The 523,720-nt window shown below is 36.3% G+C and overlaps 3 protein-coding genes and 1 non-coding gene across 6 annotated transcripts; 1 reads left to right on the plus strand and 3 right to left on the minus strand.

The window, feature by feature from the left end:
• The first annotated feature begins 37,337 nt into the window (after window positions 1-37,337).
• SLC39A10 (solute carrier family 39 member 10) lies at window positions 37,338-167,429 on the plus strand. 3 transcript variants are annotated; one of them, XM_076005767.1, is made up of 12 exons: window positions 37,338-37,468; window positions 63,501-63,601; window positions 121,281-121,457; window positions 124,442-125,466; window positions 128,051-128,258; window positions 138,572-138,741; window positions 140,568-140,756; window positions 145,744-145,864; window positions 147,182-147,550; window positions 148,686-148,766; window positions 159,020-159,210; window positions 164,987-167,429. In XM_076005767.1, exons 4-12 carry the CDS (start codon window positions 124,453-124,455, stop codon window positions 165,143-165,145), a joined length of 2,502 nt encoding a protein of 833 aa, XP_075861882.1. In that variant the 5' UTR covers window positions 37,338-37,468; window positions 63,501-63,601; window positions 121,281-121,457; window positions 124,442-124,452; the 3' UTR covers window positions 165,146-167,429. The 3 variants fall into 3 exon arrangements, with proteins under 3 accessions (XP_075861882.1, XP_012632406.1, XP_012632405.1); XM_012776952.3 differs by lacking the exon at window positions 121,281-121,457; XM_012776951.3 differs by lacking the exons at window positions 37,338-37,468; window positions 63,501-63,601; window positions 121,281-121,457 and adding an exon at window positions 101,998-102,348.
• Window positions 115,096-115,197, minus strand: LOC142872846 (U6 spliceosomal RNA). Its single transcript, XR_012920931.1, has one exon. It is a non-coding gene; the product is annotated as a U6 spliceosomal RNA (small nuclear RNA).
• Window positions 167,430-167,834: 405 nt separating the features above from the next.
• On the minus strand, window positions 167,835-422,879 carry DNAH7 (dynein axonemal heavy chain 7). The gene is made up of 63 exons (XM_012776948.2): window positions 422,802-422,879; window positions 415,845-415,953; window positions 414,634-414,775; window positions 412,650-412,737; window positions 411,461-411,641; window positions 408,883-408,958; window positions 404,161-404,286; window positions 390,566-390,685; window positions 387,262-387,445; window positions 386,432-386,611; window positions 378,895-379,167; window positions 377,981-378,108; window positions 368,415-368,493; window positions 364,591-364,815; window positions 362,287-362,433; window positions 359,776-360,461; window positions 357,182-357,368; window positions 345,609-345,802; window positions 343,914-344,112; window positions 341,229-341,369; window positions 338,686-338,898; window positions 337,137-337,246; window positions 322,526-322,694; window positions 319,386-319,488; window positions 319,137-319,264; window positions 313,252-313,464; window positions 310,647-310,745; window positions 308,062-308,310; window positions 305,428-305,577; window positions 302,818-303,000; window positions 302,293-302,469; window positions 299,639-299,770; window positions 298,084-298,308; window positions 296,154-296,351; window positions 290,826-290,981; window positions 289,931-290,099; window positions 287,602-287,728; window positions 284,225-284,444; window positions 276,574-277,446; window positions 274,452-274,681; window positions 270,476-270,806; window positions 268,097-268,443; window positions 265,842-266,022; window positions 262,364-262,549; window positions 256,858-257,021; window positions 244,561-244,715; window positions 237,451-237,641; window positions 231,383-231,516; window positions 230,305-230,640; window positions 218,467-218,593; window positions 217,280-217,474; window positions 215,659-215,751; window positions 206,959-207,135; window positions 204,099-204,260; window positions 201,701-201,901; window positions 197,406-197,567; window positions 190,658-190,843; window positions 189,017-189,154; window positions 184,755-184,985; window positions 179,331-179,483; window positions 177,746-177,923; window positions 170,555-170,658; window positions 167,835-168,195 (listed from the first exon to the last, which is right to left on the minus strand). Exons 1-63 carry the CDS (start codon window positions 422,877-422,879, stop codon window positions 167,989-167,991), a joined length of 12,006 nt encoding a protein of 4,001 aa, XP_012632402.2. The 3' UTR covers window positions 167,835-167,988.
• A 46,358-nt stretch (window positions 422,880-469,237) lies between these two features.
• On the minus strand, window positions 469,238-502,861 carry STK17B (serine/threonine kinase 17b). Its single transcript, XM_012776954.2, has 8 exons — window positions 502,579-502,861; window positions 494,994-495,159; window positions 491,174-491,386; window positions 481,323-481,467; window positions 479,174-479,300; window positions 477,485-477,533; window positions 476,149-476,328; window positions 469,238-472,674 (listed from the first exon to the last, which is right to left on the minus strand). Exons 2-8 carry the CDS (start codon window positions 495,113-495,115, stop codon window positions 472,392-472,394), a joined length of 1,119 nt encoding a protein of 372 aa, XP_012632408.1. The 5' UTR covers window positions 495,116-495,159; window positions 502,579-502,861; the 3' UTR covers window positions 469,238-472,391.
• Window positions 502,862-523,720: the final 20,859 nt, after the last annotated feature.

Here is a 523,720-nt window from a genome sequence, read left to right on the forward strand (position 1 = left end):
AGGCCAACAGAGGGAGCACTCCAAACGTCTGGGACAGAGAACCACATTGACTGCAATCTTGTGACCAGAGTGTGCTCACCATCAGCTGCCTGTGTGATGCTTGTGAATCGTGCTCCAAGATTTTTCAGAGGCCAGTTCAAACTGCTCAGTGCATAAGCAACCCCTCTTTTGCAATGGCCAGAGCACTTATAAGCCTCTTCCCAAAACAGGGTTGGGTTTTCCTGGGCACTCAGAGATAAGGAAGGGAAAGTCCCTGCATCAGTGAAATCATGAATGCTCATGCTGTGCTTCCTCATGCTGAGAACAATGTCCAGAGATAAAGAAAAGGTCATGAGATGGGAAGTACAGTCTTTATTAAGTTGAATGGAGCAGAAAATGCTGCAAAGCAAAATATAACACAGAGAGAAGTAGGATCACCTTTCTAAGTTTTGAGAAATCAAACTTTCCTCCATCTGCTTTGTTTTAAATCATAGATAGATTTTCCGAATGGGTGCTCTTTTTCAAAAGAATAGAGCTCTACTTACATGCAGACAACATATTTATGATACCTACAGCTTCTTTGCTATAGGTATAAATTGAATAAATAATTTGAATAAATTGTTTCTCAATAATAATATTTATATCACATGAAAATGGCTGGACATAATTCACCAATTTTGAAGCATGTGCTTGGGATATTCTGATTTAAAGTTTAAGTTGATCTATCCTGTGACCTAGAAATTTCACTCATAAAGATGTACTCATGAGAAATTAGTGTATGTGTCCACCAAAAGACATGTGCAAGTAGACAACTGGCAGCTTTATTTATTAAAGCTCAAAACTGAAAACAACCCAAACAACCATCAGTGGGAGACTGAATAAACAAATACAGGTTTATGCATGCACTAGAATACTATATAGCATAAAAAATGAACTATTGATACAACGACATCAAAAACATTATGTTGAATGAAAGGAGCCAGGCATAAAAGTGCATACTGTATGATTCCATTTACATGAATTTCAGCAACAGGCACAACTAATTGATGGTGATGGAAGTCAGAAGATGAATGCCTCTGGATGGGGCAAGTATTGGCCAGAATATGGCATAGGGGATGCAGGAACACCCACCGAAGTGATGGAAATATTCTGCATCTCCATCTGGGTAGTGGTTCTCAGGTATTTACATAGGAAAACTTCACCAAGCTGTATATTTAATAATAGCACACTTCACTAAATGTATGTTACAGCTTGACTTTTATAATGTTCAAGAGAGAGAAAGAACTGTGCACAGAATTCACCTTGAGGAGCCCCAGAAGGCATAACTAAAAAAATAAAGGCAATCATGCCTTAGTCTAGCAGGAGTCCTCAAACTACAGCCCACGGGCCACATGCGGCCCATCGGGTGTTTTTGCCACCACTGCCTGTCTTTAGCAGCCAACTTGTCCCAGGCCCACAGTGCGCATATGTGGAATGTGTGCTGCACTCTCCAACAGCCCACCAACGGTCTGAGGGACAGTGAGCTGGCCCCCTGTTTAAAAAGCTTGAGGACCCCTGGAAAGCATATGAAACTGAGGTCCTCACTGAGTTAAAGAGTCATGTGGTCATCTCAGGAGTGGAAAAACAAACACTACATACTCTAATAATTTGGAACTAATCGATGGGCACACATGGGCACAGAGAGTAGTAAAAGTCATTGTAAAAGTAAAAATCAAGAAGCGGGGAGGAGGAAGGAGACAAGGGCCAGGAGCCTACCTAACAGGTACAATGAACACTGTTCGGGTCATGATGTCCCGAAATAAACAAAGGTCATGAGAGGGGAAGTATAGTCTTTATTAAGCTGAGTAGAGCAGAAAATGCTGCAAAGTTAAAGATAACATGGAGAGAAGCAGGATCACCTTTCTAAATTTTGAGAAATCAAACTTAAGTCAAGGCACACTGATAGCTCAGGCTTAAGCATTATAAAAGTTATTCATGTAACAAAAACATTTGTACCCCTTTAATATTTTGAAATTTTAAATAGCCTGATTTATCAAAAAATAAAGAGTCATGTGTTAAATGTTCTTATGATCTAATGAGAAAAAAATTATTCGACTATGAAGGCTAAATGGAAAATCACAAGGGTGGCCATTCGAAACAGCAGACACAGCGTATTCATTTTCTATTGCCACCATAACAAGTTACCTCAAACAGAGTGGCTTTAAACAATAAAAATATCTTATCTCTCAGTCTCTGTAGATTGTAAGACTAGGCTGGCTCAGCTGGTTTCTCTGCTCCCAATTTCACAAGGCCAAAACCAAGGTGTCAGGCAGCTGAGCTCTCATCTGGACAGACATCATTTCCAGGCCCATTCAGCTTATTGGCAGAATTTATTTCCTTGTGGCCGTAGGTCCCTATTCCCTTGCTGGCTGTCCATTAGGGATCATCTCAGCTATGAAAGGCCAATGTCCCTTCCTCACTGGTGGTCACTTGCATCTCAGAGTCAGCAACATCATGCCAAATCCTTCTCACACTCACAGTCCCTCTGACCCCTCCTTCTGACGCATCTCTCTTCTGCCTCTAGCCCCAGAAAGTTCTCTACTTTTAAAGGCCCATGGGATTAGATTGGGCACACATGGATATCCCAGCATAATCTCCCTATTCCATGTACATTTGCAAAGTCACTTGTGGCATGTAATATAGCATCTTCTCAGGTTCCAAAAGTTAAGGTGTGGACATCTTTGAAGTCCATTTCTCTGCCTACTCCACATGCACAGCTCCGTTTGGTGCTCCTGGCTGTGTGGTAGCTGGCATTCATTCATTTATTAGTGCTTAATGGCTTTCTGGAACAAAAGGAAGGAATACAACTAATACATGTACAACCTGGTCATATTTAAATGATGGCATCTTCATCTGAAGCTATTAGGACATTCTCTGAAATATAACCTATCCTTTTGCTATTTTACTTTAACAATTCTAGTTGTAATTTGATGAAGAAGCTTATTCCTAAAGAATAGCCGCTCCCCACAAACCTAAATAATTTTCTCCTAATAAAGTGTAGGTTCTGGGCAAAGATGAACCTTTAATGCAAAGGATGAATTGTGCTTGGGTAGCCATCCTCTCCCGTCTTCCTGGGAATGGACACAGCTCTTGCCTCTACCATTCACTATGCTGCCACTTGGGACAGAAGCTAGACTGGCCTTGCCTCTACCATTCCCTATGCTGCCACTTGGGACAGAAGCTGGACCCGGCTGCCCTGGAGAAGAAAAGCAAAGAGAAAAGTCCCTTTAAAGTTAAAGTAAACACAGTGATGGCTGGCCACAGTGGCTCACACCTGTAATCCTAGCACTTTGAGAGGCTGAATGAGGCAGGAGGATTACTTGAGGCCACTTTGAGACCAGCCTGACCAAGAACAAGACCCTGTCTCTATAAAAAACAAAATAGAAAAATTAGCTGAGCATAGTGGTGTGCACCTGTAGTCCCAGCTACTCAGGAGGCTGAGGCAGGAGGATTGCTTGAGCCCAGGAGTTGGAGGTTGCAATGAGCTATGATGACACCACTACTCTCTATCCAGGATGACAGAGTGAGACTCTGTCTCAAAACAGAAAAGCCACACACACACACACACACACACACACAAGTAAATGCAATGACGGCAATACATGAATGCTAGTCATCTTAATTGTCAGAATTTTGAGTATGATTATAGAATGATGCCAGGATCGACCTTAGTTGTGACATGGGTAGAGCCACATTTCCTTTCCCCTCTGGTAGTGTCCTTCTGTGTCTTTTCTCTGTATAGCACATCATAGTTTATAAACCTTTTGCCACACATATACTCTCATTTTAGCCTCCAAATGATAATCAGGCAAGCATTATTATCCCATATTTCATATGTGACAGTTGAGATTCAGGACTGTTAAGTGACTCCGTGTGTACAGGTAGTGAGCAGCAGACCAGACTATGTGGCCAGCGTCTTTCCACCAACACGCAGCAGCAACATCTGTACCAGCTGCCAGATCTCTCCTGTTCTTACCCTACCCTTTATCAGAACCCAGCCCGTGAGCCTCACTCACAATACAGTGTGAGTGATGATTCTTCCAAGCAGTGTCTGCACTTTAATATCAAAGGAAGCAAATGCAAAGTATAAAATCTCAGACATTAAGCAATCAAATCAGAGAGAAATGGGTTGAGATGAAAGAGGGCATAAGAGGAATAAGCTCTTCCCAACACTCCTAAAATTACATCCAGAAGGTTCTCCCAAATGTGTCTAAATGTTAAACTCAGTGCCAGACTCCCACAAAACTTAAACATCAAGTTAAAGCTGTTTTAGACAAATCCTATTTTATTCCAAAATCTTATTTTATTCCAAAAATGAATAAGGTGGAGAGTTTTAAAAGAATTAGAACAAGGGAGTTATGAGGAGAGAATGTCAAGTGCCAAAAGAGAAAAATGAGACAGATAATTAAAATTCTTAGGTTGTTACGTTAAATCAGATGTATGATATTCTATGAAGAAATGAAGAAATTTAAAATATGTCCCTTTCTTCCTAATGATTGAATAACAGCAATTTTTATGCTTTGTTCTTGTTCATCGGGAAAATTCCCCTGCACTGAACTCAGAAGGACCTCTGAAGCCCCTACTAGAGAAATGTGATCATCTTTGAAACGACAGCGTGCCTGTCCCCTGGAAATAGCGTGTCAATTCCTGCCCACTTCTTTCTTTTGCGTACAGTAGTTCTTTCTCATTTAGTTTTTGCCCTACTATTATCTCTTGACCTGTTTTATGCTATCAACTTCTCAAATGTCTTTTAATAATATATAGAAAATTATCCACTTAATATTTTTCTTTTTGTAACCTAGGATTACAAATAAATAAATAAATAAAGTAACTGAGTCTGATAAAATTAGACAAAATCCTTCCTAGAAACAGTGCTGTCAGTTTTCTTTCTTTCTTGTTTAAATTCAGAAAATAACAACTGTTTTTATGTAATTATAAGCTGAAAAGAACCTTTGACAAGATATCTATTAATATGTTACATGAATAGAGGAGACGTACTCCTCAAACAATCAAACAAGAGTGCATACTCCAGGCCGGGCGCTGTGGCTCACGCCTGTAATCCTAGCTCTTGGGAGGCCGAGGCGGGCGGATTGCTCAAGGTCAGGAGTTCAAAACCAGCCTGAGCAAGAGCGAGACCCCGTCTCTACTATAAACAGAAAGAAATTAATTGGCCAACTGATATATATATATAAAAAAATTAGCCGGGCATGGTGGCGCATGCCTGTAGTCCCAGCTACTCGGGAGGCTGAGGCAGAAGGATCACTCGAGCCCAGGAGTTTGAGGTTGCTGTGAGCTAGGCTGACGCCACGGCACTCACTCTAGCCTGGACAACAAAGTAAGACTCTGTCTCAAAAAAAAAAAAAAAAAAAAAAAGAGTGCATACTCCTATTCTTACCATATTTCCCCGAAAATAAGACAGGGTCTTATATTTATTTTTCCTCAAGAAGACACCCTAGGGCTTATTTTCAGGGAATGTGTTATTTTCCCCTCAAAGCCTCAGCTTGCAGCAGGCACAGGATGGCCGGGACCTGACAGGGGGAGCCGACCTTGTTGGTGGGGCTGCCCGCACCTTTCTGGTCACCTCTGGGATAGTAGCTGTCACAATGGGGCAGATGGGAAGGGCTGCTCATCTTTTACCACTCCGGACGAAATGCATGGGTTGTGCAGATCTGCTGCATAGCCACGCCCATCACTAGGTCTTATTTTCAGGGTAGGGCTTATATTGCACAAATGCTTAGAAATCCTGCTAGGGCTTATTTTATGGGTAGGTCTTATTTTCAGGAATACACAGTATTTGCTTATTTTAAATCTTCAGTGAGGATAACTTCACAGAATATTTGTTCTCTTCGTAAATGAAAAGACAATAATGATGATCACGGTTGATGTACATGGGTGTGTATCTAATTTATAATATATCGGTTTTATTTCCCTTCAGATATACTCTCCATAAATTATGTCTATATATTTCTCTATTTAAGAGGAAATAGTAGGTTTAGGGAATTGAGAGTCACCCCTCCTCCAAAAAAAAATAATAATAATAAGTAGGAACTATACCAACTAGAGAAAGGACTGATCAGCATCCATGGTCACACCTAATAACCAGACAGAAAGGTGGGTCAAGATAATGGACTAATCTGAATTCTCAAGAGAAAAGCTGCCTGTGTACTCGCTCTTCTTTCTGAAGTGATGGAGCCTCTGAATGACTCGATTAATGACGGGACGATAAGAAGTCTAAATGAAGTAAGATGGCATGCTAAGATGAGGCGTCCTTCTACCAAACTTCATGGACATGGGCAAGAAATAAGGGCATGCTGGGGAACAGTGAGGTAGGAGTGAGGAAGGGGAGGAAACAAAGCAGCAATTTTATTTTCTTTATTTGTATAAGCCAGCCTCCCTGTTATGTCCTTGAGCCTTATGCAGACTCTAGCTGGGGCTCCCAAGCAGGAACAAAGTGAAAGTAGGACATTGTCGCCTACTTGTTACAGAGGACGGCAGCTGATTACATGGGGAATAACTTGATAGAATTTGATTTGGAGCTAGTGATTTGACACCTCATAGACGTGTATTTCTTGGCTTAAGATTGACGGCAATGCTCAGTGAAGAGTACCACCTTATCACAAAATGCATGTAAGAATTATTATTCAACTCTCCATGTAATAAGGGAACCTAAATATTTCAGGTTCTTTTAATTTATAATTAGAGTTTGCTAGTCTAGAAAATAAAATAGTTAAAAGTTATTGATACTGACATTTATACAACCCCACTTAAATTATCCAGATGTTTTTAAATATCCTTAAATAATCACATGCCGGACATTTTCAAATAATAGGCGAGCAATTGATGACTGTGGTTTAAAATAAAATGAATATTCCAACTCCAGGATTTAACTAGCCCTTGCAATTCCAAATGTTAATCTATAGTTCATAAAATCCCTTCAGTGATGACAGAATAGAAATGACTTCATAATTAATAAGTACCATATGAAAAATATATTAATGATCTTATTATTAGCATAATAAATAGTGGCCTATCATGAGTCTCTGAGCTCTGGCCACCTTCAGGCCCACCTTCAAGATCCTCTCATCTGATAAGAAGAAAATTAGCAAATAGCTCCATCCTCTGCCACAGAAAAGCAGACATTGTATATTGTAGAAGTATAACCAAAATTCCAAATTATTTTTAGATATGGAAATGGTTAGAGGCACTTTCATTCGATGTTTGTTCTTCATCTTGAACAAAAAGGAGGTAATGAACAAAAGGATCATCTTTAAAATGTATATATTCCAAATTTCTATAGAGGGTAAAACCAAGAACTTAGCTTAAATTAATTTTAAGTACCATTATGTCTGAAGCTAATTTCAATTTCTGAACCTTCATTTCTATTCTATGCCAGTCATGCTTTCTGTCTTCTCACAATTATCCAAATATGTTTCATGGTTTTGACAACCCAAAGGTTGACATCCTAGTTGGCTAATAAAACAGTACGGAGCAGGAGAGTCTATTTCTTTTGACAATGAACGGCTGGAAGCACATCCCAGGAATCTGCCAATTATTGTTGAGCAGAACCAAGTTTTAGTCTTACTTGAGAGGTTGTCACAAACTGATTTGTTATAAAGCAAGGGGTTTTTTTTGTTTAGTTCTGTGGACTTACATATTCTGCTTGCTTCTGCTTGTTTAGTTTTCTTTATCATCAAAGAGTAATAATTAACAACATATTGCTTGAATCAACAAAGAGCACTTTTAGGTCTGATTTGCCTCACAATTCCTCTTTCATTAATGGTAATTCCCTGTTTAAAGCAAGACTCACATATCTAACTTTTCTTACTTTCTTCAAAGAAGGGATTTTGATTATTCTGCTTCCACAGCTCTATACATCATATTCCTGCAAACTACATTTTCTAAGCCATATTTCTAGTCTCACAATATATGGAGCATATGAAGGATTCACACTGCAGGCTGATATTCTCACTGTCACCCTTTCCTATCTTCACATTCACACTCCTGACCTATGATAAATTCATCCTCCTGCAGATGCACACTCTCACATATGCTCATGAATGACAAACACAAATGTGGTAGATAACCAAATACCAAAACAGAATTTCCAACATACAAACTCACCAGTTATCTATTTTTGTTCATATTTTTAATAATAGAATTGCTAGTTCATATTCATAATGCCTGCTGTTAGTTCATTGAATCTGTCTTGTTTAGGCAGAAAGAGAATGTATTAGAAATGTTTGCAGGAGTTCACATAATGGATGGGAACAGTCAGATTCAAAGGAGCTTCAGGAGTCACCAGGTCACCCCTTCTCTTGAGCAAATTCGTTCTGACCAATTTCCTATCTGTATTCTGCTCAAGTTTCACATTCATAGAACAAAGTATCTGATTAATTTATCTACATAAATATGCCCCACCTTATCCCATTTTTCAAAATGGAGAGAGGCTATTCCTCAAAAAAGAAATTTGACAGTGCCAAAAGTTGGAATGGATGATAGGCAGCTGAAAACAAGCAAGGCCCACCCTAGGCCAGTTCTTAGCTTTCCAATATTCTCACACATCCTACTTTTACATCATAGATCCAAAATGTCCTTGGCCAACATTTTGTAACTATTGCAGATAAAATTGGCAAAGGACTCAACATCTCCCTAAAGAAAGAAAACCCAAAATTGGTCAGTTTCTGGAGAAGTTGCCAAAAGTGGCCTGTGAATTACTCTTGACCAATCACTTGGACTATATTTCCCTAGAAACAGTAATTGGTTCAAGAAAAGGCACAGGACCCAAGGCAAACCGATCATAGCCAGTGAGACTTTTCTTATTTCCACACTGAGGCTGAACCGAGTCATGCCAACAACTTACTGTCTTCTTTGTTTCTTAATAAAGTTTGAAGTAGGAATTTTCCTCTCTCACAACAGAGTACTAACTGCTCATCCCTTTGCTTTTGTCTACAGGGAAAAGATTACACCACTGTTACCAAAATAATGGTTAAATGGATACTAAGAAGCCAAAAAGCAATCAGTGACCATTATATCCCCTGTTCAAATATATTTTAGCAGCTTTATTCAAGTATCATCTACACATCATAAAATTCATCCATTTTCTGTATACATTCAATGAGTTTTAATAAATGTATATACTTGTGCATCCATCACCCCAGTTCAATTTTACAACAATTCCATCACCCCAGAAAGTTTCCCTGTGCCCATTTGCCCTCAATCCCAACTCTAATCCCCATTCCTACACAACTACTGATCTGTTTTTCTTGACTATAGTTTTGTTTTTTCTAAAAATTTTATATAGATGGAATCTTACCACACAGTTCTTGTGTCTGGCTTCTTTCACTTTGCATGATGTTTTTGAAGTTTACCCATGTTGCTGCATTTTTAAGTAATTCACTCCTTTTTATTGCTGAGTAGTATTCCACAAAATGGGTATATCATAGTTTATTCATTCACTAACCAGTGGACACTTAGATTTTTTTCCACTTTTTGTTTAGCTATTTTGAATAATACAACTATGAATATTTACATACAAGACTTCATGAGCTTATGTTTTCATTTCTCTTGGGTAGATTCTAAGAAACTATATTTTCAACTTTTATGAAACTGCCAAATTGCTTTGCAATTTTCATTATTCATTTCTTCCAGCCATGTTTGAAAGTTCAAGTTCCTCCATGTCTTTGATAACACTTGGCATTATGTCTTTTTGATTATTGCCTTTCTAGTTGGTATGCAATGCTATATCACTATATTTAAATTTGCATTTCTCCAACAACTAATGAACATCTTTATTTGCCATTTGATGGGAAGTCTACTCCAATCTTTGCCCATTTTTTAATTAGGTCATTTGTCTTCTTATTTTTGTGTTATAAGAGTTCTTTCTATATTGTGGATGCAAGTTCTTTATTATGTATGTTATTTGCAAATGTTCTCCCTGCAATCTCCAATCCTTGCCAGTCTTTTTGCCCTAACTATTGCCTGCTGAGAGGAATGGTAGAGCTTACTAATGACAATGTTTATTAAGTCAGTGTGACACGAGGTGACTTAATGCAGTACCTCCTTTTTTATCCAAAACAGACCTTTGAGATAGCTACTCTTATTATTCTCATGTCACAAATGAGGAAAGTAAGTTTTGGAGAAATTTAGTTGCTTGACCAGAATCACATGGCACGTAAGTGGAGCCAAGAAGTGACACGATTAGCAAGGGGTTTTCCCGAACCCACTTCTGCATCAGTTGCTAGCCAGTTAAGACACCTGTCAAAACTCTTGACTCTGGACTCTCCTAGAGGCCCAAGTTTCCTCAAGAGAAAAAAAGATATACAGCTATAGCCCTTTGACTCCTTTTGTACCCACTGGAAATCATAAAAGCTACTCTAGCAGCAAGCAACTAACAACTCCACATGTCACTCTAATTCCTGCCAGTTGTCCAATGTACGGATGCCAGAGACCACTGGGCCTCTGGAAATAACAGTAACAGAAAGGTCAAAGGACTTAAAATCAGTCTATGCTTTAGACAACTAATGCCAAAAACTTTGCATTAAAAAATTAAAGTCTGCCCGTAGGATATTCAAGTTGAAGACAAAAAGGAGGAGAAGGGAAGAGATATTAATATTAAATAGTTTCCCCCATTTCTCCATACAACATGTTGGCACTTGAGGCCTCTAAGGCAATACACAGACGAAATGGTGGCCACGTGGTTTTCAGGAGAGAATGAGAATGTCCCACAAAAGTATTACCCAGCGGGAGAAGCCTGGACAAAAGGAAAAAATGGCAGCTGCCACATGGTAGCTGAACAGACTTGTTTATTAGTGTGTGTGTGTGTGTGTGTGTGTGTGTGTGTGTCTGAGACACACACACACACATATACTCACACACAAACGAGTTCTGTAATTTCGCATGACATAGTGTTTATTCAGTATAGCATAGGATAATAGAATAAAACTTACAAGACTTCAAGTAAAAGTGCTAGTTTTGGTCCTCCCTACACTATATTCCTGTTACTCCAATTAAGTTAATTAATACTCTCTGGGTCTCATCTTCCTATTCTCTTAAAAGAGGCAATTGGAACAAATAATATCTCAAAACTTTCACACTTCTAACCATCTCTAATGTTCAAAGAGCTACCCAGTTCACACTTGGGCAAAGAAATTGTGACATTTTTATAAAAGAACTGTCTGAGTCTAACCTAAAAAAGAAAAAGTCTAAAGTCTATTTCATTCTCTGAATGCTCTAAATTAATGTTTAGGATATTCTTATCTTTTGGGTTTTTTTTTTAAGAGAGTGCCCTTCAGGCAACAGAAAACTCTATGTCCTCATCTGTTGGCTGGCCCATCTTCAAGGCACAATGCATTCTTAACTTCTAACCTTGGCAGGGCGCTTTTTTTCCTTTTTCCTATTGTAAGAGCTTCTCTGAAGTTTGTTTGCAGAATAATGAGGAAAACATCACTGTCTGCAAGGCTGCTTGTCACCTCTGAATATATTCCATCAACATGCTGCCACTTCATCTTGTTTGGGCTCATCGACTGCTTTGTAGAAGGACACTGATGTCCACATCTATCTCCTTGAGACAGGTAAAGAAACAAATCCTTTTTCTGTCTCAAAAAAGAGCTGACAAGCTTTTAGTAGTGTTTATCTTCACTGAAGGGTGATAACCTTGAAAATGAAAGTTTAAAGCGACTGATACAATTAGGTAATGTAGTCTTCTCTATTCTGCATTACAGTTGGTTTTCTCTCATGCTTTAACACGTTGGAGTTTTCCATTGCCCACACTGATTTTTCCAAAACTAAATGTAAAGTTACATTTTTTTTTTACAAAACGTAAGGCTATGATGTTATGACTATTTTGCAAAAATGTAATTCCTCTGTTAAGCCTAAAATGGATTAAAAATATTATTCATTCAAAATTTTCCATCCTATCCACCATTCTTCCCCTGTTATCTATGTTCTATGCCACTTTTTTCTCTTTCTTGGCATTTCATATCATACTCAGAGAGTTGAGATCTAAAATAATTTTCCCTGATTATGGGCAAATCTTAGAATTCTAATTACTTACATCATTTCGACTCAAGGACAATAAAGGGTAGATTTGACATTTCATTAATAACTTGTATATTAAGGGTCACTGGTAACCTAAATTGTGCCCACTACTGAGATTCAAACAGATATGGATACGTCTGGCAAGCTGGTAACTTGGTCCTCTGAGGCAGGCGTCATCAAACTACAGCCTGCGGGCCACATTGCGGGCTGCCTAGCACATTTATCCGGCCCTCCGGGTGTTTTTGCCACCATTGCCTGTCCTGCTTAGCAGCCGACTCATGGGGGCCCACAGTGTGCACTCTCCAATGGTCTGAGGGACAGTGAACTGGCCCCCTGTTTAAAAAGTTTGAGGACCCCTGCAGGTCTATTTTCATGAGGGACCAGGAGTCCCTCAAGGAAGAGCTCACCCTATCAGAACAAAGGCCAGAAACAAAGCTTTGGCCATCAGAGGGCAGTGTTCCTGAGTCCAGTGTCATGTCTCTTATTCTGTGATGTCCCAGTGCCAGGTCCCCAAGGTTTTATATCTAAGGCACAGGGGGAAAAGAGTACACTAGGAAAAAAAAACGAAGTCTAACTGAAAATGGAAGAGAGACATCCTTTCCCACTATGTGGCAGAGCAGAGTGCAGCTGTGGCCTCTCAAAGGCGCCCGATTTAGATACAAGGGAGCACTGCGGTTCCTAGTCAATGACCGGTTGGAAACAGGATGCTGAAATGGGCAGCAGCCGGCAGGCAAGCTGGTGCCATGCACTCATGAATCCCTTCCTGAGGACTCTTGGACACACAGAAGGGTGACTCTAGGGGACTGAAGTCCTGCAAGAGCAAGAGCAAGCACCCTCTTTGACACCCCTGCCACTCTCCCTTCTCCGCCACAGCCACCCCGCCATCCTGCCGCGCCTCTCTCCACAGCTGCGCTTAACCAGCCAATCCAGGAGCTGTGGCAGGACTGAATCATCAAGTCCCGGGGAATAACAGCCAGAAGGGGTCTTGGAGGCCAGATTTTCACTGACCTATCCCATCTTTCTGCAGCTAGTTGGTGCTGGCAAGGCTCCTGAGTAGCAACAGAGTCTGTGAGTCAGCATCCGCCCACAGCTGAATGTTGTTGCTTGTTCTCAGTGGGAGCTGAGCGCGGACAAAATATCCTTGTGGGCTTAATCTGGCCTGCAGGCTGTATTTAGCCACCCTTGCTCTGGCCCTGAATTACTTTGCAGCAATACAAAAATGTCTAAAAGTTACTCTACATAGTTTTGGCCCAGAACTTGATATTACATCTTAAGTGTGTTATTCTAATAAAATGCAAGCCATCTCATGTTCTTTTCATACCTCTTAAACAGAGCCAACCATCTTGTGCATGGAGGTCTTTCTTTGGCACGAATTCTTTTTTATCTCTCCATCTTCCCACCTCCACAAAATCATTATTAAGTCTCGAAGATATGCTGGGGAGTAGCTTTAAACAACGTAAAGTATACCTTTCCCTAAAATAGCATAATCTAAAACAAAAAGATATTAAGACTCCATAACAAGGTTTTAAGATGCTTGGAACGGTAGCACTGGGCTGGGCGCAGAGTAGCACTTCAATCAGTAATTTTTTAGCTGAGTTGTCATGAATTAAATGGAATGAAATATCCATTTGTTGGTTTTTTAAGAGCAAAGCACTGTCATATACTCAAAGAGGAGGAACTTGGAAGAAGCCTCTTTGAAGAAGTTATAGGTTCACATCCTACCTCCATGACAAAGTGTATAACCTTGGGGAAAAATCAAAATAAACTATATCTCTCTAGGGATGTTGTATGATATATTAGGTAAGTACATTAATCATCTAAGATAGTGTCTGCCTCAAGGTAAATTGACTATCATTTTGTTAAAGTCATAAAGAATATCTTTATGGCTATACGCAATGAGGATTAAAAGGTCAGCATCTGTCACTTCTCTAAGCAAATGTTGGACAAATTAGATAAGAGCTACTGTCAGGAGGTTTTTCCTGTTTAGACAATGAATGTCAGTTGTGATGTAAAAATGGAAGTTCTTGATGGTACCTGAGCACTGGATGCTATGGAAAACTCATAGAAATATCAATGTTGCAGGTTACTATCACAAAAAGCTAGCAGCCCGTTGTCTAAATATGGCACATACCATTTGGCACATACCCATACTCCAGAGTCAGATTTGGCCCACTGGACAAGTCATGACCTCTATCCACCTGAAGCAGTTTGTGGTGGAGATAGCACTAGACTGACTGACTTAAGGGGTCTAAAATCATGAAATGTAGAACTGGTTCCTCTCCTTCCTAGCTGTATGGCCTGGGGCAAGCTACTTAAGCTCATTGATTCTCAGTTTCCTCTTGTGAAATGAGAACAATATCCGTTCTTCCTACACCTTAAGTTATTGATTGTTATCATTATCTGCTCTGCCCAGGCTCATCCTATATTGCGTGGGCTTAATGAGTGTCTCCTCAGCGCTGTGTCAGGTCTTGACTTGTATTACCTTATGGAATCCTTGCATCAACCTAAGGAGGTAACTGTGATTCCCACTCTACAGATGAGAAAACTGAAACACTGAGAGGTTAATTAATGTGGTTAGTAGCAGAACAGGAATCTGACTTCAAAGCCCATGTGCCTAGCCATTATTTAAGGTTGCCTCTCAAGTAGGTGGGCTTTGTGTGCCCAGTAATCGTTCAACATGTATGTATTAAGCACACCAATTGCTGCCCTCAACACATTTATATGCAAAGGCATAGTTTAGAGATGTGCAGCATCAAATTGCTATTTGCATCAATCCCAGATTTAAATATACCCTGGGTCTCCAGCGAATGGAGTAATTTCCTCTGAAAAGATATAGACCAAAAGAGACATAGGCACAAAACGAGTCACCCACACCAGGTGGGGCTAGCGACAGTCAATCTGTCTGACCATGTGGTGCCACTTCCTCTCTGGTTTGTAAGCACCTTCTTCTCTATTTCTACCACGGGAGCACTTAAAGAAAGAAATATTCAGTTACTGTCCTTTAGTCAAAAGGAAAATTGTATTGTGTGGTCTGAAATAAACAAATTTCAAGCTACACTGCAAGAAATAAAACCTTTGTTAAATAACATACATGATCATAAATCTTTATTGGGCTTTCTTACTGATATGCATAGCACCGCAGTATTTAATTGCTTCCATAGCCGGAGCCTAGAATTTAAAAACTCCAAGGTAGCTGTCTAATACCATTTTACATAAAAGGATTAGACTGAAAGCTTGGTCTCCTCACTCCTATTCCTCTGCTCTTTCCACTGTAAGACTGCCCTTCTTTAACTACGTTAATTTTAATTCCCTTCCTGAAGAAGGATCATGTCCTTCTTTCTTCTTCTCTGCCAAATTCTTATTGATTGCTTGGTGATGAGTTAGTAAAAGCTTGATGAGAATGCCATCTAGGCCTTCAGTGTCAAGATCAAGGAAGGCTTATAAAGAGATGCCTTTCATCTTTTCCTAAAGTCAGTGCCTTAGGTAATCACTTCGTGTCCAGAGGCAATGAGTCCCCCAGATGAGGTGCCATGACTCGGGGAACTCTGCCCCAGCTTTGTCAGCTCATTAAGAATACAGTCTACCACAAAGTGACTTTTGAACACACTAAGTAGGAAGAATCAAATGGTCTCTGCAGTGACAGGGTCAGCTGGATCAGAGCCTGAGTCTTGAAATAAATCAGATATTGAAGAAGTAAACAACAAAAGAAGCTGAAGACTGATTGAATACAGACATGGTGCTTTTATCTGTCAGCCAGCAAGCCGCTGACTTTCTCTTTTGCAGAGAGACGGTGTTTCTATGGTGCCATCTTATCACATTGTAGGTTACTTGCCCATCTCACTTGCTGGTCTGTGAGCTCTTGGAGAGCAAGGACCCTATCATGCATATTTTTATTTCATAGTTTGCAGGATATTCCCTTTTATATATGGGGTGTTTGATGTATGAAGAAATAAAAGAAGAAAGGAAAAAAAACTCTATGTCTATATCCTGAAGAAATTTATAATGAGGCTTTTTGCTATTTTCTCAGATTATATAAAATCATGATAGAAAACATGTGCAATTATTTTGTAGAAGAAATGGGGAATAAGAAAATCAAATAAAGCAAGAAATTAACTTTTCCTTAGGAGCTACTACATGCCAAACACTGTAGCAGGCAATTTGCATATGTCATCTCATCTAATCCTTACAATAACACTATGAGTCAGATATTCATATTCCCCTTTGTTTATATATAGATTTTAAAAAACAGGGCTCAGAAAGAACAAGTAAGTTGTTCAAAGTCAGGCAGCTAATAAGTAACAGAGCTGGAATTCAAACCACCAATTTCAACACTCATATTCCCTTCATTTCATCAGGCTGTTTACCACAGGCAACAATACTGTTTTTACAGCCATAATATAACAACATTCTAGCAACAAGCATTTCTATCATTTTAGTACCACCAGCATTATTGCCTCTTCTTCTCCCATTGACATACTTCTTTTTTAAGGCACTAATTTGGAACTTGTGCTTCCAGCAAGGATGGAATAACACAGGGAACAAACTTACTCTCCTGGCTGAAACAACAATGAGAAAAACAGATACAATATAGTAAACAACAGTTTTCAAGACCGGAGCATCAGGCAACAAACCCAAGTGATCCCTGTGAGGTAGTGAACGAATGATCTGAGCCCTGTGACAGCTGCCACTTACTGCTTTGCAGAGTTCCCAGGACATTGCACAAGGAGGAGGTATCCAGGCAGAGCCCAGTGAGTGATCTGACTTGAGGAGACAGAGCGGAGAATCCAAGGGGACCCAAGGCAGCTAGAGTACCAGAGTACTTTGCAAGGCAGAGTACCAGAGGGGAGACAGCTGAGCAGAGATAGAACCCAGAGATTTGTAAAGGATCTTTTTTAAGTATTTAGCAGAATATTGATCAGTGTAGGAGCTTGAGGAAACTACCTGTGGCCAGGAGATATCCATCCAAGATGGTTAAAGGGAAGAGTGTCCAGCATTCACGCAAGGCCAGAAATAGCCTATTTTCCCAGCCAGATTGTGTAAACTTCATAATTTGTGGGATTTGGGGTAAAAATGACTACTCATCTTACCCCAGTAGTGGGGAATAATTAGACTAAACACTGTATTAGTCCCACCAAACAAATCTTAAAAACAGAACTAAAGTAATTAAACTGTTTTCAAGTAATTTAACTGCATCCTAGAACAAAGCTCAAGAATATTTATAGGAATACAAAGATACACAGCACCCAACAGGGTAAAATTTACAATGTCCAGCATTCCATCATCCAAAGAAGCAGGCAAGGAAGACAGTAAGAAAACACAACCTATAATAAGCAGGAAAATAACCAATTAATACCAACCCAGAACTGGAACAGATGTTAGAATCAGCAGACCAGGACATTAAAACAAGCATAATACTGTCTTCCAGATATTAAAAAAGTTAAGTAAAAACTTGGAAGATATCAAAGAAAATAAACCAAATCAACCTTTCAGAGGTAAAAACTGCACTATCTGATTTTTTTCTTCTTTTGAAACAGAGTCTCGCTCTGTCCCCCCGGATAGAATGCATTGGCATCATCATAGCTCACTGCAACTTCAAACTCCTAGGGTAAAGCCATCCTCCTGCCTCAGCCTCCTGAGTAGCTGGCCTTGATATTATTTTTTAAATACACTGGATGAAGTTAAGGACTGATTAAACATTGTAAATTAAAACTATCCAAAATGAAGCCGAGCATAGTGGCTCACACCTATAATGCTAGCACTCTGGGAGACCAAGGTGGGAGGATCGCTTGAAGCCAGGAATTTGAGGCCAGCCTGAACAAGAGCAAGACCCCATCTCTACTAAAAATAGAAAAATTAGCCAGATGTGGTGACTCACATCTGTAGTCCCAGCTACTTGGGAGGCTGAGGCAGGAGGATCACTTGAATCCAGGAGTTGGAGGTTGCAGTGAGCTATGATGATGCCACTGCACTCTACCCAGGGCAAAGGAGTGAGATTCTGTCTCAAAAAAACATTTTTTTCCAATTAAAAGGCATTCATTTAGACCCTATAGATTCTGCCTTATTATGGTTTTAACTCTCCTTAATTATGCTTTTAAACTGTTTGCCTTTCAGTTTACAGAAGTAATTTTTGCTTCTAACATTCTGTGATGATGCTTATTCATCTACATCATAGCAAGGGATACTGTGCTCCTTTGATCATCTTCCATGCTAAACTCAACCAATCTCTGTCTTAGTCAGTTGAGATGCTATAACAGAATACCAAAGACAACCAATATTTATTTCTCACAGTTCTAGAGGCTGGGAAGTCCAAGTCTGGGGCACCAGCAGATTCAGTGTTTGGTGAGAGCTCTCTTTCTGGTTTGCAGAAGACTGTCTTCTTATTGTATCTTCGCCTGGCCAAGAATGAAACCATCTCTGTCATGTTTTTTTCTTATAAGGGCATTAATCCTATTCATGCGAGCCCTACCCTCATGACCTAATTAACTCCCAAAGGCCCCACCTCCAAATACTATAACATTAGGGGTTAAGATTACAATGTAAATTTTGGGAGGACACAAACCAAGATTCCACAATACTTATTATGTTCTTCATCTAATATAGTGTATTGATTACCAAAATCAAACCAAAATTAATAATAATGATAATAAAAGTACCAGTTACATAATAGCTCACCAAAACTGAATATTTGCTATGTTCTGTGCAAAACACTGCATATATTGTCCCATTTATTTCTCACCATTAACCTATGGGTAAGGAACTATTATTATGCCTACTTTACATGGAAAACCATTTATCTAGAAAAACCAAACTCAGCAGCTAATTAATGTATATAGTGCTAGAAACAAGAAAGTAGCAGGTGTTTACCCTCCTGCTGTTAGTACTGCAAATAGACCAAATCAATTTATTTCCACAAATGTTTATAAAGTCCCTACCATGTAACCAGGGGCTATACTATGCACTGGGGATAAAAAGATAGGTTTGTCATGAGCCCTACCAATGAGTTCACAATCTGGTGAGGTAGATCAATTTTTTAAGAGAAAAAAAATTACAATAAGATCAGTGAGTATATTACAGAAATACAGAGTATACAGAGAAGGAAGTGATTCATATCCTGCAAACTTTTTGATCACAAAAGAAAATTAATGGCCAGGCACGGCGGCTTATGCCTATAATCCTAGCATTCTGGGAGGCCGGGACAGGCAGACTGCTGGAGGTCAGGAGTTCGAAACAAGCCTGAGCAAGAGCAAGACCCCATCTCTACTATAAATAGAATGAAATTAATTGGCCAACTAATATATATAGAAAAATTAGCCAGGTACAGCCACACCTGTAGTCCCAGCTACTCGGGAAGCTGAGGCAGAAGGATCGCTTGAGCCCAGGAGTTTGAGGTTGCTGTGAGCTAGGCTGATGCCAGGGCACTCACTCTAGCCTGGGCAATAAAGTGAGACTCTGCCTCAAAAAAAAAAAAAAAAAAGAAAAGAAAAGAAAATTAACACTAAGTTATACATTAACCGGAAGAACAAAAGAATGAGAATAAAGGTGATAAGAGTGTAAGCAAACATGAATATGAGGAAAAGTACATAAAACCTGAATCTTGGGCCAGGCGCAGTGGCTTCCACCTATAATCATAGCACTGTGGGAGGCCAAGGTGGGAGGATCGCTTGAGCTCAAGAGTTCGAGACCAGCCTAAGTAAGAGCAAAACCCCATCTCTACTAAAAATAAAAAAATTAGCCTTAGCTAGGCATGGTAGCATGCGCCTATAGTCCCAGATACTAGGGAGGCTGAGGCAGAAGGATCACTTGAGCCCAGGAGTTTGAGGTTGCAGTGAGCTATGATGATGCCACTGCATTCTACCAAGGGTGACAGACCGAGACTCTGTCTCAAAAAAAAAAAAATTATCATGAGATTGCAGTAATTCAGTCACACCTTCAGGCTCCACTTCTAATTCTAGTTCTCTTGCTATTCCCACCACATCTGCAGTGACTTCCTCTTGTGAAGCCTTGAATCCCTCAAAGTCATACATGAGGGTTGGAATCAAACTTTTTCCAAACTCCCGTTAATGTTGATATTTTGACCTTCTCCTATGACTCATGAATGTTCTTAATGGAATCTAGAATAGCAAATCCTTTCCAGAAGGTTTTCAATTTGCTTTGCCAGATCCATCAGAGGAATCACTATCTATGGCATGTATAGCCTTATGAAATATATTTCATAAATAGTAAGACTTAAAAGTTAAAATTAATCTTGGATCCATGGGCTGCTGAAGGGATGTTGTGTTAGCAGGTATGAAAACGTTAATCTCTTTGTACATCTCCATTCAAGCTTTTGGGTGACCAGGTGCATTGTCAATGAGCAGTAATATTTTGGAGGAGTCTTTTTTTTTTTTCTTTTTTGAGCAGTAAGTATCAACAGTGTAGGGCTTAAAATATTCAACAAACCATATTATAAACAGCTATAAACAGATGTCATCTGGCTTTGTTGTTCTAGTTATAGAGCACAGGTAGAGTTGATTCAGTATAATTCTTAAGGGCCCTAGAATTTTCATAATGGTAAATGAGCACTGCCTTCAGCTTAAAGTCACCAGCCCCTAACAAGAGAATCAGCCTGTCCTTTGAAGCTTTAAAAACAGGTACTGACTTCTCTCTAGGTATGAATGTCCTAGATAGCATCTTCTTCCAATAGAATGCTGTTTCACCTACATTGAAAATCAGTTGTTTAGTGTAGCCGCCTTCATCAATAATCTTAGCTAGATCTTCTGGATAACTTTGTGCAGCATCTACATCAGCACTTAGTGCTTCATTTTTATGTTATGGAGATGGTTTCTTTCCTTAAAGTTCATGAAGCAACCTCGCTAGCTTCAAACTTTTCTTCTGCAGTGTCCTTATCTTTCTCAGCCTTCATAGAATTGAAGAGTTAGAGCTTTGTACTGGATTAGGCTTTGGCTTAAGGGAATGTTTGTGGTTGGTTTGATCTTCTATCCAGACCATTAAAACTACCTCCATATCAACAATAAGACTGGTTTGCTTTCTTAACATTCATGTGTAATGGAGTTGAACTTTTAATTTCCTTCAAGAACTTTCCCTTTGCATTCACAACTTGGCTAACTGTTTGGCACAAGAGGCCTAGCTTTAGGCCTATCTCAGCTTTTGGCATGCCTCTCTTACTAAACTTAATCATTTCTAACTTTTGATTTAAAGTGAGAGACATGCAACTCTTCCTTTCGCTTGCACACCAGAGGCCACTATATAGGTTATTAATTGGATTAATTTCACTATTGTGTCTCAGGGAGGACGGAGGCCCAAAGAGAGAGAGAGAGGCAGGAGAAAGGCCAGTGAGTGGAGCAGTTAGAACACACACAACATTTATTGATCAAGTTCACCCTCTTATATGGGCCCAGTTTATGCCATCCCAAAGCAGTTACAATAGTAATATCAGTGATCACTGTAATAGATACAATAATAATGAAAAGATTTGAAAAGTGGTAAGATTTACCAAAACATGACACAGAGACATGAAGTGGGCACATGGAGTTGGGAAAATGGAGCTTATGGACTTACTGGGCTCAGGGTTGCCACAAACCTTCAATTTGTAAAAAAAAAAAAAAAAAAAAAAAAAAAAAAAAAAAAAAAAAGCACTATCTGCCGAGCACAACAAAGAGAGAAACAATAAAATGAGATATGCTTTTGTGTAGAAGAAATAGTGCCTGTGTGAGTTTTGTTAGTTCGGTGTTCGGAACTTTTTGGTTTGGTCTAAGATATTATATTCACATCTGCTATTCTGGGCCTATGGTCTTAAGAAAAACCATTGCAGACTTTCTCTTTAGAAGCCATGTTGTATATACAACTTGTACTCATTGACATCCTTAAACCTGTTTGTCTTTTAATTTAAAAAAAAAAAGTGCTTGGATGAATGAGTAGCTGGAAGAAAATTATTGTAGTTCATTATTGTAGGGCACAAGAGAATTTCAGAATGGCTTCTCATCTTTATTCTGCAAAAGTTAGAGCCGTATTTCAGGGTCTTTGTTTCATTTTGTTTTTTTTTCATCTAGCACTATAGATGGCATACACATTTAAATGCAGGTGAGAGCCTAACTATATTTAGATGATAGTGGTGATTATGGTGCTAATAAATACACAACTGGACTTTCTTGTTCATAATTTGGGTTAGGGATGATATTATCCTATAATATAGAAGAGTGAAAACTTGTCCTATATACCTAACTATACCTAACTCCCAAATTCCGGGACCTCATCAAGTTTCAGAAAGTGACTACCAGGCATTATGTGTAGCCCAGAAAGGCTACTCACAGGCCACTCTTGCCTAGAGTAGGCCTAAGAGGAGAATAAAACTTAATAAGAAAAGTTTAATTACATTTTTCCTAAATGCTACTGCACAAATACCCCAATAAGTTTGGGAATGTAAATGTTTCTTGACCTAAAACTCATCCACCTCCCTGAGGTCATCTGTTCTTGAGGATCATTAGAATAAAATAATCATTCAGTAGCTCTTGCTGGAATAAACCATAGCTCTTCTAATATTAAATTGATATTATAATATTTATGTTATGATAGATAGGTAAATGAATTATTTATAAATATATACATACCAATTATTAGATACAGCTAAATGTAGGAAAAGAGATTATTTGACTTTAAAAAAATTAGGCATCAAAGCTTTTAGATTCAATTTCTACCCTGCCACATACTGTGACCTTGAGCAAATTACTTAACCTCCCGGTGGCTTAATTTATACATCTACAGAAGGGTAAATTACCACCTATGTTATTTACAGAGAGCATGAGGATTTACTTAACATAGTAATTAGTAGGACTCTATCATTTCGGTAAAATTCTAACTCAGCTGGAAATCCACACAGATTTAATTTATGGGAAATCTTAATACTGAGATAACTACTAATGCATTTTTTTAAAACGAAACTATCCAACTGTAAAATTGGCAAAATGTTTCCCTTGGGCTAAACAAATGAGTTTCCTTTTTTGTAAACTTATCAGCTCACTGGATCAAACTATAAGACTAGAGAGTTCAAGGCCATAGCGTAGTTGCCATATTGCTCAGTATTCTCACACACAAAAAAAAACCTGTCTGAGCTATGATCCCAATTGCATCCCTGACCACATCTCAATTTACTGCTTTATAGTACATGGCATGGGTCACCAAGGAATTTGTTCTGGCCTAAGAATGGAGATGCTTCATAATACTACTATCACCATTACCAAAAAAAAGCAATGCAAAACCCAAATCTTGCTAATTGTATAGGTTAATATGATCACCTTTGTTTTTCATGACTAAAATGTAAACCTTAACAACATAGAGGTTTTTGTCTATTTTCTTCATTACCATATCTCTAGCTCCCAGAACGATGTCTGATAAGTAATAAATAATAAATATATTTTTAATGAATTGATTACTCTCAACTGGGGATTTGGAGCTCTCTTCTGAAGAAACTATAGGATTTTCCAAAAGACAATTATGGGGGGGAATTCCTCTGTTTTAGATTGTTAGGTTATGTAATATAGTCAAATTGATATATACATTGAAAATATTTAGAAATAACCAATACCAGGACAACCCAGAAGCATCTCTATTCATTATAATACCTACTAATAGGGAGCTACTCATAACTGTTTGCCCAAAGCCTTCACAATTTACACCTGTTGACCTAACATAATTATTAATGACACCTCTTTTATTATCAAGAACGCCTATTTGGGACAACAAAATATACTCTTAATTCCACCTACTAACCTAACTATACACTGGGAAATTCAGAACCTAGATTCCTTTTGTGAGTTCACTTTCTCTTAGAAAAGCTAAAACTAAATGCTAAAATATCTAATAATGAAGAGAAAAATGCACTGTGATATACTGAAAAGAATAATAAATTAGAATTTAATAAACTTGAAATATAGTCTAAATTGTGCCCACTAACTAGCTGGGTAACTCTGGAAAAAACTGTTCAGGTGGGGCTCACTTTACCCACAGAAGAAGGCAGGATTCATTAACCTAAACTAGAAAACCTTTAAGAGCTCTTTCAAATCCGCTATTTTATCATTCTTTAGCTTATCTATCATATACTCTCCTTTATTTCTATTATTCGTGGAAATATGATTTTTGGCACATTGATTTAATTTTCTAATGGTTAAGTGATTTTGGAGATCATTTAAATTCGTTGAAAATCTAAAAAGGATATAAACTTCTGACCAGCTCTTTATAGCAAATATATGTTTTAGAATTTTTTAAATTATTAAACTCAAAATATGTTTACTTCAAATACGATTTCAGAAATCTTACACAATAAAAATTAAGAAATAATACTTTTGACTGGGTGCAGTTGCTCATGCCTATAATCCTGGCACTTTGGGAGGCCAAGGCAAAAGGATTGCTTGAGCTCAGGAGTTCAAGACCAATCTGAGCAAGAGTGAGACCCCATCTCTACTGAAAATACAAAAGTTAGCCAGACATGGTGAGGTACAGCTGTAGTTCCAGCTACTCAAGAGGCTTAGACAGGAGGATGGCTGGAACCCAGGAGTTTGAGGTTACAGTGAGCTATGATGACTCCACTGCACCCTAGCCTTGGCAACAGAGTGAGCCTGACTCTGTCTCAAAAAACAAAACAAAACAAAAATACCTCTTAGCTTCATCCACCTGAAATGGGAAGATGGAGGAACAACTTATGACACAGAACCCCAGATTCTCTGGCCATGTTCATCTCTTTATAATCCTCACCACCACCACCTATGAAGCAAAAAAGCCTCTATGCTGAGCTTGTGGTCCAAGAGGATTTGAGGGAGTGTTGTGAATTGAATTGTGTCCCCCAAAAATATATGCTCAACTCTGAACCCCTAGAACCTGTGAATGAGAAGGTCTTTGCAATATAGTTAAGATGAGGTTATATTGGATTAGGGTATCCTAATAAAAAGAGGGACATGGCCGTGTGACAGTGAAGACAGAGACTGGAGAAGTACAGCTACAAGCCAAGAAATGCCAAGTATGTCAGCAACCACTGGAGTCTAGAAAAGAGGAGCCAGTGAGTTTTTCCCTCGGGGCCTTAAAAAGTAACCACCCCCGCCTACACCTTGATTTCCAATGTCCACCCTGTAGAACTGTAAAACAAAATCACTGTTGTTTAAGCCACCCAGTTTGTGGTACCTTGTTATGGCAGCCCTAGGAAACTAAGACTGAGAACATCAAAGCAATTTCTTGCTCTATGGGGTCCCTTTCCCACAAATGAGCCTAGAATGCCTGATTCTACTGTGACAGAGAATTGGTCGTTTTCATGAGCGGCTCACTCACTGCTGATAAACCGCCTCAGGTCACATTACTCATGGTCTTCACTGGTTCCTTTGAGAGCAGGATGTGGTTTTCCCCAACTTCCCTCCTTCTTGGAATCACCATGTGACACATACTTGTTTTTGTAAGGGTTGTTCTATTACTATTGCAGAAAAACAGGGCTTAAATGATTAACAGGGCTTAATGAAAAATGAAAAACAGGGCTTAAAATGATTAAAAATTATTACAAAGTTATGAAAATCTCCAAAATATAGAAGTGGTCTATGTGGGCTTTGCCGAAATGTCATTGTCACATGCATGGTACTTGCTCAGTAAGAATGACTATTATTATTTGTAGAATCACTTCATGAGACCCTTCTAAAGTTGGGTCTTATATTAGGCCACTGAGAATAGAAAGATAAGATACAGTCTCTGATCCCAAGGAGATTACATTTCAGAAGGAACAAAAATATTTAAGCAAATAAGGACAATAGGTGTTAAAACCTGAAAAGTATATTGTCATATTGAGGTGGCAAAAGTTAGCTGGCATTAGCAATTTCCAGAACAAAATGACCCCGAACTGAGACTCGGAAAATATTTGTCAAGAAGGCAAGGTAAGAAAAGGCATTTCGGCATAGACAAGAGTCCAGATGTGTTTACGTAAACACACACATATATGTGTTGGCAAATTTGCAGGAACTGCAAATAGTTTACTGTGGGTAGAGTAACACAGAATAGAATTGAAAACAGTAATAAAATTACTGTTTCAAAGAAAAGAACATTATCAGTTAAGAGGCTCACAATATCATAAGGTAAAAACTAATTCTTTGCTCAAACGAATGAGAATAATATTTACTATAATCCCCAAGTGTGGCTGTGGTAGCAGTAGGGAAGAAGAGAAGGGAACAGAAATGAAATAAAAATGATAAAGAGGTAGAATAAACTGGACTCAATCATCAATTAGATGTGCACAGTCTAGGAGCAGAAAACTGTAGGACAGCTCCTAGGTTTCTTGCATTGGTGACGAGGAGAATAGAGACAACATAAACTAAGACATTGCATAGAGACAGGAAAGATAACGAGTGCAGTTATAGGGTTACCAGCAGTTTAATGGCCAAGGGGAAATACTAGAAAAGTTGTCCACTGAGCAGCAGAGACCACGAAACCAGAACTCAGATGACAGATGCGATTGGCATTAGAGATATCAAATAAAGGAGCTTATAGTTCCAAGTCGAAGCTAAAGAAATAGATAAGCTCGCTCAAATGGGCTTGTGAAACAAGAAAAGAAGGTGTGTGATTGAGGGGTTAAGAGCATAGGCTCTGGAGCCAAAACGCTAGGGTCTGAATCTTAGCTCAGTCCCTAACTAGCTATGTGACAAATGAACCTAACTTCTTTGTTTCAGTTCCCTCAAATGTGAAAGGCTGTGAAAACTAACTGAGTTATATTACATACTGTACTTAGAAGAATGCCTGACCCATAGTATTTAATAATCTTCCTGAGCAAGAGCGAGACCCCGTTTCTACTTTAAATAGAAAGAAATTAGCCAAATAACTAAAAATAGAAAAAAATTAGCCGAGCATGGTGACGCATGCCTGTAGTCCCAGCTACTCGGGAGGCTGAGGCAGGAGGATCACTTGAGCCCAGGAGTTTGAGGTTGCTGTGAGCTAGGCTGACGCCATGGCACTCCAGCCCGAGCAACACAGCGAGACTCTGTCTAAAAAATAAATAAATAAAATAATAATAATCTTAAAAGAGAGAGAAGAGGGCGGGGAAAAGAGAGAGACAGAGTGAATTTGGCAAAAGAGAATGCCAAGGAAAGAAGCCCAAGGAAAGCGGCACACAAGCAGTGGCCATGAGAAGGAAGTTTCTAGAAAGCCTGGAAAGTTCCTAGCAGGAAGGATAACAAAAAACAGCAAGGAATGTATAAAAACAATCTCAGGATGAAGTGTTGTTTTGAATGCTGACTCTTTAGAGAGGTCAAAACATAAAGACAAATGGAGAGCCCTCTGGCTTGGTGCTTCGGTTGGTGGGACTCTCTCTGTGAGCTCGGCCCAGCAGGAGGCCGGCAGGAAGCCGTGGCACAGCCTCCTCACAGCCGGCTGATGTTTACTCCTCCTTGTGTATGTTCATAACAGAGAGAATTTTCCTTGACATGAAGATGTAACATGAAGATTCAGCATTTTCTTCTAATTTTGTCAGCTTCCTGTTTTTCATGCAAGTTGATCTGGGGGAAACATGTCAAGTAGGTAACACAAATTAACAAAAAAATTATTATTTTTATCACCTTCCCCAATTCCACCGCTACCTTTCAACATTGCCTGCCCTTTCCTAACAATAGACATAGTGACAATGGCAGAGAGAGAGCCAGGGCAAAAAGAAAATGTCAAAAAGAAAATGTAAGATGGTTACAATACGAACTAAATAAGAATCTGCCTCAAGAAATACTATAGCACTGGAGTGAGAATGTCAGTGTATGTGAAAATGGATTAGGCTATGTGCTTAAAATGCCGATTTTCGGGCCCTGCCTACAGAAAGGTTCAGAAATCTGCATTTTACACGTTCTTTGTTTGATCCCCATGCAAGCAGTCTGAGTATCTGACTTTTCAAAGTAATCACTCAGAAGTGAGTAGATCAAGTCAGTAGATATGCTTTCATGAGAGGATCGAAAATATCACAAAAGCAGGGCAAGACATTTTGTGGTACTTAATCCCACACTGAAAGTATTCCTATACAGAAGGGGCTTTCAAACTTTGAGAATTGTTACAATACAGATTGCTGGGTCTCACACCCACTTTCTGACTCAGTAGGTCTAGAGTGAGGTCCAAGAATTAGTTCTAACATGCTTTCTAGTTCTGCTGATCCAGAGACCACATGTTGAGAACTCTTGCTCTGTAGCTTCATACAATTATCATACTTTGCTCTCCTCTGTCAACAACATGAAGAAAAAGCAAGCTCGTTATAATTTTTAAAAAGCATTAAAAAAAAAAAAGAAGAAGCAATTCTGATCTATGGGGGCAAGTGTCACAAAGCTTTATGTACAAAAGCAAGACAATGATTTCACACATCAATTATATCAGGTGGTCTCAAGGTCAGCCGAAGTGGGTCGAGGTGCAGGAGAGCAAGATTTTATTCCTTCAATTATATCACAGTGGTTTTGCACACCTATCGTAAAACTTCCCTGGGAGGTTTATATGGCACACACAAGAGTACTGGGTTCGCCCTTGTCAAAGGGTGTTGTTTCAATGTAAGCATACTTCAAGTGAAAAACAGTTTGAGGATTATTTCTGCTCCCTAACTCTTGCATGTTGTATAAGAACCTAAAATGAAGATTCAGTTAATGATAAAGATCAACTTACTATGCTCGTAAATGACTTATTTTCTAACTATGACTCATAACTATGTACTTAGTGTGTGTCCAACATGACTGTACTGTGATTCATTTTAGCAACAAGTTTTAAATTCCTTTAAAATGAGAAACTTGAAGTTGTTTTTGCATGATGCATTTGTTGTAACAAATTAAAGTGTAAAATTCCTCCATAATTGTACATTTTGTCAATTGTTTATAGTAAGTGCCTTTTCACAAATATATATTACATAATGACTTTTTTTTTTTTTTTTTCAGACAGAGTCTCACTCTGTTGCCCAGGCTAGAGTGCAGTGGTGTCATCATAGCTCACAGCAACCTCAAACTTCTGGGCTCAAGCAATCCTCCTGCCTCAGCCTCACGAGTAGTGCACCACCATGTGCAGCTAATTGTTTCTATTTTTTTAGTTGCCCAGCTAATTTTTTCTATTTTTAGTAAAGACAGGGTCTCACTCTTGCTTAGGCATGTCTTGAACTTACCTTTAGCAATCCTCCCACCGTGGCCTCCCAGAGTGCTAGGATTACAGCATGAGCCACCACACCCAGCCTATATACTGACTTTCAAATAACAAAGGCTATCATAGGAAATAATACCTGTTAGGTTTTTATATTGTTCTTGGAAGAGTGTTACTTTATATGTACATGGTCAAGCTAAAATTGTTAATTATGGAAAGAACAGATGTTTTATGACAGAGACACTTACAATCTTTAATAAATGTATAACAATTAGAAATGAAGGCTGGGCACAGTGGCTCACGCCTGTAATCCTAGCACTCTGGGAGGCCTAAGTGGGCGGATTGCTCGAGGTTAGGAGTTCGAAACTAGCCTGAGCAAGAGCGAGACCCCCATCTCTACTATAATTAGAAAGAAATTAATTGGCCAACTAATATATATAGAAAAAATTAGCCGGGCATGGTGGCACATGCCTGTAGTCCCAGCTACTCGGGAGGCTGAGGCAACAGGATTGCTTGAGCCCAGGAGTTTGAGGTTGCTGTGAGCTAGGCTGACGCCATGGCACTCACTCTAGTCTGGGCAACAAAGCGAGACTCTGTCTCAAAAAAAAAAAAAAATTAGAAATGAAGATTTGTGACCATCAATTACATAGTCACGGGTATATTTTAGGTCACCACTTAAGGCAAATAGATTTTTTTTTAACAAAATCTCAGGTGATGAGATTGGAAAATATACTATTTTATCCCTTCACCCTCCCCCTAACTTAGAGAATAAGAGAAATTTGACCTCACAGATGTTTTAGATGTAAACCAACTGGTTCTGATCAAATCACTCTGCAATGACTTGATTTCTAGAGCCCCCATGATGTATAAAGGTGCTTCCGTGAAGGAAATAATGGCCATGGTGTGAGCCGCCCAATAGCAACAGCTTTTCACGTGCTTCTTCTGAGCTGCAGTGGAAGGAAAACAGGATTCCTTCTTTCTTTAAAAATAAATTATTTTTAAAGTTAAGGTAATATGTATATATGGTTTTTTAAAATGTGAAATAAAAGGAAAGGGTTTTCCTTTTTATTTTTCATAATTCTAACTTTCTTTTTTCTTTTTTTTACAAAACCATAATCTAAATTTCTCTCCCCCAAATTAACCACAGTTAATAGTTATTTGGTGTAGATACATATAAGAATATGTATCTATCCCAGCTTATGCACATTGTCTTATTTACACAAGTGCAATCATACCATGCATATTGCTTTACATCCTGTTGAAAAACATATTTTGGGGATCCTTTTTATCCTGTAGATAAAAATCTTCCTTATTCTTTTTTTATTGCATAATATAAAATTGAATGTGTGTACAAGTTATATAATCATTCTCTTATTAACAAACATTTAGATGGTTTCTAATTTTTGCTGTTATAAACAATGCTGCAATGCAAGTATATCCATAGAGCAAATTACTAGTCATAGAATTGCTGGGTCAAAGGGTGTATGGATTCGCAATTTTGGTAGATATTGCCAAATTGCCTTCTTAAAGGGTTGCCAAGTTTCACTCCCACTAACAGTGGATAAAAGAGCCTCAGTAGCATGGTTCTTTTCTTAATCATTGCTTCCAGCTACAGTAAGGGAAGGGGCCTATTCCAAACACTGGCAAGAACCCATCTACCCCCTGTAGAATTCTCCTCCCCTTATCAGAGCACGGGGGACTCCCTGTATTCTGGTGACAGCTCTCAAAGGTATCTCTCTAATTTCACTAGTCAGTTTATCATATAAATATGTATTTAGCATATTTATCAAAGGATACCCACCATATGCCAGTTTCCCTAGAGCCTGCTGATAATCTGGAATTTTTACATCTGTCCTATATTTCATTCTGTCCTTGGGAAATATATAGTTCCAGCATCTGGATGGTAATAATAAATAATAATAGCTCCCTTATATTGGACTTTTGCTCTAGGAACTCAGAACTCATTATATACATTATCTCATTTATCATAAAACATCCCTTTAAGGAAGGCATTTTCATCTGTATTTCAAAATAACATAGCACTTGAGCTACAGACTGTTAAGGATTTCCCTTAAGGGGCTTCATGAATTAATCGGTTTTATGTATTCTGGCCTTTTGATTTGAGTTCAGCGAAGTTCATGACAGAGACTTTCATTAAGGAAAGTCTCGATGCTTTTATAAAACTGTAACAAGCAGAATGGGGCAGAGGTCTCCAGATGAGACAGGCAAAGTTGTGAACTATTTTTCCCAAAGGATTTTACCTTCTTCCATTAAACAATTACAAAGGGAATAGAAGTCAGGCCACAGGTAGGAAAGAAATCACATTGTAGACTAAAGTTTACATTAATCTTAAGATCCAGGGGATTTTCATGGTGGTGATTTAAATGAGACAACTAAATCTATGAAACTCCATGAGACAAGCTCTCAAGCTCTGATCAAATTGGAATAGAGGGGAATGAATGGAAAGTTTTGCTAAATTTGATAGATAAGATTAAAGATGTGGGGAGAAATCTGTTGGATTGGCCAGTTTACATTGCTCCATGAGGCCTAATAGCAGCATTGGCAAAAATATGTCTGACAATAACACAAAGTAGAGTGTTCCATTCAGCTCCACCATTGTGAAATCTAGGCTGGTTACGTGGAATTCCTGGCCTGACATAGACAGGCTTATCTACAGAAGCCCCATGTGAGCAAAAACAGACAGAATCACGACTGTGACATTTCCTTCAGGTTTATTAAATTGACAGCCACAAGTAGACAGTGAATTTTTCCATTGTTGCATTTCTATTCTTCTCTCATGAAAGTTAAGATTCCGGGGATACACAAAAGGGCAGAAATGCCTTTCATACAGGAATCCCACTCAGGGATCCTCTTCCTATAGTTCTGAGGTCTTAGCAAAGGCTGGCATTGCCTCCTCCTGTTACAATTTGGAGCACAATTCTGTGGCCTCAGAAGAGGAAATGCAGTATAGTGAAAAGAAGAACAATACAAAAGTCCATATATAAAATCCCTTCTCTTGCTTTATAACTTCAGCCAAGAGTGACTTGTGAACCAGTAGCAGAGATCAAAAGGCAGCACACAGACTCTTCCAGAAAGAACACTGGGGCAGAATTTTTTAGCATTTCAAGCACTGAAATAGACAGAGGGATTCAGAAAAATAACGTGCAAAATACTGTGGGCTTCAGTTAGCAGAACTGATTTGCTTTCTATAGCAGCAAAATTAGATGTGACTATCTTCAATGCTAAAAACAGTGGAGCTTAGCTGCATAGCTCATAGTCATGTTAATTCCATTGCATTAAAAGCTTTTTCATTGTTTTTGTTGGTTCAGGCTATCAAAAACATGAACGCTCAAGAAGATGTACTGAAAAATTGTGCCATGCTTGATCAACAAGCTTATTATGATAACGTACCACTGGTATGGCTGACAGTTGGAAGATTTCATAAATGTGAAGCAGTTGCTTTAAACACACACATACACATACTAAACTGTCCTCAGTAGGAAGAGGCAAGGTCAGACTCCAAGGGGTTCCTGTCTCCCGTAGGGTTTGTCATTAGAGAATGAAGGCAAACTGCCAGTGCCTATGTACATGAATTTTTTTTTTATCCTTCTTTGTTTTGGTTATGGGGTCTATCCTAGTGATTTTACAAGATGCCTGCTGTGTTCCTGAGAAAATAAAATGTGCAAAGCATGCTTCCCTCCAGCTTGTCCACACCCATGGGAGATATCTTGAGTGATTAATTGCTGGACTCTTAACTGCTGCTCTAGCCACTCCTTGGGTAGTTTGGTGTTAATCACAACAAAGTTGTCCTTTCAAGTGAAAATACTGGCAGGTCTCTTTAGGTTTTATTGGACCCTGGAGACATTTGGCCTAATTTGAATCTGAAGCTTAACTTCCAAAATTTAATTTAATTTATCTGATTTTTTTTTAAGCCATTGATACTGCCAAAAAATATAGGTGACCTTTTTAAAGATCCAGTTTCAATGGTTTGGGAGAACATTCAGTGCAGAAATCTTTGTAGTCTCGAAAACTGGGAGGCCTTTTTATGGAATCACACAATAAAATAATTTTATAGCTGAAAGGGAATTCTAAATCATCTATTACAAGCCTATCATTTTATTAGATAAAAATTTCCATGGTATAATTTTTTTTCTAAATTCGTCACTTCTTTCAATAAAGTAATATAATCATATGGTTCAAACTTCAAAAGGCACAAAAACACTGGACAGTGGAAAATAAATATCTCCCACTCCCAGCCACTGAGTTAGCATCCCTGGAGGGGACCACTGTTACTAGCTGCTTCTGATTTTTCCAGAGACATCCTGTGCATGCTGTGACATCCTTTCAGCAAGAGCTTCAGACCTGGCAAGGCCAGAGAGGTCACAAATTCATCACATTTGTTAATTATCATAAAGTCATAGTGGACCTTTTAATTACAATCTCAGTTCTGTCACTTACTAACTTGGACAAATTAATCTCTCCTCCTCAATTTCCCCATCTATATGATAGAATTAATGATACCCACAAGGTAGGATTGTCACGGTTAAGTAAGGCAATATATCAAAGTTCCAGATACACCCCTTAATTTTGACTATGGGAAAATATAATCTTTTTTTCTATCTACTTGCATTTCAAACACAGAAGACAGGGTCTTATCAAGGTAGGAATGAAGATGCCTATAGAAAATCTATAATAAGGAAGTAGGTGTTCTGCTGTCTGTTTGCATAGCACTATCACTTTATTTTTCCCAGGCTCGATGAAGTTGATTGACTTCTTCCTTATCCACTATGGTTTCATTAATAGTTGTCTTTAATCTTCTCCAAGATCACTTCACACAACCTGAAGATGCCTCCCTGAAATCCACCGTTTTCAAAGATTGTATGCTGATGACATTACTAAGAGAGTAAGAGAGGAGGGGATTTATCATTTAATAAATACCAATGATGCAACTAATATGTGCCAGGCACACTGCTGTGTGGTACAGAACCAGGCAAAACACAATGGAGAAAATGGTGCTAAGGACTGCTCCACTTAGAGATCAGTGATATTCAAGGCATTGCTTGATCTCCTAAGACCTAGAAAATCATCAGTCTCACTTAAATTTAAGAATTCAATTGCAAGTAAAAAAAAATCCAACCAAACAGTTTAAACAATTAAAGGGGTCAGGAGCAGCAGCTCAAGCCTGTAATCCCAGCATTTTGGGAGGCTAAGGTGGGAGGATAACTTGAGGCCAGGAGTTTGAGTCCAGCCTGGACAACATAGTAAGACCCCTATCTCTACAAAAAATTTAAAAATTATCCAGGCACAGTGCACACCTATAGTCCCTGTAGTCCTAGCTATTTGGGAGACTGAGGTGAGAGGACCGCTTGAGCCCAGAAGTTCAAGATTATAGTGAGCTATGATCATGTCACTACATTCCAGCCTGGGTGACAAAGCAAGACAGTGAGACCCCGTATCTAAAAAAAAAAAAAAAAAAAGGGAAAAAAGCAATTAAAGGAATTTATTGACCCACAACTGAGTCAAAACACTGGGAAAGGTTTAAGGAAACCAATAACTCCATAATGTCAACAAAGACCTACTTTCTTTCCATTGCTGCACTCTATCTTCCATGATGCAGTTTTTATCTTATGTTGTCTTCCCCAATGGTAGTCAGAACCAACTACAGTTACATGCTTCCTAGTTCATATCTCCAAAAACAGAGATTACTTTTAAAGCAACTCCCATAAATAGAGAGGAATTTTCTTTTTCAAAAACTCCAGCAACTGTCTCCTTAACTTTATTGTCCATAACTGGTTCACATGCCTACCCTGAAGGTAGGTTCACACAGTTCACATGGACAAGGTGAGGGGATATTGCTGAGTAGTTTAAAACAATCAGGGATGATCTCTGGCGGTGGGCAATGCAACCCACCTCAAGCTAGAAAATGTAATGTTTATTTAGAAAGTAGAAAGGCTCTGGGTGGTGAGAAGGAATTTTTCAATGTCAAGTAGGGCTCCTGTGACTGCTTCTCTCTGCATGCTATGGTACTTTCTTAGGCTAGCTCCATTTGTAAGGATTTTATTTTAGGTTCCTTCCTAATTTGATTTACACATAGCTGAAGCTTGCCATAGAACAACTCCCACACCAAATATCTGGGACCCTGCAACTCCAATTCCCATTATCCATCTATGACTTTTGTATCTTAGTGAAAAATTCTCAAACAATATCATCTAATTGTCTGGGCTTAACCTATGGCTTGGCTCTCAGGGTGAGTCTCACACAATAATCCAATCCTAACAGCCAGAGGAGTAGGGTCATATGATATAAACATGGACAACTAGGCCCATCTGTTCAGCAGGAGAACAGATTCTTTTAGAAGAGGATGTGGGCAGAAAGGCAATTATATACATCTCTAACCAGAAAAAAACCCAGGGGTGAAAATGATAGGAAGAAAACGGCACCAAATTTAAAGATGAAAGAAAAGCTGCTGCCGTGATTCAAAATAAGATGATATAACTGATCATAAACTCCGGCTATAATTGCTATTTTGGCCTTAAATTTTCTGAAATTTACTTTATAGAACACTGAAACACTTTTTTGAGGAGAAACACTCTAGAAGACAATAATCTTTGATCATAAATATAGAAATTTAAAAAGATACTTATTCTCATTACTTTGCAGATACTGGAAAGTGTCAAAGCATACCTAAATTTTATGCCTTTTTTTGCAGACTATTACTTCCCTAAATGAGTCTAACCTGAACGGGCTAACAGAATACCCCAGCAGAATTTCTCAAACCAAATCTTTCATTCATAAGCAAATTACTCATTTTCACCTTCTGACTTACAAGACAATGTTAGAGATCCTTGTCCCATCCCCAACCCAACTCCAGATGTGTTCACTGGAAAGGGAGGTTTTGAGTTCTCAGCAGTAGCTATGGCTCTCAGGAAAGAAGTGTGGTTATTTGAGTAGTACAAGCAAATCTCTGCAGCAGCAAAAGAGGAACACAGAAAGCCAGGAATGATGTGTTTTCCTTCACTAACTCACGATGCATTCGGGCTCTCTTTGACCTAAATAGCCATCTGACTGAGTACTATTTTAAATGTGAGAAAGGTAGTGAAAGAACTCTCCCTAGGTTCTATAAACCTGGAAATGAATTGGGCTAAGGACACCAAAACTTACCCCTGAGACGTTGAAATTGCACTGCAAGTTTTCTTGAAGATTCTAATACTTAAGGGCCCTTAGCCCAAAATATTAAAAGTAATAAAGTTGAACTAATGAAAAATATAAGAAACATAGAGAAAATACTATTCAAAAAAGTTATTTGACCCGTGACTAATTCTGATTTTAGTTTAAAAACAAAACAAATCATAGGGATGCTTAAGACTGACGAAACAATTGATACTTAAAAGAGAAGACTGTAGACATAAAGGCAGAGTGGAATTTTTTTAATCAACATTGCATGCAGCAGCTCCACATGGCCTTCCCCATTCTCAATAGCTTTGATTTGTGGAAATAATGGTTATGCAATTTCCACACATTGTGCTCCAATCACAGCATGTAGGCAACAATAAAAAGAAAACAACTAAAAAGCACTCGAAGCTGGAGATTTTGATAAGGTTTTCTTTTCACTTCACAAAGTTGGATAACTTGATATTTTTCTAAGGCAACTGAAATCTTCCTACTGAGTTTTAAACAGATCTATGTGAAGGCAGCAAAGTGTCTCATTTTCTTAAATGTATTTATGGCAGCAACACTGGTTAATTTAATTGTGAAAAATTAACCAAAAGAAACTATTGGACTATAAGAATTCCACAGTTGACAGATTGTTGGTTTTTGTCTTTAAAAAAAAAAAGAAAGAAAAGCTATGCCATCTGTTTACAAAAGATGAGAAATGTTGAAGAAAATTATTCCCCTTAGGGCATAATGCTACAGCCATTTACAGCAAGGTCTCTGGCATTTTCAAGGAGGATTTGGTACAAGAAACAAGACAGCATCAGGGCTGCCCAGGCATTGGCTGAGAAAAACAGAGATGATTTCCTCTGGTCCCTATTTTAGTTTTGCTCTTTGAACTTCCAAGTTTATTTATTGTTGTTATTATTTTTAATTTGGCACAGATTGTTTCAAGAATCATCTTGGTTCCCTTTTTTGAAGTCTTTTTTTTTTTTTTTTTAATTTGTTGAGACTGGTTTCTAAAGCGCTCCACCTACACCACCTGTCATCAGATGGGGGGCTGTGGCTTGGAGAACACGCACAGCTCTGAGTTCAACTGTGGAGGGGATAGTGAAGGGCAGCGGCAGAAGGAGGCAGAGCTGCAGATTTGGAGGTAGGTGGCAATATAGTATTTCAAAATAAAAATCCCCAAGCTACAGATCGGTGATGAATTGTCATACGCTAAGTGTGCCTGGAGAAATAAAATTAATCTCTATCAATTTTAATTCTCTCAGAAGGCTTTTCCCTCTTACATATAAAATCATGGGAATTTTCCCTCTCCTCGCCCAGTCATTTATATGTGATTAATCATACATTGGTCACTCGTCACTAGATGGCATTGTGTAATGTTTCTTGACAGCAGTGACTAAATTGGTGACGTTACAGCTTGGGCTATTTTTCAATATTTTCTTCTTTGGTATGGATCTAGAGAATCTCGATCTGATCCTGGATATGTCATCTTTTATATGTTTTATGAGTTTGGCTTTGAAACATTTGAATATTCTTTTTCCCCAGCATCTTCCTAGTACATGAACCTAATAATTATCAGTCTTACATGAACAATAAATAAGTCCTTCCTCTAACTTTTCTTCCAAATTCCATATGCAAATGTTTACTTATAGAGATTTTGCAGAAATTAAAGCTCAACACAGCTAGGATCTCTACCTGGACATGCAGGTAAAAATATATATATTTTTTATATATGAAAACTTGCTTTATGGAAGCATGACCAGTGGAAATCTAGTCGTGGATAAGCCATGATCATGAAATAACATAAAAAGGATCAGCTGATGTTTTCATAAACCTGTGGAATTTATAAAGGAAATATAACAGCCATAAATTTAAAAGAAAAACTGATATAAATATAAGTTTCACACAGTCTCAAACTCTTCTAAACACTATAGGTAATTCTGACCATTTTTATTTGTTGTATTCCAATAAGCCTTATGCTACTGAAGAATGAATTCTAACTTCTATGCTGTCAATAAAATAAGTCTTTCTAAATTATGATTATGAGAATTTGTAAATAATACTGAATGATAAAACGTATTATTTGGAGTGAGGCTAACAAGACAAATGACAGCCAGATATAGCTAGATGATAGGTAGATGAATGGATGGTATCCAATACAGTATTCAATATTCTGAATAGTTATATAAAAACTATAATATTGATCTGCTATTTTAATTTACTTAGTATCTGAAAAGATGTTTCTCTGTATTTGTTTGCCTTTTGATTTTTATTTCATTCATTCACCCATTCGACAAACATTAACCAAACACCTGCTTTGGATTTGCTCAATACGAGAGATGCAAAGATAAATGGGACACTAAACTTACCCTCAAAAAGCTTTTAGTCTTTTAGGTTGTTAAGCATCCATAAAGTAAATATCAGAATCATTCATGGGAGAGGGAGAAATGGAAACAGAAAGAGAGAGAAATATAATGCAAAGCGACTCAGACTAGCAAACAAGATGCATGGTTTATGGACATAGATCTGCCAGTAACTCTTGCTATAACCTTAGATTTCCTTCACTGTATGTTCGAATGAAATAATTATATATGGAAGTGTTCTGTAAACTGTAAAATACTTTTACAATGTGAGTCTTCTGAGCTTTTCAATTTCTTTCTATAAGAATCCCAGTTTTTTAATAGACCTTTGATCAAGTGCTTCCTCCCTTTTAATTTTCCCTTCTATTTCAAAATTCTAACTGCATAAATAAAGCCCACTAAGTTTTCAACTCATCTTGTAAAACCAAAAGTGCACAGAAGCAGGCCAGGCGCGGTGGCTCACGCCTATAATTCTAGCACTCTGGGAGGCCAAGGCGGGCGGATTGCTCGAGGTCAGGAGTTCGAGACCAGCCTGAACAAGAGCGAGACCCCGTCTCTACTATAAATAGAAAGAAATTAATTGGCCAACTAATATATATAGAAAAATTAGCTGGGCATGGTGGCACATGCCTGTAGTCCCAGCTACTCGGGAGGCTGAGGCAGCAGTATTGCTTGAGCCCAGGAGTTCGAGGTTCCTGTGAGCTAGGCTGATGCCACGGCCCTCACTCTAGTCTGGGCAACAAAGTGAGACTCTGTCTCAATAAAAAAATAAAAACAAAAAGTGGACAGAAGCACCATAATCTTGGAGAGAGGGAAGATAGGAAGCTAAACTAAATAGTCTGTAATCACAGCAAATTCCAAAACACTGAGGCTCTGTGATTATCCCCTTTCCATCTTGTACTTTGCTGATTCTTGCTGCTTCTCTTGGTTTCTGCAGATGAGAAATGTCATTTCAAGTAAATTCTGTTGCAATAACACATATGGGATGAAAAGACCTCTTGTGAGGTCCATTCTGGTCTGAGAACTTTACCTTTTCTATACTTTGATGGTTAAAACAAAAAACAAAGATTCTAGTTGATTACTAGATTAGGAGATTCAATACAATACCATCTGTTTTAGACTATTTCAATAGTTCTGCAAAATGCTTCTTATTTTTCAGTAAGACCAGGGATACCATTATCTACAACAGACCAGACAGAAAACATTTTTTTTTTTTTGGAGACAGAGCTTACTATTATTGCCCCTGCTAGAGTGCCATGGCATTACCCTAGCTCCAGCAACCTCAAACTCCTGGGCTCAAGTGATCCTTCTGCCTCAGCCTCCCACGTAACTGGGACTATAGGCAAGCGCCACCATGCCCAGCTAATTTTTTCTATATATATTTTTAGTTGGCCAATTAATTTATTTCTGTTTATAGTAGAGATGGGTTTCGCTCTTGCTCAAGCTGGTTTTGAACTCCTGACCTTGAGCGATCCTCCCGCCTTGGCCTCCCAGAGTGCTAGGATTACAGGCGTGAGCCATCACGCCTGGCCTAAGATTAACTTTTAATTAAGCATTTGGGCCTCCGTGTATTAGTATACCTTGTTTGAAAGTCTTATTACAATAAGAAAAGAGCAAAAGTAGCTTAGATTCATTCTACTTGTAAAAAACATTATCCATACCCTTATTTTGAATGATGAGTTTCACTCTAGAATATTTGTTTACCATAAAACATGGGCTATACGAAAATTTGGGGCCGGGCTCACGCCTGTAATCCTAGCACTCTGGGAGGCCAAGGCGGGCAGATTGCTCAAGGTCAGGAGTTCGAAATCAGCCTGAGCAAGAGTGAGACCCGTCTCTACTATAAATAGAAAGAAATTAATTGGCTAATATATATAGAAAAAATTAGCCAGGCATGGTGGCGCATGCCTGCAGTCCCAGCTACTCAGGAGGCTAAGGCAGCAGGATTGCTTGAACCCAGGAGTTTGAGGTTGATGTGAGCTAGGCTGACGCCAAGGCACTCTAGCCTGGGCAACAAAGTAAGACTCTGTCTCAAAAAAAAAAAAAAAAAAAAAAAGAAAGAAAGATAATTTGGAAGGTTAGAGATGAAGATATCTATTTAGTACATTATTTCTATCCTGACTTTCCCTTCATTTGTCAGGTTTATAACATTTTTGTCTTTGTTTAAAATATTATGTCAAATTAAAAAAATATTATTTCAATCCAACAAGTGTTATAAGAATGATTTATTAGTATTTATGGACAAAGAACTAAGGAAATGGAATTCTATTTTATCAGTTTCAAAGACCATAACAGTTAAGCTTTCGCCATCAGTATATTTGGATGAAAAGATGGTCTTTGTCATGAAAGTATATACATCCACATTTAGCTGTGGACAAAACTTTCCTGGAAGGAAGCAGAGATTTTTTTTAAAAATTATTTTGGGAAAGTGTACTGAGCCATTTCGCTAAAAATAAGATAGCATTTCATCAGTACTGGTCATTTTTTAGCCACATATGACAAATGATCACAGATGCTCATAAAAATCTAAAAGAAACTGACTGTTGTTCTCTTCTGAAATGGCTAAGTAGCTTTCCTTTAAACTATATTTTAAAATAAAAACAAACTTTTACCACTTTGATTGAAGAAAATGCAGGAAGCCATATGGTCCCACCCAAAGTTCCTGCATGTAAAATGTTGTCATGGGGAAGAAGGTTCAAGGTGTTTTTAAGAACAGAACTTTTATGTTTCTGCCCATTAACAATGGCACTTCCTGTTTTGACCTCTAACTATACTGAGGCTACCAAGAAAGTAAGATTATGGACTTCTCCTTTTTGCACAGTGAAGAGCATTTATACTACCTCTTACCCTGTGTGTAGAGTTCAAAATAAGTATTGCCACTACCCAATTCTCCTGAGGTCCAATAAGTTGATCTATGATCTCCCAACAAGGGTTGGAATGTTCCATAATTTATGGTTATTTAGTCATGACTCTGGTGTTGAAGTCAATAGAATGTGCACTACTTCTTATCTCAAATACACATGAAGTTACATCTTGCCTCCAAAAGGCCCTTATGTCTTACTAAAAGTTATTAACAACACTTAACAGATCAGGACTCAGTGATTCCCTCCTTCTAAGCCAGGTTCTTTCAAAAAAGAGACAGAGGGCAGGCACAGTGGCTCACACCTATAATCCTAGCACCCTGGGAGGCTGAGGCAGGAGGATCGCTTGAGGTCAGGAGTTCAAGACCAGCTTGGGGAGCATAGTGAGACTGCCATCTCTAAAAAAATGTTTTAAATTAGCCTGGAATGGTGGTGCACACATCTGTGGTCCTAGTTAACTTGGAAGGCTGAAGCAGGAGGACCACTTGAGCCCAGGAGTTTGAGGTTGCAGTGAGCTATGATGCCACTACACACTGGCCCTGGTCACAGAGTGAGGCCCTGTCTCAAAAAAAAAAAAAAAAAGACAGAGAAAGGAAGAAAAGGAGATGGGGAAGGAAGGGAGGGAGGGAGGGATAAAAATGGAGAAAAGGAAGAAAAATTAGAGTAGAATGAGAAGACCATCATTTCAAAGTAAGAAAGAAACTATTTGCTAGATTCACTAATCAAAGTACCTGTAGCCTGGAACTCCTGGGCTCAAGGGATCCTCCTACCTCAGCCTCTAAAAGGACTAGGATTATAGGCACAAGCCACCATGCCTTATCTGAAAAAGGACACTATTTAAAGTAAAAGAAATTCAGAAACTTTTCCATTTTCTGTATTACTGTTAGAATGACAGTTTATTTTATGTTTTTTTTTAGCAACAAAGAAAAACCTTATCTTGAAATTTTATCCTTCAATTCTTGGGAGAAGTTATATATTTCTATGCCATAGAGAAGCAATTTTGTTAGATTTTTTCCCCCAAATTCTATAAAATCTTCTTCAAATATAAATACATAAGCTATTAAATATATATGTATATAACTTAAATTATATATGCATAGATACAAATGTTTTAGGAAGACTTAAATGGCTACTTTCTTTAAAATATATCAGTGATGGGGATAAATATATCAAAAAGAAGCTCCTTCAAGCATTTATTATTACCATTAATGGTTTATGTTTGGCCTTTTAAAAAATAAAAATTGATATGTTTTAGATGCAGATTACAGATTGCTATCCATACCAAATGATACTAATACAATAACACATTTACTGAAGCAGATGACAAGCAAAACATCCACAAAGGATGTCATTGGTATAGCTAATACAATAGCAAAATTATGACTGCTAATCCCATTTGGAAATCTGCAACTGAGCAGATGCACGAAAGATATTAGTGTGAGATCTGAGATAACTAAAGATAATTAGAAAAGTTAATGCATTCTGGGACAAAAATAAGTTTTAGATGTAGAAGACTTTCTGGCGCACTAAAGTGATTAAATTTCCTTGACTAATATTTCTATAAATTCATAAAACTGAAATAAAAATGGGCAACTCTCAAAAAACAATGTTTTCTCCTTCTTCCATAAATAATAAATACTTTGTAAAATAATTTTGCTGTAAAATTTGTCACCAGTGTATGTTTTTCTTAATTCTTAATTTAGGTTGTTATGTATTTCTCACAAGTAAACAGTTGATAAATTGATACTCCTGATTCATTAACACTATCAATCAGGTCAGGGAATTAGAGAATTGATAAATAAGTTTTAAAACACTTATAAGCAAAATATAAAATGTGACCATGATAATCCATTAAGTTCGAGGAGACACTCAATAGCTAAGATAGCTAAGATCGCTTTTATCTCTAAAAATCAATTGCTCAGCAGATCCAGTTTTAGATGGTGAGGACTTAGGAGCGGGAACTAGGGATTCAGTTATGCTTTCTTTTAATGATAGGATAGTAGTACCACTCATTATTATCTCCAGTAAGTCAGATCAATTTACTCCAGTAAATCTGTTTTTTCCTTTGCTAAATGGAGATGATAATAGCCCTACTTCACAGGATCGTTGGAGGATTAATTGAGATAATGCATGTGAAGTGCTTAGTGCCATGTCTGGGACACAGTAAGCATGCTATACAATTACCAGCTGCAATAATGTTCTTATGATGATGGTGATGATGATGCTTATTCTACAAGGATTCTAAACTTCCTCTTGAAATTTCCAGTTTTACCAGGGACTAAAAGGTGCCCCCCACACACCTCTGTTGCTCTCCTTGAGAAATCAGTATCTATACAGAAATGAAATGTTACAATCTCACTCTCCTGTTGCTGACACCTTCACATCTCACTAGTTCCTACATAAGGAGGTGGGTAGACCTGAAGAAGGAAAAGGCCACCCTTGATATTTGGGAGCCACTCCTGAAGGGAGAGAACTCACAAAGTCAGCGCTGTTTTCTAACATTCGTTGGCTTTGCAGTGAAAACTACACAGCAAAGTCCTGAGGATCATCATTTCAAAAAGGTGTAAATTTTAAGTTCTAAGTCCCAAGCGTAAAATTACAGTCCTAAAGAATTTGATAGAATTGTAAGTTTGAAAGTTTAGGAATAAGTGAACTGTGCTAGGGAAAACAAAGAGAATCAACAGGCTATAAAAATCACAAAAGCTAGAAATATGCAGTAGATTAGGATTTGATGGGGATCCATGGTGATGCTAATTAGGAACTGCAAACCCCACCCTAAAGATCATCAGGGGATTACCTTGGCAGGATGAGACCAATTTGACCCTCGTGCTATCTCCCCCTACGAAGATAGAGGGAAATTTATTTAGTGGAAAGCAGAATTACAACCTTTCCCTTTGGACCTAGAGCACCTTGAAAAGCTGTTGCCAGGGTAAGTCTCCTTATGTTCAACTCACCCTGTGTTTAAGATGTATCATTGCGGAGACCGTGGGAAGGGTATTTAATGTCTCTCTGCCGTGGTTGTCTTTTCCGTACAGTTTAAACTTTCAAACTTGATGTTGTGGGGTGGTATCCAAGCAAGATTGAGGGACAGCAGAATGCTTCTGGTGTGTTAGTGGAATATTTACTTGAAGACAGAAACTTTAATTTCTACAGAATAGAAACTGACTATCCAAGGAGAAATTTTACCGATTCTGAGTCTGAGATTCATGTACCTTGTCCCCTTCTCTCTCCCAATCCCCTTTCTCATGTTCTTAGAATAGAAACAAATCTAGGACTACTAAGTCTAGTAAAGAATATGAGTGTTTGGCACATAGGAAATTGAATTATTGATGTTTGTTGTATCCACAGAGAATCATTCGTTTGAACCTTTAAATTATTAGATATGTTTTTATTTTTATTTATTTAATCTCTGAGACAAGATCTCGCTGTGTTACCCAGGCAGGAGTGCAATGGCATGGTCACAGCTCACTGCAACCTTAAATTCCCCTGCTCAAGTGATCCTCCTGCCTCTGCCTCCACCTCCCAGGTAGCTAGGACTATAGGCACATGACACCATGCCCAGCTAATTTTTGTATTTTTTATAGAGAAGGGGTCTCACTCTTGCTCAGGCTTGAGACAGGGTCTCCCTATGTTGCCTAAGCTAGTCTAGATCTGTGCTTTAAAAACAATGCAATATAAGAAAAAAAAAAAAAACCTGGGATGACTCTACACAATATTAAGTGTTCATCAAAGAACTTATAAGTCAATGGTATGGTTCACATAATTGTGAGGAATAAAATAAGACAAAGATTATAGGTTTGATTTGTTCTTCTCAATGTTGCTTTCAGTTATGAGAATCTAGGTTCCAGGATCATGCAGAATGTTGGATGTATGACACAATTCTCAGGCAACATCGTATAAGACAATGTGTAAAAGTACACAAGAATTGCGTGTGTTTTAACTTTCCTGATAAACTTTTCAAGTTAGATAAAAGGAAACAACAATAAAATAGTTTTAACTTTTAGTCTGTGAAATATATAATTTTGTCACAGATAGTGGTGGAGATATATATATGTATGTTGATGGTTCATAACATCACAGTATTTTGTACAGGAGATGGACTAAAGTCCTTCAGTTAACAGCTTGATAAATAGTTTGAGGCTTGTGTAATTTAGCAAAAAAATAAGCAATTTGGTCAGCAAAGATTTTCAGGCTGATTAGAAAATTGAACTAGTAAAATATTAAATCAGTGAAATACGTAAAATTGTAATGAAAAAGATACTACTAGCATGACCTTATCTCTCTGAAGTGACCATTAATCCCCAAATACTTAAATTACATTATAAGGGGATATATTCAGAAAAATTATGAAATAAACTGAACATTAACAATTTTTCTACTGTAAATGATTTTATGAAATGGTCAAATAGAATATTAAGTGAATACAAAAGGAAATTAGGAAAGACAAGAGATGATGACAGTGAATGCAGATAAATTTGCATGCAACATAAAGTATGCACATTAAAGCATTTAAGAATCATGTGCAGTTTTCATGATACTGGCCTTAAAAGTTGAAGAATAAAAGGTAATACAAAGATAAATTATACAATACAACAACAAAGCTATGGTCGCTAAATAGTATTTAATACTTTGGGGGGAACTAACACCAAACACAGAAAATGGGTTAACATTTTTTCAAATCCTCGTTTATATTATGTATTCTCTGTTAGAATTGCTTTGTGGTCCCAAAAACATTTTTAATATGTTGCACCTTAAGATTAGCTATGGCAAGGATACAATTTTTAAGATAAAAGAAAATTACTTACAGGCCCAGACAGATCAGTAGGCATTTCGGGTCAGTGCCAGCTGTGAAGTGTACTGGAGGTGTCCACTCCCTGGGATGGAAGCGTGGGCGCCAGTCTATTGGAAGGGCTGAAGTGTGAATTAACTCTGGTGGTGCAAACCCTCTTCCAACTTGAAACACTCTCAGCTCCCCAATGTAGGAGGCCCATCCCAAGTTTACATTTCCAAAAACTTTTCTCTAAGAAAGTATGTGATTTAGAAAGTTAAAACATTTAAGAGAAGTAGTATTCTTGAAATGAAGGTGAAGAGTAGTTTTATAAAAACCCTTATAATTATTTTGCCATTCACAGAAACAAAGCCACAAAGTAAGCACACTAAATAAAACTATCTGTGACACATCAATAAGAATGGATGTTTTGGGGGCTAATTTCTTCAACGTACCATACCATGTATATGTTCAAAACCACTCAGGGTCTCACGTTTACAGAACTTCAATGAGATCATCTTGTTCCAGACAATGTGAATCTTGAAGAGTTTTGCTTTTCTTTTATTGACATGGAGGGTGGTGGCTGTTTTTGCATCTGTTGTCTTTGATCCCAGTCCTCAAGCTGTTTGGTCATACCATAATCTTAATAATTAAAAAAATGTTTTCAGATTATCTTTATTTGACCTACTCTGTATAGCAAAATAGGTATTTCTCAATCCTTTCGAAAACCTGTGATGATCTACTCTTAAACTCTCTTATTAAGTTCACAGCAAAGTTTAGGCTATTAGATTATTTCACTCTTCTCAGTTGCTTCTTTCCTCTAGGGCCTGGAATTTCCACTGCTTAGCTTCCTTTCTCTTTGTTAATGTGCCATCCTCCTCAACTGGGTTTTCTATTCCCAACCCCACATTACCCTTTGTTTTAATTACCACAAACAGCAGTACTGAGTACTTTTCAGTTCTCAATGGCCAACACTGGAATGTCCATAGTTTAGGAAATAGTATCTATAAATAAAGCTGTGTGTAGTAGACTTTCTTAGAAGGGTACCTCAGGTAGGAAATGCATTCCCTTCTGTAGGTAAATAGCCCATTGTTAGCTGGGAAACTCAAAGGATTGCAGTATCAAGGGCTGAAGGACAGGTGAGGTGTGTGAGAGGTGAGCAATAGACATGGCACTCTCTGTACGGAGGGCCTGAAGGACAACAGTGGACTGCAGTGTTCAGACTCTTGTCAACAGGTCCCTGAATGCAGCTACAGTACTTGTAGACCAAGAGGTATTTTTGTACTGTTTGAATCCCTAAATTTTAAAAACTACTATATATAACTCTAAAGTGAAATATTTACAGGCTGCCCAGACCTTATGGTATTTAGCACTTGATTCTAAAAGCTTTTCACAAGAGCCAACAATAGCATTTTATTCCTCTTAGGAAAATAATAAATTAAAGTTAAACCCTGGCTCAGAGAGCAACTATTTCTGGCTCACCATCTTTTGGCCAAATATCTGACCATTTAGCCACCAGATATATCTAGGTGTCCCAACTGAAGAGCTGGAACAAGGGGTGGGGTAGGGGGAGAAAAGCATGCTTTTCCTTTGTCTAGACATCTGGTTTGTGTACAAATAAAACCAAAGGAAACCAGTAGTGTTTATGCATAAGGGTATATTCTGGAATTATATAGGAGAAGAAAGATCAAGGCTTCTCAGATGTCAAGGAAGGTCCTAGAACAGAAACCCTGGTATCAAAGGTCATGGTATAAGGCAGCAGTTCCCAAACTTTTGGGCACCAGGGACCCTTTTCATGGAAGACAGTTTTTTCATGGACTTGGGTGGGTTGGAGGGAGGTTCAGGATGATTCAGTCACATTATACTTACTGTGCAGTCAAACCTCTCTGCTAATGATGATCTGTATTTGCAGCTGCTCCCCAGCGCTAGCATCACCACCTCAGATCATCCAGTTATTAGATTCTCATAAGGAGTGCACAACCTAGATCCCTCCCATGCACAGTTTACAGTAGGGTTCGTGGTTCTATGAGCATCTAATGCTGTCACTGCTCTGACGGGGGCAGAGCTAATGCAGTGATGCGAGCAATGGGGAGCAGCTGCAAATACAGATGAATCTTCGCTTCGCTCACTGCTCACTTCCTGATGTGTGGCCCAGTTCCTAACAGGCCATGGACCAGTACCAGACTGGCCCAGGCGTCGGGGACCACAGGTATAAGTTCTCTGGCATCCAAGGAATTAAAGTTCAGAGAAAAGGGAAACTTGGGGACCTGTCAAACCAGCACTATTTCTTCCTATTCTTCCTAGACTTCCTCGACACTCAAGAGAGATGGTATGTCGTGGGCAGCTGTGCAGAGGAAATTATCTTTGGATTGAAAAGAGTAGAAAGATTAAATCTGAAGGAGCCAACCTTCAGAGTCTGCAAAGCTACAAGCTCCCTGGCTGAGCCAGCTGGGTTAATCTTTTTATTCTCCCTCTGTGATGCTTTGTCTTGCTTTCCTTAGCTACCAGAGCCCTGTGGAAAAAGCACTGTATCTAGTCAGATTCTGGATTCTTCTCAAGTTAAGGCAGTGACCTTCCAAAGTTACTGGCTCTTTGGCTTCATTTGTAAAGCCATGAAGGTGGAGCATCCAATATTGTAAAACATGACTCTAGATTTAACACACTCATCTGTCGTGTTAAAAAAAAAAAAAGGACAAAAAATTCAAAAGCCAAATCAAAACTACACTTTAAAGCAAAATGCTGACTCCATTTTGTTGAGATTTCTTTCCTTGATTGCAATCATTTCAAGGAGAGAGAGGGTAATTTCTTTCTCCAATCTCACCTCTTCAAAGAAAAGAAGCAAGTGGAAGCAGAAGAATTAGCACTTATCTTCCTCATGTTCGGATCCAAGGGGCAGGATGGGGCTGTGTAACACAGTAATGGAAACAGGATGAAACCCTTGTTGCTGTTTTCCAGAAGCTAATTTGAGGGTTGCCATGGTAACTCACCAGGGTAAAAGACAGTTGTGAGCTTTAGGGTACAATTTTGGATTACATTCTTAAAAGAAGATAGCAAGTGCTTGTATTAAAAGAGTGAGAGAAGAATCTTTTGAAAGTGGATTGAAACTGATTTAAGATTTTGGTTTGAACTTTTGAGAAAGTAGGTGTCTTGGGAAAAAAAACAACAGAAATAAATCAACTGGTAAATCTTGCTAAGCCTGGAGGAAAAGACCAGATAGAGGGGCTATAAGAAAGAATCTGATGTCAAAAACTTGGAGCTATTTGGTAATTTAAATATGCACAGTTTTGTAAAAATTTTAAGCTATAAGAGAAATTGCTTTTTGCTATTACTCTTTCTATTGTCCTCTGGGTCTTACTTATGGAAGACTCCATTTCAGTGGCTTTGATCCTGTTGTTTTCTTAGATTTTTCATTCTGAAGTCATTGCTTCTATGTATTAATAGCTTTATATCTCTTTTCCCCTTTTTATAGAAAAGCTAAAGGAAAAAAGGTCTTATTGTAGCAGTTTAGTTTCAAAACAATTATTCCTGGCAAAGCTATTTAACAGTATAGAAAACTACAATTAAATATCTACTGAATTTTTTGAGTATCTAAGCTTGTCCCTTTGGCTTTTCAGATTAGAGTATCATATCCTTGTGGGCAACTAAAGTCTGTACAAACAGGCACACCTCCTAGAGCTTTATCTTCACTTGAAAATTTTACAACATTTAAGACAAAACACAGAACATGAAGGAAATTTCATATTTGGGGCCGGCCGGCTTTCTGCCACCTATCTCCTCATAGATTCCCCCATGGTTCTCATGATTAAAACTTTATGGAAAACTTTAAAAAGCCACAGTTCGAGCACTCTCCTGGGGATTTCTGAGGTCCAATTCAAACCATGCCATATGCAAGTGGCCCCAAGTTACTATTTAATTATTTATACTTAGTTTAAGGCATTTTGACTTGTCTTTTTACAGCAATTACAGAATAGAGTATGGGTTAGTGTGACTCCACGTCAAAAGTTTAACTTCTTCCTTCATGTCAAATCTGACCCATCACCTGTTTTTCTACAGCTTGCGAGCTAAGAATAAGAATGTTTTTTCTTCTATACTTTTCAATGGTTGAAAAAAATCAAAAGACTATTTTGCAACATATAAAAATTATGTGAAATTTTCATTTCAGCCATAAATAAAGTTTTATTGTAACAGCCACACTCATTCGTTTATGCATTGTCTGCGGCTGCTTGTGGGCTACAAGGGCAGCACTGAGCAGGTGCCACAGAGACCACATGGCTGTAAGCCTGAGTATTCACTATCTGGCCCTTTACAGGAAATGTAGCCAACCTATGATCTAAATCATGATCCCAACTATTGCCAAGTTACAGCCTGAGTTATCCAAATATAAAACATTAATCAAATTATATTAATACTCTATGAATTAGAACTGTTCTGATGAGAGTCCTTTGTCCTGATATAGAAGCTTGAAAGCACAGAGACCAAATTTGGTAGGAAAAGAAAGAAGATACACAAAGAGAAAACAAGGAGTATCTCTTCTTAAAGACAATGGAAAACTTTTCAATGCTATTTGCTGTTAGAGTTCCTTTTTCATATCAGAAACCAAAATGCTCTATTTTCAACCATGTGGAAATTCTGAAGATACTGCCACTTAATTAGCGATTTTCTTTCAGAAGAATTAATGATCAGTGTGTGTAAGTTCAAGTTCTGACCTTATTTGTCAAACTGTCTGAGATTGAATGTGGTGGGAAAATGACAAAAGGAAGGAAGCATTTAGATATGTGTCTCCTGAGACTTAATTCATCTTTGATTATCTGAAGAAGTGAAGAAGCCATAAGAATATCTTTCTAGGCAAAAGATAACCAGCTTCCTTTTAACGGAGGAAAGATATTCTTTTGAATTGAAAATCTAGTTGTGATTCTAATTTAGCTAAGTCTTTTGTCTCACTGTTAAAATCTAAAGAGTGTAGTTCTTTTTATGGGTCCTAGCAAATCTTTATAAAAAATGGAAAAATTGGATTTATAATTGTACCATTGCCTTATCCAAGTTCTTCTCAATTTTTCTGCTAACACATAGTGGGTGATGGTCACATGGGGCAAATGCTTGAGTGTGCCCAAGATTACACACAATTCCATGATCTCCTGGCTATAATGCAGCCATTCATTTCACACTCAGGCTTGGAGAATGCAAATGAGTATAAGGAAAGCTAGAATCCACTCTTGTGTACATGTTAAGTAAACTTCTGTACATTTATGTCGATTTTAGGACTTGTGAGCATCAAATTAGTTGCCACATCTCTGTTGTATTTTCCTATCATTTAGTCTAAGGTGTCGTTCTGGAGAATGGCTATAAATTCTAGCCTTGCTCTGACAGGACTCTGGGGTAGATGGTTGGGGATGTTTACAGTGTGCTATTCACAGGGTATTTCTTTATCCTGGCAGATGACCTAATGTCTAAATGTCCAATCTGTGACCAGGTTTCCCTCTCACTGGAAACTTGTTTATACTGGCAGATACATAGCAGTGTGGCTCTTGTCTGACCTGTGTCCAGTTTATTCCTATCAAGATAGCTACTCTCAGGCCGGGCGCGGTGGCTCACGCCTGTAATCCTAGCACTCTGGGAGGCCGAGGCGGGCGGATTGCTCAAGGTCAGGAGTTCAAAACCAACCTGAGCGAGACCCCGTCTCTACCATAAAAATAGAAAGAAATTAATTGGCCAACTAATATATATATATATATATAAATCAGCCGGGCATGGTGGCTTGTGCCTGTAGTCCCAGCTACTCGGGAGGCTGAGGCAGGAGGATCACTTGAGCCCAGGAGTTTGAGGTTGCTGTGAGCTAGGCTGACGCCACGGCACTCACTCTAGCCTAGGCAAGAAAGCGAGACTCTGTCTCAAAAAAAAAAAAAAAAAAAAAAAGATAGCTACTCTCTAGAAGAGTCCTGGCACAGAAAGAAGTTAGGTGCAGGTGTGTCAGTCAGGTGAGACACAGAGGAGGCAACTCAACAAGACACATGGAATAGCAGAAGCAGTGTATTACTTTCAGACCCCAGAGAGGAGAGGGCAGCATGCCTCACAGGGCCAACGTGATGTGGGGAGCCATCTGGGACAGGTACACTCCACCAGCCAGTGGGAATCAAGAGAAAGAGAGCCAGGGACCTGGGGGCCAAAGCCTTCATTGGGGCACAGGGCGTTACCCAAGCAGATTTCCCACGGGCTGTTCTAACCGGTGGATCTAGAGCAAGCAGGCATGAGTTCCATAGAGGCAGGTTGTGACAGAGAGGTGGTCACGGTGACATATCTGTGCAGCCCACACAGGTGTGTGGGTCAGTGGGGTGAGTGGGTGTGTGGGTCAGTGGGGTGAGTCCAGTCAGTTGAATCTAGCTGTCCCAGAGGGAGGTCATCAGGACATGGCTGTTTAAGGTATCTGGGTCGAGCACACTGAGGAACTGGGAAGGGTTGGAGAACTGGAAACTGTGTCAAGGGTGAGCTCTCCTTCTGGTCTGAGAAAGCCCAATTTACATTCAACACGGATGCCGAGACAACATGAATCTATGATCTTACACATACCGGTGACAACACCTCAGTTGAATGGGAACTATGGCCTTAGAAAGAACACATTTAAGTTGGGCAATATAGCCAAAACATGGGATGGCTTCGGCGTTTAGCCTCTGAAAAGCATTCTTTGGGCAGCATCCTTGGTAACAGTGGAGTTAGTTGGTGGCTTCAGCATCAGCACACGGGATTTCTATGGGATGAGGCTTCTGGGCGTGGAGTTTAACGTCTCTCACAGCCTCACGCTTGGCTCTACCTCTGGTACACATCGTCCTCATGGAACCTGTTGCCCATGAGTTCAGTTGGCTGTTCAGTCCCATGGGACTCAGGTACAGGTAAGGGATAAACCCTCATCTCTATGTCATTCCCCACAAACTGTCAAGCCTCCTCGGAACCTCACTGTCCTCACAAACTGCTGGGGAAAATATTGCATTGTGTCAGGATCACTTATTTCTATGCACACCCTGTAGCATTTTCAAGAATGTGCTCACTTTCATTAGGCTCGAAACAGCATTCTTCCAAGGCTGTACCTTTTTGGAATTTTTGCCCTTAAATATTCAGGACCAGCATCCATCAGAAAGGAGCACCCATGGAAATCATTTGGTATGAAAAATCATTCAATACATAGGGCTTTCTTTTAATAAGTAAAAAAAAAAAAAAAAAAAAAAAAGGAAGGAAAAGTTATAGTACAGTGGATCTAGGTTAAAAGAATTCTTGCTTTTAACAATAAAATGAAATGTCCTAAGTCAACACACTGGGCTTTTAGAGTCCATCAGACATGAGGAGCAGAACAGACCAGCACATCAGCGGGAGAGTGCCAGGAAGCTGTAACGCAGTGCAAGGCAAGTTAGGATAATTGTCGCAAATCTGCAGGGAATCTTCATTCCCCAGAGAGTTGAAAGTCTAATTGCCAAAATGAGGAATGCTGCTCTCATCCTGAAGTGGAAAAGGCCCCTTGAATATGAATATAGTGGCTGGCGGTGTATTGTGCAGAAGCTAGGGAGTCTCCTCTGAATATAAGGCTTGTTGCAAACACTGAAATGTAATTAATGTCACGCCCCCAGACAATAAATTCATATAACATAGAAACCAATTTCTGGAAATCCCCTACACCACTTGGCAGCCATGAATTCAACAGTAAGGCTGCCCACAAAGCCCTGTCCATCTGGTTGGACTTTTTTCTCTCTTTCTGCCTCCTAATTGAGAGATGAAGCTTTCTTTTTTTTTTTTTCCTGCATGTCTTCCTTTTTGACTCTTGAACAACATCCTTTCTCTTGGATATTTTTTCTTCTTACAATTTTAAATGCTTTATCCCAATCAATAAAGCCTTTACATTTTTGCCTTTTTTTTCTGTTTGTTTTTCCATTTCATTTTCTTCAGTAACTCTGTCACTTCAATTTTCTGTGTGTGAAAATGCAGCTGCTTTCAAAAGAAATGATAGGATGTGATGGATTTCTTAGCAAGTCAGAAACTGATATAGCAACATACTGGACAACTTTTACCTTTGATTAGACTGTATTTTTTTGTCATTCATATAGCTTCTAACTTTTTTCAGCTTTTTATTATTATTGCCCTTTCTCTGATTCATGGATTTTTACTCTTTAACTTTTTTCTTCCTTCTGTTTACCTTGGGTTTAATTTGTTCTTCTAGTTGCTTAACACGAAAGCTTAGATCATTTGTTTTAGACCTTTCTTCTTTTCTAATATAAGCCTTTAGTGTTATAAATTTCTCACCAAAAATACCACTTAAGCTGCACACCATAAATTTTGCTATGTTATGTTTTAATTTGTACTCACTTCAAAGTGTTTTCTTCTTTTTACCATGTACTATTTAGAAGGAGTGGATCTAGGTTAAAAGAATTCTTGCTTTTAACAAGAAAATGAAATGTCCTAAGTCAACACATTGACATGTTGCTTAATCCAAATATTTGAGGATTTTCTATGTATCTAGAAAATAATTGAATTCTTGTTTTGGTAAGGGAGGAAAGATTTCCTTTCCTCGCCAATTGCTAGGTTCATGGCTGAGACCTCTATATCAAAAGACAGATTAATAAGAGAAAAGTATACAAATTTATTTAATATAAGTTTATATGACACACAAGAGCCTTCATAAGGAAATGAAGACCCAAACAGGTAAACTTATGTATTTTTATGCTTAGGTTTGATGAAAAGTGGACAGTCATAAGGAAGTATGATTGGAGGACAAAATACATTTATTATCAAATGTTAATAAACTGGGGGGACTATAGCAAAGGAGGGAGTGTTATAGCCTGCTTAGGACCTTCTTCTGGGCAGAAGGGGAAGGGGTAGATAAGAGAGAGTTTCATGCTTCTACAGTTTTCTCAAATGCCAATGTACCATATTTGGGGGTAATGTGTCCTAAATCCCATCACTTCCTTCCATATGGCCAGGAACATCTTTCTTAGATTTTAAATCCTTCTAAATTTATTAAGATTTATTTTAAGTTCAAAATTTGATGTATCTTCTTAAATATTTCATTTACACTGTAAAAATGTAAATTGCTGTTTCAGGATAGAGTGTTCTATGTATGTCATTTAGGTCAAGATGTCTGATAGCATTGATAGTTTTTGTTTACTGCTGCATCCTGAATACCTAGAACTGTAGTAAATATCCCTTGTATGCTGGAGGCAGTGGCGCATGCCTGTAGTCCCAGCTACTTGGGAGGCTGAGGCGAGAGAATTGCTTGAGACCAGGAATTCTGGGCTGTAATGCACTATGCCCGTGAGGTGTCCGCACAAAGTTCTGCATCAATATGGTGACCTCCCAGGAGCCGGGAACCACCAGGTTGCCTAAGGAGGAGTGAACCAGCACAGGCAGAAACAGAGCAGGTCAAAACTCCCATGCTGATCAGTGGTGGGATCACGTCCATGGATAGCCACTGCACTCCAGCCTGGGCAACATAGCAAGAACCCGTCTCTAAAAAAGAACAAAAAGAAAAAAAAAAAGTAAATAGTTGTTGTATGAATGAATGAATACATGATCTAGATTATGACTATGATTTTCATTTTTACCCTCACCCAGAATTCTAAATATTGGGATAAAGACTAATCTCAAATCTAACCAGTGTATCTATCTTACCAAACAATTGCATATGAGCATGAAGTTGAAGTTGAAAGGCCATGTAGGTTGCATTTCTAAATCTATCACTGCAGAGTTTATTAAACTGAATATTTAAACTTTGGTGGAGGATGGGGAATTAAAAAGGGAAGGATTCAGCATTTTCTGGTAAATTTCAGCATTTTCTGGTTTGGCAAAAAAAAAAAAATAAATAAAAAGGGAAGGGAAAAACTTTGAGAGATTGATGACTTTCAATAATGTTCTAAAAGAAAACATCTCAGAGAAAAAGATCCTAACTACATATATGGAGTTAGTACAAATTTCATTTCATGGTGGAGAGCTGAGGATGGGTAGAGGATAGGGCCACATTTTGAAAAACAGGGATTGTGGCAATGAACTTTTTATATCATAAGTACATTCTTTAATGATTGCAAAGTTTTTTTCAAACTCTGTCTTTGCAAAGCTTTTGTTTCTTTGCATGTCTCTTTAAAACAGGTATCAGTTATGTTTGGGGCCCAAGAATAAAAATTGTAGTCCTTGCAACAGAGATCATAGTCTTTTTAGAGTAGCCTTACCATTTCCCCCAAAAGTTATATTTCATGTTTATTTCTTTTTAAAATTCAAGCAATTCAATATTAATTTTATTTTGAGACTTTTGCAACACCCTTGAAATTACTATAAATATACCACCATATTAGAAAAACCAGGATTTCTGGATCGGGATTATGATCAATTTGGAATTATGAAACCTATTAATTCCTGTTATAATTTGTACAGTCTCCAAATGTGGTAGGAGGTTATATTTTTCTTAATTAATGCATCTAAATTAATCCGTATTAAATTTGCACACTATTGATGTTCAGCTCTGCTGTCATTTCAATTTTCTAAGAGACTAATACCTTTTTCTTCTTTTTTCTTTTTTAACTTCCTCCAAGAAAATCTTGATAGAAATCAAGTCTGGCCAGTTTTGCTAGTTCTTGCCTTAAGTATAAGTGCTATCTTTAAAATCATAGAGTCCTACTTGCTAGTCTGAGATGTTTTTAATTAGGCCAAAACATGTCTTAGCTTGGGAATTTATCTGCATAATTCTATCTCTTAATACATAAGAAAGCTAGCTAAGAGGATATTATGCGTGGAATTTTTTGGTTAAACCTATTGAAACTAATTTAATGTAATTCTCTGTAAAAACTTTCCTTTACCCCTGAAATCTCATAATTAGACACTGCTCTGAGTATATGCAGACATTAACTTAACACTCTCTCATTTTTAGCTCATGATCTTCTACATTTCTCCCCTGACTGTTTCTTCTTCTACTACTCCCATAGGTTACTACAACCAAAAAAAAAATTCTTTGTGCCTTGTTTTTAGATAATCAGGAAGAATGATTCTGCTCTGATATGAAGGAGAATCCTTCCAAATCTAACAGGAACTGTTCGGTTCTGAGAACTTGAGGAGGAGCACCTGCTGGAAGAATGAGGGCTTGTGTAAGGACTTAGGCAATGGCGGTCCAAGCTGCCTTTCCCCTGACCCGTAAGGCCCCCACCACTCTATTTAGCTAGAAAGTGAGAACAGACCCTCTTCCTTCAGATGCCAAGAGGAGGAAGCACACACTTCCCCTGAAAAGTGGATTGTAAATCATGGTGCAAGTCTGCAGTAATACGGGTTCTCTACATTTCCTATACTTAGGAATTAAGTAGGGTCACTCTTAAGGAGACAGCTCCTTAAGTCCCTAGTACAGCTACTTCTGAAAACTTTTCACTGGTCTGAGTGTGCTCTTATTTTGAGAATACCCAGGGCCACTGGCTAGTTCTCCTCATATGAAATAGAAAAAGGCACCCCTTCCTCATAGGCAGGAGAATGTAGCCTCACACCAGGGTGCTGGCTTCCCTGGTGTTCTTGTGTAGTAACAGCCTGCACAAATGTGTACATGGCTGTCCAGTGGCTATGTCAGACTGTGGCCCTTAAGGCTATTCTAGTTTAGGAAATAGTCTGTCGTGCTTGCCTCTCTTATCGCCTCTAGAGAGTGATAGCCAGAAACCACTGGGAAGTCACAGGACAGATAAGGCTAGTGGTTACCACACCTGCTCTTATCTTTGGTGCGTCTTAGCTTAAATTTCCCTTCCTCACACAGGTCTTCCTTTGTCAACCCACCTAGAATGGAATGATGGGTTTTTTCCTTCTTACAAGTGGCACTTATTCGTATTCGTGTATGATTATTATATTTATTGACAATCTTTTCATCTGTCTTTGTGAGGTGTTCACTAATATAGCCCCCGCCCATAACTAATTACCTGATATAGAATTAGCATTCTCTGAATGAAGGAATGCCTTTAGCAACCTCTGGCTATGGCAAGGATGAGAAGTATGCAGGAACAGAGGACAGATGGCAGCCCTTGTTCAGAGAAATCTGATTTCCCATACTACACAGGCTTTCCTCAACCCTGTCACCTTTTTCCAGATAGAAGAGGCTGAGCACTTGATGTTTCATTGTTTGTTTTTAGCTAACATCCACTGAGAAAGCCAGGCACTGTGCTAAGGGCTTTATTTACATACATTATGTCATCCAACCTGCCCAACAAGTACTCTATGAAGTAGGTATAATAATTATCCTATTTTCAAATAAGGAGACTGAGACTAGGATGGTATGCCGTGTGTGTGTGTGGTTACCTAACTAAGCAATAGTGGCAATGCCAGGACTCAAACCCAGGTCTATCTGACCCCAAATAATGTACTCTTTAAAAAAAAAAAATAGAGAGAGAGATAGGGTCTCCCTGTGTTGCCAAGGCTGGTCTCAAAACTCCTGAGTTCAAGTGATCCTCCTGCTTCAGCCTCCAGAATACTCGGGACTACAGGCACATGCCACCACACCCGATGTGCACTCTTAGGCATTGTATTGTTAAACCTTAAACCTGGAACACAGTGTGATACGGGGCAAGAGATTCAAAATGCAAGTGTTCATTACCAACTCGCTTAGTCTGGGTCTAATGGCCTAACCCTCACTTGGTCTTTCTGGGCTATGGAGGATTTCCGGCTCTGCCTATGTCCTAATCTAGAAATGTTGGGCTCCATCTGCATTACCTTATTTTGCTTCCTTCGTTAGTGCTCGCTTCCCACATTAGAGGCAGAGAGCTAGCCTCTGCGTAGTGTCCACAGTCCCAGGCCAGATGTAAGCTGCTTCTTATCCTCAGCAAGGCACACGGGAGTCTGGTTATGCACAGTTCAACAGAGAATGGCGCTTACTCTTCCAAGTTGGGGAGCTTCTTTTTTTTTTTTTTTTTAACTTTAGAATTTTACTAAAGGATGGCTCAGGTGGGATTTTTTCCCCCTCTATTTTAATGCCCCTTTATGATGGCATCCACCACTCTTTGCCTTTCAGTTTTGAAACTGTTATAATGGTGGCCCAGCTGGCAGTTTGGGAACATCAGCCACCCCCAGAAAAAAGCATAGGCAACTGCTCCTTGAACCTAATATCAGAAATGTTCACTAAATTTTCTCATCCCAAATGATCAAAACATTTTTTCACAATGAGTTATGTACATATCTGTGTTCTGTATTTTCTTGCTAGGCAGAATGTTATGGTAATTATCTTAGATATATATAGTTTTTCAATGTATGCAAATTGCATTAATGACTCTTTAAATTCTTCATTTAAACATGTTGAAGACTTAGGTGACAGAGAAAAAAAAATCAAGATAACTAAATTGATTCCAGGAGATTAAGATTGAAGCTGTAATTCTTTCTTTCTTTTTTTTTTTTTTTTTTGAGGCAGAGTCTTGTGGCATCAGCCTAGCCCACAGCAACCTCAAACTCCTGGGCTCAAGCAATCCTTCTGCCTCAGCCTCCCGAGTAGCTGGGACTACAGGCATGCACCACCATGCCTGGCTAATTTCTTCTATATATTTTTAGTTGGCCAATTAATTTCTTTCTATTTTTAGTAGAGACAGGGTCTTGCTCTTGCTCAGGCTGCTCTCGAACTCCTGACCTCAAGTGATCTTCCTGCTTCGGCCTCCCAGAGTGCTAGGATTACAGGCGTGAGCCACCACGCCCAGCTGAAACTGCAATTCTTTATAACAAGATCCAGCTACAATAGGATATTTTAGTCTTCTGTCCAAAATTCTAATATCCTGCTTCCTTTCATAAACCTCACCAACCTCCTACCAACAGGACATGTGCTTTCATTCTTTTGCCTTGCTGGTGATGGTTCGGTAGGTCACGTTGTGTAGGAGAGGATATACTCACAGGATAAGGTACAGAGGAACACTCTGTGATTACTATAGTAGTTCCTTTCCTCTGTCTCTCCTCCCCTGATCCAGCCTAATGGTACAGATGAAAAAACTGAGGCAACCTAGTCAGTGACTTTTCCAGATCTGAATGTTGGGTAACTTGGTAGCATATGATTTAGGAATTCACTGATCCTCTGCACTTTTTATGATCCTGTGTACAATGTAGATAGGCCTGAAAAGAAACTCATGTGTAAGTTGCATTTTATTTAATAAACTTGTGAAAGTTATACTTAATGTATCTAATTACTCTTGATTATTATCCATGCTAGCCAGAAAGTATTTGAAAATTACAAAAACATATCTTAACACCTCTGTGAAGACTCACATCGCCGTCACCAAGCACTGAGAGCTGTTCATTTTGAGCTGTTTCAAGAAAAAAAAATATTAAAATTTCTTATGTTGCAATTCAAAAGTCAGTCATGTTACCTTTATTTTGTGTTTGGTCACTATATACCTTAATAATGTGCTATAAAATGGAAGGTGTCAACTGAGATTCATGTTTTTTGCATACTAGAAAAAGGGATCCCAGGGGGCCAGGTTGCGGTGGCTCACGCCTGTAATCCTAACACTCTGGAAAGCTGAGGCAGGAGGATTGCTTGAGGCCAGGAGTTCAAGATCAGCATGAGCAAGAGAAAGAGCCGGCCTTTACTAAAAATAGAAAAATTAGCCAGGCACAGTGGCATGAGCCTGTAGTCCCAGCTACTCAGGAGGCTGAGGCAGGAGGATCACTTGTGCCCAGGAGTTGGAGGTTGCAGTGAGCCATGAGGATGCACACTAGCTGGGGTGACAAAGTGAAACCCTGTGTCGATAAAAAAAAAAAAAAGAAAAAGAAAGAAAAAGGGATCCCTGAACAAGACCATGAAATTTATTTCAATTCAGCAAACATTTATGGAAGATCTAGGAACAGGTTACATGCTATAGATAGAAAGTACAAAGAGAAGCAGAATCATGATGGGGAGATAAAGCAATATAGAAATGACTATAAATTAGAGTATGACAATTATTTTAATGAGGGAGGACATTGCAGCTGAAGGAAGAGTATTTGAGGAGTGTGGATAGGTGGTATTTTAAAATTTTTTAATTTTATTTTCAATTGACTAATAATTGTATATATTTATGAAGTACAATGTGGTGTTTTGATATGTATATACATTGTGAATAATTAATTAAGTCATGCTAATTAACAAATTCATCACCTCACAAAATTACCATTTTTTTCTGGTGAGAACATTTAAAAATCTACCCTTTTAGCAATTCTGTAATATACAATGCATTATCATTTTTTTTTTTGAGACAGTCTCACTCTGTCACTCAAGTTAGAGTGCCATGGCTTCAGACTAGCTCACAGCAACCTCAAACTCCTGGGCTCAAACTATCCTTCTGCCTCAGCCTCCTGAGTAGCTGGGACTACAGGCACGTACCACCACACCCATTCTATTCTTAGTAGAGACGGGGGTCTCATTCTTGCTCAGGTTGGTCTCAAATTCCTAACCTCAAGCAATCCTCCTGCCTTGGCCTCCCAGAGTGCTAGGATTATAGGCGTGAGCTATCATGCCTGGCCCATTATCATTTATTATAGTCACCGTTCTGTACAGTAGATCACTAAAGATTATTCTTCTTGTCTAAGTGAAATTTTGTACCTTTTCGTCAACATTTCCTCTTTCTCCATCTACCTTCCTCCCCCAGCCTCTGTAAGCACCATTACCCTCTTTACTTCTATGAGTTTGACTTTTTTTGAGATTCCATATGTAAGTGAGATCATGCAGTATTTGTCTTTCTGTGCCTGATTTATTTAATATGCTTCAGGTTCATCCATTTGTCACAAATGATAAGATTTTCATTTTTTTTTTTTTTTAGGGTGAATAGTATCCCATTGTCTCTATATATCACATTTTCTTTATCCACTCATCTGATGATGGACACCTAGGTTGCTTCCATATCTTGGCTACTGTGAATAATTTTGCAATGTACACAGGAGTGTAGATATCCCTTTAACATATTGATTCCAATTCCTTTGGATATATGCTCAGAAGTAGGATTGCTGGATCATATGGTAATTCTATTTTTAGTTTTCTGAGAAACTTCCATACTGTTTTCCATAGTAGCTGTATTAATTGACATTTCCACCATCAGTGCCCAAGGGTTCCCTTGTCTCCTCACTGTTGCCAACACCTACCTTTCTTCTGTCTTTTTGATGATAGCCATTCTAACAGGTGTGAAGTGATATATTATTGTGGTTTCAATTTGCATGCCCCTGAGGATTGGTGATGATCAGTACTTTCCCACATATCTGTTGGCCATTTGCATGCCTTCTTTTGAAATATCTGTTTTAGTTTCCTTACCCATTTATTGATTGGGTTATTCATTTTCTTGCTATTTAGTTGTTTCAGTTTGAAGGTGGTATTTGATATCATTTCAATTAAGAATCTCTCCAGACCATGACCTCCTCAAAGGTGGTGCATATAGTTGACTCAAGCTTCAGTGTTTTCTGTTTTGGACATTACGTCTCTTTCACCCACTCTCTTCCATCTTGCTTTCCTTGCCAAAAGAGGAGTAATAGATAGGGAAATACTTTTCTTTCTCTTCAAACCCAAAATTGTTTTGGCCTAGGGGCAATAAGGTAGACAAACTATGCATGAAATGTTATACTCAGAGTAAGAACATAATGCATGCTATCAGAAAGCATGCAAAAAAAAAAAAAAAGTTGGGTAGGTAGAGGGGGCATATAAAGAAGAGGAAAAGCCAGAATGTGTGTTACCAGTTTACTAAAGTTATTATGTGATTTAAAAAAAAAGTCCAAAATACCTTGTTTTATGTCTTTAATCAAGTAATCACACTGTCTCTTAAACGTTTAGATGCAAGCACGGAAATAAAGGTATTCATGAAGTCAGACTTGCAATTGCCAGAAAGCAGTAAAGAATGCTACCTGTGTAGTCCTAAGGGAAAGATGAGCTCATGAATGCATATGTAGAGATCATTACAAGGCTAAATTAAAGCACATTAAATATGGAAGTCAGATATAACCCCCTAAGGGTATCCAACATAAAAAAGAAAGTTGAAGAACAACCTGAAGCTTTAAAAAGGAGGGAGGGGGGAACCTAAGATCCTCACTGGCTGGGGAAAACAGTTACTAAGCACCCTTCAAGTAAAACACCTTATATAAAGCTTGGCTTGTATAAAGCTTGGTGTTTGAAAGACCTAACACCTTAGCTGATCTAAATGAATGCAAATTTAGGAGGGGTGACTTGCTTTATCCTTCTGTTTCTGGTCTCCATAGCCCCTGGACCTGAGAGGCTTCAATAATTGTTACCTGAGTTGGATTGGACTGAAATAAAGAGGCAAAGATCCTCAATCATCTATTGAAATCTTCTCTGAAAGGTAAGTTTTATTTATTTACCATTTGTTAAATGGTATAGTCACTTAGCAAAGTATATGCTGTTGGTTACACAGTTGGACATTTCCTTTAATATTTCATTTTGGGGTAACAGTGTCTTTAGTCATATAGGGATCAGTGCAGAGTAAAATACATGCCCCCCCACAGAGACACCTGAAGTATCACATTTAGGGAATGAGCCACTCAAAAAACCTTTGGTGTATTACTGAATTGGCATCACCAGGGGACTCAGTGGGTACCAAAAGTAAAAACTCTGAAGACCTTAAAATAGAATGAAGTGGCTACCAATCATAAGGAAGAAATATATAGATCCATTAAAAGGAATAGGGAAAAAACTGAATTAAAATTGAGAGGATGCAGGGACAATGGAAAACATTAAAAATGGAGAAGCAAGAACAGGAAGGAAATCTATGTGCAAAACCAAATTGGTTTAGGAACCATAATGTGGACAACAGGTTCTATACAGGAGCCAATTGGACATAGTTCTCCAAAATAACCCAAAGTGATTGAAAAGAGATGTTTACCTCCCTAAAGTTGGCTACTGTAGACATTCCTTTTACAGAAAGCAATCACTATAAAAGGTATTGAAAGAAGAACCACAAAAGTAAACAAACAGTAAGAGTGAACATTTTGGACTAATGAAGGAAAAAATTTATAGAGCATAGGTACACATTATTAACATTTCAGGAATGTCTATTTGCTGCAATAACTATCGTGAACAAAATACAGGAGAAAAAAGTCTTGAAAGAAAGAAATACTGTTTTTTTCCCCCTGTAATCTCAAAAGTGGACCTAACCAGAAACATTTGAATGGAGCTTAACTGATTATCTGCTAGAGGGTTTAGGATCACAAGCAAGCTCATCCTAGGTAATTCTGAAGCAGAAATACAGCCACCACAAACCTGAAAACCTGTCTAATTCTACCTGTAAGCAATTGAGCTTCCATTGAAAGAAATCTCTTTTATTCTGTGAAATAACAGTAAATTCTGGATTACTCAACCTCAGGCAAACTTATAATGTAAATTAATATGAAGAAAACAAAAATCCATACCACCCTGGAATTCTGCATGTTTTTAACTGCAAAGAGTCATTAACAACATAGAAACAAAAGGCCCAGGTACAATTCTTTCAGTAACAAATTATGACTTATTTTAAAAGTAAATAAACTAATTTCAGACTATAATTTTTATTTTAAAAATAAGGCATTAAGAATTTAAATCTTACTCCAAGCTTTTCTTACACATAGAGAAACTATAAAATAAAATGGGGAAAAAGTCTAGTAAAGAAAGATTTCAGTTCATTTTTGAAATTTTTGGTCTAAAGAACTGGTCATTGGGGTATAAACTTACTAAATACTTGGATTGTAGTCTGCTCCTTTAGGTTCCATCTTGTATAAGCAGAACATCTTGTGTTTGCATATTCTTTTTTTTTGCAGTGATCCCATATTTAGGATCAGTTATGCCATGAAAGGCTTAGTGCTTGCTTTGTTTGTTATTTGTAGGATAACAGAAATATTAGCCAATTTGCCTTTAAGGTAAAGACAAGCAAATGTAATTCATTACCCAGCTTTCTTGCTCTTTTGCTTATGTCATTATTTGGCATTTTTAGCCATCCTTTCTACTGACTTTACTTTTTACTGTATTGTCTGAGATAAGTAAGTTTTATTTTTTTCTGCAGGTATTTGAATCCATACTGACAATGATGTAGATGCTTACATATGCTTTGAGAAAGTGTGTGTTTTTTATGTGTGTATGTGATGTATTTTTTAATCAACACTTATCTCATGTGCACCTATTTGGAAGTACATACCTAGCATACCAAGGCATATTCTGTGCCACACAAAAAGAATAATCAATCTTTGCCTTCAAGGATATTACCATGTGTTTTAGCTGATTTAACTTACCATATATGTTCTTTCCTGGAATAAAAGAACAATTTAGCTCTGAGTGTGTTTAGTAAACATCTTGCCTGAGCAGTAGTGAGATAAATGATTTGGGCGTTCAATAGATCTGAGTTTAAAGCCTGGCTGTGCACACTTAGTACCTTTGTTTCTTGAAGGCTGAGATTTCCACTTATAAAACAAACATACTAATTTTATTTACTTATTTATTTGTATATATTCATAGAGTACAAGTGCAATTTTGCTACATTGAGATATTGTACTATGGTGAAGGAGATACTAATTTTTAGCTTATATAGGTGTCATAAGGGTTAAGTGTGGTAATGTATATAAAACACCTAATACATGGGCCCTAAATTTTTAATTTTTCTCCCTCATATACATTATTTAAATGTAATGCTCAAGTTGAACATTGTCCATTGTCTTCATTAACTTTGGTCTAAGATTTCTTTCTCCACTACCCACCCCCGGTCTAAGATTTCTAAATCAATTTCATAAATGCAGCCAGGTTGTAATTGGCAGCACTTTGGGTAGTGAGTGAGGCAGCAATCTAGCGGTTAAAAATTCAGACATGAAGCAGGAATGCCTGAGCATGACGCTCAGGGCCAATCTGAATCTTTCCAAACATTCATTACCAGTCATAGCCTCTGCTGTTTGAAACAACTTCCCACAGCTGGGGAGTGGCTACAGCAGGAACAGGAGAAATGCCTCATCCTGCGCCTAGAAAGTTCGGAAAAAAGAAAAGTGGCTATGGAGATAGGAATTTGTTTTGCCATAGTTCTTTAAAAAAAGAGGAGCACATAAATTATATAGAAAGAGTTAGAAATAAAGAGCTAGAAATAAATATGAGGGCATATTGCCTTTCTGCTTCCTGTCTACCAGACAGAACACAAAGGAAAGTTCAAGCAGATGTACACCTTTCATACCTGGGCAGCGCTTCTGCCTACAGTCTTCCCTCTTTTCCCATTCTGTTAAACAATGAAGAAAGTAATCTTGAGGCCAAACTTTAATGCTCCACCCGAAACCCAGATAGTCGATTGATTGATTTCCTCTTTGTCTTCCTGGTCACTCTGCAACAATCTCCCTCAAAAAAAGAATCAGAGTAATCCCTACAGCCTTTGAAGAGACAGGCGGTTATCTGTAACCAAGAAATTCTAAAATGAAGTCCCCAAAGCCTTTTATTCATAACTTTTGGAGAGTTTTTATAATTTTTTAATTCCCCTTCTTCTTCCCCCCCCCTTCTCTTTTTTTTTTTTTTGAGACAGAGTCTCACTCTGTTGCCCAGGCTAGAGTGACATGGCGTCAGCCTAGCTCACAGCAACCTCAGACTCCTGGGCTCAAGGGATCCTCCTGCCTCAGCCTCCTGAGTAGCTGGGACTACGGGCACGTGGCACCGTGCCTGACTAATTTTTTCTATTTTTCGTTGCTTGGCTAATTTCTTTCTATTTTTAGTAGAGGTGGGGGTCTCACTCTTGCTCAGGCTGGTCTTGAACTCTTCAGCTCAAGCAATCCTCCCACCTCGGCCTCCCAGAGTGCTAGGATTACAGGCGTGAGCCACCTCGCCTGGCCTTTTCTATGCTTTTTAAAATGAGACTATCTCTTTCCCTTTTGTTGAACCCCTTGGCATTTTGGGGATGGCTTTCTAATATTTTTCCCCTCCACTGTGAATTTTCTTTTAATATCATTATTGAAATTTTTCATTGCAGAGTAACATACAGAAAAATGCACAAATCTTAAGTATATAGTTCAATAAATTTTTGTCTAGTGATGTACCTGTATACTTCACTCATCAAGAACTAGGACATAATCAGCACACAGAGTCTCCCTGGTAACTTTTCCCAACCAATAACTCCTCCATGGGAAACATTTTGCCTGATTTGGGACCTCATGTAAACAGAACCATTATCTATGTACTTTCATGTATCAGTAATTTGTTCTTTTGTTTTATGTAGTGTTTCATAGCATGAATATGCCACAGTTTATTCTTCTTTGTTGATAAATATTTGTGTTGTTTTCATTATTTGGCTACTAGAAGTAAAGTTGTGCTGAACATCTCCACCGTGGAATCTTAATTTTTTTCATGCCTCCTCCAGGTAGAAATTGTGATGAATAGAATTCTGGGGAAGGTTTATAGGTGCTCAGCTAATCTTGCTCCATGTTAGTTCTCCTGGTTACTTTGAAGCCAGAATTTAAAGGAAGTAAACACCCCAAATTTTCAAAAAGATAAAGAGAGGGAGGGAGGGAGGATGTTTAGGCATGTTAGTATAAAACCTCAAACTCTTAATTCCCATTTTTTAGAGATATCTGATCATCTTAATTTGCAATGGCTAAATAAGTAATGCTCACATGATTACAGATTTCTTTACCTCACTTTTGGAAATACTTCATGCCCTCTGGAAATTATTATAGAGCTTTGTCATAGCCCTGAGAAAAGTGATAAAATCACAGTGTCTAGTGCAAGTTCCAGGCCCAACTTCACAAGGCAGTTTGGTTGACTTTGAGTAATTTTCTAGGAGGGTATTTTGTTGTTGTTTCTAGGAGGGTATTTTGTTGTTGTTGGAGTTTGAAGACCCCAAACTCTTCAGCAAATCCCATGGAGACTGAGCAAAACAACAAAATGTTTCTTTAGGTATTCACTGTGGTTTCTACAATGTTAAAAGCCATCTCCATTGCTGACTCTTATCTTTTGATTCCTCATCCCACTTCCCCTAAATTTCTCTGCCTTTGTTGTTACTTTATTTTGCTTCCTCAAATGTAGAAAGTCATTAGACATTAAAGTTTGTTTCTTTGAGCCCTAGAATCTACTACATTAATAAATTAACTAATTACCTAGACTCTATCCTTTTTCAATTTTTATATATAGATCATCTAGGAAACTGGTTAATTAAAATAATCAGTGCATAGTAATTAGCAAATTATGTGCTCTGCAGTTTATTTTTTTATTACAGAGGCTTTAATTTCTATCATTAAGATTAAGTAGTTTTTTAGAATTGTGTATTCATTTTGGGAACGTTGGCTTATTTTTAATTATATCCTTGTTTGTTATATCCTTGTTAGTTATAGGAAAAATACATATATTCTTTGTAACACCATTGCTTAATGTTTGAAATCAGAGTGTAGTCATTTTCAATTAAACTCATGCCAAATGAAGTTTGAGAGACTTCACAAAAAATTGTATCAAGCCATAGAAACTATTAAGAGCAGCCCCTTGGTACTGTAGAATAAATTATAAGTGATATGAAAATAGAGACAAATAGCTGTGCAAACATGGCCATTTGTCAGCCAAGTTCTGGACATTGACTCTTTAACCAAAAATAGGAAAAAATAGCAAATGACTTTTCAATTTTTAGTTTTTAACAATCGCAGGTAGAAGTTTAAAATATGGTTCAAGTTCGTCTATGCCTGTTCCCCCAGCATGAGTGTTTTACCTCATCACCCATGTGTTGGTAACAGTTTACTTCAAGATAGAATGGAAACTATAGGCCACAGCAAAGATACATGTTTGTATTGAATGGCAGGGAACATAGAAATGTATCTAGATAATAAGTATATTAAAGGATTGGAATTTATTACATTGCTTGGAAGGATATTTTTTAGTCTCTTGAGTTTTCTTGACATACATTAGCAGCTACACCTCAGAAAAGTCGGAAGTTCTCTGTCCTAACCAAGGCCAACTTTCAGGCTTTCCTTAAAATGTGCTTTGTATCACAGGGTCAGGAAATTACACTTCGTTCGCTCTATAGTTCTGGGCTCAAAAAGGCTGAAGTGATAAAATTATAAATTGTGATTCTAATGGGGGAACAAAACACCCTAGCTAGAGCTGGTTTTGAATTTCTGTGAGAGCTGGTTTTGAATTTCTGTGATAGTGTTTAACTTGTTCAAGGTTCTGCATTCAACATTTACAATTGGCTCAGTGCGAGGGAGAAGGAAAAACCTGTTGATACAGCTCCTTTAAGTGCTATGGGTTTCAAAACAACTCTCTAGATAGCACACATTCCTATGGTGGGAGGCCGAGGGTGAGCTGAAAGCCTTCCCCATTCATTCAAAGGAGAAAGAGGCCAAACCTACCTCCCAACAGGTGAAGTTAAGCATGTCCTGTAAGTGGATTGATTTGTTATATAAATCAAAGTTCTGTTCATAGGAGCCATAAACAATATTCTCTCACCTGGTACCCTTCCGTTCCCCCACCCCATCCCCATATCCCCTAGCTCACTGCTGGGAAAATATTTCTTGCTCAGAGATGCCTTTCTTTCTCCTTGATGATAGTAATTGTTTTCTCTTTCTTTTTAACTCAAAAGGAGATTTTTTTTATCATGTCTGTGTGCTTTGTCTACTACAATGCATCATTTCGTTTTTTTCCTTTGTTACTATGCTTGCGCACATCTTTAAAAAATGTGAACTTTGTAACAAAATAAGTGCATGCTTTATAAGATTATAAAGAAATAGTACAGCTATTCTCAGTGATTATGTTTTTAGAACATTTAAAATGCTGAAAGTGCTTAGAAATTTCTTTTTAAAATCCTATCAACATTCTTATAGAAACTCATTTTGTGAAGTTTTTGATTTTTGCTCTTATGAATTGTTTACAAAAATACCTAGTGTGTTTCAGAGATAATGATGCATAGTTTAGTGAAATGAAATTTCAACAGATTAAAGCTTCAGATTGATTTTTCATTTGTAATTAATCAGTTATAGTTACCCATAGAAGTGATTTTATATAATATTTCAGCAGAGGTAGATTAAAAACATTACACAGTGTGACAATTTAACAAAGAATAACAGATCATATAAGAGTTGTGGGGGCAAGAGAAAATGGTTGTTGGCATTTATTATTCTTTGAAAGCCACATTCTACTAGTGCCATTTTAAATTTTGTGAGTTGTCTACTCATTAGCAATATACAGAAATAGAGAACGTCTGTTCTGTTCCTGCTGTCCTTAGTAGTCAGAGGCAAAATTACCTAGCTACTGACAGTCTCTAGTTGGAAGGATAACTACTCTGAGTCATCCACACTTTTATCTTGTGAGATCATTCATTCTATGAGCAATGACATTAATTTTCCAGGAGGCTGGCTGGATAGGGATAAAGATAAAGGCCATGAGCACATAAGAAATGAAGCGAAAGGACTTGGAATAGCATCTGATACATTGTAGGAGCTTGATAAGTATTTGTTGGGTAAAATTCTTCAACTGTCTCCTTTATGCCAGTTCTAACTCCAACCAAATCATGAGGGAGTACGTTTTCTTTTTTGTTTGTATTGCAATTATAACCCTGGCTTTAAAAATATTGAGTGACTTTACATTACCAAAATGAAGCATATAAGCTTTACTCTGCAATCCAAGCCCTCCAAACTTTTATATCTTTATTTCCAATATAACCCTTTAAATTTTGTTTAAGGGAGTTGTAGAGAAGAGTTGCTGAGCTGGTGGTGCTCCAACCCCTTACCCACTTAAATAAGAGCAGTGTCACATGTTAAACTTTGACATAAAATATTGCTGGTAGGAATGCTTCAGCTGCTCAAAGGAATTTTTAAGTAAACACCCCCCCAAAAAAATCCGCATTAAAAACCTTCCGCCCTACAAAGAGCCCATTAATTCACCATTTTCTCCCTAGCAAACTGGAAAGCCTCAGTCATCTTTTGATGACCTGAACCTGATTTCAATTATTTGTGTTATTTCCACCAATATAAATGAAAAAATTTGAATATTTGCAACCAGGGGGGTTGGCTCTCCTTAGGGACAGACTGGATGGAAACTGGGTAATGAAGGCTTGCTCCCTCAGTGGAGGATAAAGTTCTCCAGAGCAGAATTTCTCACTTCATAGTATATACAAGAATCATAGCCAGGCCCAGTGACTGACACCTGTAATCCTAGCACTCTGGGTCAGGAGTTTGAGATCAGCCTGAGCAAGAGCGAGACCCTGTCTTTACTAAACAGAAAAAAATTAGCCGGCGTTGGTAGCAGTGCCTGTAGTCCTAGCCACTTAGGAGGCTGAGCCAGGAGGATCACCTGAGCCCAGGAGTTGGAGGTTGCAGTGAGCTATGATGATGCCACTGCACTCTAGCCTGGGCAACAGAGAGTGACTGTGTCTCAAAAAAAAAAAAGGAAGAAAAAGAAAAGGATCACTGGAAATATAATCACAATGCAGATTCCAATTGTGTAGGTCCAGGATGAGGCCTGGGAGTCTGTATTTTAACAAGTCCCCAGGTAATGAGAATGTTGTTAGCCCACATTGAAGTTACCTGGGCACTTTTTTAAAACTACAGATACCTGGGTTCCACTCTCACCCCATCCCACTTCCTGGGATTCTGATTTAATTGGCCTGGGTTATGGCCCAAGTGTGGGATTTTTTGAATCTTCCAGATGATAGTAACAACACAGCCAAGTTTAGGAAGCTCTGGATCCCATTAATCTCACTTTCCACTTGGCTATGTATTCACTTACATGCATTACGTGCCTGGCCCCCGTAGATGTGATTGAGTCAAACACCTGGCCCTTTCTTGAGGAAATCACACTAGTGTTTCAAGTCCCCTTTTCAAATACTACATTTTGTAGATATATAGTATATTTTAAAAATTCTTCTAGGCCGGGTGCGGTGGCTCAGGCCTGTAATCCTAGCACTCTGGGAGGCCCAGGCGGGCGGATTGCTCGAGGTCAGGAGTTTGAAACCAGCCTGAGCAAGAGTGAGACCCCCGTCTCTATTATAAATAGAAAGAAATTAATTGGCCAACTAGTATATATAGAAAAAATTAGCCGGGCATGGTGTCACATGCCTGTAGTCCCAGCTACTCGGGAGGCTGAGGCAGTACAATTGCTTGAGCCCAGGAGTTTGAGGTTGCTGTGAGCTAGGCTGATGCCACGGCCCTCACTCTAGCCTGGGCAGCAAAGCGAGACTCTGTCTCAAAAAAAAAAAAAAAAAAAATTCTTCTAGCAGTCGCCTTGCTCTAAATCCCATACAACTGTATTTTTAACTCCTAAGGTGATGACCATATTCTGCCTTATAATTGTGTGTATTTATCTTAACCTCCTTAGTTGATAAACTACCTGGAGGCAGAGATTGTCTCACCTCTTTTATCTTCCCCCAGGGGTTCTCCTAGACCCTAACACTGAGCATGCATTTGTTCATTAACAGAGAGTCCATGTACCAAGCAGACCAGGCTCCGGTGAGGTGTACGAAAACAGACACCTGCCCTCCCAACCTTTAGGAACTCCACGTCCAAATGAGGAAGGCTGGTGTCCACAAATGATTCACAAAAACAAATGTAAGATTTCAACTGGGACCTGAGGGAATCTGAACCTCTCCAGAATGGAAAGAAAATCATTTTGAGGAAATGATTGGGATCTAAAGAATTTGAAACTAGGTGGAGGTGGGAAATGAGGATGACTAGCACGCAAAGAGGTAAATCTGTCTATACAAATGCCCCATGGCGGGAAGGAGCACAGCACTGACTTGGAGGAAGGGCATTGTGGCTGAGTTTAAACAAGGATCGAGGATTGAAAGCTGTTTCAGAGTACCTAGGAAAGTAGAAGAAATTTAATAAATATTATGGGCAGAATAACGAACCCCCTAAAAAGCAAATGGTGATATAGTAAATTCAATTATTTACTTATGTAATGATTGAAACAGGAGGCTACAGGATTGATACAGTCATAACATTTTGAATTAGCAATAAAACTAGCTGATTTGATTGCAATGATTGTTTATAATTTGAAAGTAACAATGACCCTAAAAAAATTATACATTCTTCTCAGAGAATGTTTATAGTTCCTGGAAACATCAAACTAAAATGTATTTCATGTTTCTCTCTTAAGTTTTTAATTAGTAATGCATTTGCAAGATTTTTTAAAGAAACTTAAAAATTTTCTGTCAAAAAATCTCCTTTCTACTCCTATCATTCATTCACCCAGATTCTCAGAGATGTGCCAACTGTTACTAGTTTCTTGTGTATTCTTTCAAAGTCTTCTTAAGCACTTTCAAGCAAATGCATACTAAGCACTGTATTCCCATCTCTAAAACCATGCGGCCCTCCCCCCCAAACCTCAGTTCATTCTGTGTTTCTTTTTTTTTGAACTAAAGAGCTTCCACACTGTTTCATAAGAAAAAAATGTGTCTTAAAGCTGCTACAATGTGTTGGGGAGTGGAGGAAATGGGTAAATTCACACCTAACAGGTACAGTGCACACCGTCTGGGGAATGGACACACTTTGACTCAAATGATACAAAAGCAATTTATGTAACCAAAACATTTGTATTCCCATAATATTCTGGGGGGGGAAAGCTGCTATATATTATTGTATTATATAGCTGTATTAACTGATTATGTCCCTATAGTTAGGGTACTTCCAATATTTTGCTATTGCGAGCTGTCCCACAATGAATAATCTTGTACTTTAAACATTTTTCACATCTGAAAATATATCTGTAAGATAATTTTCAAGAATAGAAATTGCTGAGTTATGAGCATATGGTTTTGTAATTTTGAGAGATATTGCTAAATTGCCTTCCATACATATGGTCTCATTCCTCAATACTATATTATCAACCTTTGGGATATTTTTCAGATGTAATAGATTTTAAAAAATGATATCTTAATATTTAAGTTTGGATTTCTCTTATTGTGACTGAAATTCAACATCTTTTGTTATGTTTCAGAGCATTTTTTTCTATAAACTGCCTGTTTTCATATTCTTCACCTATTTATATTAGGTTGTTGGTAATTTTCTTGTTGATTTCCAAAAGTTTTTTAGATATTAAAGATGTCATACTTTTTTGATAACAGTTGCTAATAATTCTTCCGGTTTGTCTTTTGTGTTTGCTTATAGTGTTGTGGAGGGTTTTTTTTAGTTAGTTATTTGTTTGCTTTGTTTTTGCCTTATATAATATTTTGGTTTTGATAGTTAAACTTATCAATCTTTTCTATTTTGATTTCAGAATTTTTTTTTTTTTTTTTTTGAGACAGAGTCTCACTTTGTTGCCCAGGCTAGAGTGAGGGCCGTGGCATCAGCCTAGCTCACAGCAACCTCAAACTCCTGGGCTCAAGCAATCCTACTGCCTCAGCCTCCCGAATAGCTGGGACTACAGGCATGCACCACCATGCCCGGCTAATTTTTTTCTATATATATTAGTTGGCCAATTAATTTCTATTTATAATAGAGACGGGGTCTCGCTCTTGCTTAGGCTGGTTTCAAACTCCTGACCTCGAGCAATCCGCCTGCCTGGGCCTCCCAGAGTGCTAGGATTACAGGCGTGAGGCACCGTGCCCGGCCTTTGATTTCAGAATTTTTTTTTTTTTTTTTGATACAGAGTCTCACTTTGTTGTCCAGGCTAGAGTGAGTGCCGTGGCGTCAGCCTAGCTCACAGCAACCTCAAACTCCTGGGCTCGAGTGATCCTTCTGCCTCAGCCTCCCGAGTAGCTGGGACTACAGGCATGTGCCACTATGCCCGGCTAATTTTTTATATATATATATCAGTTGGCCAATTAATTTCTTTCTGTTTATAGTAGAGACGGGGTCTCGCTCTTGCTCAGGCTGGTTTTGAACTCCTGACCTTGAGCAATCCGCCCGCCTCGGCCTCCCAAGAGCTAGGATTACAGGCGTGAGCCACAGCGCCCGGCCTGATTTCAGAATTTTGAGTCATATTACAAAGTCCTTCCCTACTCCAAGACTACAAATGAATTTTTCCCTGTTCATTCTAGAACTTTTATAGCTCCATGTTCTGCAGTGAGCAAGTCTATGCAAACCTACCCCCAAAGTCCAAGGAAGCTGAGGGGTCAAAGAGACTGACAAATTGAGTTCCTCAGAAAGAAACATTTAGTAAGGATTTATGAACAGAAGCCATGTCTTGGACACTGGTGAGAGAAAACAAGATGGTGGAGCCCCCCAACCACCACTATTACACACAGGGTTTTTACACCTTAGGGAAGGAATAGGTAGGACAATTAAAGTCAATTCCTCAAGGAGAGGCAAAATGCTATGTAAATTTGCCCGAGGGCAGGATTTATAGTAACAATAGATAAAGTAGCAATCTTAGAGACATTCTTGAATAGGAGTTAACCATGAGACAACATGACTGATTGGCATCCAAGATGGAGTTGCTTTGGCCTCCACACTCCATTTTTTACTTTTAAGTCTTTGATACATTTGGTATATGATGTAAGACATTGATCTGACTTTTTTTGCATGCCAATCTGCTGTCCAAATACCATTTTTTTAAAATTATTATTATTATTTGAGATGCAGTCTCACTCTATTGTCTGGGATAGAGTGCAGTGGTGTGATTATAGCTCACTGCAACCTCACACTTCTGGGCTCAACTAATCCTCTTTTCCTCAGCCTCCCAGCGTCCCACCTGTAGCTGGGACCACTGGTCCATGCCACCACACCCAGCTAATTTTTATATTTTTAATAGAGATGAGGTCTCACTCTTGCTCAGGCTGGTCTCTAACTTCTTTTTTTCTTTGAGACAGAGTCTCATTCTGTTGCCTGGTCTAGAGTGCCATGGTGTCATCCTAGCTCACAGCAACCTCAAACTCCTGGCCTTAAACTCCTGCCTCGGTCTCCCAAATAGCTGGGACTATAGGCATGCACCACCATGCCCAGCTAATTTTTTGTATATATTTTTAGTTGTCCAGCTAATTCCTTTCTATTTTTAGTAGAGACGGGGTCTTGCTCTTGCTCAGGCTGATCTCGAACTCCTGAGCTCAAAGGATCCATCCTCAGCCTCGCTTCCCAGAGTGCTAGGATTATAGGCATGAGCCACCACACCGGCCTTGAATTATTTTTTAAGAGTTAATTGAGAGAATTGAGAAGGGAAAGCAAGATTCAAGTCTAGATCTGTTCTAGAAAATTAAAAGGTCATTAGCTTTGGTACTCTATGGAAGTGTTGGGAAAATTTAAATATTCAATCTGTGTAGCAAGAAGGATAGCAAATATTTTATATAGTACTACCATTACCTCCTCTTCATGATGGGCATGACCAATCTGTCATGGCACTTTTCTTCACAACATATGGTTTAAGGCAGCCATTTTTTTTTTTTTTTTAATTTTTTTTAGAGACAGAGTCTCACTCTGTTGCCCAGGCTAGAGTGCAGTGGCATCAGCCTAGCTCACAGCAACCTCAACCTCCTGGGCTCAAGCGATCCTACTGCCTCAGCCTCCTGAGTAGCTGGGACTACAGGCATGCACCACCATGCCCGGCTAATTTTTTGTATGTATATTTTTAGTTGGTCACTTAATTTCTTTCTATTTTTAGTAGAGACAGGGTCTCGCTCTTGCTCAGGCTGGTTTCCGAACACCTGACCTTGAGCAATCCGCCCACCTCAGCCTCCCTGAGTGCTAGGATTACAGGCGTGAGCCACCACGCCCGGCCAAGGCAGCCATTTTTAATTAATCAAAATGGACACAGTTGCCATCCTTGGTCTTGGATTTGATTTGGGAGGGATGATAGAAGAATAAGTGGTGAGAGATATACCTGAAAAGGCAGGTGATGTCAGGGGCTTGAATGCATATTAAACAATGGACATAATGCCATTTTTTGAGGTGAAAAATGGCCTGACACAATATGCATTTAGAGAAAGGAGGGAATGATGGATTGAATGAGAGAAACCAAAGTCTGTTGTACTAGTCCAATCCAGGGATTCTGAAGACCCAAACTCAGGTAACAGAGTGAAATAAGGGAAAAGGCCATATTCAAGATGAATCTCAACAGGACATGTCAGAGTTAAACTCAGCAGGACTTGAAAACCAATTAGCTATAGATAGTAAGAGAGAAGATAGAATAAAAAATGAGTGACACATATAGTGCAGTTAAGGACACACACAGAGGACTTAGGATGAGGAACAAATTTGGGGATGGAGAGATAATAATGAAGAGAACAAGTCTGGTTTTGGATTTCAGATATCAATACTATATTTGTACTGCTTGCATTTGCCTAGCACTGGGCTGAGCTATGATATGCCTAGCTATGATGTATTTAGAAATAAAGAGATTTAGTGTTGACAAACACCAGGAAAGAAATTGCATATTCAGAGGGCATATTCAGAAATTGCATATTCAGAAGACTGACAAGTTAGATCTATACATTCTCAGTAGAAAAGATGACTGACTCAGCAATGGTGGGAAAGGATAAACTTGCAAATGGAGCATGTGATTAATAAAAGAAAAATAAAACTAAAGGTGATACAAGTCTATATAAACTGGAATAGGCAGCATGAGGTGACTAATTTAGCATTAGCCTCCACCTACCTGCCGGTCCCAGCATGTTATGTCCAAGCTTTGGCTCCAGGACTTTAGATGTTAAAATCCTGGAGAAAATTCAAAGAGCAACAAAGATAATCAAAGGGTTAGAAAAAATAGTCGAGATATGAACTATGAAAGCACACTGGAGTTATTCTGGAGAAAGAGGAACAAATGGTGACTTGATTCACAATAAATAACTGAAGGCATTATAGAAATATTTCTCCAGAGTTCAGAGTAAGAGAAAGGATTAAATTATGAATTGATAGGCATGAGATACAGGGCAAAACTTCCTGGGATGAAGATTAAATATTAGAGTTAAATTTGGTAGTGTGAGTTGTCTACAGATTGTGAAATCTTCTGTCTGTGAATCTTTAAAGTATGGAGAACTACATAGGAAGTTCTCTATTTGGCAAGTACTCTGTAGTTAAAGATTGAAGTTTCTGATCCCTGCTAGCAAAAACCCACCACCAATCTTGTGTGGATTGCTGCCGCCATATGATCTCTATTCCAGAGGTCATCTCGACTGTCAGTGCCCTTTCAAGAGCCATTCATTCATTCAAACTATTTTAAACAACATATGTGAGACATTATTTCAGATGCCAAAAATATGGAGTGAACAAAACAGAAGAAAGGAATGTATCCAATCGAAGTTTATAGACTGTTGCTCTGCATCAGGTACTGAGGCACTAACTGCTCAGCCCTGTAAAACCCATCTCCTTGAAAACCTCTCTCTTGCCATAGTTTCCGCTTCCTGGATCCCTCATCTATTTCATCACATATCCCTGCCTAACTGATATCTCACATCAGTACAGGGGACTGGAAAATCCTCTCTCCAAAAAGAAATAGAGAATTCAAGAGGTTAGAGCTAATATTTTTCAAATCAAACATGGATTATATATAGTTTTAATTTATGCCAAATTCATTTAAGATGTAATTTATTCATTGGGTTTACTTGTTCCCTTTTGACTATCTGCTGTCTGACTGCCACTAGTGGGTGAGACAGCAGGATGATCAATGATGGTGCTTATTGAAGTCATAGACAGTGACATATTTGTTGCTCTGACAGGCATGATTGGAATAAATGTTATTTAAATCAGCAGTCCCCAACCTTTTTGGCAGCAGGGACTGTTTTCATGGAAGACAATTTTTCCATGGGGGGGTTGGGGGCGTGGTTTTGGAATGATTCAAGCACATTACATTTATTGTACACATTATTTCTATCATTACATTGTAATATGTAATGAAATATACAACTCATCATAGGTTGGGGATGCCTGAGTTAGATATTTTGTTTATGTAATACATGTAGATACATAATACTGTGTATTTCTAGATGTTTAATAATATAAAATATTTGGAAAGAAGGCTAATATAAGAGTGAATGTTGGGAAATTATCTAAATGTCTATAAATACATACTTAGAATTGGAAATTCAATGCCATATAGATTGTGAGTTCTTTGATTTCTTTGAAGGTAGTGTTTGGAGTTTGCTTTCTTGATACCAAACTCAGCATAAGGGCAAGGGCTGTTTATATCTTTGTAGAAATCAACTATGCTGATTTAGAAGGTACCTCTAGGATAGGGTGTCATTTTCCTCTTGTTACTATTATCTCCAAAAACTTTGAAGCATTCCACATGACTATATCCAACTCTCAGAAGAGCTGGCAGTAGCAAAAGGTAGGGATTAAGGAGAAAATTCTTGGAACAAATGATTTTTCTGGTAGAATTTTCACCAATTCACAGATGTGCAAACCAGCCAGAATAAATTTGTAGCAGTTAAAGTATGAAGTGACTGAGTATTGGAACAGAGTTTTGCTTGGAAAGATAGACATTAAAGGGTAGATTTTTGGAACTGTATATGAATAGGCCAACATTGGTGATTCTTTTTTTTTTTTTTTTTTTTTTTTTGAGAGAGTCTTGTCTCACTCTGTTGCCAGGCCTGGAGTGCTGTGGCATCAGCCTAGCTCACAGAAACCTCAAACTCTTGGCCTGGACATCCTTGATGTCTGAGCTTGAGGAAGAAACAAAAGACAACAGCTGGAGAGGCCACAGAGATATTGTCACCAGGCAATGATTGCCTGGGACAAGTGAGCTAAGCCTAGAAAATAAGATTGAAAGAAGTTTGAGGGAAGTACTGTACAAGTTTGTATGTAAATGAATGATGTCTCTTTAAACTAAGATTTGAAATCCATTTAATAAAAAGGCCCATTGTATTGAGGGCTGTTCTGCCAAATTACTGAAGGACATGCATTTTCAGGACATTTTTTGGTTTTGCATGTGTTCTAGCTATAATGCAATTTTCCTCCAGAAGTGTAAGTTGTAATATTTAAATATTAATACTTCTGTTTTAAGGTTCATTAAGAACATAGAATCTACTTTTTCCCAGCCACTTCAACCTTACCCAGTGTTACAGAATTTATTATAAATCATTTGTTAATGATATATTTTTATACTAGAAGTAAGTGTATGTTTTTGGGAGCTTGGTATACATTTCTTAAATAAGAGCAGCCACATTAAACCAAATACTTACCATTAACATGAAACAAATAACCGGCACTCTACACTTATAGTCTTAAGGAGAGTAGTTTTTACCTTGGCTCTGTAACTACAGTTTGAGGCAACCCATTAATTACATGCTTTAGCTCTCAAACAGACATTTGTCCCAAAGCATTTTTGGCTTTATAAAATTGCTTATTTTCACATTTTAAATGGGGCAAAATGAAATACAGTATACTACACACTTTTACTTATATTATTCCTTTTTCTTAGCAACTTGCTTTTGTATCCTTTGAAAATGAGAAGGCCTGAAAATATTGTGAATATGCTTATAACATTGCAAAAATATTCCATCAAAATAAAGATGTTTCAGTCGTCTGTTAAAAAACAAACAAAAAACCCAACCAATTAACTAGAAAACTATGCGCACACACACACACACAAACACACACATACACACACACCTTCTTAGGTATATAATCTGGGAAAAATTAGACCAAGGATTCAAAAGTTAAAATAAAGGCTTTGTCATTTTCTGAAAATTTGTACTCAGAAAGAAAATAAAAGATCATTAACTAGAAAAATCTTGTGATCCCTTCAGTTGTATCCAACAGGCCTAAAAAAAGGCCTGTTGTTTCCATGGATTAAAGCTGATTCTCCGCCAGGTGCGGGAGCCCACACCTGTAACCCTAGTACTCTGGGAGGCTGAGGCGGAGGATCACTTGAGCTCCAGAGTCAAGACCAGCCTAAGCAAGAGTGAGATGTCCTCCCTAGCCCGGCCATCTCTAAAAAAAATTTTAAAAACTAAAAATAAAATAAAAGGTGATTGTCTACTCAGGAGCAGGGAAGGGTGAATGTTTTATTCATAAATTTACAAATTTCAAAGAGGCAATTTCATCAGGTGTTGATAACTTACATTTGAGAGTAGTCACAGTCTTTGTCCAATAAGACTTTAATTAAAGATGTAAAACTTTGTTGACAATTTATTCTAATCAGCCAGTTATATAAGAGCACATTTTCACCACTATCCATCCCCATCCCTAATCCATTTATTAAATACCTATTGTGTTCAAGGCATTAGGATGGGAGATGAGTCAGGAAAATTCATGTTTAAGACAAGATCTTTGCCTTTCCTGGAAAGCTCAGTGGACCAAAAATTGAAGAAAACTTCAGTGATGATAGATTTAACCAAATTTTGCTTTGTTGTATTTTATTTATTTTTTGAGACAGGGTCTTACTTTGTCACCCTGGCTAGAGTGCAGTGGGGTCACCACAGCTCACTGTAACCTCAGACTCTTGGGCTCAAGTGACCCTCCTGCCTCAGCCTCCTGAGTAGCTGGGACTACAGGCATGCGCCACCACATCCAGATAATTTTTCCATTTTTTTGTAGGGGAAGAGATATCTCTATAAAGAGGTATGTTAAAATACATTTTAGAAGTAGACCTCTGGTATATCTAAAGTAGACCTCATACAAGATGAGCACTTTGAGTAAGATCAGCAAAATCAATGTCATTTCTGCCTTGTTTACTAATGCAATGCTATAATTAAAACATAAATATAAATATTTTAATGTTATAATTAAAGCACACATTTGAAACAGCAAACATTTATCGACTATTCATCACATATAAGAGAACTCTGAGGGAAATTTAGATGCTCCCTGTACCTTGGGAGCTTGTGAGAGAATATTTGTAGGGTTGATGAATGGTCTGTACTTTGAACATATAAAATTCTCCATAAACATTCATATATCATAGTCCTTCCACGGAAAGTGAACTAGTAAACTAAAACGCTTGAATTCTTTGCTACTTAATTTACTTTCCCCTTAGGAATGTTCAAGATAAATGAAAACTTGTTAATGTCTGAAACTATTACATATATTAATAATTCTTAAATTGCTATTATCACCTTAGCAGCCTCCTTTTGCTTACATCAACCAATGTCCACATCTACTTTAATTCATAACTCAATACTTATTTAATATTTAGTATATACCTGGCAATGTATTAGGCTCTAGGGATACAGATTGAAATAAAAGGCCTCTGTCTTCATGAAATGTGCATTCTAGTAGAGAGACAATGTAAAACAAATAATCACAAATCATTAATTGCAAATCATGATAAGCAAAAGGATGAGGACATATGGGAAGGTACTGCCTAATTTAGACTAAGGAGTCAGGAAAGTTCTTTTGACAAAAGTAAAAATTGAGCAGAAACCTAATAATATGAGAAGTCAGTCTAGTAAAAATAAAGCAGGGCAATTCTTTAAGTTTTTCAGGCAGAAGTCCTGGGTCTCATTTATATTCTAACCAATTTTCTTTCTCCCCCCCCCACCCCCATCCCCCCAATATGTTTAGGGGGTGCAAATGGTGTTTTGTTAACACAGATGAATTGCATAGTGATGAAATCTGGGCTTTTAGTGTACCCATCACCCAAATAGTATGCATGGCACCCAACAGGTAATTTTTCATCCCTCACCTTCCTCCCACCCTTCCCCTTCTGGGTCTCCAATGTCCATTATGTCCTTCTGTACCACCATGCATACCTATAGCATACCTCCCACGTAGAAGTGAGAATGTGCGGTATTTGTTTTTCTATTCCTGAGATACTTCGCTTAGGATCATGGCCCCTAGTTCCACACAAGTTGCTCCAAAAGACATTATTTCATTCTTTTCATGGCTCAGTAGTATTCTATGGTGTATATATACCACTTATTTTTAATCTACTCATCAGTTGATGGGCATGAATTTGATTCCATATCTTTGCAATTGTGAATTGTGCTGCAATAAACATACATGTGCAGGTATCTTTTTGATATAATTTTTTTCCCTTTGGGTAGATACCCAGTGGTGGGATTGCTGGATCAAATGGCAGATCTATTTTTAGTTCTTTGAGAAATCTCCATACAGTAGAAGTTGTGCTAATTTACATTCCCACCAACTATGTTTAAGTGTTCTTTTTTCACCCCATCTGCCAACATCCATTGTTTTTTTATTTTTTAGAAATGGTCATTCTAATTGGAGTAAAATGGTATGTCATTCTGGTTTTAATCTGCATTTCCCTGATGATTAGGGATGTTGAACATTTTTTCATACTTGTTGGCCATGTATTTCACTTCTTTTGAAAAATGTCTGTTCATGTCTTTTGCCCATCTTTTAATGGGGTTGTTTGTTTTTTCTTGCTGATTTGAGAACCTTATGGATTCTGGGTATTAGTCTTCTGTTGGATATATAGTTTGCAAATATTTTCTCCCATTCTGTAGGGTGTCTATTTACTCTGTTGTTGATTATTTCTTTTGCTTTGCAGAAGCTTTTAAGTTTAATTAAGTCTCATTTATTTATTTTTGTTTCTGTTATATTTGCTTCTAGTCATGAATTCTTTGCTTAGGTCAATGTCCACAATAGTTTTACCTAGGTTTTCTTCTAGAATTTTTATAGTTTCAGGTCTTATGTTTAAGTCTTTAATTCATCTTGAGTTAATTTTTGTACATCATAGAAATAGGAATACATTTCCATTCTTCTGCATGTGGCTTTCCAATTTTCCAAGTACCATTTATTGACTCAGGTGTCCTTTTCCCAGCTGTATACTTTTGTCTGCTTTGTTAAAGATCAGTTGGTTGTAGGTATATGGTTTTATTGCTGGGTTCTCTATTTTTGTTCCATTGATCTGTGTGTCTATTTGTATATAATACTAATATCATGCTGTTTTGAATACTCTAGCCTTGTCATATAATTTGAAGTAGGGTAATTTGATGCCTCCAGATTTCTAATCAATTATTCTTAAGCAATTTTATCCTGTGGTTTCAAATATCATCTAAATTCTACAATTCCAAAATTTATAGTCTGACTCAGACTTCTCTTTGAAACTTGACCTGTATATTTCATTACCTACTTAACATTTCCACCAATATGTTTCTTTTTTCTTTTTTTTTTGAGACCGAGTCTCGCTTTATTGCCCAGGCTAGAGTGAGGGCCGGGACGTCAGCTTAGCTCACAGCAACCTCAAACTACTGGGCCCAAGCAATCCTCCTGCCTCAGCCTCCTGAGTAGCTGGGACTACAGGCATGCGCCACCATGCCTGGCTAATTTTTTCTATATATATTAGTTAGCCAATTAATTTCTTTCTATTTATAGTAGAGATGGGGTCTCGCTCTCGCTCAGGCTGGTTTCAAACTCCTGACCTTGAGCAATCCGCCCGCCTTGGCCCCAACATGTTTCTTACATATGTCAAACTTGAAATATCTCAAATTATTAAGTCTTCATCCCCCACTCCCACCTCCAAATCTGCCCCTCCTCCAGTCTTCTCCCTCTTGGTGAAAGATACCTCCACCTACATAGTTGTTCATATGGAAACCCAAGAGTTACCCTTGACCTTCAACTCCACCCTACCCTACACATCTTCTACACTCTATAGCCAAGTTTCTTTTTTTTAAAATTCTTTTTTAGGTTTTTTACTCTTTTTTAGGTTTTTTTTCTTCTTTTCTTTACTTTAATGGATGCAAAATATAGCCAAATCTCATCAATTCCACCTTCAAAATATATCTCAAGTCTGTCTACTCTTCTTGACTTTGCTTCTACACTAGCACATTTTGCTTGGATGATGCAATAGCACCAGTGAATACAAATTCATTGTCTATGTCTGAATACAACCACAGCTGTGGAACCACAGACTGAGCACATCTGTCATGGCAAGTGTTTGTGCTTATACAAGTGATTCAGCAAAATTTCTAATGACAAATAAGGCTATCAATAATTCAAAATTTTTCCCTGTGGCTCTTAACTGAAAGGAACAATTTGGGGAAGAAATATTTTCACACCATTGCCCGGAAGAATTGAATTAGTTATTTCACTTGAGATCTATGTTTAAAATGTCAAATTGAGCCTTTGATTAAAAAATTTAATCTCTGATTAAAATATATCTTAGCCCTAAGTTGTACAGATATTTAAAAAATTAGCATTTTTTACAATACCCTCAAAATACATTACTTCAAAATTTAAAAAGGACTTATAGTTTAAAAAAAGAGATGAAATTGTTAAATGAAATTGTAACTTAATTCATTTTATCATAATTTATGTAAAAGTTACTGATAACCTACCTTGTTTTCTGTGAGTGCTTCAAAATGCCTCAAAAAACATGAATGGAAATATGTTAATCCTTGCTGAGTCTTTGATTTGAAGATATTTTCAAAAAAATTTTCTTAAAAGCAATATCAATTTGTGACTAAGAAAATTGACCAGTATATAACATCAATGTCCATTTGCAACAGAGATGTGGGAATATTAACATCACCACAAGATCAATTTTACTTGATCCATTTTAAGATAGAAAGATCCATTTTAAGGTAGAAAGCAATGCAAACTTTTATGAATTTGCTGATCATTATTAATAAACTATAAAGGACAAAATAGACCGGGCATGGTGGTTTCACACCTATAATCCTAGCACTCTGGGAGGCTGACGTGGGTTGATTGAGCTCAGGAGTTCAAGACCAATCTGAGCAAGAGTGAGACTCCATCTCTACCAAAAATAGAAAAAAAAATTAGCCGGGCATGGTGGTACATGCCTGTAGTCCCAGCTACTCAGGAGGCTGAGGCAAGAGGATCACTTGAGCCCAGGAGTTTGAGGTTGCTGTGAGCTAGACTGATGGCAGGGCACTTTAGCCCGGGCAACAGAGTAAGTAAGACTCTGTCTCAAAAAAAAAGACAAAATAAACTAGATTATGACACAGGGTAGGAAACTTCAGTAAATGCACAATTACTACTAGATATAAGACCACTTCTTATCTTTATAAAACACTTACTGAAGCCAGTCCATCATACCCTGACAATAACTCATAATTTGGATAATATAATCTTCAATGCTTAGGCTTTCTTTTCAAGGATTTTAGAAATCTGCATTATCCATATTTGTTTTGATATTAGAGAAGAATGTGATCATGCTTTTGATTTGACATAGGTTATTCCCAAAGAAGTTTATGGTTTTGTTTTAATCAAACCTTTTTCTATGAAGGTGAATTTGAGTGGTAATGTCAGATACAAAGAAAGGTCTCCAGCTCTCATTCCATTTCCTTTTAAATAATTGTAGTATTTGATTTGCTAATGTGAATTAAGATTCATGATTTCATCTATTCCTCTTCAAGTCCAAAACCATTTCTACCTGTGAATTCAGTTCTTCATCTGGTACAAAAAGATTTAACTTCTCTATTTTGAAAACTCTAAAACAATGAATTTGATGTGGTAATGTCTACTCATTCCAGAGCTCACCTAAATTAAAATATGTTAGTAATTCAATGGTATTTAATGTTTGAGCTTAAAACATATTTTTGTCATTCAGTTTTAAAATTCTTATGACTTGAAGGACCTGAAAGTTGCCTGATAGAGACTGTTATTTTTCTAAAACTATTCTTTATGCAGTGGACTAGATTTTCCCTGTAGAGACAGGAACTTGGATTTTGCAAGGCACAAATAATTGTGAACCATTTCTGCTTTTCCATTGACACACAGAGAGGGAAGTGGATAGGAGAGCTGAAAAAAAATAATTTTTTCTATCTATAAGACCAGTTTTTTCTCTTATGTTTCTCTAATTTAAGCATTTCATCTTCTGAATCTCAGTGTGTTATTTAAAGGTTAAAAAAGAAATTCAGAATAGAAATCTTCAAATCCATGTGCAGGTATCAAAAGACAGGCCTATTTTATTTTGAAGAGAACTCTTTGATATAACTTGAAAATTTACAAATAAGCATAGCTTTTTCTTCTCTGACTTGTGACCACATCTCTAATTTTGGTGGTAGAACATTGGTTGTGCTAACACAGAATAACAAATACTTTTCTATTGATCCACTACATAATCTGTGATTTGATTTCCTGACTCTTGGATGTACTCCAAGGGTTTTGCTCCTGAGCACCTGGTTACTTTCTGATCCTAATTACTCTGTAATTGAGGAATAATGTTTTTTAGTCCTGAATTTTTGGTGTTATATTCTCATCCCCTTAAGGGTTCTCATTATGTTTTTATTAAAATTTAATTTTATCTCTTCTATTAGATTTGCCTCCATATAAGCCACCTGTTCTAGTTGTTCCACTTGATGTGCCTCCTTCCAGCTACCGTGTCCTGTTAAATGACTTGTAATCATTTTATTTTGCTTGCTCATTTCAGAGAGTTTGGGATGTAACAAACTCTGGTGATCAGGCCCTTGGAGTCTTTTAATATTTAGACTGACAGGAATTGTAAGAATATGTTCAACTTTAAAAAACAGAAACCCCATCAAAAGGCCATTTGAACAATGAGCAAAATTATTATCTCACATAATAAGAATTCTACAGATAGGGCAGATCCAAGGTTGAATAATTCAGTGTTTTGACACCGACATCAGTTTGCTCAGATGTTTTCCATTTTCCTACTTTCCTGAATTCAGTGTGTTTGTCTTCTTGAGCAAGTTATTTCTAGGATTCACATGTAGATACCAAAGTCCAGGGGTGGAGAAGGGAAATTTCTGCTTCCACATATCTTGTTAAAGGAAGAACTTTTCCTGGAGGCTCCTTTGGCTTATTGGCCAGACTTAAGTCACATATCTCTTCTAGAAATAATTGGTAAATGAAATGGAATATCACATTGGCTTACCTCAGCAGTGGTTCATGGAACCTAGGGGCCCTGAGATCCTTTCAGGCAGTTAGTTCACAAAGTTAAAAATGTTTTCTCTAATAATGCTAAGATGTTATTTACCTTTTTTCACTTCACTGATAGCTCAGAGGCTTCAATGTCCCAGGCTAGCACTGCCAATACTTTAGCACAAATTAAAGCAGGGGCACCAAAATGTGGTATGCTTTGGTTATCTCAGCACATCATACTGATGTGCTGTAGTTATCTCTGTCTCAGTAGTCCTTGTGCAATTATTTGAGTTGTGAGCTGAAATGGGCGCTTTTTTCCTAGAACACTTTTTTTTTTTAGCCCTGAAAAAACTGACAAAATATGGTTATTCAGACTTTGGTATTTTGCATTTTTTTTGTAAACAAACAAAGTGAGCCTCTCATTTCAAGGAAAACACTGACAGTACTTGTTGCAAATGGTAAAATCCAAGTCTTCAGGTGAAAATCAGAATGTTGGAGAACTTGTGAGCTTGACAGTTTCCCAGTACAGTCCTTACGATTTGTCTGTTTAGATTGGTAGTGTTATTGATAAGAGTGACTCTTTTACATGGTATGACGAAATATGACAGCATTTCAAAGATTCAGTGAGCCAGTATTTTCCCAATGACCAATGCATATTACAAAATTATGCATGGGTAAAAAGATCCACTCAAAGGCTAAAATAGGTCAAAAGATTTAAGGGTGGCTGGGCATGGTGGCTCACGCCTATAATCCTAGCACTCTCGGAGGCCAAGGCTGGAGGATAGCTTGAGGTCAGGAGTTCGAGACCATCCTGAACAAGAGCGAGACCCTGTCTCTACTAAAAATAGAAAGAAATTAATTGGCCAACTAAAAATATATAGAAAAAATTAGCCAGGCATGGTGGCGCATGCCTGTAGTCTCAGCTACCTAGGAGGCTGAGGCAGCAGAATTTGCTTGAGCCCAGGAGTTTGAGGTTGCTGTGAGCTAGGTGATGCCATAGCACTCTAGCCCGTGTAACAGAGTGAGACTCTGTCTCAAAAAAAAAAAAAAAAAAAAAAAATTTAAGGGTAACAGAGTACAAAATCTCCACTGATCTGTTTCCTGATTTCACATTAATTAACCTTCAAGAAACTACCATTTTTTGAGTTTTAATGTAGTATCAAAGAGGACTATCCAAACTTATCTGAAAGATAAGATGGTAGTTATTCAAGAAAATTAATGCATGAGTTCCTCTGAGTTATTAAAGAAAAAGAAAAAAAAGGAAAAAAAAGAAAATTAATGCAGTGACAGTAAAGGGAGCAGGTAGAAGAAATAGAATCAGATAATATTTGTATGAGATTAGAGAAAATAATGGTGTGAAGGAAAACAGTCATGGATATATGTAAGAATATAGGATGCAGGATGACTGGTGAAATTATAATTCTCACTCTTACCTATGACGGGGGATACAACAGAAGCCACAGGATTAGGGTTTAAAACAAGAGTTTCTTCTTTGGACATAGAGTGTTTAATATCCTTGAAGGTCTGTGTAGGTAGAAATAAATACATAAATTATTTGGAATTCTTATGCACGGGATATTTGTTCTCTCCCATTTAACTTATTTAATCATTTGTTTATATCAGTATGGACTCATGGATGTTTGTTTTATACTTTGTATTATAATCCAAAGCTGTGTGTATGTTGTTGCTCAAATTGTTCTAGGTTTGGCCTTTGGGAGCTCTTCAGTTGGCGCCTGTGTCTCTTTTACATACCTTCTTTCAGTGATGACTCTTGAGTGAGCCGTTTCAGCAGCGTGGTGAACACAGGTGTAACAGTGTGTTAAGAAGTAAATAAGCAGTGAAGCAGCGGAGGCACAAAGACAGTTAAAAAGCACCTCAAATCAAAGTGAGGCTTATTATTTGTCTTCATAAGTCCTTAAGACATTTTAATCTCATAAAAACACGAATAGATGAAAAGTCCTGGCTACCCTGTAAAAAGCCCCGAAGCATTCTTTTTTTAAAAAAAAGCAACCTAAAAAGCCCAGAGTGATGAAATTGGATGAACACTGAGGATGCCACTAAAAATTTATATCTGATGAGGCTGAGCAAAGAAAATAGTTACTGTGTGTTCTTATTGCTTTTATATTTGGCTTACACTAATTTTTTTTAAAACAGGGAGTAATGTGGTAAACGTTAATTATAATGTGAGCATGCCAGAATTTTTGATGTACTCAAAACTTCTCTGTGAATGCCAACAGTGCAGGATTATAGAGAAAATGATTTGATTTTAGGTCTCATTTAAATTCCTGCAAAGACTTGATCTTCAGAAATGCTATAAAAATGTTTTCCAAAGAATAGGTAATTTTTCTCACGGTGAATGTCTCCTAGCAGTAAAGCAATTTAAAAATACTTAGAAGACAAAAGTTGTGTTCATTTTGTTCTCTGATCATTTCCTCAATCAACTGAAGTTTTAAAATTTTACCAGAGACAAAAGAATTGAGAAAGCATTGGGGATATTGCTTGATAGGGTGTGAACAGGTTAAGGATGAAGAGAAAATATTAATTTATAACTCCTCCCACATATACCATTGTTAGCCATGTTTCATGCTTTGGGTCCCAGAGAAATTATTTTCAGCAGCCATTCTAGCTGTATGTACTCAGTACCAACTTTGCACCAAGCAATGCATCAGATGCTAAGGATACTACACTGAACAAGGCAGTCTTTACTAGCAAGGACTCAGTGAACACAGGAGATATCCTTGTACAGGGAGGGAGTAGACAGTTAAACCACATGGGCCACAGTGCAAACCACGTGCCATGGTGGGAGGACACCTAACCCAGAAAGGGCGGAGAAGCTGATAGTGATATCTAAACTGAATCCCAAAGGACATGTAGGAGATAATCAGATGAAGGAAGTATATGCAAGGTTAGAGAACAAAAGCCCTTGGAAGAAACTAGGAACTGAGCCACTAGAGATATCAATGAAAAAGCAGAAGAGTGCAGTCTTCATTTGAAGTCGAAGAGGGTGCCAGAGTCTTACCTAAGGGAGAGCAAAGATGGAGATGGGACACCTAGGCAAGTACCTTACTTGGTGGCACAAGCAGGATGGGGACAAAAAGGTACCATCTTTTGGCTACTTCTCAAGGTGTCTGTCCTGGGGTTGTTTTCACTAAACGCATCAAATTTTTTGAGGCTTTGGAGGAAGTGGTCACTGCCTCAAAAGTAGCAGAGAAATCAAAGAGAATACCAGTTGAAAGTGACAATTGGATTCAGTAACTGAGGTCATTGGTGGCAATTCAGATGACCTATTAGGGATGGAAACCCAACTTCAATAGGTTAGTTGAACAAGAGGGTCAAATAAGGGTAGACACATCTTTTAAAGTGTCTTGGCTATAAAATGGAGGAAAGAGAAGGCAGAATGCATACAAGGATATTCACTTAGGAAATGCTAAAACAGGCTCTTCTTCTGAGTCTGTCCATTCTATTTAATTTCCATTGTATTGGTTGATACAATACTATAAAACCATAGAATTTCTGCCCATGCTTCAGAGAATATAGTTATTAAATAATTTATGTTTATAATTCAAATCAGACAAATGATCTTCACTCATACTATCACCTCTTGTACTAACAATTGGAATGAATAAACCATTATGCAGAATAATGACAGCTGATCACTAATGGCTTTAAAGAAGTGCCAAGCTACAGTAGATTTGGGCTGGATGAGGGAGATGAGAACGGAGGAGAAGCTGGAACCTTGAACCTTGAACCTGAATTTCTCAGTCACCTTCTTACTGTTCTCTACTGGCCAACCATGTATAATTGGCAGAGCTTGCCTCCCAGGCCCCAAACTGGTAAAATTCTACCATCATTCAACTATAGTGAGCCCCTAAGCCAGTTTATGTATTTCTGCTAAATAAAAGATTATCATAACTTCATTGTTACAGTAATTTTGTTTGCTGTTACCTCTTCTCTACTTCTCATTGCCGCAGGGTAGCATTCAGACTTCCATTATCTGGTTAATTTAGAATTGGCTGATTATCAGCCATCAGACTTGCTGAACATTGTTGAGTACTACCTTAGATATTGTATAAATGCAGTAAATATTTCAAAGATGTGCTTCACTTTCAGTATGGATGTGGAATGCTGCAAAATATAAAAACTCACATCAAAGATATAAATAGTCTCTGAGTTTCACTTCTAAACATAGCTGAAAGCTTAACTAGGTTAAATGTAAATTAGTTATTTTTTTATTTCCTCCAAAAAGAGTGGATCTATTTTGGAATGAAGCCAATTAATTTTAAAATTACATTTGCATCACTGTCAAGGTTTACTCAATTGCCTCACCCATGACCAATCTAACTATATTTAAAAAATGAGTACTGGGCAGAGGTATAACAGCATAATACTGGCTAATGTCACCACTAATACATTTTGGTTATCTCAGAACAGCACCAGCTACAAAGCTACTTTTTGTATTTGAAATTCTTACTTAAAATATAGGGAAAAAATTGCAAACTACTTCTGGAATCTTATTCCTCAAATTACATTTAAAAATCATTTTTATGTTGGAATATGGTTCCTTCCATTCCTTGAACAATACAGGCACTAGGTAGTATATGTTTTTGTATTGGAATCCAAAAAAATTTGGATTTGAATTGGAATCATACAATATTTGTGTTCTTGTGTCTGGCTTACTTCACTAAGCATAATGTTTTCAAGGTTCATTCATGTTGTAGCATGTATTTCTATTTGAGTTCTAAAGCTAATGTTAATGCTAATGTATTAGCTTGATAAAAAAATAGAAATTAAAACAAACAAAACCCTGCAAATATTGCCTATTTTGAAAATGAAGCTGAATGAGCGGGTTAAGGCCACAGGTAATACATTAGAAGAGCTGGTGTTCAAGTTTGATTCTATGTCCTTGACACTTCTCAAATTCAAGCATTTCACTTTATCCATCATCACTTCTCACATGGGGTTATTACTGTAACAGCTTCCTAATTGTGTTATTTTTCCATGGCTACTGTAACATATCACCATAAATTTGGTGGCTTAAGACAACATAAACTTATTATTGCAGGGCTATCTTTCTTCTGGAGCTTGTAAGGGTGAATCTATTTCCTTATCTTTTCTGGTTTCTAGAAGCTACTCACATTCTTTAGCATGTAGCTCCCTTTCCTCAGCAACAATGCAGGTTTCTAATCATTATTTCTCTTTCTCAGTCGCATCTCCCTTTCACTCTCCTCTTCTCACTCCCTCTTCCACTTTTAGGAACCCTGTCCCTAATTGGGAAACTATTAAATCAGAGGCACCTAGATAAATTAGGCTAATCTCTCCATCTCAAGGTTATTTGGGAAGCAACCTTAATTCCACCTCCAGCCTTAATTCCCATTTTGCCAGGTAGTTTAACATATTCACAGGTTTCAGGGATTAGAACATGCTCATTTTGGTATGAAACATTATTCTGCCTACCAAACTACTCCTATTATTTCCTTCCCTTCTTGCTTGTGATCATGCCACTTGCTGGCTGAAAATTCTTTAGTGGCTTTTATTGCCCCAGGGTAGCATTCAGACTCCTTAATGGGGTATACAAAGGCCTTGTTTACCAGTTCTATCTCATCTTCCTCAATCCCCTATGCCCCAAACACATAACAAGACTGTTAGGCCAGGCATGGTGGCTCAGGCCTGTAATCCTAGCACTCCGGGAGGCCAAGGCGGGTGGATTGCTCAAGGTCAGGAGTTTGAAACCAACCTGAGCAAGAGCAAGACCCCAGTCTCTACTATAAATAGAAAGAAATTAATTGGCTAACTAAAAATATATAGAGGGGGGGAAAAATTAGCTAGGCATGGTGGTGCATGCCTGTAGTCCCAGCTACTCGGGAGGCTGAGGCAGAAGGATTGCTTGAGCCCAGGAGTTTGAGGTTGCTGTGAGCTAGGCTGAGTCCAGGGCACTCTAGCCCAGGCAACAGAGTGAGATTGTGTCTTAAAAAAAAAAAAAAAAAGTATACGTTGTTTCAGTTCCCCAAACTTATAACTGTGCCTTCACTCATCTCATTGGTCTGCTTGTTTGCTCTCCCTCCAGCTCTTTATCTGGTTAACTCCTACTCATTCTTAAATCAGACTTCAGAGTATATCACCAATTTTTGGCCTTTGCTGCTGTTACAAACCATACCTATCTCTAACATAGCACTTGCCAGTCTATCCAGTAATTAATTCTCAATTTACCTCCCCCAGCTGGATTATAAACTACTTAAGGGCCAGGATTAAATTTTGTTCACCTGTGTATCCCAGCTGCTTACCATAGTGGCTTGCACATAACAGAAGCACAAACTTTTGCTTGAAGATATGGGAATCCCTTAATATTTATGTGTCTCTTTTTCCAAGGTAGACTTGCAGAGGATATAGATTCATAGCAATTTAAGGACTGAAATGTACCTTTAATCCTCAAAATGAATTTCACTTTAAATCTGCTGGAATATATTTTTCTGCACTCAACCAATTCTTCATTGATTTGCTCATATTTATATTACTAGGATTGAAGTCATTAACACACACCTGATTCTGCCTACTTTTTCATATAACTTTACTGGTATAAATAAATAATTGAACAACTACATCAAATCACCATAAAAGGGAGGGGGGAAAGCTTTCAACTGAATATATTAATATAACCAAATTGGCTAATTAACATTCTAATTTAAAAGACTGGAATAAACATCACCCTTGGAATTGATTCAAGCTAGTTGAGTTGAAAGAGAAAGCAAAAAAGAATAGATGTTCAAAATAGAAATATCTTGATATGTTTTTGTTTTTTATTTATTATTTATTTATATATCTTTTTAAGAGACAAAGTCTTACTCTGTCACCCAGGCTGGAGTGCAGTGGCACGATCATAGCTCACTGCAGCCTTGAATTCCTGAGCTCAAACGATCCTCCTGCCTCAGCCTCCAGAGTAGCTGGGACTATAGGCATGTGCTACCATACCTGGCTAATTTTTCAATTTTTTGGTAGAGATGGGTAATGCTTTGTTATCCAGACTGATCTTGAACTCCTGGGCTCAAGCGATCCTCCCACCTCTCCTCCCAAATTGCTGAGATTATGGGCATGAGCTACCTTGCCAAATCTATTGTATTTTCCATTTAACATTACATTTAAAATTTCCATTGACCTGTAGCATTTACAGACTGGGAAGCCATCAGTTTATGGTTCTCCTGATTTTCTTTTTTCTTTCTTTCTTCTTTTTTTTCTTTAATTACTAACATTTTCAGAGAAAGTAGTATAGCTTGTAAAAATAGGGACCTGCACACAATCCTAATATAAGAGGCAGGGCAATGCAAGGATTAAGAGCACAGCCTATAGAACCAGACTGGATGGACTGAGATTCTGACTCTGCCATATGCTCTGTAACCACCTCAGTTTTCTTCATCTGTAAAATGAGCATATCTAACTCACAGGGTTAGTGTAGGAATTAAATAAGTTATATTTAAAGCATTTAAATAGTGCTTGGCACATTTTAAACTGTACAATTTCATGTGTTTAGGGTGGGAAGACAGACTGTAAAACATAACTGCTTAGAGAAAGCAACTGCCATTCTAATTAGAATGAAACTTGGGCTTGATGAAATCATTGGCGGCTGTAGGTGAGATCACCTAGGAGAACGCAAGCAAGCCAAGCGTGATGGGTCACTCACTATGGGGCACTGCCAGAAGGGTTCCTCACAAAACATTGGGAAGTTTTTATTTATTTTATTTTTTTTGAGACAGAGTCTCACTTTGTTGCCTAGGCTAGAGTGCCATGGAGTCAGCCTAGCTCACAGCAACCTCAAACTCCTGGGCTCAGGCAATCCTCCTGCCTCAGCCTCCAGAGTAGCTGGGACTACAGGCATGCGCCACTCACCATGCCCAGCTAATTTTTTCTATATATACATATATTAGTTGGCCAATTAATTTCTTTCTATTTTTAGTAGAGACGGGGTTTTTTTTCACTCTTGCTCAGGCTGGTCTCGAACTCCTGAGCTCAAATGATCCGCCTGCCTTGGCCACCCAGAGAGCTAGGATTATAGGTGTGAGCCACCTCGCCCAGCAGGAAGTTTTTAAAACTTCTTAAAGATGTGTGCTGGAAAGAAGAGGTGGTTTATGGGATTCTACGAAGAATAGAAAAGCAGCTTATTCTATAAAAAATAATATATGATTCAAGCTTTACTTAGAGATAGTACAAGAAAAATTCAGAAATCTCTATATGCTACCCTTGTTTTGGCAAATCATTTACTGACTTCTCTAATATGTAGAATTTTGTTGCATTCTTGGCTGTCAAAATTTTTTAGTAAATAAAGGTAAGCAATATTTGCTAAGATGAAACAAGTGTGTCTTGATTTTAAAAGCTGTTTCTTGATTATTTTCATAAATGTCGGTTGTGAAATTGGATCTCATTATTCATTATCTTAGAAGCCCTAGGCAAGATTTGAAATTTGCTCTCATGTGATGACATTTAAAAATGAATTTGAAAATGGATTTATTAATCTCAACCCATTTAACAAATGAACATTTTTTTTTCTTTTTTTTTTTTTTCTGAGCTAGAGTCTCACTGTGTTGCCCAGGCCAGAGTACTGTGGCGTCAGCCTAACTCACAGCAACCCCAACTCCTGGGCTCCAGCAATCCTTCTGCCTCAGCCTTCCGAGTAGCTGAGACTACAGGCATGCACCACCATGCCTGGCTAATTTTTTCTATATATTTTTAGTTGTCCAGCTACTTTCTTTTTATTTATAGTAGAGACAGGGTCTCGCTCTTGCTCAGGCTGGTTTCGAACTCCTGATCTCAAGTGATCCTCCTGCCTTGGCCTCCCAGAGTGCTAGGATTACAAGCATGAGCCACAGTGCCTGGCCGGTAAACAAACATTTTTTAAAAAAATATTTACATGGTAATTTGTTACTAATTCATTTCCATTTGACAATTTTTCTTAAATTGAAGTGTACTCATCCACAAGTACTTTTCAAATTTGTAATATTTGCAATGTGGATATTTATGCCTGTTTTTTCTAATTCCTTTGGACTAGGAGTTAAGTTTTGAAAAGTATTTCTGCTGTGCCCCTAGAATTCCAAACTATCTGAAATGGCTACCTACCAAGCCTACTGTTTTTCTTCATCTTAGTATTCTGTGAATGAATGAGGCTGGCTAGATGCAAGATCCGGAAGTTGGCAATTTGTTTACAGTTTTCCTTCTCTCCCTTTGCATCACACTACCCTTAGGAATCTAGATAACTATGTTTTCTCTTAGAACCTCCTCTTCAGAAAAGTCCTAAAAAAGTATATACTACCACAGTAGCATAAATAAGTAATAAAATGATAGCGACTTCAGGGTCAAAATTTCTTTGGTTTCCAGGCCTAGGAATGGAATGCTAAATGTGGAATTCCAGGAATTGGGGGGTACAGTGAGAGTAGGTTTAGGGTAAGAAGGCTTCCTGACATTGTCACGTGGACAGATGTGTGGTCTGCCTGTTAGAACGTCTGAGCTTTTTGCTCATTCTCCTGAGCAGGTCTTCCTCTTTCTCTTGAGCCAGTTCTCATTTTTATTTTCTAAAGGACTTGCCATGGTGAATTAGAAGCTAGAAGTGTCTCTGTTACTGTCTCTCTTCCAGGAGAGATGCCTGATACTAAAGGTCTTTTGTTTGCATTGCTTTGGTTTGAAACGAAATGATCTGGCTAGTCTAATGTTAGGATCATCCAGGCAAATCATAACAAAGTTATTTTTTCTTCTCTGGGTGGGGAGTTGCTTAAATTTTAGTGTTAATTGTTTCATTTCTCCAATCTATTTTTGTCTCTGCATATATCCTGAAACTCGGTTTCCTTACATAAGCCTACCAATTCAGAATGATCTCACTTGACAGGCACATTGGTCAAATTTGTCTCTCACCAGGGTTTGTATTGTTTTATCTCTCTTCCCTGCCTTTGTATACCCATCTCAAAGCGGTGAGCTCTGTGGAAGAGAGTGATCTCAGATATACAAGTCTTGTTCTTTAAAAAGGGATGTATGTGCAGCTGTGCGCTTCTAGCGAGAACTTCCATAGAGCTCTCAAAGCCCATTTATCTTAACTTTCAAGTAATAGCAAGCTTTGCTATGTGTCAGGTACTTCCAAAGTGCATTACATATATATTAATTTAATCCCTGTAACGTAATGAGGTAGGAATTATCCAGGAAACTGAGGCAAAAGATTTTAGAGCCCGCAAAAAATGAGATAATAGAGCCATAATTTCTCAAGGGATCAGAAGAAGACTGCCCCATGGGCCCCACCTCCCCATCTTGCCAGTGGGCTTGCCTTGTTAGATGTTATGCAGTACCACAGGTCTCAAAGAATGGGAATGACATGTATCTTTTGCCTATCTTGGAAGCTTTAGTATCCAGGCTGAAATACATAGTCTGTAAAAGTGAATAGGTAGCTATTAATTTTGAGGCCTAGGTTTAGAACTTTACCTACATATTGTTGACATCTTCCTTTCCCAGATCTTAAAAACTATCCTGGTACTTAATACCCCCATGCCTCACCACACTGACATAGCAATATGATTTAGACTTCCTTGTGCTCTTGACTAATGGCCTCTCTTGGCATAACCTCGTTTGAACCAAACTTTTTTTGGCCACGTAAAAAATCAGAGTTTAAGCCACAGATGAATTTAAGGAGGTTTTTTAATCTTTGGTTATTACCAATCCTGAATCATGGAAAAACTGATTAAGTCTAAAAGGACTGATTTCTTAGAATTAGTTATGTTCTTTATAGATTTCATTAAAGAGTTGTAACTTTGTTGTGTACGAAGACTGTGTTCTCCTCTATAAGAGAGGAAAGCCAGGTTTATGGCATCAATTTTCTTCAGTCATAGCTAAAGACTGAGGTATGAAGCATGGTTCTTATTTCCTTTTTGTAGCTGGTTCTTTTCTAATCCTCTGAGGGGCATAAAGGCCATCAGATTTATTATATCATGCCTCACAAAGGCAGACTGGTCACATTTAAAATTTTAGATATGTGAAATAATATTGTAACTAAAGCAATGTGAATAAGATAAACAATGAAATATAAAACATTTACATGTAATGCAATATTCATTCTCTCTTTCCCCCAGGTACTGAAAATCATTTATACTCTTTTTATAGTTCAGATGAGCTTCTTCTTTTTTTTTTTTTTTTTTGAGGCATAGTCTCTTTTTGTTGCCCAGGCTAGAGTGAGTGCCCTGGCGTCAGCCTAGCTCACAGCAACCTCAAACTCCTGGGCTCAAGCAATCTTCCTGCCTCAGCCTCCCAAGTAGCTGGGACTAAAGGCATACGCCACCATGCCTGGCTAATTTTTTTTCTATATATATTAGTTGGCCAATTAATTTCTTTCTATTTATAGTAGAGACGGGGTCTCGTTCTTGCTCAGGCTGGTCTCGAACTCCTGACCTCAAGCAATCTGCCTCCCAGAGTGCTAGGATTACAGGCATGTGCCACCACGCCTGGCCTGGAAGAGCTTCTTTATGAAGCAGATGAGGTTGCTGGAAAAAAAATGCCTTAACACTTTTAGAAAGTTCTATGATTCCAACATATTAGAAATTCCTTACCCTAACATATTGCTTGTTTATAAAATGGGTAAAAATAAAACAATTGACGTATTATAGTGATGTTTTTGCAGCACTGTCCATTATTTAACTCAGCAGGTGATTTTGTGTAAGCCTGCAAGTCATTTTCTGAGATTCTATTTCCCAATAGGAAAATTTACTAGTTTGCAAGTTAATAATTTATTCTATCTGATAATTTGCTCTAAGCCTCACCCAAATCAGTGTGTATATACTGGATGTGTATGAATGCTTGGGTGAGTTTGTAAAGTGGTAGGAGGCATAGTCTCTATTTTCAAGTAGCTTACCATGTAGTCTTATATAGGGATGGTATTTAAAATATATAGCAATTAGTAAAGCATAAACACCAACCAAGTAGAAAAGAGTCACTAATAAGAGCTGGGTCCATCTATGCCAGGCATTAACACTTTAGTTTCTAAAACGTGGAGGTCTGGAGAATCTTGAAGGAAGGGACTGGGATAAGGGCGGGAGGCATACGGGGATACTACTCAGATTGCAGCTGTTGACCAACTTGTATGGAAGTATTTCAATATTTGATCAATATTTGTACCGTGTGTGCCAGCTGAACATTATCCTCGTGTATATATTACTAAATAAGCAGTGTAGGTATCATAAAATAAGGAATACAAGTGCTAGATCTTATTGATACTTGGAAGAAACATATATTTTAAAAGTACTGATAATAATATATTCAATAACATAATTGTGAACCTTAAAATATCAGCATAATTTAGATGCCTTTTTTACAGTACAAAAGATGTACTATAATGATTTTATGAATTGTAAGGATTTTAGTGCTAGAATGAACCTTGGAATTCACTTAAAACAATCCCCTTAACTTATCCATGAATCTGAGAACAATAGCCATTGTCTCCCACATTTAGTGGCAATAGCTAGATTTGAAATTAGGACTCAGATTTAACCTCTTTGCTCCCTTTGCCAGCAGGAGTGAGGTCCATGGATTGGCTTTCCCAAATAAGAAAAGGAGGATATGAGTAGCTTAGTGTCCTGGCAGTCCTTAGGCATTTATTAAGCACCTAAAAGACGTTCTTTGTAGAGATACAAACAAAACCAAAATAATCTTCTCCCATAAAGGTATAATATTAATATGTAGAATAGCAAAACTACTTACCATAATGAAGGGGTTTGCATCCCAACTCTTGTCCTTATCTGCTCTGTGATCTTAGGCAAGTTATTTAATGTCTGTCTTGTGTCTCAGTTTCCAGGATAATTCCTACTTCGTTATGTTACAGGGCTTAAATTAATATATGTGTAAAGCACTTTGGAAGTACCTGACACATACCAAAGCCTTGCTATTACTATTGACCATGGTTTTATGCACTCTGCTAGATGGCAGTAAGGCACTCCCCAGAAATCGCTCTCACTATTAAGTAGATTCTGGGTGAATACAAAAACACAGGCTGGCCTGTCGTGGTGGCTCACGCCTGTAGTCCTAGCACTCTGGGAGGCCAGGCGGACAGATCGTTTGAGCTCAGGAGTTGGAGACCAGCCTGAGCAAGAGCGAGCCCCCATCTCTACTAAAAAATAAAAAGAAATTAGTTGGACAACTAAAATATATGTATATATATATATATATATATATACACACACACAAATTAGATGAGCATGGTGATGCATGCCTGTAGTCCCAGCTACTGAGGAGGCTGAGGCAGGAGGATCACTTGAGCTCAGGAGTTTGAGGTTGCTGTGAGCTAGGCTGACGCCAGGGCACTCTAGCCTGGGCAACAGAGTGAGACTACGGAGAAAAGAAAGAAAGAAAAAAAGAAACACAGGCACCCCATGCAGCATACACATAAGCCTCAACATGTGGATGCATACAGATAAGCCTCAACATGTGGATTAAGTAAGAGCCAGGAAGCAGAGTAATGAAGCAAAGGGAAGGTGTCCAGAGCCACCTTTTAAGAAAATGTGGGTTGTTGGTTGCTTAAGAAGAGGAGAGGAGACCATTCAGATAGGAGGTATGGTGTGAAGGAAGGAATGGGAGCAAGAATAAGCACGATGTAGGCAGGAGTCCATGGAATTGCTTGGCTGGACTGGGGAAATTTTTGCCGTTGAGTGTTAAGAAATAATCAATCATTTGAGGAGTAGGAGGTGGTGGAAGACCTTAGAAAGTTGCCAAAGCCTCCAGAATTATTCTGAATGCGTGACATGCTCTCAAGACTCAACTTTCTTTTAGGCTCGGAAGACCCACTGTGTTACAATAAATGGGGTGGGGGGAGGAGCGATACAAAACACCTAGCACTTAGCACTAAAGAGATATAAATTCAGTTTTTCCCTACGAGACTGAAAAGGTTACTTTAACAAAGGAGGAGGGATTAATTCGATGTAGATGTTTAACTTGTGTACAGATAAACACGCGTATTTATCACTCTGAAGCCTCTTGGCTAAAGCGTTTACGATCAGACCTCCCATTACTCATCCGTCTGCCTAAGGCCTCAGCAACCGACATGCAAAGCAAGGAGAAAAGGCGAGAGGTAAAGGGCGCTCCACGCATGCGTTAGAAGCCGCCCCAACTCCCCCGCGGCGTCCTTTCTTGGAACAAAACTAGCGCGGAGCCTCAGAGCTCCGCAGTTTGCGTAGACTCGAATTTCTCATTGCTCCTACTATCGGTGTAGAACTCGCGAGTGGTGCAGTGCCCCTACGCAAGCGGCGTTATCCGAAGCGAACGGCTAGGTGGTGCGTGTACGCCCATAGCGTAGCACCCATAGGCGGACGGGGTGCGGCTGCGCAGGGACCTGAGTGGGCCTTATACGCCGCTAGCGTATCGTGGTGTCTGACGCGCGGGCCTCCGCGACGAAGTTAGCGCAGCCGGCTTTGGTGAATACATGATTTGGTGCAGCCGGGGTTTGGTACCGAGCGGAGAGGAGATGCACACGGCACTCGAGTGTGAGGTAACTATAAAACCCCGATTTGTTTACATTCCCTCCCCCAGAACCGGTCCCATGCGCGGCGGAGACTGCGAGTCCCGGGACGGCGGGGGGGTAGAAAAGGAGAATAGAACCGGGGAGTCGGGGCTGGGTCCCTTGGGGACCCGGGCGCTGAGGTTCCCGCAGCTGCTGCAGTCGGCGGCGGCGAGCCAAAGCAGAGCGCGTGGTGGGCAGCGCGTGGAGCGCCGCGGCTCCTCGTGTGCGCTCGGAGCTGCTGCGGGCCGCGGAGTGGGCGGCTCACAGCGTCCACCACGCGTGCGGGGCCCCGCGCCCCCCTCAGGGACCTGCGGAGGCTGGGGGACCCGCGCGGACCGCACGGGAGGTCGGGGAGTGACCGCTGGGCGGGCGGCGGCGGCGGTTAGGGGGCTGCGCGCGGGCCGCGGGTGGCGTAGCCGGCAGAGGCGGGGACCCCGTGGCCGGAGAGTGGGAGGATCTGTAGGCAGGTCTCTGAGGGGCTTGGCGACGAACGCCCCTGGTTCCCCCTCTCCTGGTCTCCCCTCTGGTCTATAATGGGGTCGGTGAAGGGACCCTGGGATGGAGCCTCGGTGCCGCTGTTCCGGTACCGGGAGGCTAACGGACGGCGGCGCCTCCTACTTGTTTTCTCCCGGACGATCCGGAAAGCCGAAGCGGTGCGCGGGGGAGTTAACATTTCAGTTTGTTGGGGGCCCTGGAGCTGAGGGCCAGGGTGGCGCTGGGTTGGTGGGGGAGGCCGGGTGGGTTGGAGGTGGCGCGGCCACCCGGCTTTGTTTCCGAGGGCCCCGAGGTGGAGAGCGATGTGGGGCGCGGCTGGGGGAGCGCGTAGAGGGACCTTTGCGGACCCCCTCTCTGGGTCTAGGAATCTGCCGAACTCCTAGCCTCTCCCTTGGGATCCCCCCTAACGCCCCAACTAAGAAGGGGGCCTTGCGAAGGCGCGGGCGACGTGACGTTGAAGGTCTTCCTGTGGCTTCTGCGAAGAAATGTTCACGTGGGCGCCTGTCCACATGGGCTGTCTCTAAGGAGCTGGGCACGAGGAAGAAATACCACAGCAGGACCCTTAGTCCTCAGTTGCAAGGATTGTTCCACTCAAGTACCTGTTTTAAGCAATAGTGATGACACAAAACACATTAAGTTAAAAAAAATGACCACAGGTTTATACAGTTTTTTTTTTTTTTTCATTTATGTCTTTTGCTGATAAGTCCTAGTTTTATCCTGGAACTGAGTCAGTCTTGTAGCAAAACTAGCATATAGTTTACATTGTGTTTCTGGATGTGTACTTAAATTCTACACAATTGAGAACAAGTAATGGAAAAGCTGTAGATTTAGGATTTAGTTAGTTGTGGTATGCAATTGAAAGCCTTATCTCAGGACTCTTGGGTACTGTTTTATATTTGGGGTCCCTCTTGTACAAATATTTGAGTACCTTATTATGAGTTAGTCACTTTTTCTAGACCTTGGGAATTCATGGCAGACAAACCACATCCTGCTTGCACTGGATGTTAGTGTACCATAAGTTCGGCACTTGTGTCTGAGGCCGCACAGACAAATGAGAACAAGTGGTTTGAGAAAGAAACACATAACATAATATCAGTGATAAGTGTTATAAGGTAAATAAGTACTGGGAGGGGTTTTTAACTATTTTCTGTGATGAAGCTCAGAATGATGGTTTTAAATGAATGAAATATGTAGGATACCAATTATAATGAACTAGTTATCAAGACATTTATTTATGAAGTAATCCATGCTTTAGTGAAGCATTAAGAGTAGTGGCTGGTTTAATAATGACTGATTTCAAAGTAGTGAGGACTAAATGATCTTTACATAATTTAAATTTAAGTGCTTTAGATAATTTTAAACTTAAAACTCCTGTAGGTATTTCATGTGATTGTAATTTTTGCTTGCATTCTTAATTGAAGGAATAACTAAATGTCAAGGTTAATTAAAATTAAGATATACCTTTTTTCCCCTATCTGTATTTACAAACCTGAATTCTATCCACAGGCCACTTGATAAGAAGCCCTGTGCAAGGATGACTTTGGTGCTGCTTTAAAAGAAGTGGTTAGGGAAGACCTCTTATGAGGTGACATCAATAATATATTGCATGATAACTTATGCAATTAATAGTTTATGCCTTTGTATTCCACTAACAACTTAAAAGGTAACATGTTCTTTCCCTTTTTTGAGCATCTGGTTTGAAGTACATTGAGGAGTCCTCAAATTTAGTATGCAAGTACTGCCCTAAGGGGTGGTGTGTCTTTTTAAAAGGGATTTATGGAGAAGATAGAATATAGGTATTATAACAAGGGAAATTATTCAACAGCTGAGATGATCATTTGCCTTTTTTTTTTTTTTTTTTTTTTTGAGACAGAGTCTTACTCTGTTGCCCCGGCTAGTGTGCCGTGGCATCAGCTTAGCTCATGGCAACCTCAAACTCCTGGACTCAAGCAATCTTCCTGCCTTGGCCTCCTGAGTAGCTGGGACTACAGGCATGCACCACCATGCCCGGCTAATTTTTTTCTATATATTTTTAGCTGGCCAATTAATTTCTTTCTATTTTTTAGTAGAGACAGGATCTTTCTTGCTCTTGCTCAGGCTGGTCTCGAACTCCTGAGCTCAAATGATGTTCCCAGAGTGCTAGAATTACAGGCATGAGCCACCATGCCCGGCCTCATTTGCTATTAATTAGACAAATTTATCTTGTTAATATTATATTCCCTCCTCCCCCCTTTGCCCTTAGTATTGGAAAAAATTGGGGCTTTGGAGTAAGTTTCAAAACCTTAATCTACTGTTACTTAGTTTGGTTACCTTTAGCAATTTGCTTTACCTTGATTTTTCATCTGTGAATTTGAAGTACTAAAAAACCTACCTCATGGGTTTACTATGACCATTAAATGAGATAATGAACCAAAGTGTTAAATTCTTAATTCATTTTACCTTTCTTCTTCTTTTTTTAACATAGAGACAGGGTCTTGCTCTGTTGCTCAAGTTGGAGTTTAGTGGCCCTGAGCCATCCTCCCACCTCAGCCTCCCAGAGTGCTGGGATTACAAGCATAAACCATGATGCCTGGCCCCATTCTTTTTCTACATACAAACATTTCAGTTCTTTAACTAGTCGAAAGACTTGGTTTCTCTTTTTCTTTTCCCCTGATAACTTGATTATTTGCAGAATGAAGTTTGGTGATCTCTACTGGGCCTTTGAGGGTACACAGTTATCCTATTTTTATATCATTACTCATGTGTAATACCCGTAGAATTCTTTCCTGCTTCTCTTGCATTTCATGATTTATGATCACATATGTGTATTTTATTTTCTCTTCCTACCTAAATTTCTCGAGCAGGGCACATACTCCACAGCTTTTTGTCACATGATATTCATGACACATTTAGTAAATGTGCAAAGCTTGTTTGTCATGCTCTTTAATCTACAATACTAATTGAGTGAAACCAAACTTAAATTTTGCATTAACCTAAGGAAATACTTTGGATAAAAATATCAGCCCTTATTTATATAGTGCCTGCCTCAAGAATGGGCTCCATGAGTTTTGTTTTATATCAAAGGGATATTATTACTAGTGCATTTTAAACTGATATTCACAAGTCGAAAATGCAAAAGAAAGTACACAGTAGGAAATGGAAGAGAAATGTAGACAGTCGAAATAAAGTTAGTTTTTTCCTCTGTAACAGAAAAAACAAAAAATATAGCTTAAAGTTTGCAGGTCAAAACTGCCCAGTTTAAACCTTGACAGTTTGATGCTGCCCTCTAGTGTTTGATTCCTCTTGAAATTTTCTTCACCTTTTCCTAAAACAAGACACTGTTTAAATTACAATTAGATTTCTTAGTGCTATAAATCTGGTCTATTTTAGGATTTCCTCCAACTGGTTAGGGTTCTACTAAGGTGAACATAGTCTTTGAATTGGTTAATTTTGGTTGCTTATAGCCCTCACTTTTCCAAATAAAGGATGAATTTTGGATGAGATAAAACAGTACAGTGTTACCAAGTTACTTTGCAAAAGTATATGTGGAATTGTCAAAACAGGAAGAGGGTAGTACGTTAAGAATATGTCTTTGAAGTTAGCCATGTGTATGAATGCAGTGATTTTATTCATTTAATGGGAGGGGGATGGGTCTCCTTATCTTGGAAAGAGTGATATAAAAATCTTCTTCCTAGCTTAGTTTAGTCCTATGTAACTTTGTATTAATTTGAATGTACTGATAATAAAGTTTGAAAATGTTAAATTCACATTGTGAGCTTTCTTATTAATTCTTTTGTTTTATATACAGTGACTTTTGAAAAATAGAAAGTCTCAAGGACCTCTCCATAATCCACATGATTTCCTATAGTCCTTCATGTAAACTCTAAGGTTTCATCCAGATTATACCAATTATCCGTATTGCAAACTTTTTTTTCCTTTTTATTATTCTTTGTTCATAAATTCTGTGGGTGGACCACATAATGACTTTTAGATTTTTCTAAAATAACCAAATATATTCTCAAACAAAAAGTAACCAGAAATTCAAAAGTATGCTCAGTAGATATAAAGTAATATGCAACTGAAATTGTTAAGTTTAAAAATAACAGCATTATCGAAATTATTTCTAAACTGACTGCTTAGGAGACCACACATAATGGTTAGGTGTGTTAGAACACAATTCATTATATCACATAAATTCAGTGTCAAAGTACTATTTTTCTATTATCATAATGTACTAAGGATTTTTTAGATTGCCAGATATAAGAATTAGATATTTAATAGATTTTTAATGTTAGATTTTTCTTGTTAAAAGATGTCAGAATAGGATGGTGGTAGTGATTTTATAGGTGGGTGGCTATAGGTTTGCACAAGTGTAAGGATAAAAATCTAAAATCTTGGTTCAAGTAATGTTTAAATTATTTTCACAATGGAAAAATGGTACATGATTTTATACCGTTTTTATAATTACATTTTGTAATTAGTCATTATTTTTTAGATATTTTGCTGCTGAAAGGGAGGTATCAGGTAATACTTAAATTCGTTTGAACATTTCTAACAGACATAGTTTTACCCTTAATTAGTACCCTACTTTTAGGGACCACACATCCCATTCAGAAAAGGCTTTCAGGGATTAGAAAAATAAGAATGTTATAGGAAATGTCCTTATCTTATCAATTAATAAGATTATGTACTTTAATAAGGCCAGAAGTTTTATTATAATAACTACAATGAACTGTGAAAGAGGTTAATTTTAATCCTCTGTAATTATCTAAGACTTGTCAGTGATCACTCTAGATTTAGATTTTCATTTAATATAGGAAGTAGAAAATCTCAATCACTTTTAGTGTAGTGAGAAGGTCACAAAGATACATATCCTTTTGTGCTATTTAATAAAAAGAAACCATTTCAAATGTGCCCTCATACCTCTAAACATTTTTCTAAATTCACTTTTATTATGTATTCTGTGAATTTTTTTTTTTCCTTTGGACACAGTCTTGCTCTGTTGCTTGTGAATTTTTGAGTTTTAAAATAGTGGTTTCCCTAGAGTTATCTGCTGGATAGGGTCTTTTTTTTTATTTTAGCGTATTATGGGGGTACAAGTGTTAAGGTTACTTATATTGCCCATGCCCCCCTCCCCCCTCCAGTAAGAGCTTCAAGCATATCCATCCCCCAAACGTTGCACATCTTAACTCGTGGTTGTATATACCCATCCCCTCCTACCCCCTCCCACCCTCCCTACACCCGATAAATGTTACTCCTATATGTCCACTTAGGTGTTGATCTGTTAATGTTTTTTAATGTATAGATTAAGTCAGGGGTCATCAGACTATGGCACACGGGCCAAATATGCCTGCGTTTGTAAATTATTATTGGAACATTGCTTCCTCATTCATTTAAGTATTGTCTATAACTGCTTTTGTAAAATAGTAGAAAAATGTTCAGTCATATGATCAATTTGTAGGTAATAATAAGAGTTCTCAGGTTTTCTTCATCTAAATAATATAGAAGTTTTTTGTCTCTTCCCCCTTTCCATTTTCCCTTCACAGGAGAAATAGACCTTCATTATTATTTTGTAATTAGTTTTTTAAAAATTTTGTCTTTTTTTTTTTTGATACAGGGTTTCAGTCTTGTTGCCCAGGCTAGAGTACAGTGGCATCATAGTTCACTGCAACCTCAAACTCCTGGGCTCTAGTGATCCTCCTGCCTCAGCCTCCTGTATAGGTGTTGGCTAATTTTTCCATTTTTTGTAGAGACAAGGTCTGAAACTCCTGGCCTCAAGCAATTCCACACAGCCTGCAAAGTGCTAGGATTGCTGCCTTCATGCCCATCAATAGCACCTTTATTATGCTTGGAGTTGGAAAAGGAATAGGAAGCCCTAGGCCATCAACTTTGGGTTACCCCCAACTCCGTCTCACTGTGTCTATTAGCTCTGTAGCTTTTCTCACAGTTTACCTTCTCTAATTGAAAAACCGATTGTGTCTTCCTTGTAACTCTCTCAGAGCAAAAATGTATCATATTAATTTTTATCTTTCCTCCTTGCCTCTGTCTTCTTTGCCTTACCTTGTCCTCCTTTTTCTCTTCTTCCACTCCCATCATAAAGCAGTTCAAAATTGCAGGCCTTTGAACAAACAAACATTTGAACAAATGTTTTGGTATATTATCTCTCAGTCTACCTCTACTGAAGATGAATCCTTAACACTATTTTGTTTGCATGTGAAGAAGTATATTCTGTACTGTGTCACAAAAGAACGTAGCCTCCTGGTGAAGGGTACTATGGAAAGATTGATTTATACCTTTCAATATAAATGGAATGATACCTTTTTATTATATTGTAAAATGAGATCAGCAAAATGATATAATAGAAAAATATCTTATGTAACTATAAGATAGTATTTATAACATAATTATATATAAAATTATATATAATTATATTAATATTATATATTATATGTCATATACACATTATAAAGCAGATCATGTTTTCCATTCCCATGGACCTTTTTTTAGACTATCACCTGAATTCATAAATTGTTAATGTTTGGAATATACTTTTATCTTTTTGAGATTTTATTTTTAAATTAGGATATTCTAGTTTTCTCAAATAAAGAATTCGGTGTATATAACCCATTTAAATATAAAGTTTATTTTCTTTAATCATTAACAGTTTTTAAAAAGCTAAAGAAGAAAATCAGAAAGGTTTGAAATGAAACCTAAAATGAAATCAGTGAAAGAGATATTAATATATTAAGAAATAAATGTTCTTTAAATTCACTGTACATATAATTTCATAATGTAATTTATAAAACAAACATTACAACTTTTCCTATGAAGATTTTTGCCTAAACACAACTACTTGACAGTATTATTGAGGTTAAAATATAAAGTTTTTAGTTAACTGATAAATGTATAAGTGTTGGATATTAATTTAATGGATATTTTTCTTTTTATTAAAGAAATGGATGTGAGGAGGTCTTTAGTAGTCTTATTATTTTTAATTATAGCTTTTTTTTAAAGAAAATATATATTAAATATGGGGGAAACCTCTTAAATTTAGAAATCATAGAAGAAATTGCAAAGAAATCAATAGGTTTTTGCTGTAGGTTTCATTGCATGTACGTGAAAACATCTATACATGAAAGGGAAATCAAAATAAAAAGGCATGGAACAAAACTGAAGGTATTTTCACAAAATACCCAAGTTATGTTATATAAAAGCTCATATAAGTTAATAGAAATATTGACACATTAGGAATACTTTTAAAAATATAAATTAAAAATAAGGGAAGATCTTTTACTTATTTCAAAATTGATAATACTGTGTGCTAATGAGAGTGCTGTGATCATACTGCTGGTGGCAGTATAACCAAGCTTAATTTCTCTAGAAACCAATTTGGAAAGTGTGTGACAAGACCTGAAAAGTGTTAAAAATTTTTATAGTCTTTCCCTACATCTTGGAATTAATTCGAAGCAAATAACCAAAAATAATACCACAAATTGGAATTCAAATGTTTGCATATTATAATTAAAATTGCAAACAAATTCTTGTGAAAATCTTTAAACTGGAAGTAATTAATTTCCTTCCACACATGACATAATAAGATTTTATTGGTTTGCCAACTATAGATTTGAAATTTATAATTGCTAACTTTTAGTTTTTTATTAAAGGTTATACATGAATATAGTTTAAAGAATCAAATAGTTCTGTAAAGTTTCTTAGGGAAAAGAAAAAAAAAATCTCTTTCCTCCTTTCATATTCTTCTGCCTGAGATATAGGGAACCCTTTTAGTTCCTTAGTTGATTATTTTGCTGTTCTTCACCATGTCTCCAGATAATATGTTCATTACTCATTGATTTTCAGTTTTAGCCGTTATCTATTTAATGAAGAATGACTTAGTACTCTTCCCACTTCTCTGCATATCTTCCCATTTCCTATAGTCCAGTTTCTCATTACAATTTTATTATAGTTTTGTTTTAGAACAATATTTAATATTATGTTTTATGATATAAATGTTATTTACAGCTGAGCCATTGTAATGAACTATTACTTTTCCTTTCCTGTACAACTTTGTTTTTTTTTTTTTGGGCATTAATAATTTTGTAAATTTTTTTCAATGTACCTGTATATCGAAATCTACTCCAGCTCTGTGTTCCTGAATGTAGCTTTGCAAGGAAGGGGAATATGATCAAGAATCTGTGTTCAAGAATTTATGTAGTTTTCTTATTTAAGAGACAGTGTCTCGCCCTGTCACACAGGCTGGAGTGCAGGGGTGTGATCATAGCTGACTGTAGCCTTGAACTCCTGGTCTCAAGCAATCCTCTTGCCCAAAGTGCTGAAATTACAGACATGAACCACTGTACCTGGCCAATGTAGTTTCTTATATATTGGACATTATTAAACTTGATAATAAAGATGTTATTGGATTGGTAATGAATAGTCAAATTGGTAGCTTGCTAGTAAAAATTAAGTAGCTTTGACATTTGAATTATACTATTGTAAGAGTCAGCTAAATGGCTGAACTGAGTTATACTACTTTATTCAACAATTAACAGGACCTTGATGGCTTGAAATAATTATAAGGACAACTAAAATTAATTGGATAGAAAGCTTCCCTGGTGGGGAAGAACTAGCCTCTGTGTTGTTGGCAGCATAAAAAATTATCAGTGTTATAAAAAGATTGTCTTGGAGATTCTGTGATCATTTTTTCCCTCTGACCTCATGGAAAAGAAGGGTTATTTTAACAGTTCTTTTGAATGGCAACCTGTGACAGAATCAGGGATTTGTATCAGTGACAAGATGCCGAATAAGGAAAATGCAAAAGAAAAAGTGAAGATGGGTGGCATGATAAAGATTTGAGGCAGGGGGACAGTAGTTATTTTTAGAGTGAAGGCAACTGCCAGTGATGAGTGTAAGGAGAACACCATACTGCAGGTTGAAGGGAAGAGACGTGCATATGTAATTCAGGTCCTAAGGTTAATATTCTCTGAGGCCTGTTCACGATGCATGTTATGTAGGTTTATGTGCATGTAGAATGGAAAGACATTGAAGCCTATTTATTGAAAGAGTAAGTAAATTGTAAACATTTTAGTAGCTTCAAAAGTCATCTCAATATTTGGTGACTGATAAAGGCATCACAGGTAGTGCATTTACTAATCCGGGATGTTCTTTGTATATACAAGTAGCAGAACAGACATAGCAATATTATAGGTAGCTTTCTACAGTATGGTTCCGAGTTTCCTGTAATGAAAGGTTGAAAAGCAGAAATCCAGCTAGCTGTATTGACATTTCATGAGAAAAATGTCAATAAAGATAGATTGGATGTGGTGTTGATTGATTTGATGTAGATGTTTATTTTCTCTCTTTAAAGTTTATGAAACAGGAGAATCACTAAATTATACCCAAGCTCAATTAGCGTGCATTTGCTGTTTTTATATGAATGAATCTCAGTGGAAAGATTAGGGATGGCCTGAACTGTGGGGATTTTTTTGTTTTTTGGGTTTTTTTGAAGAGTTGTATTAGCATTCTAAACTGTGAATATGACTTTAGTAGATTAGATAGCTGGTGAAGTGAGGGGAACAAAAAAGTAAACCATGAAGCTATAAGAGGATTTTGCGGTTCCTGTTGAGAACTCATTACTCCAATACTTTTATCCCTTGAATAATTTTGTAATGACAATGAAACTGTAAATTTGTGATGAGTCTTTCCAACTTCTCAGGTCTTGGATGTGCTAATGCTGCATGTACTCTCGGAATATTTTGGTAGCATTCTTTCAAAGGAGTCACAGTAAAGAGAGCCCCTTCCCCCTGCTGTTCTATACTTTTTGTAATTTAAGTGAATGATACATAATACCACATTTTATAATAGTAATACCCTTAGGTTAATATACGTAATTGCTTTACACAGCAATTTACACAGCATATACATTAGTTCAATTGGTAGCTAAGTTCAGGCGTTATTTCTCCTGTTCTGTAGAGAGGAAACAATGGCAGTGCTGGGATGACAAGGGTTTCTGATTCCTGGTTTTAGAGTACATACAAAATACTATATTTGGATATGTTAGAAACGGTAATGGATTTCAAGCTATATTACTATTAATAACTTGTACTTAAATAGCATTTACATTTTATAAATATTTTAATAATACAGGAAAATAAACATTTAATCTTTTTAATACTTAAAAATATGTATATTATATGGTTCTCATAGTTACTGTGAAATAAAACAGAGATTAACATTCTCACTTTTTAAGTAGTAATAAGACTTAAAGAGATTAGGTGTTTGCCCAAGAATTCATAGCTAATAAGTGAGTCAGCTGTCTGAGATCTTTGACTTCTAGACAAATGTTTCTTCAGTATGCAAACAGTCTCATTGCTTCTCCTCACTTATTCTGTGTGTATCATTGAATTACAGATGTAAACTAAATTGGTACCTGACTACCTACATTCCTGTCAAGGTAGACAAAGATTGAGGAAGCCATTCGTGGTATAAATACCAGTTGTATTTATACAAATAAAACTTTTCAACCATTATGTGAAGAAATCCTATAATGAAACCCTTAAAAAATGAAGTCCTTTATAAAATTAGGAAGCTGTATATATTGAATAAGTGTATTAAGAGTGTTCTGGTTTAAGATATACAAGTTTGCTGGTATGGGTTTTCACATTGTTTACTTAAAGCATGATATACTTACAATCTAAAATGACAATTTTAGTGATTTCTCTTTTGGTTTCTACCTCACTGACCTTCAAAATACCAATCTGGAACATTGAAAAGGCTTGTTTTAAAACTTTAATAAGCTACTTATAGTATTTTTTCCTATGATTATTAGCATATTGTAGGTGCATGTGTGTGTGTCTCATACACATTAGGGTATGAGAAAGAGAATTGAGATACAGATACTAATGTTATCGAAACCGCAAGAGTATGTTGGCCTAGGTCCAGTTGCTGGAAGCTCAGAATAACCAGTTGCAGGCAAGAGAATTGCCAAGGAAGAAAGGAAATTTTAATAGGAAAGATGTCTTGTGGAGAATGGGAGAAGGCTTGGCTTTTTTTTTATTTCAGCATATTATGGGGGTACAAATTTTAAGGTTGCATATAATGCCCTTGCCTTTTTGAAGAGGGGAAATTAACAAGGGGCTACCTATATTTGTCACGGTGTGTTGAAATTAACAAGGGGCATGTGTTTGGAGCGTGTTACTAAGAGATGGTGAGTCTTGGCATCAGAAAGTCTGTCCAGGGGCCTTAACTCCTTTGTCTTGCAGAAAATCCATTATTTCTGGAAAAAAAAACTCAAAAAGTCAAGTAGTTAGTTAAGGGAAAGGATTATAAAAAATCCTATAGGGGAAATTGAACTTTGTTTATAGAGCTGTTTACACTAACTTCCTGTTCTTTCATTTAGTCTTCATTTTCCTTTTTAAAAAAAAATGCCCTAGAGAAGTTCATTGACTTCTTCAGAACCAGGAGCCTAGCATTGGAAATAGGATTATTTTAGCAGTTGCCAGTTATTTTTCTTATTATGTCAACCCATCATTTTGTTAAGTAATGGTATTCATGATGACTTTGTTTTTTAATATTGACTAAGTGGTATTAACAGATAATTTCTTTTCCCTTTAAAAAAAAGTCTTTGTAGTATATTTTAGATGGGTTACTTTAGTAAAGATCTTACAAAGTTTGGTTTTAAGATATGGTTTTAAGTATGCTGGTATAGTAGGAAGAACCCATGACTTTTACGTCAGGCAAATACCGCAGACTTGAAATACCATCTTAATCATGTTGGTTACCTTCCCTGGGAAATCAGATTTCTTATTTATAAGATTATTTAGCTATGTATCCGTAAGGGTATTTTAGCTTAAACTTTCTACATTTCTATTATGTTCATCTGTATTAAATGAAAGACAATCATCTTTCTTGAAACAGTATCTGTAGGAAAATTTTATAATGTTAGCCATTAGTGTATATTCGTGAATTCTTGATTTAACACATTTAATTTTATTTCTTTAAACATTTTAATATTTGTGACTTGGTGGTTTATACAGTAAAAACTACAGTAGATAGCTTGTAATTAAAGATTTTTGTAAGCCTTTATAGAAGAATTTGCTCTGGAGAATATCAGCCCTTATTCCTTTCTTATTTAATTGACAAATAAAAATTGATATATTTATCATGTACAACATGGTGTTTTGAAATATGTATACAGTATGGAATGGCTAAATCAAGCTAATTAACATGTATTTTTCACATGCTTTTTTTATGATGAGAACATTTAAAAATACAGAATGCTTCAAGAATTTATGTGTTATCCTCGTCAGGGGCCATGCTAATCTTTTCTCTAGTGTTGTAATTTTAGTATATGCGCTACTGAAACACATATACCAATTCAAGAATTTTGTTAACCTTTCTTTTAAGTATAACCATGTATTTTGTTAAGCAAGATCTTTTGGGTACCATAAATGCCTTTTTTCTATTAAAAATGGATTTTCTACTACAGTATTTTAAAGAATGCATATAAAAGCAGGTGAAATTCTAATAAGATCTGTAGTTTAGTTAATATTATAGTATCATATCAATGTTATTAATGTCAGTCTCTTGGTTTTAAAAATGTACTATGTATTATATAAGTTGTAATCATTGGGGAACCTTAGGTAAAGGGTATGCGGAAACTCAATTATTTTTACAACTTCTTGTGAATCTTAAATTATTTCAAAATAAAAAGTTAAATTTATCTTTCATGATTATGGATGTGTTTCTAGAAGCTGCATGTTACTGGGTTTTCTAATTGAAAGTTGGAATAAATGTTCTTCATGGAGGGATTAAAAATTAACCTTTGGTTGAAATATAATTGCTACAGAAGATAGCTAAATGATAAGTGTAAAACTCACTCAATTTTCACGGAAAAATTACACATTTCTGTAACCAGCACCCAGGTAAAGAAATAGGACACTAACAGCAACCCAGAATTGTTTTCATAATTCAATCCAGTCAGTTCCCACACCAAAGTGTAACTACTGTCTTTATTCAATATTTAGTTCTGATATTCATGTTAAATACAGGAGAATATCAGTGAACTTCATTTTTTTTGCATCCAGGAGCAAAATATTTGCATCAGAAATAGTATAAAAATTAGCACAATGATTAAATTGCCTGATTGTAAATTAACCCCATTATTTTTTTTTTTTTGAGACAGCATCATGCTCTGGCTAGAGTGCAGTGGCATGATCATAGCTCAGTGCAACCTCAAACTCAAACAATCCTCCTGCCTCAGCATCCTGAGTAACTGGGACCACAGGCGCACACAACCATGCCTGGCTTAGTTTTCTATTTTTTTCTAGAGTCGGGGTCTCACTTTTGCTCTGGCTGATCTCCAGCTCCTGACCTCAAGCAAACCTCCTGCCTCGGCCTTCCAGGGTGCTAGGATTATACTTCGCCTGACCCAACCCCACTCTTAATGTAGAAATTACACAATGATAGAGTACTTAGACTTTTAACTGTAATGATATATTGGAAAGAGACAGCAAAGGATGAAAATAAATTGTGGTGGCAACTGCTAGTTATTTATCAGAATCCATTCTTCCATTGCTTGTCAATAGGATCATATATCAGTGTCTACAGCACCTACTACAAGTTTTGGGTAGATAGCTGATTTAAAAGAATATTCTCAATTATAAAACTAACATTCTCAATGAAGAAAACTTGTAAAACTGTGAAACACAAGATATAAAAGGAATATTTTGGCTAGGGCAAAGCTTAATCCTGTAAGGGCCAATATTTAGGGCTGAGTGGTATATGGACTTGCAATATTTCCCCCATTTCTGTCTCTACCCCAGAAATCCTCTTTGTACTGTGGATAGAAAAGGATTTGCAACTTCCATTGGAATGTTTGGGGTGCTCTATAAGTTGTAGGTGTGACTATGTTGATTACGGCCATGTGACTAAGCTCTTGGAGTAGAACGTGAGGGGAAATGATATGTGCAACTTCTGCTTCTCTTGCTTTTGAAGAAGAAATTTCTGAACGGTACTTCCGTTCTTTGTCTTTTCCCATTGGTTGGAATAGCACCTGTGTAAAGCAGCTAAGTCTCTGAATGACTGGAGCAGAGCTGCCCTCAGACCTAGAGCAGTCATCTTGGCTGGTTTTGAGAGAGAAAAAAACTTACTCATTTCTTTTTTCTTTTCTTTTTTTTTTTTTGAGACAGAGTCTCACTCTGTTGCCCAGGTGAGTGAGTGCTGTGGCATCACTCACAGGAACCTCAAACTCCTGGGCTAAGTGATCCTCCTGCCTCAGCCTCCCAAGTTGCTGGGACTACAGGCGTGTGCCACCATGCCCGGCTAATGTTTTCTATTTTTATTAGAGATGGGTCTCACCCTTACCCAGGCTGGTCTCAAACTCCTGACCTCAAGCAATCCTCCCACCTCAGCCTCCCAGAGTCTTAGGATTACAGGTATGAGCCACAGAGCCTGGCCCATAAAAACTTACTCATTTCTTAAAGCCACTCTCTTTTGAGAGAGATCTGTTTGCAATAGCTGATTGGCCTACACTAACAAAGTGCATATTTCATCTAAATGATTTAAGCATTTATCAGCTATAATAGTTCTACACTAAAGTTGGAAAGTTAATGAATGATTTACGTTAAAAAAAACACTTATCACAGATTTTGTCTGTTTGTTTTGAGGCAGAGTCTTGCTCTGTTGCTGTGGCTAGTGTCATCATAGCTCACTGCATCCTCAAACTTAAGCCAATGCAGGCATGAGCCACCAGCCTTAGCATAGGTTTAGTATTACATCTGTGATGTCACTTATGTCCTTGCATTCCTGTGATGTTCTCTTGAATGTAAGTGATTATAGTACTGAAGATATTTAGAATCTTTGCAGTAAATAGAGTACTATGTGTTTGAAAAATTGAATCAAATGACAATTTAATGCACGTATAGATCATCCATAGTTTTTGTGTTTCATGGATTAATTTATTTGATGTTGTCTGATCTATATATGGATGTTTTATTTCCACCACTAGTACCTATTCATTTGACAGTGAGATAATGTGTGCTAGAGAAACCTCACAGCATAAACGCAACAACACTCGCTCAGAATATCACTTTTAACTAGCATCTTCTAGTGTAAAACCAAGGTAACTGCAGGGATTGTCCTATTAGGAGCTAAAAGAATATGTATCCTTTTTTGCTTAATAGTGATTGGTCTTAATCACCTGTGCCTTTTCATCTTCATTAGTGTATAAATAAAATTGATATATTTTAAATGGAGAGTTTAGCCATGAGACTATGTAAGACATTCAAGAGTTTAGATTAAAAAATCTCAAACTTAATGTAGCTTTGGAATTAGATATGGTTTATAAACTACTTTTAAAAATTCTTAACCCATATATGCTACATATGATAATTCAACCTAATTTATTTAGATAATCTTAGAATTCAGTTGACTACTGTATCATTTTAAATAAATGGGAGCGTTTGGTAATTTATTTGTATAGATAGTCATTCTCAAACTCACTAGCAAAGCTAGATAAATCATTGCTGGGCCTTACCCCAGAGTTTCTGATTTAGTAGGTCTAGGTGGGGTGTAACAACTTGCATTTCTAGGCTGGGCACAGTGGCTCATGCCTATAATCCTAGCACTGTGGGAAGCTAAGGCGGGAGAATCCCTCAAGGTTAGAGTTCAAGACCAGCCTGAGCAAGAGTGAGACCCTGTCTCTACTAAAAATAGAAAGAAATTATCTGGACAACTAAAAAACTATATATAGAAAAAATTAGCTGGGCATGGTGGTGCATGCCTGTAGTCCCAGCCACTCTGGAGACTGAGGCAGAAGAATTGCTTGAGCCCAGGAGTTTGAGGTTGCTTTGAGCTAGGCTGATGCCATGGTGCTCTAGCCCAGGCAACAGAGCAAGACTGTGTCTCAAAAAAAGAATTTGCATTTCTAATCTTCAGAAGGCTTCTGCTGCTTCTGTAACCAAACTTTGATTAACCATTGAATACAGGTTATGTAATATCTTTTCAAATTTACAGAAAAATACATAGAAGAATATAGCATGCACCTGAATTCGATAACCTGCTTTAACAAATAGTGTGTTTTGTAACATTGCTTCAGATCTCTTTCCTTTTTATAGAAATAGAACACTGCAGATGCAGTTAAATATGTATACCTCCTCCACCAGCTGATTTCCCTCATTCCCTTCCTGGGAAGATAACCAGATTACTTTCTCCAGAAAGTAACCATCCCCATGTTCTCTTGCCACATGTATTTATACCCCAAAGTAAGGCATTTTATATGTTTTTCAATTGTCTATAAATGATAAGGCATATATATATCTTTGTGCAGTTTACTTTTTAAATTATGTTTCTGAAATTTTTTTGGATGTTAATATATGACCTTCATAGTCACATCTATAACTGCTGTATAATCTTTAATTACATAAATATACCACATTTATCCATTCTACTCATAGGCATTTAGGTTGTGGCAGGCAAACTAACGATTACATAATTGGCTGCTATTCCTTATTTACCTCCTTTTTCCTTGGAGACTCGTAGTCCCCCATGTTCTGTGAGAATTCCCTCTCCCACATACAGCCATGTGTTGATTAATGATGAGGATATGTTTTGAGAATTGCATCATTAGACAATATTGTCATGCGAACATCACAAAGTAGGCTTACACAAACTTAGATGGTGTAACCTACTACACACCTAGGCTAGGTGGTGTAGCCTCTCGCTCCTAAGCTACAAACCTGTTGCTGCACTGAATACTATAGGCAATTGTCATACAATGGTAAGTATTTATGTATCTAAACATATTTAAATATAGAAAAGATACAGTAAAAATACACCATAAAAGATAAAAAACGATATACCAATATAGGACACTTAAAATGAATGTAACTCACAGGACTGGAAGTTGTTCTTCATGAGTCAGTGAGTAGGTGAGTAGAAGGCTTAGGATGTTACTATACTGTAGACCTTATTCTTTCTTTACCCGTGATTGGCTTTGGAAAAATCTGAGAAGGACTTGAGGGAAAGATTTTTCTCCCTGGATAAAAAGAGACAGGAAGCCAGGTGTCATGCCTCATGCCTATAATCCCAGCACTTTGAGGGGCCTAGGTGGGAGGATCGCTTCAGGACAGGAGTTGGAGACCAGCCTGGGGAACACAGTGAGACCCTAGCACTCCAAAAAATTTGGGTTTTTGATTCTATGAGTTTTGGGGTACACTTGTGGAGTCTCAACCAAAACAGCTACTAGGATTTTTTTTTTTTTTTTTTTTGAGACAGAGTCTCACTTTGTTGCCCGGGCTAGAGTGAGTGCCGTGGCGTCAGCCTAGCTCACAGCAACCTCAATCTCCTGGGCTCGAGTGATCCTTCTGCCTCAGCCTCCCGGGTAGCTGGGACTACAGGCATGCGCCACCATGCCCGGCTAATTTTTTATATATATATCAGTTGGCCAATTAATTTCTTTCTATTTATAGTAGAAACGGGGTCTCGCTCAGACTGGTTTTGAACTCCTGACCTTGAGCAATCCGCCCGCCTCGGCCTCCCAAGAGCTAGGATTACAGGCGTGAGCCACAGCGCCCGGCCCAGCTACTAGGATTTTAATTGACACTGAATTAAATTTGTAAATACACTTGGGGATATTTTGTATATTTTATGTAGTATATCTTATCCATCTATGTAGATGGTGTCTCTCTCCAGTTTTTGCAGTTTTTTAAACTCTCCTTTCATAATGTCTTTTTTTTTTTAGACAGGGTCTATTATATCAATCACCCAGGCTGGTCTTGAATTCCTGGGCTTTAGAGATTCTCCCACTTCAACCTCTTAATAAAGCTCGATTACCGGCCGCGAAACCTTGCCCACAGCCTGCACTCATAGGCTGCAGGATAGTTTGTGCTGTGAATTGACGGTGAATCTGTTTTGCTCTTGTATGATGAGGAAAGCTTTAAAGCACTGAAAGCTTGTTTTACTTTACAGGCAGCTTTACTTGTAATTAAATCAGAATAGGTAATATATACATATATGTTTTCATTATGTTATTTTTAAATGTTCACAATTTTATTTTGATAAATGAAGGATTAGAAAAGTCATCACAGCTGTTGGATAAAGTTGTGCGCATTCATCTGTGGCTATGGACTATAGTTGACACTGGTACCTAAGTGGTTAAGTAGCTGGGACAACAAGCGTACGCCACTATGTCTGGCTAATTTTTAAAAATACAAGTCTCCTCCTAAGTAGCTGGGATTAAAGGCAAGAGCCACCATACAAGCTCTCAATAATGTCTTTTTTTTTGAGACAGTCTTGCTCTGTTGCCCGGTAGAGTGCCGTGGCATCAGCTTAACTCACAGCAGCCTCAGACTCCTGGGCTCAAGCGATCCTCCTGCTTTAGCCTCCTAAGTAGCTGAGACTACAGGCGTGCACCACTACACTCAGCTAATTTTTTTTTTTTTTTTTTTTAGTTGCCTGGCCACATTTCTTTCTATTTTTCAATAGAGATGGGATCTCACTCTTGCTCAGGCTGGTCTCAAACTCCTGAACTCAAGCAGTCCTCCTGCCTCGGCCTCCCAGAGTGCTAGGATTACAGGCGTGAGCCACCAGTCCTGGCAACGATGTCTTACAAATTTTTCCTTTTAATGGTGTGTATGTCTTGTTCTGTTTATTTCTAGAAGCTGTATAATTTTGTTTATAATTACATTTTCTGATTAGTTTTCACTGAAGAAAATTTAAAAAACTTTTCATTGAAGTAGAGTATGTGTTTAGAAACGACACAGGACATAAGTGCCATGATTTATCACAAAGTAAACATATTTGTATAACTACTAACTCAGGTCAGGAAAGAGAGCATTGCTATACTTTGGGATCTCCTCCACTCTGGTCATCTCCCAATTATTCCCCCTACCTTTCTTTCAAAATGTGATCATTATCTTTGTCTAGTTTTGTTCATTTTAAACTTTATATAAATAAAATTATATCGGCTGGGCATGATGGCTCACTCCTGTAATCCTAGCACTCTGGGAGGCGGAAGCTGGAGGATCACTAAAGGTCAGGAGTTCGAAACTAGCCTGAGTAAGAGCAAGACCCTGTCTCTACTAAAAATAGAAAGAAATTATCTGGACAACTAAAATATATATATATAAAAAATTAGCCGGGCATGGTGGCGCATGCCTGTAGTCCCAGCTACTCAGGAGGCTAAGGCAGAAGGATCGCTTGAGCCCAGTAGTTTGAGGTTCCTGTGAGCTAGGCTGATGCCACGGTACTCTAGCCCGGGCAACAGAACCAGACTCTGTCTCAAAAAAAATAAATTAAATAAAATAAAATCATATCATATGGTTTTCTTTGGTATTTGTCATCTTTTGCTCAATCTAGTATTTGTGAAATTTATCTGTGTTAATGTGTGAAGCTATAATTTCATTGTCATTCCTGTGTGGTATTCCATTATAAGATTATTCTGTTTTATTTATCCATTCTGTTTATGAATGTTTAGGCTTTTTTCATTTTTGAGCTTTGATGACTAAAGATAATATGAACACTCATGTTGATATCTTTTGATGTCTGTGTACCTGCATTTCTGTTGGGTATATACCTGGGAATAAAATTGCTGTGTGAGTAGATAATCCAGTTAACTCTGTATTCTTGCCTACTTTTGACATTGGCAGTCTTTTATAATTTAGTTATATTGGTGGGTATATAGTAGTATCTAATTGTGACTTTAGTTTAAATTTCTCTAATGGCTATTGAGGTTGAGTGTCTTCTCATATGCTTCTTAGTATTAATAATTTGGCTACTTTTATGAAATGCTTGTTCAAGTCACCTACTCATTTTTCCATTGGGTTGTCTCATAGTTTTTGTATTGATTTGTAGGAGTTCCTTATATATTATTGATTATATATTGTGGTAGTCTTTTCCCAATCCATAGCTTGCCTTTTTAGTTTCTTTATGATGTATCTTGAACAGAAACTCTTAATTTTAATGTAATATATCTTATCAGTCTTTCCTTTTTAATGCTTTTTGTATCCTGTTTTATTTTGAGATCTTAAAATTCTCCCAAATAAATCATCTAGATCTGTACTTTCCAGTTTAGTAGCCAGTAGCTACTTCTGGCTATTGAACACTTGAAATGTGGTTAGTTTGTATTAAGATGTGCTGTAAGTATAAAATACATGCTAGATTCAAAGACATAGTAGTATAAAAATAATGTGAAATATCTTAGTAATTTTTATATTGATTACATGTTTATATTTTGGGTATAATGGGTTAAATACAATATAGTGTGAAATTAGTTTCATCTCTTTATTTCTAGAAAACTTATAAATTATATAGTTGGCTCACATTATGTTTCTAGATTTTAGAAGTATGTTTGTTTGATAGAACTTTTTGTAATGATAGACATGTTCTATATCTTCACTGTCCAAGATAATAGCCATTAGCCACATGTGGCTATTGAACATTTAAAATGTGGCTAGGGTGACTGAGAAGTTGAATTCTAAATTTAATTTTAGTTAATTTAAATACCTACATGTGATGAGTGGCTACTATGTTGGACAGCATAGTTCCAGACACTATTGTTTTAGATTTAGGTTCACAAGCCATCTGTAATTGATTTTTATGTATGGTGTGAGGTATGGGTCAAATTTTATTTGCTGTTTCTTCTGTATTAAAATCTGATTGACCAAGCTCCAAGGCCATCCTTTCGTGTTTTTAGATTCTCTGTTTTATTCCTTTGCTTTATTTGTTATTTCACCATATGTGACACTGTCTTTAATAACTGGTAGAGTAAATGCTCCTAATTTGTTCTTCAGGAGTGTCTTAGTCATTGGCCCTTTCTATTTCTACATAAATATTAAAATAGCTCATTAATTTTCACAGAATAACTTCTGGGATTTTGGTTGGGATTGTATTGGATCTATAGCTCATCTAGTCATAAACATGATATAGCCATCTGTTTGTTTAGGTCTTTAATTTTCCCCAATAATATGTGAACCTTTTCTATATAAAAGTCTTGTACATCTTTTGTTAGGTTTATTCCTAGCTATTTGCTACTATAAATGGTATTTTCTAATTTCATTTTCTAATTATAGGTATATAGGAATACAAGTGAATTTAGATTATTGTCTTAATATTTAGCAACTGTACTATATTATTTATTTTTGTAGTCTTGTTTTAGATTTTCTACATATTCTACCTTTCATGGATAATGACGGTTTTACTTTTTTCCAATTCTTACATATTTTACCATTTTATTTCTTCTTGCCTTATTGTGCTGACCAAGACCTCAAGGCCAGAGAGGAGCAAACATGTTTGTAAAGGACCAGATAGGAAGGAAGCCAACAGTTCCTGTATAAATGTACAGGCTCTTTAGTGTTTTGCTTAATGGGAGCCAGAGTAGTCTTGAGGGTGAGTCTTGAACAATTTTCATAATTTGAAGGGCTGTACACTACTTTGAGTAATTAAAAGGAGGTGTTTTTATAGGGAATTGGAAAGGAAAAAATTGTTTCATAGTCATGAAAGAAATGGGGTAAAACATTTGTTTAATGCATTGGCAACTACAAGAGAGTTTGCGATTATTTTGAATGTGCCTAGGTATAAACTAATGCTTGTCTCTCTTTTTAAATCCTTTTAGGAAAAATAGAAATGAAGGTACATATGCACACAAAATTTTGCCTCATTTGTTTGCTGACATTTATTTTCCATCATTGCAACCATTGCCATGAAGAACATGACCATGGCCCTGAGGAGCTTCACAGACATCATCGTGGAATGACAGAATTGGAGCCAAGCAAATTTTCAGTGCTGGCTGCTGAAAATGAAAAAAAATACTATATTGAAAAACTTTTTGACCGTTATGGTGAAAATGGAAGATTATCCTTTTTTGGTCTGGAGAAACTTTTAACAAACTTGGGCCTTGGAGAGATAAAAGTAGTTGAGATTAATCATGAGGATCTTGGCCACGATCATGTTTCTCACTTAGATATTTTGGCAGTTCAAGAGGGAAAGCATTTTCACTCACATAACCACCAGCATTCCCATAATCATTTAAATTCAGAAAACCAAACTGTGACCAGTGTATCAACAAAAAGAAACCATAAATGTGATCCAGAGAAAGAGACAATTGAAGTATCTGCAAAATCTGATGATAAACATATGCATGACCATAATCATCGCCTACATCATCACCATCGTTTACATCATCACCTTGATCATAACACTACTCACCATGTTCATAACGATTCCATTACTCCCAGTGAGCGTGGGGAGCCTAGCCATGAACCTTCAACAGAGACCAATAAAACACAGGAACAGTCTGATGTTAAGCTACCGAAAGGAAAGAGGAAGAAAAAAGGGAAGAAAAATAATGAAAATTCTGAGGTTATTACACCAGGTTTTCCCCCTAACCATGATCAGGGTGAACAGTATGAGCATAATCGGGTCCACAAACCTGATCGTGTACATAACCCAGGTCATTCTCATGTACATCTTCCAGAACATAATGGTCATGATCCTGGTCATGGACACCAAGATCTTGATCCAGATAATGAAGGTGAACTTCGACATACTAGAAAGCGAGAAGCACCACATGTTAAAAAAAGTGCAATTTATTCAGCTGCTGGTCACAAAGATCATAATGAAGATGACCGTCAACATGAAGTAAGTAATAAAAAGATGTCTGATGGTTGCTTCAAACTTCTCAGATAATTGTGATGCATTTTAAATATAGGATAACACACAGATTTAGAATAATCATATCTAACGTATTTCTGTACCTTTATATATGGAGCATCAGGTAACATTCCTGAATAAAATACATTAAGGAATCAAAATAAGCATAAAGATTTTTTTTGTCTGGATTTTCACTTGCTTCTTATGTTCTCAAATTTGGGTTTCTCAAGTCTAAATATTTAAATATTGTTAAAAAAATGTATTCCTTATGAACTGTTTGACTTTCCAAGTTAATTTTCACTGTTGTTACTGTTAGCTGGTTTCTACATACTTGAAAATTAAAATCTTTTTTGTATGTGTGTTTCATCATCATTGTTCAACCTTTCCTCTTGAGAAGTGACTAGGACAGTTTCATTTTCACAATTGTTAATTTATTGAATTAACTATTAAGTAGTTTCTGGTCATTGATCCAGCTCCAAAGTCAGGTATTTTTTGCACATGTGGGAGGCTTGTTTTCTTTGTGTCACTTTATGATAAGGCCTGCTTTCTCATGATATTGTCTTTCCTCAGGCCTTTAACAGATTCAAGGATGAATGCAAAAATATGTGATAATACAAAACTTCAGTAATAGTGGGATGATCCTGTTTTCCTTTAAATTTTCATACTCTTGGATACTTTCACATTTGATTGGCTCTTGATTAAGTATTCACTTTAAGAACATTTATTTTTGTTTCATTAAAAGTATATCAACACCCTGTTCTGATTTTTAGCACTCATTCAGGTTTAGAGAAATTTGTTTAATTTATTGTTCATATGTATTTAAATCAGTACCATCAGATGTGGAAAATGACCTTACTCTTTTCTGTCATTATTATTGAGATATATTTTGCATATAAATAATATCTTTGTGTTTCTTCTGTGAATAAATCATCAGATATTTGACTTTTAGCAGTTGTAAGTACTGATTATAAAATAATATGTATAAGGCCAGGTGCAGTGACTCATGCCTTTATCCTAGCACTCTGGGAGGCAGAGGTAGGAGGATAGCTCAAGGTCAGGAGTTTGTGACCAACCTGAGCAGGAGTGAGACTCCATCTCTACTAAAAATAGAAAGAAATTAGCCAAACAACTAAAAATAGAAAAAATTAGCCGAGCATGGTGGTGCGTGCCTGTAGTCCCAGCTCTATATAAAAATATTAAACAGAGTAAGAGTATTAAACAGAGTAAGACTCTGTTTCAAAAAAAAATGTATTAAGATCTTAGTATGCTTTTTTTTCTTTTTTTTTTGAGACAGAGTCTTACTCTGTTGCCCAGGCTAGAGTGCCGTGGCATCAGCCTAGCTCACAGCAACCTCAAACTCTTGGGCTCAAGCAATCATACTGCCTCAGCCTCCTGGGTAGCTGGGACTACAGGCATGCACCACCATGCTTGGCTAATTTTTTCTATTTTTAGTTGTTTGGCTAATTTCTTTCTATTTTTAGTAGAAATGGAGTCTCACTCTTGCTCAGGTTGGTCACAAACTCCTGAGCTAAGCAATCCTCCCGCCTCAGCCTCCCAGAGTGCTAGGATACAAGCGTGAGCCACCGTGCCTGGCCCTTAGTATGCTTTTAAAGTATGCATTTATTACTATGGATAATATCCTAGAATCTTTTGTTGGTAATAACTAGATCTTATTATTAATGTTTCCTCTATATCAGACCTAAGAGATCCGTATCAGACTTGTTATTGGTATTCTGACAGGTCTGAGCCATCTCTCGTAATTTCTGAGAACATTCTATGCATTGAACAGGGCAGTACCTCATGGTAATTAACACCCAAGAAAAGTCATTTTTGTGTGTTTGTAGATTTTAGGTATTGGTAGGTTTTTTTGTGTCATAGATGAAATGATACAGTGAGGTAGCAAGTCAGTAAACAAGCATGCAACTAGAGTGGGTATATGTGAAAAAGGGGCAGTGCCATCTCTTTTTGTCTTAATTTTAGATACTTATTTTTTACTATATGATGTATCCAAACTTGTTTGCTACAGTGGATGAAGCTTTTTTTTTTTTTTTTTTTTTTAATCTTCTGGTTTTGTCTTCCTCAACTGACATTTCCCAACACAATATTCTTGGGATTTGGCAATGAAGATGTCTCTATTATGGTATATTTTAATATAAATTACTAAAATACTCTAAGTCTATTTAGTGCTGTTTCACAAATAAGGATCTTGAGTGACTGATGATTGCAATTTGACAAAGAAGTGGTTTTTCTGTTCATCCCATGAGAATCTTGGGGATATAATTGTGAGTCATTCTTTTTTTTCCAACTCCTTGATCTTGGAATGAGTAATTCTTATCAATGACAGAAAGTTGTTATCTTTCATGTGTTGGAATGGAAAAATAATTAAAATCCATAAAAAGTCTTGGGTACTCTAGTGTAATGTATCCCAATAAATTCTTATTAAGAAGTTTTATTTTAATAGATATCTATATATTATAGATTGTTTTCACGTAATATTTAGAATATTTTTTCTATAGTTATTCATTCTTCTGCATAATCTTTTACTTAATTTGTTTTATTAATTTCCTTGCAGTGTTTGAACGTCACTCAGTTGTTAAAATACTATGGTCATGGTGCCAACTCTCCCATCTCAACTGATCTATTTACATACCTTTGCCCTGCATTGTTATATCAAATCGACAGCAGACTTTGTATTGAGCATTTTGACAAACTTATAGTTGAAGATTTAAGTAAGGATAAAAATACAGTTCCTGAAGATAAGGCAAATGTAGGGGCATCAGGTAAGAAAGAGATTTAAGTTTTTTCTCCTTAAAATATTACCTGTATTTATTTTTTCAACTATAGTTGAATTAGAAATTCATTCTAAATTGTATTGGCTTACTTTTGGTGTCAGACTTTAAATCATGTTTAGATACGCATGTTTAAAAGGAATTAGGGAAAGACAGGAGACATAATACATTTTTTTTATCTCTTCTGCATTACAAAGGAGTATTTTGCTATGGATGGAGAACTAGATTAAAAAGAAAATATAGATTTGTGATAAATTGGTTCTTCTTGAGCAAATGTTAATAATGAGGCCCCTAATTATCTGGTTTGTAATTACTTAATATTAGCAGGGGTGGGGGACTCTGATGAGAAACAAAGGTAATTAAATTTTTAAAGAAGAAAGAAGGGATGGGAAGCTAGTGTGGTTAAACTCCAGGAATGTCTAAGAAATGCAAGATGTACTTGGCACATGAACTTTATCATGGGTATTTTTAGAGAGCTTAAACTAGGGTAAAACCAGACTATTTTTAAACTTCTTGTAGGCTTTTTTCCCCATCATATCCAGGTTGGCTAGATAGCTTTACCTTGATGTTCACAGATACCTCCCACTAATATTTTGAAACTTCTCCACACAAAGTTTATACCTCCTAATGGATCCCAAATGCTATTACAATTCATTCTTTTGATAAAATCTGGAACTCTGACTTTTTTCCCTCTTATGCTTTTTTTCTTTTCATTTTTCCCCCTTGTATAATCAGTTATACAATCCAGTTGAGTCTCTCTTTCAAATATATTCTAACTGTCTACTCAGTTATAACGGTTCAGGTCCTTCTTGGTTCTTTATTGGGTTGTTGAAATAACTTCATAACCTTCTCTGCCTGTGTTCTTGTCCCTCTTGCAAGACATCCTTAGCATTTGAACTAGATTTATCTTTCTAAAATGTAAATGAGATTCTTTCACATAGAATTTTTTCTTTATAGTGATAGCTAACATTTAGTGAATACATATTTTTTTATTTACTTAGCAAACACATATTGCAGACATTGTTTTAAACTCAGTTCATTTATTCTTCACAACAGTTTTATGAAGTGGGTAACTTATAACTTTCCCAAGATCTCAAAGCTAGTAAGGAGTAGTACTGGGATTTCAAGCCTCTGTAGTTTAACTATTTTGCTATTTATGTACTAAGTGTTTTTACATGTTTTCTAACTAAATTTTGGCACTAATCCTGGGAGGGTGATATTATATGATTCTTGTTTTTATAGATAAGGAAACTGAGGCATAGAAAAGTTAAGTAACTTCTCCACCACTCCCAGGCCTTATAAGTGACAGAGCCCACAACGACTAAGGTCTGATTAAAAAAAACCAAACCTGTGCAGCTAATTTCTATGCCATTATCTTCCAAATTTAGTTAATTCTGGTATCACTTTCATGATTTTTGCCATATATCCTCATCTTTACACAATGTAATACTTTTCATTATATCTCTGTTTTTTTTTTTTTGGAGACAGGTTCTCTTTCTGTCACCCAGGCTAGAGTGCAGTGGCATGATCATAGCTCACTACAACTTCAAACTCCCAGGCTCAAGCAATCCTACCTCAGCTTCTTGAGTAGCTAGAACAACAGGCCCGCACCACCATGCCCAGCTAATTTTTTTTTTTTTTTTTTAATAAATAGAGATCTCATTATGTTGCTTTAGGCTGGTCCCAAACTTCTGGCCTCAAGTGATCCTCTTGCCTTGGCCTTCCCAATCAACCTGGTGTACTTTGATAATAAAATATTCTCAAAATGAGTGAGATTTTCATGAACTTCTTCATCATAGGCAAAACTGTAATGGAATTGCTGTTAACTTAGAATAATGAATGCAGTTCTGGTTGAAATACCCAAGATATAGTGGCCTTAGAGGATAACAATTAAAATGACTAAAATGATATGTATGAACATGGACTAAAAACTGAATTCTGAATAACGGATTGTAAGGACAGAATTTTTTTAAATTTCATAATGTAGGAATAAGGTAGACATGTTTAGAAAATCACATTCTGGTATATAAGAATTTTATTTGAGATAGCGATATTTCTTAAAACTTAAAAGAGTACAAATATAAGGAAATGGTATTACTACATAACAAGGTAAGTCTCCTAATCACCTACATTTCTATTTCTGGTTGATTTCTTTATAATAGGAAAATGACTTTAGAATAGATAAATTAATCATAATAGCCTGTATTTATTGGGGCCTTACCATGTGCTGTACTAAACATGTTTAGAAGGATATTTCATTTAATTTATTAAACTCATGGGATAGGCACTTTTATTTCCATCTGGTGAGAAAAGGAAGCTTAGAGAAGTTAAGTAACTTGTCCAAGGTCACATAAGCTGCCAGGTAGCAGAGCTGTAAGATGAGCCATAGTATTCTCTATCTGTAGCTTATAATCATAACCAATATGCTTTATTGCTATGTTATCTGCTCTACTGCTTCCTGCTGAAAGGTTCTTAAGAGTGCTTTGCTAGAATGTAAATGACAGAGAAATGAGGAGAGTTTATATGGTTATGTTTAATACCATTTTGATAGATAATACAGGCATAGGCAGGAAAGCAGTAGAGAGTAAGTATTGGTGTAAGTATTGTTATAAATGTAGGTAATTTGATATTAAAAAAAATCCAAGTTTGGTCTTCTAAGTAGACAAGTTGGGTTCAATCTGAGATCAGTAACGGCAGAAAAAGTATACTCATGAATTAGATTTGAATTCTGATTTTTGAAAAGATAAAATTTGTCCTTTTTCTTGGCTTCATGCTTATTGCTTTTGCTAGATGAGTAAATACCTTAAGAGGCACAGGTGTCTATAAATTCTCACTGTTGCAGGAGAAAGGGGGATGCTAGGTGTGAGATTAAAATTAATTAAAAATAAAATACATTTATTTTTTTCTTTACAAGGAAAAATGGAGACAAGACTGTTTCATTTAAGTTTGAACTAATAGCTTTCTTTTTACTTTTAAGGCTTCTAAAAGATTCTTTGTTTTCATGTCACTTGTGGATTATGGCTTTTAATTAGAGTTGTCTATGTTGTAGTATTGTCATAATCGATATATTGTAATGAAGCTGTTGGCAGATGCTCGACTATAGTAATATTGAAAGTTATACTTTATTCTATCTGAAAAGCCTTAGAGGAAATTGTACTTGCTTTGAAAACAAATATGTTAACTAATAGTGAATATTGATTGGTTGTTTGCATGTGGTTATTAGCATTGTCAGAAATGCAGCTTGAATTAATTATGTCCTGATAGATGTTAATAATTGTTAGAGATAATGCCCTGCTAGTAATTAGTTTTAATGACTACTGCACCATTAAGAAAGGTTAACTTGTTCTATATAAATCTCCCATAGTGACATAGCTACTACTCATTAACTGTGTTCAAAGACTGCTTTAAACCTAATATGCTATATACTGTGTATGGTAGAAATCATTTGTTTCACAAGATTGGCTCATTTAGTCATAGAGTTGACCCTAGCTTAATTACCAAGGGGGGCTGTGAATAGGTCGCTAAGCATTTTCTGCCAATTAAAATGCTGAAACAGTGTAGAAAACTGCCATCTTGCACATGCTTTGAACCAAGTTAATTAGAAAGTTTCCACAGATGAGCGCTTCTTTTTAAAAGAATGCATTTTCTCTCTAGATAATGAGAAAGGGAGTTGGTGAATAACTGAGCTTGAAGACCTTTAACGTTTTAAGCGACCTAATTTGCAGAATAAGTGAAGCTTGTTTCAGACATTTAGTGCTTTTTATTGCATATGGTATCTTGGGTACAAATAAAGAAAACATTTGCTAGTTGTTTTTAATAGTTTGCATATTGTTAGTTTGGTGTAAGATTTTTTAAAGATGCCTTTTATTAATATTTGTTTTGTTTTTGCTTTATGCCAAATAAATTATGATTAAAAAACACAATAATTTGGCTAGAAATCAAAACAGTTTTATTATCAGCATTGCTTTTTTCCCTGCACTTAGGAAATTAGGATAGAATTTATATAAGCTTAGATTTAAATGTTATAAATTCTAAAAGTAAGTATTTAAATAGCATGGGAAAGTATTTTAAGTACAGTAAGTTCAAAACAACCTCACATTTCTTCTTATAGGTCAAAAGGATTGTTCTACTTTCCTTGGAGATTTACAGGTTGTTAGATGTAGAACTTCCACTTATATTTCTTGTGCTAGGAAGCTGAAATTATCTTTTAAAAAATTAACAATAAATAACAGAATAAAAATGTGTTTGTAATAGTGTACACTAATCTTAGAATAATAAGGCTGTTTTGCTAGTGAAACAATTGTCAAAGAATAGTTGCAATATATAGAAAATAGCTGGAAATTCAGAAATTTATCTGAAAAGAGAAATCTCTTTACTCTTTATTCCTTGAGACTGGCAAGAAGGAATAAGTGATAATTTATGTTAGATGGGATATAAATATTTTAATCTTAACTGCTTATGTATATTTTTAGGTAGGATTAAAATAAGTATAAATATATTCTAATAATTCTATGTGGTTACAAGTTTGTTTGGCAGTACTCTTTTGTCTCTCCTAATTAGCTCGAATTTTGAAAGATTGCCATTTGGATTAATAAAGTTAGTCTTCTTTCTTTCGTGTTTAATTGTGCTTAATTTTCCTTAGATCTTCTTCTTTTCTGTGGAGCAAGCTCTATGTGGTAATAAATACATGCATGATAAATAAATCACTTGGCAAAAGATTCTCTGAAAATACTATGATTTAGTGGAGAAAACAGTGGATTGAAAGTTAGAGGAGTTGGGATTTGTTTTGACTTTGCTATTTTAGAAAACTATTTAATTTTTTATTTTAGTAAAATATATATGATATAAAATTTACCATTTTAACAAATTTTTCCAATTTATGTTAAAATACAATAACATAAAATTTACTGTGTTAACCATTTTTAAGTATACAGTCATAATATTATGCAACCATCACTGCAATCCACCCTCATAACGCTTTTCTTATAAAACTGAAACTCTATACCCATGAACAATAACTCCTCATTTCCACTCTCCTGGCAACCACCATTCTATGGTCTTTCTCTATGATTTTAATTAAGTATTTAATACCTCTTATATGCAGAACCATACAGTATTTGTCTTTTTGTGATTGGCTTATTTCACTTAACATAATGTCCTCAAGGTTTCTGCATGTTGTAATATTAGAAATGTCTTCATTTTTAAGGCTGATATTTCATTATATGTTTATAGTACATTTTGCTTATATATTCATCTGTCAATGGACATTTGGGTTACGTCTACATTTTAGCTAGCGTGAATAATGCTGCTGTGAATGTGGGTGTATAAATATCTCTTTGAAACTCTATTTTCAATTCTTTTGGGTAGATAATCAGAAGTGGAATTGCTAGATCATACGATAATTCTATTTTTAACTTTTTGAGGAACTGCCATATTGTTTTCTACAGTGGCTGTACCATTTTACATTCCTACCAACAGTGCACAAGACTTCCATAAGGGGTGGACTTTTCTCTTTCTAATCATTTTATCTCTTAGTTCACAGATTTGCTTTCTTAAGTGGATGAGAAAGAGATATAGTCATTAACAGCTGATACATAGGAAATTGTACATGGGACTGTGTAATGCACATGACATGTACCAATTTGTGCCCACATGAATTCACACAAAGACCCTCCCCCAACTACATGTGTAAGCACTTCACTAGTTCATGTATGCCAATCTGCTGATTGGCCCTCATTTATAATGTATTAGCTCTTCCATTAGCATATCGACAAATTGATTTTTATTCAATCAGGTTTTGATTAATTTGTTATTTGGTGACTTGGTTTTTGGCTAATTTACCAAAAGCCATGTGGGATTGTGAGTAATTTTCTCAGAACGTTGCAAAATGTTTTTGGCATCAAAGAATCTTCCCTGGACTCTTCTTCACATCTAAGACATCCCTCGCCAGAAGTTAATATGATAATAATTATAGAAAGGAAATATTTACTAAGAATAGCATTCATTTTCAGACATCAGTTTTATGATTAGGTAACACAATCACATTTTCTCTCAACTTTTTAATGAGTAGATTTTTATAAACATGCTTATAAGAATATATATGTTGTTTTAATATGGTCTTAAATTTCAAAATGTAATAAGCTCAAATTTTAAAGTATGCTCCTAATGCTATTTTATTAGCTCATTATATTGTATAAATTGTTAATCATCACAGATGTATACTGTATCAAATTAATGGTATTCTCTCTATATTATGATTTAGAAATTTAATTTATATTACAAATGTCTTAATAGACAAGTACAAAAATGAATGAACATGTATTTCCCAGTATAGAATGTAATGTAACTTTAGAAAAAGAATAAATCAGATTAACAAGATTTACACAACTAGATTTTTACAAATACAGATTTTAATTTAGCATCTTAATCTGGTTACATGAGTTTTCTTAGACATTGAAACATAAGAATAAAATAAATACTTTTATTGAGTAATTTTGGTGACTAATTCTAGTATATTTATGGCCAAAATAATTCTGATTAATAAAAATTTCTAAGAATTATGAAGAATCACCAAGTTTGTTTACTGTGTATATATTGTTTATTTTGTCTTCCCTTTAGTTTTGGCAATCCCTGTCTATGTATATTTACTCATTAGTGAGTATATACAGTTACTGTTTTTTTCTCCTGTAGAGTATCTCAGATTATGAATTATTGGCTTTTCCAAATAGTTTAATGCATTTTTTTCTTTAAGTTTTTAATTGAAGTTGCTTTTAGCTTGTTACTTTGAGATAAATTGCTTCTGGATTGGATTATTGCCAAATTTAATAAGAATATATTTAGGAAGGGAGAGTTATGTCTTACTATAGGAGATATATTTTATCTTCAGGTTAATGTTTTTTGTTACCAACCTCTGTTTGTTCCATTTAGTTTTTATAAGTATCCTGTCCCTTTTATCTCCTTTTTTCCCCACTAATATAATGGGAGCTAGAGAGCTGTGGTAGTTTTGTCAAAACCTTTTGATTTAATTGTCCAATAACTATTGGCTCCCAAGACCTCATGTCTAAAATTTATACCTATGGCCACTTCTCTGATATGTTTCATTAAGCTCTCCCAGGGACAGATTAACTTGATCATTATTATTAAGTTGGCCTTTTAAGCCTTATTTAACCATATATTTTTCTTTCTAGAAGTTTTGCCTTCAGTTCCCTGCACCTTGTAGTTGCAGCAATAGTTGGGGGAATCTTCTTCTTATCCTTTTGATCCACTAACCAGGACATTAACCTTTCTTTCTTTTTTTTTCTTTTTTTTTAGATAGGTGTTTCAGAAGCAGAATTTATTCCAAATGTGTACATGCATCCTCTCCTCTTTACCTAGCAATTGGAGGATGGGGTGGTAGTTCTGTAAATAGTAACAGATGCTTTTTCAATAAGATTTTGATTGGGGTTCATAAAAATTATGTGGGAAATGGTAGGTAGATTTCACTACATTTTAGAAAATTTCCTCACCTCTCCTAGACTTCAAAAAAAAATTTTATTGTAGTAAAATAAACATAACAATTTACCATCTTAACCATTTACGTGTACAGTGCAGTGGCATTAAGTACTGTACATTCACATTTATTTTTTTATTTTTTTTATTTTTTTTATTTTTTTTTGAGACAGAGTCTCGCTTTGTTGTCCAGGCTAGAGTGAGTGCGTGGCGTCAGCCTAGCTCACAGCAACCTCAAACTCCTGGGCTCCAGTGATCCTTCTGCCTCAGCCTCCCGAGTAGCTGGGACTACAGGCATGCGCCACTATGCCCGGCTAATTTTTTATATATATATCAGTTGGCCAATTAATTTCTTTCTATTTATAGTAGAGACGGGGTCTCGCTCTTGCTCAGGCTGGTTTCGAACTCCTGACCTTGAGCAATCCGCCCGCCTCGGCCTCCCAAGAGCTAGGATTACAGGCGTGAGCCACAGCGCCCGGCCTGTACATTCACATTTAGTGTAGCCATCATCACATCCATCTCCAGAACTTCTTCAACTTCTCAAACTGAAATTCTGTACCCATTAACCCCTCCCTCCGTCCCAGGCAAAGACCATTCTGCTCCTAGACTACTTTTGGACTCATTTTCTTCTCTCACTTAATAAAGTGAAGGGTCCATTGCTGATTAATGGGATTACTTCTATATGTGGAGGCCTTTATTATGTATACATGATTGAGTTTATTGTAGAGAAAGGTAATAGAAAATGGGATTGTAGAAAGAAGGTAGGTGGAGACACAAACTGGGAGAGGGTTTCATACTAGGTGTCCTATCCACAGGCTTAGCAGCCCTGCCATGGATCTTCCTGATTCTCTGACAACAAGTTGATCTTGCAAGCCATTTCCACCTTGTAGATCCACCTGCAGGTTTCATAGCTTTCCCATTGTTGCTGGCTATGTGGCTTCTCATATTACCGTTGATGCTTCATGTCCTCAATGAGCCCATCCAGGAAGAGGATTCTGTTTAGGGTCTTAGTCCTGTGTGCACCTTCCACCTTCCCTTTCTGTACCATCACCATCTTGGTGATGGACTTCAGATGTTTTGCCATGACCTTGAACCAGTGCCCAGCTGATCTGCAGGTGTCTTCCGGGATATTAACTTTGCAATAAATCTTTTCCTGACCCTGGTTCCTGAGGAATTGAGTGCCCTGCCTCTCCTGATCTTCATCACTTGGTTGTGTATTTGGATCTTCTTTTATCCCCTTGAGTTTCCTTTATTTATATGATAGTATTAATAATTGTCTGCTAAGATATAGGGTAAACCACAGGGTATATATAGGGTATACTTACATTATAGATAGATATAGGGTGAACTTACATTAGTGATAAATGACCTGTTGTTTTAATTCTGTGAGATAATTTAGCTAATGAATTTTGGCTATAGTGTTATGTCATTGGATACTGTTACCATGATGTCCAATGGATAAACACAATTTTATCAATAAAGTACAGCGTTTATTGGGGTAATTAGTATCATCTCCTTACCTGTCTTCTCTTTGTTTTTGAAAACTTTAAGTTATCTTGATAAACAGATGTATTTTTCCTTTGTTCATGTATCACACACTTAAAGTCTTTCACCAGATTTATATTCCTATTAGGTTTTATTAGAAAAAATAGTATTTTAGATTAAAACCTCTATAGAATTATCACTCTTCAGTAAGATTTTCTGTAGCTAGATATTAAAATAAGCAGAATTTTTAAAAATAATAACATTTCAATTTCATTTTAGGCCAGTAATAGAAATTGTAATGAAAAGGTCCATCCCTTGAACCACTGACATTTATTTCCGGTATCTTATCTGTTCATGAATGATGTGGATAAAGAAACATATGCAGAATTCCTCTTCCCCACCACACCTCTGTTTCTTACAAGTCATATTGTAAAACATTTCTCTTGTGTTCTGAGCCAGTTAAAATATAGTGAGATTTTAAAAATTGGTAAATTATACAGAAAGCCAAATTAGAGGAAAGGAAGTTTGGAACCAGGTGCAGGGGAGAGAAGAAATCAAGGAAAATAGGACTAAATTATCCTTTATTATGATAAAGCTACCAGTAAAAATATTTTTTTATTATCTCATCATGTGACTATATTGCCATTTGGGGCTGATATGTTTCTTCAACTTTGTATTAGAAAGATTTTCAAATATTATGATACATTAGATAGATACTTGGCTATTTTTAAATTCTCTCACATGAATTTTATGATTACATTCTTTAAATAGTTTTATTGCTCTGGCTCTTCATTTAGACATTAGGGAATTTTTATTTACAGTCTAAATATTATGAGTGACTCACAACCTTAAGCCATTTTAAGTCAATCGTGGGCCATTGAAGGTACTATTTAAAACAGTTTTTTAAATTTTTATTTATGAGTATATAATAGTTGTGTATATTTAGAGTACATATGTTTTGATACAGGTAGGCATACATTGTATCTTAATCAAAATCAGGGTAACTGCAGTATTCTTTACTTCAAGCATTTATCATTTCTTTGGTTAGGAACATTCCATTTCCACTCTTTTTGTTAACTTATCGTTGACTATAGTCACTTTGTTGTGTGAAGGTACTATTTATAAATTAAGTTTCTGAGTTTCTTAATTCTTTAAGTGTTCGAGTTGGTAATATGTCATGTTTTTGTTTTGTTTTTAGCAGTGCTGTAAAGTTTCTTAAAAAGCATAGTCTGAGTAAGATAATGTGTCTTCCATGACTGGTTTATCTTATGTTTATTCTTGTTTGGTTTATATTGTAATACTAATGTTGACTATTAATTTCTTTCTTACAGCATGGATTTGTGGAATCATTTCTATCACTGTCATTAGCCTGCTTTCCTTGCTAGGTGTGATCTTGGTTCCCATCATTAACCAGGGATGCTTCAAATTCCTTCTCACATTCCTTGTTGCACTAGCTGTAGGAACAATGAGTGGAGATGCCCTTCTTCATCTACTGCCCCATGTAAGAAATGGTATTAATCTTTTAAAAAATTAAAAGTGAAAGATATTTAAGCTAAAAGGGTCCTTCATTGGCAAGCTGTAGCACACTAATCTGGTATTTGTGATGTTTTATTTTTTTTATAGGATCAAGTTATTTTTTTCCATTTTTACAGTTTTAATAGCAGAATTTTTTAAATAAACTGAATCATAAGATTTTAAAACAGCAGCAAAGACTGGTAATGTCAGCTTCACTTTCACCAGTCATTAAAAATACTCATTGGATTAAAATGTGCTATATTAGCAGTTCTGAAAATGAATACTTAAAAAATTAGTGGTGATCTTTTTGTTTATGTGGTATATCAAGTAAGCCTTTAGAAGAAATGTATAAGGAGTGTTGTAATTGATTGTGCATATAGCCGATATGCCATCAGCATCTTTATTTGAGCAGTGGTAGGCAGACATGTTCAGTTAACTGTTTTAAGCTTTTAGCTCATTATACTTGGGGCGGGGGCTTTTCACCTAGCATACTACTTGTTTTCTTTCCTTTGGGGACACTTCTAATGATATGACCATAACCCTATACTCCTAGTACTATGCTTATGAACTTTTTAAAAGACTGCTATCTATCTGTAACCTATTGATAGCTAGATAGATAGCTATCTATCACCAGCTAAGAGTATTTGATTTGCTTTCTACTGTTTTTACTTCAAATTATGAAAATAATGGAGATTTTTCTTTTCTAAATATAAAATTGAAGTATTGAATATTTCCCTTCTAGAAATAGGATTGCATTTGTGTGTTGTGTATAACTTGTCTCCCCTTCTGCACTCTTGGTTGAGAATTCCAGAATTCCAATCTAAGAACAATGTATGGCATTGCCTTTAAAAAAAACTGGATTAATGAATATTAAGACTATGGATATGAATTTTATGTTTTGCCCTTTCTACAAACAACCATCAGGAATAGCAATAATCTTAGAACTAAGCCTAGTAAGATCAGTTGATGTGAGAACAATATTTAAGTGCTGTTTAACTTGTTTTTCTAGTAAGAATTGTTAACTAAACTTAACCATTGAATTGACCATTGTTGAATGGTCTAACCTCCTTTGAGAGGTTTAGAAGTCTCTTCTGTTTGCCACTGTTTAACAGGGAAAGAAAATGCATAAATATTACAAAAAGAAAAATACTTAAATTAGTTACCTAACTTAAATTCTCTTAATATTGTGATGCTTGTACATTTCACACTGTTGGAATGTAACTTTTTCTGTACATAGATTTATTTTTGCTAAAGCTTTAAAATGTAGAAAATTACACACACACTCTTGCTAATGTGTCACAGTATATACAGAAGTCACAAGCTCATCACCTCTTTGAAATAATTTATAAGAGAATCTTAAAAAAATATAATCAGTTTAAGAAAGAGATTACAGAGGGTTACAAGTAGTAACCTGCTGATGAATTAATTTGTGTGTTTTGTTTTATTTTTACTAAATATTTGGCATTTAAGTAGGTCTTGTTCACTTTGATTTACAAAGAACCCATCACTTCCTAATATTACTTCTGGCTTCTTCTGGCTTGATTATCTTACTATAGTATAAATATACCTTATAGGAATTTTAATCTGTGGTCTTTATTTTGTAGTTAACATAAAATGCACTTTTTGGATAAGTGAGTAAAGAAGATTAAACGGAAGACTACTTAATCTTTAAGTGAGATAATATTAATAATATCTAGGGGAGCACTTTAAAAATTGAAAGGTATTTTTTTGGTGTTCTCTAGGAAATTATAATCTCAAAATTTTAAATAGCATTTCAATTACTTGTTTAGAAGTTTTCTTTATTATTAACAGTCTCAGGGTGGACATGATCACAGTCATCAACATGCACATGGACATGGACATTCTCATGGACATGAATCTAAGAAGTTTTTGGAAGAATATGATGCTGTTTTGAAAGGACTTGTCGCTCTAGGAGGCATTTATTTGCTATTTATCATTGAACACTGTATTAGAATGTTTAAGCACTACAAACAACAAAGAGTAAGTATTTTTTAACTGTTTATTTCATTTTTTGAGATGAAACTAAAAAATTATCTTTCTAGGCTTTTTCAATATTATGATGTTTGTGTTATTAAATCTCTGTTTTTTAACAGCTAAATCTTCAGAGGAAAAGCTGTGTTTGATCTTTGCCATTTTTTTGTTATTATATTTATTTTGGCATTTATAATGCCAAATATAGCAGTCTCTTTTTCAGTTAACATGTTGTATCATACCTAATTAATTGGCTTAGGATGGAAAAAGCTATTGGCCAGTTTATGTTTCTTATAAAAATGCAAAAATATATAAATAGCAAGTCTCATCAATCTTAGGTAATATTTTTGATTATAAGTGGATTTTATTATAGTATCGTTTAATGAAGATCTTTTTACGCAGCACATTTCTTTATCAGAAATGCCTTGGCAATGGTAGAAGTATTAGGGATAAGAAGTTGTCAGTTTAACGGGGCTTTATAGGAAGAAATATAATGAAATGATGGAAACATTGATATTTTTTTTTTCAAGAGTGACTCACCTCTTAGGAGATGATGCTTGGTCAGACTGTTGATTAAATATCCTGATTGTCATGCAACTGTCTGTGTTCCACTTCACATTTATGAGAATAAAACAAATATCTAAAAAAAGTTTTTCTCCCAAGGAAGTAAGTTCAGGGCCACTGCCATTCACTATGGTTTACACCCCTTTCTGTTCACATCAGTTCACATCTGCCTTTAAAGCTCTATTCTGAATACATCTCACTAACATGTTTGTGATACTAACGCTGATTATCTTCAGTATATTCTGTTTAAGTAAAGCTTTCCACACAGAAAGTTAGAGTTTGGCTGGGCACAGTGGCTCATACCTGTAATCCTAGCACTCTGGGAGGCCAAGGTGGGAGGATCACTCAAGGTCAGTAGTTGGAAACCAGCCTGAGCAAGAGTGAGACCCCATCTGTACTAAAAATAGAAAGAAATTAATTGGCCAGCTAAAAATATATAGAAAAAATTAGCTGGGCATGGTAGCTTCCCACAGCTACTTGGGAAGCTGAGGCAGAAGGATTGATTGAGCCTAGGAGTTTGAAGTTGCTGTGAGCTAGGCTGACGCCACAGCACTCTAGCCTAGGCAGCAGAGTGAAACTCTGTCTTAAAAAAAAAAAAGTTAGCATTAGATGGTCATACTTGAAGCTCAGACTTGTGAGGGGAGGCGGGGCAAGGGCATTATTTGCAACCTTAAAATTTGTACTCCTGTAATATGCTGAAATAAAAAAAAAATAGAAAATTCTTAGATTTTGTTAACTCCAGATATCTTTTTTCCCCCTCAAAAACCCAGAATAATCATGATCTTAATATGTAGTCTCCTCTTAAGATACAATGTTATGTTATTTTTATGTATATGTTTTGTTTGCTTATATATATGTTTTGTATATATCCCCTTGAGACAAAATATGGTTTGGAGCAGAATGCTGAACTGGGAATACAAAACTAGCTGTGTGACTGTGACTCCGTCCCCATGATTTCCACTAGCTGTCTAAATCATGGGAAAGAAATCTTACTTCTCATCTGTATTTTCATTTCATATTTCAAATTGTGTATTTAATTTTAGTTACCATGTTTTAGTCAGTACACATTTGATTGCTTCTAAAGGAGGGATGATTAAGATGGTAAGCCCAGTGAAGTATTATCTGAGAAATGGTAAAAGGAACTGGGAAGGTTCAACTTAGAGAAAAGTGAGAGAGATCTAACAGCATTTGGATTTTTGTTTGTTTGGAGGTTTTTGTTGTTTTTTGAGACAGAGTCTTGCTCTGTTGTCAGGCTAGAGTGCTGTGGCATCAGCCTAGCTCATAGCAACCTCAAACTCCTGGGCTCATGTGATCCTCCTGCCTCAGCCTCCTGAGTAGCTGGGGCCACAGGAGTGCACTACCACACCTGGCTAATTATTTTTTCTATTTTTAGTTGCCTGGCTAATTTTTTCTATTTTTAGTAGAGACTGAGTCTTACTCTTGCTCAGGCTGGTCTTGAACTCCTGAGCTCAAGTGATCCTCCCTCCTTGGCCTCCCAGAGTGCTAGGATTATAGGCATGAGTTTTCATGTCCAGCAAGCATTTGGATTTTGAACTGTATGTGGAAGATGAAGTAATTCTGATGGATGAGTGGAGAACAAAATATGGTGGGAAGCAGAAGTGCCTAGAAGGAAGTAAGAGTTGAGTAAGGAAATTATTGCAGAATTATTTAGAAGAGAGGTAATGAGAGCTTGAACTAGGGTCATGGCAGAAGGAATAATGGGGAAGAAAATATGAGAGAATTACTTAAATGAGAATATCAATAAAAATAAAAGAACTTGATAGTTGATTAAATATAAGAAATATAAGTAGTTCATCACTACCATAAATTATATATTGCAAAATATGTAAAGTAGTTTTGGAATTACTAGTTAAACATCATTAATCTGAAAATCCAAACTCAGAAATCCTCTCATAAAGCATTTATTTTGAGTGTTAGGTCAGTGCTCAACAAGTTGTGGATTTTAGAGCTTTTTGGATTAAGAGTACTCAACCTGTACTGTAAACCCTAATATTCTTCAATTGTGTGTCTACTAACATTGAAGCAACAAATATTAAGTACTTAATATGTACAAAACATTAGGGACTATGTAGTTTACAGATAAGTATAAAATATTCCTTCAAGGGACAGTTCAAAATAAACAAGATTTTGTTTTTATAATTTAATCATCTTGGTCTTATTTTGAACCTAAAATTAAACACATTTATTTTTGCAAAGAAAACTATGATATAAGAATGGAATTCCAAAAACATGGCAGCTTTTTTGTAAATTTGAAATTTTAGGAAGTAAAAAACTGAAAGGAACACCTTTTTTGGTGGGGGTTGTGCTCTAAATCTAATAGTAAGAAATTCTTCAAGTATATCAAAGAAGGGAATCTGGTCAGATAAGTCAGGGCATCTCTTTTATGAGAAATAGGACAACAAGTTACCTAGGATGTAAAGGATATGGCTTTTTTTTTTTTTTTTTTTAAAGAAAGAGGATTAGTGGTATTTGAATAGAACAGACATTTGACAGTCTGCATAGAAAAATCAACTTTTGGAAGGAAGCTTCCAGACCATAAGTTAAATAATATACCAGTTGCTGAGTTGTTTCAGTAAGTTGGGGGCCTTGAGGGTAATGATTTATAAGTTTCTAGGAAAGGGGACAATCAGAACCAAAGCAATTAATAAAAAATTCCATCTGGTATTTGCATTTTCTTTAATTTCTATATCCTGCTCATTGACTTTTTGTTAATATTAGCTCCTCTTTCCTTTTTTTCCCCTTTGACTCATGATTACTGTTTCTTTTCTTCAGGGTATCTCCATATTATTATTTTCTTTTGAATATATTTTCCCAGTTTTTCTTAGTGGCTTACAACAACAATTTATTATTACTCAGAATTCAGTATGTCGGGAGATTAGGCAGAATTCAGCTGGGAAGTTCTGCTCGACATGGCATTTGCTAAAGTCACTCACACTACTACATTCAAATTCATCTGGCCACTGGGCTAGGATGGGCCTGGCTGGATAGGGCTGGAAAGTCCAAAAATACTTCATTCCCTGTCTACATCTTGATGTTCTTCCACATGGCCTGTTTTTATAGTTAAGACTGAGCTTCTTCATAGGATAGTGCCTAGTTTACCCAAGCAAAAGCAAAAGCTGCCAGGCTAGTCCTGGAACTGGCACAGAATCATTTCTGCTGCATTTTATTGGTCAAAACAAGTAAAAAACCAAACAAACAAACAGCCAATTTCTAGGGTAGGGGGTAGACCCTACCCTTTGATGGGTGGAACAGAATGCTCATATAGGGAGGGAGGAAATTGATGGTGGCCATCTTTGAGGTTACCCCACACTCAACTAGCTATACAAGAGTACTTATGCAGCAGATAGAAGACTTAAACATCTGAAATGTGGGACATGCCAATTGGTAATCATCTCCTAGAGAACAATGCCTATTTTCACACTGTTCTAGCATACTCGATTATTTGGTTTCTTAAATTAACATACATTAAAAGCAGAAATTTTAGTTGGAAGAGTTATTAGTGGTAGTTACATTGATAAAGAAGAAAGTACTAAAAAGTCAGACTATTAAGGTGTATAACAGGAAAAAGTCAAACCTAAACAATGAAATACAGTAATTAGTATTTACAAGTAATTGAGGATTGATTAAATCCGTGGTACCCAACCTTTTTGTCACCAGGGATTGGTTTCATGGAAGACAATTTTTCCTCAGATAGGGGCAGGGAGTGGGGCAGAGCTCAGGTGGTGATGCACAGCCTGGTTTCTAACAGGCCATGGACTGGTACCATCTTGTGGTTGGGAGCCACAGGATTAAATTAAATTTCCCGTCTGATTACAAAGTGATAAGAAAGAACGCTTGTCTATTACTGTGATAGGTCATATTCATACATCACGTCATTTAATCCTCATAAGAATTTTATTTTTATTTGACAGATGAGTATTCTTGAGCAATAAATTTAACAAACTTTCTCAAAGTCTTAGCTGTAAACTACAAATTTAGGACTCTAACTCAAATTTGACTCTTTTATGTCACATTCAGGGAAATGCGTGAGATTGCATTGAATACAGAGTCAAATTCAAAAGAATAAGCTTTAGTTTTTTTCAAACTTTCTATTATCTTACACTATTAAATAAGGGATGTTACACATATTTTACTCATTTTATTTGGGTGGCATATAATTATTTAGTACTGTATATTCTTAACTTTTAAGTAGATGAATTGAATCTCTTAGTTGAGTCTTAAAAGAATACACAAATTTAGTTGGAGTTTTTATCTGGTAGATTCCCTGAATATCTTCTAGAAAATTTTTCTCACCCCTTTTCTAAATAATTTGCATATAAAGTTAACACCAGTTTGTCTCATAGGTGTTAACAAGTGAATGTTGTTGCTAATTGTGGCTATAGATTTTATACTAATCAGATGCCTTTTTTAGGGAAAACAGAAATGGTTTATGAAGCAGAGCACAGAAGAATCATCTATTGGAAGAAAGCTTTCAGATCATAAGTTAAACAATACACCAGATGCTGACTGGCTTCAACTCAAGCCTCTTGCCGGTAGACAACAATTCTGACTAAAGAGAAACTTATAAGATCTAAAAATTGAAATATTGCTTCTAAACTATGCCTGTGTTGTTTGAATTTTTGTTTTTGTGGCTTCCCTGATATTAGTTCCTAACATGTATTTCCTTAAATGTGAATGTCTCTTAATTGTGCTCCTATTTGTTAGTTTATTTTTGTTAATGGTAGAATTATATCATGGGGCAAGGAATGTTTTACACTTGTAGTTTACAGAAAAAAATATGAATGAAACAAAAAAAGGACATTCAAAGTGGTGGATTAGTGTTAGTTTTATTTCTTAACCGTGCAGGTTTCCTCCCTACATGATGTATTTTGTATGGAAAAAGGAGAATTGGCCTGTTCTTTATATTTAAAATCTCTGCTCATCCATTCATCTATTCTGTTGCCTAATAGATGTACTGAGGTAGTTTATAATTTTTAGGAAACATGAAAGAAGTTTTTTAACCTAATTTTTCTTTGTCTCTGTTTAAACTTATATCCCTTGTATCCACCAATGATTTTCTGCAGAAGAAGGCAGCCTAGACTCTAACTGTAGAACTCTGCCCCAAAATACAATTTGGGAAATATTGAGATCTTTGTTAGGTAATAAACAGCTTTGGAGAACTAGTGAAAGACCCACCCACCTTTAAAAAAAATGCTTATCAGGTGATATTATTACTTATAATGGTTTCTAAACTTTGTCCTAACAGTGATCTTTGAGTAGCATTGTTAAGTAGGCAGGACTTTGAGGGATGTAAAGAACTTTGACATCAGCTAATCATATATGACTTGGACAAGTTATTAAAATTTTATTTGTCTTTGTTTTCTTAAATGATAAAAGGTAAGAGTGAGTAAACACTAAGATTCCTTCTTTCTCTGAAAAATTACGGGTTGCATTTTGTTATTCTGTAAATACTACAATAACAGTCCACCTTTTGATTTTTTTTATCAACTATTCCATAGTTTCCTTGTTAAGTTTTGTAATATCTTCATGCTTTCTACTTTTTCTCCTGCTTTTGATTTCAATTCCCTTCCATTTACCTCATCTGTAGCATCTTTTGAACCCTCCAAACTTCAATTTGTTTTTTGTGTGTGCACATTCATGTTTTTATGGGTTGATTGATTGATCAGACTCAATATATTTTTCAATTAGAATGGCTTCTAAATGATTTTAGGGAAATACATTTTTTAAAGAATTTTTAAAGGCATTCACTTAAGAAAGTTCATTGCATTGCTGTTCTTCCTGGATTTAAATGAGCAAATATTCATGCATTTACTTGTTGATAAAGCATATCCTTTGCTGTACATGTATAGGAACTGATGACTCGGTTGTTTCTGAAGATCGACTTAATGAAACTGAACTGACAGATTTAGAAGGCCAACAAGAATCCCCTCCTAAAAATTACCTTTCTGTAGAAGAGGAGAAAATCATGGACCATTCTCACAGTGATGGATTACACACCATTCATGAGCATGATCTCCACGCTACTGCACATAACCACCACGATGAGAATAAAACTGTGCTGAGGAAACATAATCATCAGTGGCACCACAAACATTCTCATCATTCACATGGTCCCTGTCATTCTGGATCAGATCTGAAAGAAACAGGAATAGCTAACATAGCTTGGATGGTAATCATGGGGGATGGCATCCACAACTTCAGTGATGGGCTAGCAATTGGTGAGTGGACTTGAAACTTGGATTCTAATTTGTGCTTTGAGACTGTTTTTCTTCTTCCACTGTATCTGTACTAATCTTATGAACTATAATATGTAAGGTTAAAATTTGAAACTTAACAAATATTGTATTATATATTATTCTTGTCATTTGATTTTTCCAAAGGCTATAATTTTGTGTTTAATAAATAAATTTGGAGGTGTAAAGGTATAATCCAGTGTTATTTTTTGAACATGTAAACAAATGTCTATAGTATATGTCTTTAATAACTGGGTTTTCATTCAAAGCAACAGTTACCATATTGAAAAAGCTACCATAACATTATATTTTCAAATGCATTTACATTTCCCTGAAAGAGAACAGTTCAGTTTCCATCTTAAGTTTAATAAATTTTTCAGATCTTTGAAAAGGTGAAGAAAAATTTTAAAACATTAAAAATTTATTATATCAAATTCAAGTATATTAGAATCTTGCTAATGTAAACTGGTATTTATCAGTCTAGGAGAACATTAAATGTGATCAATACATGATTTTCTTTGAGATCCATACTCTATTAGCATTCGGAAGTAGGCTTTGATTTCTTCTGGAAAGCAGAGACCATATTTTTTAATTCACAGTAACTGTTAAAACTTAAGAATAAGGAAGGAATTCTGCTAGTAGACTTAGGTGCATTTATACATCTGACCTCAGCCCTCAAGACCGAGACTAATAATACTTCGTGCCATTTATGCTCTAGATCCAGGAAAAGTTTAGATAAGGATGCTAGCCATTTAAATATCTATAAATATCAATGTGAGAGGGCAAATGCAATCATAGACTTACAAGACTTAAATTGAGCATCAGACTCAGAGATCAAAACAATGAAAATTGTTCCATTTCCCAAGCTATTCATGAGTTAGACAGCTACACAAAAGAGAGAATTCAATTCAATATGTAATATTGCTTTCATTGAATAGCTGTATCCTCACACACCTGTTGTACCCTACCATATGTTCAAAAACTGTGGTATGTAAGATAGATGAGTTACTCATTTTTATGAAATTAATTTAGATAGAAGAGGCTTCCTATGTCATCGTTAATGAAAATGTAAAAACAGACGATCAGTGAACATCACTCATTTTTTTCTTATCCTCTTCAGGAGCAGCTTTCAGTGCTGGATTGACAGGAGGAATCAGTACTTCTATAGCTGTCTTCTGTCATGAACTGCCACATGAATTAGGTAATATAACCTTTAAAATTTTTATCTAAGACTTCCTCAATTGTAAGTGCATCCAAATTCCAGAGATGTTAAAACAAAAACTGGCTGATGGCAAGTATTAAGTGTCATTAGTTTTAAGACATATCCTGATGTTAAAATATGAAGAAAACATTTGCTTAAGATTGATGAAAGGTTAATTTCTATATGCTTTTCTTTGCATTCATTAACATAATTTTGCTGTCATGATGAAGCATTATAGATTATTACTAATTCATTGAGTATAACTTTTAAAAAGACATATTATTTCTTAATTTAAATGCCATATTTTTCTGTTAAACCAGTAGTCCCCAAACATTTTGGCACCAGGGACTAGTTTCATGGAAGACAATTTTTCCACCCACAGAGGTGGGGTTGGAGGAGGTGGAACTCAGGTGGTGCTGTGAGCAATGGGGAGTGGCTGTAAATACAGATAAAGCCATGAAGCTTCCCTCACCCTTCACCCTCTGCTGCGGGCTCCCCCGCCTCCTAAGTTTCATGGAAGACAATTTTTCCACGATGGGGGGTTGAGGTGGAATTGCGGCAGAGCTCTGTGGCTAGGTCCCTGACAGGCCAAGGACCAGGGAGTGGGGCCCACAGTGTTAACCTACTTTAATTTTATTTCATATAGCATGTAAACTATATAATTTTTTAAAGAATCAGGGTAAACCTTGCAATTACATAATTGAAAGTTGTCTTAGATGTACTTAAGGCAGTTTTTTCTTTGTAAATAATGGAAAGATAATATGGATGTTCAAAAAAGTGAACCGGGTAGTTATTAAAGAAATTGCACTTCATTCTTGATTCCGTCACTAATCAGCACTGAGGTTTTGGAACATTCATTTCTAAAAGCTATTATTTCATCTATAGAGTAAAAGGCTTAGATGATTTCTTTGTTTCATTATACATATATTTTAATGTTTTATAATCTTAACATCCAAAGATCTTGTGTTAGTTTCTTATGTGATTTTAATAGAGTGGAGCTAAGTGCTCAAAAAATAATTTTAAAAACCTATTTTTTTTTGTTTTTGGTTTTCTTGCTTATTGATATACTTTCCACTATAATAATAACATGTAAAACATTTGGACTTTCTTCTTTTTTTATAATTTCCTACTTACATCCATTTCCCTCCCTTGATACAGATAATAGTTCTCATATTTAATATATAGTTGTTACATGTTCCTTAAAATTGTATATTACTTTATGCATACATGTTTGTAATTTATATAAACTATATTACGTGACATCCCATTTTTTTTTTCTTACCTTAATGTTACTAGCCATTATATTTTAAAATCTATCCAGGTTACCATGATTTATTATTTGTTGCTTCTGCCCAGTACTCAGAGGTATCCATTTACCACATTTTACATATTTAGCAGCTAGTATTGGCCACACCATATGGCCTTTAATTTTCTGCCACCACCGATAATGGTACCTTCAATGTCTATAGACTTAGTAGTTATCAACCCCTGTAAGAACATCTTTTAGGTATATGCCCAGGAACAGAATTAGCAGGTCATAGAATATGCATGCCTAAGAAGTATCATATCATTATCCAAAATGGCTAAACTAGTGTAATTTCCATGTGGCAATACTTGAGGGTTCCTATTGCCACATCTCTGCCAACACTTGGCATTAACTTTCCCATTTTTGCCAATTTAATAGGTGTGACATGATATTTCTTTGTTGTTTCAGTTGGTATTTATTGGTTTAACTAATTATTTAGTTTGTCTTAATGTGCAGGAGTACTTTGGTTTTCCTTTTCCATAAATTGAAAAACAGTAGCTTAAGATGTAAGCATGCATTTACACAGAAAATAACTGAGGGAAATGGAGATGGCATTAATTTGAAAGAAAAAAACTAACATCACCTTTTGAGTATCCAAGGAATTTCTTCATGTGCTTTCTAATTTAATTTCTTTCTAAAAACTCATCTGGCTATGAAACACCTGTCATTTGAGTATGTTTAATTATCTTTATTTGTAGTAACATTATTTGCTCATTTTGAATAGAATTTATTCATGTAATTTCCTATAAAAATTAATAACTTCTTACATAAAGCAGAAAAATATACTGGTGCATACTTGGTGCTGATTCCCGAGGGCTTGATTCTTTACAATTTTGTTTACCTTGCGAACTTTGAAAATCTAACCTTATATCTTGTTCATGCCCCATAATTCTTTTTTTTTTTTTTTTAAGACAGAGTCTCACTCTGTTGCCTGGGCTAGAGTGCCATGGCATCAGCCTAGCTCACAGCAACCTCAAACTCCTGGGCTCAAGCAATCCTCCTGCCTCAGCCTCATAGGTAGCTGGGACTACAGGCACACACCACTGTGCCCAGCTAATTTTTTTCTTTTTTTTTTTTTTTAGTTGTCTGGCTAATTTCTTTCTATTTATAGTAGAGACGGGGTCTCACTCTTGCTCAGGCTGGCCTCGAACTCCTGAGCTCAAGCAATCCTCCCGTCTCAGTCTCCCAGATTACAGGCGTTAGCCACCTTGCCTGTCAGTGCCCCATAATTCTTTACCCAGACCAAATCTTCACTGCCTTGAAGACTTCTTAAATCTGTGATGTGCTTATATAATCAAAATCTTCCAATAGGTTTCCTTACATATAAAGTTAAATTGATTAGTCCTACTTTCAATGACCTTACTTTTTCCCTCTACCTACCAATTCAGTCTTACCTGCAGTACATCCTGTTGCATGTTTTCCACTTTACCTAAATACAGTTCACAAAACATGCAGTATGGGTGCCTAAACTTGTTTCTTTGCTTATACCATTCTCCTTTTTAGCTTGTCTGAATACCTCTATCCCTACTTTATGATGTTAAGAATCTTTCTACAACTTTGTTACTGTCCTCCACTACCTCATGCCTTGCTTGGCTTACTCTTTTCTCTAAACTTTATCACTTATTTTCTCTCGGTCCTTCTTTTGGTACTTAGTACATTTTCTTTTCAGATGTCTTATTTCTTAGACTGTAGTTTATTATATGCAGATACCATATACTTATATTCTTTTCTAACTAGCAGATACTACCTTTAGCCCAATTCCATAGCAATACAAATCAAAGCTTTCTATTGTTTTCTGTATATGAGTAACATATTGCCTCATATTTTTATCTTTCACTTAAAAAAAAAAGACTTAGTAATAGAGTTGGATAATCACCCCCCTCCCAATATACTAGAAAAATCTCCAATTTCCCTTCTTCTCATCCACCCACTACTCCCTAAATGTAGTATGTCAGGCCACCTCATGTGTAATTTTATTGAATTGCCCTAACCTTGGAGTATTAGGGACAATTGAAAACAAGGAGTTTTGGAGGTTAAGGATGGTTGTTGCCTTTTTACCATTTACTCCTTTTTCTCTCTGCAGTTTCTCATTGAAGGAGTGACACACAAGGAATGATAACCACATGTAGAACAAATGCATTACATATATTAATGACTGGGTAAGCCTTTGATACCCAATTCAGAGCTCTGGTAAAAACCTGGATTGAAGAATTCTGTTTGGGTCAGGACCCCTCAATGAGTCATTCAGACCTCAAATATCTACCTGATTTATCCCCCAAATAAAAGGTTGAGATGTTGCTATTGCTGTGAGAGGAAACATTCATTGAAAGTATACTAAACTTTGCCAGAGTGAAAGGAATGTGACTTCATGGAAATGTCCATTTTCCCCTAATGCCTGGTGCTAAATCAGCATAAACTGCCCCATACTCCAGCTGGATAAGATACTAGGAAAGGAAGAGTATAAAGAAAAGATTTAGCTTCCTTTCCTAGAGGTGACAGAAAAGGCTCTCGCCTTCGTGTCTGTCAGCTAGATTGGAAGTGGTGGTCTACTGACTTTGGTAGTAGAAATGAAGTAAAGATATTCTGATTTTGCCTTAAGTCACACAGTAATGGGCACTTTGGTAAAATAGGGTCAGGCGAATATCCGTACTTTGCTACTCAACTTGGAGAGGAACAGGATGTGGAGAGAGGTGTACAAGCTTCTTCCATAGAACTCCCAAGCACAGGGAAAATCGTTTTCTCTATAGGCTGAGATAGAAAGAAGCGTGTAGATATGGGAAAAGTCCTCTCCCCACTTAATAAGTTAATATGTTGATAAAGCAGCATAGTACATCACATTTAAGGATAACTTATTTGTTCTAAAAACCTTTTTTGCCCTGATTACATTTTTAAATTATGTATTCTTAAAACTCTTCCAAGATTTCCATTATATGCAGTACATTGGAGACCAGCCTTCAGTTGGTCAGTAATTCCAAGTTCTGAACAGATTGCTGTTTCTCCAGTGGTATACCAGTTCATTTTTGTTGGAGTTTAGGAATGTAATGTGAAAAAACATATCCTTAGAACCTTAGAATGATATACAGCTCAGAGAGTTTCTCCCCAAGAGGTGTGAAGAAATTGAAACCATTCTAGGATATAGCAAACCCACATCTCTCCCTTCATGTTTGCTGTGAGGTGTGGTAATGGGTGAAATTTCCTGAATTATTAAGTCACTACTCTCTCTTTTCTGTTTTTGCCAAACTTATGTAGCTGAATGTAAGTTACAATATTACTTTGTTGTATTCTCTCCACTTTCTTCTACCTTCCTTCAATAAGGAACTGTACAAGCACTTGAAAAATAATTCATAAGAAAGCCTGTAGAAGGACATATAAGGAGGAAATAAGGTTGAAGTAATCCAGAAGGGCAGGATGAGGACTGGGCCATCTCTGGGCATGAATCTGGGAGCAGATCAGCCACTCGGGTGTCAGTGTGCTCTCTGATAACATCCATCCGAGGTCTTGGGCTCCACAAACTTCAATCTGAGGTTCCCACAGAGAGACTTTTGACTGTGGATGGCTGCAGAATTCTTGTCGTTGGGGGATGCGAACAGGTTCTCTTCTATTCTGCCATCTTGGTCTACCGCTATTTCCCAAAAGCTCTTCTTGATGTTGAGTAATGTGTTTCAGCTTCAAAGATACAACATTTTGATAAATAAAGTGTAATCATACTATTAAGACTCAGCTCAGAGAGGTTATAATGTTGTACATTTTTCCTTTCTTTTCAAGTGAATTAAAGATTAAATAGAAATCAGAATAAGATTTCTATAAGGCACTAAATTGTCCAAGGAAGATTGAACATTCGTTGTATAGGTTTATATAGAATTTTAATGTGTATACAATCATTATTTAATACAAGAATAAAGAACCTTAAAATATATACTTGTTTTTTAAAAAATCTCAAGAGTTCAAGTTACCAGATGTTAACATAACTACAGCATAGGACCACATTAATTTAACAGCTTTGGCAGGCACACCTCATTTGTTGTACTAATGATATCCTTTGTCAATAGTAAGGAAAGAATATTAATTTATAAAAGATGCATAGATTTGTATGTTAGTGTAAATCCTGGCTGTGAAGATTCCTTTGACTTACTTTTAAAATGTTGACACAGATTCTTACCGAGAAAGGGGATATGAGGAAAAAGAGAAAATATGGGGATACCTTTGAGCATTTATAACCCATGATAAGACTGGGACAAAGATAAATTTTAAATGAAATAATTCACTCGTTACAAATATTATTATACAAAAACCATTTGTACTCCTATATGTTAGCAATATACAATTAACCCTAACAGTATTTTTACCCCTATAATGTGATGAAATAAAAGGAGGAAAAAAAAAGAAAAAAAAATTTTAAAAAGGTACTCTATTTACAATAGCACCAAAAACATGAAATACTTAGCTTAAATCTAACAATATGTATATAATCTGTATGCTGAAAACTACAAATCACCAACAAAAGAAATTAGAGGAGACTTAAATGAAGAGATATATCTAGTTCAGGGACCAGAAGACTCAGTAATGTAAGATGTTAATTCTGTATATACAGTGTTTTCTCAGTCATAAATCCAGTAGGGTTTTTTACAGAGATGAACAAGCTTTCTACAAATTGTATATGGAAAGGAACTTGAATAGCCAGAAGAATTTTGGAAAAGGGCAACAAAGTTTATTTCAAGTCTTACTGTATAATTCAAGGACGGAAAACCAAATACTGCATGTTCTCATTTACAAGTGGGAGCTACGCTCCAGATACACAGGGGCATACAGAGTAGTACAGTGGACACTGGAACCCGGAAGTGGGGTGGATGGGAGGGAGGTGAGGGACAGAAAATTACCTATTGGGTACAGTGTACACTGTTTGGGTGACAAGTACACTAAAAGCCAAGGCATCGCCACTATACAAATTTATCCATGTAACCAAAAACCACTTGTTCCCCTAAATCTATTGAAATTTACCCTCCCCTAAAAGACTAAGTATAAAGCCACAGTAATCAAAACAGTTGGTATTGGTAAAAGAACAGACACATAAATCACTGAAACAGAGCATAGAGTCCTCAAATAATAGATCATTGATATAAATGGAGAATTTAAAGTATACAACTTTTATAAAAAGAACATAGGGAAGTATCTTTGTGTCCTTGGGTAGGCAAACTATTAGATACAGCACTAACAGCATGATTCATTAAGGAAAAAAAAATAATAAAATGGCCTTCATACAAATTAAAAACTCTTCACAAAAGACACTGTTAAGAGAATAAAAAGGCAAGCCACAGACTGGGGCAAAATATTTGGAAAATACATATCTGGCAAAGGACTTTTTTTTTTTTTTTTTTGAGACAGAGTCTCACTTTGTTGTCCAGGCTAGAGTGAGTGCCGTGGCGTCAGCCTAGCTCACAGCAACCTCAAACTCCTGGGCTCGAGTGATCCTTCTGCCTCAGCCTCCCAAGTAGCTGGGACTACAGGCATGTGCCACTATGCCCGGCTAATTTTTTATATATATATATATATCAGTTGGCCAATTAATTTCTTTCTGTTTATAGTAGAGACGGGGTCTCGCTCTTGCTCAGGCTGGTTTTGAACTCCTGACCTTGAGCAATCCGCCCGCCTCGGCCTCCCAAGAGCTAGGATTACAGGCGTGAGCCACAGCGCCCGGCCTGGCAAAGGACTTTTAAGACCAGAATATTTAAAGACCTCTTAATTCAATAACAGGAAAATAAACCAAGAACAACAACAAAAAAGTAGGCAAAAGACTTGAACAAACATTTCACCAAAACAGGTATACAGATGGCAAATAAATAAATGGAATTTCGGATACTGGATTTGTGATCATGGGCTGGCAAGGATGTGGAACAGTTGAATTCACATACATTGGTGGTGGGAATACAATGTCTTATAAAGTTAGAAATACACTTACTATATTACCTAGCAGTCCCACTTACAAGTATCTGCCCAAGAGAAACAAAAGCTTATGTTGACACAAAAGCCTATAAATGAATGTGTATAGTGGCTTTCTTCATAATTGCCAAAAACTGGAAACAACCTAAATTTCCTTAGCTGATGATGGATAAACTATGGTTCATCTGTGAAATATTAACTGAGTGATAAAATAATTTTCCAATATACATATAACATGGGTGAATCTTACATGCATTATATGCTAATTGAAAGAAAGACTACATATTGTATAATTCCATTTATGTGATACTCTGGAAGAGACAAGACTGTAGGGACAGAAAGCAGGTCATTGTTTACCTAGGGGTGAGAGACCTAAGAAAATTTATGGGTACACGGTATGTGTATTTATTGAAATTCATAGAACTCTACATCCAAAAAAACCAAGTTATACCTCAATTCTTTTTTTTTTTTATGACCCATCAAGACAATAAAGGCACTTTCTAGTTCTTAAAAGTATTAAATAAATAAAAGTAATTAATCTTGAATCTTGATTAGTTAATGCTGTTTGGTTGTTACTCAGAAATGAACTAAATCATCTTGCTATCCAGAAATACCAGAGAAGGCAACGAAGTTCATATAATTTGTACCTATGACACTGTAGTTCATTGAGTAGTAAATAATGCTCCTTTTTAAACCACTTTTTATAATGAAATTATAAAAGGAAGCAATGTATTTTATAAACTAAAACACACTTCTGTAGTTTCATTTTGTATTACCTAACGTCTTGCTAAATGCAAGTGCTCCTTTAGCACCGTTGGTGGGTGAATTATTGAAAATGAGGAGAAATTTGTTAGGGAACTCTCTCCTTAGAGAAAGCTGAGATGAAAAGACCAGAGGAAATTAAACAAAACTCCAGGAGCGAGAAGAGATAAAAGGTGATATTAAATCCAAGTCTTAGCAGGAGAATTACAGTATTTAGGATCAGAGGGGAAAAGATGTAAGGAGAATAGTATTCGGTAGAATCTAGAGAATGGCGATTTAGAAGCCATTGGTAGATAGTCTCCTTAGGTGCATTATCTTAATTTTCCAAAACAATGTTGCATTATGTAGTTTTTAGCAATTTGTTGGAATATGGAAAAATAATGTCTTGCACTAATTTCTTTGTTGTTAAACTTTTTTACTTCCCTGTTATAGACTAGGACCTTGTAACCATGACAGTTCTAGAAGAACAGATCATGTATTTTTAAATATGCAGATGTTAGAATCCTTTCTTAATGGAAAGAAGAAATAAGCCCAGTCAGTATTCTAAATAGCACCTTGCATATACTAAGAGTTCAATAATTTATTGGATGCTTGTACATTTAGTAACTAAAACAGTTATAGTAGGTAAGGCTATTTTGACCCTTTGGACTATTATCTCTTCCAGTATTTTGCCCTTCTACTAACATCCCTCTAAGCAATAACTGTTTTTTTCCCTAATGTTCCAATTTTAGATAGATGAATGAGATCCTTCCCTTCCCCCTCCTCCACTCTCCCCTTTCTTCCCTAGGATGTTACATCCCTAGAAAAAGAATGCCAAGATTTTCCCTCCTGTATGTTTGCCCTTCTGTATGTCAGGTCTGTGATCATGGATGGAACCTGTGTTCCATGATCACAGACCTGATGATTGCTCTCTTTTCAGCATTGTAAGTAAGAACCTGGTGTTCGCTCTGTTTTCAGTATTGGTGATGGTCGTGTGTGTGTGTGTGTGTGTGTGTGTGTGTGTGTGTGTGTGTGTGTGTGTGTGGTGTTTTTTGGAAGGGGTCAGAGGTTGTGAGGAGGGGTGTTCAGTTGCCTGTTTGTTTTTGTTGAGACAGACTCACTCTGCTGACCTGAGTAGAGTGGAGTAGCATCATTGTACCTCACTGTAATCTCCAACTCCAGGGCTCTAAGCAATCCTCTGCCTCAGCCTCCCATGTAGCTGGGACTACAGGCTTTTTCTTTCTTTTTTGTAGAGAAGGGTGTCTCACTCTTGATCAAGCTACTCTTAAACTCCTGAGCTCAAGCAATCCTCCCGCCTCTGCCTTCCAGAGTGCTAGGATTACACGCATGAGCCACCACTCCCGGCCAGCATTGTTAATGCCCTTGAGAGCATCATCTAGGCTGTTTGTGTACACCATTATGGCGCCATGGAAATGTGGTGGGAAACGCTCTTTATTCTCATGTTTTTAGGATTTTCAGAATTTATGTTTTTGTTTTTTTTTCTGGGGAAAAAATGTAAACATAGAATAAGGTATGCTGAAAGCACCTGTTACCTCTGTTCTTACTTAGGCTATTTCCTTTTGAAGAAAGGGTAGAAATGAGAACAGAGGGTTGTTAATTGTTATTTACAAAAAGAATAGCGACTGTGCTTTTTCTTTTGTTTCTGTTTTTTTCTTGATTTTTAAAAATTTACATTTTAAGTTATACAGTAAAATGGACTTTGTTATACAGTAAAGTTATACAGTAAAATTGACATACTACAGTAAAATTGTAGTATATATAGTTAATTCAAAGAATTAACTATATATACTACAATTTTACTGTAGTAATTCTTTGAATTAACTATATGTATAGTAAATCTTTGAATTTTAACATTTATATAGATTGTGTATCCCCCACCACCACCCTCAGGATACCAAAGTTCATTTACCCCAAACAGCCTCTGCCCCGTGCTGCTCCTTTATAGTCACACCTCTCCACCTTCTCTGTCCCCCGGCAACCACTGATTGTTCTTCATCACTAGTCTGAGAATGTATTTAGAAGTTTCAGACTGTCTTCTTTCAGTATCATGCCTTTGAGATTCATCTGTTTTTGCATGCATTATGATTTAATTAATAAGTAAAAAAAAATCTTATGTAATAAAATATCCATTATTAAAGTTATATCTTTTTATGCTAGTTTTAATTTTGTTTTTTATTGGTTTTCTCCTTTCACATTTGTGTTTAAAATCCTGTGGTTTTAAAACTTTACCATTGTGTCTTAATTGCAGGTGATTTTGCAGTTCTTCTTAAAGCAGGCATGACTGTAAAGCAAGCCATTGTATACAACCTCCTCTCTGCCATGATGGCCTATATAGGCATGCTCATAGGCACAGCTGTGGGTCAGTACGCCAACAACATCACACTTTGGATCTTTGCAATTACTGCAGGCATGTTCCTCTATGTAGCCTTAGTGGATATGGTAAGATTTTGCACATTTTTTTTTATTGTACTAAACCTTCAAATAGAATACAACTTCCAAAAGTAGAAGAAATCCTTGGAAGTAGTTTGAAGCTGACTATTTTTAAAAAGTATAACTCATTTTAAAGATGTGATATCCTAAATAATCTATTAGGAAAAGACATTTAAGTAGGAGGATTTCTTTTATGGGAACTAGTTAAGATGCTGAACATTTCTGACCAAATCATGTTGTTATTTGAATAATCATCAATAGTATTTAAAGATATAAATTACAGAATTATTATACTGCTTTTAGGATTTTGTAATATTGGAGTGGAAGTGTTTTATTGTTGTTAACAAAATAATTTTTTAAGCTTTATGGCAAACAAGAAGGAAATGCTACATTTGTTAGATAAGGTTATTTATTTTTCCTGTTAAGATCATCACATAGTCTCATTTCAGAATTACAAAGCCTACATTTTTAATCACAGAATTAATGCCTATTTATTATAGAAAGGTAAGAAAATGTAAGTAAAAAGTATTTATATTCTGTTGCCTATGGAGTAGCCATAACCACACCCCGCACTCCCACCAAGACCTCTAAAACCTCATTTCCTATTCTTATCCTCAGCTGATAACCTTGCTTCCTATTTCATGGAGAACACTGAAGCCATCAAGACACCTTCCACAATTTCCCATCACCACTTCGGCATACCTTGCTGTATCTGTGCCCATTTACCATCTTTCCTATTACTATGAAGAAGCTTCCATGTTCCTAGCTAAGACTGTCTCCTTCAAACTGGTAACTAGAACTTATCCCCTCTTTAACACCCTTAAATTGTCCTCTCTCTCACATCATTTTTTCCCTCTGCTGGATCATTCCTACCAACATATAAACCCAATATTATTTCTTGCTTCTTAAAAAAATGGGGTAGAGAGGTCTCTCTTATGCTCTAATTTCCCCTTCAGCTATCATCCTATTGCTACTGTCTTTCAGCAAATCACCATATTGATTGATTGACTGATTTGATCAACAGGGTCACCGTCTGTAGCCCAGGCAGGAGTGCAGTGGCACGATCATAGCTCACTGCAACGTTGAAGTCCTGGTCTCAAGCGATCCTCCTGCTCATCCTCCCACATCATTTATTTTTTAATATTCCTCTTTTTTTTTTTTTTTTTTTTTTTTGAGACAGAGTCTCGCTTTGTTGCCTAGGCTAGAGTGAGTGCCATGGCGTCAGCCTAGCTCACAGCAACCTCAAACTCCTGGGCTCAAGCGATCCTTCTGTCTCAGCCTCCCAAGTAGCTGGGACTACAGGCATGAGCCACCATGCCCGGCTAATTTTTTTATATATATTAGTTGGCCAATTAGTTTCTTTCTATTTATAGTAGAGACGGGGTCTCGCTCTTGCTCAGGCTGGTTTCGAACTCCCGACCTCGAGCAATCCACCCGCCTCAGCCTCCCAGAGAGCTAGGATTACAGGCGTGAGCCACCGCGCCCGGCTAATATTCCTCTTTTTTGAGTCTAACCTCATCAGGTTTTCTCACTGACTGCTCTGGCGGACTGCTTTTGTCAAATTTATCCTGACATTGCTAAGACCACTGGTATTTCCCTTTTTCTTGTCATAATAGCAGCATTTGACAGTTGATCATTCTCTCCTCTTTGAAATGCTTTTTTATCAGAAGACTTCTGTAACACCACAATCTCCTGGCCTTTTCCCCACCTTTCTGGCCTTTCTTTCTCATTCCCTTTAATGGATCCTTCTCTTCTCCCCTACCTCTAAATGTTAGCAAAAGACCTAAATAATTTCATCTAGTCTCATGGTTTTAAATATTTATTGGCTAATGATTCCCAAACATGTCTTTAGCCTAGATCTTTCCTTTAACTCCAGACTAATCCAACTAGTTTTACTTGAGTGTCTAAAAGGCATTGCAAACTTAACATGTTCAGAACTTAGCCCTTGATATTTTCCAACCCTACTTCTTGCACCAGCACTTCCTGTAGAATTCTCCATCTCATAAATGGTTAACTCCATTCTTCTAGTTGCTCAGACAAAAAGCTTGGGTGTCATCCTTTGACTCCACTTTTTTTGCCCTCCCCACATATGGCTTGTCTAAAGTCTTGAGGCCTCTATTTCTTAACCCCTTTACCTCCATCACCCTCACCTAAGCCACCATCTTCTTTCTCTTTTTAACTGCTCTCCCAGCGTCTTCTCTTGCCCTACCCTCCAGCTCTATATCCGCACCTCAGCTAGAGTGAGCCTGGTAAGTCATAGACCAGATCATGCCATCTGTATGCTTCAGACCCGTCAGTGGTTTTCCATCTCATTTACAGTAAAAGCTCTAATGTTTTTACTCTGACTTGCAGGATTTGGGGTTATCACTGAGCATTTCCACTCTCTTCTCCTCTTAATTTTCCTAACCTTACTGTCTTCTCCCACTCTCCCCCATGGGGCACAGTCTGCCTTGGGCTGTAGCTCTTCTTGGCGACTCCAGATGGAATGCTTTTCCTGCAGACATTCTCACAGCTGGCTCCTTCACTTCTTATGAGGCATCCTATCTAAAATTTCAGTCCTCCTCCCGAACATTTCACATCCTCTGTCCCTACCTTACCTTTTTCTCCTTTGTACTTGTATCTCAATCTATTAAGTAATATACCAAACATATACTTACTTATTGAGTTCTTTGTCTTTCCCACTAGGATGTTAGCTATGGGAGGACAGGCATTTTTTTCGTATTTCATGTACTACTGGAAATGTAGTTCACAATCAGTATCAAATGAAGAATGAATGAACTAATTTTTATACTTGGAAGCTAGAGATGTAAAAGAGTCTTTACAATAAGGATTTATGGTTTAATGAAGAAGAAGAGTAGCCATTAAATGAAATATTTTGATATGTGTTATGTTAGAGCAGACATGATATATGGATCTATGTGGAACTCCAGAGGGGCTGGCTTAAAAATTGGGACATAGCATTAGGGAAGTTTTTCTGTAATAGGAAATCTGAGCTGAGTCTTAAAGAATGGAGGTTATTAAAGACAACAGGAAAAGGTGTAAGAGTAAGCCAAATGATTATGAGCATCATTTCTTTGACCAGTAAGTCTAACTCCTGGGACTGTAATCTGAGGAAATTACCTAAAATGACTACTACTGATAAAACAAGCAAACAAAAGTAAAACCTCACTAATGTGTTCTTTGCAGTAGCAATTATATTAGAAACAGTCTAAATGTTCAAGAAAAAGGGAATAAACTATCCCAATATATTTTTGTAAGATTTTAGTGACACCAAAATTATGTATTTTCTAATGCTAAATAGAAAAATAATGGATTAAAAATTATGTGCATATTGTCATCAGGTAGGTATTGGCCACATCATAATAGTCAAACAACAAACATGTCATAACGAAAAGTTTAGAGTTTATCTTGTGAACTTTTGGGAGCCATTAAAAGGGTTAAGCAGTAGAATGACCTGATCACATTTTTGTTTTACAAAGACCAATTTGGCTATAGGGAGGAAGATTTTTATTGATTTAAAGTCATTCAATAAGATTATCAGTAGTACCAGAAGTTTTAGTTTTGAGTTACCTTTAGGATATACAGGTGGAAATATCTGGTTTAGGAGACTTTGGCCAATCCTGTTTTCAACCAGTATAGAAGCATTTTTGTATGGGTTTTTTTAATTTTAATTTTAAAACAGGGTCTTACTCTTGTCACCTGGGCTAGAGTGTAATAGCATCATCATAGCTCACTGCAACCTCAGACTCCTGGGCTCAAGCAATCCTCCTGTCTTGGCCTCTCAAGTATCTGGGACTATGGGTGCATGCCACCATGCCCGGATAAGATTTTGGGTTTTGTTTTGTTTTTTTGTAGAGATAGGCATCTCGGTATTGCCCAGGCTGGTCTTGAAATCCTGGCTTTATATGATCCCCCAGCCTCAGCCTTCCAAAGTGCTAGGATTACAGGCGTGAGCCACGAGGCCTGGCCTGTTTTTGTTTTCTTAATAAGTATGGCCATATCAGTAGGTATTGACTGGCTCTAGCTATGGTTATAATGAACAGTATGGGTATTGGCATTCAGGATAGAATTGAATGTGGCAAAGCCATAGTGCCTATTCTCATTGGTATGTATACATATTTACAGGAACTATTTCTGTGAAGCATCCTATATATTGTTTGTGCTTAGATATTGAATGTCAGAGTGGAAAATTTTTGTAACAATAAAACATAGGGTTGAGGGGAGAGAAGATATAGTAAAATAGTCTTACTAGAACCATATGTAGGAAGTTACCAGTTTTAGTTGTAATCCAGGAGTTGCAAACTATCTGTAAAGGGCCGGGTAGTAAATATTTTAGGCTTTGTGGACCGTGTAGTCTTTACCACAATTATTCAGTTCTGTCATTGTAGTGGTTTCTGTCATGGCTACTCAACTTTGCTATTGTAGCACAAAAGCAACATTAGATACTGTGTAAAAGAATTGGCATGGCCAGATTCAGCATAGTTTGCCAACTCTTATATTAGACCATTACTTGATTTGATAAAGTAATTTAGTAAAAGGTTTGGACAAGAAAATAGCTTTATTAGCCATTATACACCAGTTCCATAGATTTTTAAACAGCATATATGACTACGACTAGCATGATGAAATTCTTAAATAGGACCCTAAGGAAATTATTAAATATACTGTAACACTGTTAGAACATGATGGTTGGATTAACTTTACTCATTATTTAATAACGAATAATAATATTTCTTCCCTGTACCCAAAAGCACCAAGATAACTGTTAAGAGTAAAACTTAAGTGTCTAACAGAGTAGCATATCAGTATCATCTTTATGTAGATATTGGTTGCAAACTTGATTTATGTTTGTAGAAGGGTGAAAGTAAACATTGGAAGTAGCAATTCTTTCACAATTTTGATTATGTTTGGGAAGAAAGAATTTATAATAATGTTTCATAATAATGCAAATACATTTCTTCCACAAATATATATTAGATAAATTAAAGATTTAATTTTTATACTTTGAATCTATCTATTCTTAAATGTAATAGTATAAACTTTTCAAAGTACTGTGCCTTTAAAGATACTGACAATTTTCAAGTTTTTAAAATTTTATCAATCTTAAGAGAATAGAATACACCATGAGGGCAGCGTGTGTGACTTGGCCCTAGTTACACTGAATAGCTTTGACAGATTACTTTCTATGTCTATTATTGGAAAGAAAATACTGGCTTAAGGGTATAGAGATGCCAATTTGGAGATGTCTTCAGATATCTCTTTGCTGTCATGCACAGTGAGAAATGAGAATTTCAAATGGAAAAGAGTAAATAGGTGATACAATTTTGAATTAGGTTTATTTCCTCAAAGAATCTTCCTTCCTTTTTTTTTTCTTTAACCAGTCAAATTTAGCAGTGGGAGGTTGTTGAGTACCAACTTTTGTGATACTAATGTTAATAAGTTCTGATAACCCACTACCATCGGACTAGCCTAATCTTCCTTTCTCAGTAAGTTTTTAAGATAAATTAGTAAATGTGGGAATTATGGTGATCTTTTCTGAGAGTTTTATTGCTAATAGTAAGTTGTCTTCTATTTAAGCATAAGCGAAAATGTTAGAATTAGTAGGATCAGTGGATAGTAACTGGAAAATGCATGTATTTCGAGTGTTTGTTGGTGGGGATAGTGAGGAGGGAATAGAGTTAGTATTTACTTAATAAATAGCAAAAGCATAAAATTTCTTTAGTATTTGACTAAAATATGTCTTATGGGTAGCATTTTATTCAATAAAATAATTATTTTGTTTCAGCTTCCAGAAATGTTGCACGGTGATGGTGACAATGAAGAACATGGCTTTTGTCCAGTGGGGCAGTTCATTCTTCAGAATTTAGGATTGCTGTTTGGATTTGCCATCATGCTGGTGATTGCCCTCTATGAAGACAAGATTGTGCTTGACATCCAGTTTTGACCATTCCCAGTAATCACTGTTGATTACGAGAATGTACCACGCAGCTTTGCGTCTGTTCCTTATACTGTATGCACATTGCTCAGAGAAAGTCAGTGGCTTGCACTACTTACAAGTTCCATAGATTTGAGCCTAATCACAAAAGACTGGTGCTCAGTACTGTTTTCCCTGTGTGAAGGGTCTTTTAAAAATATAAAACTTGTCATAAAGAGAGGAGAAAATGGGACTCCATGAACTAAGGTTGATATAGGTTTAATTAAGACTTAAAAAAAAATAATCATATAAAACACTAAAGTAGTCTCTTTATTAGTAGAAACTTCTGTGGCTATGCAGAAATAGAAATTGAACCAAAAAAATCATTTAAACCTTAAAAATATTTTAAATGGACTTTGGGCAGACATTTTTGTGTGTGCTGAGAATGAATTGTATTATAGTACCCTTTAATCCCCCTACATATATACATATGGTGATAGGGATCAACTTGACACAACTTTGAAACTGCATAAAATAGACTAGAGGAACTAGAGGAAAGCTCAGGCTGCATTAGAATATGAATTTAGCATTGGGAAAAGCCCTTATTCTTGAATCTAGAGTTACTATTTTTGTATATATTTGCATAGTGTTTAAACTTGCAGCCTAAACTACTGAAATTTGTGATTGTATGTTTGTGTGAGCTTCAGTTTAATGAAAGATTCATAATGGTTCTTTGTATTATAATACTTGGTGTTTTTTTCTTTTTTTTTTTTAACTTTTGTTTAGGGTTCTGGGGGGGAGGGCAAGGGGTCACAGAGCATGTGGTCATATGTCTTTTTTTTAAATTGTAACCCTCTAGATAATATCAAAGAAATGAACCCAAACGTGGTCTAAATAGTTGATTTTCTTACTTCAACAGTACCAACTAGTTAATTGGGAAATTTAAGTTCCGAATGTTCACATTGCTTTACCAGTTTGGCATTAGAACCAAAAGCACATCCTGTGGCTGGCAGTAAGGTTGTAAGGCAGAAAATCCAAGTTTACCATGTCTATAATCTGTACATGAAGTGTTGATTAAAACAGTTACTAGAATAAACTCCATTGATACTGTGGCTATCATGGTACCAAGTAACTTGGAAAATATATTTAAATAACTAAGCTGAAATCACTTGATCATTTTGTGCCAAGATGTGCTGTTGGTGCCTAATAGGAATTAGTCTCTTACTTAGGTGCCCAGTTTTCCTACCATAGTTATGAATGATTTGTGAGAAGTGCAAGCCATGTTTATCCTGAATTTTGACTTAATGATTTGTAGTACGAGTCATACGCATGTAGCTTTCTGTTTACATCTTGTGCCATATGGTCTTCACTTATGCCAGGTAAACTGTATTTGAACTGTGTGCAGCTTGCTTTGTTTTAATCTGCTTGGCAAACAATATAGCTGCTTTAAAAATCTTGTTCAAATATATAAGAGCCAAACTCTTTTCCATTCCATTTAAAAGACTTCATTTAGTCCTCCTCTTTTCTCATGTTCCTTTCCTCTTACTCTGTGAACTTTAAAACAAAACAAAACAGAACTTCAAGAGCAGCATATGCATCCAGGTATTAATAGATTATTGCCAGTGTTTCTTCTTTATGCTCTAAGCATGGGAGCCTAGGTGTTGTTATTTCTTTAATTTATGCTTGAATTTGAAAAATTATTTGACTTTCTCCATGGCCTCCTTGTAATAAGTAGCAGTTTTATACATAGATTATTTTCAGCAGTGGGCACAGCATTAGGACAGTCTCATCTCATTGCTTGGCCCTACAAGCAACCTAGCTAAAAGGTGCTGATGTTTTATTTAGTACTGCCAATTTTAAGTGATTCAAATATCTTGATTTCTGAACCAAGATGTATTTATAGTTCATTTTCGGTTTTTATACCCAAGGAGAATTCTGCATTCCAGCATTAAATCTGCTTCATTTAAAATCTTTTATAAAAGCAACAGCTGGAAGATACTCCCAGTTTTAAAATAAATGCCTGATTTAAAGCAAGTGGGTTATGCTGAAGTATATAAAGTTTTATATTCTCTCAAAAATGGTATCTTTATTTGCTAGATTTGTAAAATCTTTTAAGAGGGCTGTAATTGTTGCTGCTAGTATTTTGTTAGGGTTCCACCAGTATTTAGTTTTCACATCATTCTAATGTATAGTTTCAAGTCTTACTAGACAATCTGAATTCCACTACATTTCTGTTTGGCTCCAACATTCCATTTAGCTTGACCAGTCTAATTTAACATGTGTCTGTTGGAGATCATTAATGTTACTTGTACAATGCTGTCACTGTGTGACATCCATATGAATTTTGGTGTATATCACATTGCATTCAATCAGCTGTGATTATGCTTAGAAATACTATAGTAACTAGATGCAGTGTGAATTTTTTCCATTAAGTCAGTGGCTTAAATGTGATTATGGTCCTGCAAGGTAATACTTGCTAAAATATCTAAACATTTTTTTTTTGTTGTAACTGAATCATTTTTTAAAAATTTATAAAGCTGGAAATGATCAAATGCTGGGTTTTTTTTTTTTTCATTGTCAACAGTGATGTGTCATTTTATGTATGTTCCTAATGCTATGGAACTCCCAAAATAAAGTTATTCAAAAACAGCAAATACACCAATATGTTTTCTTTAGTATTTATTTCAGAATGTTTTCTTACATTGAAGTATATGGATCATTTAAAATTATCTGCATTTGTACATAAGTAAATTCATAATTAAGTATAACGTTAGTCAGATTTATTTAAACCAGAAAAATTGTTTAAACAGTAAAATATACTTTGTACTCAACCATCTAACAAGAAATTGGAACAAGGAAATGACGTTTCCAGGTTATGAATTAAGTTGACATAACAGTGCTACACCCCGTCCAATCCAATGCTCCTTGGGTTGGTCAGAGGGAAGAGTCATGGCAATCACGAAATTTGTAGAGTGGCCAGTGGTAGATAATGTTCCTCTCCGCTCACTTGTCTTATACAATGGAGCAACATAACTTGGCCGTTTTGGTATTTCTGCCCTCTTACAGGGCTTTAGCCACATCTGTAAGAAAATGCATAATACCTTTTTAAGTCTAGGCTGTTATACTTACATATATTTGAGCCTACTATGTATGGTATTCTTAGAGTAAGGTTATGTCTGTGAATTTCTTTGCCCAAATAGATTTTATTTTTGTCAGCAGTGCTATGACTGCTCAAAACATTTTTTAGAGCTCTCATAACTAACTTGAGAACCAGTTTAGAAACTCAATGAGAAAAAATAGTTTTCACCTACTCTATTAAAAAGCACATTATCCAACTGTTGATCAGCTCTCCACCATACTTACCTGGGGATGATTTGGTGCTTACAGCAACAACAAATCAGATATACTTTCAAAGGAGAGGATTACCACCACTGATACTCAAAATCATGTGCTTCATTCATTGAAAGCCAGTCTCAAAAAATTCTGAAGGGATTTTTAGCAGCAGCAATACAACTAGAGCACTATCCCATTTTGACGACTTTGAACGGAGACATTATGTTTATTATGCTGTTTTAAAACAGTTTTATTCCTTTATAACTATAGTATACTCCCATTCTTTCTAGAGTCAGCCAAATTCCTAGAATGTTAAGCATACAAATTGTTGAACCTCACCAAGAATTTGAAGCAAATTAATCTTTGCACGTAAGAGTAAGAAAGATGTTTTAGAATTTAATCATTCTAAAGATGTTTTAGATTTAATAATTCATTTTTCTAGTAGTAGCAATAGCAATTCCTGAGGTGACAGGACTTGATAGCCCTGTTGTTCAGAGCTCTATTTTAGGTTTCTCAGGTCAAAACACAAATGGTATAAATGAGCTTATGAGGATGCGGTTTTCTCTATTTCTCCCACATAACTGTGGAATCCAGTGGTCATAAGGAGATCCATAAGGAGTTTTACAGGTATTAGCTACAATATAAGACTCGACACTCTGGTGTATTTCATTTCAAACCAAGTGGATTTTTCTAATGAATTTTTATTTCTTACTAGCTGACTTCCTTACTTTTTGACTTCCTATTCAGTTGAATCATTATCCATTTATAAGTAAATTTCTTCTTTTACTCACTGCAAGCTACTTAGGAGTTTCCATGTGAAAGAAAAAGAAAAAAAAAAAAAACTAAATCCCAATCAGCTCCTGAAATTGCAAACATTGATTTGCCCTTGTGACTCTCAGCTCGGGTGTCATATTTTAAGCGTTTTCTGTCCACAGTATCTTAGTATGTAAGACAGGTTTCTCCCAACTGGCTGTCAGCTTACCCCTCACTGTGCCTGTGACACTGCTCTGAAGAACTTTTTAACCTGTCTTTGAGCTGCTCCCCAAATCCCACAAACAATTCATTTAAATCCCACAGCCTGTATTTTATCACAGCATCCAGACCTACCCTTCAAATTGTGTAAGAGTATCTTTAACTGTTTTGTCATGATGTGGTTAAAAGCAAAGCAATTATATACTATTAATCTGCCTATGCTGAAGATAGGTGTCTAGAAAATAGCTTTCTTCACAGATGGTTCATACAGTAATCTTTTAATCTGCAAACTTCAGATTTTTAGGTCAAAATATATAAGAAAAAACATATAATCACACATGTGTGATATGTATGCATATATACAGTTGATACTCATTATTGATGGATTCTATATTTGCAAATTTATCTGCTCACCAAAATTTATTTGTAATCCTAAAATCAACACTGGCAGCACTTTCATGGTCCTTGGCAAACATTGACAGAGCATCACAGAGTTGAGCCATCTGACCCATTATGTTCCCAGTTAAGGTTGAACCAGGTGAGGCTTTACTTTCTTGTTTCAGCTCTCCTAACCATAAACAAATGTCCTTTTTCCTGTTCTATTTAGTGCCAAGTTTTTCAACCTTTTTTGCTTTTCATTTGGTGATTTCACTGTTTAAAATGGCTCCCACGTGTAATGCAGCAGTGCAGTCTGGTGTCCTAAATGCAAAAAGGCTGATCCTGTGCCTCGTGGAGAAAAATGCTAACGCATGCCTCAAAGAAGCTCATAGTATTTTGGGCGTTAAGTAAATGTTAATGAATCAACAACACATTCAGTAAGATGTCTTTAAACAGAATAAAACAAAGTCATGTATCAATCAGCTAACAAAAATGTTGTTTCCACAGAAATTCAACCCTGTACTTCCCCTAGGAGCAATGGTTCAATATTCACTAGTCCAATGTCAGCAACAACTTTATAGAACATAATTACCCATGAATAATAAGAATTGACTATATATGTGTGTACACATAAACACACACACATATGCCCACAAATATATGCACGGGGACTGTTTTATATATAATACATAAAATATTTTATATAAAAAATTCTTAAAATGGTCCCCCATGTATATATCATTAGAATTTACTCACAACAGGTACTGTATCATAAAGAATTTTGGGATGTGATTCTGCAAGTTTCTTGATCTTTCTATTCCAGGAAGCTCCATCCAGAAATAATCCATGAATGAAAACACCTAAATATAAAAGAAAAAGGTTAACATATTTTAAATATGCATATTGATTGAATTTTGAATCTGAAATTCCTACATGTGAATACTATGCCAGCGATGGTAGATTAGCAGCCTACTATCTTGTTAGAACTAAGCCTTGTTCTAAAATGAAAGCAATCTCGTGAGTATTTTGTTTTAACATCTATATTTCAAGAACATCTATATTAGCATCCATATTTCAAGAACATGCATACTTTGTCTAGTAAAATAATGCAATAGTAAAATTAGGTGTGAAAGACAAAAATGGAAAGGAATTTTAAACTAGTCTATTGGAAGTCTTCAGTGTGTGGGAACATTATCAAATTTATATTTTATTTATTTATTTTTGAGACAGAGTCTCGCTTTGTTGCCCAGGCTAGAGTGAGTGCCGTGGCGTCAGCCTAGCTCACAGCAACCTCAAACTCCTGGGCTCAAGCGATCCTGCTGCCTCAGCCTCCCGAGTAGCTGGGACTACAGGCATGCACCACCATGCCCGGCCAATTTTTTTGTATATATATTAGTTGGCCAATTGATTTCTTTCTATTTATAGTAGAGGCGGGGTCTCCCTCTTGCTCAGGTTGGTTTCGAACTCCTGAACTCAAACGATCCGCCCGCCTCGGCCTCCCAGAGAGCTAGGATTACAGGCGTGAGCCACTGCGCCCGGCCAAATTTATATTTTTAATTGGCCAGTGATTATAATATGTTATCAGAAGTCATGAGTTCTGAAAAACAAAGAAAACCCCAAACCCTTTCTTAATTATAGGGATCCAGTGGCTACTAGGCAGCCTCTGAACAAAATACTCCTCTGTAGATCGCTAATGTCATAAAAGTTAAATTTCTCCTAGCATTTTAGAACGTATTCTCAATGCCACAACCTCTCCTTAGTCTGTATGCTGAAAGAACACATAGAACTTTCTAGAATGTAATGTCATACACTAACAGCTGAAAAGTACAAATCAGGAAATTAAAGAAACATGAGTGACTTCCTTTGGCTTTACATGTCTATAAAGCCTCAGGGATTGAATATAGGTATCTGCACATAAAAATATTTATTTTAGTTATTGTACAGAGGTCAGCAGAAGCAATATGGAATTTAGACCAAGGTTTTAGTTCCTAATTTGGTGTGTGACCTTGAGCAATTTATTTAACCTCAGAACTGGTCTTGTTATCTGGAGAACCTGAAAAACATCTATAAAACAATAATGCTTCGTTTGTCTGTCTTGTAGAGTTGTTACAATCAAATCAGCTAATACAGGTGAAAGTGCTTTGAAGAGTAGTACATAAAAATCCATTTGAGCAGTGCTGTTCAATAGGACTTTTTCCAATGATGGGAATGTTCTATATCTATGTTGTCCAATGTGGTAGCCACTAGCTACATGTGACTATTAAACACTTGAAATATGACTAGTGCGACCAAGGGACTGAATTCTAAATTTTATTTTAATTATAGTTAAACAGCCCCATGTGGATAGTTCAGTGCTGGGTGCTGGGGGAAGACTTACCCTTTTTCTACTCTGGATTTTAACTGATGGAAAGAATAAGTTGGAATAAAATATCAGCCTTATAAATTGGCAAAGCACTTACTTGTCCAATAACTGCCAATGTATAACTTCGGCAAAGCTGAATTGCAAAGTGCACCTTGAGCTTGGGCAATGTGAGGGGGTGGGCCTGCCTGAGGGGAGAGATGGGCCTGCAGAGCACATTCTGCGTCTTAACCTCTGGCCAGCTCTAAGTTCTACCAGTCAGTCACAGTGACAGATGGGAAGAGGGAACGTAGGGGAACTTCATAATACTAAATAGAAACAGGGAAAGAGGGCTGGGTGCGGTGTCTCATGCCTGTAATCCTAGGACTCTGGGAGGCCAAGGTGGGTGGATTGAGCTCAAGAGTTCGAGATCAGCCTGAGCAAGAGCAAGACCCCGTTTCTACTAAAAATAGAAAGAAATTAGCTGGACAACTAAAAATATATATAGAAAAAAAAATTGGCTGGGCATGGTGGCACATGCCTGTAGTCCCAGCTACTCGGGAGGCTGAAGCAGAAGGATCGTTTGAGCCCAGGAATTTAAGGTTGCTGTGAGCTAGGCTGATGCCATGCACTATAACCCAGGCAACAGAGTGAGACTCTGTCTTAAAACAAAACAAAACAAAACAAAAACAGAAACAGGGAAAGAGGAAAACCTACCCACAAGTCCAAGTTAGCCTTGCTGACTTGTAAGCATAGCCCAATAAATCTTTGCCTCTAACCAGCCAGATATTTATTACTCACTGGGAAAGAATGACAGTGCCATAGAGAATAAACAGTAGAGTTTGTTTCAACACCAGAAAAGTGGTGACAGGAACAAAAGTTCCTTCCAACCCAACAATTTTATAGGAAATATATAATATGATGAGGGTGTTCAAATGCATTTTTATTTCTCATGGTCAGTAAAGGCCGTAAAGAAAACACAAGATCTATAAAATGACAGATAGATGTTAACTGGGTCCTGCTCACAGCTGCTCCAGCTCTATGAGTCACAACTTTTGGCTGTGTGGGGTGGTCAGCACGTATTTTCTGCTTCCCTTCATGCTATGCAATGCTCTCAATTGATGACTATGAGTCACCTAGTAGTACCCAGCAATTCGTATAAGAGGAATCTTAGATAAATACATCTCAAATATTCGATGCAAAATAAACTGTCGGGGCACTGTAGTCTTTAACATTTTCTTTACATTTTAATTTAATGTTAGGTAAATAAGGCTGGCATCTTTGAGCCCTAGAGCCGAGAAGCACATACTGAAGTATGTATAGAAGAGAGATACTGCTTAAGGGTAGAGATCGGAAAGAAAGAAACTTGAGTTCTAGCCCAGGTTGTTCTCAGATGAGGTCTATGTCCCTCCCATTATCCTGTAAGAAAGTGATTCCTTGGGAAAACTTCCATTTCCCTAAATCATCTCATGGATTCTTTTTTTTTTTTTTTTCTCTTTCCGGTAGCCAAGTAGAAAGGGCTAATTTGGGGATATGTGTGTTTGTTGGTGAAAATGTATATGTGTGTTCTGTATTTGTAGAAAATAATAAAATTAATGATTTAGCAAAAATCTATCAGCTGTTATAAATTAAGCCCGGGCTAACACTTTGGTAGTCAGTTAAATGGTTTATTTAGCTGATGACTACTATTTACTATCTGAATTTGGAGCACTAAACAGTCTTTATTAATCTTTTAATAAGTTGAGCTTTATATTTACTCCATTGTTTTCCAGATAATTTTGGATTTTTAATACCTGACCTCCTTTAATAGAGTTTTTGTGGGTTATATTAGTAAATCATTATAAAAATAAATATCAACTACCCTGTATAATATCTAAATTCAGTGCATAATGATGGGCAATTCAATAGTTTGATCTTCAGCATTAGCTAGTTTATAAACTGTAGGCAATGCTTTTATAAATTCAATCTTTTTGCTGAGTTCAAAAACATATAACCCTGAGAGACATCTTCAATACTGCTCAGAATTCAATCTAAATGCTACCTTCTGCTTTATAATGATATGAAAAAAATTAGAAAAAAATTCTTACATCCAAATTAAAGACTTAAGAATTAGGCCGGGCGCAGTGGCTCATATCTATAATCCTATCACTCTGGGAGGCTGAGGCAGGAGGATCATTTGAGGTCAGGAGTTCAAGACCAGCCTGAGCAAGAGCGAGATCCTATCTCTACTAAAAACAGAAAGAAATTAGCTAGACAACTAAAAGTATAGAAAAAAAAAATTAGCTGGGCATGGTGGCACATGCCTGTAGTCCCAGCTACTCGGGAGGCTGAGGCAGTAGGATCGCTTGAGCCCAGGAACTTGAGGTTGCTGTGAACTAGGCTGACACCATGGCACTCTAGCTCAGGCAACAGAGTGAGACTCTGTCTCAAAAAAAAAAGGAATTAACCATAGCTTCTTCAAGAAAAATTTCCTTGAGAAACATGACGATGTTTTTAAACTTCTACTTCTACCAAAATACTCAGTAGACCACAGAGAAAGCAGCTAGGCTTGACAGCCAGATAGCCTGCAGTTGAATCTCAACTCTGTTCATTTCTAGCTGTGAGATCTTGGACAAGTTACTTAACCCTTCTGAGCCTTAGTTTCCACCTCTCTCACATCTAAGTACTAACTAGGCCTGACCCTGCTTAGCTCCCAAGATCAGATGAAATCGGGTGTGTTCAGGGTGGTATGGCCATAGACGACACCTCTATAATGTGGATAATAGTAGTATCTGTGCTATAGGGTTATTGTGAGGATTAAATGTCAAGGACTGGGCTGTTTCTGGAACTTAGCAGTGGCACTGGAACAACTCCATGCCCTTCCTTTGGTTTGCCTTTACCCAACTTACACACTCCTTTCCTCCTCCCTTCTTAAATACTGAGTTTTAACCAAATTCTTTATCCTTCTTGGTATGTTGCTAAATTTAACTATACTTTAAATTTTATGAGGGTAGGGGTGCAAACTTTTTTTTATTAATATTTTTATTTTATAATATAGTGAGCTATCTAGGGAGGGAATTTTTTAAAGAGCTTATGTTATATTAAGGAAATAGTAAACTCAACACCTTAGCAGAAAGTTGTTAAATTTTCTTCAGGCATTTAGCAATATGCCCATTTTAAGAGTTAAGAATAAAGGGATGCTGAACCAAAGGCCAGATTAATGACAAGTTAGGCACCTATGGATGGGAAAAAATGATTAGTTCTAAGATATCACATGTCCCAATGATCCTTTACCCCTTTCATTTACTGTTTTTAAATGTGTTTCTGCAACGAAACTGTTAAGTATTAAACGTTGGAATAAAAGGTAGCTAAAAAAGGTCAGATTCGAGTCCATGAATTTGTAGTGAAGGCACACAGCATGATCTTTGGAGTGTCCACAGCAGCACTTGGAGGGTCTTTTATGTGCCAGACACTGAGAGGCACTGAGTGCAGAAGGGTGCAGACAAACAAGGTCACCACTCTCTTGGTATTCGTATTGTAGTGGGGGAGAGAGACAATAAAGAAGGAAACACATGAAATCATTACAGAGTGTAACTAATGTTTTGAAGTTAATAAGCAGAGGTGTAAGAGAAGATAAGGGGAAGTGGGGGTTCAATAGACAGAATGTTTATGGAGGTTCCTTCTGATGATCTATAATAGAAGCCGAGACTTGAAGGGCGAGAAGTGTGCACCATGCTGAGTCTGGGCTTGGGAACAGCATGGACAAGCAGCCCAAAGAGAGAAGAGCTTGAGGCATTCTGGGAGCTAGAGGTCAGTGTGACCGGAGCATAGTGGCACATGAAGGGCTGGTACAGAAGAGACAAGAATGTGCCTGGCCCCAGTCATGGTAAAGGGGCTGGATTTTATTCAAACTACAAAAGGAAAAATAAAACTTATTTTAATTTATTTAATTTATTAACATATTTAGCTGTCTGAATTTTCAATGGATGCTAAGGGCTGACATAATCTGTTTACATTAAAAAAAAAATTTCTGTGGCTTCTGTACAAATTAAGAGATATATGTGGCAATGGCAGTAGGACTGTGGGTGAGCAAGTGCGCTTGACCCGAGCATACAAGGAAGCAGAAGAATGAAAAAGAACTCATGGGTTTCTAGCTGGATGGCGGTGCCATTTATTGAAATGACTTCAGTTTTACACATCCAGGAGACACCAAAGTGGAGATGTCAGGCTGGCAGTTGGATGCAGAGGTCTGGATCTTAGGGGAAAGATGTAGATTGGAGATTGATGTTTGGGGAACGTCAGCAAACAGATACTGTTTAAAGATATAAAAAAGGAGGAGATCACTTGGGGAGAAGATGCAGTTAGGAAAGAGAAACAGTCCCAGGATGAGTCCTTGCAAACTCCAATATGTGAGGAGCCTAAGCCAGCCAAGAAGCACGAATGTGGCCAGCGAGAAAAGGAAAATCAGGAGTGGCTGATGTCCTGGGAACAAAGGGAGAAGCTCTGTTTTAAAAAGCTCTCTTCCAGTAGCTTTTTATGTTTTCATGAAGGATGGGGTGAGATATGGAGGCAAAAGGAGGGGCAGAGAAGGTATATGTGGTCGTTCTGAGAGAGGGAAAGCAAATGTCCCAGGGAATGGTCGTGGGGTTGCTTCATAGCGTCACAAACCCTCTTGAGATTTGTGACATTCGATTTAAAGTAAAACCACTCGGCACAGTAATGTGACCATCGTACACTGCTGTAATTACACAGCCACTCGCTAGTATCTAGAGTATACACTAGTTGAGATACAAGATTCTAACTTGTTCCCTGTTGCTATCTCCAGTGCCCACAGAGTGAGCCTGCGAATCGTCATTCAGCGGTGAGTAAGGAGGCAGAGCTGTCTCTGCCTCATTAGCTAAGCAGGACTCATTCACAGTCTTAAGAGATGAATGTCATTTGTTTAAAGACAGCACCATTTTGGTAAATTCTGGAATCTGTAGCATTTGAAAAAGAATACTTGTTCAAAACAGTGGCCCTGTCCATTAAATTTGATATAAAACACCAGGGTGGCCACCAAGAATTGAAAGACAAACAATCCATGAAAAAAATAAAGATTTCCTCACAATCACAAAACAAATACTCTTCTTAGCTGTAAGTTTTGGAATGACACACGTAACAGGAAAGAGTACATATTTTAGGAGTCTGCAAAGCTATGCTCTTCAAGGGCCCAGGAGAAACCTCATTCTTTTCAGTGCTGTTCTGTTTTGATCCCTCAAGACCAACGTAAGATTATAGTTGGTTATCCCATGTGCTGTTAACTTGAGGATTACTTTCTTCTTAGCTTATTAGAAATAATTCTTAACTTACAAGATATTGCAAAAAACTCCCAACAGTACAAAGGACATATACCGTTTATCCAGATTCATCTACTGTTATCATTTTCCTCCCCTATTTGCACACACACGGTCTCTCTCTGTCTCTCACTGGCTCGCTCATTTGCTCTCTGTCTCTCCATAAATTTTTCTTAATGATTTGAGGATAAGTTACATATATGATTATTACTTTCTTAACAGCCGAGGAAAGTAAGCAAGAATGGTGTTTTTGTTCAGTGCACGGATATGAGCCCACTCATTCTGTCCTGCACTTACCATCTTCAGGAGCGTGCTTATATTCTTTGTCTTCCATCACTTCATAGTCAAACCCAAGCAGATCAATGGGAATAGTGTATTTTCTGGCGTAGTTCTGCTGGGCACCGGTCAGAAAGGCTTGTGTGAAGAAGAAGCCAGAAAGCCAGAAGACAGGAGGAGGGCCAACTTCATACCATTGCTATGATGTGAAACAAAAGTGTCCTAATAATAGAGCCTTCCAACTTTCGAATATAACATAGCTTAATAAAATTTGTCCAAAGACACCCACTACATTTTAGGTAAACTAACAAATGACCTCTGAGGAGTAACAGGCCATACTCTCAAGGTTTTAAAAATAAGTGGCATATTCAGTGTTGATTCTGACTTCATAGCCATCACATGGGCTTGGGAATTACAATGTGCATGAATGCAGATGTAAATGTCTATTTTATGCATGCACAATGGTTCTTTCAGAAAGGCTGCATATAATAGTGAACATCTAATATACATTGTTGCACAATTTATGTTATACAGTTGAATAGAATCAGAGAGCCCTATAAAGTCCAGTCAGATGGTAGTATTTTCTCACTTTTTTCTCTCTCTCACTAGCCATTAGTGCCCATATATTGCTTTGGAGGTTTTTTCCTCCTATTTCACTAAAATACAATGAAATCCAACATATGAGAACACAATATTGTACAAGGAACTCCAGGAACAAGCAGGGTAGTGAGAGCCTAAGGTCTTTAGAAATATCAAGATACCTTAACTCTCTGTTCATATCAGATTCTAATGGTAAGGTAGTTGAATACTGACTTTAACTAAATAGCAGTCTGAAGAAATGAATTTGAAGGCTTTTCCCTATAACAGTCTAAGGTAGAACCTCATCTTTCAACAACAATCTTAATTCCTTAGTATCAACTCTAGTACAACAGAAGGCCTACATTATGAAAAGCGAGTTTAGTCGTTTTATCCCTGCAGAGATTTCCTCACAGATAGTTTTTGATGCATTATGCATAGTATCTAGGAAATGAATCGATACTTCTAATGGATATAATTGTTAATAAGAACATAGTTAAGCACCAATATTTCCAGATAATTAGGAGATAGGCTTCTGCCCACTCAATACTTCCAAGACAATTAGCCATTGCGGTCATTACTGACTTGGGCTGACCCAGCAATCTAGTGATTTCATGACCTAGTAAAGTGCTGGGCAATGAAGAAATAATACTGCTCACTAGCATTAATCGCTTGACTGGCTTTCTGAGATGTTTGCTATAGGGATCTATTTTAATGGCAAATATTTCATGGAAAAATCAACACAGCTAGATGTTGTCTCCCTTCAAATGTCACTGACTTGAATGGCTGGCTTTACTGAACATGAATACCTACTCTGAAAGAAGCTTTCAGAGATTCTACTTCCAATACTATAATAGTATGTTGACAAGTCAATGTAACAGTTATATACACTATATGAAATATTAAGTAGTAGCCACTTGTGCCTGGGATGTGCAGAAAAATTAGAGAGTAATATTCATTACATTAGTCATTCTGATGAAGAAAATAAAACAAGAAACTTAACAATTTATGATCATTTGGATGAACTTACCTGCAGGAATTTTAGTCTTGCAAGGAAGTCATTCACATAGCTGCCAAGTGGTTTAAGACTTGGGTAGGATTTACCCATCCACAGTCCCGGAATTTTGACATTCAAAATGCTTCTAACCACTTCTTCAAGTTCTGTAGACATCACTACAAGCCCCTGAAACATATTTAACCTTGGTCAACATGATAGTTTAGATTATGAACAACCCCCCTTTTTAAATGCCTTCTTAATTATCTTTTGTTAACAATTGTGATTAATTAAGGTTGAATAATATAGCAAAAACAGAGAACATGAAGATATTCGCTTTTGCTCACAAGAAAGTCATGAGTCTTTGAACTAAAATATTAACAGTTTTAATCTAACCAAATTTTAATAGAAAAATCTTATTAATCAATACTTCACTACTCACTAGCTATTAAATCAGAGTCTAACTTTGACTTAGTTTATTTGTCTATTAAATGGACAAGTAGTATATCTCCATCCTGCCTTTCTTTCTTTCTTTTTTTTTTTTGTTTTTTTGAGACAAGGTTGCTCTCTGTCGCCTGGCTAGAGTGCAGTGGCATCATAGCTCACTGTAACCGCAAACTCCTGGGCTCAAGCCATCCTCCTGCCTCAGCCTCTTGAGTAGCTGGACTCCAGGCACATGCCACTATGCCCAGCTAATTTTTCTATATTTTGTAAAGATGAGGTCTTACTATGTTGTCTAGGCTGGTTTTCCTGCCTTCCTAGAAAGATGATGATGAATATGGAATTAGAAAGACTATATGAAATGCTTTGAGAAGTTAAAATATCCTAGAATTCAATGTAAAGTTTAGTTCACCTTTTCTCATTTTGAATCACTGATGTGCAGGTATTAAAACTTAGAGGCCCTTGAAAATTCCTGCCTATCTGATCTTTCAATTGGGCCAACTGTTATTGTCATTTCTGTTTTTCTCATAGTTGAAAATATTATTCTAACTGACCTATGGAGAAGATTTTGGAGTAAATTTGATTACACATTTCATTTGCCTCCTTCTCAAGACCCCACTAAAATAACAGTAAAAGAATTTAATTTTTAAAGGTATAAGCCCACAAGTGCAGAAAAAAATAAGGAAAGGCACAATGACAACACAATTTTGGAAGCCAGAAAGCATATGGGCTGCTGGTAGGTGACTTAGTGGTCAGGAGAAACCTGACCCTAAATTGGCAGAGGGAGAAGCTAAGAATCAACCAGATATACATTGCAGAATGCCCCCCAAATGCTGTGAATTCAAGCCCCTAGATATTATGCTTCTGAAAATGAGGAGAGGAGGGTGGTGTTAAATGAAAAGGATTGCTGAAAGCTGGTTTAAAAAACAGGTTCCTAGGTCTTCTCCTCCTAAACTACATGTTGCCTACCTTGAATGTAACCTGCAAAGGAAAATGCAGAAGTCTCTAGAATGGGAAATGCCAGGCACACTGGGGTCAGAGTTACTATAGTTACTATACTGAAATCCGAGCGGTTAAGTCAATGTATGGATATTAGATGCTGAGAATTCTGAGGACTCTTTTCCCTTTTAGCTCTCAGAATGCTAGAGCTAGCCCATTATCTTCCAGGAAAGAGACAGGAAAAATAAAGTCAAAAAGAATGTTGAATGTTTCTTAACCAAACAGCCCAGCCAGATTGCACTACAGTGAAGAGCACACTTAATCACTAGTGTTTTTATAGTCTCTGTGCAACATGATAATGCTCCATTCTTAAATGTAAGCAGACAACCAAAAATTATCAGATACCAGAGGAAGGCTTCTAATATGAGAGAAAAGTTTTTCAATTGTGCATTCAATTTTTGAGCACAAAAAAGACTATTTAGATTTTCTATTTCTTCTTGTGTTGATTTGGTAACATATGTTTTCTCAAGAATTTATCCATTTCATTTACATTTTTAAATTTATTAGCATAAAGTTTTCAAGATATCATCTTCAGATCTCTTAGACTATACTACCTATAGTGATGACCTCCTTTCCATTATTGATACTGGTTTTTGGTTATTTCTCTCTTTTTCTTGGTCACTTCTATTATGTCTTTAATTTGCATTTTTAAATTATTGAATTTGTGGTAATCCAAGAATATGTATTTTTATTTGTCAATATTTTAAGTTTCATAGTAGAGCTTTGATTTTTTTAAGTTATTACGTATGGTTATTAAGTATAAAATGTTTGATTTCCTTAAGTACTAAGTTTGACAATTGATATCTCTGACATTTTCACTTTGACACTTCTTGTTTTATTTTTATTGTGGAGATACATATTCATTCTTTCAAATGCATGATTTTTGGCTTGTGATTATATTTCAGTTTTTTTAATATCAATTTTTGTGAAACCATGGATAAGTCAAAAATCCATGTTATTTTTGATATGAGTCCCATTGTGGAACCAATGGTGTGCAGACAGCTCTAAATATCAGCAAAGTGTTTGGGAAGGATGTGGCCAATGAATGCATAGTACATCGATAGTTCCAGAAATTCCATTCTGGAGATTTTAATCTTAAAAATGAGCCATTTGGGTGACCTGACACCGAGGTGGATAATGATGAGCTGAAAGCTACAGTGAAAGTGAATCCATCTCAACCTATGCGTGTATTAGCAGCAAGGTTTGATGTTACTGTTCCAACGATATTGGACCATTTGAAACAAATCAGCAGGGTAAAGAAGCTGGATAAATGGGTACCACATGAATTAAACAAGTGTCAGAAGAGAAATGGTCTCGAATCTTTCCTTTCTTTGCTGTCATGACATAAAGGCAAACCATTTCTACACTGTACTGTTGTGTGTGATGAAAAATGGATTGTTTTTGACAATTGCAAGCATTCGGCCCAATGGTGGAATAAAGAAGTGCCAAACACAGTCCAAAGAAACTAATGGTGTCTGTTTGGTGGTCCAGCACCGGTATTATCCACTATAGCTTCATGAAACTCAGTCCATCACAGTGGATGTCTACTGCAACCAGTTGGATGAAGTGATGAGGATGTTTGTGATTAAGCAGCTGAGACTGGCCAATAGAGACAGGCCAATCATCTTGCAAGACATTGGTGGATGGCATGTTGCACAAACAACACTGCGCAAACTGCAGAGGCTAGACTTGGAAACTCTCTGTCATCTACCATATTCACCAGACCTTGCACCAACTGCCTACCACTTCTTCCAGGCTTTGGACCACTTTTTGCAAGGAAAAATATTCAATTCTCAACAAGCTGTGGAAAACACCTTTCATGATTTCATCACTACTCTCTCACTAGGCTTCTTCACTGCTGGCATAAACAAACTACCATTAAGATGGCAAAACTGTGTTGATAGTTTGGGCGCATACTTTAACTGTACTGCTTCTTGTTTGAGATATAATAAACTACACATTTGATTCGAAATCAGACATTTCATATTAATGACCTAATATATAGGTTTAACATGTTTCTTTGCTAAATTTATTGTAGTAATTTACCTTTTATGTAACTATAAGAAATAGGTTTTGTCCTATATAGTTGGCAAATGGTTACTGTTTGTATACTGAACATTATCATTTTTATGGTCACAGTTTTTAAAAATGCATCTGGTTTTAGTATTATGCCAGAGAATGTTACATAGAATTTTCCCAGTTAGATTAGTTGGGTCATTTCACTGAGATATTTAGAAAAGAAATTAGTTTGATGTATGGACTTATATTGCTACATTGGTTACAGGTATCATCTCAAGTCAGGTTTTTCAAATTTGAAACATTTTCTTCCCCAAATTAGGGAAAATATGAGGAGAATGATGGAAGAATATTATGAGATTATAAGTAGTTCATATGAGTTGGGTTGGTGAAATTGATGCTGCAAAGTAATCAATGCTCACCAGCACTACCAAAATATTTGAGATAACTTATAAATTTTATTTCTAAATATAATCAATATATTGGAGACTCTGAAATTTATCTCCAGCCTTGACTTTGCTCTTGAACACTAAAGCACGTATCTAACAGCACCTGAACCTCTCCATTGAGTCTATCAGGCATTTCAAAATGAATATGACCAAGACACAATTCTTGATTTTCTCTCTCAAACCTGCTCCTTCCCCAAACCTTCCACTTGCTTAGGCCAAACATTTAGGGCTTATCCTTGACTCCGCTCTTGCTTACACCTACATCAATATTCAGCCAGCCTAACAGACTCCTCTCTCAGTAATAACTCATAAGCAACAACCTCTTTCCACCTCCAATGACACTACAAGAGATCAAATAAACTGGACTTCTTCAATAATATAATTGGTCTCTGTCTGCACTCTTGTTCCCCTACAATCAATCTTTTCTGCAGTGGTTAGAGTAAACTTTTAAAAATGTAAACTAGATCATTTCACTTCGTTGCTTAAAACACCCTGAAATCATCCCTTTACCTGTATATGTTAAGCTAAAATTGAAGGGCCAGGTGCGGAGGCTCACGCCTGCAATCCTAGCACTCTAGGAGGCGGAGGTGGGAGAGGTCAGGAGTTCGAAACCAGCCTGAGCAAGAGCAAGACCCCGTTTCTACTAAAAATAGAAAGAAATTAATTGGCCAACTAAAAATATATAGAAAAAAAAATTCGTCGGGCATGGTGGCACATGCCTGTAGTCCCAGCTACTCGGGAGGCTGAGGGAGAAGGATTGCTGGAGCCCAGGAGTCTGAGGTTGCTGTGAGCTAGGCTGACGCCATGGCACTCTAGCCAGGGCAACAGAGTGAGCCTCTGTCTATAAATAAATAAATAAAATTGAGGATCCTAACCACGCTGACAACACCATCATGATTTGGCTTCTGGCTTCTTCTCTCTGGTCCTATGGTCCCCCTCATGCTCCTCTCTAGCCATGCCAGCCTTCATTTTTGTGTCCCTGGACCAGGCCAAACTCGTTCTTCTCTTGGCTTTACACTTGTTACACCCTCTGCCTGACATGGTCTTCCCTCAAACGCCCCACGACTTGCCCCTTAACATCACGTTGGCTTCTGTCAAGGGTCACCTATTCAAAGGGGCCTGACCCAATCTGACTAAGGGAGCTTCTCACCCATCATTCTCTACCCCTTTCTCTCATTTTATTTATTTCATCGAACTTATCACTTACCAAAATTATATATGTATAATATTTGTTTATTTTTAAATTGTCTGTCTCCCTCACTAAAATGTGAGCTCTGTGAGGGCAGAGGCTTTTGTCTTTCTTAGTCCTTACCATGCTGTGTCTCCTTGGCATGTCTCCTATCCAGCACGCTGTCACTATGTAGCATACTCTATACTAGTTTATCCATTTATTAACTGTCATTCTATAAACTCCTCAAGGGCAGGCATTATTTTCTCTCTTTTCTAGCCCCAGAACCAAGAACAGTACTAACACAGTATCTGTGCCCAATAAATACTTGCTAAATAAATGAATGCTATGAATAATTCAATCATTTTTGGGTGTGTTTCACCTTACCTTGATTGCTTTTTGAATATTAATGCAGGACTCTCTTATGGTCTGCAACAACTTATTGAACCGTCCCATCTCTTGGACAAGCACAGTGTTCATGCTCTGAGTGTAAGTTGTTGGGTATCTCCTCATGGCAGCTTCAATGTCAAAGTTATTTGGAAGTTTGCCCAAGATGTCACCGGCGACCTCATTTACAACTTCATCCGATGATTTTGTACCAGTACCTGCTGAACGAGACTAGGAAGGATCCAACCTATCACTAAAAATCCTCATAAACATCTAAGAATAGCTGAATAAGAAAAATCCTAAGGTAAATCTTTATAAGAAAGAACACTGCTCTGCCATTTCATCCATGATCCTCTTCCACACAAGATTTATTAAAGTGATGACAACAGGCATGGAGATGGATTTTTCAAGAGAAAACAATTGTTGGAGAGGAGGAAGGGCATGTAAACGTGTTCGGAGGCAAAAGAGGGTCTGGAGAAAGCAAATAAGCTATATATTTTGCTGACTGGTTGCAGGGGGAGGACCAGATGCTGCAGAGAGAGGGAGAGAGAGTATTTACATTGGTGGAGGGGCCAAGTGATGATGGGCATTAAACCTCAGAAGGAAGAAATCTCATCTCGCTTTGAGAAAACAGGCCACAAAATATATCTGCTAATAACTCTGGGGCTCCCTTCTTGCCAAAAGCAGAGATATAGTTTTCCCCTTGAACCAGGAGGGCAGAGAAAATAAGCTCATCTCCTCCAAGCAGTTGGAAGAGTTATGGAGAAAAGACAGACTAGTGATTCACATTGGAAATGAGGAAGGAGAATTTCAATTTTTGTTTTTTATATTTATAGTGGCACTGTGCAAATGAATCTATATTTTCTGGAAAAACCCTTTAAATCCTCAGAACAAATGAATGTGTGTATGTATGTGTTTGCTGAGAGCGAACAAACACTATTAGAATATAAATGAATATATCTCATGTTTTTCCAGTCCATGGAAATTGTGTTTTGTTTTCTTTTAAATTTTGTTTCCTGGTTTCAATACTATAAATATTAAATATTCTATAAATGTATTCTATAAGTTTTAACTATTTTACCTAAGTTCTACCATGATTTTTAATGCTACCTACCACATACCATCATATTATCCTATAAAGTTATACAATAAAATAATTAAGTGTTGGTAAATTCTAATTATGTACTAATATAGAGTTATGCTCATATAATAATCCCTTTATTATGGTCCCAAAGTACTGAGTTTACAACTAAATCTATAAAACAATTCATAGAGAACAAAAAAGATAGTGAATATTTGGCCCAAACTAGTGAAATAGCTATTTCCATTGCATATGAAGAATCATGTGCTGATTTCTATTTGTATTTTCATGCACATACAAGATACTAGAAGCTCATTAAAAATACTTCTATTTTCTAACAAGAGCTGTGCCCCTACAGAAAAACCAATCCCAGGCCTATAGTCCTTCAAAAAATGTAAGAAAAATATTTTGGTAACACAAACATTCCCCTTACCTATTTCTCACACACAAAAATCATTGGAGTGATAGGTTTTTCTAAAGTAATATCCAACTGATATATATATATATATATATATTTTTTTTTTTTTTTTTTTTTTTTTTTTTGAGACAGAGTCTCACTCTATTGCCCGGGTTAGAGTGGCGTGGTGTCAGCCTAGCTCACAGCAACCTCTAACTCCTGGGCTCAGGCAATCCTCCTGTCTCAGCCTCCTGAGTAGCTGGGACTACAGGCATGCGTCACCATGCCTGGCTAATTTTTTTTTCTGTATATATTTAGTTGGCCAATTAATTTCTTTCTATTTTTAGTAGAGACATGGTCTCACTCCTGCTCAGGCTGGTTTTGAACTCCTAACCTTGAGTGATCCTCCTGCCTCGGCCTCCTAGAGTGCTAGGATTATAGGCATGAGCCACCACACCCGGCCTATCCAACTGATATTGAGACTTGAGAGCTACTGGGTTGTGACTTGTTTGTAATTATTTATCTTAGCTCTTTCCTTTTTACCACTTTTCCTTAGAGTTTTCACAAATATCATTTGGAATCCTCTAAGGGTTATTTTCTTTTTATTAAATAAATAAGATAAGTGGAATTCATTTTCAAGGAAACATTACAGAGTTTAACCTTTTCAGAGATCCTAGACCATATGTAGTTTTATAATATTTTAAGTGCAAACAATTTTCCTACTCAAAATAAAGTGTGTCAGTTAAGCATAAGCAAAGGAACTCTGCAAAAGTAGCATTTTCAACTCCAATAGCCCAGACTTTTATTTTTCTTAAGATAAATTAGTTAAATACATAATGTAAAAGTCTTGCCACCGTTAACTTGCTCTCCCAGCTCTGCAGTTCTGATCTCTGCCTCTGAATTGTGATAAACCCAATCTAGAATCACTGTGCTACTGCTTACCCATTACTATAATTGTACTTGCCAATCGGAGACTGAGGATATTAAAAGAGGTTGTTTAATTACACACTGAAAAGATACCCCTTGTGTGTTTAAACTTATTTGTTTGGTTCTGAGTCATTTTCTGTTAGAATTAGCCCACTGTTTTATGTATTCTGTAATGTGGCACACCCCATCAAGTTTAAATAAAGCCAAAAGACAAATGTCCCTTTGTCTGACTGTTGTGTATTACACACATCTAATGTTTCCCAAAAATCTACTCATTTATGTTTGTACATATACTTTTGTGCCCAGGCAATAACTGATTTTAGTGATATCAACATGTAAAATGGACATAAAAATAGTGTCTCTTTTTTGCCTTATTAGAAAATGTTATCATAGAGTAGATCAGAGATTGGAGTTCCATATGCTTTTCCATCAGTGATAGTACACCACATTATCCTCCTAAGTTTTAGCTTTTTCAGCATCTCTGTATATCTACCTTCTAGGTCTTAACCCATTTTTAGAATCTAGAAAGGGACTATAGCACTGCAGTTCAGAACCCAGATTCTAGAGACAAACTAGTGGGAGCCAGGTTGGTTGGCATTGAGTCCTGGATTGAAACCGTACAGCTGACCTTAGGCAAACGCCTTGAGCTTTCTATGCTTCAGCTTTCTAGCTGCAAAATGGGAATAATAATAGCCCCTATCTAATAGGATTGTCATAAGCATACATTGTTACACATAAAGAACTTAGAACACAGCTAGCATGCAGTAAGCACTATGTAAGCACTATTAATATTTTTATTCTGAGATTCCATAAAAATAAAAAGATGAGTTAGAATTCAGGATAATTTGCTTGACTGATTATTCATTCTTAATTTATTAAAAATTCATTTAATCACTATGGGAACTCTTGGTATTTGGACTAATTTGCTTTCAAAATGTTTTTTAAAAACCAAATAGATAATTAAGCACATCTTTTAAATGGAGAACACCACCAAAAAGATCTCTTAATAGACAAACAAGATTAACAATGTGTTTCATTCAAATTACTGACTTATGCCCATGGCATGCTAAATTCTGGTGTCTTAGAAGATTGCTTTCCTACATGCCAATGCTCCTATGCACTCACCAGTAGAGCTGCACGTCTACCAAGAATCGGCTGTATTCTTCTCCTAAACCTTTTTGTTCATTTCGTGTTACCACTGCAGCTGCATAGTTTAAATATTATGTAATCTGATAAAAATATTAGTGTGAAAGGAACTGTTTCTATGTAAACTAGGTTAAATGTTTTGGAATGTTTTATAAAGATGAGTCATTTTTTAAAGTTGCTGTTGAATTAGTAAGGGAATAGAAAAATAAAATAGGTAAAATTCTAGATGGATTCTCTCATCAAACTGCTTCCCAAGTGTCTCTGAAATTCTTCTTCCACTTTAGCACCAACTGGGGGATGGGATACGCTTGAAGCTATGACTCAAGGGGGGAGGGGGGGCAAGGGCAAATATATATAACCTTAACATTTGTACCCCCATAATATGCTGGAAAAAAAAAAGAAATTAAAAATGGGCATAATACATAATGTATTGGGGCCTGGTTTATATAAGGAAGGCAAAGTGGAACTCCTAGATACAGAAGATACTCCAAGAATAGGTGTAGGTCTTGGCTCCAAAACAAAAAAAATTGATGTAAAAAAACCAAAAAATCATGCACTTTGTGTTTAAATCCATATTTAAGGTGTGCATGTATTTTTGTCTTTTCCTTTAAATGCTTCTCCACTGGAACAGACTGTATAAGGAAGGCTCTACGGTGCTGGCACATGCTGCTGGGGGAGCATCACGCACAGGCTCCTGAACAGACCACACACCTGCGTCAGAAGGATGTTATCAAACAGCAGTTGCGTTTCTGACTGATCCTTAGTGATATCTGCATTGGCATTCATCCCGAAGATTTCTGGAGCTGGGGTCAGTGGCAGAGTCTTTGTGTATTCGATGTAGCTTTTGTGCTGCACAGATGAATAGCAAGAAGTGAGGAGGTTAGAAATCAATTACATTGAAGAACTTTTCACAGAAAAGAGGTAATTTTCGATACTCGAGTTATTGAGTGGATGAGCCTGGGACTGGATACTGAATGCTTTCATCTTCTTTCAGCCTGGGCCAAAGTTTTAAAAAAATATGGACATATTTTAAGAGAAAAAGCAAATGTACATTCAATTTGAATAGCTTTTTAAATGGGAGGAGGGAGGGGAATTCTGGTAACTTCATTTAGAAATTTCTTCCAGAGAACTCTTTCTGTGTCACATTTTGCTGATAATGATTCGTAATTCATCACAATACAAATACTTTTCTCTGATTTACTCTTGTTATTCTTGTATACTCTTACTGTGAAAAATCTACCCAATTCAGAAAAGTAAAAATTATCTAAAATTGTATTATCCTGAGATAATCACCATTAACAATACACATAATTTTATGCATATGCACACACATTTCATATTTTATTTCCATGAAATACTATCAAATTCCATAACTGCCTTGCTCGTATACTCATATGCAAACATCCATCTACATATGTGGCAAAGGGGGTTTGGTCATTGATGGTTTTACTGTGTCGGTCCTGCTACACACCTTATTTCATCTTTCTTTTTTCTCAGTTGACAATTCATCTTCGGAGAGCTTGTTATCCCAACTCCCATGATGACTTACTCCACCCCATCAGCGACCCAGGCTCTAGGACTGATTTTTCCCTTCATCCATACTAGTATCTGTCCTCAGCCCTAGTGGATGGGGATGGGGTTGGGGGTTATAGCATGTGTCTCTGTGACAATGTGTCTAACTTTCAGTATAAGCCCTTTGACTTTTGGGAATAAAATGAGAACCAACTCAATTGTCCTAGCAATCCCTAGAAATCTACTGGGAGATAATCAGGAGGCAGGGGACAGGACTGGAGAAGAGCAGAAGGGACTCTGGCCTTGTGCTCTGCAGGTGGTTCTGGGCTTCTCTGCCACCTCCTATCTGAATGGCTTTGGGTGAGTTATTCAACCTTAACGGACCTGTTTTCTCATTTGTAAAAGGGATAAAATAGTAATACCAATGTTAATTCGACCCTCTACTGAGATAATTGCTTGTAACTGATTTGTAAATAATTGTAATATAAAGAATTACTGTTAATGATATTTTGTAACTCTGTCACGTGTATTTTTATTTTAATTGGGGACAATGTCTTTTTTACCCAAAGGACTTAATTATGATGACAGAATTTCAGGTGACTGAGGAAGCCATCCTTGGGTGAGGAACGTTTCTGATACTCCTTACATTACAGCAAATAGGAAACCACTACCTCCACCTATGCATGGGGTTTGCTCTCTCCCCAAATGACCAACGAAAGCAAAGACAAGGGTTAGCAAAAACAAGGCCTGGAAGAAAATCACCATTTAAAATAAATATCATCACAACCAGAGGAGTTTCATGTTTTTGCTGCTTTTAGTTTTCTTGAAAGGCATACTTACATCACCCGAAGGAGGAACAAAATAGATGCCACTTGAGTCAAATTTATAGTGCGGATTTTCAACTAATTCTGTGTTGTAGAATTTGTTTAGAATGCTGCGCAGCGTGCGCCGGTCCCAGTCGTCCGTCACGCGGCCTCCATAATTGCATTCACCGGTCATGTACCGCAGAGCATCGTAAGGCAGTTCCTAAAATTGAGAGTGCAAGTCACTGCACCAATAAACGGTTATCAGTAGCATATTATACAGAATCGTGCCTCTTGTTTGCTCCTATTATAAATTAAACATTTTATAAAAAGTTTGCATTAACACAATTTCCCATACATGTTTCCTTACTAATTGTTGCGTTTTTTCCCTAGGGTCTTTCTCTCCTTTTGTGGTTTTTCATTTCCATTCAGTCAATGCTGAGAATAGAACTCATCTATTAATTTGTGAACTCATTTACTATTCAACCAACATTATTTGAACACCTACTATGCGCCAGACAAAAACAAGTTATGCCATAATGTGAAAACTTTGCACTGCTGAGTGACATTCAAAACAAATACAATATAATTCACAGATCATCAGTGTTAATTTATTTAGCAGTTTTATAACCATATTTATTTGACAATTGGAATCACATTGTATATGTAATTTTGTATTTATTTTTTCACCAAATCTCATATTATATCATTCCAATTACAATTTCATAAAACATTCTTTGAAAATACTGTCTTCTAATATTGAATACTTTGATGGCTTCTAATTTTTTAGTGTGTTGAATTACATTTCATTAAATATACATTTCTTAAAATTTCTAATGATTCCTTAGCCTAGATCTTTGAAAATGAAATAATAATTATATAATAATATTTAATAATTAATAATTTCAAGGAAAGGAGCTTATGAAAAGTAATTTATAAATGCTACCAAACTGCTTTACCAAAAAGCTGTAGCAATCATAGCAGCCAGTCTTAAAATCTTTGCTAATTATGAAGTCAATGATAATTAATATTATTTTACTTTCTAGAATACTAGTGATATTCATTATTTTTTCATATTTTTAATGATATTTGTTGTTCTTCTGTGAGCTAGCCTCCTATCCATTGTTCCTATTTTGTGTAAACTTTTGTAAACTAGATTTTATCAAATTTTTGGAAATATATTTTCTAGTTAGTTTTGTTTTTGTTTTTTTATTATGTTCTCTAGTAACATAATTTTGAAATGTTTATGAATGCAATGCTATTGATTTTTCACATTGCTTTCTTTTATCATGACCACAAATACTTATATCCACCAGCAGTAAAAAGAATTCTATTTCTCAATGCTCTCAACAAAACTATTATCATTTAGGGAAAAAAATGACAATTAAACAATAAAATATTTTTAAATTTTGTTTTTGACATTGACATTTTAAAAACGTTTATTCACAATCTGTATTTCTTATTTCATAAATTATCTACTCTGTTCTATGGGTTTTTCTAATTTAAATGATTATCATTTTTTCTTATTAAAAGTTCTTTGTAAAGATATTGAATCAGTTTTCAGATAAATTTTAGGTATTTTCTCCAACTTTTATTTGTCTTTTACTTATATAATGTTTAATTGTTTATGGTATGTTAATATACCAACATTTAAAAATATTTTATACTAAAATATAGCAATCTCTTACTTGAGGGTTTTTTTTTCATCACTGTGCTTCACATGCCCTTCTTAGGGTTATCTATTGAAATTTAAAGTATATAGATCCTACGTTCCAGTGATCCCACTCTGAGGAATCTCTTCAACAGAAATAACAGGACTAAGGAAGAGTAGGTAGGCAGGTAGGTAGAAGTGATCAGCGAGGGAAAATTTATTGAATTAGGCACTGGAAATTATGAGACTTGTTACTTAATAGAATCAGGCAGTGTCAGAGAGAAGAGGGTAAGAGAACACATGTCAGGAACCAAGACCTTGTGGAGCAACAAATAGAATCAGGAAGGAGAACTCCAGAACATTTATGTTCTTCCCCCTGCAAATGTGAAGGTTTTTGATCAGGGACATACACTGCTTGGGCTTGTATTCAGCTTTTTAAAATCCAATAGAAATTATACAGTATGAAGAATCTAACTTTAGTAAATACCCAATTATTCTAATACCATTTATTGAATACTTCTCCCATTTCCTATTCATTTTAAATACTGCAATCATCATGCCAAATTTCTACATATAGTGTTACCATTTTTGTTTTTGAGAGCCTGAAGATCTTTCCACTCACCATGATTCATTCATTAAACAGACACTTAGGGAGCCATCCACTACATATGTTTTTTTAGCTAGCAAGGATGCAAGAGCAAGCAAATCAAAGTCACCATATAGTAGTGGCTCATGATTTGGCAAAATGTGCTCTACTTCTTAGCAAAAGTTTATGGTTACTGGTAACCAACTCTGTCAAGTTTGCCAGAGCAAGTTGGAATCTGGGCACCCATGTTTCTGGTCACTTTGCTAGAGTGTCTTAGGGACAGGATCACAGTGATGATGACCAGGTGGACTACGTAAGACCAAAAACATCTGGAATGACTTCCCGCTTGTATAGGCATTTACTCATAATGATAAGGATTCTTGGCAGACGCCAGATCAAGTGACCCTCAGGTGGAGAGGCCTGCAGAAATGTGCCCAGGGGAGGCAAATTTGGCTCCTGGGTCTGAGCTGCCCATTCCAGAAGTAGCTCCCAAAGTAGACAAGGATTGAGCACAGGAAAGGGCACTTAGAATTGGAAAAAATATATAGGCCAAAGCTCAGGATGAGAAAGAACATCTCACACTGGGAGAGGAGCATGTAGACTGTAGTAAAACATTGTAGGGCCTGGAATCGAGGAGTGGGAGGGTGGTGGAAGACAGGATATGGCTGGGGAGGATTAGGGGTAGCTGAGCATCATTGACTTCCAGATTTTTAGCTTGAGGGTTGGGTAGATGGTAATTCTATTACTTTGATGCAGGCAAAGAATGGAAAATAGAGAATAGCAACATTTAGTAATTCTTCATAGAAACAGGATTCCATAAGATAATCATTCCTTATTCTGCTTCCATTCCAAAGTTTCCTGTACTCCTCGACCTATTATTTTTTACAAAGCGCATCATGTTATGTCAGCTCCTTATATGGCCAGCACCAGACATAAGTCCTCAATGATGTACATGCTTGTATGCCAGGGATCATTTTTGTGAAATCTATGTTCCTTCAAGTTCCTGTTAAATTTAAGTTCAAGTTAAATTCCTCTTCAATGTCTGAGGTTTGCCCTATAGATTTCACCTCCCTAAAGCCTTGCTTTTCCTTTTTATTTATTCTTAACTTAGGAAGGGGAACTTACCAAGGTCATATTTCTGAGGCATACAGTGAGGATTCCTAAAATCTTTCTTATTTTTTTCTAGTTTGACTTTTATTCACAATAAATTAAACATATAGATTTGGATCTATTGCCACAGCTGACCCACTGGACTTGCTTAGGAGCCAGAAGAATATGTTCTGCTACAAGTTAGGGAGTCTTGGGATTTTATTGTCCTTGCCACCCATTCTTAGTTTCAAGGTAGTACATCCCTCTTTCATTTGATTTCCTCATTCTATTCATTCTCTTGATGACAACAAATTGTTAGTACAGGTTTTGAGCATGTATGTGTGTGTGTGTGTGTGTGAGAGAGAGAGAGAGACAGAGACAGAAAGTTTAATTCTGATTGCTTTCTTTGATCCAGACACTGGATCATTCTGCTTGAAGAAAAAATGTTGATTGTTGAAGAAGGATTACATTAGAATTCATATGAAAGGGAGCTGTGAATTCATATTCCTCAGAGAATTCATCTGTAACTCTTGATGGATTATATGTGACTCACAAGTAGCAGTTTTGTCAAGTTTGCTACATAATTACTATGCTGGAGAAGTGAGAAGCACTGCTCAATTGTCACTGACTAGAAGGAGCCAGTTCAGTCAGCGATATGTGTCATTAAAAGATTGTTGATGAAAGTGAAATAGGCTCATATTTGTACTACATAGTTATTTATCATTTTTCATTTACTACATTTAAATATTGTATTCTTTTCCTATAAATGAACTAGAAAAAAACACAGACTGACATGTCTATAATAAATTAGCCATTTTCCCAAATAAAAATAGTATTTTTTTTTTTTTTTGAGACAGAGGCTCACTCTGTTGCCTGGGCTAGAGTGCAGTGGCATCAGCCTAGCTCACAGCAACCTCAAACTCCTGGGCTCAAACAATCCTTCTGCCTCAGCCTCCTGAGTAGCTGGGACTACAGGCATGCACCACCATGCCCAGCTAATTTTTTTTCTATATATTTTTAGTTGGCCAATTAATTTCTTTCTATTTTTAGTAGAGATGGGATCTTGCTCTTGCTTGGGCTGGTTTTGAACTCCTGACCTTGAGCGATCCACCCGCCTCGGCCTCGGCCTCCCAGAGTGCTAGGATTATAGGCGTGAGCCACTGTACCTGGCCATAAAAATAGCATTATTTCTGCGAAGTCCTGGAGGTTTGATGGAACCCAGCACTTAAAGGGATACAACACTTTTGGAAGTTGCTGTTGCAAATCCACGGGCACTTAATTTTACTTTCTGTAGCATTTCAAGGGATGGACTATTCTTGACACTCCTTATTTCCTCAGCCTGCTCTCTCCTGCTTTTGCTCCTGGCCGCTCAGTCTGCCCTTTCCACATCCTCTGGCCCCCCTCCTACCACTGATAGTTGGTGCTCACCAGCGTTCAAACTTTGTTCTCTTCTTTTCTTATGCCACAAGGCCTCCCTTTGAAATCTATGTTCGCAGGCTTTTCCTAACACTTGAACAATTCACAAATCTCTATTTTGTGCTCTCTCTTGTCTTTGGGCTCTGTATCTATATGCCAAGAGCTTATCAGAGATCATTATTTGGAAATCCACTTGATTTTTGTATTAATATATTAATCTTGTATTCTGTAACCTTGCTATAATTGTTTATTATTTAATAGTTCCAGGAGTATTTTTATTGATTTTTCTGGATTTTATACATTGACAATCAGTTATCTCTGAACAAAGACAGTTTTATTTCTTTCTTCCCAATCAATATACTTAATTCTTTTTCTTGTTTTATTGAATTATCTAGGACTTCCAATACAATGTTGAAAAGGAGTGGTGAAAGGAGATATTCTTGCCTTGTTCCTGACCTTAGTAGGAAAACTTCTAGTTTCTCACCATATAAGTATGATTACCTATAGGTTTTATACATATACATATATATATATATATGTTATTTATCAAGTTGAAGAAGTTCCCCTGTATTCCTAGTTTACTGAGAGGTTGGGTTTTTTTTAATTATTATTATGAATGGGTGCTAGATTTTGTCAAATGCTTTTTATGTATTTATTTATGATTTTTCTTTAGCTTGTTGATGTAATGGACTCCATTAATTGAATGTTGAACCAGCCTTACATACCTGCATACTTTTACTCTTTATTGTAAACTATAATATTATAAATTAGACTTTACAGGTATTCAGAACAAATTGCTAAATGGAAGAGTTGCTCATCCTTTTAACATTTTTTTGTATTGAAAATTTATTTTTCAATTATTTCAGTTCAAATATTTTCTCAAGCACTACATCACTGCATTTTTGCTATCCTTTTTAGGATACATGTTAATATAAAAAAGAAACTCCTTAGATTTATGATTCTTTTGAAAGTTTTGCAAATTTAGATGCTGCAAAATTGAAGGCCTTCTTAATTCATTCCATCTTAGTACACAATAGGAATTTGTCCAATGAAACACAGCTCAAATAAAAGATTCTTCAGATAAGTTTAGATATGCCACTTGAGCGCTCGATATTTATTTTGTTCAGTTCCTTCTTTGCTTTTAGAGAAATGGAATCCAATGCCTTCCTGTTTGTAAACCTTTTAAAAAATAATCATAATTCACTAGAAGTTTCAAAACCAAAGTTTCCTGATACTCAATGAATTAAATTTTAGTTATAGATTTCCAATTTGAACAAAATTTAGTTATAGATTTTCCAATCTGAACAAAATTCTACCTAAATTTAAAGGATTGACTTTCAATAAAAGCTCTATATCCTTATAGGATATTGGATTGATTTATCAAATGGTTTTTCAACAGTGTAAGCATGTTAAAAATCCACTGACAAACATTTAGCAAAGAGAGAAAGGGTACTGCCGTGCTGCGTGTGTATGCACACGTGTGAGTGCATGTGTGTGCATCAGAAAAACAGAGGATGAAATGTGGTTGATGTGACCACATTAGGCTGTTTGGCTTCTTTCCAGAATGTATTATTCCAGGTTAACACCAGTGGCTTAAACAGTTTGTTTTTCCCTGACAAATTGTCCAAACTCTGGAATAATAGGATAATGACATTTTTCTAAAAATAAAGTTGTGCTCCAGAAAAGAAAAAAAAAATCGATGTTTGTTTTTTTTTTTCCATTTTGGAGCTTGGTTGATTTATGGTCTTCTTAAGTACTTTTCAAAATAAGTACAATATGATCACTTTTCAGATCTCTGAAGGCATTCAAGTAACAAAATAAATGATAAATATAAGTTCCTAATAGACAAATTGACATCCTAACTACCTATTATAGCAGTTATAATACCCTGTTATAATAAAGTACTACTTAATAAGCTGTTGATAACCACTCTGCTATTTATTTTATAAAGACAGAAATTAATCTTAAGTCTCTGCTTACATTATAAACACAACATGATAAAGAGCAAAGTAGGTAATGTCCTTGCTGTGATTTTTATGGTACCTCATACTGGTTCAGGAACATGTGAAGTTGCTGTACACTGATTCTTAGATCAGTCTCATTGAACTCATAAGGAATATTCCACCCCAGTGGTCCAAATTTCCGTCTCTCTTGTACCAAAGCATGAAAGAAACAGAGGCCATAAAGCAATTTCTTGAATTCCTCCTGTAATGAGAAGAAATGGTAATACAACATCATTATTTTCCCCCTAACACTGCATTATACGTACCATATTTTAAAGTGAAAGTAATTAAATTCTTTTTTGTTTATAAATAGCACAGGGATATATTCATCCCAAAGTATAACAAAACAGAATTAAGTATATTCTTACAAGTTCTTCAGGCAGAAATACACCCATTGGTATACATGTTCAGTTTGTACACATAGCTGTGTACACCAGGTTTTTAGGAAACATCATCTAATTTAATGTTACCTTACAAATTAGACCACTATGCACGAATTTCGAAAAAGTAATTTGAATCAATCAGAGAGCTCCGAAACCCACAAGGACAATGCAAAATAATCAAAATAGAGCTTGAGAGAGGATTTGTGAAGCAATTTCCTTAGAGAGAGCAGCTGCTGTGCTGGGAGTTCCCTTCCTGCACCCCCAAGGGAGAAGAGTGTGTAAGATCTACCTTCTCAGTTCAAGGCAGGGCCAAGGAATTAAAAGGGCCATTCAGAGAGTTGGCACATGTTCCCTGGGGCAGGGTGGAAAAGTGCAAAACATATGCCTGAAAAAAGTAGACCAGTTTATGGCTGTAGGGAGAAGAATGAGAGGGAAATCCCCACACCCTCCAAGGTGGGCTCATTAGTGGGAATCCCAAAGAGCAGCAGGGGAGTGTGAGCTAGACATGGCAGCCAGGCGTCATTTTCAAGGTGTCCTGTTTAAGATGACCACTGCCAGGGACTGAGGCAACCCCAACTGTAAGAGTCTGTATGAAGGGAATGCTGGAGAACCTAAAGGCGAGCAGATTAGGAGCAGCCTCCTAAAGTAGAGGCAATGCTGAGGGTGACAGGGTCATAGCCAGAGGAGCCCAGCAGGGGAGGGTAAGGAGAACCCATGAAAGAGCTCACAAGAGAAAAAGTCAGGGTCAGCTTCAACCCTGGCCAAGTCCAGACAGTGCCGAGCAACACCAGCCCAGAACAGGACTCTCTGCCCCTCCACTCTCATCCTTGCACACACTCCAAACTGAGTGGCCGGTGTCAGCAGCTGTCAAGTGCAGGAGAAGTTACAAAAAGAAAGATGTCAACTCCATCTTCTTCCCCTGATGGTATGAAGCCCACTGACTATAGGCCCTAGATGAGATACTGGGGAGTGAAACCTAAATTTTGAGTAAAAGTTCAAATAATGATTAATATATTGCATTATACTTCCTGATTTCTGAATCAAGGCTGGCTTTGCAATTTAAAGTAACTATGGGACATTTTATTATCTATCAGTAAACAGAACAGTCATGGAGATGCCAAAGTTTCATCCAAAAGCTGGGGAAAAGTTTTTCTGGTGGAATAAATTTGAAAGAGAGAGTGGGAAACAAAACAAAAGTAACACAAATTTAATCACAGAGGAAGAAGAATTAAAGTTAAACATGCTGGGCAAATTTTGGAACTATTGTAGGTATATATTAGATAACTGAGCAAATCAATAAATGTGTTGATATTGTTGGAAGCCAGGTTTCTCCTAAAAGAACAGACATGGAAATATAGAATGAGGAAAAGCAAGAAAGAACCCTGAGAAAACAGGCTGAAATTGGAGGTACTGGTATGAATTCATCACTCTAAAAATATATATGTGACTATATATGTGCATATGCACTAGTTTGTGTGTGGGTGTACATGTGGACACATATTTGCATATTTATGTATGTATGTGTACATGTACATATTTCCAAGTTCTCTCTACTGAAAGGGTCAAGAACCAAAGGTGATGTAGGAGCAATGAGCTCATCTAACACCCAGAACGTGGTCTCTAATACTATTCTCCATTAAATGAAACAGGGCTCTTCAGAGAAATGGCTGGCTCCAGGAGTGAGGCAAGGGAGGTACAAGATGAACCTGGAACACCTTATGCCAGAAAGTAAGAGGTGCTAATAATAATAATAATAATAATTTTTTTAAAAAGATAGGACCTATAACAAGTACAGAGGAACCAATTAAAAAAGCTCCCATTGACCAAATCTGGAAGAATTTCAGCACCAAAAGACTTCAGTATAATAATTAATTGTAAACTATTGGAGGAAAAAAAATCTCAAGAATTCTTAAGTCCATATCAATTAATAGAATAACAAATAGGGGAAAAGGGAGAGATGTTGCTGACAGTAGAGTGTCAAGTGTCCATGCAGAGGGAGTGCTGGAGTTGGGAGATAATCATTTTGCAATCATCGCAGGAATACCTGGATCAGACAAGAATCATCAGTGGATATTGAATCTGGATGGGGGTGGATTTTGATGAGGAACAGGAAAACTTGCATGATCCTAAAATACCTCCCTACAGACTGGTTATTAGTTGCAAGTGGAAAACAGTTATTATATAATGAAGATATCAATGAACACCTTGTCCAGGTAATCAAAATTAGTATCACCATATCACCAGTGAGGGACAAATGGACATCATCTGCTTTCAGATGTGCTCTTAGAGGACATATCACCTAGGCAAGCATTTTGGCTAAGAATAAATAACCTGGATCTAATCAGGAGACAATATCAAACAGACACAAAATGAGAAATATCCTATCTAAGAAAAACAGGAGTAGATGAGTTCTTCAGAGATGTCAATGTTATAAAAGACAAAGAAAGGGTGGGGAAATGTTCCAGATCAAAGGAGGCAAAAGAAACATGACAACTAAATGTAATACCGAACCCTGGGCCAATGCTATCACAGACAGGGAAAATGCTCTAAAGGACGTAAAGGACATTACTACACCACTGACAATACTGGAACACAAACAGTACAGATTAGGTAAAATAGCATATCCTTGTTACATTTACTAAAAATAATAGCTATACCAGGATAATATCCTTATCCCTATTCTTAGGAAATATGGACCAATGTAATTAAAGATAAAGGGCTCTGATATACCTAACTCACCTGCAACTGGGGTGTCTGTGTGTAGAGAAAGACAGGGATGAGGGGACAGGGAGCAGGAGGTGGGACACAATTTTAAAACCGATGGAATAAAATATTATCCTAATATTAGGAAGTGAATGTGAACAAAGGGTATGGGGTGTTGCTTGTACTATTTCTATGCTTGCAACTTTTCTATAAATTTAAAATTATTTCCAAATAAAAAGTTAAAACAGAAAAATTACAATTTGCTGCTTTGGCGTTTAATGAGATTTTGGTTTGGGTTTGGATTGCATTTCATAAATGCCTAGACTGTGTTTCATAAATGCCTCTAATATATGTGGCTACTGCTGGAGAGACCTTTTGATCTAGAAGAAAGGGAGGGTTGAGTTAAATTTTGCAAAGGGGCTCTGTCCAGCCTATCCTATGCAGAAATGCCCTCACCACCTGTCTGGGAGTAATCTGCTCTCTCTGGGCCTAACCAACACAAAAGCTGCCTAGGATAAGGTTTGACTTAGTTTTAAATATAGACACTTTTGTTTAATGAAAGCACTTCTTTATTTTTAATGTTTTCTTTTGATATGCACTTTAAATATATTCAGACTTCAAGAGTGTGAGCTTTTTAATGGCAAAAACTTACTAAGGTTCATAACCCCTCTCAAAAAGAAACTCTTCCATTTTTAATTATGGTAAAACACTGTGAAACAATTTTAGGTCACAGACATTCACACACAGAATTCTAATCATGAAAGCAGTGGGTGGTTTCCCTGCTCGCCTGGTGACGCTAAAAAAGACCCTTATGAGTCCCATCAATCAAGGAGTAAAATCATTTTGGCTCTCATTATAGTTATATGGAGGAAATATTTTTATGTTTTAATTTAGAGATATGGCTCCAAACAGCACAGGGCTCAGTTAATATCCTGAAACAAGATTCTCCAACCTTGCAGATTTGTACTGGGAATGGCTTACAGCTGACTTTCCAAATAGAAAGCTCCATTATTAATGACACCCCATAAGATCTCAGCTGAGCAGGAATGAGGCTGGTGGGAAAATTAAAATAAAATATTAATAAAATTTGACTTCAGCACAGTCAATAATCAGTTATCAAAACCAACTGCGCTGCAGTGCAGGAGGCCTATTTAATTTGCAGTTTTGCTCAGCGCACAGGTCCGTGATCACCGGGGGCCGCTTGAACTGCTTTACAGGGCTGAGGTAACAAGACGGAGCTATTACTAACAGGCTTTTTGCAGCTGCCAAAGAATTCAGGGTCAGAGATTGGGTCCATGAGGTATGAGCGGATGATATTAGCCCGTAAACCTTTCGGTGCTTCATTGGTCATTTTCACTCCATTCTGCAGGACTGACACAGGGAAATTTGGGGATGGGTAACTTGTCAGCCAAATGCGGAAATCTGGATGTGTTGCTTCTGGGCTTAACTCCTGTAAGAAAATAAATGACATAAAAAAGGGTAAATAAAACCCAAAGAAAATCTCCGGAGCATACACACAAGGGGCGGGTTGGAGTGGGGAGGAAGCATTTCTACACTCTAGGGATGTAATAGTCACCATTTTCAGCAAAAACCTTAAAATCTTATTCTGTCCCTAAAACAACATGCTTCACTGAGAAGTCCCAGGGTGTTGTCATTCTCCTTTAAAAAAAAAATTAATTCATATGACTATAAAGTTTACAAAGGTGTTATATAATTCAGAGTTGGCCAAAATAACTGACATTCTAAAAACTCTTGGATCTTCAGTGATGTTGCTGAAATATTTACAGAAATAATTCTCTGTCCCTGAGCTAGATTAAGACTAATCTATTTTTCTTGCTGTAGCCAGGTTGTGAAAATAAGCAAAGCACTCAGATAAGTCAATATTAAACCAAGCAGAGATTTTTAAAAAAAGCATTATAAAGGGTGAGAAAAAGTTGAATATCTTGAAGCATCAAAACTTATCACTATTAGCTATATTTGTTCAAGGAGATAGGCCTGGACTACAAAAGGTAATAGGACTGTCAATCGGCACTGTCACAGGCTGCACAAAGTCCAGGAATAATTACCGCGGGTTCTCCTCCCTTCGTGTCGAATCTCACTCCCTACCACTACTTGTCCCAGTTGTCCATGTCAGTGCTATCTATATATCTTTACATTGCAAATCTTTATCAGTCAAAACATTTTTGGCATTCCTACAGTGAAGGAGTGGGGGTGAGTTAGGAAGGATGCATAGGTGTCTACATTCTTTAACAACATGGTAAGTGAAAGCACCACTTTTTTCTCCTGCCAGCTGCCCTCTATGTCTAGGGACTTAAGCTACATGATTAATGGGCTTCTGAGCCAAGTTCACTACCGATTAGGGACAGCTTTTCTTTCTTATATGGCTCTGTGATGAGTGTATATGATACAATTTAACAGGTCACAAGAATGGCCTGGCACAAACATAAAAACTCTAATATGAGGCCTGAAGTATTAGGAGATGTTGGAAGGCAAATAATAGAAAGAACAGTTTGTCAGGCAGAAATAATATCCGTGATGATGGCCTATATTCTTGAGAAAGTGTGCTGTACCAAAGAAAAGTGTAAGAAGTTCAAATGGCTGGAGCATAGAAGTCAGGAAGAAAAGTGGCCAGAGAAACATGAGAGGTAGGCAAGGGTCAGACCATGAAGGGAGTTGCCAGCGATGTTGAGAGTTTGAATTTTGTCTTGCATGCAATGGGAAGTCATTGAAGGGTTTCAAGCAATGAAGCAATATATTCGTTCTCTAATTCAATAAATATTGATTGATTGTCTCCAATGGGCCATATTATTCAAGGTGCTGGAGATAAGGCAGAGAATATAACAGATTAAGACAAAGTCACTGTCTTCACAGAGCTCCCATGGGGGAGATACAGGCAAAACAAAGTGGTGATAAGCTGCATAAGGAAAAAAGCAAAACAATCATCCCTTTACCCTGGTTATGCGGTAGCCTGAGGGACTCTGAGAAAAGAGCTGGGAGTGGGCTAGAGTCACGGGTAATTCCAGAGGATACACTTTCCCTGTGTTTGTTGAAATCTAGTGCCAGGTTTTCTGTTTACTCAGTGGAGCTACGTGGAGTTCTATTCCTGGAGTTTCTGCTCGCCAAATTAGGGAGCTCCATGACCTTCTGCAAGGAGGGTGGAGCAGCACCCTTGGGGTTTCAGATGGATCCTCTGTCGTGGTAACTGGCCAAGTGGGTGAGAAGTGAGTTAAAGAAAAGGTACATTCTAAAGCCTTTTTAGAGTGGTCACATAAATTTCACCTTGAACAGCTTCCTTTGCTGCTTTTGGTCCACTGCTGTAAAAAGTAAACTGGTTTTACTTTGGTGTCTATCCTGCGGTTTACTCTCATCCTTGAGCCTGCTCCTCTGGATTAAGGGTAGTTACGTCTCACCAGATGAGCCCTTGCCCCTTTTAAGAGGGACTTGCCACGCACGGCCTGACCGCATGTCCCTCCTTATTTCCTTCAGATTCATCTCTCAATGTGAGCCCATCTCTCCTGTAATCCTGCCACTCCACTAACCCACAACCCTCCAAATTAGAGGACAGAAGTGGGGCTACTTAAAGGTTTTGTATATTTCACTAATAAAGTAGGGAATACAATCTAGTAAATATAAACTTGCATTTTTACCTCACAAACTTTCTCAAGGGTTGGCATCCAAGAGGTGGCAAGGTGACAGTTCTGAAGAACAACCCATGTTCCATCCTTGACAGATTTTTCTAACATCTTCATTGCAATGGGCCCTTGGCCTTGACCCAGAGATAAAGAGCTAAGTTTTGATCCCCCATACCCCTGTGTACAAGAATAGTAAAGATGTTATTTCAAATCACATTTTTAGAAGAATCAATATTTTTACTATAAGAAATATTAACATTAACTATATTAAAATTTAATTATGTAGTATCCTCAAAGGTCCAAACACAGCCCTAAAAAAACTCTTATTGACTAAGAATCCTATAAATGCTTAGATTAAAAAGCAAGTCAATTCATGTAGAAACAGTTATGGCAATAAATGAGAAAAATCTGTAGAATCTTTGGTTGTTGAGGTAAAAGAGAGAGAAAAAAATTAAGACTTTTAACGTAAGGAGAAGAGGATTGACTATCTTGCAGCAACTCCTAAAAGCCCAAAGCTGAAAAGAAAACTATGAATAGAGAGAACCTGTCCTATTTCTTCCAGATCTTTGAATAAGTACACTTTAATTAATTTGGATACGGCATAAAATTAAGAGAATTAAAAAAGTAGCTGCTAATTCCCATTTAAGTTTCTTTAAAGGATTCTGTGGGGATGTTTTCCTGGAATTCAGTTCTATTTTATTATATCCTGATGCATCTGTGGCTTCTGGTTCTCCTTCTTTCTAGGGTAGATGTCACCAGACTGCCTCTTTGGAAGAGGCCTTGGGTGATGGCAGCAGTGGAACAGTAGGGTCTCGGGCCCTAGGGTCACTAGCAGGTAGAAGCGGCAGAAAGCAAAACAGAGCTAGATACTACTATTTCTGGAAAAAGTGGAGCTAGCATGTGAAGACAATGCACTGAGCAGGGCCCGCACAGGGGCCAGAGAGTAACCACATTGCATAACGTGGGGAGAGGGATGTAAAGAGGAATCAGGAAGGGCTCAAAGGGTCATCAGGTTGTGTCAATTTGCAAAGGCGAGTCTCACATAAAATTAATACTTTGAGCCACCTCCTCCACTTCCACTTTAGTCCTACCCACCACTGCTCTTCTTGGACTTTCCACAGCTCCCCTAACTGATGGCCTGCTTCCATTTTGTGCCACTCAAAGCAATTCTCCACGCTATCACTAGGGTGAGCTTTATATATTATAGGTTGGGTTATGTCACTTTTTTTTTTTTTTTTTTTTTTGAGACAGAGTCTTGCTCTATTGCCTGGGCTAGAGTGCTGTGACATCAGCCTACCTCACAGCGACCTCAGACTCCTGGGCTCAAACGATCCTCCTGCCTCAGCCTTCCGGGTAGCTGGGACTACAGGCACGTGCCACCATGCCCGGCTAATTTTTTCTATATATTTTTAGTTGTCCAGCTCATTTCTTTCTATTTTTAGTAGATATGGGTCTCACTCTTGCTCAGGCTGGTCTTGAACTCCTGACCTTGAGTGATCCTCCCGCCTTGGCCTCCCAGAGTGCTAGGATTACAGGCGTGAGCCACCATACCTGGCCTGGGTTATGTCACTTCGTTGCTTAAAACCCTACTCCATCTTCTCATCTTACTCAAAGTCCTTAAAGCAACCTACAAAGACCCTACATGATCTGGTCCCTCACATACCTCAGACCTCATCTCCTCCAGTCACAATGACCACGTTCCAACACTTCTTTAACAAATAGTAAGTGCTATGTCAGAAATCAACCCTCCAGTATATAAGAACTACACCTATGCAAAAATATATAATTTATTACTATATTTTATTAACTTAAAATATAGTTACTAAAAGATCTGGAGGAAATAGGACAAATTCATCTGTCTATTCATTGTTTTCTTTCCAGCTTTGGATTTTTAGAAGTTTCTATAAGACAGCTAATCCCTTTCATCTCCTCCTTATATTAAAAGACTTCTTAATTTTTTAAATTCCTTTTATCAATTGTTTTGGCCTAGCAAAGAGTACTTTAACCTATTAGCTAGGTGGCCTCTGAGAAGCTGCTTAACCTCTCCAAGCTGTAGTGTCACTACCTATAAAATAGAGATACCACTATTTACCTCATATAATTGCTGTAAAAATTAAAAGAGAAAATGAATATAACAAGATCTGGCAGAGTTAACAGCATATATTAAGCACCTCAGAAAAGTGGTGGTGGTGGTGGTTTTAGAAATATCAGTAGTATTACCCCAAAATGTTATTTAAAAATTTTTTTTTTTTACTCCCTCAAGTCTGGAAGAGAGCAAAATGTTATTTTAATTACACCAAAAGGGGCAGTAATCAACTCAGAAATGCCCAATCATGTTTATTACTATTTTCTTATTCTAGACTGTATGGTATAAGAACATATATGGTGAATTCATTTGGATAAGTTTTAAAGCCTAGGAATATAAATAGTAAAACATATTCTAAAATCTCGTATAGAGACTGTAATGTACAATTGTTCTGGAAAGTTCAAGAAGGTTCCCCTTTCAAGACTGAAAGAGGAGCAGGATCAGAAAAGATTCATCCTGGGGTCATTGTTCAGGCTTGAATTCATTAAATAAATTAAAACCCAAGCTCATACACTGGTGCAAATGATGATGCCTTTTCCTCAATAAAGAAAAAAGCAAATGCCCTTTAAATCCAAATTCTGGTTTTATAATTTGGAGAAGGAGCTATTTTTAATGTCACTGCTGCCATTTAAGTATCATGTTCTTGGGACTTTGGAACATCTGGACCACCAAGCTTTTCAAGGGCTTAGTAACAAATTTTTACCTTTCCCTCACTCCTTAAGAATTCAATTGCAAGCAAATATTTCTTTTAAAAACTAGCATCAGATAACCTGATCTGTTGTAAGGTACCTGGTCATCAGCAAATTTGAGAAGGGCGGCCATGGGATCCGCTCCAGGAGAGAGCACAAAAATCAGTGGCGCGCAGCAGTTACTGTCTCCAAATGCTTTGGATAAATCAAAGGGGGGTGGTTCAATGAATATACGGCCCAATTTGTTGATTATAAACTCTTGCACCATTGGAATAACCTAGAAAGGGACAAGAATATATTTGAAAGAATATTCAAAATCTTCCTAAAACCTTAAAAAGTTGAGATTCAAAAATATTTTTTTAAAAAGGGCTCTATCATTTCTCACTTTTATGGCAAAAGTAGAAAAAAAAAAAAGGGCTCTAGCTATATTTCTTTAGGTGTTCATTAGTGGTGGAGAGTCAACAGCATCACTGTTTATGTACATGCCTTTTAGATAGAAAAAATTGCAAATCACTTAAATAATAAAAGGTGGGCAGTGATTGACACCAGAATTCAAAGGCTTTTTTTCTTCCTTGGAATGAATATTTAAGACATGGTGGATGAATAAGATCAGAAACTTGAACTTTTAAGTTTTAAAGTGCTGATTATGTTCCAAAATTCCACAACTCAAATATAGAAATTTCAGTGTAAGTTATACAAAGTTTCTCACACTATCAAGAAATAATTGATGTAGTTGGGGGAAAAAGAGGAAAAGGAAAAGCTCTGTGAAAGAGAAACAAACCATATGCCCGGCAACAGGCAAAACTACATTGTATAGAATTTCTGATAGCATGCCTGAGAATTTTCTGGGGGCCTGTTTCAGAAAGAACAGAACTCTGCTTGGCGTCCCTGCTACTTGATCCTTTTAAGGCATTGATGTGGGAGTGGATATCGCTTACATCAGCATTAGAGACACATCCTTCCTTCTTTCCAATGAAAGGTCTACACCTGGCATCCTTGGGCGATGGCGCCAGCTATTCATGGCCCAGGTGCAACCCCAACAAATGATGAAAGAAGGTTTAACAAACCAGTATCCCTGCATCTGGTTTGACAAATTGTGCAAACATTTCTTCCTCTAACTATATACAACTCCTCCTTCTCAGTCTGTGTTTTTGCCTGCTCTTTCTTCATTACGCTGGCTCCCTCATCAAGGAGCTCAAAAAACTTTGAAATGTGCTCAACCTCAATTTGCCTTGTCAGTATAAAAGTAGTTGGATATGGAAAAAGAAAAGCATAATAGCAAAAGGATACGTAGATTTGAAGAAAGAGAAGAAGAAGAGAAAATTAAGTGAGACTCGAGTGTATTCTTCATTCTTACATTATTTTCTCCTGTGTCTTGTTCCGGTATTTACTTGTGATTTTCACATTGAGACTTTTTTTTTAATAGGTAAAAGCATAGATATCAGTTGATCTTTCTCCAGAAAAATAAGAGAGTTAACGTCTATGCTGAGCAAATTAATTGACAACATTGTTTAGATTTCTGACACTTAATGAAGGAGTCAAAATATTTGTTTGAAGTCGGAGGCATGGACATGTGAGACAACTGGCAATGTTTCCTGCCTGACCTTGTAAGAATTGCTGATGCACACTTGAAAAGTGAAGTTGAAAAGAAGCCCCTACATTTGACTAATACAGCACTTGACTCCTTGAAAGCATTTTTAGGCTTTCTTTGCTCTGAATTTTCTGTTTTGAATACAAGACAACCAAGCTGAATTAGCATACCATGTTAATATATTAAAATACTAAATTATTTTAAATGGCTCCTTTAGAGTGAAAATTATATATCTTTTATCTCATCCACTTGCCATGATTGAAATTTATACTTCCTTTGGCAATAAATAGCAGCTACAAATGTACATGTAGACAACATTATCAACTAAATTTGTTTAAATATTGCTATAGTTTGAGTTTGTCCCCACCCAAACTCATCTTGAAATTTAATCCTCAAAAAGGTAGTGTTAGGAGGTGGAGCCTAGTGGGAGGTGTTGGGGTCATGGCGAGGGGGCAGGGGTGGACCCTTCATGAATGGCTTAGTGCCCATCTCATGGTAGTGAGTTTTTGCTCTTGTGAGACTGGATTAGTTCTCATGGGAATGTTCCCATGGGAATGGGTTGTTAAAAAGTCAGAATGCCCCTTGAGTTTTGCTCCTTCCTATGTATCTGCTTCCCCTTCGACCTTTCGCCATGTTGTGATGTGGCACAAAAGCCCTCACCAGAAGCCAAGCAGATGTTGGCACCATGCTTCTTGTAATTTCCAGCCTGCAGAACCATGAGCTAAATAAATCTTTTTTCTTCATAAATTACCCAGCCTCTTATAGCAACACAAAATGGACTAAGACAATTATCTAACTTCAGTTTGTCTCCTAAGTATTAACTACCAAATATACTTTTTCTCCTGCTCTGAAATATATACATCTGCACAAAAATTTAAGTAATAAATACTTGCTGTCCATTTCTTAATCTCAAACTCTTGTAAATTAATTAATCCCCCATCACAGAACATTGGAAGACTACCTTAAAGTTTAAGATAAAAATCTTTGTAGATAAGAGGCTATCAAAGCTTACCAACTTTAAAAGAGAACAAGGGATATTTCAGGAAAAGAAGTAATGGAAAATATTTTTTGACTTACTCACTAAATACCTGCTTATATACAAGGATAGAACTGTGGGAATATACAACACTTCAAACTGTGCTGACAGTTCCACCAGCTTGCAATTTTTCTCGACCTGAAGCAAACTGCAGGAACAATTTGCAGGTGCCGAGTATCTCAAAGAGATGATCTCCTCTGGAGAAAGTTACAAGTATTTCTAAACTTCAATTGCATAGTCTATGGAACATCTATTTACACAAGATTTATTAGTAAAAATCATTGACATAGCATAATGCCTTTTAAAAAGTATTAATCCTGGTGTGTGAGTGTGTGTGTGTGTGTGTGTGTGTGTGTGTGTGTGTGTGTGTGTGTGTGTGACTGAGGGTGTTAGAGTGGGGAGCTAAGAGCCAGTGGAGGAATATCTGGGTCTAAATTAGGTTTTTTAATCCCTTACAACATTTTTCTAGATTAATTCAAATACGAAAAAGGTGTGGATGAGTAAGAAATAAGTGTCATGATGCAAGGATCTACCTAAAAAGGTGACTTATATATTGTCCATGCACAACAAATATCCATTGAATAAGAAAAGGGATTAAAAACTCAGGATGCTTACTTTTGTAAGGATGGGGTTATAATTACAGAAATTCCAAATAAAAATCACAGAATAATAAATTCATCTATACTTAAAGTTTCATTGCTAGATAAGGTATTTTATGTTTCAGATATTTTGAATGTTAGCAGATGTCAAGTTTCTTGCAGGAAAACAAAACATATCCTAACTGCTATCACAGGCCTGTCCCTGCCCCTCCCTTATTTTTTCCTATAGTTGGTCTTTTCTTGCTAAATTAAAAAACACTAACATAAAAATGCCACTTTTTTCATACCCTCTTTCCTCCCAAGGCTACCATCACTAATTTATAGTTTTGCAAACAAAATGAAAAGCACATGGATTTTAAGTGCATGGTTTTACTTGTAGTAAGTTTGAGTTATATGTGGCCCTGCCTTTGTGAGTGGTTCAAGCTGGCATCAGTCACTGTGCACAGGCACCTGTGGCTGGCAGGGTGGAGTGATGCTGCTGTCGTTGCACTGGAGGATCAAGATGCTCACCTGAGAGTGAATAGAGACAAACTGCAAGGTTTCATTCTTAACGTTACAGCTGAACAAAACTTGTTTGCTCCCAAGACTAAAACTGTAACTCCTGAGGTAAATGAAGTTGTGTTAGCAATCCAGTTTGCAAAGCAATAGAACTGGGCATGCCTCTGCAATCTGATTATGCCAATGTTAGTTCTGTAAAATGAAATCTGTCAGTAACAAAAATTATAAACAAATTTAGGCAACCATATTCCCAATGGCAGGAAAGAAGTTTGTCGTCTTCTATGTATGTTTTACTATTTATTACAAGTTCCAATAGGATTTATTTGAGGACAGAAAAACATATTAACTTATATTTGACAAGTTTCTTATTGAAAGCTAATTAATTTGCTGTTTATTTACAGTTCAGAAAGAGAGTACTGTGGCCAGAAGCTCTTCATTTTATAAATGGACTCAAAACATTCCACATCTTATTATTCATCCATTTGATATGTTTCTTTTGTCAATAAAACACTATACACTATTGAATCCTAAAGGAAAGTGCAAGCCCATCTCATTTTTTCTACTGGTGATTTAGTGAGAATCTTTTACATTTTTCCAAACTAGAGCATTAAAGAGCTTGGCATTTGTTGCTTCTTAGCACAGAGTAGGGCTGGTTTGGGGAGGGTGGTTTGGGAGGGGGAAAGGAGATGCTCACACCAAAAAAAAAATCATGCTGACAAAGTCTGCTGGAAACTAAAGATCAATCAATTGCTGATTTTCCTAGTGGATATGCAGATTATCTCTTGACTTAGAGATGGCATACAGTACTAGCTCAAATATAGCCCCATATAGCACCATTCTTTTCCTTGGTATGCTAATACTATTCTACTCTGGAAAACCAGTCTTTTAAAAGCGTGATAGTCATATATCATTTTATCATATACAGATTCCAAAATCATCAATTTACCAATAGAAATTAGAGTACCTGGTAACAGTAAAATTAAAGGGTTTAAAGTTGCTGGATAATATAATGGCATATGAATAATTATTTTTACATTAAGGATATGGGTGTGAAGGTGTGTAGCTAATGGTAACTAGTTAATTGTATCACTTAAGATAGACTGAGTTTAGGCCGGGCGCGGTGGCTCACGCCTGTAATCCTAGCTCTCTGGGAGGCCGAGGCGGGCGGATTGCTCGAGGTCAGGAGTTCGAAACTAGCCTGAGCAAGAGCGAGACCCCGTCTCTACTATAAATAGAAAGAAATTAATTGGCCAACTAATATATATACAAAAAATTAGCCGGGCATGGTGGTGCATGCCTGTAGTCCCAGCTACTTGGGAGGCTGAGGCAGGAGGATCACTTGAGCCCAGGAGTTTGAGGTTGCTGTGAGCTAGGCTGACGCCACGGCACTCACTCTAGCCTGGGCAACAAAGCGAGACTCTGTCTCAAAAAAAAAAAAAAAAAAAAAAAAAAAAGATAGACTGAGTTTAGCTGCAGTAGCAACCCATTTTCAAATTGCAGTGGCTAAACACAATGGAAGCTTACTTCTTGTCCCCGCAAAGTCATCCACATGCGCAATTAACTCTTTATGCTGCAGCTCAGCTATCAAGCCTGCTTATCTCACACTAACAGTTAAATGCTTCTGCCCTGACATTTCTGCTTACATTTTATTGGTCAAAGCAAGGTCTGTGGCCACAACCCTTTCCACCCCTCAACTTCAAGTGTGCACAGAAGGAGAGGAGAACCAGAAATACTGGTGAGTAACATTGTCTACAGCCAGGTGTCCTCAAACTATGGCCTGTGGGCCACATGCGGGTGTTTTTGCCCAATTGTTTTTTTACTTCAAAATAAGATATGTGCAGTGTGCATGGGAATTTGTTCATAGTTTTTTTTTAACTATAGTCCGGGCCTCCAACAGTCTGAGGGACAGTAAACTGGCCCCCTGTTTAAAAAGTTTGAGGACCCCTGATCTACATACTTGTCTATCTACCCAAGGAAAATGGAAAAATCCTAGAGGAAATTTGTAAATATATATGAAAAAATTAAAAGACAGGGTGGTAAGTTATAAGGCAGAGTAGCTGAGAGAAGTATAAAGCCATAAATTTAATCTCCATTGATGTAAAAACAGACAAAAAAGATACAAACCAAAAAACATCCCCCAAAACAAGAAATCCCCAAACAACTCAGCTTGAATATGTAGCTCCCCACCTCTCTCAAATATACTTTAAAAAGAGAATGAATGTGGAAAGTAAGATTTGATCTATTCGATAGCTTGATGTATTTTCAGATTAAAGTGTCAAATCTTTAAAAACATAAAACTGGGGAAAAGATATTTGCAGATGAAACTGCTACAATTAGGAAATGACTCATTAATCACTTTTAATTAAACAATATAAAACATGAACAGAAGCTTCTTTTTTTTCAAATATTGAAGGGGAAGGTGTGGTACATGCAGAGCCATTTTATTACAGTATAATAGTCTTTATTTAGCTTAGAAAACAAAGTGGAAAACTGAACATTTTAATAAAAGATTTGACAGGAGAAAGCCACATTAAGCAAGAGTTTGAAGCACTTCATATTCTCCCATCTTTAACACTTGAAATGAAAACTTCTGAGGCTTCACACTAAAGTTTTAATGAAGATTGATTTTTTTAAAAGTGGAGGCAGGATGTTTTATTAGGTTCATAATGAATGCTAAACAGCTGCAGTTACTTCCAGCACCTAAGAGCAGGGTAGCTATATGGCTTTCATGGGCCCTAGGCCCTTTCACCATAAAAAATATTTAAAATTGTATTTTACAATTGTCGTGGTATAAAGACAAATATAATACACACTGGATTATATTCTTTTGATTTTAAAAGAAATTAAAACATTTTCATGGGCCCCTAAAATCATCGTGGGCTCTAGGCACTGTGCCAACTGTGGCTAATGGACACTTGGGCCCGGCTAACAATGTACTGCCAAGTCAAGCAAGAATTACCTGTGTTCATTGAACAGACTACGGCTCATAGAGGAAAAGGTTCCTCTACTCTGTGGTTATCACTGACATGCATATAGATTTTTTAAAAATTTATTGCTTTCACCATCTAAGTTTTGCTTTTATTTTGGGTTGGGACGGAGGTATTGTCTTCTAGGCATAATAAATGAAACTGTGAATACAGTAGGATTTAAAATATTTATGTAAAACTTTTGAGTAGTAGCAATGGAGAACTAGGATATTTTCTCAATTTACCCCCAAATAACCTAATGTCCATATTTTTCAGAGTGTATTGACATCATTGTGAATATCGGTCAATACACTCAGGTGGATTTTTTTAATAGTATAACACAAGGCCAACCACAGTGGCTCACACCTGTAATCCTACAGTGGGAGGCCAAGGTCGAAGGATCACTTAAGACCAGGAGTTTAAGACCAGCCTGGGCAACATAGTGAGATCCTGCCTCTACAAAAACATCAAAAAATTAGCCTGGCTTTGTGACCTGCACCTGTAGCCCAGCTACTTGGGAGGCTGAGGCAGGAGGATCACTTGTGCTCAGGAATTTGAGGCTGCAGTGAGCTATGATAGCACCACTGCTCTTCAGCCTGGGCAACAGAGTGAAACTGTCAAAAAAAAAAAAAGATTATAATACCAATGAGGATATTGATGAGTACTGAAATTTGCTGATGTAACAGGTCTGCTGATTTGTTGGTTTTACAATTTATTATCTAAAAAGTTAAAAGTAACAATATTGGTATTTTCCTTTGTTGTCAAAAACAATGAATGTCTTTAAAACAATATTCCACTTGGTTTCCAAATTCCAACCAAGAGCTATATATAAGGACAGTATTCAAAGAGTCCAGAGAGTCTAGTTTCTCAGCTTGATGTTAACACCATTAACTAATTTCACAAAAGTGGTAAGAATAAAAATGAGACTATAGTATGTAAAGGGAGTAGATTGTGAGGAATGGGAGACATAAATTAAAACAATAATCACAAAACAAAACTCTAAAATGTAATCTGATTAGTTACTAATTTAGAATGGTTTTAATAAACGTACAAGCTTTTGGGGAAATGGCTGCATTAGAAGGAAGGGGCTTTATTTCTTGCAGGCTTCTCAACTTCCCATGAGTACATAAGTGTGGGGAAGTAGTTGAGGCAGGCCCATGAGGAGATCAGCTGCTTCTCCCCATGTAGCCAAGTCCCTAAGATAGGGATCACCACAGAGGATAAGGAAATTGATAGGAAAGAGAGAGAATAAAAGAATACACAGAGACTAAGTTATAGTTTATAGTTTTATATAAAAATATCAGATATAACAGCAGGATTACTCAGGAGACTGGACATATCCCTATGAACATCCAGCAATATGGTTAGATTCATACAGGTTTTTATAATCACAGATATCAATTACCAGTTGTCAGGGTAACATATTTGCATATCAAGGAATGCAGTTGCTAGGGGAGACAGGTAGTGGGTTAGGGTCAAAAGTCCTCTCAAGGGGCTTCTAATCTATCTAGGTGAACAAACAGGTACAAAGTCTTTTAGGGACTAACTTCTAAGTTGTAAGAGGTAGCTGTCAATTAACAAAGGTATAACAAAATAGGTATAGTGACTCTGTATTTCTTTGATTAGTTATTGTGGTCTTAAAGGTAGACTGACAGGCGAGAACAGGAAACCCATTTCTATAAAACAGGTTGTTTATAACCACAGGGGCACATCTCTGGGCAAAGGTCACTCATTGTCTCCAGCTCCCATCCTGTGGGCCATATTTGCCTTGCCTTGTCTTTCAAGCTCAGGGAAGCTCACAGATTTTGAGATACCAGGAAGCCTTCCTAGAAAACATCCCTACCAAAGAGCTGAGAGCTCTCCCATGATAGCATCCTCTAATAAGTGAACCATTGAGTCTACACATTCTTTCAGGGCAAAACCCTGCAAACTCCTGTTTCTATTTTTAATATAGCAATATTGGGTTATACAATAAAATAATGACCTTATGAGCCACATTTAATTGATTCCTCAATCATATTTCTCAACATCTAAGGAAGCACATGTTGGGCTGGACTATGCAGAGAGGAGGGTCTGGAATCATTGAGCTGCTTTCAAAGCCCACATTTACCTTGTCTGGCCTCAGACAACGAATAATAAGCATCCTTTGAAACTCATTTGCTTTATCTTCCCACACTTCAGGGAAAACTTCATGGTGTGGTTCCTAAAATGACAGTGTATATAATTCAGTGTTATTTTGGAGATTATTTCCAGAAAGAACAGTATTTTGACTTATAAATCAATTTTTAGAGAAAACATATAACTAAATGAAATAAAAAATGCTTGTAAAATTTTATTAGTGTAAAGTTGGGACAAATTATGAAGTAATGAGAAGAAAATTTAAAACACATTAAAGTTATAAAAACTAGGACATGAACTAAGCAGGTTAATGTCAATATGAACACTAATTAAACGACAAAAAAAATTCTTACTATGAAAAAAGCAAACATGCATATATGACTATTTTTTCATTATTTCTCCACACACATACCCACTTCTCTCATCATCTACTTATAAAAACAAATATTTATTTATTATAAAGAAATAGGAAAGGTATTATAGTGAAATTTATTGTTACATCTTGTTTTGAACACTTTTTAAAATCTTTTTTATAAAGGGAGATTTGAGAATGTGTATAAGTAAAGAAGAATACAACAGAGAGAGATCCATTAAAATATATACAACAAGAGAGGCATCAATATCCCAGGAGGATGAGTAACCTTGAAAAAAAGGGGCCTGAAGTGAAACTTCAGGGAAAGCTGTGTGGTATCCCAAATCAGAAATATCTATGCTTCATTGTAGTGAATACAATTTTGATTTTAAATTAAAATGAAGTACTCACAAAAACATATTTGTATCTAGGAAACATTTTTATTACTAACAAGGAGAAATCCAAAGAGATCTCTTCCAAATATTTGAATTCATGTGAAGACACAATCTCACTATCACATATAAGTAGATAATCTAATAAAATATGTTAACCAAATAAAAAAATGCTCATTTTTTTCTCTCTTCCTCTAACCTCCAAACAGAGCTCTTGCATAAAAAACCCAAAGAGAGCAAAATGTCAAGAGAGTAGAAACAAAGGAATAGGAAAAATTAACTAGGAATTAGAAAAATACAAGCTCTTGTACTAAAGAAAAAATTTGAGGGAAAACAGCAATTGCTATATATCCCAGAAGGGAAACTATGAGTATTATGTTATGTGTCAATTATAATAGTGTCCAGTTAGCAAGGCAATGTCTCATGAAAATTGTTTCAGAACTATTGTACTAGCTTTTTCCTTTCCTCAAATGACAAAAATATTTATTAGCTTGTATCCTTTATTAGTTTGTATCCTGTTTTGATTTCAAAAAATCAAAACAACAGCTCTTTTGTAAAATTTTAACTCATCTACTATTAGGATTACCAAATCTAAATTGACAATGAATAAAAGCTGGCACAGAAATTCAACAAGAATATTTTTAAGGACCATGTAGCTTTTTTGCATCTTAATAGATTTCAAGGAGTTTGAATAGGAGTCCAAATAGGACCACTGACTTAATGATAACATAAATCAAAATTTGTGCTTTAACATCTGACCAGTTGTTTAAAGCTCATTTAAATCTTGCTTTTATGCAAAGATATCAAAAGTAAATTATTTAATATTATTTCCTCCATTTAAAAACTTTGGAATAAGAGTTAAAACATACCAAACTATCATAAACTTTTTTCCATCCATCCTTTAAGTGCATAAACTCCTTGCGAATGGTTTTGAAGGAAGGCAATTCATCTAATCGACAAATTTCATCCCAAGATTTTTGAGGAAGCCATGTACAAGGGTTGGCATGAGGGTTATCCAGCCCAATGCCACCAGTCAGCAGAAATCTCCATTCAGCTTTATTAATCTTTGGAAAACAAGGCAGCATGAAGAGTCAGAAATGATTTCATCATAAACTAGTTACGTTTACAACCATTTAAAAAGAGTTGATTGTGGATTTGCAGCAAGTTTCATATATGGTCTCTATGAAATTCTATGGATTTGCAAGTTTCATGTATGGTCTCTATGAAATTCTATAGCTACTGATAAAATAAGAAACCAACGTGCCCATTGTAACCAGTTTTCAAAATAGTTCCATTTTAAATAGCTACTTTTTGATAATTTTCCTCCAGAAATACTAGTCTAACCAAATATATTCTATTTAGTTTTCCAAAATGACTGCTTAGAGTCCTATTGGCTCTAGAAACTGTAGAACGACAGAAATCCATCAATCTGCCACGTTTTCAATTATATTACATAAGGTATGAGTCACTGCTTTAAGACTTTGGCAAAAAATACAAAAATAAAGCCTTAACTTCTTCAGAATTCAACCAACACTTCACCATATGAAATCAGTAAATCTTAAACACATAAGTGTGTATAAAATAGTGACTTGATAGAACACTTTTTTGTTTCTAAAGTGTTGTCTATATTTTAAATGAATAGATTTAAAAGATAGCAAAAATTTATGTAAGATATTAAGACCAAATGGTTAGATTTGACTACCTTACACAAGTTTTTAAAAACATTATAGTTTATATGTGGTGTAAATATATCAATATTCAATATATATCAATATCAATATTTAGTAAATTTATATGCATACTTATATGAGATTCTAATAAACTTATTTACTTTAAAATAAAACATACAAAAGTTTAATAGTAACATAATGAACTCTGTGCTTAATTTATATTTTGCCTCTGAAATTCAGTCTCACATCTTGCCTTAACTATAATGATTAGTATTATTTTTTCATTATTTACAACCGTTTAAAATATATTCCCATACAAATTAGTAAATTAATGAAACAGTGTTAATGTTATGACATTTTTCCTTACAAACAAAAAGAGTACTGACCGCACGCTCATGAAGCAGTATATTTATAGTTAGACAAAAGGAAAAGAGCAGCTTATCCTTTTCAAACAGTGACCGACAGACATTAACATAGAGTGAATAAGTAAAGTGGTCCTTGAGAATTTGAAGCCTAAGGGTCAACAGGAAAAAAAAGTAAATAAATAAAAATGTATTATACTTTAAAGAAAATGCTCTTAAGAAAACCCATTACAAACCATTTAGATGTATGTTCTCTTAATAAACTTTCTTCTCTGGTCAATTAGCCTCAAAACAATCAAGGATCCTCATTAACTGGGTGCACTAATTTGAGAGCTACACAATGTAGAAACACTTCAGTAGAATTGCATTTTACTGTTGAATGATTTTTTTAAAAAAACTTAATCTTCCTTTTGGAAAAAAGTGCATGGTATTATATTAATTTATTAGATTAAAAGGCCTGTAGAATATTTTAAACTACAAAGCATTTCTGGGGGTAAAATTTTACCTCTTTATAAATACTTCCAAATGTTTTATATTATGTATTAAACGAACAAACTAAAATTAATAGCTTCTTTATTAAATTAACATAGTTTAGTATTGTGCTACTCTGCTCATAAATCCATAAAAGCTGGAGAATCACAAAATTTGATAAACTGCATTTTTATTTGCTGTAGAGACAAAACATGAAAATAGTAATAATCACAATATTTCCAGCTAACAGCTTTCTAGTAAGGGCTAACATGTGATCTGTGTCCATAATAATTCTTAACATCAATATAAGACTTTAGACCAGGCACAGTGGCTCCCGCCTGTAATCCTAGCACTCTGGGAGGCCGAGGCAGGAGGATTGCTTGAGCTCAGGAGTTCAAGACCAGCCTAAGCAAGAGTGAGACCCTGTCTCTACTATAAATAGAAAGAAATTAGCCAAAACAAACTAAAAATAGAAGAAATTAGCTGGGCATGGTGGCGTGTGCATGTAGTCCCAGCTAACTGGGAGGCTGAGGCAGAAGGACTGCTTGAGCCCAGGAGTTTGAGGTTGCTGTGAGCTAGGCTGAGGCCACGGCACTCTAGCCCTGACAACAGAGTAAGACTCTGTCTCAAAAGAGACAGAGAGAGAGAGAGAAAGAAAGTAGATTAGTGGTCGTTTAGGAATGGGGATAGCAGAATAGAAGAATGTAGCTAAAGGATATAGGAGTTCTCTTTGCTGTGATAAAAATATTCTAAAATTGACTATGGAGGTGGTTGCATATATCTATGAATATACCCAAGCCATTGAATTGTACACTTTAAATGGATGAATCGTGTGGTAGGTGAATTGTAGATCAAGAAAGCAGTTTAAAAAAAAAAAGGTGGATTCAAAATGGTGGCATAGAAGCAAGCTGGCTTCACTCCCCACCACAGAAAACAAAAAATAAATATACAGCGCTGAGATTTTCACCAGCTGTATGTCAGAACTGAAATACAGAGATGAGAAAATTCCTGGGGCCACAATGGTGATGAGTGATGTAGTGATGTAAGATTATTTATGTTCCTCCTATGGAGCTGTGCATTTGAAAACTCTTTCAGGAAAGGAATTTATATCAGGAGTCTGAAAAAAGTGAACACATTTGTCCTAATTTGGGATTCTAGTCTAAGAAAATAATCAATGATGTGGACATTTATCTTTACTGCAGCATTATTTATAATATAAAAGCTAAAGACTATTTATAAATCTTATAATAAGAAAATGATAGTACATGCATAAAATGGTATATTTTACAGTTACTAAAAATTATGTAGGATTTAATAATATGGGGAAATGATCTTGAGAGATTTCAATTGATCCCTATAACAAAACTATATCCTGGGGGGGCGAGCAAGATGGCGGACGAATAACACCGCCAAACAGAGTCTCTCTGCAGAAAAGACAGATTCTAGCAGAAATTAGAGGAAAGAAGCAAGAAGACGAGCATACAGTGGACAAGGGCCGGAAGGAGGGGTACCTGAGACCCCGGGAGACTCCACGGGAGGAGGCTGCGGAGGAGAACTGGAGGCTGAGATCACCGGAGCAGCCCGGAGACCAGCGGCAAGGGAAAGAAACAACAACTGATCGACATGGAAAGAAATCAGCAAAAGAACTCAGGAAATATGAAGAACCAAACGGAAAACACACCCCCAAAGAGGAGCACCAGCCCCCTAGAAACGAACACCAACCAAAATCAGGAAACCAATATGACAGAAGAGGAATTTCGTATGTGGATCATAAGAACACTCACCGAGCTGCAACAAAAACTCAATAACCAACATAAAGAAACCACAAAAAGCCTCCAAGATATGGGAAAAGAAATAGACACAATGAAGAAAACTGTAACCGAACTCCTGGAAAAGAAGAATCAATTCAAGGAACTACAAAATACAGTGGAAAGTCTCAAGAACAGGGTAGATGAAACCGAAGAAAGAATCTCAGAGCTTGAAGATAACACCCTCCAATTAAATAAATCAGTCACAGAAATAGAGCAGAGAAACAAGAGAAAAGAGCAAAGCCTACAAGAGCTGTGGGATTATGTGAAGAAACCTAATGTGAGGGTTATAGGCTTACAAGAAGGGGAAGAAGACAACACTCAAGGGTTGGATAAGCTGTTTGAAGATATAATAGAGGAAAATTTCCTAGGCCTTGCTCAAAATCTTGATATACAAGTTCAAGAAGCTCAGAGGACCCCTGGGAGATTCAATGCAAACAAGAAGACGTCACGACATGCAGTCATCAGATTGACCAAAGTTATCAACCAAAGAGGCCCTTCTACGAGCTGTAAGACAAAAGAAGCAAGTAACATACAAGGGAAAGCCAATTTGAATAACATCAGACTTCTCTAATGAGACCTTACAAGCAAGGAGAGACTGGGGCCCCATTCTCACTCTTTTGAAACAAAACAATGCCCAGCCTAGAATATTATTCCCTGCAAAACTAAGCTTCATATATGAAGGAGAAATAAAAACATTCTCAGACAAGCAAAGGCTCAGAGAATTCACCAAGACAAGACCAGCCCTACAAGAAGTACTTAAAACAGCGTTACGCACGGAACATCATAATAATAACCCACGAATATAAAAACAACCAAAACCCAAAGATATTAAAGGCCAGATATTACAATGGCTCAAGACAGAAATCATAGCAACAATATCCAACCCAACAGAATGAACAGTAATCTACCTTACCTATCAGTTCTCTCAATAAATGTGAATGGCTTAAACTCTCCACTCAAGAGACATAGGCTGGCTGAATGGATAAGAAAATACAGGCCAAGTATATGCTGTCTTCAGGAAACACATCTAACCTGCAAGGATGCATATAGACTAAAAATAAAAGGGTGGAGATCAATATTCCAAGCAAATAGAAGCCAAAAGAAGGCTGGTGTGGCAGTTCTAATTTCAGACGACTTAGTTTTTAAACTAACAAAAGTAGTGAAAGACAAAGAGGGTCATTATATAATGGTGAAGGGCACAGTTCATCAAGAAGAGATAACAATTTTAAATATATATGCACCCAACTTAGGTGCACCCAGATTCATAAAGCAAACCTTACTGGAGCTAAGCAAATGGATTAATAGCAGCTCCATAATCACTGGAGATTTCAACACCCCACTGACGGCACGAGACAGATCCTCCAAACAGAAAATTAATAAAGAAATAATGGACTTAAACAAAACTCTAGAACAACTGGGTCTGACTGACATTTACAGAACATTCTACCCCAAATCCACTGAATATGCATTCTTCTCATCAGCTCACGGGACATTCTCTAAGATTAACCATATCCTAGGACACAAAGAAAATCTCAAGAAATTTAAAGAAATAGAAATCATACCATGTACCGTCTCAGATCACAGTGGAATAAAACTAGAAATCAACCCTAACAGAAACTCACATTTCTACACAAAAACGTGGAAATTAAACAACCTCTTACTAAATGATTACTTCGTAAATGAAGAAATCAAGACAGAAATAAAAAAATTCTATGAAGAAAACGACAATGGAGAGACAAGTTATCAACTCCTCTGGGACACAGCTAAAGCAGTTCTGAGAGGAAAGTTTATCTCCATAAATGCCTATAACCAAAAGGCAAGAAGATCACAAATAGACAATCTAATGAAACGACTCAAAGAGCTGGAAAAAGAAGAACAGACCAACCCCAAACCCAGCAGAAGAAGTGAAATCAACAAGATCAAATCAGAACTAAACGAAATTGAAAACAGGGAAGCTATTCAGGAGATTAATAAAACAAAAAGTTGGTTCTTTGAAAAAATAAACAAAATTGACACACCATTGGCTAAGCTAACGAAAAGCAGAAAAGAGAAATCTCTAATAAGCTCCATCAGGAACAAAAAAGGAGATATCACAACTGATCCCAAAGAGATACAAGATACAATTTATGAATACTACAAAAATCTTTATGCACACAAACTGGAAAATGTGGAGGAAATGGACAAATTTCTAGAAACACACAGCCTCCCTAGGCTCAACCAGGAAGAAATAGATTCCCTGAACAGATCAATCTCAACAGCTGAAATAGAAACAGCAATTAAAAATCTCCCTAAAAAGAAAAGTCCTGGTCCAGATGGCTTCACACCCGAATTTTACCACACTTACAAAGAAGAACTAGTACCTATCTTGCAGAAACTATTCCACAACATCGAGAAGAACGGAAACCTCCCCGACACCTTTTATGAAGCGAATATTACTCTGATACCAAAACCAGGAAAGGATGCAACAAAAAAAGAAAACTACAGACCAATATCCCTAATGAATATAGATGCAAAAATTTTCAACAAAATCTTAGCTAACCAAATCCAGACACTTATCAAAAAAATAATCCACCACGACTAAGTGGGCTTCATCCCAGGGATGCAGGGATGGTTCCACATACGTAAATCTATAAATGCAATTCACCACATAAACAGAAGCAAAAACAAAGACCACATGATTCTTTCAATAGATGCAGAAAAAGCTTTTGACAAAATTCAACACCCTTTCATGATATGAACACTTAAGAAAATAGGCATAGAAGGGACATACCTAAACATGATACAAGCCATATATGACAGACCCATAGCCAACATCATACTGAATGGGGAAAAATTGAAATCATTCCCACTTAGAACTGGAACCAGACAAGGCTGCCCACTATCTCCACTTCTGTTCAACATAGTGCTGGAAGTCTTGGCTACAGCAATCAGACAGGAAAATGGAATCAAAGGTATCCAAATAGGGGCAGAAGAGATCAAACTTTCACTCTTTGCTGATGATATGATATTGTATCTAGAAAACCCCAAAGATTCAACCAAGAAACTCCTGGAACTGATCAATGAATTTAGTAAAGTCTCAGGATACAAAATCAATACACAGAAATCAGAGGCATTCATATACGCCAACAACAATCTAATTGAGAACCAAATCAAAGACTCAATTCCCTTCACAATAGCAACAAAGAAATTAAAGTACCTAGGAATATACTTAACTAAGGACGTAAAAGACCTCTACAGGGAGAACTATGAAACACTGAGGAAGGAAATAGCAGAGGATGTAAACAGATGGAAATCCATACCATGCTCATGGATCGGCAGACTCAATATCATCAAAATGTCTATACTACCCAAAGTGATCTACAGATTCAATGCAATACCTATTATAATCCCATCAGCATTCTTCACAGATATAGAAAAAATAATTTTACGCTTTGTATGGAACCAAAGAAGACCCCGAATATCAAGAGCAATTCTAGGCAACAAAAACAAAATGGGAGGCATTAACATGCCAGATATCAAACTATACTACAAAGCTGTAGTAATTAAAACAATATGGTATTGGCACAAAAATAGGAACATTGACCAGTGGAACAGATGTGAGAATCCTGATATAAAACCATCCTCGGCCGGGCGCTGTGGCTCACGCCTGTAATCCTAGCTCTTGGGAGGCCGAGGCGGGTGGATTGCTCAAGGTCAGGAGTTCAAAACCAGCCTGAGCAAGAGCGAGACCCCGTCTCTACTATAAATAGAAAGAAATCAATTGGCCAACTGATATATATATATAAAAAATTAGCCGGGCATGGTGGTGCATGCCTGTAGTCCCAGCTACCAGGGAGGCTGAGGCAGAAGGATCGCTCGAGCCCAGGAGTTTGAGGTTGCTGTGAGCTAGGCTGATGCCACGGCACTCACTCTAGCTTGGGAAACAAAAGCGAGACTCTGTCTCAAAAAAAAAAAAAAAAAAAAAAAAAAACCATCCTCATATAGCCATCTAATCTTTGACAAAGCAGACAAAAACATACGCTGGGGAAAAGAATCCCTCTTCAATAAATGGTGCTGGGAAAACTGGATAGCCACCTGTAGAAGGCTAAAACAGGACCCACACCTTTCACCTCTCACAAAAACCAACTCACGCTGGATAACAGACTTAAACCTAAGGTATGAAACTATTAGAACTCTAGAGGAAAAAGTTGGAAACACTCGCCTAGACATCGGCCTGGGCAAAGAGTTTATGAAGAAGTCCCCAAAGGCAATCACAGCAGCAACAAAAATAAATAAATGAGACATGATGAAACTACAAAGCTTCTGCACAGCCAAAGAAATAGTCATGAAAGTAAACAGACAACCTACAGAATGGGAGAAAATTTTTGCATCCTATGCATCCGATAAGGGACTGATAACTAGAATATACTTAGAACTCATGAAAATCAGGAAGAAAAAATCAAATAACCCCATTAAAAAGTGGGCAAAGGACTTGAACAGAAATTTTTCTAAAGAAGACAGAAGAATCGCCAACAAACATATGAAAAACTGCGCAACATCTCTAATCATCAGGGAAATGCAAATCAAAAGCACAATGAGATATCACTTAACCCCAGTGAGAATGGCCTTTATCAAAAAATCTCCAAACAATAAATGCTGGCGTGGTTGCGGAGAGAGAGGAACACTCCTACACTGCTGGTGGGACTGCAAACTAGTTCAACCTCTGTGGAAAGCAATATGGAGATACCTTAAAGCGATACAAGTGAATCTACCATTTGATCCAGCAATCTCATTGCTGGGCATCTACCCAAATGATCCAATGACACTCTACAAAAATGACACCTGCACTCGAATGTTTATAGCAGCACAATTCATAATTGCAAGGCTGTGGAAACAGCCCAAGTGCCCATCAATCCAAGAATGGATTAATAAAATGTGGTATATGTATACCATGGAGTACTATTCAGCTCTAAGAAACAACGGTGATATAGCACATCTTATATTTTCCTGGTTAGAGCTGGAACCCATACTACTAAGTGAAGTATCCCAAGAATGGAAAAACAAGCACCAGATATATTCTCCAGCAAACTGATATTAACTGAGTAGCACCTAAGTGGACACATAGGTACTACAGTAATAGGGTATTGGGCAGGTGGGAGGGGGGCGGGTATATACACACATAATGAGTGAGGTGTGCACCATCTGGGGTTGGTCATGATGGAGACTCAGACTTTTGGGGGGAGGGGGGAAATGGGCATTTATTGAAACCTTAGAATCTGTACCCCCATAATATGCCGAAATAAAAAAAAAAAACCTATATCCTAGTTAGATGTTTCTTTCTGTATTTTTTGCTATAGTTACTAATTTATTCTGCTACATAAATTGTAAAACATTAAAAATTTTATAAATAACAGATGATCCAAGTTGTGGCAATTTCAAAGTATATACCACAGTAGTTATAACTAATATATTCTTGGTGTCATACTTAAACAATAATTATTATGGATAATAAACCATAAGAAGACAAACAAGTATAAAGTACATTTATATTCCTAAGTAAAGGAAATGAGAGAAAATTCTAGACCAAATATTAAGATTCTAAAACAATTTGGTAGGATAGTACTAATAGTCACATGCTTTCTATGATTTTGGTACAGCTATAGTCCAATAACTGGCTAAAGTCCACCTGTTATTTGATGTTTATCAATGGTTGGCAGATAAACAAATCATTCTTATGAGAACTTAAGTAATCTTTCTTTAATTTCTAATTTTGGATCTATCTTCTTGTTGTTGTTTTTTTTTTTTTTTGAGACAGAGTCTCGCTTTGTTACCCAGCCTAGAGTGAGTGCCATGGTGTCAGCCTAGCTCACAGCAACCTCAAACTCCTGGGCTCAAACAATCCTGCTGCCTCAGCCTCCAGAGTAGCTGGGACTACAGGCATGCGCCACCATGCCCAGCTAATTTTTTCTATATATATTAGTTGGCCAATTAATTTCTTTCTATTTATAGTAGAGACAGGGTTCGCTCTTGCTCTGGTTGGTTTTGAACTCCTGACCTCGAGCAATCTGCCCACCTTGGCCTCCCAGAGTGCTAGGATTACAGGCTTGAGCCACCTCGCCAGGCCTGGAGCTATCTTCTTAATTGAAAACTCTTATTTTACTTTTTAAAAAAGGATGAAAAAGGCTTCTCTCTTGGCATAGTTGCTTTGGGATACTATTTGGCAGTATCTACTAAAAGGGAACACATGTTTGCCCTGTGATCATCAATTCCATTCCTGGATATATACCTACCAGTGATGTGTACATATCTGCACCAAAAGCCATGCACAGAAATGACGCAGCAAAAATTCGTAATAACCCCAAGTTGGAAGTTACCTAAATGTTCTCAACAGTAGAATGGATAAAATCTGTGTGGTATAGTGTTAGGACAAATAAAAATAAGAGGGCCGGGCGCTGTGGCTCACGCCTGTAATCCTAGCTCTTGGGAGGCCGAGGCGGGCGGATTGCTCAAGGTCAGGAGTTCAAAACCAGCCTGAGCAAGAGCGAGACCCCGTTTCTACTATAAATAGAAAGAAATTAATTGGCCAACTGATATATATATAAAAAATTAGCCGGGCATGGTGGCGCATGCCTGTAGTCCCAGCTACCCGGGAGGCTGAGGCAGAAGGATCACTCGAGCCCAGGAGTTTGAGGTTGCTGTGAGCTAGGCTGACGCCACGGCACTCACTCTAGCCTGGGCAACAAAGCGAGACTCTGTCTCAAAAAAAAAATAAATAAATAAAAAAAATAAAAATAAAAATAAGAGGCTTTATTCTCCATGTTGAAAATAAGGAGGGACATTCCCCTTCACTTCTTTAGAGCATTTAATTTAGAAAATCTAAATTTGTAAGTACTTTCTCCTCTCTTTGAAATGTATATGAATCCTTTAGAAAACTAATCAGTGCTTTGTCAGTTCTAAGACCCAGTAATGTCTTTCTCTTAAACACCTGGGAGCCCTTACTTTGAAATGTAAACATCAAGGGAGCTAGCACACCTATCTCTGGGCTTCTGTGGAAGGGTAGGAGCCTAGCTTCAGAGGGCTCCTTGCTCCAATTTGCAGAACTACCTCCTGTCGTATAGACACAAAAAGTGTGGTTTTCCTCTGGATAAAGCCAATTTGCTAACACAGATGGTCCCCTCAATTGCCAGGTAAAGTTAGGATGAACAAAGTGTGATGTAAGGGATTGTATCTGCTTGGATAAGTAAGGGGGTGAGATTCTGTCTTTGCAATCTCTTAGTGGATTGCCTATGATGCGCATCACATTCTGGTTTAATACTGATTCAATAATAAAACTTTTTTTTTTCTTTACTACCTTTGTGGAGAGAATTTCTGGGTTGGGAGAAGAGTTAGTTTTTAATTATACTTCCCCAACAGTAGTCACACAATGGAAAACTAACAAGGAAAGTAAACAAAATAGTGTACTACACAAAACAATATGCATGAATTTCACAAACATAATGTTAAGTGCAAGATGCCAGACAGAAGAGCACACACTGTGTGGTTCCAATTATATAAAGTTCTAAAACTGGCAAAACCAATCTATAATGTTGGAAGTCCCCACAATGGTTACTTTGGGGGGAGGGGTTAGTGACTAGACTGGGATACCAGGGAGATTTCTGGGCTGTTGATAATGTTCTGTGTCTTGAGCTGGGTGCTAGTTACACAGGTTTGCTCACTTTTGAAACTTCATTGGGGAAATACTTCTGGTTTCTGCACATTTCTGTATGTATATTAATAATTTCAATAAAGGTTTTAAAACCTATTTTCTCTATTTACTCTTTGGTTCTAGAACTATACTTTTAGGATTACTATAGTCATACATATGATTTTCATTGTTTCTAAATTAAAAGACCTTAAAAAGAAAAGCCACATTTTGTTTTCTATTGGCATCTGGGTAAAAGGGATGTGATTTTCTTTAAATCTTAAGGGATTATAGCACAGGAATAAAAAAACAGATTTCATATCTTGGATAAGTTCTTATTTGATATAATAAGAGAAAATAAAGGAAAAATAATTATTTTTAAAGCACAGAATTGCTCTAATTTTTAAATTTTATATGAAAAATATGTCTTTAAATGGCAGACCAAAGCAATTTTCTTCTCTAGACTCTAGCAAATACCTTGATTTTAAACTAGTTAAGAGAACAACATTGTGGTGGTTACTGTTTTAACTAAGGTAAACTTTAAGACCTGCAGTGAAAAACACAGCATCATTTACTGTGTGGCTATAATGTGATTAGCACACGGTAAGTGTTGTGTATATTTCCTTTAAAAATCCTTGCTTCATCAGAACTCAGAATCTAGGGAGAAAAGCACACAAGTGTGCTTCATTAACTAATTTGTAATACAAACAGCTGGGAACTTTTCTAAGACAGATCATTTAAAATTTTTGTTTTATTTCAGTAATCCCTGATAAACTTGAAAATTTCAGAACTGGAAGAAATAGAGAAGTAACCTAAACATTTTCAAATATCATAATATAAAAATGAACTTTAAACTCTATCATCATGCATTTCTTCCCAAGAAATAACTTACTCTCCTCCCTCTCTTGTTTCTCATTGGTAGACATCTGAAAATTTTTTGCCAAGCCAAAAAGTAAGGCATCGGCCTTACTCTTTTATTATTAATAGTCTCATATTTAAACTTGTAAAATATTAAATCTTACAAAAAATTGCTCAGTGTAAGAATATTCAAAATTTTAGACCTCTACTATGATAAATGAAAGGAATTCAATTCAGATTTCAGTGAGATTAACATTTTGGATTTCTAACAAATAATTCTTACCTGTGAGTGATATATATTAAATTGAGTTTTGTTTATGAGTGTGAACAGTAAAGAAACTGATGTATCTAGGTTCATATTGATCAAGGTTATAAAGGGCAAAGGTTGCAATTAATTACTTTCTTTGTTCAAGAAGTAATTTCACATTATACTCTATAAAAAACATGTTTTAATGTCAAACTAAAAATCATCTCTCTGATAAAATATCAAATGAAACTTTATTCTCTTATAGATTTACTTTAAGTTAGGTCTTAATTCCACTATTTATAATAGTCAACAGGTAAAATTCCTTATATTAGGTATTTTATGTAAATAAGAATAACACAAAAGAAACTCTGTTGCCACAAATAATCATAAAGTTTGAGATTTTTTTACTCTGCTACTTGACAAATTTTATATATGTGTGATTCAAAGTGTGAATTTGCAACTTTTGGAATGCAAGCTCATAGAGAATAGGAGTCATCTCTTTAAGTGTTATTAACTACTGTTTCCATATCTCCACTCATTAATATATTTTGCAAATGATAAACAAAGGTAAATGTTTCCTCTTTTAGAATTACATTATAATCCTATATCTCAGTGAACAGTTTCTTGGCAGACTGAATTTGGGCCCATCTGTTCAATTTCTAACACTCAAATTTATTTCTGGTACAATGATTAATCAAGTTCATTTTAGGCAAGTGGCTGCAATGCTCACACCATTCTAAGACAACAAGGAAGTCATACATGACTCCCTACTTTTCATGCATTTATTAGTATTAATTAGTATTTCCTTTACATACCTTTTTGCTAAATTTTCTGATTTCTCTGAATTTTCAATAGACAGGATGAAAAGGTTAATAAACCAGATCAGTGAATATTGGTACATGGGCTCAATGTTGGCTAAATCAGCAATAGAAAAAAACAGGATGGAGGAATGGATGGCAATAGGGCGATAGCCCATGCGTGTGGAGTCGATCTTCTTCTCTGTCTCTTCGGCTACTTCCTGCTTTTGAGAAATCTCATCAGCCAAAGCCTTGGAGGAAGATAATATCTTAATAGCAGTTTCATCTTCTAATATATTGCCTTCTGAAGATGAAAGCACTTCTAAAATCTTGTCTTCTATTTCTTTTAACTGCCTGGAATAAAACACAATTTTCTCAGAAGAAAAAGAAATCGTTTAAAATCACTTCACGTGTACATTCTTTCATAAGAAACAAAGAGTTTGTAACCTAAAGAAATGCATCACTCTGTGACAAATATCCGTAATGATGATGTTGTATAATTAATTTCTTATCTTGCAAAATGTCACAAAGACAGGCCTTTCTGCTCCAGTTCTCTTTTTAATGATCGTGTATGTGGTAACTGGGGAAATATATGGCCAGACAATCTACTCTCCCATCAAGTGTCTCAGTTCAGAATGAACAGAAAGGATCACTCCATTTATTTTCTGAAATTTTACATGACTTATGCAGCTTTACTCTCTCTACCTATGATATAGATGTTGTGAGCAGAAAGTGGGATGCAGCATATTCATTCCTTTATACCATGCTCCAGTAAAAACAGGTTATCTCAGTTACATAATGAATACTAAAACTTTTGTGCTAAAACTTGATTGAACAGTTGAAAATACACTGCCTGGACCTGTGTCAGGCCTTCTGGTTCTCCCAGTGCCTAAGAACTTGCATTTAAAACTATACTCAGCAATGCAATTTTCTAAATTAACACAGAGGCACTATAATTCCTTACACTTTCTTCTTAAATTTTCCCATTTGATGTACCTATTAAATTTAACAAAAAAGAACTTTAAAATGTACTTTAATTCATTCTAGTGATCATGACACAAATAAGAATAATTCTGTGTTTTATGATATTTCAAACCTTTTGTTTTCAGCTCCTTGTAATATCAAGGCTTGCTTTTCTTCTTCAAGATCCGGCCTTTCTCGTGCCACCACAATTCCCAGAAGCTGATCCTGCATTCCCTCAGAAGTGATCATGAAGTTTAATAATGTTACCTATACAATGGAATGATATACAAATATTGCATCATTATTTCTATTGGAAAAGTCTCTGCTCATATACATTAAGTTTCGATCTTAAAATAGACTCTATTTACTATATGTGTGTGTGTGTGTATGTGTCTATACACTATAGAATTTATAGAGACTATAATTAAAGCATAAGGAAGCATGATTCTTGGATTAAAAATCCACTACAGTTTCTCATAGAAATGTAATACCTCAAAGGGTTTGTTTGGTAATCAATTTATTCTCATTTCAAACTGATCTAATTTCTGACAACTCTTTAACACCAAAATCCATTAGAATTGGATTGGAAGCTATCTTTAATATTACTTGGACTAGCTGATTTACATTTTAAGAATCTTAGTGGTGTCAAAAGTAAAGGAAATCTTACAAAGCAAGATAAGAGAAAAAAAACACTGTAATTACTTGTCATGAGTAAAGTAGTTTTACAATATGATAATCAGTCACTATTGTGAACTAAGGAATTTACATTTTAATGGTGTCCATCAAGAGGCTGTCTGCTAACACTTGCTTCATCCAGGTACCTAATTGCTCTTACAGGCAAATCTTAAAATTTGCTCCCTTTTTTCCCATAAATTTACAAAGATGTCCAGGTCTCTTTTTAAAAAAAAATCAACAACAAATAAATCATTGTATTGCTCCCACAATCCCTTCCAGTTATGGAATGATTTCTCTTTGTGCCTTCACAACAATACTTATTGAAAATGTTATTTATATATGTTTTCTGTCTCTACCTCATTTCATTACTTGGCCCTCTACAATCTTATCCCTGCCCAGCCTCTGCACATTCCATCAATACACATAGTAATAAACCACAGAAACTTTCTGGCTCTGGTCATCATAAGGCAATAAACACTGACTTGACCTTGGCTTCATTTGAAATCCTCACAGTTTTGTTTGTTCATCTATTTTGCAGTTTGCCTGCCCTCATGTCTTGAATTAAGTCTGCATTTATGTCTTTTTTTTTTTTTTTTGGAAGTCAGATGACTCTATTATGATGTATCAATATTTTTTTGTTTTTAATTTTTATGGATACATAATAGTTGTATATATTGCACCTATGTCTTAAGCATCACCTCCCACTTATCTGTTTCCTGTGCCTTTCATTTTAGCTACCCTGCACTGATTATGGAATCCCATACTATGAAATGCCTCCATGTGCTTCAATGTTTGTGTTACTTGGACAGATGCCCTCCCCTTGTTATGCACCAGATCAACTCCTATTCATCTGTCAAATGTGCAGATCAAATGTTACCTCCTCTTGGACACTTTCCCAGAGAATGTGTTCTGCCCCCACTGCTACCCCAGGCTTCTTCCTGTACTTCCTCATAGGGGCTCTAACCTCTTATAGCATACATCATACTGAATACAATCATGGGTCTACTCATCTCTCTCCTAGTCTACAGTGAAACTAACTTTAGTACAGGGATCATCTTGTATTTTATGCCTCTACTGTCTGGCACAAAGTAATGCTCCCTAAAAAACTACTGAGTGAACAATCAGAATGTCAATACACCCTGTTTGTGGAGTTGCTTTCTGCTACTTCTGTTTCCTAAAATTTTTGGCATTTGGTTATTTCCCAAGGTATTTCATATAAAATAATAGCCACTATGAATCAGGATTCATGCTACAATGAAGAATAAGGTATGGTGTGGTCGCTGCCCTTAAGGATTTTTAGTTGAGTTGAGCAAAGAGAAGTGCAGACAACATCCAGGGGCATATAGCCCTGGTAGGAGCACAGAGGAAGGGCACCCAACCCAGGTCAGCAAGTCAAGGAGGGCTTCCCCCAAGCAATGATGTACATACGGGGTGATTAGCAATTATTCATGAGAAAGAAGGTGGCAACATTATAGCCCAGGAGGTTTCCACCTTGGCTGCTTATTGGAATATCCCAAGGAATGTAAAAACCAATAGTGTCTGGAGAGTTTGATTTAATTGATCTGGAGTGTGGCCTGGGTAAAGAGAGTTTTAAAAGCTGCCCAGGTGATTTTACTGTGCAGCTGGGATTGAGAATGGTTGCTCCTGGCAGACAAAACAGTGCAGGCAAATCAGCAGAGGAACACAACGCATATTTAGAGGAACACAGGCAATGGACGGGTCCAACACTGGATGGTGTGTACATAGACCCCAAGAAGCAGTCTTTATATGCCATTGGGGCATGGGGCATGTACAACCAAAAATAAACATTTTTCTATCATGTGTCTGAGAATTCAATACTCAGTCATCATAAATATTAAAAATACTAGTTTCTTCCCCTTGAAAATACTACAAAAATTTCAGGAACTACCATAAACGACAATAGGCGACTCAGTATTTGCTCCTGTTTTCATCACTTCTCTAAAGAAAGGAGATCTCTCAATAGGAAGTACTTTGCTAAGTCCAAGTAACACCACTGAACTCTATACATTAGTGAAAATTTTGTCCAAAAGTTTTTAATATATTTTATATCACAACTTAGCCAGATGATGGCAGCTAAAAAAAATCCCATTTTGACATGCCCAAATCTGAGAGTTTTTTAAATTAGAATTTTAAAACAGGAGAATTAGGAGAGAAGAAACAAAATAACCCAATGGGCAAACTATCTATATGTAGGTTATAATCAACCAAACATAACACATTCAGGTTATTAGAAGGACTTATTTGCATAGCACAAATGTTCTTGTTTTTATATTTTATTCCTTCCAAGGCTCTGCTATTCTATGATGTACCTTGTGTGGGTTAGAAAAACGTGCCATCTGCATGCAGACTGAGCCCCACACCAGGCCAACACCTAAGAAGCTTGGGGCTAGACTTTAGCCCTATTTAATTCCATCTCTGAGCTATATACAAACTGCACAACTACAGAAACAGCCACTAGTCTCCCTCCTAAAGACAACATTATTTCCCTAGCAGCAAGAGGTTAAAAAAAGGAGGGTAAAAGATGTTATTTTTCTAATCTCAACGAGTACTTTGGCACTTTTGGTGGTTGTGCCTGATTTGGAAATAGTCTGCATTGCCAAAGCACAAAAGTTTTCCTTTCTTCCAAACTGAAAATAGGTAATGCTGTTACTGACATTGCTGTTCTCTCTCTCTTTGGTCTTTGTCTTTTCATCTGTGTATTCCCAGCTCTGGCTACTGGATGGTAGACAGTGTGTTTCCTTGCCCTTCCTTATATGAGAATATTTCCTCTGCAGGAACAGAGTAATTTTTCCTATCTGGGGTCAGTAAGTGTAAATTAGCTTCTTGCAATACCCCTAGGAAGGCGATTCCCTCCTTTTGTGTAAACCTAGACACCTTCTCCATGGTGGGTATCATTTAGGTTAAACTTTTCCCCCACTTGCCCCATAGTAGGCCTTTGGATGCCACTTAGTAGAGATTACATGGATATAATCATAAATTTAGATGAGATAATAAGCAATTCTTGAGATTGAACAATTTGGAAAACTCATTAAATATTATATATTTAATAATTCTCTACTGCTTTGGCATTTATTTATCAAAAACTATAATTACAGCTTTCAAGGGATTTTCCCTACTGGCATGAGAAACCATGTACACAGTTTCCATTTGCTTTAATCCAAAAACCATAGGCACAGTGTTAGCAAAATGCATGTTTTACAACTTTTACTTCATTGTGCTCAGATACAAGGAAGTATTCATTCATATTCCATTAATTTTGGATCTTTTAAAATCTAGATTTTGCAAATCTAGCCATTTGTTCACAAACAAACATTTAAGATCATAAAAAATGGCTTCATAATTTTATTTTCATTTAGACTCAAAAGGATTATAGCAGCATGGCACCATCCCTTGGGTGCTCTTGAAAGGCAAAGGTACATAAAAGATCCTAAAAATGGGATCAAGAGGAAGTACTCTAATTTGTAAATGAAAGCAAGTAACTGCCTCGCTATGTTTTCTAATCCCTGTTTAATCAATTCCAGCAATTAAAAATAATGAAGCAATAAGACACTCTAGGGATGTTAAGGATTTTGATACTGAATCATAGATATTTCCTCCCCACAGCGTTTTATGACTTCTATTATAACCAGTTATTAGTGAACTAAGAATTGTATTATATTTTCACATATTTTACTGAAAAGTAAAAAAGGTTTCCATGTCATTTACTTAAAAACATTTTTTCTAACACAGCTTTTATCATTTCTTTTTAGGCTTCTTTCTTTTTCACTTATATTTAAAATACTTAAATAAAGCTAATAAATAACATTAATATAACACTACCTGCTGGGCCTAATTCTAAGCATTTTACATAGATTAATTTATTTAGTCTTCACATCATTCTGTATGTGACAGACACTTTTATTATTCCCATTTGACAGATGAGGGAATTAAGGCACAGAGAGGTTAATAACTTGCCCCAAATCACACACCTGGCAAATAACAGACCTGGGATTTGAACCAAGGTAGTGGCGCCTGAATCTATGCACTTTACTACTACTGGACATTCTTTCTCCTAACAGGTAAGTAGATAGTAGATACTTTTTAGGTGTTTAGATAACATATTGTATTTTAATTAATTAAAAACACTGGCCAAGAATTTCCATATTTTAACATTCTGTTTTTAAAATTAAGCTCAAGGGTCATCCCATTTTCCCCCAGTCTTCCTGGCATCCCTGAAAGTCCAGTCTAAATGTCCTCATACTTTGAGCTCCCAGGACACTTTGTAGCTCCTGTCTTCCTAGTCATTGGTCACTCTGCATATACATTTATAATGTAAACCTCTTGAGAGCAGAGATCATATTTATTTATCTTGGAAAGAATAAATTACACCCTCTTAGTCCTTTCTTTGCCTCTCTGCAGAGAGAGGCCTAGGTTAATTTAAATGTTTCTGATAAAGTAGACCATTTGAACTCACTGGATAAATCTTGCCTCTATATATGACTTTCAAAATCTGAATAAGTATTTCTTTTTTTTTTTTTTTTTAGACAGTTTCTCTTTGTTGCCCAGCCTAGAGTGCCATGGCATCAGCCTAGCTCACAGCAACCTCAAACTCCTGGGCTCAAGCAATCCTGCTGCCTCAGCCTCCCAAGTAGCTGAGACTACAGGCATGCGCCACCATGCCCGGCTAATTTTTTGTATATATATTAGTTGGCCAATTAATTTCTTTCTATTTATAGTAGAGTCGAGGGTCTCACTCTTGCTCAGGCTGGTTTCGAACTCCTGACCTCGAGCAATCCACCCGCCTCAGCCTCCCAGAGTGCTAGGATTACAGGCGTGAGCCACCGCCTGGCCATGAATAAGTATTTCTTAACATCCTCTCCTGCTTGCTTCTGTTAATGAAAGCAATCCTTCACTTACTCATTCACTCATTCCACAAACATTTACTGAATGCCAACTAGTGCCAAGAATTAGGAATAATAACAGAATAAAGTATAGTCCTAAAACCTCCAGGAGCTCAGCTGCAGATCAACATCTCAAGTCATTTTAGTCATTGACTAAAACTTTGAGCCAACTTTACTCTTTAAGGGAATTTTTAGTACTTTAAAAGAATAGTGATTGAAAACAGTTCTTTTAAGTAATTATATAAAATCAGATAGCAGCAACCTTAGTCTTGGAAAGAAGAATGGAGTTCTGTTTCTGAATTTCAATTCCAATAATTAGCATATTATCATTTATTACAAAGAAAGAATGTGAATATGTCATCTATTTTTAACAATGAAAATCTAAGAATCATATCAGTTGTAGAAATTAGATTCTGATAGTCTTTTTTCACAGCATACTGAAGGCTCCTTTATGACTTACATGCACACACAAAAGCAACAGCTGGAAATTATTATAGCAATTTCAAGAAACACAAAGAAGGACAAAGTCCATTTTTCTTAGGACGAATTCTTCTTAGGGCTCAGGAGGAAAATACAGTCACTTACTGTAAAATATGATAAAGAAACATTCATTTTAGATACTGGCCTTCACTGATGTTTCAGGAAGATAATGAGGATTTCTTAGCTTGGTAGTAATATAGAAGCGGAAGTCGGGCGCATATTCAATTGTGGAGTCACCAAGCCGGATACATGTGCTCCCACCGTGCTTAAAGGTCTGTTTTAGTAGAAGAGGTTCCAAGATAGGATCTAGTTCATCTCCAACATTTTCTAGTAACACTGGAATAAAACCAGAAAAAGATTCCATGTTATTTTTAATATTGACTATAAACATTCAACCCTCGGAGTTCTTTCAACCTTCTAGATTGCTTATGTTCCTAGTTATTATTTTTGGGTTCTAAGTATAGGGAAATGATGCCATAAAAATAGTTGCATTCTGTGGGAAGGGTGTAACTAGTATGTCTACCTGGCCATCTTGCTTCTATACCCCTGAGCCATAGTCCTGCTGGCTGCCCCCACCTGACCTGGGATTCACTAAGTGTCTAAAAATGATGGCAGTGAAGTCCATCCATCTGAGACACTGGAGAAAAAAATTTATAGTTGTAGTTATTATAAATAATTACTTTATTTTTAATTATCAAAATAACATACTTATTGTACAATATCTGGAAATATAGGAAAACATAAAGAGTAAGTTGGAAAACTAACCCTAATTAGATTTTCTTAATTTCTTCCTCTCCCTCTCCATTTTATACAACTGACTCATACCATATATAGATTGGTAGAAAAATGGCACAAAACTATATATGGTATAATAATTGTTGAATAAATTATTTTTCACTTCACTATTATTTAATATTTTTACACATACAGTTAAGACTAAACAACACATTGAATTTTGCATCCTAATTATTTTGCTTGACTTATAAATATTTCCCCATGTTATTAAAAGCTCAAATAAATTTGCTTTTAATTACTGCATAATGGTCTATCATATTGTCCCCTCCTTTTTTAAACCAGTGCTCTATTATTAGATATTTGTATTATTTCCTATTCTTAGTATTATAAATAGCACTGTACAAAACTTTTCATTTCAGAATATTTTCTTCTAATAGCATTCTACAAGGGGAAATCCCTGGGTCAAAGATCAGCGACATTGCTGAGGTTATTGATATACTTGCTGCATGTAAATCTTACATTTTGGTGTCTGGGGTGTTATCATAGCCAAACTTGGATCATGGCATTTTGTAGGAGCCCCTGAATGGACAGTGTGTGCCATCTGGATGGGAAGGAAGGGGTTCAGGGCACTGGAATGACAGGTATTTGGATCTCTATTGCAGTGAAAATGCAGATATAGTCTGCTCCTTCCCACAGGTTAGTCCTGGCTAAATGAATTCTTTTTTTTATTTCAGCATATTATGGGGGTACAAATGTTTAGGTTACATGTGTTGCCTTTCCCCCTTCCCCCCCCACCCCCAGAGTCAGAGCTTCAAGCATGTCCATCCCCGAGATGGTGTGCATTGCACTCATGAATTCTTAATTCTCTTCTTGTTGATTTCTTTCACTGCTGAGATCTTAGCCAAAACAGGTATGGCAGATGATTTTTAAACTCATTTTTATTTTCTGTTTGCATGAAACAATTATTTTTCCAGGTTAAATAATATGAGTGCATCATAATGTATTAAATATATTAACCTTCTATTGTTTAGGTTGCTTCCATTTTTATAGTTATTAATAATGCTACAATAATGAACATCTTTTTGAAAATTCCTTTGTATTCATCTCTGATTACTTAATCAGGCTGGAGCCTTAGACGTGGAATTAATGGTCAACAGCTACGAGCATTTTAAAAGCTATTTATATTGTCACATTACTTGCTTGAAAAGCTATAGAGATTTCAGAGTTGCAAAGAGCACTCATTTTGTTGTTTGTTTTTAAACCTGTTTTTACAAAGTAACCCTGTACTTACAAATGCTGGACACCACTGACATTGTGTTTTCTCATCACTCTCACAACTTTAAAAAATGAGCTATTTTTACTTCAGTTTTGCAGATGAATCAGGACAGGTAATCGAAGTAAATTTTTCAGTTAAATCAACTAGTAAATGACAAAGCGGGGACTTAAACGGGGCAGTCTTGCTCCTTATAGTGCCCTCTTAACCATCATGTGATACTATCAGCATTAAATAATATATTTGTGACATACAATTTGCTAGGTTAAAAATATTGTTAAAATTTGTATTTTGGGCAAGGTGTTCTAGGCGCTTTTTGGCAAAATTTGATGCACATTTGTTCCTCTACTTGTTCAGTCACTTAGAATGCGATGGCCACACAGTATGCATGCTTACTCAACAACATCTAGCGCCCCACTGACTAGTACAGTGAAGTCATCGTTGTTCACACATGCACATCCCTGTCCACTCTCCCAGGTGCCAGCTTACACTGACATCACACAAACTGTTCTCGTTTACTAACAAAGGCTGGAAACTTTCTGGACAGACCTCGTATTAATAAAGTAAGGTTTGTTCCAGAGCTTAATCCAGTTAATTCCAAAATTACTCTTCTAAATGTTCATTGGCTCTTTACTTTCTTTTCTCTTAGGTTTGCTTTAGTATTATTTTATAACCAGTTATTTCTGAAAGAGTTGACAGCATTACAACATATAGTTTTTCTATCAGAGAAAAAGAAATGTCTCAGGCAAGTCTTCTCTTGTTTTTCAGTAAAGTTTTGTCATTTTTCTCGCTTTTTATTGTTAAAGTCACTCTAAGTTTTTTTTAATTTTGTTTTACTTTCTATTCACTGGTTGTCTAGAATCACTTCCCACTTATTTTGACTCTCATTTGTTATTAATTTAATATTATTTTTGGAATATAGTTAATCCACTGAATTCTTTTATTCTAATACCTTTTAGGTATTAGTTGTCTAGATGAGGTATATTGTCTACTAATATGATAATTTTGCTTCCTCTTTCCAAATGTTATAGCACCCTCATTGTTTATTGTTTTGTTCCATTGGAAAAAACATTCCTAACAATACTAAATAATAATAGTGATATTAGATATCAATTTCTCATTTTCATTTTTACATGACCATATTTTTAAGATCTACTAATTTGCTAGACAGTTATGAACTGCAATTCTGCTTAAGAAATATTATAACATTTAAGTTTTGCTTAATTGCCTCAACATTTATCAATTTTAATTTTTTACATAAAATCTGATATTTAATGTTCGTTAAAAATATTTTATTACAAAATTTCATCCCCTAATCACTCTAATTTTTCCTGCTTTGAAATGTAATTAAGAGTGTCTATATTAATATATATGTATCTTTTTTAGAAACTAAAGTTTACATTATGAACCTTAAACATTACAAGCTCGTTTCCCTAAGAGTGAAAATTTTTTGCCTCACTGGTAAACTCAAGTCTTGAGCCTGTCAGGAAAGATTTTTGTAGCACCTTGATTTAAAAAAAAAAAAAAATTCTCAGTATTGATTATTATAAGCCTCACTGGGAAATTAAAAACTTTTTAAACTTTAAAAGACAGAAAAAAAAGAATAAAAACTTACAGGTACATGAATTACCCAGAATGCTATCCTTAATTTAACTATTTTATTTTGACCTTAACTTTTAACTCCTTATTTAACTTTTAATTATATCAAAATATGCCCCATGTTAAAATTACAGGAGCAAATTTAGGAGATAGACTTCTCTTCATATTTCTATCATCAAGTTTAACAATATGCTGGTTTATGTAAAACTTCATTCCTCATTTCCAAGTGCCAGCACATTACAGTATTTGCAAAGCTTGTGGGAAACCAAGACTGGGAATCCAAGCACACAGCTGCTAATGTCTTTGAGAAAGGCTGATCATCATCTCACTCAAAACGAACAAACAGTTATCCTTAGCACAGAAATATAAAGAGGATCAAATGTTCTTTTCAAATCTATTTTGCACTTAAGACCTTAAATAACATCAGTTTTTAAGTTATAAATTATCTACATTATCTTATGTGAGACTTCAAATTAATAGGAAAAAAATCTTCCACACAATATGTTCAATACTATAGCATACTGTATTCAAAGTAGATTCAACAATTACTGAGCACCTATTCAGTGCCCTTAAGCAGCTTGTAGATGAGAAACAAATAGTTATATACATAAAATAAGGGCCATAGAAGAAATTCGTGCAAGTTTCAGTGTTGGCACTTCATTGGAGGAGTCAAGATGTCACAGCAAAAGAGGTATTTGAACTGTATCTTAAAAGATGAAATTTAAAGGGATTCACCAGATGGATGGAAGAGCACAGACACAAGCTAAGAGACTGAAACAACAAGTGTTCTTATAAGCACTGCCTGCTCTCAGACACCCTGCACACCCATTTTCTCATTCTCATTTCAGCTGTAATCTGTCTCCCCCTTTAAACCAATAAACTCCATGAAAGCAGAAACCAAGTCTGTCTTGTTCTCTTGTTCATGCTGTGTTTTCAGTGCCTACCACAGAGCATCATATAATAAACCTTTATTAGATGAATGAATGGACAAATGGGCAAATGAAAGAGACATTAAACCAGAAGTGGCCTGGTATCCCCGATTCACTGTATACAAGAGGGGAAGAAAGTAAAATGCTAGAAGATAAAAAAAGTAAGGAAGGCTCAGATATGATAGATTTTGCTACTGATACAAAGGTGTTTTTTTTTTAAATAGATTCAATGGCAAGTCATTAAAATATCTTCTATGCAAATCAATTTCTTTATCAGCAATATTTGTATAATTACTATACTATGCAATCTTTTCCATTGGTATAGCTAATACAGATGTACCTTTATTTTCTAGAACATTGGCTTTTAAACTTTTTAAAAGCACATTTTCAAAGAGAATCTTATCTTAAAATTCAATATAAAAAAGAAAAGGGAGATCCACTCTGGTTGAAGCAGAGGCAGGCAGGTAACGCAGGCAAAAACCTCTGCCTTCTCGACCCAAGCTGCCTGTGAGGAACAATAGATCAAAAGCTACTGGCCCTGAACAGGCCAATATCTAAAGATAACTTCTTAAATGGAAGAGTCTTTAACCACATATGTTTTAAAACTGTAATAGTAACTGATTCTTTTACTTGATGGTTAAATATAAAAATAGCTTTAAAATCTGCCATCTGTCTCTCTTTCTATTAAGAGATTAAAACTTCTCACTTTTCTCTGATGACTAATGTTAGAAGGCACTGTAAATAATCATTAGCCATTTAAAAAGTATTTTATTCCAAAAAGTAGGTTAAATCACCTGAAAGAAGGTCTTGCTTGTGTGATACAGTAAGTACTACACAAAAGCAGAAGACTTGGGGACTAGTTTTAGCAGTCCCCTTAACTGGCCATACAACCTTGGTCAAGTCATTTAATTAATGTCCTCTAATACCTTACTGACCTTGTTGATAAAATGAAGTGGTTGGAGTTACTATTGGATTTCAAATTTTTATGGCCACATCTCAAAGTAAGAAATACACTTTAAATCTTGACCTTGTATTGCATTTAATTAATAAAATGTTAGTTGTGACCCACTAAATTAAGTTTCTCTCTCACAGTATGATCCATAATTTGAAAAACACTAGGCATATAATTTATATGGCCCTTACTCCTCTAAAATTATGGAATTCTAACATCAAGATATGTGGCTAAGATCATAGACATATCTAGAATGTCAAGCACATGGTAGGTTCTCAATCATCATTTAATTGTCTTTTACTGTGTCAAGGAGAAATTATTTGAATATTTAAATTAAATTAAGTAATTGTAATTACTTAAAGTATTTGGGGCACCAATTCCTTCCATAAATCTTCCCTAATTCCTTTGAATTTCTATCATACATCATCTGTGCCTTTCTTGTTATAGTCTACTAAAAGATGATACACATAAACCATATAGTAAATAATCAACAAAAATTAACATAAATTGAGCATTTATCGGACACTGCTGTAAGTATTCAAAGTATAGTAACTCATTTCTTTCTCACACTCTATGGTTAAAGTACAGATGGAGAAACCTAGTCTCAGGAAGGTCAGTGAACCAGTGAGTAACAGAGGCAGGTACTCTGAATCCAGAGGCAGGACCTCTACCTATCAAGTAACTATGCTGGTCCCAATAAGGGTTAGTAATGGATGTCCACTTTCTATTTCTATATAGATATATCACTGTAATATATATATATATATATATACACACACACACACACAGATATCACTGCATATATAATCCTGATATTAAAGAAGCAAAATATTTGATAGAGATCATATTTCTCCCTTTTCTGTAACTTCTATATCACCATACTGTATGCTAAGAACATGTTTTAAATGAATGAAATACAGTGTGGGTGTGTGTACATCTGTATGTCCATTACATAAACACAAAATTTTGTAGGTAGACTTAGTATTTTTTTCATTTCATGCTTACTCTAACAGAACCTAAAATTGTAATTAATGTCTGAGGATTAACTCATTATTAATATGCACAAATAAGATGTCTATAAGACTACCCAGTATATTTATTATGATTCTAGCTCTAATAGTAAGTGGGATTTGCTTGATTTGTCCTGGATCTAACTATGTTGCAGTTTCATTAAGTGCTTACATTTATTTGGTAAATAGTCAAAGTTTGGTGGGTTACATGAATTTAAAACATGGCTAATAACCCCAATTTACTCAAATCACAAGGATTCTGTTTTTTCATATTGACAAGTGGGACATCGGTACAAGAGCTTTATTGAAAAATCTCTCTATGGCTGATAATAGCCAGGCATGAAAATCTGTACTCTCTTCTCTGCCATGTTTGTAGGGTAAGTTGAAAGAAGAATAAATAGATAATTGAACTAATGTCATGTTAAAATACTATTGGCATGTCAAGTCGCTCTTTTAATTGCAGAAGTGGAGTGGTAAGAATGAGAAACAACGGACAAAAATTAAAACAGCTAAATAAGAGGAAGCATCACAAATAAATCTTGAGACAAAGAAAACCTAACCTTCTGGGCAGTGTATAATCTTTAAAATTCTCACTTGATTAAGTATCAATAAATAATAATAATAAATTAACAAAGTCACCATTTAAGATGAGTCTGGCATGGATAGCCTTTTAAAATGGAAACAATCTACATAGTTTTGGGTTAACTATGTCCTCTCCAGGCATTTCCATATGTATGTTCATTATTCAACTACATACCAGGAGTACCAAACTGGATGCAATTTTCCAGAGTCCTAACATAGTCAGGCTCACTAAATTTAATTACATGAAGACTATTGGCTTTTTCCATGTTCTTGATCCATTTATTAGCCTGACCTTGAGGATCTATCATCAGAGGCCACCTTCTTGCATTCCTGAAAAGGACAAGAAAGACGATGCTGATCAGGCTGTGACTTGTTTCTATTCTATTTAATCATATACACATCACTTTCTTAAAATTTCTCTCACGATGATATTTTACTTTTTAACTTATTATAAGCAATTACATCCTTAAAATAGAGACATTTAGATTGAGTGGGCTATCTGAATGGCAACTACAGACATCATCCTGCAAAGGTAACACAAGTTCTTTTACCCTTTTTTGGAAAATTATAATCTCTACATGTTAAATTGTGCTTTTGAAAATATTTTACTACTCTTGCTAATTATGTCACAATGACAACCATCAAAAGGACTGGGTTGGAAATGAGGAGACTCCAGTTCTTCACTAGGCCCTGCCATTAATTAATCATGTGACCTTGGGCAAGTCACTTCATTTCCTTCCTCAGTCTCTACTTGCTATCACAATAGGGAATGAGAAAAGATTGGCACATTGCATCTCCCTCTCTGAAATCTAGACCATTGAAGACATAATGGTCTTTAAAAAAGGTGAAAAGCATAATTATGTCACCTAATCTTCATGATAGCCAGGGACACTTAAATGCTAACACAATTGTTGACCCAATCTTTGTTTCAAACACGTGTATATTTAGTGTCATATATGTAGTTCATTACATATTTCCCTAGTGATTGTGAGCTTCTTGTGGGCAGGAATATACTCTGTGAAGGTTAGAGTTTTTGCACTATGGAAGAGCTCATACTTATTGCTTTATTTTCCCTCACATCACCCCTTTTGTGATTAGAACAAGAGCAGCACCCCATGAGGAACCCAGTTTATTTTTCAACGTGTGGTGGAGTCACAGAAGGATTAATCAGTATCTGCCATCATCATATGATATCCAACCACATAGCTTTCTGCCTTGTGTGAAATGTAATCAGCAAGAAGATAACTATTGTTTTTCTTTCTCTTAGAAGTTTTGATAAACACAAACCATAGTCCTGGGTGATTTTCTAAAGATACTGTCATGCCCTGCAAAAGAGAGCAGGGCAAATTCACAGACAGCATCAGAAGAGCAGGAGGAGAAAATAAGGTAACTGACGCAAAAACAAAACAAAATAAAAAAAATCCCTCCAAAATGAAAAAAAAAAGGGGGGGTGGGGAGGGAATGGGACACGATAATATGTTAAGTTTACTCTCATTGTAACATGAATTTAGAATGTCATAATTTGTTCCCTAAAATAAAAGTAATCATATTCTCCTAGCAGTTATCAGTTAGAGCCTGATACAAAACATGTAGCTTAAATGGTAAAGAAAATAGTATTGTTCTCCAATATCATCATTATATCATATGTTAGTCTACTTGGGCTGCCATAACAAAGTACCACAGACCAGGCGGCTCAAGCAACAGCAATTTATTTTCTTGCAGTTCTGGAGCTTGAAAGTCCAAGACTAAGGTGTCAGTAGGTTGGCTTTCCCCAGAGGCCTGTCTCCTTGGCTTGCAGACAGCTGCCTTCTTCTTGTGTCCTTATATAGCCTTTTCTCCATCCAAGAGCTCCTGGTATCTCTCTCTCTTATAAGGACACTGGTCCTTACTGGATTGGGGCCTCACCCTTATGACCTCATTTAACCTAGTTACCTCCTTAGAGGACCCGTCTCCAAACAGTCACATTGAAGGTTATGGCTTCAACATATGAATTTGGTGAGGGCGCGGGGGGGGGGGGAGGGGGGGCACAAAATTCAGTCCGTAACATTAATTATGTGTAGAAAGAAAAAAGATCAAAAGATTAATGTAATATCTTAGATGTATTCAACTAATGAAAAGAGAAGCATATGCCTAATGTTGAGGTCAGCTAAAACAAGGGTCTGGTTGTAGAAGAAAGCAAAGCAATCCACTTGTAACTGAATGTATATTCTGCCAGCCACATGCTGCAACATTTTACTGTACCCCAGACTAACTGACAGCTATCTGATTCTGTAAACAGCTTGCTTTGAGATAGTTCTCAGTGCAGGGGCTCCATCTAAAGAGAACATGATAAAATGTAGAAAACAATACCCTCACTGATGTGCCTTTTGTCACTGTAAGCCCCCTGTGACTGTGCTTGAACAATCAGATAATTTTTTTAGAGTGTGGTTTTTGTCTTTAAAAGGGGCCGTTTTTTCTAGCTCATCACTACTTTTCTGTGGCTGCCACTCTGCAGGACAGGAGTAGTCCTGGCTAGTAAATAAAGACTCACAATTTGACCCAATTCAGTTTCTAAGGTGGTCTTTTCTTGCACTTTGGACCATGACACCTAAGAAACTAAAGGGAGAAGGGAAATTAGAAATAAAAAATTAAAAATATATAAAAGTTTTTACTCTGTCACATTTTGAAAATATTTGTAAGTTTGTAGGATTATGTGTTAATGTCAAGCAGCACTTAAGTTTCCCTAAAGAAATTAAATTACTCACTCTTCCTTCTATTGCTTCCCCATTTTTTTTTTTAGCCATGATACCCATGTTGAATGCTGTTTTTCTGTCCAAGATGGTCTTCTTCCCCATCTTTTCATGTTCAAGTCCTACTCATGTTTTAAGAGCTCAAAAGCTATATAGTCCACAAAGCCTTTCTCTGACCTTCTTTAGCAATGCGTCCATATTACATTTGTGGTACTTTCATATAATGATAGTATTCTATTATGGTAAATTCTATAATTCCTTAGCTGCATCACACAGCTAAATTATATATTCCTTTGATGGAAGGGTCCATGCTAATTCTCTATTCTTGTTTTTCTAGATCAAATAAAGTTTGCATTCCATAATCTACTGATGTGGAAATGACAAAAATATCTGGCAAACACCATACAAGTTAAATCATTCTAAAAACTGAAATTCTCTAAGAGGTTATCCTGCATAGAAAATATTAATACTTGTCCAATGAATAGCACTTCAAAATCAGATGAAAGGACTTTGGATTCTGATCAAGGCTAACCCTATTATAGGCTATGTCTTCCACTGATTACAACTAAACATCTTGGACAAAAATATAAAAAGCAACTACTTGCAGGTTCTAAAAAGTAAATAATAACAAGTACATGGGAGAAAAGTTAAAAACTTGAAGAATGACTTGCAAGGGATAGTGAGATTCCTAAGGTTTTCTTCCTTTCTTTTTATCTTCTGATTTAATGAGAGAACTGTGAATCAGGCACAGGGAGCATAAACTCAAACTTAAGAACAGAGAAAATGACCATACATGAGCCAGAAAGTATGGGGGTAAGTCCATATGTTTTCATTTTGTTTTTCAATTTTTCTCTCTTTTTTCTGTTTTACCTCTACCCCAAGGTTAACTCCACTCACTGAACTGCATTCCTACAGTGGAAGCAGCAGTGGTACAGTTACCTAAAACACTAATCAAAAACCCATCCCTCTGGATAGAAGAACTAGGGAATGATGCCTCTCTTGTGCATAGAAAGTAAGGAGAATCCAAGTATTTTTCTCTCTTTTTTCTTGCCACTTTGCCCCAAGTGCTAGCATGAAGTTGTGCGATAGCATGGGGATATAAAACTCTGAGAGAACTCCATCATTTTGGCCAGAAAAAATATAGGAAAAGATGCCTATGGAATATGAAAAGTGTAGGGGAAATCCTGATGAGGAAAGACCTGAAAATAGGACTTCCCTAGTTCCCTAGTTCTCTGAACGAACAGATATAAGCTCTGGGCTCCATACCCAAATTAGGCTTTGAACAATGATACAAATCCAAGTCCCAGACTAACCCCTGAGTAATGCATGATGAGGAGCAGATCCAGACAGCATAGCAAAGGCTTTCAAATCTGAACTGGCAATGGAAACATCACCCATAGATGGAAAGACAGAAATTGTGGTCAAAACCGAATTGAGTCATTTAACTGCTAAAGCAAAAATCAATCTTATCCAGAGGATTTTAACAGGATCCTTGAGTCTCATATTCAAAATTTGCGGAATAAAATCCAAGTTTACTTGACATTCAAAGAATAGAATGTGGCTAATTCTCAAAGAATAAGGATGTTGAGATTATCAGAAAAAAACCTTTAAAGCAGATGTTATAATCATCCTCCATGAGATAAAGGTAACCATTTTTGAAATAAATCTTAAAATGGAGAGATGTTCTCAGCCAAAAAAAAAGTGGGGGGATAAAAAGAATTTTAGAACTGAAAAATGTAATATCTGAAATAAAAATTCCACTGTATGGGCTCAATAGCAAAAAGGAGATGAGAGAGGAAAGAGTCAGGAAATCTAAAGACAGATGAATATAAATGGCCCGATTTGTATAGCAAAGGGGAAAAAGATTCGGGGAAAAAATGAACAGAGCCTCAGAGACCTGTGGAATAATAAATATTAAAATGTTTAACTTTCCTGTCATCAGGGTCTCAGAAGGAGAGGAGAAAGAGATTCATGCATAAAACATATTTGAAAAAATAATGGCTAAAACTTTCCCAAATACAGTAAAACACAGAAAACTCGGCAACCTTCAAAAAAAAGAAACTCAAAAAAACCCACGCCCAGACACATCATAATAAAACTGCTGCAGTGGGCCCAGTGGCTCACACCTGTAATCCTAGCATTTTGGGAGACTGAGGTGGGAGGATCACTTGAGCCCAGGAGTTCAAGACCAGAGTGGGCATTTGCGAGACCTCTACAAAAAATAACAGAACTTAGTCAGGCCTGGTGGCACGTGATTTTAGTACCAGCTACTCAGAGGCTGAAGAAGGAGGACTGCTTGAGCCCGGGAGTTTAAGGTTGTACTTAGCTATGATGGCCCCACTGCACTCTAGCCAGGGTAACAGAGAGAGATCCTGTCTCCAAAAAAACAAACAAACCAAAAAAAAACTTTTAAAAACCAAAGATTTAAAAAAAAAATTTTGAGAGCAACCAGAGAACAATGATAGATTATTCACAAATGACAATTATTCAAAAGGCTGAAGATTTCTCATCAGAAATGATGAAGCCAGAAAACAGTAGATCAATTTTAAAGAGCTAAAAGAACTATCAACCCAGACATCTATATCAACCAAAAATATCCTCAGGAATAAAGGTAACATAAAGAAATTCTCAGATGAAGGAAACCAAAATAATTTGCCAACAGACCTGCTCTAAACAAATGCTAAAATTCTGCAGCCTGAAGGGAAATGATACCACAAAGAAACTTGAAATTTTAGAAAGAAAGAAAGAATAATGAAATGGTAAGTATTGTAGTAAATATAATAGATTATTTCTCTACTCTCTGATATATGTGTAAATGTTGAGATAAAAATATTAACACTGTGAGGAGGGGGTAGTTTCAATATTTGCTGTATTAGTCAGAGAAGCAGAGCCAGGACGGTACATATATATTTAATTGAAGAGGTAAAATTACATACATATATTTTATTATGAAGAATTGGCTTACACACTTACGATGGCTGAGAAGTCACAATCTATTGTCTGCAAGCTGGAGACCCAGGAAAACTGATGGTGCAATTCAGTCCAAGTCCAGAGGCCTGAGAACCAGGGAGCCAATGGTGTAGATCTCAGTCTGGGTGCCGGAAAGGAGATGAGACGGCCCAGCTCAAGCAGGCAGGAAGGAACTAAAAGGAATATGTTTCTCCTTCCTCCAACTTTTGTTTTATTTAGCCTCTCAACAAACTGGATGATGCTCACCCACACTGGGGAGGGCAGTCTACTTCATTGAATACACCAATTCAATGCTAATCTCATCTAGAAACACCCTCACGGACACACCCAGCAATAATGCTTATTCTAGACATCCCATGGCCAGGCAAGTTGACACATAAAAATTAACCATCGCATATGCACACACATAATACATATAACTACTTCAACATAATCAGGGAGGGTAAAGGGATCCATATGGTTGCAAGGCTTCTATATTTTAATTGAAATGGTAAAACAGTAACTCTAAGTAGATTGTGAAAATTTGTACTTAAAAAAATGTATAGTGAAAAGCCAATAGATAAATGAAAATGGAATACTAAAAATAGTGGATTATCCAAATAATCCAAAAGAATGAGAAATGGGGAACAGAAGAACAAAAAATCAGATGAGAAAACAAAAATAGTAAAAGTGCAGATCCAAAATCAACCATATCAATAACTATATCAAGTGTAAATTGTCTAAACACACTAATCAAAGGAGAGAGTTTGTCAGATTAGATAAAATAGAAGATCCAACTATATACTTACTATCCACAAGATACCCACTTTAAATGTAATAGTATAGTTGTATTAAAAGTAAAATGATGATAAAGGATATGCCATGCAAACACTAGTCAAAAGAAAGCTGGACTGGACATAGTAATATCAGAAAAAGTAGACTTCGAGAAAAATTATCAGGGATCAAGGGGGACATTACATAATGATAAAAGGGTCAATTCATCAAGAAGACATAGTCTTTTAGCTGTGTATGCAACTAACAACAGAACTCCAAAATAAATGAAGCTAAAACTGATAGAACTGAAGAGAAAATAGAAAAATAGCAAGGATATCAAAGACATGAACAACATTATCAAGCAACTCAACCTAATTAACATTTTAAAAGTCCTTCACCTAATAATAGCAGAATACATACTTTTTCAAGCGCACATGGAAAAACATTCAGAAGAACAGGTCATATTTATGCCATAAAATAAAGCTTAAACATTTTAAAAGCAATTGGAATCATATAATGTATGTTCTCTGAAGATAACAGAAATAAATTAGAAATTAAAAAACAATAACAGGTACCCTAAAAATATCCAAATATTTGAAAATTAAACAATATATTTCTTAATAACTCATGGACCTAAGAGGAAGTCTCAAGAAAAATTAGATAATATTTTAAAGGAAATGAAAGTTAAAATAAAACGTATCAAAATTTGTGCTATGTAGCTAAAACAATACTTAATGGAAAATTTATAGCATTAAATCTATAGATTAGAAAAATCTAAAATCAGTAAGCTAAACTTGTATCTTAAGAAACAAGAGAAGTAAAAGCAATTTATACCTAAACAGGCAGAAGAAAGGAAATAATAAATATCAGACCAGAAATCAGTAATATTGAAGACAAAAAAAGAATGGAGAAAAACAATGTAACTAAAGGCTTGTTCCTAGATAGGATCAACAAAATTTATCAAACTCTAGCCAGATTGACCAACTACAAAGACACAAATTACCAACAACAGGAATGACAGAAGAGATTATCATTATAGGCCATACAGACATTAAAAGGATGATAAGGGAATACTACAAACAACTCTATGCCCATAAATTTGATAACTTAGATAAGATTGACCGATTTCTTGAAAGATAGAAACTAACAAACTCACATAAGAAGAAACAGATAACCTGAATAAGACCCATTACTATTTTAAAAATTGAATTCATAGATAAAAACCTTTCAACAGAAAAAATTCCAGGCATAGATAATTTCTTTGGTCATTTCTAACAAAGATTTAAGGAAGAAATAATTCCAATTGGGAAAGATGTCTTCCCAAATCCTTTTATGAGGCCAGCATTACTCTGCCACCAAAACCATACAGACATTACAACAAAAGCAAGCACAGACTATGAACATAAACGCAAAAATCTTCAACAAAACATTAGCAAATGGAATCCAGAAATATATAAATAGGAAAATAGATCATAACCAAGTGGAGTTTGCTCTAGGAATGAAAGTCTGGTTCAATATTTTAATATCAATCAGTATAATTCATTATATTAACAGAATAAATATAAAAAACTCTAAGATCAACTCAATAGATGCAGAAAAAGCATCTGATAAAATTTAACATCCATTAATGGTAAAACCTTCAGCAAGCCAGGAATGAAAGGCAGTGTTCTTCACGTGATAAAAAGGATGTACATAAAACCTACAACTAATACCACACATGGTAAAAAAGGACAGCTTTCCTTTATGTTTGGGTAAAAGGCAACAATGTCTGATTTCATCACCCTTGCTCAACATTATACTAGAAGCCCTTGTCAGTATAATAAGCCAAGAAATAGAAATAAAAGGCATATAGATTAGGAAGTAAAAAATTAAACTGTCACTAATTGCAGACAGCATGATTGTCTATATAGAACATCCCAACAAATCTACATAAAAGGTCCTAGCACTAATAAATGAGTTTGTCAAAGTTGCAAGGTAGGAAGTCAATATTAAAAAATCAATTGCTTTCCTATCACTAGCAATAAACAATTGAATAAAATCTTTTAAGTATCATTTATAATAGCACACAAAAATTAAAAAAAAATTCTGACTATAAATCTAACACCAAAACACTGATGAAAGAAATCAAAGGTGGCCTAAATAAATGGAAAAATATACTGTGTTCATGGATTAGAAGTCTTATGAAGTTGTCAGTTCTTCCTAAATTGATGTGTAGATTCCATGCAGTCCCAGTCAAAATCCCAGGAAGATCTTTTGTAGATATTTTAAAACTGATTCTAAAACTTATATTGAGAAGTAACAACTAGACCAATCAATCTTGAAAAAGAACAAATATAAAGCTTCAATAATCATGGCTATATTTGGTACTTACATCAACATAGACAAAAAGGACAATGGAGCAGAATAGAGAATTCTGTAATAGATTCTCCTGTGTATGGACAACCAATTTTCAACAAAGATGCAAAGGCAATTTGATAGAAAAAGGATACAAACTGTGCTAGAACAATTGGATAGCCTCCCCGGCCCACAATCCTTATGTATGTTGGGGGGTATCTATGTGTAGTTACACAGAGATGCTCCATACCCAGTTAATAACTGTATCAAACTTATTTTCCCTCAAAACAGTCTCCATGTAACTTCTTTTTTTATTCAAAGGCAGTATAATGTTTGTAACTTCAGTTTATATTTATTTTTAAAGATTAGGGCTTCCTTGAAAAACATATTAGATTAATAAAATTTCAAAGGAGATATTTTTTAGTGTAGATAGAAAATACTAGTTTTTAAATATATATATATATAATTGTTGGTACATATATGTACCAACAATTATTGTGGAAAGCTATATGCAACAAATATTGGTTTAAATAGCGTCACTCTTTGGAAGATATAAATCCTTAATTCAAAATGAACAAGCACTGTATTTACTTGCTTGATACTTTTCCACCATTATTCTCCTTTTTTTTTTTAACAAGAAAATGTTTTCCTCCACACAATCTTCCTCACTCTTACTTTGTCCATCAAATATTCTTGAATCCACAAATGCTTAAAATCAGCGGTTCCCAAATGGAAACTGATTTTTTTATACCACTCAGTGTTTCAAGTTTTGACAGTGTTTGTCTAGGGAAGGTTGTTATTTAGAGCGCTTTGGGGTTTTTGAAAAATACAGACTCCTAACAGTGATAATACATGTTCACAGCAGTCTGCACGGGAGGACATGCAATTTGACTATGTAGCAGTAGTACATTTCAGAGAGTTTTTATATTTTCCTCTTTATGCACACACATAAATTCATAAAAACAGACAAGGAGAGGTGTTGTTCTTCTCAGTTATTGTTGCTACTGAAATAACCCTATATATCTTTCCCCCCACACAAATGAAATCTTACTTTTTTTAAAAAGCAGAGTTACATGAGATACAGGCTTGATCTACTTACCATGCTGTTAAACAATCCTAATCCTTTACCCATGAAAATGCTCAGATACAATCCAATTACATTTAATGTTATCACTAACCTTTGAAATTCTAATTAGCCAAGGACCTTTAGGTGTCAATAGCCCCAGAAGTTAATTATATTCTAACTTGTCCAAATTTTACAGATTCTTCCAGTTTTCCTAAATAATCAACTCCTTGCTCAGCTGAGATAACACGTGAAAAGCACTTAGCACAGGATTAGGTTCTCAGTAAGTTCTCAATATTAGGTATTATCATTATCAGGCAAGGATCTCTCTGGGGAATGGAAGCAGGCACTAAGCAAGTAAATAAGATACTTATCTGATACTTCAAAATGATATCAACTTAAACCTATTTACTGAAACCTCTCAGGGTAAGATTACCAGATGATACTGAGAAAAGAAACCAAGAATGAAAAATGTTTATATTATTTTCTTCTTAGTTGCTTCCATAACCTTTTGCTAACGCTTCAACATTTTTACAAACGAATAGCAAAGATGTAGGGGTTATGACTCATTAACACCATTTTCTACCTCCATCCCTTCCAAAATGTGTGTTGTTTTGAATAATAATTGCTGAAAAGTTTAGGATCTTATGAGCAGAAATATTCATCAATGGTTCTATTATTATTGAAGTAAGACTGAACCCAAAAGAAATGGCACATTTGCTAGAAAATAAGATGTGATCTGGCCTCCAATGATGGGTATAATGGTTATAGATGTCCTGCTAAGTGGAACAATGGTATATAAATTGCAAATCAAAAAACAATGAAGACATAAAAATAAAAAAACAAATAAACCCATAAAAACAAAATAAAACAAAAAAAAAATGAAGACATAATCACCACTAAGTAGGACATAACCAGGCATGTTCACAAGAGCTTAAGAAGAGCCAAAGCTCTTTTCTGAGAGGAAAAAAATAGCAACAACAATAACAAAAGCAGCAAAATTTTGACTATCCTTCAGGCTGAAGTTGATTGGTCCAGCTGGACAAAAGTGAAAGTAAATGTTGTACTTCTAAAATTTCAGAAATCTCCCACATGTTGATCTTGAAGGTGTATTCTAATGCTAATCAACACAACCTGTCTGCACATGCCATGAATAAGCAATTCAACAAACTAGTTACCATCCTGTGCTTGCTAAAAAGCACTTACAAATCTGCTATTTTAACAGCAAGCTAATTCATATATTTATCATTTATCTAGATTCTCTGATTTCTCCTTGGATTAATTTAGATTATTGGATCAGAGTATCCCATACTTAATTTTAGTCCCCCAAAGAAAATCTTTGTAATCTTTTTCTCTAAATCAATAAAATAATTAAATTTAAATTTAGTTCCTGAAAAATATTTCCCTACATACAATTTACTTGCCTAACAAGTGAGAACTACATGACACAACTTTTCTTTTTTGCCTTAGTTACAAGAAAGCTTTGAACTTAATTCAAATCCCAACTATAGGAATTGGCTTGTCTCACATATCTAAAAGTAACTATTCCTTTAATTTCCCATAGGTGACCTCATCAGATTTTATCTTTTTAATAAAATAATCAAATTGCACATACTTCAAATCCTTGTTGAAAATTTCAGAAAATAATGCTAAAAAAAAATCCATATGTCCAGATAATTTATTAGAGACTAAATGTGTTCACCAGAATTTTAATATGTGTGGAATGATTTTCATAACTAGTACATACAAAAATTTGAATAATAATTAGTCTTTACATTTAGTGGTTAATTCTATTTTAAAAGTTTACATGTCTCAACCATTTTTACTTTAAAAAGTACCATCATATCAATTACTTTTTCATAGTAAACAACTAATCAAAATAGTCATGTAACAGAAATGAATGTTTCCTGATAGTAGGGAATATTTGTGCAATTTTTAACATGATAAAACCCCAAGAACACTGGCCTAGAGATAAAAGGCTCATGGTCATATGAACTTGGAAATAGTACAGTTGATGACTGTCCTCACACTGTGACAGGCTGAAGTCCTTGGTTTCTGGGAGGTGAGACCTTCAGGAGAGGGTGAGGATGGACAAGCCTCTAGTATCCTCCCAGCCCAGTCTCCATGGGGTTTATCTACTAAGTAGGAGATTCTAGGAATACTCTTGTAAGCCCCAATCAGCCCGACACCCAGAAACTTATCTATATAACTAAGCTGGTCCCACGCCAGGGACTAAGACAGAATTTAGAAAACCACCCTACCCAATTACCACCAACAACCCACTGCTGCATATGTCATTAACTTGTAATAACAAAACCCTATATTTTATGGAAATGAAAATTTTGGACTTTACTTACTTATGGCAGAGTTTTGCTCTATTCATTAAAAATTGATTAAAAAATTAAGCAAAAGTCTCTGGTTTGCTTGTTTACTACAGTCTCCAATACTCAATTATTATATTAATAGAAGAAGGAAGTGATCATTCATATTTAATTTACCTGATTAATTAAATAAGTATATGTTTTTAATACTGTAAAAATTTGCTATCTAAAATTGTTAAAAGGTATGCAGATAAATAAATCTATTTAATAAAAATCATTTGGGAGGAAAACATTTTTCTTACATTATGATGATCCCATTATCAATGGAAAATGAGTCAGAAGGTAATCCAGCAATATTCCAAGTTCGAATTGTCACAGCTTCTCCCAGGATACCCATAAGAGAATAATCATCTGAACAGGGGATATCTCTTCCTTTGCACAAATTTGTCCACTCCTTGGTTTGGTTCTTTAAAACATACACAGAAAAATATAGAAATGAGGTTACCAAAGGAATACTTTTTAACTCCTCAATTATACTTATTCATTAAGTCAATAAACCATTGTGGAATCTCTACCTGAAAAATGATTTGTGTTTATCAGATTTTTCCCAAATAAAATTATAATTTAGAAAGTCAGCTATATATATTCAACATATTCAATGCTGAGATAAAGTCTAGATTGATCACTTAATGAAGTCAGAATTTTGTATCCGGAAAAAAATAATTACTAATTATTATTCTAAGGTAGTTAGGGACCACCATGGATTTTTTAACACATTTTCTTTATATTACAAATATTCAGCAAATACAATATTATGGTAGAAAAGTAAGTCCATTTTGAACAAGCAGGGATGCAGAAAACATTTTTGTGCCATATGGGAGGGACCATGGCAGGGAAATTTGGTGCCATCAAGGATCAGGGCACATATTGTAGTTTGTGATGCCCTACCCAGGGCAGAGAATGCTTGGATGCCCAGGAACCAGGAGGGCACTTACGAGCCATATTCAGAAAGTCAATGTCCAAGTTGAGGTTATAGATGAAAGATTTTGGAAATAGGGAAAGACATGACTGGAGAGAAAATAAATTAATTAGGAAAAGGCAAGGGGAAGGTGGTTATGCATGGTGTTGGGACCAGCCTTTGGGCTGATGAGGATGCTGTTTGTGCAGGTGGTGCTGGCTGAGGAGGCAAGGTGGGCACTGCCATCTCTCTCAGATTCCTGCTGAGTAGGCTGGACCCACATTCCTTTAGGTTTGCACAGGAAAGACCATGACACTTTTGGGGGAATTGATGACTTTCACGACATTGATAAAACCGGTTAATATCATGTAGAATGCCTCACAGTTGGGTCTGTATGATGTTCCCTCATGATTCAATCCAGGTTATGCACCTTTGGCAGGAATATCACAGAAACGGTACTGTGTTCTTGCCATTGCGTCCCATTAGATGGTACACAATTTCAAATTGTTCATTTACTGATGACACCAATTTTTATCACCTGACTAATGTGTTGTCTGCCAGGCTTCAATTTCATAATTATATGCTCTTATTGTGATTATAGGTTCTTTGGATAGTGGGACACAACCCAAAGACTTCAGATAGACGAAAAGCAGATCTTTGTCATTTATAGCTCCAAAAGACAGAAGGCTGCCACACAGGGCCACCCAGGGTATTTTACCAGAGACAGAGTTGCATCAGGCTGGAGCTGTAAGAGCAGTTTATATGTGGTAAGTAAAATGGGGTTAGCTGGGCTTCACAGGCTTCGAGGGGATTGGGTATTTTGAATAACTCTGTAGGTACAAGGAAGAAGGGGCTGTCCGTGAGCGTTAGGTATCTGGGGGCCTCTGGAAGCTGCCTATTGTAACCCAGGAGTGTGAGATTCTAATAAGGGAAATGGTTGGGGTGAGGGCTTAGCAAACTGCCCACAAAAGGGAATACTGAGTTTTTAGCCATGATTTAAAACAGTTAAGGCAGCAACTGTGAAATATTACATTATAGCTTTTCCACTGTGAAGTTGCTCTTTTTCCCTTTCCCTTTGCAATTAAAAAGCTCTTTTGTGGGGATATACTTTGAAACTAAGAAAATGTCTTGGTTTTTGTCAAGCATTCATTTTTTCCACTTAATTAATTTATGTCATTATAGATTCATATTTTCATATTTTATTCATTGAGTTATAATATGTTATTATCACTATTTATTATGATGCTGAAATTGTGCCAAATTTGGCCAGTAGGAATATCTTTAAGCTACATTCTGTTTCCTTTTGACATGGCCCCATCATTCTTTGGGCACTTCCTTATTTTTGTTCGAAAACGATATTTCAGGGTCATCTTTTAGTGAAGTCCGAGATAACCAAGGATAACCTTTCTGCCTTAAGGTCAGCTAATTAGCAACCTTAATACCATCTGCAAAATCCTTTCACCATATAACGTGATATATTCATAGGTATAACTCTCTGAGATAAAGCTCATGGGGCCCAACTCCTGCCTAGGACAAGTACTTAATAAGTATCATCTGACTGTTTTGCTTTGTCTTATTTGGCTGCTGGTACCAGCAACAGGAGGTGTGGCTGTGAGGGAGGAGAGGCAGATCACATTTCCAGCTTGGATTCTGCACACAATTCCTAGTAGCATGTTTTGTTCTGTTTGTTTTCAGGCTGTAGGTTGGCCTGCAGATGTTTAAGGGGGTATGCAAGCTTTTTTGGATCTAGTTTGATGCTGGGGGAAGCACGGTAGCCAATGATAGGTGGAAGAAGAGAAATGGAAGCAATAGTTGCTGTGGAATGTTCTGTTTAGAGTTGACAGGTACAGTACGTCACCACAAATGAACTCTGGATTAGCAGTTTAAGTGGTCCGAATACATGTCTGTAGGGTGTAGCACCAGAGAATAACTGAAATGAACATGAGGACTTTGAACAAGCATGTCAGAATACAAGCTGAGGTCTCTGGCTGGTAGGCAGGTGGTGAGATAGATGGTGGAAGTGGAAACAGGCCACTTAGGGTGTCATCTTGGTGAAAATATCCACCACCACAGAAACAGTGTTGACTCTGATTATTGGCAGAGGAAAGGTCACTTAGAATGTTCAAATTAACTCAATTCCAGGGCTTGTATGTCTTTAATGGCACTGTAGGATTCTGTTTGGGGAACTGGCATGGGCACTGCAGTTGATGTACTGTGGGCCAGTTACCCTGGGAGAATTGGAGTTTTCTATGTTTTATTTATAAAAAGCACTGGGAACTCCATAAAGGAGTTGATGAATAATTGACAACTACTGAGATTCAAGCTTGGAGGGAGGATTCAGCTATTTATTGAGGGCCCTTGGTATCCAAAGACTTGAAATCCTTTGATGTTAATATATATATATTATATATATATATTATATATATATCTCAAATGTTGTAAGGCCCCCGTCTCAGTTTGGGTCTCCCAGAAGCAGATCTGAGGTGAAAATTTACGTGATGTGATTTACTGAGGAACGAATGCCAGGGGAAACAGGACAAGAAAGGAGTAGAAACCAATAAAGGGTGAGGGTGCAGCCTCAGTTCTGCAGTGAATGGCTCCAGGTTGATCCCACAGTGAACCTCAGAGTATAAGTTTCTCCTTGGAGCTGTCCCAACCAGAGGGGAGACTCATGCTCCCATCAGACATTCATTAAGGACTGCCCAGGAGGGACATAAATTCCCGAGCATTTCTAGTCTCTATGCATTGGGTAAAGTGAGTTCTTAGGGAAGTCTAACTAAAAGAGCCACAGCTTCTGGTTCTTGGGCATGAAGGCGCCCAGATGCAAGGAACAGCTCTGGGAAGAGCCCTGACGTTGCCACCACAGCCCTTATGCTTGAGAATTGAATGAGTAACCTCTGATGGGGTATAAATTGCCTGCTGTCTTGACCTGAGAGAAACAGATGAAAGAGTGGAGATGACAAAGTAGGACTGAGAGAATGAATCCACAGGAAGGAACAGTAACATCAGAGACTTGTTAAAGAAAGTCAAAATCTAGGTTGATCTAGTGAAGGGAAAAAACTGCCTTTAAGCCTTCACAGAGATGAGATGGGATGGGATGAAGTGGCTACTTGAATCAAGGGTTTAGACAGTGAATGGAAGTTCACAGAAGGAACTCTGAGCTTTGGTTGTGACTTTTGTCTAATTTGAATGTGGCTTTGCCTCTGTCAGTAAATTTCCAAGGTCTCAGTTCTGGAGTTCAAGGCATCCTTGAAGCGTTTGTGTGATGGTCTGACTGGCAGCCCCCCATTCCAGTAGGAGCAGGGTGCTGGTAGTAGAATCAGCAAGGTGTAGTCCCTTGCTTGGAATGAGTCTGTCAGAGAGGGTTGGGTTGGGAGGAACGGAACTGGGTAGAGTTAGCATACTTTTAGCACTGCAGTGCTAGACAGGAGCCTGTGCAGACGCCCAGGGAAATGCTCTGAACCAGCAGGGAAGGGTAACAGTGGCTGCAGCTACTCTTCATTGTTCCAGGTCAATGTTGGGGAGCAGAGAGAGTGCTAAATTAAGATGCAGGTAGCCACAGGTCTCACTCCTGCTCTATCATTAACCAGCTGCGTGGCTTTGAGCAATTCTCCTAACCTTCATAAGCTTCAATTTCTGCAATTATGAAGCAAACAAATCTATCACTAAATAGTGTTATGTCAAATGTTAACTATTTGAACTATGAGATGTTAATACCATAACCCTAGACAAGTCATCCAAAGATGAAAATGAACAAAACTAAGAAGAATATGAAGGTCATGCACCAGGACAAAGGGCACTAGAACAAAAAGGACTAAAGACAGAAGCACCATCTATGTGAGGATTTCAAACGTTTGGTTAAAAAAACAACAATCAAACAAACCATACCAATGGCACCAAGGTTCAACTCTGCTTAGGAGAAAGTCCTGAAATTAAGGGAGGCTCAGTTGATACCATGTGCAATCATATGCTTGGTAAAACTATAAAGCCCTGCATAAAGGTGAATCATCGTGTACTCTTTCTCTCCTTTTTTGACACAAAAACTATTGCCAAATGTTCTGAATTGCTCCCTTCTCTTTATTCTCATTAACTTCTCCCCATTTTTTCTTTTAGGTTTTAAAATTTTTCTAAATCTTTCCTCCTGCTTTTATAGGGCCATGTTCTGGGTTGGATTCCAGTTCAATTTTTATAAAGAGATTGAAAAGTATTCTAGGTCTCAATTATGGAAGGAACTGAAAAGTGGGAGAGAAAAGCAGGAAGACGAATTAGGATTAACTCCTAGGTCCAGGAGTTGGGCCAGGGAGAAGAAAGAGGCAGAAGGAGCAAAAGGGAACTCTGGATTTGTTTTCTAAGGAAAAAAGCCACTTATCAATAGGGTTTTAGGCAGGCTCACCTTTTGCTCCCTTGAAGTTTCAATCTCTGAAGTGATTTGAAATGACTTACTGAGACAGACAGGGAGTAGTTGAGTTGGAGCACACACAGACACACGCACACACAGCCTTTTTTTTTTTTTTTTTAAGTTTGCGAGATCTGAATACACACAGCCTTGATATCTTTATGCAGTAGTTGTTTAGGAACTGAATTTTATCATTATAGTCTACCATTTCCAGATTACATTTTAAAGTAGATCTTTCTTGTTTCTGAAACAATTTAATTTTAGAACAGTACTTTATCTTTTGGCTACCATGTTAATTTGTAGAATAAGTAAAATATACAATTAGAAATCATTTAAAAATATTTTGTTTCTTATACATACCAAAAAACTGAAACCAAAACAAAACAAAAACCCTCAGGTTAACATTGGCTGTGAGGACAGGAAGGTCAGGAAGTGATGGAAGAGTTTCCCTTACCTGTCTATAGTTAGATGTAAAGGCTCCCAGGTAAGCGATGACTCCTGAGGAAACGAGGATATCCCCCGTCAGGTTGATGTACTGCTGTCCCAGCTCCAGGGCTGTTTGGCTCCATCGGGTTTTCTCACCTCCAAGGCCTCCAATCAACTGCTCAGCTCGTTCTAGTTTTTTGCTGCACAGGTCAACCTCAAATACAAAAGTAACTTTTTATCAACATTTACAAATAGAGTAACTTAAAAATTCTGCAAGATTTTACCCTTAGAGATAAATTAATTTTTTAATTGCAAACTCTGCCTGGAATTATTTTTAATTATCTAAAAAATATGATGTATTTCACTATGATATTTTAGAATTTTTTCATATAAATTACCTACTTTAATAAAATTTATGAAATTCATAATCATTATTTAGCATATAATGCAAAAAATAGTGCTACTTAAGGAAATGACCTAAGGTACAAGACATTGAAAGGTAAGTAATAAAGGACATTCTCTTGCAAATATGGATGTTTTCTCTCCATTTAAAATAATCTTGACACATTTTATTTTCAATATTCTATAAACACTTTCCTCTCATTTAACTTATGGTTGATTTAATGTTAAAAATGTTTAAAAGTTTTAATAATTTATGCCTATTTACAAAGCACAATTTTCAGGTTGTTAAATTGTGTCAACCTACTCAGACATTTGCAGTTAAGCTTAAATTAGCAAATCAATCAATAGCTGAGAGCATTCTTTGTGCACAAGACTGTCAACCAAATATGATTATACATAACTAAGCAATGTGATTAAAAAAAGAGGGGGGAGGATAATTATGGAGGTGGCAAACTTGGTGAAAAGCAATTTCAATTCATGCAATAGCAATATGCCTGCAGAATACCTGAATTATTTTTATTTAATTTTTAAGTGACTTAGCATCAGAACTCTTGGAGGAAGACAAGATTAAATAAAACTCATCTCGAGATTCAAAAATAATTCATATGAAAAGAAGAATTCAATAATTAATGAAAGCAAAGGCATTTAGATTATTTTGGTCTAAGAATTTGGCTTATGCTTTTTCCTAATGCTATTAACATTTATAATAAATAAATGCTTTTAGATTAAAAAATATAAAATACTATATCAGTTAATCCAAAGATAGGTTTGAAAAAAGCAAAAGGTACATAATTGTTAATTTTTTTGAGACAAGGTCTCACTTTGTCATCTAGGCTGGAGTGCAGTGGCACGATCACAAGTCACTACAACCTCCAATTCCCAGCCTCAAGGATCCTCCACATAGTTAGTACTACAAGTACTTGTAGTACTTGCCTTGGCCTCCACATAGTTAGTACTACAAGTGCATGCCACTATTCTCGGCTAATTTTTACATTTTTTTTAGAGATGGGATCTCACTATTTTGCCCAGGCTGGTCTCAAATTCCTCAAGTGATCCTCCTGCCTTGGTCTCACAAAATGCTGGGATTACAGGTGTGAGCCACTATGCCTGGCTGTAACTGGTAATACTTTTGATATTTCCTAAATTAATTTTTTTTCTTTTTAAATTTTCCCTCTTTAAATATCTTCTGTCTTCCTAGTTTCTTTCCTCACCTATTTTTCTTTCAACAGTGTTTATTATAAACCAAATTGGGTCCTGGACTATGATAAAGTTGCCATCAGAAGCTACTATGTGCCGGGCGCGGTGGCTCACGCCTGTAATCCTAGCTCTTGGGAGGCCGAGGCGGGCGGATTGCTCAAGGTCAGGAGTTCAAAACCAGCCTGAGCAAGAGCGAGACCCCGTCTCTACTATAAATAGAAAAAAATCAATTGGCCAACTGATATATATATTAAAAAAAAAAAAAATTAGCCGGGCATGGTGGCTCATGCCTGTAGTCCCAGATACTCGGGAGGCTGAGGCAGAAGGATCGCTCAAGCCTAGGAGTTTGAGGTTGCTGTGAGCTAGGCTGACGCCATGGCACTCACTCTAGCCTGGACAAAAAAGTGAGACTCTGTCTCAAAAAAAAAAAAAAAAAAAAAAAAAAAAGAAGCTACTATGTAAAAAAAATTTAGCTAAGGTTTTCCCTCCAAAAGTAGATTTTTAGTACACATATATACATATGTTCATTTTACATTACCCTAAGTTTCCCACATTTTATTGTGAAAAATAAATAAAAATTTCAAACATATAGCAGAGTTGAAAAAAGTTTACAGTGAGCAACTGCACACACACTTATTGGTTATATTACTTAAACTAAAACTGACCATTTGAAAATCGTGGCATAATAGGTCACATTTTTAAAGATTAGGACAATGTCTTATATTTGTACAAATATAGAATCCAGGATAGATCCTATAGAAAGAGGCAATCTAGTACCATAGAAAGAGTGCAGCCATTAGAGTCAGACTGCCTGAGTTCAGGTCTTAGACTTAATGCATAGAATCTGGGTTACCATGGATAAGTTGCTAAACCTTTCTGTGCTTTAGTTTCAGAATGGTACAAAATGATTACCTCCTTCAAATGGTTATTGTGAGAATAAAAGAGATAATACATAATGCTCTCAGAACAACAGGGCCTTGTATATAATAAGCTTTCAATAAATGGTTACCGTTATAAAATATTTTCACTTTTTTTCCAGAACATAATCAGACTTCAGCAGTTAATTTTTTTTTCTTGTTTTGTTTTCTGAGACAGGGTCTTGCTCTGTCACCCCAGCTAGAGTGGAGGGGCATCATCATAGCTCACTGTAGCCTCTGACTCCTGGGCTCTAGTTATCTTCCTGCCTCAGTCTCCCGAGTAGCTGGATTACAGGTGGGTACTACCACACCTGGCTAGTTTTTAAATTTTTTGTAGACACGGGTCTTGTGCTTGCTCAGGGTGGTCTCAAACTCCTGACATCAAGCAATCTTCCCAAAGTGCTAGGATTATTGGTGTGAGCTGCGCCTGGGCTAGCAGTTAATTTTTGGAAATGACCATGAAATAAGTTAGAGCAATGTTTTTAGCCTTAAAAACATTTTAGTGGACACTCCATAGTTCTGGGTTTTGAGTTCTAATGTCAGCTCTGCCATTAACTGTTATAGAACCTAGGTCACTCAGCACTTTGGTTCTCAATTACCAGATGAAATATGATTTACTTACAAGATGAAATATGATTTAAATAATCTAGCTCAATATTCTAGTAATTTTAGGCATAGACTGGCAATTTTTTTTTTCTAGAAAGGGCCAGAAATATTTTAGGCTTTGTGAGTCAAGAGGCAAAACTAAGAATATTATGTATTACATAGGTACTTGTATAGCCATTTAATATGTAACCATTTAAAAATGTCAAAATGATTATTAGCTTATGGGCCATACAAAAACAGGCAATAAGCAGATTTGGCCTGTGGGCCATAGTATGCCAACCCCTGACCGTGAAGAAAACAGGACTGGTAAGTTACACACTAGTATAAACGTCATTCTTATTTACAATTGAGAGTTTGCTCATCTTTGTCTATATCAGCACTTACCTGATTTTCCAAGTCAGCCTTCTTTTGTTTATTTAATTCAAGTGTGTCTTGAAGCTTAGCCAGTTTGTCCTGAACTTCCCGAAGGGCTGCCTGCTTCTTTCTAAGACCATCCATGGCAATTTTAAGCTCCCCTTCAGCTGCGGCCAGTTTTATCTTTTTGGGAGCTACTATTTTTGCCACTCTGCAAAAAGTAAAATTTCAAAATTAAAAATCTATTTAATATTCTAATATACTTTCTAATACTGAATTTACATTTCTAACATCGTTACTATGACTCACAATACTTCTTTATACAAAAATCTGTACTGATTCTATATTCCATATTTCATCTAAGAATCAGCCAAACTTGATCCCAGACATAAGAAATGACTACTAAGGCTGGGCATGGTGGCTCATGCCTGTAATCCTAGCAATCTGGGAGGCTGAGGAGGGAGGATCACTCAAGGTCAGGAGTTCGAAATCAGCCTGAGCAAGAGCAAGACCCCATCTCTACCAAAAATAGAAAGAAATTAATTGGCCAACTAAAAATATATAGAAAAAATTAGTCAGGCATGGTGGTACATGCCTATAGTCCCAGCTGAGGCAGAAGGATTGCTTGAGCCCAGGAGTTTGAGGTTGCTGTGAGCTAGGCTGATGCCACGGGACTCTAGCTTGGGCAACAGAGTGAGCCTCTGTCTCAAAAAGAAATAAGAATAAAAAAAGGAACGACTATTAAAATAGATATCAAATATACATAATGTTTTCAAATAAATGTTTTTTTACCCAAATTAACATATTGCCAGTGTGAATTTTGGTGACTTCGTAAAAGGAGACTAGGATATCTGTGTAAAATATCACAATGTTAGTAGAAACTAATCCAGTTGGCTGGAGCTTAATTTTGATGAGGAGGAAGTGAGGTATTTTATCTTTGTTGTTTTACTTTTTTTTAAAAAACCCTAGAACACACTCTCAACAAAACCAGTTATCTTATACATATGTATGTAGTAACAAAAGAGATCATACAGGAAAAAGGATGGATCTAAATTCTCTTCTTAGTATCTGGAAAGTAGAGGCAGTCATGTTATCTTTCTAATTAAATGATAAAACATTTATCAAACATTAAATTTATCATTAACATAATAGATCATGGTCTGAAATATATAGCATTACTATATATGTATAATGATTCAAATTGGGTATCAGTTTGAAAGACATCCTGTAACAGTTGTTTTTTGAAAAAATAATTATTACTCTGTGCATGATATAACTGGTTCCTCATACAATCATCAATCAAGGCTCCTCATTCACAAGAATACATATTATGGCGTGGTTTCCAAAGTGTGGTTAAAGGATCCCTGGGGATCCTGAAGACATGTACCCCTTTGAGGAGTTCATGAGGTCCTCCCTCCCTTGATCTGTGTGGAAGCTGGATTTTCTTTATGTACTTCAATCAAAACAACATATTGTAAAAGGTTGAATGAGGAAGCACATTTGGGAGTCTAGTTGTCTTATATTAAACTATATATTAAACAGATTTGAAAACATATAATAAAATACCACTCTTTTCATCATTGCTTTTTACTATTTTTTTTCAGAAAAAACATGGACTTCTAAAAACATAAGTTATTTATATTAACATGTAATGTTTTTGTTGCTATTTTAAATGAATTAAAAAACATTTACAAATTTATCCATTTTAATTTCTAATATGGTAAATAAATAAAATCTTTTTGAGTTTTTCAGTAATTTTTAAAAGTATAAAGGGTGCACCAGTTGTGGTGGCTCACACTTGTAATCCCAGCACTTTGGGAAGCTAAGGCAGGAGGATAGTTTAAGGCCAGGAGTTCAAGATCAGCCTGCCAACAAAGTAAGATTATGTCTCCAAAAATTTGAAAAATTAGCCAGGCATGGTGGTATGTAGTCGTAATCCGGCTACTTTGGAGGGTAAGGCAGGGGAATTGCTTGAGTCCAGGAGTTTGAGACTGCAGTGAGCTATTATTGGGCCACTGCACTCCAGCCTGGGCAACAGAGAGAGATCCCATCTCTTAAAAAAAAATGAAACCAAGCAAAATGAAAAGGGTTCTTAAGCCCAAAAAGTTTAAGAACTACTGTATTATACTATTTAATGGTATAATCTCACCTCTAGTAAATATGCAAACACAATGCAGATTCAGACACGATTTTCCAAGGAGCCTCTCATACAGCTTTTCAATTTCATACTAACAGACCAAATGTGAAAATAAAACATACCAGTTAGGTTTCTTATCAGGACTTACTTATCATATGAATCCATTGCTATGACCCATTTGCATAGACCTTCAGCTGCTGTAGAAGCATTTCTGATCTTTTCTGGAACGAAATCTGGATTTGGAATATAATTTTTTCTTATGATATTCATATAAGCTGGAGGAATATTGTCCTTGTCATATTCATGAAGTGACTGTAGAAACCTAATGTCACCAAGAAGTCTCTTAGCTGGGCCCCAGAAATCCTCAATTTTTTTTCCTGAACCTGTTGGGTCAGGAATTTTGTCAGCTTTGATGCCTTTCAAGATGCAAATAGCTTCCATGACAAGCTTGACACCAGCAGGAGGACTCTTCATGGATTTTACCACTGTAATATCCTTGAAATAACAACATGTTAATTATCTTTAAAAAAGAGATATTTATTTATACATTAATTTTAATTGGTTCTTATTTTCAAACCAAGCCCTAAGATTCAGAAACTCACTGTTCATTGGGTAGAAATGGTTACAATGATAGAACTGTGTCAAAAAGTGTTGAGAATTTTGTCCCAAAGGAAAAGTTAAAAACAAAAAAAGAATAATAGGAAGATAGCCTATGTGAGATACTTATGACCTGAATGAAGTCTACTTCAGAAACACATAAAAAGAGATTTGAATATCACAAAGCAGAGTTTTGTAGCTTCTTAAAAATTATAAAAGTAATAGATACCTATTAAAACATGAGCAAATACAGAGAAATACAGGTCTCCTATAATCCTACTATACATAGTTTACTATTAACATTTCTGTTTATATTCTTCTATATTTTTTCTATGTGTATATGCTAAGAATCAGAGTATATGCTATATTTTAATCAATTGACTCACAGTATACATAACATATTGTTTTAAAACCTGCTCTATTTCATTAACAATATATTGTGAACATCCTTCCATGCTAGTAAACATTTATATTATTGTTAATGGCTGCATAGCATTCCAATGTACAGATATATACCATAATTCTAATACTTTGTCTATGGGTTTTTTCCTCTATTTTTTACTATTACAATTGCCATATTGAATTAACAGCTTTACATCTTTTATTTTTAAAGCTTTTCACACATATGGACAAACTGCTCTCTAGAAAGCATATAAGGCTACCTGTTTCACTAGATACGCCCTCAGCAGAACTGGCAGGCACTCTGGTAGGCAAAAGAAATCTTATTTTAATCTATATTTCTTTAAGTATAAGTAAAGTAGGGTATATTTTCATATGCTTATTGACTATTTGTATTTCCTTTTTGTGAATAACCTATTTATAATATTTACTAGCTTATCTTAGAGCTACTTTTTTTCTTATTGATTTGTAAGAGTTTTTTTACACAGAGGCATATCAATCCTTTGTTTGCTATGTGTTTCAAATATTTTCTCCAGTATTTCCAAAATTCTGTCCATGGTGTTATGTCAAACAAAATGTGTTGATTTTTAGGTACTAAAATGTATTACTTAAAAAAAAATTTTGTTAATTATGAAAAATACAAGAGTATCCAGAGCATATTTATTACAAACAGTCTTGCTTAGTGAGGTTTTTTTCCTTATTTCTCTCATGCCTAGGAAATCCTATGTGTTACTCCATTTCAAGACTATAAACATATGACCTATACTTTCTACTATTTTATAATAATAATATAGCTATTTATATTTAAATTTCAGTCTAAAATCTATTTTGGAGTTAGGTGTGAAGAAAAGATCTTACACTCTTCTTTCCTATTACACCCAAAAATGTAGCCAAGATTTCCTGCACTATTTCTTTAAAAATCCACCTTTATTTTTCTAAATTGAAATATTCCCCTTTCACATCTTACTTTTTAATATATGTCATCAAATCTGAGATATGCTATTATAAAATAAATCACTAAAAGACACATTATTTTATGTATTCTCCCCATCAAACCCACTAACAAACATTGACACAATACTTTATCACATCTACTATAAATACACTGGATATAATATACTCCTCTATCAAAATGAACAATGGACCTCTAAAATTAGCCACCTTGGTAAGTTGATTCCAATTAGAAACGTGACTAAATATGAAAAAGGTGATTCTTAGAATCAAAATATATACTTGAGTGTTATGCATCTGTCAGCTACTATAGTGCAAAGTTGTGTAAAGTTATCAAAAAAACCGTCATTGTTTTGTGGTAGGTTATGGCATCAGGCAGCTTTCTTCCTTTTCAAAGGTGTCTTTGTCATGCACACGCGTTTCTTTTTTTCAGGTGAACTAGGGAATCCTTTTGCCAATTTTCAAATGATCTCAGTTTCATTAAATTTGGAGAGACAAACTAGACTGTAGCACACCATGCTAAGTACTGCCTTGAGCTATGACAACACATTTTCTAGAAAGCGTATGGCTAAGGTCTTACCTGTGCAGTTAGAGTATCAAGGGCGGCTAGTGCTGACTCCAGTATTGGCAAGGCCCCTGCCAGGTCAGCATCGCATTCATCTTTGATGGCTTTGGAAGCCATAGCTTGTTCATTGGCTACAATTTCATCAGCTTTCACTATTTTTTCAGTTTTGGCAACTTCGATAGACTCCTTCTCGATCATTATCATCATTTCATCCACCTTTTTGCTTGCAACTTTTAATTGAGGATGCAGCGCCTCCAACTCAGTTTGCATCGTGGCTACTTGAGATGAAGCAGAATCTAGTTTATTCAAACCCACTTCGTACCTCCTTTTCATTTTCATGACTTCACTGAAAGCAAACGGACAAACCAAGGTTGGTCATGAGGATCTGTATCCTACCTTAAGGATTTAAGTGTTCTTGAGCTTTTCAGGCTTTTTTCAAGGCATAACTAGAGGAGTGGTATAAAATACTTTCACATAAAATAACAATGTGTAAAAAAAATGAATTCTAGAACATTGGATTGTGCACAATTAAGACAGAATGTCAATCATTTTTGTGTCTTCAGTATCTATATATTATCTAGGAAGGTAGCAGAAATTCAAAACAATAAATATACTGGATATAATGGAAAGAGCCTCTGTATCAAAATGAATGGTGAACCTCTAAAATTTGCCACCTTGGTAAGTTAATTCCAATAACAGTATTGTTCCTTAAAACCTTTTTATGATCACTTATTTTAAACAAACTTCAAAGCCCAAAATATATTATTTTGAATGTTGCCAAAGGTGAAAAATGATTTTAAGATGTATTACGCATCTTGAAATAGGAATTTTTTAATAAAAAAGCAAAAATGATGAATAGGATAAACCAGGGGTCCTCAAACTTTTTAAACAGGGGGCCAGTTCACTGTCCCTCAGACCGTTGGGGGGCTGGACTATAGTTTAAAAGAAACTATAAACAAATTCCTATGCACACTGCACATATCTTATTTTGAAGTAAAAAAACAAACAGGCAAAAACACCTGCATGTGGCCCGTGGGCCGTAGTTTGAGGACACCTGGGATAGATAATAAAGCTCAAAACCGTTTTTGGTGCAAAATGATTATAAAGCAATAATAACTGATTAGAAATAATGTAATATTTTAGCACAATTAAAATGTAATATTTTAATGTACTTTAAAATTTTTCTCTGGCTGGGCGCGGTGGCTCATGCCTGTAATCCTAGCACTCTGGGACGCCGAGGCGGGAGGATTGCTTGAGCTCAGGAGTTCGAGACCAGCCTGAGCAAGAGCGAGACCCCGTCTCTACTAAAAATAGAAAGAAATTAGTCAAACAACTAAATATAGAAAAGATTAGCGGGCACAGTGGCACGTGCCTGTAATCCCAGCTACATGGGAGGCTGAGGCAGGAGGATTGCTTGAGCCCAGGAGTTTAAGGTTGCTGTAAGCTAGGTTGCTGCCACAGCACTCAAGCCCAGGCAAGAGAGTGAGACTCTGTCTCAAAAAAAAAAAAAAAATTTTTTTTTTTCTCTGCATCCATATATATTCTATCAGAGAAAACTTTTCTTCTTTATAATTTGTTTTATTTAAAAATATTTGATATACCATAATGTCCCAAAGTATAAGATGATACATTTTAGAAATCTAATTCAAAAAATAGGCTGGAGTAGGAAACTAGCTTGAGCTGGAAAAGGTAACCAGGAGAACATTTAAAGGATTGTCACAGAAAAAAAAAAAAATTCAGATATGAGAGCATGCCACATTTTTGTGACATGTTGAATTCCTTCTGAATGAGCAAAATATTTGATAGTAATGGGAACTGAGGGGACTGGGCATATAATACTGTATTATCTGTGAGTTTGGCTTCAGTTGAAACCTTGTGCAGCAAGCACAGGAAAGGTCTAATTCCTGCCAGCCTAAGACAGCTTCAATATTGGGGCTCATCCCCTGTGATGCTTTGTTAGCTTAACCACTAATTTCCTGGCAGGGGACCTGAAAACTTGCTTCTAGCTTACCACCTGGCTATGAAGAGATCTGAAGCCTTTAGCTATTAGGGGAAAAATAATCACAGGGTAGGAATTCTAGTTGCGGTAAAGGAGAAATTTAAAATAAAATTTTTTTTTAGTTTGTAAGAAATTTTGAAAGGAAAATATTTAAAGAGGAAAATTTGAAAGGCCCATAAGAATATCTGAAAATGCCTATGAGACTATGACTCTTTCAACCTATAAATTTGAACTTATAGCCTTATAACTGATAAACGGTAAGTTTTAATTCTTTCTATAAGTTTGGATCTCATTTTTATAACCTTTGTTTTTGTTAGAGTGGCCTTAAACATGGTGAGCACACAATCAAACAGAAGCCATGAGTGATACTCACAATTTAATCAGAATCTCCAAGACCTATTGATCCTCTTAGAAAAATAATGGGGAAAAAAAAGCAAGATTCTATTAAGTTAGAGACTATAAGCTCTATATAGAAAGAAATTATCTTGAGAGCCAAAGAAATAATGAAATCTAATCAAGTTATGTAAGAAGCCTTGGGGGGAGCTGCAGATTTCATTAGGTAGATGGAAAAATTACTAATAGCATGATTCAAACACAGGGCCATGGACCATGGTGACTAGGACAGTCCAGCTTGAGAGAGCATAGCAATAGTCACTATCAATCCGAATGAGGAGTTTCATGCCTGTATCCAGGTAGCACACTGCCCAATATGAGAAAAGGTGCTTGAAAATGCTTTAGATACTGGTTTAGTGACTGTAAGATTTAGAATTATACACAAAAATCAAAATCAGTATTAACATTTTATGTTATCTGTACACATTTGGTGTTTTAAGTATATTTTTAATATTTAAAAGAATTTGGTCTGTTAAATTCATGGATCAGGCTTGAACTTACAATATAAATAAATCATGTAATTGAGCAATAGATTTAGATTTGTGTTTTTAAGTAAAAATCTCATTAATTTTATAGATAATATTCAAACATTTAAAAGAATTAAAGGCTCACCATATGGATAAGTTTAACTTTCTAGATTTATAAAGTATTTAAATACCTAGTAAAGTTTGATTTGCTAAATCAGACCATAAAAGAAAAATATAAATACTATATAAAAATTTTATTTAAATAAGGTTTTGAATGTAATCAACATTAATCAAAGACATTCTTAAAGGTGGCCACTAAAAGTTTTTAAACTTCTAACTTTCTAGCTTAATGTTAATATTTTTAAATTTTAAAATATATGTACTGAATTTTAATTTTTAGAACCAAAGAAATGTTTGAATAAACTTTTCTGCACATAAGTCACCCTTAAGAACATCAAAAAACTCACATTGACACTTTCTATAGCACATAAGTTTATTGATGTTTATATTGATGTTTTCAAAGGAGAGTTTATTAGAGAAGGAAAGTTTGTCATGTTTATTGAGCGGCTGTCCCTGGGATCTCAGCTGTTCAGTATCAAAAGAGAGGGTTTATCTATTATCTAATTACTTATCAAAGAAAAATCTCTCTCCAGTAGTGTCTATTCAATATCACACTACCAAAGTACCAAATAGCCCGCAGCACTAGAAGACACACCTTCATTCTTTCAACAAATGTGATTATGCATACAATGTGCTAGGCAATATATCTATATCAGAGGATTAGACTCCTCCCTACATTCAAAATGTTTGTGGATTAAATCATTTAGATTTAGCAAAACTCACAGTATATATGTATTTTTATTTTTTTGAGACAGGGTCTCCCTCTGTCACCTGGGGCTAGAGTGCAGTGATGTGATCACATCTAGCTGCAACCCCAAATTCCCCAGCTCAAGGGATCCTCCTGCCTCAGCCTCCCAAGTAGCTGGGACCACAGGCATGCACCACTGTGCCTGGCTTCATAGTATATTTATATGAAACCAATCTCTATTACATCATTGCTATATAATTTTTGTACACACAGATGTTTTTATAACACCATAGCTTTCTTAAAAATGTAAAATTTCATTTTTACCTTCTTCTCTTTTCTAACAACAGTTTGAAGGTAGAGATTAATTCGAGATAAGATGTAGGAGTCACATAATTGTATCTTTGAAGTTCAACAAAGAAAGATTTTGATAAATCTATAGTAGAAGTGTGGAAGCTTTTACACATGTCGATACAGCCATTTCGTATTTCCTCTGACATTTCAATTTCTTCCAAGAATCGTGATGCGACTGCCTGTAGTGCATCTTCAGGCCATGACTAAATTTAAAATAAATGCTTTAGCACTTTATCAAGGTTACTAATATGAGTCTGTTACTACTGCATCCCTTTAAAATTTATGAATATTGGAGATGGAGGGAACAATATGAGGTATGGGGTGGGAGAGACATTTTCACAAAGAACTTCCCCCAAGGACTTGCATGCTTAGGGCAGGGAGCCAGTAGCCAGCACATGTAACATTAACTCTTCATGGTTTGTTCTGGATTAGAGAAATGCTCATGAGTGTTGCATGAGCAAGGAAGGGGAAAGGAACTAAACTTAGGGAATGTCTATTTCTGTGTGCATTTTACTAGTATCATCTCATTTAATTCTCCTACCAATTCCCTGAGGCTCTGTAGGCATCATTACTAAAACAGCTTCCAAATACTTTCCCTTCTTTTTATATCTACTACAACCATCCCAATTCAATCTCTGTTATCATCTGCCTGAAATATTCCAATAGTATCCTAACTGCATGCATTCTCTACACAGCTGTCAGAGTGATCTTTCAAAATATAAATCAGCTCCTATCACACTGTCCAATTACAAAACTTTAAAGATTTCCAGCATTCTTAAAATAAAATGCAAGCCAGTTTGCCAATCTCTATCTCATTTGGCCCTCCCACCTTTCTGACCTAAATTATCTCCTCCCCGCTAACACCCATTCCTGTGCTCATGTCACCCCTGATTTCTCTCACGCTGTCAGTCCTTGTGTCCAGCCACTTGCCTTCACTAGTTTATTCTCTCTGCCCAAATTGTCTAGGTATTGGCACCTTTTTGTCTTTCAGGTTTCCTCTTAAAGGTCACCTGTTCAGAAAGCCTCTCACTCCCTATATACTACTCCCATGGTGGAATTATGTTTTGCTAATTTGTCTGCAGAAAGTAAGCTCAAGGAGAGCAGAGGTCTTTTCCATTTCATTTGCTTACTCATCTCCAGCTTTTAGAACAACACCTGCCACAAAGCAAGAAAGAGTTCAGTAAATATGCTTTTCATGAAATAATTTTACCAGGAAGTAGAGGTACAGAGAGGCTATGAAAATTTTCGAAGGTTATGAATGTTTCTGTGTTAGATCCTGTGAGTTTCCTACTGTACATGTGGAGGATGCATTGTATCACACTGTTGACGCTAGAGGGAGAATTAAATTACTTTTCACACTGAGCCAGCTGCTCTCCCTTTGCTACTCCCCTTCCTCACCCCACCCCCCACCATCCATGCTCTGCCTTTGCCTGCTCTTCTCTGTGTTTCCTGATACTGAAGTGTACTACAAAAAGCATCACTCTGGCTTTCTTCCTTGACTTCTGTTGGGTTTGGTGAATGGAAAGAGATGGAGGGTTTGGCGAATGGAAGAAGAGAGACGAAGGGGGTATTTAGATCCTTTTTCTTTTTCTAGCAGTAGCTGAGTTCTGGGTTTCAGGTTCCTGTTCCTGTCGGGAAGCCCTGCTTCCAAGGCTCCGAGCTCTCTCTGAGCTCCCATGACACTCTTCCCTCCTCTGCGTTTTTATACCCAAGTATGGTAACACTTCCAGCTATTGCTCCACCACTTCCTGAGTGCTCCAACAGCCTCTCTTGGTTTCCTTCACCCTGCCTACACCTCCATGAACAGTCCCTTTCTTACACCTTCCTCAGTGAAGGCATCAAATGTACTTTCTGTTTCCTGTCTGGACCCTGAGCAATAGCCAAATTCATCCTAATACTTTCTACAATACTATCACATTTACCTTTAATTATTTTTCTATTATGATTTCATATAATTATAATTCTATAAAATACATTATGATTAATAAGAAAATTCTGCTAAACTACATTTTTGGGGGGAGTCTAAAAAATAAGTCACGGTGATGATGAAGATTCGATATTTCTAGAAGTCTATCCAAAATACACATAGCAATACCTGAAACCAGTCAAGGGTACAGCAGTTAATAAGAGCAGGGAACTTTCTAAGCCGATTCCGAAATGCATCTCCAATGGGACTCATGGCGAGGACCACATGCAGTTGGTTGCGGCAGCGATCAATGAACATGTTGAAAAGAGCTATGGGGCTTCCATCTGTTTGTTTGGTTTTATCTCGTTGGCGATCTAACTGACGCATCTTTTCGCATATCTCTTGCTTCTCATCTAATGCAAAGAGATTTGGAATCTCTCCGGCATTTAGCAGATTGTTGACATCTTCAAGAAATGACTCTTTTTTAATCTGAGTATCTGTAAACAGGAAGACACCCTGCATCTCACTTTCAGAACATTTCCTTAAGATCACTTTTAAATCTTCATGCCACTCAGTGTTACCATATCCCTTGGAGATTTCAACCTGGAAAACGGAATAATCAGCCATGTGGGCAGCTAATCTGGTGACAGACTGCCTTCCGCTCCCTCCCACCCCGACCAAGAGAGCATGGCTGCGGGGCTGCTTCAGGATCCTGGAAATTCTGCTGATGTGCTCTATGGCAAATCGAAATAAGACAAGGTTCATGGGTTTTTTGCTTATATTGTTGTATTCTTCTAGGTGAACTTCTACTATCACTCGAAGATTATCCACATCTGAGACTTCTCTGTAGTTGGTATCCTCCCTCTTGGGATCATGGAAATCACAAAACATTAAGCTGCGTAAATCATCTTCTTCCACCACTCCATCATTATTAAAATCCAGACATTGAAAAAGCTCATGAAAATCTTCATACATGTAATTTTTCAAAATTTCTTGAATGTAGCCAATCAGCCAACTTCTGTCTGCATTATCCAGAAGGCGATCATAATATACTCTAAGGACCTGGATAATAATTAAAAAGCGCTTTAGGAACTGATTCTTCTTCTGATTTTTTTTTTAAGTTTTATAATTTCTATGATAATTTAAAGTAATATAAAAAATACTCTTAGGGCCGGGCGCTGTGGCTCACGCCTGTAATCCTAGCTCTTGGGAGGCCGAGGCGGGCGGATTGCTCAAGGTCAGGAGTTCAAAACCAGCCTGACCAAGAGCGAGACCCCGTCTCTACTATAAATAGAAAGAAATTAATTGGCCAACTGATATATATACAAAAAATTAGCCGGGCATGGTGGCGCATGCCTGTAGTCCCAGCTACCCGGGAGGCTGAGGCAGAAGGATCACTCGAGCCCAGGAGTTTGAGGTTGCTGTGAGCTAGGCTGACGCCACGGCACTCACTCTAGCCTGGGCAACAAAGCGAGACTCTGTCTCAAAAAAAAAAAAAAAAGAAAAAAAAAAAAAAAAAATACTCTTAGAACATTTCTATGGGTTTTAAAAGCATATCCAATCAGGACTGATTCATAATGCTGTTTATTTTAAATATGAATTTTGACTATATATATTTGAATTAATAAACAACTAACATTCAGTTATCAATAAATGAAAGGTAATTTGGGGGAGCTGAAGTAGATTGTAGACGCAAAGAGAATTAAGGCCTCGAGAAGGGAAGTGACTGCCTTTGCTGGTCACTTCGATGTGAATACCAGAGGTAGGTACTGGTATCCAGAGTTTCTCAACTCCTTTCCTAGGATATCTCCTTTTTCTAAGACAGATAATATGTTCAAAGTTATTGACAAATCAACAGATATAATTTCTTTTTCAAAAAGCACATTTTTAGCCGGTGCGGTGGTTCATGCCTGTAATTCTAGCCCTCTGGGAGGTTGAGGCGGGAGGATTGCTTGAGCTCAGGAGTTCAAGACCAGCCTGAGCAAGAGCGAGATCCCGTCTCTAGTAAAAATAGAAAAAATTAGCTGGGCATGGTGGCACATGACTGTAGTCCCAGCTACCCAGGAGGCTGAGGCAGAAGTATCGCTTGAGCCCAGAAGTTTGAGGTTGCTGTGAGCTAGGCTGATGCCATGTCACTCTAGCCCAGGCAAGAGAGTGAGACTCTGTCTCACTAAAAAAAAAAAAAAAGCACATTTTCTACAAGAAGAAATATCTAGGGTAGAGGGGGACTTGTTTTGGATATTTGTTGATTACTTTTTTTATAGTCATTGCAGAAGGTAATCAACTAAAATGTTAATAAATCTCTGGTTATATGTACATGTTATGGGACTACAATAAATAATCAGGCTTGCCACATACAACAAGTTCCCCAAAGTGGTATGAGTGTCCTGGGGTTATAATCTGTTTTGGACTGAATGTGTCCCTCCCTAAATTCTTATGTTGATGCCCTAACCCTCAATGTGACCATATTTATATTTGGGGATAAGTCTTTTAAGGAGGCACTTAAGGTTAATTGAGGTCATAAGGGTCCCTGATCCAACAGGGCTAGTGTTGTTATAAGAAGAGGAAGAGACATTAAAGTGCATGCTGCACACTCTCTTTCTCAATCTCTCTCTCTCTCCTTGAGGAAAGGCCATGTGAGGACACAAGATAAGGTGGCTTTCTGTAAGCCAGGAAAAGAGCCCTCACAAGAAACCCACACTGATCTTGGATTTCTGGTCTCCAGATTTATGAGAAAATTAATTTCTGTTGTTAAGCCAATATTAGTCTGTAATACTTTGTTATGGTAGACTAACACACATATGATGTAAGCAATGCAAAGTTTGTTAGCAGAACTTTGGGTCCTAACTCTATGATTTTGGGCAAATCACTTAAACCATCTCCATCAGCTTCTTCACCTATAAAATGAAAATAGTACTCTTACTTTGCAAATCTCATAGATGTGTGGCAAAAAAATGAAATGACAACATTTGTGAAAACACTAACAAATTGAAATATATAATTATTACAAATTGCCCTAGCATTAGGCTAATGTTGTTCAGGAATCATGATTTTAGTGCTTTCACTGTTGTCAAATTGATTATTTGGTACCATCATCCCTTTTTCCTTTGTGATGGTGGCTGCATAGACAAATGGTGGTATTTAAGCCTCCTCCATACTTCAACCAGCTCAAAAGCTATTTCTCTATTAGAAAATCTAGTTTCCCAACACATGCAGTAGTAATTTCCTTGTATTGAAGTACTAAAGATTTTGGACAATATTCCTAGGGAAAGAGGGAACTAAATTAAATCAATCCCATGTATCAGGATTAATGCCTAAGCATGAATCAAGTATATTCTTACTGGACTGGCAGTTTAGCATGTACCTAAGGCAGTGTTTCTCAAAGATAGCCAACACAACTGCACTAGAATCATCTGGAGTACTTGTTCAAATGCAGATTCCAGGGCCCCACACTGGACCTGCTTACTTAAAAACTTTGAGGATGATCTCTAGGAATATCTCTTCCCCTCCTTTTTTTCTTTTCCTTATATAAGGTACGAAAATCATAGGTATGTGGTTCAAAGAATTTTTGCATATTTATACACCCATGTGACCACTAATAAGGTCAAGATATAGACCATTTCTAGCAGGATCCCTCATGCTCAGTCCTGTTGATACTCTGCTCTCCTCCCTCTCCAACAGGGAACCGTTCTATCACCACCTCTCACATTTTTAAAGGCTGATTTGTAAAACTTTCTATTATAAATCTAAATAGTTGCAAAGGATGTAATTTTTAGCATATTTATATTGTAATTTGTGCTTTAACTTTATTTATCTCAAAATCTTGACTGTAGAATTAAAAAATTGATATATAATATACATACCATAAAATTCACTCTTCTAAAGTATAAAATTTGATGGTTTTTACAATATTCACAAAGTTGTATAACCATCACTACTATTCAATTCCAGAATTTTTTCATCATCCCCCAAAGAATCCTGCTATCCAATAGCAGCTACTTCTCATTTCTTCCTCCCACCAGCCTGTGGCAACCACTACTTTACTTATTGTCTCTATGGATTTGCTTATTCTGGACATTTCATATAAATGGAATCATATAATATGCGACCTTTAGTGTCTGGCTTTTTTCACTTAGCATAATGTTTTCTAGACTCATCTACGTTGTAGAATGTATCGGTATTTTTTTAAGGGGTGACTACAGTTGCACTGTATGTAAATATCACATTTTGTTTGTCCACTCATCAGTTGATAGATATTTGAGTTGTTTCCACTTTTGGGCTACTATGAATAATTCTGCCAACAATATTCATGTACAAGTTTTTTTGTGAACATATATCAATGGTATATAGCTAGGAGTAGAATTGCTAGGTAATATGGTAACTCTATGTTGAACCTTTTGATGAACTACCAAATTGTTTTCCATATTGCATTCTTACCATCTGTGTATGAGGGTTCTAATTCTTTCATGTCTTCACCAATGCTTGTTATTCATCTTTTTGATTACAGCCATCCTAGTGGTTATGAGAGGTACTTCACTGCAGTTTTGATTTGTATTTCCCTAATGACTAATCATGTTGAACATCTGTTCATTTGGTTATTGGCCATTTGTATATTATCTTTGGAGACATGTTTATTCAAATCCTTTGCCCTCTTTTAACTTTTAACTTGCTTGTCTTTTATTGTAGAGGTGTAATAGTTCTTTATGTATTCTAGATACTAGATAGTCAGCAGATATATAATTCGCAAGTATTTTCTCCCATTCTATAGATTGTTTTTTCAATTTCTTTATAGTGTTTTTTAAAGCATGAAAATTTTTAGTGTTGATGAAATCAATTTATCTATTTTGGGGTTGTTTTTGCAAAGTACCTATATTTAACCAGCAAAGCAGGTGATATGTGAACTTAAGTTTGAGAGCCATAGAGAAGCCAAAGGGAATGAGAAATAGTAAGTATACCTTGAAAACCATTTAGTGGTTTTCCAAACCAAATTACATTAGGTTTTCCAGTGTGGTAATGGTGTTTGGAAAGGCAAAAGGTAGCTAAAATAGTCTCTGACATAAATTAGACCCTGGAGAAATATTTTTTAAGTGAACGGAAATAAAGTACAAGTTAGAGTGTTGAGTTCAATCACTTAATGTTTTTTGAATGTTGAGAATAATGTGCCAAACACTGTTCTCGGCACTGCAGATAAATTAGTGGGAAAAAAGGGGGGAAATCTCTGCTCTCGTGGAGCTTGAATATGAAGTAGTCAACCTCATTAAATGCCCAATGAGCTCAACAGCCATTGTCAAAATTCAATAATATGATATCCAAAGCAGTATTGAATCTGAAAAACACTAAAAAGTAATTATATGTACCATAAATATACAACAACACATACCAACTACGCCCATGATTGGAAGAAAGCACTGGCATGTATAATCCCAAGTGACGGAGCATATTAGGTAGTAAGGCTGCCTTCCATTTTCCCTTTATGCACTTGTTCATTCACCAATATTTACTGAGTGCTTTCTGTGTGTCAGGTACCGAGGAAAGCAGCAAAACTAAAGTTGCTGCTTTCATAAAGCTTCTATTATAGCAAAGGCAATAAGTAAACCAAAAATTTAGAAGGGGGAAAGTGATGTTCAGTGTTACAAAGAACAATCAAGGGAAGTGATAGAGCTGAGGGGTGTAGGGATGGCCCAGTGCCAGCTTGTGTGATAAGAGATATTTGAGTGAAGAGGTCAAGCTTTGTGGATAATGGAGAAGAAGTGCTCCAGGCAGAAGAAATATCAAGGGTAAAGCTCTTGAGGTGGAAGAAGCTATATGATTATTCCTAGAATAAGATTCTCCTATGACTAAATGCTGCCTTAGGTGATACATTCTGCTATGGTCTGAAGTTTATGTTCTCCCAAAATTTATATGTTGAAATCCTCACCCCCACAGTGATGGTGTCAAAATGTAGGGCCTTTGGGAGGTGATTAGGTTATAGGGGCAGAGCCCTCATGAATGGAATTAGTGGCTTTATAAAGGAGGGCAGAAAGCCACTTGCCCCTACCACCATGTAAGGACACAGTGAGAAGATACCACCCACAAACCAGGAGACAAGCCCTCACCAGATATCAGATCTTCCAACACCTTGATCTTGGACTTCCCCTCTTCCAGAACTGTGAGAAATAAATTTCTGTTGTTGATAAAGCTACCGAGTTTAAGGTACCTTATTATAGCAGCCCAAACAGACTGAGACACGCTCCTTCAGTGAATTCAGGATCATCTTCCCCTCTAGCCTCTCTCCTTCTCCAGCTTTCAGAATATTTCTATCACCCATGTGGCCCACCAAATGTAGTGCCTATGTCCATGTCCTAGAATAAGGGTCCCACCAAGACAATTAAGTAACGTACAGTGGAGTGCTGTATGGATCTCTTATCATCTTTTCCAAAGAATCAATTTTAGAGATTTTGCTGATGGCCAAAGCCAAAATTTCTGAGTGGAGTGGATTTTCACTTGGACACATACATAAATGTGTGAGGATGCAGGAATTCAAATTGTATATAAAAAAAGCCTGGAGAAACTGGATTTTGAAAAGACCTTTTAAAACCAGGTCTCTGTAGCACATGGTTTTAACATAGTGGCATATTCCCATTATCTAGGTTTCTTTCTTTCTTTCTTTCTTTTTTTTTGAGACAGAGTCTCTTTCTGTTGCCTAGGCTAGAGTGCTGTGGTGTCAGCCTAGCTCATAGCAACCTCAACTCCTGGGCTTAAGCGATCTTCTTGCCTCAGCCTCCTGGGTAGCTGAGACTACAGGCACGCGCCACGATGCCCAGCTAATTTATATATATATATAGTTGTTGTTGTTTGTTTTGTTTTTTTAAGTTGACCAGCTAATTTCTATTTTTTTGGTAGAGACGGGGTCTTACTCTTGCTCAAGCTGGTCTTGAACTCCTGAGCTCAAACTATCCACCTGCCTTGGCCTCCCAGAGTGCTAGGATGACAGGTGTAAGCCACCACGCCCGGCCCATTTTCTAGGTTTCTTAACTACATTCTTCAAATTAAAATAACTGTATTATTTCTATGTTAAAAACAGAAGAAAATGTTTTCTCTACTTTTTCACATTCTTTGCCCATTTAAAAAATATTGAACTATTATTTTTCATGCATTATTTTTTATATTCTCTCTTTCTTTCTCTCCCCTCCCTCCACTGGTTTTTATAAGAAAATGCTCATCTACATATCTATTCCCAAGAGAGCAGAAATATATTTTTATACAGTTTCTATGCTCTCAAACTATGAATTAGCAAACTGATTTGCTTTGTAATTCTTTTGGCATTTAGTAAGACTACAAATAAGTAATGTACATAAGTATATTCACCTCATAAAAACATCTTAAAAAGTGTTTCATCTCAAAATTATTTGAAGTCAAACTAACAAAGATCAAGTCACTTAAAGGAGGTTGACTTAAAGTAATATCTACTTTGAAATATCCTGTAAATCAACAGAAATTCCTGAATATGGGAGGTAAAGCATTTTAAACATCATAAAATATCTTTGTGTTAAATATTTTAAAAAATTATCTTGATCATTGGCCTTTATAATGCCAAATAGCTGAATACATTTTAGCAATTTAAATTTCTGAAGATTTCTATTTTAAAAAATTTTTTTAATTTTTTTTTTTTTTTTTTTTTGTAGAGGCAGGGTCTCATGTTGCCCAGGCTGGCCTCAAACTCCTGGCCTCAAGTGATCCTCCTCCCCTGGCCTCCCAAAGTGCTGGGATTACAGGCATGAGCCACCACACCTGGCACTGAATATTTCTTTTTACCCAGTTGTTTCTTGTATAATCACATTTCAATAACATGGAAATTTACCTCATGAACCCAAAGACGTTTCATTGCCTCTTTGTTTTCTGCTGTTTCTGGTCTTGACAAACAAACACCTTGAATGACACGGGAGAAATCACGGAGATTGAACAAGTAGTGAGATTTAGCTGGAGTAGGCAAGAGGTTCTTCATTGCTTCTTTATATAGGGTCATTGTGCCATTTACAATTTGTGTGGTCAAATCCAGAAAGTCTTCTGGAAATTTATAGCTTAAAATTATTTTTTAAATAAAAAGAAAATAATAATGTTAGCAAATGTAGAATTATGATACATAAATGATATTTAGCATGACCAACATAAAAATTTTAATTTTGATTAAATCAATTTGATTTATGAAATTGCCATTCCTTATTATAATAATAATAGATTTTTACTTCCTTTAAAGCTACTTTCTATTCACCATTTTATGTTATGTCCAAGGGAACCTTGTGAACTAATCTGAGACAGTTTAATGAGCTTAAAACTATTTGTAAAAGTAAACAAAAGAGCCAGCAGAGAAACTCAGATTATGCAATTGCAAATCCAGTATCCACTAGAGAAATGTTTCCCAGCCTCTTCCACTCCCTGGCATTCTCAATAGCATGTAAATAGAACCCATAAAAAACATTGGTGACTACACATCCTAACTTGCTAGCAAAAAAAAAAAAAAAAAAAATTGGTAAAACAGGTATTTTCAGATAGAGAGAAGGAAGAAAATAAAAGTAAGGAAAAAAGAATTTTTTTTTCTTTGAGACAGAGTCTCGCTTTATTGCCCAGGCTAGAGTGAGTGCCGTGGCGTCAGCCTAGCTCACAGCAACCTAAATCTCCTGGGCTCAAGTGACCCTACTGCCTCAGCTTCCCAAGTAGCTGAGACTACAGGCATGCGCCACCATGCCTGGCTAATATTTTGTATATATGTTAGTTGGCCAATTAATTTCTTTCTATTTATAGTAGAGACGGGGTCTCGCTCTTGCTCATGCTGGTTTCGAACTCCTGACCTCAAGCAATCCACCCGCCTTGGCCTCCCAGAGTGCTAGGATTACAGGCGTGAGCCACCGCGCCCAGCTAGAAAAAAGAAATTTTTAAAAAATTTAAAAAATAAAGAAAAAAGAAAAAGGAAAAGGAGAGTAAACTACTGAGCCAAGATAAAAAAGACAAAGCTTATGATTAGGTAAAAAGAACATGAGGATGGATGCTCATGGGTCAGCAGAATCAATATTGTCAAAATGTCTGTACTACCCAAACTGATCTACAGATTCAATGCAATTTCTATTAAAATACCAACATCATTTTTTGCAGATCTAGAAAAAATAATTTTATGCTTCACTTAGAATCAGAAACGACCCTGTAGAGCAAAAGCAATCTTAAGCAAAAAGAACAAATTGGGAAGCATCAATTTACCAGACTTCAAGCTATACTACAAGGCTATAGTAACTAAATCAGCATGGGACTGGCACAAGAACAGGGACACAGACCAATGGAACAGATCTGAGAACCCAGGTATAAAACCATCCTTATATAGCCATCTAATCTTGACAAAGAAGACAAGAACATACACTGGGGAAAAGAATCCTTATTCAATAAATGGTGCTGGGAAAATTGGATAGCCACATGTAGAAGACTGGAACAGGATCCACACCTCTCACAAAAATCAACTCACGGTAGATAACAGACTTAAACTAAGGCGTGAAACTATAAGAATTGTATAAGAAAATATTGGAAAAACTCTTATAGACATTGGTCTAGAAAAAGAATTTATGAAGAAAACCCCAAAGGCAATCACAGCAATAACAAAAATAAATAAATGGAACCTGATCAAATTAAAAAGCTTCCGTACTGCCAAGGAAAGTATCACAAGAGCAAATAGACAACCTACAGAAGAGGAGAAAATACTCGTATGCCACATATCCAATAAAGGGCTGATAACTAGAATCTATATACAACTCAGGAAAATCAGCAAGAAAAAAAATCAAACAAACTTTGAAAAAGTGGGCAAAGGATATGAACAGAAACTTTTCAAAAGAAGACAGAATAATGGCCAACAAACATGAAAAAATGCTCAACATCTCTAATCATGAGGGAAATGCAAATCAAAACCACAATGAGATATCACTTAACTCCAGTGATAATGGCTTTTATCAGAAAGTCCCAAAACAATAAATGTTGGCATAGATGCAGAGAGATAGGAATATTCATACACTGCTAGTTGGACTGCAAACTACTACAACCTCTGTGGAAAGTAATATGGAGATAACTCAAAAAGCTACAAGTAGAACTACCATTTGATCCAGCAATCAATCCCATTACTGGTCATCTACCCAAAGGAAAAAAAGATATTCTATAACAAAGACATCTGCATTCAAATGTTTATAGCAGCACAATTCACAATTGCAAAGATGTGGAAACAACCCAAGTACCCGTTAATATAGGAATGGACTAATAAAATATGGTATATGTATACCACAGAGTTCTACTCATCCACAGAAAACAATGGTGATCTAGCACCTCTTGTATTATCCTGGATAGAGCTGGAGACCATTGTACTAAGTGAAGTATCATAAGAATGGAAAAACAAGCACCACACATATTCATCAACAAATTGGTATTAACTGATCAACACTTACATGCACATATAGTAGTAACATTCATCAGGTGTTGGGCAGATGGGAAAGGGAGGAAGGGGATGAGCATATTCACACCTAATGGGACGGACATGCTTGAAGCTCTGACTCAGGTGGGGCAAAGGCAATATATGTAACCTAAACATTTGCACCCCTGTAATATGCTGGAAAAAAAAGAGCATAGGGAAAGAATATTCATTTGAAAAGATTGGCTATATTTAATTTCTGGCTTGACAAGCAGCCAGCTATCTCCTCCATCGTCACTGGAGAGGGTAACTAATACCAATTTTCTGAGAATGGCATCAGAAACTAAGATTGCCACTGGCCAAGTCAGGTTGGCTCCCTGGTGTCTGTGCATCTTGTGGAGTCATAGTCTAGAACATCCAGAGATAGGGAAAAACATCCATTCCCCCCCCAAAAAAAAGAGGCTCCAAAATTCTACTTCTTAAACTTGGACATGGATACCCCTACAGAACTCACGAGTTCTACTAGAGGGTATCAAAGTCACAGGATAAACTTGGCGCATCTTTCCAGCATTAATTGTATTCAGTGGTGAAAATTCAAAATAATTCAAACATGGACATATCATAAAGCTCTGACCCTTTTGTGTTGTGCTCCCATACTGGGAAGTGGGAGGATCAGAGGGCAGCAATGTTACCTAGGGATACTTTTGTGGAAATATTTGAGAAGTGCTAGTTATATTGATATGTTTCTAAAAGATTGTATACCTCTTAATGAAAAAACAAATGAATATTAAATTACTTACCAGGTTTTTAAATGCCAGGTTAAGATTCTAGAGAAGATTGTAAACATGGATTTATCACTAAACTCATTGATTGTTATAATATTGAAATGTCGCATGTATCGAGGAGTTACTGGATTTCGACCACCACCTAAATATTAAAAAGCATAACTCTTAACAGTGTTACTAGTACATATCAGAGTATTTTGTCCAATATTTTACAGTTTAAAATAACTTGAAAAATGGACAAAGTCATGGCACACAAAGAAGTTAAGAGTAATCACTTCTTTGGATAACCCCGACATCAAAACTATTTTCCCCTCAAACTCAAGGTGTTTTTCTAGTTGAATTATCTGAATGAGTTCAACCAATTAGGCATAATCTTGGGTCTGATCTGTGTTACTAAAGGAAATAAGATCAGAAAGAATGTGCCATGGGCCATGTTCTCCAAGGTTCACAGTCCAAAGCAGTAAATGGTAAATATTCTCATTACAATGCAATATTAAGATGCAATATTGTTTGGGGGATGGACATGCTTGAAGCTCTGACTCGAGGGGGAAGGGGGAGCATGGGCAATATATGTAACCTTAACACTTGTACCCCATAATATGCTAAAATTTTAAAAAATGTTAAAAATTTAAAAAAAAAAATAACCCTGGTGAATTGGACTGACCAAACTTTAAAATGCTTCCAATAGGCTGAAATTCAGCACAACCTTGGCATATAGCCTAATTCTTCCCCCCCACATCATGAAATGAATTTCTCTCAGATCAGTCTGTGTAGTTCATGCAGTCACTTCACTGGCTGCTTACATGTTTAAAAATTGGGGGATTTTTCATAAAATAATAAAAGGTTCCTTTGAACTTATAAATTTCTCTTAGAAAATATAAAGGATCTTTAAGGACTAGATATTGTTTCACAAAGTAATAATTATATTTTTAAATATGAAGCTTTAATAACAGAATTTAACATATTTTATAAAATTGTATCATTTAAAAAATATATAGACAAATTGCATTTGCTTTTAAAAGGGATTTCATCATGAAATCTTTGATAAAAGAAGTGATTTTAAAAGTATATAATATATTTCATATATATTTTGCATAAATATATAGGTTCCTGTTTTATGTTTGTTTGAAGTCAGATAAATCTTTTACTTTTATCACTGAATTGTACCATGCTGCTTCTGAAAACATGCATGTGTGAAACCATATAACTGGCAACAATGAGTCTGTAGATCAAAACAGTTATGTATGTCAATGTATTTGTAAGTTTATAATGAACACTGGTTTACCTGGGCAAGTTTAAGGAGATAGTGAAAAGGATAAAGAAGGAAGGGTGAGAGGTCATCTATCCCACCTCTAAGTTCAACCCTTCCTCCCAGAGAACATTCAGAAATGGTGTTATTTTTAGAAAGTGGAAATGGGGTCCAAGAGGAAAAGATACTTCATGCATTCAGCCTACTCTCTGTCCAGTGCCTGACGAGGCAGGGAAAAGTGGACATGTGAGTACAAATGACTGGCTTGGAGTGGTTGGAGAGAGACAAAGAGGAAGTGTCTGAGACCAAGGAGCAACAATACAGTCTTCTATTTAAAAAAAAAGGGGGGGGGGGTTCTAAAGTGGTCCAAGGAGTGTGCTGAGAGCAATTACTGACCTCAGAGAAAATGTCTGCATTACAGGTCAGATAAAGGTGGGGTTAGGAAGCAGATACCAGAGACATTCCCTGAAGTGGTATATGGAGAGGAGGAATTTTTTAAGAATAGAATATCAGCTGGAGGTCAGAAAGAGAACAGTTAAAGATGCTTAGATAGTTGCATCAAGCCATTTTAGACACCCCAGCTTAAAAAAAATTCTCTACACAGATTCCTTTGAGTTTATAGATTTCTCTTGCAAAATATAAAGGGTCTTTAATGGTTAATTCTTTTGGCCACTTCCTACTTACATTCTTCTTTGCAGCCTGTCTAAATCTGGAGACTGGCCAGAATGGGATAAAAGAAAAATGATCTCTGAAGTGGGAATATTCTATACAGTGGAGGCTTTACAGAATGACACAGAAGAAAATGAGCTCCCCAGGGGATCTGGGTTCTGAGAATGCATAAACATGATATGGAGTGCAAAGTTCCAGAATGTGGGAGAAAAAAAGGATTTGGAAGAGTGGGCCAATGGCCCAACCAAGGTTGTCACTTGTTTTACAGAGTTGGCCATTGTGCTATACTCCCTTAGGTCACAGTGGATACACATAGAAAACACATACACAATATGTTGGAAATCAAAAGACTTTTTTCCCAGTTATCTCTTTAGATATAGCCAGAGTGATTTTCCATCTTAATAATCACAAACTCAGAAAATGTACCTGGAGGTCCCATTGCACACATGATCTGAATGTCCACTAGTTTAATCACAGAACAATCTTTTAGGTCATACCAATTCCAGTGATCTAACCACTGCCTAAGTAACTCAATGGGAGGTTGAGCCCCATATACCTCCCGAGCAGGCATATTGACATCATCTACAAAGACAACCTGAGAATGAAAAGAGAAGAAGTATTAGAAAATATTAACCTCTTAACATAGAATCCCATTATGTAAACAATGTTGAGGCAAATACTTAGATTATCTTCTTATAGAGTACATATATGGAGAGTGATAGCTTCTTTTCCAAATAAGAATAATATCCTTATCATCCATGCTTTTAACATTCCTACAGAAAGTAGGCTGAATGCATGTCTCCTCTAAAAATAGGGAGACATTCTCATTATTAACCAAGGACTTACTAATCCTCTCATACAATTTGTTTCTCAATATACCTTGTCTTTTTTTTCTTTATACAACACTTCAACTCATTAAAATAGGCGAGAAAGGTGTGATTAAGGTAAGAAGGGTATTCTTTGCAGAAGAACACAAATAAGTCAATTAATAGCTGGGTTGTTAAATGTCTGCAAAAGCAAACACCAAAGACTGCTGAGTAAAAATGTTAATGGAAGAATTAGGAAGGTAGATAATTTCTGAGATAAATATTCTATTTTCAATTCAAAGGGCAACTGCTTGTTTTTAACATCAAATTGTCTAATGCACATACAAATATGACTGTACTTTTAGGAAAACTTTTCAATCAAAATATATGATTTTTTAAAAACTATACAAAAATGTGCCAATCCCTAGGATATCTGGTTTCCTTGTTCTGATTGCAGCAATGTAAGTGAACAGGGCCAGGATTGTACCATGTGTACAGAAACAGAGAGCCATTACCATTCTCTTGCCCAGAGGAGGACCAAAAACTCCCTTTCTTCTTTTGTCCAGTTTTGACATGATAATGTTCTGAGTTTGAGCTGCTGTAGTTTGTGCCGAGAAGTTAATTAGGAGAGGTTTGTATATTTCCTTATTGAGTTGATTTAAAAGAAAATTCTATATAACAGAAAATATTAAAATAAGCCATAGCTGAAATTATGTTTTGACATTTCAAAATAAATACTAAGCATCATTAGTGATTCCAATTTAACCTTAAATATCATAACAATGTAACACGAGACGGAAGCAGTAGGAATAAGAGTTACCATGCCATGGAATGTCTCTATCTCTCCAAGAATCTTTGGTTTTCACAACAAGCCATTCCTTCTTAACACGAAGTCACGAGGACTCAGAGGTTAGGAAACTCACCTAAGATCTCAGAGATGGGTAATAATTTATATTGCCATTTGTCTCTCTCCAGATCAATGTTCTTTTTAATATACCTTTGTCTTTCCACTTATATAACAAGTTATCTTTCTGTAAGTTACAAAGCTTAAATAATACAATTGTATTTTAAAAATGGAATTCAATGGGAAGCAAGTGGAATTACATTGGTACTTAATCAAGGTGTGTGACAGGGACAGGGTATGTAAGAATTTCCTGAGGAGCTTTTAAAAATAAGCTTGTCTCGCCCTTCCTTCCCCTTCTCTCCCTTGTGTCCCAGAGAGAGCACAATCCCTCCTCAACTTAGGGTCAATTCATTATAAAATCTTAAATAAATCACATTTTCTTAAGGAGTATTACTATCAAATGTACATATGGGTAGGGAAGGGCAAAAGGGGAGGGTTTTTGCCTGTTCCAAACTTTACTCGCATTAAGTGCTTCCAGCATTCAGCTTTATTGTGTATAACATACTAGATTATTAACCCAAATACAAGTGGTAAAATACCTCAGGCAAATCCCCTTTTTGTGATGCCATTGTACACTAAACATTACCATAATTAAGCAAATGAAAATTTTGAAAACATGCTTTAAAATATTAACTTATCAAGGCAACACATATCTTCAAAAGGGCCTATGATGTTCCCAGTAATAATGACATTCAGCACACATGTAGGAGGACTGGAAGGTAGAACAGACAGAGAAAACAAGAAGAGAGCAGGGTAAAGAGCTGATCGGAAATTCTGGAATTAGGGCAGGGCTTACTCCTGCCACAAGCCCAGCAAGAGCTACATTTTTAAATTTAAAATTATTTTATTTTTTATAAAATGAATACATTCTTAGATGGAAGTTCTTTAAAATATTAGAAGAGATTGTGTTCAGACCTGTGACTGCCAGTTAGAATAGCAAACAGTAGGAATGAGGAAGTTTAGAATAAAAGTAGTATTATATTTTTCATGATTTTATGACTAAAATGTTTTTATAACTGTATAATTAAAATGTACATGATAGATTATTGCAAGAGGGAGAATATTTTGAAAACATCTATTCTGTTCATTTTTTAAAAATCCTCTATTCTGAGCAGCAACTATACTAATCTTATGATATGTCTGAGTAAAGCAAATTCATACATATTTTCTGTACTATTGGCTTAAGACTCTCTAAAAAATTATTTCACTTTGCTTGCCTACATGGAATACAATGTACATATTTTTATTATAATGCATTTTTTTCAGCTGATAATGATATCATCTGGTACATAATCAATAAAATTTTGTTGGATAGATGGATAGGCAGATTAAATGGAACAAGACTGAAAATAAATGTTCAATACATACATAAGTCATGGCATGAAAAGTTTGGCAGTGAGTGTTGAGACCATTTAAAAGCAGAACTAAATCTAACTAAGAAATATAAATAGCTATAAAAAATAAAGTCCAAATGTAACTAATATTAAAAACTGCTAAAAGAGTTGACATGTAATATTAAAAATAATTTGGTAATAATGAACTGAGATTTTAAAAGAATCTCAGTTTTACCAGAAGATAGTGAAAGGAATAGGAGAAAAAGTAATATTCCACTCTTTCTAGCTAACTGAATGAGGAAGGAGGTCAATGATAAATATTGTCATTCAAAGTATTGATAATTTTAAAACTCTGAATTTTAGGAAAAAATTAGAGACTTTTAGGAAAAAACTTCCTTTTAAATAGATTTAAATAGGCCAGGCACAGTGGCTCATGCCTGTAATCCTAGCACTCTGGGAGGTCAAGGCAGGTGGATGGCTCAAGGTCAGGAGTTCAAAACCAGCCTGAGCAAGAGCGAGACCCTGTCTCTACTATAAATAGAAAGAAATTAATTGGCCAACTAAAAAGTATATATAAAAAAATTTAGCCGGGCATGGTGGCACATGACTATAGTTTCAGCTACTTGGGAGGCTGAGGCAGGAGGATTGCTTGAGCCCAGGAGTTTGAGGTTGCTGTGAGCTAGGCTGAGGCCACGGCACTCTAGCCTCGGCAACAGAGTGAGACTCTGTCTCAAAAAAAAAAAACAATAGATTTAAATAATAGTAGAAGAATTTTAAATAGCTTATATAACCTTCTAAATCAATAGGAATAACAAAATAAACATATCATCATAACAGATTAAAAATTTTAAGAGCATAAAAAACTAAACAGAAAATATGAATATGGAAGTATGACTAATTATGACAATTTATGTATCTGAGATCAATTTGCCTATCAAAAGAAAAAAGGACTCAGATTAATATATAGAAATATAAAATGCAACTACATGCTCAGTCTAAGTAATTCTGAAATGCTTAAAGTGAAAAGAATAGGCAAAAATAGACCATGTAAATGAAAATTTTAAAACAAAATAGTAATTAAAGAGGACAATTAATACAGTATGGTTCTTATATGTAAAAATCAGACCATTATCAGAAAGTTTCCCTAAATCCAGAAGTTTATAGTTATTGATATAAAAATTCTAAATAAGTACATTTTAATTTTTTACCAGTATGCCTTAAAAATTATATAAATGAAATTTATGCTTTCATAAACTATCATCACATAAGCCTTATTCTTCAGTTTAAATGAATTATCAATCTCATAATACTCCCACAGATAAAATTCTACTTGGTCTACTGAAAAATGAATATTTTTTGATGTTAACATTTAGTGCTGTCAAAATTAAGTACATACTTATACAAAATACTCATTTCTTTTTTCAATCCAATGATAAAATTGTATGTGTGAATTAAAAGCAATATAGTTATGTGAAAGGGAAAATATTCATATGCCAATAGTGAGAAATAAATGTAATGAATACTAAATATTGTATTTGTTAACAAGCATTTTATCTTAAAATGATTAACAATGTAAATTATGAGAAATTATAGACTCCTTTCTCATCCCAATCAAGATGTTAAACCTCTCAATGGATTTCAGCCAGTGTTTTCAGTAAATTTCTTTTTTTTTTTTTGAGACAGAGTCTCACTTTGTTGCCCAGGCTAGAGTGAGTGCCGTGGCAGTCTCCCGAGTAGCTGGGACTATAGGCATGCGCCACCATGCCCGGCTAATTTTTTCTATATATATATTAGTTGGCCAATTAATTTCTTTCTATTTATAGTAGAGACGGGGTCTCGCTCTTGCTCAGAGCTGGTTTCGAATTCCTGACCTCGAGCAATCCTCCCGCTTCGGCCTCCCAGAGTGCTAGGATTACAGGCGTGAGTCACTGCGCCAGCTAGTAAATTTCTTTTTTGTAAAGTGTCATTATAACTCCTTATATTTTTATGTAATCTCTAACTAGAATACTACTACTTATTTTCTCACTGTTTATTTAAAATATCTAGACATGCAATAACTTGAAGAGAAAATCACTTTATTAAATTTTCTACTTAATCTTTTCAATAAGATTTAATGTAAGTATACAGAAAAGTTTCATTAAGCATTTAATATGAATAAATTCTCAGTGAAATTACTTTACAGAAATGAAAGTTATGTAGCATTGTCTCAAAATAATATTTTCTTTCCCTGAAGAACAAATTTTTGAGACTCTAGCCTTATATCTATATTATTTACAACACAACCAACTCTTAATTAATTGGGACAATAAAATGTCCCTGAAGGGCATAGTGGACCATAACCTTTCTGAGGAACAACTTAACATTTATCAAAAAAATCAACAATTCTTCTTTCAGGAATCTAGGAATTATTTCTAAGCACATAAACAGCAATAAGAACAAAGATTTAGTTCAAAAATGTTTACTGTAGTCTTATTTTTAAAGCAAAACATTAGAAAAATTAGGGACTTGAATTAATTACCATAAAATTATAGAATTGAATACTATGTTAACCTTAAAATCATCTTATGATGAATAATGAAATAGGAAAATATCTGCAATATAAGTATTTTTTTTTTAAAAAAAAAGCAGATTACAATATTATGTTCCCAATTTTGTGAAAAGTAATGTTTTCATGCCTAGGCAGTTTATTGCCCTTAATTTGATGAGGGTACAAATGACAAAAGGGTGTGTTTCCCTCCAACCACTGCCTTTAACTACGTCAAGTTTCCATTCCCCAACTCTTGGTGCTGTCTCAGGTAAAGCCTTCAGCTTTCTGTACACTTTCAGCTATTTTTTTTAAATCCAGGCCAAATCAACACCTTGATTTAAACTCTCAGTGAAAACCTCCCTTTCCCTTCTTCTTGGATATTCCCTGAAATCTACAAGCATTTAGTTTATGATAAAGGTGTTGTTTTAATGATATGAAAGAGATTATTCAATAAATAATTCTAGGACAGTTATTTAACTATATTCCCAAATATATTCCAGAAGGATTAAAGGATTAAATTTAAAAATAAAATCAACAAAGAACTAGAAATAGGTGCTGTCATTAATCAGGGGAATGTGAATTAACTTGGAACCTGCAATGGAAGAGGAGCCACTGCTGCCACCTTTGTTCTCCTCCACAGACTGTGCATGCTACTGAGACGCAGGGCACTACTTATTACAGCAGCCAGTGTCATTGTAAATTAACACATGACAGTTATGATTCTAGAAATCATTAAGGAAAATCAGTCTTATTACTACATAGTAATCCTTCAAATGGAAAATAACTTAGAAAATACTAAGCATATTAACTAAAACATACTTTTCAAGGGACATGAAATTATCATCCTGAACAAGCTATTTTTATGAAAATATCAAAATAAATGGGACAATAATTTAGTGATATAAAATGGCATCATATCTTTAATTTTCTAAAATAAATAAGCAACAACTCAAAAATTCTCTGTGATTCAAACATCAAAATACTTGAACATTTAGAAAATATTTGTGTTCTATTAAAAAAAATAACATTCTTAGGAATATAATATACATTTTAATATGTAAAGTTTCACAGTACTTACAATAATATAAACACTCTTTCCAGTTCCCGTTGGTCCTACAAATATTGAAGGCTTTTGATGAGTGGTCAACAATGCCATTAATGCGGAGTATCGAATTGTGTCCAGAGTTGGTACAATGATTTCATTAAACAACATATCTCTAGGAATTGGAGGAGGTACTTCCAATTTCTTTATCCATTGTTCCCACCTTCCTACTCCCTGTTTATAAGAAAGAACCAAATAGTAAATGTTATGTTATAAAGAACTTTTAAAAGTTCTGTACTCGTGGACCATTGTAGAAAAGATCAAGACCAACAAACCCTGATATTTATACATTTGTTTTAGCCTCTAAAACTGAGGTCCTCAACTCCTGGGCCAGAGATCAGTACTGGTCCGTGGCCTGTTAGGAACCAGGCCACACAGCAGGAGGTGAGCAGCAGGTGAGCAAGTGAAGCTCTGTCTGTATTTATAACCGCTCACCATCACTCGCATCACTGTATAAGCTCTGCCTCCTATCAGGTCAGTGGCAACATTAAATTCGCATGGGAACATGCTTTATTCATGTTTGTATCTTTAGGCACAAAGTTGTGCATTCAGTAGAGATTTTTTTTGAGAGCATTAAACTCATATCAATCTGAAAAGTACGTTATGAAAAAATATTTCTAGAACTGATGCAGAAAATAATTCCTTTCCCATATTCTTGATAATCTTTTCAAACATGTATCCTTTGCCACTCTATAGAAAAGGCAGGATTAAGAATCAGAAAATCTAAACTGTACAATCATTTAGACATTGTGTGATCCTGGGAAGACCACTTAAAATCTCTGAGTCCCATTCCCTCAATAGTAAAATTTGCAAAATAATCCTATCCTTCCTATTTCACTGAAATGCTGGAAAACAAAATAGAAATAATTATAGAAAGTTTAACAAACTATAAAGTACTCAGAAAAAGCAGGGTATTACTTAGTAATTTGAAATGAAATAAAATTAGTAAAGGTAAAAAGATAATATCTATGTTGGGCAGGGTGAAGAATTCCTTCTGGGGTAAGCTTGGCAACACATCTTACGAGCCATGAAAATTCAAAAATCGATAAAGTAAATGCCTTTTTTAGAAATTTGCTATATGGAAATAATCAGATATGTACACAATGACTTCTATCTAAGAATATTTGCCAAAGCAGTACTTATAAAAATGAGAAATTCAAAACAACAAAAATAGTCAATTTCCAAGGGTAGGAAACTGAATATATTATGGTCCATCCATGTGGTAGAGAGGCTCTAGAAAATAAATTTAGTGAAGAAAGATTAGTGAAATGGAAAGGTGTTTTCTTTATTAGGTAAAACAGAAGGATATAAAACTGCCCATTGTGTATATGACGTGATCCAAATTTTACCTAAATCTGTATATATTTAAATAATATGTATTTCTAAAGTTTGTCCTCAGTACAATACTTGGGAGTTGCTATACAAAAACAAAGAAGGAAACACCGCTCAAGTTTTACTGTCTAATCCATTTGGGAAGTGCCAAACTAACATTAAAACAGCTGCATTCCTACAGGACTTGTTAGTGTCTATGATACACTAACATGCACCATGAATCTCCTCAAGGTATCCTTGAACAGTGTGTTCCTGGTGCTGGGCTAGATAATGTAATGTGTGTTTCTATTTAATGAGCACAATTGTCCTATCAGGTATTGTGATTATCACATTTTATCACTGGGAAAAACTATGTTCAGGGAAATCAACAAGCCCATGGCTATACAGGAAGAAAGTGACTTTACTCAAACCCAGATGTATCTGACTTCAAAGCCAGCACACCGTCATCCTCTACTCCATGCTGTTTCTCAAAGTAAACAGTGATGAAGCAAGAGGCCACAGAGCCATTGCATGCAGTGCCTGAGAGGGGATTCTGCCAGGTTGGTAGTCGAAAATCTTGCTTCAGAGCTCTTACCTCAGTGATAAACTGATAGTCATAAATTGTTCCTTTTTCAGGAAATGGAACAGTTAGTGCCTTTGAGGACGTGTATTCAGTGCCACTCTGTATTTTAAACCTATTTCGAGTTATGTCTGAAATTGGACCTTCCATCAGTTCTCGAAGAATCTTGTTAAATTTTAACCGATCATCATCTGTACAAGAAGCACCAATGGACCAGATCAATGAAAACAGAAAAATGCCCTGAATTGGAGAGATGAGAAAATAAAGTGGAATTAAAGCATAACTTTATCCTTAAAGTTGAAATAAAATCAACTAGATTAATAATGTCTGAAAGGAATACATATTCTGATATATACTAGTAGGTCATCTCAGGATTTTGTAATGATTCTGTTTTTTTAAAAATTGTATGTTTTATAAATTCCTATAGTCAATAATACAAAGCAAAGTATAAATTCTGGCCATAGGAAAACTTTAGAATGATTATTCTATTATGGTAAATCATGTGATATTTTCAATATATGGCAGGAGCTTGATTTTAAAAGGAACATTGAAATAACGTTTTATTAAGTTATTAAGAATCACTTTAATAAAAGGAAAATAACATTTTTTAATTTAAATTTTGAAATAGTGGCTTTACTTTAAAACAAATTTATATTCTTTTTTTGTAATAATATCTGAGCACTAATTATATAAACTATTAATAGAATTGCAATTCTACTAGCAAAAGACATAAGCTTTTTCCTTACAAGATTCAAGGAGAGGGAACAGGGTAGAAGACAAGACCTATCTATTAGATGAGAAAACCTATTTGTTTGTTTTAAAATCAAATCTCTTTTTTAAGGCCAAAGTCAACAGAGTCCTGACTGTGCTCTAGACTCTACTTCAACCTGTTCTCCTACTCCTAGTTTATTCATAGACTGTTTCTCTCTAGAAATTATTTAACCCTAAACTTAAAATTAATTGATTTTATAATATATAAGCTATACGAGTATCATATTGACCACATTAGAAGTATTACCATGAGCAGTACAGTAATATTTGTATTTAAAAATATCCAGTCTGTTAATATTTTTATTCCTATTTTAAAGATCTATTTATAGACTACCTATATATTTTCTTGCTTTCCTTGATCTAAATATATATTTATACACATATATAGCATATATATATATAAAATTTGTATCTCATGAAAAAAGAAAGAAAAATCAAGAGAAAAAAGCAATAAATTCTTACAATTTGGAGGGGAGCTGAATGTCATTGCTAAACTGGTCATTAACATTTTGGAGATGGATCATTTCTGAGGCTGGTCAAATGTCCTGAGATTTCAGGAGCGGATCTGAGGTGGTCATTGGGCTCCACCCTAACCTCGTGATGCCACGTGACTGCCAGTCAAGAAACTGCCCCACAAGCACTTGGTGTTTGGGGCCTGGGTTTCTGTTCTCTCCAGCTACCACCCGTTGCGGAGTCTCCAATTTCAGGTGCAAAATGAGTTTCATTAATCAGGAAGCCTTGAGAAAAGCAAGTAATGTCTGTCTTTCTATTGCCAGATACAGAAGGCTATGGAACTTACCTCAAGCAAAGAGTAAGTTTCTCGATCATTTCTGTCTTTTACTTTGTTTTCATCAAGAAAATCATCCATAAAACAGTCTATTAGATTCATTAGGGACCGGACTAAGTTTGTATCTGAAGTAGGAGATAACTCCTGAAAAGTCAGGGAAAAAAGTCCATAGAACAACTGAAATTAGGCACTAGTTAAAATAGCATTAACTAATATTGATTAAACTCACTTCAATATAACAGCCATAGTACCTACAAATAGGTACTAGTATTATAATTCTAGTTTTTTAGGTGGGAAAATTGGATGTCACATTTAGGTAGTGTGTACTCTTTAACCTCTTTTATACTGATTCTCAAATTTTAAAAAATTACTATTACATGTACAGTTAACCTAATCAAAGATATATAGATTTTATATTTTACTAATATTATAATAAAAACACAAAAGGCTTTCAGAGAAGGGAATTAATTTGCATATCTAAAATACTTAATACATCAAATCCATTTAAGAACATATTTCTAATCCACAGCAGTACTCATAGTAACCTCATTCCTATGAAATATAGTTCCAGGTCTTGGAGCCCACAAAACTGTTACTGGAGTGCTATAACTGTCATGCACTGTACTTTTTGGCATCTCACCATGAAGTTTATAAAATAAATAATGTGTACAGCTCCTAGAACCAGGCAGCATACAACAAATTCTCAGTAAATGTTTCTCTTCTTCCCTCTAATTGTTGGCTCTCCTACAACCATTAGAGTCACATTGCTTCATGGCTAACATGTAAAAATTAACTCTCTGAAATTGACTCTCTGAAGATTAGAAGCAGTTGACTTCATATCCAGCTTCTGCCCCAGTACAAGCAAGAAGAAATGACAGCTGAGTTTCTGACTAAGGATTGGATTAAATGTTATTGATGCAACACTAAACTACAAGTAGTTATTACTACAAATAAGGCAGATACTTATTCCTACACAGTCAATAACAGGCATTCATAATTTCCTCAAGAGAGTACAAAAGTGAATATAGAACATTTTAGAAACCTTGCATTAAATGTTTCGTGTTTTGTTTGCTACAGACAGGGTAAGTTGGAGTCACATGGAAATGTAATTTATTTATAATATCTAAATTCTCTGACAATGCCAAAACAACAACAACAAAAACCCTGTAGCTTATTTTATTATGACCCTCAGTTCACACGTTTAACTGTTTTTAAAACATGTTCCTTCTTATCTACAACATATTTTGTAGTGCCAAACTTCTTGAAAGAGCAGTCTACACATGTGGTTCCCAAGCCCTGGGCTGCTTACTGGTACCAGTCAGTGGCCTGTTAGGGACTTGGCCGCAGAGCTCCGCTGCTCCCCACCCCCCCCCAACTTGTCCATGGAAAAACTGTCTTCCCTGAGACTTAGGAATGTGGGGGGAGGTGTACAGCAAGAGGTGAGCGGGTGAGTTGCAGGCCAGCAGCTTATTTACAGCTGCTCCCCATAACTCACATCACTGCCTGAGCTCTGCCTCCGCACCCCAGCCATGGAAAAATTGAAATTTTCTTTCATGAAAAAAGCTGCCAAAAAGGTTGGAGACCATCTACACCCATTGTCTCAGTGTCTCCACATTCTGCAAATAGCAGTGCTTAAGTGCCCTTGTCTCTCCCCTCAAGTACTTTGGCCAGGGTTTCCCTATGATCTATTCAATTGCCAAATCCCAGGGATGTATGTCACCCCTTTCCTGCCTTCACCTGACCTCTTTGTAGTATCTGATAATACTGACTGTTTCTGTCTTAAAATGTTTTTCCCTCATTCCTCTCTCTAGTCTAAATCACTAATACACCTGAGATTCTATCCTTTGCTTTCTTCTTTTTTCCTCTGGATTTTTCCTTTAGATAATCTACATTAACATGGTTTTAAATTGTATTTTCCAAACACCTACCTTGAGCCAATCTTCAGTCTCAAGCTCATCTATTATATCTTCAACAGCAGGAGAAATATCAGCCCTATTTCACCTACATTTGTTCCAGAGCCAAAGTCATTCTACAAGACCTTTTGTCAACATCTCCCAAAGCAGAAATTGAGCATACTTGCTCTATAAGTTCCAGCTGGAAAGTTTAAGAGCCTCGCTAGTGCTATATAAACTACTGTTGTCACTTTTCTCCCTCTACTTTCTCCCTACCCCACCCTCAAGTGTGTATTGAAAGAAAGAAAAATGGATTTGCCTACTTTAGGACCTCTTTCCAATCCTTCTACCAGGGCCTGGCTTATTTTAGGAACTTTAGATAATAAAGAAAATTATAAAAATGGAAATTATTTGAAATACAACAGGCCCATCAGAAAAAAGAAATAACATATAACATCTGGGGTTTGTTTTGTTTGTTTGTTTCTACCCAGATGTGGTTATGTAGGCCTTTGAGATTTTTTTTTTTAAGAAAGAAAAGATTAGCACCAATAATATTTTCTCAAACTCTAAGATGCTTCATTTAAAATATTTTTAAAGAATAATTAGGTGACTTACTGTCATTTTATTTTATTAATAATCAGAAAAAAGTTTACTCAAACTAGGTAGGAAATATTTTAAATATCTCTTAGCTGATAATAAAAACATTAAAATTAATATATTTGGCTACTTTGAGTTTCCCAGGTTTTTTAATCTTAAAACTTCCATTCCTCTTACCTTTGTATGCTTTCTAATAAATTCAACAGAAACAGGGACTATTCTGTCAAATAAGCCTATTATAAATTCCTTCTGAATAGCATTAACTGAAGCAGGTAACAGATTCACCCAAGACAACATCAGTGGTCTCCAGCCTAACATGTGAGGCTCCATGTAAATCATACCACATCTGGAAACCTGGAAAAACAATAATTGCTTACCATCAAGGCAATGCCTATAAAAGAAATATGACTTGGCACATCTGTTTTTTATAATCGTCACAGAAGTCTTGAAAAAAAGCTTAATTTTATATAATTTCATGATCTTAATTTTTGTGTATAACTTTACCAAATGATTCTAAACAAAGAGGAAAACATCCTAACTGTTAAATTTGTCAAAATATGTTAACAGGTACGTCTATTCTTTGAGAATCACAGATTGTTCTTAAAGTCAATTCTACTAATATTTTTAATTTAAAGTTAAAGCTGCTAGTAGACACATATATAACATTTCACAATTTATAAGATGTCAAAATGGAGAACTCACAGTGGCAGGAGAAGCAACTTCTAAATCCATCGGTTCAAAAATAAGATTCATTTGTGGTGACATCTGAATAATCTCTCCACTCATCAGACATAGCTTTTTGTTGTCATCCAACACAGTATTCATATTCTCAATCCATACTGCATCTACTGGTCCATCAAAAATTAGCCATTTCCTATCTGGAGTCTATTTTATACATATAGAGAATAAAGGCAAAAACATAATGACAATGTAAGGAAACCATTCAATAGTATTATTTCAAAATTTAAAAACATAACTCCGAGAATTAATTTCACCATGGTAATACAAAGGCACCCTTTGAATAAAGTATGTACTGTATGTGTGTGTGTGTGTGATAAATATATATATATATACATATATATATATATATATATCATATCATATCACTAAAGAAGCCTATGAATGCCATGGACAAGAAAGAAATATAGATAGTATCTTTCCTTAAGATTTAATCTTTGTCAATGTTTCTGAACTCAAATATATTTAATATGTTTTAGAAAGTATTATAAGTAAAAAAATATAATTAGTCAGGTACAGTGGTATGTACCTATAGTCCCAGCTACTTGGAAGGCTGAGGGAAAGGATTGCTTGAGCCTAGGAGTTTTAGTCTAGCCCGGGCAACATAGTAAGATCTCATCTCTTAAAAATATATATATACAAAATTGCCAGGGAAAACAGAATTTTCATTCACATTGTCTGTTATATAGTAGCATGTTCATGCAGATTAATTACTCTTTTGTGCTAAGCCAAATATTTTCTTCTCCCCACTGAATGAATTCACAGATATATAAATACTCCTCTTGGACTGAACTATCTCATGATGGTATAGGACATTAAAATCAATATAATATTCACAGACTCACAATGATGTAATAAGAAAATATTTATAAAATTGTCCAGACTATAGCAAATGCTCAACAAACATGAAGTGGTCATCTATTAGCCAGAGAGTGAATCTCCTTTCCAGATCTTTATAATTCAACCTTTTTATATATAGCTGTTGCCTTGGTTTACCTTCAGCACGTGTGAGTTCGAGTTGAAGTGGAGAAAGATTTTAATCCATCTTAACACATTCTCAGTCCCTGTGGCCAACTGCATTAACCTATGAGACAGGAGAACTGTCCCAAGCTCAAGCCATGTGACACCCACACTCAGAGGCCAGTTCTGGCTGTGGGCAGGAAAGAAGCAAGGAAGAGCCATATCTCAGCGATCACCTCAAGATCATCTTTCCCTCGTGTTGTGGGCTTCTCTCGCCTGTTAAGCATCACTTTGGGAAACACCGCCATGTAATGGGGAGACGTTGGACGTTGAGGTCTGAAGGACCTCGCTTTTCATTTGGCTCCATTACTTATGAGCTGTGGCCTTTGGGTGAACTACTTAACCTCCCTGATACTCAGTATTTATAGGAAGTAGCTTTCTAAAAAATGTAATAATGTAAGCTACGTAATTCAGTTTATGATAGAGATAGGTCAGGATTATTTCTGTGTAAACAATGTAATTGCACACATTATTGAGAGACTTCCTAGGTTACTCCTGGCCAGAGTGCATCCACTGTGGCAAGAGAGGGCCTAAGAAGCCACATGAACAATTGCAGACCTCTTTTGGTATCACCTGTGCCTCATGATTACTTTTATCCTCAAAATTACTAATAAAGCTTGATTCTGGGCAAGAACTTTGTACCATGAGACTCAATCCTTACATTACTCATTGCCCAAGTCTTTCTGCCAATAAGAGCAGAGATGAAATTTCACGTTTTTTTATGTTACTACACTGATTCATGAGGCATGGTCTGCTGGGTCCTTAAGTGGGTAAAGACCACCAAATTTAGGATGTAGTCAGAATAAAGACACATTTATTTAAAATAATTTAAGAAATAAATGTCTCTAGCCTCAGCCCCACCAGCCTCCCATATCAGCACACTCTATGAAGAACCTGCTAAACTATGGCAACCAAGTTAACACTTGTTGGTCTGTGGATTTTTTTTCATGAGAATGGGCAACTGCCATCCAGCAGAATAATCCAGGAGTAGGTAACTGCCTATTCTCCCATCCACAGCTGTCAGCAGACGGATGTGCCTTACCTCTTCCACTTTCCACAAAGCATCCCATTCTCTTCCTAACACACTAAAGGGAAAGTGTTAGAACTTTAAAACATCATTTTACAAAGGTATGTAATTTCTTCCACAAAACATTGGAGTCTATCTAAAGTTAGTGGGTGTGACAATGGCAGTAGCCCAAAGAGCAAGCAAAGGAATTACATTACTAAGAGGCATATCATTTAGATACTCTCTGTCCCGGATCACCTGGCCTGAAAGAAAAGAATCAGATACTCTTTGTCCCACCTTTTTTGTTTATTGCCCTCTCCTCTATGCACACCCAGGACAAAGGTGCTTGCTAGCATGGTCTCTGGCATTTTTGTAGGTGTTGATAGTGCTCTTCACAGAAATACTGCCAGACTATCCAGTACTGTATTTAAATAAATATCTTAAGCTATAAAAATAATGGATTTGTTTGAAACAATTGAAAAAAATCTGAAATTAGAAGGAAATATCATAACCTTTTAAAATATGCATGCAAAAGTGTTAGTACTTACTGTTGAAGAAGCAAATGTTCTAAAACTGACAGCGAGGACCCCATCAGACCACTCGTGGGACACTAAATCAAACTGTCCATACAGCTGACCCATGGTGACAGACTTAGGATTTAAAACAATTATTTGAACCTTGTTTTCTTCCATTAGCCCCTTAATGAAAAAAAAATCATTTATTTATTTTGAAGAATACTGTCACTATTCATAGAAAATATAACTGTGTATATAGAAAATCCTAAAGAATCTACAAAGAAACTATCAGAAGGAGTGAATTTAACAATGTTCTAGCATACAAGGTCAATATATAAAAATCAATTGTATGTTCTATATAACGCCAATGAATAACTGAAAAATAACATTTTTAAAACACCATTTACAACAGTATTTAAAAGCTCACAGAATAGTTAGGATGAAATTAGCAAATGCTGTGCAAGATCTACAAATATAAAGCTACAATACAGGAGTTGGCAATTTTCTTTTGTAAGGGGCTAGATAGTAAACATAGGCTTTGCAGGTTTGTATGGTCTATTACATTTCCTTCTCTGTTTCTCTTTCTTTTTGAAACAAATTTTTAAAAATGTTAACACAACTCTAAGTTTATTGGCATTACAAAATTAGGCTTTGGGCTGAATCTGGCTGAATTTGAGCTATAATTTGCTGGCCCCTGCTACAAAACATTCTCTGAGAGGAAATGAAAAGATCTAAATATAGAAAAATTTATACATCTTGTGGAGTGAAAAGTTAATATCAGAAACCTGAAAAGTGGTCAATGGCATTGTTGCAAGAAATGTTAATATCAGGTATAACACATTTTTTTCAAGTATACAGACTTTATTTTTTTAGAGTGATTTCAGGTTTACAGAAAAATTAAGCAGAAAGTATAGATTCCCTCTACCGCCCAGCACAATTTCTCTTATTAACATCCTGCACTGCTGTGGTGCATTATTATGATTGATGCATCAATACTGATACATTATTATTAACTGAAGTTTATAGTTTATATTAGAGTCGTGTTGCAACTCTTTGTGTTGCACAGTTCAATGCATAATGCCATGTATCCACCATTATATTAATGCTATTATATAGAATCATTTCACTATCCTAAAAATTCCTTGTGTTCCACCTATTTATAATCATTTATTTTTTATATACAACATAACAAGTTCAACTTTTCCCAATACTGGCTTCTAACTGCCACCCTCAGGGCTCGGAACACAAACTACCAAACTGAAGAAAAGATGAAAAAAATAATCTTAAGCAGTAAAACAATCTCAAGGTCTTTGCTTCCCTCTCTTGTTCAGGAAGAGAGTTAACAGTGTATCTTCTTAGATACAAAAGTATAGAAAGCTCTATCATCTTAATCAGGATAAAGTCACTGCCATCAAAGAAAAGTTTTTATCCCAAATGCAACAAGCAATGGCTTGTTTGAGGTTGTTAAAGAAGCCTACTCCTTTTACATAATCTCAATGTCACTCAGGATTCCCTGATAATGAACCATTTGGACTTTACAAGTGAGCCAGAATCTTGCTCATACCTTCATCTTCTTTTACTCTTTGAGCAGCACCATGTTTGGTTCTTTTAGAGACTTATTTTTTTATAGCAAAAACAATTAGTCCATAAAGCAATAAAACAACAAAACAAAAAAAACACACATAAGCAAAATACACGATAAAAAAAGGCAGGAAGACAAGCAGGAAGGTTGAAAAAAATAGAAGAAAAAGGAAAGGGAAGGAAAGAAAGAAAATAGCATGGAAATATAAAAGTAGAAGAAATAGATCAGAGAAATACATAGCATATTAGTTTGTATGATAATATTATAAATATAAATGAATTTAAATTCTCCTTAGAAAAGATAAAGACCATTGAACTATTTATCTTTTATAAAAGGTAAATCATTCATGGACACAAAGACAGGGGCAGATATTTATGCAGGGAGGAAGTAGGGGTGGCAATATTGAAATTAGACAAAGTAGATCCAAGGCAAATAATAAAACAAGTAAATAATTTTATACTAGTTGAAAGGTAAATGAAGATATAATGATCACAAATCCTGTATAGGCTACAAACATTGAAATATATAAAGTAAAAACTATTCCAAATACAAGGAGAGGTAAACAGAAATACAATATTACTTGGAGAATTTAAAACAGCCCTATCCCTTGAACATATCAAAGTAGACCAAACTGTGTTGTGTATAAGAATTTTGAATAATATCATTATATATGTATGCACATATATACACACACATTCCAATTCAATAACATTAGAAGCTAGTAACAAAAGTTAAGATTACAAATCTAACTACCCAGAAAATTAAAAATTACTCTTCTAAAGTATTAAAGGAAAAGTTTCAGATTTTTCTGTGTTTGCAAACTTTTTCTACAGGAACATATATTACCTTTATAATTTAAAAAAATAAGAAAGAAAAGCTTGAAAGGCAAATTCTTTTTGTGGTATATACTTTATATACTGAACTTATTGTTTGCTTAATTTTACTTTTCTAATTTTATTTTCTCTTTGACTCATTTTTCTCATGATTTTAAGCTGCCACATTGAAAGTGTCTTTCAAAATGACAGTACATTCTATCTTGCACAAAGCTTATTATAAATAAATTAATCCATTAATAACACACTTGCCTTTTCACATATATCATTTAGTGATCCAGCTAAGACACGATATGCACTGGTTTTTCCTCCAAATGGTTCTCCAACAATCATAAAACCATGACGCACAATCATCATTTCATATATCTGAAGAATCTTCTCAGAAAAGAATGGAGTCATTTGCAAATTCATGGCGGTACAATTGTCTCTTATAGCTGCCAGCAAATCATTGTAATCTGGTTTTGGTAATTTCACCCCAGGAAACAAATCCGAGGTAATTCCCTGATGATAGATGATTTAGAGGATTTATATTTTATATGTTTATATTGAATATACATACTTAACATTGATGGAAATAGAGCCATTAAGTAATAATAATTCAACAGTGTTTTTAACAGCTTTATAGAGTTATGATTGACATATAGAAAACTGCATGTTAAAGTATAATATTTGATAAATGAAATCATCACAACAACCAAGATAATTAACATATGTGTCACCCCCAAAAGTTTTCTTGTGACCATTTGTAATCGTCCTTCTCTCCTCTCCTGCTGCCTCCCACTCCCATCCCCAAATGACCACTGATTTGTATTCAGTTACTATTTTTATTTCCATTGTCTAGAATTTAATGTAAATGAAATTATGTACATGTTATTTTTTTTTCTTTGGCTTCTTACATTTGGCATAAATATTTTGAGATTCATATGTCACAGCATGTATCAATAGCTCATTCCTTTTTATTGCTGAATACTATTTCATTGTATCAAAGTGCTGCCTTTTTTAAATTCATCTACCTATTAATGGACATTTTCATTGTTTCTAGTTTTGGGGTATTACAAATAAAGCATCTGCAAATATTTGTGTATAAGACTTTGTGGGAACAAATGCTTTCATGTCTCTTGGATGAATCAATCTAAGTGTCCATCAATGAATAAATGGATAAAGAAAATGTGGTACATACACACAATGAAATATTATTTAGCTACAAAAGGAATGAAATTCTGTCATTTGCAGCAACATAGATGAACCTGGAGATTATTACATTAAGTGAAATAAACCAAGCACAGAAAGAAAAATATTGCATGTTCTCATTCATATGTGAGAGCTGAAAAAATAGATCTCATGAAATTAGAGAGTAGACTGGTAGTTACCAGAAACTAGGAAGTATGCAGGAGGATGAAGAGAAGTTGATTAATGGGGACAAATATAAGGTTTGATTGAAGAAATAAAATCTAGTGTTTGATAGATCAGTAGGGTGACTAAAGTTTACAATAATCTACTGTACATTTCAAAATAGCTAGAAGATAATTTGAATGTTTCTAGCATAAAGACAAATATTTAAGGTGATAGGTATCCCACGTACACTGATTTGCTGTTTATAAATTATGTGAATGTATTAAATTATAACATGAACTGCAAAAATATGTATATTTATTATGCAACAATAAAAATTACAAATAATAAAATAAAAAGTTGGACGCCTAACACTATCTGATTTCAAGGCTTATTATAAAGACTGCCCTATTGGAAAGGCAACAAATCTATCAATGGAACAGAATAGGGAGATCAGAAATAGTACCACACATATATAAACAACTAATTCTCAAAAAACATGTAGAGGAAATTCAGTGGAGAAAAGAGTCTTTTCAGCAATTTATGCTAGAAAAACTAGCCATGCTCAAAATAATTACCTTTAATCCATACTTCAAACAAATACAAAAGTTAGTTTGAAAGCATTTTAATGGATACATCATAGTGTCTCCCAAAATTTCATGTCCACCCAGAGCCTTAGAATGTGACCTCATGTGAAAAGAAGGTGTATTTAGTTAAGATAATGTCACACTGGATTAGGGTGGACCCTAAATCCAGTGACCAGCGTCTGTTTAAGAGAACACAGGAGGGCGATTTAGACACAGACACAGAGAGACACAGGGAAGAAGGCCACATCGTGATGGAGGCAGAGACTGGAGTGAAGCAGTTATAAGCCAAGGATTTCGGGGGTTTCAGGGAGCCATGGAAAGCTAGGAAGAAGCAAGGAAGAATTCTTCCCTAGAGCCTTCAGAGGGCACATGGCCTCCCAACACCTTGATTTCAGACTTAGACCTCGTAGGGGGAGGAGGAAAAGAATGACACCAAATGATATTATGGAAACTTCAAACATTATTCTAATACTTCCTCTCTCATCTTAAAGTCATCTCATTCTTTTAAAGAAATTAGGCTTATTTATTTTATTTCTTCAGTCATTAATTGGACAAACATTTACCAAGTGCTGTGCCTGTACTGTACTAGGGATTCAGTGGTGTGTTAGAATAATTACTTTTCTTTACAGAGCCTACATTCTAGTGGAATTTGTAAGCAAACATTTTGTAACTTTTGTGTGGTCATTATATGCTGCAGCAGAAAAGGTACTATTTTAAAAACCCAAGTTGTTGAAAGCCATCCAAAGCAACACAACTAGCTAAACACCCTTCAAATAAAACATGGAATGATCTACGTTTCCCTATACTCTGTCATTGTTTTCCATAGTGGAAGTTCTACAGGGAACTTTCCCAACTTGGACATTTGATAAATACATTATTATAAGAGTTCTGATACATTGGAATAATAAATGTTCTTACCTCAAAGAGTGGTAAATCATGGGATAAAAATTTTGGCAGATTTACATCAATGATAGATCTAAGCAGTAAAATTTCTTCATTTTCATTTGGATATTTCAGCTAAAATAAAAATATACTCATGATTATATCTGCATCTGCTAGCTGCACCTCCCTTTTATGTCCACATACACAAAATCTATAGGCAATTTAAACAAATGCAAAAATGTCCTTATTTCTTTTCATTTTATTGGATTGTTAATTTTAGAAACTGACATTTACACTTGTTGAATTTTTTTTACTACCTTATAATAAAAACCTAGGTTGAACAACTACCTTTTCACAGAAATGCTAGGCAAAGAGATATTAACCATGAATTTAATATAATTTGGGAGTTGCCATTGCCAATATATTGGATATAGCTTGCTTATCCTATGCATTTAAGACTAGTTGTGGGTTGATTAAAAATTATTGAAAGTGGGCAATCATTTTGAAGATGCATTTAAATTTAAAACATATTCATTCATTTGCCCATATTTTGAAGCCAAGGCCTTTTCTGTGAGTGCAGAGTTCTGTACCTTTTCTCTTTTTTTGCAAAACAACATCAATAATGCATCGTCTACTCTGTCCTATTATGTGTTTTGTTTTGTTTTGTTTTCAAAGGGGATAATGCTCTTCAAAGACACTTCTAAGACAATTTAAGTGTATCATCCTTATAAATTTTTAAGTTTCTGTTTTCAGTTTTGCACACTTTTCTCATCTGCATCTAATTCAAAGTCAATGTTTTAGCATTTCATCTTTACTGAAGCTTTCTTAAAACAATGAACTTAGTTTTCATAGAAACAAAATCCGTCATTTTATGCTTATATATCATCAGTTTCCCCACAATGTAATGAAATGAAATAATAACTACATGTCCAACTGGCTTAAAAAATGTTCAAGAACGAGCAAACTGGCTCTAAGTGAGGAATACAACTCACTGACAGAAGCCAAAAAAGGACAGAACAGGTGATGATGCTGACTGTGCTCACCATGCTGCCATGTGTGTCAGCAAGTTCCACAGAGAGAGGGGAGAGGCTGGTTAAGGCGCTAAGTCAGTATAGTAGAGGATGTTAAGAAAACTTACATTAGATTCTAAAACATTTGTGGTATAGCCAAAGTTTACTAAACATCTGAGCCCTGAACTTGTTACTTATAATAATCTGAACAAAAATCTAAATTCAGAATTCTTTCTCCCAACTTTAATAATTTACTCAATTCTCACTCCAAAGTTTCTCTTCCCCCTGCATCTAAGTTTCCAGAACGCTCTCCCTTTTCTCTAGAATCTTTCTAACTAATAAATGCTATGTTCATACTTAACTGGCTTCAACTTTGCAAAGTCTGTGAAGCCTGGCATTCAGATCCAGTCTCTGAATCTCCAGAGCTCCCCAATGCAAAGGCTAGTCCTGTTCATCTGGATTTTGTTTTTGGATCAATCTAACTGCACATAAATTATGAAGTGTCAGAAGTCTCTTTTGCTATTTGAGAGACTATTATTTTGAAGATAGTGTCTAAATTGTCTCTTGATATAATAGAAACAAACTTCAAAATATTCAGGCCAAAACATTCAACAACTCTAAATTAGCTTTTGACAAAGAATGATAGGATTCATTTGCAGGATTCATTTGCTATGTAACTTTAATAGCTCAATTCCATAGTCAAGATTTTAGTGATGACATACACTAGGACAATGCATTATCTTTCCCATTATCTGACCACAATGTAATCCTGACAAGCCAAGTTAATACAAATTGTTGCTTCTAGTCATTTTTGTTTATTGCAAAAAACAATGACTTGAAGTTACGTTAGGCTAATGTGAAATACAATGTCATCACCATATATCAGAATTCTTGATAACATTATTATAGAAGATAAAAATGCATGCCATTGTTCTTAATAATGTAGAATATATTTTAAAATCTGTATCTTCTACAAATCATGAATGTGAAAATTTTGCAAACTCCAAGGTCACAGTTTGCATTTTGCTATTAACTGTAGCCTATCTTGTTTTCATAAAGAACTAACTAATATATTATATTAGTTATATTAGTTATATTTCATGGTCCCACAAAATACTTCCAATGAAAAGTTAGACAAATCTTAGAGTATTTGGGTTTTCATATGTACAGTATAATTTATACCATTTTGAATGCAAACAGTATACTGCAAATCTATTACTACTAGTTCACAGTTGGCTCTAATTGTTTAATTATATTAAGTGACAATATTTAGAAACTTTTGAATATATTTATTAATTATACTTATTTCCTTTAATGTTTCATATGTAATATAGACTGAAATCCTTGAAAATATTTCTCAGAATCCTCGGTAGTACCCAGTTTTGTATTAAAAAGTTATAGAAGAGAGCTCAAATCACTAACAATTACATGTGTAATCCTTCTATAAAATCACCTACAATCATTATAAAAACAAATCAACATGTGCAAAGTAACACATTTTTAAGTACAATAATTGATTTTTTTCCCCGTCAGTTAATGAAACCAACCAGTTATTGGAACTCTGTGAAGACATACAGACCTGAGATTTATACATGGGAAATTTACAACTAAGCAACGTTTGCATTCTCTACCTTTAGATTCCCAGCAGCGGTCAACACTGACTTCACAGCTCTCATTCCATAGTCGTAGTGATGTTGAGATGACAGCTGCTCTGAACACAAGCGATAAGTAGCCACGATTTTTATGGACAGTGGCCGAGCAGTGACAAACCCACAGGAGTACAAGACTATTTCAGCAATCATGGCGTAGTCAGGCACCATCATTGCTACTGTCCGAAAGAGAGCCTATGGGTGTGTAGAAAAGGTGCTTTTAAAAATACCATCATAAAATAAGCCAAGCACAGAAGGATAAATACCACATGTTCTCTCTCATGTGGGAAAGCAAAAAAAGTTGATCTCATCGAAGCAGAGAGAAGAATAGTGGTAACTACAGGCTGGAAAGGGTGAGGGGTGAATAGGGAAAGGTTGGTTAACAGATCAAAAATACAGCTAGACAGGAGAAATAAGTTCTAGTGTTCTATAGCACTGTAGAGTGACTACAGTTAACAATAATGTATTCTATATTTTTAAATAGCAAAAGAGAAGATTTTGAATGCTCCCAACACAAAGAAATGATAAATGTTTGAGGTGATACATATGGTAATTACTCTATTTGATCATTATACATTATATACATGTCAAAATCTCACTCTGTACCTACACATATATACAATTATTATGTATGTGTCAATAAAAATAATATAAAAGGCAAAAATATATACATAAAAAGATTAGGAAATTCAAAAAATAAAAATACCATCATAATGAAAGCCTTGCTCTTTATTTCATAACATGCTATGACTTTATAGCTTTTCAGTAATAAAATTAAATTTTAATGTTCAAATCATATAGATAAAAAACAATTTAAAAATTGATTTCCTGTTATAGTTATATAATAAATATGTCATTAGCTTTTTGTATAAATTCTTTTTCATGCAAGTGTTAATCTTCAATTACATTATATTCTTCCTGGGAAGCAACATGTTATAGGAGAAAGAACATCAGATTCTGCCAGGATGTTTAAAAGCCAGGTTTCTCATCTGGACTGGTGAATGCCTATTGCTGGGAGACAGGGCTTCAAGCAAGGATCTCCAGGGATTGACTTAATTGTATAATCTAGGGCTAATCAGTTGACCCCTATTAACAAGACTATATTAAGTAAGTGATATATTTTGAGAAATTCCTAATCTTTTTGAATCTGAAGTCAACGTGTCAGTCTTTCAGCAAGCATAATAAAGAAAACTGGAAATAAGTTATAGATAATTATTATTAGAGATAAATCAATTTTCCAAATTATAATTTTTTTCTCATGATATTTTAAATATTGTGGGACACATAAATGTATGGATGGCAAGTAAATAGAAAACAAAACAGACTTTAAAAGAATAAATAAGAAAATTTAGGTGTAGAATATTAGTAGGTATCAAGACTCATTCAATAGCTCATGTATTAAAACATGACTTTCTTATACTAAAAAGGGAAAACAACAATATTTTAAGGGGTGGGGGGAAGCTCCCAAAATGAATGACAATCATATTCAGATAGTTTGTAAATACCTTCTGGGAATTATTTGAATTACTAAAAACATAAGGAAGATAGAAAATAAGAGCATCCTGCTTAAGAGATCTATTATGATTCTTCTAAGTTGAGAACAAATGAAAGATTTACATCAAGCAGGATCCTGCCAATGTGTTACGTTAATTAGTAGTTAGAGGCCTTAGTAATGCTATTTTATCAACAGCAGTACTATTCTTTTTTCCATCCTTTAATAGTAAAAGGTAAAATGTTTAAAAATATAGGTTGTGCAAATAACTTGGAATAGAGATGCTTAAGCAAGTGTTCTAATCACTACACATGTGAGGAAAAAAGAATACAAGAGAATTGCTGCTCTATGAGTGGTATCTCTTTCAAAAGGTAGCTTCTCAAAAACTACCTTCTCAATGAATAAAAGAGAAAATGACTGAATTAATGAATCAGTCACCCAATCAATGACTAGGTTAAGGTGAGACAGTCTTTTTACAATAGTACAAATTGCTACTAGTTTAGGGTCAACATCTGCACTGTATATGCAGGTTTCCCTCTGACAACCCCAGGTATTTCACAAATTCCTATTCACATTCTCTCAGTATTATTAGCAATAGGTTGTAGAACACTATGAAACAGGTTCATTGGTGACTAGAGAAACAAAAAATAGAGAGAAAGAAGTTTCAAGACAATATCATGATGTTCTACTTATTAAGAGTCCTCCACCAAAGATTTAACATTGCTACTTATTTATCCCAGTGAAAAGCATCCTGATGACAATATGTTTTAGGCCTGATCCACTGATTCTCAATCAGGGTAAGTGACATATTTATACAATATGGTTTGATTTTAGATGTGTCAGAAATAATTTGTTAGTAATAGCAGTAAGTTTGAAGATAATTTAGTACTTTGTAAAAAAAAAATTAAATTGGATTCTAGCTTAACCAATGACATACATTCTTGAGTGTGAAAACAAAGAGAATACATCTAGACCCAGGAATTGAATAAATGCCAGTATATGTAATCAATGTGAGCATAATCTTTCATGTATATCTCAGCAGAAATAAATAATTGGGAATAGTTGTTCTGTAGCTTCTGCCCTATTGATGGAAGAAGAAATGTGGTACCTAAAGAAATCTGTCTACTTCCGGGAGTATGTTTTCAAAGGACTTCATATTGGTGTAAAAAATAATTCAAGCAACAACTTCTTACCATTTCTAAGGAACTGGAAATAGATTTCAGAATATTTTGATCTGCTCAGGAATCAGCCAGATTTTAACTGAGTGAAATGGAGAACTAGGGGTCTACTTTGCTTTTGTCCCTCACTACTACTAGGGCATTTTATCCTATGTATCAGGTTATTAGCTTTGTGACATTAGGAGATCTAGGATATGCTTGTTTTATCATGACATCTAACACTTAACTATTCTGAAATGCTCATTGTGTATTGATTCTTCAAAATAGTTTCAATTTAAAATAACAGCTTCTCTAAAGTGGAAATGTGCTTTAAAAATTACTCAATTACGCAGGTTTTGTCTAGATGTAACAGGATGTCAAAATGGGACTCTTTCTGCATGGCATGATGTAATATATATCAGTTACCAAAGTGCACATGATCTGCCCACTATGCAATATTTACAAACAAAATGTACTCCACCATGGAACCTTCTCATCTACCTATAGATCACAACATATTTGAGAGAGTAAGGAAGGAGGGAGGATTTGTGAAAACATATCCTTTGAAGAAAGCTGCTGTTTGTGTCGTGAGTCCCCACAACCCCCTTCACTACCTCCAAGTTCAGTGAGAGCTTGGAAGGCATCCCACATTTGGGGAAATATGGATCAGTTCCAGGCTCATGTCTGAGAAAGCAAAAGTGGCCTGTGGCTGCAGGATTAATGCCCAGAGTTTGTTAGGACAAAGGACGCACGAGCTGTACATGATACAGAAAAGGGCCAAGCTGGAGCCATTTTAAGTCTTGCCCTAGATACCTCCTGGCAGAATGAGCACTCTCTAACAGTGATGTTTATGTAGAATAAACCAGAGATCCAGACAGAGAGAAAGGAATAAGAACTGGAGAGAGAGAATCCATTATCCAAGTCTTAGAAGGTACAAGTAGAGAGACCTAACAGAGGAGTCCAGAAAGAACCCACAGACATGTGCATGCTAGGACTCAGCTATAAACCTCTGCCAGGTCCAGGAACTTTACCCAGAAGGTCACATCTGAACTGTATGTATATTCAGTGGTTCACTGCTAGTTTATAGGATAAGTATGAATTTGTCAGGCAGGAAAGTGGTGGTTTAGCAAAACACTTGAGAGAGAAAACAGCATGTGGAAAGTCCTGGGATGTTCAGAGGCTAGTAAGGCCCAGTGTAACAGACATGCAGGGAAATGAGGGGACAGATGCTGTTGGATCCTAATGCCAAGGCTTCATAGATTGTATTAAGAAATTTGAATTTTATTCTATAGGCAAAAAGGAGCCCAGCAGTTTTTTTAAGGCTGGAAATTATCTGATTGGATTTCTTTTGATAGATAACACTGGTAGCACTGTAGTGGGAAAATCATTATAGTGAATTTCAGTGGGGAAGAGACTGGTGATGAGTGAGCTGTTGCAATAAGACACACTGGAGAAGACAGAAGGGGGTGGCAGTAAGGTGTGGCAGTGAGAACAGACAGATGCAGAAGGGATTACAGGACTTTTGTGAAATAGGATTCCTGGGCATTGGTGACTGATTGCACCAAGTGAAGAAGAGGAAGATTTCAAGTATGATTCTGAAGATTGGTAATGATTATTTCTTGGCTCCATCAGATTTTTTTTTTTTTAGAAATATGTAACTCTTTCATTTCAGACTTGTTAGGTATTTCCACATACACTTAAAAACAGATGTTCTGTAGCAGCTCTAACAAAGAAGACTGCACAATGGGAGGAACAAAAAAAGCTATCAAAATTTGAGAACAGTTTTCTGTCTAATATAGATACAAAATACATTACCCTAAGAACCACCAGGTGAATATTTTACCACTGTTTCAACATGCACAGTAAATAAAACTGAAAAGGTCTGCACAGGGCATTAACGGATTCAGCTAGTAATAGTTACCAGCTTTTTATAAGCTATTTACAGATTTTGCCTTTCTTGCCTTTACAATTATTTATATATTCATACTGATTCAACTGAATAAAGAATAGCACTTATTCTTTAATGAATAAAAGAACTGCTACCAAAAAAATACTTTCCAAAAGAAAATCCCAATAAAAAGGTGAAAAATGCTTTTTAGAAAAATGAGGAGTTGCCAGTTTTCATTTGTTAATCATGCCTTCCCTCACTAAGGTGAAGTACTAAAACAACTGAAAGATAAATGAAATGGGATGGAAACGGAAAATACAAAATGGAAATACAAAAATACTTGGCAACAATTAGTCAGATCAAAAGTCTTTTTGGTGGAAAAGAAAAATCGCTCAATTAGTTTGAGAAGCTGTTAGTCTAAGTGAAGTATGGAAGGAGTGTTAAGATTTAGTTAGAAGACTTGGTTTTGGATCCACAATTACCACTGTATTATTCTTCAATATTATTCTCTATGCACATACCATAAACATGCAGTTCACCAAAGATACAAAACGACTAACAAAGATATGGGGAAAATGTCATATTTCACTAATAAGCAAAGAAGTTGCTTTTTTTAAAAGTGAAGGGCCAGTTAATTCAATTAAGAAAGTGTTTTGTTGTTTTTTGGCAAAAATAAACACAATTAGTGCGGGATATCTATGAAAATTGAGAATTGACATGGGATGTAAATTGTTTCAACCTATCTTAAAAGGCAATTTAGCAACACAGCTCTTGGTCCTATGACCCTACCTATTTAAATAAATGCTTTAAAATAGACAAAAACCTTAAGTAAAGACTGTCCATTGTGATATTATAATACAGGAAAACTAAAAGTAACCTAAACATCCAACAGTAAGATAAGTTTCAGTAAATTTATTTACAGTTTGAATTACGATTATAAAGTTGGGAACATTCTCACGTTATAATATTAACTTGAAAAACAAACCCACCAAGCATACATAATTATCTGATTCCAACATTGTAAAAAAGGCATTTAAAATTGGGGAGACACAATACAGTAAGTAGTAGAATAGGTAACTTCTTAGTATTTTTTAATTTTCTAATTTTTTATAATTAGCACTATTTAAAAAATATACATTTTGGAAATTGCACCTGATGTGCATATTTATTTTCTAAAGATACTCAAAGTTTTAAAAATTACTTTCTAAAATATTATAATGACTAAAAATAAATATTTTGCATAAAATTCCAGGACAGCCTATTGTTTCTTTTCATATATTAATTCTATAAATTATGGAAAAGAAATAGATAATAATTACTCTCTCCATACCTTCAGGTTATCTGGCAGTTCTGATCTCCCAGCATACCCAGGGTTCATTGTTATGAAGACAGCACACGTGGGATCAAGTTTTAGTTCAGTTCCTTCAAATGTCAGTATTTCAGCACCTGCATTAATACCTGTGGGTAATCAGGAATGAAATGACTTAGCAATACCTCATGTAAATGTGACTTGGCACCATTCATTACCTCTCATATTGCTTTTATTTTTACATAATGCAAAGACAGACTAGTCCACTACCTCTTTGGATAGTAAGGATTTGTTGAGCGACCACAGAAAGTACTTCCAAATCAATTCTGTTAAACTCATCAAAGCAAGCCCAGGCTCCACAAGATAACAGTCCCTGTGAGAAAAGAGTAATGAAAATTTTCAACTTTATCTGATTGAATATTGCATTGAAATGTTGCATTTTCACCTGATCTTTTCAAGGATTTAATATCCTATCAAGGAAATTGCTTATTCACCTTTATCTTTAGACAGCTTATTTTTTCCATTATCAATTCATTATTCTGCAGGAATAAATAATATGATCAACTGGAAAATTTTCCAATTGATTTTTTCCTACTTTCTGTATTTTTCTTATTATTTAGATCGATATATATCTGTAATTTCAAAGCTTTTCTTGTTTTTTATTTACAAGCTGATTTTATTTGCTTTTTCCATGTGGATGCTATAGAATGGGTTATGATAATCCTCTAAATAAGATGACTTCAGTCGCCAATGAGACTGCTTTGTGATTTGAGCACCTTAGTAATTAACTAACATAGTTTAAGGCTCCAATTTGCAATCCTAACCCAAAGCTGCCTCACAAATGTGTGCCATTTGGTCATAAGGAAAAACTGGAAAATCGAGCATGTGTAGCTTTGTCTGAATTCATATTTACTTTTCTTTTTTTTGAGACAGAGTCTCTCTCTGTTGCCTGGGCTAGAGTTCAGTGGCATCATCATAGCTCATTGCAACCTCAAACTTTGGGCTCAAGTGATCCTCTTGCCTCAGTTCCCAAGTAGCTGGGAGTACAGGCACGCACCACCATGCTTCACTTGAAAACATCAAAAAATTCAATAGATATTTATTGAACATACATTTTATAATGTGTGTCTGTGTGTATTTTTCACTGAATATACTGTATGTGCCAGGTATGATTCATGGCACTTTGTACATATCTCTTATACATGCAAACTAAAGGTATACCATATGACTATGGTCTCCAACTCCCCGGGCCAGGTACTGGTACCAGTACGTGTGGCCTGTTAGGAGCCTGGCTGCACAGCCACAGCAGGATATGAGCAACGGCAAGCCAGCGAAGCTTCAACTGTATTTACAGCTGCTTCCCATTGCTCACATCACCTCCTGTGCTACTCCTCCTGTAAAGTCAGCAGTGGCATTAGATCCTGCATTGTGGTGAGTTGTATACTTATTCCATTAAATATTACAATGTAATAATAATAATAAAGTGCACAATAAATCTAATGTTGACAGGTGTAGTGGCTCACACTTGTGGGGCTGAGGCAGGAGGATCGCTTGAGGACAGGAGTTCGAGACCAGCCCGAGCAAGAGCAAGACCCCATCTCTACTAAAAAAAAAGAAAGAAAGAAATTAGCCGGGCAACTAAAATAGAAAAAAATTATCCAGGCATGGTGGCGCACACCTGTAGTCCCAGCTACTCAGGAGGATCACTTGAGTCTAGGAGTTTGAGGTTGCTGTGAGCTAGGCTGATGTCACAGCACTCTAGCCCAGGCAACAGAGTGAGACACTGTCTTGAAAAAAAAAAATGTAATGAGAGATGTTAAGTAATTAGCACAAAGGCACACAGCTATTTGCAGTTGATCTTGCATTTGTACACAGCTCATTCTTCTGAATAAACACTGATTAAACTGGAACTCTATGCATGTCAAAGAATAGTACATTTCCATTATTGAAAGAAGACTCAATCTATGACTTTGACTTCTAATGTATGATTAGAAATCAGAGTGAACAGAATGCTTAGGAAGTCACATATCCAAACAGTAATACAATATGTGAGATTCTTGGTAGTAAGAACTCTAATTTTGTACCCCCATTATTTGGCATGATCCTAACACAAGGAAGGTATCCATAATCAATAAACACTTTTCATTAGGCAAACTTAATACTATTAAGTGTATGAATCTAAATAAAAGAATTAAGAATTCATTATATAGACTCAAATATTGAGCAATATACCAAATATTTCCTTAGACATTTAGGAAAAGAATGGCTATTCAAACTACATGTAGAACCCTTTAGTTTTGCTATTTATTTCTTAAAATATTCATTATAACACAGTTGTTAATCATTATAGAAGATGAATTAAAATGTTAATTGGTCATTCAAATGTTTTCTTTGTATTTTGTTAATTATAATTTTGACCTCTTAAAATTCTCTTTCTAATTGTTTCAGCATCACAAATGTGAAGTAATTTTAAACCCTAGATCTGTTATATAATGATCAGGCCATATTTCAGTCAGGTACAGTTTACTACATGGGTTAGGGTTGGTATATTCTATTTTGCTAGTTTGTTTATTTTTTAGAACATTAACTTTTTCTGGAGAAATTTGGAAAAGAAAACCTTACAGAATATTTAGAACATACTTTGAAAATTAAAGAAAACATAAATAAATGAATAAATATGAAAGAACCTACAATCCCAAATGGATCGTTTTGTGTTCACTTGTGCCACCTAACATTTTAAGGAATAACAGGCTATAGCAACAAGCTGCTAAAATGACCAGATGATCATAGGTTCACAGTCAGTGACTTGGCATCTTTAATTCCACATTTGAAATTAGAGTGGGAGTTTAACTCAGAATGAGGAAAAAAAAAACAAATGAAACACTGATTTGGTCTTCATAAATTCTTTTGTATGAATGTATTAAATTATCACATGTACCCTGAAAATATGTATATCTATTATTTATCAACAAAAATAAATAAAACTTTAAAAAAGGAAAATCAAATAATAAAACAAGGAAAAGTTCACTGAAAAAGATTAACTAGAATGTATTTGTAAAAGTAAATTATTGAACCATAATAACTTGTTGATAATAAGATCTGCAGGTTAAAGAAGTCTTAAGAGTTCCACAACTTTTACATGATGTGGTGGGTCTCAAACTTTTATCTGCTTCAATGTATTTAAGGAACACTGCTCATTCCTATCAGTAATAACGATCCATTTTAGAAGGCACTGGAGAGGAAGCTCCTTCCCAAATAGGCTTTTGTTATAACCTCCCTTTCCTTGAGAATTATTTTACTTTTACTTAAGCTACAGTAAATCCTTTACTTGAATTCAATTACGTTTCGTTATAAATAGCCTCCTGTCTGATCAGTTATCCTAATGTAAAAAATGAGGAATCAATTCAAACCTTAAAGAATTTTCCTAAAGCCAAATAATCTAACCCATCAGAACAGTTGAAAACGACACATTGTTTGGCTACAGCTTTTGCCAAATCCTTGGTAGTTTCAGTCTTCCCGGTGCCAGCTGGACCTTCAGGTGCTCCTCCAAGGTGCAAGTGAAGGGCTCCAAATAAGGTTCTGAAATGCATTAAACAGACAATCTTTGTAGAATAATGTGATTTTTTTTCATGTACTAAGCAGAGGGAATGTTTACACTGAGAACTAAATTTGCCATAATAATTTCTTCCTTCCTACTAACCTCTGAAAAATCTGATTGTCCATTACTTTATTTGTTATTATGTTTTACTTCTGAATAGCTGTACATATGACAAATTCCAAACAAATTCACTTTTGAAATTCAATGCTGACTTCTGGCCAACATGGAGAATTCAACTGACACTGAACCACCAATTCCCCTACTATAAGCATAGAGAAATGCTACATAAAAGAAAACAAATAATAATTTAAAAATACATGGCTATTTTTGAAAGAATGAAAGGGAAATTACCAATGCAGAAGGGATGCAAAGCTAGAAAACTGGACACTAAAAGATTGTTTTGGGATCTGTATACAAACACAACTGTATTTATGCTCACATAGAAACAGAAAATAACCCCTTATAACTGAGCAAAGTGGAGGAGCTGGAATGGATCCACCTATGTAAATTCCAGAAGCTTTGAAAGGCAGTCTTCTCTCTGAATTGGAGCTAGAATTACGCTAGTAATTTGCTGGAGAAAGAAAAAGAAAAGTCAACTAGAAAAGAGACAAGGAAGCTTACCCTTCATGCAGAGCCTAATGAAAAGCCTACATCATTTATGGGGAAAAGAGAGGTCCAACTTTCCACTATCAGTGGGCACATTAACCAAACTGAGAAATTAACATTAACATTTTATCCTACACCAGAGAAAAATCTAGAGCCCTCCTCAGACATAAACATAAAGCTGCTCCCATGGACACCTCCTAAAAATGACAACAAGCAAGACTGCATGGGGAAATAAACCCTTACTAAAATGAGCTCACAGTTAAAACTGTGAGAGAGAGAGATCAGAGTTTGGAGTCAGACTTGCTGTAGCAAAAGTAAATGAACAAAGGTCTTGGAATGTTATTATATACATGACATCCTGCCTTCTTTGGTATCCTAGTAGTCTGTTAAAAGAGATTTTAAATAAAAAACAATAGACACCAGAAAACTATGAGAGAAAAAAAGAAGCCAATTTTGTAAAACAGACAACTTGAAATTCTAGCAATTAAAAATATAATCGTTGGGCTTTTAAAACCTCAGTGAACAGGTTAAATAGCAGAATAAACATAAGAGAATTGGGAATTATGTACTGAAAATTGTTCAAAGAAAATCACTCATAAGAAAAATGAAGAGGCACAGAGGAAGGAAGGAAGAAAATCACGAAGCAGCAAAATTTAAACAGCAATGGCTGGGAACTTTCCAGTATTGAAGACATAAATTGAAAAAGGCTCAGGTAGAATAAATATATACTAATACACATCTAGACCATTACAGTGAACATCAACAATAAGGAGAAAATTTTAAAAATTATAATAGAGATAAGAAAATGACCTACAAAGGAATAAGTATAACAAACTTCTCAACGATAACAATGGATGGCCAGAAGAATAGTAAATTTGAAGGACTGAGGAAGTACTATTCATCTATAGTTCTATACCTAACTAATCTATCATTTAATAATTGAGTAAAGACAAAAAAGAGGCATGTTTACATAAGACTGATAGAGCCCACTACTTACAGAGCCTCACTAAAACAATTACTAAAAGATCTTGCCTAGTAAGGAGAAAATTAAACCAGAAGTAGACAAAGCAAGAATAAATGACAAGTAGAGAAAAATGATAACAATTTTTGGTAAACCTATATAAATATTAACAGTAAAAATATATAACACTATATTAAATATGGCTCTTTCTATCTCAGAATGTTGACTAAAGCTTCAAGCTGAGAACAATAAATATTGGATCATCTTCTCTTATAGATAGTAAAATTGGATTGGTACCTTGCCTATCGTCAGGGAATGTAAAAAGTAGATAGGAAGATTTTAAATGAGAGGCCAGAAGTGAGGATTTCTTTGGAAAGAGTTGGTAGTGTGTTATGTTTTTCAACTTTCACTGTATGGTGGCAGAAAGAGCAACAATTTTCCTCTCCCAAGCTAACTGAGGGACCTTTAGAGAATTACCCATAAAGCCTGTCAGACTATCTGTCGCCTGGAGTTTGTAGAACACAGAAACTGGGAGCTGATTCACAACCTAAAATATTTCAAGTCAAGAGGATGCCTGGAGTTTCTCCTGATGACAGAGCAAAATAAAAGGGGGCAGTAAGAGAGATGCACTCCTACTGCTGGGAAAACAAATGTGTGTGTCATTATGCCAGATCTTTGAGTCATACTCCTTGTGCTGGAGGCCTAGCTGGAATCGAAAAGAACTCCAAAGAGCGGGTCTGTGTGGGGTAAGCCTCAGACAGAGGCTAAAGCAACAATCACCAGCAGGCAGCTCTAGAAGGTGTTTTCCACAGGTAGGAGAATCCAGTCATTAGGGGCTTCAAAGAACCCACAGAAGCATCCCTTGGAAGATCTGGTGCATCTGGGTTTGTGCCATCACTAAGACATCACTAAACAGCTAAGAGATGGTGGTCACACAAGATGCCCATCACATACAAAGCTACCTTTTCTTTTTCTTCTCCTTTCCCCCATCAACCCCCAATAGTGGGGGAACCAAAATATAAGCTATTGATGGATGAATGCAAGGATAAGGATAAAAAAATTTGACCACATCTACCTTCCCAAATTCAGGCTCTGAGCCTGAGTCAAGCTTGAGCTGATGGAAAAGGAAAGTTTTAAATTGGATGAGCAATATTAACTTTGATATTAGATACAAGTAGATTTTTACTATCTGGAAAAAAATTAACATTATTTATTAATATTTTAAGGTGACTAGAAAAGCTATGGATCTACCCTAGATTTCATCCAGGAGAGGGAAATATTTGATGAAGCAAGTTTAAAAAAACAGTGATAAATTGCTTTCTGCTTGTATCCTGAGACTGGCTTATTCAATAAACTAGTTAAAATGACTAATTCTTTGGAAAGAAATTAAAAGACAAAGTTTAATTTAGTATTTAACAAAAATTTGAAATATGAATGACAGTAACTTGGAGTTAAAGTAGTTAAAGTCCTTTTATTATTCAGAAATAGGATAGAGGTATTTATTAACTTTAGGTTTAATTAAGTGAAATAGACATTTTTAAAGTATAAGATAACCTTTAAGAGAATGAAATAGAATCTCATATCATAGCCTATATCATATTCCATATCATATCTATATCAGATGAGATAAATGAACACAGAAAATTTAACCACTTAATAAAACGTAGGACAAGAGGCAAAGAAAACAAAACAAAATAAAATTTAATACTTGGGGAGTATAAAGCACAAAAAAAATGATTTAAATAAGTCCAAATAGTTTAGTAGTCACATTAAGTGTAAATGGATTAAACTCACCAATCAAAGGATACAGAACCCCTTTTCATTTTAATTTGACTAAGTCCTCTCATCCTTCAATACTATATTTCTTAATATAAGATCTCCATCTATACCTCATATTAATAAATTAGTTAGCAGGAAATTCCTCCATGAACTTCCATTTCCATCTGGATTACATATACCTATATCACCTAATGTTTACCTCTAATATTTCATTTAGTACACTGTCTTGTAATTGTTTTCTACTCTGCCTTTCCTATCTGAAAAATATCTGAATACAGAGATTCTATCTTTTCTCTATCAAGAGTACTTCTAGAGTATGTGGTACATAGTAATTAATTAACAGTGCTTCTTGCATTATTGAAATTTAAAGAATTCTTTTTTTCTCATAGTTACATGGTATATACACACATATATGTTAAATCTAAAGGAATTCCAATATTATAAAATCTATAAAGGGTTCAGCTGAGTACAGGGTAAAGCCATAAGCAATAACATTAAAGATTATGTGTAGATTCTTCAAGTGATTGGGCCTGAGGTGCCCTAATTCATTGCATGCTCCATAAAAAATACTCCTACCAGGCCAATGAGGAAGACTCAGACATAAACACTATCCTCTATTAGAAAACATCATTGTTTTAAATAAAACATGTGAACAGCCTTACTGTTTATAAAAAATTATAATTCTAATCATTCTCCAGGAAGCAATATAATGTAAAACTGCCCTTCAGTTTATGGGTGTTCAGTACATGTTATTAAATGCCTACTTCATGCCAGGAAAAGTGTTGGTGGTGGGGATAAAGGAAAAAATAGGGCACAACCTTTGTCCATGAAAAGACTATAATAAAAAATACAAAATATATAAAACAGGGGGTGGAGCAAGATGGTGGACTAGAAACAGAACCAGACAGAGTGTCTCTGCAAAAAGGACAGTTTCTAGAAGAAATTAGAAGAAAGAAGCAAGCAGACGAACATACATAGGACGAGGGTCTGAAGAGGGGTACTGGAGACTACGGGAGACTCCACGGGAGGAGGTTGCGGAAGAGAACTAGAAGAGACCTCCCAAGAAGCTTGGAGACCAGCGGCCAGGGTAGGTGGAGCAGTTAACTTATCCCACCCAGGCATCTCAGACTACTGGTGGGCTACTCAGCGGTTGGAGAGACCTGCGGACACCAGCCCAGAGATGGCCACCGCCTGTGAGTGGTAAGCCTGTAGAACGCAACACCAGGCTCCCAACTCCCTCAGGGCACCTCCCTATGCACAGACCCAAGCTGCGAGGCAGGCGCCATATTGCTCCATTCTCCCCTCCCCAGACCCTATCCACAGCTGCCGAGAGAGACAATATTGCCCCCAGCCAGAGGCATCTCCAGGGAATGGGACCTTCCCTTTTGGGGCCCTTCAGCTGACTGAGGGGTACTCAGACTGTGAGCTTCCTACCCGCCAGCCCTCCCAAGTGCTGCTGGCCCAGTAATTCCAGGAACTGGGGCAGATCCTGAGGCTGAGAGACATTAATACTGGTTGGGCTCCCCGTGGGTGAATTAGGACTGGCACTCCTAACCCTGGTGGGGTTAGGGATTGAATTCTGGGGCCCAAAGGTCAGACCTGCAGACCAGACCCCGTGCAGCCAGGTCTCGCATTGCCTGAGGCACAGAAGGGATATTCGTGAATGAGCCTAGTAAGGTGTGTGTGCCTTTAGGGACGGATCAGTGTGCTTGAGGGCATCCCTTCTCCCAAGGGGGGCCATGTGCCCAGCCCAGGTGGCATCCCTATGCAGGGAACCTCCAGCCTGCAACACTGCTAGGGGAGACACGGTGGCATGAGATCTGGCCTGCCCGCAGAGAACCAGGAGAAGCCTTGGAGTTGGGGAGGGTAGAAAAGAACGAGGCCTGCTCCAGACTCCAAGTCTCAGGCAGTCCCACGCTCACATGCAGCCTTTCTGACTAAGTGGGGCCATTCCAGCCCCTCCATGACAGCTTTTCCCCAGAAGCAGAGAACAGAACTTTGACCCCTGCTAACAGCATTTGTGGTGCCTGAGGGCAGGCTTAACCAACCCAGCTCCACCCAGACTTACTACCAGACCAGCCCTCACTGAGGTGGAGAATAAGGATAAACCTGGGAGTCCCAGGGTGCCACCCACCAACTGAGGCACTAGAGTGCCTCTTCAGAGGAATGAGAGCTGGTTACAGGTCCCAAAAACAAAAGTGTAGCCTGTTCCTCCGAGCAAGCAACACCTACTCACAGGGAGGACATTCTGCACACCTTTTTATGGCATCTACTGACTCATCATACAGGGTGTGGTCGAATATTACCCACAAACCATACCTACGGTCTCAGAGACTAAACAGAGCGTGTCATTACCCAAACAAAAACCTAAAGGTAAGAAGCAACAACTGATCCAGATGGAAAGAAATCAGTGAAGGAACTCTGGAAATACAAAAACTCAAAAAGAAGTTTTTGTTTCCCCCAAAGAGGAACACCAGCCCCTTAGAAATGGAAAGCATCCAAAATCAGACCACTAAAATGACAGAAGAAGAATTTGAGCATGGATCGTAAGAAAATTCAATGATTTGCAAGAAAAACTGGATAATCAATGCAAAGAAAATGAAAAAGATTCCAGCACCTGGAACAAAAATTCACTAAAGAAATTGAAATAATGAAGAAAAATCTAACTGAACTCCTGGAAATGAAGAATCAATTCAGGGAACTACAAAACACAGTGGAAAGCCTCAAGAACAGGGTAGATCAAACAGAAGAAAGATTCTCAGAGATTGAAGATAACACCTTCCAATTAAATAAATCAGTCACAGAGATAGAGCAGAGAAATAAGAGAAAAGAGCAAAGCCTACAAAGAGATGTGGGATTATGTGAGAAAATTAATGTGAGGGTTATAGGGTTACCCCAAGGGGAAAAAGAAAACACTCAAGGGTTAGATAAGCTATTTGAAGATATAATAGAGGAAAATTTCCTATGCCTTGGTAAAAATCTCAATATGCAAGTTCAAGAAGCTCAAAGGACCCATCAGAGATTCAATGAAAAGAGGAAGACATCATGACATGCAGTCATCAGACTGACCAAAATATCAGCTAAAGAGGCCCTTCTATGAGCTGTAAGATGAAAGAAGCAAGTAACATACAAAGTAAAGACAACTGAATAATGCCAGACTTCTCTACTAAAACTTTACAAGCAAGGAGAGACTTGCTTGTAAGCCCCATTCTCACTCTTCTGAAACAGAATAATGCCCAACCTAGAATCTATTTCCCTGCTAAACTAAGTTTTGTATACGAAGGAGAAACCAAGACATTCTCAGATAAGCAAAGACTAAGGGAATTCACTAAGACAAGACTAGCCCTTCAAGATGTACTCAAAACAGTGTTACCCATGGATCAGCACAATACACACTCACGAATATAAATCTACTGAAAAGCTAAAGATCAAAGCCCAGATACCACAATGGCTCAAGAGAGAAAACAAAGCAACAAAGTTCAACCCAACATAATAAACAGAAATCTGCCCTACCTATCAGTTATCTCAATAAATGTGAATGGTTTCAACTCCCCACTCAAGAGACACAGGCTGGCCAAATGTATTAAAATAATACAAGCCAAGTGTCTGCTGCCTTCAGGAAACACATCTAACCTGCAAGGATGCCGTTAGACTAAAGGTAAAGGGATGAAGGACAATATTTCAAGAAAATGGAAGCCAAAAGAAAGCTAGAGTGGCAGTGCTGATTACAGACAACTTAGTTTTTAAATCAACAAAAGTAATAAAAGACATAGAATGTCACTATATAATGGTGAAGGGTACAGTTCAACAAGAAGACATAACAATTCTAAATATATAGGCACCCAACCTAGGTGCACCCAGATTCATAAAGCAAACTCTACTTGATCTAAACAAATGGATAAACAACACCATAATTGTCAGATACTTTAACACCCCACTAACAGCACAGGACAGAACCTCCAAACAGAAAATCCACAAAGAAATAATGGACTTAAACAGAACTCTAGAACAAATGGGTCTGACTGACATTTACATGATATTCTACCCCAAATCCACTGAATATACATTCTTCTCATCAGCTCATGGGTCATTCTCTAAGATAGACCATATCCTAGGACACAAAGCATGTCTCAAACAATTAAAAAAAAAGAAATTGTACCATGTATCTTTTCAGATCACAATGGAATAAAATAGAAATCAACCCTAACAGGAATTCTCCATTTCTACATAAAGTCATGGAAACTAAACAACCTTCTGCTGAATGACCACTTCATAAACAAGGAAATCAAGATGGAAATCAAAAGATTCTTTGAACTAAGTGACAAAGGAGACACAAGTTATCAAAACCTGTGGGACACAGCTAAAGCAGTCCTGAGAGGAAAGTTTATTTCCATAAATACCTAATCCAAAAGTCTATAAGATCACAAATATACAACCTAATGAATCATCTCACAGAGCTAGAAAAGAAGAACAGACCAACCCCAAATCCAACAGAAGAAGTAAAATGATTAAGATCAAATCAGAACTAAATGAAATTGACAACAGGGAAACCATACAGAAGATTAACAAAACGGAAAGTTGGTTCTTTGAAAAAATAAACAAAATTGACACACCTTTGGCTAGACTAACGAAAAGCAGAAAAGAAAAATCCCTAATAAGCTCCATCAGGAACAATAAAGGAGAAATTACAACGTGTGCCACAGAGATACAAGATATAATTCATAAATGCTACAAAAACCTCTATGCACACAAACTGGAAAATGTGGAGGAAATGGACAATTTCTTAGAAATACACAACCTCGCTAGACTCAATCAGGAAGAAATAGAATTCCTGAACAGACCAATATTAAGTACTGAATTTGAAAAAGCAACCAAAAACCTTCCTAAAAAGAAAAGTCCTGGACCAGATGGTTTCACACCAGAATTTTACCACACCTACAAAGAAGAACTGGTGCCTTCCTGCGAAAATTATTCCACACTATCGAGGAGGATGGAATCATCCCCAACACATTTTATGAAGCGAACATAGCCTTGATACCAAAACCAGGAAAGGATGCAACAAAAAAAAAACAACTACAGACCAATATCCCTTATGAATATAGATGCAAAAATTCTCAACAAAACCCTAGCCAATGGAATCCAGGTGCTTTCAAGAAAATAATCCATCACAACCAAGTGGGCTTCATCCCAGGGATGCAGGGATGGTTCAACATATGCAAATCTATAGATGTAATTCACCAAGCAAAGACAAAGACCATATGATCCTCTCAATAGATGCAGAAAAAGCATTTGACAAAATTCAACACCCTTTTATGATAAGAAAATAGGCATCAACAAAATAGGCATGAACAAGGCTTACCTAAAAATGATTCAAGCCATATATGACAAACCCACAGTCAATATCATATTGAATGATGAAAAATTGAAAGTATTCCAACTTAGAACTAGAACAAGACACGGGTGCCCACTATCTCCACTTCTATTCAACATAGTGCTGGAAGTCCTTGCTATAGCAATCAGACATGAGAGTGGAATTAAGGGCATCCAAATGGGAGCAGAAGAGATCAAACTCTCACTCTTTGCTGATGACATATTATACCTAGAAAATCCCAAGGATTCAATCAAGAGACTCCTTTAACTGATAAATGAATTTGGTAAAGTCTCAGGATACAAAATCAATACACAGAAATCAGAGGCATTCATAAATGCCAACAACAGTATAAGTGAGAACCAAATCAAAGACTCAATTCCCTTCAAAATAGCAACAAAGAAAATAAAGTACCTTGGAATATATATAACTAAGGAGGTAAAAGACCTCTACAGGGAGAACTGTGAAACACTGAAGAAGGTAATAGCAGAGGACGTAAACAGGTGGAAGAATATACCATGCTCATGGGTCAGCAGAATCAACATTATTAAAATGTCTATACTACCCAAAGTGACCTACAGAGAAAATGCAATCCTATAAAAATACCAACATCATTTCTCACAGATATAGAAAAAATAATTTGACGCTTCATATGGAACCAGAGAAGACCCCGTATGGCAAAATCAATCCTAGGCAATAAAAACAAAATAGGAGATATCAATTTACCAGACTTCAAACTATACCACAAGGCTATACTCATTAAAACAGCTTGGGACTGGCACAAGAACAGGGACATTGAACAGAACAGAGAACCCAGATATAAAACCATCCTCATATAGCCAACTAATCTTCAACAAAGCAGACAAAATCATACACTGGGGAAAAGAATCCTTATTCAATAAATCGTGCTGGGATAACTGGATAGCTACATGTAGAAGACAGGACCCACACCTTTCACCTCTCACAAAAATCAACTAATGCTGGGTAACAGACTTGAACCTTTGATGTGACACTATTATAATTCTAGAGGAAAACATTGGAAATACTCTTCTAGACATTGGCCTAGGCAAAGAATTCATGAAGAAGACTCCAAAGGCAATCACAGCAGCAACAAAAATAAATAAATGGGACCTAATCAAATTAAAAAGCTTCTGCACAGTCAAAGAAACTGTCAAGAGAGCAAACAGACAACCCACAGAATGGAAGAAAATTTTCGCAAGGTACACGTCCAATAAAGGGCTGATAACTAGAATCTATTTAGAACTCAGTAAAATCAGCAAGAAAAAAATCAAGCAACACCATCAACAAATGGTCAAAGGACATGAACAGAAATTTTTCAAAAGAAGACAGAACAATGGCCAACAAACATATGAAAAAATGCTCAACATCTCTAATCATCAGGGAAATGCAAATCAAAACTATAATGAGATATCACTTAACTCCAGTGAGAATGACCTTTCTCAAAAAGTCCCCAAACAACAAATGTTGGCATGGATGCAGAGAGATAGGAACACTCCTACACTGCTAGTGGGACTTCAAACTAGTTCAACCTCTGTGGAAAGTAATATGGAAATACCTTAAAGCAATACAAGTAGATCTACCATTTGATCCAGCAATTCCACTACTAGGCATCTACCCAAAAGATCAAACGTCACTTTGTAAAAAGACATCTGTACTTGAATGTTTATAGCAGAATAATTCACAATTGTAAAGTGGTGAAAACAACCCAAGTTCCCATCAATTCATGAGTGGATTAATAAAATGTGGTATATGAATACCATGGAGTACTATTCAGCTTTAAGAAACAACGGTGATATAGCACTTCTTATATTTTCCTGGATATAGCTGGAACCCATTCTACTAAGTGAAGTATCTCAAGAATGGAAAAACAAGCACCACATGTACTCATCAGCAAATTGGTATTAATGGATCAATATCTAAGTGGACATATAGGAATAACATTTATTGGGTGTCGAGTGGGTGGGAAGGGGGATGAGGGGATGGGTATATAAAAACATCATGAGTGAGATGTGCAATGTTGGGGGATGGTCACACTTGAAGCTCTGATTCGAGCGGGGGGGGGAATGGGCAATATACGTAACTTTAACATTTGTACCCCCATAATACGCTAAAATAAAAAATGAAATAATAATATAAAATGAAATATATAAAACATATTTTCAATCCATTAACATGAGTGCTAAGACAGAAGAACATCATTCCCATCAGGTATGATGGGAATCACAGAGGAGAGATTCTAAATGTAGCTAGGAATGTCAGAAAAAAACATCTACAAAATATGAGGTCCTGAAGGATTAAGTAGGAGTTAAGTCATATTTACTGGGGAACAAAAGGAAGGAGGAGAACTTGCCAGGAAAATGAGACAAGTGTGTGCAAAGGTACAGAGTGAAGAAGTAGAATGGTATGTATAAGAAAGAGTTTGGTGTTACTGGGGTGTAGAGTTCAATGGACAGATAATATTGATCCTCATATGCTATATTTGAACTTAACAAGTGGGAAGATATTTAAGTAGGTAATAGGGTGGTGCTATTAGAGCTAACCAGAAGAAAACAGTATTGGGCAAAACCTTTCTACCCTTCCTCTCATGTTGGCTATTTGAAGGGAACTTATGCCAAAACTTCCAATTTCTCTCCCTCCAGGATTGCACATAGGAGGTCAAATCCTGACATGAATGGGACCCTGTTTCAGTAGTAAGTGGTGTCACTTTGTGGATCTCATTCTCCATATGCAACTGGGTGAGTTGGATCCACTATTCCTTCTCTTGAATCCTGCTCTTCATCCATATAGAAAGCATGCTTAGCTTTAGGGAGGAGAGAATTAGTCATTTTAGGGCTGGGCTACATTCTTCAATCTAGATTGTACACGAGAGCTTTGAATTGAGGATCAGATACTTGCTCAGCCATTTATAAATTAAGACTTTATTTTCCATTACTTTAGCTGTTTGGGTGCTCTGGAGCGGGAGAAAAATGAAGACTCTATATTCCTAGAACATATTTCTAACATAAAATCAGATCTTTGACAAAGGAGCAAGGGCAATTCTATGGATAAAGGACAGTCTTTTCAACAAATGGTAATGAAACAATTGGATATACACATGCAAAAAAATGAATCTAGACACAAAATTAATTCAAAGTGGATAACAAACTTAAATGCAAAACACAAACTATACAACTTCTAGAAGACAACATGGGAGAAAATCTAGGTGACTTTGGGTTTGATGATGACTTTTTATATATAATACCAAAAAGCATAATCCATGAAAGAAAAATTGAAAAATTGGACTTTATAAAGATAAAAAACTTCTCTATGAAGACATTATTAAGAGAACGAAAACACAAGCTATAGACTGGAGAAAATATTTGCAAAAACATATCAGGCTACACACAGTGGCTCATGCTTATAATCCCAGCACTTTGGGAAGACAAGGCAGGAGGATCACTTGAGGTCAGGAGTTTGAGAGCAGACTGGGCAACACAGCAAGACCCCATCTCTATAAAAAGTAAAAAAAAAAAAAAAAATTAGCTTGGAATGATAACATGGTGGCTTGCACCTGTAGTCCTAGCTACTCAGGAGGCAGAGGCAGGAAGATTGCTTGAGCCTAGGAGTTCAAGGCAGCAGTTATCTATGATTACACCACTGCACTCTAGCCAGAATGACAGAGCAAGACTTTGTCTCTGAAAAAAAAAAATCAGATAAAGAACTATTGTTCAAATATACAAAGAACTCTTAAAATTCAACAATAGAGAAACAAACAAAATGGACAAAATATCTGACAAACACTTCACCAAAGAAGACATTCAAATGGAAATAAGCATATGATAAGATGGTTAACATCATATGTCATTAGGGAACTGCAAAGTATAGCAAACTTAGATACCAGTACACATCTATCAGAATGGCTAAAATCCAATACACTGACAACAACAAATGTTGGCAAGATGTGGAACAACAGAAACTGTCATTAATTGCTGGACGGAATGCAAATGTACTTCCAAAGTACAGCCACTTTGGGAGACAGTCTGCTAGTTTCTCAGAAACCTTAACAAAAGTTTACCATATGATCTAGCAATCATGCTCCTGGGTATTTATCCAAATAGGTTGAAAAGTTATGTCCACACAAAATCCTGCACACAAATATCAGTGGTTTTATTCATAATCACCAAAAGCTGGAAGCAGTCAAGATGTCCTTCAACAGGTAAATGGATAAACTGTGGTACATCCATACAATGGAGTATTATTCAGTGATAAAAAGAAATGTGCTATCAAGCTATGAAAAGACATGGAGGAAACTCAAATGCATACTGCTAAATGAAAGAAAACAGTCTCTGGATTTCAAGTACTATATGACATTCTGTTTTATCTATCTATCTATGTGTGTGTGTGTGTGTGTGTGTGTGTGTAGAGAGAGAGAGAGAGAGAGAAAGAAAGAGAAAGAGACATACAGATACACAAAAGATCACAGTGGTTGTCAGGGGTTCACGGAGAGGGGAGGCAGGATAAATGTGTGAAGCACAGGGTATTTTTGGGCAGTGAAACTATTTTGTATGATACTGTAATGGTGGATACATAACGTTATGTATTTGTCAAAACCCATTAAGACTGTATAACACAGTAGATCCTGGTATAATTGTGGACTTCAGTTAATAAGAATGTATCAATATTGGTTTATTGGTACGTAACACATGTACTACACTAAAGCAAGATGTTAATAATAGGAGAAATGGTTGTGGGGAGGGGAGTGGTTTAAGAAATCCCTGTACTGTCTATATAATTTTTCTGTAAATCTAAAACGGCTCTTTAAAACATCTATTTTTTTAACACAAGGAAGAGAATAAAAAGTAAAATAATTTAAAAAGTTAATTCAATGAAATCAGTGGGACTTTGTGTGTCCAGATGTGAAGAACTAAGAAAGAGTCAAGGACAAACTAGGTATTTGTATAGATGACTGGGTTGATGGCTAGTCACTATTCTGAGATGGGAATAGAGGAAGTTGAGCTAACTTAGGTGTTAAATGGTAAATCTGCTTTTGGAAAAAATGTAAATGTAAGTATCTATGAGATATCTAATGGAGATATCTAGTAAGCATGTGTACAGCAAAAGTTTATAAGAGAGACCTAGCCTATAATCCTAGCACTTTGGGAGGCCGAGGCAGGTGGATCATTTGAGCTTAGGAGTTTGAGACCAACCTGAGCAAGAGCGAGACCCCATGTCTACTAAAAATAGAAAGAAATTAGCTGGACAACTAAAAATATATAGAAAAAATTAGCCAGACATGGTGGTGCATGTCTGTAGTCCCAGCTACTCGAGAGGCTTAGGCAAGAGGATTGTGTGAGCCCAGGAGTTCGAAGTTACTGTGAGCTAGGCTGACACCACAGCACTCTAGCCCGGACAACAGAGATAAAAAAAAAGAGAGAGAGAGAGAGAGAGAGAGACATTGGCCAGAGGTGGGGCTATGAGGGTCTTCAGGATGATGGCCACTAAGCCTGGGAGTGGCTGAGAACTTTTGGGAAACAATGAAGCAGCAGCAGAGAAGAAAAAATGAAGATAAAGCTGAAAGAAAAATTAAGGGTCTAGGAAAAAATAACACAGGATAAATTTACAGTATGGAAGATAAGGTGGTATTTTTAAAGAAATCAGTGGTGTAGGGCTGAATGAAAGCTATTTCCACTAGATCCTTAAAGTATTTACCTGTAACATCTATCAGTGAGTGGAGTAATAACCAGCCTAGGAGAATTACCCAGATATTCATACCCATATCGTAAACCAGCATTGATCATCTTTGTTTCCAAATGATTTTCCTAGGACAAATCAGATAAATGGAAGTTAGCTGCAGTCCCCAATTGCGGCCGTGCCCCAGTACTAGTCCAGGGCCTGTTAGGAACTGGGTTGCACATCACTGCCTGAGCTCTGCCCATGCCCCACCCTCCCACTCATCTGTGGAAAAATTGTCTTTTAAGAAATTTAGGAACTGGGCCAACCAGCAGGAGGTAAGCGACAGGCAAGCGAATGAAGCTTCATCTGTATTTACAGGCGCTACAGCCGCTCCCCATCGCTGGCATCACCACCTGAGCCCTGCCTTCCCCTCACTACCTGTCCTGGGAAAATCGTTTTCCGTGAAACTGGTACCTGGTGCCAAAAAGGTTGGAGACCACTGGCTTAAAAAATAAAATTTTAAATAATATGAAATCTCAAGCTCTTTAATAATTAATAATCATAATGTAGACAATATCTTAAAATTCACTTTTCAGACATCATTTGATTCAGTAGAAGAATTCAGCATCTAGTTTCCATGGATAAGTAATTGAAGTTACTAGCTTCAGTTATTCCCATCGAATATTTTGGCATTTATCTCTTATCTCTTCTACGTTTTTGATCATTCTGTTTTCACTATAGAGTGGGTATTATTATTATCACCATTTTACAGAGGAGGAAACTGATGCTTACAGAAAATGAGTAACCTGGTTAAGGTTATATATTTGGTAAGGGGAGGATCTGACATCTGAAATGATAGTTCCACTGTCTGAGCTCCTAACCATTTAATACACTGCCCCTCAAACTGTCTCCGCGGATGCTGGTTCCTGCCTCTCCTCTCCTTCTGCCCCATAATCTCAAGACTTCCACAAAACCCTATGTGATGAAAACCTCCAAGTCTGTGTCTCCAGTCAGCAGCTGTCTCTGCCCACATTCTACAGGCCAGTCTTGTCCACTGTACTAATAATTCCTGATCTTCCTGCCTTCCCTGTCATGATCACCATCACTATCCACCTGGACACCATGATAAAAACCTTCCTTCCAGATTACGTTTCTGGCTTCTTCCATTGATCAAGAGAAAACTCTAATGACTACATCAGACTAAAAGAGTTTGATTTGTACATTCTTTAGATGCATCAGGAATCTAAAAACACAATTTTAAACTGACTAGTCCCAACATATTGCAGATTCAGCAAACATAATGACTCACTTAAAATGAGTAATTTTTGGTAATTATTCATAATTTTTGTCATCTATATGAGTATATATATAATTATACATTTGGATATAGATATCAATACAGATGATATAGATGTAGTTATGAGCAGCTTAATTTTCAATCTGGAGAAATGCTTATTTGTTTATAGTCAGCCATCAGCAAAAGAGCCCATATTAATGCTACTATTTCCCATGTAAGCAAGCAAGCACAAATTAAAATACAGTGAGTTGAAATTGCTGTGCAATAACATTTAGTGATACCACTTACTTGCCAATAGTATCTAAGCTGACTTAGCCATTCGAAGTCAGAGTCATCATTAACATTTTTTTTCACAAGTGTGAACAGGACATCTCTAGCATGGACATCCAGTACCACAAGTGCTCCCAGAGTAACACGATTCTGCTTAGACAATTTCCCACGGACCAAAGTGACGATATCATCAATTTGTCCGTTACATTTTTCCAAGTATTCCTCAAGAGCCTGAAAGAAAAGAAAATAAGATATGATTTCCCAATGTAATCAGAATCACTATGAACAAAAACACTTTAAGTGAGCATGTCTACAGACTCTTCTCTGTATTTTGATCATGATTTTTCATCTGACATAATTTTAATATAACCAGTTTTTCTTACAACAGATGTTAGGTGAACAAGCCCAACAAGCCAGATATAGTGGATATATTAAATATGTGGTTTATGTCTACCCATCGTCCTTTCCTTTTCTATTTCTATCTCTTCTCTCTTCTCTGTGGCTCTGTTGGAGCTGTCAAGCATGTTGCCCAGTCACCATGGCAACACAAAGAAGGGGATATGTGACCCAACCAGATCCAGTCATAGTTTTTCCCTGGGACTGCTGTATAGACTGACAGAACAAGTGCTTTTCACTAAGCTTGGCAGGCCAAGAATATGTTAGTCTGAAACTACTGCAAGCCCTCATCCTCCCTGCAGAATGAAGCCTGTCCGGGCCTAGTAGAGACAAGAGAAAAACAATGAAAAGAGAGATTACAGTAGCGATGAAGCCCTGAGATCCTGATTCTGACAACTCTTCTTTTGATCCTAGGTGTCCTTCTAGCACTCTTGTGAAAGCTTTCTCAATAGGGTTTGTGCCACTTAATGTGAAGATACTAATAAACAAAACACTGAACATTTTAGTTTATAATGAGCTAATGCCAATTCTAAAGGCCAGGCTTGCTTTGGAGTCTTTTTTCTAGTAGATAAATCTAACAAGTAAGTTAAAAAAGAGAAGAGGGTTTATGATGAAAATCAAATTACAATCTATGAAAACTGCTGTGTTTAAGGGAAGTGTCCAGCAGGCTGATGTGGCTGCTTTCTCCACTCTAAAAATAGGTAATAAATGTTGTACACCAAGGAATTTATTTCACTCTATTATGGCCATTGCCAAATGGTGGCAATGAAACTAAAATGAGGATTTATAAGAATGAGAAAAAGTTTAAAAGACAGAACTGGGGACTGCAAGTTGTTTGTCTAAGGGGCACTTTTCTTGTTCCTTGAAATAGTCTATCTTTTTTAATTACTATTTTTAAGAAAGCCCTTTTTTCAAAGGTGCTTAAACACTATTTCATTTCTACCATTTACATGCTTAATTTGCTATTAATTTGCTTCTTACATAGTGAAAAATAAACTTTTCTGTTCCACCCATGTTTCACCATATAAGCTAGCAAGGAGGGAGATCCCAGGAGGCTACATATACTCCAGTAGCCCACATGAGTGCTGGAGATATCTCTCTGTGCAGGGAGATTGGTGAGTAGTAGCTTAAAAGTAAAAAGATAAAATGGATTCTCTGGATTCACCGAAGGAAAAAGAAAAATGCATATAGGGAGAGATAGCCAGGGAAACAGAAGTCATGCCAGGGGCTAACAACTATTAGGGAAACCCCCATGCTCCTGTGCTCTGGTTTTCATGAAGATAGACCCTTTCCTGAAAATCTTTGACTTCCTCCCCTACACCCTTATTCCTTCCTGCAGAGGAGAAGTAAGTGACCTGTTGGTAAGTTGGAGTGAATTAAGCATGTGTCACCCAGTACTTTCCTCTTTGGGATGTGCCTGACTACAAAGAACATGTGTTCCTCTCAAACCCCTGTTCAACAATATCTTAGAGTCAAAGACATATCAAATTCCAAATGTCAAAAATATATTTTAAAACCATGTTTTCAAACTAAAGATCTTTATGGCTAGGTTCCAGTTGACCCATCAATCAATTAAAAGTTGATTTGCTTCAAATCTTGTCTCAGCTGCACTGAACACAATTTTGGTTTTTAATTAATAAGAATCCAATTAGTAATATTAAATTCAAATAAATTATATTAGAATATTTAAATCTAAGCACCATTCAAAATAGTAATAATTTATTATTTATTAAAAATCAATATATTAAAAATAGTCACAATAAGTCAACTGATACCTTATGTATATAGGGTAGTTTTACTCAACGCTTAAAAGAGGATTATATTACTTTATTTCCTCCTAATCTTTCTGAATTTCTTAGTTCTATTATTACTTTGTTTTTAAGGCACAAAAATGTATATAAGATTTTGAGGCTTCAGTGCTCTTGACTTTTATATACTGTGAATAAACAGATGGTTTAAACATAAATTTTGAGTAGTTATCTGTATAAGTTTTTCCTACATATTTGTTATATGCAATTTTTATTTTAAAAAAATCTATAATTTGGCTTGCAGTATAATATAGATTTTTTTGAGTAAATTATCATTTTATTTTTTAGAATAAGTATATTCCAGCAATGGTAACTATTGAAAAAATACTGAAAAAACTAGGAGTAATAAAAGCTTACATCTATCCCCATTGGCATAGCTGTTTGTACTTCTAAGGTCCAAAAGTTTTGGGATACACAGAGAACAGTCTGTCCAGGCCAATCCCGTACCCACTGAATTCGCTCATGTTTTGTATAGGCCAAAATTGCATCTCCAATTACCTAATTGAAAAAGAAAAAGCTAAAGATTAACGGTTTCTTGAGCAAGCTATATAATGAAGAGCTAAATTCTTAAACTAGATTAACTCATACTGCTCAACTTTTTACAACATTCATAACCAGTTGTGAAAGACTCACTTAATGCATATGATTAGAGCTATTTAAATTCAAGTTTATTTATATGCCTATGACCAAAGCAAATATTACATAATATTTTCTTTTACTGATACATTAAAAATTTGTGTGAACCACATTATATTAATGTCAAATATTCATTTGAACAGTTTTAGTCAAAGATATCTTATATATATTTGGATTGAACAAGTACAACCAAATTCAAAAAATTCCAAAATGAGATCTATCAAATTCACAGATAATGATTTTCATTTAATTTAATCAGATATCTCCACTCGGCCATATCCATGTGTATATATGCACACTCAGGCAAACCACACAATCCCTTTAAAGTTCCTCCTGTGATTCCAGACCTCACTCCTCAATACTGTAGTTTGATGCCCAAGGCAGTGATAACAGAGACAGATGTATAATTCATTCGTGGAGAGTTGAGGGCTGTAAAGTCAAGAAGTCTAATTTGTGTACTTTGCTACATATGTTCAGTGGACTGACATATTTACTTTTTCTACCAACCATCAGTGGGAAACACCATATTCTATTATATGCATCAACCAAAATTAGTAATGTTATCTGGAGGTGGTAAGCACTTTAATGTTTGAATTTTAGAAAAGATTGTCAAAATTAGATTTCTCTTAAAATATATAAGGATGGTTAAAACCTTTCTGGATTTCTATTCTCACTGGGATATTTATAGAACTAAAGAAAGATAAAGGGCAGAGTGTTGGCTATTGATAATAAAGACGTTTTTAAAGGCAAGAAGCAGCCACAGAAAGGGCAGGTAAAATGGACAACTGAGGGATGGAAGAGACAAAAAAACAAGAGAAAGGCTCAGCCAATAAGTGCCAAGAAGAGGGAGTAAATATGTGCTCTAGAAGCATGGTGTGGAGAGAACAAGAGGAGGACATAAAATCTAAATCACAGCAAGGGATGTCTATAATAGTCATATGAGGAGAAATATGATTATATAAAGTTCCATAATATCATATGATAAGTCTATTATATGTATGTTTACCATATATATTATATATATGGCATACATAGATAGAATAAAATATATATGGTAGCCTTTCAAGGATGCAAATACATATAGCACAACATAGTAACACATATTAATATATCTTATTTGTAGTATTTTATATTGCTTCTGCTTGGCTATTTTACCAACACAAACTTACACATAAATGTTTTGAGAAGGTATTTATTTCCTACACAATTTCTTACCACCATGTCTTAATGCTCTGAAATAGAAATCAAAATATTTTCCCTAAGTACTTTGACAAATAAAATTAAAAGAATAGTTGAAATAACATCAGATATGCCTAAAATAATGACTTATCACTGTACACCACATCAATTAGCAAATCATATAACCCAATTAAATGCTGCTAAATAGTGTTCAAAGTGAAATTTATTAACATTGCTAACTGCTACATAAATGGTAATGCTATTTGTCAATACTTATCAAAACTCATCCTCTTTGGCCCAGTGGTCCTATGCATGAAAAGTTTTTATAAGAAAATAAATAATTAAATCAAAGAAGCCAGCTATATGCATAAGTATATTCATTGTAATTTAATTCATAACAGGGAGAAAATTGGAAACTGTCCAAAAGATTTTACATTTTCTAGTATATATTAACATTATGCAGGCAAGATTTAAACCATATTTAAGAAGAGAAAGAAACATTAAGACAGAGGGTAACATTAAACACCTAGATTCCAACAAATTTTTCCAATGTGTGGGAGAATCTGAAATATTAATTTAAAAAAAATTAATTAATTATCCCTCATGCTCCCCTGCTTAATCATGATTTTCATTCTTGATGAAGAACATAAATGGTAAAGCCCACATTATAGTAAAAAATGAACTTAACTGTTCAATCTTTGTTTGTTGGCATGACTTGAAATTCTCTATTAACAAAGATAATTACAAATGATTGAGCTGACAGTATGTTTTATAAGATATGGAAAACATGAAGTTGCTATTGATTGCAGGAAGTATATATGATTATCTACCATTTAGGTATGTGTTTTATATACTCACAGAACAAAAAGATTTATATATGTCAGGGAGATTGATGTAAACCTGTAGAGAAGTACTTTCAAGGTAAGACTAAAGGCAAACTATGTAGACCAGAGTGGATCTAAGTAATAATGAAAGAATTAGCATATGGCCACAAGAAATGAGACAGATGCATTACTAAAGCACATGTTATCTGTAGTATGGATGTCATTTTGTCCTACTTTTTAGGTAAGTCACCAAAAAATTACCATCATAGACCATCTCTTTGCCTTCAAGTTATCTATCATATTTGAATTGGTAATTTGTGCCTCCATTTCTGTCTAAATGACAGTGTTTTTGTCAATTATACTTGATCATTATTTTCTAAAAATAATAAATATAACTGATTACCTTGTGGATGGACTTAATCATAATTCTCTCTAACTCAACCAACCACTTTTCCACTTGACCTCTGGCTTTGGCTGTTGAAATGACCTCTGTGAGTTCCACAACCTCTCCTTCACTACTCTTCATGTGAGTAATGTCTAACGTTTCTGTGAATTCCACCTTTGCAATTCCTTCAAAGCATTTCTTCAAGTGAGGTTGCACCCTGTGAGGAAAAAACAATTCCTTAAACTCCAGTGTTCTTTGTGCACCAATCTTCATCTAAAATTCATAAATGTATACTACAAGTCAGGCCTGTGCTAGGTGCTGCTGGGGGTGAAGTGCTGAGCAAAAGTCAAAAGCCCCAAAACCAAATGAAGAAAAAGATACAATCTCTGCCCACAATGATTATATATCTAGTAAGAAGTCAGCACTAATTGAATAATTGCAGAATGATCTGTAAAATTACAATTATAATAAGAGCTATCCATGAGGCTTTGTCTTCAACACAAAGAATTAAAAGATGGCAAAAGTAACAGAAGAAGCAAATCAGTCTTGACTAAGATAAATACACTAATCTGAATAATCTTCAAATGCACAAAAGTAGTCATTTCTACTGGGATTTTCAGAGACTGCCTGAAAATTGTGGACTAGGTATAGTGCTTTAAGTACTCTATGGTTTATTAAATCAACTGCTTTGACAGTACCCAACTGTTAGTCTATTCAGTGTAACATAGATGGGACTGAATAAACCCCTTATTTTTGGCACATTACCAGTAACTAGTTGCATTCATCTTTCAAATGGGCAAAAAGAAGCAGAGTATTAAAAACTCAGATGGAAATATGAGCCTAAATCTATCTTTTTGTCTAGATAACTTGTTTCCTACTTTGTAGGCACAAGATATAAAATTAACAAATTTGTTTAATAAATATCCATCAGATGTTCTTCTAAGGATTTGGGGAGTCAGCAGTAGGGAAAAAAGAGTCAAAAATCTCTACCATCATGGAGCTTATATTCTGCTAGAGAAAAACAAGCAGTAAAGAAATAAGTGTATAAATTATAGAGTATACCAGATGACAAGGATGCAAAAGGAAAATAAAGCAGGGGTGCTATGTCCAGGAAGGTGGCTGCTGAGTGCTGGAGGGGCTGTCATTTTACATATGGTGGTGAGGGAAGGACTCCCTGAATGGCAGATGTTTGAGCAGGTTTCTGCAAAGGAAAGGAAAGAAGGAGGAAAAGGAAGAAAGACCTTTGGGTAAGGAGCAAACTAGGCAAAGAGGACAGTTCACTGGGGTGAGGGAGACTGCCCTTTTTACGCGGGAACTACAAAAAGGCTGGTGAACTATAAGCAGAGTGAGCAAGAAAACTAGTAGGAGATAAGTAGTAAGGATAATGGAGTAGAGATGGAGTTCCTGTAAGCCACTGTGAGGGCACTGGCCTTTATTCTGAATGTAATGTAAAAGAGTCATGTGTTCTAGAAAATCTATAAGAAAACGTGATAAAATAAAAAATCCATTTGAGGCTCATCACATTTGGGAAAAGTATCATACAATATATTATTTATGTCTTAATAATTATTCAAAGTTGATTATTGATAATATTTAAACTATTCTAAAAACATTATTTCATAAACATGATTATATATTTATGTTCTACCTTGTTCTAAAGATTAAGTTTAAGCAGATAAATTTAGCCATGTATTATACACATAAGTTACTTACCTAGTGGGATCTTTAGTCTCAGATAGTATCTCAAGAAGTTCATCATTCGACAAGAAAAAGAATCTGGGGAAGAAGAGGCGTTTCTTTTCCAAATATTCATTAAGTCCTTTAAGAATGAGTTCCAAAAGTTCATTTGATTTTTTCAGTCTTTCCAGCATTCTTTCAATAGTTACAACTGTCAGAACATGTTTATCCTAAAAATAAAAATAAAAACCCCTCAATTCAAAAATGTGAGATGGTAACTTTATTTATATTCATATTATATTTGAAATGGCATGTTTTAAATCAAAGGTTATGCAATTTTTTTTTTTTTTTTTTTTTTGAGACAAGGTCTCACTCTGTCACCCAGGCTAGAGTGCAGCGGCATCATCACAGCTCACTGCAACCTCAAACTTCTGGGCTCAAACAATCCTCCTGCCTCAGTCTCCTGAATAGCTGGGTCTACAAGTGCTTGCCACCACACCTAGCTAATTTTTTGTTTCTATTTTTAGTTGCCCACCTAATTTTTTCTATTTTTAGAAGAGACGGGGTCTCACTCTTGCTCAGGCTGGTCTCAAACCCCTGACCTCAAACAATCCTTCTGCCTTGGCCTGTCATAGTGCTAGGATTACAGGTGTGAGCCACCATGCCGCCAAAAGTTATGCAAATTTTAGAGGAATATTTATTTTTAAAAAGTAGTCTTGCATATGCTAATTCCACCTTTCCTTTTTAAGAATATATAAGTCATCTTGACTTAATCCTTAGCAATGTTGTTCACAATTTCTCATTCTAAGTTGGAAAGAGTAAGATACATAAAATGAGAGAGAATGCCACCTGAACTCCCAAGGACAGTGGAAACAAACTAGTATAAGATATGTTCTTTTGTTTTGTATTCTCTGAAGAAAAGTATTCTAAATAGTAAGTCATCATTATAACTATTATTTTGAATATTATTGTTATCAATAATAATAACACAATCCCTCTTTTTATAATTATAGAGAAAAAAGTAAGAGGGGAATGGGGAAGGAGTTTTCGATGAAGATCTTTTTTTTTTTGTTTTTTGAGGCAGTCTCACTTTGTTGCCCAGGCTAGAGTGGGTGCTGTGGCATCAGCCTAGCTCACAGCAACCTCAATCTCCTGGGCTCAAGCGATCCTACTGCCTCAGCCTCCTGAGTAGCTGGGACTACAGGCATGTGACACCATGCCCGGCTAATTTTTTGTATATATATTTTTAGTTGATCAATTAATTTCTTTCTATTTTTAGTAGAGACGGGGTCTCTCTCAGGCTGGTTTCGAACTCCTGACCTCAAGCAATCCGCCTGCCTCGGCCTCCCAGAGTGCTAGGATTATAGGCGTGAGCCACCTCGCCCGGCCTCGATGAAGATCTTACATAGTAAAAAACTACACTTGGAACTATTTTATAAAACTTCTTGCTGAAGCTCAAGATGTGCTCTTCCTGAACTTCCTAGAGACTAAGACTGTTCTACCTTTAAGGCATGGAATTCTGAATATTCTATCACATGAAAGTGTCACTATGGGCTGTTTGCTTTAAAATGATGAAACATAATTGAATATTTTTAAAAGATTTTTCTCTTATGCTATGGGATTCAAAATAAGAATTATAACCAAAAGCTGATCTTAAGAACTCATATTTTTAAACACTATATAGAGTTCATTGATTTCCAAAAATATCTATACAGTAACCAATAATCTATTATAGGTTTTTACAGTAACCAGTAATCTATACAGTGATTTTCATAAACCCAGTGGTACATTTAAATTATGGCCTGAGTCTTTGTTGTGCTGTGTATGTATGTGTGTTTATTGTCTATTTGAAACATAACACTGTCAGGAAGTATAATAAAATACCTTTTAAAATTGTGAACCTTTAAAGATCTAGTCATATTATTAATACATGATTCATATATTCATGATTTTCATACATATTAAAATATAATCTATTAATAAAGTTGAAATAAAATTCTTTTTACTTTCTTTTTTCTTTAACACATGGTTGATCTCATTCAGGCCTATTCTCACTTTTACAATTCCAAACTCTGTGTTTATCATCGACACTATTGACAAAGTAAGGAAAGTTCTTTACTAAATAAGCTTAAAGATGTTAAAAAGAGGTGTTAAAACTCAACAGAGATTTCAATCACCAAATAACAACCCTCATGAGAACACACTAGACATTTATTAATAAGACTAACCAAAATGTTAAAAAAAAAAAAAAAAACTTTTTAGCAGGTGGTGGGTAGGCAGGAGTGGGGAGGAGGAAAGGGATGTATGTTTCCATAACGTGTGCGATGCACACCACCAGGGGATTGGACATTCCGGGGGGAGGGAGGGGGCAGGAACAATATTTGTAACCCTAACAATATTTGTACCTCCATAATATGATGAAATTTAAAAAAAAGACTAATAGAGCAGTTTATATGAAATTAAATCAAGAGAATATTGTTATAAAATAAACATTAAATTTTAAGACTATTAATAATTAAACTTATTTCTGTTACTCAGCCACAACTGAGAAATCAACCCAAACCGTCAGCTGTAAATTGTTCCATATAAGAATTTTATTCTGTTGCAGGAGTCTCTAAAATATGTTTTTGTTGATGTACTTTGAACATGGCTGAAAAGGAAAGATATAATTTTCTGCTTTGAGTTATAACAATGTAACTTGGAAACATAGCAATTTAATCAAAGAACAGAATAATTATCATTAATACCTGTTTTCTCAATAAAACAGGAATATATGAATCATGTATTAATAATATGATTAGATCTTTAAAGGTGCACAATTTTAAAAGGCATTTTATTATATTTCCTAACAGTTTTATGTTTCAAATAGACAATAAGCACACACACACACACACACACACACACACACACAGCACAACAAAGACTCGGGCCATAATTTAAATGTACAATTCAACCAAGGAAAGATAGAGTAGTACCCTTATATGCCTAAATCCAAACACCAAAATGGTGTTCTTAGAGTGCCATCTTCTGGAAAAGTATGCCTTTTGTTGTTAAAAATTTTTAAAAAGCTAAATTGTGGCTAATAAATGTGAAAAACTCCTTTTATAAATAAATAATATTTGTTCTTAAACACATAATGTATTACAATGTTTCTGTTCTTAATCTGAGATTTGAAAGCTAAATATATTTGTACCCCCATAATATGCTGAAATAAAAAAAAAAAAGAACAACAACAACAAAAAAGAATGTGTGGGAAAAGGTATGGCCAGGGGCATGAGTCAGGGAGAGAAAATAAATAAATAAATAAATAAATAACAGGTCATATTCCCTTCGCTAAATATTATAGTTACCAAAACAACAACAAACAAACAATAACAACAAAAACCTCTGGAAACAGCATTCAAGTAAAATTTTTTGACTATTAAATTTCTGAGGTCAAACCCATTTAACCAGATTAGCTCAATGACTCTGAACCAATATGCTACTTCTAAATGAACCAGGCAGTAATCTATGTACCTTTGTATATGGATTTAGGGAAAAAAGTAATCATCTCATGACAGGAAACTAAACTGAGTTCACTCTCTCCCTGTGAGAAGATGAACATAATAAAGACTGTATCTGATTTTTTTTTTAAAAAGGTCTTAAAGTTGAACAGACCTGGTTTCTGTTCCACTCTGTTCCTTATTACCTGTGTGACCTTGGATCATTTGCTTAATCTGAGTCTTTCTTTATTCCTTACCTTTAAAATGGGGATGAGAGCCCTTCTCTTAAAGTTGGTATAAACCCTCAATCATTAAATTAGATAACATATTTGAAGTGACTAACCTGGTACCTAAACACACATACACTACCCTTTTCCCTCCTAACCCCCATAATTGTCTCTTAGACACACACACACACACACACACACACACACACATACACACACACACAAACTCCGGGGAAAAAGGGAGAATGAAGAACTTATATTACTCCATCAACTTTATGGAGTTAAAATGAACATTTTATAATCTGCCATCCTTCAAGGAAGATATTTACCATGGTAAAATAAAACTGGCTTTAAACTCCTTTAAGCATTGCCATAAAATCCTGGGACAGAGTAGGCATTCTATGAATATTTGTTGAATGGCTGAATGAATAAGGATGAGTTAAGTCTGTAGACATACAGGGGAACTCAGGGAAGGTACAACCTTCCATGTTGTACCAGGCTGGTACTTATTAGCTACGTTCTCAGGATTAAACAATAAGATGTTATAACAGGAAGCTACCTGAAATTTGAAATTTAGTATGACTTCCTTGACACTTTAATTACGTTCTGTCTCCTGAAAGGGAAGAAATAAATTATTAACTGTCATATTTTTTGGTTAATGGAACAATTTTACAACTTTCATGTATCTTCTTTTGCTTCACAAGCATCCACCAATCTCATCAACTCAGATGACAATCTACTGGTTGATTTACATTTCTAAACAAAACGACTGTGTTATCAAGGGCTTGAAACTTAAATGTGAGCATATAGAGAGTGCTTTCTAATTACTGCTGCCAGAAAGCTTCACAGAAAATACAAGTTTGTATACTTAGTGGAATTAAGCTCAAGCCTGTTCAGTAAATTTGTGGAAGCATAAATTTCCTAATCTAAAATCCCTGGACAACAGAAAACTGGTAAGATTCTCATTAAACCTTTTGCACTAAGAAAGGAAATATGGGTTGACAGAGTGAAACTATAAGCCCCCTTGCAATTTTAAGATTCTTTGACTTCATCAAGAATAGAAATTCTTTCATTTAAGATCCGGGATATTTCCAGGATTAATCCACATCTCAGGGTCCACTTACTTAAAATAGAATTTTCAGAGAAGTTTTTTCAGAGTAAACTCAGAATCCTTAGAACTAACAGCAATCAATTTAGGGATCAATCTCAATTATTTGTTTACTCATTCAACAAATATTTATTGAGGGCCAGCTACATCCACATCACTGTTCTCAGTTCTTGGGCAACAACAGTGAACAAAACAAAGATCTCAGCCTCCATGGAGAAGGTAGACAATAAATAACAAACATAATTCATAAATCATATAGCAACTCAGAAGACGATAGATGTTATACAAAATAAAGGGGGGATAAGGAATGCCAAAAAATGCAAAGGCAGCTCAATTTCAAATAGGTTTCTCAATGTGACCCTCTTTGCAAAGGTAATATTTGAGAAAAGACTTCAAGGAAGCAAGGTGTTAGCTCTGCAGATATTCAGAGGTAGAGTATTCCAGGAAGAGGTTCCAGCCAGTGCCAAGGTCCTGGGTACAATGTGTTTGATATTTCTGGTTTTAAAAAGAAAGAAGAAGAAGGAAGCAAGTGTGTCTGGACTAGAGTAAATAAAGTGAAAAGTTATGAAAACAGAGACATAAGAGTGGAGTGAGCAGATCAAGAACTTCCTATTCAATGAAACCACTGATATATCCCCACACAGAGGAATTTCTCCCTTGGATACTAAGATTAGTTAATCTAGTTAAGATAATCTTTACTTGCTTTCAACTAGCAAAAATTGAGAAGCAAAATTGTTGTGAATAGCATATTTGATGAATTGGTGGGATGTGTCACTTCAATTTTCACATGTTAATTCTCAGAACCATGTACTCTGCCCACAGGAGAAACTATATGGTTGGAGCTGGTAGAGAACAAATGTCATGTATATGCTAGAACGGCACCCCAAACTTACAAACTATTCTCTTCCCTCATGTCCAGCAAATGAGTCTTCAATACGAGCTATTTCACTTTTTATAAGGTCAATGCTCACAGAAGGACCTGTAAATTTCATGAGTGTCAGTCAACTGCTTCATTTCCCTTATGAGTTCCTTAGCAGAAGAATGTTGTGTGGAAACTGTGACCATGAATAAGTCATTCAGTAAGTCAATGAATGACAGTGTTAGCAGAAGCTTGGGATGGGAAAAGAAAAATCCATCTCATGCAGACAAATCATGGCCTGCTTCCATACAGAAAGAGGGCCAGTATAGTATTTAATCCCCTCTAAATGACTGCCTAATCTCTCCAGGTATGGTGCTATATATGTATGCTCTCCAGATATAGTGCTCCAGGTATGTTAATTTCTGCTGTTGGCAGCTTGAGCACTCAGCAGTTTTGGTGAGGAGTAGCCTGTAATAGTAAATTCTTCCCTAATTTCCATCCCTGCCATCATGATTTCTTTGTTTATAACTAAAGTGACTGTATATCCCCGTTTGACGAAGAGAGTTCTGGTTTATGCTTGCTTTCCTGGATTAATTACTAATTGCTTTAATTCTCAAATGTTCTCCAGTTTGGATATGATTATTCTATTGCATATCTCACTGTATACATACTGGCATATGCTGGTTCACAGTCACAAAACAAATCAACTGGTCAACCATATAACCAAATGCTTCTTTTTGCAGTGGAACCTTTTATTCTGCATTCACCTGGAACACAGATATGCTCACATTTAAGTCTATTCTGTGATCCCTTATAGATTTCTTCCCCAGACTTCCTTATTACCCATCCTTCAAACTTGTTTCTAAGTCCTTGATTATGCAGCAATACTCTTTGCTACTGATCATGATCAATGTAGATCCACGCTTCTGACCAAACATTCTTTCCAAGCAAGGTTAAAAAAAAAAAAACCTGACATACTCATTTAAGTTAAGCCCACTAGAATGGTTCCCTTCCTACTGTTCTTTAAGGCCAACTCTAAGTGGGATTGTAATTTCCACTTCTGGATAGTGCAAGCATATTTTGCGTGAACATCTGTAAACCAGTCTCTAGTTTCTTAATATCACATATTCTACCATTTTAATCTTATTGAGATAGGCCATCCCAGAAGCCAGGTTTTGGCCAATGAAGCAAGTAAATGGAACCACTCACAATTCCTTAACTAGCACATTGAAACAACATCTCTGGTAAATGCAATAACATCAACACATTTGACCACAACTACTTTAGGTTCTTTCCTCCCTAGACAAGCACCACACAATACACCACCACTCATATTTCATATTTCTGAAGATTTCTGCCAAGGCTGCTAGCAAGAGAGGCTCAGCAGAATTTGAGGGTCAGGGTACCCAGTGTCAATTGAATTACCCAAATGTTCCCAATTTCCAGATCTCATCATGCCACTCTTTCCCAATGAGTAAACTACCTTTCACACAACAGGTCTGGAAAGGCTGTGAATTATATTTCATTGACATTTGGTAACTCATTGAATCAGATTCTGTAACTCATTTTTGACTAAGTCAAACTTGTATCTATGAGAAATAAAAGGCTCTTTAAAGGCAATCACAGAAGCTCCTTAGTCCTCTGACCACATCCTGAGCAAAGAATTTAAAACTATGGATTATGTGATTTATTTAATTTCTCCAGTGATTTTGAAAGAATCTAGCCTATCTCACATGTCTTATATTTCAAATTCTTGCCATATTTACCTATTCTAGCAGCTACTTCATCCACCAAACACTTGCCTGTAAAATAAAAATATTCCTTCCAGAAGACCAAGAGCATAATTTAAGTAAGTGATTTTTGCACTGCATACCAGGCACTATCAGTGTCCTATTTTCAAATGATAACTAGATTGTCAGTGCCCTAAAACCCAAATGGCTCATATACACCCTAGATACTATCCTTGAGATTCTAGTATATTTATTCAAGTTCAGAGCAGAATCCCTCTAGGTATATTAAGCAAAAAGGGAGGTAACACAGGGCATGAAGTGATTACAAAATCACTGGAAGGCCTAGGGGAACACATTCCAGGATGGGCTTCCAGGAGAGACTCCTAAAACACTAGAACTGACCTTCCAGGAGTTACTACCTCTGCTCTAATCAACGTAAAAGGATACTACCACTGGAACTGAGTTCAAGAACCCACCTTGATGCTAGGGACCAGAGGATGGGATCAGGAAGCCATCATCATCACTGTCTCCCAATACTCATAAAATTGGCAACCAGTCATTGAAGTCTTGTTAGAAAAAAAAAATGTCATGTATTAATTATCTTGCTTGACAGGAGAAATAAATAAAATGGCAGGAAGATGTCCACTTTCGTTTATGCCTTCCAAATCCCAAATGAGTCTGTCTAATTGAAAAGATCTAAATCATTTCCAGAAATTTAGACGCTAGAGAGTCTGGGAGATGATATTGTTTTGGCTTTTCAGTTCACTAGAAAGAGATGAGATGCTTGGTGGCAAATGATCACATTTACTATAGTAAAGGAAAAAAGAAAAATAAAGAATGATTCCTAAGTTTCTGGCTTGAGTAAAACTGATGGGGTTAGACTAGAAAAGGAAAGTGTTTGAGGAGAAATTCAAGAGTACCTTCTTTTGCCTTGTGTGGAATACAAAAGAAGATTTAGGTAGATCAAAAGCCAATTTTGGGGATAAAATGCAGTATACATGAAGAGGGATTACCCACTTCTTTCATCTCCCTCTGGTGGACAATTAGCCAGTTCTCATCTCCTAAATCTTAGTAAGGGGACCCAAGAGAGTCCCTAGTAAAGTCTTCATGTGCCTGAAAAGAGATGAGGCTGACACCATCTTCCCCAGCTAGAAGTCTGCTCAGTCACCAGGTACGCTGACCTGCCCCAGCGCTACCAGAGCAAGAAGAGAACCCAGTAGAAGGAGGGGCAAGGACTATGTGCTCAAGGTTACTAATCACTGCCAGGAGCTCGTCCATCTTATGACCACTGACAAACAGAACAGCCCATTTTCCAGGATCAGTTACATCAGAAAATGCTCTTTTACTCTCACTCTTTCTCTCTCACTCCCCTTCTCCATCTGCCTGTCTCTCTCTCTATCCCTCCCTCCCTCCTTTTCACCTTGTCCTTTCCCAACACCAGGTGACAAGTGCAGGAAGGAGAGAAATAATGTAGGAGCACAGTCCTCAAATCTCTCGACCCTAGAATTGCAGATTTACTTGCACTGTGGGGAAAAGAGCTCAGAGTGGAACATGAAATTGAAGTTTTAAAACAGGTACAGCTATGTCCTCATAGACAAAACTATCTTAATAACCAAAAGTGATTGAAAAATTCTGGAATTAGACCGAAAGGTCAGTAAGGGAGCCTCTCTCAGTGACAAAGGGGCTTTGCCCAGCATAGTTGGTATCTGGTACCAAAACATAAAATTATTTCATGTTAATACCTCAAGGAACCAAGACATCTCAATGAAGCCAATTATATTAACAATAGATTTACATCCTATTTTTAACCTCTGAGGTTTTTATTTTGGTTAAGTTTACCTCTAAAAGAACCTTTATTAGGAACCCCTAAGAATAAAAGTAATAACTTTTTGTACTAAGCAATTAATCCAGTGCCCTCTACTACATGGATCATCACATAAGACTTCCTGAGAGAATATGGCTTTGTTTATTTTCAAAGCTTTAGTGAATGTGAACAAAAGCTGCCCTGATACTAACATACTGAGAAGGAGAAAATGCAAAGCAGGAAAATGAAGTGCCTCCCCACACACAAAGACACATGCCTGCTTATTTAGGAATAAGGGGAAGTAACAGGATATTTTTGTCTGTTTGTTTTTCATTCAGCAGTTTTATATGATCAAAAATCTGCCTCCTTTATTTACTAGCCCCAGCATAGCTGCCTCTTTTCAGGCACTGAAATAGCTACAAAATTCCTTAGCAATATGGGTTTTGAAGAGCAATTTTTTTTTTTTTGAGGCAGAGTCTTACTTTGTTGCCCAGGCTAGAGTGAGTGCCGTGACATCAGCCTCGCTCACAGCAACCTCAGACTCCTGGGCTCAAGCAATCCTACTGCCTTAGCCTCCCGAGTAGTTGGGACTACAGGCATGCACCACCATGCCCAGCTAATTTTTTGTATACATATTTTTAGTGGGTCAATTAATTTCTTTCTATTTTTGGTAGAGCAATTTTGATCAAATATTTCAAAAAGAATTTTTTTGTTCTTTGAATTACATTAACTAAAAGAATACAAGCATCTACTTTTTGTGCTTTGGACAACCAAAAAATTCTACTTCATCCCTTTCCAGATGAAAATGTATACATGTTTTAAAGATTTTTGTACTGTTGTAAGGAAACTATATATGAAAAACTGAATTTATAAAATAAATTAATTAGTGATGATTATGTTACAAAGTGACTTAACTAACAGGTTCTTTAAATATGGAATTAATTCCAGTGTGATTAATTTTGTAAAAGTTTGGTTTACACAGAAATTTGTTTCAAGTATTACATAAAATGAGGTAAATTTATTAAATAAATAAACCCTTGTGTATCTTTCTGAATATTTTCCTATCAAATCATATAGTTCTGCAGTCCCCATCCCCTGGGGCGTGGACCAGTACTGGTCCTGGTCTGTTAGGAACTGGGCTGCACTGCAGGCGGTAAGCTGCTGGGGAGCAAGTGAAGCTTCATCTGTATTTACAGCCACCCTCATCGCTCACATCACTGCCCCAGCTCCACCTCCTGACGGATCAGCAGTGGCATTAGATTCTCATAGGAACGCAAGCCCTACTGTAAACTGCTCGTGTAAGGGATCTAGGCTGCATGCTCCTTATGAGAATCCAATGCCTTGATGATCGGAGGTGGAACTGAGGTGGTGATGTTAATGCTGGGGAGCAGCTGCAAATACAGATTATCATTAGCAGAGAGGTTTGACTGCACAATAAATGTAATGTGCTTGAATCATCCTGAAAACATCTCCCACCCCCACTCCCTGGAAAAATTATCTTCCATGAAACTTGTCCCTGGTGCCAAAAAGGTTGGGGTCTGCTGATATAGTTGATGTCAATATAGTATTATCAGTATTCGGGACTATAGCGAGAACTCTCAAAGCTTAAATAATAAATATATGTATATTTCTAGTTCAGGGTAGGAAATTTTTAAGATAATATTCATTCTATACTATAGTATTACATTTGATCAAAATACCAGTATATAAGTTTACATTCATTTAGTGATATAATTTAATAACATACTTTTTCTATTTTAATCTTAACTTCAATAACACATAAACTATGCTTCATAGATAGTAAATGTCTTCTGAATTGAACAAAAACCATCCTTGTTTAAGTTGTATTGGTTTTTATTAAATTCCCTCCTTAACTTAAATTATATTTAAATTAACTTAAATTATATACCTCCACACTGCTTATGTACTTTTTTATTTCTTCATTGCATTTTGTTTATATTTATTGGACTCTTTAGATCTATATATCTTTGCAACTCATCTGTATGTTAGGTCTCTACTAGAGAAACCTGTTGACTGAGTAGTTGGCAGGCTGACATGTTTTCACTGCAGCCCATGACAAGAGGGCCATAGAACTGATGGAGACAGCCAGCACTTCATCCAGCATCTTCTTACCAGAGCATCAGGTAAGAACCATTAATAGATAGAAGGTCATTAGACAATGCCATTTCGACCTCAAAAAGTAATCAGGGCAAAATATCTATTTTTGCTTTTGATACTTCTTGCTCCTGGCATTCTAAAATGATAGCTGAAAAGAGAATGTATGTGGGGAAAAGATAGATAAAGGTTTATTGGAAACAATAATGGCTTCTATGGATTTTAAAAAATAAAAATCATGTCACTTCGACCAAATAATTACAATTTTGGAGATTTTTACCTACCTGTACAACACTTTTCATTATATCTCTCCATGTTTTATCCACAGTTGTAAATCGTCTGCCTTCCTCAGGCATTTGAGACATAATGTCCGGAGAGCTGAAAATGGGTTCCAGATACAGCCACGTAGCTTGGACCTTGAGCCATTCATCCAGGATCTCCTGAAGTAGTAGGAGCTTGCCCTCCCATTCTCTGAGGAGCAAAACACAGACATTCTTACTGATATCAAAAAAGCAATGCTTCAGACGATAAAACTCAAAACCACAATTAGACTGTCAATATATAATGTTGTTATTCTAATTTCCATATTTCTATTTTATCTAATTTCATTCAAAGATAAATCACTAGATTTGTTATACAAAATGTTTCAAAATAACATAGTATTTCTGCTAATACAGATACATGTGTTAAGATATGCCTATCTACAAATGGGCTGGTTTCTGTATATGTCATAATGATAAACCTTTCTGTGATCCAGTTCCATGGCTAGAGGGTACAAATTGAGAAATGAGATTCTGGAGACAGAAAGATATTCCCAATAAAGTTTACTCTGAGCTTCTGAGGAAAGGTAGTTACAGCCAAAACTCCTTTCCTTTAACATTTTTTTTCTTAATTGGGCCCCATTAAGGCTTTATTTCCAGAATAAAATACAGTTGGCCCTCGAACAACACAGGTTTAAATCTACTTATACACAGATTTTTTTCAAAAACGTTACACAAACTGTGCCTGCCTCTCTTGCCTCCCCTTCCACGTTCTCTACCTCTTCTGCCTTTGCCACACCTGAGACAGCAAGACCAACCCCTCCTCCTCTTCCTCCTTCTCAGCCTACTCAACATAAAGACAACAGGATAAAGACTTTCATGATGATTCACTTCCACTTAATGAATAGTAAATATATTTTCTCTTTCTTATGATTGTCTTCATAACATTTTCTTTTCTCTACTTGCTTTATTGTAAGAATATACTATATAATACATATCATATACAAAATATGTGTTAATTGATAGTTTATCTTATTGATAAGCCTTCTAGTTAACAGTAGGCTATTAGTATTTAAGTTTGGGGGGAGTCAAAATTATATGCATGTTTTTGACTGCGTGGGGGTTCAGGGCCCCCAGCCCCTGCATTGTTCAAGAGTCAACTGTATTTCAATTTATAAGATATAACTAGCATTTAAAGAAAAATCTACATATTGCAAAATATGGCATTCATGAGGCATTCATGAGAAGGAGGCATATTTAAATATACAATAGGTTGTCCGTTCATTTATAAAGATGGAGAATATAAATAGTGACTTAATTTCCTCAAGATAAATATTACAATTACTCCATAAACTAACAACTCTATGTATATTTATCATCACAACATCTTTATGAGGTAGGGTCCATTGAGATATCTATCAATAAGGAAACTAAGGAACATAAAGGCAAGTGCCAGGTTCAAGTTTAGCCAACTAATAAACAATAAAACCAAGATTTGAACCCAGACAGCTGTAACCACTCTGCTATCAAAGATAACATGGCTGTAAAGAAGAATGACTTCTTAACAGCAACAGAACTTAGAGGTGAGATAGCTTTATGTGTATTTTAATGCATTACAAGTCATTTATAAGTAGTGATGTGTAATTTTAGATCTTGAAAACAAAGAAATGTTAAGAGTTCTCCAAATCACCAGGCATTTTCAAATGCCTCTGTAAAATATTTTTCTTTCAACATTTATCAATGAATTTCTTTAACCTCTTTGCACAAGAATACATGAATGCCTCTGCTTTCTTCTGATGCAGTAAATTTCCTACTTGTTAATGATATCATGCATACCATTTTTAGAGTAATACAGTAATTATTCTCTTGATGTGCACACTGGAGCAAGCTGGCAGGAGGCAGAACAACCAAACACATAGAATGAGCTAAGGTCAGAGTGTGCCCAAGTTTATAACGTATCAATAACCAGAAGCAGACACTTACAAGCAGTCAGCTTTCCCTTGCCATGCAAATTCACATTGAAGACAGTAGTATGATTTAGATGTTTTCTGGGTTTTTTTTTTAAGGTAAAATAAAAACTGCTTAATACAAATTATAAAAACTGAAAATAATGACAAACGGAACAAACAGGCTTTAATTTAATCGGTTGTGTACAATGCTTAAGCTCCAGATTAAAGTTATAGTTTTATTCTTTTTCACTTATTAGCTTTCCTCCATGCTTATGAGTAGAAATTATAATAGATGTTTAGGGATTATCTACAACAAACTAATTAGTATATTTTAAAAATGACATTATCTTCAGTTTTATAGTTTATACATTCTATAAACTATGTTCACATATACAAAATCATTTTTGAGAGCCAACAAATAAGATCTGATTGTAGGCAATAAAAATGAGTATCTGGATATTGTTGTTTACTGCCTTTGTTATGGATATAGACATTAACAAACCACTAAGATGATAGCAAAGGATCAGTACTCTTCGAAAAGCAATGAAGGTTACCACTCCTTACAATAAAACTTTAAAAATATTAAGGATGAAATGCAGAATCAACTTTACATTAAATACAAGTGATTTTGGTAACAGTATAAACAATGTCATATAAATATCATTTTACCTCATTTGTTTTTCATAAGGCTTAATGAAAGGGGATCCTCGCATAGTTTGCGTTTTAATAATATGATCATCCAACAACATCTGAATTTCATCAACTGATGACAAAATAAATGTCCCAGTTTCTCTATAAGGAAGAATGACAAATTCCATTGCATCCCATTCATTAATCATCTTCTCCATGGCCTTTTCAAGAGAATATTCTTTGCTAGCTGATTCACTAATACCTTCAAATCTGTCTAAATATGGTTCTAGATTCATGTCTAAAAAAGAGAAGACAGTGGAGTCATCTGCTGGCTGCAAGGAGTAACCAACAATGGCAGACAAGGCATCCCAGTGCCTGGGGCGCAAACCAGGATTACAGATCACTTGAATGAGAGGAATGTGCTGCTTGAAGTCTTCAACCTTTGACCTTACTTTTTTAGTCATTGCCAATGCATTTGGAGAATCATGAAAGGTTTTCTCCAGCTTATATAGTGTCCTCCAGTAATTTCCAACATCTGTTTCTACTTGGTCTGGATTCACTTTGTGATATGGCCCTTCTGTCCATGCTCTGTATTTGTTGCTAAATTCAACAGCAGTTTCATAGAGACGAAGGTAAGGGTTCAAACCATCTTGGATTTTTTTACGTTGAGGATATACTGATGGTAACCAACCAAATGCCTCCTCTTCAGCATTAAACTGATCAATCTGAAAGGGTAAGTATTAAATATATTAGTTATTTGGAAAGTTAATGACATTGAAAATTAAGTTTTTAAAAATATCTATTTAAATATGACCCCAAAAACCTTGACTAAACCCTAAAGTTAAATTTCAATAATCTAGAAAAACTGAACAGTAACCTCTTTTTCCTATTTATTTTTATTTATTTCTTTTAAATTGACAAGCATGTATTTATATATCCCCTGAATTTATTCCTCCTAACAAAGAGAAATTTTTATCCTTTGACCAACATCTTCAATCCTCACTATTCCCCACCCCCAGCCAGTGGTAGGCATCATTCTACTCTCTGACTCCATGAGTTTGATGTTTCAAAAGATTTCACTGAGATCATATAGTATTTGTCTTTCTGTGCCTGGCTTATTTCATTTAAAACAATGCCCTCCAGGTTCACTCATATTGTCACAATTGATAGGATTTCCTTTTTTTTTTTTAAAGGCAGAATAGCATCCCTCTATTTCTTTTTGACTAGTTTTCAAAGAATAATATCTGGTTAAGTTATTTAAAAGCGTTAATATAAATTTACATAGATAAAGAAGTTTTTGCCCATACAGACATACTGAGGATATAGCATCATTCATTCATTAACAAGAATTTAAGTACCTTTAATACACAGAGCATTGTGTTAGGTACTGTGGAAAATAGAAATAAGGTTAATATTGCAAAGTACCAACTCCAAGGAGTTAGTAATCCAGCTTACAAGAAAAGACATACATAAGTGGAGATTTAAATAGCAATTGTACAAAAATAATAAAAGGCAATAAAAGAGATGTCTCAGAACAGTAACTGTTTAATATAAAATGAATAGAATATACAATAAAATGCTAACACTCAGTGCTGAAATAATGCAGTTACAGAAGCTTCTGTAGAGAAGGGGCAACTGGAGCTCAGTTTTGAATATGAGGAAGATAGGAAGAGGCAAAGAAATCATTAATTTCCTCTTATTTTAGTTGTGAAATGTGAGCATATGGGTAGTTCAGAGAAGAAATCTATAGAATTGTAAAGCGTGAGCTAGATATATTGATTATGTAATTAGTTAAAATTTCAGTGTCTTCCATTAAAAAAAAAAAACTACAGAGTTTATTTCTTTTTCTCAATGTGTGTTGACATATTGGTCATTATTATAAACCATTTAATTACCTGAACTGATAAGATATTAAAATCTTTCAATGTAAGAGAAATGGTAGAGCATCATAATATAGTATGTTTTTATATTCCTCCTTTTTATAAAACAATACAATTAAAAATTTTAAACATCTTATATGGCAAATAGTATGGCTTTCCTGACTCCAGCTTCTTCTAATGAGAAACTGATTTCTGAAATAGCAGTACTGGGAAAAAAGTGGGTTGGTGAGAGAAAACAATGGGCCTAATTTAAAAACACAATCACCAAATCTAAGCTGGACTCCAGGAAGATGGAACAACTGAACAGTAACCAGGTGCTATCATTCACCTGTTCTGCTCAAAAATATGGATTCCTAACTATCATAGTAGGACCATGATGCACATGATTAGATGGTGCAAAGAAAAAATTGAAAAGCAGACTGAGATGTAACTCTGTCTTTAAAATAAAAGATGAAGGCCACTGAAATATACCACTACCAATAGAAAACAGCAGTGCTGCTCTTTCTTAAAGCATGTCTACAAAATCTATTTGTGTCATTTCTGTTATTCTCTAATTAAATGTAGTCAAACTGTTTTATTAGAATCTATTTCTTAAAAATGAATACCCAATACAAATTTAATGCTTTTTCATTTGAATTAATTCATCTTTTTAAGAATTTTTGAATTATACCTTGTCTGCTGCTAAATCCAACTTTCCATTCAGTGTTTGAGCCTTTTTTAGGTATCGCTGTACATCTTGAAGATCTCCTAATGAATAAAATTCTTCTGCCTGTTTAGCATAACTCTCCAATTCCTCCACAAACCGTTCACATCGTAACTAATAAAAACAATATTAGTTGTTACTATTTTTAAAATTACAACCCCTCAACATCAAGAAAAAATTTAAATATTTGTAAGAGTTATCGGAACTATTATTATTACATTTTGTCACGGGTAAAACATAAAGAGATGATCTGGAAGATGACCGAGATCTAAAATATGCAGAATTTTTAAAATTTAAAATTAATGGATTGAGATTCTTCTAATTCATTGATTAGAAAAGGTTTACTCAGATTGTCTATGTAAGAAGTTCTAACTAATAAAATGAATAAAAACATGTTAAACAATGGTTTTTTAGTATGATGAAGAATTTATACTAATAAATGTTTCAAAAGCATTTGAAAAGTCTCATAATAACCAACTATAACATTAAAAGAAAACTCAATTATTCTAAGGGCTATAGAGATATCTGTAACATTTTTACAAACAACAGGAAAAAACCTGAATTTCCTTAATTGTGTTCTCATATTCGGATATTATTTCAATTAGCAACACTAAAACAAGATATTCCATGGTTACTTTTCTTGGCCTATGGGCTCTCTTCACAAGAAAGGAGTAAGGTAAATAAGTCCAGATTCAAAAGTTAAAAACTATAGTGTTCCAATATAAAACAGATGTGTATGTGTGTGCGCGCGTGTGTGTTTTAGTGAGAAAGACTTATTACAAAATTGTTATTGGTAAGGCATTCTAAGTTAAATGGCTCTAAAAATAGCTCTTAATAAAATATTCAAAAGTCATATCTAGGTTATTCAAAAATAGATTTCCTATTTTATAGATTATCTAGGTTGATTTCCATCCTCTTTTCTCTAGTATCCTGGCAAATTTATTGCTTTGGCCTAGTAGGGGAAAGAAAATTGAGAGGAAAAATTCATCAATATTATATGTAGTTTGTGGAATAGTATACTTTGTAACAAAGTACCAATAATTTTCAGCCACCTAGCCATTTTATAAATCTATTATATTGTAACTTAAGCATCTATCATTTACTATTCATAATGTTTTATGTAGGTTTTTAAAAATTTTGAAATGCCCTGAATGTGAAACAGAAACTATAAATTACAGCATAAAATGAAGAGTTTTGTTTGTTTTTTAAGTTTATCACTTATCTTCCCAACAACATATTCTGCCAATTAGCTCTATTTGCTATAGTATAGTAGAAAGAGAGTAAGGCTTGCTATCAAAGGACATCTCTACTGGCTGACCAGGAACAAGTCTCTTAATCTTTGGGAACCTTAATTTTCCATCTGTAAAATGAGACTGAAAATATGAAGTCACTTATTCCACAGCAGCTATGGAGTGCTCGTAGCATTCCTGTGTGTTGGTCACTGTGCTAGGCAGTGGGATATAAATGGAGAAAAGGTAAACATGAAACACCCTGCTCTTAAGGAGCTGATAGTCCAATGGGAGACAGACCTGAAAACAGTAACATAATGATCACATAATCAGTTCAGTGGAGATGTGTTAAAAATGCAGAGAAGAAGCAGCACTGAGGTCTACTGAGAGGGCTTCTGAGAAAGTGAACAGAATATGCTAGATAGACAAGCTCTGTGGGCAGGGGTGAGCTCCAGGTTAATCAGGATAATGTGCAGGAGAGGAGAGGTGCAGGAGAGCAGACACCTAGGAGCTGTCAGGAGCAAGGAGTGGGGAGACGTAGGCAATGGGGCTGGACAGGTAGATGAGCAAATCACAAACCATGTTATATGTAAAACCAGTTAGTGAACATTAGAGTCATAATTCTGGGCACAGTGTTTAGGAGAATTTGAGTGATTATGGAGAATGAAGGCATATTTCACCAAGGGAGCTTTGACATATTCAAACAATAAACTGAAAATAGTATTAATACTATAAACTGTATCAGATAAATATTATTTTTATTAATGGTCACTTGTGGGCAATATATTCCAATGTTTTCTTCCAATTGCCTTGAAAAATCAAGACATGACCTCACAATGATCAATATACTGCTCACTTCTTAGTCATCCAATAAGCATTATAAAAGATCCAATATGTGTACTATCCTGTACTAAGATTTATAGTATGAGAAAACTAAAATACATGGCCTGTGAAACAAAGAAGTTGACATTGCCATGTAAAAAGTTAATAGCTAAACATTTCAAGAAAATGAAAATAATTTAAAATATCCCATGATACCAACCTTCAGACCTTCTTGATATTGTTCTGTTTTGTCTTTAATGATTTTCCTGTGTTCTTCAAAAATTTCTTCCATTCTTGCATACCACTGGAAAACATTATTATTTAGCCTAATGTCTGCGGGAGAAAAGTTGGCACACTCAATGAGGAAGGCGAGGCAGTTTTTAGAATCCACTAATCTCTGTTCCAGTGCAAGCATATCAGTTACCTCCACTTTCTGAATGTAAGCCTGAGGGACAACAAAAATTACAGGTAGTGTTTTAATGAACAGCTCATGACACAAAAAAGCCTGTGGAAATACATTGCATAATTAGAAGTCAAGACTTTGGGTTCAAGATAAAGAACTGCAGCACAATTTACTTCTCATCGCTCCCAAACGTGTCTCTAAAATGGCAGGAAAAAAAAAATACTTAACAACACATAAAAAACAATGGAAAACCAGAGAGGAATGCTGGGGGTTCCTGAAAGATAGGAAGCAAATAGCATCTGAATGATATCATTTATTCTTTCAGTATAACATTTTTGGGCATCTAATATGTGCTTGACACTGTGCCAGGTGCTGGCAATTCAGTGTGACAGAAAAGAGGCATGGGCTTTGCCCTATTGGGGTTTGCACTCTAGTTGGGAGGCAGTTATTAATCAAATAACCACCAGAACAAATGTAAAACTGCAAACTGTCAACAGAGAAGAGTGCTGCAAAGGAAAGACACACTGCTTAGCATACCATAAAAGTAGTTAGAGATAGACCAGAAGCTCAAACTCAAAGCACAAACTCAAAGCAGAAGCATAATGAGGAGGAAATGAGACAGGTGCAAAGGGTTGCAAATAGAGGGAACATGGGCAGGGGCAAGAGGGAGCAAGGATAAGGGGCAGAGAGGCCAGCAAGGCTGCAGCAGAGTGATTGGTCAGCAGACCGAAGGTTCTAAATTGAGGCCAGAGCTCACAGGGCCTTGTTGAACCCAGCCAACATAACAAGACAATTAAAAGACAAAAAGATGTATACACGTTCAAACTTTGACACAAAACTATCATGCTCACACAGAAAAAAAAAATCAACTGATGAAATAGTAAAGATTTCAGAGGCTAAGAGGAGTCCAGAATAGACAGATACAAAATAAAATATACAAAATCAATAGTTTTCCTATACATCAGCAGTAACCAGATTTAGAAACTATACTGGAAAACATCACATTCTAAAGTTACAGAAACTAAAAAATACCTTGAGCAAATTTAACAAGAAATATGATAAATCTATATGAGGAAAACTATAATATTAATACTTTATTGAAAGACATTTTAAAAATTCTGAATGAATATAGAAATGTATGTTAAGATATAATATTGGAAAGATAAATTCTCCAGTCTATAAAATCAATGCAATTTCCATGGTATTTTTAAAAACTAAATTTGATATCATTCTAAAATTGAAACAGTAAATACCCAAGAGTAACAATGATGATCATGAAAAAGAAAAATGATAGAGACCAGCCCTGATAAATACCAGTGCATACTATACAGATACAATAATGTAAACAATTCTTGTTCTGTCCCAGGAATAAAGGATGGAGTAGAACAAAAAGAGTTCAGAAATTGATCCAAGGAAATATGGAAATTTAGTGTTGAAAAAGGTGCAGTTCAACTCAGGAGTGAAATAACAAATCATTTAATAAATCATATTGGAGTAATTGGCTGCCGATTTTGGAAAAAAGAGCCCCAGTTATCTAGTAGAAGAAACATAGGGAGGGTATATTGTTCAGTGAAAAAAGTAATTTATAGCAGAGTGATTCTGTTCTGCACAATCTATGTGTGTGAGTGGGCACACATATAGGTGTGCATATATATGTACACATGCAGATGCATATGCACATGTGTTTGTACATATATCCATATAGTTCTCTCAAGCTTCTTTTTAATATACCTATTAATTTATTTATAGATTTTAATAATATAAATTTCTAAAACAAACCTGCTACCCACCAAAAAATGAGAACACTGGCAATTACTTGTAATCATCTATATTCACCTTCCCGTTCCTATACCCCAACTCCCTGACACTGAAGTAAATGATTCTAATTTTTAAAAATTATTAAAACTCTTTTTAACCTCCCAATCTCCACCTCACTCTGTCTCTCTCTTCACCTCTTTTTCTCTAGTGTTTTACATCTTTGCATACATGTAGAAAAACAAGTTTGGAAAGAGAAGAAGTCACCAAACTATAAAAAATCATTACACTAAAGAAAGGAATTACCGAAAAGGGAGAAATTTTACTCTTTATTCAATTCCATGTTGTTTGAATTTTAGTTTTATAACTAAACAGAAAAAAACAAGTAAAATCCCCTAGAAATCTTGTATTGATAGGATATTATTCTAATTAGACTAAAGGTTTTTTATGTTGTAAGTCCAAACAAATAGGATATAAACCATGGTGGTTTCCACAAGTAACAAAATGTCTAACTGAAAATTAATTTTTTGTAATTTAATTAGCTTTCTATGCAGTCAAACAACTCTATTTTTATTTCCCCTAATACCTGATAATAAATCACTGAATAAATTCACCAGCTGTTTTACATTTAGGGGGATAATATTTTTTAAGATATAGAAATATTTAAAATACCAGGCAATAAATCCTATTTCCTAATTTTGTTAAAGATGTTTATATACAGTAGAAATTCACAGTAAATAACCCCAAATTCCTAAATATTTCCAGTGATGGTGAAGAGAGTAAATAAATGATACTCTTCATAACCAATATTCACTTTTCCGAAAGGACTGTCCTTTAATGAAAAGGAATTCACAGTTTAAGAACTTTCTAACTACATTTATAATCATCCATTACCAAAAAATCACTTGATGTTCTACAACCAATACAAAATAGAAAAATATCCTAAAAAGATTATATATGGGCATGTGTATATATTTTATACACATATATACACACACACACACATTCACATACTACAGCCCCAATCCAAATACAAATACTTCAAAGATAACAGAACTATTTTAATTAGAGGCTAGTATGTAAAAATCAAGTCTAATGATTTTAATTAATTTTCATCTAAGTGAATAATTTAAAGAATATACATCATTATTTCAATTACTTTTATAATTTCTTGCCTATACAAAGTTTTGAATGATTTTGTTTCACTGGGCTCACAAACATTTTAAAATAAAAAAAAAGTGTCCTATATTGCATTGGGGAACATTAGAAAATGAAAAAAAAAAGAATTCTGTAAAAGCTTAATGTTATATGAATGAAAAGGGAATAAAATGAGATGGTGACTAGTTGTTTTGAATTATTTTATTTGCCCTTAAGTAGGCTTCAAACTCATAAGTAGCATGAAAAACGATGAAAGTGAGACTTAGATAATTTCCTTAATTGTTCCAATATTTCACCTCTCCAGAATCCATGCTGGGAATCCATGCCCTCTCATTCTGACTTGCTTCAATCAATCTAGTGTAACACAGAAGAGACTCGAAAAGCACTTGCACAATTGGGCTTGCTTGTGGGTCTCTACCATGCCATACAACACACCGGGTAAGCCTGCTGGCATTTGAGGTACAAGTGGAGCAGAGTCAAATTGCTAAAGAACAGTTAAACTAGTCAACCCAACTGAGAGCTGACTGACCCAACAGAGTAAACGCATTGAGACCAGAAGAACCGTCAGGAATCTCCAGCCTAAATTACCAAACTGCAGACTCATGAACTAAGTATTTTAAAAGTTATTATTTTTAACCTCTATCTTAACTACTGCAGTGATTTGTTACTCTGTATTATTGTGTCCATAATTAACTGATACACACAACTATAAAGAGTCCATACAATACCTTCATTGCCATTAGTTCTGCTGTATTTGGAGGAGTGCTAAGAGCTTTTTCAGCTATCTTCTCAAATTCTTCACATAATCTGAAACACCAGGCAAAACCAATCTTACATATTTACAATTAAATTTCATTCTATAATATATTCCAGTACATTTTTAAATGTTCCATTGCATGAAAATCAAGTAAGATTATAAGTTATCTATATGACATCCAATGACTTAAAAGCAAATTTGTGTACATTTACTTACTTATTCAATACACATTGAATTATATCTATTATATTTACAACTATAATATTAAATGACAGAGATACAGAAATAAATCACTAGTAATAATGGCCCTCAAGAAGCTCACTATCCAGTTTGGGAGGCAGGACTGTAAACAATCATTTCTAACTTAGAATTTTAAGGGCGGGGCAAGATGGAGGACGAGAAACACTGCCAGACAGTGTTTCTGCAAAAAAGACAGTTTCTAGAAGAAATTAGAAGAAAAAGCAAGCAGAAGATCATACATTGGATGAGGGTCAGAAGGAGGGGTACCGGAGACTACGGGAGGAGGTTGCGGAAGAGAACTGGAAGAAGAGACCTCCCAAGAAGCTTGGAGACCAGCGGCAAGGGTAGGTGGAGCGGTTAATTTCCCCCTCCCTTGTATCTTGGACTGCTGGTGGGCTCCCCAGCGGTTAGAGAGGCCTGCCGACACCAGCACAGAGACAGCCACCGCCTGTGAGCGGTAAGCCTGTATTGGATGCAGCACCAGGCTCTCAACTCCCTTGGGGTACCTCCATGTGCACAGACCCAAGCCAGGAGGCAGGCGCTATATTTCTTCATTCTCCCCTCCCCCTTCCTTATCTGCGGCTGCCGAAAGAGACAATATAGCCACCAGCCTGAAGCATCTCCACAGAATGGGACCTTCACTTTTGGGGCCCTTCAGCTGATTTAGGGGTATTCAGACTGTGAGCTCCCTACCTGCCAGCCATCCCAGGTGCTGCTGGCCCAGTGATTCCAGGAAATGGGGCAGACCCTGAGGCTGAGACATCAACCCAGCTTGGGCTCCCAGTGGGTGAATCAGGATTGGCACTCCTCTCCCTGGTGGGGTTAGGGATTGAATTCTGGGGCCCAGAGGTCAGACCTGCAGACCAGATCCCATGCACCCAGGTCTCGCATTGCCCGGGGCACAGAGGGATATACATGAATGAGCCTGCTGAGGTGTGTGTGCCTTCAGGGGCAAATCAGCGTGCTTGAGGGCATCCCTCCTCCCAAGGGGGGGCCATGTGCACAGCCCAGGTGGCGACCCTGCTCAGGGAACCTCCCGGCCTGCATCACAGCCAGGGGAGACCCGGTGGCGTGAGGTCTGGCCTGATAGCAGAGGCCCAAGAGAAGCTGCAGATTCAGGGAGGGTGGAAAGGAGAGAGGCCCACTCCAGACTACAGGTCTTAGACAGCCCCACCCTCACACACAGACTTTCTGACTGAATGGGGCCATTCCAGCCTCTCCCTGACAGCTTTTCCACAGAAGCAGAGAACAGAATTTTACCCCTGCTAACAGTATTTGTGGTGTCTGAGGGCAGGCTTAACCAACCCAGCTCCACCCAGACTCACACCCAGACCAGCCCTCATTGAGGTGGAGAATAAGGACACACCTAGAAGTCCCAGGGCCCCACCCACCACCTGAGGCAATAGAGTGCCTCTCCAGATGAACAAGAGCTGGTTATAGGACCCCAAAACAACAGTGTAGTCTGCTCCTCCCAGCACATGCCTCCTACTGGCAGGGAGGACATTCTGCACACCCTTTTATGGCATCTATTGACTCATCATACAGTGCAGGGGTCCTCAAACTTTTTAAACAGAGGGCCAGTTCACTGTCCCTCAGACCATTGGAGGGCCGTTGCAGAGTGCAACGCACATCCCACACATGCACACTGTGGGCCCAGGACAAGTTGGCTGCTGAGCAGGACAAGTGGCTAGGGTAAAAATACCCAGTGGGCCAGATAAATGTCCTTGGCAGGCCACATGTGGCCCGTGGGCCATAGCCTGATACAGGGTGTGGTCTAATCTCACCCACAAACACTACCTACTAGTTGAGACACTAAACAGGGCATGTCCTTATCCAAACAAAAACCTAAAGGTAAGAAGCAACAACTGATCCAGATGGGAAGAAATCAGTGAAGGAACTCTGGAAGTACAAAAACTCAAACAGAAAGCTCACCCCTAAAGAGGAACACCAGCCCCTTAAAAATGGAAACCATGCAAAATCAGACCACCAAAATGACAGAAGAATTTTGAGTGTGGATCATAAGAAAATTCAATGACTTACAAGAAAAACTGGATAACCAACATAAAGAAAATGCAAAAAGACTCCAGGACATGGAACTAAAATTCACTAAAAAAATTGAAATAATGTAGAAAAATCAAACCGAACTCCTGGAAATGAAGAATCAATTCAGGGAACTACAAAACACAGTGGAAAGCCTCAAGAACAGGGTAGATCAAACAGAAGAAAGAATCTCAGAGATTGAAGATAACACCTTCCAATTAAATAAATCAGTCACAGAGCTAGAACAGAGAAACAAGAGAAAAGAGCAAAGCCTACAAGAGATGTGGTATTATGTGAAGAAAATTAATGTGAGGGTTATAGGGCTACCTGAAGGGGAAGAAGAAAACACTCAAGGGTTGCATAAGCTATTTTTTTTTAATTATTTTTTTTATTTTGGTATATTATGGGGGTACAGATTTTAAGGTTTCAATAAATGCCCATTTCCCCCCCTCCCCCCAAAAGTCTGAGTCTCCATCATGACCATCCCCCAGATGGTGCACATCTCACTCACTATGTATGTATATACCCACCCCCCTCCCCCCTCCCACCTGCCCAATACCCTATTACTGTAGCACCTATGTGTCCACTTAGGTGCTACTCAGTTAATACCAGTTTGCTGGAGAATATATCTGGTGCTTGTTTTTCCATTCTTGGGATACTTCACTTAGTAGTATGGGTTCCAGCTCTGCATAAGCTATTTGAAGATATGATAGAAGAAATTCCCCAGGCCTTCCTAAAAATCTCAATATACAAATTCAAGAAGCTCAAAGGACCCATCAGAGATTCAATGCAAACAGGAAGACATCATGACATGCAGTCATCAGACTGACCAAAATATCAACTAAAGAGGCCCTTCTATGAGCTGTAAGACAAAAGAAGCAAGTAACATACAAAGTAAAGACAATCCGAATAACACCAGACTTCTCTACTGAGACTTTACAAGCAAGGAGAGACTGGAGCACTATTCTCACTCTTCTGAAACAGAATAATGCCCAACCTAGAATCTTATTCCCTGCTAAACTAAGTTCTGTATATGAAGGAGAAACCAAGACATTCTCAGATAAGCAAAGACTGAGGGAGCTCACCAAGACAAGACTAGCCCTTCAAGAAGTACTCAAAACAGTGTTGCCCACGAATCATCACAATAAACACTCATGAATATAAATCTACTGAAAAGCTAAAGATCAAAGCCCAGATACCACAATGGCTCAAGAGAGAAAACAAAGCAACAAAGTTCAACCCAACATAATAAACAGAAATCTGCCCTACCTATCAGTTATCTCAATAAATGTGAATGGCTTCAACTCCCTACTCAAGAGACATAGGCTGGCCAAATGTATTAAAATAATACAAGCCAAGTGTCTGCTGCCTTCAGGAAACACATCTAACCTGCAAGGATGCCGTTAGACTAAAGGTAAAGGGATGAAGAACAATATTTCAAGAAAACGGAAGCCAAAAGAAAGCTAGAGTGGCAGTGCTGATTACAGACAACTTAGTTTTTAAATCAACAAAAGTAATAAAAAACATAGAAGGTCACTATATAATGGTGAAGGGTACAGTTCAACAAGAAGACGTAACAATTCTAAATAGATATGCACCCAACCTAGGTGCACCCAGATTCATAAAGCAAACTACTTGATCTAAACAAATGAATAAACAACAACACCACAATAGTCAGAGACTTTAACACCCCTTGACAGCATAGGACAGATCCTCCAAACAGAAAATCAACAAAGGAATAATGGACTTAAACAGAGCTCTAGAACAAATGGGCCTGACTGACATTGACAGGACATTCTACCCCAAATCCACTGAATATACATTCTTCTCATCAGCTCATGGGTCATTCTCTAAGATTGATCATATCCTAGGACACAAAGCATGTCTCCATTTAAAAAAAATAGAAATTATACCATGTATCTTTTCAGATCACAATGGAATAAAATAGAAATCAACCCTAACAGGAACTCTCATTTCTACACAAAGTCATGGAAACTAAACAACCTTCTGCTGAATGACCACTTCATAAACAAGGAAATCAAGATGAAAATCAAAAGATTCTTTGAACTAAATGACAAAGGAGACACAAGTTATCAAGACCTGTGGGACACAGCTAAAGCAGTCCTGAGAGGAAAGTTTATTTCCATAAATACCTAATCCAAAAATCTATAAGATCACAAATAGACAACCTAATGAATCATCTCATAGAGCTAAAAAAAGAAGAACAGACCAACCCAAAACCCAGCAGAAGAAGTGAAATCATTAAGATCAAATCAGAACTAAATGAAATTGACAACAGGGAAACCATACAGAAGATTAACAAAAGGAAAAGTTGGTTCTTTGAAAAAAATATACAAAACTGACACACCTTTGGCTAGACTAACAAAAAGCAGAAAAGAAAAACCTCAATAAGCTCCATCAGGAACAATAAAGGAGAAATTACAACAGATGCCACAGAGATACAAGATATAATTCATGAATACTACAAAAACCTCTATGCACACAAACTGGAAAATGTGGAGGAAATGGACAATTTCTTAGAAACACACAAACTCCCTAGGCTCAACCAGGAAGAAGTAGAATTCCTGAACAGACCAATATCAAGTACTAAAATTGAAATGGCAATAAAAAACCTTCCTAAAAAGAAAAGTCCTGGACCAGATGGTTTCACACCAGAATTTTACCACACCTACAAGGAAAAAATGGTACCTATCATGCAGTAATTATTCCACACTATCGAGGAGGATGGAATCATCCCCAACACATTTTATGAAGCTAACATAACCCTGATACCAAAACCAGGAAAGGATGCAACAAAAAAAGAAAACTACAGACCAATATCCCTTATGATATAGATGCAAAAATTCTCAACAAAATCCTAGCCAATAGAATTCATGTGCTTGTCAAGAAAATAATCCATCACAACCAGGTGGTCTTCATCCCAGGGATGCAGGAATGGTTCAACATATGCAAATCTATAAATGTAATTCACCATATAAACAGGAGCAAAAACAAAGACCATATGATCCTCTCAATAGATGCGGAAAAAGCATTCGACAAAATTCAATACCCTCGTATAAGAATTCTCAACAAAATAGGCATAGACGGGGCTTACCTAAAAATGATATAAGCCATATACAACAAACCCACAGCCAATATCATACTGAATGGGGAAAAATTGAAAGCATTCCCACTTAGAACTGGAACAAGACAAGATTGCCCACTATCTCCACTTCTATTCAACATAGTGCTGGAAGTCCTTGCTATAGCAATCAGACATGAGAGCAGAATTAAGGGCATCCAAATGGTAGCAGAAGAGATGAAACTCTCTTTGCTGTTGATATGATATTATATCTTGAAAATCCCAAGGATTTAACCAAGAGACCCTTGCATTGATAAATGAATTTGGTAAAGTCTCAGGATACAAAATCAATACACAGAAATCAGAGGCATTCATATACACCAACAATAGTACAAGTGAGAACCAAATAAAAGACTCAATTCCCTTCAAAATAGCAGCAAAGAAAATAAAGTACCTAGAAATATATATAACTAAGGAGATAAAAGACCTCTATAGGGAGAACTATGAAACACTGAAGAAGGTAATAGCAGAGGACGTAAACAGATGGAAGAATATATCATGCTCATGGGTTGGCAGAATCAACATTGTTAAAATGTCTATACTACCCAAAGTGACCTACAGAGTCAATGCAATCCCTATCAAAATATCATCATCATTTTTCACAGATATAGCAAAAATAATTTGACGCTTCATATGGAACCAGAGAAGACCCCGTATGGCAAAATCAATCCTAGGCAATAAAAACAAAATAGGAGATATCAATTTACCAGACTTCAAACTATACTACAAGGCTATACTCATTAAAACAGCTTGGGACTGGCACAAGAACAGGGACATTGACCAGTGGAACAGAACAGAGAACCCAGATATAAAACCATCCTCATATAGCCAACTAATCTTCGACAAAGCAGACAAAATCATACACTGGGAAAAAGAATCCTTATTCAATAAATGGTGCTGGGATAACTGGATAGCCACATGTAGAAGACTGAAACAGGACCCACACCTTTCACCTCTCACAAACATCAACTCACACTGGGAAACAGACTAGAATCTTTGATGTGACACTATTATAAATCTAGAGGAAAATGTTGGAAATACTCTTCTAGACATTGGCCTAGGCAAAGAATTCATGAAGATGACTCCAAAGGCAATCACCGCAGCAACAAAAATAAATAAATGGGACCTGATCAAATTTAAAAGCTTCTGCACAGTCAAAGAAACTGTCAAGAGAGCAAACAGACAACCCACAGAATGGGAGAAAATTTTCGCAAGCTACACATCCGATATGGGCTGATAAGTAGAATTTATTTGAACTCGGGAAAATCAGCAAAGAAAAATCAAACAACCCTATCAAAAAATGGGCAAAGGACATGAACAGAAACTTTGCAAAAGAAGACAGAATAATGGCCAACAAACATATGAAAAAATGCTCAACATCTCTAATCATCAGGGAAATGCAAATCAAAACTGTAATGAGATATCACCTATCTCCAGTAAGAATAGCCTTGCTCAAAAAGTCCCCAAACAATAAATGTTGACATGGATGCAGAGAGATAGGAACACTCCTACACTGCTAGTGGGACTTCAAACTAGTTCAACCTCTGTGGAAAGCAATATGGAGATACCTCAAAGTGATACAAGTAGATCTACCTTTTGATCCAGCAATTCCACTACTGGGCATCTACCCAAAAGATCAAAAGTCACTTTATGAAAAAGACACCTGCACTCGAATGTTTATAGCAGAATAATTCACAATTGCAAAGTTGTGGAAACAACCCACGTGCCCATCAATTCATGAGTGGATTAATAAAATGTGGTATATGAATACCATGGAGTACTATTCAGCTTTAAGAAACAATGGTGTTATAGCACCTCTTATATTTTCCTGGATATAGCTGGAACCCATTCTACTAAGTGAAGTATCTCAAGAATGGAAAAACAAGCACCACATGTACTCATCAGCAAATTGGTATTAAAGGATTAATACCTAAGTGGACATATAGGAATAACATTTATTGGGTGTTGGGCGGGTGGGAGGGGGGAGCAGGGGATGGGTATATAGAAACATAATGAGTGAGATGTGCAACATATGGGGGATGGTCATGCTTGAAGCTCTGACTCAAAGGAGGAGGGGAGCATGGGCATTACATGTAACCTTAACATTTATATCCCCATAATATGCTGAAATAAAAAAAGAATTTTAAGGGCTCTAACAGAGATTTGGTTAAGATGGCACAGAGTGATTAACTGTATTTGGAGGGAATGATTGAAAGGGTTATGCATGCTCAGAAACACCTGATAATATGCGAATATTTCCTACTGATTTGGGTTGTGGCCAATATAAATAATGAACTTACTTTGGGGCAGGAAACAGAAGAGTATCAGGAGTGAAAGAAATCCAGATTAAAACATGTAGAAAAAAATCTTCAATAAGGTGGGCTGTAAAGTGAAGGAGAAAGGAATAGCATGACAGTGACACTGGGTTGAAGCTGGGAGTTGGAAGATGAAAGAGGGTTTTGAATATGTTTCTTAACTTCAGAGGCAGAATCAGCAGAGAAGGAGAATTTCAAAATAAGGGACACAGAGGGGACAACTGACAGAGCCAGGTCCAGAAGCAATGGAGGCAATAGGGCTGCACTCCCAGGCACAGGGAAACTTTGAGTGGAGTGACAGACTCCTGCCCTCTGAGGATGTGAAAGGCATCACAGAGAGGCAAGAAGTTAAGGTCATTCATATCTAATAGCTCCTATAATAGTCCGGATATGTCTTCTGTACGTCCAGGAAGTCAGTGAGAGGAAGTGGCATAATGAGAAGAAAATGGAGAAAAGTAGAACTGGCCTAAGCTCAGAGGGCATTAAGGGGCAGGAAAAGTATCTATGAAATTACAAAAAAATATTTCACCCAGCATGAAAACCTATAAGTGTATTCTTCCAGTACTTTACGAGAAAAAGATACTTTAAGCTGAAAAGATGACTGGTTCCTAGGTAAGGTACCCAAGCCTCATTCCCTTCCACATGGAGCCTTGGTCCCCTGCCTTTCCCCTCACCTCTCTTTCTTCTCAGTGTCTGTGAAAGCAACACAAACCACTCCTATTTCTTGAAATACACCATGCCATTTTCACACCTCACTGCCTTCTACATAGTGTATTCTCTACCTAAAATTCTTTCACCCACTGTTCACCTGGCAAACTCCTCATCCTTCAAAATGAAATTCATACATCACTTCCTTTTTGCAGCCTTCCCTAATTTTCCCTCTCCCCCAAACCTCACCTTGGGAGAAAATTAATCATGCCCTTCTGTATTTGACCTCTGTGGTTCAGTACAGTACTTACTACGCCCTATTGTAATTTACTGGTTTGTATGTCTACTTCCCCTTCTACCTTGTAACTTCCTTCAGCAGTTTTATTCATGTTTGGAGCATAAGTGCCTAGTCTTGTGCTTAACATATGGTAGGTAAATAAAGCTTGGAAAAAAATATTTTTACTGATCTATTTATTCTCTGCTACCATAATCATAAAATGTATTCTGATTATTTGAGTTTTACCCCCACATAACTCATACCAATAAAGAGGTTCCCAGAGCAACACTAGCATCAGTTGTTGAAAGACTAGTTACACTATTTATATTTCTTATTTAAAATAAACAGGTATTCTGCTTTACACATTAGCATTCTATGAATTTACTTACCATGGGTTGGTTATCCTAAAAATCTCCAGGTTACTTAACAAATGAGTTTCTATATTAAGATAACAAGTTACCACGGCCTTCGAGAGTAATTGTAGTGAGATCAAGTTTCAAAGTTGAGGGTCCCTTAGGGCTCATGACAACTGCTGTGTGAATCCACTTTGAAAACTCACTTTTGTATTGATTACACAAATTTGATTGTGTATTGTGTGTTGATTACACAAACTTGACTTGTGCAAGAGAAATGCAAACACATTTTAATACCACCCTAACTCAGACAATTGGGGAGGCACATTTATGGTGAGAAAAATAATAATACTAATAACCACATCACAAAATGACACTTAAAGCCAAGTATTATTAGAAATAAGTTTACATAATCTTTTGGATAATTTATGACACTAATCCATTACTTCATAAGAGTAACAGTTGATTCTATTTAACATCTCCTTCCAAAAAATAGAAATATAATCAGTATCACACAAATACCTTGTATTTACTTCCTGATGATCTCTGAACATTTTGGCTATAAGTTTCCCACAAATAATATCTGCTCGTTTCACCAAAGCTCTGATTAATTCATCACAGTACATTTCAAACATTCCTAAACGAATAGTCTGCAATGGATTAAACGTTTAATAAACATGAAAATAAATGAAAATGAATAAAAGATTCCCACAATTTTGCCATTATCATGATTTTAATTTGTGTGTGTGTGTGTGTGTAATCTAACAAGAATGAGGTTTTTTTTTAAAGAAAATATAATGCAGGGAGGGTTCTCTGAATACTCATTTGTATTTTACAACTATCTTCTGGGTAAATATCCTTGAAGAGTTTGTTATCTTGGAACCAATTCTATTTTAGGACAATAATGGTTATAAAAACCTTGCAGAATTGAATAATGATATTGCTAAATCGATAATGTATGTTTCAAATCTTGCATTTGCTCTGTACAAAAAAGAATACATGTTCATGGTAAAAAATTTGGAAGATATAAAAAAGGACAAAAGAAGAAAATTTTAAATTACTAGTAGCCTACTAAACAGAGGTAACCACATTTGGGGGTAATTACCATATTTTCCAAGGATTTATAAACACTAAATTAAAAGAAATTAGGTTCTTAAAATTTGGGCAGAGGGGCAAATTTTATAAAGTACTTAAAAATCAGAGTTGTGGTTCTAGAGTTTCAGCAACATGGGCACAAGAATCATGTCTGTTGTATCTAGCTCCTTATACCCAGGACTTACCACAATACTTGGGACATGTCATAGGCTCAATAAATATTTTTCCTGTTGATAGTAACAGTCTATTTCCTCATCATAGGTTCTAAAAATATATGCTAATAAAACTGGGAAAAGATCATTAGGTACAGGTAACAATTGTATAAAACTAGAGTCATATACCTTTATAGATGTATACTGTATTTCTTCCATTAGTTTTTGGTATTTGCGAATTTCATCTATTATTTTCTCATAATTCTGATTTTCAGCAAGGAATTCATCAACATCTTGCTCAGCTTTTCTGGTAACTAAAAAATCATACTTGTCATAGAGCCTGCGGTGCTCAATAGGTTCCATACTCTCTTTGTTAATCACCTCCCTAATCTTTTGTTTGTGAGCATCTATAATTTCCTTCAGAATTATGGGTTTCAAGGTTGTTGGTTTAGACTTACTTTCCTAAACAAAGAGAGAAAAACTATATTAGTTACTTAAAATACCTTAAAGTAACCATATCATTTATCTTTGTAAAAATGCCAGTCTTATATATTTTCCTTTTTCTTTCACAAGGTCGTTTTGATTTTCTAATCTGTAATCTATAGAAAGCTATTCAGTGTACTTACAAAAGTATTTTAAAACTTACATTTCACACAATTTCTTGTTTTCTTTAAGGCTATCTAGTTGTGTTTTGTTTTTCTATATGGATGAAAGAACAGTCACTTGAAAATATATACAAAATAAGATATAGGATGTAAAAACAGTAAAATATATATTTTTAAGTTTTATTTTATTTTTAATTGATACATAATTAAACATATTTATGGGGTACAATGTGATGTTTTGATACATATTTACATTGTGGAATGATCAAATCAGGGTAACCAGCAAATCTATTGCCTCTAACATTTATCATTTCTTTGTGGTAAAAACATTCAAAATCCTCTCTTCTAGCTATTTTGAAATATATAATACATTATCATTAACTATAGATACCCTACTGTGCAATAGAACACCTGAATTTATTCCTCCCATCCAACTGTAACTTTGTACCTATTGACCAACCTCTCCCTATCTCCCCTTCCTCCCAACCTCTGGTAACTATTATATACTCTCTACTTCTATGAGATCAACTTTTTCAGATTCAAAATAAGAATGAGATAATGCAGTATTTGTCTTTCTGTGTCTGGCTTATTTCATTTAACGTAATTACCTCCAGCTCCATCCAGGTTTCTGCAAATGACAGGATTTATTCTTTTTATGGCTAAATAATATTCCATTGTGTACATATACCAGATTTTCTTTATTTTCTTTACAGACACTTAGGCTGATTCCATATTTTGACTATTATAAATAGTTCTACAATAAATGTATGAGTACAGCTGTCTCTTCAATACACTGATTTCATTTCCTTTGGATATTTATACCCAGTAGTGGGATTGCTAGATCATATGGTAGTCCTAATTTTAATTTTTTGAGGAACCTCCATCCTGTTTTCTATATTGACTGTACTAACTTACATTCTCATCAATAAGTGGAAAAACCAGTAAGTGTTCCCTTTTCTCCACATCCTCGCCAACACTTGCCATCTTTTGTCCTTTTGGTAATAGCTATTCTAACTGGAATAAGGTGATAGCTCACTGTGGTTTTGATTTGTATTTCCCTGATGATTAGTGATCTTAAGTATTGTTTCATATACCTATTGGCTATTTGTACATCTTCTTCTGAGAATTTTTTTTTTTCTTTTTTGAGACAGAGTCTTGCTCTGTTGACTGGTAGAGTGCCATGGCATCAGCTTAGCTCACAGCAGCCTCAAACTCCTGGGTTCAAGCTATCCTGCTTCAGCCTCCCAACTAGCTGAGACTACAGGCATGTACCACTATGCCCGGCTAATTTTTTTTTTTTTTTTAGTTGCCTGGCCAAATTTCTTTCTATTTTTTAGTAGAGATGGGGTCTCACTCTTGCTGAGGCTGGTCTCAAACTCCTGAGCTCAAGCAATCCTCCCGCCTCAGCCTCCCAGAGTGCTAGGATTACAGGCGTGAGCCACCATGCCCAGCTTGCTTTCAAGAATTTTAAATAGGATTATTTATGGTTTTGCTACTGAGTTGTTTGAGCTCCTTACATATTCTGCATATTAACCTCTGGTCAGATGCATATTTTGCAAATATTAATATTTTCTCCCATTCTTTAGGTTGTCTCTTCATTCTATTGCTTCCTTTGCTATGCAGTTTTTTAGTTTGATATATTTCCATTTGTCCATTTTTGCTTTTATTGCCTGTGTTTTTAAGGATATATATATATATATATATATAATCCTTATCCAGAACAATGTCATGAAGAGTTTCCCCTGTGTTTTCTTCTAGTACTTTCATAGTTTTAATTTAAGTCTTTAATACATTTTGAGTTGATTCTTATGTATGGTAAGAGACAGGGGTGTAGTTTCATTCCCCTATAAGTGGCTATCCAATTTCCCTAGCACCATCACTGAAGAGACTATCCTTTCCCCATTATGTGCTCTTGGCATCTTTGTCAAAAATCAGTTGGCTGCAGATGCATAGATTTATTTCTATGTCTCTATTCTGTTCCATTGTTCTGTGTGTGTGTGTGTGTGTGTTTTTATCCCAGTACCATGCTATTTTGGTTTCTAGAGCTTGGTACCATATACTGAATTCAGGTAGTGTGATGCCTTCAGCTTTGTTCTTTTCACTTAAGAATGCTATGGTTATTTAGGGTCTTTCATAGTTCCATGTGAATTTTTAGATTGTTTTTCTATTTCTGAGAAGAATGTCATTTTTTTTAATAGGAATTGCATTAAATCTGTAGATCACTTTGAGTAGTATGAACATTTTAACAATATTAATTCTTCCAATTCATGAATATGGGAAAATCCACATTTTATTTGTTCAACCATATATGCTAGCTGTATAAGATAGTACTCACACTGTCCATTACTAAAAGAAAATACATTAATTAAATATCATATCATCATACTCTTTAATTACAATACTTTTTCACCTTCAGAGGAAATCCCTCTAGAACAAAAAAATATTATTTACTCATTCATTGACCTTTGATCTTTGATTCTGTGAACAGCAACTAGAGTGGACAAAAATCCTTAATTTCAAAATTTGCATTCTGCTATCACAATTATAATAATGATGGGCAAGAATGGACTAGACAATAATTTTAAATAAGCAAACAAATCTTAACAGCTTATCTCCTTTTCTTTTCAAATAAGAGGACAAGCAAATGTGTCTATGTGGTTTATTATCTGAACCAAGCTATTCTTAAAAATGCATATGCTCTACCTGTCGTCTAGAAGAAGGAATTTTTAACTGTAACAAACAAAAATCACTGTCTGTAGTGAATATTCTATAGCATTCAAATTGATAGCATCAAATAATTCCTTAGAGAAATGGGTAATTTGCTCAATTACCCAGGGAGGCATTTGCCTGCTATGCCCCTAGTAGGCATTTCAGCGAATTCTACCACCTTTATCTGTGGGCTCATTAGATGTTTGGCATCATCTTCTCTGAAAGCAGAAATTTCAGGATAAAGCAATCTATATCAAGTACTGTATATAATATGAAATTATTGGATCTCATGTGAAGCTCATTAATATTCATTGTAGAATGTTTCTTAAATTTATTAACAGTCTGTCTAATTTCTAAAGCCTATAGATCATTTGAAATAGAACTGGATACCATGACTTCAGAACTACTTTGGAAAGTTTCATTTTGATATGTATTCTAATCAGCTCCTATCAGGGGTTAAGAGAAATGATATTTTGTATGAGACACCTCAGGTGTTCTAAAGCCTATCAAATTAGATCATAAGACAATGGCATGCTTGGACTCACAGCAAATTAGCCCCTTGTTGGTTAGCCTTCTACGAAAAGAATATGTGTATCTTAATTCACTTTTAGTTTCTATCAAAAGTTGTGATAAGAAACAGCTATATGACTATCACTTCCACAGTTTCTGTCAAAGATCACTGAAACTATGTTCAATTATCTTACTCAAGATACCCTCTCTATCACTTGTTTCCAAACCTGACTGGTTGCCAGAATCACCTAGGGATATTTTACTAGCACTAATTTTTGAGTACTGACTCTATTGTTATGAATCTGCATCTCTGTAGGCAAGGGGTGGTAGTAGTGGCCATCCCTGGAATTTGTTCTTTTTCCCCACATTTTTTTATTTCAATAGATTTAGGGAGTACAGGTGTCTTTTGTTACATGGATGGACTGTGTAATGCTGTAGTTGGGGCTTTTAGTGTACCTGTCACCAGAATAGTGTACATTATACCTGATAGGTACTTTTGTTATCCCTCACACCCCTTCCAACCTCTCTTCTTCTTAGTTTCCAATGTCCATTACACCATTTTATGACCATACATACCCATCATTTTGCTCCCACTTGTAAGTGAGAACATGTGGAATTTGTATTTTTAAAATGTCACTAGGTGATGCTGACACATAGGGCTTAGAAATTTTACCCCATGTCTAATGCCCCCTGTAAGGCCTATCTCTCAAAATTTAATACCAGTGTTAAAAAAGAAAAAAACTTAAGACAAATTAAATTTAACAGAGTTTAATTGACCAAAAAATTATTCAAGAATAGGGCAGCCCACAAACAAGAATAGGTTTAAAGTAACTCTAGCACTGTCATGTGGTCAGAGAGGATTTATAGACAGAAAAAGAAAAATGATGTGCAGAAAACGGAACTGAGGTACAGAAACAGCTGGATTGGTCATAGCTCAGTATTTGCCTTATTTGAACATGTTTTGAACAGTTGGCCTCCTGTGAGTGGTTGAAATAGGGGGGCTGTGATTGGCTAAGACTCAGTTATTTGTTATAAGAATAGGTTAGATCACATTTAGTTAGGTTATAATTTACTATGTACAAAGAAACCTTTAGGCCATACTTAAAATATGTAAGGAGGCATCTTTAGGCTAAACTTAACACCAGAAAAAATATCACTCTCCCCTTGAGAAGTCTAAATTAACTGTTATAATTATAATTAAAAGTTCCCATATTTTTCTCTTTACTTTAGAAACCAGAAAGCTTGGGGCCATATTTTATAACCATAAAGTCACAGCAACTGTATTCATTTAGATGATTATAATAGTTACTTTACTTAGAACTTTATCTATTAATTCATATCTTATTAACTTGTTATATTTGTCTGTTTCATAAGTGACCACAAATCATTCTTGAAAAAAGCCAGGCTATAAATAGAAAAGAATGCAAAAGATAAATTGGAATTACGCAAAGGACAAAGTAAACAGTAAGTTTCTTGAGAGACTTCTCTTCATGGCAACATGAGGAATAGACATTTAGAAAACAACTACCAACTTCAAAACACATGAACATGCTGGAAAAAGTGCTAAATTTATCTTTTATAATGTGTAGCTAAGGAAGCAGAAAACAAGATAAAATGTAAGGGGCCAAAATGAGAGAATTCATGAACTGAGAGAGGTCATTATATACAGAAGTGAATAGCTGCCCCAGGGACTCTGCTGATCCCAGTGGTCTAAGCTTTGCTTTAATGAGTCTCCAGTAAGGTGGTTGTTTGGGGTTGGAGGGGATGGTGGCTGCCAGGAAACAAAGCCTCAAACCTGAGCAATGTAGGAATTATAATTGACATTCCATATAAATTCAAGAATTCTGAAAAGTGACACAACCTCAAAGTGAGGGTTCTGAAGAAACAAAACTTTAGAATGTTGAAAGGTGACAGAAACTTTGAATAAGGGAAGGCAAGTAAGGCAAATGTACTGTTTTTGCTTTGCTTCTCAATGGAGAAAAAAATATGGGTGCCTTAAGAATTTGTAACCACAAGCTTATTCTCATACAGTATTCTCAACACTGCCAATATTGTCCATGAAATCATTAAGCAAGAATTTGGTTTAAAATGGTCCTTGGTCTCAGAAGCACCTCTCAAGAGAATATGCAAATTCCAAAGGAACCAACTTAAACTAAAGCCTCAAAGACTTTCCTGCATACAGTTCTTACAGGTATAAGCATAATAATAAAGGAAAAGTACCCATAGAAATAAACCACCAGGACCAAGAGTCAACAAACAGCAGAATCAAATCAGAAAAGACCACAGATATTAGAATTATTGGATATAGAATATTAAAAATATTTTATGTGTAAAGAGAAGTACAAGCTTAATGAATATATGACTAAGTATAAAAGACTATCAAAAATGACCAGACCTATTTGAAAAATAACTTAATGGAATTGCTAGATAATAGGAATAAAATAATAAAAAATTAGAAGCTCAGTGAAAAAAATAATGTACTATAAATGGATAATTTCACAATTATAATGTTAAGTGAAAGAAGAAAATTACAGATTACTTATAAGATGATTTGACTTATACAAAGACACGGAAAAACCAAACAGAAATTGTTTAGGAATATTCAGACACGTAGTAATTCTACTTTAAAAAATTATGAATACTACTCCCAAATGCAGGATGATGATTCTTTTGCTACAGGTGGAAGGACAAGGATGTGAACAGAAAGAAGCAATGGAGGAGAGCTTAAAGGTATCGGTAACATTCTATTCTTTAAGATGGGCTGTACTTGTATATTTATCGCAGCACTATTCACAATAGCAAATATATGGAATCAACCTAAGTGTCCATCAACAGATGAATAGACACATAATATGTGGTGTATATATACAATTGAATACTATTCAGCCATAAAAAAAATAAAATCATGTCTTTTGCAGCAACATGGATAAAACTGGAGGCCATATCTTCAGTGAAACAAGTCAGGCATAGAAAGATAAATATTGCATGTTCTCATTCATAAATGGGTGCTAAAAATGTGTACACATGGATGTACAAAGTAGATTCATAGACAATTGAGACTTGGAAGGGTAATGAGATGGGTGGGACGTGGATTATGAGAAACTACTTAATGAGTAGAATGTACATTATCTGGGTGATGGATACCCTAAAGCCCTGACTTGACCACTATGCAATCTATGCATGTAATAAAATTATGTTTGCATGCTATAAATTATACATAAAAAAGTATGAGCTGTAGCTACACAGGTGTTAACTTAGAAACTATTTAAACCTTTATACACTAGTCTCCGGTACTCTTTTATATATATATGAAATGTCTGTAAACTATTTGAAAAATAGAAAAAGAATAAAAAAGCTACTGATTAGACTTACAAACTTGACTTAATTAAGTTAGGGAATTTTTAGACATGCTCATTTCATATACCAGACTGCAATAACTATTGTTGAAATGTCATACAAAGGATTTATGCATTGAAAGTACAAAGAAAGGAGCTCACTATTTATGGAAAAAGGTATATAAGGAGAGCAATGAATTGGAGGACAGTTTTACAGAGCTGGAAGAGTATAATGGAGGTCCACAGCATGGCATGAGTGCTACAGAAAATGTTATGAAAGCTACAGCAAACATTTATGGACTGCTTCAAGTCTGATCACAACTTTAATTCCTTCCTCTCAAAAAGTTTTCAGCTAATGCAAATTGAAGACTAGACTAGGAAAGTAGATACCTATATTTTAAGAGAAGGTAATGGGAAATGATATTTTTTAAGCAAAATTTTTTGTAAGCCAATGTTACTAGGTTATTTATATCCTGTGAAGCAGAGGATACCTGTCTACACCTTTCAGAAGTTACTTAAACTGAATATCATTATGCAAATTCAAGCAATCAGATTGTCCTTACTTACCCATTTGGAATACAGTTTTGTCTCAACTCTTGGCACAAAACTGACAGCTTTAATCATGACATCATAAATATTTACAAAGATTTCTATATAGTCATTAAAGTCAGGTTCAAACTTAATGGTGTCATTATCAAGAATCAGCCTCATGATGAAACCTGGATGTTCAAAAGCTCTAACAGAATTCTGCAAAAAAATAAAAACTTTTACATACATAAATATATACATAATTTCATATTTAGCTATAAATATGAATTGTGACAGACTAAGGAGTGCACCAGTCCCAATTAGCACAGAATACATGGGAACCCATGCATTGTCTAACACCCTAGACAGCTAAGCCACAGAGGAGCTCTACTAAAAACAGCAAGAGTGATTCCAAGGTAGACTTGCTGGTATCCAGTATCCATTGGGCCTACAGGTCAACAGGTCAACTACAGGGTCAAGGTCCCAGGAAAAAAAGGGTGTGCACAGCAGTGGGGTTCTAGAATCATGTAAGAAAGAGCCCACAGAGAGATTCTCAATTCAAAGGTCCTGCTCACACTGTAATAAGACCTTCTTCCAGAGACAGAAAAGCCTACTCATGGTAACTTTCCCTAGCCATCACGACCCAAACTTTCCAATTATGTGAATTTTCACTAATCCTCACTAATGTAATAATCACATATTCTAAATGTGCAGGTTGACCCTAACTTTTTTAACAGATACGTTTAATAGGTCTAAAGATGTACTTTCTGCTCTCTCATTAGTAAACATATTTTATCATTTTCATCTCTGAAAGAATTGAAAATAAATTAATTAATAAATGCACACTGGTGTAACAAAACTGTACTTACTGGGGGTTGTGCAATTAAGTCTGTGAAATCCTGCATGGAGTCTAAAGCGAGGCTCTGCAGCTGTAAAGTCATAAGTGCAGCAGCACAGTTGAAAAAAGATTCCAATTTGGCACTGCTGTCACCAGTTGGCAATTGCCTTTTTTTATTACCTTGGTAATAAATATTCTGCACTTCTGGAAACCACCTTGAAAGAACAAAAGACTTTTAAAAGTCAATACTTGCAGTGAATTACTCCATTTACATTAAGCATTAACAGTCATTTCTGGACATCCAAAGGTCTTCATAGAAGGGTATATTGCGTAATGACATTATCCACTCTCTGAAATGTAAGTGCTAGAATATTTCACTTCTGGGAAAAGACATTTTTAATCTTAGCCAATAGAAAATGATTCAGCAAGGTGATGCTGTGAGAAAGACGTAAATCTAACTCCTGGAACTATGATTCCTGCACTTTTTGAAGAAATATGAGAACTAACTTTATTGGATATTATGAGATACTACTCTCCACTCTCCTAAATGTTCTCCAGGGAATGTATTCATTTGTGCAAAAACACAAATAGCTGATTAAACCAAGGGAGAGCTTGTATCATGTTCAACCCATTTGGTATTTCACACTATTCTGTTTCACAATGACTTGAAAACATGATATAAATCAATAAAATCTTGTATTTTATTTTCCCATTTCCCTTAATGTGATATCCTGAAAGAGTAACTGTTCTAAAACAAAGTTTCAAATATATACAAAGCCTTGTAACAAAAGAATAATAATGAAATTTTATAGAGAGTTACATCATAAGTGAAGTTTTCAACTTACAAAACTACTATCTAACACTACAGAAATAAACAATATTGATATCTTCTTTCATAAGAGATAATGAATTTTTTAATAAAGAGTCAGTATAATTTCAAGAGTTGCTTGAATGTTCCAAGAGAGAAAATCTAAGTTTTAAATATATTTAGTCAACTCTTCAACAAAATGTGTTGAGTGTCTACTACATACTAAGAATAGTGTCATACAAGATATTAAAAAATGGCATCATCCTTTCTCTCATAAATTTTAAGCAATATGTCATAGCAGCAAAAAAAACTGAAGTTAAAGGATAGGGATATGGACGGGGTACAGGGGATAGGTATATCCACACCTAATGGGTGCAGTGCACACTGTCTGGGGGATGGACATGCTTGAAGCTCTGACTTGGGTGGGGCAAAGGCAATATATGTAACCTAAACATTTGTACCCCCATAGTATGCTGAAATAAACACACAAACACACACACACATACACACACACACAAAGGATAGGGAGATATAATTTTCCATTTAAGTAATGGAGAAGGGTTTCATAATGAAGATGGTAATTTCACAATAGCCAAGATATGGAATCAACCTAAGTGGCTATCATTGGGTGAATGAAAAAAGAAGATTTGATATATATACACAATGGAATATTATTCAGCCATAAAAATGAATGTAATCTTGTGATTTGCAACAACATGGATAGAACTGGAGGACAACATATTGAGAGAAATAAGCCAGGGATAGAAAGATAAATATTGCATGTTGTCATTCATATGAAGAAGCTAAAAAGAAAAAAAAAGACAATATAGAGGTAGTGAGTAGAATGGTGGTTACCAGATGCTAGGAAGAGTGGGAGTGGGGGAGGGGATGAAGAGAGATTGGTTAATGTTCTAGTGTGGATAGCACAGTAAGGCCAACTAGAATTTATAGTTATTTCAAAATAGCTAGAAGAAAACATTTGGAATGTTCCCAATACAAAGAAATGATAAATGTTTGAGGTGATGGATATCCCAATTACCTTGATCTGATCACTACATATTGTATAGGCATATATCAAAATATCCCATAAATACATGTACCACATAACTATTTACAACTATTATATATCAATTTAAAAATTTGGTAAGCAGGGCCTAGGGCTCAGAAAACAAAATCTTGAGACAGATGAAATCATGAAATTGTTAAGAGAATATAAAAAGAGAAAACAAAGACTTGAGGAGCCCCACTCTTAGGGGATAATAAGAATAAGTAGAGCCAGAAAAAGAGATAACAAAGAACTAGAGAAGCACAGGGCACAGAAAAACAGGTTTCCAGAAGCCTGAGTGATAAACTACGCTAACTGCTGAATAGAAGTGGAAGATGAGGACGAAGAAAAGACATTTGGGTTTCGGTTAGATGTCATAATTAATCATTTGCTAACTGTTTCTCCACTGTGAGCTAATGCTCTGCCTTTTAGTCATCATAAACACATTCTGATTCACTAAAGTATGGTCAGAGAGTTCCTTTCTTAGAATCAATCAGGAAGCCTCAAGAAGAGATACAGCTAATCGATCTACATTTCTTAGCAAAAATTATTCAATAAAAGTTTGTACTCTGTACTTTGAAATGCATTTTATTAAAAAACTTACAGTGCTAGTATATTCCTAGGGTGTAACCCAGAAGATATAGGTCATGATAATTTAGTTGTACTCTGTCCTTAAGATGTCATTTTTTTCTCTGTAATTAATTACAGGGTTTCATTCTTCACCTCTACTCTATTTTTATGTTAACAAAATACTAATATGAAATAAAAGGTTAAAGTTTCTTCAAGTAATATTAGATAAAGAATTTAGTTCTAACATATTGGAGAAGAAAAGAGATAAAGGAAATATTTAATCTTAAATAATCAAGATACATTTCCAAGTAACTTTTATTCCAGAAGCTTAATGTCCTCTATTATCTTAAATTTGATCCAATTTTAATGTCCTATTTATAATAACTTGTGGTAGAGACAATTTTCCTATATTGTTTCAGGGTATATTTCTAGCACCCACATCATAAATGATTATATGTGACTATTCCATTCTGAAAAGCCAATGCAAGAAGATGTTTAATTGTCATTTGTTAAGTCTAACTTCCTATGACATTGTAAATTCATTTAAACAATATACTTTCCCCACCTACTAATTCTTTAAACTCTTCTGCATCCCCCGTCCAAACACAAATGAAAAGAGGCACAGCACCTTGCATGTATTAATAGTAGATGTCAAATACATATCTGGTGAATGATTAGTTGATGATTATTCCTGCATGGTATCCAACACCCCTCTCAAAGCAGAGGTAGAAACTAGACATTCAGAAAAAAGTAACCATTCATCATGATCATTTTAGTTTCTGCACAATCTATGCTTTGTAAATATTATAGACCAAGGCAATTCAAGACATTATATTTAACTCTCATACAAAAATGACCCCACCATCACATTTTTCAACTTATATATTCCTACATGAAACTTCAAAACTTTACACTTTAAGTAGAGTCTCTTTGGCAGCTTCCATGTGTCTCATGACAATGGTCTGAAAATTTGACAGCTCTAATGGCTCTTGGCGATTATGAAATTCTTCAATATCAATTAAACGTAATTTTCTGCAAGAGATAAAATTGAACAGTAATTTAAGAACAAGGTTTTTTTGTTATTTAATATTTTTACTAATTGGTCCCTTCTCAAACATATCATATTCCTAAGTTTTATCATTAAAAACTGTATTCCATAAAAATAAATATTCTAATGAACATTTGTTATTTTTTGTCTTTTTAATATTAGCCATTCAGACTGGGGTAAGATGATATCTCACTGTTGTTGTGATTTGCATTTCTCTGATGATTAGTGATGTTGAGTATTTTTTCACATACCTGCTGGCCGTTTGTATGTTTTCTTTTGACAAATGTCTATGTGAAAAGTTAAAATATTTGAACACATTTGGTAGAGAGTGAAAAAATAGATAACAGAAACCAGGAAGGGTGAGTCAGGGGGAGAAGGAAGAAGAGAAATGGATTAAAGGTTATACATATACAGTAAAAGGAATAAACTCAATGTTTGATAGCAGAATAGGATGACTATGATTAACAAAAATGTACTTAGGTGATGGACACCCTGACTTAATCACTAGGTATTATTTATATACATGTAACAAAATTTCTCATGTACCTCATAAATTTTCACAAATAAAAAACTAAATATTCAATAACAAAAGATATTCTAATTTAAAAAATAATTTATATAATTAAATTCAATAGGAACACAACATGATATGAAACTTCACTGTGAAGTAGAAGAAGGTTGCAATAACTGGGACTGATGGGTATTTGAGACTGGTTTGTACTTTCAAACTGTAACAATTTGAGCAAGAAAAGAAGTGGATGCTCCATGCTTACAAAATCCACTGCTCTGAAAATAAAACTGCATCCTCTCTTAAAAGAGAGCAGCCCCTTGACCGGATACGGTGGCTCACGCCTGTAATCCTAGCACTCTGGGAGGCCAAGGTGGGTGGATTGCTCGAGGTCAGGAGTTCGAAACCAGCATGAGCAAGAGTGAGACCCAGTCTCTACTATAAATAGAAAGAAATTAATTGGCCAACTAATATATATAGAAAAAATTAGCCGGGCCTGGTGGCACATGCCTGTAGTCCCAGCTACTCAGGAGGCTGAGGCAGGAAGATCGCTTGAGCCCAGGAGTTTGAGGTTGCTGTGAGCTAGGCTGATGCCACGACACTTACTCTAGCCTGGGCAACAAAGTGAGACTCTGTTTCAAAAAAAAAAATATATATATATATATATATATATGTTTAAGAGTGATTTAATTTGTTTCCTGAGTGCTATACATTATATGAATCCATAGTGTTCTGATCTAGCATTATTTTCCTGGGATCACCTTGGTCAAATCATGAATTTTACAAATCTGTTTTATCTTTTAAAAGGAGCTTAACTTTCTTAGACATCTGCCTTTTACATTCAACTACTGTAATTTATATCATATTATAATTACTTCATTCTGTTGTGATTTTCATATATACATTTTTTAAGCAAAAATGTGTGTGCTGTGTAGGTTGTGAGTACATTACAAATGTTATCTCCACCATTAAGTGGGTTCTGTAGGTGTAAATACCAATGACAAGAATTTACACATTCACCTAGAGAGCCTCTTGTCAAGTTTTCACTCATGCATTTTAGAGTCACTCGGGTCATTTTTTGCATTAACATCCCCCAACCCATTGCCACACATAAAGATGTCCTATATTTTCAAGGTCTGCTGAGATGTGGGGCAAATGACTGTTACCTAGAGTAACGATGCCCTGTTTCATCGCTGGCTACTACTCAGAGGGGCAGCACTTGTGAACATCCACCCCACTCTTAATACTCACATAGAAAGTAAAAACAGTCTATGCCTTCAAACATAGGAGTTGTGGGGGTCTCTCTCCACCCACAGACTGCAAAGCTTCTTTCCCATTTATCATTTGTCTTTATCACAGATGCCTTGAAGTTAGTTTCCGTTCCTGCTACTAATGCCTCCACCACCATAACCATGGAGCCTAATTTTAAATACATCCACTATTCACTGTTTTGTTTTGTTTTTTTAAATCTCAGTTTTGTTATTTTTCTCTTCCCCTTTCTCTTTTCATTTTTTTGTCTCTTGCCTCCTGACATTGTCTACCAGACCATTTATAGATAATACTAGGCCCTGGAGTTCCATCCCTCGGTATCTTCCTCAGTGTGTTCCAGGAGTTCCATCTAGGAATGGATATAAAAGAAAACAACTTATGGCATTGTTTTGAAAATGAAATGCACTAATGTATGCACACATCCTTTGTGAAAGTGATATATGACTTTGTGATTGCATGCAAAATTAGATCATGGGCCTTGTCATAAAGAGGTATTCGAACCCTAATATCCAAAAGAAAAGAAATAAGAAAAACATGGGACAAAGAGATGGCTTCTTTCTTTTCATTATAAGCCAAATTAAGTAGATAAATAATAAATAAACCCACACTGTACTGTGAAAAGTTGGAAGAATGCACTTCCTCACTGTATGTATCCTGAAACCCAAAGCCAATTTTAAGGTTCCTAGCCCATTCTCTGAAGTCACCAGAGGCCCCTGAACTATGAAGCAAGATTTGAGTATGCTTTAGAAATAAAATATAATCTGATTATATTCTATAAACCTTGGTTCATTCAGCCAGGTAAGTTGACCCTGGAACTGCAGAGCCTTCCATGGTGTACAACCAGGAATGAAGAGGGAAGGAAGCAATAAACCAGAATAATTAACCCATATGAAGAAGGCAGAACTTCCTGGAAAGGTTCTTGAATGGAACTCCCTGCCCAACCTTTCCTGCAAAAGGGAATCACTCAAAATTTATAAAGAAATCCTGCCATAAAGGAAATGAGAAGAAATTCTTTAAACAGAGAATCTATATGAACAAAAATACAAACTCTTATTGAAATATATATAACATTGAATATTGAAATACATTCATAAGATATGAGCAAACATACTTAATTTAATTATACATGTATATTTGCCAAAATTAATGTGAAGAGGTAGTATATTCTGATCAGAATACTAACAGTTTTTTCTTTCTGTCCGTCTTCCCACTTTTCTTTTTCTTTTTTTTCTTTTTTTTTTTTTTTTTTGAGACAGAGTCTCACTCTGTTGCCCAGCCTAGAGTGCCATGGCATTAGCCTAGCTAACAGCAACCTCAAACTCCTGACCTCAAGGGAGCCTTCTGCCTCAGCCTCCTGAGTAGCTAGGACTATAGACATACACCATTATGCCCAGCTAATTTTTTCTATATATTTTTACCTGGCCAATTAATTTCTTTCTATTTTTAGTAGACTCAGTGTCTCGCTCTTGCTCAGGCTGGTTTTGAACTCCTGACCTTGGGCAATCCGCCCACCTCAGCCTCCCAGAGTGCTAGGATTACAGGCCTGAGCCACCGCGCCCAGCCTCCACTTTTCTTTTGAATTGTATAAAACAGCTTTATTTTATTTCTTTTTTTTTTTGAGACAGAGTCTCACTTTGTTGCCCAGGCTAGAGTGAGTGCCGTGGTGTCAGCCTAGCCCACAGCAACCTCAAACTCCTGGGCTCAAGCGATCCTTCTGCCTCAGCCTCCTAAGTAGCTGGGACTACAGGCATGTGCCACCATGCCCGGCTAATTTTTTCTATATATATTAGTTGGCCAATTAATTTCTTTCTATTTATAGTAGAGATGGGGCCTCACTCTTGCTCATGCTGGTTTCGAACTCCTGACCTCGAGCAATCCACCCACCTTGGCCTCCCAGAGTGCTAGGATTACAGGCGTGAGCCACCGCGCCCGGCCTAAAATAGCTTTAAATTTAATAAGGAAACGTGAATTTTAAAAAATAGCCAAGAAGGGTATAAAAAAAGAGTGGAGATTTCTCTTACCAAATATAAGAACATACTATGAAATCGCCTTAATCAAATTATACAGTACAGCAAGAGATTCAAAAAGTAGAGGAACAAAATAGAGAATCCAGAAAGATATTCTGTAGATTACCATAAATTCTGTAGATTTCTGTAGATTAAAGAGTTTATGACAAAGGTGATAAATTCAATTAATAGAAAAAGGGTAGATTGTTTCACATATTACATAATGCTGGCACAATTGGCTATCTGGAAGAAAACCAAAATGAATCTCATCTTACCTCAGGGGTAAAAATGATCTCCAGGTAGTCAAAAAACCAAAATGTTTAAAAAATATAAAAATAGGCCGGGCGCGGTGGCTCACGCCTGTAATCCTAGCTCTTGGGAGGCCGAGGCGGGCGGATTGCTCAAGGTCAGGAGTTCAAAACCAGCCTGAGCAAGAGCGAGACCCCGTCTCTACTATAAATAGAAATTAATTGGCCAACTGATATATATATGTAAAAAATTAGCTGGGCATGGTGGCGCATGCCTGTAGTCCCAGCTACTCGGGAGGCTGAGGCAGAAGGATCGCTGGAGCCCAGGAGTTTGAGGTTGCTGTGAGCTAGGCTGACGCCATGGCACTCACTCTAGCCTGGGCAACAAAGCGAGAGGCTGTCTCAAAAAAAAAAAAAAAAATATAAAAATAAAAACAATATAAAATTTTTACAAGATAACCAGAGAGGTCTCACATATAAGTTACTGATTAGGGAGATCTTCTTAACAAAGACTAGGAATTCAGAAGTTAGAAAAGAGAGACATATTTGACAATATATCAAAGAAGACTGTAAACTCAGTCAACGGATAAATTATAAACCCAAGTTTTGGCAGTTGATTGATTAGTTTGTTTCAGTTAACAAGCATAGAACTAAAACTTCTATTATACTAAGAGATTATCAAGTTGATAAGAAAATGCAAAGAACCAAACAAAAATGGACAAAAGATGTAAGTAGAGAATTCACTATCAAAAAAATCCAAATAACCAACCAACATATAAAAAGATGCTCAAATTCCCTAGTAGTCCAGCAAATGCAAATGGAACTAACAATGACATAATATTTTATATTAATTGGACAAATGCTCTAATATACATAGCTTGAGTTTTGGAGAAAGAAGTTCTCATTTACCGTTGGTAGAAATGTGATGCATCAAACATTTCTGGGAAGAAATCGAGCAACATCTACTAAAATGAAAACACAAATATGCTTTGATCCAGTAATCCCACTTTTTGGGAATCTATCCCAGGGAAACAAAAGTACCAGTAGGGGGGTGGAGCAAGATGGCAGACGAATAACACCGCCAGACAGAGTGTCTCTGCAGAAAACACAGATTCTAGCAGAAATTAGAGGAAAGAAACAAGAAGACGAGCATACAGTGGAGGAGGGCCGGAAGGAGGGGTACCTGAGACCCCGGGAGACTCCACGGGAGGAGGCTGCGGAGGAGAACTGGAGGCTGAGACCACCGGAGCAGCCCAGAGACCAGCGGCAAGGGTAGGTGGATTTGCTGTTTCCCCTCCCCTGCGTTTGGGACTGCTGGTGGGCTCCCCAGCGGGTGGAGAGACCTGCGGACACCAGCCCAGAGACCGCCGCCGCCTGCCAACTGTGAGCCTGTAGCAGACGTGGCACCAGGTTCCCAACTTCCTCCGGGCACCTCCGTGTGCACAGACCCAAGCCGCGCAGCAGGCGCCATATTGCCTCCTCCTCCCCTCCGCCGACCCTACCCGCAGCTACCCAGAGAGACAATACAGCCACCAGCCAAAGGCACATCCAGGGAACGGGACCTTCCCTTTTGGGACCCAACAGCTGATTCAGGGGAACTCAGACTGTGAGCTCCCTACCCGCCCACCCTCCCAAGTGCTGCTGGCACGGTATTCCCAGGAGAACGGTGCCGACTCAGAGGCTGAGAGACATAGACCCAGCTTGGGCTCCCTGTGGGTGAATTGGGACCGGAAATCCTCTCCCTGGTGGGGATACAGTTTGAACTCTGGGACCCAGAGGTCGGACCTGCAGACCAGATTCCCTGCACCGAGGGCTAGCATTGCCCGGGGCACAGAAGGGTTATACGTGAACAGCCTACTGAGGTGTGTGCCTCCAGGGGCGGATCCACATCCTAGAGGGCAACCCTCCTCCCAGGAGGAGGCCGTGCGCCCAACCCAGGTGGCGTTCCTGTGCAGGGAACCTCCCCACCGGCACCACAGTCCGGGGAGGCCTGGTGGCTTGTGGTCTGGCCTGCTGGCAGAGGCCCAGGAGTAGCTGTGGAGTTCGGGAGGGTGGAAAGAAGCGAGGCCTGCTGCAGACTGCGGGTCTCAGACAGCCCCACCCCCACACCCAAACTTTCTGGCTGAGCAGGACCATTCCAGCCCCGCCCTGACAGCTTTCCCTGGAAGCAGAGAACAGAACTTTGACCCCTGCTAACTGCCTGAGGGCAGACTTACCCAACCCAGCTCAGCCCAGAACAAGAGCTGATAACAGGACACAAAATCAACAGCATAGCCTGTTCCTCCAAGCAAACGCCACCTACTGACAGGGACGGCATCTTGCACAGCCTTTCCACGGCACCCACTGACTCAATATACAGGGAGTGGTCCAATTTCACCCACAGACACCACCTAACGCCTCAGAAACTAAACAAGGTGTGTGAATACCCAAACAATAACTTAAGGAAAGAAACAACAACTGATTGACATGGGAAGAAATCAGCGAAAGAACTCAGGAAATATGAAGAACCAAACGGAAAACACACCCCCAAAGAGGAGCACCAGCCCCCTAGAAACGGACACCAACCAAAATCAGGCAACCAATATGACAGAAGAGGAATTTCGTATGTGGATCATAAGAACACTCACCCAGCTGCAACAACAACTCAACAACGAACACAAAGAAACCACAAAAAGCCTCCAGGATATGGGAAAAGAAATAGACACAATGAAGAAAAGTGTAACCGAACTCCTGGAAATGAAGAATAAATTCAAGGAACTACAAAATACAGTCGAAAGTCTCAAGAACAGGGTAGATGAAACAGAAGAAAGAATCTCAGAGCTTGAAGATAACACCCTCCAATTAAATAAATCAGTCATAGAAATACAGCAGAGAAACAAGAGAAAAGAGCAAAGCCTACAAGAGCTGTGGGATTATGTGAAGAAACCTAATGTGAGGGTCATAGGCTTACCAGAAGGGGAAGAAGACAACACTCAAGGGTTGGACAAGCTGTTTGAAGATATAATAGAGGAAAATATCCCAGGCCTTGCTCGAAATCTCGTTATACAAGTTCAAGAAGCTCAGAGGACCCCTGGGAGATTCAATGCAAACAGGAAGACGTCACGACATGCAGTCATCAGACTGACCAAAGTATCAACTACAGAGGCCCTTCTAAGAGCTGTAAGACAAAAGAAGCAAGTAACATACAAGGGAAAGCCAATTCGAATAACATTAGACTTCTCTAATGAGACTTTACAAGCAAGGAGAGACTGGGGCCCCATTCTCACTCTTTTGAAACCAAACAATGCCCAGCCTAGAATATTATTCCCTGCAAAACTAAGCTTCATATATGAAAGAGAAATAAAAACATTCTCAGACAAGCAAAGGCTCAGAGAATTCACCAAGACAAGACCAGCCCTACAAGAAGTACTTAAAACAGCGTTACGCACGGAACATCATAATAATAACCCACGAATATAAAAACAACCAAAACCCAAAGATATTAAAGGCCAGATATTACAATGGCTCAAGACAGAACTCATAGCAACAACATCCAACCCAACAGAATGATCAGTAATCTACCTTACCTATCAGTTCTCTCAATAAATGTGAATGGCTTAAACTCTCCACTCAAGAGACATAGGCTGGCTGAATGGATAAGAAAATACGGGCCAAGTATATGCTGTCTTCAGGAAACACATCTAACCTGCAAGGATGCATATCGACTAAAAATAAAAGGGTGGAGATCAATATTCCAAGCAAATAGAAGCCAAAAGAAGGCTGGTGTGGCAGTTCTAATTTCAGACGATTTAGTTTTTAAACCAACAAAAGTAGTGAAAGACAAAGAGGGTCATTATATAATGGTGAAGGGCACAGTTCAACAAGAAGAGATAACAATTTTAAATATATATGCACCCAACTTAGGTGCACCCAGATTCATAAAGCAAACCTTACTGGAGCTAAGCAAATGGATTAATAGCAACTCCATAATCGCCGGAGATTTCAACACCCCACTGACGGCACGAGACAGATCCTCCAAACAGAAAATTAATAAAGAAATAATGGACTTAAACAAAACTCTAGAACAATTGGGCCTGACAGACATCTACAGAACATTCTACCCAAAATCCACTGAATATACGTTCTTCTCATCAGCTCACGGGACATTCTCTAAGATTGACCATATCCTAGGACACAAAGAAAATCTCAAGAAATTTAAAAAAATAGAAATCATACCATGTACCTTCTCAGATCACAGTGGAATAAAACTAGAAATCAACCCTAACAGAAACTCACATTTCTACACAAAAACGTGGAAATTAAACAACCTCCTACTAAATGATTACTTCATAAATGAAGAAATCAAGACGGAAATAAAAAAATTCTATGAAGAAAACGACAATGGAGAGACAAGTTATCAACTCCTCTGGGACACAGCTAAAGCAGTTCTGAGAGGAAAGTTTATCTCCATAAATGCCTATAACCAAAAGACAAGAAGATCACAAATAGACAATCTAATGAAACGACTCAAAGAGCTGGAAAAAGAAGAGCAGACCAACCCCAAACCCAGCAGAAGAAGTGAAATCAACAAGATGAAATCAGAACTAAACGAAATTGAAAACAGGGAAGCTATTCAGGAGATTAATAAAACAAAAAGTTGGTTCTTTGAAAAAATAAACAAAATTGACACACCATTGGCTAAGCTAACGAAAAGCAGAAAAGAGAAATCTCTAATAAGCTCCATCAGGAACAATAAAGGAGATATCACAACTGATCCCAAAGAGATACAAGATACAATTTACAAAAATCTTTATGCACACAAACTGGAAAATGTGGAGGAAATGGACAAATTTCTAGAAACACACAGCCTCCCTAGGCTCAACCAGGAAGAAATAGATTCCCTGAACAGATCAATCTCAACAGCTGAAATAGAAACAGCAATTAAAAATCTTCCTAAAAAGAAAAGTCCTGGCCCAGATGGCTTCACACCTGAATTTTACCACACTTACAAAGAAGAACTAGTACCTATCTTGCAGAAACTATTCCACAACATCGAGAAGAACGGAAACCTCCCCGACACCTTTTATGAAGCGAATATTACTCTGATCCCAAAACCAGGAAAGGATGCAACAAAAAAAGAAAACTACAGACCAATATCCCTAATGAATATAGATGCAAAAATTTTCAACAAAATCTTAGCTAACTGAATCCAGACGCTTATCAAAAAAATAATCCACCACGACCAAGTGGGCTTCATCCCAGGGATGCAGGGATGGTTCAACATACGTAAATCTATAAATGCAATTCACCAAATAAACAGAAGCAAAAACAAAGACCACATGATTCTTTCAACAGATGCAGAAAAAGCTTTTGACAAAATTCAACACCCTTTCATGATACGAACACTTAAGAAAATAGGCATAGAAGGGACATACCTAAAAATGATACAAGCCATATATGACAGACCCATAGCCAACATCATACTGAATGGGGAAAAATTGAAAGCATTCCCACTTAGAACTGGAACCAGACAAGGCTGCCCACTATCTCCACTTCTGTTCAACATAGTGCTGGAAGTCTTGGCTACAGCAATCAGACAGGAAAATGGAATCAAAGGTATCCAAATAGGGGCAGAAGAGATCAAACTTTCACTCTTTGCTGATGATATGATATTGTATCTAGAAAACCCCAAAGATTCAACCAAGAAACTCCTGGAACTGATCAATGAATTTAGTAAAGTCTCAGGATACAAAATCAATACACAGAAATCAGAGGCATTCATATACGCCAACAACAATCTAATTGAGAACCAAATCAAAGACTCAATTCCCTTCACAATAGCAACAAAGAAATTAAAGTACCTAGGAATATACTTAACCAAGGACGTAAAAGACCTCTACAGGGAGAACTGTGAAACACTGAGGAAGGAAATAGCAGAGGATGTAAACAGATGGAAATCCATACCATGCTCGTGGATCGGCAGACTCAATATCATCAAAATGTTTATACTACCCAAACTGATCTACAGATTCAATGCAACACCTATTAAAATCCCATCAGCATTCTTCACAGATATAGAAAAAAATAATTTTACGCTTCGTATGGAACCAAAGAAGACCCCGAATATCAAGAGCAATTCTAGGCAACAAAAACAAAATGGGAGGCATTAATATGCCAGATATCAAACTATACTACAAAGCTGTAGTAATTAAAACAATATGGTATTGGCACAAAAACAGGAATATTGACCAGTGGAACAGATGTGAGAATCCTGATATAAAACCATCCTCATATAGCCATCTAATCTTTGACAAAGCAGACAAAAACATACGCTGGGGAAAAGAATCCCTTTTCAATAAATGGTGCTGGGAAAACTGGATAGCCACCTGTAGAAGGCTAAAACAGGACCCACACCTTTCACCTCTCACAAAAACCAACTCACGCTGGATAACAGACTTAAACCTAAGGTATGAAACTATTAGAACTCTAGAGGAAAAAGTTGGAAACACTCTCCTAGACATCAGCCTGGGCAAAGAGTTTATGAAGAAGTCCCCAAAGGCAATCACAGCAGCAACAAAAATAAATAAATGGGACATGATCAAACTACAAAGCTTCTGCACAGCCAAAGAAATAGTCATGAAAGTAAACAGACAACCTACAGAATGGGAGAAAATTTTTGCATCCTATGCATCCGATAAGGGACTGATAACTAGAATATACTTAGAACTCACGAAAATCAGGAAGAAAAAATCAAATAACCCCATTAAAAAGTGGGCAAAGGACTTGAACAGAAACTTTTCTAAAGAAGACAGAAGAATGGCCAACAAACATATGAAAAAATGCTCAACATCTCTAATCATCAGGGAAATGCAAATCAAAACCACAATGAGATATCACTTAATCTCAGTGAGAATGGTCTTTATCAAAAAATCTCCAAACAATAAATGCTGGCGTGGTTGCGGAGAGAGAGGAACACTCCTACACTGCTGGTGGGACTGCAAACTAGTTCAACCTCTGTAGAAAGCAATATGGAGATACCTTAAAGCGATACAAGTGAATCTACCATTTGATCCAGCAATCACATTGCTGGGCATCTACCCAAATGATCCAATGACACTCTACAAAAAAGACACCTGCACTCGAATGTTTATAGCAGCACAATTCATAATCGCAAGGCTGTGGAAACAGCCCAAGTGCCCATCAATCCAAGAATGGATTAATAAAATGTGGTATATGTATACCATGGAGTACTATTCAGCTCTAAGAAACAATGGTGATATAGCACATCTTATATTTTCCTGGTTAGAGCTGGAACCCATACTACTAAGTGAAGTATCCCAAGAATGGAAAAACAAGCACCAGATATATTCTCCAGCAAACTGGTATTAACTGAGTAGCACCTAAGTGGACACATAGGTACTACAGTAATAGGGTATTGGGCAGGTGGGAGGGGGGAGGGGGGCGGGTATATACATACATAATGAGTGAGATGTGCACCATCTGGGGGATGGTCATGATGGAGACTCAGACTTTTGGGGGGAGGGGGGAAATGGGCATTTATTGAAACCTTAAAATCTGTACCTCCATAATATTCCGAAATAAAAAAAAAAAAAGTACCAGTAAATAAGGATGTATGTATAAGGTCATTTCCTTACACATTATTCACAGTAGCAGAAACTGAAAGCAAAATGAATGTCCTTAATAGAGGTATAGCTGAAAAAAATGATGATTCAGCCACACCGTGAAAAATTGTACACACATCTACTAAAAAGTATAAATTATAGCTATACTAGTTCAGTCATAGGGATTTTTACAAAATATTCTTGAAAAAAGTAAAATACAGTCATTTTTATACAACAAAGACCAAAAAATAATATATATGTATATATATTTATGTTACATATGTATGTACGTGTGTGTACACACATATGTATGTGGCTATATGAGCATAAAGAAAAATGTGGAAAGAGATCCAATAGATTGTTATCGCATGTCATTTAGCTGGTTTGGTGGAAAGAAGGGTAAGTATAAGGAAAAGAAAGGCAGGTGGAAGTCAAGCAAAGTAAAGGCAAAAACAGACTGCATTTTAAAAGTGTGTATGATCAATCACATGTAGGTATTTGTGTAAAATTACATATATATCAGTATAAAGAAATTACATTAAAATTTGTTAAACACAGGAAGAAAAGGTAAAAGAGATGGAGTAAGGAAAGAAAAAGGCCTTAGATGCCAAAAACTCACTAATCACTTTACATATGGGAAGACTGAGGCCCAAAGGACAAACAAAGAGCCTATATATAATCAGATGGTAACAGAGATAGCGCAAGCTGACATGGCTTTGCTTCCTGAAGTGGTCCCAGGGGTAGTATTAGGGTAGGTGCTAGGTGGGCTATCGAATCCAATGTTGAAGGAGTTCAGAAGAGTTGGTGAGTCAGCGCCCCCTAGTGTATGTCCAGGGGGTTTCGGAGGGCAGAGACAACAGCTGTGCTTCTGTACCGCCCACAGTGCTTAGCACACTTCTAAAGGCAGCAGCTTTGTCTTTGCTGGTCTGCAGGAGGCAGGACAATGTGCTCATTTATTTTGCCTTCATATAGTCAGAACAATATATGCAAGAAAAACCCCAGGACCCTGGAGAGCAAGTCGCATGCAAGCCAGGCTGCAGTTGGGGTGGGTGAATAAAGGCTCACCAGACCACCCTCCATACCTACGCTTTGGAAACCAGGGTATATCTCATTTATCATAACGGCACAGGCAGATCCAGCTTTCAAGAGACCAGAAGGGAAGCCCTCTTTAAGAAAAATAATATAAATCTGTATTATTTTTGCAAATTTTATGAAAACATATGTTCACATGAGCATATTGCTAGGATGCCTCCCAGGGCCTTGGCAGGTGCTTGCAAGGGAGGAGATGAAGCCAAAGCTCCAATGTGGTATGTGTGACTAACCTTCCTGGGGCCTAGGGCCAAGCTCTTTGCTCCAGCAGCACCCACCAGACTTCATGTCTAGCTCTGCCATGTGCTCCCAACGCATGGCTGCACTGCTCCTGCCAAGACAATGCCCTATGAGGCTCGGCCAAGATCCCCCAAGAGGCATCCAGAAAGGTGACCTCATGCCATTCACTTGGGCAACATTTTCTAGGTTTCTCAGCCATTTAGAAGATTAGAGCAGCACATGTTCTGTGTGACTTAAAACAAGGCATAATAATTCAGTCCCTTAACTGTGGTAATTGGGTGGGGAAGGGAGGGAGAATTGGGTTAGAGATGAAAGGCAACATTCACCATTTGCTCTGTATACTTCTATGTTGTTTATTTAAAGCCATGTTTGAATGCATACATTAAAATTATAATTAAAGTTTTACTTTGCAGTTAAAATGGTAAAAGAATAATTAAGGTTTGATAAAATAACTTTCAACTCTCTTTTAAAAACCTCAGTAAAGTCAGAAATACTCACTTAAAACTACTGTGCCACAAATCTAGCACGGCCAGCATTGTGGGGTTTATTGCATTCAAGTGATCCCTCATATAACTGCTTGCAGCTAAAAAAGATTTCCTCCAAGGTTTTGGCAGAATTTCCAGCCTGAAAACAAAGAGAATATATTTGGTTATCTTCTTTAAAAATTAAAAGAAAATATTTCTATAGTAAATGTACTTTTTAAGTAATAATGATTTAATTTTAATAAAAATATGAGTATGCATGGTAACAACAAAATATAGAAGAATGTGTTAAAATATATAAAGATCATACTCTTTATGGTTTAGTCTCATTTCATTGTGATAAATAATGATTATGAAATTAGATTTGAATCTTTAACACATAAAGTAACTAATGTTTTTTTAGATATGTCTCGCTATGCTTGGAGTGCAGTGGCTCACTGTGCACTGCAGCCTCATACTCCTGGGGTCAAATGAGCTTCCTACCTCAGTCTCCTGAGTATCTGGGACTATAGGCACATGCCACCACACCTGGCTTACTTTACCCTAGTGAGTCTACAAGTAATGTACAGAAACAGATCAAACAGAAACAGTAGCCAGCTATCTTTCCTATACATTTTCAAAGATTCTCTATTAATTTCAGAACACACAATATTTACATTTTTTCTTTATTTATTCTTAAATTTTTTCTTTATTTTTAAAACATTGTAAGGATATATAGTCCAGCCTGCCTATAGAAATCCCCTTGAACTTTACCCTCTGGTAATATGTAAAGGTCATTTACAAATCACAAACACTAACGTTCTGATTTAAAGAAACATTTACAGTTGGCCTTTGAATAACATAGTTTGAACTGTGTCTGTCCACTTATACATGGATTTTCTTCTGCATCTGCCACTACTGAGAAAGCAAGACCAACCCATCCTCTTTTTTCTCCTCCTCAGACTATTCAATGTACAGATGATGAAAATGAAGACCTTTATGATGATCCATTCCCACTTAATCAATAGTAAATATATTTTCTCCTCCTTATGATTTTACTAATAATATTTTCCTCTCTCTAGCTTACTTTACTATAAAAATAGAGTATATAATACATACAACATACAAAATATGGTAAGTTGACTATGTTATCGGTAAGGCTTCTGGTAAATAGTAGGCTGATAGCTAAGTTTCTAGGGAGTTAAGAGTTATACATGGATTTTCAACTTCATGGGGGTCCTGTGCCACTAACTCCCACATGTTCAAGGTTCAACTGTATTCTGTAATTCTCATGATTTGAATAATCATCTTTTATATATTGAAAATGTGCATCTTCCTCTTCAGAGCATATTTAAGCATTTATATTTTATGTCTGTAATTTTTTCATTCTCACCAATTTTCAACACTTAGTCTTATTTTACTATTACACACAAAGTTTAATTTAGTTTTTCAGGTATGGCCATACCACCTTCATAAACACAAAGGATGATTTTTGTCTTTCCCCAGGGGAAAAGCTGTTCTCTACTTAGGATATACGGAAATGGCTACATAATTTTTTGTGTGTATGTGTGTTGAATGGGAAACAATTTGGGGCACTTTTAAATGATATAAACAAAGTAAAACTGAATTGGTTACTTCATCACATAAAAATAAGTTCCATTCTTCAAACTATTTAAGAGATGTTAATTATTTTTAGAAAAAATACATAGCAAGTAGATTTTCCCATTATATATTCCACATTTTAATCCATGCAATAAATTGAAATACATTCTATATATGCATATTTTCTGCAATGTTCCCGAGGTGCTTTTGTACAAGTTGCCATTAAACTTTTATGTTTCTCCCATATCTGAAGCCTGTGCTAGTTGCTGTGGAGATACAAAGACCTATATCAAAATTCTTTCCATCAGGGTACTTATATGACAATTTGTAAGTGTATCATGTTATAGCTTAAATACATAAAGATTGTAAAAACAATCAGTTTTATCCAGGCATACCTCAGAGATATTGTGGGTTTGGTTCCAACCATCACAAGAAATAAATATTAAAATAAAGCAAGTCACACAAATTTTTGGTTTCCTGGGGCACATAAAAGTTATGTCCATATTATACTATAGTCTATTAAGTGTGCAATAGCATTATGTCTTAAAAAACAATGTACATCATTAATTTAAAAATATTTTATTGCCAAAAATGCTAACAATCATTTGAGCCTTCAGCAAGTCATAATCTTTTGTTGGTGGTGGGTCTTACCCTGATGTTGATGGCTACTGATTGACCAGAGTAGTAATTGCTAAAGGTTGGGGTGGCTGTGACAATTTCTTAAAATAAGACAAAAATAAAGTTTTCAACATCAATTGACTCTTCCTTTCATGAAAGATTTCTATGTACCATGCAATGCTTTTTGATAACACTTCACCCATGATAGAAATTCAAAATTGGAGTCAGTCCTCTTAAATCTTGCCCACTGTTTTATCAACTAACTTCATATAATACTCTAAATCAGTGGTCCCCAACTTTTTTGGCACCAGGGACTGGTTTCATGGAAGACCATTTTTCCAGGGGTAGGGAGGAGGGGGTAGGTGGAGTTCCGATGAAGCTTTGCTTGCTCTCGCTTACCTCCTGCTGTGCAGCCCCCACCCACCCCATTCCTAAGTTTCATGGAAGACAATTTTCCCACAGACAGTGTGGGGTGGAACTCTATGGCCCAGTCATTATCTGTAGCCTGGAGGTTGGGGACTGAACTTCTAAATTCTTTGTTGTCATTTCAACAATGTTAACAGCATCTTCACCAGGAGTAGGTTCCATCTCAAGAAACTACTTTCTTTGTTCACCTATAAGAAGCAATTCCTCATTTGTTTAAGTTTTATCATGAGATAGCAAGAATTCATTCATATCTTTAGGCTCCACTTGTAATTCTAGTTCTCTTGCTATTTACACCAAATCTATAGTGACTTTCTCCCCCAAAGTCTTAAAACTCTCAAAGTCATCCATGAGGGTTGGAATAAACTTCTTCCAAACTTCTGTTCATGTTGATATTTGACCTCTTCCCATGATCATGAATGTTCTTAGTGGCATCCAGAATGGTGAATCCTTTCCAGAACATTTTCAATTTACTTTGCCTATATCCATCAGACGAATCACATTATCTATTGTAGCTACAGTCTTACAAAATGTATTTCTTAAACAATAAGACTTGAAAGTCAAAATTACTCTTTGATCCATGGGTTGCTGAATAGATGTTATGTTAGCAGGCATGAAAACAACATCAATCTGCTTGTATATCTCCATCAGAACTCTTGCATGTCCAGGTGCATTGCCAATAAGCAGTAGTATTTGAAAGGAATCTTTTTTTCTGAGCAATAGGTATCAAAAATGGGCTTAAAACTTTCAGTAAACCATGCTATAACCAGATGTGCCATCATCTATGCTTTGTTTTTCCATTTATAGAGTACAGACAAGAGTAGATTAAGCAAAATTCTTAAAGGCCCTAGGATTTTTGAAGTGGTAAAAGGGCACTGGCTTCAATCTAAAGTCATCAGCTGCATTATCCATTATCAAAAGAATCAGCCTGCCCTTTTTAGCTATGAAGCCTGACATTGACTTTCCTCTCTAGCTATGAAAGTCCTAGATGGCATCTTCTTCCAATATAAAGCTATTTCATCTACACTGAAAATCTGTTGTTTAATGTAGCCACCTTCATCAATGATCTTGGCTAGATCTTCTGGATAACTTGCTCTGGTTTCTAAATCAGTACTTGCTGCTTCACCTTGCACTTTCATGTTATGGAAATAGCTTATTTCCTTGAAGTGCATGAATCAACTTCTGCTAGCTTCAAACTTTTCTTCTGAAGCTTCTTCACCTCTGTCAGCCTTCAAAGAATAGAGAGTATTAGGGCCTTGCTCTGGATTAGACTTTGGCTTAAGAGAAAGTTGTGGATGGACTGATTTTGCATCCTGACCACTAAAACTTTCTCCCTATCAGCAATAAGGCTGTTTTGCTTTCTTATCATTTGTGGGTTCACTGCAGTAGCATTTTTAATTTCTTTCAAGAACTTTTCCTTTGCATTCACAACTTGTCTAATTATTTGGCACAAGAAGCCTAGCTTTTGGCCTATCTGGACTTTCACCATGCCTTCCTAACTAAACTTAATCATTTCTAGCTTTTGATTTAAAATGAGAGACATGCAACTCTTCCTTTCACTTGAATACTTAGAGGCCATTGTAGGGTTATGAATTTGCCTACTTGCAATATTGGTGTATTTCAAGGAATAGGGAAATGGGGGAAGAGCCAGTTGGTGAAGGAGTCAGAACACACACATTTACTGATTAAGTATAATGTCTTATATGAGTGCAGTTTGTGGTGCCCAAAACAATTGTAATAGCAACATCAAAAGTGTTACTATTATATTAATAATATGGTGATCACCATAATAGACATAATAATAATGAAAATGTTTGAAATGTTGCAAGAATTACCAAAATGTGACACACAGACATGAAGTCAGCACATGCTATTAGAAAAATGGTGCCAATAGACTTGCTTGATGCAGTTGCCGTCAATTTCTAAAAATGCAACATCTATGAAGTACAATAAAGCAATGAAGTATGCCTGTATTTGAAATATATACATACAGATATATTCATATATTTATATATAAATTATAAATATATATATGAGAAAATATAATTGGTACATAACCATATAAACATAGAAATGGTCACATAATCAATATCCTTAGAGAAACCTGATCACTTACTCAGCACGATGGGGTAGAAGTTCATCTGTCATTTTATCATCTTCTTTTTCCCTGGGATCTTTTAAAACAAAGTCAACTAAAAGAAAATTGAAAAGTTCTAATAAGTAAATTTATATTAATTATAGCATATTTTCAAGTAATTACAAAACTATTAAAATTAATTGTTTAAATTATGTTAAAGTTGTTTGATAATGAGCAATTTATGCAGTTATGAATAGAAGAAAATTGTAAGATTTATGAAAAAATCTATCATATTTGTGTCTTTGAGAATATATGTCCCCTTTCTTAACAATATATCCCTCTTCTTTCATTTGAAAAGGATAATTGCTTCTGATATTACATTTTCCTTTATAGCTATTCCACCAAAAATATTCTTGTTGAACTGAAGGTCAACAACACAAGGTAGTAGTAGTTTTCTTTCACTGAGGAAAGGCAGGTACAGTTGGCCCTCTGTATCCACATATTCTGCATCTGCAGATTCAACTAACCATGGATGGAAAATATTCAGAAAAGAAAAATAAAAAAATAACAAACAAGAAAAAATAATAAAATAAATAGAAACAATAGAATAGAACAACTATTTACATAGCATTTACATTGCATTAGGTAGTTAAGTAATTTAGAGATGATTTAAAGTCTATGAGGGGATGTGTGTATCTTTGGGAGGTGGCAGGGAGGAGGTGGGTAGTTCTGGAACCAATTCCTTGCGGATACCATGCAATTGTATTGCTTTGTTCTCTTTTAATTTGCATAAAGTGGAAAACCAAACACCACCACTAATAATAAGTAGGAGCTAATAGATGAGTACACATGGGCACAAAATGATGTAAAGAATGTGAGAAACCAAGAAAGGAGGAGGGCAGGAGGGTGGATATGGGATAAAAATTTACCTGTTAGGTACAATGAACATTATTCTGGTGATGGGCACACCAAAAGCCCTGACTTATGCATTATACATATTCATGTAATAAAAACACTTCTATTCTCTTAATTAATATTTTGACATTTAAAAAATACAAATTTCAGCAGTGGTAATAATAATATTAACAGCAACACTAAAAAATAAAAGCATAAACAATCTTGTTATAAAATCAGTACAGTAAGCTACCTCTGTTTCTGTCTTCTGTGGTCTTCAATTCACAATTAATTCTAATTTTCCCATCTATCTCTCAAGATGCTCTTTCTAAAATGAAATGACGTTATTACATAACTTACTTAAAATCCTTCAGAGACTCTCCTTTACCTTCAAATGCTCTAAAAAGGCATACAAGCTCCTACAGATTCTGTCCCCTACCCAAAATGCACCCTATGCTTTGGCCATCAGAGCTGCTTGCAAGCTTAGAAGAGTCTTTCCTACATGTCTGCCATCATTTATGCCATTAGGCCAAGAACATTCCCTAGTATACTGCTCCTTATCCTTCAAGACTCAGTTCAAGTGCCTCCAGAGTCCTTCCTAACTAGTCAGAGATGAACTCTCCTCCCTTACAGTGTATCTCCTATTTCCCTCCTCATTGCACTTACCACTTTGCTTTATAATTTACCTCCCTTATTACACCATGAACTTTTTGAGGGCAAGGATTTGGCTCTTTATTTTCTATTACCAGGGTGCTCAATATGAGTCATAAGTTCAGTGAATGTCCTCCTCCCAGCAGGGTCCCAGAGCACTCCAGTGTACTGTGATTTCTCCAACTTTAAACACAGTATCCCTTATGCCAGGTTTACTATCACAACCAATTGGAGAATCTTTTTACAAAAGGTTACAAGTTCCAAGGCCCTGCCTCCATGGACTTTATTTCAGGCGGAGCCAGAAATCAGTATTTTTTAAATGATTCTGATGATTAGTCAACCTTAGGATCTATTGGTCTATACCACAGGTCAACAAACTTTTTATGTGAAGGGTCAGAACATAACTGTTTTCGACTTTGCGAGCCACAAAGTCTGTCACTGCTACTCAACTCAGCTCTTGCAGCTCGAAAGCAGCCATAGATAATATGCAAATGAATGAGTATGGCTGTGTACCAATAAAACATTACTTACAAAAACAGGCAGTGGCCATTTGCCTGTGAGCTATAGTTTGCCAACCTCTGGTCTGAAGCAACAATTCTATAATACATCACATTCTAATTTATGACATTAGTAACATTAATGCTCATTATTAATGCTTAAACTTTTAGGTAATTATTCAAATATGTATATCCTATCTCTCATGCCCACACCAAAAGATCCTTGAAGGAAAGGACCATCTTAAAGGGAGAGACTATCTCCTAAGTGCCTAATGCCTTGCACAAATTAGACAATAAATATTTTGAGGGACTGAAATTGATGTTTTATGATTTTTTTTCAGTGCTGTCCTTTGTTGAAGGGATATATCCCTACAAATAGAAAGACTGCTTTTTTTCATTTTTTGTAGTATTTCATTAGTGAAATTTGCCTAAGATCTTAAGTAATGTAACAGCAATGCAAGAAACAGTATAATTAAGTATATATAAGAAGCAGTTTCAAGTATAGATATTAACTTTTAGTACAAAAAATTTATTTTTAATTTCAAATTAGAAAGCAAATAGTACTACCAAATTACCTATGGATTTCTTTACACTAAGAAGATAATCTTCTCTCATTTCATCAGATAATACAGCTATGCTGTCAGTGAGGACTTTCAGATGTGGTGGAACTAAATTCAATACATGTTCTAGCCAAGAATCTTCCATTGGGGCTACATGGTCCGTATCAATTCCATGGTGAATATAATAGTAATACCTCTACCAAAAGGAGATAAGTAAAATGTAGATTGGGTTAGTACTATACCAAAAGAAATATATTTATCAAAAATAAAACTACTAAGAAAAATTCAAGTTTGAGGAGAACAAAGTATTTATAAATCATAAAAAAGTATTTTGTGCAATTCATGTAGGTATTATTTGGGATGTCAAATTTTAAAAATATATGTTTCATGAAAATTAAAGCTCTTCTCTAAGTTCATAACTATACAGTAAAACACCAAGTTATATTATCAAATATATAATGTACTTAACAGATGCCATGCTGAATTAAGAGTTTATTATTTTATAAATTTTAAATGTATTATATTATAATACTCTTTGTTCTTTCATAATTGATATCAGAGGGAGATCTTAAAAGCTATAAGCAAATCAGTATCTTTATATGTTAATCTCAGAAATACTATAAAACAGGATTTAAGAAATTTCCAATTGGCCTATCAATCTTCCATACCATAATTTTATAACTGCTTTTATATTAATGTGCATGCAGAAAATAATCATTTTAGAACAAGATATTTTTCTATAATAATGGACATTTAACTTCAATATATTTTCACTAGTTTTTATATGTCACTTCTTAGAAAAAAATTTAAACATCAAAATACTTTCAAATTAGCATTGTTAAAGTCATTGATATTTATATTTTTTAAATTTTTTATGTATTTGAAATACTGAAGAATTACTATTTCTAAAGTAAGTTAATATGCTTTGTAAAATGTACATTATATAATTAAGATAATTTCTCATATGAGACTAGCTTTAACATGGGAAACAGACAGATTTGAGATTATTTAATTGTGGTCTTATGTGGACCAGAGAGAGTGATTTCCTCCATTAAACCAAAAGAATAACTTTGCATAACTCAGTATTGACTACTATGTCCACAGTTTAACAGAGGAAGAGCATAGAGTAATCTCAAAAGTATAAAACTGTCTTCAAGTATTTCCTTTATTTTCAATTATACTGACAGAAGAAATAACTTATTACCAAGATGTCTTTCTCTATTGCAGAAGTGGTCGGTTTTGGAAATGCGCTTTCATCAGTGATATCTGAGTCTAAACCAGCATCTTGTTGCCTAAGAAAATTATAAACACACAATTCAAAAGCATATAAAGGGCACTTAGAACTTAAAACAATGGATATAAAAACATCAGTATTGTTGTCTATTAAATCATAAGAAAAAATGAATTATTGAACATTTTATAAATAAGATACATATTCATTTGGTATCATATTCTTCCCAAAATATTATCTCATAGACAGTTATATTGGAAGTGATTTGCAAGACCTAATTCAGAGGCCATACCCTTCTTGATGGCCTTTACTCATTCTTCCTTATTACTCAAAAACCAAGCTTTCTCTTCTTTGAGCTTGTAAAGGAGTGTTCTTGCATTATACCTAAAATATGTGTGATTATTAATATCAGTTTTAAGAAAAGCACTGATAGAAAGTACTTTACATGCAGCTTTGCAGAAGACACAGACACATTCTTCAAAAGGCCTTTTCTCAGATTTCTAGAGATATACAAGTTAACAACAAGTGACATGGAAGCTTTTAAGTTTCTATGTATTTATTATTGAGTATGTGGTTCATATAATACTAGAATATTTATAACTATAATTCAGTTCAAAATCGATGCCAGTTTGAGCCACATTTTGTGACTTGTTCTGGGACTACACTGTGTAGGAAGGCATAGTGTTCACATCTTCTGAAAAAATAAGTTGTCTGGGATAGCTTTAACCTCTTTAACATCAACTATATTATGCTCTGGATCCCAACTTCATCTGGGATGGATACAGGTCAGTGATGCTGTATAGTAAAATTTTCCTTCCCACTAATTGTCCAGTGAGGAGAGACTGGCGGTTTATCAAATATCTGTCTGAGATACCATACCAAGGTAGGTACTCAGAATAGGTCTTCTAACTTAATTTGTCTTTTATAAATTCAAGAATCCAATGTGTTGTGAACTTTACACTTATTCTTTTCAATGATATGGTCCAGAGAAAAGAGTCAATGCTTTGGGTGATGTCTCAGTTTATTGCAACACAAAGTAGGTACTCAAAAAATATTTATTAAGTGAGGCAATGTTGAGTATGAAAGAGGCCTATCTTCCCACTGATTTGAGTGTTGATTTTACACTGCTTGTGTGAACCAAGAGTGCTTAAGCCAAGAAAGCAACCTAAGTGGACCACATTGGTAATATTCTAGTAGCTTCTAGCAAAAGAAAACTCAAAACCACTCTAGACAGGGTGCACACCCTCAGTCCAGCTACAGAGCATTCCCAAAACAGCCCTTTTGCCATTTGTAAGCACTCAGTACCCACTGTTCTCCATTCAAGATGACCACCCATTTAGTAAAGTACCACATGGGGCCAGTACAACAGGGTTATGTGGGTGAGTTACTTAACACAATGGGTCATGAAATTCTATTTGTTCCACAAATGGTATATGCCATGAGAGTCATAATGAAATGAATCTAGTATAAAGCTGTGTGGAAACAAGGCAAAGAAGAACTAGTAACTTACATCCGCCTTGCTCTCCATGACACATTCTAAAACTCAGCACAGGCAAATCCAGGCCCTGAGCACACAGCTGACCATTTCACCTCAATTTCCTTTCTACACAAGGAGACTAACACAGCAGATAAGTCACTTCATCACCTGAGCAGGTAAGATGGGGGGAAAAAAACTGTCCAAATCTTCCACCAGGCACCTTGGCTATACCCAGGACTCCCCAAAATTCTGCTTACTCGGCCAGCATCAAAGTATTAACATTGGTACCTTTACAAATCATCATATTTAAAAGCGGGGCGTACTTAATAAACTCCATCTCTTTCATTATTTGTACTCTGGCCTCACTCCAACAAGCCTTGAAGCATCCTTAGAGATGCAGAAAAGTGTTACATTCTTAGATAAAAAGGTCCTAGGGGCTCTAGCAAGCATAACACAGATGGGTTAGCTTATTGAACTTACATAATGACATTAACAAGAGTACTTCTAAAGTTTTCTCGTTCTTTATGTGGAGATTTGCTCTTTGATTTGGAAGTAGATGGTCCAGCATCATCAACTTGGTCCCATAATTTTCGTTTTTTTCCAACATGTTCCATGTATTCAGCTTGAAGTTAAAAAAAGTCACAAATAATTCATCTAAAAAGTAAGCTAAAACATCTAAGTGCTTAGAATAAAATGCTAAATCACCTTTCAAGAAAAAATATGTTCTCAATTAATTCTAAGTATAATTCATTTCTTTTTGCTATCAGGAAATTAAACTACTCTTGTTTTGTATCATCATAAATAGAAACATCTGAGTATTTCAAGAATATTCAATTGATTCATTTTATATTTTGATTAATATGCTAACAAAATTTTCAATTACTAATATATTTATATAGAACCCTTTTTAAAAATGAACAAGATTAAATTATAAAAAAATAACAAAACTATTTGAGAAAATTTAAATAACCATGTTTTAAAAAGTTAATATTAAATGTAATCAATCTGATAAACACTATATTTAATGAATCAAAATATAAAAACATTATCCTAGTATTCTGGGAGGCCAAGGCGGGTGGATTGCTCAAGGTCAGGAATTCGAAACCAGCCTGAGCAAGAACAAGACCCCATCTCTACTATAAATAGAAAGAAATTAACTGGCCAACTAATATATATAGAAAAAATTAGCTGGGCATGGTGGCACATGCCTGTAGTCCCAGCTATTCTGGAGGCTGAGGCAGTAGGATCGTTTGAGCCCAAGAGTTTCAGGTTGCTGTGAGCTAGGCTGACGCCACGGCACTCTAGCCCAGGCAACAAAGTGAAACTCTGTCTCCAAAAAAAAAAATTTTAAATATAAAAACATTAAAGGACTAATTTGGAAGTAATGCTTATACTTTATTAAAATTGCTTTTAGAAAAACTTTCTCAGTCTTTGATGAAGAGGTAAATTATAACTTCAATAAATCAAAGTTTTATTTTAAACATCTCAAATCCTATACTATTTACCATGGCCTAAAATAACTAAAAACTGGAACCAATTATTTTATGAGAAAAAACATTTGGGAAAATTTTTCTAATTGACATAAGTGTCATTTTGGTTTTATAATTCCATCACTCTATAAACTAAATGTTATATGGTGCTTTTCTCTAGAAATGTTCCTTAAATCTAACTTAGAATATTAAAGTGCTTACCATAGGACTGTTCATTTTTAACACTAAATTGTTCTGGAGTCTCATCATCCTTTTTTATATTCAAATTAAATGATGGAGCTGCCTGCTGCCACTGGGGCTTTGAACTCACCTAAAATAGGAAATTTAAATAGCATTAACAAATAATGCCAGAAAAAAACATTTTTCATGAAATGCATGAATATTTATAAACACAGACATATTCTCAAACAGATCAGGACATCTGGAAGGAAAACACTCAATAGTAGATCTTTTTCAAGCCTGTGAATGGCCATGGTGTGCACCATTTGGGGGATGTTATCAAAAGTCCTGCCACTGGTTTGGTGTGGGTGCCTGTACCTAAAATTGGGGTGTTCACTCCAAAAGTCTACTCATCCCCAGATACTGACAAGTGTCTTTAAGCCTTCTGTTTAAATGAGAGGTGCTCTCTGCTGGGCTCCAATGCTAATGAGTTCCCTCTGCATTTCAGCTCCAAAAGTCTTCCTGTTCTCATAGCTTTAAACTGCCCCAGATTGCTCTGGCAACCCACATATTTATTTCATCATTTAAGGCAGGGGTTACAAATGATTCTACATACACAATCTGGGCAGGTATCATAAAGAGGGAAAAAGCTAGTGATGATAGGTACCTGGCACTCAGATCCAGTGCTGGGAAACAATAGAGTGTGGTGGGGACTGTGGCAGACAAGAGAGCACCTACATCTTCTAAAAAGGCAATGACTAATTAGCTCAAGCCAACCGTTGTAATACCAGGACACAGACCTACTGTTTCTGGAGACTATGGTTCTTCAATAAACCCAGAGAAGTGGATTATAGTGTAAAATCTACATATTTTTTAACAGTGACAATTTAGTCTGTTTCTTCCTTTCAAATTCAAACCAGTTTGATAGGCCATGCCTGCACTGGCTTCTCCTTCTTCCTAGTTTTACTCTCCCCAATCCCTTACTCCTGTTTCCCAAATAAACTACCTGCACACAAGTCCTTGTTTCAGGTCCTTCTTGTAAAAAATAGGCTAAGAAAACTTATATCAGTGTTCTTCCATCCTTCCGCCTGCCCTTTCATTCTTCAACTCTCATCTTGCTCCATAAAAGATTTAAGACTCCTGGGAGTGCTCTGAGGGAGGTGTGCAGAAAGGGTGAAAATCAAGTCACTAGCTCACAAGAAGCTGAGAGCCATCAGTGCTGGGTCACCCTTGATTTCAACCACAGCAATCACCTCCACAAGCATGGTCTGTAATGAAACTCACTCTAGGTCTTAATTACTGCCGGAGAACTTTTATCCCAGTGCAAAACTTAATACTGTATTCAAATGAAAATAGTTTTTTTTAAATCCAATGGATTATATTTTTAAACATCTCTTGAAAATACAATTTCCCTTAAAACATATAAAACTCAAAGAATGCTAAAGAAAAATTGCAAGGTATAGCCAAATATGAACATAAAACCAAATTTAAATCAGCCAACAAAAGCACTTTAGATCATGATGTGATTCACTGACAGGAAAGGATTATTATTCATCTCAGCCACAGACACTCAATAAGTAAATTTAAATTATGTTCACATTTCTAAATCTGTATGCTAACAAGACAAAACAAACTAAGGGCAATTTTTCTTTTTTTCAGTTTTAAAATTTGTTAAATCTCAAAAGAGAAAATAAAATGTCTATTCCATTTCAGATCTTTGTCTTTTAAACTAGAAAATTTAAGATAAATATTGCAGGGAAAACATCCTATGGCTCAATTCTACAGACATGGTGTGATAATTTGGCACTATCAATAGAAGTATATTTTCAATTAAAATATGTATTTTGAAATGTTCAAGATAATTAATCTGAGAATGTTAATTCAAGTTTTCTGAGAAAAAAATGTCCTTCACTTCAAATTATCAAGAATTTTCTCTGTATAAAACAACAGACCAGGGGAATGGCTCATACCTATAATCCTAGCACCCTGGGAGGCCTGGGAAGGGAGGACTGCTTGAGCTCAGGAGTTCTAGACCAGCCTGAGCAAGAGCAAGACCCCATCTCTACTAAAAAATAGAAAAATCAGCCAGGCGTCATGATGTCCCAGCTACAGTCCCAGCTCGGGAGACTGAGGCAAGAGGATCGCTTGAGCCCAGGAATTTGAGATAGCAGTAAGCTATACTGATGCCACTCCATTCTACCTGGGGTGACACAGTGAGAATCTGTCTTAAAAAAATTTTTAAAAAGCAACACAAATTCAATTTTATATTAATATTAGGTCATAAATATGAAATGTCTGATTTTTGAATCAAAAGTTTATTTTATCTGGAACAAGAAGCAATACAATTAATCAAAGTATGTGCCCAAATTATTGACACAGTTTTTCTATCTTAACAGTAGCTTGCTTGACACTCTACAAAAAAGACACCTGCACTCGAATGTTTATAGCAGCACAATTCATAATTGCAAGGCTGTGGAAACAGCCCAAATGCCCATCAATCCAAGAATGGATTAATAAAATGTGGTATATGTATACCATGGAGTACTATTCAGCTCTAAGAAACAATGGTGATATAGCACATCTTATATTTTCCTGGTTAGAGCTGGAACCCATACTACTAAGTGAAGTATCCCAAGAATGGAAAAACAAGCACCAGATATATTCTCCAGCAAACTGGTATTAACTGAGTAGCACCTAAGTGGACACATAGGTGCTACAGTAATAGGGTATTGGGGAGGGGGGAGGGGGGCGGGTATATACAAACATAACGAGTGAGATGTGCACCATCTGGGGGATGGTCATGATGGAGACTCAGACTTTTGGGGGGAGGGGGGAATGGGCATTTATTGAAACCTTAAAATCTGTACCCCCATAATATGCCAAAAAATAAAAAAATAAAAAAAAAAAAAAAACAGTAGCTTGCTTATGCCAGCAGCGAGGAAGCCTGGAGAATAAGTGGCGATGAAATCATGAAAGGTGTTTTCCACAGTTTGTCAAGAATTGAATATTTTTCTTTGCAAGAAGTGGTCCAAAGCCTGGAAGAAGTGGTAGTCAGTTGGTGCAAGGTCTGGTGAATACGGTGGATGAGTATTCTCTTGACAGAGTTCCCAGGTCCAGCTTCTGTAGTTTGAGCAGAGTTTTTTTTATAACATGTGGTTTTGCCAGAGGATTGGTCTGTCTCTATTGGCCAATCTTGGCTGCTTAATCATAAGTATCCTAATCATTTCGTCCAACTGGTTGCAGTAGACATCCGCTGTAATCGATTAGCCAGGTTTCACAAAGCTGTAGTGGATAATACAGTGCTAGACCATCAGATACCATTAGTTTTTTTTGATGAATATTCAGTTTTGGACTGTGTTTCAGCACTTCATCTTTATCCATTATTGTGTTAAACCCTTGTGATTATCCACAGAAAGGCAAGCTTTGAGATGATTTCTCTTCTGATGCTCATTTAATTCATGTGAAACCCATCTATCCAGCTTCTTTACCTTTCCCATTTGTTTCAAATGGTCCAATATTGTTGGAACAGTAACATGAAACCTTGCTGCTAATTCACGCATAGGTTGAGAAGGATTCACTTCCATTATAGCTTTCAGCCCATCATTATCCACCTTGGTGTCAGGTTGCCCACATGGCTCATTTTCAAGATTAAAACACCAGAATGGAACTTCTCAAACCATCAATGTACTGTATGTTCATTAGCCACATCCTTCCCAAACACTTTGTTGATATTTTGAGCTGCACTGCTTCCATGATAGAACTTATATTCAAAAATAACCCATCCCAGGGATGCAGGGATGGTTCAACATACGTAAATCTATAAATGCAATTCACCAAATAAACAGAAGCAAAAACAAAGACCACATGATTCTTTCAATAGATGCAGAAAAAGCTTTTGACAAAATTCAACACCCTTTCATGATACGAACACTTAAGAAAATAGGCATAGAAGGGACATACCTAAACATGATACAAGCCATATATGACAGACCCATAGCCAACATCATACTGAATGGGGAAAAATTGAAAGCATTCCCACTTAGAACTGGAACCAGACAAGGCTGCCCACTATCTCCACTTCTGTTCAACATAGTGCTGGAAGTCTTGGCTACAGCAATCAGACAGGAAAATGGAATCAAAGGTATCCAAATAGGGGCAGAAGAGATCAAACTTTCACTCTTTGCTGATGATATGATATTGTATCTAGAAAACCCCAAAGATTCAACCAAGAAACTCCTGGAACTGATCAATGAATTTAGTAAAGTCTCAGGATACAAAATCAATACACAGAAATCAGAGGCATTCATATACGCCAACAACAATCTAATTGAGAACCAAATCAAAGACTCAATTCCCTTCACAATAGCAACAAAGAAATTAAAGTACCTAGGAATTTACTTAACCAAGGACGTAAAAGACCTCTACAGGGAGAACTATGAAACACTGAGGAAGGAAATAGCAGAGGATGTAAACAGATGGAAATCCATACCATGCTCGTGGATCGGCAGACTCAATATCATCAAAATGTCTATACTACCCAAACTGATCTACAGATTCAATGCAATACCTATTAAAATCCCATCAGCATTCTTCACAGATATAGAAAAAATAATTTTACGCTTCGTATGGAACCAAAGAAGACCCCGAATATCAAGAGCAATTCTAGGCAACAAAAACAAAATGGGAGGCATTAATATGCCAGATATCAAACTATACTACAAAGCTGTAGTAATTAAAACAATATGGTATTGGCACAAAAACAGGAATATTGACCAGTGGAACAGATGTGAGAATCCTGATATAAAACCATCCTCATATAGCCATCTAATCTTTGACAAAGCAGACAAAAACATACGCTGGGGAAAAGAATCCCTTTTCAATAAATGGTGCTGGGAAAACTGGATAGCCACCTGTAGAAGGCTAAAACAGGACCCACACCTTTCACCTCTCACAAAAACCAACTCACGCTAGATAACAGACTTAAACCTAAGATATGAAACTATTAGAACTCTAGAGGAAAAAGTTGGAAACACTCTCCTAGACATCGGCCTGGGCAAAGAGTTTATGAAGAAGTCCCCAAAGGCAATCACAGCAGCAACAAAAATAAATAAATGGGACATGATCAAACTACAAAGCTTCTGCACAGCCAAAGAAATAGTCATGAAAGTAAACAGACAACCTACAGAATGGGAGAAAATTTTTGCATTCTACGCATCCGATAAGGGACTGATAACTAGAATATACTTAGAACTCACGAAAATTAGGAAGAAAAAATCAAATAACCCCATTAAAAAGTGGGCAAAGGACTTGAACAGAAATTTTTCTAAAGAAAACAGAAGAATGGCCAACAAACATATGAAGAAATGCTCAACATCTCTAATCATCAGGAAAATGCAAATCAAAACCACAATGAGATATCACTTAACCCCAGTGAGAATGGCCTTTATCAAAAAATCTCCAAACAATAAATGCTGGCGTGGTTGCAGAGAGAGAGGAACACTCCTACACTGCTGGTGGGACTGCAAACTAGTTCAACCTCTGTAGAAAGCAATATGGAGATACCTTAAAGCGATACAAGTGATTCTACCATTTGATCTAGCAATCACATTGCTGGGCATCTACCCAAATGATCCAGTGACACTCTACAAAAAAGACACCTGCACTCGAATGTTTATAGCAGCACAATTCATAATTGCAAGGCTGTGGAAACAGCCCAAGTGCCCATCAATCCAAGAATGGATTAATAAAATGTGGTATATGTATACCATGGAGTACTATTCAGCTCTAAGAAACAATGGTGATATAGCACATCATATATTTTCCTGCTTAGAGCTGGAACCCATACTACTAAGTGAAGTATCCCAAGAATGGAAAAACAAGCACCAGATATATTCTCCAGCAAACTGGTATTAACTGAGTAGCACCTAAGTGGACACATAGGTGCTACAGTAATAGGGTATTGAGCAGGTGGGAGGGGGGAGGGGGGCGGGTATATACATACATAATGAGTGAGATGTGCACCATCTGGGGGATGGTCATGATGGAGACTCAGACTTTTGGGGGGAGGGGGGAAATGGGCATTTATTGAAACCTTAAAATCTGTACCCCCATAATATGCCAAAATAAAAAAAAAAAAAATAACACGAATTTTTGTGTTACCCATGGTTTCACAAAAGTTGCTCTAAAAAAATGTGAAAGATAATTATAAGCCAAAATGTGTGTTTAAAATAATAGGATGTACCTTCAAAATAATAATAATATTATTAAAACAGAGTGTCAAAGTGAAATGTCAGAGATATCAACTGTCAAACTTAGAACTGAACAAAATCAGACATTCCATACTTAATAACCTGCTAGTTTTCTCTGAGCTTTTAAAATATTTTTTAAAAAAATAATGCTTTAGATGAACTTTAAAGACTAAATGAAATAAGCCAGACACAAAAGGACGAATACTGTATGATTCTACTTATATAAGTTACCTAGAGTAGTCAAATACATAGAGACAAAAAGCAGAATAGTGTTTTGCCGGAGCTGAAGGAGGGATAAATAGGGAGTTACTCTCTAATGGATACAGAGCTTCAGTTTGGAAGATGAAAAGAGTTCTGGAGATGCACAGTAGTGAGGTTTGCACAACAATGTGAATATACTAAATGTCACTGAACTGTATATTTAAAAAATGTTAAAATGATAAATTTTATGTTATATATATTTTATCACAATTTTTGAAATAATATTTGCATTAAACCTCCTCTTAAATTTAACTTTCAGGAGTCACAAGAGTGTAAGCATTAAACTCTACATAATTCCCAGTCAGTCCCATTGCAGTAAAAAACTAACTTGTATAAGTACTCTATCAACTGAAAATGTTCGTTAATTGCCTCTTCCACAGGGCAATGATAATTTATAGTCAAAATAATAAAAAAGGATGCTAAGATCTCAGAAATCTTTTGTATCACAGCAAAAGGGCAAAAATTCAATAAGAATATATAGGTGAATTACCAAAGCCAACTGTGGCAAAACTCTTGCTGGTGCCTTGGATTTTTCTTTGCCGGCTGATTTATCCTGCATGAAAAACATGAATAAAACAAAACTGTTTACTCTGTTATTGCTAAAATTGATTCACTCAACCAAATTTTACAGAGTGTATACTATAAAGTAAAACACATATTATCCAAGATGTTCAAAGATATACTTTACTACTTTTAAAACTCTCAATGTTGGTCTTAGAGTTGTTTTCTTTAGAGCAAGAAAATAAAGAAAAATGCTACCCTACAATACTTATCAGAAAGGTTTAAAAAGTATACAAGGCTGGGTATGGGGGCTCACACCTGCAATCTCAGTACTTTGGGAGGCCAAGGCAGAAGGCCAGGAGTCTGAGGTTGTGTTGAATTATGATCATGCACTCTAGCCTGGGCGACAGAATGAAGCACTGTTGTCTCAAAAAAAAAAAAAAAAGTATTCAAAGCCTTTTATTCATCACATCTTCTGAGAATTTATCTGAACCTGTTTAGTGTCCAGGACATACTCAACTTTACCTTTCCTCTCTTATCACTAAAATATTTTTGTCCTTATTGACAGACCAGAATAGTCTACTTTCTAAGGTGAAAATATATTCAGGTTGATGCATCCTCAAGTTGCCATAAGTAACATTTGTATTTTCTAGCAGTAACTTTAGAAAACTACTGCTATCTCCTTTGCAGTGGAGAATAATTCCACGGTAGGAGTTTCATCTAGGTAAGAGGAAAAAAACACTGTTGAGAATGACACTTTGATCTCTAAAGTAGGTAGTATAAGCTGTGCTTTTTGCCAGTTGTGTTTTGCCTCTCAGCTCCAAATATGCCCTTTCATTCTCCTTTGGGATATCTGACAGCACCCTAAAATATTTTTCCTTTGACAACGGGCATAATATTATCAAGGTTTTAAGGGGACCCTGTAAGACGAAGGGGTGTTCTTCCTGGTTCCAGCGGTTTTTATCATTGATCCTATAACATGGCTGCCAGCAGTCAGCATCCTTGTGCATGGGCACTTTTCCGACCTGTGCTGTGTGGCTAACACAGAGGCAGACACCCTCCAGGAAGTGTCACTGGCATCCTTGTAGGTAGTGTGTCAAATTCAAAATGGGTCACTTGTGTCAAACCCTGACAAAATGGAGCCAGGAAAGGACATAGAGAGAGTGCTCTCATGCACAATTTGCCTGATAACAGAAACTACCACAAAGTCAGGTAGCCACACAAGGACTGCTAGTGACTTAGACAAGGACACCTGCCTTCCATACTGTCTCAAAAACCCAAACCAAAATGCAAGGGCCTAACCACAACTCCAAGATCATAAATCCTACCTAGCAACTACTGACACTCACCAATCAGAACTCTCCAGCTCTTCTAAGACACTGCCAGTGCCAGTGAACTTTCAAAACAATTTGTATAACTTTCTCTTTCCCTAATAAGGCCCTAACCTATTCTTTTGTTCTCTAGACACACTGCAGGCCACTCTGGTCTGTATGTATGCCCTGGATTGTAACCTTCCTTCTTGTACATTATTCCCAAATAAAACCTTTTTACATGGAGATTTGTCTTTCTATAATTTTATTTCAAGTTCCACTTACACCACAGAGAGAGACTTCCTTTCAAACTTTAGCATCCCAGCAGGTGGTTTTTTCCCTCCCAGCCCCAGCGTAGAGCACTTCAGCAAATGTCTTTGCCATCCAGTGGACCACAGCCACACCATCTCCCATGAGGTCTGCATCTAAGCTTTGAGGAAGGAATGGGCCTTCCAAGTTTGTTCCTTGAGCACTCTCCCTTAGACCTAGAGGGGTGGCTATTCCTTACATAGGCTATTCTTCTGCTCTTTACAGCTATGCTGTCCAAAACAGTATCTACTAGCCCCCTGTAGCTACTGAGCACTTGGCATCTGGCTCCCCTGAAGAAAGACATTTTTAAGTATAAAATATGTACTAGATTTTGATGGGGTGTCTCTGATATTTGGGCATCTGTTTCGTCAGCTAGTGTTAATTGCCCTGACTAGCAGAGCCACCAATATACTCCTCAATATCTCCCTATTAAAATCCAGTCCTTTCTTTAAGACTAGCATCAAAATCTAGATTTTATTTCTTACCTCCAATTGCAGGTGATCTCTGAATGTGTATAGCACTCCTTATTGTTTAAATTCTTTCTGGGATATAATGTGTGTGTGTTCCTACCTATCTTACTTTTATACACCCTCACCTCACCTCCATCTACTAAATCAGTCTTTAGAGCTGGGTAAACTGACTTTAAAAGTCATTTTATCTTTATATTATAAAATTACAAAATGGTTAACCATAAATGAAAAAGCATAACCAGAAAAAAAGGAAATGGGGGATGGCGGGAAGTATAATAAGCTTCCAACAATACTTCCCGAAGTGCAGACACCAGATTAGGGAAATGTTTCATACACATACAATGTTATACCCCAAATGGCTCTATTTCTACAATTCCCAGTGGACCACACAATGGGAAGGGGAACACGAGCACAACATTTTCAAGCTAATGAGTGAAATGGGTGTTCTCAGAATTGAAGGCTTCCCTTTCAGGTGAATGAAGGTGTGACAACGGCCTGATAAGAGTGATGTTATAAATAATAGACAGGAAAGGCTCTGGGATGTCTGGTCCAAGTGCCTTGGAATTTTCATACCAGGGTACAGAGGCAATTCGAACATGGTCTAATTATACTGGAGCCACTACAAATGTCAAAACACTCTGCTTAACCCTAGCCTCCTACACAGCTTTCCTTTCATTCTTTACCTCTCATCTTACACCATAAAGGATTTAAGACCTGTGGGAGTGCTCTGAGTGAGGTGTGCATAAAGTGAGAAATCAGGTCATCAGCTCCACAGAGGCTGGGAGCCACCAGTGCTGGGTCACCACTAGAAGCATGAAGATCTCTCATGAAAATCACTCTGGGTCTTAATTACTGCCAGGGAACTTTTATACAGGTGTAAACTTTAATATTCAAATAAAATTTTTTAAATCTATGGATTATTTTTATAAATACCTCTTACAATATGATTTCTCTTAAAAGACATAAAACTCAAAGGATACAGTAGAAAAATGCAAGATAAAATCAAATATGAGCACAATGTAAGGTTTTAAATCAGCCAACAAAAGCATTTTAGACAATTAATTATATGCTTTGCTGACTAGAAAGGATTATTTATCTCAGCCACTGAATATTAATTCAATAAGTAAATTTAAATTTAACATATTGGAAAAACTAATATTTTTTCAGTTTTAAAATTTGTTAAATTTTTGGGAGGCTGAGGCGGGTGGATCGCTCAAGGTCAGGAGTTCGAAACCAGCCTGAGCAAGAGTAAGACCCCATTTCTACTAAAAATAGAAAGAAAATAATTGGCCAACTAAAAATATACAGAAAAAAATTAGCCAGGCATAGTGGCACATGCCTGTAGCCCCAGCTTCTCAGAAGGCTGAGGCAGAAGGATTGCTTGAGCCCAGGAGTTTGAGATTGCTATGAGCTAGGCTGATGCCATGGCACTCTAGCCAGGGCAACAGAGTGAGATTCTGTCTCAAAAAAAAAAGAAAATTGTTAAATTTTAAAGAGAAAATGTCTAATTCACTTTTTTTACTTATAAACTAAAAAACTTTAGATATCTGTAGAGCTAAAAGACATGTTATGATTTTATTTTGTAGAACTTGTGATAATCTTGCTATTGTCAATGCAAATAGGTTCACAATTAAATCACATACTTTGAAATGTCCAAGATCCTTCACTTAAAATTTTCATTCAAGTTTTTTTAAACTTAAAGAATTTTTCATTTCAAAATATTAGGAATCATTTCTGCATGAAGCAATCCAAATTTCATTATACAGTTCATTCTGAGCTTTTAAAATGTTTCAAAACAAATAATGTTTACATTGAAATGCCACTTAAACTCAACTTCTATGAGTTACACCAACATAATAACAGACAGGAAACCTTACTACAATAAAAATCTAACTTGTACTCAAATATTATGTACATACTAGGAATTAGGACTTACAGTTACTTTATCAAGATAGTTATTTTTCCTGAGACATGTACCTCATAGAATTTCTCCATCAGAAAAGAATCAAATTGAGCATTAAATTTAAAATCAGAAATTCAATAACTTATTTTCAACTTTGAAAAGCCAATAAATAACATTATTTTAAAGCAAAAAAGTATAATGGTATAATGGTAAATTACCGTAGACAGCTGTGGTAGAAATCTCACTGGTGTCTTAGATTTTTCTTTGCTGGTTGATTTATCCTGCATGAAAAACAAGAAAAAACAAAACTGTTTACTCCATTAGTGTTAAAATTTACTGGCTCAATCAAATTTTGCCATGTTTACTACAAAGTACGTATCATCCAAAATATTTTAAAACATACTCTACAGATGATATGATGTTGTATATAGAAAAATCTTAAGTAATTCACAAAAAAATTATTAGAATAATGAATGAGTTCAGCAAGGTTACATGATACAAGATTAATACACAAAAATCAGTTGTATTTCTAGGCACTAACAATAAACAATACAGAATTAAAATTAAGAGACAAGTCCATTAACAATAGCATCAAATGGAATAAACCACTTAAGAATAAATTTAACAAAAGTAATAAAAGACCTATACAAAGAAAACTATAAAACATCATTGAAAGTAGTTAAAAATCTTAATAAATGAAAAGACAATTCATGTTCATGGATTGGAAGACTACTATTATTAAGATGCAATGCTCCCCCAAATAATCTACAGATTTGACACAATCCCTTTCAAAATCCCAGTTACCTTTTTGTAGAATTTAACAAGTTGATCATAAAATTCACATGAGACCCAGAAAAGCCAAAGTTGAAAAAAAGAACAATTTGGCAGACTCTCACTTTCAGATTTCATAATTGACTACAAACCTACAGTAATAAAGACTGCATGGTACTAGCATGAGGATAAACATACAGATCAAAGGAATAGAATTAGGAGTTCAGAAATAAATCCATACATTTATGGGCAATTGATTCTTGACAAGAGTGCCAAGATAATTCACTTGGGAATTGGTCATATCTTCTGAGTATCTGTCCAAATCTAATTAGTGTCCAAAGGTTACTTGGCCCCACTTCCCTTCTCCATGACTAAAACTTCATTTTTTATATAAATGATGTCACACCATTTGATCCTTCTCAAAACTGCTCTTTTTTAATATTATGTTTTTGAAATTTATCACTATTGATATACTTTCTCACTGAGTTTTACAGATGTATAGTACTATACTTTATCAATATAATGCAATGTATCCATTCCATTCTCTTGTCAATGAATATTTAGCTTATTTCCAATGTTTCTCTATTACAAAAGATGTCTCAATGAATGTCTTTGGGCATTTTTTAGTGTACATGCACATAATTCTTAGTCATGTAACTCAAACACACAGACGTATATATAATATACATATATAACATATATACGTGCATCTGCTTTTATCCCTTTATTTTGTTCCACTGGATTATCTATTTGTAAAAAATTTGAATCACATTGTCTAAATTATATGATTCATAATAGGTCTTGAAATCTACAGGGAAATTCCCTCTACCTTACTGTTTTTAAAATTTATGATAAACAATCTTGACCTTATTTCTACCATGTGAATTTTAGGATCCACATTGCATGAAACTTTTTGGGACTCTGCCAGAAATACATTGACCTTCTAGAATAATTTTGAGGATATTGACATCATTATGATATTGACTCTTCTATTTTATGAATACACTATACTTCTTTATTTAGATTCTGGCAACCATTTTGTAATATTCTTCATAAAGGTGTTGTATGGCTTTTCTCAGACTTATTCTTAGGTATAAAGATTTTAAATGGAAAATTCATCATAGGCTCTCAAAAACTTACTGAAAAACTTCTAACTAATTTATAAACAGGCAATAGTCTATAAGGGTTGCGTCTATTTATAATGTCTGAGAGTTGGATGTGGTAGCACACACCTGTAATCCCAACTACTGGGGAGGCTGAGGAAGAAGGATCGATTGAGCCAAGGAGTTCAAGATCAGCTTGGGCAACATAGTGAAACCCTATCTCAAAGAACAACAACAATAATAATAAATGTCTGTGATGGTTATGCTCTGTTGCCTCAGATCAGATCTTCACCCTTTTCTTCCTGCTCTGTGTCTGAGAGATTGAATTCTATACATGGGCATCATCTGGGTCCTCAGCTCTGTGGCTTCTCATGAGGATTAACCAAGGAGAAGCACCAGTAGGAAATTGAAGAGCAAGAGGAAACTACTTTTTCTAACTTTTTCTAACTATTTTAGGATATTTATTTCCTAGTACTCCTTGTTCCCTGTAGTTCTTATAGCGGCTGAATTCTTCCAGAGCTCAGCTCCTATCAGGAAGTTACCATTCCAAGCCTCTAGCACTCACCATGTTCTGAGAATAATGTCTAGTTTCATTGACTCATCAGGCCTAGGAATGACAATGGCATCCTACTGTCCTACTGCTATTAATCCTTGAGTGTCTCATCATCTCTCATGGTTCCCTTAACCCTGCCCACACTTCTGCAAAAGGTCTCTTTATAGATTTTCTTTAATTAAATTCGTTTGAGCATGCCATTTGTTTTCTACTGGGATCCTGGCTAATATAATTTTACATTACAAATTAAAATTACTCAAGAGTCTTGGTCTTCCTTAAATAGTCTGGCTTTGCGGTTAGTTCTTTGATGATTTTTATCTACTTGCCTATTGGAAGAGATGTTGTAAACCTCGTATAACCCAAGTGTTAACTATTCTGATCAAATGATCAAATGCTTTATAAATATATCTGGTTAAATCAACAATAATCTTACAGTGCTGTCTGGTTAAATCAGCAATAACCGTTCAAAATTTAATAGTGTTGATTTAAATATAGTTATCACATGTTTGAGTCATGGTTGTTAAAGTTATCATCATGCTGTTGGCCCCACATCTAACTCTTTTCACACTTACCCCTTTATAACCAATGATATTTTTAAAATATGATGAAGGAAATCAAGGAAAGAGTATCGTATCATATAAACACACAATTACTTGATTCCATAACTAGGAAAAGTATTGGGATAGAGAAAGCCTGACAGCTTTTTCCTCTTCTCTGCCCATAGTCTGTGGTGAACCTATGGGGAGCTTCCTGGTTTTTGGATATTTGTATCTTTAAACCTCTGAAAGTTCTTCAACTGAAACTCAAAATGCCTTATTTTAAGGTTTAACTAATTTTTTAAATGAAACGAGCAACTGCTAAAGATTTATATCTCTTTTAAATACCTAACTTAAGAGAAAAACCCAGACTGCTATTCCTAAAAAATGCCATGTCACTCTCAACCTTTCACTAACAAGATGAATATGTTAAAATCTCCTTCAGCAAATATAATTTTACCACCTGCTCACTTACTCAAACTGAATGAATATATATACGTAAATGTCACATAAAAACAGCATTTCCACAAGTTTAATCCATACTGTTTTAGGTTAATATATAAAACCCTTTCTTCCTTTCAAAAGGAAACTACACTCTCATTAGCATAAATTAAAGCTTGAAGTTTTAAAATTACAAATCAACCACAACAGTGAAAGAGGGCCCTCTGCTGTTTAAAAACAGTATGTAGAAAATGGAAATAATCCTAGATGGGCCAATGCCCATTTTTTCAAGATCCCACTGCCTCTTCAACAAAACACAACCTTTCTGGAAGGTGAGGGAGCCATCAGGGTGGTCATTTCCCAACATCACTTTTATAAATATGAAGCAAAACTTAAAAATTAACTGCCAGTGAGTTCTTAGTGGATACTTTTTAGTTGTAGATGGGTTAAGTTAGGGAATTGTGAAATAATAGTTATTCAGAAATACCACTATAATGTGATAAAGGTGTCTTTTAAATTTCAACAACATAAGATATGTTCAAGATCAGGCCAAAGATTAATTTGGGCATGAAGCAAAGAAGCAGCTCAATATATTGATGGCAATGATAATAAAGGTTATCTCTTTAAAAAAGAATATTACATAGAAAAAAATTACTAGTGAGGCCTATTAATCAGTTGCTCAGTTTTTTAGTACTTGTACCTGAATTCTTTCTATTTTTTGCTTGCTCATTTATTCTTCTACTACTAATTACTAATTATATTTTGGTATATGAATCAAAGTGTCTGTTTCTTAGTTTCTCAATTTATTATACTTATTTCAATAAAAATGCTGAAACCAAACTTTCTTGACATTTTAGGTACTAATTACTTATTTGATTAATTAACGAATTAGGGTCTTGACATGTTCTGCTAGTTATCTACAACCCAATGGATAGGGGAACTAAATCACCTTTTAGCATCGTTTCCACAATAAATTCCAACACTACTAAAAAAAAGCATTATGAAGCAATGAACAAAAAAGAATTATGTTAGTTTAATATCAAAAAAGAAGCTAAGTGAAATTTGCAGCATTAAAAACAACTGTTTTTCATCCAGGCGGTTTATAGGGTCCTTTTCATTTATTCATCACTACGGAGAAAGCTACAGTTGTTTTCTAGCTAGCCAGAATAATGTCCACGCTTAATACCCTCCCAATCCATGTGACATTAAGAAGACTGACCAAAGTTCCGCATTTTTTTCAGTTACAACAGCTCTTAATTAAGTTCAATAAAGAAAAAGTTCTAAAAGAAAGAAAAAGTAGCTGTTGCAACATGCACCTTTCATTATATGCCATGAGGATATTTTCTTTAGAAGTGCCCTTTGTCACTCACAAAACCATTCCTAGTACAGTACATCATAGCTATGGTATGGAATAATATTTTATCTCACTTGAACTTCACAACCACCTTAGAGAAGAAAAAAAGTTGTTCTGATTTTCTCCCTCTGCAACACAGGGGGAGAATGAAGGCTTTGCAAGACTTTAGAGACTCGCCCAAAGTCACAAGGCTAGGAAGTGGCCCGGACGGCGGTCCTAGAGCCCAAACCCACTGCAGCTCCGGGTGGAGCCTCCTCTCGGCCCGACGCACCCACCACTAGCGAGCAGGGCCACGCTGGGGCTGTCGTGTCCACTGCGGGCGCACGGCCGGGCTGACGGGCTTGGCTGTCGTGAAGGCACTAAGGGCGAACCATCAGGAAGGAAACTGATAAGGGGATTCACGGAAAGCGCTCAACAACAGCCCAGGTCGCCGGTGGGGTGAAGGAAGCCGTACACCGCGGGGTCAGAGCTGAGGAGTCCGGGAGGCGGGGGCTTCGACTACTCCGGAGAGCCCAGGGAAGCGTGGCCGCGGCGGCGGCGGGTCGGGTGAGGGGCCGCCCTCTCACCTGCTCGCTGCTCATGGCTGCGGGAACGTGCTGGCCGCACCGAGCGGCTCGGCTCCTGGATTGCTCGTGCCCGCGCACCCGGGAGCCCCTCGGGCGAGAGACGGCGGAGAGGTCTCCGCTCCCTCCGCGCCGGCCGACTAGCGTCCCGGCAGCACCGGTTGCTAAGCAACAGGCCGACGCAGCTGCATTTCCGGCCAGCTGCTGCTCGGAGTAATGGGCCCGGGAGGGGCGCGCGTTCGCGCCCGGGCGCCTTTCCCGCCGCTGGGTGGCGCCTCAGCAGCGGCGTGGCGGGGGCGCCAGGCGTGCGTTGAGCTACTAAGGGCGGTGGGCGGTTCTCTTCCATTCCCTTTGATCGCTGAAGTAGCTCGAACTGAGGTGAGTGCTTGGGAACTCTGCCTTAAACCCTCATTTAGCTCTGTCTGTATCTAAAAGGTCTCAGAGAACTACTGGAGTGAAGCGATGGCAAATTTCAATGCCTGTGTGAGTGAGTGGGATAACGTGAACAAGGCGTGCAAAGTCCAGATCCGGTAAACACCTTTCTTTCATTATTCATGAGCTTCCAACACCCCTTCTTCTACTGACTCTTCCCACACATTAGAAAGCTTTCTAAGCTATCGCGTGGAAGAAGAACAAAAAAAGAACCTTCAAAAAGTCATTAAAACAGACATTATTGGATGGTTTATTCCAGGAAGCTTGTTGTGCTAAGCGCTGGATGTACAAACCTGAGCAAAACACACAATCCCTTCAGCACAGGTTCGTGGTATGTTCAAGCAAGCACTTATAGTGTGGTGGAGACCCTGCTGGGAATGGAAGTCATCCTGGAGAACAGAAAGCACCAACTATCTCATGGTAGCCAGAGATGACAGGGAACTCAGAATATAGAATCAAGGAAACCAAGAAAAACAATATTTCAAGAAGGAGAATATGGTTAATAGTGTCAAAAGCTTCTGAAGGTAAATGAGAATTTAAAAGTATCCATTGGCTAGAACAACAAGGAAGTCATGGGTGAACATGGCAAAGGAGTTTCAGTACAGTGCAGCTGGAGGATGTGGCTTAAGATACCAGAGGCCCAAGAGTGAAAGGAGGGAGACAGCTGGTATAGACAATCTTCAAAAAGTTTTGAGTTGCAAACAAGAGAGAGAGACAGGGGACTGAGCGGATCCATGGAGACAGGGGTGGTATTTCTTTTTCAAACAGGAGAGTTGTGTTTGTGTTCAAATGCAAATAGAAAGGGAAAAGATGAAGATAAAGAAAAAAGTAAAAGGAAATAGGATTAATTCCAGATGGAGAGACACTTTGTGAAAAGAAGGAGAAAGGACGACTGGGGATTGTGGTGTTCAGAAGCTTGCTGGTGTGTAGACGGGGGCATTCCCCCAAAGCGGGTTTCATTTTCTCTGTGATGTAGAAAGCAAAATCATCTGCTAAGAACAAGAGGAATGGGAAGAGGCAGGGGATGGTCAGAAATTTGAGGACAAGGAAGAAGTTTTGAAATAACTACCTGTCAGAAAAGGAGAGAGAACAGAAGTGATCAAAGAAATAGAGGAAAGACCCAGTTGAAGTTGAAGCCTCCGAACTAGTGGTGGCAACAAGCCACGTAGTTCTGCGATGCTCTCCAAATATCTCAACAGGCCAGGCTTAGGTTCAGAGAGGACAAACACATGGCACATTTCCCAAGCTGGCATGACACGAAAACAGAGCAAGAGAATGGAGAATCTGATAAGAGTAAAGTTGAAATTTAAAAAATCACAGAACCTAAAATAATCAAGAGAAGAAGAAAGGGCTGTTTAATGGGAATACAACAATGTTAAATGGGATGGGTGGCGAGGTCCCAGCAAGGGTGATATAGTGGGAGAAACTGACTCTTAAAGCAAAAAGGATATGAGTGAGGATATTGATGCTGTGATCTCCAAAGTGAAGCAATTCTAGGTGTTGAGAACATCCCCAATTCCCCAATGTGGCCATGGAAATGGGTGACTGCAGTGAAGGACTTTGCCATGGAGGGTCAAGGAACTAAGTAACTAAGGCCATGACGGCTGTTCCCATGGATGCTGAAGTAGCAGAGTGGAAACGAAAACTGTTAGCTAAATTCTTTCTTCAAGGAATGAAGCAAGAGGCAAGGAGAGAAGATGCTATAAGCCTAAAGTTAGTAAGACTTTTCACTAGAAAACCAAGAATAAATGTTGCAGTCCCCATCTCCCAGAACTAGTCCCAGCAGTTCTGAACTATTTAGAAGGAATTTAAGAGTCTTGGAAGAAGTCCAAGCCCAACTGGATTGCTTCATGGCAGGTCATAACCCACATGAGCAGGCCAGCAAGAGATAGATGGACTCACAGCAACAGCACTAGATAAAGATGAGCCTGAAAAGTCAGCCGTCCACCTTCCACTCTTCCCCATCTACCAACTTTCCCTCTCAATCCTCTGCTCTCTCACTGACCATTCACCCCAATTGCAAAGGCCGTAATTGAAATATACAAACATCAGTCTATTCTGACTCTCTCCATTGCCTCTGCTAGGCCTCCATTTGTAGCTCCCCTGGGATCCACTCCTCATTTGCAGAATCCTATTTTTAAATTTATCTTTGGTAGGGCACCTTGCCGGAATTATGGAAGGAAAACAATTTTATAAAAATTGGCAAAGACAGTTCCTTTGTATTTGTCAGTTATCATGATCCCTGTCAAGCAAGAGAAATGTGGCTCCCAGGACTGAGTTCCCATAGTAATTCTCACAGTAATCAGTAATGTCACCAGTTAGACTGAGTATTGAGATGAGAGAAATAAACAAAGTCATCCCTGTGCTGGCTATTCAAGTTAAGGCCAGCTCAAAAATCCTGACAAGAATCAACACATTTCTCAAAATGTTCTGAATTAATTTTAGATTAGATGTTTTGGACCAACCACTGGATCTCTCAAATTATGAAAAGGAACTTTTATCAATCCTGTTATTTGTATTCTTGAATAATGCTCTCAGGCACTTAGTACTCAATTTGGGTTGAGCTGTCTGTATGCTTTTGACTTACTTATCTGTAAATATGGAAGTTCACTTTAAGAGAAAGTATCTGGGAACAGAAACTGGTTCCTCCCTTTAACCAAACATGAAAGACCAAATGAAGAACAGAAATTCACTTGCCGGTATTTTGGTTCCCTCAGCATCAACTTCAGTTGCATTCATGATCTTGTGTGTTTTCTCTCATGGTTTGGGTTTTTTTTTTTCTAAAATGACTTTATTAGATGCAAACCAAATGCTTGCTTGAGGATTTTATGCCCAAATTTGTGCTGATTCTAAGGGAATCTTTTATGAGATTTTTTTATTTTCCTTTAAAATATATTGTGTAAGCTTATGCAGCTGCTGAGTTCTGACTTTTTATGCTGTTATTTGTTACTACTTGTTTTTTTTAACCTCCTGCTATAACATCTGTGGAAGGAAGCAAGGAGTGCTGGTGTTTGTTATACATCTTCCTTGGAGGCAGTGTGGCAGCTTTTTATTATTACAGGGCAGAGTATAAAGTTGAGAAAATCGAGTGTGCAACCTAAAGCAGAGTCCAGAACCTGCTTTCTTTTTTTCTGCCCATGCTCTTCTCTTTTTGTGAACAGGTACTTGTCCTCATATCCTCATCTTGCTCAGTCAACAAATAGTTCTTGAACACCTGCTGTAGGCCAGGCACTGTTCTAGGCACAAGAGACACAGAGGGGTAGCTAAGATCCAGCTTTTTTTCTAGGAAGGAGAAATGGAAAAAAGAAAAAAGTAAATTTATGAATAAATAAATAATTTCAGTTGGTAAAAAGAGCAAAAAGACAATCAAACAGAGTAATTGGAAAGACTGCTGCCATGGAATATCTCTTCCAGGAAGCATTTGAGCTGGAATCCAGATAACATAAAGGACCTGTCCATTCTAAGACTTCAGGAATGAGTTTCCCAGGAAGGGAGAGGAGCTAATTCAAAGGTCTGAATATGGGAATGAGTTTGACATGTTCAAAGGCCTGAAGAAGGCCAGGGACACAGTGAGGAAGGATCTTATTTTACTTACATGAGGAAACCATGAACTGAAACCAGGGCCAGAGTAGAAGCCAGAAGGCCAAGTAGGTGCTTATTGGAGTAGGCCAGGGAAGTAGCCATGGTGGCTTACACTAGAAGGAGGCAATGGAGATGGACAGAAGGAGACAAATCAGGGATATATTTTGGAGAAAAATCTGATAGGACTTTCTGGTGGACTGGATGTGAGGGATGGGTATAAGGTAAGCTGACTCGGGTTTTTTTGTTTGTTTGTTTGTTTGTTTGTTTGTCTGAGACACTTAGTAGATAGAAGGGGCACAGCATGTTGAAAGGTGAAAGAAATTTAAAAATTCTGTTTTAAGCATCTTAAGTTTAAGATGCCTGTTAGACATCCAAGTGAGATGTTGAAGAGACAGAAAGCCATACAATGCGGAGGTAGCTCTAGTCAGGGTAAAGATTAGAAGTTCGTCCACAGATAGATGGCATTGAAGCCATGGAATTAGATGAGATCATCAAGTGAAAGAGTAAATAGGAAAAAGGAAGGGAGGGAGGGAGGGAGGGAGGAAGAAAGACAGGGAGGGAGGAAAACAGGGAGAGAGGAAGAAAAGAAGGTGGTTCAAGGACCAAGCCCTGGGGCTCTTGATTTCTCTTTTTGGATACTTGAGATTTAAAAATTACATATTTTGTCAACCCTTTAACAAAAAATTATGCAAGTACAAAGTTAGAGTTACAACAGATAACTTAGATATAAAAGACTCCTACAAAATCTGGTTGACAATTCATGCATGTAGTATTTGTTTGTGAAAATCTTGAACTATATGTGGACCAATTCCCATAAAAACAAATAACAACATTGCTTTATTACTGCACGTTGACCTAATCACAACCAGACCAGGAAAAACACAAATGATTGCATTGGTTTCTTTGAACACTAGAGGGAGATATGTTCACCTGTAAATAGGAAAAGAAAGCTTTGGGTTTTTTTCTGTGGAACTACTCTTACCACAGAATCATAGAATATTTTAAATTTTGATATTTTCCACAATATCAAGAAATATAGTCATATATTAAGACTGGAACAAATTACGTATGTTTGGAAAGTAACCTGACTTCTTTGTTATACCAGGTTTTACTAAAAGGCTTTCATATATGCTAATAACATGCTATATTTTCACATAATATCTTAGTCATTTTTCTCTTGGGTAATGCGGAGCAACAGTATATAAATCAGCTAGTTTTTATTTGAAGAAACATCAATTCTTCCTTCCTGGGGATTCTGGTAATAGGCTCATTGCAAGCCAAAGTGTCAAAAACTTACCTCTCAACTTTATGTCTGTGGACTTCGAGAATGTGCTATACTTCATCATGTTCCGTGTTTTTCAGGTGGCCTAAAGGTCACTGGCACAGAGTTCAATCTAGACTTTTTAATTGCCCAATAAAATGCCTTTCAACCTTGCTAAGTAATCACATAGATATGTAGTGTTTTCATGATTGCTTGGGGCAACTAGAAAACTTTCTCTTTATTTATTTTGGTAATCTTTCCAAAGAACATACTGAAAAATGTCCTTTTTTCATGATCAAAGGTTGAATGTGAGCCCTATACAACAATTCTTAGCCTACCAAATACTTTATTTGACCTTGTAACTAATAAGTCCTCTTTTCTGTAACTTCAACACTAAAGTGCTTTTGATAATTGAAGGCAAAAAAGGTCTTTTCTATCTCTAGAAGAGGAGTATGGTACATAGGAAAAGGGGCTATATTGTGAAATCAGAGCTGGTATGAATCCAGACTGTCTTTACTGATTGGGGAAGGTGAACAAGTTACTTTGCATCTCTAAATTACCGTTTTCTTTTCTCTAAATTGGAATCACAATCTTTTTGAATTGTTGTAGGGACTAATTCAGATAATGTATGAAAAGCATCTAGCTTTTAGTTCCTACTACAAAGCAGGCATTCCAAGTTTCCTATGCCTTCCTCTTTCCTTCCATCTGAAATGCTTTATAAATTGACCCTATAAATCATATGTTCATAATCAAGATTATGTGTTCTGAAGTATTTGTCAAGTGCTAGTGATAAGTACAGAATGTGACTTGAGCCACATTTGCCAGGCAAACTTGCAAGAGTACAGAGTGTGGTCAGAGCTGTATTGCCCCGTGCCCTCCACAACTAGGCCAGATATAGGATCTCACAAAAGTCCTAAGTGGTCCATGATCAAACACACCTAAAAGGTAGCTTGGGAGCAGGGAGAGTGAAAGGAAACAACTCAAAGTCAGGTAGATTGTTGTCCCTGAAAAGAATAACTTCCCCTTTCCCTCCACAAATGTAAACTCCACCTTACCATAAAGATCCAGTTCAAATCCCCCTTTCACCAAAAGACATAACCAGCCTAACTGAATTCACCTTTCTAAACACCTGTAACATTTATCCAATTCAATCACCTACCAATGTATGATTTGTATTCCTATGTAACCATTTCATTTACATGTATCTCCCCAACCAGGTAGGATCTTGAAAAGCAGGAATCATGTCCTGTTTTGTAATGTTTCAATTTAGCACTTTTCACAATTTCCACATGAAACAGACATTTAATACATATTCAAATGTACTTCCCTGTCAATTTTCCTTCAGTTTACTTTGTCACCTACAGGTTGATAATAGAACTCAGCAAGGTTAAGTGTGTAGATAACAGTAGGAATCATTTTGCTGATGGCATGTGAAAATGACCTCTTTTCTTTAAGTTGTAGATTATTAAAAAGAAAGAGTCAAAAAGTATAACATATTAGGCTTCTATTTGTGCAGTTTTCTTTGGTGCCCAGGCCATAGCTTTCACTGAGTATTTACTTTCAGTTGGAACAGATTACAGTTGCCATGATATAATGGCCGACACCTACAGATACAAGGCAGCTAAGAGAGTATATGTATGATAAACATTTCATCACCAGAAGGCCATTTTTTTCTTTTAAAATCCCTCAGTTGAATCTTATTTTTGGTCATAAAATGTATGAACAATCATTTAACACCTGTAAACATAACTCCATTTTTACAATACATGGAACAGAAACAGAAATTGAAGTTTTATTATTATTTATTACACAAACTATAGGATTCAAGAGTGCTACAGCTGGAATTAAAATGTTCTTCAAGGTCATGAAAGATAAAGAATCACAGATGAAATAAATCACCTATTCCCCAAGTGTCAAACCATAACACAGAAAAGTACTAATCCTAAATCCTGACTGCTTGTTAGCAGCTCCGTGACACACTAGAAGTGTGACTCCACTTTAGGGTGCGCCCACCTTTCCTATAAAGAGCACCTAGGCAAGGCTCCATGTCTTCAAGAAGACAATACAGGAACATACTTTAAAATCCTAATAATTATAATAAAGCAATATTATTTTCAAAATAAATGCATGGTAATATATATTCTTAAAGAATACTCGGGTAATGGTTACAGATTTTTTAAAAGCTGCAGAAAAAGATGTGGAAGTGGACTCCTTCTTTTCTGCTTTTAATCATTTACAAGTTTCTTAGCTGCTAAAATATATGCTTAATTGAGTTTTTTTCCTGAATTCTACACCGTTTTCTGCTTCCTTTCATACCCTAAATCCTCAAATGGATGATCATTACGTACGTAATCCTGTTTCCTCACCTGATCTCTTTGAAAACCCTCTATAACCTGAATTCTATTTCCACAGTCCATTGAAATAGCCTTAATATCACTAATGTCCTTGACCCACTTCTAATTTTTCTTAACTTCTCTCAATTTGATGTTGCTGTCACCTCCTTCTTAAAATTATCTCCTTCCTAGTCTTGGGTAGTCTCCTAACCTAATTTCCCTAGTTCTCTGACACTTCCTTTTCTGGCTCTTCTTCCATTCCTGTCCCTTCATTTGTAGGTATTCCTTAAAGTCCCACGGGCACCCTCTTTCCTCAGTTCTCACACCAAAGACTCATCTATTCTAGAAGTTTCATTTATCACCTTAATGCTTATGGCTCCTGAGTCTGTGTTCTCTGCTATGTTTTCTCTAACCTGAATGTGTCCTATTGCCTACATGACTTTTCCCTCTAATTGCTCCAAACTATAGCTATAAAACTATAGGTTCAAAACTGATCTCTCCCTAGTTTTTCATTTTACCTTCAGCCTCATCAGTCTGCTAAGCTCAATATTTTGGGTTCATCTTGATTTTCTCCCTGTCCTTCAAATCCAAATCTAGTCATTAGTTCCTGTTATTACTTTTTCATAGAAATGTCTTATAGATCATCCCTTTTTTTCTAGTCCTAGGCCACTTTTTAAATTTAGGCTCTGTACACCTAGATAACTGTAAGAGTCTTTTGTCCTTTTTTTTGTCCCCAGTCTATCCAATATGTACATTTAAATGTAGAAAACACTAATATAGTTCAGGATGACTCCATCTTGGGTTTGGTATCCTCAAACTCTTATCTCAGAAGACCACTTTTCAGTTTCTTCCTTCTTAGCAATCCAGCCTCATCTCCCACAATGCTCTTCTCTATGTAGAACCTCTATATTGTCCATCATAGATCTTCTGTTCAGATTGTGATCCTCCACATTTTGACTATTTACTTTTCCTTTGTATCTTTCTTTGTCTAATTTCTTCACAACCCAACTCAAAAGCACTCAATCAATTAAGCTTTTGCTCAAACATCCAATAATGGTCTATTATTTTTTTAACAAAAATTCACATAGTATGATCTTCTAATTTATTAACCATTATAGTTTACATGGGTGCTACTCTCTTTTCTTTTCCTTTTATTGTTTTTTTTTCCATTTTTACTTATTCTTTAAGTTTCAGTTCAAAGAGCAATTGCTCTACAAAGTCTTCCCTAATCATCCCAAGCACTTGAGTACCCCAAATGTACCTGGCATAGTTTTAAACATGTAATTGAATAGATGCAAAAAATCTTCCAATTGTTCTATATTTTGAAAAAGATTGACCTCAATGAAATTAATTGCCTTCTCAGACCCAAAGGATACATGAATAAATTAACAGGGAAAATTGATATTTTTCTAGGTTAAGTCATTGGTATTATGAATAGAAGCAATAAATAGAAATGAGCTCTCAGAGCTATCCTATTTTCAGTGGAACTAAGCAATATCTTATTACTATAGCCCATGAAGTAGTTATCACTATAATCTATATAATTACTTTTGTTTTTGTAACTTTCTGTAATTATAAAAATAATGAGTTGATACTGTAGTGGTGGATATATATCAATACACATTTGTCAAAACCATAGAATGTACAACACAAAGCACAAACCTTAATGTAAACTATAGACTTTAGTTAGTAATGTATTAATATTTGTTCATTATTGTAACAACTGTATCATGCTAATATTAGTGTTATTAATAATCAAAACTGGTGTGGGGGAGATTGAAGGAGGAAATGGGAACTCTGCACTTTCTACTCAATTTTTCTATAAACTTAAAATAACTAAAAAAAAAGTATATTAAAAATAATAACATTTATGGACTTTAGGTGATAATGATATGTCAATATAGGTTCATCAATTGTAATAAATTTGCCATTCTGTGGGGAATGTTGACACAGAGGAAGCTATATGTCTGCAGTTGGGGAGGGGTGATATATATGGAAATCTCTGTACCTTCTGCTCAATTTTACTGTGAATCTAAAATTCCTTTAAAAAATAAAGTCTAATTAAAATGTTTTAACTATTTTACAAACCTACAAAAACCCATGTTTATTGTAGATAATTTATAATATATGTAAAAACATTATAAGAAAAGAAAATAAATTTTATCTTTAAGCCTACTGCATCCATCTATTACTGGATAATACCATCTCCATTGTTAATATGTGGCTTGTTTTTTCTATTTAATCACATAACTATTTTTTCTGTCATTAAATATACTCCTGCAACAAAATGTTTAATAATCACATTATATCAATCACTTTATCTTGGTGTAAAATTTCTAAATTTTCCCTCAATTTTAGCTTCTGCAGCCTGAATAAACCCATTTCCTTTACTACTTCCGAAACCAGTATCATTATTTTCTTCTTGGTATTCATGCCTGAGTTCTTAATACCCTTTCTCAGGATGTTTTAGAGTGAGTTATGTATAATATTTTCTAACTTTCTATAATGTATAATAGTCTTCACAGAGAACTCTTTCTTTTTCAGTATTAGCATTTATTTTCTGAACAAATTAGATTATTAACCAAGAGTAGTTAAGTATAAAGCAATATGCCTTCTGTTATACACCACATTGATGATTAATAAGAACATATACTAAAGTATTCCAATAAATCTAAGATATTTTTCTACCTGATGGATAATTTCCATAACATATGGTATGTTCCTGGATTTACTATTTGGGTTTATTTAAGCCAGATTCTTAGGGGTAGAGACTGGTTAGAAGTAGCACCATATAGATTCCTTCTGTATTAGAGCATCATACAGTCTCTGAATTGGTCCATATGGATTGAAGTGGTCCAAGTGGACCAAAAGTGCCCATTAGTTCTGGTTTATATTGTTGCTGAGAAGCCAGCAATTATTCTCAACATCGTTCACCTGTATGTAATGTGCCTTTTCTCTGGCTGCATTTAATAGTTTCTCTTAATCATTGACTTTTAGCAGTTTGATTATAAGGCATATTGATGTGGTTTTGTGTTTATCTTGCTTCATATTCATCGATATTCTTGGGTTATATTTTTCATTTACTTTGGAAAATATTTGACCAGTATTTCTTCAAATGTGTCTCTGCTCCAATCTATTCCCTCTCCTTCTGATAACCTAATTATATATATATATATATATATACACACATATACATATATATACATGTGCATATTTTGGCTGCACGATACGTCACAATTCACTGAGGCTCCATTCACTCTTTTTTTCAGTCTTGCCTCTCTGTGCTTCAGTTTTTTTTTTTTTGTTTGTTTTTATTTTAAATTTGCTTTATTTTAAGTGAGCAACTTTGCCATTGGACGAAACAGTGTGCTTCAGTTTTGATAGTTTCTGTGGTCTATCTTTAAGTTTTTTCTTCTGAATTATTAACCCTAACCTGTGATAGTTTCATTTTGTTTTATTTATTTTTCTTTTTATTTCATCATATTATGGGGATACAAATATTGTTAAGGTTACATATATTGCCCTTGCCACCCCTCCCCCTACCCGAGTCAGAGCTTCAAGTGTGTCCATCCTCCAGGTGGTGCGCTATGCACTCATTATGTAAGTATTCACCCATCCCCTCCTCCCCCCTCCCACCTGCCCTGCACCTGATAAAAGTTTTTTGTTTTTGTTTTTGTTTTTGACATTTTGGTTACTTTTTATTTCTTTGGTTCTCCCTAGGAAGGATTAGAGGTATGCCCTTACCCTCCACAATGCTCACCACATCCCTAAGATGTGGGTCTACCTGCCCCCCCCAATCCCTGGTGAACACTACTACCATTTAATATACACAAATCAGAAGCATCCATATATGCCAAAAACCATCAAGCAGAAACTCAAATCAAAAATGCAATTCCCTTTACTATAGCCCCAAAGAAAATTAAATATCTAGGAGTATATTTAATGAAAGATACAAAAGATTTATACAAGGATAATTATGAAACACTAAAGAAAGAAATTGCAGATGATTTAAACAGATGGAAAAATCTACCTTGTTCATGGATTGGTAGAATCAATACCGTTAAAATGTCAATAATATCTAAAATGATCTACAGAATTAATGCAATCCCCATCAGAGTACCACCATCATTATTTACAGATCTAGAAAAAATAATTCTTCACTTTGTATAGAATCAGAAAAACCTCGTATAGCCAAAGCAATCTTAAGTAAAAAGAACAAACTGGGAGGCATCAGTCTTCCTGACTTCAAGCTGTACTATAAAGCAATAATAGTTAAATCAGCCTGGTACTGGCACAAGAACAGAAGCATTGATATTTGGAATAGAATTGAGATTCCAGAGATGAAACCATCAGCATACGGTAACCTAATCTTTGATAGAGCAGATAAAAATATACAATGGGGAAAAGAATCTCTCTTCAATAAATGGTGCTGGGAAAACTGGATAGCTACATGCAGAAGATTGAATCAGGATCCCTACCTCTCACCTCTCACAAAAATTCACTCAAGATGGATAACCGATTTAAACCTAAGAATTGAAATCTTAAGAATTCTAGAAGAAGATATTGGGAAAACCCTATCAGACATTGGCCTACGCAAAGAATTTTTGAGGAAGACCCCCAAGGCAATCACTGCAGCATCAAAAATAAACAAATGGGATCTGATCAAATTAAAAAGTTTCCACACAGCCAAGGAAACTATCATTAGAGCAAATAGACAACCCACAGAATGGGAGAAAATATTTGTTCTCTACACTTCTGATAAAGGTCTAATAACAAGAATCTATCTAGAACTCAAAAGAAGTTTCATTTTATATGTTGTATTTTTCAGTTTTAGAATTTCTATTTGATTCTTTTTTAAAGATTCCATTTCTCTGTTCTCCCAATATGTTCATGTTTTTCTTTAAATCTTTGAACATATTTATAATTGTGGTTCTAAAATCCTATCTACTAATTTCATCATCACAGTTATTTCTTGTTCTATTTCTAAAGACTGACTTGTTTTCCCCTACTGTATAATTGGGATTGGCATACTTGGCAATTAGCACAACCCCACACTGGTCCCTTGGTCTGTGAGGTGAGAGCTATCATAGTGGGGAAGGCCAAGTGGAAGCCTCTGGAATTTCTCCCACCTCCTGCCAAGAAGGTTTATCAAAACCAGTATCACATCCTGGGATGTGGAGGCAACGTGGGGGCAGATGGCAGAAATTGGTCCCACCTATAAGAATCTAAGAGGGAAATACTTTTTGCCAAGGCTCACAGAAAGTTCCATTGAATTGTATGCTCTGGTTTTCTGCGTTAGTACTTTGGGCAAAAATGAAATGCATTAAGACTGAAAAAAGGAGCAAATTGCAGCAAATGCTAAGACACAAAAAGAAAACATTATAAATAAATCTGTGCCCACATGTTTAAAAACCTTAGTGATTTTAAAAACACTTTAGACAAATTAAGTTTAATAGAGTTTAATTGAGCAAAGAACTGTTTAAAAATCAGGCAATCCCCCATCCCCAGACTGTCTCAGAACCAGAATAGATTCAGAGAGACTCCAGTGCTGCCACATAGTCAGAGAAGATAGAAAAAGGAAAGTGACGTACATAAAACAGAAATGAGGTACGGAAATATCTGGACTGGTTAAAGCTGAAACTCGGTGCTTGACACAAGAGTAGGTTATAGTCTCTTTACACATCCAGTTAGGTTACAGTTCACTATGTATGGATAAGCTTTCAGGCTGAACTTAAAACACCTAAGAAGGCAGCTTTAGGCTAAATTTAAGTTAACAATTTTATGGACAAATTCTAGAAAATATAATTTACCAAAACAGACTCAAGAATAAAGAGAAAATCTAAATGATATTCTAATCATTTTGCAATTGAATCAATAATTAAAAAGATTTCTCAAAAGTAAACACCAGCTCAGAAAGTTCTATATGTGAATTCAATGAAACAGTCAAGGAACATATATTGTAATCTTAAACTCTTCCTGAGAATAGTAAAAGACAGAAATATCCCAAACTCAATAAGCCCAATTGAACCTTACCTAATAAAATTAGAGAACACCTATATAAATAAGGAAAATTATAGGCCATTCTCACTATGTGAAAACCAAAAACAAAGTATTAGTAGACCAAATCAAATAGTATATAAAATATAAGTAGTTTATTTAAGAGTGAAAGAATTAAGATTTCAAACACATATTAATATAATTTATCTTACTATGGTTTAATAAAAAAATAGGTTTGATCTTTGTCCCAGATTACTGGCATAGAGCTCCTAAAACTCTTAGAATTTCCTAAGGAATAGAAGTGTCTTGTGTTATTATAATGAGACTCTTTCTTCTACACCAGAGTTCATGAAGATTTGACTCAAGGCTGGGCTCCTGGATAGTTTGGGAATGGGAGCTAATCATTGGAAAGACAAAGCACAGGAGTAGAGGGTTGGAACTTTCAACCTCACTCCCCCCACCCACCAACCCCACCCCCGCCACACCTTGGGAAAGGGAAAGAGACTGGAGATTGAATCACCAGTGGCCAATAAATGATTTAGTCAATCATGCCTATGTAATGGAACCTTGATAAAACACTCTTATACAGGAGGTTCTAGAAGCGTCCAAGTGGTTGAATACATCAGTGTGCTGGGGTGGTGGCACACACAGAGTGCATGGAAGCTCTCTGCTCCCCAACCCTGCCACATGCACTCAATGTCTTGCCCTATGCACTTCTTCCATTTGGCTATTCCAGAGTTGTATTCTTTATAACAAAACTACAGTCATAATTACAGAACTTTCCTGAGTTCTATGAGTCATTCTAGTGGATTATTGAACTTGAGGGGAGGTCATGGGATGCCTCGAATTTATGAGTGGCCTCCGAATCTTGCGACTGGTGTCTGAAATGAGGGCAGTCTTGTGGGACTGAGCCCTTAACCTGTGGGGTTTGTGCTAATTAGTGTCAGAATGGAATTGAATTGTAGGACACCCAGTTGATGTCAGAGAATGAGGGAATTGTTGGAAAGACTGATTAACAAATTAGAGAAGAAAAATCATATGATCATCTCAAAAAGCACAGTAAGAAAATAAGTGCAGATCCTTTGAGGCAGAGCTTGCCAGTCAGTTTACGCAGATCCTATACCTGTTACATAGTTGTACCACAAATGGGTTACAGGTGAACCAGGCTTGTGAGAGGCTTGTGAAAGCCAGAGCCCCTAAGCTTCTCTAACTTTAGGCAGATTCATTCATTTTTCCTACTGCTGTGTACGAATATTATAACTTTCTACATGTGCTGCCATATGAAAAATTACAGATTTTTAAAAATAGATGAGCTGAGCTCTTTTGTCCTATTGTTCTACCACCTAATAATGGGTGAGTGAAGTCCATTGGTTTCGTCTGAGGAGAGCTTATCTATTTAAATTTTTTTAAATTTGTAATTACTAAGAATTTGCCCTTGTCTTCCCTCCATACTCTGAACTAATGTGACACAAGAACCATGGGTAGGAGTGTCCCAAAATTCCCTCAGTGGGACTGAATCAAGGCCAAGACGAAGGGAGTGGAGTGTTAACAAGCCTATTTGACCATTTATATAATTATACTCTCCAATATAATTATTTTCAATAATAACACTGATATTTTTATCTTCATTGGTCTGACTAGTTCAGAACTTAAGAGGGAAAGAACTTACTGACCTCTTAATATTCTAATGCATATTAATGAAGAGTGATTCTGACTCAAACTCAATAGATGAGCCAAAATGGAGCCCAGGTTCCCCAATGGTTTGCAAACTTTTCATATATTGCAAACATTTTCATAAATGGCCCCCTCTCCTGCTCCTATTCTCTCTAAATTATCATTGAAAAATCTCCTTGAAAACTCCTCCAATCTCAGCCACCTGCCCTCCTCTCTTCTGCCCTGTACTGACCTGTGGCCACGGTCAGATGGGCCTCTTAGAGCAAAGCTTTTTGCTCTTTTCTTGCCCCCTCCACTGCCTTCTTGCACTGTCCATTTGGAATCTTCCTTTCTTAAAGGATTTAACACATTAACTGCCATGTGTGTTGTATGCAACTATTTTTGAGCCCCGAGTCTCTTGAAGCAAAATCTGGGCAAAACCCTGCAGTTGCTTAGTGAAAAATCTTACTTGTTGATGTTCTCATTGTTATAATTAATATTGACAAATTAATTCTAAAAACATGTACTAAATGAATAGAAATCAATAAATTTCGTTTTTCATTAAATTAGAAAGAATCATTTTGTTTTCAAAGTTTTAATTCTTTTTTTGTAATAAAACACCATGGCCCCAAGGAAAAATTTTTTTTCCAATGTGGCAGTCAATGTGTTAAATAATGACTCTGCCCCATGAACTGAAGTCATGCTTGATGAGTTTCCAGTCTCCATTTTTTTTTTCTATTTTTCAATCCTCGTTATCCAGGAGCCACTTCTAGAAATCAACACATCATTATCTTCTCCTGGAACAGGTACCTTCCAGGTAACACCCACACAGAACATACTTTGAGAACTGCAGGCTCATTTCGATAGCATGGCATTGAGCAAGCTATTCTGTTTCTATCCCCTTTGGAGCTATTTCTTCAGTGGCTCCCATCTGTGAAGGAAGTCTTCAATCTGTAGTCTGAAGGAGAGAATTTCCACTGGCCATATTTCTGCCAAGACTTGTCCCATCCTTTCTACCTTGCCACTCCTCCAACATGAACACACACACACACTGTCTCTCTCTCCCTGCACCCCCACTTACAAGCACCCACTATAATTACTATTTTTACACTCACAGATACAAAATGCTGTTAAGAGATGGTTAACATTTCCTTTTTCTCACAGAATCTCTGTAGGTTGCCTTTTTTTTTTTACATTTTTAGTAATAATCTTACATAGAATGTACTTACATAGGACATGGTACCTAGCCAAAGATATCCAAAAGATTTGTTCAAAAACATGTCTTGTTGGGTCAGCCTTTATTAAATCCTCCCCAGGAGCTAATAGTTTTGGGAACAAAATATTACTGGTAAAGAGAAGTATGTGAAGTTTCCAAAAGCAAAAGCGTATGTAACCAATGAAAGGATAAAATTTCATGGCCTGTACAGTAAAGCAGCTGTTAGATGATTTACTGGAAAATTCCTCCCAAACATAATAAGCCTGCCTACTACAAAGGAAATATTTTTACTTCAAGTGTATAATATTCAAGTTCAATATGTTATGTACTCAAATTACTTCTCTATTAAAATCTGAGATTTTCACAATAACCTCCACCGTGGGGACTTGACTCTCCTTCCATCCCTCTGAAAAGCCAGGACACCACTGGTTGGTGTGAGATTCATGATGTGAGTTCTAACCTCCAGGGGCTCATTCTTTTCATGCAGCTTCCAGTATCAGTAACAGAGGCTAGGACTTCATTTCTCAGGCATACAAGTCACTCACGCTGAACTAGGCAAATCCGATAGCCTCTCACTTTCAATTAGAGAAATGATCTCACAGCTGCCAGTGGGCATGGTTGATTTACGAGACAGTGAGGACACTTGCAAAGCAATACTTGCCGGGGTCAGAGAGGGAAAGACAAACTGTTTCTCCCTTATCTCTCTGCATGGACAACCAGTGTGCTGAAAGACATTCTCAGATGCCGCAGTGCCAGAGGGTTTCAGTAAGGTCCTGCTGGAGTCCAGTGAAGGCAGTGAGAGAGCAAGGGCGACTCTGACGTGTGCAGCACACAGCACCAGAGATCTGGGGGCACACAGGAACCCAACAGGTCAAAAAGCTGTTGATAGTCCCCAAGCCAAGACTTCTCCATTTAAGCTTGTCCTTGACTCTGCCAGTCCACTAGGTTGTTTATTTATTAGGAGTTATCAGAAACCTCTAGAGAAATTTCTTCATTTTTTTTTTTTTTTTTGCTTAGAGTAAGCCCTAAATAAATGTTTACCAAATCGAGGGTCAGTATTTGTCATTTCATGCCTCCAGTGGTATTACTGTCTTCGTGTTTGATTCTCAACGATTAGGGGAGGTATTTAGAATCTATTGGAGGTGTGGATATTTATATTAGGTGGAATAAAAATAAAAATAAAACTACTAACTTTCATATAACATTTTCTTTGTGCTTGTCATTATCTAAGGGCTTTACAAAATTCATTTAACCTTCGCTATGTGAAATGCTTTTAATCCCTGCTTTTAATCCCTATTTTATAGATGAAGAGATTCAGACACAGAGAGGGAAACCATTGCTAACCTATAAATTCATCCTTGGAAAGGGCTAAGCAATGACAACAGGTGGCTCTCTAAATTACAGCTAGATAGAAGGAATAAATTCTAGAGTTCTATACCAGTGACTCTAGTTAACCATGATATATTATATAGTTTCAGGTACCTAGAAGGAGGATATTGAATGTTACCAACACAAAGAAATAAATGTTTGAGATGATGGGTATGCCAATTGTCCTAATCTTACAACTATAATTATTAATATATGTATCAAAACATCACTGTGTATCCCATGGATATGTGCAACTATTATGTGTTAATTAGAAAAAGAGAAAGAAAACTTTTGGACTCTGTAATGTATGTACACAAAACAAACACCACCTGACTCAAATTAGGAGGAGGACTCCACCTGTACAAAGGGCACTTTTGCACTTACGAGAGGTAATTACTCCAGAGACTTTGACCTACACAGGAAAAGTAGAAATGGCAGTGAAAAGTCAGAGTGATTCAAGCTGAAGTCAAAACATGTGGTGTTCCCTGCCACTTGCCTTCTTCATTATTTTGAACATTCCAACTAATTCCAACCCACCTATCCATCCATCAGTGTGCCAGAGGTGTGGGCCAGGCCACTGCGGCAGGAGAAGTCCTCTTCAGCAGACAGGTCTTGATCTGGTTGCTCATTAATGGTGAGGAGGCTGCTCCTAGCTTTGTTTGGATGTTCACGTAGTGAGAGAGGGCACTGGTTTCAATGTGTACAGCTATTTGATTAAACCTCTAGGCTAAACGATCTTACTTTTCTTAAGAAATGAACATGAATGAACTTTTCTTAAGGACTGAATGGTCAAATGACAACAGGAACATTGCTAGTAAAACAGTTTGTTCCATAACTATGATAGATGAGTCAAATGTCCAGAGTCTGATTCTGACACAAACCCTTATTGTGGGGTGGTGGTGGGGCGGGAGGACTGGGCTATCTGAGAATCAGCTCCTGGCTTGGCTCCTGGGAGTGAAGGTTTGAGTCCCTGTGTCAATGACTCAGCTCTGCTCTGCTCAGGGGAGATAAATTAGGTGCCACGTGCTTTAGTTTTGGTGAAATAGTTTATTTTGGGAAAAAAAGTAGAAAGTAATTTTTTTTTGTTTTGAATAGATTTTTGAGTTTTATTGAAATCTCACATGAACAAGAAATTGGAAATACAATCATATCAAAGAACAAATTGTCACAGCTTTGACATTTAAGCCAAACAAATTATGTAGGGCAGATTTTAAAAACATGTGAGGTTATGACAATTTAAAAACACAGTTAACCTACTTCTAGGAATACAAAACTTGTAATCATGGGTTATTTTCAATACAAGAAAACAAATTTGTTTGCTTTAATTTCTTAAAACTACTAAGACAAAGCACTAGCTTGTATTTTTATCTATACTCCTAGGTAATCTATCTCAAATCCAAAAAAAAAATAAAAAAAGAAACTGTCCAAAACCAAAAGCTCTACAAAATCATTATTTAACAGTGTGCCCAGCTTGTTTTGAAGCTAAAATGAAGCCTGAAATGATAAAGGCATTGTAACCCCCAGAATAAGGGAACTCCACGAGCCCAATAATGTCCAAGAGCATTTATGAAAAGAGGAAAAATAAAAAGACTTGCATATATACACAATAGTGATTTCTTCAGTCCAATACAAATGGCAGCAAATTGCTACTTAAAGATAAAACAGTTAAGTCAATTTTTTTTGAAGAATGTAGATCTAGAGCCAATTATATTTTGCCAATATCATTTTCAAGCCCTCGCTTGTCTGTTTCCACAGTTGCCCATAAGTATCCTGATAAAATTCCTGGTTGTCATTATTGTAACCATAGTTACCAGAATAGTTACCACCTTGCTGAAGGGGCTTCTGAGCAATGGGTTGGGAATCCCAGTTCTGTCGGTTGTTGGTCTGACAACACTTGGAATCAGGTTGGTTGTACCCATCTGCCTTTCTATTGCCTCCTACATTGCCCCCACGATTGCCCCAAGACCCCTGGGAACCACGGCCTCTCTGCTGTTCTGCAGGACCCCCTCTGCCACCCCTTGAGAGAGGAGTCATAACTAGCCATTCCCCTTTGCCAGGGAATGGCATAGGGATCAAGCTAAAAAAGAAACACTGTTTAGGAACTTTGGAAAAAGGCTTTCCCCACTAATAAAGGGAATCTTGACACAACTCAGCTGCTAAATTAACCCAGCCAGCAACCCTAATTTTGGACTTTAGTTTGGAGAGATGATAAACTCCTTATTGTTTAAACACCATTGGATATAGTGAAAATTGCAGCTAAAAGCATCCTAACTGGTCCTGAGTGGTAGGAACATGAATCTACTTTCAATTTCTGGAAGAGTGTTCAAAGCCACAGACTGTCAATTCCTATATAAGCACAGAAAATAAGTATTTGTGGTAAACTATGTGTATTGAGGAAATTGCAGTTGAATTTGCTCATCTGTGAAATGGGAATAGCAGCCGTAAAAATGTCAGAGGTTTAACCTGATGATTAATTTAGTATACTTAAAGCTCTCAAAATAGTCCCCGGCACACAGCAAAGATACAGTATAATTGTCAAGTGTTATTATTATAGAGATGAAGAAGCAAGAAGGATTTTTCTGGACTAAATTAGGGCTACCAACTAGGAATCAAGAGACACTCACTTGGAAAGAGAATGATTATGGCCAAGCCTGGTGGCATGGCTGGCTAATAGCAAAATAACATGGTGGAGACTGGAGACCTCTTCACCATGCTCATTCCCTCTGCAAGAGTACCTGGGTGATCTGGCTGTGACAGCAGCTCTCATCCAGAGTTTGTCTCCAGGGTTGATTTAGTTTAGTTGATTGATTTAGTGTGGCAGGCTGAATAATGACCTCCATCCCCAAAGATATCTGCATCCTAATTCTTGGAACCTGTGAAAATATTAATTTACATGCATGGCAAAAATGACTTTGTAGATGTGATTACATTAGGGATTGTCAGATCAAGACATTATTGTGGATTCTCTAGAGGAGCCCAAGGTCCTCATAAAAAGGAGGAAGGAGTCAATAGTAGGAGATGTTATGATGGAAGAAAGAGATTGGAATGATGTGAGGAAGGAGCCACAAGCCAAGGAATACAGGCAGACTCTGGAATCTAAAAAGGTAAGGAAACATATTCTCCCCTAAGCCTCTAGAAGGAACGCAGCCCTGCCAACAAATTGACTTTGAATTTCTGACTTCCAGAACTATAAGAGAATAAATCTGCATTATTTTACACCACTAAATTTGTGGTAATTTGTTACACCAGCAACAGCTAACTAATACATAATATCTGGCTAACCAGGTGAGACATGCCTCCTATCTTCCTTTGTTCGTTTGTATGTTTCTGCTGCAACTATCAGAAGCCTTAACTCAAAATGGCTTAAACCCAGTTAAGGAAGCTATTATCTCACATAATAAAAACAGCATAACTGAGTCAGGGTGTTGCAGGTTGGTTAATTCAATAGCTCAATCACGTCATCAAAGATCCAGGTTTCTTCTAAACTCCTGCTCTGCCATTTTTCAACACAAAGACTTATCTCTTAGTTGGTCTACTCATGGTCAAAAATGGCTCCTCCAGTTCCAAGTACTATATCTTTATACATTAATATCCAAAAGTTGGAAGAGAAAACTACCTCTTTCATGTCCCATTTTTTAAGTACCAGGAATATGTTCCCAGAAGTCTAGACTTCTAGACTTGGCCTCATGTAGCGTTAGCAAGAATTAAATCATTCAGCCATTTCTAAACCAGTCACTAGGAGAGGCGAGGAATCAAGATTCAACCCCCCACCCCACCACCACCACCGAGGACAACTGAAGGGCTGGACTCTCCTGAAGGATTTGGTGGCGTAATTCCCAGGTTGTGTTAGTAAGGAAGAAGAGGGGTGGGAGATGGCATGTGTAGTAGACAACAGTGTCTGTTCTATTCCCTCCTCCAGGTTCCTCTGTTGTTTTAACTATTTCCAAAAAGAAGTTAATTAAAATAGTTCACCGATAATTGTGAATGATTCTCCTTTGCAACTTCCTCAAACTGATTTATTCTTGCCAACATTTTTTCACATGCGATTTCCTCTGAATATCCAGATTTTAATTTCACATTTCTAAGATATGCTGAATCATTGCTGGTAACATTTCAATTAATCTGATGCCTCTGGAAACCAATTTGGCAAAATATACAAGAGTTCTACAATGTTTGGGTATCTGATCCAGTGGTTCTGCTTCTGGAAATCATTTTCAGGAAATAACCCAAAATTTAGAAAATATGTTTATGTTCAATGTTTGTTCCTATGGTAATTATACTAGTTGAAATGAGAAATAATCTAAATGCCTAATAATGGCAAGATGGTTAAGTAAATTATGATATATCCACTGAATGAGAGGTTATTGCCTCTAAAATTTATAATAAAATGAGAAAAATGTTAAATATAATAAGTACAGGGACAGACAGATGTCAGAATGCAAAATTATACTTGATCTTACTTCGGCCATATGAAACAACATGAGTACATGTTAGTGTCTCAATAAGATATCAAAACTGCATTTTGGTAGTTCAAAATCAAGTTAAACGGAATATTATATTATTTAGGCATATATACATGTACGCATATGTTTGTGTCTGTGTAGATAGATAGATAGATAGATAGATAGATAGATAGATAGATAGATAGATAGATATAGATATAGATATGTTTGTGCATGGTGAGAAACACAATATTTGGGACAATAGTTACCCCTGTCGGGAAGACATAGATCAGGAGGAATCAGGAAAAACAAATAGGTAGATGACAGTTACTAATAACGTTCTACTTTTTTGGGCAGGGTGATGGGTCTTTTGCTGTTCATTATGTCAGCTAATAATGAATAAAGAGAGTAAAAGATGGCCATGCATGGACCAGTGATGATAGTGTGCTATGAACCAAGAATTACAATTCATTCCATTTTCACCATTGTTATGAGATTGAGTGACTTTTTTCACTTTATACATTTCTATAATTTCCAAATTTCTATAATTAACATTACACTTTTAAAATATAAAAATAATAAACTGATCTAGAAACCTTACAGATTGAAAAAAATGTAATAGATATGCTATATGTGGGTCTGGGTGAGCTAGACTTACTAAATTTAGGTCAGGCAATTGAACCAAAAGCTAGAGTTTAATTAACACTAAGCTGCAAACAGGTAGTGGTTATATTATCTACGCCTGAGTTTATTTTCTTAGCCCTGATGATTTAGATTCTTCTCTGAGTATCTGATCACACTGGGCCCTAACTGTAATAATATCAAGTGTTATATTTTCTTAAAATAATTATATCAGCTAATATTGATTTAATAATTAACAAATGAATTAATTTTACCATGTGCCAAGTGTTGTGCTAAGTGCTTTTTATTCATGGTCAGATTTAATGCTCACACTAAACATAAGACAGTTACTCATATTACCCAGATGAGGAAACTGAGGTGCAAAAATAGGTGCCTTGCCCGACATACAACCAGTCAATAAGGGAGCTCAAAATTTGAGCTTAATATGATCAAACCTCCTCCTGAGAACAACCAAAAAATCTTACCCAACAGTGATCTCAGTAAATACATGTTTACCAAAGTGGAAGTGTAATAAGTTTGAGAGAAGAGCCCAGAGTTCAGTTCCTAGAATCATGTGTGAGGGTATATTCAGGGGCATGGTTTACAGAGCATGGATCAGGAGACAGAAGTCGCAGAAGTACAGATCCCAAGGATATTTAGAAGGCAAAATAGTACAGTGCTTTGAGCATTGGTTCCAGGGCCATAACTGCTTAGGTCTATAGCCTGGCTTCACCATCTTTCAGCTTTGTGGCATGGGAAAGTTACTGGAGTTCCCTGTGTTTCATTCCCTATGATTGTGAAATTGGGATAATAGTAGTACTTACCTCCCTGTGAGCTTATATTAAATGAGTTAATCTATGGAAAGCAGTTACAACAATGCTTGGCACATAACACTAAGTGTTAGCTATTGTAATTCTCGTGTATATTTTCACAATTCTTGATCTTTATTCTCTCTCTTTCTCCCCATTTTCCACCTCCCCTCCCCACCTCCAACCTCATAGTCATAGTTTGCTCTGAATTGTTTGGGAAATGAAACAAGGCATAAACCAATCTAGAATGGAAAAGAACCTTTATAATATTATTAAAGTCACTTCTATGATATAGGATAGACACTCAAAAATGCATACGCTGGTATTCTTTTGTAGTGGAAAGAACATAAATCTAAAAATAGAAGATTTGCATTCAAGTCTTAGCTCTGTCACCAACTATATCATCTTCAGTAAGTCTCAACTCAGCGTCAGTCTTCTTATTTGAGATGGAAATGACAATGTCAGGATTGCCTCCTGAATGCTTTACTCTGGCGTGCTTCCACGGGTTTCTTCGTGTGCCTGCATGTGTGTGTGTGTGTGTGTGTGTGTACATGCACACAGGGATGGGGAAGGTGAAGCGGATATTCCAGCTACAAATGACAATTTTCAAATTTGGGAAAATACACCAACCACAAACAGGGGAATAATAGCTGGCATTTGTCTTGGCCATTCAGGAACAAGTCCCTTTCTTTTTTACTGAAACATATGAATGTTTCCACGGGACTTTCTACCTATAATTGTCCACATTTGAAATATTTGTTTTGCATTTGTTTTGGATCTTTTAAAATTCAACAAACCTTTAATCTAGCTTCTCAGGACAGAACATTTGTTTTTGTTTGGCAGAAATTTTCTCACTGTCCATGTTCAATTACCAAATTAGATAGAAAATAATGATATTATTACCCTTTCATGCTTATCCCTTGACATTTTCCACAAATGGAAACTTTATTCATTGGCTAAAATCCTCTTTAATACTATCAAATGTCAAAGGCAGGTTTTGGTACACCAATCTCCTTGGAGAAAAGAATGTGGTTCTCTAATTCAGTTACAGATGGAAGTGAATTTGATAGCCCCAGACTACCTGCCAATAATATTAAATATTTTTGTGGCCACAAATAACCTGGCAACTCAGCATTTTAGTTTTTAATCAGATCAGAAAAAGGTCCACTTTTGGTCATACTAGTCATTCATTTGCACATTTCTTCAAATCTTCATTTAGTGCCCAACATGTACATGCCAATTAGCAGCAGAAAAGCCTGCCAAGCTGTGACCAAGGCCATGCCTACAAGGTGTCACACATTAAGCTATCCTCCGACTCCAAAAGGCTATGGCTTTGGCATCTAAATAAAGGAAGAGGACTCCAGGGAAAAGTATCTAAAACTTATTTTTTAACCTATCATCAGGATATTTGGTACTGTTTAAACTAAGCCAAAATATTTTTAAATCTTGCTTCTCAAAATGTAATAAAAAGAGAAATATAAGTGGCCAATAAACCAGGAAAAGATGTCTGGCCTCCTAGTGATAAAAGAAATGAAAAATAAAACAAAACAAAATACTATCTTTCTCCTAGGACATTGGTAACGACTTAAAAATTGATAATAACCAGTGTTGGCAAGAGAAGAAAAATAGGCACTCTCACTTAGCTGATGGGCTTTAAAATAGTATAATTTTTCCAGAAGAAAGAGATAAACCAATATGTTAGCAGTGGTTACTGCTAAATATAGGAATCTAAGTTGATGTTTAAATTTTCAAAAAAAAATTTGTTTTTCTGTATTTTCTATGGTGAATACATTTATCACTTTAATTAAATATAATGCAATCCTTTTAATAAGAAAATTTGTGAATATAATATGATGCTTCTTAAACTTCTATAAACTTCTAAAAGCTATTAAAACAAAGAGATATTGGCATTCTCTTTACAATCCCTGTTAGAATAACTTTGTTAAATTTATATTCTACTAGTTTTCATCAATTTAATTCCAAATAATATAGAATGTGATTATTTGTTGAAGACACTGTAAACACACAGGATTCTAGTGCCCCTTGTTAGACATTTTGTATAATACACGAGGTGGTTAAGTACTATTTCAGTGGACAGCTGAGATTTGCAAACTTGCACTCCTGTCCATGGGAAGCACGTGGAAATAATAGGAATTGCTGACAGATGTAGGTACTTTTGTAGTTGAGTCCAAAATAACAGAGGTAGAAAGCAAACACTCTTTGGTACCCAGGGTAGCTTGCATTAAATTCCTGTCTATACCCCTCATGGTTGTTGCTCATTGGACTGAATGTGTCTCCCCCAATATTCATGTCTTGAAGCCCCCAGTGTGATGGTTATTTGGAGGTGAGGCCTTTAGGGGATATTATTAGATCACAAGGGTGGGACCCTCATGAATGGGATTGGTGCCCTTATAAGATGAGACAGGAGAGAGATGCTGTCTCTCTCTAGCATGTGAGGAAACACCAAGAAGATAACTGTCTGCAAATCAGAAATTGAATCTGCCATCAGATTCAGCCTTGGACATTCAGCCCCTAGAACTGTGAGAAATAAATTACTGTTGTTTAAGCTACCCAGTGTTTGGTACTTAGTGATAGCAGTTCGAGCTAAGACAGCTATGTTACCTTGGCTGACTTACGTAAGTCCAGTAAAACAGGGATAATAATAATATTTACCTCTGCCAGTAATGAGATTTAAATGTGAAATGGAATAATAAGGGAAAATTTACATTGTATCTGACAAATAACTACTCAATAAACTGAAGCTATTATCACCATGCGTAGGTTCATCACACATTTGGTACATATGAAACCTGTTCAGTCCTATGTGGCTGCACCTAAGGAGAAATTGTCAAGAAGCAAGATTAGTCAACAGCCTCCTACATTCCTCAGTGTTCCCCTGGGAATAATAGAAAGTGCAAGCCATGAAAAGAAATTGAATTTGCAAATACCCTTGCATTCCTACCCTATTTTCCTATGTGTGTTTGTGTGTGTGTGTGTGTGTGTGTGTGTGTGTGTTTGCATTTGCCTCAGTGGAATCTTTTTATTTAAAAAAAATGGAGTAGAAGAAAACAGGTGCTATCCACCATAGTTAATGTTGCAAAGCCTTGGAGAGTAATATATTCTCTGTTTTGTGACCCAGAGCCCCTCAGGGGTTATACTTCAGAGCATCCACTTTGAATTCAAAGAATCCACTTTGAACTGCATGATTCTTTTTTCTTCTTTACAGTCATTTCAATGTTACCAAACTTTTAAGTACCTGGATGGATGAAAGTCTCTGAGCAAATTGGCAAATGTTGTAGAAGCCCAGTGATGAGTTGTCTCAACATAAGGAACATCCTGAATTATTCAGTGCTCTGGGAAAAGGGAACAATCAGCACTTTAAGTGGTAAAATAATTAACCTGCTAACAATGACTGCTCATAGGAAAAACGTAGCAAAAGTTTACTTAAAAAGGGAAAAGGTTAGTGAGTTCACTGTCACCTTCAAGTAGAATCAGTAATTGAAAATTGTAGCTCCATATTCCTAAAGTAAAACCCCTCAGCCCTGTGCACGGCAGGGGGAGGGGAAAGTTGTTTACTTCCTGAAAAACACAAAAGCTTATTTTTCAGATCTTAAAAAGAGATATAATTTAGAAAAGGGATAACCACAAACAACACTTTTTTGCTGAGAACAAAAACCAAAGCAAAAAAAAAAAAAAATATTTACAGACATTCCCAAGAAACCACTATGGCAAATCTCATTGGAACTTTAATTCATGTGGAGGCTTTGAAATATCAGCACCCAGCAGGAAATGAAAGGGCATTTGAAAAGTAAAGGGCAACTGCAGTTTTCCCTCTATCTGTACCGCTAGAAATTGTAAAGAAAGTCCCTTATTTTTAGTAAAATTGCTATCACATTTGCAAACAGCAGCCCTGGATGTGTGTCCACAGCTCTGTGCCAACATCACTGTATCGCTGTGGATCCAAACCCACCAGAACATTTTGTTTTTCAAAGGTAGTTTTGCCTTAAAATACATTCGAGTGGAGAGCAGGGAATAACTGTAGTGGATAATGAGAACTCAGGGCAGAAAACAAGAGAAATCTGCAAGAGGTCTCAAGGAGTAGGCTATAAAGAAAAGTTCTTTTTTAGCTCCCAGTGAATTCCTCAGCAATTAGTGGTTTGTCTTGAAATGATAGCAGTTGCAAGAACTGTGGCCAGAGATTCATTGCTTGCCTACATCATGGGAATATCCCTGGCCTCTGAGAAAAACAGGCTGCATAGAGTTATTGTGGCACAAAACATGTTTTTCAAAGCTTTATGTGCCCCTCTTTCAATAATCTATGAAGCAAGCAAACGAACAATCAAAAAGTAAGCAAAGGCCGGGCGCGGTGGCTCACGCCTGTAATCCTAGCACTCTGGGAGGCCGAGGCGGGTGGATTGCTCGAGGTCAGGAGTTCGAAACCAGCCTGAGCAAGAGTGAGACCCCCTTACTATAAATAGAAAGAAATTAATTGGCAAACTAATATATATAGAAAAAAATTAGCCAGGCATGGTGGCGCATGCCTGTAGTCCCAGCTACTCGGGAGGCTGAGGCAGGAGGATTGCTTGAGCCCAGGAGATTGAGGTTGCTGTGAGCGAGGCTGACGCCATGGCACTCACTCTAGCCTGGGCAACAAAGTGAGACTGTGTCTCAAAAAAAAAAAAAAAAGTAAGCAAAGAAAAACTTATCCTCAAGCAGGGTTTCATAGAACCTGAGTATGAACCCCTCTGCTTTGCAAAGTAGAGGGGTGCATTGGTACTCTAAAGTATTGTTTCTGAGCCAGGAAATGTGTCTCAGTATGCCAAACTACCCTCCAACATGCAACTTAGACACTTGAAGTAAAGTCTAAGATAAATAAGACAAAATAGTTTTCCTGGCTGCAAAGCAACTTTTGGTAACAAATTTCTTTACACATGTTTGAGATGATCTTGTAGCCATAAGAGATAACTGCTGAAGTCTCCAGTTTGATTTTCAGATGGTTGACTCAACACTTGCTTTTGTAACAACAGAGTTGAGACTATTTTTCCTGAGTGAGACTAGAGAATTATTTTGGGGGAGAAATTAATCTCATTCACAGGCTTTTACTATAAATTCAAAGCAAATGTGAGCATTCCCTGTCCGGGGAATGGATTAAGGTTTTATTTATATTTGAAGGTCAGACATATTGCAAAAATTTTGACAACTCTATATAAATCTCATGTATAGTTAGGTTATTTCTATTTCTAACATTTCTAAGAATAAATGTAGTCTAGCCTATTTGATTTAGAGTTGGCATTTCTTTAACTTTTCACAAGCATCTTGACAGCTCACAAAAGTCACCTATTTATGCAGTGACACAATGAGCATGGGAGAAGTAATGGTAAGGTTGCAGAAAAGCATAAGAGATCACAGATAGTTCTGTGGTCTTTTTTGGGAAAATATAATCAGCTATTTGTGCTATTAAACTTGTTAAGCTTATATTAGTCATTTTCACTTTTGCATGAATATATATTTCAGATCTTCTCTGAGGTTTTCAGAACAGAGAGAGAACCTGAGTATGAAGCCTTAAAAGAATTGGGAAGAGGGCATTAGATAGAATAAGGAAATAGGGGGGACAGAAGTCCAGACATGCTTCTCGCCTATCACCACTCCTGCAGCTACCCATAGACATGTGAGTGCCCACCCCCCCCCACCCATTTAAGTGATTGCTCCACTGTGTCAATGGGAATGGGGAAAAGACTGAATTCCTTCCATTGTTCTTCCAAGCACTTCCCTGCATCCTATCTTGCCTTTCTCCTTCTCCCAAATGATATCCTAATGAAGACTTGGCTTCAAAGCAAGTCAATAAGACTCTCTAATATGGAGATCCGAATTGTGGAAAGCACCTTAGCACCTGGCTCAATTTCACTGCTCTACCTGGAGCTAGATAATTGCCTCATTCAATCAGCTAGGCAATGGCAACACCTACATTTGCATCTCCATGGCTAGCCATACCTTTGGGCTAGCCAAAAGTTTGAAAGGCTTTGTTCAATCCATATAAGCAGAAAACAGCATCACAATCAACATAACCAAAACTGAACTCACCTTCGCCTCAAATCTGTTCCTCCTTCAGTGTTCTGTGTTACTACATAGGCAACCATCAGAATGGTTGCTCAAAAGAAAAATCTGAAAATTATCCTCCATAAGTCTTATCTTACACATCCAAGTAATGTTAGAAATTAGAAAACTTGGAAAATTAGAAAACTGTGTCAGTTCCCCTCTCAAATACTATTTGAATTCATCCCTTTCTCTCAAATTCCTCAGACAGCACCATCCTCTTGCTAGGACAACTGAAATAGTCCCCCTAAGTGGTGTCCCTGCCTTCAGACTTAACCCCTTCCTATCCATCCCCTGTACAGCATCCAAAGAATGATCCTTCTCAAACACAAATGATTATGTCAAACTTCATCTTAAAGCTCTTTAATGGTACCCTGTGGCCTTAAGGTAAAAGCCAAGCTTATTGTCATGGTTGCTGCCCACCTCTCTCTGGAGACTTGTCCTTGGAATGAGCCAGGCATTTCCTGCCTCAGAGCCAATGCTATTTCTCCTGCCTGGAGGTCTTCCAAAGAGGGCTAACTTTACAAGATATTTTCAAACATCATAGATAAAGAATCATGGGAGTGCCTGGGGCAAGGTGGCTCACGCCTATAATCCTAGTACTTTGGAAGGCTGAGGCAGGAGGATTGCTTGAGTTCAAGACCAGCCTGAGCAACATAGTAAGATCCTATCGCTACTAAAAACTAGAAAATCATCCAGGCATGGTAGCACACGCCTGTAATCCCAGCTACTCAGGAGGCTAAGTAGGAGGATCACTTGAGCCCAGGAGTTCCAAATTACAGTGAGCTGTGATCATGCCACTATACTTCAGCCTGAACAACAAGTGAGACCCTGCCTCCCAAAAAAAATTGTCTTCATGATACATTTTCAGTTTTTAATAAAACTATGAAAATTTAAGTTTTAATCCAAACTTTTAAAAAGTGATACAGATTACAATCATTTTCTCCTAGTTTTTAAATTTAATCTTGGAAAATTTAATTCAAATTTGGTGTGATAGAAAGGACAAAGGCATTTGGTAATTAGGGTAACTTATGGTAATTAGGTAACTTTGAAAAGTTACCCAACTTCTCTGAGACTCAGCTTTATCACCCACAAAATGAGGACAATATTTGATTTGTGGGGTTGTTGTGCAGATGAAATGCAACAGCTTGAATAAAAGAGCCAAATACAATTCCTGCTTCATAGCAGGTCCTTGGCAAACTTTATTCTTTCTCCTTTAATTTACACATTATGTAGTTCAGAATATAGACATACCCACAGGCAATATTTTTTATGTAAACACACACGCACACCCCTATTTTATAAAAACACATATTGTAAAGAACTTCCAAAATTAAACCAACCACTTACAATATTGTGGGATTATTGTCATGTTTTTCAGGGGTTCTGGAGCATAGCCAAAGTAATTAAATCCCTAGCAAGTTTAGTAATGAAAAAGGCCCCAACCATTGGCCATTGTAATTATTCTATTTCTCGCAAGAAAGGAGACAGATTTATTTGTAGTATCTCATGCTTAATCATTAGTATTAGATGAATTAGGACCAGAACTAATCAAAGAAGCAAACAGCTGATTACTGCTGCTTTGTAAAAGAAAGAGGTAGTTGCTGTTCACACAGGTTAAAGCAGCCAAAAAGGCCTCTAAATAAATGGCCAAGCTCTTTTTCTCCTTTTAAACTTGTTTTCAATAGTCTTTAGTCTGTGATTACTTAAATATTCATTTATTTCAGAGGCCTTTTTGTGCAAATCTCAATTTAAAACCCAATCACGTTCTTATTTAATTGGGCTAACAACTACTTTCAGAGGAAGAAACAAACTTCAGTATTCTATCTGTAAAATTTGACTTTGTATGACTACATAGGCAGTCGTATAACTGAATTAAAAATTCAATTATAAAATTTAGTTATAAAATGATCCACGTTGAAACCAGGAAAGATCATGAAGCCTCATAGATTTATTCATGATTATTGATTTACATGGTAAAGAAGGGCTGTGATATGCAGTAGAGGACATGGAGAATCTGTTACGTTTTATTTATTCAGTAATTCCATCTTATAATTTCCCACACACACACATTATGCACCCATTTGTTTGTAATTCAATATAACTAGAGTGATTGTACATTTACAAGTGTGTCTGTAGTTGGTGACCCAGTTGCATTTTACAATCTGGCTAGAAATATCAGTATAATTAGCACATATCTTTCCTTTGGCCTTTCAAAGGGGCATTACCATCACTAAATTTAAATTCCAGCGGTGAACCACAGAGGGTGGAATCCTTACGACTAATTATAAAATAATCCCTTTTTCGCTTATTCTGAGAGTTGACCACAGTATAGGCTTGGTATAGGATCTAAATGTGAGACATTATTCATTTGATTCTGACCACACTTCCATCCATCCCAACCATTGGAGACATTCTTAAATAATGAGTTTGTAGTATATTTTAAGGGGAAGAACTTTTCAATACGCTGGAAGATGCGTTTGTTTCCTATAAGGAAAAACTTTACATTTCCATATAAAAAGATAGAAAAGTGTGTGTGTGTGTGTGTGTGTGTGTGTGTGTGTGTGTGTACAGCTGTGAGGAAACTATATGGGGAAATGTTGGAATTTCTCTATTCTCACAGGAAAGCTTTGATAAATAAAGAAGTCAGAAGATATGAAAAGGCCTTTGCTTTCAGATGTGGACAATATTATAAGAGGTAAATTGACAGAGATGGAGGAGTGGTGAGAGTGCAGTCTAAGCCAGGGCATGGCTGAGCTAAATGTCCCCAGCAGAAGGCCACTACAATGACTTTCTATCTAGAAAATATCTTCAAGATATTGAGGGCCCATGAGAACCGGAGCATGTTGTATCAGAACCTACTAATATATAAATTTATATATTAAATTTGATTTATATCACTAAATGTGATTTCTAATATATAAAGCTTACAGTGCTACAAAAAGGGATACTGAAAATGACCTTACTCAAATCAGGAATTTAGGAGCCTATCCTTCCCAATCCATTCTCCAATACAAGAACTGATTGTTTCTCACAAAATTACTTGAATTCTATTCCTGGATGAGCCAGATCTTCAGAAATCATTGAAACACACTAGACACTGAGTTCCTCACTTGGGGATTGCCAGAGTAAAGCCCCCGAAGAATCCAGCAGTAGAAATGCATGTTTAACACTGTTGAATACAGTGTTCCCAAAACATAATTGAGTCCAGAGTGTTTTCTTTCTTTGCTGCATACCTTTGCCACATCATGAGGAATGTGACTTTGGGAAACCTGAAAGATTATATCAATTAAGATGCTTTTAGCTGCTAATAACAGAAAACCCAAAAGAAAATGGCTTACCTGATTAGGTCTTTATTTTTATCACATACTGAAAAGTCAAGAAGGAGATGACTGCTCCCATTGCTTCAGTGACTTCAGTGGGTCAATAATGCCAGGGCCAGCATCTCCAGGATTCCCTTCCTTCATAGTTACAAGATGGTGGAAACAGTTCCCATCCAAGGTGATGGTGAGGTGTGGGGCTTTCAGCAGCATTTCTGGTTTCCATCAAGAAATCAAAGAAGCCACCCAGCAGACTTCCAGTTCATCCTTAACCCCAAGTGAACTGGAATAGCCTCTACAGTGGAGGCAGTCAAGGGAGAAGGAGCTTGGCTATGGCTGGAGAGTTGGCCAACCTACCTCGTCCTCAAAAATCATAGAATTACCATTAGGGACTTGCATTATGGTTTTATGAATTCAGCTTCCACCACTGTTAGAACCAGTTAGACACTGTTAGAACCAGTTATATGAAATCTACTGTTGTCTTTATGGTAACAGCATTCAGTTCATGAGGTTGTGATCCAAAGTAAAAGAATAGCTGTAATAAGACCCAAGTGAGAAACTCTTCTCAGGTTCAATGCTATCTTCCCTCTCCCTGCCATGCTCATTCAAGAAACAATGTTTACCCTCACACAGCCCTTTTCATTCTCCCTTAGCCCTAGAAGCCACATTCCTGGTGTTGGAACTTTCTCTGCAGGTGCTGCAATATTTTCAACATGCAGTGGGGAACTGGGCAAGGTTCTTGCTGCTCTAAGATCCAGAGATCAATCTCTTCTTGTTTCCCTCTGAGCCTTTTCCACCATTTTTAAACTCTTATTTTTCCCAATAGGTTTAAATATTTGAAAGCAAAAGTCCCTATAGAAAGTTTTGGGCTTTTTTTTTTTTTTTTGCCCCATTTGGAGTGATACAATATACCTCCCCTGATGCAAAAAAGCACAGTCTCCTGATATAAAAGGGAAAAATACAGGCAGAAATTTTATGAACTAGTATTACCAAGATTACCTGGCCCCATACTTTATACAATTATTTAATCACAAATTAAGAAGTTTGGTATTTAATGTCTGTCTCTCCTGACAGTATATACGTTCTGCCCATTTGACACTGTTCAAGGACTCTTCTGTTCCTTACCTCTTGCCAAATTTTTAGTTCAAGCCACATTCTCCTCCACCCTCTCAGCAGAAGACAGACCAGTTGCAATCTTCTTAAAGGAGAAACTGATCAGCCCCTTATTTCTCATCTCTATAGTCATTTCCGCTCTTTTCCTTCACTTTTGTCTGTGAAAAAATGTTTTTTCTTCTTCTAGCTGAGGCTGACCTATCTGTGCCTGTGATCCCCTCACTTTCTCTGGCATTTTCTATCATCAGTCATCTTGCACATCATGTACTTCAATTGTGGCTTCCATGTGGACTCCTTCTTCCACTTTGCCTACAAACATTTTCAAGTGTTCCTCATTTTCAAACATTTTTTAAACACTCTTCTGACTATGGTTCTCTTCCCTCTTCCCCAAGATTTCTTGAAAGAATGATACAAATCTTTGGCTTCTACTTCCTATTCTCTTAAGCACTTGTAAACTCACCGTTCCAGAGAAATTGTTATATCCAATGATCATTTCTTAGTCGTCGTCCTCTAGGAAGTCAGCTTGTTAGATGATTGATTGATTGAATCAGGGTTTTCAATCAAAACCTGTTGCTGGGGGCTTGAGTCCATTGGCATCATCATAGCTCACTGCAACCTCAAATTCCTGGGCTGAAGGGATCCTTCTGCCTCATCCTACGAAGTAGCTGGAACTACAGGTGCATGCCACCAAGCCTGCTAAGTTTTTTAAACATTTTTTATAGAGATGGGGTCTTGCTATTGCCCAGGCTGGTCTCAAACTTCTGGGCTCACGCAATCCTTCCACCTTAGCCTCCCTGAATGCTAGCATTACAAGCATGAGCCACCACACCCAGCCTAGACAGTCAATTTAGATGAGACTCATTTCTCCCTTAGCTTATGACATCACACTGCCCTGTCTGCTTCTGGCCTCTCCTCCCACCTTAATTATGCTAGAGCTAGGAGAACCAGTTAAAATGCCATTGCAAAAATCTAGTTTGGAGTTAACAAACTAAATGCCCCATTGTCTGTTTTTGAAAATTTTTATTGGAATGCTCATTTGTTTTATGCTCCATCAGCAGAGCTGAGTAGCTGTTACAGAAACTCAATGACAGAAATTGTCTAATTTTCAAAGCCTGAAATATGTAACTGGCCCTTTACACAAAAAGTTGGCTGACCTCTTTCGAGATGCTCTAGATCTAGAAGAAAGACTGTGTACTGCTAGGAATCAAGAGATGACTATAAGATATAAGAAAGAAGCTAATGACTAATTGAAAGTGGTGCAGTAAGGAAACAAAATTTTCAAAATGACACCTAGAGATTTCCAGTTCTGATGTGTGGGTGAATACTGCTGTTAACTAAGGGAGGTAACACGAAGCCAGGAAGTTTGCGTGAGGAGGTAATACTGAAAGGGAGACTATGATCATGATTTGACTTACAGCTATTTTACATTTGAAGGTACTTATTAATATACTGTATCCAAATAAAGATAATAACTATAACATCAGTGCTGAGGAGTAAAAGAGAAAAATCTGGGAATGCCTATGTGTCAGAGCAAAAAAATAAAATATAAAACCAGAAAGCAAGTGCTTATAATTTAAAAGTTCCAACACATACCAATTTCTCTTTCCTACAGATGTAGTTAATTGCTAAGTCTGCACACCATTTCTCTCATCACACCTCATATCCCTTACATGGTGATTTCACCATATTCAGTTGACTTTCATTATTCACAGATTATTTGTGAATGCACCTATTTGTCAAAATTTATTTGTAATTCCAAAATCAACACTCATGGTGCTTTTATGATCATTTACAGACAATATTCACTGTAAAAAATTGAGTCACCTGACACAACTTACTCTCAGCTGAGGTTGAATAAGGGTATTCTCTGCCTTCTTGTTTCAGTTCTTTCATTGTAAAACAAATGTCCTTTTGTGGGCTATTAAGTGTCATTACTATTCTTATATTTTTTGTTGGTGATTTCATAGTTTAACACATTGACCTGCCACATTAGAAAAAAATTTTTTTTCCTTGGGGCCACGGTGTTTGATTATGAAAATAGAATAAAAACTAACTTTAAAAACAATCCTTTTTAATTTAATTAAAAATGTATTTTTTATTGTTTTCTGTGAGTTACATGCAACTTGAAAAATAGTTATCACAGCTCCCAAGGTGAAGAGATATGAGTTACATATGCTTCACGAGTCCCGAGGCTCAAAACTAGAATGAGTTAAATATTAATACAACTCACATGGCAGTTAATGTGTTAAAATGGTCCCAAAGCGTAGTACTGAAGTTCTGTGTAGTGTTCTTACTCACCGTTAAGGCTGAGTCCTTTATAGAGAAAATACATGTGGTAAGCTTCATTCAGGCATAAGTTTTAGTGCTACTGGCCATGAGCTCAATGTTAATGAATCAACAATATATATTGAAGTGTCATTAAACAGAAATGCACATAAAACAAGGTTATGTATTTAATATTACCCATTGACAAAAATGTTATGAACTGAGTGTTGTAGGAAATAACCCTGTATTTCCCCTAGGTCCTAGGTTCTAGGAGCAATGCATCAGTAGTCACTAATAGAGTGTGGGCACTTTATAGAACATAACTATCACGAATAATGGGAATAGGTTGAAACTTAGTTCACAACCAGATAAACTTCTTGAAAAACCTCTTATTCATCTCTGTGTAACATGTAGTGCATTGCCATTCATTGACATTTTCTAAATCTCTCATTACCAGAGAATAGACCTATTTGTTTTCAAATTTATGTGGCCTTTCCTACAGACAGGATCTAATACACATACCCGTATTGGAAAGGGAGTTCAAAGATGACCTAGGTCAAAGGCTAGAACATCCAGGAAAGGTTTTCAGAACAAACAACTACAAATGTAAAAAAGTGCTTTTTAATTTTTAGCCAGAAGGATCAAGTTGACACAATAAAGTTTTTTTTACTAGAATATTAATCATGTCTGTCCATATGACTTAAGCAACATGACTATTTAATGAAAGTTAAGATGGCAGGGCATTTTAAATTTATGCAAAATTTATAATTATTGTTCTTTAAAATACTTCTATAAAATTATAAATTGATAATCCCCCAAATTGGAAGTTACATAATTTTAATACAATTTGAAATTACAGTTGTTTGTACAACAATGAATAAGGACGAGTTTCCAAGTCAGATATCAACCTTAAAATTCAAAAATAAACAGAAGAAATGTAAAGTTATATCAACATTTATAAATGTTGCCTAGAGCAAGGCTACTTAAAACATGGCCCATGAACTGTTTGTGATTTGTCTAAAATGAAGGAAAGAGCTTGCGCCAATATGAAAATCAATTATGTCACTAATAACACTGGTTCAGCTGACTTTTTTTTGTAACAAGACTTCCTTGATAAAGGAAGCAGTATGTTGATTTACAACCTGGCACAAGCACCTTATCTCATCACAGACTGGAGAACAGTTACTGCTTACTTCTTTTAAAGCAGTGAACTTCTATAAGTTCACTGCTCAGAGCTAGATTAACTTTACTGTAGGGAAAATTATTAAAATGACAATTGTAATTGTTATCTAAATGTCATGTATTTTAAAATCCCATCTATTCAGGGATCCTATCCAAAAAGCAAATTAAATTTTATAAAATTATCACAACATTCATCCTCAGATGTGTTTAAGTGTTACTGACATCCATCCACTCAGGCTCTGTAGATTCCTACTTCAGTGAGATACCTCAGCTACTTTTGATGATGATTTTTTTTTTAATCTTCAGAGAAAAAGAATAAGAACTGAGTCATTTGCTAATAAGTTCTCTTGAAAGATTGGTTTATTTCCACATTTTGATCAGTAAAAATACTTAAATGAACCTTTATGAAAAAACTGGATTTTTATATTCTTTGTGCAAACACTAGTTGCTTTTTTATAATAAAACTTAATATTAGGAAAAGAGGCATGGAAATTTATAACTCCATGTATTCTAAACTAAGGGGAAACATGTAAAATATTTTAAAATTCCTCAGAGAAAGAGAAAGTTGGTATAAAATGTATTTTTAAGAACTAGCTTATAATTCAAAATTCAAACAATTCTTGATTTTTATTTTTTGGTATGGCATGATTCCTTTACAAATTAAAAAAATATAATATGGTATTTTTTAGAAAAGTTATCATTTCCTTATTATCCAATGACTAAGCTTTACTTGCTTTATCTTAACACTGAAGGTAAGTAAATGGACAATCAACAGTTTAGAAATAACTCATCAGTTTTAGATATAAAAGAGCTCAATTCAGTTTCCACAATATCTAGTTTATTCGACCAACAAACTACTTCTTAAAGAATTTAAATGTATATTTATATGTCATAAGAAGAGAGTTCCTTTGGCACCTGAGTTAAGCACAATATACTATAGCCAAGAATCTCTAAGAGAAAGTTGTCTAAAGACTATATTTTATCTGTCTATACATATATACATACACCTATACATATACACATGTACACACACATACACACATAGAAATAAATTTTCCTTAAAAAATGCTGAAGATGTTAAAGGAATTCACTAGTCAAATAAAGTGACCTGATAATCATTAAAAACAGCTTTAAGATATTAAAGAATTTGGAGTCATGAAAATTTTGAAAAGTTAAAGGTTTCAAAGCATTATACAATTCAAAGGGGAAACAACAGGTTGTTGTTTTTTGTCAAAATATAGTTTCTTTTGATACCATAACATGGTCATAGATCACCGTTATCTTAACATAACAGACTTCTTAATGGTTATCAGGTGAAAACTCATCAAAGATTACTCTGAAAAGAGTAAATCTTCCCACCCCCATTAGGAGTAAACATAGTCACTGGCCACTGATCAAATATTCTGTTCTCTGTGGACTCTTACTTGCATTCATCCCAGCAAAGGACCATACAGACAGGCCACTCTGCAGATGGCCTTATGCTGAGCCCCCTCACTCACTAGGAATTTTACCCAAGAACTTTAGAAGGACTTGATGTCATGTTTTATGATCACATCAACCTTGCTACTGCTAATTCTGGCACTGTGTTAATACTCCTACTGGGGCTGTGATTTTTTAATGCACACTTTTAGAACTCTGAAAGACTGGCTTGTATTCTAAGATGTAAACGACATCTAAAATTTAGTAAGCTGCCGGAGTCTGTCAACATTTTCTTCTATACTCAATTAACAGATATGTTTGACTAACTAAAACTAAAACACATTTAATTTTACGTAAGTACCTTTTATTCCAGAAATTCTAGAGGATGAAAAACCTCTACACTTGTATAGCATCTATTCTCCATTTCTTTCAGATCTTGCTAGATCTGACATATGTTGAGAGTGGGCAAAAGGCATTTAAGTTAAAAAAAAATGAAACCATGCTACTCTTTTCCTGCTCCAGATTATAGAGAATATCTCTGATCAGGTTTCTAGCTCCCTCTTTGCTCTGGTTAAAGGGCCTCTCTCATACAACAGATCATATATAATGGAAATCTTATACTGTTTTGAAATATCTGTAATTGAAAAACATTTTCAATTGTAAAATGTCTCTTAAGCATCTATAAAGTAGTATATAGTTTGGCTTAAATTTGATACTGTTTTACTAAATATAATAAATTATGTCAACAGAGGTATGGTATAGGACTCATCTTAGAGAACCTATTAATTCCTATGTCTTCATTTTGTTCAGTTTATACCAACTATACTATAACCCAAACCACTTTTTTTCCCCGATATGTGAAACATTTTGGTAAGTTCACTTGAACTTGAATTCTTTCATTAACATGTGAACTCACATGTAGAATTTTATGTTTTGTCATATATTTAAATATTTTCTTCTTTGCGGAGCTTTCTCAGGATAGGAAATTATATTATACTAGCTACTAAGTAATTTGGTATTAAAAACACTTCCCTAAATTCTTCTAGGCAAAAGTGCATTTACAATATAAACATGCCATATATGAAGCCTCAAACCACAATCTCACACTGGAGTGGATATAAAATTTCAAATTCAGTCCAAATGAGTCAAAGAAAAAAGTGCTAACAGAGCAAATCTGAAACAAGTTCATGGGGATTGGGCAATGAGTCATCAAAGCGAAATCTTTTGGAAACCACGCTGCTATCCTCTGGGATATTCTCTTTGTCCTCTCGATCGCCACAGGTTCCATTACAAGAGGATTTGGAAGTCTTGTCTTCAGAGGACCTTACTGTATGATCGTGAATTTGAGAGGAACTGGAAGTTTCTTCAGGGTGAAACAAGTTTCCAAAGTCCCATTGCTGTAGCCAAGAATGAGAAAGGCAGATCTCTGCTGTTGGTCTTTTCCTTTGAAAGAAAGCACCAAAGGAAAATTGAGAACTAAAAATCAAGTTGAAAATGTCTTCAGATTTATAGATTACATATTTTTTAATTATTATAAAAATAACACATGCTCATAATTTATAATTCAAACAGAAGGGAATAATAATGGTAATAGTAGCTAACATTTTTTTTAATGGGATGCTTAGTTATACACCAGGGACTCTTCTGTACACTTCAAATATATTATCCAATAATCACAAGAAACCTAGGAAATGGGTATTATGCTCATTTAAAAGATATAGGAAAAATAAGATACCAAGAGGCTTGAATTTTGCCCGAAATCTCCTAACTTGTAAATGGTACAGTCAAGTGGGACCTTGACTCTATAGTCTGTGCTTTTAAACATTATACCATGTCATCTCCCATGAAGGTAAGAAGTAAAATTATTTTCTGTTTTCTCATTCCCCAGTCCCACCACCCTCCAGATATTTTTTCTACATATGTGTGCACATATGTACACACACACACAAAGCTTCATATACTCCACATTTCTGCAATTTGCTTTCTCTACCCACTCAACAATGCATTCCAAGCATCTTTCTTCATCAGTACAGATTTAACATATTAACAGCTGTATTACTGAGTACTCTTCCTCATGGATATACCATATTTATTTAACTAGATCCCCAATGTTGTTGCCAGCATTTTGGTATTATAAGAAATGTAGCAATGAACATTAAGAAAAAAATTTTTTTGGAACTTCTCTGATTATTTCCATAGGATAAATTATGAGTAATGTTACCAAGTCTTTATATTTTGAAAGACTGTGCTTAGCTGCCTCTGAATGACTTCTAATGCCCAACCCTACCAATATCTTAAGATTATGAAAATATAATACAAGTTTTCTTATAGCACTTTCATGGTTTTTTTTTTTTTTTTGCTTAAATCTTTATTCCATCATAAATTTATATCTGTATGAGAAGCAGGATAAAAATAGCTTTATTTTTTCCAATAAACCTTTTCTAGGAAACATAACTTACATGGAAAGAAATTTTAGTGGACACAACACTAGTTTCTCTTATAAGAAGTCTTGATTCTAGTCTGCCCCTGACTAGAAGACAATGGAAACTGCACTTAATTTTGAGATTTCCTTCACTGCAGAAAGAAATATTTGCCTTTTTTTCTAGGTAAATGAAATATTTTTTTTCTTAAGAAACAAAACTGATGGACAAACTTATAGCCATGATTCAAGCATTACAAAAGTGATCCATGTAACAAAAACATTTTTATCCTTTTAATATTTTGAAATAAAAAATTAGAAAATTAAAATAAAAACTGGCCAGTTCAAGTGAAAAATATGCTATAAATACAGATAGTAAGCAAATATGTTATAATATTTCTTGCTTCAACTATACCTGAAGACACAGAATAAGAAATGAAAGAAACCAAGGAAAGTTTAGACTTTGCATTTCCTCATCACCTCCATGTCTGATGCCTGCTCACATGTGAATTCATTTTATGTATAAAAGTGTCTTACTCATGATTGCTGAAAGATACAAAAGCAAAGTACCTAGAATATCTTTAATTCTGACATGTGCTAAAAATTCAATTTGTCATCGAGCTTATAGATGAGAATCTAGTCAAAAAACTTGAGAACGTATGTTAACCTAACAGATACAAATAAGTAAAATTATAAAATCTTTTGGAATGACAAGCCCTTTGGAGAAAAATATATCTAACTTATATTCTCTTATATTAGTCTTTTGTATTCTTAGCAACTGCTAAATCTTGAAAACAAAGGCTATTTGTCAATGTTTGCCCAATACTTTGAGTTTTTAAATTTTATTTTCTATTATGAAATTTTATTTTCACAATTTGGCGGGGTGCAGTGGCTCACACCTGTAATCCTAACACTCTGGGAGGCTAAGGCAGGAGGATCACTTGAGTTCAGGAATTAAAGATCAGCCTGAGCAAGAGCGAGACCCTGTCTCTATAAAAAATAGAAAAATTACCAGGGTGTGTACCTATAGTCCTAGCTACTCAGGAGGCTGAGGTAGGAGGATGGCTTGAGCCCAGGAGTGTGAGGTTATAGTGAGCTAGAATGATGCCACTGCTCTCCAACCGGGACAACAGTGAGACTTTGTATCAAAAAAAATAATCACAATTTTTCAAAAGGAGGGGAAACACCTACCTATATTTATAACTAATATTCATAATATAACATATTATGATTGGTTAAATTCATAAATTTAACTAATCACCATTATCATTTGGATATATTTCCATAGTCTTGTGTTTTTATGTTTAGTTTTTTTCTTTTTTTTGAGACGGAGTCTCACTGTGTTGCCCAGGCTAGAGTGAGTGCCGTGGCGTCAGCCTAGTTCACAGCAACCTCAAACTTCTGGGCTCAAGGGATCCTGCTGCCTCAGCCTCCTGAGTAGTTGGGACTACAGGCATGTGCCACCATGCCCGGCTAATTTTTTCTATATATATTAGTTGGCCAATTAATTTCTTTCTATTTATAGTAGAGATGGGGTCTTGCTCAGGCTGGTTTCAAACTCCTGACCCCAAGCAATCTGCCCGCCTTGGCCTCCCAGAGTGCTTAGGATTACAGGCGTGAGCCACCACGCCCGGCCTTTAGTTTTTTTTTGATTAAAAAAAATTAACGTGCTCATTACAGAAACTTGAGAATCTAGGTAAAAAAAATTAAGAAAATGAAAATTGCTTATAAAGAGAAACTACAGAATTATTACTGTTTCTACTAAATAACCATTCATGTGTATATTCCAAAATACAGCCAGCGAGAGTTTGTTTGAACTTGTAGAAGCCAATAAAATAGTTAAGAAATCTATGAGTTTTTTTTAAAAAAAACATAAAAAAACTGAGTTCTGCAGGTGATAAAGAGATGAAAGACAGAAAAAGTAAGAAAATCAGGATTGCAGCCCAAGGGACTATATCATAGCTTCTACATTATGTTTAGCCAGGCCATTTTAAAGTTAATAGAACTTTGGTAAAGAAAAGGTCAGCTTTTCCTTTTCTTGTCCTGAAATTGATAATGAGTAAATAAGAGTCCTGAACCATGGTTTCAACTGCCTTAGTAGGCTGTCAAAGGGCATTCAATCTGTCAAGATTTGACAATCATTTGTACATGTTACATAACTGTAATTATTTAACTACAAATTATTCACATTAAAATCTTTATCATAACCAGCCATGTATACTACAAATTTTCTATTTCTAATTATTTTAGAGAATGTCAGGGATTAGTAGCAGGTTGAGAAATAACCCAAATCTTTTCTTTATTCTAAAATTTCCTGTTGTATATTTTATATTTGAAATTTTGTATTTGTTAATGATCTTCATACCACCTTTCTCCCCATTTTACCTGAAAGGAGTATTCTTCTAATAATTTTATACTATATTAGAACATAGCTTTCTTAATAGACAAATATTATTTACTTTGTAATAGTATTTAAATAAACCAAAGTTATTACTTACTCTGGATTTTTAACTAAAAGACCCTGGATAAAGTCTGTGGCCAGCTGTGAAACTGATGAAAAAGTTTCTTCTGAATAGTCTACATTAACTTGAGAAATATTGAGGTATGTTTCTTGATTATCTTCTCCCACAAATGGTGATGTATGAGTTAATAACATATATGCTATTATACCAATATTCCTGAAAAACAAATAAGAGAGAAGAGGGGAACTTAAAATGTATATGAATTTTAAAACATTTATGTAAAATATAAAGTATTGACTCTACATATTCCTCTCCTCAAAACTGGTACAGTTAAACTACAGACTTAAACTGCTTTTCAAAGTTCCTATAATACTATTAAAACTAAAACAATTGTGTTATCTCAAAGTTTGCCTCACAGAAAGAGAATACAAGGGAATGCATGTGTGTGTTATATAACATTAATATAATGTATTAAATGTATATCATTATATGGGCAGTCTCTCCTTCACACAGATACCTTTTGTGGAGTATACAAAGCTGCTGTAGCATTTCCTAAATAGTGTTCAATGACATAGTAATGATCTGTGAGGGGTTCTGTGCAAATAGGGGCTGCCAATTTGGCAAAGCACAAAGTTAGGCAGGCAATTTTTTTTACTGCAAAACTTTTCAAATTTGTAAATATGTTAATGACAAGTTTGGTGCCCCAAAGCCAGAAAGAGACAACATGGTACATGATTTGCAAACTTACTTTGCCATAGGATCTTTTGTCCTGGGCAAACCCATAAGCAGTTCCACAGAACACAGAGAAAAGCCTAAACTCTTCCACTTAGCCCATGCACTCAGTCCCCTCTGTGGTCCTAACTGAAGCTCCAGTATCTGTTCTGGTTCTATTTCCTATCATATTCTCTCTGTGCTAGCCTCAAAACTCACAATTCCCTAGAGATGTAATCTCATAAAACTAAACTCTTTGGTGGACTTGACGTCATTTCTTTGCTTGGTTCTTCTATATCTAGATCAAACGTCTCCCATTGTGAGGTGGAACCTGGCAATATACCATCTGCTGCTTCTTCCACGCTTATTGAGCATTTTGCCTTTGTTACAGAATATGTAGCACTGTACTCCAATTATTTTGGTCTTTTACTCAACTGAGTTTTCATCACAGAAAGAGATTTTCATATTTATTTCTATACCTTTGGCTCAGAACCTAAGTGTTACTTAAAAAGAATGGACAGGTAAGTATTTTCCTGTAGCATAATGATACTTAAAATCTTTTAAATAAAAACTTATTATTTACACTTGGAATCAAATAACTCCAGAATATATTATTACCCAACTTTTGATAAAAGCATTTAGGTAACTAACAAAATCTTACCACATATCTGTTGCCGTGGTAATGGGATCATAGTTCAGGATTTCTGGAGCTGAAGGAGAAAATAAAATTCAAATTCAATACTGACAAATTTCAAAACTTGAAAATTATTTTATATTAAATTACAACTGGATATAATTTTGGAAAGCCTAATGATATAAGGCCAACAGAAACTTAGTATAGTATTAATTATCTTGTAATTGGACACTTAAACATCACTAACAATGAGCAAATTATAAGATTGGATGCCTCAAAAACATAGATAATATTCTTAGGATAACTGGTAGGTATGTAGTTTTTAAAACCCAACTTGTTAAGATTAATCTCAGAAAAAAATTTTATGAAGTAAAATGTTAGAAGCTGGAATTTTAAAAAACTTTCAGTTTAAATTATTATTATTCTATTAAGAATTAATTTGCATTATTTTAGTAGGCTGATTTGTTTTTCTGTGGGGTAAATAGGATCATACATACTTGCACTGAAATTATGAACAAATGATTCTTGGAAGTGCTAGCTTTTTAAGTAGATTAAATATTCTTCTTAAAAACTATCAGAAACCTAATTTCCTAAGCAATTAATTTCCTGCTATCTCTTCCCTTATCAAAAAAAGGTACAAAATAATTCTCTGTACTTTGTAAACATTACCATATATTTCAAATTAGTACAGCCTAAACTAGGATTTATGATTGAAAAATAACATTGTTTCACAATATGGCTTCATAGTTTCTCCAAAGAAAAACTGTTTCTTAAAGGCTAACATTTTTGTTAAATAAAGCCTTTAAGTCATATATATTGTCAGCTTCCATTAACCACCTACAACCTTTTCACATACTACTTTGAGCTGCATTATCAACAATTACATCCATTTATTCTAGGCTACCAATGCCTCTGTTAGCATTTAAAAGTCAGGAATTTACTTTGTTTTTCATTACTGGGAACGACAGCTGCCTAGCTGAGTGGTACCTGTTCTGTTTAGCTGTATCTTTTCAATGCCCTCATGGGGATATCAATAAAGCAGCAACAAAAAAAGGTAAAAAGAATATTACTATAAATTAAAATACTTCATATCCTGATTCACACAGCTTAAAAACCTTTCCTATGCATGATCTGATTTGTAGATTTTGTATAATATGCCTAGATTACCTAATCATAGGTTGTTTCTGGCACCCTTCTTCAAAACCCTCCCTTCACAACCCTATGCAAAACCTCATATTTAAACAGCAGCAACAAACAAAAAGGAGTTGCCCTACTAACAAATTCCTTCAGAACTGAAAATACTGTATTGTAAACAGCTACAGAGTGGGGGCCAGAGAGGAACAGAAATGAGATCTATCCAACAGCCAGGCTTCAAAGGCAATCACGTGCCACTTGATTCTTTTAGTTTTTCTTTTTCCATTTTTCTCCTATTCTCTAACCTCCCTCTTACTCATTTATTTTTTCCTTATCTACAAAGCCTTTACACACAAACATTAAACTTCTGCACTTACACATTCAACATCCTATGTCTGAATTGTTGTAAATGTTTCAATACTGTTATATTCACTTAAATGTGTCATAACCCAGTTTCAATGCATTATAATACTTGAATGAATTTAATCCTAGAATCACATACTCTAAGATATACAGTTTTTTAGAGGTATCATTAACGTAATAAATTTCAGAATGGTATAGAAAATACAAGGAAATTCTTACCTAAGTATTCTGGTGTTCCCATAATTTCCCGAAGTTCACATGCATTCCCTATTTTTCGAGACATTCCAAAATCTACAATTTTTACATCCCCAAGAGGGCATATGCTGCTCAATAATATATTCTGTGGCTAAATAAAGCACAACAAAAAAGTGATTAGTAATACATAAATAAAAGAACACTAGTCTCAAAATGGAGGAAAATTAAGTGGAATTTATTGCTTAGCTATTATACATTTCACTGAGTCATTCATCAAACATCTACTGCTTTACTATTTAAGAGGAGCTATCATTCAGTGATGCATAAAAAGCCTAAAACACACTCAAAAAGGGGTCTGGGTTTGGGGGAAAAAAAGGAGTCATATAGATAGATAATGAGATATAGATTACTCAATAATAAAGACAAGCCTACCTAATTCTACCCATAAGAAATTCAGAAGGCTTTTCAGTAGAGATGATGCCTTAGCTGAGTCTTAAAGGATAAGTAGGAGTATGCTAGTTAGAAAGGTACTCTGAGAAATAGCACAAAAGGCGGCATAAAGGAAAGAATATGCATACGTTTCCAGAAACAGAAAATGGTTCCGTACAGTGTGATGGTTCTGGGTGTGACTGTTCCTAGGTTTTAGCTTAGACAGTAAGATGCATAGTACACCTCATCCACTATCTCCTAGAACCATGTGACTATGCTATACTATTGCAGGCCTTAAGGCCTATTACAAAGTTCTGTGCTGCTGCTATAAACCATACACCTGTCAAGGTGCTGCTCCCAAAGTCTGTGCAAAGAATCATAATAATCTCTTCTTTATGTCTATTTTTTGAGACCGAGTCTCACTCTGTTGCCCCGGCAAGGGTACAGTGGCATGTCATTGGAACTCACTGCAACCTCACACTCCTAGGCTTAAGCGATCTTCCTGCTTCAGCCTCCCGAGCAGCTGAAAATACAGACATGTGCCACCATGCTCGGCTAATTTTTTCTATTCTATAGAAATAGAAAATAGAGCGGGGTCTTGCTCTTGCTCAGGTTGGTCTCGAATTCCTGAGCTCAGGTGATCCTCCTGCCTCAGCCTACCAGAGTGCTAGGATTACAGGCATGAGCCACCACACCTGGCCCATAATAGTCTCTTTACTTTGGGAAAATCTTATGCTTGTTTATTATTAAAGCACAGAAACCATTATAGAAGAAAAGGTGAGAGAAAAAAGCCAGGTTTATATACCATCCTGACTTCAATTGCTGTGTGATGCTATGTAATGCATTTGGCTTGTCTTTAGCAGGAAAAAGACCCAAGAGGAAGCTGGTGGGAGCATAATTATCTTGGCATTTACTCTGTTGCCTCTTTTCCCATATCTTGTCAGTAGGGGAGATGGTAGAAATGTTAGATGGTAAATACTGTTCCCCATAGCATGCCCAATACAGAAGTACAGATTTTTTTTTCTTTTGTAAAAGTGGTAAGAAGATTTAGAAATTATTAATAGGAGAGAGCCATGGACTATAGGTAGAGATTTTGGAATTATTATTATGATGAAAGTGGTAGTGGAAGCCAAAGGATCATGCAGGGAGACTGCACAGAAAGAAGAGTCCATTGTTTAAAAAATAAGAGACAGATTGATTTAAATTTTATGGTCCTCTGTGTGGCTGTGAAGGAAGGAGAACGAGAAAGGATGATAATATGGGAGGCTGAGGTTTCAGGAATTGGGTAAGGAGCCTGAATAATCTGGAAGGAGCCAAGACTGAAAGCTTCAAGACAAAAATGAATGAGGATAATGGGAGCAAAGGAATGAGGATTAGTGTGAGCTGATCTTCAGTAATGGAGACTGTAACTGAGTATTTCAGAGGTAGACAGCTTTATAAAATAAGAAGGTCCAGAATGTGGCTATGAGAGTGGGATGGAATGGCATGATTATAGGATTAGAACATACGGAATGATGAATTTTAAAAGCCCAGCAATTAATTTGAGCTGTTCATACACGTAGCCTTCTCCTGTCTGCCAACACAAAATTAAGGCCATATAGCACATAGGTAAGCAAAAGCATACCCAGTGCAGTCTAAATGACCATGATCTGTTGTTTCTTGTCAATACCAGTTGCAGTTGTGCATTCCAAGAGCAGAGAAAGAACACAGATGTTATGTCAATTTAAATCACATGGTATGTTACCTTTAAATCAAGGTGGACAATGTTATTCTGATGTAGATAATAAACTCCTTCAAGTATTTGTTTAATAAGTCTGATAACATCGTTTTCAGAAACCCTTTCAGCCAACTCAGGTAAACACAGGTTGAAAATTTCTCCACCTGCAGCACTAAAATAAAATTCAAAGAATAGAAGCTTGAAAAAATCATTCACCTAAAAATGAAAACTTTTAAATACTGTATAGATGTTAAGTAAAAGACACATAGCATCTACACACACATGCGTGCACGCACACACGTGCACATACACACACTTAAAGACAGGGCAGAGAGGGAGGAGTAAAGAAGAAAATAAATGACAAAAATATTTCAAATTCTGGGTATTAATACTTGCATATTTAATAAATAAAATTGAATTGTTTCATGATCCAATAATGTTGTAGGCTGCCCTAACTCTGCAATAAAAATAACAAAAATAATGGCTAACACTTGGAGCTCTGCTCTATGCCTATATATATATGTATGAATATCATCTATTTTGATTCTAACAAACATGTGAGGTAGGTGGTTATTACTGCCACTTTACAGATGAAAAAACAAGTACAATTAGGTTAAGCAACTTGTAAAAGGTCACATAGTAAACAGGGGGCCAGAATATGAATCTACATAATATGGATAAGAAACAACATTCCTAGTCCGTATCCTATACTGTAGCTTCAGGTAGACTACTTGTGGCCAGAACTCAAGTGTGTGTGTGTGTGTGTGTGTGTGTGTGTGTGTGTGTGTGCGTGTGTGTGTGTGTGTGTGTGTGTGGTGTGTGTGTGTATGTGTGTTATAAGAACCCAAATATATGTAAGTATGTAATATTTTATATATTTAAAGTATTATATATAAAAAATATTTTAAAGAATTGAAAGCTAAATAGTACTAAAAAGGGCATTATAATAGAGTATATAATATTACTTTTCTGGGAGGTAGTATTAGGTTTATTTATAAATCGTGGGGAAAATTTGAGATAGTTGAGTCATCTCATCTCCACTTTCTACAAAGCTAATATAAAAGAATCAAATGATTTTAATTTAAACACTAAATCTGCTATTTACCAGCAATATAACTTAAGGTCAGTCACTTATTTGGGTTTCCCCATCTGAGAAACAGAGAGATCACTAAAATCAATAGATTTTTTTTTGAGGATTAAATTTAAATAAGATAAAATTGGTAGGTTAGAACATCATACAAAAAAACTAGGTATTTATTCATAAATTTGTAAGGCATGTTTGGGAATACTCAAGTAAAGTATATTCTATATGATAAGATAGGTATTCATTCATGCTAGAAAATACTATTACTGTATTTATATTTCTTCGGTTCACTGCTATCCATAACATCAAGAACAGGGTCTTGCATGTACTGCAGTAGGTATTCAGTATGCATTTCCTGAATGAATAAATGATGGAATAGGTAGTCATTCTTCAGAGGTGTGGAAAATGGGATTCAGAAGTCTCAGTGACTGCCAAGAGGAAGAAATATGTCACAAGTATTAAAAGATATGAGAAGAAAAACTGATGGTAGCCTCAAATTTGAGTCCCAAGTTGAAAGTCACAAGGACTGACACTTCACACTGCAGATGTAACTTGCAATCAAGCTATCTGTACACAGTGGGCCAAATAGAAGCCACAGAGATTTGCTACTTTACACTTTGTTTATGACACTGCAGGAAAAGTTCTGTAGGACCACTGGTAAGGAATACGTGTGCAAGCCCCAACTACATATATGTCACTTCAATACTATTCTATCCACTAAAACTCCCCGTAAATTCATGAGAAATTAACTTTAATATCTGCTTCAAGGAATCATAGTAAAGACAATTTGAGTATTGAAAATTTTAATTTGCTATTAAATTTATAGTAGTGAACTCCAGTATAGGAAGACAATTTTAGAAATTAACATTTTTTTATCTAAAAAAAATTAATTAATCTTCATGAAGAGTTAATATACAGACTGTCCAGTGGTCCCTTGGTCTACATGTCAGTGTTCACTTGTCACACCTTTTCTCAAGGTCTCCTGAGAGCAGAGTGGGAAACCCACATCACAGTGACAGTGACACTCTCACTCCTTCTCTTTCTGGTTACATTATTTAGTTTTAACTAGACAAATCCTCTCAAAACAGAAAGTGGTCTAAACATATTCCTGAAAAGATACTCAGGATAATATTACTTAATATTATATTAAGTAACAATACCAATGTACTATTTGCAATCATAAGCAAATAAGAAAATGAAGAGATGACACTAGATTCTCCTAGAATTCTTTGTTATGCAATTTACAAGATCTGAATATTGATAATCCAGTCCTATCTTATAAAAAATCAGACCAAACAATTTGAAATTACAAGAAAACTGTGTAAAATAAGGATTTACATATTTATATCTACTATTATGATATAAAAAATAGAAAGATCTAAATTCTTCATTATTACAGCAACATAAATTGTTTAGGTAAGAAACTCATTTTTAGTCGGGGCGCAGTGGCTCACGCCTGTAATCCTAGCACTCTAGGAGCTGAGGTGGGAGGACTGCTTGAGCTCAGAAGTTTGACACTAACCTGAGCAAAAGTTAATATCCTATTTAGAAAAATTAGCCAGGTGTCATTGCTAATGGACTCAGGAGGATCGCTTCAGCACGAGAGTTTGAGGTTACAGTGAGCTATGGGCTATGATGACACCACTGCACTTTACCTGGGACAACACTTCCTCAACAAAATAAACCAACACAAAAAAACCTCATTCTTGAGTACTTTCTGATTATTTATGTCCCAATATTTTATGTTACATTCACTAAAGTTAACTTAATAACCAGAACACGCCAATTCTAAAATTCAAAACAAAATACAAGAAAACAAAGTGAGAAAGTGTAGAAAGTACTTCTCAGTATCCAGGAAATTAAGAGACAGGATAGCAGGGTGAGTATAGGGATTCCTATGAAAATCAAGACTGCCTTGGTTTCATTCTAGCTGTCACTACTGGCTATGTAAACTGGGATAAATGTGCTTCTGTTTCTTCTACTGTAATATGTGAATAATAATATATCCTAATTCATTGGTATAAGAATTAAATTAGATAAAGTACTGCACAATAGATGTTATAAGGATCAAAACAGATCTCAATAAATCTTTATCACAGTGTCTGACACATGGTAAATATTCAATGAATATTAGCTATTATTATAATGAGTCAACAAATATACACTGTAAATTTATAACAACAAATATACACTGTAAATGTTCACTAGCCAACATTTCTGAATCTCACATTTCTGAATTTTGGGGCTTTTGATTTTGAAGGAAATTTTTAAAGTCTTTGCTAAATTAAAATTCATTTTTAGAAACATCATATTGCACACATAAAAATGCACACTATGTATTCTTAGGTGAAGAAAGAGGGTTGCAATATAGTATTGCCCAGTAAATCGTAATTTTGTTTCTAAAAGCATATATGCATAGACCAAAAAATAATAATTTTAAAACACAGGAATAGACCATAAAATAACCATAGTTTACATGTGATTTCTATTTTCTATATCATCTAAATTTAACAGAATGAATAGGCACTACTTTTATAACTAAAAATATTATCCTCACGGTTTTTTGCTTGTTTTAATAACAAGACCAAACAAACTGCTGTGCTTGTCAGCCAATCACATTGTTTCTTCCTTTTAGTTTGACAAGCTGACCAACGTCTTTCGTAGGACTGCCATTTTTCATACAAAAGAGGAAATAGGTGAAACTATGAAAAACAGAAAATTAGAAAGACTTAAGAGTAGGGAAATGATAGATACATATGAAACAAATTACAGAAGTTAGCAGAAATTGGAAACAGAAACAGAGGCAGTAAGTAGCAGACAAACAGAACCTTTGTTTAAAAAGCCACCCATAGTGACTACAAAAAAGAAAAAATATCTCTACAGTTTAAAAAGCCACCTATCATTATCATTGCCCTGGAAGATACATTCAGGTTCTACCTTTTCTCTTTCTATAAGAAGAGTTTGCCCGCTTAGGACACCAACCAACATAAATTTGCTGGAGTGTTTGCATTCATTTTTGTGTGTGTTTTGTGTGACCGTATTGATAACAGTACTTTGGTACAGGTTATACTGTCATTTAAACCTACGGCTATATATCATCTAGATCTACATCTGTCTTTTACAGCTTTCTAAAGCACAGTTTAAAAATTAGTAGGGAAGTATACAATTATCTTTTAGAAAGACTCCCATAACATAATAAAAATAAAGTTAACATAAAAGATTAAAATCAGAATATTTTCCTATCCAAAGTGATGAATTTCCATGGATACCAGAGAGCCAAAGTTTTCAGTAAAACAAAATATCTACATTATCCATAAAATACTAGTCATATAGCTTTGAAAAGCCATGGTAAAGATTTTTTAAATAAGTATTTATTTCTAGTGATCAAAATGAAGTAGTTTTTAGCTTTTTAAGAGTCTCTTTTAAGGCCGGGCACGGTGGCTCACGCCTGTAATCCTAGCTCTCTGGGAGGCCGAGGCGGGCGGATTGCTCGAGGTCAGGAGTTCGAAACCAGCCTGAGCCAAGAGCGAGACCCCATCTCTACTATAAATAGAAAGAAATTAATTGGCCAACTAATATATATACAAAAAATTAGCCAGGCATGGTGGCGAATGCCTGTAGTCCCAGCTACTTGGGAGGCTGAGGCAGGAGGATTGCTTGAGCCAGGAGTTTGAGGTTGCTGTGAGCTAGGCTGACGCCAAGGCACTCACTCTAGCCTGGGCAACAAAGCGAGACTCTGTCTCAAAAAAAAAAAAAAAAAAAAAAAAAAAAAAGAGTCTCTTTTAAAACTATATTCCTATGCTAATAGGGGAAACAACATCCATGGAATTTTAGAATGGAAAGAAATTAGTCAGAATATTAACTAGAACATGTGATATGAATACCAACCCCCTTTTTGGAGGATTGTTTTAAGAATTAAATGGGAATACAAATAATGTGCTTAATGCCTGTCATATAGTAAATACTCCCCATGTTATTGTTGAAATTGCTAAGATTATATAAAATGTTTTCCTCTGGAGATCATTCCAGAAAGTAAGGCTTTCTATATTGCATGTTTTGTTGTAGTCTCCATCATTTTCTGTTGGGTCCCTAATATTTACTTAAAGATATTTAATAAATTTATTTTAAAAAAATTTTAATTTGTTGACAAAAAGAAAATATTATTTCTCTTCTAAATAACCACAGAGTTGTATCTGGTGACAAGCAGGTTCCCCTTTTGACCTTCACTATTTCTAGGACAAAGATTTTGTCCCATGTTTTCCAAAACATAATAAATATTCTTTATAACCAATTTTAGTTTGCTCAAAATTCAGCACTAAAAACTTAATATGTCCAGTTAGATAATACCTTTTTTATAGAAGTTTAAAAAAACTTTGTATATATTTTATTTAATTCTCCAAATATGCTCTTAAAATACTCGATATAGGAAAGTCTTAGCCTCACACAGAGAGTGGGGATGGGATGACTCAACTATCTCAAATTTTCCCCCAAATTTATAAATAAACCTAATACTACCTTCCAGAAAAGTAATATCTATATTACTTTTCAAAGAAATATTCAAAGAAAAAACTTAAAAAAAAATCATTTAGACTTTAAAACCAGTGGTGAAATACTTTCCTGTGAACTTCAAATGAAGATAATACAGAAAGATTTAATAATTGTTTAAAATTGACAAGCTGATTGCAAGAAGTTACGATTAATTCATGAAAGTAAACAATATAATTTGGTTCAAAGATAGGTTTACATTAGGTGGAAGCAAAACAAAACACAAAAGTAAAAATAAAGTAGATCTGTCAGAACTCGTAACTGCAGTAGTTCCAAAAGAAAGGTCCAGATAGCTTCATATAATTAGCAAATGTAACAATTAAAAAAAGAGCCTTATTTAAGTGACTGTGTGTGACTCATATGGAGAGAAATTTGACATCTAATTCAACTACATATGTATTTACTCTTTAACCCAGCAATCATACTTCCAGGAATTTACCCTAAAGCTACTCCTCCACAAATAATGCCCATCCAATGAAAGACTGAATGAAGCATGGTCCAACCATACAATGCAGTACTATGTAGCCATTTAAAAAAAAATCCATAATTATAATAAGAAAGATGCCTATGAATGTAGAATGATTTCTGTGATATAATGTTAAGTAAACAAAAAAGCAAGATACAAAAGAGTAAATATGCTACTTTATCTGTAAGAAAGGGAAATATATACAAATTTGCTTATATCTACAAGATGAAACACACAAACAACGAGCCAGAAATGAATATATATTGTTATCTATCAATGTTGGTGGAAAGACAGTAGAAAATATAGGAATGGGAGCAAGATTTTGTAGTATAGTCTTTACATCTTTATATACCATTGAGTTTTGAATCATGCAAATATTTTTTTACAATTTCAAAATAATAAAAAGGATTTTAAAAAATCAAACCTTAACATTAAAAATAAACAGAAACAAATACATCTAACTATGTAACTCTGACTAGATACCCTTAATGGGCTATATTCTGAATACAAAAACAACAGTAAAACAAATGTTGAACTTTACTAAGTAGTCTGCTAACGGTAGTTGTATTAGTATTGCTTTGCTAAAACTAGTTTGTTTGCATTGTTTGATAAAGCAAATAATTATTGTGGAGAATCAGGGTTTGCACTGTGAGAGAAGGGAGATACAAACATAGAGTATGAAATGAAGAACCTTGATGTGGTGGACTTGAATTGGAGCATTGAGAATAAATTCATGATTTCTTAACACTATTTTTAGAAAAGGCCTAGAAGTAATGATACCCCATTAAAAATGAGCAACTCCAACACTTATATCTTGGTTTCTAAATCCCATTTCCCATTAAAAAGAACCAGAACTTCTTAAAGAGATGGCTGATTACAGGTCTGGGCCAGGAAGATACAAGATGAACCTGGAAATCTTGGTGTGCATGAAGCGAGAAAGGTCTCAAAACACTAATGAGATCATATCAAAAGGACATAGGAAGTAGCTTGAAAGGGTACCACTGATAAATTTAGGACAATTTGAGCATGAAAAAAATAGTGGCAGAAACTGATTATAACCCACTAATTAAAACTTAATTGGTTATTTCAAATTAACGTTATGTGTTAGTTTAATTAATAAAATCATGAATTTCCTTCCCTGTTCCCCAAAACGGGGAAGGAAAGGAAGCACATTTTTGCAGAAAAATCTGGCTTAATAAATTTAGAAGGAATAATAGTATTAGAAATCACCATTTTCTGACATCCATTAAAATAAATTCAAGCAAGTATATCAATGGTTACTGAAATCACTGGATGAAAAGTTATTAAAGAAGAAAATATACAGATTAATAATCACTACATAGATTATTTATGAATTACAAAGGGAACATATTCCTTTACAATGGGGAGAGGTGTCAAACTAAACCTTAATATGTTCAAATTTAACAAAACCAATAATGAAACAACCTGATGTTATTGCAACCTGATGTGGTACAATAAATAAACATCAACACCCACACTGCCCTCCTACCAAAAATGTTTAACCTAAATCTAATCATGCAGAAACAATCAGATGAATCCAAAATGTAGGATATTTCATGTGACAACTGATATAGATTTCCCCAAAAATGTCAATGTTATTTAAAAAAAAAAAAAATCCAAAATGACTAAAGAGGTTTAACAACCAAATATATATGTGAATTTTGATAGGACTTTGTATTGGAAAAAATAGGTCTATATGACATTTGGGGTACAATCATAGAAATTTAAATATGGGTTGTATATTAGATGATACTACAATATTGAATTAATGTTAACTTTTCTTAGGTTTGATGCTGGTGTTAGTTATATAGAAGAATGTCCCTATTTGGAATACTTCCACATAGAAAGGAGAAATACCATGGTACCTATAAATTTCAAAAGCTTCAGTAAATGTGACTAAGTGAAGAGTATAAGGGTGCTAATTGTACTATTTTTTCAACCTTTCTGTAGATCTGAAATTTTGTAAAATAAAAAGGTAGAGAAGAAAAAATGAGTACATAGGATGGTTTGAGGAAGGAATTGAATTGCTAACAGTTATTAAAAATTCCACCATTTTATTTGCACCCTATTAAAATTATGCCACCTTATTAAAACAACTAAACCTGTCTGACCAAATTTTAACCTTCAACTTATGGAATCTAACAATGCCATCCCAAAAGTGGTAGACAAGTAAATAAGTCAAAGTCCAAGCAATACATTTTAGTAGGTCTTAGCTGCTCTGGTAAGAAATTAAATATATTAATCTACACAAACATTTGCTGAGTGCTTGCTACACTTCAGCCAGAGGTACAGAGATCAGTAACAGTTCTGCCAGTTTACTTGGTAGGGTACCTTATCAACTTTTCAGAATATGAACAAGGTCTATCCATAAAATGTCTCAAAACTATCTGATGGATTTTGTTGCCACTGTTTAGAAAAATCCCAAAAATATGAAAGTAGTCAATGTTCTTATGTATATTCACCCTCTAAACCTAGTATTCCATTACTGTTTTTGAAAAATATTAGCTACTTTTCATACTTCAAACATGCATATGTCATGCAAGTAAATAATTTTTTAAAAGTCAGCTGAAGAATCTTTGACAAAAATAATCACAAAATGTCTGAAAAATGAAATCACATTGGTAGTATCCTACCCTTTTTTATAATTCTAACTTATTTTGAAGGTGCTATTAAATATGCCGCATTAACAGGGTACCTTGTTGTTCTGAGATATTTGAACACTATTCATTTTTAAACTACTTGTCAGTTTAACATTTTAGAAAATCAACTTTTTTACTTACAAGTTGATTCCAGGCAATCGATTTCTTGGCACAAAAACACAGATTTTTTTATGAATATATAAACAAAACTTTTCATCCTTAAAATAACTGAATACTAATATAAGGCTAATTTACTTTTAAATTAATAAAGGCAATGAAGTAGGTTAGCTACTAAAATGAGTTATTATAGTTATCGATACTTTTTTACTAAAATACTTATCTCTTCAGTATGCTATAAAATAGATTTACTTTATTAAAAACTATCACAACCTAAAGTATACTAAACATAAATTTAGTTGATCTCTTTCAACTGTTGCAAATTTTCAAACACACATTTTACATACTTGTAATAAATGTGTCAGATAATCATGCAACTGAGGCACTATTTAAAAGTCACATGTCAATGTACTGGTTAATTAAACACAGTTACCTTAACCATTCTCTACTCCTTCCACCTGGTGAGTTGTAGAATATTTGGGTGTTTTCAATTTTTCACTGATTTGTGGCAAGATATGTTTTATTTCTTATTGCTACAATTCCTAACATAGTGTTTTGCATATTCCATATATAGTATTTTGCACTTCACACATACCTTTATGAAGTTTATTTACCTTTCTATTCTCTGGGTTATTTCCTTAGTGGTGTTTTTCAAATAGATGGACAAAATATATAAATGATTTCACTTCTATTTGCCCATCAGATTGTTCTCCAGAAAAATTCAATTACCCATTAACAAAATAAAAATATATTCATTTCACCACATTCCCCAAACATTGTGTTGTCATTTGTTTATTTTATGCTGTTAATCAGTTCTTGTGTGAGGATGTACATTTAGCTTTGTAAAAATATTTCAATATAAACTATCCCCCTCATATCTTGTCAATAGGAATCTTTGTAAGTTCATACTTTTATCATTCTTACTCTTGACATTTCAAGTCACCTTATCATACCAGTTAAAATAGGTATCACAAATTTACTTAAATTTATTAAAGTGTATACTTACAATTCCAATATCAAAATGATTTCACTTGTATTTTCATAGACTTCATGAAGATTAATAACTCGGGGACAAGACTTTGCCAATTCAAGCACAGCAATCTCATGCAAAATCTCTGCTCGACAGTCCTGTCCTCTTCTTCTCTTTTTGAGAAATTTTGCAGCATATTCTTGGCCAGTAGATTTTGATATACATTGTCTAACCACAGCAAATTTTCCTCTGGGGGGAAAGTTGAGGACAACTAATGTTAACTTTTCCATAGAGAACAATATTGGTATACTACAGGTACTATTATATATCCAACTTAAAGTCAATTCTTTCAAACATTCATGTCATTAGGAATTTATCTTTGTTCTCTAAACTGAATCAAATATTATACACACTTTTATAAAGTTTACAGTGATGTCACTTAACAATGCAAATGGCGAACTATAATAACAGAGTAAGAAGATCTACTAAGAAAATTAATGGTTATCAACAGCCATGTATGAATACGCTCATTAATGCCATATTTATCATTTTAGAAATAAATATGTTTTTAGCTTTCTCCAATAGCAGTACTCGGCACCTCAGCCAAAATCTTAAAAGACACCCAAAATTAGGGTTTCTAGTGGAATATGTGTGTATTATAAGTTTACAGTTTCCCAAAATTTACTTTCATAAAGGCTTAAAGTTATTCTGAGTCAGACTATTTTGAGAAATAAAAACTATTCTACTGACTGCCTACCTAGAAAAATGTACACATGTCCTTAAATGTGTTACGTACAATCCCAAATCTCAACACCTAACCATAAACCTAAGCCTGAGTCTAGGAGATTCAAAATTAAGGACATCTATCCTAAGGTTCAAATTACTCTCTAATTTCTGGTGCCAACAAATCAGGTATAAATCAAGGATCTTCACAGAGTAACCTTTGTCCCATAACTCCTCTCACTCCAATTTTCCTCATGATATACTTCTAACACAGCCCATTAGGTTCTCAGTAGGGAAAACAAAACATGGTTGTTCAGGTATGGCAGGGTGGGGAAGGGGAGAATAAATTGCTTGACTATAATTTACTTGTTATTCTCAAGGGCCAAGATGATGAAGATTCTACTCTTTATTTCCCAAATTTCCTCAAAATTGGTGCCAATAAAAAAGTACTGGAAACCAAGCTATAATTTGTCTCTTCTATATTATAAATTAACTAAATAAATCTGTGTGTACAAACCTTAATTCTTTGGAAGCAGTTTTAAGATTTGAGAATGTTTAATTTCAACTATAAAGTATTTTCTCACTGGGGTTTTATAAATTTTATACGGGATAAACTGAGTCACAGTAAGATTAAATAACTCATGAAAGGTCATACATGGAATTGGAGTGCCAAGAATTAAACTGCAGAATGTGAATTCCTAACTTTCTGTCCTAACCACTACAAAGCAATTCTTCCTTTTAAAATCGTTTTTTTTAAAGATGTGCAACTCACTTCTGCCAATTCTTACTAAGATTTAGAAGCAAAAATTTGCCTAAAACAGAAAGGAATTTTGGATTTTACAAAGAAATTCACCTTGTAAAATTTAGGAAAACAAACTAGCTAGACCAAGAAAATTGTGCATCTGAAAAAAACATAGTTTATCAATTGTGATAATGTGGTTCTGCTATAATTTTATTATATCTAGAAGCCAGAATTCTCTCAGAAACAAAGAGCAAAATTAAATAATAACAGTTTTTATTTAATTGTTTCAGGTTATCACCAAAAGTCTTTCTTAAACAAGTATAGTATTCATTAATCCAGGGCAAAGGTGACCAAATGACATTGGTAACCATTATTTGTCAATGTTTACCATCAAGCAAAAGCTATATGAGGGCAGGAACCATGTCTGTCCCAACTATTACAGTAATTATAAAATCTACACTTTGCTAACACCTAAGAGGATCTGTTGAATGAGTGCCATAATTATGTACTTTGCTATTTTGCATTCTGTACTTAAAGTGTTTGTATTTTTTAACATTTGAGATTCCAATACAATATTTATATATTTATATACATTCATATACTGTGAAATAAGGTAAATATTTTTACCATAATTATCAGCTGACTTAAGAAAAACACAGTATCTGTTTTCCATTTTAAAATGTTGGCTGTAGTTTAGAACTATCAAAATTAAGTAATGTTCCTGTACCAAATTTAATAGAAACATTTAAGAAAACGTAAAGCCCTTAAAAATAACAATGAAGTCATACCCTAGATAGGCAAGGCTGACTAGATTTCCTAGCAGCAAAAAGGTCCAGAAGTTACCCTTCTGCATTCTAGAATACACAATAAAATGTGAAAGAAGGGGGGAGGGTAAGCCACAAAGGAAGCTGACGTTTATTTCTGAATCTGCCTCACCCTTCTAACCACAAGAAGTCCTATGAAACTCTGCCTCAGTTGGGGGAGGGGTGGAAAAAACATACCCAACATTTTAAAAAACAGGAACAATGCAAGTTTTTTTAGAATAGTCAAAAATGAACTGTTAGCTTTTACATATTTTCCTGAAGTTTGCTAAAGGAAAATAAATTCTTAAACATTAACACCTCAAAATTAATAAAAAACAGTTGATTCAGAAAGGTAACTTTGTAGTTCACAACATGCTAGAATTATAGATTCATAAACTTCAAAATGTGTAATCCTCAAGAGAAACAAGATTATGATTTTAATTTCCATTTCACAAAAGTATAGGATATTAAAAATTGGTAACAATATTGAAAGAACTTTCAGCAAGTTCTTGGCAGATGAAAAGTCATGATTTCTAATTTATCAAAGTCTATTAATTACATATATGAATATTTACCATGTGACTTATTAGCCCATATCAATTCGAAGAAAGATATTACTTAGATCTCTTTCTAAAGATACTAGAAAATGGGATATTAGCAATCAGAATTTGTTTGAATCAAATTCTATCATGAGTTTTTGATCTAAAACTTTAAAAAGTATATCTGATTCAACTTTATAATTGTTACTTATGATGGCACCTTATTTATAAAATAATTTAGAATTATTAATATTGCCCTCGTGAAAGTTTAAATTCTGCAAAACTCTCAAAAAAATGTAAAACTTATATTTTATTTAAAATGGTAGTACTAAATGGTCTCATGATATCAGGTCACTCCTTGGCCTTAAGGAATTTACATCTTGGTTAAGCCAAAGCAGAATTTGTACATGATTTTACTTACAGAACACTCATTCTTTATGACACAGAATTATACTATAAAATATGAGTTCATTCTTTTTGTATAATTCAGGAATGGAAAGATGGAGAATTTTCCTATTTCTTTTTTCAGCCCAGCATATCCTATGAATTTTAAAAAATATTTTATCTAACAAAAACTTACATAGCACTGTATTAAACACTTTAAAAATATTAACTAACTTGATCTTTATAACAGTTACATAAGATAGATAGAATTATCTTCATCCCCACCACTTTTCAGATGAGGAAACTACAACACCTAAGAGGCAGAGTAATTTAATTGAGGTCACACAGCTAGTAAATGGTGGAGCCCAGACTTGGACTGGGCCAGTCTACTACGCTAAGCTGCCTCTTCCCATGAACAGCCTCAAATAAAAACCAAGACCTTCTATCAGGCACTCTGAAGCTAAGTGGGAGGTGTAAGTTCACTAAACCCTCCACAGATTTGATTTTAAAGTCAGTTAAGACTAAATTCTAGATAACAGCAACAAAGATGATGACTTCCTTCTTAATTATTGTTAAATAAGGATTCAAAGTGAGTTTAATAGAACTACAGAAACAGAAATCCAAATTTGAATTTAAACAGCATACACGTCAGAAAGTTTCTTTACCTTCCTAGCTCTTTAGATGTAAGTGTATAGAAATTATGAAAGTTTTCCACTTTCATTGGAGTTTGAGGAGTTGTAGTTATCAAGCCTGAAATACTTCGGCAATCGAATCTTCTTCTTGACATGTTAGATGATTTCCAGATATGCTTCTTTAGTCGCTTATTTTTACCTATTTGAAAAAAGAGAAGAAAGAATATATAACAAATGTAATTTTGAGATGTTATCTCAGGCAGGATGTGCAAAACATTATAAAGCTCCAAATAAGCTACAACTCAAAAAAAAAAAAAAAAAAGATTTAAAGAACACATTCTACTCACAAGGAAAAAACAAAAAGTACATAAAATAGTATCACCTCTACAGCACTTGAACAAAGTTACTGAAGTTACATTTCAGGGTAAAATTACTGTAAAAATTCTCCCAAATTATTTAAAAAATAGTTGTGATAAAATTCTATGCAAGTGATGCAAGCCATCACTTAGTTTTATTGGAAAACTTTCATTAAAGTTTGACTTTCATGTAACTAGGTAATTTAACATAACAAGGTAATGATTATTCATTTTAAATTAAATTTCACATAGCCAAAGAAATTTGGTGGTGAATGCACATATTGTGAATTATATTATTGACACGCGAACAACTACAAGAAATAGAACTTGTTCCATGGATTGGCTGTGTTTCAATACTAAATTCAGAAACTCTCATAGGTCTCAGAGCCTCTCCTTTGGCAGAACCTAGCACAGAGCCTGCTATGTATGAAAAGCTCAATAATTTTGTTGCATATGTGACTGACCATACATAAAGCCTTATTCTGGAGTTCTAAGCTATATCTGAAACTCATATTTATCTGCAACTTAGTGATATTTACATGCATTCAGTTTTAACATCTAAACTACTTTCACATTTACTGAATTCATATAATAACAGCCTATATATTTCAAGACATTTCTGACTTATTGCTATGCCTACCTAAGACGAGATCAAGTATTATTCTTCCAACACCCTCCTATAATAACCCCCTACGTGTTTATTCCTTCTCTGAAACTTTTTTCCCTCCCTGTATTTCCTACTTAACATCTACTGCTTGTGATCTTCCTAAATTCAAATATTCTACCTAGCAAATAAGCCGTGTGATTAGAGTTTAATGTTTTCAGTTTCTATATTTTTTCTTCTTGGTTTTTTTCTCATGTCAGTAAAACTGTTTTCTCTACATCCTTCAATCTTCCGGGAAACAAAACTATAACCAGTTTGGGGGTCCATGTCTAAGGGTCTGAGGGTAGCAGTATAGCACTCTGAAAATAACATTTGGACTGAAATACACTTGGGTCTGAATGCCATTTATCCATAATATCAGCTATGAGACCTTAATTAAATTAAACTTTGCTACTGTTACGCTGAATTGTGTCCTCCCCAAAATTCATATGTTGAAATTCTAACCCCCAGTTCCCTCAGAATGTGATTGCCTTTGGAGATAGGGCCTTTAAAGATGTGATTAAGATAAAGATGAGGTCATTAAGGTAGGCCCTAATCCAATATGACTGGTATCCTCATAAGAAGAAGAGATTAGGACCCAGAGACACACTGAAGAAAGACCATGTGAAAATACTGGGTAAAGACAGCCATCTACAAGCCAAGGAGAGAGCCTCAGGAGAAACCAACCCTGCAGACATCTTGATCTCAGATTTCTAGCTTCCAGAATTGTGAGAAAATAAATTTCTGTTAAAACATCTAGTCTGTAGTGATACGGGTTTTTTTTTTTAATGAAGTATTTAAAATGTTTGGGAAAGGATACAAATGCCATAGAAAACGCTTGCTCTTCCAAGTCTTATTGGTTGGCCATATTTCATTTAAATTAAAAATAAATAAAACATCATAAACATGGTCCCTTCTTTCCATTCCCAGTTTATGCTCTCACTAGCACTAGATGGGAGGGTTTATTACTACCTTGACAACAACTGTCCCATTCAGGCTTTTAATTTGGATATTCTAAGTGTGACGAAGATGAAGTGGAATTTTGTCATGATTTACTTTGCATTTCCCAGTCCTTCAATTCTGCTACCTCTAAGTATGGATGATGATAGAATCACTTTTTCAGAGCTCGATCGATTTAAAAATTAAAATAGGCTGAACTCATGTAAAATGACATGATTATATTATATAAATCATTCTGGGAGTAAAATATAAATGAAATAGAAGAAAAGCTTGGAGAACTATGGCAGAATGTTAACAGTGGTTATTTTGAATGGTGGGATTATGAGCAGTATTTATAATTTCCTGTGTTTAAGTTATCTATATTAAGAAGGTACTACTTTAATAATCAACAAAAATGTACATCTTTGTGTAAAAAAGATGGCTGTGACTTCTCCACAAAATCTAAAATATTATTAGTCATTCCACTAATTTAATTCCTTTACAGGGGAAAAAAAAATGGTTGTGAATTTGTGACTAGACCTTAAATGCAGAAACTCACCCATTTGTAACAGCAAAAGGTATCTATTTACAGGGTAAGGGTTTAGTCAGCCTGAAGTTTAAAAGCCATTATGGCTCAGGGTTTTTAAGGCTTTAACATTTTCTCTGCATTCATATATTCACTATCCAAATCATAGGTTAGTTTTTATGCAGAGACCATATAAGCATTTAGGGTAAATTCTAAGTAAGAATTAATGCCTCTTTTAATATTGCATAGAAATATTCTGAATTAAGTTATAGTTATAATTCTATACAATAACAATTTGTTACCTTGACATATACCTTTATTATTAGTATAACTTGTAAAAACCAAATTCGTTCTGGGACTCCTCTAAAATAATACAAAATGTGATATCTAAATACACTAAATTAAATCTAAATTAAATTTGGCAGTGTCTATTACTAATATTTAGTCTTATTAGGAAAAAAAAGGGGCATAGATTTTTTTAAAAAAGAAAACTGAAATGAATAATCAACTTGCTTGACAGTATTTCCTAATGTTAGACATTGTCTTGTGTTTGATTTTTTTACCCTAACAAATTCTATTACATTCACATGTCATTATAATGGATGAATATGCCCAGGGGTAATTGTATGACTATAGACGTAGCTGAAAACAGCGTAGCTGAAAACACTGTTTGGCAAACAGCAGTTTTTAAAATATATGTTACTATAAAAATCATTTTGGAATTATGATACATTTAATTCTGGTTCTGAATATACTGGCAGACAAGACTTAGAAAAAGAAAGAATACATTTCTGAAAACAGAACCCCAAGCTTATCTGCTTATTGCTATTACATACCTATAACACAAACTGCTTTAGACATCCATATAGCATTTCTTAAGTTCATTTTCCTTCCATTTACTGCAATTGAACCAGTTGTCGGAGACTAGATATTTTTCTAATTCCTCTCCTTTGGCCAATTTTGCATATAGTAGAACATGAATGTCATCTTTGCCCACCAAACCCTCTACAAATATCTGGTTGCCCTTCTTATAAAGTACATGAAAGTATATCAGCCAGCTCTCTGTCTCTTCTTGCATCTTCTTAAATTCCCCACCAAATTCCCTTCAACTCCAACAAAAAATCCCCAGACCTTTTCTTGTCTTCTACCACAATTCATAGACCTATAACTGATTCTAAATTACCAATGTCTCACTCCATTTGAAATCTGTTTTATAACATTTTATAACATTTTATCAGGCTATACCAATTTGGAAAAAAGAAAAAACAGTTCTAAACTGGGTAGTCACAAAGTCTGGAGACACACATAAAATTTTATCATATATTGTAATGTAATGCCAATGGACCATTTATTTTGTATTTACCACTCTTTCCAAATAAGGTGTCCACTTGTTTTTATGTAAATACTTACTGCAGTTTAAAACATCACTATTTTAAAACCTAACAAAAATATGAAATTCAGATATGTGTCCTAGCCTATCAAGGATAGGTAAATCTAGATTTTCACGAACTAAATTTGAAAGGCAATGGAAAGCAAAGTAAGCCAGAGATTACTGAGAAGCAACTCCTCTTTTCTAGATAGGTATTTACTGCTACCAAGTTTTCTCTAAGAAACCAGGATTAGAGATTTATTTACACAGCATCCGACAAAAGTAAAGGAAGAACTTTCTGCAGGTGTGGCAGAAGGATCCATTTTTCATTAGTCATTGATTAGAAGTAAAGGCATTGGTATAGGGATGGGGATGATGACTTTCAATTTTAAGGAAGAGAATATATTCCTTATTTGTATTTACTAACAGAATATTAGTTTTGTTTTTAGTTTGTTTTTAAAATATTGAACAGAAAGTACAACTCCTCTGAGTTTACTCCTCTGAAAATCTCAATAGAAGTCAGTTATCTGACTTTAATCGAACCAGTCTAGTATACACTATCCAAGGCCTGAAGTGCCAGGCAACAACGCTAGGCCTGATTCTGTGTCAGGGCCTGATGCTGTCTCTTACCACCTTCAGAAAAAGAATCAAACCCAATTTAACTGGGAACCAAGATAAGAAGATGTTGAAAAACAGAAGTACAGCAAGCCAACAAACACATGGTGCTTGTCATTCATCAGATGGAAAATTAGGTTTCTGTTGTAAAATAAATGGTTTACTTAATAGCACTGCTGAAAGTACTGTTTATTCAGTAACTATTACAATGTAAAATGGAATCTGTTCCTTTAAGGATTAAAGAGGAAATTACCATCTCACTCACTGTTAACAATTTTCAATGTTTAAAGTATAACTACCCCCTCTTTTGGAGTAGTTGCAAAGGGTCTGGGATGAGCCAAAATATGTTGCATATAAATATTAAAAACAACTGACTAATTTACATGTTTAAAATGGCACCTAAGGCCCGGCACAGTGGCTCATGCCTATAATCCCAGCAAACTGGGAGGCTGAAGTGGGAGGATCATTTGAGGCCAGGAGTTCAATACCAGCCTAAGCAACAGGGTAAGAGGTCCTCTCTAGAAAAAATAAAAAAATTAGGCAGGCATAGTGGCCTGCACCTGTAGGCCCAGCTACTTGAGAGGCTGAGGCTGGAGGACTGCTTGAACCTGGGAGTTCCAGGCTGCAATGAGCTGTAATCGTGCCACTGCACTCCAACCTGAGCCACAGAGTGAGACTCTATCTTTAAAAATAAACAAGTTTGAGATTAAATGTTATGGAAAAAAGATAACCAAAGAAAAATCTTTTAATAAAGCATGCCTTGAAAATTGTAACATTAATCACAATATATTTAGATAAAAATATGTGATTGTAACTTAATTTTTAAGAACATTTCTTAATTGAAATATTCAATGAGATATCCTTTGATAACAGTCTATCACAGAATATAAACTACAGTACTTAAAAATAAAATCATAGAATTTTGTCATTAATGTTATGGAAAGCAAAAGCAACTGAATACCATTGACTTTTTCTCATGTGTAAAGGTAATATATAAATGACTGTTAATGTTTCTGACAAAATAAATGCCCACAGAGTACAAAAGAACTTTTTTTTAAAAAAAAGAAAGAAAAAGAAACAATATCCTTCAAAACTAGTAAGTCTAAAAGTACTATTCTTACCTGCCAATTTTACATACAGGAAATATGCACTACAATATACTACACACAAAATTTTAAGACAATTTAAGGATTAAGTGAAAGTGTTAGTAATTGATTTCCTTAATTTCTGGGTTTTAAATTGAGTCTCTAAGATTAAAACCGGTAAATTTTGATAAGAAAATTCTCCCATATAATTATCAAACAGCTTCAAAACAACGCTCTTAAAATGTTTAAATGTTCAGGTAACACCAGTAAAACACTGTCAGTGCAAACTTAAAATTATTTGACTAGAAACATCTGCTATAAAATACCTGTATCTTCTTAAATTTTGTTATTCACGTGCTGACACAGTGATCAATTAGTCAAGCCTCCACTTTCCTAAAAACTGATTGTCTTAACTAAATTGTAATTCGCTATTCCACGATGCCAAGAAACACTGCAACCGTTGTATTCACACACACAAAATAATCTTCAAATGATACAAAAATTTTACTTTTAAAACTTAAAACATGTGGCCATGTAAGCAAATATATTTTGCTTCAGTTTTAGATCCATATTTTAGAAAAATGATCTAAAATGTATAATGGATATCTCAAAAATAAAGCAGCTATTAATAACAAATCCAATTATTAAAATACTGGAAAATTGTTTTTCGATTGAGCATCTGCTCAGAGGAGGAGGACTGGGGGAAAACAGAGGTCTAAAACTTTTTGCACTGTTTCTATGGACCAAATACATAATTCTGTGACTATGTGGTTTAATATTTAAAAGCAGACATTTCAGAATTTGTTGAAAACTACTTCTGGACAGTTCACCATAAAACTATAAAACAGCGTATCAGTGAGAAAATAAGTTTATTACATTTTCCCTCAGTAGGATTGTGCTTCTGCATTCAAAATGCAAGTTTCATATGCTGCCACTTAACCAGTCATTTCTATAGACTACGCTGTCTCAAGCACACACATTCTCCTAAACTTGAAACTTAAAGGGGCCAGACCATATCCAACATCCCCGCAAGGTTCAGCGTATCATCAGCACCACAGATGTAAACATTACGTCGGCAAAACAATCAGGGAATGTGACACACAGCCCTAATGTGTTTAAATATTACTGAAACATGACCAGTACTGTGATTGGATTTTTAAAATGTATCTTTTCTTTTTTTCCCCCTCCAATCTGCAAAGGGATGTCAGAGTGCCTCTAGTCCAGGCGGATAGTTGGAACTCTAACCAGCTGCCATAAAGTCTCTTTCAACTTTGTCTCTACTTACCCCTCTGAGAAGGATTAAGAGACAAATGAAGCGTTCTTCCCTACAGTGAAACAAAGAACCCGGGTAAACGTCAAAATCGTAGCCGTCCTGTAGCCTTAAATTTTGAGGAAGGGTCGCGTACACTAAGTGGCTTATAGGGCATCAAAATAGAATCAGATCGCTGAAAATCACTGAAACAGCTGCAACTCGCCTTGTTCTCTACTCACGGATTCTAAAAAAACTGTTCCCAAACAGTAACTGAAAATGGCCCACTAAGATGAGCACAAACTTTCTCTGGACGAAATGCAGCTGTGAGTAGGACGCGTCCACGAGTCCAGACGAGAACACGTCCTGGGCCCACGCCGCAGCTGGGACCTGGGGAGGCGGACGAGGGACCCGCGTCGCCGCGACGTGGAAGGGCCCGGCGTGGCGCGACCCGGGGAGCGCCGGGCCGGGACGCCGACGGCGCGCGCGCAGACACACCGACACGCTCCCGGGTGCGAGGCGTGGTAGGGGGACCACGGGCAGCTCCGCGCCGACCCGAGGGAACCGGGGCAGCAGGACTGCGGCCGGAATGTGGAGAGGGGCCGGGAGCAGTCCGGGGCCACCTGAGGGGCGGCGGAGTCGGAGCCCGCCTCCGCCAGGCGGGGGGTCTGAGGGGACCCCGCACCCGGCCGCACCGCCTGGACCCCTGCCCCGGACCCCTCTTCCCCACGCTCGGGGGCTCTGCACCGAGGATAAACGGAGTTGGTTCTGGCGCAGCCCGAGCCCACCCGCCAATCCCGGCAGGACCGCGGACACGCGAGGCGCAGGACACTGACCGCTCCGGCCGCTGCGCGTTCTCTCGGGGCTGCCCCCTGCGAGGGGGCTCCCGTCCCGCCCCACGCCGGTGCCCGCGACAGGACTCGTTCTCTAGCTCTAGCCGGGTGAGGCGCCGGGTAGCTCCGAGAGTGGCAGGAACCACTTTTACTTTTCCAGACAAGGGCCAACAGTTGTGACCTGGCCCCCAGTGAGGCGACTCCCGGCTACGTACGGCAGCGGAGCGGAGAACCGAAGCTTACAGTTGAGGTTTGAAAACTGCAGCCGCGACTGGGGCCAGTGTCGTTTGCTAGATCCCACCCGCTGGGGCGGGAGAGCCAATCAGAGCCCGCGTGGAGGGTGGGGATGTCACGGGGCGGGCGGGGCGTGGCGCCGGCCGGCGGCGCGTGCTGCGGGGCGGGGCCCAGCGGTGAGAGGGTGTGGCCCGCTGCGGAGCAGGTGGGGCGCGCCGGCAGCTGCCGCGAGGGACGCGTGAGGCGGCGCTGGCCAGGCTGCGCTTGGGCCTGGCACTGTAACCGGTTGCCCTCCTTCCACCTTCAGAGTGGTCAGTCCACGAGGTGTGAACATCCGGAGACTGGAGAGAGGGAAGAAGCAAAATTCGTTTCTGTGCCTGACGGAGACCTGTTTTCTGACTCTTCCCGGTCACCTTCCCTGTGACCTGAACCTACCCCGCAAGTGGAGAACCCAGTTTGCTAACGACTTGGCTGAGGTTCCTCGGAGCATCAGCATCACTTGGGGATTTATAGAACCTGGACCCCTCTGCTAACGTCCGCGTTAGGAAGTGGGGTCCTTCTGAGGCGTTGACTGAAGGCAACGGAGGGAGAGTCAGAATACGATGAATTTGTGATTTTGCATATATGGTGCTAAGGAAAAAGATGAAAGCCTGCGGCAACCTGCTTGGGATCTGTTACCCCTTGAAGACAATGAAAAATTTCAATGCTCTGTGCAAGACACAATAGTTTTACATATATAATCCTAGATTACCTATACATACTTATATAGGATTGTGTGTATGCATATATATATATATATATATAATCCAGGTTTGGTTGCAGGGTATATTTACAATAATTGTAGAAAACTAGTGGAGAAGATACTGGGAGTAGAATTGGCCTATTGCTTTCAAAAGACTTTAACAGAGGAAGTTTCTTGTTCTATTTCACTAAGCCAAGCAGATTTCCACCAGGCCCGCTGTTTCTCTTCCCATTGTATTTTTCCCAAGGTAAATGCATAGACTACATCATAGCCATTTAACAAAGCCTGTTTGTCATTACTTACACTAATGCCTCCTGCCAGTTTAGTGTGTCTACCTTTAAGCCTTGTCAGGTGGAGAATGTTGCTTCCTTCTATCTAATGTCTTGTTGCTAACAATTGCTAACTTCTAGAGAAGCCTAAAGTTAGGATGGAAATCAAAACAGCTGTACGCTGAAAGTGACTTTGGACTTTGGAAAATCCATAAGCCTATGAGACTGTTCCTGTCTTTTCTTTCATGAACATAGGTGCTGCACCCAGAGGTCTCAGCACCTGCACTGGAACCAGTAACCTCTTGGGGTCACAGGATTACATCATTGAGGTGTTTGGGGGGATGTGTGTGTGTGTTTAACTCTAGACCTCCTTAATTTTAACATTTGATCAATCACCAGTTTTTAGCAATCTTTTCACTCTTAATCTCTTCCCCTCTGTCGTTAATCTAGTCCCACATCACTTCACACCTAGACACAGACTTTTCTTTCTCCATCACCACTTTAGACCAGTCCTCTTGGTCACGCTCCCTCTGATCTAACCAACCAGCCGCCCATGGGTCTTTTCATGTCTTGCATTTTCCTGCTTCTGCCTTGACTCCAGCTTTTCACCATCCTCTTCATCAGTACCTGTTCACTAATTTCCAACTTTAAGAAGATTATTCTCTCCAGAGATCACAACTCTTTACTGATTTCTACTTTCTACTCCCAGCCCGATCAACTCTTTGCCCTATGCTCCTTGACCCAGGCGTTATACTTGTTCACTCGTTCCATGTGTTTCTTTTATGACCCTAAACAGGTTGTTAACCCTTGCGCCTAATGTCAGACTCATCAACTAGGATTTATCACACTATCCCAAGGACATTCAACTATACTTCATTGGTCTCAGGCACCAGGCACGATGGTTCAAGAAACAAGGAATTCCTGGTGCTGAGAAGGAAACTGTACCACCTGTGGCCCTGTGGGAAAAGTCAGGAGTCAACACATCCCTCCATTCTACCTTATTGGCCTAAATTCATTCATAACCATGTCAAAGATATATCTTCTTACTCTCATTTCCTTGAGGAGGAAATCCCCAGGTGACTTGATGGTCATTCTGTGGTCATTGTCTCGGACTACACAGTTCATTAAGCTGACAGTCCTTGAATGCTATGTACTGACTAGGGATAGTGATTGTTACTGGCTGAATTTGGTCCTCCCCCAATACATATGTTGAATCCTAACCCCCAGTACCTCGGAGTATGACAGTATTTGGAGACAGGGCCTTTAAAGAGGTAATTAAGGTAGAATGAGATAATATGGGTTGGCCCTGATCTGACATAACTAGTGTCCTGATAAGAAGAGTTTAGGACATGGACAACACAGACTGAGGGACAACCATGTGAGGACACAGCAAGAAAGTGGCTATCTGCAAAGCAAGCAGAGAGGCCTCAGAAGAAGCTATCTTCTGACAACTTGATCTAGGACTTCTAGCCTGCAACTGTGGGACAATCGATTTCTGCTGTTTAAGCCACCCACTCTGGTGTTTGTTATGGTAGCCTGAGAAAACTGCAGCAGTCCTCCCTGATCACTGCAGGTTAGTCATCACACCCTGAGTAGGGCTGGCCATCCTCCTTTGTCACTCCAAGTGAATCACCACACGTGACCAGGGTTGGTGAGCCTTTCTGATCATGCCACGATAGCCACTACATTCTGTCCAGGTAAGGTGATCTTCCCCAACTACACCAAATCAGTCACCAATACTGACCACATACTGAGCAGAGAAGTTAATTCTCCCTGATCTCATGTTTACTCCCTACTGAATGCAGACAAGGAGGGTGGAATTTTACACAGAGAAGGCCTCAAACTCAAAGCTCCTGCCACTGACAAACCCTCCCGAAGAAAGCCTTACCAGTTAATTTTTCTGTCAAGATCGTACAGTTCAATCCATGTTGAAAGAGCAAAACAAGCAGTATTCTCTACCTACAACTGAATAAACCAGAAACCTATGGTCAGGCTAAAGGCAGCCAGGCACAAATAAGGCCAACGGCTTTGGGGACATGGCTGAAATCCCCACCCAACAGGGGGACTCTTATTGAATGGAGACAGGCTCCTCCAAACAGATCTGTGGAGGTAGGAGTGTTGGGTGTACTCAGATGGAGATGTCACAGTATGTTTATCCATGCTGCCTACTGCACATCCCAGTTTGAGAAGCATTGAGAACCAGAAAGACTCTAGGAGCCCTTACATCCCCTGGCTCTCTTGAAGCAAATCCTGTTAGCAAAAGTAATTGGGGCAAGTCTTTCCTGATGAGAGTAATGACTCAGACACTTGTCTTCCTTAAAGGGTGACACAGTTTTCTCTAAAACACCCATAATTGACGAGGGCCAGTGTGTCAATCCACCCACCAATGACAGTTTATAGAGCATATAGAGTTTATAGAGCAGTTTATAGAGCATTTTGAAAACTGTCCAAAATAAATGCCATACACATTTGTAATTTGGAGTGTTCTGGTAGCTACATTTTAAAAATTAACAGATAACATTAATTTTAACAATGTATTATATTTAACCCAATATATTCAAAACATTGTCACCTCAACATATAATCAATATGAAAATTATTGAGATATTTTACTTCCTTTTTATGTTGTCTTAAACCTGGTATGTGTTTTATACTTACAGCACATCCCAATGCAGATGCCAAATTTTCATCGGAAACACTTGATCTGTGTTTAGATTTCACAAAATTTACCCTTGAAAAAAGCAGATTCACATCCCTAAGTTGTTTGAAATATATTAAAAGTTTTTTGATAACTAAATACAGTATCAATTTCCTAAATTTAATTAAAATAAAATAAAATTTAAGATTCATTCGCGCTAGCCACATTTCAAGTGTTCCATAGCCACACATGGTTGGTGGCTACTGTATTGGACAGCATAGTTCTAAAGGGCCAGAAAAGTGCCTTCTAATTGTGTTTAAACTTCAAACTGTTTAATGCAGAACTAGAAACAACATAGGCTTCCAATAAATCATAGAATCAAAGCAGTTTGGAACTTCAGAATCCTTAAGGTTCTGTAACCCATCCCAAGTTTTTGAAAGGAAAAAACCTAGAAAGAAGTTAAGAGATTTGAAAAAGATCACACACCTAAACTAGTGGGTGCATATCTAAACAATAAGTTAGGTATATTGATTCTTAATCCTGAGATATTTTCACCTCCTTACACAGCAAACATACTTCAGGAAAAAAAAAATGCTTTTTAAATTTATTTGAATGATCACTTAAATGGGCAAGAGAAAGAAAGCCTATATCCTAATTGCATTTTCACAACCTGATAAAAGTATGCCCTACAATATTTAAGGTATCTCCTTGCATTGTGGTTTGAAGTCTAGGTGATTTAATCTGTCAGTCCTTCTTACCTCAACCTGTCACCACTTCCTCTGCTTGGAGCAGCCTGACTGCATATGGATCCTGCCCGCCCCCAGAGCATCCGGCCACATTTTTCTGTCTGCAGCTGTCCTGTTCCAGCTGTCTACCACACTTTGTTTAAGGTTGTGCTTCAGAGAATTCTCTATATTTGCAAACCAAAATACTCAGTAGAAACTGAAGTGTGTGGCATCATCAGACAGATTGCATTCAAGTCCTAGCTCTGCCCATTCCTCACCATGTAACCAGGCAGTCCTTGGTTTTCTCATCCATATTATGGGGATGATAAATCTGCCTCCTTGAGATTTAAATGGGGTAGTGGGACTGAAGCACAGTGCCCGTCAAGAGTAAACCCTTGGTTAGTACAGCTGTTGTTATTTACCAGTGATCCACAGGCTCCCCGAGAAGTACGGCATATGTCTGGCTCACTGCTGCACCCCGTGACCAGCAAAACCCTTGAGACATTGTAGGCCCTACATAACAATTTGTCAAATGACTTTAAAAGATACTTTTGATTTCCCTCAAATCTTATGATTGGTGCTAGGAGGGATCATTGGGAAAAAATAGGGCGAAGTTACTGGTAAGGCAAGAGGGACGGGAGGTGACTGCTTTCCCTTTCAGAATCTGCTTGGTGGAGGCACCTGGGTTCAAAATGAAGCTCAAAAGTCAACACTTGGTGAAGTCCAGGGGGCTGTGTGAGATAAAGAAATTAGTCACTAGTGTTTAAAGGGAAGTAGCTATCGAGTGTAGCAAAGAAATATACGAAGGGGTTTTAAATGGTCATTTATTTGATTTGAGTAAATAATGCCTAATAGCTCTACCCAGCAAATCTCCTCCCTTTTCACTTTGCTAAGAAACTTCCTCTACCTACTGCATGTACCCCGAATCATGACCTGGTGTCACATTTCTCCAAAGCATAGGGAAGGTAAGAAATAGTAAATTTCTCAGGAACCCTTCACTGCATGAGTCTTCCTACAACAGGCAGTAACAAGTGCAGATAAGGCAAGGCTAACATTTAACCTCCACCCACTCCCTTGTAAGGACTGATCTTTGCCTCAGTTGGTTTCAGGTGACAGCATGAGCATTAAGAAGGCGGATCTACTCCACTAGTTGAACGCTTTCATGACATAAAAGTTTTGGTAATGTAGGAAATGGTGCCGTTACTGATTATCACAGTATACCTGACATTGTGAATATTCAAAGCATTCTTGAGTCTTTTTAGTAGTTAGCCTTAGCTTTAGATCTATAGAGCAGCATTTCATAGCTTCATTTTAACAGAAAAAGAAATAAGTTCAGAGCTGTTCAGAAACCCTTTAAAGGTCACAGATTATGACAGAGTGATTCTGTAATTTATTAGCTGTGAGACCCTAAGCGGGTTAGAAGATTTCTGTGCCTCTGTTGTTTTTCACCTGTAAAATGGAGATAATAATATACCTGGCCGGTAGTGTACATAGTAACACTAGCTCATAAATAATGAGCCTGGTAGTGTTCTAGATTTGCTGTTTGTGTTGATTTATCTAATCCTCATATACTCCTATGAGTTAAAGTGCTATATTTTCCTTCTTTAAAAGTAAGAAAACTAAGGGACATTTATTTGAGTAAATAATGCCTTGCTCATAGTAGTAACCCAAGCAATAACTAGTAGAGCTAGGATTCTAGTCCATCTTCTACTTCACAGCCCTGTACTGTGGATGTTTAATAACTATAGCTACTAACAAAGGAACACACATTCTTGGGTATTTAATTCACTTAGTTCCTGGAGTCCCTGCTCTTTTCAGCCTTTTGTTTCCTTTCATATCTACCATTCCAAAATTGCTTTATTATTAAAATAAATTTACAAGTATATAAAAAATGCAAGAGGAGATGGTTAGAATGATCCATGTGGCAATGGATCAGAATTTGATCCATTTGATCTGATATGAACTCATGTTTAGCTTAATAGATACAGATGTTTACATATAGAAATATTTGTAGATATATATGTATACATGGTTTGGTGTATACACATATCTCTCCTCACTCCTGTCTCCTTGCTGAGAGTGCCTGAAAAAATGACACTCCAGAAGCAACAAGCATACCTAGTTGGGTCTTGGTTTCTAATACCATTCTCCAATAAAAGGAACCAAAACTCCTTGGGGCAATGGCTGATTCTATGACTGGGGGTGGAAATATACAAATAGGTTTGAAGCATCTTGTAGTCCCCGAAAGCAGGAAATGCAAGCAAACACAAACAGCCACACAATAATGGGGGTATGGCAAAGGAAAGGGACCCAGGAGCTAACTGAAAGAGCTCACAATGGCCAAAGCTGGGACAATTTGAGCAACTCTATAAAGAAAGCAGTATTGGATTATAACCCAAAGTATAAAATAAATATCCATGAGTTTGTACTGATATAAATAAATGAACAAATAGGGGAAAGAATAGACAAATCTTCAATGCAGAAGAATTATAAATAATTTATAGGAACTCCACCCTCAAGTTGGTGGAGCATAACTTCCCACTCCTTAAATGTGGGCCATCCCCCTAGTGACCCAGCAGTGTCCCCAACCTTTTTGGCACCAAGAACTGGTTTCACGGAAGACAATTTTTCCATGGGCCTGGAGTAGGGTGGTAGGATGTTGTGAGTGGTGAGGGTATGGTGGAGGTCAGGTGTTGATGCGCAGCCCATGTTCTAACAGTCCACCGACCAGTACCAGGCTGCAGCCTAGGGGTCGGGGATCTCAGTAAAGAGTGCAGCATGGATGGGCTGTGGTGGCTCAGGGCTATAATCCTAGCACTCTGGGAGGCCGAGGCAGGTGGATCGTTTGAGTTCAGGAGTTCGAGGCCAGCCTGAGCAAGAGCGAGACCCCATCTCTACTAAAAAGAAAGAGAAAGAAATTAGCTAGACAACTAAAAAAATGTATAGAAAAAATTAACCAGGCATGGTGGCACATGCCTGTAGTCCCAGCTACTTGGGAGGCTGAGGCAGTAGGATCGCTTGAGCCCAGGAGTTTGAGGTTGCAGTGAGCTAGGCTAACACCACGGCACTCTAGTCCAGGCAACAGAGTATGACTCTGTCTCAAAAAAAAAAAAAAAAAAAAAAAGAAAGAAAGAAAGAAAGAGTGTAGTATGGAAATGGAGGGGGAAAAGGCAACTTTAGAGAGGAGGAAAGCTATCAAAAAGTACCTCAAGCCAGATAATCAAGGTTAACATCAATAGTCCTAAGTCATGTTGATAGTGTGTACCTTTATTATAATGTGATAAAAATGATGGCACTTTGCCTCTGTGGTCTTCTTCCTGAAAACTCATGCAACTATGAGAAAAATATCAGACAAATCCCAACTGAGGGACATTATATAAAATACCAGACTTATACTCCTCAAAATTGTCAAGGTCATCAAAACCAAGGGAAGTGTGAGAAATGGTCACAGCCAAGAGGAGCCTAAGTAGACGTGATGACTACATATAATGTAGGATCCTGGGTGGAGTCCTGGAATAGGAAAATGACATTAGGCAAAAACTGAGGAAACCTGAATCAAGTATGAACTTTAGTTATAATATGTTAATATTAGTTCATTAATTGTGACAAATGTGCCCTACTGATGTAAGATACTAAACTGGTTGTAGGATATGCAGCAACTTTGTACAATCTTTGCAATAATTTTATAAATGTAAAAATTTTCTAAAATAAAAGATTTTGTTTTTTAAAAAATGCATGTGCCTTAGTCAGGTGTGGTTGCATGCACCTGTAGTCCCAGCTACTGGAGGCTGAGGCAGGAGGATCGCTTGAGTGCAGGAGTTTGAGGTTGCTGTGAGCTATGATGACAACACTGCAGTCTACCCCTGGCAACAGAGTGAGACCCTATCTCAAAAAACAATGAGTCTACTATTGCTTAAAATACCTAAATATATTGAACCACAGAATCAGAAATAATCTTTGAGATCAAAGGAGAGAACAAAGCTCAATAAAATAACCAAAATACAGTCCTGCTATTACATTTGCTGTCTTTTCAAAACACCATTGTATTATTAATTTGATGCGGGTTCAATCCTGCCAACCTCTGAACAAAATTTTCAAGTCTTATATAAAAGTATGTGTGAGAGGAATATGGAAAGAGATCCACAAAATTATGTTTCAATATAATATTTATGATCTAATTTTAATCACAAAGTGAATCTTTCATGTAGCAGATCTCAAACTATGGTAAGGACACCCCAAGACATTTTTAGGGAGTCTCCAACCTCAAAATTATTTTCATAATAATACTAAAAATGATATTTACCTTTTTCACTCTTAGTCTTTCACAAATGTGTGATGGAGTTTTCCAGAATATGCTATTATAACAGATTATTATAGAATTGTGTATGACAATCCAACTGTTTTCTGAAGGAGATGGAAAAAAATGTAAAACAATGCTATCCTTTATCACTATTTTGTTTGCTTTGAGTACTATAGCTATTTTTCATAATATATATATTTTTTATTTTTATTTTTTTGAGACAGAGTCTCACTCTGTTGCCCGGGCTAGAGTGCCGTGGTGTCAACTTATCTCACAGCAACCTCAAACTCCTGGGCTTAAGTGATCCTCCTGCCTCAGCCTCCCAAGTAGCTGGGACTACAGACATGTGCTACCATGCCCGGCTAATTATTGTCTACATATTTTTAGTTGGCCAATTAATTTCTTTCTATTTTTAGTAGAGACAGGGTCTCGCTCTTGCTCAGGCTGGTTTTGAATTCCTGACATTGAGCAATCCGCCCGCCTCGGCCTCTCAGAGTGCTAGGATTACAAGTGTGAGCTACCACACCCAGCCCATAAAATATATTATTTATGTTAACATGTAATTATTATTTTAAATAAATTAATAAATATTTTTAAAATTTCTATTTTAATTTCTAATATATTAAATGTTGACCATAGTTCCATGTTACCATACTTAGCATCTACCCTGGGTAGATATAACCTACATCAACAAAACTCTTTCAGGTCGTTAGTAACTTTTTAAATTTGGTTTTTTTTTTTTTTTGAGACATGGTTTTACTCTGTCACCGGGATTAGAGTACAGTGTTGTCATGATAGCTCATTGCGACCTCAGACTGCTGGGCTCAAGCTATCCTCCTGCCTCAGCCTCCCAGTCATTGGGACTACAGGCAGGTGCCACCACTCCTGGCTAATATTTCTATTTTTTATAGAGACAGGGTCTCACTCTTGCTCAAGCTGGTCTCAAACTCCTGGTCTCAAGCAGTCCTCCTGCCTCAGCCTCCCAAAGTGCTAGGATTATAGGTGTGAGCCACAGTGCCTGGACAGAGGTCCTTAGTAATTTTGAAGTGTGAAAACTTGAGAACCAAACAGATTAAGAACTACTGTTCGAATCATAGTGATCAGTCTGCTCCTTCAGGATTGGGGCTTTTGTTACCCTTTGGCTACCCTGTATCTTAATCCCTTCAGTATTTAGAGAATTCCTCACTTTTTGAGTGTATGGTAGCAAAAGTGACTAATACATCCCTTGCAGCTGGGGAGGAGCAGTTACCTTGGTTCCATCAACCACACTTGCTTACACACTTGAACCTTTAAATCTGGAGCAAGTGAGGCTGGGCCATGAATATCTCTGAAATGAAAGGAGGAGTAGCAGAGAGATCAGGCCCTGAAAGCAACAGTTCTAGTGGCACCTCTTGAGTCTACTGCTAGTGGTGTCCACAGCACAAGCTGCAGTGTGGAATCCTGTGTTTGGCAGTAATGGTGTCTTCACCTGAATAATCCACAGATGTGACTTTGAATGTGGTTCCTAGTTACCTTATCCTGATCTTGGTTCTCCAGCCTGGATCTCCTTTCTATGAGTTATTCAATATCCTTTAAATACATTCTTCTTCAGCTTCAGTCATCCAGAGATGCTTAACTGCTTACAATTAAGAACTCTGGCTGATCTTATGAAAAATCAGTTTCTTAGTTAACTTCTGTAGTTATATATTTTGATCTCTTTTATGCCAGTCAGCCTTTCTGAAATTCTACAAATAAATCATGGTTCATTAAAAGAAGAAAGCAAAATAAACCTATTTTTTGCTTTATCTGCCACAGAAAACAAACAACTAGTGCAGGGTATAGTGTCTCATGCCTGTAATTTCAGTATTTGGGGAGGCTAAGGAGGGAGGATCACTGGAGGCTAGGCATGGTGGCATGCACCTATAGTCCCAGCTACTTAGGAGGCTTAGGCAGGAGGATCTCTTGAGCCAAGAGTTAGAGATCATAGTGAGCTATGGTCACAGCACTGCACTCCAGCCTGTGTGTCAGTGAGCCTTTTCTCTAAAAAAGAAAAAAAAAAAAATAAATAAAACCAACAACCCAAACAACTGAGCAAATAAATTAAAACATTTAGCTTTTTGAAAGAATTAAAAAAAATGTTGGCATTCTTTAACTTATAAACTTTTACCTAGACTTTGGAATCGTAATCCAACTTTCAATAAGCAAAGTGTAAGATTTTCATTGTGTTACTTCCCAGTTATGTAATTTCTGTAAAACAGGCAAGAGGCTCTGAAGAAAATGCCTGGTGATGCTATGCCATGTGCTTAGTTCATTATAAATTATTTCAAGTACCTCCAGCCATTCTGAGCCAATCAAAACAGAAATGTTCTAACACATTTGAGAGTATCTTGTTTTATAGAGTGCTTAAGAGAGGCATGAAAAGCACACTAGATTTCAAATGTACCAAATTATCCAGAAAGGATTTTGGAACTGGTTCCTATTAGGTGACTTTTTGTTATTATTTAATGTGATATATAAAATGTAATGCTTTTCTGTTTGAGCTGCTAGGGCCTAGAATGGTTCTGACTGCTACAATTTGCAAGTAAATTTTTAAAGTATTTCTATTCTAGTTGCTTTCTTGCCAGACATCAAAAATGAAAAGTGTGCAGGCCAGTTAGGCCCTTTAGATCTTCCCATTTCATGCTAACTCAAATTATTAGGGGTTTAACTAAATTTTGACTAGAAAAAGCAACTTCTTTTTACAACTGAAATAGTACCATTAAGGCTTCTTTGAATTGGTGTCTTGAAATAATTTAAAGAAAACAGGCAAAGAAAGCAACCCTTTGCTTTTTCCTCTCATGCTTTTGATTACTGAATTTGAGTTTAGGGCTCCCTGGATGTGGTCCAATATTTCCATAGTTAACTTCGCAGAAGAAAGGCTTGTGTGTAGTAGAAGTCAAGAGAAAAGCATAAATTAGCACATTTCACCTTGAGAACAGACTGAGAAATTGAAAAACAGGCACATGTAATGACCAATGTTAACCTATTTCTTGCAAGCCTAAATCAGGGATGCATCTTTTAAAATATGAGATTTTTAACACCTTACAGATGATTATCTTGGTGTACTTGAGAGAAGTTGCATAGGCATAAAATCACTCATCTTTATTTCTTCCTGTCTCTCACCCAGGACATTTGTCTTTTTTCTCTTCCTGCTAAGAACAGGAAATTACAGAAATAAAGATTTGATCAGTTCCCATTACTTCAGTGAGCTCTGTTCAGTTTAACCTAGGCTGACCAGCACATTTATATTTGCCCAAATAAGTCACACAAGTTATCAGAATAGGCTAGTTTGGTATAGTATTTAATTATCTCTTAATCATCCAGTCCTTGCATTCTTCTCCCTATTAAGCCAATCTCGAAGAAGGTTGCTGTTTCAAAGTAAAAATAGGCAAATACCTTTGACACACTTTCCATTACTCATCAACCTAGAAAAATCCCCTTCTGGTAGCTCAGTCCAGAGCAAGTCTGGAAGCTTTGAGGCCAGCATGCATGCTGAATGTGGCACAGGCTATATTAATATAAATAGCACCTGCAGTCTGTACAACATTTTAGAGTGATAGAGCTTTCACATGCAATGTTTTATCTGAGCCTCAACAATCCTGAGGCTACTTTAAGGAAAGCTAGTATTATCCCATTTTACAGATGAGAAAAGAGATTGTGAAAGTGATTTGTCCATAGGTCAGGGCTCAGTCTAGAGCTGAAGACTGCAGATCCTTTTGGGCTACCCCTAACAAAGAAGACTCCCCAGAGAGCAAAAGCATCTGAACTGCTTTCTCTTTTTTCCCACCCCGACCCCTTTCCCAAAACATTAGAGGAGGCCCTACAATGCAGCAGCTGTGGACAATGTGGAAGAAAGCAAACATAATTTGCCTGGAGGATCCAACATCCAGATGGCAAACCAGGCCATGCAGCACAGCTGTCTTACCTGCAGCTGTCTGCAGCGCTAGAAGCCCCTGATAGCACCCCAAACTTGACGTTCACATCTCCCCCAACTGGCTGGGCCACACTCCCTCCCTGCTACCTGTATTGCCTGCGGGGGTTTCGGGTGAGGATTTAAGAAAATCAAGATTGATTTACCACCTGAAGTAATAAGATTTAGCACAGAACTAAGAATGGCAAACCAAGAGCCAAAGTTAGAGGAAGATATTTAAGAGAAAGGAATGTACCTGCTGTTTTTAAAAGTTGACATTTCTGTAGTAAGACTACACAAATAAGAGTACAAAGAATTAATGTTTTATACCAAAATGACACACAGGAATGTTCTAAACAATGCACAGCAATATTTTTTAATGCATGATACAATGTTTATATCATTTCTTTTAATTGTTGGAACACAACTTTGAATCGTTATTCCCATTTCTCAAATGAGGAAACTGAGGCTCAGAGAGTATGAGTGACCTGTTTAAGGCCATACAGCTAGTGAGTGAGGACAAAATTTGAACTCAGATTACAAATGCTGTATCTTTTTCAGTATACTGCACTACAGTCTAAGTTACAGGTTGCCTGTTTTCATTTTTTATTTCCCATTATGTCCCGTGTCCATAACTCATTATACAAATGAGTCTGTATTACTATAGTGGAAGCCTCTTATCTGGCTGTCCTAACTTCTAAGGAAGAGGAAGTAGGCCAAAAACTCTTCTGAGAAGCAGAATAGATGTTACAACATTCATATGTGAGAAGATTCTCCTTGGCAGTAATTCTGCTTTTATGTATACCCTATAATTATTTTGGATGTTTACAGGACTGCAATGATAGGATACAACAAGAGCTTTCCCTCTGATCTCCCAATGACTGGTGCTCTTCCAACTTCAGTTCTCGTCTTAAATGTTACATCCACTGAGAGGCTTTTCTGTCCATCGCTGCACCCTGTTCTTTATAGCACTTTTTATAACAATTAGTAATTATGGATTTGTTTATTGCCTGTCTTCCCCGTGATGTTTGGAAACTCCTCAAAGGCAGGAACCATGGCTGCTTTACTCAGCAGTGTTTCCCCAGCGCTCATCATGGTGCCCGGCACAAAGTAGCAACTCAATAAATGTTTGGATGGAAGGATGGACAAATGGATGGATGGACCTGAGGAAGCAGGTGGTTTGGTCATCTGATCTAGGGAAGGCTAGATTACTTTTCTGGGCCAGGGGAAGCCGATTACCCTTTCCCTCCAAAGAAACCTGAGATTCAGTGGCCTCCCAGAGATGATACACGGGAACTATGAGGCCAGTCTACTGGGGCAGAAGGGGAAAGGGAAGTAACATCTACTCAGCACTTAACAAGTACAAAGCAATGTGCCAGATATATATTAACTTATTTAACATAAAAAGCACTACATGAGAAAGGAATTGTATTTTCAAATGAAAAAAGTGAGACTTAGGTTGGTGAGGCTGCCCGAGGTCACACAACAAATAAGTGGCAGAGCCAGGATATGGAGCTAGATTTGTTATACTTCAAAGACCATGTTTTTTTTTTAATAAAACAAATTCACTTTATTAAAAATTTTTTTTATTGATCCATAACTTACATACAAGAAGTGCTAATATGTTAAGGGTATAGTGTATAACAACTAAATATGTACATACCCTGGTAACTACCACCGGGTCAAGAAATAAGACATATTTAGCTTCTCAGAGGTTCCCTTGCACTTCCCGCCCCCCCCCCCAGCCAGTATCCCCATGGCAACCACTGTTTTGACTTCTGTCATCATAGGCTCCTCTTGCCTACTTTTAAACCACACATAATGGCGTCTTATAGAATGCCCTCTTTTGTGTGGGGCTTTTTGTCTTTGAGACTCATCAATGCCATTACTTGCAGTAGCAGTGATCTTTTTTTTATCACTGAGTTATAGTCCAATGAATTGATAGGATCACTATTTATTCTACTGTTGACAGACATTTGTATTGTCTCCAGTCTTATTAATAAAGTGCTGTGAAAGTTCTTGAACATGTCTTTTGGTGGACAAATGCATTCATTTCTATTGAGTACACACTCTGAAGTGAAATTGATGGTCATAGCTATACAAATGTTTGGCTTTAGTCGATGCTACCAAACAGTTTTTCAAAGTGGTTACATCATTCTGTACTCCTACTGGTAATGCAGAGAATTCCCATTGCTCCATATCCTTGACAAGTGTGGCTATCATCAGGCCTTTTAATTTTAGTCACTCTGGTGGAGGTAGGCCATGCTTTTATAAATTATTTGGTGCCTTAGAATGGGTTATAAGCCCTCAGAAAAGGAAAGAGAAAGGGTTTGCTTCTCATTCGTGGATGAATCTGTGTGATACTACTCCCATGTCTCTAGTATCTCAGGAAAATTAGGCTCACATGTCTGGGCACCTAGTAGGTGAAGCGGAGCCTCCCCAAATATTAGAAACAGACTGTAAAAATTGGCTCACAAATGTGATTAAGGCAAATGGACCCATTGAGAGAGAAATGGGTTAGAGCCAAGGGAAGGACTTTCCCCTCTCTGGTCAGAGCTGCAGAGATGTGAAGGAGAGGAGTGAATAAACGTCATGCCCATGTTTTAAACAGAACTATTTTGAGGTTTGTAAGGAAGTGCCTACCTCTTGTAGGTGGTCGGATATCACACAAGTGCCGTGCTACAGTCATATTTTGAATACTTTCTATGTGCCAGACACTCTGCTTTGTGCTTTATAGAATGCAATAGTCAGGACTGCTGGGTTTTAAATAACAGACTACAACCTGATTATTAATAATAAATAACTTACTTAAAGGACAGCTCTTTATTCTGAGCTTACTCTTCTCTTTATGTGCTGTAATTTATTCTTTCTTGTGCAATAATGAGGAATGGATGATACTCGCTAATTTTTATTGGCGAATGTTCTTTTTAACCACATGTAAAGTCCATTATGCTAGGCCATACTTCTGTCCCCACCAACCAAAGTTTTTCTTTTGAGGTGCATGTGGGGCTGAATTTCACTGCTGCATGAAACCAGGTGAGAAAGCCACTGTTTCACACCATTCTCTAAAACACGTGCACTTTGGGCACTTCCGTCCTTTTATCCAAGAATAGCCCTCAGGTTCTTGTCAATATCCCATCTATTAAGAATGTTAGGTGATCTTGTGTACTTGGTTTCCCAGCATATTGCTAACTTAAGATAGCAAAATAGAGAACAGGAAGCAAAATGGAATTTTAGTCAACAAGAAAGGAAGATTAGAAAGGTATTAATGGTAAAGCATAGTCTGGACTATTTAATTTAGGGATAAAACAGTTGAACATTCATCAGTATAACAATTACAGCATAATATTGTATTTGTTGTCTATAAGGGTGACCTAAGTCACCAAAAAATACATTTTGTCCAATATATCCTGTTTAAGATCATAGAAATTTATAAATCTTTTAAGAGTCCCACAAGAATGATTAAAATTTTTAGGTTTTTGCACTTAGGGAATTTCAATAAATTGTAAGATCTTTTATGTGAAATAATTTAGTTCTTGAGAATAGAAGATAAATAGAAGTATTACTCTAAGAATATAAAAGAGAAATAGATGTATTTATCAACTACTTGGCAAACAATGTGCTTGTTTGTGCATGTTTGTGCTTAGCTACACTCATGTGTAGCTTGAATGATGAATTTAGCTTTATCATTGTTTCTTTAGATTTTTGCACACCCATCTATACAATGAGTCAACTATTCCAGAACCATGCTAAGCATGGCATTATAGTAGCTGGTTTCCAAGTCTGTGGCACTTTCCTTATTTTATTAGGCAGATTCTGTCACTGAGGCATTTTTCTGTAACCTATAATTCTCCATTTGCTCTTAATATGAAATATCAGATTTACTATCTATAACATAATTGCATTGCTTAGAATGAAATTCTTGATTCCATCTTCCAATATTCTTCCTATTGCTTGATATTTATGAAGTTGCCTGTGTTCATTTTTATAGTTGCTATTTGGTTATAAAGACCAGCCTCTGGTTCCCTGTGAATAAAGAATCATCAGTGAATTGATTTGGGGGCTTTGTTACATGTTCTGCTTTTAGGGCTCACTTTTCTCCATAAACTCAGATATTAATTTTTAACATATTTTATTTTTTGAATAGCTTTAGACTTATAGAAAATTAGAGAAAATAGTTTCCATATACTTCCCACCCGATTTCCCCTGTTAACATGTTACATTAGTATGGTGTATTAGTGATAAATAATAAATTGATATTGATATATTATTAACTGAAGTCCATACTTTATTCAGATTTCCTTAGTATTTACCTAACACCCTTTTTTTTTGTTCTAGGATCCTATCCAGGTACCATATTACTTTTGATCATCATGTCTCCTTAAGCTCTTCTATGACCATTTCTTAGACTTTTCTTGGTTTTGATGACTTTGACAGTTTTTGACAAGCACTGGTTAGGTATTTTGTAGACTGTCCCTCTATTGGAATTTGTCAGATGTTTCTCATTGCTAGATTGGGATTGAGTGTTTTGGGGAAAAGAACCACAGAGGTAAATGTCATTTTTATCACATCGTACAAGGGTACACACACTATCCACATGATTTATAACCACTGATGTTGAACTTGATCACCTGGCCAAGATGGTATTTGCCAGGGTTTTTCACTGTAAAGTTACTTTTTTCCCTTTCCCCCCTTTTCTTTACTGTACTCTTTTGAAAGAAGTCCCTATGGGAAGCCACATTTAAGGGTGGAGTACCTACATAAATTATTTGGAATCCTTCTGTACAGGAGATCTATCTCTTCATTTATTCATTATTTATTTATCAATGTGGACTTATTTATTTTATATGTTTTGTCATAATCTGATACTTTCTAGCATGCACTACAAAATGCACCAGGCTCATCTTGTATTTTTCCTGGAATCAGTCATTTCTCCAAGCAGGAGGGCTAATTTTCGAAATATGATTTTTTTGGTCTTAACTAAGGGTCTTAGTTAAGGACAGGTCAAAGTCAGCTAGGAAACATTCACTAATGTGTACTTGTACAACTGTCGCCACACCTAAACTGTGTGGCAGGGCAGAAAAGATATGCACATACACTCCAACCACAACACCGTTGGCATTCCTGCTTGGTTCTGAGATTCAGACAGCCTGTTATCTTCATTCCTCCTTAAACATTGTTATGAGTGATATAACAGACAGGCTAATTGCAGATGAGAGAAAACCAACCCAAACATTTTAGCTCCAAATCATTGGTAGTATTATGTGAGAAGAGACTCTGATGATATAGGCATTGCTTTGCAAACCAATGTATACACATCCCAGGGTACACAGCAGACAGCCAAGGAACAGGCAAAATCAAAGTGGTATCTTCCTGGATCATCAGGTATCTTTAATATTTGAGGGGAGGGGGCAGTTGTTATTAAAGCTAAGGGGAAAAATCCTATTTGCAAACTGAAACCAAAGTTTGATATGTGAAAAATTTACTTAAAAATAAATAAAACATACAAATAATTTAATTTCAGTAGAGCTGGCTTCAAGCTACATCTCTGTATCTGAAGAGTCCTCGATCATGATTGGTAATTTGATGCAATATTTAAGAAATGCTGATAAAATTTTCTAATCGAAACTGGAGTTCTGGTAAATTAGCACTAATTGGTGAATAGCTCTTTAGCCAACGTTAAAAATGGCTTGTTTTGTTTGTTCTGGGAAGTCAATCATTCAAGACTAGAATTGGCCCCTAAGAAGAATGCACAGGTCTTCCCCAGTCTCCCTCCTAAAGAGAAATGCGTCCTGCACAGGACAAGCTCAGAAGTCCAAACTTACATTTTCTCTTTTGAGATTTTATTACTTGAGATTTCTTTTGGATTTCCAAGCCACGGAAGGTAAAGGGAGCTGCCCAACCTTAAGCAAGTCTGACCATCTTATTTTGGGGTCTTACCATTTTTCTGGGCCCATCAGAATGACCTGTACTGTTTCCATTCAGGGCTTTGCTGTCCTGAGAAGACCTAGAGTGGGCAATCTGAACCAGTGCTACTTTAAGTATCATAAAATACATTATCTTACTTCTTTTTACAGGCTGGCTTCTCTTTCTGGAACTTGCCTTTCCCTTAAGTAAGATATGGGGGGGGGGTCAAGCTGTGAGTACCAGCTTTGGAAGAAACAGGCACTGGAAACCTCTTGGTCTCTCTTGGTCCATTTGAACTGCTGTAACAGAACATCAGAGACTGGATAGCTTATAACAACAGAAATTTATTTCTTATGGTTCCACAGGCTGGGAAGTCCAAAATCAAGGCTCTGGAATATTCAGGGTCTGGTAAGGGTCAGCTTCCTGGACTGTAGATGGCTATCTTCTCACTTTGTGCTCACATGGCAGAACGGACAAAGGAGATCACTGAGGTCTCTTTCCTAAGGGCACTAATCCCATTCATGAGAGTTCTACCTACAAGACCTTATCGCCTTTCAAAGGCCCCCACCTCTAAATACTATCACATTGGGGATTAGTTTTGTTTTTTTTGAGACGAGAGTCTCACTCTGTTGCCTGGGCTAGAGTGCCATGGCATCAGCCTAGCTCACAGCAACCTCAAACTTCTGGGCTCAAGCAATCCTACTGCCTCAGCCTCCTGAGTAGCTGGGACTACAGGCATGTGCCACCATGCCTGGCTAATTTTTTCTATATATGGTTTTAGTTGTCCAGCTAATTTCTTTCTAATTTTTTGAGACGGGGTCTTAAACTCCAGAGCTCAAATGATCCGCCTGCCTTGCCTCAGCCTCCCAGAGTGCTAGGATTATAGGTGTGAGCCACCACGCCAGGCCTGGATTAGTTTTTAAACATATGAATTTTGGGTGGACATACACATTCAGTCTAAACCATCTGGTCTCTTTAAACCTGACTCTATTTATTCTGAAAAAGATGTCCTTCATATGGTTTAATCCAATTCTAAAGAGATGGCATTGGAAATTGGGATAAGCCTTGTAGTAATAAAAAGTAAGTCTTTACTTAGCTGGGAAGTCAGGAGTTTAATTTGGGTGTGGGGACAGAGTCAGAGACAGGTATGTGTTGGCACTGTCATGACAAGGTTCAAGAATTTGGACCTGGGGTCCATTTTTCAATGCCAGCTGAACATCAACCTGCAAATGAATTGTTACACTATCCAAGTATTTTGTGTACAAGAGTTGGTATTTTATAACATCATTATAAATTATCAAAGAAACAGATATTGTTCCAATAATTTAAGCTTTGAAAAATTGCTAGATTTTCCTTTCTAAATGAAGAACCAGTGACTAAACACCTTTTGGAATGATCTATCTATATGAGGGTTTTTAAATAACTGGACAAATAAAATGTGTAAAACTCATGTGTCAATATAAACATTATATCTTTATCAGATAGTCTCATTTCAATTTATTCTGTGATTCCAAAGCTTACTTTGGTTGACAAATGAAATAATAGTCAAGTATCTATTTAGAAGGGAAAAAAGTTATTAATGGGTAATTTTAGAACAAGTAAAGGAGGAAAATATGAAGAGAAAATCTTCATTCCTTGATGAAGGGGTTAAAGGCTTTCTGGTCTAAGGATGAAGTCAAAAACAGCATGAAAGACTTCCTGAGATGGTAGATGGTAGGAATTATTATTCATTATTAAACATTTACTAGTTAAGTAGGTTTCAGATTTATAAATTTATCATAATAAAAGTGTATTGAGGACAAAGGATATAGGGGAAACGTTATGCCACAAAAACCAGGAAGTTGGTGCCATGAATGCAGAACCTTGCTTTTCTCCTATATAATAATGTCAAATTTAAATCAGTGATAGATGAATCTTCTGCATTAACTGCTCTCATGTGATATATGAAGTTGATTTCTTTTTTTTTTTTTTTTTTTGAGACAGAGTCTCGCTTTGTTGTCCAGGCTAGAGTGAGTGCCGTGGCGTCAGCCTAGCTCACAGCAACCTCAAACTCCTGGGCTCGAGTGATCCTTCTGCCTCAGCCTCCCGAGTAGCTGGGACTACAGGCATGTGCCACCATGCCCGGCTAATTTTTTTATATATATATCAGTTGGCCAATTGATTTCTTTCTATTTATAGTAGAGACGGGGTCTCGCTCTTGCTCAGGCTGGTTTTGAACTCCTGACCTTGAGCAATCCGCCCGCCTCGGCCTCCCAAGAGCTAGGATTACAGGCGTGAGCCACAGCGCCCGGCCATGAAGTTGATTTCTAATCTAAAATAGAGACTAAAAAGTTTAATGCCACATCTGCTTCATGCAATCTTGACAGGAATCATCTTAACTCATATGATTAACATGAGTCAGT

Source organism: Microcebus murinus, chromosome 8 (assembly GCF_040939455.1).
Source record: "Microcebus murinus isolate Inina chromosome 8, M.murinus_Inina_mat1.0, whole genome shotgun sequence".
In the NCBI taxonomy this organism is placed as follows: Eukaryota; Metazoa; Chordata; class Mammalia; order Primates; family Cheirogaleidae; genus Microcebus; species Microcebus murinus.

What these genes read in the sequence shown, in the direction of transcription:
- STK17B (XM_012776954.2), bottom strand. Translation starts at nt 495,115, where the DNA reads ATGTCAAGAAGAAGATTCGATTGCCGAAGTATTTCAGGCTTGATAACT. An exon ending in ACATCTAAAGAGCTAGGAAG is followed by an intron (nt 491,387 to 494,993) that starts GTAAAGAAACTT and finishes CTTTCCCCCCAG; the next exon opens with AGGAAAATTTGCTGTGGTTA. An exon ending in ATCATTTTGATATTGGAATT is followed by an intron (nt 481,468 to 491,173) that starts GTAAGTATACAC and finishes ATTTTATTTTAG; the next exon opens with TGCTGCAGGTGGAGAAATTT.
- DNAH7 (XM_012776948.2), bottom strand. Translation starts at nt 422,879, where the DNA reads ATGTTTTTCATGCAGGATAAATCAGCCGGCAAAGAAAAATCCAAGGCA. An exon ending in AATCCTTACTATCCAAAGAG is followed by an intron (nt 319,265 to 319,385) that starts GTAGTGGACTAG and finishes GATTACCCACAG; the next exon opens with GTATTAATGCAGGTGCTGAA. An exon ending in TAAGCACGCTCCTGAAGATG is followed by an intron (nt 170,659 to 177,745) that starts GTAAGTGCAGGA and finishes TTTTATATTTAG; the next exon opens with GTGTTTTCATTCATGGATTA.
- SLC39A10 (XM_076005767.1), top strand. Translation starts at nt 124,453, where the DNA reads ATGAAGGTACATATGCACACAAAATTTTGCCTCATTTGTTTGCTGACA. An exon ending in AGCACTACAAACAACAAAGA is followed by an intron (nt 140,757 to 145,743) that starts GTAAGTATTTTT and finishes TGCCTTTTTTAG; the next exon opens with GGAAAACAGAAATGGTTTAT. An exon ending in TCAACTCAAGCCTCTTGCCG is followed by an intron (nt 145,865 to 147,181) that starts GTAGACAACAAT and finishes GTACATGTATAG; the next exon opens with GAACTGATGACTCGGTTGTT.